This window comes from Apteryx mantelli, chromosome 2 (genome assembly GCF_036417845.1).
Source record: "Apteryx mantelli isolate bAptMan1 chromosome 2, bAptMan1.hap1, whole genome shotgun sequence".
Lineage (NCBI taxonomy): Eukaryota > Metazoa > Chordata > Aves > Apterygiformes > Apterygidae > Apteryx > Apteryx mantelli.
The window spans coordinates 91,236,331-91,813,046 of NC_089979.1; the positions used below are offsets into that span (position 1 = coordinate 91,236,331).

At 39.5% G+C, this 576,716-nt stretch overlaps 1 protein-coding gene and 1 non-coding gene across 7 annotated transcripts; one reads left to right on the plus strand and one right to left on the minus strand.

Annotated features, from left to right (window-relative positions):
• Positions 1–63,137: 63,137 nt before the first annotated feature.
• On the minus strand, positions 63,138–63,206 carry LOC136991480 (small nucleolar RNA SNORD123). Its single transcript, XR_010883634.1, has one exon. It is a non-coding gene; the product is annotated as a small nucleolar RNA SNORD123 (small nucleolar RNA).
• Positions 63,207–67,038: 3,832 nt separating this feature from the next.
• SEMA5A (semaphorin 5A) lies at positions 67,039–393,620 on the plus strand. Of its 6 annotated transcripts, none has more exons than XM_067291022.1 (23): positions 67,051–67,210; positions 146,258–146,353; positions 165,155–165,353; positions 183,783–183,882; positions 197,006–197,051; positions 238,945–239,007; positions 244,761–244,859; positions 246,134–246,347; positions 259,304–259,589; positions 262,941–263,076; positions 266,237–266,441; positions 286,662–286,869; positions 297,158–297,275; positions 302,969–303,150; positions 305,327–305,470; positions 313,080–313,227; positions 354,874–355,099; positions 365,064–365,282; positions 375,741–375,911; positions 380,661–380,816; positions 384,748–384,795; positions 386,998–387,209; positions 388,572–393,620. In XM_067291022.1, exons 3-23 carry the CDS (start codon positions 165,221–165,223, stop codon positions 388,689–388,691), a joined length of 3,234 nt encoding a protein of 1,077 aa, XP_067147123.1. In that variant the 5' UTR covers positions 67,051–67,210; positions 146,258–146,353; positions 165,155–165,220; the 3' UTR covers positions 388,692–393,620. The 6 variants fall into 6 exon arrangements, with proteins under 6 accessions (XP_067147127.1, XP_067147126.1, XP_067147123.1 ...); XM_067291023.1 differs by lacking the exon at positions 67,051–67,210 and adding an exon at positions 67,457–67,637; XM_013952581.2 differs by lacking the exon at positions 67,051–67,210 and adding an exon at positions 68,047–68,318.
• Positions 393,621–576,716: the final 183,096 nt, after the last annotated feature.

Consider the following 576,716-nt stretch of genomic DNA (forward strand, 5'->3'; position numbering starts at 1 on the left):
TAGTCTTCTCCAGGTGCAGGATTTTTGGTTTGCTGTTGTTTTGCTTATGGTTCCTGTCATCAGCCTCAAGGTTCATTTGAATAGCAAACCTGCCCTCCAGGGTATTGGTCACTCCACTGAACTTATTATCATTCATCAATAAATCCATTGACAAATATAGCTGATGCTTTGTGTTTACCTAGGTGCTCAGTTCTTTCTCCTGTCTTAGCCCTTTGAGGCTAGGACCCAAGTCCTTAGGGCCTTGTATATTAGAAATGTTTCATTGTTTGGCTCTGGGCGATAAACTCGAGAACTTTTCTTCAGTGTGATAGAGTCAAACTGGGGTTTTGCATTGTTTCCTATGTGAAAATCTACTGTGTCTTCCTGTAGGTGTCTCTTTTACTGTCTGTAGCTGCCCATCAAAGTAGAGATGTCAGGCTTAGAAGAAATTATTGTTGTTATTTAGGTAACTGGGTTGTTGTGTAAGGTACTGGGTCCAGTATTGTTCAACTTCTTCATCAGTGACCTGGATGAAGGGACAGAGTGCACCCTCAGCAAGTTTGCTGAGGATACAAAACTGGGAGTAGTGGCCAATACAGCAGAGGGCTGTGCTGCCATTCAGAGAGACCTGGACAGGCTGGAGAACTGGGCGGAGAGGAACCTCCTGAAGTTCAACAAAGGCAAGTGCAGGGTCCTGCACCTGGGGAGGAATAACCCCAGGCACCAGTACAGGTTGGGGGTGGACCTGCTGGAAAGCAGCTCTGCCAAGAAAGACCTGGGGGTCCTGGTGGACATCAAGTTAAGCATGAGGCAGCAATGTGCCCTTGTGGCCAAGAAGGCCAATGGTCTCCTGGGGTGCATCAGGAAGAGTGTTGCCAGCAGGTCAAGGGAGGTGATTCTCCCCCTCTACTCAGCCCTGGTGAGGCCACATCTGGAGTACTGTGTCCAGTGCTGGGCTCCCCAGTACAAGAGGGATGTGGCACTACTGGAGCAAGTCCAGCGAAGGGCTACAAAGATGATTAGGGGACTGGAGCATCTCTCTTATGAGGAAAGGCAGAGACAGCTGGGCCTGTTTAGCCTGGAGAAGAGAAGGCTGAGAGGAGATCTTATCAATGTGTACAAGTATCTTAAGGGAGGGTGTCAAGAGGATGGGACCAGACTCTTTTCAGTAGTGCCCAGCGACAGGACGTGAGGCAACAGGCACAAATGAAACACAGGAAGTTCCATCTGAATATGAGAAAAAAACTTTTTCACTGTGAGGGTGACAGAGCACTGGAACAGGTTGCCCAGAGAGGTGGTGGAGTCTCCATCCTTGGAGATATTCAAAAGCCGTCTGGACAGGGTCCTGTGCAATGTGCTCTAGGTGACCCTGCTTGATCAGGGGGGTTGGACTAGATGATCTCCAGAGGTCCCTTCCAACCTCAACCATTCTGTGATTCTGTATTACAAGTAAAACATGATAATGCTATGCAGGATTTTGCATTGAGCATAGGAAATGAAAGTCCAGAATTTTTCACTCTGGGTTTCACTGTATCCTTTTCCACAGCATCTCAGCCCAGGGTTCATGCTGGAGAAAGAAGCTGGTGGTATTTGGAGCCCTGCCAGTAACATCAGCTTTGTGCACAGGGATCATCACTTGCAATAAATTGTGCAAAATAAGTTCATTCATGGTTTTTGTCAGTGAGTGCTCTCAATAAATTCTTAGCACCATCTGCACCCCTTCTATTTGGATTCTTCTTCATAAGCCTTGTTTGCTTTGGTGGCCTTACAGAGCATGCTGCCCTTTTGGGAACTGGCACTGGGACTCAGAGGCTGTGCTGGCCTCTGCTAGGCTCTTTGGTCTTTGTTTTTCAAATTTGCAAGAGCTTTCTAGGTTAGGTAAACCTTCAGACTCTGCAAATGCAGACATATTTAGGGACCTCAGTTACAAACAGGTTATCCTAAGGCCAGGTCAGCAGCCAAGATATCTCAAGACTTTGGCCTTGTTTGCATGTGGTTAGTGCAAATTGAGTGTGTGTGACTTTAAATTAGATTAGGTACTTCTGACTAGTTCCTGCTGTTGCATATCCCTCTTCCACTTCAAGAGTGCCTTATTTCAAATTAGTTTAATACATTTTGGAAGAAAGGTAAGCTACTTCTGAAAAAGGCAATCAATCTGCAGCAAACCAGTCCTACAGGGAATTAGTCAAATGCAGCCATTTCAAAATAAATCTCTGTGTGGATAGGCTCTTACATCTTCTTTATTTCAAATACTGCATTCAGGAGAAGGGGGTGAGGTGTCTGTGCCACTATGTATGTACCTTCTGAATTTAACCCAACCAAAAATGGTTTGTAACTGTTCATTTTTTCCCCAGCTTTTTTTTAACCAGCCTTCTCCCTGTCCCCTTTTAACCATGCTCTAACAGGACAGCTGGGGATTCACGTTGCAGAGAATATTGTTTAGATTCTGGACAGGAGGTGATGCAGTACTCAGTATGCATGGAGAAGAAGCTATTGCTGAAACATTTGTACTTGCTTAATCCTGGACCAGCAAATCTGATTTATGCTAACCTGGATGCCAGTGAGCTTCAAGGGTCAGTTTCTCCTCAACCACTTTGCAGTAGAGCTAAGAAAGGACTGAGCTGTTCTGAAGCTGTAGAACTGACAGTGGGTGTGAATAAGCCCCATAACTACATAGTCTTTAATGTGTCACACTGGGTCTTAGCTCCACTTGCTTGTTTATGCTTCTGTTTGTATTGACTTGGCTTGCTGCAGAACTAATGATGCATGTATATTGTCACACTGTTGTGTTTGTAAGGGTTATGGTCAGGAGTGAAACTATATGTATAAAATGTATCTATTGCATCCTCACCTAGTAAACAATAATGACTGAGTCGAGCAGAAGTTGAACAGATGGCTGCATCCTGTCCCAGTGAGACAGATGTGGTATCGGTTAGCAGGCAGTAGTGGTTACTGGAGGTACCTGAAAAGGTGGTCTCCTTTACCATTTAACATGTCTGAGCACTGTCTTCTCACCAAACTGACTTGAGATATTGATGCCTTGCTCAAATTGTCTGTCTTTCTTAAAGGGTCCAGCAAGTCAAAATGTAATTTCTCACATTTGAATCTAGTCCTAACCTATAATCCCATCCAGTTTGTTCAGGTGAGTTATGCCTTCAGCTTTCTAATGAGCAAAGCAGGCAGAGTGTCTTCAGTGTGTCTGTTTTGAAACTTATGGTCTCAGTTCTGAAATTAATTCAATTATCAATTAATTAATAATTTACTTATTATTCTTGATAATTCACTTTAAAGTCTTGTTCTTCACGTAATTTACACTAAAACAGAATCAACACCTCCCCCTCACAAAAAAAAATCTCCTTGTGCATTTAGTTCTACTCAGTGGTGTTTTACTAGCATTATAATTTATTTTGTCTGATTTGGGGATTGACTATTTTACTGGACATGACTTCATAGAAAATAGCACTGTTTGTATGAAGCAAAATGGTAAATTTCACAGAATAGCATGTTCTTCATAAATATTTTAACAGCCAGTTTCAACCAAGCAGTTCTTGGTAAGACACTAGAAATTATATGGTACAGTTCTTCAAAATCAGAGAATATCATTGCCATTTGTAGCTTGTTGGAGTTTTATTTTTAGAGAATTCAAGTCCCATATAATTACAGCCATATCTCAGAAAGCATTTTTGTAAATGTAGTTAGTTTAAAGCTTTTGGCCAAACCTTTAAAGTGCATCTGCCTGGATGTGCTCTTATTAGATGGATCCTCCAAAACAATGACCAAAATGGCTTTTAAACCCCAAAGAGCCTAATTTTGTTGAATATTAATTAGGAATAATTAAGCTTTTAAACAGAGAAAATTTTAAGTGATCAGGTAGGAGAAATTATAAATAAGAAGAATTCACAAACATCTCTCCCCTTGCTTGCTATCCAAAGGAATCCTTGCTTCCAGGCATTGCTTCTGCTAGCTCAGCGGTGGGGTGGGTTGCAGAATGGTCTACACAGTCCCCATATTGTCTAGTACAATTTCTTTCTTTTTTTAAGTTCCAGAATCTTTACTGCTCTGGTCCTTCAGATCCTAATTCCTTACTGCATAATGTACTTACTTTCCTTTTTCTGCGTGCTGCCCCTTGGAGCTGGGAGCCTGCTGTCCCTGAAGAGAGTCAGTCATACCCTAAAAAAGGAGCTACACCGCCTTCTGCGGGATGTTTCTCAGACCAGTCGTTTCTTTTCAAATGTACATGAACACAATCTGAGAACAAACAATGAAACAGATACTGTTCATCAAAGTGAAATTATGAGAATCTGAGACTTCTTTAATACAGAGTGTTGGTGTAAATCCATTGGTTTAATTCTCTTGAAGTTACAAGTCTAACATATTAAAACATAGTATCATTAGAATTTAAATGGTTGCATTTTGGACTGACAGAGAAATAAGAAGCTGTAATATATGTCATCTTTGATAAATATTCTGCACTGTATTTTCAAATCTGAGTATTTTTCATTCAACTTAGGTGCAGCTGAGATTTTTTCAAAGTACCTGTATTTAGGTTCTGAATTGTGCTGACAAAGCCTGGTAGCTCGCTCTGTAGTATATTATCCCCAAATTTCCAAATGGCTTTTGTTCCTATAGAAATGGATTTTGTTGTATTTTCTAGGTGTGTATGATTCCTTATTCCACAGAAAACAGTATGTTTATTTAGATTATGGGTGGTGCTTCTTAGCCTATACAAGTCTAGTGAATTTGAGTCTTATATTTCTCATGGAAAAGGTCACCTCAAAGGTCACTTTCCTCCAGTCTTCTCCTTTTGCTCATACCTATTGCAATTCTGCCTCTGTAGATTATTTTTCTATTGCCTTTACTGATTGTTTTAATATTTTGAAGTATTTAAATCCTTTGACATTTATCTGGGATGCATGTGTTTCCAGCATTGCACTCTTTTTCCAAAAAATGTTGTTTATAATTGAAATTCTATAGTGATTCACTAATCCAAAAATGAAGAGACATAGAGAGTAATAACGGTGCTGTGCTTGTCATATCATTCTGCAATGGTTGCAGGGAGAGATAATCTGTTCAGTTTAAATAACTGAACCTCAATACAGTTGACGGTGAGAGAATAATGCATTTTTTCTATTTGTTGGTATACTAAAAGATATTACCTCTGATTATATGTTGCTACTCAGGAAGTACATATTAACAGTTGAGAATTGTTTCTAATTCAGTTTCTAATTCTAAACTAATTCAGTTTTTGGAATTATAATACCATCCATTAATAAGTCAACCTTTTTGTCCTCAGAATTCCAGCCAGGGGAAGTAGTAGATAAAACAACTTTGCTTTCCTGCTGCTTGATACTAGCTTTCTGGAGCTCATTCCACCTGCAGTAGTTACTATATTCAGAAAAATTTTAGATAGGTTACTATATTTGGCCCTACAGTAATAATTGTTGTATTCTTCCCCCTTTTGCTGCTCCTCCCCAAATAATGCTGGATTTGGATAAGAAAATTCTGTGTTTGTATAGGTCTGTTCCAAACTAATATTTCCTCTCACAGCTGAAAGCAATCCAACCATGATCAATGCTATGTTACTTACACATCTTACACAACCCTGTACATCTGTAGGATGTGTTATTCCAGATTCAGTGACTTCCACTTCTTCAGTCTTTTATATGCTTTTTTCTCAACAGCACATTTGTAAAAAAAAAAAAAAAAAAAGGAAATCTGGAAGGCTATTAGGAGAGACAAAGGACACAATAATGAGATTTCTAACAGAAGTTTTCTCGTGATGAACATGATTAAAATTTGGAGAGATCAATTAATGATGCTAGTTAACAATGAAGTTTATCTTTTAGAATAATATAATCTTTGATCATAAATTTCAAGATAAATACTCAAAAATCATCCTTTAAAAGACAGCATTTGGTGAGGAAGATCAAACAATTATATGTAAATTGCCTAATATCTCCTAGCATTAAAAATAAGAGATAACTGTGGTCATCCAAGGTTAAAAAAAAAAAAAGTTTAAATTAACAGTTTAACAAAATTAACAATATGAAAGCAGACCATCAAGTTAGCTGCAGGTCTTCCTGACCTCTTTCTTAAAACATGATTATGCTTCTTCTGATGTGACCTCTAAGAGAGAAGGATACCATATTCCATGGTATATATACATAACCTAACAAGAAATGGAAAAATTGTTGAGGAAGAGTGTTTACCTTCCACCATCCTGTTATTCAGGTTGGCTTAATAAAGTCAGAGCAAGCTGAATCACAACTGTATGGGAAAGTGCGGAAGAATGTCAAGGAGATAGGCGATGGAAGCTAGCCAGACCGTTCCGTGGGAAAAGGAGCATCAACAGGACATGTTGACCCATAGCCATGTAGCTGGGCCTATGCCAGTGTGGTGTGCACCTGGGCTTTGACTCGAGATTAGCAATGAGCTCAATGTGCCCACTGCGCATGTGTGTAGTACACAAAACCCACGTATAGTGCCCCCCCGGCGTTCCTTGCCATGGACTGACGCTCAGCGGTGCCAGGGACTCTCCCGCTCCTTTATTGCCTCGATCGGGAAATCGCTGGGGAACCCCCACTCAGACGCAGAGGTAATAAACGCTCAGCATTGACCTTAGTGTGCCTTGTGTTTGTGTATCTGTTCCTGCCGGGAGTCCAGGCATTGCCCCTGCCGGACCCTTACAACTGGCGTAGTCGGCAGGATACACAAACGACAATGCCGTGGCCAAGGAGAGCGAAGGGGAAGGGCAAGAGCCAAGGAGGGACTGCTCGCCTGCGGCTGCCAGGATGGCCCCAGACTGAACGGTGGGGGCCGGTAGCTGCATTGCTTGCCACTCTGGCAGTCCCCAGGACTGGCCAGAGTTGGCACAGGGGGAAAATGTTACCCCGAAGGCGGTTGAATCCGCTTTATAGGCTATGCCCGTCCGTGCTGCTTCGGAAGCAGCTCAGAAGCTCGCCGGACAATTAGGGTGGGCGCTGTTGACGGGCATTCGAGCCTTAGATATGAGGTATCATCTTTGCAGCAACGAGTAAAAGATCTGGAGAAGGAGAATGGAGATTTGCGTGATGCGAGGGCGGTAGCACAGGAGTTGATCACGAGCCAAGCTGAAAAGAGTCAGGAATTAACCCATAGGGTAGAGCGATTAGCTTTACGAATGGCTAACAAACGCCATGTGCGCTATGGTAAAGCCCCAGCTACAGTTGCACAGGTGAGAGCAATAATAACTAGACCTTCCTGGGACCCGGAGGAGTGGGATGGTAATATTTGGAGTACTTCATCTGACTCGGAGATTGAATTTGGACTAGAAGGAGAATTGGCTACTCCCCAGGTCCAACCTCTTGTGCAACTGAAGGGGGAGAGGCAAGTAGACGGGAATACAGTGGAGCAATCTAGGACGTATACCCTGAAGGAATTGCGTTAGTTTTTAACTGCTTTCCAGCAGCAGCATGGGGAGTCTTTGTTAGCCTGGTTAGTGAGAGCATGGGATGCAGGTGCCGGATCGCTTAGTCTCATAAGAGAGGAGCTGAATTTAATGAGCCCCTTATCAACCGATGCTCAAGTTCAGTATTATCTTACCCAATTAACTGCTCCGCGGGGCGGGGCAGGAAATATTATTGTAGCTCCAACATTATATCAATGGTTATGTGCTGCTGTGGTAGGTGCTTATCCGTCCACCGATGAGTTAGCCGCCACAGTGGGAGCGTGGAGTACTTTGGAGGAAGGGATCAACGTGTTGCGGCAGCTAGGGGTAGCAATCGGATTAGCGGATGGAGAAGGACCGGACGGTGTGGAAATAACGCGGCAGATGAAGACCCAGTTATTAAGGGGGGCTCCAAGTGCCTTAAAGCCCTTACTATTTGGCATAGTAATGCCTGCAACTGGAACAGTGGGGGCTTTAATACACAATATAAGGGATTTGACACTTGTTGGTGAACCAGATACTAAGCAAGCGAGAGCAGTTCGGAATTCCAAAGGAAGAAAATTGGCAGGGACTACTAAATTGAGTGGAAAGGTAACGAGGCGGCAGATGTGGACTGATTTGCTGCAGGCAAGGGTATTACGTGATGAGATAAATGGTCTTTCTACTGCTGACTTATTCAAGCGGTGGCAGCGGCTACCTGCTAATCAGCAATATCGAACACAGCCTACCGCACCCGCCTGCTCCAGCCACAGCGTGGAAGCTGCCGGCCAAAAGACAATGAGGGGGAGGCGGGTCCCCTGCAATACCAGCGTCAGTTGCGGCTTACCATCGGGGGGACCGACGTCCTTATGTACCCTTGCGAATTCGCTGGCGCTCTGGAGGAGAAATTGCTGTGCTTGCTTTAGTAGATACTGGAGCAGAAGCTACTGTACTACATAGTGCGGTAGCTCCGGGGAAGGCCACTACCCATATATGTGGGTTGGGAGGATCAGCCACCCCGGCGAGAAAGGCTGTAGTTATGTTAGCAATTGGCAAACCCCCCCCATTTTCTGCCACTGTTTTATTAGCACCGATTCACGAGTATATCTTGGGGATCGATGTGCTACTGGGCAGAGATATTCAGACCCTGCAAGGATTGTTCTCCTTTGGAAAAAGTTCTGCGTTACCGCAGTTGCGATCCATTACTTTGATTAGAGGGTATCCAAAATGGGACCCAGTGGATCTACCAGTTCCCCCCACTGTAGTGCAAGTGAAGCAATACAGAATTACTGGTGGGGAACAGGAGATTCAGGAAACTATAGATGCTTTATTGCATACCCAAATAATACGCCCTGCCCTGTCGGCTTTCAATAGTCCTATTTGGCCTGTTCGGAAGCCTGATGGCTCATGGCATATGACTCAGGATTACAGGGAGCTAAATAAAGTTGCCCCACCATTAGCAGCCGTAGTACCTGACATGGTAACTCTGCTGGATGGCATAGGGAAACATCTGCAAGAATGGAAAGCTGTCATTGATTTGGCAAATGCATTCTTCTCTATCGCTATATCCCTGCAATCGCAAGATCAATTCGCGTTTACATGGAATAACAAGCAATATACGTTTCAAGTCCTTCCTCAGGGCTATAAACATAGCCCCACTATTTGCCACCAGATGATCTCAGCTGATCTTCCCCCCCCCTCCCCCCCGCTTACAGAGTGTACCATCCATCATTATATCGATGATATTTTGATAATGGGACCTTCTGAAGAACAAGTCTGTGAGCAGTTATCATTGCTGGTACAGACCCTACAGGAGCAGGGGTGGGCTGTAAACCCTAAGAAGGTACAGGGGCCGGACATCAGTGTGCAATTCTTAGGGATAGTCTGGAGGGGGCAGATGAAAGCTATCCCTGAGAAAGTGCGCAATACCATTCAACAGTACCCTGTCCCCACTACTGTGAGACAACTACAAGTTTTTTGGGGCCTTTTGGGGTTCTGGAGGACCTTTATACCCCACTTAGCACATTTAATGCGGCCGCTACAGCATTTGACCAAAAAAAGTAGCCAGTGTCAATGGACTAAAGAACAGCAGCAAGCCTTCGACCTGTGCAAGGAGGCGGTGGTCCAACATTGTGAACTATTCACTCTGTATGAGGGACGACCTTTCGAGCTGGAGGTAACGGTCATGGGGATACGGTTTCTTAGGGGTTGTGGCAGCAATGTGCCCACGCAAGGCGGGAACCTATAGATTTCTGGTCCCGTTCCCTGCAAGGGGCCACAGCAAATTATACACCTCTGGAAAAACAGCTCTTGGCTGTGGTGTGGGCTTTGCAGGATACCGAACAAGTTACAGGACATGACCCAGTGACCGTACACACCCCCATCCCCATTCAGGCATGGGTGACAGATGATACCATCAGGGCCCATGTGGGGGTGGCCCAAGCTGCAACTCAGTGGAAATGCAAACACTATTTACAAGCCCGGTTTAAGGCAGGGAGAAAGGACATGAGCACCCCGCATGCAACCTTGTTAGGGGAGGTACGTTTTGAGCACATGCCTCTATTGTCAGAGACAGAGGGGCTGCCCCCCCTTGCTCCCCCAATAGAGCCATCGCCTGTCCAAGAGGCCCCTCCTTTTGAGACGTTATCTCCTGAGCAACGAGAGTGGGCCTGGTTTTCTGATGGCAGTGCAGTGTATTCCTGGGCAGGAGAGCGAGTGTGGTGCTCTGTAGCATATAATCCTGCCACAGATACTATCTGTTTTGCCTCAGGAACGGGATACTCAAGTCAATGGGCTGAATTAAAGGCTGCAGCTATAGCTCTCGATGAGGGAGATGCACGCTACCTCTATACAGATAGCTGGGTAGTATACAAGGGTCTGCGAACCTGGTTACCAACATGGGCCGCTGCACAGTGGAAGATACATGATAAGGAACTCTGGGGGAGCACCTTGTGGGAAAGGATTTGGAACATTGTGCAAACTAAAGCTGTGTCTGTGCGACATGTCAATGCCCATCAGAAGCAGGAGACCCTCGAAACTCAGCATAATACAGCAGTCGACCAGATGGCAACTCCCTCAGAGTTAAAGCAAGCTTGGCAAGCGCATGAACGATCAGGGCATCGTGGCCCCATCACAGCTCAGGCTTGGGATCTATCACGAGGCCATCCCATGTTAGCCCTACACTGGTATAAGACAGCCCGTGCTAACTGTCCCGTTTGTATGAAGATAACAAAAGTGCCTTTCACCAGCACATATGGTTGCATCAAGCGAGGCGAACAACCCTTTGCGACCTGGCAGGTAGATTATGTAGGCCCGTTACCCCCCTCACAGGGGCGAAAGTATATATTGACTGCTGCAGACGCTTACACAGGCCTTATGTATGCATATCCTACCTCCCATGCAAATCAGTCCTCTACTGTATGGGGCTTAGAGCAGCTCATGTATACTTATGGTATACCAAAAGAAATACAGAGTGACCAAGGTACCCACTTTGCAGGACATGTAGTACAAGAATGGGCAAAGGACTTGGGGATCACCCAGGTCTTGCATATACCATACCACCCTCAAGCTAGTGGATTAATAGAGAGAATGAATGGCCTGCTAAAAGAACAAATTCGAAAACTTACCACCACGCAAACATTAAGGGGGTGGATGAGCATGCTCACACAAGCACTGTTTATGCTTAACAACAGGCGTGTTGGAATGTTTACTCCCTATGAGCGAGTACAAGCCAAACCGACTCTAGCAACTCCTGCTCGGATATCCATAATGGAAGGGGGGATTGCCCCCTGCATACTCGCCTCTGGTGAGGTAGAATTCTATACACCGGAGCAACTCATGATTACTGAACAAAGGGTATTAAGCTTACATTTAAGACTTGACTGCCCTTCACAGTGTGTATGGCTGTTTACACCTTTGATACCTGTCCAAATAGCCCCACTCTTATTGACCTCTTCTCAAGATTTATCTTTCCAGGTATCCGTATACATGCCAGTGAATATTGCACAGGGAGCACCGATACTGCGAGGAATTCTGATCCACAGTGCCGAAGTGCCTCAAGTTCAGCAAACACCCTCAACACACTCTTTAGCCAGTGTGTGGATACTAACTCCTCAAAAGGAAAAGCAGCCTGGCACTGTTCTAGCAGATGGTCCAGGAGCCACTGCTCTAGTTCTTCCTGATGGTGATACTATGCCTTTCTATCTTCCCATCAACAGGTTATCACGCCGGCATCTGTAAGCTACTGTTGAGATGTTGCCTCTTGTTGACCACGACAGATGCCGTTAATCTACAAGACCATCCAGCTTCCCATGTAAATACATGGATTTGGCTCACACAAAGATCAGCTAACCTCTCTGCTTTCTGTATTGCAGGAGGACGATCAGTCGATGATGTCTTAACTACATGTTACATAGGTGTACCAGCTCCACTTGTGGTACTACAGAGTTATATACAAAAAAAAAAAAAAAGGGTATTTCTGTCACTCCCATGAATTTATACAATTTGGATATTGTTTCCCAAAAGATGACACCTTGGACTTACTCTTTTTGTATAGCTAACTTATCTAAAGCATATATTTGCTTTCGCTTTGTAAATGCTACCTCTGTTCTGCTGTATGTAACCAATACACAGTTAATTTGTAATGACACTATAAATATTGCTTATGCATCTGCTCACATTATACTACCCTTAGGTTGGTTCCTTCTGTGTGTCACTACAGCATATACATATGTGCCAGCCAACGCCACAGGTGGCCCATGCACTGTAGATTGTGTTACTTTAAGCATCCTTCCCTTTATGATGGAGCGGCAAAGGACCCCGTGACATATCCTAGATGCCATTTGTAACCTCCATGTAAGTTTATTTTCTCATGCGGAAGCCCTAGGCCTATTGCTAAGCCTAGTTGGGATCCCGGGGGTGGTGGCGCATGATTGTAAATGGTTAGAGCATGTTGTCTGTGCTTTAGCTCAAGGCTTAAATTGGACATCTAGAGCCATTGCCTCTTTTAATAAAGAGTTGGTAGCAGTACGGCAAGAAACACTGCAAAACCATCTAGTGATCGACTATCTCCTACTGTGATACAACCATGGATGTCCTGACTTTGCTGGGATGTGCTGCTTTACCATCACTGAAGAATCAGCGTCTACTGAGACTGATATCAGCCACTTACAGAACATTATCCAACATACCTGGCAGAATCACAGAATCACAGAATGGTTGAGGTTGGAAGGGACTTCTGGAGATCATCTAGTCCAACCCCCCTGCACAAGCAGGGTCACCTAGAGCACATTGCACAGGATTGCATCCAGGCGCGTTTTGAATATCTCCAGAGAAGGAGACTCCACAACCTCTCTGGGCAACCTGTTCCAGTGCTCTGTCACCCTCACAGTGAAAAAGTATTTCCTCATGTTCAGATGGAAGTGTCTGTGTTTCAATTTGTGCCCGTTGCCTCGCGTCCTGTCGCTCGGCACCACTGAAAAGAGTCTGGTCCCATCCTCTTGACACCCTCCCTTAAGATACTTGTACACATTGATAAGATCTCCTCTCAGCCTTCTCTTCTCCAGGCTAAACAGGCCCAGCTGTCTCTGCCTTTCCTCATAAGAGAGATGCTCCAGTCCCCTAATCATCTTTGTAGCCCTTCGCTGGACTTGCTCCAGTAGTGCCACATCCCTCTTGTACTGGGGAGCCCAGCACTGGACACAGTACTCCAGATGTGGCCTCACCAGGGCTGAGTAGAGGGGGAGAATCACCTCCCTTGACCTGCTGGCAACACTCTTCCTGATGCACCCCAGGAGACCATTGGCCTTCTTGGCCACAAGGGCACATTGCTGCCTCATGCTTAACTTGATGTCCACCAGGACCCCCAGGTCTTTCTTGGCAGAGCTGCTTTCCAGCAGGTCCACCCCCAACCTGTACTGGTGCCTGGGGTTATTCCTCCCCAGGTGCAGGACCCTGCACTTGCCTTTGTTGAACTTCAGGAGGTTCCTCTCCGCCCAGTTCTCCAGCCTGTCCAGGTCTCTCTGAATGGCAGCACAGCCCTCTGGTGTATCAGCCACTCCTCCCATTTTGGTATCCTCAGCAAACTTGCTGAGGGTGCACTCTGTCCCTTCATCCAGGTCATTGATGAAGAAGTTGAACAAGACTGGACCCAGTACTGACCCCTGGGGGACACTGCTAGCTACAGGCCTCCAACCAGACTCTGTGCCACTGATCACAACTCTCTGAGCTCTGCCATTCAGCCAGTTCTCAATCCACCTCACTGTCCACTCATCTAACCCACACTTCCTGAGCTTCCCTGTGAGGATGTTATGGGAGACAGTGTCGAAAGCCTTGCTGAAGTCAAGGCAGACAACATCCACTGCTCTCCCCTCATCTACACAGCCAGTCATTCCATCAGAGAAGGCTCTCAGATTGGTTAGGCATGATTTCCCCTTGGTGAAGCCATGCTGACTACTCCTGATCACCTTCTTGTCCTCCACATGCTTGGAAATGGCCTCCAGGATGAGCTGCTCCATCACCTTTCCAGGGATGCAGGCGAGGCTGACTGGCCTGTAGTTGCCTGGGTCCTCCTTCTTGCCCTTTTTGAAGACTGGGGTGACATTGGCTTTCTTCCAGTCCTCAGGCACCTCTCCTGTCCTCCATGACCTTTCAAAGATGATGGAGAATGGCTTAGCAATGACATCCGCCAGCTCCCTCAGCACTCGTGGGTGCATCCCATCAGGTCCCATGGATTTGTGGGTGTCAAGTTTGCCTAAATGATCTCTAACCCAATCCTTACAACAACAGTGTGCGTTTCAGTCATTTTTTGTGAAAGCTCCATGCTCACAACTGAAGTAGGAATAGCAAGCATTTTTTTTTAAAAACAACTGCTGCATTCTCAATATGAATGCAATCTCAAAAGTTGTTAAGTTTGATTTGGGGGTCTAGCTAAGCCTGAGGAAATGGAGCCTATGCACCAAGAGACGGGGGGGAAGGGTTGTTTGGTTTTGCTTTAGAGTTAGGTCCTTCCTTCCTTATTTCTTCTCTTTTTTTATTGCCATTTGAAATGTCAGACCCAGTTTCAAATTAGCCATTATCATATGGGACTGAAATCTTATGAAAATACCTATTATGACATTAGCAACAGTAAAACTTGAATGCAGTCTTTGGCATTCAGCCTATGACTCCTTGTAAGGTAAACCTGTTTCACTGTGTACATATATAGCTGCTGAAATATTTCATCAGTCTGAATCTACTGTTGAAATTGACTCTGATGCACATTTTCATTTATCAGTGAAAACATGCCATATTCAGGCATATGAATTCACTAATGTTGACTGCACACAGGTATTGTCCTGAAGTAGCATATTAACAGTTTATATTTTCTACTGTAAGACAAATGAAGAATGATACAGTTTGTGAAATAAAACACACATGTTTTAATCATATTTGAATGATGGTGGGTGACTGTGGTTTACATTGGTACATCTCTATATCTGTAGTAATGTAGTAAGCTTGATAGATCTGTATATCATGACTTTGAATGATTTATTTTTCCTATCTAGAGATACATAATATTTTTAGATATGCTGCATTTTCCAAACTCTCTCTTACTATTTTTATACTTTTATGAAGACATAAGGAAAGTGCCTCTACATGATGTGTGACCATAATCTGATTGGGTTTTGTAATACGTTTGTTTTGTCATAACATGATTCTCCTAGTGTCCTGAAGGCTAAAAGTACACACATCCCACAGAATCTGTGGGTAAATAAATATTTTAGAATCAAATGTTCTCAGCTGAAAACACCCTGCAACAGGCCCCAACACATTTGGGTTTTATGACTTAGCTGATCATGTTTGTGAGAGCAGAGGGGAAAACATGGGTAATCTCTTAGAAAGCTAAATCATACTACATAGGGACATGTAAAGGCAATATTAACCCTCCAATTTACATATACAAGGAATGGGCAACCAGCAAAGTCTACGCAGACCTGATGTAGTGCAAGCCCAATATCAAGTAGGCCACTCTATTCACTGCCAGTAGTCTCACAGTATTGAACTTAAATTGGAGCTATGGAGCATTAATATGATCTGGGTTGACAGAAGTACAAACTTTACTAGGAAAAAAGAAATCTATCAAAACTGTATTGTTGCATACAAATGGGATTAAAATAGTCTATTTAACAGTTAACAAAATTACCCTTGGATTGGCTAGTGGCTTGGTAAAGGACAAAATCCTATTATTAGTAGAAAATTAGATATTGACACTAGTGTATTTTCAAGGCCATACTTGAATAAACAAGGAGTCGCTTATGTAGTAATGAGGTACCCAATATTTGAAGAACTACTTCAATTGAGCTGACATCATCCATCATCCTAAGAAAATACAGACAAACGGATATCTGATGGAAAAGAGGTGCAGGTATGACCATCCTTTCAACAGAGACAGTCCTGACATTTTCTTCCCTCCATCATCTTCCCACTTTCCAGGGGAAGAGCATATATGCGTTGAGCTAAAGTTCAATAAAAGACCAGGAACAATCTTGTGGAAATCTTGACAAAGGAGGCCATGAGAAAAATGAATAATTAAATGGACTGTGTGCAGAGAATTCTGTAAAAGATACATTTTAGAATCATTCTAAGGTAGTCTTGGTCAGTCTCTGCCAGATTACTTAAATTAGTCCACAGTTGTCTCTGAATAGTGCTGCTCTATCAGGCTCATTTTATAGGCTGATGATCAATAAATGAGCACTTAATTCATAGATCTCAATAAAGTGGCTATTTTGCAGGTGAGATAATTAAAGCACAGACGTGAGGGAGTTATGCAATGAGCTGGGAGTAGTGGTAAGAGAAGGAGGACAAAGTTCTCTTGATTCTCAAAATAATGCACTGGCTATTGGGCTGTGAATTTTTATAGCAACTGTCTCTTCTGCAAGACTTATGTGAACCATGAAGGGAAAAGGTTTTTCTAAAAACCCAGAGTTCCCTCCTGACTCCTCCCCACGTTGTCTCATCTTCACTCAAAGGGAATCAAAGTCCTGATGATGTTTTCAAATCCCCTGCTGTTTGTCTCAGCTGAGGAACAAAAGCAATGTGATATTAATTATGAGTCTAGTTGTGCATCTTGGATTTAAAATTCAGAATATCACATACTTTCAGACATTATCTTGGTGGATTGCTGCAAGTTTAGAAAGAGAAATTGTTTGTGGTAAATTTGGCTACTCCTTCACAAAAAATCCAGCGTACAGTTTCCAGAAAACTGTGCCATAGGGGTTTCCTGAGCTATTTTTTTGTGTTTCACTGTTCACAAGGGAATTTTCTTCCATTAATTTACCTAATCCTTTTCTGAAAATTTTGTAATATTCTACAAAATCCTGTGATAACTAGGCTGCTTGATTGCACTCTATATTGAAAGAATATTTAGTCATGTTTGTTTTAAACCTGATGCCTGATGTTTTTCATCTGATGTCCCTTATCAATTCTAGTATGGGGAGCAGTGAGTAAATCACTCCCTATTCACCTCCTTCATGCTGCTCTTCATTTTATCAACTTCTGTTATACACCTTCCATAACTCCTTTTCCTGTCTAAAGTATCTGATTCTGTTTGGTCATTTTTTTCACACAGAGATGTAGTTCTTGACATTTTTTAGTCTTCTTTTTCTAATAATAGTGTATTTGTGAAATGCAGAAGAGCAGCAAGCTCTGGAGTTGAGCCCATAACTGATATATATGGTGGCATAATGATGATATCAGTCTTGTTCTCTGCCTACTTCCTAATATTCCATTGTCCTTCTGATCCCCATGGAGTGCTTTGCTATTTGTTTCCACAGAGCTATCTACAGTGAGTGTTAGACCTCTTTCTTGAGTGTAGTCAACTTATTTGTTACTGTGTGTGTAGTCGGGGTTGTTCATTCCATGTACTTATCATTTATCATTGCCTTAATACTAAGGGCAGCAATGATGTGTCAAGCACTGGAGTTGAAGGTGAGGTGCATCATGGTAACAAGAAAATATAAAACAGTAATAGTAGGAGGTAAATTTCAGTAAGCTAAGGGTGATGTGTCATCACTCTTGATTTGGAAGACTCTAGTGATTTGATAAGGCCGAGCAAGTGTCACGTCTCACAGGTTGTCTTTACTAAGAGAGCTTATTATTGCCAAGGACTAGAGTAACGTCACATACTAGGAAATGGGAGAAAGATGTTTTCAAGATAAACTTGTATTTTATCACAGTTCTTGGAAACTGTGTGTTTGTGCTACTTCCCTGTGGCTGACTCATGGGGATTGTATTATGTGCCTAGACATAGGTGTCTAGTGCCACGTCTTGTGACATCTTGCTTAACCTCCAGCTCCCTGACTAGGAAATCCCCCACAGAGCCTATGTTACACTTACCCTGATTTGCCTAGAAATTGGGAGTGTCAAAAGCAGTGCTTCCTTCAAGTCTCTGTGAATGTCTGTGGCTACTGAATGATTATAATTGGAAACTTGGAAAAGATTCATTGAAACCCTGCTTACTTTCTATTAATAAGCAATTAAGATACCATTAGAAAAATTATTGTGACTGAAGCCGCCTTAATCCTATCTAACAACTTCATCTGTAACAGAGTATGTTTTCCAAACACAAAGATTGTGTCAGAGCAGTCTTTTTTTTTGTATCAGTCTTTGCACAGCACATGCCACTCAATGGTTTGTGTAATATCAAGTAACAGAAAGAATCTGGGTTACTCTGGTCTAAATTCTAAAGATAATTTGTTTGGCAAAGGGTGGAGAAAGGGGGCTTATAAGAAGAAGACTATTGCACTGTTTGATTGCAGGAGCTGGCTGAAGGGTGAGTAGCAGGATTCCATTTAAAGTTACTCCTTGTCAGAGTGTTAATGCACAACTCCTGAATACAGCATTAACTTGCCTTTTTATACAAACTTCCCTTTAAGGATCTTGAGAATTTCAGGAAGTGAATAGTCTTTCAAATGTAGGTGTTGAAAGATAAGTATCCAAAACAAATGTTTTTTTCCTGGGATCTCCAGTACCCTTGAGAATTAGGCATGAATTACAAGACCCCTTTTACAGAAGAGAAAGCTGGAGTACTGAGACATTCAGGCTACCAGGAAACCTGTTGCAAAACCAGAGTGACAAATAGCTGTCATTCCAAATTTATGCGTGTGTGCAATCTAGGATAACTTTTAAGATTGGCATTAACAAAAAAAGATAGAATAACACTTAATTATTACAGGGCCTTAATTTTCTCTTACAGGTGTTGATAAGTAACTTCTAAATTATAATTCTAGGACATTTCTTTATTCTATCCTTACTCCTTTGTAACTTTCAAGCTGCTCAGTGCAGAGGAGGTGGAAGAGAAATGATTTTCTCTTACTGTGTCAGCAAAGCAAATTCTGACAGGTGTCGGTCTCATATAAGTAATTTATTACTAGAAGTACAACTGAATAAAAGAATCATTCTAAAATAAAAGTGACATCTATCAGAGCTTCATGTCAGCAATGAAAATAATGTGTATGCTTTCCTTTGGTAGCACAGCTTTGTATATATAAATGCTTGCTTTTGCAACTATCAACAAAATCTGACAGGGAACAAACTTATAATGTTATTAACAGAATGCTGCTTCAAGAACATCTGACAGGTTTGCTGAAAGGATACTTTTTAAAAAGTAGTCTTATAAATGACTGATTAACTTCTCAAACAAACATTAGAAAACTCTTATAGAAAGCATGATCTATGCCACAAATGGCAACATACTGTAAAAAATATAGGAGGAAAAAAACAAAAGAAATTGGAGTCAGCAAATGATAAGGAATATGAAATTGATATGATATATAAAATTATCTAAGGGCCTGAAAAGAGGGGAGGTTATGGTGTGATAAGATGCAAACAAGCAAAATTAAGATAATTAATCCAAAAATATAGAGTTAAGAGTAACTCTTCCTGCAGTTACAGAATTAACCTGCATACAGCAAAATGCTAGAAGTAAATAGAGAGGCAGATACAATGCATTTTATTTATGATAGTTGCTTGATACATGGATTCTTTAAATGAAATTTAAAGGTTGCTATTGGGAAGAATTATAAATTTATAAATAAACTTTAGAAAAATAGAGGTCTTTCAAGCAGCTAATGACTTCTCTTCTATATCCTATGGAAAGTATTAGAATTCAGTATATTTGTTACACAATTTAATAACTTTATTTTATATTAGGGCCAGTTTTGAAGGAAAATTTGGTTTAGTAAGTCAGACAAGAATATTTTGCTTTCTCCTCCACCCATACCACCAATTTAAAAATAGGAAATAAGTCTGAAAAATTTCTAAAGAGCTGGGAGCTTAAATTAGTTTTAAGCATATATATTTGCTTATATTCCTCCTGAGAGCTTGCCTCAGAGGTCTGCCCCAAACTAATGCTTCTTTCTTCTCAAGTAATCAACCTAGTTGAGGAGCAGAAGACAATTCTTCTAAAGAGGAGTGAGATGACAGTTTTCAAAATCTGATAGTATGCTCATGGTCTATGTGAAAAGGCATACCCAAGAGCTGTGAGAAGCCACCAATTGCCAGCCTCCAAACTGATTCCTTGAGTGATCCTTTTGTTCTAGAGTGTGTCCTGCTCCAAAGTCTTATAGGAACAGGAAGACTGGCTTTGACCTACATAGAGGTAGGTCATTAACAGCTTAGTCACTGGAAAGATGAATTTTAATGTTACTTTGAAATGCACAGGTCCCTAACGATGACAGATCGGGTTCTTCAAATCATTGCTCTGAAAGATGCTGGACTTGGTATTACCACTTCTGAGAGCCATAGCATCAAAGACACCATATCAAGTTACTACCCCCCCTTTTTTTTTAATACCTTATAGAAGTCACCTCCCTTTACTTTGATATTTTTACTTTGATTTTGTACTTTTGAGATACTGCTTTCTGCCAAAAACTTAATAGTTGCATTGCGCTGGGGTGTGCAATTCAACTTCAAAAAGGACACTAATGCACTGTTCTTAAATTCCTCCTCCTTGGCAGAAGTGCTCTCGGGCTTCTTGTTGGCAGTGGGAAATGGAGCCAAACTCCTTTGTGCTGTACATGCCAGTGGCAAGACAGAGCTTTTGATACTAAGCCAGACCATTGCAGACCATCCATCTACTTTACTCTCCCCACCTTCCCATCATGTCAGGGACAAACTGTTGACCTTCCATTGAGCATGACTTAATGATCTTAACTTCAAGGCAGGTTTAGTCGCTTTTGAAATCTTCACTAGACATGCTCGTTCTCAGATACTTTGGAAAAATTGGACCATGGCGCGTCTGCAAATGAAGATGTCTTTGTGGAAGTTTATTTTCTTTACTGCACATTATTTCTATTAGATTGTATTTTGCCTTAAGTACTTAGGCTACATCCATGTTGGGCCACTGTACAGGAAAGAATTCAGGAGTCCTTTTAAGCATATCAGCAGGAGCAGGCTGCCAATGTCTAGTTTTGGGCATTTGGTTGGGAGTTTCTTGAATTCCAGTTACTGTGCTTAGGATTCTTTCTGTCTTTATTTCCTATATTTTTTCCATTTTTTCCTGTATTCCCCATATTTTTTATACATTTTACTTTAACCAGTCACTGGATAAAGACCTCTCAGACTTTCTTAAACATTTGACCTGTGTGTGAAGAAAGGAAATTTGGAAATGTATAAAAAGGGTTAGGGCTGTTCTTTGTAATGGTCAACGCTTGAGACTTATGTGAAACATAAGAATCACTTGTCTCACTATCAGAATCCAAATTTACTTCACAGAAATACGTTTGCATTTGATTTTAGGCTTTAATAATCACCGTTAAATTGTAGAATACAACACATGATAAATAATGGAGTCATATCTCTTCCAATATAAAAATCTATAGTCCTAGTTTTGGTGCAGTGTGTGTCCTTATTCAGCATTGCCTGCAGAGACTGTGCTAATTAGAGAGAATGACAGCAGAAACCCACAGGAAGTCTGCTGTCTCAATGTATATACTTCCAGTGATGCCTAGGGCAATAAAATAGTGGCAGAGCCCTGTAAAATGCACATACATGAATGCCTATGCTTAGGATTTCAAGCAGAAATGGAGCTTATCTCCATTCTGGCCTCAGTCTTTACAGCTGTTGGCCATCTGGATATAAGCTAACACTATTGTGTCTGATATAAGCTGTACTTGCATATTCATATAAAGACCTGTATAGAGATTCATTAGCTCTAGTCTAGTCTATGTCTAGTTATCTGACATATTTGCTTAGCTTTCCAGAGAAAGAGAGAGAGAAATTCAAATGCACAAAATGAAGTTTTTTAAGTTTTAATAACATGGGCCTGGGCTTCTGTTGGTTGAATGGTTCTAACTAAAAAGCACAATGAAAGGTGATCCTCTAAAGAAAAGGTCTGAGACATCAAAAGACACCCTTGTAAGCAATAGAGGATACTCTTGAAGGGAAATGATATTACATTCGGAAAGATAAGACACTTCTGAGAGAAAGAAAAACTAAGTACTATGAAAGACAAAGAATTAAAACATTAGAAGAAATTTAAAGGGTAAAGTGTACTAAAGGTAGCAAAAACCCCACTTCTTGAACAACTTTTTTAAAAATTAATTCTATTTAGCTGAAGTAAAAGGATTTCAGAGACCAAAACTGAGCTGGGTTTTGTACAATCACTTTTGAAAAAAGAGCTAGAAATGAAGCTGGAGTGGAAGACCCAGGAAAATTAGGGCATTAAAATAAATGAACAGGGAAGAAAATATACATAAAATGTAATAATGATAAAAAGGTTGATTTTTTTTTTTTCTTTGATGTTTGAGAAGAGTATTTAGGATTTTTGAACAGGCTAGCAGCGGGAACAGTAGTGAGCCTCAGTAATGGATCTTCTTCGTTCTATTGAAAGGACCTTAACAGCAACCCAGTTCATTGACTCACCACTTCAGTACACTATAAATCTCTAGTGTACACAGAAACAGTACGTATATGTCCTACAGATGATTGTTTGTCAGTAGCGCGAGGACAAAAAAGGCAAGGATGGTGGTTACTGACTCAGACTGTGTCATCAGAGAAAAACGGGGAGATGGTAAACATCTGCTCTACCCAGCATAATGACAATTCTCTGGGGGTTCTGTGTGTTGCCTTCTCGCAGAAAGTTTGACTGCCAAATGAGCATGCTGTTGGGGCCCTCAGGACACCAGTAGTCCTTAATGTCCCTGACCAGCCTTACCAGGGGCCTCCACCCACACTCCCTGCCCGTGGGCCTACAGGCTCCATTTCAGCTCGGCCCTGGGCCTTCAGGTCCTGCCTGAGCTGTGTTGTACATGTGCCTATTTCCAGCGCTGTTTCTGTCCTTGTCTCCTGGTTGGACCTCAGACCTCTGCTATAGGTAGCTTGTCTCCTGGACAGACGTATGTCGTAGCCTTGTCAGCCCTGGTTCCAACATGTCTTCCCTTAGGGAGCAGCCAGACCTTGCTGCTCCCTGGCACGCACAAGCAATAGACCCATCAGCCTTCCTTGGAAAACATGCACTATCATCTGCATGACCAGGCAAATGCCCCACTTATGTATTATTATAAACTGATGTATTTAGAGTAGTGCAGATTGTGAAATATGTAAGCCTACACATATTTACAGAGTAATTAAGAAGACAAAGAAGGAGTGGGTATGCTTTTCAGGAGGTTTACTTGAACAGAAACAGGGAAGAGCTGAGCTTGAACTATTCATTGTTTAAAAGCTTACAGTCAGTCAGTTCTTGAATGAATGTTTAATTTGAAGTGTGCTTAAAACTAAGATCTTCCAGGGCAAAAAGTTAAAGAGCAGAGCAAGGGATTACTGGGAAAGCAGGCAGAGAATAGGAAAGGAAGGAGAAAGAAGCTATCACATGTCACTTTAGGGAGCTTGCTGGAATTGGAGAGTAAATGAAAAACATAGTGCAGTCCTAAATAAGTCTCCATGAAAACCCCCAAGAAGCTGAAAAGATTACATTCCTTTTAATGACTTTTTATTCCTTTGAAAAGGCTTCGTTCTTCATTACAGAGTTACATGGTGTGAGAATGAGAGACAGTGGTTATCAATTGGTGAGATACTGGAATGAGTTGCCCAGAGGTGCTGTGGAGTCTGTGATCTTGGAGATTTTGAAAACCCAGAAGAACCCAATCTAAATTTGGTGTTAACCCTGGCTTGTGTGGGAGGCTGGACTCAATGACCTCCTGAGCTCCCTTCCAACCTGAATGATTCCATGAGTCTGTTGCATCTTCTCTCTTGTGCCTAAGCAGCCAGGAGGAAAGTAGGAGGTGAGGCCTTGTGAATGTGTCCAAACGGAAGCTTCTATATGGAAATTTAACTGTTACCAAAAACAAGCAATAAACAAGGAAAAACTAGATATATACTTTTTTTGTAGCAGTTCTAATTACTGCTTGTTCTCAAATGTAAAATAAATGCAGAAATCAAGAGATTTATTGCTTAGGTTTCTTTAGCCAAATCCTAAATCCACTGCAGTCTAAAGAAGTTTTTCTTTGGATAGTTACTCTGTAAAGGCCTGCTACAGACACCTAAAAAAGTCAAAGAACAGCAGTTGTTGGAAAATTTAATAGCAGCTTTGTGTCAGTGCTGGTTGCACACCTGGCTGATAATCCCACTGCTGGAGAGAGTTGTCCCAGCTGTCCAATTATTCTTTGCTTTTACAGAGATAATTGAGCTATCAAAAGTGCTGTGCCATTAAAGCACGCAATTCGCCCAATGAAATTAGAATCACCAGACTCAAAGAACCTGAGCACAGTTTTTGTTTCTCATAGTATGTAGTTAGTGGGCCACAGTACAGAACCTGACAGACGCAAATGTGGTTCAGAAGCTCTGATAAGGATGTTAATTTGGTGTGTGCATATACATAAACACACACATACATATATATATACACACACATACGTATATATACTTATACATACATATATATACATGTAGTATATGTGTGTTGGTGTGGTGCCTACTGGAAATACGTGCTCAGCCTTGCTCCTGGTTGTAGCTGGGACATGGACCTATGGCAGCCTCACCCTGTGGGGCAACTGAATTTGGGCACCTCAGCCAGCGTATTCCTTGCTGTGTCATGTACGAGGGTCTAGACTGAGTAAGGAGTCTTGGATAGTTCCATGCCAGCTGAAATGGGTGTATCTCAGCTGGTAGAAAAATGAGGCTGATTTTTAGAAAGAGTTGACTAATCCTTTAAGTGCTTTCCATTTCAAAATGTGGGGTAGTGAAATCACATACTCTCTGGCATTAGTTCTGGATGCGTAAAAAGATTCTATTCTTTATGGCAGGTGTTAACATGTTAGAATAACCAGACCGAGAAAGAAGGGTAAGTGTAGGTCCACAATGGGTTTCGTAATTTATATTGCCGATAACAGTATTCAGATAGTTTGGTGAAGACCATCTTGATGCACCAGGATTACTTATGATGGACTGATCCAGAAATGTCCCCATATTTGTCTGGGACAAATTTCAAAAGTTTTTCCTCTCTCTCTCCTTCCATCCACCCCCTAAACAAGAATCTCCACAGTTTGTAGCTGTTATTTTGCCGGTTTACCTTTCCCTCACTGTTACTTTCCTGACTAATACCACCATCTTAATGTTTACTGTTATTGGTGAAAGTGCTGTTTGTATTTTTCAGTAGAAACATAGAATATTTCTCATCAAAATCCTATTTTCGTTCTAGAATATGTTTTGATGAAAAAGCATTGATCAGCTTCAGTTTTTCTATCTTTCTTTAAAGCATCCAGTATTGATTAGCTACTGATGCATGCGTCATGTTTGGCTCTGCAGAAGAACATCCATAGGGCAAAACCTTTTTTTCCTTCATAAAAGAGAGGTTGTTAGAACACCAGTCAAATTTGAGACAAAACTTTTGCAATTCCTTCTTGGAAATAAATAACAGAAAAGTTTGGTTATGAGTCAGAGACTGAAAGCAAGAATGGCAGACTCAAACATCAGTCTTTTTATCAAGGAAGAGGATAAGTCTTTTTCAGTCTCACTAAAAATGCATTTATTTCTCCTTTCCTCACCAGAACATGGCTGGTAAATCCAGCAGCACTCTACCAGTCATGCAAAATTACATTCATGATATGGAAGATCCTCTGCCAATAATGCTTTTTGTTTTGATGAGATTGAGATTACTGAGAGATAGGAGAGCAGAGAGAATGATTATCAAAAAGTTCAGCATTTCTCATCATACTTGCTTTTTTTTTTCCTGTTCTTTTCTAGAAAATATAGTTGCAATGACAGATGCTGATCTAGCTTCTGACACGTAATTTTACTTTGCTCCTAGCTGAGTTCTGTCCCCCCTCTCCCCCAGTTATGTACAGTTTCTTTTGGCAAAAGGAAGCACTTCAACTAGATTGAACTTTGGGATGTGTCAAAATATAAAGCCTGTGGGGCCTTCTGCATGCTTACATTGCTTTTGCAAACATGCATAATGCCAGCTGTGCAAAATGTCCCCTTCTGCCTGAGGCTGGGCAGGAAGCTGCACCCTCTCTTCCTACGCTTTAACTTGGCTATGCTAATCCATGTTTGCAATTGCCGACGGTGATTGCTGCAATATACTATATTGAAAAATAAAAGTGTTAACCAAGTCAGGAGTCCTACGGGGGAAATGGAAGTTTTCAGAGAGGTCTCTGGGCTTACCTAAATGCAAATTAAGACAGTTAGGTCCAAGGAGAGATGTGTCTTTCCCATAGCAGCTTCCTGGCTTCTATACATGTGGAAACAACGCAGTCTTGTGCAAATCTAGCTCCTTCCTCCCCCCAGGAAAGAGTATAATTCTATCAATAGATTCTGAGATATCACAAATTAGAAGGAAAGTGTTACGTATTTGCATGCTCCATAAAACCCAACAAGGAACTGTGGTCTAAACTGTGTTTGTGTTGTAATTCTGTTCCTCATACATGGTTATGAATATTCTTCCATCGCTGATATGGTTCACTGCTCCTGTCTGCTCTGTTTAACTGTGCCAGGTTGCTTGCTGGTAGGTGGATTCACCAGTTGAACAGCATAGGTGAAACCCAGAGTTGTTGATGTCTTCTTAGTCCCTCACCTTTTAAACATCATGCATTTCCTTCCCAACTCCCCCTGTGCAATTTGCTGGAGTTCCCAGCTCATTCTTATATTCCAGGTTAGGCAACAGTAAGCCATGTCCCTCTGTGTAGCAGTAAGCTTTTGAGTGGGCCTTGATAAGCTTGATGTTTTTAGCTATCTGAAGTTTTCTTTATTAACAGAATACCCCAGAATGTCCTATTGCTGTCAGTGAATGGGTTATTTATTTTACATACAATTATATCTGTATACTCCTACTTTCTCCCAAAATGCCTGAAAACCTGTGTAAACAATATTCCCACTAGGAAACACAGTCCCTGTTAAAATGGTGAGAAAAAAACACTAGGAAACAGTTAAAATCTTTCCTTGACTATTTGAAATTTTGCATGTCACCATTTTATTCGTGACCTTCACTCTTCTTTTTCTTTCATGTTGTGTGAATTAGCCATATTTTTCCCTTGCCGCTGCCAGGAAGCCAGTTGTTAGCGCCAGTGTCTAAACTAACAGCCAATTTCAGCTTACTTTTTCTCATATATAAAAGAAAGAAACCTGAACTATTGAATATCCCCATTTAGTATCTTACTCTAGCAAGTGGGTTAAAAATAGCTAAACAGGGCACATGCAGCTACTGAGGAAGCAGGTCGGGACTTCAAGACTCTGGTCAGTTTAAAGTACTGCTTTTTCTTATTCTAACCTCTGCTTATCCACTGCTTATCTTCACCTTCAGCTCCCTCCAGAATAACAATAATTTGGTTCCTCCATCTTTCATTTTCCTTCACTGTCAACTAAGGAATGATCAGGGGAAGGGAATGTGCAGCAAGGTCTTCTGCACTAACGCGGTATATTTGTTTGTGGCAAGTGATATTAAATGTATTAAAATATGCCATCCACTTAGTAATAATGTTTTGCATAGTTAATGTCTCAGGAACAACTGCTGAATAAATGACAGAGGTTAGCTGAGAAGAAGGCTTATATTGTGTGAGAATTAGGCTGTTGTTTCTTCTGAAGGCTATTAATTTTGTCTGCGTGTATTGAGGCATTTTATGTTTTTTAACCTCAAGTCCGTTTCACTTGAAATGTCTTAGAAATTACACAAATAATAGAAGGGCATATACTTTAAAGCAAAAATTGCCCCCCTGACAATCAAATATGAAGAAGCACATAGGGCAAAAAGCATCAAAATATAGTCCATTTTCAGTTTGATTGTTGTCCAGTAACAGATTTTTGTTGCTTCAGTAGACAACATGAAAGATAATCACTTTGTCTTTCTACTGAGTGAAAACAAGGGGTAGTACTGATCCAACAATTACTATGGAACTATGTTTCAAGAAATCTTTATGTTCACTAGAAGTGAAAAATGAACTGAATACCAGTGTGACCATTCTGCCTAGGAACTGTCCCTCAAATACTTACTGTTTCTTTTACCATTTTTTTTTTCTTCCCTGTGATTACTCATCGCAGATGACTGGAAGCAGGCATATGATTTAATTAAAGTGATAATACTAGTTACTATCACACCTTTTGAGCACTCAGTTGCTATCCTTGTGCCATGTTTGCATGCACACAACTCCAGAGATCTGAACTGTGTGACTGCTGTCTGAGGCTTTAGAAAGGATCTTAGGAAGTTTGACATAATGAAGACAGAACAGGAACACCAAGAGACAAATTCTTTAAAGTTTCTCTCTCATGCTCATTTCCATTTTAAAAGGACACTATTTAATTCATTGAGTCTGGGTTTCTTTCTCTTTAAAAGTTTTTGGGTTGTAAATGTGCTGGTCCTCATGTCTTGATATGGATCACAAGATCTCTTTTTCCTGCTATCTAACAAAGACACATAAAAATGGATACAAATCCTGAAATAGTGTGTGGTAATGTCAGTGCTACAGCCAGAAATATGATGATAATTTGTGTGAACATGTCTCAGTTGTGAATCTGCTAGCTCAGGTACCAATAGCTGCAAACTCTCCAAATCTGGGTAAATATTTAAGACTAAACTGCACCCATTCCTTGGTGCTGTGGTTGCATGGCTCACAACACTCAGCAGAGATAGTTTAAAGCTAGCTTGGGACTTCTACATGAGCTGCAGTCACATCTTTTATTGCTGTATAGATGAACTCTAAGGCGTTGTATCCTACCTGTCTGTATGAGCTAAAACAGAGAACATCAAGCTAAGTATTTGTTACATCTGGTTTGGCTTTTGCTTGTGTTTTAGAAGGTTAATTCCATACCAAATGAGCTGCTCTGTGACTGGTTGTCTCTGTTTTGCAAGGTTAATGGTAAAAATACTCATAAAGAAAGAACTGAAACAACAAGATCCCTGCATAAACTGTTGAACATGGGGGAAAAAAAAGGTTTATTAACAGACTGGACCAGTTATTTCTCTTAATGTGCAGCGTCCTGTGCACCATCCTACTCCCTGTCAGTGCTAAAGGTCCATATCATTGTTCTGGGGAGGGATGTATTATTTCTGTAGCATTCTTTGCTCTTCCTCCTTTACCAGCTTAATTCTTTGCCTAACACTTGTTATTAAAACAAAAATCCTTGGGAGATTGAAGATGATTCAGTGAAGGTGTTTTGCTGTTGAACTTTACCTGCTGGAGATGGCTATTTTATACTGGATTTCCTGAAATGCATATTTCTCAAATGTCACTGCTAAAATGACCTATTTCTGTTCTGCCAAAACCTTTATTGTCTTTAGATTTGCTTATTAGTTTATTTTCTCTTTGACCTTAAGCATATAGATCACTGGAAATGCAAAGTTAAAAGGGAAGACCTCTTCTACCACTATCCAGTCCACGTCTTTCCGTAAGGGAGAGAAGCTGGGTGGTTCTTCATTGTTATGCTTATATTTTTGTTGACTCTGATAAAGTCCAATATTCATACTGTGCCAAAGAAACAAGCTCTTTTGATTGTTTCCTTTGTCTGTGTGTAAGGCACAAAAGAAAGTATTTCAGCTTGCAGCTACCTAAACATGGCAATTTAGACTCAGAGTGCATATTACCTTTTAGAAATACGTTATTTGCCATGTTGCTTTAAAATAACTCCCCAGACGCAGTGTTATCAAACACTCTCTTTTACAAGATTTGCATGGTTCTTATGACAGCTTTGCTCCTCATTTCTCTTGTTCTCAGACCACAACCTTTCTGTGATGCTCCTTCTTATGCGCTCTTTCATGTTCCTTTTCTAGCTCTGTACAGACAGTGTAAACTATATTACTACCAACTTTGCATGATGATTCAGTGGAACCCTGTAATAATGAAATACTTTAGATATGGCAAAGGTACCTAATATTTCTGTAGCAGTGCCGAAATAATAAAATACAATGTATGTGAGGCAGCTTATGCCAATGTGTTCTCATGCTCTTACCCTGCTTACACTGATGTTTCTGCCCACCTTGCACTCAGGTGCCATCTACTATGGCTTCTTAAAATTTAGTTCCATAGATGCTGTTTTACCAACAACTCTCTAAAGTAGTCTGTTGTTTTCCTGCCACCTGCTTCATTCAAAATGCTTCAACTCTTGCTCCGTAACACTCCATAGTGCCATTCTGTGAACTTTCTTTGTTTCCTCTAGTACTTCTGTCAATTTTCAGCAAAACAATCATTGACTATATCTCCGCTCTATTCTTGATAGTAAAATATTTCTTGTTGCAATCCAGTACAGGTCTTTCTGACTTCTAATTGAAGGCCGTTCCCCTGAAAAATCTTCTGGAGTGAGAAGACTCCAGCCACCCCCTTTCTCATTCTAAGATGGTGATAGTTGAAATGTCTTTATGCACCAATTGCAAACCTCATTTCAAACTGAACTGTAGGTAGTGGGTCAGAAGACATATATCAAAAGTGTCTGTGTGTATGTGTGTGTACGTAATTAATGCAGAGACTTTGCATTGCTCCTGAAATCTGACTTCAGAAAAAACTTAGAAGAAAAAACAAAATAATATCCATCTCATCTCTATTCAAAATGATTAGTCAAGGTATTTGTGGATCTCTCTGTGCCCAACTTTAGTCTGGCAGCAGAGGAAGGGCCCAAGTGAAGGAGAAAACCATCACCTTCCACACACCAGGCTCAAGAAGGTAGATGTGGAATGAGAGCGTAAGAGCCAATTTTATGCAAAGCTCTGCCCCATGCCAAACAGTTGCTTTTCTTCCCTCAATATGTCCCTCTGTACTGGTGAATTTGGGCAAATTTTAAATCTGGATTGCTGTTTCCTAACCAGTGAGGAGTACACAGCTGAGCTGTGCCAGTAGAAAGAGTGAATGTAGACCAAATGCAGTCCAAAGCCAATAATTTCTACCCAGATGCTGCTGAAGCTAATGGTTGGGGATGAGATTCTAGCAGCCCACAAGAGAGTGAGAGACAACAGTATCGATCCCAGGGAAAGAAGGAGAAGGGTAAAGTAACAAAGAAGATGACAAAAAAAGCAGTGTGTATAGGCTCTGCTACAGAAGTCTGGAAATCATTATTTAACACTTTCTTGAGTGCAGGGTCCTGTTTTTGAATACAACCTTAATACACCTACTCAATAATAAGAAAGGACTATGAATAGAAATGACATGGGAATACCTGTTAAGGGCTCAGAACTTGTGTAGTTGTAATTCTGTCAAAGCGATTTCCCTGGCGTAGCAATGGAGCTGTTGCTATTATGCCAGCCCCAAGCCTACCATATGTCCTCTGCTGAATTAATATCCATGCGCACCAACACATATCCACAAGAGGGAGATTTGCCCAAGGCTGCTCCAGAGCAACCTTTCCTACACATCGCAAGTATTACAGCAGTGAGTTTTTGGCACTAGTTTGGGGGATCAGGCAGTTTTTTTCCTGCAGATCAACGGAGCTTCACATGGCATCTCTGGAGTTCTCTAAGCCTGCCAACTTGGCTGAACAATCCCAGAGCAGGGCAGGTGGCATCTCCCTGGTTTTCTTTCAGGATTCTGCAACTTCACATCATCCCTCATGATCACTCTATGAGCCATTGGTCAGCCCTGCTTGTCCTCCATTCTTTGCGTTTCTGTTTGACCATCCATTTTCTTACTGTGCTGGCCTTCGGTCAGCGCCTGTTTCCTTTCTACACTGCTACAGACCATACCTGAGCTGGGAAATGGAACTGGTGCTGCTAACTTGATTTAACATTTTTATACAATAATTGTTCATAATTGAACCCTTTCTCATGCAACTTCTTAAAATGTTTTGTCTTCATGGAATTTGTATGGAGAGGCTGTTTGGGGTAAGACAGGTCATCCTCTAAGAGACTTTTCAGGCCTCCATATAATTCAGCTCATTCAGTGCATTGCTACCATCCTGGGCTTTTTCCATCATAACAGTGATGTCCTTCCTATTTTTTTCATACAAAATAAGAAAACAAACTGACAATAAGTTGACAAATCAAGCCTTGCCAAGTCTCTGAACTTGAAAATGAGACTAACATTTCCAGCTGAATTCTGCCATCTCTGTTTTTTCCTTTGAGTATTTCTCTTTTTAAGTTTAAGTTATTGCATCATAGCACAAAAACTGTAATTGCTCACACGATGCTGATGCATCATGAGTTACAGTACATGCATACAGTCATCAGTCATGGTTTGATTTTTAAATCCCAGTGAGAACTACTTAAAAAAAAAAAAAAAACTTGAAGAAACTTGGCTCAGTGCCTTTACAGTTTTTAGTTTTCACAACTTGCTTTAGCAAGTTGGATTTTGAAAGATAAATATGTTGAAATCTATCAGTTATATTTCTTTGACTATGTTTAATGATAGCTGTACTATTTTTGTGTTCAGTCCCTAAATCTGTGGTCATTGTTTAGACAGACCTCCTTTCCTAAAAGAAAAGTGAAGTTTGTCTGTTTAGAAACCGTAGAATTGGGTCTGAAATAACTAGCCATATGTTAGTGTATCATATTTTTTTAGGGAAGCAGTCCTAGTACGCAAAAGTGAATGTTACTAACTCTACTATTACATGTTTCTGTAAAAGGGCTAGTAGGTTGCAGAACTGTAGTGGTCACTTGATGACAACTTTGCTGTCTCACAATCAATGCCAATAACATCCAAGTCAAGAAATGCTGTTTGTCAGATCTATTTTTCTTTTTCTGAAGCTTTTTATGGTGGGGCTGCTACATTGTTGCATCTTTTTGTATCTGAAAGAGCAGGCATGAGGATTCCTGGTGAGCCAGAAAGGTAATTTTTTTTTTTTTTTTTTTACAAGTCACCTAAATATTTTCTTTGTGGGCTACAGCATATCTTTGATCCAAAATGTTTCATATGTACCTAAAGATCATACTGCTGAGTAGTACCCATTAAATAAGTAATAATAGTAAATACAGCCTGGAATTAATTAGGGCAAAATTAGGTGATATTCATATACTTCATTTTTATTAACTTTTAGTTTACTTAATCTTTATAATCAAAACCAGCTGAATTTAATTTTTTCTTCCAACCAAATTTCAAATCTTCAGATGAAATTTAATCACAAGTGCTAGCTTTCACCACATATTTTTTCATCATACCACAGCCATAAATAAAACAAATGAAACTGTGTAAAACCTAAAATGAATCTTTTGAAGAGCATGTCACACAGGGCTCTGTCTTTCTTCATATCATGTACAGTAACTACACTGTGTGCTGTATTTCAGTGAAAAGCAATTATAGTATGGACATCATTGCTGTAGTTAATGCTGAATATGCAAATTACTATAACCATTTCATGGTATAGATGAGTGTAGTTAATTATTATGCTGACTGTAGCATCACATGGGCTATGCTGCAGTACAATACCCGATGACTCCATGCATTGCAAACTCAACATTTGAAAGTCTTAGTAGCGTATCTTGGTACATGTGATGTCAGTTTTAGCAAAATTCAGGTAATCCATTTAGAAGTAAATGAAGCAGGAAAAGGGAATAAATACTCACTTCTCTGGAGATCACTCCATCTGTTCACCTTAGGATAAATGTGAGTATCTTGTCTACTTCAGCTAGACACATAGCATCCCACTGGGAAATGCTAACACAAGCTTGTCTTTCTCTGACAGGAGGTTAGGAGTTAACAGGAATAAGAGAAGAGCAGCAGAAAATTACCTACAGGAAAAAACAGGGCAAATGGGGAAAAGGTGATGGGCATGCCTAATACTGTTAAATCGGGTAATATGATTGGCACTGCAAGAAAATTTATCTGCAAGTCTTCTATATTTTTCAGATAGAAAATACATAGGCTTCTACAGTGCTTAGGGATTCCACACTACAGCATACCCTTGGGCCTGAGTACTCTCACTCTTGGCACAGAGCAAGGCAACACATTTGCCTTTGAAGTATTTTTTTTATTATCCTGGCACGCAGAGAGCTGTTGCTAGCAGGGGTGTTTGCAAATGGTTTTCTGTGACTCAGTTGTTCAGATAAACAGTAGTATGGCACCAGATTCCCCTAGTCAAAATCATGGAAAATAGCCAGTCCTGTCAAGACCAAATATGCGAAAGGCAAATAATTGCACAGGCTAAAACAATAGCAGGAGCAACAATCAGCAATACAGTAAAAACAGGGTTTTTTTGGCAAAAACATCAAGATTGAGGAGCCCACCAGAAAGACTATGTGGCAGTAGGCAACTGCAGAGAAGCTAAAGGAATTCATTGCATCATTGTTCACTGCTGGAGAAACTGGGGTGATGCTCAGGAGAGGGCCCTGCTTCGTGACGTGCTCCAGAGAGAATTTGTCCGAGACTGAAGTGAATGTAGAAGATGTTACAGAATCAATAAACGAAATGAAAAGCAACAAATTGCCAGGGCCAGGTGGTATTCATCCAAGAATTACAGAAGAATTCAAGAATTCAAAGAATTCAAGCAGCCAAATCATAGTTTGTTGTTAATCTCGCCCTTAAAATGGCCTTGGTACTTGTGGATTTGAAGGTGGCATTTGTGATGTCAATTTTACAGGGATAAACTAGAGAACTAGAAAGCTAGGCCAGTAAGCCTGATGTCTGTACCAAGCATGTTGGTAGAAACTGCAATAGGGACTGAAATTAGTGGACACCAAGATAAATGTGACAGACTTAAGTATGTTTATGGCTTTTTGAAGGCAGGACTTCCCAAAGCTACTGGAATTTTTTGAAAGGACAATGTGAATAAGTGAGATGTGTTTGATGTTGTCTACCTGGATTTCTAAAAGACATGTGGTGTGTCCTTCATCAAAGGCTTTTATAGAACTTAGGCAGCTGTGATGCAAGACATACAAGTTTTTGCATAAGTAAATAATCGATTAAAAGATGGGGTACGGACAGCAGGTCTAAATGCTTCCTATAGTGGAAAGAGATCACCAGTGGAGTTCTCTAAGGATCTGTGCTGAGACCTGTGCTGTTCAGTGCATCTACAGATGACCTGGAAAAGAAAATGGGGAGAGATGTACTTAAGTTAAATAGTGATAAAAAAATTTTCAGGACAGAAAGGACTGGCATATACTGTAAAGAACTGCAAAAGAATCTTTTCAGACTAATTCATCATTTGCATAGCAAAGGAAATTCAGTGTGGCTAAATATTAAACAATGCATGTGGAAGAAAACAGACCCATCTTCATATATGAAGTCGTGGGCTCTGAGCTGACCAGTATAAGAGAAAGTTCTTGGGACTGTGATGGATAATTCCAGCAAAGTATTCACTCATTGTTCAGCAGTGATAAAAAAAAATCACATACTAGGAATTATCCAGAAAGAAACAGTGAACAAATCAAAACATCAGAACATCATTCTGCTACTGTATAAATTTATGGTTCAACCACAGAATGAGAACTGTGTGCAGTCCTAGTCCCTTTAGCTCAAAAAGTATATTGTAGAACATGGAAAAGTTCAGAAAAGGGGAACAAGGTAAACGTCAAATGGAATGTTAAAGGGGTAACAGTGATCAGTTAATTAAACCTCTCAGTGCTTTGCAAAATATTTTCATTATTTTTACTTTCTACCTACGTAACCTAGAACACAGAAGGAAAGTGAAAGTGAAATTCTGATCCACTTAAATCTAAAAATGCCCCTCACTGGGATGGAAACTGTATTTCATCCTTGAATTTTTAATCAAGACTCTGCATTGTATCTAACCTTACCTGCAATAGGATTATAACTAACATTGTGGCTATGTGAGGGTGAATCTTCTTATAGACCTAATTTGTATTCGTGTAGTAGAATTTGCAGAAACACAGATTATTCTAATGTGAAATCAAAACTAGTAATAACAGGGGGCTGGGGAAATTTTTCTAAAAAAGAATAATATACGATCAAGAATGAAATCCTATTTTGTTTTTAAACCGGACTAAGTTCAGCTTGTGTGACAGAATTTTTCTGAACAATACTGTTTTATCTAAGTATTTCTATTTCAAAATGTGCTTAAAATATGCTGATAGATCCAGCAGGATGTTCCAAATCTTAGCAAAATATTTTGAAAATCTTGGCTGCAGGTGCTGCAGTGGGAACAGTTGATTGCTTGGGCTTACAATTAAATAAACTTTTTAACAACCTCTATGGCAGCCCTTAGAGACTGAGAATCCAAAGAGGAGTCTGGAGGCTGGCGCTGGGAGGAAGCAGTGAGTTCTTCTGACGTGCAGCCAGTCTTTAGAAGAACTCTATGTGTTCTTCTCAGTGTCTACTTCAGTAATGATTTCTGTGAAGTATTTTCTTTATCATATGTTACTTCTACTCCATTAAGAGAACTAACAAAGCTCCCATTTCCTCCAGTGAGAATAAAATTGGATCCTGAATGAAGATTAAGATGCCAACTCTTGTCATTTCCAAATTCAGTTTGATGTCATTTGGGATATTTTCCTGAAAGCTTTGATTAAAAATTTTTTCCCCTCCAGAATAAGATATATTGCACCTTTCATTATTATCACCAGAGTAATATAATTATCTATTTACTCTTTTTTGTGAGAAAAATTGCTCTTCAGAAAATTGGCCATTCACATCAGTGAACACTGGTGAAGTAAATAGGATGAAATAGACTCAGAAATACCAACTTGCTGTCATTACATGCTGCTGATAGTGAAACAGACCATGATTTGGGTTGATGTGGCAAATTTAAAACTCAAAACAGGGAAAAATGGCAAGCATAATTATGAACTGTTTTGTTCAGAGAAACTCTCCCCTTCCCACTCCTTAGCTTTTACAAAAACAAAACAAAAAAGCAAAAACCCTGGAGAAACTGCAGTATTTGGAAATATAAAAGAGAGCATATTTTGATTGAATATATTTCAAATTTTTCCAAGAGAGAGATTTTAGATCCATAAAAACAACTTTAGCCTTTAAGTCCCAGTAGGTAGATAATCAAAACCCATATTGGTACAACATAACTCTGAAAGTGTCTTAAATGCAAAAGTACTTGAATGTCTACTCTTAACTATCTTTTAAGTGCCAACACATATATCTATTAACAGTGCTTAGCAGTGAGATGTCTAAGACTTATCAGCATCTGTTTTGCTGACTCTTCTGTGAGCCCAATTGAGTATGCCACTACAAAACTGACTCCTGGGATCACCACATAAAACACTGCTGCTAAAGGAGAAGGTGAAGAAAGTATCCTCTATTTTAAATAGTAACCCAATATTTGGAGAAGTCACTGACTGTGTTGGAAAGCCTGCTCCTTTACCTCTTCTTCCTGCAGAGAATTGAATCTCTGTCTACTGTATGTCCTCAAGCTACCAAGTTCCAGTGTTCAGTGTTGTGCTTACTAGTACTTACCTTGATACCACCACTGCTGCTGTTTCCTCCTCCCATGTTCTCAGTGGTGCCCAGTGACAGGACAAGAGGCAATGGGCACAAACTGGAACACAGGAAGCTCCGTCTGAACATGAGGAAAAACTCTTTACTGTGAGAGTGACCGAGCACTGGAACAGGTTGCCCAGAGAGGTTCTGGAGTCTCCATCCTTGGAGATATTCAAAAGCTTTCTGGACAATGGTCCTGTGCAATGTGCTCAAGGTGACCCTGCTTGAGCAGAGGGGTTGGACTAGATGATGTCCGGAGGTCCCTTCCAACCTCAATCGTTCTGTGATTCAGTGATTTTGTGATGTTTTACAGGAGATGGTCGGGCATCTAGCTCTTCAAGAGGACTGGAGTAAAGAGTCTCAAGTAAGAGTAGGTGTTTTCTTAGTTTAGGGAATTTAGGTACCAAAGTGTCTGAAAGAGGGAATGCCAAGGCATAGACTTTACATGTTTCAGTGTCTCATTTAAGTGTCTCTGTGCTGCCCACAGTCTTTTTTGTGGACCTTTTTTTCTCAAATCCCTCTTCTGCAGCACAACTGCAGGTTCCACCAGACAGCAAGGTACCTGGATGCCAGATATTGTTATGTTTAGTGTGGAATTAGTTTTCTGTCTAAATTTTAGGCCTCCTCATTGAGAAATTGCAGATGACATATTTGAAAGTTCTTCTCTTTTGAAAACTCCTACTGCTTCTCACTTCTTGAAACAGAATTTCTCTGCCTTAGTTAAATTTTTAAGTGTGTCCATTGTGTGCTATATTTGCCCATTTAAGAGAAATATATTGAAGCATGGCTATAATATTTAGAAAACCTTCAGGTTTACCAGCATTTGCATCTGGCATACCCAGGACATTTTGTATGTCCTGCTGTATATAATACCACAATACCTTTGGGGTATAGAGTAGTACATGGCCAAATAGACTAGATTACTTGAGCTGAAGAAGATTAGATCATTCTGTCTGACAGGAATAAGGATACTTTGTTGTAAACAAACTCAGCAGGTGGTATCACATTAGTGACAGATAACTGAAATGTGTTAAAATATTGTTGAGACAAAAATATGTCAGAAATGAACTCAGAAGTGAATATTATAGGTACTCTACACATGAGTTTTGACAAATTTCTTTCTGATGGGTCATCTATAAATATCCAGGTACAGCTTTTAATAGCTATTTGCAGAAAGCACATTTTGACTATAACTCCAGTTTGTCACTCCTACAATGGCTCTTTGTTTGAATTTCTTCCTTATGATTAGAGCCCTTAGTTTGTTTCTTTATTGTTCTCTCAGTGTAGTTCATATGCAGAGTCTTTCTCTCACTAATTTTGATTTAGTAGTTTTCAGATACTTTTCTAAAGTGGAGTGGTAATTTCTTCATTTCTTCCAACTCTGGTTACACTCAGATGATGAAGATAGAAAGCATGTTCATTGTGTTATTTTTCATTTCTAAGTTATCTCTTTCAATAACACTGTATGCATGGTTGGTACTGTGGGATCAAAGACTCGTAGCTTTGTGTATTCAGAAACAAAGAATATGTTTTTTTCCTAGAACACCTGTAAAAATCTACATATAAGATTCAGTGGCTGTGGCATGAAAGATTTTTAACTGTGTAGCAGTCATGTGAGGTGTCCTTAAATCCAGGGAGAGATTATATTCATTTTCTGTGCAACAATCTGGGTGTAAGTATAAGTTACATTATTCATAAGATTTCAAGAGAAGAGGATATAATTTCCCATAAAGCGCTAAGAGAAAGTGACTTATTTTATATTTCATATACTCAACTGGGGTAGGAAATATTGGTGGTATTCTTTGACACTTGTTCCCCTTTTTCTTCAGGGCAATCAAATTTCTGCATGGAAGAAAACATAAGTGGATGATTACTTGCCCAAATCAAGCAAGAGGCTCTAGAATGGAAAAAGTTAACAGTTGAATCTACCATGTCCAAAATTCTTGGAACAAAGGATATCTATTACAGGGCTAAGCAGCATGAACTAGCAACTGCGCAAATTTTGGCAGGTAAGTCCCTGCAGTGCCGTGTGCTAACAAAATTGACTGACTCAGCAAATCACTGATGGCCCCAGATGAATCATATTGTGACTTAAAACATTATGTTAGGGAGGCAACCCTAAGTAACATTGCACATACCTGAGTTCTGCTTGCACAGCTCTGAGTAGGTGCTTAGCTCTCCATTGTGGCAGTAAATATGCTCTTTTTAGCCATTGTTTGGGCTATGTTATCATAGACCCATAGAGTTGTCTGAGGTCAGATTCTGCCCACTAGTACACATTTTTTTTCCTCTACTTTAAGGGGTCCATTACTACTTGCTATTTTTTCCACCATGAAGATGTACTGTGAGCAAGTTGCCTTTCATTTTTGACCTGTAGTAAAGTGATAGCCTAAATGATTTAAGAATCTTTTCTCTAAACTATAGTTTGTTTTTGTGACTTTTTTTCTCGTTTCTCTTCAATTCTCAAAGTCCTTTTCAAAATACAAATATTAACACTGGGATGTGTTATCCCAATAACTAGTCTCACTAATGCCACAGTCAGAAGTAATTTCACCTGGCTGCTACTGGTCACTGCTTTCCCATTTATCTGTCCTTTTGATATAGTAGACACTGGGAGTCCACTGTTGAGTTTTTTGCCCTCCCTCCTATGCGAGCAGTCTGATGTTCCTCCTTAGCCAGATAACTTAGCATGAAAACACATTTTGTTTGAATGGCCCATTCAAGTATGTGATTCAGATGATTGCTCTATATGACTGACCTCCCCTCATAGTGAGTTTGCTCAGCTTACCTGAACTATAGCAGCCTTCCACAACAGCACTAGGAGTCAGCTGTCATCCAGCCAACACTGGTGTGCACTGTGCTGCCCTCTTTGTTTGACACCTGGTTAGCTGAAGCATGGGCCAAGGGAGCTCGCATGTGCTGGTAATCCTGGCAGAGAGAGTACATGCACCTGTCTACGCTATACCATATAGACATATCTACTGTTGTTTAGCTTTCTGCTGATTTTTGTTTCATCTGAGTTTATTTCAGCAGTCATTTCCTTTTTGTTTATCTCCAGATCTTTGATGAGAAGTTGGGTAACGTGAGGCGCAGTAGTAGTCTTGCAGTGCTTCACTGGAAATGCCCCCAGAGAAGGACAGCTCCCTATTATTTCTAGAGATTTCTAGCAATTTCTATTTCTTGTTAGATATTTCTCAATTAGCTCTTTTTTGATGAGTAAAGTATGCATAAAATGATACCGTGTAGCATTAGTCCTTTGGTTAGTATGTCACATGGGACTAAATAAAATGCTTTACAGAAGTCCAAGTCTATGAATGGCTTGGCAGTTATCTCCGTTCCCCAAATTGTTATCTCCTAAAACTAGGAAATGAGACCTGGAAAGACCTATATTCCATAAAAACATGAATTGTGTCCTTCAAGACTTTGTCCATGCTCTCTCCATACTTACCCTGGCATCAATGTCATATTGACTAGCTCATTGTAGTATAAACCAGTCTGTTTGTCTTTTTTGACTTTAACAACATAAAGGGGAAGTTTATTTTTTGCTTTGTATGCTGTGGAATGATGGATTTGTTGCCCTTTGCGTTAGAGGTTTCTGATCCTTTCCTTTATTTGGCTAGGTAATGAATACAAGTGACACAGGGAGGCAGGATATGAAGTGTGTCTTACTGACAGCAAGCTTTGTATGTGTTTCTCCAGAGCTGCGTGTAGCTAATTGTTGTGCTTGAGTGCTGCAGCAAGCGCTGTAATGCCTCAGAGATATCTTGTGTGCATTTCCAGTTGTTTGTGTGCAACAGGCAGCTCTTCGGAGAATCCATGCACAAGCTAATTAGGTGCATGAGAGGTCAAGGTTTGTCATATCCTACTATGAAATGTTATGATGTAAAATCAATGCAGCTTACAAAGACCATTCATTTAACACTTATGGGCTGCATAACACCCTTTGCTTGGTGTTGTCTGAGACATACATTGCTTATGTTACAGGTAAGTGTTCATTTTCCTATGTGGACAAGTATTTTGTCCTAGCAAAAGATAGCCTACGTGAAGCAGGCAAGTAGATATTTCACGCAGGAATGCCAACAAGAACGAGCTTCACAATTTGCAGCTGTCAAGGGTACCAGCAGCAGAATGTCCGAACGACAAAAGGCCACATTACCCTCTGTAGTCTCTGCTACAGAGGTTTTTGTGATGTGGTCCACGTCACCTCTGGATAGTGCATGAAAAGCAGGATGAGAATATGGCTGACTATCTTGTCTATTTTTCTAGCCAAGAGAAGCTGAACAGATTTGAATGCAGATATGAACCTTTACAGAAAGCCTGCTCTGTGGAGGACAATTCCGTACCAATATCTGTGTTAAAGATCTCTGTCAACAGCCAGTTGCTAATTAATATAGCATGCACAAAGTGTGATTTGCCCTTTTAAAAAAAAAATCAAGTTGCATTTGAAGTAAATGCAATACATCAAGCATTTTCTTACACCACCTTTTCCCACTTGAATCATGGTATTGTATTTTGCAGGGAAAGCAGATTAAGTGCTTCTTTTGAATATGGGTTAGGAGGGGGTCCTTCTACTTCAACTCTCTATTATTATGTGATTTGTCCCATAAAAAAGTATATGGGTTAAGCAGCAGCTATGGCAAGACCAGTATCAGGGAAGAAGGGTTGCAACAGGAGGCAGCTCACTGCTCCAGCATAGTGGCAAATCCCTTCTCCAGCCTGGCTCAGGCAGACCAGAGCGGGAAGGGGAAGTGATGATCCCTCTGGAATTTGGCTGTTAACACCTGTCTGAACTGTATGAACTCCTCCAAAGAGAAACTCTTTGGGAACTTCTTTGTATAAGGCCTCATTTACCCAACGGAGAGCATTTGTAGCTCATCGAGGGTCGGCAATCTGCAGCTAAGTCAAGCTGCACGCTGCCTGGCTACAGCTGCAAACACAGACAAACTCTAGTCAGCGTTGTGTCAGAAATAAAACTCGAGACCAGTTCTTGAAATGTGCCAACCAGAGGCTGACGATGGTTTTTGCATTTCAGTGCCCACTGCTAACCTTCATCCCATACCTGTGCAGCAGCCTCAGTCGCTGGAGCCAGTTGCGTGCAGTCTGTTATGCTGTTGGGTAAGCTGGGTTAAGAGGGGAGATTCATTTTATATGAATTCATCAGAACTGATTCTATTGTACCTAAGCAGATGAAAAGACACAAATATTCACATAAAGAATTAAATGTGTTTTCCTAGTGTAAATGAAAGGTATGCAGCCTGTTCTGCTGTTTGGCTAGGAATGAAATATGCGATATATTTACAGCAAAATAGAACAATTCTATGGTCTTAATCAGTGAAACATAACCTACACTTAAAAGTCCTCGCTGTGAGTCCATTTCACGGTATTTATAGCAATAAAACATAAACCTTAGAAAGTTAAATGGAAATTTTGCAAGCTTATGAAAAACCCATCCTATAATATAAGGCAATCATACAGCATGAACTAAGGTTTGAAACTCCTATATTATCTGTACAGTTTGTTGTTATTGCTTGTTTTGGCAAGTAGAAGAGATGGAGGGGGTCCAAGTACTTGGAGAGATATTCTGGATCACTGAATACATTTCAGAGAAGTTTAGCCATAGCTGAATAGTATACTTGATTTTTGTATTTATGTAAAAATAATATCTCTGGGAGCAACCCCCTCCATTCATGTGGCTTTGTTAGAGATCTTGGTCTCATGGCTTGGACATGAAATAGGATACTACAGAAATATCTCATAGCCAGTCCTCTCCATAGACGGGCGAAAGGGAAGCTATGGAATGAGCCAAAGAAATGGTGAAGTTTCTGCTCTGGCCATGCCAAGCATCAGATTTGAGTTGGAGGATGAGGGATAAAGAAGTTAACCACATCTTTTTCAGGTATAGCAAGGTCTTGTTTGTAATAATCATAGTACCTTCCCTTTCCTAATCTTCATGTGGGATGATAATAACTATAATGATAATGAAAACCTCTTCATCTAAACAAAGTTTAAAGATTTAAAGTTTGGCTGAAAAAAGGCTTTGCCAATTTATGACTCCACTGCCTGCTTCTTGTTACTACTGCAGCAGAGTCAGCAGAATGAATCATCTGCTACAAAATAAAGTCAGGTCAGCTGCTGCAGATCATTTAAATTGTCTAAGCCAACCTGGCAAGTCTCACGTGATGTGTAAAAGCTACATCACTGCCAGAGCAGTGGCAGAGGATGGTGATGAGACTGGGAGAGGAGAACCTCTTCTACAGGCACCTCTGGTTGGAAGAGGATGTCTATCTCTTATCTAATAGTGGGCTTGCCATAGAAAGACTTGCACTAAATCGCCAAGCTATGTCATCCTTGTGTTACAGACTCATCTTTTCCCGCTCATTACCCTTTCCTCAGATTCTGCTTCTTACACCATCTAGCTTATGATCGTGTTTAATATTTCTTTTTCTGTATCTTTGAATGTGTGATAAGTAGGAGTAGGTATAATCAATAGAAAGTATTTTCTGTGCACTATGATCATGTACCAGGTCATTTGCATATTATGCTTACCTTTTTAAATAGCTAGTGAAACATGGGTTCATAAGAAAGATAATTCAGCTCAATTTTATCTTATGTACTGAACGTCCTGTATGACATACATATCAGAAAACACTGTCTTTGCAATCTTTTTAAATAATTTTGTAAATATGAAAGACAAGCCTGACTCTTAGATCCATTTGCTACAAATATTTAAACAACTTTTTCATTTGGTGCAACAACTACTTCTTCATATTAAAAAAAACCCAAACAACAATAATCTATGCTGCCCCAGTCAATATCGAAAGAAAAATTGGCTCAGTGACTGAACTGTCAGTGCTGAACTCAGGGATACAGAAAAAGAATCTGCACTTTAAACTTCCCTCTCTCTGAATACATGCTATTAACTTTGCAGAAGTAGCTTTTTTGACCTTTGTTTTTACAACTCAGAATCTATGGTGGTTCTCTAAGTGTTTTTCTGTATGGAAACCACTCTAGATATACATGAGCCCAGGTATATCACACTCAATTCTTTGAACAGTAGTGTTGTTTGGGCCAAGTGTGTGATTGGTAATATAAGTTCATTCAGCCTTTCATCCAGCAAGGCCATAAGAGTGACAGCAGTCATCTAACTCCCTCTAACTGCCTCTGCATGCCTGCTAAACTGTAGTTCCTTCTCTAACCTGTCCTTCTCAAGCCAGTAGGCATTAATTCCCCACAAAGTCTGCCATTTTTCATTCTGATTTTTTCTTTAGTTCTTTAAAGCATTCTTTTCACTGCATTCTGCACCACAGTGATTTGAAAAGTTGGATTGAGTACATGAGAGACTTGCACTCCTCCCAGAGGGACAGAGCTTTTGTCTGCATGGTTTTGAGAAGACCCACTTGGCTGCTGCATGGGTCAGTCATTCTCTTCCAGGAGAAAGAAATATGGACGCTCACAACAAAATGAGTTTGCTCTTTGAAAGCAGAAAGTAAGAACTTAAATCATTTCTATTGGTAACTTCCACGATCTGTCTCTTTTGCTGTCAGCAAGGATGTGATTCTCAAGACAGGTACCAGCAAGAAGCTGGACCAGCTTGGTTCTTAGCACAGAGCTTCCTGTGGTAAGGAAGGGAAAGTGTAAAGGGTTTTTTTTTAAAAAAAAAGCCCAGATTGCCTTTATTTTCTTATTGAGAACTGAGCTCAAAATGCCATTTGATTATACACACTGGTGATGCTCTTTGGCCAGCCAGTTCAGCTTTCAAGCTTATTTTGGTCCCTAAATTTCCTATAATTTCTTTATCCTCATAGGGTATGAGTATCCTCAGTAGCAGATGCAACACTGAAATAGGCAGCAAGAATTATGATTGAAGTTAATTTATTGTTGGTGAAAATTATCTCCTCTCCAGTATTATCCAGAGTAAATTTACTGATGAATTTATTAAGTTGCAGAAGCAATTTTTCTTACCACTTTATTTGCAAGAGACTTCTAATAAAGATGGCCTGGATACTGCTAGTAAAAATGGCTTGATTGTCCTGTGGCTTCAACTTCAAGAACTCTCAGAGAAGCTGTTAGAGACAGAAATGATGAACACCCAATAAACAAAGACGACACAGATCTTGAATCATGAGGACTTCAGCTTCTCCCCAAGCCCCTTCATCATCATCATGACATCAGTGCAGACAGTTCTGCTCTTTTATTGCTCCCCATGGGCTTCAAAGCTTTGCACAAGGTGTTGTCTATAGCTGGTACCACCCTGAAGATTGAAAAATCAGTGATCAAGATAAAAGGGCCATCAATTATTTGTTATCTATTTAGCTGTTGCAGACAAGGTAGTGATGCTTATTAGAGAAAGCATCTTGAAGTCATCTAAAAATGATACCCGCTACTATCATGACAATTGCTAAAGAAGCATAATAAGAGATGCTTTGAACAGCTCTCGTAACTGGTTTAGAAGAAAGCTAAACAGCTTTCTCTAATGACAGCTATAGATAAAGAACTCCAAAAGCAAGATTACCAAAAGTTTTCCTCCATTTCAGTCCAATGTTCAGTTTGCCTAGCAAACTAACATCATTAGATAAGTATCACTTACTGACAGAATATAGCATTGGCGTTTGCAAACAGCTTTCATCCTAAACTGAATGGGAATAAAAGTCTAAATTTTCGGAAGGATAGTTTAGTTTTCATGAATAACTCTGGATGATTTGTGCATATAACTGTTTATATTTCCATATAATTTGCCATAATATTTGTAATGATAAAGAGTTCATGACAAATTCTGAAAAGAGGAAAAGAGCTCAGCTGAGTTTTTTCCCCTTGAAGGCATAAAACTCTTAGACTATTGAACAGATGGCATGCAAACTCCTAGAAAGATTATCTGCCCATATATATATCCTGGTCTTTTGTTTTCTTTGGAAAGCTCTTCTGGAGCTTTTGGAAGCTCTTCAAATACCAGGGCCAGACAGTTAGAGTACTTACCTGTTTGCAGTGATAAGCCATTGACTCTGCTTTGCAAAAATAGATTTTTTTTTCCTTTTAAAAAGCTATGATAATTTATAGATACAACCAACTTGTGATATAATTGAGGTTTGGACCAGAATAATCATTGGGAAGGTCCTAGAAGTCATCTCTTTTGGGTATTCTCATCAATTACAGACTCTTTTTGTGCCTTTTTTTCATCCTTTTCGTGGATCCTTTCATGAAAAGTATATAGTCTTGCTTGATTGGATATATGATTGATAGGCAACAGCTTTGGAAATCAAAGGGAAAAAATTCTACAACTGACAATTCCTTTTCCAAAAGAAAAATAAAAGTCCGTCTTCTGTCTTTCTTTGACTTGAGAAAACTGGACTGTCTAAGATTCAAGATGGTAACATTACTTTCTTTTCTCTCCTCCTCTTTTATTTATTTTTATTGTTTTCCCCAAACTCTGGAACATTTTTAACCTCAGGGCACATGCTTCCATACTGTGGGCTGTTTCCCATAAAATATCTGTGATTCACAGCAGAGTAATACCATTCAGTTTCTCTCCCCAGTACTAAGGGTGTTTATAAAAAGTGTTCATCAGGCAGTTGTGCATATGGAGCGACAATGCAGTTCTGTCTGTTCAATTAGCTAACCAAAAGTCATCTTTTACAAACAGCTGAATCTGATAATAAACTCAGGCAAATTGTGACTCGCTGGAGCTGAATTGGACTGCAAATAGAAATGGCATACCTTCCAGAGGAGACGTTTCAGTCCATCTGGATGGTCATCTGTAACCACAAAATAAATCTGTCAGCCACAGATTTCAGACTGTTTCAGACTATTGCGCCACATGTCAGTTCGCACTTACGCAGTTCCTCAAGCCAGACGTCACCCTTTCTCCATTACGGAGCTGGCAAAGGTTGGTATATCAAGCTGTGGAATGGCAAATAGCTACGTATGCCTCCTATCCCTGCTTAAAATGAGAATGTTCGTAAAGATGTATATCTTTCTCAGAAAATCTCTGTTGGTCGTTCATATAGCAAGCTGCTCACTGGGACCATTGGATGGTCTGTACTATCCCAGGTGGAGATGTTACACAACCATTTTGGAATGTGAGAAAAACAGGGTAGCCTGGAAGACATCCAGTGAAAGACCTATTCACCATTAAAAAGACCTCAGAACTTTTTTTTTTACTTGTTTTTTGGCTCTCCAGAAAGAGTTTGATCTCAGAATTCTTGCAAAAATCAGGAATTAGGTCTCGTGCATGAGTTTCCTCTGATCCAGGGTATAAGAAAGGTTAGATGGAATTCATCTGCTTTGATCCTAATAACTTCTACTTCTCTGAGGCAATTCTACCTAATTTCTTGCCATTCATCTCAATCTCTATGAACAAATGAGGGGAATATTTTCTACATAATTTAAGATGAAATAGATGCAACTCTGAGCCTTATTGCTTAAGAAAGTCCAAGTAGTGCAGAAGAATATATTTATATTTACTGGGCAACAAAGGCGGCTGCATATATACTAAGCTCATGTTTTTCTTTCTATAATGGTTGTTATAGAAGTCAAATTCATGGTTTGGTCCTTATCTTCAAGACATTCTGTGGGTGATGTCTAGCATATATAAATGGTTGCCTAAAGCTGAGATCAGGACTGTAGGCAACAGATTCTGTCCTCTGGCACAATGAAACCAGAGAAAGCCAGTCTTATGCAAAGGTGCTTGGGGACTAGCCTATGATTTTGAAAGAGAATCCTTGGGAACTAAAGATGATCACAATTGTAACACCTTATCCTCCCACTACCAAATGCATTTCCATGACCTTGCTTTCTCCAGCAGAAATGAAGAGCAACATCTAGAAAACTGTCAAAAGGATACTCTGCTCCATATGTATTTTCCCCTTTGTGAAGGGCATGAAAGAACAAAGAATTCCTCACAGGTAATAGCCTCACTGCTTTATGCTTTATTGGATGGTACTTCCATACAGTGATGATGAATCACTGTGCAGCTATCAGAGGCAGCCAACAGACGCAGCAGTTTACACAGCAGTTCTGGGCTCTGCTTTGACATCTTCTGAGGACTTTGTTTGAGATTGTCATGGATTCCTGGGAGCCTCCAAGGAACTCGAGGGTGCCTGCTGCTGACAAGTAGGAATAACCATGTAAGGACAGCCACGAGAGGCCTTTACTTCTGAGAAGCTTTAGTGAGCTCTAGCAGCTGCTAACAAGCTCTGTTGGTTGTCCCTAATCAGAGGGAGGCGGGGTCTTTGTTCCAGCTGACTCTGATTAGAGAGCATTAAGCACCCTTTTAGTCAATGGTAGGGAGAGGCCTTTATAACAGCCAGGCCTAGAACACAGCTAATAGAGGCAGCCATTTTTGCAGCAGTTTATGCAGAAGGGTGTAAAGAAGGGCTTGGCAACACTAATCAGACTACGCTTCTTCAGCTATGGTGGTAATGTGCCACAGGGCATGGTCCCCAATAGCTATTGGAGTAACTGTTCCTGCAACATCAGAGGCTTAGACCCAGATAGAGCTTTGGAAGGAGGGCATGGCTCTGCAAGTCTGGGGCTGCAGAGAGTGCCTGGGGCCTCTTCCTGAAGTGGGGGCTGATGATTCCTCTGCCTGCAGGAGGAGTGCAGTGGTTGAGGAGCTGAGCCACCAAGTCAAGGAGCTGTGGGAGGAGGTCAGCAGACTGTGCAGCACCAGAGAGGATGAGAAAGAGATTGATTGTATTTTCTCTGAGACTCTGCAGCTTCAGGAGCCCAAACCTCCAACTGTAGCAGAGAAGCAGGCAGAGGTCCAGTGCCTATTGGGCTAGAGAGTAGAAACTCCCACAACAGTGAAGACTGGAAGCTGGTAACCTCTGGCACCAGGATGAGGCGTCCTGCTCCACTGGAAGACTTGCAGGTTCAGAATAGGTTCACTCCCCTCGTAGCTAACAAGGAGCTGGGAACACTGACAAATAGAGCATCTGTATCTGCTGAGCCTCAGCCACGCAGGAGCACCAGGAGGAAGTGATGAGTGTTAATAGTGGGAGACTAGTCCCCTGTGGCAGTGGGAGGAGGCCCCCATCTACCAACCCGACCTGCTGTCTAGGGAAGTTTGCTGCTTGCCAGAGGCTCATGTTCAGGATGTTGTGGAGAAGCTGCTAAAGCCTGTCCAGCCCTTGAACTATTAGCCCTGCTGCTTTTCCATGTGGGTGTCAGTGATACTTCCAGGGGAGAACTGGGAAGAGTCAAGCATGGCTACGTGGCTCTGGAGGTAATGGTCAAGGGCATGAGGCCCCAGGTCATGGGCTCCTCAATCCCACCAGTGAGGGAGAAGGCCTGAGGAGGATTGAACGGATCCTGCAGACCAACAATTGGTTGCAAAGCTGGTGTCATCAACAGTGTTTTGGTTCCTACAACCAGAGGACCCTCTTTAAGGACCAAAAACTGCTTGGTAGACATGGGATCAACCTGACAAAATGGGGTGGAAGTATCTTTGCCAACAGGCTGGCCAATCTTGTAAGGAGAGCTTTAAACTAGAAATGATGGGGGTGGGAGAGAATGATCAACAGTCAAGAAAGGAAGTGGTGCATGGGGTTGGCAACCAAAGGGTCTAGGGTGATGTGAACAGAAGGGACCTCTTAATCGACAAAATAGGGCTGAAGAGGAATCAGTTGAAGTGTATGCAGGTAAATAAGGAAGTGCCCATGACACCACATTATGGGAAAAACTCTCATGCCCTTTCTAGGAAGTCAGCATCCCGGGGTGCCTCTCTGAAGTGCCTGTGCACAAATGTGCACAGCATGGGGAACAAACGGGAGGAATTAGAAGTCTTTGTGTAGCTACAGGGCAACAATCTCATTGATATTATAGAGACACAGTGATACCTTGTGTGATAGCTCACACAACTGGAGTGCTGCAATGGATGGATATAGGCGCTTTAGGAAAGACAGGCCAAGAAGGCAAAGAGGGGAGATGCCCTTTATGTGAGAGAGCAGCAAAAATTCATGGAGCTCTGCTGAAAGGTGAGGGGCTAGCTGAGAGCTTATGACTCAGGATTAGCAGGCAGACCAGCATGGGTGACATTGTAATGGGTGTCTGCTATAGAGCAGTTAATCAGAAAAAAGAAGTAGACAAGGTCTTCTTCAGACAATCAAAAGAAGCTTCACGTTCACACGCCCTGGTCCTCATGGGGGACTTTAATCAACCTGATATCTGTTGGAGGGGCAGCACAGCAGGGCACAAGCAATGCAGGAGACTTCTGGAGTGCATGTTGATAACAACTTTCTAATGTAGTTGATTGAGGAGGTGATGAGAAAGAATTGGTCAGAGATGTGAAAGCTGGGGGCAGCCTTGGCTGCAGCGACCATGAGATGCAGAAGTTCAGAATGTGAGGAGGGGGGGGAAAAGCAAAAAGCAGGATTGCAACCCTGGATTTCAGGAGAGCAGATGTTGGCCTGTTCAGGGACCTGCTTGGAAGAATCCCATGGGATATGGCCCTAGAGGGAAAAGGCATCCAAGAGACCTGGCTGATATTCAAGAGTCTCCTCTTCCAAGTTCAAGAATGGTCCATCCCAAAAAGCAGGAAATCAAGCCGGGGCTGCAGGAGGCCCTGTAAGGATGAAGAAAGAGCTCCTGGCCAAACGCAAAAATGCAAAGGAAGTGTGGAAGCAGGAACAGGTGAGCCAGAAGGAACAGAGAGACACTGAGCATGCAGGGATAGAGTTAAAACTGACAATGGGTGTGAAAGGCAAAAAGAAAGGCCTTAATAAAAAGAACTATAAGTACATAAGCAGCAAAAGGAAGGTAGGGAAAGTGTGAGCCTGCTGCTAAATGAGAGACCATGGATACAGAAAAGGCTGAGGTACTTGATGCCTTCTTTGCTTTGGTCTTTACTGGTAAGACCAGCTTTCAGGAATCCCAAGCCCTGGAGATCAGAAGAGATTTTTGGAGTAAGATTTAGCCTTGGTGGAAGAGAATCAGGTTAGGAAACACTTAAGCAAACTGGGCATTCACAAGTTCATGGACTCTGACAGGATGCACCTGTGAATGCTGATGTCATTGCAAAGTCACTCTCCTTTCTCTCTGTTAAGATGCAGGGGAAGGATGCATTTGAGAGAAAAGCCTGGATCTGCAATACATGCACACTGGATTCACACTACTGCAGTTCCTGCAAAAGAAAACCTGTGGAAAGCATAGACAGCCCGGAGTACTGAGATAAAAAGCCTATGCAGACATAAGTTGGCTGCTACTGAGTAGCACAGAGTTGTTTAATCACTTCTTGAACATGACACATCATACTCACAGGTAAAAGTTTGGAGAGAAAAAAAAAAAAAGCTTTAAAAGTAGTCTTAGTTTCTCAAGTTTTGAAGGCAGGATTGAAACCACAAATGAGTTAAAATGTTACCCCTAAATTCAAGCATTAAGGATATATGTAGATGACAAAGCCTGGCATTTTTAACATAGTTCTGCTAATCTGAAGTTGTCTATTTGCTAGAAGGCCTAAGTGATTGAAAACTTAAATGGTAACTTATGTATTAGTTTCTGTACAATATGAGAAAACAGGTGGTCTTTCCAGGAAAATGAGAGAAACTGGCTTCACTATAAAGGATTCCACTTTTTTTTTGCAGCATGATGGTGTAAAACTTATCAAGAATAAGCAGTTCAGGAAACATCTTGTTCCATGCTTCTGACATATTTTATGTAGTCCGTCAACATCATTTATATGTAATTATACTAGTTTTAGCAGGACCTCTGGAACTCTAATGAGAACAAATATGTTGCAATGTTGCCATATATTTATGCTTTTCTAAACTATGATCTTTGAAGAAGATCTTAGCTGAGGAATTTATTTGCTGTGTTGGATCAGTCCAGTTTCCATATAACAAAAAAAAAAATTATATTCTATTATCATTGTTGTTCTTACGACCCCCAAGAACAGATCGGATGCCCACTACAAAAACTGATGTACAGTACAGTACTTAAAAGTGGTTTCTGCCTCAGAGAACTTAGTCTCCATCTGAAACAAAGGATAAAAAAGTGAAGACAAGTATGTGCAAGGAGACTTTGAGACAATGTTTGCCATTAGAATGGGCTTGCTTTCCACTCAGCAGATTTACCATTGCTTGTTGAGGGATTTTATGCATTACAGCAAAGAGGTGCATGTGAGGTGGGTACAGAAGAGAAAGGCCTAAACGTTTGCACGTTCAGGTGAAGCTCCATGTAGGCTTGAGTTGTAGCGTTTTTGAAAAAATAAACAGATGGGCGATACGTGGACTAATAGTAGCTTGAACCTAATCCCTGGATAATGAATGGAAAATGATTCATATGTGCTGTCAATGTCCTTGAAAATGAAGTTTCTGTTTATTGTGAGGGGAACTGTCAGAAATACAAAGAGCTGCATGAGCTAATTGAAGTGCTGGGTTTTGAAGAGAATTTTGGCAGTAGTATGTAAATAGATATGCCTGAGACAAAAATGCCTTTGTCATGGCCAAGATGTTACAGTAAGTGAGATACAAAATAACTGTGACCTTAGTGAGCATTCTAATACTGTGAATGGATTAAAAAAAGACCATGTTTTTGAGACGGTTCTGAGGGCAGAGTAAAAAAATCTAAATTAAAACTACCTTCCAGATTATGACTGGCAGGATGGTAAAAGTCCTTTTAGAATCTGGAAAAGAGACGGTGAAGAGAAGGCTTGAAGGCAAAGACCGAGAGTTTGGTATTAGCTATAATGAACTTGATATGATGGCCAGATATTTGCTGAGGGGATATCAGAATGACATGCCTTGATCTTGCACAATGAAGATAATTTTTTCGATAAGAGAAGAGAGGTGTGGAATGCAGAGGTATCTGTGATCTTTTAGCTAAAGGTGATAGTTGATTTGTAGCTGATACCACCAGAAATACATGTAGGAGGAGAAAGGGCCAAAGACAGAACTATAGGAAGCCATTCATCTCTACTCCAAAAATTTGGAAAAGAAAAGAGGATGCTGTTCTGTAAGTTAGGCTGAAGGAGCGTTTGTAAGGGATTGATAAGGAGGGAATCAGAACAAAGAAATTGAGAGAGAATGAGATTTCAAGAGGAGCTGCTCTGGGGCCATCAAAGGTAGCTAACAGGTCAAGGGAGATAAGGGAGTACTGATTCTGAGCTGTGAAATGGGAACAGTCAACTCAAATACAGGAAAGGCAGCAAATGACTTCAGCAACTGTTGAAAAGAATCTGTGGGTTATAGTGGATCATTAGCTGAACATAAGCTAAGAATATCATGTTGCTATGAAAAAGATGGACATCATGCTAAGAAGAGGAAATGAGAATGTTATCTATGAGACCCATAAAGTCATCCTTCTGTCAACTTTTGGTTCTGGTAAAGGTATTATTTGAATAATGGGACCAACTGTGGAATCTGCTGTACAAAAATGATGAGAACAAGTAAGAAGCAATCTGGAAGAGAGGAACAAGAACTATTGGAAGTGTAGCAAATATGACCTTTGAGGACATGAGGAAAGAATTAGGATTTTTCAATCTGAAAAAACTAATGAAAGTGTGATTACAGTCTATATATGCATTACAGGTAGTTATAAAAATGAAGAAAATAAACTGCTTTCTGGCATCCACTGCAATTAGGACAAGAAGTGGTGTGTTTATGTTGTAACAAGGGCTATTTAGGTTAGGCAGCAGAAAAAAAATGCAAAAATAAGGATAGCAATGCATGAAGGCTGTGGTGTCCCTACCACTGGATGCCTTCAGGAACAGATAGGCATCAGCCAGGAAAGCACTAGCTACAGCTGATCTTGCCTAAGGCCATAAAGATGGTTCTGATGATTTCTTGCACTCTCTTCCATCCCTAAGACTTTATGAAAACTTGAAGTTCTGTGAAAAATCTTAAAATGGAATAGCTAACATGTATTTTCCAGTATTTAAAATGTTCATATGCATCTGTTACTATATGTGTTAGTTTCACTCATATTTAACATTTTTTCATGTCTAATATGATTTGAAAGCCTAGGCCATACATAGGAATTTGTGTAATCATTAAGATATGTACGCCAGGAAATATGATTTTTGCTGTTACTAGTAAAAGGGCTTGGTACAGACCAGACATGGCCGGGTCTCAGGATGTGTCTGGGTCTGCCTCGGCCCGGGCTGGTTTTAGCTGTGGCGGCAATTGCCCCGTGGCCAAGCACCTATTTCCTGGCCTGTGTTAGCTTTGTTCTGGGGATGTCCCAGGGGCTGGGGCTGACACCTATCAGGTCACTGCGGGACAAAGAGCCGACCACCAAGGCTGTGTTCCCTTTTCCCTGTAGCAGTATTTTGAGTGTAACATATAACATTCTTTTCTTCTGTTCCAGCATAATGAAGAATCTTTTTATATGAAGGACTGATGCCTTCCTCTTAAGTAGAATTGCTTAACTTATTAAATGTTTTATTTACTGTATAAAAATCAAAAGGATACTTGATGGATAGGATACACCATTTTAACGCCATATTTCAAAGAGGGCAAATAGAAATTGTCTGAATATTAAAGGACTATGACTCACATACTCTTGGGTATTTTCTGTGGCAGTGACAATTATGTAGAAAAATCTCTGTGGCCTAAAACAGCAGCATAAGTAGCCTTTCACAGTGACGGTGGTGTGCAAACTGCTGGAACCATCACAGCAGCAAGAACAGTCTTGGTCAGCCAGAACTCTTCTACAGGGGCCACAATGAATTAAACTAATGTAAGGAAACAGCTTGCCTTAAAAGCCCAGCCATGTCCTGTGGCTGCGTGTTAAACATAGTCTTTGAGTGCAGTATTCCTTCTGTTCTGACTCCAAAGCAGCTACTTGTTTAGCTTTTTCCTTAAAACTCTGAATAACGGGGAAAGGAATGTGGGTAGGTATGAGCCTGCTGTTTGTGCTGGGCCCATCATACTCTCATAGTTCAACACTTATTGAATCCTGAAAATAGGAATTAACAGAAGAGGATCAGGTGCCTTGAAATTAAAATAAATTCAGCCCTTTTCTTGATTTTTTTTTTTTTTGTTTCCAACAATATTCCACCATTTTCTTCTCATTTTTGAAACTTTTTGTTTCTTTTCTTTGATTGTGAAGATATCTCCCAGAATTTTTCAATGTATTCAAAAGCCAAAGAGATTTATTACATGGAAAATTTACTAATTTACTAAACTTTCCCATGAAAGAGGTATTTTGTCTGTCCTCTTTTTTTTTTTTTTTAATCATAACTCCTCTTGTTAGTTCTCCTCGTAAGTCTCATACAGTATTGAGGGAGGCTTTGGAAATTGCATTTATATATAAATATGACTTATTAATATTATTTGGTGGGCTGAAATGAGGAATAAAAAGGATGGGAAAATGCTAGCCAACTCATTATCTAGGAGATTTGTGTGTCTGGAATTTGAATCTGTTTTGCACATATTGACCAAAAGCATTAAATCATCTGTTCCATCATGTTAAGTGGTGACAAGTTAACTGGAAGTAGAAGCTGAAAAGAGTTGCACTGATACAATCTGTGAACTAGTCAGGTGCTGTGCATTCCCAGCAAGTGGTTTTCATTGCTGCAGTTCTGTCACTGCACCTTCAGTTCTTAAGTAACCGCAGCAGAGCTCGAGGAAATAATTAGACTGATGCCAAATGCTCTCACTATCTGGCCATTGTTTAAAACACTACAATGGCAGTTGCAATTTTGGCTTCTATTTTTTTGTCACAACACTGAGCTCCCTGTCAGTATTCATCACTGCATCTTAAAGTTACATCCTCAAATGAACATTTTTATCTGGACTGGTAATAAAGCCATCTCTTAGATTCTGATGCTGTTCATTAAGAAAATAACCAGAGCTGTTGAAATTTGTTTTGAAATAAAAATCTTTCATGTAAAAGTAGTAATTTTGGCAATTCTTATGGCTTTTTTTTTTTGCTCAGTTAAAGATCAGGATGGAATGCTCTGTTGCTAGCTAGATATAGCATTTTGTCCAGGTGTTTGTAATACTAATCTAGTATTGTTGTCTACTACAAACATGGAGGGAAATTTATCTTTTATTCTTCATGTACTGCAAGAGATAACTGAGCACACACTGATGATACTAAGTTATTGTGTTTGGCAAAGATGAAGGGCAACTACAAATAATTGCTGAAAGACCTCACAATACAGAGTGACTGGATGATAAGAAGGGAGGTGAAATTCCATGTATATAAATGTAATACGATGCACATAGAAAGGAAACAACCCTAACTTTGCATGAACAGTGACAGATATGAACTAGTTGCTGTCACTCAGGAACCAGATATTGGAGCTACAGTAGATAGTTCTGTGCAAATGTCAGCTCAACGCTCAGTGGTGGCAAAAAAGGAAACTAAATATTAGAAATTAGTAGAAAAGGACAGAGAATGACACAGGAGACCTCATGTTGCTACTGTGTAAGGCTTATTGCCATGTAAAGGCATAGCATGCCCAAACCTGAAATGCTGTTCGCAGTTCTGGAGACTGAGAAGTTAAAAAATTGAGATTCATAAAATCATAAGAGGTCTGGAGAAGGCAAATAAGGAATGACTAGTGACTGCATCTTAGAATATGACAAGTGATAGCAGTTGGGAACCTGCACAAAACAGGAGAAAGGGCTGCTTTTAAAAAGCCGCTTCAGCTGCAGCATTCCTCACCCTAGGGTGCTGGGGATGCTCCGAGTCTAAGTGATTGCATAAATTAATGCCAGACAGGTCTATAAAGGGCTGTATACACATAACAAGATCCTCTGCTACTGGGTGTCTGTGAGCCATAAAGCACTGGAGGCTAGCTGTATGTTTGCCTTGCTATAACCTCCTGTAAGCATTTGGTATTGGTGAGTGCCAGAGAGGACACGTAGGCTAGGTGGGCTGTTCCCCTAATCGCTGCTCATGTATACTGAGGAGCCCGAGTGCTCTGAGTGGAGGGGCTCTATCTGAATAGTTGGGGAGAGGATGGATGGATTTCAGGCATAGTACTGAGAAAGCACTTTAGTGTTTTGTTGCCACAGTGAAAGGTGACATATTTTTGTCTTTTCACTTTCTCCATTCTTCTTGCTTTTTTGTACTGTATCACTTTTCCTCACCTACTGGCTTTTAATCTCTTTCATTTCTTTTTTTCTTTGTCCCAAGTAATCCTCTAGCTCTATACACAGAACAGAAGTGAGCATCCATATCAGTGAAACTATTCTGTAAAAAGTTTTCAGCTTTCCTCCTTTGCTCTTGATTTTCTCCTGTGGAGCTGAGTTTAGCTTACAGTCCCTGATCTTCTAGCTATTGGTCCGTGCCAGGAGATGCAGTAGGAGGAAATTGGTGTAAAGAGTTACGATTCTTGTTTAAGGTTGTCCTCTGTTGTTATTACCTCACTGAAGAGCATGCAGTCTGTCATATGCTTGTTCACCTAGTATTGAGAGATGTGTTTGCAAAGCGGTCCCATGGCAACTGCACAGCCGGAGCTATTGGTGCATCATTAGCGGCTGACACCTTGATGGGATCTTGGAGGAATCAGCCTATGCTTGGGCTATGCTAGCATTAATTAACATTTAGAGGGATGAAAGTTTTTTTGTTTTGATCCAGGCATTGGCACAAGGCTCTTGGATTTTTCCAGGATGGAGCTTTTCTAATAGGGTCACCTTGAATGGAACTAACACAAACAAATGGGGTGCTGATGGATTTTCAAAAGTGGAGTATTGCTTCTTTTTAAGTGGGTGGAATTAAAGCTGGCCTGTGGCAAGCTCTGTTGAAAATCCTACATTTAATACTTGTTATGCTCTCATTAATTCTTTTTAGAAAGTTTTTTAAGTGATATATTGACATAGCACAACATTTTTTCCCCTTCTCTATTCTGAAATAATCAAAAGGACATAGGTAAAAGATGTGGAATGTTTTTGAAATGAGACAGGAGACATTAATTTGGCCTCCACTCCTCTGTTTTGGCATTGAGAGAGTAATTTGTTGGCAAGTTAAAACATTCCCTTTTAGCTTTTGATGACCCAAACTAGTTTGAGCCTACAAGCCATCAGTCTTTCTTCATTTACCCTTCCTTCCTTGAGGCCATTGCTATTGATTCTATAACAAGCAGGGTCTGGTATCATCAAACCCAGCTGTACACATACTGCGTGATTGCTGTGACATAACAAATTACATTTTCCACAGGATTTAGTCAAATGTGTTTTCATTTATAATCTTACTGAAAAAAAAATAATCAGTAGGACTTGTTCATTCCTCCAGCACTTTAATTTCAGTTACAGTGCAGGGAGTTGTAAGAAAAAGGAGAAAATAAATACCAAGAAGAGACATGTGTTAGTCAGGAAATTCAATTCTGAGAAACTGAATGCAGCCTTAATGACATTTTAATTAGATATAGTTAGACACTCCATTCGTAAGTCCTGGGTCTTGAAGGACTCTCTCTATATCTCCATTATATCTGAGCACCTATGGCTTTTTTCCATCACACTTGAAGAGATTTTTTTTATCAGCCTTCCCAGAAAAATCGCAGTGCATATCTTTCTATCAAACGGAAGGACTGTTATCAATTTTTTTAATGTAACAGTAACACCCAATGGTAGATCCAAACTAAACCAGAGTCCTGTTGTGCTAGCCACTGAGAAAATGCACAAAGAGATATAAGCGCTGAGACTGTTATTTCCTAAGGTATGTTATTTATGGATGAAAACACAGTGTTAGTACTAATTGGTATTGTTATGCTCTTAAACAGATCAAAAGGACCTGTACTCTTGATGTTGCCTAGTTATAAAACACAGGCTATATGTTAGTTATGTGTATTTTTGGATGAGTGATCTGCATATTACAACTGAAAGGACAGTTATCATCTAAAATGAGAAAATTCTGCTTTCATGATCTCTACTAACAAATTCAAAGAGTGTTTTGCCACCCTCTAAGTCTTTCCTCACTGACTTCTCCAATCACAGTCATTACGCATAATACCCTTTTTAGTGTTGTGCAAGGAAATGTAAGCACTTCGTTTGCTTAAAGGGCTTTCGATCATGTCAACCTAGAAATGATATAACCTGGTCTTGCTTCCAGTAAAGTCAGACAAATCTTTGCCAAGGATTTGCTGTTGACCAAAAATGCAAAATCTTTACAGATGCCCTTATTGTATCCAGTAAGGAAGGAAGATCCTGGGGAATTAGCCGAGCCAGTGGCTTTTTCTGGCAACCTGCTACAAAGCAAGGCCAGATCTTCTCTAGCGTAGCTCTGTGCCTGCTGGCCCTGGGAATAGTAACCATTAAACTTTGAATAGAAGTATGTTAATCTCATCATTTTATCAACAGAGGGCATGGGAAAAGCAGCAAGAATGTGTTGGTGTGAGGGATGGAGGAGTATAGGCTGTGCAGCCAAGAGGTGAGACTATTACAGGAGAAAGTGTATGAGAAGCCAGAGGACCTGAGGGTATGGCTATTGAGATGTCAGATGCAGCCTAGGGAAAGCAGGCTTCAGTAGTTCATCTCAAGGAGCTGCTTGCTTCCATGTGCAGTTGTTCTGACGTTGCATTGGCTTCCGGTTCATGGAGAAATCACTACCTAAAACCCTCCTATAAATCACTGCGAATGCATATGTACGTATGTAATTCTTTTTCATTAGATGGTTTATCATGCTGCAACCAGAAGTTGCCAATTATCCGTAAAGCCCAGTGGGCTACTTGTTGTTCTCCTATCTGGATGTATTTTGGAACCCACATGTTGTTGCTTTCTTTGTGCTACATTTCTCCATTTGCAAAGCACTCAGAATGCTTTGGGAAGATTTTTCTTCAGAAAATCCTTGACTTCAGAATCAGTTCCCATCTCTTTGTCCAAGCTGTTGTGTCTCTGAGACATGAGACATAACTTGTCTATTTTTGAGAAAATTCAAGAATGTTGCCACACATGAGGGATTTGGACTGCAGTTGGATGAAGATGTTATTCTTTAGCGTCCTTATTTTGTTGAGGTAATACAAGACTTCCCCCCCCCCCCCACACACACACTTGTTGAGAATCCTGTTTTTAATGCTCTCTTTTTGGTACTAGAAGGAATTGATTATTAGAATAAAGATGGCATTAGCCTTGTAGCTCCTACATATTACTTTCTCTGCTTCACTGTTGTCTTCTTAATTAGAGTCTCTTTCCACAGTTGCCAAAATCTATGCAAATCTGACATTTTTATGCAAATTATTTCATTAGCTAGTTTGTCTTGCTACAACTACTTCTAAAACTTCAGCCTTTAAAAGCCTTTGTGAAGCAGGGTTGGTGATTCAGCAGTCATAATGAACAGACTCTTGCTCTGTTTATACAGCACCATCAGTGCATACGCCAACCCACGCAAAAGCTCTCAGCTTCTGCTCTGAACTGAGGATGTCCATGCAAGAGGAGAAGTACTTCAAGGCATGTGGATATTACAGTCTTGGTGGTCTTTAGGTATCTGCTGGTAGCATTTAAAGCGTGACAATGGGTTTACAAGGCCAACATTGCTTTCAGCTTCTTTACTCTAACCTGGTATCTTTTATGAACCTCAAAGTCCCGTTAGGTAGAAAAAAAACTCAGTGGATCTGGGCTAACTACAAAGCAACAGTGGCTCTTATTCTTTGACAGGACCTCTGGACATCCCTCCCACTAGTATGTCTTTTAGAATAAGGCTTGTTTTCTGAAAGTTTAGGTTTGGAAAAATCACATTCTGGCTTCCTGGAGCTTGCTCAGGCTGGGCATTGCTTTCTTCAGCAAAATCTCTTACATGTTTTCATATGTCCAGCCAAAATGATACATAATGAACCCAGAATATTTTTAATGGAGCAGCTTTTATTGACCAAAATACTAAGAAAATCAGTAAAAACATTTTTAAATACAGTATCTGTGATTAAAATTATTTCAATTGCAACTGTTTCAGACTATGGAAAACAATAAGAGGGATACATATTTAACAAAAAAATTTAACTTACCCCAAATAGCTGACATTAGATGGATGCAAAGTCAAACACTCAAATGCTACATAATACTAGAATTAGGGTTACCCAGTGCATTTTTAGTGTACCTTCTGTTAATGCTACTGCTTCCTACTTTTTCTCCTCAGGGAGCATCAGCTTCTTTTAACCTGAGAACTGACCAAGTTGCATTGCAAGCTGATTTATGCAGTTTGAATGAAAGAACAGCCTACAGTAGAAAAAGAGCTGCATGCTTTCAAATGGACCGCCCACGATAAGCAGGCGTGATTGACTTTGCTAGCAGAGCTCACACCTGCTTGCAAAGTGGTAGAAGCCCTCTGCTCTGAGCATCGCGTCAGCGCAGAGCACCATGTAAGGGCAAAAGGCATGACTGCAGTGGTTTAGCTCCACGCAGGGCTCCTGCGGCAATGGTGCTCTGCAGCAGAGACCCCCCCCCTCTGCTCGCGCTGCTGCGGAAAGGCAGGTGACCTCCAACCGCTGTCACCGTTTGTGTCAAACAGGGAAGAAAAAAAAAAAAAGACACTTTTTTCTTTCCAGTTGTTAGGCGTTTTCTTTTTGTGATCCCAGACTAAAAAGCCCAGCTGCGAATAACACTGCCTAGCTTTTACATTACGAGTGATGGACCATTGACCAGAGTGGAGGAGCAACAGAAGAAAAGATGACTTGAAATGGACTTCTAACTTTCCTTGCTGCTGCTAAATGATTTGATCTGATAAGGAACGTATGGCAGCAAAAAAAAAAAAAAAAAAAGTCGATTATGATATGCCCTGTATATTTTAAAGCTCCTGCGTGTTTTGCTTCCCATGTAAACCCTCTTGACAAGTACTTCTAGCTTCCTGTCTTCACTGTGTTATAGAGTGAAATGGCAGCATGTGAGTGAGAGCTTGGTCACATAAACATGTTATAAACCATTTTCTCTCATTGAAGTCAGGCAGTGAGACTTCTTGTAGGACCAGCTTTCTTCTGTTTAGTCTTTTTAGTTTATTTCAATTTAATTTACATGTATTTTTAATGGATTAAAAATGTGCTATATTTATTTAATATTTATTTAATGCTATTTAATATTTATTTAAAATAAAAATGGCCACACAGCAGCTTGTTCTGATTTAGCTAAATCCCTTTTTTTAAAGCCACCTAAGGGCTGGGCCTGCTTGGGGAATGTACTCTGAAATCCTTGGGCACAGACAACCCCCCTGTCTCTTCCCATGCTGTATTCCTAACCACTTGGCACTCGCTGGTTGTTCGGTGTGCCTTCCTGGGGGAAATTGGATTTATGGCTCCTAATCCTACATCAAAGTGCCATGGCCCTTTTTAGCTAAGTATGAGGACTATGCAACTGGTCCGGATTTGTTCTCGAAATTGCGATGTTCCAGCTCTATGCAGGCAAGTCTTACGCCAGGTATCGCCTCTACCCATGCAGCCATAAAAAGGCCAGCATAAAAGCCTGAAGTCTATATAAGCCCTACACTATGTGTTTTAGACTGTTTTACAGTAATACGGTTATACACGTGCCTTTTACCCAAATCGCACTTGTGCTGCTGGGCGATCTGGTAACACAAGGATCCAGTATTGATTACGGAAGTGCAGACAGAGGGCAACAGCCGACATTGCTGATTCATGCCCCACCTTCTTTTGAGGAGAGGTCTTGGGGCTAGCAAGCAATAAATTGAAGTTAAATTAAAGTAGTCTATAAGGGAGAGTTGTGCGCAGCTAAAGGCAGCAGAATGTAATGTCATCCAGCATGGAGGAAAAGGCATGCTAATATTTTTATTATTTATGAAATTAAAAAATCCAGAACCTAGGTTCAAATGTAATAAGGCCACACCTTAGGTTTATAACTTTTCCTAATTTCAGGCCAATATTCTGACCTATTTAAGAGACCAGAATTATTGATGTTGCCTATTAATTCTATTCCTCAAACTTTAGGACTGGATTTCTTCAAGGTAGTCCTTGTTCTCACCCCCTCTTGCTCTTCATTTGGACGGTGGCAGTTCAAGGAAGCGTCTGAAATGAAAGAAAGAAAAATACACACACAAAAATTGTTTGATTGAAGATATTCATTCTAAAATATTGTGGTTTTTTTTTCCCCTAGAGGAGTTATGAAGGTGAATCAGGAAATGGATGGCTTTTTCAGGTCACATGGATCAGTACCCCAGAATTCATCATTTTCACCAAATAACTGATCATCATCTTTTAGGGACTTGAAATTAGATGGTCCTTACTTAATGTTTATTTAACAACTGCCTTATCCGTCAGAGACTTTAATGAAAAGAAAGAGGCAATCAGCCCAATAAGCTCACAGAACATGTTTATAAATACAAGTGCACATTTATTTATATCATGTAGTTGTGTTGAAAACATCACCTTAAACGTTCATAAAATTATACCATTGTGTTTACAAAGAGCCTTAAACATACAAACACCATGAGAAATACTGCTTTATTCTCTCTTTTGATCACAAACAGTAAATAAAAGAACCCTTCAGGAGAACACCTAGCTCTCAAAAGTCAAGTAATTTAGAAACTCATCTTGCTGTTCCTAATCCCTAGATATTACAGATGCTAGTCAGTGTAACCTTTAGCTACAGCACTACAGCACATAATGTGAGACAATAATTTGACAAAAAAAAAAAAAAAAGGAGAGAGTTTGTACCTATGACATTTATTTCCGTGTGATATAAAGCAAGTATTGCAATGGTTTCTTTTGCCCATTAGAACTGTATTCAGTCTGAACTTGTCTTTTATTTGCTCCTGGGGTACATGCTATGCAATCTTGCATGTCTTGCTTTTTAACAGTATATGTGCCTACTGGAACTTGCTGTACAGGGCCAATTTTAATCCTCTGGATCATCTGCATTCCCAGGATGGAGAAGGCATCCATATTTTTCCATATAACAACATCAGAAGTCCCTGACATAAATATAGCAGATTCATGATGACCCAGCCTTCGAAGATGACTTTGCTCAATGCAGGTAGGAATACTGAGGAGTTGCACAACTCTGACCCGGCAGGCCAAACATTTTCCTAAATCTCAATAGGAAAGAAGGAAGAAACAGTGATGGCAACCTGGTGAATAGGTCTCTAGCTTTTTTTAGTGCAAAGGGCCATAAGCACTCTGTGTCTCTCTGTCCCTCTCAGCGAAGTCAAATAAATAAGGTGGATTCAAGATGCTAGAATGCACAAACTTGGTGTTTTTTTAGAATTGGTTAAAAAAAGGGAGCTTGTTTACATGCCCTGTGCTCCTGCTGGTCTGCCCTGAAAAGTTTCTAGTCACCAGGAGGTTTCTCCTGAGCAGGTGATGATGAGGTCAAAAAAAAAATTAACTCTGGGATTCAAAGTTTCTTGCATATGTCTCTGCTGAATTCAACAAAAACAACTGATGTTTTCAATGGAGTGAAAAAAGCAAAATGCAACAGCAAACAAGCCTTTGAACTCTGTTATTGTGAAGCAAGCTAGCCCTTTTCTCTATGATGGAGGCACAGCTCAAAGCTCAGTTTTACTGAACCTAACTCCTTTTCTTCCTCCTTTTTTTTTTTTTTAAACCTAACTTGAACTTTGGACTTTTACTATCTGATATTGTTTATTAAACTGAAAAAAGGCAGACATACTGCCCAAGGTGCTCTTCATGGGTAATCTGAAGCCAGGCCTTCATTTACCCCATGGCTTTCCTGCCTAAACAGATGGAAATCCACCCCCTTCCCTGCTTTATATCCTGCCACTGTGGGGAGGAGTTGGAACCTGGCTTCCCACAAAGCTGGCCAAAAGCCAGGAGTGCAGCCTTTGCTTTTCCAACTGCACCACCTCACAGCTTCCTCACGCTGCCACCCCCGAGCCCGCTGGACTCTGGTTTGTTGGAGGGAGGGATCAAACAGTGAAGAATTTAATGATAGAAAAACAGAGCGCACAGGAGGAGGAGGAGGAGGAGGAGGATCTATACTGGAAGAAGGCTGGAATTGGGATTGGAGTTGGGACTAGGTCCTGCAAGGGTATTTTTCTTCTTTACATCAGATAGTAGAGCTTCCCCGGCTTCTTTCCCTCCCCCCAGCATAATACTCCTAGATCACGTTAGGATATTCTTATTTATCTCTGTTGTAGTCGCACATGGAGGCTTAGCCTGGGATCGAGACACCACTCTGCAAGGTAGTTGTAGAGACTCAACCCAAAAATCAGTAAAAGTTATAACCATAACACGCCTGGGGATCGCTTTGCTTAAAATTGCATGTCCAACTTCTTCAACTCATCTGACTTAACTCTGCATTTGGACACAGGGTTTAAACAGTCTTACTTTGTGTAGCTTTATTTCAAACACAGTTACTCTAATGAACAGTTTCATGGATCTTTTTAGTTCTTTTCTATCAAGCTTCTCAAAACAAAGTAAAACGAAAAATAATTAATCATTGACATCAGTACTGTTCTTTCATGAGATGGGTGGTGAAATCTGAAGCATGTGACTTAGAAACTCTGGGGATTATATAGAGAAAGTATGATTTCTGGGAATTTTTATTAAGATTACTGTACATCAAAATTCAATATCATCTAATAGCTATAAAAGTCTCTTCATCTTTTTTCTTACATGTGTACCTGTTCTTCAACAGCCAAAGTGCAGTGGAGTTGTTAGGAGCTAAAATGTACATCAGTCTGGGTGTTAAAATTTTGATTTTTTTTTTTTTAACTGGTAGAGGGTTTTGTGTATACAGTGCCTACTTTTCCATGTTAAAATATTGACATTTTGTTTTTAAGGAGTCAGAAAAACAAGTATATGTCCTATCAAAAAAATCTAAAGCTATTGTAATAGATGAAGATATATAGAAAACATGAGATTTGGTGATGTCCCCAGACACATCTTAAAAAACACTCCAAACAAGTTAACAGACTGTATATATGAATCATCCTACATCTGCAGTTACTTTGATGGCAATTTCAAGACCAGACAGATTTTCTACATGACTATTTTCTTGAGATAAGGGAATTTCACAAGAAAGTGACAAAAATATACATTAAGTCTGAGTGATAAAACTGTATTGTTATAATTAGGGAAGCATGCCTGACTGTCAGGATTATATGACTGGAATGGAATAAGAGTTTGGCCTTTAGCATCTGTTTTTTTTTTTTTTTTTTAAACTAACAAGCAGCCATTAAGAATCTTCCAAATTTGAGAGCTTTCATTTTTAATGATAATTATGAACTTTCATTAACATTTCTCCTTGAACACATTTCTTTTATAACATGACCAAAGTTAACATTCTCCCTTGAGTTGGATGTTTCGGGCGATTTGGATTTGCAGCATTTTGGCCTGCATATAGCTTTTGATTCTGGTTGTTTTAATTAAGTATATTTTACAGGATTACTCTGCTGTGGATCAGTTCCATGCTTTTGTTTGTTTTAACAAACTCTTAGTGCTTTATTCTGCTAACAGGAGAATTTGCTACAACTAACAAAGTCAGTTCGTGCTGTGGTTTATAGCAGAAACATGCAAATGCTTTCATAAAAGGGGGGGGGAAACCTTTGATGGAATACATTAAAAAATACGTATGAAAAAACACAACCTACCGGTTTAATACGGATGGATGGGCTAAACAGACAAGGGCATGCATGGAAAATGCCGTGAGAGTGCCGGCACGGCGGCGCACGTACCTGGGGAGGATGCTGCGCGCGGGCTGGCCGCTCCGCGGTGCCACGTCTACCGGCCCCTCCGCTGCGCGGGACCTTTGCAGCGAACTCTCCCAGGGCCTAAAAATAAACTTTCGGGGCCGACACGTCGCTCTGCGCTGGGAAGGCAGGCGGCGGGAGGAGGAATCGCCGCAGGCTTTTACGTGGCCACAAGCCCGCCAACCCCTGAGCCCCCCCCGCCTGCGCGGGGCTGCGCGCCGCGGCCGCCGTGCGCGGCTCTCGCTCGCTGCGCGCCTACGGCCTCGCGCCGCCGCCGGGGGCACCGCGGCCCGGGCTGCAGCTCCCGCGGTCGCGGGTGCCTCCTCGGCAGCGCCGCTACCCGCGGCGCTTCCGCGCAGCGCCCGCGGAGCCCGGGCAAGCGGAGGTGGCCGGCGCGGCCACGCCGGGCTGCCCCTCGCTGGCCTCCTCCCCCCCTCGCCGCCGCTGCTCGTCGGGGGTTGTTGTGCGGAGTTGCTGTGCTCGGAGCTGCTCGCCAGGAGAAGCCTCAGGTCATGCTTTTTGGGCTGCGGTAAGTTTAAAAAAAAAAAGATAGAAAAGCCCAGACGAGCCCCAGGCGCAAACATTTCAGGCGGCTCAACCAGTTGCAACTTCGCGGCGGGCCCGGAGGGGGCAGCGCGGGGGCGGGCAGGGAGCCGTGCGCCACCGCCCCCGGCCCGGGGCGCGGCGGCGGCGGGGGCTGCGCGGGGGCATCCGCGCTGCGCGGCGCTGGAGCCTCCGCGCTTGCCTGCGCTGCGCTCCGCCCCCCGCGGCGGGGCAGCGGCTCCGGCTGCGGGCGCGGAGCGAGAGCGGGGGGCGGCGCGCAGCTGCCGCGCCTCCAAGTTGTCGGGCGGCAGCGCGGCGCGGATGCGGCGGCGGGCTCCGCGCGGCGGCGGGGCTGTGGCCACGGCGCGGCGAGCGGCGCAGCCTGCAAGGTGCAGCCTTGCCGGCATCCCCAGGTACCCGCGCCCCTGCCCCTCTCCCCTCCGCGGGGTGGTAACGCGGGGGGCGCCCGTCGGGCCGACCGGGGGCTTTCGGGCAGAGTCGCCTTGGCGGGCGCGGGAGCTCCGCGGGGGGTGCCTGGGGGGCCGAGGGGGCTGGCAGGGCTCCGGCTGCCGCGGGGGCCGAGTGCCGGCAGGGGGAGCCGGGAGCGAGGCGAGCGCGCCGCGCCGGGGGGCACCGCGCCGGGGGGCTGCCGCCTCCGCCGTCCCGCCGAGGGGCGGCCGGAGCCGCTCTCGGGCACTGGAGGGACCCCCCCGAAACTCCTCTGAGGGATTACAAGATGGGCAGTAATTCTCCCCTGCGACTGTACTGTTGGCTTAGGAAAAACCGGGCTGCAGCCTTAAAATACCTCCCGCTGTACTTGGCGGAGCCGGAGCCCCTGCGCGGCTCCTACGGGCGGTGCGCCGCCCCTCGGCAGGGTCTTCTCGCCGAGGGGCGCTTCGTGCGCTGAGTCCCGACCCCGGCAGGGCAGCCGGGCGCTCGCGAACGTCTTGGAGAGGCTTTGTCGTGCTTCTGCAGGAGAAGTTTCCTACGTGTCCTCTTCGGTGGAGAGCAGGAAAGAAGTGGTGTGGAGGGCACGGAAAGTTCTCCTAGAAACTTGGGGTTTTCTGTGGGATACTGCACAGCTTATTCTTGCGGTATGATTTGAAGTCCTAATTTACTTTTATTGTCACTGTGATTTAATATAGCAACTGCACTGGCTTTGATCTGTTGTGTAAGTGTATTTTGGCACCTTTTGGGGAGTAGAATTTGAGTTAGCATTTTGTAATAACACAGAAGGAGACACCCCAGTCTGTTGTATTAATCCTTATTTTCATGAGGATTACTCACCAGATAAATGATAGCTATTGTGGTTTCTCATATCAATCCAGATGCCTAGCATGCACATTCGATTTACACAACGATAATCTGCCCAGTGTACTTCTGGAGGGGGGGACAGGACTGTCAGTGGCGTACAGTCCTTCAGCAAATTGTACTATTAACAGGAAAGGTTTATGCATGCATGGACATGCAGCTGTGCTTCGCTGAAGACCTAAGCTATGTTTACAGCTAGAAATTGCAAGATTCCAACTCGGAAAAGCATCCATAAATCCTAAAACTAGAAATTCTCGTTAGAGTTTTAGCAAGGGCATGCTCCAGGCACACTAAAATAGCTTACTTGAAGACCATGTTTTCTGAAAGCTGACTAAACGCTCTTAATTTGAATCTTTCTATGTAATACTTAGCCCAGTTAGAGCTCTGTAAAACAGAATTTTCACAGTGGAAGTTGCCCTCAAGTTTTAATTCCAACAGTTTCAATGTCTTCGGGATGTTAAGTAAGACTCCCTTGAATTGCTGATGTGCAGATGTGTTTCATATGTTTTCCTGAAGAGCCTGATGCATACTTAATGAAAAGTGTATTGCCATCTTGAAGGACTAAGATGTGGCCTAAAGTACTTTGTTCAGCCTGTGAAAGATTTTGCTAGACTTCTGTATTTTTGTGCTGTGTTTCCCTCCCTCCCCTCCAGTAGGTAATGATAATCTAATTTTGCTATATTTACTAATGGGTTTATCTCATTCTAATGTTGCACAGCTGTGAGGAGTCCTGTTGAGAGCCAAGCCTTTGCCCTGGAGGGTGGCAGTTTACTTTTCTGTTCAAGAGGTTGTTTTGAGCTAAGCAGTGTAAACACTTGCTTTTAAGTTGTGCTACCTCTTCCTTAGGATGTTGGAACAGAGTTTTGTTTTGACTGAAGAAGCTGAAGGCATTAATATCATTTCTTTTAATCTTTAACCAGTGCTGTTTTCTTAAAATGTTTGCAGGTAGTAAGAGTGCTTGTGCACTTTGTAATCATCCATAAACTTTGGTTGTAGCAGGATTGTTGAGCTAGTTTCCTGCTGCGCTGTGGGTGATAAGCATGTATTGCTGTTGCTTCCAGGAGAAAAGGAGTTTTATTTCCAGCTACTTGGCAAAGCATGTGGTTTCTAACCCCTATTGACATGGTATTGTAGAAATATAGGATTATCACTGAATGAGGTTCGTTACTTCTTGGTGAATAACCTATGCATTGCAAGCTGTAAATGGCAGAAATACAACATAAGCATCCTGCCAACTTCAGTTTGGCTGTTAGAAGTTGTGGGAAGGAGTTCAGCAGACGAATGAGTTTCTTGGATGAACGGGAGCAGACCCTTTTCTGCACCTTAATCTTTCAAGGGTGACATTGCTGAGTGTTAGCAGTGAGTTATTTCTGTGCTGTGAGTCGTGTAGGTGGAGTTCAGCTGATAGTATGTGTGCGGGTGTAACCCAGTACTGTGTTGTTTAGCGTAAAGCAGCATCTAATAGTTAACATGGTGTGTTCACTGCACTCTGAGTAGCAATGATGGTATAATTTAGCTGTAGATTTAATAGCTGGTTTATAAAATGTTGATGTTATCTTAATATTTAGTAGATATATGCTCTGAAGTTACTATAGCTACTGAGATAAACTGGTATGATTGCTGCTGTAATTAGAAGGAGGAGCATCGAGGAAGTCTAATTTTCTGTAACTTCATTTTATGGAGATGTATAAGTGGAGTTCTTGTCAATGCTGAGTTTCCCCAAATTATTTTTAATCAGTCCATTTCTCTTCATTATTATCCTTTTTGCTCTCTTTTGCATGTGTACATCTTCCTTATTGTAAACAATTTTAAGTTGCAGACTGTGTGTTTGGTCTTTCCTAATAGGTTTTTTAAAACTGAAACTGATTCCAAAGAATGAGGCTTTTTAGCAAACATTATAAACATTTTTCAAACTGACCCTTCTGAGATATCTAGCTTTTGTCAGCTGTTTATGGTAAGCTAGTTTTCATTTCCGGCTTGCAGCATTACAGATGTGACTGGTAAAAGACAGGTGGCAGTCTACTATCTGCAATTTTTACAGAAACCTGGTGAATTTCACAGCTTGAATTCTGCAGTTTAGGTATAGTTTGCCATTAAAATGAGTATTTTTCCATAAAAGGTTGGGTTGTTTGAGTTTCAGTTTGCTTTGCAAATGTGTCCAATTATTTATTTAAGAAGTTTGCCAGGTTGCAACTAAATGTAGCACATTTGCTTAATATTAGTCAGGAAGTTAGCAAATGCAAACCAAGCTAATGTCCCCCAAACTGCAGTCTAATTAGTGCTTTGGTCTTGTTTTTACTAAGACTGTATATTCCAAAGTACAAAGCGTGAAAATCTCTTGTCACTTAGTGGATTTATTAATGTATTTGATTCTAATTTGCCTATTCTCTGAGGTCCTGTGAAACAATGCAGCTGTCTGCTGTATAAATCAACTCTCTATAAATCCCTGAACTCATTATTTTTGTATAAAAATGTTAATAAAATGTGAGAGATTCTGAAGAGTTCTGGAGAGTTTTGGGGAAGAAATCTGTACTTGTATCCCGGTATATATTAGAAAGTCAAGTAACTTCAAAGGACCTGATGTTCTGCAAATGATAGTAGTAGCATTCAGGAATTGGTGTGAAGTCTGTGTTGAAAACTTTGCAAATGCATTGTCATGTGTTTAACTCAACAGTAGTGTAACAGGAATTGCTACTGTTTCACTTGGAGGACATTGACTGAGTAGCTCTGAATATTTGACATAGAATTTGATGATTTTGAAATCCTTGCTGGAAGAACAGCAACGTGCAACCATTTAGCAGCATTTTATAGCTTTAGAAGAATTTTATAGAAATAACTTTCAGAATATGAAATGCAGCCCATTGCTGTCTTCTATCTCTGTAATGTTGGGGGTGACTTCTCAGACCTTACAAAATTCACAGGATGAATGCATTCCAATATACATGATAAAAGTGAGCTACCTTGTCTGCTTCCCTCCTTTTCTAAGTTGCAAGTCTAGAGGGACCATCAGCACGCTGCTGGAAGGTGCTTTCTGGTTAGAATTAGGTTTATCTGAGAATTGAGGGTGCTCAGTAAACTTAACTGTAAGGCCTCTGTAGTTAGAGAGAGAAGGTATTTTAGTAATTTTGTGCTCTGTTCCTATGGCCAAGGGTAAGGTTGTTGCTGAATCACTGTTTCTATTGCTGGTGAGCTCTCCAGACAAAGGTATGTGGACAAATATTTGTGTTGTGGTTTAAAAAAAAAATGTTCAGGTAGTTGTTCTGTGCTGTGTTTTCTCCAGCATAAAGTCACTTCAGAAATTCCTGCCTCTGTGTTTTTCTCCTCTGCTCTGTTCTTGTTTTTTTTCTCTTGTAGCTTTTTTTTTTTTCTTCCCCCTCCTCTCTCTCCTGCTTAACCTGGATCATTTCAGTGACCTGGTTTCAATGGAAGCCCACTGACAGTTGCGTTGGCAGTGTGACGCAGGAACGCTGCTGAAATGGCTTTGGTATGGGAAAAGGCACCATGGGATGGAGCCTTTTGTGTTGAACTTGTCTGAAAATTCAGAAAATTCTTCAGAAAATTCTTGACTTCCACAGTTACAGGGAGGTAGCTCATGCACGTTGCCTTGTGCATCTCAAAGCCTGGCAAAGTTTTAGTCTTCCTGCATTAAATAAGAGTCGGAATTGTAGGCTGTGAAAAGAGACTGGATTTTGTCCATAGTCAGTGACTGCTGTTTTCTGCGGTGGGCTTCTTGGCAGGTCCTCCCAAAATTGCCAGTGCAGCTGGGCTTGCATGTTACTTGATCTGATTTCTGCTCTTGATGTCCTTGTCTGTTATGTCATGTTCAGCTTCTTATTTTGAACTCATAGTAGAATTATATGGTTATTTTATTAGATTATTTTATCAAAAACAGTGGGTGAAAAACTGCAATTTTAATCTGGCTTCTCTTGTTCCTGTGCGTGCTTTTCTTCTCTCACTTTTCCAACCTAAGCAATGATTTTGAAGTAGCTAGTATGAATGTTTAAGGGGAGGCTGAAGACAGTAAGTGCAGAAAATTGCTATTAGCCTGTGATGTGTTATTGCCTAGTACTGCCAACACGGGACTTGCCTTGTAGTTGAGATAAAAAATGGGATTTCGACTTTGAAAAGGAGTAGAGAGGACCGTTTCCTCTTAGCGCTCTTCAAGGCATATCAGCCCTGGGGTGGGCCAGGAGACTGAACGGTCAGCCTCATAAACTACCTGGGTTGCTGAAGTAGCTAAAGGTGGTATTGGTAGGCTTGGCATCTCTTGTTCCCATTTCTGACATTGCAAGTCCACATCCTGACTCTCCCTTGATAACATACTTAAGTTTTTATCTCCTGTCTTCTAATAAAGCCATCTTTGTGTGACCTGACAAACATTGAGTGCTGTGTTCCCCAAAGACAGGCAGCTATAGGTAGAGTACACTGTATTACTGGGAGAGTGGTGGTGATTTTTTTTTTTGTCCTCTTTGGCAATTCTGTGTCTTTATGTCACTCTGTTGTCTACTGGCTCCTTTTAATTGTGCCAGTGTAATTCATTACATGGTGTCATATTGAACTGATCCTCTTAAAGACAATTTTTATCTTTGAAGCACACATGGCCAGTGATCCCAGTAAGACCTTGCGGGCACTGGTCTTGGCATCACTGAGGGTGTGGGATGAATATTGTGATATGAGGAAGGAGGGGAGAGGAGGATTTTGCATGTGGACAACAATTCTGATTAGTCCCTTGAACAGTGATGAGATTTAGGGCTGACAGAAGAGTTCTGGCAGATTTTTGCCTCAGCGGGTTAGTGTGTTTGTGTAGCCTTTTGCTATGTTGCTTTTGTGTGAGGCTGCAGATGTATGGCCAACCTCACCGGCAGTCCAGGCTCATGGACTGACATACCTGAGATGCAATGCCTTGTTGCATTGCCCTTGAGGGTACTGGAAGTGGGGAAATTCAGGGTAATTGCCTGTCTGAAACCTGGAGCTCAGGCTACCAGAGCTTGTCTGTCAGGCCTTAGACCCCCAAAATGTTGGGACTTAAAGTACAGAGCGACATAACTGTTCTGGACACTTACTTTGATTTGTCAAAAGCACCAGTTCCTACATCCAGATCTAGAGGGATCTCTCTGTGAGAGAAAGAAATCTGGATCAGGGTGTGGAAAAAAAAAAAATAGTCTTGAACTACAGGTAAACACTTAATTCTGATTTTTGACTTGAATCTTTGCTCGTCTCTCAAATCTGCTATCATGAAGTGCTTTTACAATAACTTGAGTGAAATGGGTATTTCCATTGAATACCCATATGAACACATTGGCTGCAATGGGTTATCTGTGCCTTGGAAAACGCACGTTACTCTTCTTATAGATGACTATTGACAAAGCTCTTCCTTTAACCTCAACTGTAGAGTTGCTGAGTTTTAACTCAGTGTTGAATGTCCTTGCTTCTGCATCAATAATCTTTTTCTGCAAATGAATCTTTATAGGAAGAACAGTGATTCCATGAGCATTTGTATAAATATCTATAGATATCTAATAACTGAACTGAGCAGTGTTGGGGAAAAAACACCTGGCTGTTCCTGAACATCCTTCATGCTGTGTGTTAAGTACTTTTAATCCCAGCCTGTGTACCAAGGTGGAGTCTCCATTCATGCATTGTTGTTCCCACTTTTTTGTATGCAGTGATCATTCCCGGTGAGTTCAGCTGTATTTTAGCACATGAAGTGAAGCAGGTGAGTCACTCTGTGTGGAGCCATCTAAATAGTAAGATTTCTGGTATCTTGTGTGATATGTTATGAAGTAAGCTGGAAACACTAGCTAATTGTCTTCTTCTAATGTTTCTATTGAGTAGGAGCTGGCTGTATCCTGCAGGTGATATGTTCAGTTTGCTCAGGATTATGAAGCACCAAAGAAAGAGTAACACATCCATATAATAAAATTAATGTAGTGATAGATGCTTTAGAAGTGTGTGAAAAATGTAATTATAATTATATCTGGGCTATGATAGGCAAAACCCATTTGAGTAATAACTTACGTGTGGGAACAGTTGGGTGGGGGTCTGCGAACAAAATTCATCTAGTTAGATGACTGGATCATAACGACGCTCCTTCCTGAAAGTAAAACCTATGTATAATTCATAAGCTTTCTGTGAATTGTAAAATGTATCCATGACATTTGTAGTTTCTTAAAGAAATGTTCACAAACAGCATATATAGATGTTTCCTGGTTTACTGTATGCATGGTCAAAATTAACCACACCTTTCAGTTCCTATATATGTATGTGTGTGTATGTCTTGGTACATATACATGCACACACATGCATACACAAACGTGATTGCAGCCTACTCCAGTTTCTGAAACAGTAGTATTGGCTAGATCATATTGTCCCTGTTGTTTTTTGGCTGAACTGCTTCTGTAGCCTCCTAGACAAAAAATAATAGCAGAGGGATAGATAAACCTTTCTAAAGGGCAGAACTAGTCAGTCTTAGTCTGGTGTTTACTGCGCAGGACCATGCCAAAAGACAAAGTGAATTGAAATAAAGATCAGAACACTGGTTTTGATAGTTTTATTTTTGAGCTCAAAAGAGCTCATCTCTTTGAAGAGCAAAGAAATGTCAGAATCAAATACTGATTATGTGGAGTATCTAGAATTCATAAACTTGTTAACTTTATTCTAGCAAACTGGACTGCAGGGAAGCAAGCTTAGCTTGACAGTGGGTGAAAAAATGAATAAAATAAATGTAATTTAAATTAATCCTTAACCATGGCTATACAGAGATCTTTTAAAGGCAGAAGGCATGATATGATTTGGCTGGATTCAGAAGATGTAATTTAAACTGTAGGCTTTTGGTAAATTATGAAATTGTATTAGCATAGGCAGACCAGAAACATTGCCAAACGAATTGGGCTACAGTAATAAGAACTCACATGCACTAGAAGTTTGAGACTTTAATACACTCTTTTTTTTTTTTTTTGAAAGTTGATGAGCGTTTTGTAAGTGCAAATGATTCTCCTTAAAGTTTACCTTAGGTTTTAAGATGCATTCTTGCTGCAGATTCTGATTAAGTCTACCTGTGGTTTAAGATTTAAGTGCAGTTATTACATGTTAATTATTGAATCTTTCAGACTGCTTCCTCTTCTTCTCCCTCGGATTTGCAGCTGTAGTTCCAAAAATGTGATTGATAGATCCTAGTATGTTATCCGAGACCATCTACAGTACTACATTGCTTTTATAGGGTTCCCTTTTAAAGGGTAGGTGCTAAGGTTGCATAATGATTGTGAGGGGGAATATTGAGGGTTGACACTGACACTGGTTCATGGTCCAAACAAATTTGGAAATAAGAGTTCTATGAGGTATGGTAGCTAAATTTTAGTATGATTGTATTTCTAGTTAATGAGTTTTTGTGCTCTGCAGAGTTCCTTTTTGCTTTGTGTAAAGCAAATCTTGAGGCAAAAAAAAAAAAATCTGAATAACACTTGCTTTGTTGCTTAGTAATTTGACTTAATTCTTCTAGCTTTGCCATGTGCAGGATGGTGTCTAAGGTAAAGGAGGCCAGGGCACTCCTGCATCCTGCTACTAGGTTGTAAATACTTTCTAAAACAATCACTTGTTGCAGCTTGCAAGAAATACTCTGTAAGATTTTTGGTGTTTATATGTTAATACAGAAATGTTTCTGCAGATATTCAAGGTGATTCTTTTGTGCCTGTAAACAAAACTGTCTGAATGGCAGTGCTGGTCTAGTTTTCAGATTGCACTCTGACTTACCTGTCAAGGATGAGAGTCTCTATCTACCATAGGGATAGGAGGAGAAGTGGGAGAAGAAGAAGGAGAGAGGATATATTGGATGTGTGGGGATGGAAAGCTTCAGAGGAAGCCAGAGCCTGTCTTTTGTAGGACATTGTGGACCTCATCAGTGCTAGTAGGCTGGATATGGACAAACGTGAAATTGTAATAGCCTTTCTTGCTTCTCTCCACCACTACGTGCAGGTGCCCCACACCCTGCTCAGGCTTGCACTCTCTCCCTGGGTTCCTCCTCACCCAGCCTTGGCTGTTCATGGGCTTAGGCTCCTTTTCAGGTAGTTCAAGAAGCAAGGTTAGCTGCATCCACTGCTCCAGTTCTGTCTTTCTAAAGTACTCGGAAATATACAATTAGCTAATGAAATACTTGATGGAGAGTTTCTCTCACACATACCTGCGCGAAGCTTGATGGTGGTGTCACTAATGCAAATAATGGGCAGGCAGAAGGAGTTGCTGTATAATACAAGTTACAGAAACAGAATCTCAAATCAGAAAACTGGGTCACGATAGTTGGATTCAGGTCACCAGCTTTGAGGGCGGATGCTGTTTTCATCTGGATGTCGAAGGTCTGTGGATCTGCAGGGCTTTCGGCTCTTCTCCAGGTATTGACTTTCCCTTTGCTTTGTTAGTTACTTGGTGTATGCTTCTGTGAATTACGTGTTTCTCAGTACAACTTGAGTGGATATATGAGCCACTTGATGCTATGCATATGTTACTGAGGCAGATAAGTTTTTGCAATTATAAAACGCACTCTCAATACATAACTAAAGCTAACCCATAAACTAAGATGTGTATTTTGGGTTCAAGAAGTCAGTGTGAAATAGCTTGTTTTAACTCTTAGAGAGATCTGCAGTTCAGCATAGTTCCTTTAAACACAGAGCCAGACTACTGTTTTCCACCTTCTGTTTCTGAAAAACCAACATTTTTCCTAAAGTGATCAAGAAACCAATCCTCTTGGTCATCTGAGGACTTGTGATGAGAAGAAGAGCTGTGAAGCGACACTGCTTGGTTTGCTGCGGAACCCAGTTCAAGCGGGCTGCAAAAGCACAGGGGCCTTCCTGCCTGAATGCCATTAATTATGGCCAATAAAGAACAGATACATGTTTGCTTAGATTATCTCCAATACAAAGTATACTTGAAGATAACGGTAAGAATTTTGGTAAAGCTTTTGTCATTCCAGTATCAGCATGTCCAAACCTTCCCCCTGCCCCCTCCTTGTCTTTTAAGTATCCTCTTGAAAATTTTCCAAAGGTAATTTTATTAACTTAACATAGTGCAGATGTCTCTGGCAGTGAGGAATAAGTCACAGTGACTTGTGCGGTTGTGTCAAAAGTATCATTAGAAGGCTTAGAACAAAGGGAGCAATTAATGAACAGTCTTTGCTATGAGCAAATGTCAGTGGCTCCTCCAGGGCTAAGCTGCTGCCTTGCCATATTCATTAATTGCTCTTTTTAACAAAGTTGGATTTATTTAAACATACCTGAGGAAACCCGCAAAAACAGATCAGAAGTATTAGAATGGAAAAAGTGGCCTTTCATTTAATAAATAAAGACTTTTTCCTTCTCATGGAGTTTTTTGTGTTTTGTGTAACTGTTTCTGGCTGACATTTCCCCCTGACTATTGGTTGTCTTCACTGGAGCTTTTGGCTGAAGATGTGCCTTCTTGTTTACTTCAGGCTGCATACTGAATACTCTGGTCACATTTAAATCTCCGTGATTAAAAATTTATTAAAATTTATCATAAAAAGGAACAACTCTCAGTATGGTTTCAGTCTGCCTGTTGAAATGTAGCACATAGGGGAAGTACACAGGAGCAGAGGTGTAGAAATCTTAACCCTTTGTTGTTAAGGCTCACCCCAAACTTGCTGACTCTGCACCATGGTTAAAAATGTCTTCTTGGGCAATCTGGAGAGCAGCTCTGTAGTGTGAACTCTTACTTAAAACTGGATTGTCCATTGTACTTGGCGATTTATGGGTCTAAATTTAAACTTTCATGAATGGTGGTTGCCAACATCCATGTTTTTATGTGGAATGCAGTAATATGTTTATTACTATGTTCATTCATTACATTTTTGACTCTATTTTCTCACTCAGCAAGATAGAGGTAGTTGTGGTTGTTGTAGTAGAGATGACCGGAAGAGTCCATATAGAGAGTGGAAACTACTTCAGTATGATTTTTCTGTGCATTGAACTGAAATTTGCAATAATATATTTAAAATACTGTTCTTCTGGTGTGAAAGACTGTGGAGGAGAGGGAGAATAATATACACCACAGCTGACCTCTTCTAAATACACTATTTCCAGATATTTGCTTTGGATTTGTTCCTAAGCTTTTATTGTTTAAAGATAATCAAAATATGAGGAAAACTTTTGCAAAAGGACTTTGTGGCAGTTTGCAGTTTCGAGCCAACCGGTAACTGGAGATTTTAATTAGCTTACACTTTAAAAGTGGAGCTGTGCCATTGGGCAGGCACGTTAGAACTTGGTAAAAATAGCATATCCTATAGTGGCATTCATCCAGCGATCTAAAATTAGCTTTGTATCCTGGACATGATACTGCTGGTGGTCACAAGCAGTAACATTCAGCACCCTCCATTTTTCAAGCAAGTCAGAACACACTTATTTTAAGCATTTCATGGTTTTATGCTAGGCTGGCTTACTGTTATTCCTGTTGTTCTTTATGTGGCATCAAAATGTGCAATGCATTTGGTAGATATTAAAAGAAGGCCTTGGACAGAGACATTTAAAATGGTATGATCCAGCCCCGCATGAGTGGAAGTCAGTGGCAGAACTCCAGCGAGCTTCAGCTGGGAGTTTAGGTAGAGCCCGACTTATTTCCGATAACGTGTGGGCACCCAGCGGGGCTTCAGGAACGAGAGTGCTTCATTCCCTGTTGAAGCATCTCTCTTGCAGGGTTCCCGCAGAGTTGGGCTGCACAGGCTCCAGGAAGGGCGCTTCTCCCTGAATTAGGGGACAGTAACACTTGGGGGAAAACACAACTCGGGTATTACGGTCCAATTAATTTGAATGTTTGTGGGACTTATAATAGAGCATGATTAGTTGTATGGGGAAAGGCTACACTGACTTTTTTGTTTATATGTATAACAGTCAATATATTGATATAGAAATGTAGATGCCTCTAAGTGTGGAGGGAGATGAGAGAACAGAGGGTAAGCATGTATATATAAATACTCTCTTAGAGGAACAGTATCTAGAAACAAAATCAGTGTTTACTTTTTCTGTTGCACTTTAACTATGTGTTACTATCATTTTTAGTATTCAAACTGAGTATCTTAATCTTATACTTCATGGAAGTGATTACTAAAGAGACTTTCAAATTAAGGCTTCTGGCTTTAAAAATCATGATTCTGTGCTTCACTCCCACTTTTTTCTTAAGCATAGTTTTTTATAATTCTTCATCATATTTAATAGTTGCAAGAATTTTAACAGCTGCTTGGGGGATTAACTTTTTCCCCCATCCTTAATTTAAATGATATCTAATATTTTCAGTTGGCTTCACTTTTAAGAGTTAAGCTATCACTGGCATGAAGAGTTTGGATTATTAGTTCACAGAATCGCTGAGGTTGGAAGGGACCTCTGGAGATCATCTAGTCCAACCCCCCTGCTCAAGCAGGGTCACCTAGAGCACATTGCACAGGATTGCATCCAGGTGCGTTTTGAATATCTCCAGAGAAGGAGACTCCTCAACCTCTCTGGGCAACCTGTTCCAGCGCTCTGTCACCCTCACAGTGAAAAAGTATTTCCTCATGTTCAGATGGAATTGTCTGTGTTTCAGTTTGTGCCCATTGCCTCGCGTCCTGTCGCTCAGCACCACTGAAAAGAGTCTGGTCCCATCCTCTTGACACCCTCCCTTAAGATACTTGTACACATTGATAAGATCTCCTCTCAGCCTTCTCTTCTCCAGGCTAAACAGGCCCAACTCTCTCAGCCTTTCCTCATAAGAGAGATGTTCCAGTCCCCTAATCATCTTTGTAGCCCTTCGCTGGACTTGCTCCAGTAGTGCCACATCCCTCTTGTACTGGGGAGCCCAGAACTGGATGCAGTACTCCAGATGTGGCCTCACCAGGGCTGAGTAGAGGGGGAGAATCACCTCCCTCGACCTGCTGGCAACACTCTTCCTGATGCACCCCAGGATACCATTGGCCTTCTTGGCCACAAGGGCACATTGCTGCCTCATGCTTAACTTGGTGTCCACCAGCACTCCCAGGTCCTTCTCAGCAGAGCTGCTTTCCAGCAGGTCAACCCCCAACCTGTACTGGTGACTGGGGTTATTCCTCCCCAGGTGCAGGACCCTGCACTTGCCTTTGTTGAACTTCATGAGGTTCCTCTCTGCCCACCTCTCCAGCCTGTCCAAGTCTCTCTGAATGGCAGCACAGCCCTCTGGCGTATCAGCCACTCCTCCCAGTTTTGGGTCATCAGCAAACTTGCTGAGGGTGCACTCTGTCCCTTCATCCAGGTCATTGATGAAGAAGTTGAACAAGACTGGACCCAGTACTGACCCCTGGGGGACACTGCTAGCTACAGGCCTCCAACCAGACTCTGTGCCACTGATCACAACTCTCTGAGCTCTGCCATTCAGCCAGTTCTCAATCCACCTCACTGTCCACTCATCTAACCCACACTTCCTGAGCTTCCCTATGAGGATGTTATGGGAGACAGTGTCGAAAGCCTTGCTGAAGTCAAGGTAGACAACATCCACTGCTCTCCCCTCATCTACCCGGGCAGTCATTCCATCATAGAAGGCTCTCAGATTGGTTAGGCATGATTTCCCCTTGGTGAAGCCATGCTGACTACTCCTGATCACCTTTTTTTCCCCACATGCTTGGAGATGGCCTCCAGGATGAGCTGCTCCATCACCTTTCCAGGGATGGAGGTGAGGCTGACTGGCCTGTAGTTCCCTGGGTCCTCCTTCTTGCCCTTTTTGAAGACTGGGGTGACATTGGCTTTCTTCCAGTCCTCAGGCACCTCTCCTGTCCTCCATGACCTTTCAAAGATGATGGAGAGTGGCTTAGCAATGACATCCGCCAGCTCCCTCAGCACTCATGGGTGCATCCCATCAGGTCCCATGGATTTGTGGGTGTCAGGTTTGCTTAAATGATCTCTAACCCACTCCTCCTCGACCAAGGGAAAGTCTTCCTTTCTCCAGACTTTCTCTCTTGCCTCCAGGATCTGTGGTTCCTGAGGGCTGGCCTGAGCAGTAAAGACTGAAGCAAAGAAGGCATTCAGGAACTCTGCCTTCTCTGCATCCTTTGTCACCAGGGCACCCACCCCGTTCAGCAAAGGGCCCACATTTTCCCTAGTCTTCCTCTTGCTGCTGATGTATTTGAAGAAGCCCTTCTTGTTGTCCTTGACATCCCTTGCCAGATTTAATTCCAAACGGGCCTTAGCCTTCCTCGTCGCATCCCTGCATACTCTGACAACCTTCCTATATTCCTCCCAAGTGGCCTGTCCCCCTTTCCACTTTCTGTAGACTTCCTTCTTCTGGTTGAGTTTTGCCAGGAGCTCCTTGCCCATCCATGCAGGTCTCCTGCCTCCTTTGCTTGACTTCCTACTCATAGGGATGCACCGCTCTTGAGCCTGGAGGAAGTGATCCTTGAATATTAACCAGCTCTCTTGAACGCCCCTTCCTTCTAGGGCCCTAACCCCTGGGATTCCTCCAAGTAGGTCCCTGAAGAGGCCAAAGTTTGCTCTCCTGAAGTCCAGGGTTGCAATCCTACTTGGTGCCCTGCCTCCTCCTTGCAGGATCCTGAACTCCACCATCTCATGGTCACTGCAGACAAGGCAGCCCCCGACCTTCACATCTTCCACCAGTCCTTGTTTGTTTGTTAGTACAAGGTCCAGCAGCACACCTCTCCTTGTTGGCTCCTCCACCACCTGTGTCAAGAAGTTATCATCAATGCTCTGCAGGAACCTCCAGGACTGTTTGTGCCTAGCTGTGTTGTCTCTCCAGCAGATATCAGGGTGGTTGAAGTCCCCTATGAGAACAAGGGCCTGGGATCGTGAGGCTACTTCTAGTTGTCTGTAGAAGGCCTCATCGACTTCCTCATCCTGATCAGGTGGCCTGTAGTAAACACCCACAACAGTGTCACCCATGCTAGCCTGCCCTTTGATCCTTCCCCATAAGCTCTCGACTTGCTCTTCATCCACCCCTAGGCACAGCTCAATACATTCCAGTTGCTCTCTCACATAAAGAGCAACTCCACCACCTCGCCTTCCTGGCCTGTCTTTCCTAAAAAGCACGTAGCCATCCATGACAGCACTCCAGTCATGCGAGCTATCCCACCATGTCTCTGTAATGGCAATGAGATCATGGCCCTGCGACCGCACACAGATCTCTAGTTCTTCCTGTTTGTTCCCCATGCTGCGTGCATTGGTGTACAGGCATTTCAGAGAGGTGATCGAGCATGCAGGTTTCCCAGGAGGGGTAAAAGAGGGTCCTCCATAGCCACATCCCATGCGCACTTCCCTGGCTGCATTCACCTGCTGGAGGCATCCTGACTTGAGCAGTCTTTTGCCAGCTACCCTGTCACTATAACTCTCCCCTTTCCCCATCTTTCCTAGTTTAAAGCCCTCCTTACCAGGTTGGCCAACCTGTTGGCAAAGACCCGCGTGCCCCGCCTCGTGAGGTGGATCCCATCTCTCCCCAGCAGTTGTCAATCTTCAAACAGGGTCCCATGGTCGTAGAAACCAAAACCCTGTTGCCAACACCAGCGGCGCAGCCAGTCATTAACTTGGAAAGTCCGTCTCCTCCTCCTCTCATCCATCCCCCTCACTGGCAGGATTGAGGAGAAGATGACCTGGGCTCCCAGACCCTTGACCACCATCCCCAGAGCTCTGAAATCCTGCTTGATGGTCTCCAGTTTGCCCTTGGTGTCATTGGCGCCCACATGGAAGAGCAGCAGTGGGTAATAGTCCGAAGAATGGACGAGCCTTGGCAGTCTTTGCATGACATCTCTCACACGAGCCCCCGGCAGGCCACAAACCTCTCTAGACATGGGGTCAGGTCGACAGATAGATGCCTCCGTCCCCTGCAGCAGGGAGTCCCCCACAACAATCACCCGCCGCTTCTTCCGGGCGTTCTGGCAGGGCACAGGGTCTGTTGTCCCAGGTACTTCCCTTGCAGCCATGCCCATCTCCTCCTCATCCTGGAGGGCACTAAACCTGTTCTTCAGCAGCAAGTCTTCAGGAGGAGTAGGAGCCTTTCTCCTCCCACGAGCAGTGACCAGTTTCCAGTCTTCTTCTATGATTTATGATGTACCGTTTCACACAGCACAGAGCCGTCTGGCAACTCCACTGCTGCGGGTGTTGGGACTCCCGAAGCTGCACAGTCTCCGAGAATACCCTGTCTATCTCTTGCTCTGCTTCTCGGATGCTGCGCAGCCTACTGACCTCCTCCTGTAACTCCCTTATCTGATGACACGACTTGTCAACAGCAGCACACCTCCTGCAGGAGAGCTGACTGCCAGCCCAGGCCTCCCGGAGAGGCCCCAAGCACTCCCTGCAGCCTGACACCTGTAGAGCCGCATCTACTGTCAGAGGGTCGGTCTGGGTCCCAGCCCCTGACACAGCAACTCCAACAGCCACTGGGGAACGTGCTGTGCGGCGTGTCATGACCATACTTGAGGAAACCTACACCACAGGGAACAGAAATGAAGGTCCCTTCATGCACCCTGCTGCGCAAACTGCTGCCTCTGTTCGCTGCGCTCTGGGAGCTGCGCTCTAGGCCTGGCTCTTATATAGGCCTCTCCCTAGCACTGCCTAAGAGGGTGCTTGACTGCCCTGATCAAGGGCCACTGGCATCAAAGGCCCCAACTCCCTCTGGTCAGGGGCAACCAAGAGAGCTTGTTAGCAGCAGCCACTCCTAGCTAGAGCTTTTCCCAGGAGCTTTTCCTAGGAGAAGTCAAGGCCTCCTGCAGTTGTCCTTGCCTAGCTTCCCCTTTCCTGTTCACAGCAATCACCTGCTAGTTCCTCGGGGGTCCTCAGGAAGCCCACAACTTCCAACAAGATCCTCAAGTTCTAGTCAGAGCCCAAACACTGCTGCGCAAACTGCTGCGTCTGTTCGCTGCCTCTGTTAGCTGCGCTCAGTTGTACAGTTGTACAGTTCACTGCTACAGTAAAGAGAAACCTACTTACAAAAATGCAAGGGGTGATGGAATAGGTCCGGGGAGGGGGAAGGCAGAGGTGCAATTTGTTCACAGATTCATTGCAGAGACCCTTTGGGTTTATTTGCCAGAGCGAGTTAATGGCAGGCTTTGAAATAGTGCTGGAGTCCTAGAAGCTCTTGGGATTTGGAAACAGAGAGAAAAACTGTATGAACTGGTACTGCTTAATAAAGGTGAGTATTTTGATGGCTTTGGCAAGTTTCGATTTTTGCTTTTGGGGGAATAAGTGGTTTCAGGAAGAAAAGTAGGCTTTTGCCCAATGAAGTGAGCCTGTAGTAGGGTAGGGTGCCACAAGGCTCTTGGGTCCTTATTCGTGCCTTGGAGGAGCATAAGTTCTGCAGATCTGTTTTACTTTCTAAGTGAGATTTATTTATTTATTCACATTTCAGGTTCTTCACCTGCAGGGAAGCAGTAAGTACCTTCTAAGAAACTATCTAATGCAGAACGGATTTTTGGGGAAAGCAAAATACCATGCTGTGGCATCTAGTGAGGCTGTGGTTGATGTAATGCGTTTGTCCCACTCTGGGGGGATGAAATTACTTTGTATATGCTGTTTGCCAAATATTTTGTAAAGGCATTCAGACTTCTTCCATGGGAGGTGCTGTAGAGGTAAATAGGTCAGTTATATCCAGTTTCAGTGCACTTGAGGCTGGGTGTGTGTGTGTGAGCACATAGAACCTGCTATTGCTCTGACACAGAAGAAATCCTAATGGTGTTTTAGAGCTCTTCTGGGCAGCAACAGAAATATTGCAATAAAAAATTGCATTTAAAATCTAAAACTTCAGAAAGGCTTTGGTTTCTCAAGTCTTTCTTTTTTAAACAGTGCTGATTGAAATCACCAAGGCTTCCAAAACTGTCTGAAAATGGCCAATTCAATGTCTGCTTCAAATATAACAACTGTGCTGGGTTGGTTGGAGGGCTGGGGAAGCTGCTCTGTCTCTGGGCTACCTGCTTGCCCCCCATGGTGGGCTGCCGCATGCATTGGCAGCAGCGCGGTGCAGTGGCGGAGCCCTCCCGTACCTCAGTCGTCTCCTGTGAACACGCCACGTCTGGACCTGGCAGTGCTCTGCCGTTTTCATAACGGGCTTGAACTTCACAGGAGTAAATTATTCCCATATTGTTGATGGGTTTAACACTGATTTTAGGCAGAGTTTGTTTTCAATATGGGGGGGGGGAAACCCTGCTGTGTTATTTGTTTAGTTGACAACTGCAGCCTTGTGTGGCAAGTAGAGAAGACGGCTCCTTCTGTATGATATGACATTCACAGACAGATTGACAAACAGCTTGAGTGTCATTTGAAAACACAAGATGTTATAAGAACTCCTTGGCTTCGCCAAATGTAAACACTGTTGGGGGAAAAGGCTAGCTTTTGTTTTTAAAAAAAAAAAAAAAAAAGCAGGGGAGGGAGAAGGGAGCAAGCTATGCTTTAAGCTGTTTTCCTGTATACTTAACACCTGGACTGTCTTCAGAAAACTGCACGTCCTTCTGCTTTTATAATTCCAGGGTGGTTATTGAATGAGCAGTAGGGTGTTTTTTTTTCTTTTCCTTTATCTGATGCTTTACTGAGTTTTGTGCAGTTTTCTGGCTTTGTTAGGAAGCTAAAATTCCACTTTTTAGCTATTGGACATAGAAATAATTACCAGCATTTATTGACTTTTAAACACTTTTCTGTTATCTTAACACTGTCAGATCCCCTTAATTGCCTTTCTGCTAATCATAATTGAAAACAATGAAATTGCTCAACTTTTGTGGACAAGTAAAAGACTGGAGAAGATTTTTATCTGTGAAAGCTTCAGCTTGAATGATGCAAGAAGCTGCATGTGCTAGCAGTGGGAACAGCGTGAGCAGAGAAATTGGTACTAAAAGGCTGTGTGCCTGCTTTAGTTTGTCCTCTGCGTTCGATCAAGAGACATTTCACAGAGGTCAGATAAGAAAGTCGTTGTGGAAGTGGCACGAGAATCCATTAATTGCTGACTTCAGATTTTTAAATTTTGGTTTTTATTGTCTCATTGTCTAGTAAAGTTCAGTTTTTATGGCAACAATTAATATTCTGTGTTTTGAATCTTGAAATTTGATTTATATATGAAACTTTTCTTCAAAAGGCTAAGTGCTCAGTGGCAAACTGCTGCAGGGCAAGGAGGTGAATAAGAGGAATTAAATGCAGCTTTCAAGGAGGGATCCGTTCTGTTTATCAAAAGCTTTCCCCAGAAGGAGTAATAATATCCTGTTAGACAAAGAAATGAAGAATGGGTATGGAAGAGATGATTAAAATTAAAAAGCAAAGAATTTTTTTAATAGAGCGGAAAGTAGGACATAAAATTTGGAACCTGAAAAGGAAGCCTACTGTAAAGATGTAGACTCTCTTTGTAATACATTGGCAAGTCAATATAATTTTATTTTATTTCGTTTTGTTGTTTTCTGCTTGGAACCAAAGCTGCATACAAATGGTGCTTGCGGGAAATGGATGATTATTTTCCTTGGAAGATTGCAAGTTGCTTTGGGTATTAATTATGGTGGTGGAGTTGGTAAATTGCTAGATTAGAGAGTTAGAAGTAGTATGAAAAGAACTTTAGATGGATACAGTTATTTCCTATTGACTTTTTCAGTTTGGAGATGGTAAGGTCTCTTATGTTTCAGAGTATACAGTGTGAAAGTTGAGAGTGATGACAAATCTGTTTTCTAATGTCAAGGAAAAGTGTAGGCTGGAGCAAACCTTTGGCCATTTTGTTACAGATTAAATCTGTTCTCAGGGTGAGATGGCTAGAAGCATTCATTCTGAGATTTCCTTCCCCCCCCCCCCCTTTAAGTTAGGCATTGGTAAACAAAATAAAATGTTGCCCTTATTTCCTCAGCTTTGTGTGTTTTTGTTGTGTTTGAATGCTTTTGCTCTCATAGATCATCCCTCCTCTGTAAAGTTACCAGTGGCAACATTTTCTAGTTAGATGTCCTGTGCTACCAGGTACTGGGAGAATAACATGCTAATCAGGATGCTAATGTGGATTACGTTATTCTGTGTTCACATGGAAACTGTAATTATTAGTATACTTTCTGGATGCTGATTGTGCTGTGCAGCCACAGGAGGATAATCCTCGTTACTGCCTGTTGGGATTTGCTGTGTTTGAGCTGATCTTACAAAGTTTCTATTGGGTTGCGGTGGTGTGCGTATGCGGGAGGACGCCTGTATTTTGATTACTGTCTTCTATGGTAAGAACAGCAGTAGGCAATGCTAATGCTATGGGATACATTGGGAAGGTGGCGCAGGCATGCTGCGAGTGGCATTTGAGGTGGGGAATGTTTTCTCAGTTGGATATTTCAAGGTTTCAAAGTACAAGAAAGTACAGTAAACACAGCAAATCATTATGGGGCACCTGGCATTTAAATAAAGACACAAAACTCCTCAGCCCTGATAATTCCATTTGTTACATTCACGCTAATCATCCTGGTCCTACAAGAGGCCAGGAAGACCTGCCCCTCCACGAAATGCGAAGTATAGCCTGGCGCCAGGCTCTGAGGTATTCTTGAGGGCTTCTGGAATTGCAGTTTGGGGGAATCCTAGTAAGAGAGGTAGGATGCTGTTTTGTTTTTAATATTAAATTTGCAAATGCTTGCTGAAACATTTGTCTGGTGACTATAGTTTTGCTGGCCTCTCTGAAGCATATTTGCTGTATCGTGGTGATTAGAAAATAATAATTTCATTGCACATGAAAGTCCCTAATGAAAGGTTGACCATTTTCTGCCACCATTAATTTCTGAACTTTTTGCAGATGTAATTGCTGCTATGCTTACAGAATACTCAATTGAATCTGAGGACACATGCAATATACTTTTACCACTAGCCTAGTCAAATAATTTTTAATGAGACAAAGAGCTAGTTGAGCAGCCAAATGGGTTTGTTTACTTCAATAGCTTAATTGCATTAAAATCAAAGAGCTTGCATGGGCAGGGAGTAATCTGTCATTGCTGGACTCCATTAATCACCTCCTTGACTGAAGACAACAGTTTGGAAAAATGACTTAGAGATAATTGAATAACTTTACTCTTTACACCATTAATGGTTCCCGGCAGGATGCTAGTGTGCAATCACAAGCATCTGTGGATTTGAAAATTTCCATTTCCCCAAACAGAGAAAAAGGGGGGGGGGGTGGATTTGTTTTTTACATGAATGGCAACAGGGTGGGTCCCGTTTCCCCCCCCCCCCTTTTTTTTTTCTTTTTTTTTTTTGAAAGAGGACTAACTGGAAATATATCTGCTTGGGCTTTTGCATGTGATCATATCAACTGAGTTTACCTTTAGATCTTTATGCTCATGATGGCATTATTAGATTTTTCAAAATTCATATCACTTGTTTTGGCTCTATGGCATTTTTTTGGCATTTAACGTCCAGTAGTGAAGGAAAATGTATTCCACTTGCCAAACAACTTAAGGATGTTTGTGTTTTAACAGTGTATTTAAAGTGAATGTAGTGCTCTGCCATAAACATAGCACAATGTGCATTAGTTAGTCAAAGATGACATTTCCAGCCCTTTTGGAAACAAGCTTAAGAGAACAGAGAACAAAAATTGTATCTCCAGGCTATCCTAATACTTCTAAGTTAGTCTTTTAGACAAGCATTTAAATATGTGAGGAAAGACTGCTGGACATTGACTACCCTTCCTCTCTTTATTTGCTGTATTTCCTAGTTTCTGTTTGGTTCCTTACTGTGTCCGGGGTGCATGTCCCTTATTTGCTGTTACCATCACAGAATATGGGTTGGTTGGGACTGGTCAGGCTGTATTTGTTTTCAGCCTGCATTTTCTAGCACCTTTTCTGGAGCATCCGAACTTTAGAAACTTTTGCTTCTTGAGAGCTTTCATTGCTTGACCTAAATATCCTATGGAAAATTAACCTGAGACTAATATCTTGAGAACTTTGATATAGCTATTTCACAATTCACTTTTCACTGCTCTTGTAGTGAAGAGGCCTTGTCTAAGAGGACTTGGTAGGTATATTAAAAAAGAAAAAAAGTGCCTCCTTCATCGGTCAAGATAATGGTTCTGTACTGAACACGTGTTCTATGCTGTCAGTGGATGGGGATATGACAGGTTTAATCAGGTTCATGAAGCAGTCAAAATTTACTGTGTAACTGAAAAGTGACAGGTTTGCATCTGTTAATCAGATCTGTAGTGGGATAAAATAAAGACATCCTTGAGTCTGAAGTCTAGCACTTTACAATAAAAGGGAGAATAAGACAAATTGTGTTTGTTCTCAAATGGCTATGCTAAATGATATGCCTAGGTAAATATTACCCATTGCTCATGAACAGGTCGGAGGGAAGGTATATGGTGGGAAAATAGGACTTTTAAAGTTTCTGTTATATATCTCTCTGATGGAAGCTAACTGTGACCTTAAAAGCCTGGGTTTCTTTTGTTGTATCATTTCTGCATTGATATGGGGGTTATTGGTGACTGCAACTTAGTTACTTATCTATCCTTTCTCTTCTGTGCTGAAACTGCCAGCACTGGTGCCTGGTTCTGCTGATGGACCTAGTACAAAACTGGGCTCCGGCCACCAGAGTTTTATGTACGCGATCAGCAAGCGGCAATAATTACTAATTATAGCAAACGGGGACTGGGTCATGCTGGGCCTGCAGCTGCTGCGGCATCTCTAGGAGACCTTGCCGTACAGGTGTGTGGGACCTGCTGGGTCCCTACAGACGTGGGAGATGGGAGTAAGTGAAACACTTGCTTCCCCAGATTCAACCTCATCCTCCGAAGTCTCGGTATCCTTTCCTAGACATGGCTTCTCTTCCATATTGTGGAGTCTCACCATCTCTGGTGCTTGTAGCAAACTTTTTCTTCTAAGTAGGTAATGGAAAAGGACGACTGTGTGTTGTACTCTCACCTAACCATCTTCTGCTTCTACCGTTGCTGACCCCAAGTTTTGATGCCAAATTTTTGTTCCCCTATTTTAGGGGAGAATTTTCTAGTTGGAAGCTGGACTCCTGGAGAGAATGGGAAAAATAGGTGGAGTGAGCAAAAGCAAACCTGGATATTTCAAAAAACCTCTAAAAACCAAAAACCCCAACCCCATACCTGAACAAATTGCTAACAATTGTTAGTACCTGTAGATTAAGACTGAGATGCTATGTTTGGTGGTGATACCTGTTCATGGGTGTTCCTAATCCTATATCCTTGTTTCTTCCCTGGCTTAGGTGCAGCAACAAAAACTGTTTGTAAGCTTGTAACATGACCCAGATCAGGCAAATGGCCTGCTTTAAACAATTTTTGTATTTTTCTGCAGAGTTTTACATTGTAGTGATATTTTAAAAACAGTAGCGTTATATTAGGGCAAGAGCCAGCTTCTGAGAAAGTGAAGTGCTGGGAGGAGCATTTTTATTCTGGAAGTAGCCCACTTGAAGGGCTATTTGGGGACTAAGGCACTTGTCAGTGATTTTAAAGAATAACGAATTTGTCAGAGTTGCTTCGTAATAAAACACGATCAGCTGTGTGAGATAGAGACACTAAGATCTATTTTGGATTTATTCTGAAATGACATAAGAGATCCTTTTTATATATTTATGCATGGTTATGAGTGTTTTGAGTACTGTTGGCCTAATTCTGAAATACTTGCACATACAGTTATTTTCACAGATTCCATTGGGGTTATTGTACATATTTCCTTTCCATTATTGCTCTGAAGTGTGTAGGTGTTCCTCAGTTATTACACATCAGTTTAGTGCTTTTCATCTTCAGCTGTGAATTTTTACTGCTGCATAGTAAATACTAATATTTGAAATTGAAGTCCATGATGGGTCAATAAATGAAGGAATTATGGAAGGAATTTTGAATGATCTGAGTTCACATGTTTTATTAATTTAAACAGATTATCTTTACATAAAAAATAAGGGTAATTCTATCTGCTAGAGAAAAAAGTAGAATAGCTTCTAATTAGAACTACAGTAATATTCTTTTTTTAAAAAAAGGGGGGGGGACCTGTATTTTGCCATAGGTCAATTATGTGTGCTGATGTAGCTTCTCAAAAAAAAGTACAGATTTCCTAGATGTGTAGCATTAACATAAAATAGCTCTTTTGAAATGGGAGCTTGAGTCGTGGCTTTCAGTCTCATGCATGAAGGTGACAATACACGCTTCCTAGCACAAGAGAAGAGGCTCTTTGGCAGCACTTTAATCATCGCTTGTTTTCAGTTATGAAAATTGTGTGTGAACTGTAGAAAACAATTAGCTGCAGTGTAAAAGTGGGGAAAAATGGAGTGAAATTAATATTCTCTGCTCATTGGTAATTTTGGCAAAGAACAGGTGGTGAAAAGGATACACCTAGCTATTTTGTGTTATCCAAAATTGTGCTATTATCATCTGGTTTGCATAGAAACTGAATGATACTGGTAAAAGAAGTGAACAGGAGAAACTTGCAGCAAAGGTAGCTATTTTCCTGTATTTTAAGGTAGAGATGAAAAGTCCACTTACCTTTTTAATGCTTGCAAGCTTAATTATGGCTTGAATAGTATCCTTATAGGAAACAGGTTTTCAGCCTTGGGATACTTGGGATTGTGGAAGGTATTCTTTCAGAATAAAACCAACAGGCTCAAGTATCTTTTTTCAGTTTTTCTAAGAATATACAATGATAATTTTTCAGTTTTGAGACTTTGGAATAAATTAGATAAAGCAGTGACTTGAAAAACTTTCTCTGTGTCCCCTAACCACTGGATTGTTGTCTGTTCTTCGTACTCCACTGTATTTGAGGGAAGAGGGTAAGAGATGCACTTTTCTCAAAATCTTTGAAAGATGATGGTTTTATTTCCAAGGGGACTAGAAAAAAGATATTGCTCAGTTACAAGCCTTGGCTGCCACCTCTTTCAGCATGTAGGGAACTGTTCCCCAATTTCAGAGAAAAGCATGTGAAATCTGTAAGATGAAGGCTGCTTTTTAACAAATTTAGTTTTAATATTTATTTGCTCACTTATTAACTTGTATTTTGGCTACAAATTCTTTGTTTGTGAAGAACAGAACATAATTTGTTGCTAAATAAGAAATAAGCTATCGTAGGCTGGTATTTCTTTTCAACAAACCATGTATGGTGCTTTCATTTATTTATTTTGTTACTAAATGCCATCTGCATTCTTCCATTATAATACTGCAATTTTAGCAGCCCTGTGCTACATTGCTAGAGCGGTACCGCATATCTTAATAATTTCTTTATGAGTTGGCATTGATCTCTGCTCCATGCTGTTAGTTCTGCAATTCAGCTCTGTTGCTTACCTCTAATTTAGTGATCCCTCAGACAAGCAACATGTTTCAGGTTGTATTGATGTAGGTAAGCTTAAAATATGCCAAACCCAGTAGTGCCCTGTATGTAGATTTGTTACACAGCTAACATGTAATAGTGTAACTTATTCAAATGCAGAATGTAAGAAGGAAAAAACTCGTGCCTGCTTTTCTGGGAGTTACCTCTCTCTGAACAAGGAGCGGATGTCTCCTGGGTTATCTACCAGTGGCTTCCTCCCACCAAATGCAAAGTGATGTTGAATGCAGAGGGAGGGTGGCCGTCACCCCTGTTCTGCTCTCATCTGGCTATAAAGGGAGTTGGGCTTAGCTGTATTAGCATAAGTCAGCCCTCCTACCAGTTCATCTGCACTGAGCACACAAGTAGAGAAAGATGCCACAGCAGCTTCTTACCGGCCTGTCTGAAAGCATCCAAATTGTTGACTCGTGCTACTGTGACACTGAAGTTACTGCCGTTCATTAGGGCACTTCCAGAACTACCCTGCTTCCACATTCAAACTGCTCTGTCTTTTGTTTGAGCTGCATTTAATGCATTCTGGTGTTAAAAAATCATTTTGTATGATTAAAAACACAGAGGTGCTGCTTCTCATTATGGTGTTCTGCACATGCCCCCAGGCCTCTCCTGGAGGCAGGAGTGAGCTTGTTGTGTCCGTGGTTGGAGCTGGCTGCCTGGGAGCCAGCCACCATCTGACAGCCGTGTAGCTTTTCTGGTCGGGGCCATTGCAGGCTTAATGAGTTAACACCACGCTGCTTGGTCTACGTGTCTTATGTTTTTCAGTGGGCTTGTGGTTGGCTGGCTTGGAGAGCATTCTGCAGAAGATGGCACGGATGTACTCTTTGTTGCATGCACCTTTTGTTCCCTTGGCTAGTGAGGAATTGAGGTTCTGGGTTAGACTCTAAAACCCATTGACTTTCGCTACCTGCCCAAGCCCATTTGCTGTTTGGAGTCTTTCACATTTGATCCTTTTTTTGTTTAATGACTGTTTTTGTTACTGCAGAGCTTCTAAAACAGGGTATGGAAGTGAACCAAAGTCAAGAATTGGTAAGTTAGGAAATTTGTAACTAACTCTAAAACTGGAAAATGTAATTCAGAGTGTCTGTCTGCTTCCCAATAGTCTAATTCAGGGATGGTGAGCTTTGCTAAATAGGGGAGTTGTCCTCCCCACTATTCTCTGCTTTACCTGGCTGCTGGGGAACCAAATTAATGCAGCAGACTGTCTGCGTGGGTAGCTCTGTTTTTTGGAGTCATACTTGCACGCTGGGGAAAGCCTGCTGGCGGCAGAGGTTCAGGAGACCACCGGGGTAGACACATGCCTACCATGTGGAGGAGTCAGCTTGGCCCATCAGAGCAATTGCCTCCTGCTCAAGGTAAGCCCTACCGAGCCAGAGCCGACTGAGCACATCCACACCCTGCTCCCTGTTCCAGAAAGCAGTCTGGGGAAGAGGAATTCCATTTTTGTGTAAAATTCAGAGTTCCCAGTGGATCTCCAGAGCTCTGCAGCTTTCTGCAGCCTCAGCTGCATACTACGGTGCTTAAGTCCTGTGCCAAATATTGCCATTGTCCTAAAAGGAAGCCATGTTAGCCTGTGGTTATGCCAGCGTTATAATTTCGACTTCTGTTGTAATAATTATTATTCATTGTTGTGCCAATAGTTGTTTCACCAGATGGTAAAAGTGATCACCCTTTGCCTTGTCTGACAGTTCTCGGCATCCAAGTGTGCCAGAAAAAAATGGAATCCACTTAGTACTGAGCACTTCTGGGGATTTGGCTGCTTTATTCAGGTACTTAAATGAGAGCAGAGTTCCAAAAAACTAATTAGATTTTTCTGTCTGCATGCATTGTATCATACGAACTTGTGGTACTGCCAAGTTTGATCTGTAGGTGCATTATAGAAACTCATGTCAGCTGTTCCATGTATACGCACACAGAACACCTGACATGAATTTCATTAATGTGTGTAATATACATGAACACATTTTTCTCTGTATTTCATGCTGAATGGAGCAAATGTGGAGACGGAACAAAATAAATTTTCTTCTTAGTTGAAATGCTTTTAATCTTTAGGGTGCAAAACCAGATGAACTGCAAAAATGTTAATTTGATTATTGTCCAAACTGCTTGATCAAATAATTGACAGAAAGTGTCTAGTCCTTTTATTATATTACGGCTGATTGTAAGAGGGAAGACAAGTCACAGTGATGCATCATATCAAGAACTTGAAACAAACCGGTTAGTTTAGAATTGCATTTACGTTGTTCTTTTGGCATGTACCATTACTGGAAGTCTTTTTTTAATAATTCCTGGCATTCCAGATGTCTGGCATTCTGGATTCAGAGATATGTTTTAGTCCAGTGACCCCCCCCCCCCCCAAAAAAAAAAAAGGCAATCCCATCTTTATTTGATTACAACAAGGAAGAGGTAGAAGGAACGGAACTCATTTTTGTTATGGGTTGAAAGGTCAGCCACTTCTGGGTTGTCTTTATTTTCAAGAATAACATAGGCATCTACTTTATCTTTTGGGATTTGTACATAATATAAGTCTTTGAGGATACATGTCTACTGTAAATTAAATATTTCTAGGACCACTCTCTGACACTGAAGCCAAACAGCACAGGGCATCCTGTTTGGGTCCTGTTAAGGGATCCTTCAGCAAGGGGGCGTAGCATGCAGGCTGTCTATATGGACTATCCTCTGGTCATTACTGCTCGGGAGAATAACAGCACTGATGAAAAGTGTTATAGATAATGAAGTTTCTAGTGCTTGGGAACATTTTTTGGTACTATTTAATCAGCTTGTATAGATATAGACTATGAGAGGAAGCCTTTTATTAGAAGCCACTAGGCTTTTAAGAGAGCACATTCAGCTGGGGAAAACTGATAATTATATTTGGACTGCAGTAAAATTGCAAGCTGTACTGATGGTGCTTGCATGCAGTGAGAAGCTAGTTGTGTATGAATTTGTCTGTGCCCTGTATTGGCCTCCTTGCTGTATGGTTTTAGATTCAGTTTTTAACATATTGGCTTGGCATACACATGTGGAATTTATGGTCTGCTAACTCCTGCTGATGGACCTAGGCTCAAGGTGGGACTGAACTCTCTACCAAATGGTGGTGGTGCCTTTAAAGGAAACAAAACTGAATATGTTTCACAAGGTTTTTTAGCCTATTTGTGTGAAAAATAGTGTTCAGCTTATTTTGATGTGAATTCTTTACTGAAGTATATGAACAACTGTGATCGGATCTGCAACGTATCAACCTGCTTATGGTAGAGGGGAGCTCAGTGGATGATGTGTGTTTATAGCTGCTATCCCAGGAGGAGCTGCAAAGCAGCTGGCTTGGAGGCTGTTACAGGTTTGCAGATACAGCAGCTCAGATGGGTTTCCCCATTGGTTTTGTTGAAGAACTAGCGAGAAGAAAGTTTACCAGAGTCCAGTAATAGTATTGGACTATATAGTGCTTTGAGACTGGGGTTTGTTTTGTAAGCTGTTCTTAAAACTACTGAACAGTTTCTGCAGTAGCCTTTAAAGATAAAATTGATTAAGGCTTTTAGAGAAATGTGCGCTGTAACAAATATCTGTACTTAATTGAGCAAAATCCAAGCAAGTATGTATTTTAACCAGCAAGTGAATATTATGAATTTTTCTATCTGCACTTAGCCTGTCAGCAGGGCAGCCACAAGAGCAGTCTACTATCTGCACTGCCTTGAGGGAGTGCAGTTATGCCTTTCAGAGGTGTCGCCAGGCCACCCTTGCAGTCCATATTTGCTATAATTACAAATGAAATAAGAGAGCCTAAAAGTAGAGGGTGCATTTAATAACACATTATAATGGCATAGCAATGTGTGGAGAATTAATCAAAACTTTTTTTAAACTGGTGCTAAATTGATTTAGTGATTTGCATTTGGCTCAGTGCTGTGTGCTTGTTGACAATAACTTACTTAGAGAAAACTGCAAAGCAATTTTTTTAATTGCACATGGTATGCTTCAGAGTGACAGTGAAGATATTAAAATATGAGTTACGGATGTGATATTTGCTAATGGAGCATTGCATCCCATGTATTTTCCTCATCCTGTTATTTATTTATCTGCAGATGAAGCCTTTACCTTTTTAAAAGGAAAGAATCCACTTTTTCCTACAAAAGGTTCTTTCTTTTTTTTTTTTTTCCCCTCTCTTCCCCTCAGAGGACTGAACGGGTTGTCTTTGCCTCATGAATCAGTAACTGAAGAATAGCCAAGTACGACAGTTGTATGCCATAACATTATTGTTATTTAGGATTACTAAATTGCAGTCTGGCCTTCAGTATTTTAGATGTGCATCATTTGGGGTCTGAGCTAAAGACTGCTGGAGGTAATAAATGCTTTTGCATTGATTTCAGTGTGCTTTGTAGGAAAACATTTATGGCTGTATGGTGCCATTGACTCCAGGTTTGGCCAGGTGAAGCTGCTTTTGTCTTAGGCTAACTCTAGGGAGATTTTGTTTCCACAAACCCAATTCTACTTGTATTTATTGGGAATCACAGCATGTGCAGATCTGTGTTTTCTATCCTGAATTACAGAATCACAGAATGGCTGAGGTTGGAAGGGACCTCTGGAGATCATTTAGTCCAACCCCCCTGATCAAGCAGGGTCACCTAGAGCACGTTGCACAGGATCGCGTCCAGGCGGGTTTTGAATATCTCCAGAGAAGGAGACTCCTCAACCTCTCTGGGCAACCTCTTCCAGTGCTCTGTCACCCTCACAGTGAAAAAGTATTTCCTCATGTTCAGATGGAATTGTCTGTGTTTCAGTTTGTGCCCATTACCTCTTTTCCTATTGCTGGGCACCACTGAAAAGAGTCTGGCCCCATCCTCTTGACACCCTCCCTTCAGATATTTGTACACATTGATAAGATCTCCTCTCAGCCTTCTCTTCTCTAGGCTAAACAGGCCCAGCTCTCTCAGCCTTTCCTCACAGGAAAGATGCTCCAGTCCCCTAATCATCTTCTTAGCCATCTCTGCTGGACTCTCTCCAGTAGTGCCACATCCCTCTTGTACTGGGGAGCCCAGAATTGGACACAATACTCCAGATGTGGCCTCAGCAGGGCTGAGTAGAGGGGGAGAATCACCTCCCTTGACCTGCTGGCAACACTCTTCCTGATGCACCCCAGGATACCATTGGCCTTCTTGGCCACAAGGGCACATTGCTGCCTCATGCTTAACTTGATGTCCACCAGCACTCCCAGGTCCTTCTCAGCAGAGCTGCTTTCCAGCAGGTCAACCCCCAACCTGTACTGGTGACTGGGGTTATTCCTCCCCAGGTGCAGGACCCTGCACTTGCCTTTGTTGAACTTCATGAGGTTCCTCTCTGCCCAGCTCTCCAGCCTGTCCAGGTCTCTCTGAATGGCAGCACAGCCCTCTGGCGTATCAGCCACTCCTCCCATTTTGGTATCCTCAGCAAACTTGCTGAGGGTGCACTCTGTCCCTTCATCCAGGTCATTGATGAAGAAGTTGAACAAGACTGGACCCAGTACTGACCCCTGGGGGACACCGCTAGCTACAGGCCTCCAACTAGACTCTGTGCCACTGATCACAACTCTCTGAGCTCTGCCATTCAGCCAGTTCTCAATCCACCTCACTGTCCACTCATCTAACCCACACTTCCTGAGCTTCCCTATGAGGATGTTATGGGAGACAGTGTCGAAAGCCTTGCTGAAGTCAAGGTAGACAACATCCACTGCTCTCCCCTCATCTACCCGGGCAGTCATTCCATCATAGAAGGCTCTCAGATTGGTTAGGCATGATTTCCCCTTGGTGAAGCCATGCTGACTACTCCTGATCGCCTTCTTTTCCTCCACATGCTTGGAGATGGCTTCCAGGATGAGCTGCTCCATCACCTTTCCAGGGATGGAGGTGAGGCTGACTGGCCTGTAGTTCCCTGGGTCCTCCTTCTTGCCCTTTTTGAAGACTGGGGTGACATTGGCTTTCTTCCAGTCCTCAGGCACCTCTCCTGTCCTCCATGACCTTTCAAAGATGATGGAGAGTGGCTTAGCAATGACATCCGCCAGCTCCCTCAGCACTCATGGGTGCATCCCATCAGGTCCCATGGATTTGTGGGTGTCAAGTTTGCTTAAATGATCTCTAACCCACTCCTCCTCCACCAAGGGAAAGTCTTCCTTTCTCCAGGCTTTCTCTCTTGCCTCCAGGATCTGGGATTCCTGAGGGCTGGCCTGAGCAGTAAAGACTGAAGCAAAGAAGGCATTCAGGAACTCTGCCTTCTCTGCATCCTTCGTCACCAGGGCACCCACCCCGTTCAGCAAAGGGCCCACATTTTCCCTAGTCTTCCTCTTGCTACTGATGTATTTGAAGAAGCCCTTTTTGCTGTCCTTGACATCTCTAGCCAGATTTAATTCCAAACGGGCCTTAGCCTTCCTCGTCGCATCCCTGCATACTCTGACAACGTTCCTATATTCCTCCCAAGTGGCCTGTCCCCCTTTCCACTTTCTGTAGACTTCCTTCTTCTGGTTGAGTTTTGCCAGGAGCTCCTTGCTCATCCATGCAGGTCTCCTGCCTCCTTTGCTTGACTTCTTACTCATAGGGATGCACCGCTCTTGAGCCTGGAGGAGGTGATGTTTGAATATTAACCAGCTCTCTTGAACACCCCTTCCTTCTAGGGCCCTAACCCATGGGATTCCTGCCCTAACCCATGGGATTCCTATGCTAACCCATGGGATTCCTATACCCATGGAATTCTTATGCAGCTGGTGACACCCTTGGTCCACCTCTTCTTAGCTGCTCCGTGCAGCCATTGCATCTCCTGCACCCTGGTATGGTAGAGAAGGAACCCAGAGTTCTTGTGTTTTCCCTAAGAGCAGGTACTAATTTTGGAGATGTGGTAACGGGGAGGTGCTAAGCATGTTTCCCAGCTATGGCTGTTGCAGCCTCTTACCCTCTCCCTCAAGAACTGTGATGTCTTGGTTAAAAACCTTTGAAAAATTGTTTCTGTAACTCATTGCTCAATCAATTTGAATTAAAATCCTTTTAAGACAAATTGCTTGTTTTTGCTCAGGAGTAAGAAAGACAAACTTGAGATTTTGAAAATTTTTTTTTTCCTGATTTAATTAAGCAGGGGAAAAAACCTTTTAAACATATATTAAAAATGTATTTTATTTTTTACCAAAAATGTTTTTCTGCCCATTTGCTTCCTTGCTAACAGTCAGACAGTTCCAAAAAGGACAGTTTAATAAAACATTTCTGTGGGAGAGAGACTTCAATAAAAGCATAGGAAATTTAAGCCCTAGAACAATACTTCTCTTTCCATTTCCTCTTAGTTTTCTGCACCAGTCTGCTAAGAATGAAAATGTCATCTGAGCCCTACAGCTAATGCTTGTTGTGATATAAGAATATCCTTTAAAATCCTTTTCTTATTCTAACATAGCAATCTTCTTTACCACTCCTGTTAATATCTAGAACTCCATCCCAATATATTCCATCTGCAAAAAGCTGATGATGTTCTTAGTTTGTGACAAGTATTCACAGAATCACAGCACAGTTGAGGTTGGCAGGGACCTCTGGAGACCATCTGGTCCAACCCCCTGCTCAAGCAGAGTCACCTAGAGCACGTTGCCCAGGACCCTGTCCAGACAGCTTTTGAATATTTCCAAGGATGGAGACTCCACAACTTCTCTGGGCAACCTGTTCCAGTGCTCTGTCACCCTCACAGTAAAGAAGTTTTTCCTTATGTTCAGGCGGAACTTCCTGTGTTTCAGTTTGTGCCCGTTGCCTCTCGTCCTGTCACTGGGCACCACTGGAAAGACTCTGGCCCCATCCTCTCTACGCCCTCCCTTCAGGTATTTGTACGCATCGCTAAGATCCCCCTGACCCCTCTCCTCTCCAGCCTGAACAGTCCCAGCTCTCTCAGCCTTTCCTTGTATGAAAGATGTTCCAGTCCCTTAAATCATCTTAGTGGCCCTTCGCTGGACTTGCTCCAGCAGGTCTGTCTTTACTGGGGAGCCCAGAGTTGGACACTCCAGGTGTGGAGATTGTCCATCTGTCACAGAGCAACTGCATGGTTCATGTAACTCCTTGCTAAGGACACATGGTGATATATTTTGGTAGCCTAACTTAGCCACTCACCTGTGTTTCCATAGAGGCAGAGTGCATCTTTCTGAAGAGCTTTTTTCACAGTGAAGTGCTGCAAAGTATTTTTCATTTTCTATGTTAATCATTCTCTTTAATTCCTTTTAATTTTTAATCGTCTTAGTTTTCTGATTTATTTCCTTTTAAGTTTTATTGTGCTGTTTAAGTTATAGCACACAATTTCTTGGCCAGATGCCTTTTTGCTCCCTTATGATTCCATATAATACATGCTATATAAAATAAAGTTAGACAGAATATATAGCAGCAAGTACTAGGAAAATAGCATGGTGTAATTGCTGTCTGGGAAACTTTTCCCCAACTGTCAGGTGCTACCCCTGCAGATGGAAAATAACCATGTGCTGCTTTTTCAGAGTAGTGATTTTCCACACAAATAATACTACCGGAGATGCATCTGACATACCTATGTCCTATCCTACTTAAATATCATCTGGGCTATCATCTGGCTACAGATCTAAATACTCTGAGTAGAAGGACACTATATCTAGGCTGAGACTTATATTCTGACTCAGGACGGTCCAACCTAATCACCGACGAATTATTGGGGACCCCTCCCCACCCATTGTAGATCAGGGTAATGTGATAGCTGCAAGTTTTGAGCAGATGCACAGGGTGACATGAGTTGCTTCCACTCCTAGTCTTCGTGGGTGTTAGCTCAGGCTTGGGTTGCCTGGGTATCCGTTGGTACTAGCAGATAGCTATGTGTGGTCTGCAAAACACCATGTGTCTGTTGAATCGTGCTGGCCAACTTCATTATATCTGATAGGATCTATCACACATGATAGGACAGGCTCATGTAGCAGCTTTGTCTGGTTACCTACCTGTATGGCCTCTGTCTACCCTATGTATTTCTCATGGGTGTGGTTGTGCTGATAGATGGCAAGGTGTGATTTGTTACTAAGATTTTTGCTAGGAAAAAAAAAAACATTAGAGCAGTAAAATGGAACCTAACTTGTTTGACTTTTCTTTGGCTCTGGTTATAATTTTGCAGTATTGATACAGAGTGTAACTTTGCCAATGTAGCCGCCCCCAAGTGGAAGGGTTTTGTTAGAATAAAGTTCCTATGCTAGTAAGGCATTTCTAATTTAGATATAATATAATGCCTCTTTTTCATTGTATGCTATGCTGTATCTACTCATACTTTTGTATCTGGATTGTCTTGCAGTAGCTCACTTTTCTCAGCAAGGATTTGGGCACAGAGAGAGAGGGTGTTGTAGGGAAAGCAGCACTTTGGTTGTCTGTACTTTCCCTGAGCTGGGATTAAACAGAGCCTCCTGTGCCAACAGTCTGGCCACCGAGGTCTTAGAGTGTGGGTTTTTTTTGTTTTTGTTTTTTTTTTAAAGGTGCCTATAGGTGAGAAACATTGAGGAATTCTTATTCCACATATGTTTATTGTACGTTTGATAGCGGAAAAAGCATTTCTAACAGTCTTTTATTGACAGGTGTGTGACAAGTGTGATCCATTAATGTGAAAACCAGAAGCTTTTGTTTATAGTGGATAGTACTGTCTTGGAAACAAGCTTGTTAACTTCTGTGCCAAAATATCCATGTACTAGTTTTCATTTTGACAAATTGACAAATTTTGGCTTCATTTAAATGAAGCACTTCTCAGCTCTCTCCTGTTGCATTGGATAAAACCCAGGAGCTGAGTATTCTTTGCCTTGCCAAAATGAACTGTTGCCTTCGTAGTGTCCTTAAGATCCTAAGTAAAGCTGGTCCTAAACTGACCAGCTTTTTCTGGAAATGAGCAATTGGGTATAAAAGAAAAAAAAGATAGGTAGTAGTTAAGGTCAGACCTTAAAATAGAGTGTATTGTAGAAGGAAAATATCCTTCACAGTTCAGATGCTTTTCTCATAAAACCTTCTGCAGCTTTCTGTGGGTGTGGGGGATGAAGGAGCTGTGCATATTTCACATTGGTATCCTTGAGGGCTGGCTGGGGGTAATCCTGGCCAGAAGAATAAGAAATGCCATGACGTTTCCCCCCTTTCTGCCCCTCTTTGGCAGGACCCAGCCAGACAAGCGAATGATGCGAAACAGCCAACAGCAGGCATGTGTAAGGGGACAACCTGGCTGTCGTCACCTCCGACATGCTGCCTCCTTGACCGACTTGCTGAGTGCTTTGTTTCTATAATTAGCCTGTTTTGTGCTATATAAACATGCACAAGTTGTTGGAGTTTTTTTTGTTTTGTTTTGTTTTTTGTTTTTCTCTCTCCAGTCTGGTCTGTTTGGTGTAATCTTGTGCCGAGATAAGGTGTGGAATTTTGCACTGAGCAAGGGACTTGCTTGGCTGTTCAAAAGCCTTGTGTGACTGCAAAATACAAACAAAGACAGGAGAAAAGCATATTTTGTCATCTTTTAGGACATTCAGGAATTGTTTATTTAGCTAGTTTTAAACAAAATAGTTCTGGAATGGAGGGAAAGAAAACAACTAATCTGTTGTCATGAAATGTCATGAAATGAAAAAGTCAGAAATCCACAGTAATTTGAACTGAACATGATCTTTTTTAAGTGCATATGAGTGAAAGCAAGTTCTCAATTGCATCATGAACTTCAACGCTAATGTGTGTAGTATTCACTGTATTTGAGTATTCAAAAAATAAGACACCTAAATTAACTTGATTTGGGAGCAGTCTTGGCTATGAAATGCTGTGCCAACTACACCATCATTCCACTCTTTGTAAGTCATGGACTGATATCATTGTTCTCTTCCTAATCAATGTGGGCATTTTTCGTCATGCTTACTTACATATTCTTATCATAAAAAGATGAAAACAAGCTTAAGTGGTCATTATGCAACTGGGTCGTCAAAATAGCACTTTATTCAGATGTTTTCAAATATAAGTATATACTTTCTAATCTTCTAGACTGCTTTTATAAAAGAAAAACACACTGAAGTGAACAGACTCATTTTTGAGGGAAAAGTAAAAAAGGAAAAATTTTCAAGAGCACAAATCTTATCTGCACGTCATTTTCGTTGGCTCCTGTATAACCTACATGTCAAAAACTGACCCTTGACATAAAAGTAATCTCATTTTGTAGTGTTCATGGGGAAAGCTATTTGTAACAGTAAAATATTTTCAAAAACATGAAGCGTGGGGGCTGGGAATGGGACAGTATAATAGTGTATTGAGGTAATGTTATGCTGATGAAATGACTAAAGAAATACTTGACTGGAGGTGGCTGATTAACAAGATAAGGTAAATCTGGCATATCTAGAAGTGTGTGCTTGGAGCAGGAAAACTTTGAGGTTTTACTTTCTTTGTGTGTGTGTTATAGTGAAGACATTTGAACTCCCAAATAGGCAAAATAAATAATTCCCATTTCAGGATATTACACTAAAAATAATATTTTTGTACATTCTTCCTGACTTTAAAGGGCTAAAAAGCAGGAAAAGGTTGATATCAAGACTTTCATGAAGCATGTTATTAAAACAGATGAAAAAAATCATAATTTTGGCAATAATCAAAGTAACCTTTGTGGTATAAATAGGTTTTTTTTCTTCATGTATATTTGTTATTAACCATTCACTTAAGAAAACTCTGCCTTTGCTTTCAGTGTGCATCTTGAGGGTTTGTGAATGAAGGAATATGAATGTAGGTCTGTCTCCCCTCCCCCCCCCCAAAAAAAAAAAAAAGCAAAAGGGAAATGTTTAAAGAAGAACTGAGCAATCAAATTCTGTTTCAGCTAAACTAGAAGATACTAGTTCTGTAGGTGCTATGCCTGGGTATGACTGCACTGTAGTTGGGAAGCATGACTGACACACAACATACAAACTGCAAGGAGACTGTTTCTCTGACCTGTTTGCATGGGAGTTGTACAATAACCATAGCCATAGACTTAGGGTTGTGTGTGTTTCCCTGTGTAAATAGGCCCTGCCCTCTGCTCAAGATTGCACGGGTGCAGCTTTTTGCTGTATTACCGAGACTTTGGACTTAGCATGTTGTAGATAAGGAATTCTTGTCCCACATTGCATCTTAATTTATGGCTTAATTTACGGATGGTTAGGGCATGAGGAATGGCGGCATTTGGTTTATTATTCAAACTGAAGTGATTTTTCCACTGCTAGTTAATAATGTGGGCTCACATCAGGAGGCAAGAAAAGTGATGTTGCCAGGGGCTTGGGATAGCCTTGCTGCCCAGGGTCAGAAGCTGTGAAGCTGCAAATGAAATTAGGAGGATTGAGCCAATGCTTAAAAAGAGCACGATTACAAAAACAAACAAAAAAAAAACAGTTTTTTTTTTTTTTTTAATAGAATGGGGTTAACCTTATGGGTCTTCAACTTGTGGTGCTTTGGGTCTAGACTAATACTCTGTTTCACTGGGCATAACTGCTTATTCCTCTGCTGGTGCATAAAATACTTGTGTGTGCATTCTGGGGCTTGTGGGAAAATATTGGGCCAGAAACTTGTAGTTTGCCCAATACTTATCTGTAGAAATGAGAACATCTTTCAACATTACTCATTTTGATAAAATTGAACATGAAAAGTATGAGAATATTTTTAAAAACTTGTATTCAAAATTATGGAACATTTTCAGTATGAAAAATTTTACCATAGATCTGACGTGCGTAAATGTGAGTATTCTGAGTTTCCGTTTTGATCCTGTTTAATGTGTATGTTACACTGTCAAAGTCTTTGTTGCTTTCCATTTTCTTTTAAGGGCATGAGCATTCTTTTAATGGTACGCTGGCTGCTCGCGGGAATTTCTAAAACACTTGCTCTGTTGCTTCCTAATGCAGGATCAATAACTTCACAGATAATTAAACTAACTGCCTCCTAAACACAGATGTTCTCCTCTATTTACTTTGCACTCCTCCCTCCCACTCATCCTGTTTTACAGCCTCTGGTTATGCTAATCTGCTGAGCTGCGTATTAATGTATAAGTGCCAGAACACCTGGCCGTAGCCAGTGAGCGATCCCATGCAAACAGCTGCACCGCAGGCTTTTTAACTTCATAACTTGAAATGCAAGGGCATATTCATTTACCCTAAATATAAGATGGCAGTAGAAATACATGTTTTTAAAAAATTACTCTTAAATATCAGCCGGCTATTGTTGTTACGATAGTTTGCTTGGATTTATTGTTTTAAAAGTATGTTTGGCACTTTAAAACTGGCATACACTGAAAATACTTTTTACCTTTAGAGTATTGAAACTGTGGCTTATATTAAAGCACAATTAGATGTCTGTCACAAACGCGTAACCTTGAACTTCTAAACTGATCTGAAATTTATACGTCTTGTTATGAAACGTGACATTGTTCTACAGAAAAATACATTAAATTGGTATAACGGATGCAGTCTTTACTAAGAAAAATATGTGTATTTATGGTTTAACGTTTTTGATCTAAATCAACACAGTTACTGTACATGTTAAATGTACTTATAATTACTCCTGAATTGTGTTTTCAGCCTTTCTGAAATAAGTTTTTAATTATTTTATTTTTATTTTTTTCCCTACAGAAAATTCCTTTGGAAGATAAAGCAGATATTGCCTTAGGAAGGAATATTCTTGTATGTTTGTCTTGGATTCTCTGTAAAAGCTCTCTATTAAAACAAATTGGATTAGTTAATATATTGGAAAAGATGAAAGACCTGGTAGCTCTTGGGTTGTTGTCTTAGAAGAAAAAATGAACAATGAGATTGAACTTGGTCAGCCTGAGAACTCAGTAGTAGGAACATATTTTTGATAAAGTCTGTATGTGTCTTCATATGTATGTTTAAGTTAATGTTTGTTCACATAGCTGCCCCAAAAACATCCAGGGACAAATCACCAAATGGAAAGGAAAATACTGGGAGAAGGGAAGATCATCCTAGTTATAAAAAATGAGCATTCCTATAAATTCCTCTACTGCATCTTTTGTAGATGTGGCAGAACCCTTTTCAATATTCCAGAACATTAAAATTGATGTAAAACTAATTTAGTAGATTTCCTGTCAATAATATTAAAATGTTTGAATTGTATATGAATATTCTAATATGATAGCTGTATAGTTATGGCAAACTTATTTACTCAATTAAAATTAAATCTGAATTTTAGACCTTTTCATTCCAACAGAGCAGTGTAAGCGCATTGTTGTGAGGGAAGGAATTTGGGCAGAAAAGGGGTTCCTGAGCTCTTCTTGGGTAAGCGTGACTCTTGCTGCTGCCACCTCTCCCAATCAGTGCTGCCACTTTCTCCCTGTCCACCTTCTCCCACCATGACCAGCACCAGGGACCAACCTCCTTTATGTTCATCCTTGCTGTTTTGCAAGCCTCAAAGAATTTTCCAGTTTATTCTGTTCCACTGAATTCTTTGCCTCACGTTTAATTTTGTGAATAAGTAGTTGAGAGCAGTTTTATTCTGAAAACCTCAGCATGCTGGCATGACCAGCTGTAGCAGCTGCAGCGGTTCATCACAATTTAAGGCAACCTTGGGCTGGAATAGAGTTACTATGCTTGTTGAATCCGATGGAGGGAAAAAACAGAACTGATGATATCTTTTTTTTTTTTTTTTCCCACCTTCTTTCCTCACTTTTTTTTTTTTTGACCTTGTTTAAGCCAGTGACTTGCCTGTAGACTTCTATGACAGCATACAGATTAGGATTAAGCATTTAAATGGTAAAATTAATTGCTATCTAATGTGACCTACCTAGCTCACCGTTTTCTAGTTTGAAGGATCCATGCAAAAGTTTTTTTTTTTCCTTTTTTCCTGTTCCATATTTTAAGACCTCATCAGCTGTAGTTCTTACTGTAGTGAATGGTTCCAATTGTTTATATGTAAACTATATATATATTTTTCCCCTTTGCAGATTAATAGTACTCAAATGGTGATAGTTAACTAGTTTAATTTTCTCTTATTATGACTGAACTGCTTTCTAAAACTTCTTAAAGGAGTTGATTTAACCAGTTTGGACATGTAAATGATAGTGGAATTTTTTCAAACTGCCTTGCCAGTTACTCAATACCTAGCTCTTCATGAAGGCTCCCTTACTAATGGAAATACTTTTCCTTAGCAATAAAAATGAAAAAATACTATTACAATCTCAGAAGATGATGATTCAGGCTAGTAAAGCCAATTTAGTTAAAAAGGTAACTCCTCTGAAGTATCTGGCCACAGACAGGACCAGCCTCAATTATTCTTTTAGGTAGGGGTCTTAATATATCCACTCTCACTTCCTGCATTTTCAGTAGATGTCCCTGCATTGAAGAGACTGAACAACATGTTAACACATCCCAAAATTTGGATTCAGCTACATTTGGCAGCCACCTACTATCATTTTATGATATCAGGCAACTTGAGAAGGCTTCTAGGAACCTTCTAGGAGTTGCCTTGTAGTTTGGTTGGGAATTCTCTTTGGGAAGCTGATTTTGCAGAGGGTATAGGTGCCTGCAATATAGATGGTAGTAGCCTTTTTTGAAATCAAAGTGTGGTTTCATTTGAAGTTGCTGGTAATTACAATATTGGATGCAAGATATTGATAGTGGTAGCATCTGAGTTCTTAGAATGAAATAGCTGAGTAGTAGAACAAGGGAGCATGGGAAGAAGGAAAACAGTAGAAGTATTTCTAAATAAAACATTCTTGCCAAAGTATGGAAGGTGGGCCACAACCAAATGCCTTATTTGTTTGAGATCTAATGAGTTTAAAATAGTTACAGATGTTGTCACCTTGAATCTTTGACTTATTTTTGCATTTTTATAGTCATATGAAAAGAACAAGCAATATTTTTTGAAGAGTGTAACATTTAGACTGGACATGTCTTTAACAGTCAGCAACTTCTGTAGCATTGTTCCTCAAAATTTTGAGGCCTTAATTTCAGATTACTATGTTGTTTTATGTTCTCATTTGATAATTTGGCACTCTGCGTCTGTGTTTCTGCTGTAGCGCTGAGTTTGGATAATGAAACACAGGGATGTACAGCAACATTTGACAGAGTGGTTTCCAAAGTAGTCTTAGCCACTCTAAGGATGGTTGTTGCATGGACATGGAGAGGCTTACTGGAAGGGGAAGGGCTTTCCTCCTCTCTTTCGATTCATCTTGCTCCTGGCCCTGTGGCCCCTTCCTTCTCTTCCACTGGCTCAGGCGATTACCCCACCTTTTATAAATCGTTTTAATTCATTATAATGGCAACTTGCTGAATACTAGAAGCGCTACAAAAGAAGCGGGGATGTATGTCGCTGATTGTTAGCAGAAAGAAGTTCTCCCTTCAGGACCAGAAATCTGTTATGTTGGCTTGCTGCGTCTTGTCAAACTGTGCATGGCAAGCTGTAGTAGGCACTGATGCTGAAAGACATTGTCCCCAGTGTTTTTTTCTTTGGCTTCAAAGCCAGGGAAGAATAGAAGCAGAAACAACATAACTAGTTTTCAGGGAGATTAGTTCCTGGTGTGCCTGACCTGGTAGCTTTATGAGTGATGGTGTTTGCACCAGGCATGGGCTGGGAATGGGAGTGTAACTGTGGGGGCACCTTGCCCTTTGGTGATACCTTGGAAGTAGGACAAAGCCAACCTTGCAACTTCTCCCCTGCTTAAAACTCCTGGATGCAGCAAGGATTACTTCCATGGATCTGGACCATGAAGAAACTAGCTTCCTAACAGTATTTATCCCATCTGTCTTAGTGTGTGAGATGATAATTCTCCAGTCAGGCAATTTTCCATGTAGAGGATCTCTGTGCAATGGTTGTGGGCTTTGTTATATCTGAATCACTAGAGTTGGCAATAATTTTATAGGGTGTTTATCTTGCATATTTATGCTGAGCTGCTCATGAAAGCATTACATACACATGTTGAACGCTCCTCAACTGAATTTTAGATTTTGAATTTCTAAATATGCACTCCGGAAAACCTGACGACTTCACAAATGCAATTAAAAGGGTTGATTCCATTTTTCGTGTAAAGGTAGTGTAGGGTTAGGACTTCAATGAATACTTGTCTCTGGCTGTTTTCTTGGGTACAGGTAGTTTCTTGTATGCAAGTGTTAGATCTGAAAGCCTATCAGAGTTATCAGTACAATGTGTTATTCCATTAAAAGCACGTAAGTATTTTAAAACTGGATGTAAGGTGCACATTGCCTTTTTACAAAGGGTTATGCAACTATTTCTTGTGGTTTCAGTCCGCTTGTACACTGAATTTATGTACAGACACCCATATAGATACTTTCCTTTTTTTTTACATCTTCTAATCCAGATTGCCACTAGTGGGAACAGAGTATCAGTTGAAATTGAGAGGGGTTTTAGTTTTGGAAGGAGACAATAAAGCTGAAGTAGCAATACTTTTCTTTCTTTGCCCACTGACCAGATTGCTGAATTTTTTTATCTTTTGTCTCTGTTTGGATCATGGTGCCAGGGATGTAAAAATTGCTTAGAACAAGATTTACTGTTCTTGTTTCATACAAAATGACATACGACGTTGAAGTTGTGGAGTAGTTCTGGTAATACAGACCTCTAATTGATTCGGTTTTTATTTTTTCAAAGAATGCTATATGTTCACAGTTCTATTTATGGGAAAAATAGAAAAATTATTCTTATCTTGTTAAAAGCAGTACTTGCAATGTGATGAATATTTTTTATGACAACATTTTTGAAACTGAAATTGTGATTTGTTCGAACTTTATTGGTCAATGCCAAACTGTAGTGTGGAAGCCGGCTGTGCTTGTCAGCTTAATTTTTCAGGGGTATGGAGTTCAAATTCTGTAAGTATTTAGTTTTGTTGCTGGAAGTTAATGCACTTGCTCTAAGTAAAATTATAACTCAAATTATAAGCACAGAGACTTATTTTAGCATTCGCATGGGTAATTTTTATTCTATTTATGCCACTAATTAGTGCTTGTTATGTTCCAATGTACTCCAAGATGCTAAAAACAAGACAAAATATTTTGTTTATTGATCTAAGTAGATTATTTAAATGTATTAATTTAAATATGAAGTTACTTGGATATCCTGCAAGCCTAATAATTTAGCTGATCACATTTTTCTGATCTTTTACTCACCAGAATATGTTCTTATGTTTATTAAAATGTTGATCATCTGTTCAGATATCGGAGTGCCTTGACATTCTTTGGAATAGTGAAATTGTTGTTTATTAAAGTATGAAAATAAAAGTTCTCCAAAGCTTGTCAAAGCTCTTTCCAAAGAGATCTGTTTTTTTTCCTAGTTGCTGTACTTGTATGTGATCCATTCTTTTCCTAGCTAGCTTTTTTTTTTTTTTTTTTAATGTGAAATGTTTTCCATCAGAAGGATTATACTGTAGTTCAGAGCTTCATTTGTGTTGCTGGGGGAACCTGGATATATAGATATAATTGTGATGATAAAAATCGCACTACAATTGAGATGACTTCATTTAAAGTTAATTGACGTGGGAGCTGGTTGACAGTGGTCTCAACATGAGTCAGCTGTGTGCCCTAGCAGCGATGAAGGCCAACAGCATCTTGGGTTACATCAATTAGAGTGCAGCCAGTAGATCAAGGGAAGAGACTATTCCCCATCATTTGCCATTCTTTTGATCACATCTGGAACAGTATGCCCATTTCTGGGTCTGGTAGTACAAGAAGAATGTTGAAAAACTTGAGCAAGTCCAGTGCAGAGCCAACAAGGTAGTCAGGGGCTGGAGTGTATGAAGGAGAAGAGACTGGAGGAACCGGGCTTGTTCAGCCTGCAGAAGAAAGGGTTTCGGGGACACCTAACAGCAGCCTGTCAACATGGATGAGGCTGCTGAAAGGCTGCTTTATTGAGATGCATGTCAGAAGAATAAGAAATGGTTGTAAATTGAAACAGGGGAAGTTCCAACTCCAGAGGGGGTGGGGGGAGGGAGAACAAAAAGACCAAACACTCTGCAGATAATTTAGCACTGGAACAGACTGCCCAGAGAGACTGTAAAATCTCCATCCTTGGAAGTCATCAAGAAGAGACTGGATGAAACCCTGAGCATCTTAGTCTAAATTCACTGTTGATCCCACTTTGAGCATAGTGTTAGCCTAGAGACCTCCTGAGGGCCCTTCTAACTTGAAGGATACTATGATTATATGAAATGTTCTCTGGGTGGTAAGTGCAAAGTAGGACATGCTGTAGATATGGAAGGATGGTAGACTGCTGAAAAGGATTTGGTGCAGAGCTAAGACAAGTTATTAAAGCAAATTTGCAGGTAAAATTTCTGTCTTTGAGATTACATGGTATTCAAATATTACAGGGATTTAAAGTATTCATATTCAGAATATATTTCACATCTAATAGGTAGCTATTCATGAAGTAGCATTATCTGATTACCACAGGGTTTTATAGAAACTACCTACCAATTCCACTACTAGAGTTTCTCCTGTCTTTCTTTCTCAACGCCTTTTTCTTTAAAGGTCATACACATGCACATTTAAATTACTTTGATTTATTTGCATTTGTGTTCTTCCTATGTTTCTGGTATGTTTTTATTTTTAATAATGAAGCAAGTTCAGTCTTGAAAGAAAGTAGTTTCCTGCTTGCCTGACTGCTCCTGTTGGAAGGTTGTTTAAGGTATCGGTGTTCTCATAGGAATCCTCTGGATAACAGCCAAATTTTTTCTTGTGTCTCAGTTTATCATCAAAACAGGTAATGTGATATTGATTGTCAGCTTGTATAGTTCCCTTTCCTGATATTGCCTGCTGTAGTTAGAGATTCATATTGCTGCTTAGCTCATTTTCTGTTGAGCTCTGTCTTTTTATATGCTATTCTTTCCTTCACATTTGATCTAAACTTTTACATATTTCTAAAGTAAAACTTAATGATCTATGGTTGTCCACATCATTTTTTTCCTCCCTCGTTACTTAAGACAAATGTTAGGTTTTTTGTTTTCCATTCAAATGGTGCTTTTCTTTGTCTTGATAGATTTGCTTTTAGAGCTCCTGGTTGTCTGACCCTTAACTTCATGGGCTGGTTCTTTCTGACTTCTGGGATGAAAACTACTGTTTCCTCTATGAGAGCTCATTTCCATTATAAAGGTTTGTGTCCTTCTTGGACAGTCTTATTCCAGTAATGAACTGTCATGTCATTCCTGTTCTTACTCCACAAAGTAATTTTTTTATGTAGTAATCATAAAAATGAATGTCACCATATCTAGGGTCACATCCATAATATTGATTAATCATCAATACTGTGTTCTTATTTCACTCTTTCCTTTCTATTTATGTGGCTAAAGGAGACAAGGAAGAAGAAAATGTTTTATGTCTGCAGCATTTCCACTGCAGATATATATGACATGGAGTACAGTAATGGGATCCCTGCAAAACTAGAGGTGGTAGGTGGTGAGGAGCAGCTGTAACAGGAAAAGGAGGACACTGAAAAAAGTAGGAGTGAAACAGGAGACAAATTGCTTCAAAGTGGGATGGAAGAAATTGCTGGTGTTGGTAACTCGAAAGCTTCAGTTACTTATTCTCAGTTACGCACTCTTAGTCTGTGCATCATGAAGAATCAGTGGCATTGAGTTGTCATTTAGCAGAACAGATGCTGAAGCTAAATTCCAGAAGCAGTACCACTGCAATGCACCATTTTTATCAGTATGTTTAGAAAGCTAAAATCATTCCTTTGAATTGTTCTTCGTTTGCTTCCAGCAGTTTGATTACCTAGTGTGTGGATTTGCAATTTAAGTAATCTCTATGTGATAAACTAGACTGGATAAGTTGAAATAGAAATAATAGTGGTTTGTTTGGTGTGTGTTTTTTTTTTTTTTTTGGGGGGGGTGCTCCTTAATATGGAATATTTGTTCTAAAGAAATGTTACTGTGTAAGCTTCAGAGAGAATAGAACAATTCTTTTGACATATATGTCAAGTTACTTAACCTCTCTTTTTGAACTTATAGTGATGCTAATGCATGTTCTGTGTGAATTGGAAAATCACCCCCCAAATGTTGCTATGGATTGAACCAGAAACTCTTGATGATAAGAAACAGTAATATAGAAAAGGCCCTACTTTGTATTATTGGAAAGAAAGGGTGTTTTGTGCATCAGGCTCATTTATTTCCTTTGTACTTCCATTCCCTTCTTTCTCCTTCTCTGTATGTTACATAAATCTAGCACGTTCAAGAATTAATCTGTGTGTCTACATACAAAAAGACATTGTGAAAGTCATTGTTTGCAACAAAAGGCATTTGTGCAAAGAAATATGATACCTAATAGCTACCATAAATGAACTGTATTTCTTCAAACCCAATCCTGTTGTGCAATCTATATTAAAAAGTAACATGATTTAACAATACCTGTTAGCACTTTTTTCTGTACTTCTTCTGATCCTCTCCTACTTGACTCTCCCTCTGTCAGGATGAACTTAAATGGACAGCAGGCTCAACTTGTTCTGTACTTCATCAGTTTTAGTGCTTTTGCCTTTTCTGTTCTCCTGGAGGATTTTGTTCTGTTGGTTAATTTTAATACCTTGAGTATGGCTTGTAGACATTGCTAGTAGGATTTTGATCAAAGGCTGTTTTTTTGGATCCTATAACCCTGTTTATGCCTGTGTATGCAATGGGGTCCATATCTATAGAATAAGAGATGCTTTCAGGAAGTGTTAAAATATGTGTTACTCATTGCAGTAAGTTCTGGTCTCTCCTTTCAGTCAGTAGTGTATAGAGGGTGTTGGGTGCCATGCTGTAGAAGTGTCCATTTTGCATGACTGGCACTAAAAGTACATACAGCATGTGCTCCTTGTTTTTCATCGTCTTCCTCATGAAAATTGAGGAGAAGACTTTAAAAAACCCAATCCCTCCCCTTAAGACAGCTGTGTGCTTTGCTCACAGTATGGGTTCACTAATATGACTCTGCTGCTGATGATTTTTGTGTTCAAATTTGGTATCACAGAACTCACAGTTAAATGTTGCAACTTGTAAAGTCCATGTTAGAGAGCTTTGAAGCATGGAATACAGATGGGTATCTTGTTTTATAATGCTAGAAATTGCTAGGTATTTTCATACGGTACCCAGTCCATTTTCATACATTTGAGATTTGAAGTATTTTCTTACTTTTTTAGTGTAGAGGATTCACTTAAAAAAAAAAAAAAAGTTGTCTTTGGTCAGACTTAATACGCCAATTTTACACTGAGGGCTAATTGAATAGTTAATGAAACCAGCAGATGAATTTTAAGTAGAAAGAGTTTAAAATACTGAGGTGTTCGTTAAGTTGGGTAAGCATCTGTTTGACTAAAGCTGCATGCCTCTGCCCATAGAGAAAAATCGCTAGAGGCTTGGGTTTTCTCAGGTGCTGTAGCCCAAAAAGTCCTTTGATGTTCATGCTGGTTGCCCAAATGATCCTCTCCTCAGAAAGCTGGGACTTACGTTTATGTAACTAAAGATGGATGTGGTATAAGCATACTTTCCTGAAAACTTTGGATTAGATGCAGTGAGGTCCTAAACAATTTAACAGTTTACTTAAAGGGCATGGAGGAATGATGGATAGGCAGTTAAAAATGAACAAACACACCCTCCCTCCCTGCAGCAGAATTAAAAATCTTACTGGATTAGAATAAAATAGTTTTGAGGTGGGATCTGTAATCTACTCTGTGAAGTAAATTTTATTTATTTATTTATTTATTTATTTTTAGCTAGTTTACTGTTGTAGGATCAATGTTGCTTGTGTTCCTACACATGTAGGATCTATGTTGCTTTTGCATTCATTGATTTCTCTGAGAAAGTCTGACAGCTTCCAGTCTGTGTAATGCTGTTTTTTTTTTTTTTCTTAATAATTGTAACAAAGTTTGTTTCCCAAAATGCTAAGCATTACTGCTGGAGTGACTAACCTTAAAAATCAATAAACATTGTTTTCTATTTTTTTTGCACAAAGCCCCATTTTAAATATCGAACGACATGATTTTAAGGATACTTAAAACTTCAACGCGAGTCTTGGAGGTAAAGGCCTGGTTCCCTCGTTTGGTATTTCCCTTTCTTGCATATGCAGAGGTCACTTCATTTATCGGATAGAAGCAGATTGTTTGATTTTATCATGGCTAATTTGGTCTTTTGTCCAAATAAGTAGAGCCAATATGAAAATGTTTTGTGAAAGGAATAAGAGAAAATCTAATATTCAGCTTGTAAGGCCCATAGTGGGTATGTTCCACAGACTGTAGCTGGTCTGGCTCACTGAAGAAGAGACCCAAAACAGGGAATTTTAGACTGTATTGTAGAGAAGTTAGAATTTATAGCAAAGAGTTAGGGACTTGTATGAACTGTGAGACTCATATTGGTTCCCTGGAGAGAAAAAGACCAAAGCTGAAGCATTCCTGACACTGGAAAAACCCATGACTTCAGGCTGCCAGTGCAGTAATGGCTTGTCACACTGAGCTTTCTGAATAAAATAAAACTGTTAATAAATGACGTGTGCGGTAATTCAGTATAGTGCTTTAGTTATGCGTTTGCATCCTTCTGCCTCTCCTGTAGATTAGAGAGAACTGTTAAACATTAGTGACAACAAGATGCACCTCATATGCATGTTAATGGGTTATAACTTTTTATAGGTGCAATTTGTACCTGTCTCTCAGTGGATTAGGGAAGTGGCGTGTGAGGAGCAGGTCGTTAAGTGCCGGTAGCCAAGCTTTGCTAATTAGCACATCTTCAAGTGCCCTTTTGTCCACTGCGAGAGAATATAAATTGTGCTTCTTTTGCCCTCAATCTTTTGGCTGCTTATGCAGTGTATCCATTGGACTGGAGGGCAGAGCCTGCAGACCTGCAGTTTACGATTCTCACGATTAAATGAAGAACATGCATGGTTTGTTCATAGCTACCAAAGCAGGGGTGCTGCCAAGAAGCATCTAATTGGTTAAATAAATAACCCTAAGCTTTTGTTGCAGAAAGCCTTTCTTTTATTGAATTATTAATGGTATATCACCCTCCAAATCAGTAGTAGTTAATGACCTGTTTGCCAGAAGCTGTTAATATTTTCCGATCAGCTGTAAAGTGCAGTGATGACTTTCTTTGCAAACTTGTAGCTTACGTTATCTGTTCTCTTGGTAAAATGGTGCCGACTGTAAAACAGTGTTGCTTGTAAGACAGCACTGAAAAATAGCTTCCAATGCAGTCCAACTTTATTTGGTTTTATTTTTGTTTTGTTCCTTTTTTGAAATAGTTAATTCCATTCACAAGAATGGTTATGAAAAACATTTCTGTAGGGAAGGGGGGACAGAAAGAAGGAAGTATTTTTAGAGAACTGTTTGGTGTAGATAATATTAAAATGTAGTTAAGCTTAGTCAATTTATTTAGAGTCTTTTCTGTGAAAAAGGAGGAGGAACTGGAGCACTCTATGATTTCACAGTGATGAGTAGTATAGTGAGTATCCACTGATACCGGAATAGACGTGTGCACAAAGAAATGATGCAATATAGCATGGAATGGTTATGAGTAAGCGCCCAGAAATAAGATGAAAAAGGGTCTGGTGATCAGAGCAAGGCACTGAAATGTTTTAAAACTTAAGTTTGGGTCCTGTCTCTTTATATCTAATGCTGGTAAAGACAGCAAACAATCTCTGTGACTGCATTTACGTGTATCAGTAAGACAGGTAACCATCTAGATAACTACATCAAAGGATTATTATGAATGTTCATGAATATATGGGTGTATTTCTGAGATATCCCAATTATATAAAAAAAGGCCTTTCACATGAGAATAATTTTTGATATTATTGAATATTAATGGATGATATTGCCACGTCTGTGTTCAAACTAATGTTGAATTATGTGTTTTTTGGTATCTGGAGCTGTTGTCCAGCATGTGAGGCTTAAGTGAAAGCTACAGGGGATACTTCCTTTTGTCTCTTGCCAGATGTTTGAAAATTCTTTTTCTTTTGAAAATATTTCCAAATGGACTATGCTGCAGCCACAGCAAATAACTGAGCCCCTTTGCCCGGAGTTGTTTGTGAGGAGGTACAGATGAGTGGACACCAAGAGGTGAATGTCGTATGAGGGCTGGGAATCTTCACTGTGGAGAGGAATAGACTTAACCGGTGGGAGGAAAGGTAACTGAGGCTTATGAAATCATGAAGGCAGTGGATAAGGGAGGTGTGGAACTATTGCTTGCTAATTTCCTGCAATGCAAGACCTAAGAGGAGCTTGAAACTTGAGGAAGCCCCTGAAGGCGGTGAACTCCTGGCACTGGCTGCCACAGGAGGTTGTGGAGGCAGATGGCAACAGACAAGATCAAGAACAGGTCTGTCAAATTCATGGACAGCTGTTTATCTCTCTATAGATTAAATAGTATCTATTTATGATACTAAACGTATCATAAGTAGATACTAAAAGTACTATCCTCCTACATCCCTAATTCAAGAATGCCAGAGGAGTATGAGGGGATAGACTGTAGAAAATGGCCAGGCCTGTGGTAGTCCTCAAAAGCATCTCTTACTGCTCTGTTGGAGACACAAGACTGGGCTAGATGGATGACTGGTGGGACCCTGTGGGGCATTCCTTATACTCTGAGAGAAAACAGCACTGAGATGTGGAGCATTTTTAGCATTAAAAGTTTTAAGACTTTCGCCAAATTCTTCTGCCTGAACCCTTTGGTACAAAGGGAATGGGAAGCTCCCTCAGCTGTCTTCTTGCTGCTGCTGCCTGCCAGTGGTATTTTTTGTTTTACCACCACAGCTCCTACCCTGAATTTGGGATTGTCTTTGAGGGGAAGGCAAGTAATAACACTTTTGCATGCTGATAGTCTCTTAGCTACTGGAGCAACCTCTTGGGGTCATAAAAAGGTGGATATATAGGGCAGCTATGAGGATGTGCAGCCAGGAGTCGCCTAAAGGCTTTAAAAAAAGCCAGGCACCTTTGTCCCTGCCTCCCCTCCTGCTGCATCTGTCTTCTGCTCTTCTTTTGAGCCAACAATTCAGATGAAAAGACCCAGCCCCCTCTAATTATGAAAGCGTGTAATAAGTAGTTTAAAATAATTAGATTTTTGTATGTGAATATGGTAATAGTAGTATGGCCGTGAGGAGGTATTCTCAATTTTTGTGCATTTGCAATTTTCATGCCATCCTTATAAACTATTTTTTTCTATTCCTTGTTGCTAGGTGAAAGACCCAGGCAAAGAAAAGGAGAAGGTGACTCCCTTGCTCATTTATTATACTCAGAAAAGGCTGTTAGATGCATGGAGGGAAAACCAAGACAGCACCCTTAATTTCTTTTTTATTCTAATGGCGTAAGATTACTTATAATAATAACAAGGTAGCATTTTTAGAAATAAATGGACTTTAAATGACTTTTAATTTTTTTAACTCTATTTTAACAAAATGTTGGTATAAGAACTCCCTGATTACATTAAGAGTCAGGTTCTTTTTTCTCACAGAGGTCTAGTAAGGTTATAAAATCAACAATATTTTTTTTTCAGTGCAATGAAGGGAATTATTTATTTCTTTGGCTTTTATGAGAATAGTTCTCTTTTTACAGGCTTTTTTATGAAGTCCACATGCATAAGCCCATCTAACTAGAAATGTACTGCAGAGAACAATATTGCATTGGCTCTCAGACAATCACAGACTAGGTTAGGTGACTTGATATGTCTTTTCCATTTTCAGTTTCTTTGTAACAGGTATGATTGCATGATGTAGCTTTGTCAGTGGAAGAGAGGTCCAAGCATGTACAGGGAAAGTAATGATATAGATAAAGGTAGAATTTGTTGTATGGACTACTTCAAAAGAATTTTTTTAACTACTGATAGGTCTTTGTGCAGTATATTCTTTTGGTTGTTACCTGTAATGAAACAAGTATTTTTCTGTACAGTGAAAAAGTAAACAAATGAGTCAGTTGTAGGTCTGTGTTCTTATTATGGGATCTAAAGCCTTATAATCTTGTACCTTATGAAAAAACAAAGTGAATGAAAATAATGTTAGTTTAAACTAATAGTTTTGGATTGTGAGTCCGTAGGACGACCATCATCACAGCAATCAAATTACTAGATGAACTGTCTGTGGGCTCTGAAATGAGCTGCTTAGAATACGACATTCTGCATCTCCGTTTTAAACTCCTGCAGTGTACAGGAGTTCTTGAAACAGAAGTGGAATAATATGGTCACACCTGGGATCTTTCTCTTTAAAAGCCAAATCCTGGTTTTGTTCCCTGTGTAGAGCTTCTGCTGAAACATGAAGCAGAGCAGACTTGCTCTTCATCATCAGCAATAGTTGGATCGTGTATCAAGCCTCTAGAGTACTAGATGTGCCAAGACTTATTTTGCTGTGCATCAAGGCTATTGGCTGAGGAAATATACCCTGCCTGAAGAAGAACATAATATTCAGTGTATGTACTAAGCTCTGGCCAGCTGGCACCTAGAATAGAAAAGAACCAAGCTTTGTTGCCACTTGTTCCTTTGAAAGAAGAAAGAGAGCATGCTTTAAAAAAAAAAGGGGGGGGGGATGAAATAATTGGCATGATGAATTGGTCATAGTGGCAATATCAGTGAGACTTCTGAATCCAAAAGCTTGAAGTCAAGCACCTAAAAATGGAATGTTGCCTTTCTATATTTGTCTAGTAAACTTCATAGCAGTCTGTGATCTTTGTATGTGGATATGCAGGTGATAATGATTTAAATCTTCTATTGTCTGACATAAAAACATATTAATCATGGGACTAATAGCTATCCATATAAATTATATAATATATATCTTTACTTCATGTTGTTTATTGCCTACCATTAAATGCAGTTTTTGTCAGTGCCTTTGACAAATAATACTGCAACCAGTACTGCAGAAGTCCAGTGCTTGTTTGTGCAAGAAGAGAAGGTTCATAAATAAATCCAACAAAGTATTCTGCACAGTACTTTAAAAGGAGGGTTTTTTCATAACAGTGTTTTTTTTCTGTTCAGGGCACTTTACCTAATTATATGTATCACTTCAAGAAGTTAGGTTCAGAACTAAAAAAAGAAGTGTGTGTAGGGGAGGATTTTATTACTTTGGCCACTGACTTGCCAAACCTACTGGGTCCCTCACACAGTTGATTTTCTGCTTTAATTGATTAGATGACACTTGGTCATGCCCCTGCTAGCTAGTAGTGGGAGACATGTTAAGGAGACGGAGATGTAGCGCACAATTTGGTGTGTGATTCACTGCTGAAATGGGAACACAAGGCTTTTCTCCCCCTTTCCCTCTTGCCCCTTCCCAATATCTGACGACTCGTGCTTCTGCTGTTGAACTGTTCTTTACCTAGGGATCCTTTAGTGCTTGGCAGCTCTGAGCTGGAGCTAGATTAGGAAGGAAGTCCAAGTCCGAGCCATGGCTAGAGTTTTTGGCTTTGTACGTTTGTACATCCCTGCACCCCTTTCTTCTCTAGACTAGGGTGCTGCTGCTTAAACAAGCTTCAAGTCAGGAATACTGAATCCAATACAAATCCAGTAACTTGGTGTAGTGATGTGCAAATACCTTAGCTGTTGTTCTGCCGGACGCAAACTGTCTGTAAGAATAATCATTTGATGCCTTAGCACTGTATTTCTGGGCTTTTGGGGAGATGGATGGGACTGGGTCCAGGGTCAGGCCCGTGCTGGCTTTTTGGGTTTGTCTGGATCTTTGCTGGAGCTATCAGGCCTTCCTGAGTCTTCATGAACACAGACATGAAAGAGGAACAGGATGATTAAGGATACTTGCAAGGTAGAGTTAAAATCTGATTTTAAACTTCAAATACTAGCTGAGATAAGTGGTTTTAATATATTGCTTTGTGAATGCTAAACGTGCTGTAATTTTCACTTAAACTTTTAAAATCCGGTTTAGTTGTCAAGTTCTACTCTGGCCACAACTGGATGCTTTTTTTAGCCACAACTGCTATTTCAGTACTAGCAGAAATGCAGGTGTTGGTGTGGGCTGTACTGCCCTGGTTGAGCTGTGCCCCTCCCACGGCCTTGTAGATCAGCAGAGGATTGCTGCAAACTTTGCAACTGCTCACAGGCCTCCTGGGGACTGAGGTGCAGTACTTGCAAGAGCACTTTTCTGTGAATTGCAGGACTGGCTAGTCTAAATATAAAAATGAAACTTGTGCTTGTAACTTCCCTACTATTTAATTTAATTTAATTTTTTATTTGCAAACAGCTGTTTTGAATAGATGCATTCTGTGGTACTTTTTTTTTTCTCTCTCTTTTGAGTGATGTGTTTGTATGCTGTACTGTGTTTGCTGAATATCTGCTCTTGAAAACGTGAAAAGCTCATATTTTGGAAAGGTAATTTTTTGTATTAAATAATTAGCTGGTTAACTTAGTTTTATAGTTTTCACTTTTACTGTTAACTTTGTTATTCTATGTGAAGTGAGCAGCCTCTCTCATTGGTAGCAAAGTATTTTGGATATTTTAACATTGACTTGGATCAGGAATGATCACTCAGCTGAATGCACTTAGGCCTAACATAGGGTTAATATATCCTCAACACTTTGACTTTTTCCCAGATATATCAGCTGAGAATCGTGAGGCAAATGGAAGTAATTCATTATCACAGACATCCTTGCTTTTTGCTTGCCAGCTTCAACAGCTTGTGGTTGATGCTGTGTTCATGCATCTTTTGGGTTGTACTTGTCATATAATGCATTTTCTACTTTTCTCAGTATTTTCTTGAAATTTCTGTTTGAAAGAGTTGTTTGCTCTTGTAAGAAGATAAGAAAGTAGAGCCTAATTAAAGGGCCTTGTAACCTCCATATTTTATGTTAATTGTATAATGACTTCATGGCAGTAAAACAGTCAACTCGAGAAATAACGCTGTAAAGCTAATTATCAAAAAATGAAGTTTAATGAAGAATCATGGGAAATAAGAATCAATGGAAACAATGTCATCCCTTGTCTTTTGCTTTTTATGTTTTGCTATTCAAGGCAGAGTTGATGTGTTTTATTTTCACCATGGGTTTCTGAGCACCTTGAATTGAAAGGATCATATTTTCATATATATGTAAGAGCTTGTTCTCTTTTTAGAGTAGAAGAGGGCAGAAAGTACTCAACTACTCAACTCATGTGGACTCAGCTAGAAGAAGGTTCCTACTGTACCATGTGTGTTGTCAGAGTGTGTATGTCTGTATGTAATAGTTGAGCTGCAGTGATGTCAGTAGACGTGAACGCAAGGATGAGCCGTATTTATTTAAAGTCTGCTCTGATGTTTCAAAAATGCAAGATGTTGCAGGAGCAGGGTATGTAAGATGATGACACTTAGAGCTCTGAGGAGTTATAATATAAAATAAAATGAAGCAAACGGTTGATATCTATTCAACATATGAATTTGGAGAAAGTTAAAATTTAGGGAACCATAGTTTTATGAGTTCCAGTCTCTTTAAAAAGAAAAAAAAAGGGGGGGGGAGAAACAGAATACTGGTAAAATAGCAGATACTGCGGAACACTGAGATGGTCATGCTGGCATAGTTTGGGCGCGAGTGCAGTAGAATAACTCTAGCAAATATCTGTAATATACAGCCATTAAGATTACTCCACATGCCTTTCAATTATAAATAAATGCTAGTGCCTGGATAACTCTTGGGAAGATCCAGTTTGAAGTCAAACTTGGACTATCTGATGTAAATTTGTGCTATCATAATAGATGCCAAATCCTTAAAAGTTTTGGTGAAGTACAGAATCAGGAAAAGCTCACTGGCCCTTAAAAAATGAAATGTGCTTTTCTGCTATTATGGAAAATCAGAACATGAATGTCATTGAGTTGTGGTATCCATATTCCTGGAAATGCAGGTGTTACGCGATGATTTGCCATATGAGAAATAACTAGTCTTATCTTCCCCGTAATCTGTATGTGGACTCCAGAGGTTAAATTTTTTTTGGCTAGTCCTTTCCCCTGTATTACTCATACCACAGGGGTAGAGACATCTATAAAGTGGGATTTTTCTCTGTTGATGTGATGTTATTGCAGTCTTGAATGCATGTTCTGAAGATACTTCTTTCACAGCTGTTTGCTCTTCTGTAGCCCCTGTACCCAAGTCCCCAATGACCCTGTTAGCCTGCAGAAGCACTGGAATTACTGATTATGTTTTGACTGACATACTATTATTAATAGAATATGTTGTTATGGACATATAATGATGAACAGAATAGTGGTTAATGATAACAGCAAAGTTAGCACTTTGCTTTCTATAAGCATTAAGTAATTGATCAGATATTCAGTGTGCCTCTTTGGTGTTAAATGACAAGGAAAAAGGAGAAGCTTTATATTAAAAAACAAACAAACAAAAAACCTGCTGGACAGAAAGAGGATTTCTGGGAGTACCATTTTATTGCATGATGGTAATGAATGCTAAAAAAACCTGATTCTTATTTGACTTCCTTCTGCTCCCAGTATCAATTTATTTCAGAATACTTTTTGTTAAAAATACACATATGCAAGGAATTAAGAGTACCATATACTTGCACCAAATTAGTCATGTAATGCTCTTTGTATGAAAAGCTGTGATGATACTAATCATGATAGCATTCATTATCTGTGAAATCAAGAAATGTGGGTATGTAACTCCTTCTGGTGAGACAGATTTTTATAAATGGAAACCGAAATAAATTTACCTTTCTTACTATGTACATCTCAGCAAGTCTGTGTTTCCTGTAATTGTATAAATGGTAAGGCATGACTAGCTTTGTCTCTATACTTTGTAAAAATATGCCTGTTGTTCTTGTTTTTCATAATGCAAGCCAAGATAGGCAGTTTAGTAGGCAATCTTAAACTGGCAGAAGAGCAACTTTATAAAGCAAAGGGCTTCAGATGCATAAATGATGAGCGGAACACTTTTATTTTTAATGAAATTTGGATAAGCCTAATGCATAGGAAATGCAAGTTATCTGTACCTTCTCCTTTGTAACCTTTAAAGTGGCCATCTCACTGAAAACTTTGCCAGGTGTTATGTATAGCAAAACAATTCTTATATGGTATTTGTTTTTATTTGATATACAGTTATAGTAGCAAACCATCCATAACTTTTCATGCTAGATGACAACATTCTGCCTTAGAAGATAAGTAGTGAGTTTGCTCAGAAACATCTCAGATTAAAAGCACAAACACAGTAAGTTACAAAGATCCTGTATTAAAAAGAAAAATTAAACTGAAACTGGAAATGTCATCAGCTATATTCTTCTCATCATTCATCTAATAAATATTACTTTGAAGCACTTAAAGAGGAAAAAGACCTTTGTTTTAGTATGTTAAAATGGTGTGTAAGGTACCTCAAGTGTCTTATTTGTGATTTTAGGTTTATGATGCATGTGCATGTTTTTTGAGTATGTAAAGCATATATGAATGTTGATATAAAATCTTTTTTATAGTAAGTGACTACGCATCATTTTATATACAAAAAGCATTACAGAAACAGGGTTAAGAGGGATGCTAATAAAAATGAAGTAATGAGCCAAAAAGATGCATGATTTTACATTTCTTTCTTAGTTTATAAGGAAAAAAGTCTAGAGGCAGGAAATACCTGATTCCCCTCTCACTGCCTAGCAAAATAATGTGCATGGTTGTACAGAGATACCAGACCATATTTTTAGGTAAAAAATGATTTCCTGGAGACAGTCTTAAAAAATATTAAAGCCTGTGGTATTGTTTGTTTCTTGGTTTTAAGATACACAGAGGAGTGTTATATGGACTTCCTGGCATATCCATGTGGGACTTGGCTAGCCCTGTGCAGGGTGCTCAGGACTTGGAAGTAAGGACCTGAGCTTACAGAGCAGTCCCCCCTCTGGCTGCTGTTGCTTGGTGTCATTCTCTCCACAACAGCTAGATATTTGTCCTCTCTATATTCTTCATTTTAACTTCTGTGGAGGGTAGTCCTGTGCAATCCCTCAAGCCATATCATTTGTTAGAGATCATCCTCACTTTTCACTCTTAGGGATGTCAAACATGGGAACAGGTTGCCCAGAGAGGCTGTGGAGTCTGCATCGTTGGAGATATTCAAAATCCAGCTGGACATGGCCCCGAGCAACTTGCTCTAGTTAACCCTGCTTTGAGCAGAGGGGTTAGACTAGGTTATCTCCAGAGGTCCCTTCCAACTTCAATTATTCAGTGATCCTAAGTGATATCTGAATATTGCTTGTTTCTAAATTATAACTGATCATTTCTAATTGTACAAGCCTACTATGCTGATCACTGTGGCTCTGGTGTCATAAAGTGACCCACTACTTTCATAATATTAAGCAGATGCCTTAAATATTCTATTTTATTTGAGCTTATTGAAATTAATGAGACAACTGAAATACTTACCACAATACTCATCTGTATTCAATGTTATTTTAGGCAGCGTTTCATTAGGATAGGTATAAAGCTGTGCATCTTAAAGTAGTTCCATATTAAGTATTCATTAATCTTCATTGTTGTTGAGATCATACCTCGAACAGCAATTAAAGATAACAGTGACATAAATAGGAAATAATAAGTCTTGTTTCTTGCTGAAAGGGATTTTTGAATTATACTGAAAAGAGAATTGTGTTCTTTATATGAAGAATTTTCTTCACTATCTCTAGCTTCTATTGCCTGTTGATGTTTTTCCTTTGTAAGGAATTAGACTGACCTACTGCGAATTCTAATGGAGGGTGAGGGGCTCTGGCATGTGTGCAAAGCCATGATACTTATTTTTATCCTGGTAATTTTATTGTCAATAAAGTTTTAACCAGCTAATACAACTTTTTGTCCACAATTCAACAACATATTTACTATGTTCTGTTTTTACAAAATGAACTAACCTTTTTGTCTTAGATGACTATATCTCTTTAAAGATAATATCCTTAAAAAAAAAAAAAAAACCTAATAAATTGCCAGTAAATTGCATCTATTCTCCAGAAGTTCCTGGGTTTCATGCTAAGGTTAGTAGCTAGGATCAATCTGCCATTTTCCAGTGGCTCACTTTCTGATATGTCATTTACATATATTGGAACACTTGCATATATTGGCTTGCTTACTTGGCTCTATACTATATACTGAGCATTATATACTGTATACTAACTCTGTGCAGATTTTTTTATAAAGAACATGTTAATATTTTATTATTGTATATCTATTTTATTTTGAGAAGGGTAATTATCATATAAGTGGTCCCTGACTATTATATCACAGAATCACACAGAATCACAGAATCACTGAGGTTGGAAGGGACCTCTGGAGATCATCTAGTCCAATCCCTCTGCTCAAGCAGGGTCACCTAGAGCACGTTGCACAGGATCGCGTCCAGGCGGGTTTTGAATATCTCCAGAGAAGGAGACTCCGCAACCTGTTCCAGTGCTCTGTCACCCTCACAGTGAAGAAGTTTTTCCTCATATTCAGATGGAATGTCCTGTGTTTCAGTTTGTGCCCATTACCTCTTTTCCTATTGCTGGGCACCACTGAAAAGAGTCTGGCCCCATCCTCTTGACACCCTCCCTTCAGATATTTGTACACATTGATAAGATCTCCTCTCAGCCTTCTCTTCTCTAGGCTAAACAGGCCCAGCTCTCTCAGCCTTTCCTCACAGGAAAGATGCTCCAGTCCCCTAATCATCTTCTTAGCCATCTCTGCTGGACTCTCTCCAGTAGTGCCACATCCCTCTTGTACTGGGGAGCCCAGAATTGGACACAATACTCCAGATGTGGCCTCAGCAGGGCTGAGTAGAGGGGGAGAATCACCTCCCTCGACCTGCTGGCAACACTCTTCCTGATGCACCCCAGGATACCATTGGCCTTCTTGGCCACAAGGGCACATTGCTGCCTCATGCTTAACTTGATGTCCACCAGCACTCCCAGGTCTTTCTTGGCAGAGCTGCTTTCCAGCAGGTCAACCCCCAACTTGTACTGGTGCCTGGGGTTATTCCTGCCTAGGTGCAGAACCCTGCACTTGCCTTTGTTGAACTTCAGGAGGTTCCTCTCCGCCCACCTCTCCAGCCTGTCCAGGTCTCTCTGAATGGCAGCACAGCCCTCTGGTGTATCAGCCACTCCTCCCAGTTTGGTATGGTCAGCAAACTTGCTGAGGGTGCACTCTGTCCCTTCATCCAGATCACTGATGAAGAAGTTGAACAAGACTGGACCCAGTACTGACCCCTGGGGGACACCGCTAGCTACAGGCCTCCAGCTAGACTCTGTGCTGCTGATCACAACCCTCCGAGCTCTGCCATTCAGCCAGTTCTCAATCCACCTCACTGTCCACTCATCTAACCCACACTTCCTGAGCTTCCCTATGAGGATGCTATGGGAGACAGTGTCAAAAGCCTTGCTGAAGTCAAGGCAGACAACATCCACTGCTCTCCTCTCATCTACCCGGGCAGTCATTCCATCAGAGAAGGCTATCAGATTGGTTAGGCATGATTTCCCCTTGGTGAAGCCATGCTGACTACTCCTGATCACCTTCTTTTCCTCCACATGCTTGGAGATGGCCTCCAGGATGAGCTGCTCCATCACCTTTCCAGGGATGGAGGTGAGGCTGACTGTCCTGTCGTTTCCTGGGTCCTCCTTCTTGCCCTTTTTGAAGACTGGGGTGGTACTGGCTTTCTTCCAGCCTTCAGGCACCTCTCCTGTCCTCCATGACCTTTCAAAGATGATGGAGAGTGGCTTAGCAATGACATCCGCCAGCTCCCTCAGCACTCGTGGGTGCATCCCATCAGGTCCCATGGATTTGTGGGTGTCAAGTTTGCTTAAATGATCTCTAACCCACTCCTCCTCCACCAAGGGAAAGTCTTCCTTTCTCCAGACTTTCTCTCTTGCCTCCAGGGTCTGTGGTTCCTGAGGGCTGGCCTGAGCAGTAAAGACTGAAGCAAAGAAGGCATTCAGGAACTCTGCCTATCATGCCTTTTAAGTAGAGGGCAAAAGGGAGTCCTGCAATAATGAAGAGCCGTAATCATGGAATGTTCAGTTAACCATAGAAGAAACAAGCAACAAGGCAAAATGTTTCCATCTTCAAATAAAACCACAGACTATGAATAGAAGGGAGTACCAAGGAATAGTGAAACAAATTTGTCTTGTGTTATAAACGGTGATATTTGTGCTAGGTTTTTTTATGGCATCGTAGCAAAGAAGTGCAGGTTGGAATAGGAGAACAATAAAGGGATTTGAAGATGCTGACGTACAGCTTCTCTTAGAAGGGATTGAATGGGAGAAAGGCCTGATGATAGATGAGCAGGAGTGACTGGATGTAAAGGCAGGCAGGAAGTGAAAGTGGTGGCCGATTTGGGAGGAAGCGAGAATAGTCCGTGTAGGCCTTGAAAGGGAAGAACGTCAAATTTTGTTTTTAGCACAGCCGAAGCCTTCAGAAAAGGGGTGGAAGGGTGCCTTAGTGTAAAAGATGTGCTGCGACAATGTTTGTTTGCAGCCATGTGCTGAATGGTTAAGAACAGGTCACAGCTGTGTGTTTCATGGCCAGTGAGGGATGTTGCAGTAATTGCAGATCTTTTGCGTTTCAATTTTCAAGCAAGTCTTGCATGGATGGATATGAAAGACCAGGCTGTAAAAAAATATACGTGGGTAAACTATTCATACATTAGATAAAAGGTCTTGAGTTTCAGCTGCTTTCCATATTTTGGCATGAGCGAATGCCTATATGTAGTGTTCCTTACACTGATGTCTGTGTGTGGCCTTCATCTTCTCCAGCAAGTTGAACTATAGAGTGACTTTGACAACTACCTCTGTGTAAGGCATATAGTACACTAATTCTTTGTGAAAACGAGGTGGGAATGGCAGGGGAGAGGATGCTTTAGAAGAGTGTTTGCTGAGGTAAGAAGCTGTAACTGGGTTTGAAAGAAGAACATCCTTTCCACTTAAAAAAAAAAAAGGGGGGGGGGGTCTTTTAGACAATTATGCCTTCAGGAAGTACAGATATCTAGAAAATGGTTTTGTTTCTTGGAATGTTTCCAAGAAGTAAAATGCTAATTGTTTTACAAAGCAGCTTCAGGTAAATTTTTTCAACATTTTCAATGTGGCTTTAACTATGAGTTTCTAAAATTCAGCAGTAGTCACATTTATGCATCTTTTCACACTACTTTTAAAAAATCTTTCTTATTGCTGTGTGCAAAAAGTTTTGTGAAAGCCAGAAATAATCTATTGTTTCTGTAATCTTCATGAAGAAAAAAGAACCACAATAACTTTTTAATTTGAAGAGAAAATCAGTTAAAAAAAAAGTTATTGTGGTATTAAGCATGTGTGCCTTTCTTTTTACAAATGGGTCAGTTCAAACTTGTTTCTGTCCTCAGGTTCCCCTTCCTCCCTCAAACTTTTTTTTTTTTTTTTTTGCCTTAGAGCTTACTCAGCCCATGTGAAGTTTGGGACAAAGTAGTAGGAGGTTGGTAGTGGTTGAGCACATGTTCTGTGTTTTTCTAGATGTCCTGGCTGTCCTTGGTTGCTCTTGATATACTTAGGAGGAGAAAAGCTCTACTTTTTTTCTTTTTTTTAACCACCCTTCATTTTCCGTTTTAGCTCTCGAGAGGAAGGAAGGCTCGTTTTGCATCTGCTACCCTTCTGTTGGTCGTTTTTCATCTGGTTAAGTGCTGGACTATTTATGACTCTTACCAGTGCTTAGAGAAGGCTTTAGACTGCTAAGAAGTTGCTGTTTCCAGCCATCTTGCTAAAGAGGGTTTAGCTTTTTCAAAACCCCTATTGGAAAGTTTATGCACTTATGTCTGGCAAAGAGTAGCACCTCATACAGCTTCCCTAAAAGTCCTCCTTCCAAATGGCTGCTGCTAAAAAGGGAATGTCAAATCAATTCTGAGGACTACTAGTTAGGAAAACAGTGTAGATCGAACACAAAGCACTTTATGGTCCTTGTCATTCAGCCTTCCCCCCCCCCCCCCAACCTTTCTGGAGCAACGGCTGCTTTTTGTAATCAGATCTCCGTAAATTGTATTTTGTGACTGGCACCATAAGAATGGATTAGGGTTAAACATATTGAAGGTCATATGGTTAATTCCAAGAATTGATTTTTATTGTTTATGCAGTCATTCCTCCCAGCCTTAATTTTGTTTTTTTGGAGAAGAAATTTGTGCTGATTTCTGAGAAACTACTCAGGTTATTTGCATGCATGCTGCAGAGATAGTGGCCCTTTCTGTGCCTCTCTTTGCAGTATTTGCAGTATTTGCTTCTTGCAAATAGCAGGAAGTTATCTGTTCTGGTGAACACCTTGTACACTGCCCCTTTTGTTTTTGTTTCTGTTACCTCTCAGTTCTTGCCTTCAGTTTCCATGTTGTTTTGAGTCATGACTGCTTGTTTTATGTCTTTTTTTTCTTTTCACTTTTGTATGAAGAAATGATGGTTATCAATGGCAGTGTAGAATATGTAGCATTCAGTTCTGCACAAGTAATGGACTTTGATTTGCCAAATCTAGAAATAGAAGCTTTGGAGAAGGTGAATAGCCATCCAGTGAAAAAATTGTGTGTCTTGTCTTGGAAAAGTTCTGAGATTCTGAACTTTAATAAAATTAGGTCCTAGGCCAGGATGAAACATCATCTTGTGAAGAGACCTACTTTGCAAACCATGGAAGAAGCCTAAATAATATTGCAATGTGGGTGCATACATTTTAGAAAACTAAGGTTCTTTAAAATCTTGCCCTGAGAGTGTGGCTTATGTTCATTACTTTAATGCATGCTACCAACACTTTATTCGTAAAAATAATCAATTTGTTGATGTTAGATTCTGAAATAATTGTACCTGGGGCCTGTGATTAGAGATGAAACAGCTTGTCACTGGATCTTACATTGCAATTATCTAGTGATTGACTTGCACATTTTTTTTTATTATGGTAAAATATTTTAAGTGTTTTAAATAACCGTTTGGATGATTATGATCAGTAAATCTATCTGTCTGTGTTAGAATTATACAGGACATAGTGATGATGGGACATGGTGTTAGAAATAGTACCTACATCTCTCTTGCATATTTCTTCTATTTTGTGTATTATACCTATCCAAGCACACCTTGTAAAATAAAATTAAACGATCAACTCCTGTGTTTAGGGTGGTTGTTGTTGTTTTTACTTCTGCTTACTTAATCCTTGGTATTAAAATTGACATTTCTAGAGATGGGAAGACAGGTTGAGAAACATGGGTCAGGACGTCCATAGAAATGGCTGTAAATATTGTCGCACTTTGGGGCTGGACAGGACCAAATTTTGTTAGGTCTTCAGTGAGCGTCTAGTGAAATAAATGCTTGCTGGGCCATTTTTATTGACTTGCAGTCTTCTGTTATATTTTAAAAGTATTCATCCTTTCTGTTCTATTTAATAATCCATGACGTAGAAGCTGTCACGCTGCACATTCATTGAGCCGTTTGGCACTTTCAAATTGTTTTTTACCAAAAATCAGGAGGGAACTCGGATTGCTGTCTTCAGGATGAGGTACTAGCATTTTAAATTAGTTGCTGCTTTGAACAACTGTTGGAGAAAACTCTTTGCCTTCCAAAGTGTGGCAGGTAATATATTTAAGAGGAATTTTGGAAGAGTTGCCATGGTACTTTAATTTGCACAACCTTGCTATTCAGAAAAATATTTGAGAATTCCAGAAGACATCTCACCCTTGTCTTTGTTGTTCATTGAAGTGAGATCTTAGGGTTCTCATTAAGGAACCAAGATAAATAATGAAAAACTGCATTGTAAAATTAGGTCGCTAAAACAGTGCAATAAAACTTTGAGTGGTCTCTTAAAAGTGGGCCATGAGTCAAGGTTTACTAGATTAATTTTGTTTGGGATGTGGTTTATTGTGAATGATTTTGCATAAGACTTCAGAGATGCTGATTGCTGGGGTTTTTTGTATGTCTGAAGTTCAAAGAGCCCAACGTATGTAATGCATCCCAAAAACTAATCATTCCTCCAGTGAATCTTTGAGCATGTGTGTTAAATTCTTTGTTAAAGAGGAAGAACATCTAATATTTCAATAAATATCAGAGATTCTGCACCTCAGTGAATTTTCTTGAAGATCAAATGTAATTATTATCTTGCAAAAAGGAGCTTACTAATATCTTTAGGTAAGTCTATCTTAGGTCTGGAAAACTCGTTTGGATGAATAGGTAAAGAAGTGGAATAATGCAACTTGTCTGAGTTGTCAAAATTCATTCAAAGCCATTCTTTTGCAACAGATAATTCTCACCCGTTTCTTGTCTTACATGCCATTAGTTTCAGAAGGTCTTACAGCATTTTGTAATATATAATAAATAAACCCACTCCATGAAACAAATAGTTTAAAAATATAAATGTCTTAGAAGAAGGACTTAACAGATGAATGTTTTTCTTTCTTAGGATGGAACTATTGGAAATGTTACATTGATTAAAAATCCACTTCCCTCACTGCCTCTTCCAGTATTTTAAGGGCTAGCTTCATCTTGCTGCACAGTACCAAATGTCTTGCTTTTTGATTGTCAGCATTTCTTATGAGATGGAGAACCGGCTTCCTCATTAGTCCTTTGGGAATAATTATAGACATTGAAAGGCTGAAGCTGGAGTTGAATGAATTCCAGTCTTTTTTTTTTTTTCTTTGTGTGTGTGTGTGTGTGTGTGTGTGTGTGTGTGGAGAGCAGTGGGAATTCTTATAGCAACCTGAATGGAATTTTTACCATGGCTGCAGCTCTCAGCTCTCCTTGTTCCTTTGCTGCCAATGGGACAGCTCTGGCATCCTTAACCAATTTTATTCTCTAAGTAAGTGGACCACACATCAGAAGTAGGGTGTTGGCAAAAGTAAATTGAAAGAAAACCAAACAGCTCCCTTTGGTTATGCTGGTGCAAATGAAGGTGATGTTTGTTCTGAGACAATTTCTATCAAATACATTGTAAAGGTGTGGAATTATGTTTATGTCCTGACTTTTTCCACCTTTTCCGTTCTTTAAAACTTTGACACAAAGACAAGTAAAAAAGTATTTTAATAAAGGTCTGATCTAATCTGTTTGATAGAAAACAGGCTAATGCAGAACCAGAGAAGATGCCTGAAGGAATGGACAGTGTCACCGTACAGTTTATCAGAGAATCACAGAATGATTGCAGTTGGAAGGGACTTCTGGAGATCTTTTGGTCCAACCCCCTTGCTCAAGCAGGGTCACCTAGAACATGTTGCCCAGGGCCTAGGCAGACAACTTTTGAATGTGTCCAAGGAAGGAGACTCCACAGCCTCTCTGGGCAACCTGTTCCAGTGCTCAGTCACTCTCACAGTAAACAAGTTTTTCCTTATGTTCAGATGGAGCTTCCTGTGTTTCAATATGTGCCTGTTGCCTCTCACCCTGTCACTGGGCACCACTGAAAACAGTTTGGCCCCATCCTCTTGACACCCTCCCTTCAGGTATTTGTATGCATTGATAAGATCCTCCTGAGCCCTCTCCTCTCTAGCCTGAACGGTCCCAGCTCTCTCATCTTTTCCTCAGCCAGGATACCATTGGCCTTCTAGGCCACAAGGGCATGCTACTGGTTCATGGTAAACTTGTGGTCCACCTCCCAGGCCCAGGACTCCCAGGTCCTTCTCTGCAGAGCTGCTTTCCAGCAAGTCAGCACCCAGCCTGTACTGGCACAGGTGCTATTATTTATTTCTAGGTGCCGGACTCTGCACTTCCCTTTGAACTCCATGAGGTTCCTCTCTGCCCATTTCTCCAGCCTGGTGAGGACCCTCTGAATGGCAGCACAGCCTTCTGGTGTATCAGCCACTCCTCCCAGGTTTGTATCATCAGTGAACTTGCTGAGGATGCACTCTGTCCCTTCATCCAGGTCACTGATGAATAAGTTGAACAATACTGGACCCAGTATTGGCCCGTGGGGGACACTGCTAGCGACAGGCCTCCAACGAGACTTTAAGCCACTTATCACAACCTGCTGAGCTCTGCCATTCAGTCAATTCTCAATCCACTTCACTGTCTACTCGTCTGGCTGCACTTCCTGACCTTACCTATGAGTGTGTTATGGGAGACAGTGTCAAAAGCCTTCCTGAAGGCAGACAACATCCACTGCTTCCCTCTTCTACCCAGCTAGTCATCCCATCAGAGAAGGCTCTCAGGTTGATTAAGCAGGACTTCCCCTCTGTGAATCCGTGCTGACTGCTCTTGATCACCTTCTTAGTCTTTATATGCTTGGAGATGGCCTCCAGGATGAGCTGCTCCATCACCTTTCCAGGGATGGAGGTGAGGCTGACTGGCCTGTAGTTCCCTGGGTCTCCTTTCTTGCCCTTTCTGAAGCCTGGGGTGACATTTGCTTTCTTCCACTCCTTGAGCACCTCTCCTGCTGGCCATGATCTTTCAATAAAACTTCTGCTTGTCTAAGACTCGTAAACAAACATTGTGCTGGTCAGCATGTCTGTGTGGCCCCATGGGATCACTGGTGGGCCCCCTGGAACAAGCCCCAAGAGTGGTGTCCCAAGGAGTGGGCCTCTTCCGCTGGAGGCCCAAAGGGCTCTGCAGGAGGCAGGCCCCTTGGGGGAGTGCCTGGAGGGAAGCGGAGGCCCAAGAGGGAGGCAAGAGCTGTGAGCCCCCGTGAGAGCCCTTGCCCTCTGCTTGGTTGAGGTGGGACCTGACTCTGAGCAGGGCTGTGCAAGGCTGCTGAGAGGAAGCGCCTGTTGCGGCCACAGAAGGGAGTGGAAGGGCTGGAGAGTTGTCCTTGGTGTGTCTGGGGGCCTTTGGGGTGCCCTGGCTGCTGCCGTGTCCCATCCTGTCCGCAGTGTGTCCCTGTTGCCCAGGCGCGTGTTGTCTGGCAACCCGCTATGAGGCGAGGGGTGGGGGTGCAGCGTGTCACAGTGGTGGTGTGGGGTGGGCTGTGGTGGGGACGGGCAGTGGTCCCAGTGTCTTGGTGCTGGGCACGGGAGGAGGTGCTTGAAAAAAGCAGTGCTGTGCGTGGGCAGTGCCGGCAGCGTGGGGAGCTTGGGAGCGCTTGGAGGTGAGGCTGTGCCTTGGCTGGCAGGGCCCAGGCTGCCCTGGTGGTGCGTGCGAGCCAGGGCTGCTGGCAGTGTGCTGGGCTCTGTCCACGCAGGCTGAGGCCTTGAGTTTCCTCAGCTCCTGCCAGGACGTCCAGGCAGGATGGTGCCTAAAGGCGCGTGAGTGTTTCTGCTTGGTCATCTAGTTAACAGCGCTAGATGGGTTTGGGGTTTTTTATACAGTTTCCTCACAAGATTTCCCCTACCCACTTTGAGGAATCTGGATGGGGTGCTGTTTGGTATGAATAGTTGCTTTTATTGGCTGTTTGCATCTCGTTATGTAGAAGACACTCTTGAAAAAGGAGCTTTTTTTTGCTGTACTATTGTCAAAAAGAGGACTTTCGACATTTCTAAAGGCGTCACTCAGTAGGCTTTCAGGTCTATAGAGATAATACTGTGTTGATTGTAACTTTAGTTTTCATTTATTACTATAACTTTTGTTTTTATTATAAGATGGTTTTATTTATGAATTGCAAGCAAAGCAGTTAACCTTATAATGGTAAGAAATGTCTCATGTCCCAGAAAGATGTGCTCTCTTAGAAATTGTGATAATTACTGCCTTATTCAAAAACAACCAGAATCCATAACGCTTATGGCTTACCCATCAAAATTTGAAGTAACCAGTTGTCTGTGATGACTCTTCTCTTTTACAGATGCTTCATGAGATGCAGAAATGAGCCGTAAATTGGGAAGTTGTTAGGATATGGCAAAGAGCATTGTCTCTTACTGCTGTTTTAAGTTTGTAAAGCTGTGTAGACAGGAGCAAGATACTTGATGACAAGTTGATTACCCTGGCACTTGATGACTTGTCATACCCTTTCTATTTCAATGTTAGTTTTTGTTTATTTTCTCCAATGTTTCTGTTACTGAATCAAGATATTTTTCTTCACTCCTCTATCTTAACGCCTCAGATGTGGGCTGCTTTTGTATTTTGAGGCTCTGATGTTCTTTCACATTTATGGTATATATGAAAATAAGGCATTTTTTTGAGTACCCAGCATAAAAATAGATGATCTTTGTACTCTGTGAAAAGGAAGGCAACCTGTACAACAAACACCAGTATACAAGAAGTGTTTATTGTTTTTTTTTGTTTGTTTTTTTTTTTTTGAAATGAAGGCTCTGCCATTTAGTTGATAGGAGGCTAAGTAATTACTAACCTTTTGTTTTGTTTTGTGTGTATAAAGTCCATTCTAACTGCTTGGAGATTTACGATCAGTCCTCCATAGAAAGATCTGCATAATGAAGTAAAAATAGAATGCTCATATTTATTAACCCTGCTCTATTTGGTCTCTGACTCCAGAACTGCCTAGCTTTGTGTCCCAAACCATGCCGGCTGCCCCATCAGCTCTTTTCTCTACCTAGCTTCAGACTTGAAACACAAAACACAAGGCCTACAGGTATTCTGGGGAGGAACATGGTCTGACAAGGGAAAAGACAAACCTGTCAGTTTTATCTCAGTTGTAGCAATTTGCAAAACAGTATGAAACATTTCTTTTTGAAAGTTGGTAGAGGAAATTTTCTTCCAAATTGTTGCTGATCCCGAGCAGTGTCCTTATGAGAGTATTTCAAGGAATGAGGAGGCACTGTGAGATAGCTTAAAGTTACTGTGCAGAAGAACATATTTTAGCATAATATTTACGTATTCAGAATCTGATTTTGAGTAACTGGGGGTGTGTTTGGTCTGAGAGACGCATCCTCTAGCTGCAACCCAGTTAATACATTGAATGGTATCTGGACTCACTGGAGTAACCGACTCACTGGAGTAACCATCTTAAGTTAATTCTTCACCTAGAAACATATAGATGCAAACAAAGGCAAAAGGCATCTTCTGATGTTGTCGTCTTTTGTGTTTTATTGATTGGCAATTAGTGCTGACGGTAGTAGACTGGTTTTGGTTTCCTTTCCAGCACTGAGAAAGGAATGTGGGATAAGAAGGAAGCTTAAAAGGGAAAGAAGAAGAGAAAAAGGGAATGGAAAAAACAACACAAATGTTGGTTAGAAATTTTTTTTGGAAGAGAAGATTTTCCTATTCACTGAAAATCTTGGAAAAGCCAAATATTTTACACTTTTAAAAATATCCCAAAAGCATAAAAAAATGATTTTGGGGTGTTTTGTTATTGACAGGATAGTATAATTCTGAGACTAGTTCCAACAGTTGAATCATTTTAAATTGATTAAGATAGAGCAGAAAAGCCCCAAATATGTGAATTATCTATCAGAAATTTTTAATCTTTGTGAAGGCAGGAGCATCACCATCAGTCATCTTTTTCACAAGAGAATCAATGTGAAAAAGCATTGGGGGGGGACCCAAAGTCTTCTTAAAATGCAATTGCATCTGATCTGGAGCCGCAAGCAATATTTATATGCACATTTAGTGCATAGTATAAATAAAGCAGAAACTTAAAATAGTCTGGGAGTTTAAATGTTTTTTTTTCCCATTTCCTAATACATTCACATTTTTGTTTTATCTAATCTGAGATAAAGATCGTAAAAGACTTATTATTTTCAAAACTATATGTATTTTTTACACTGTTACTTTGTTAATATTGTGTTTAAATACCATTTTAACATTGTTTTTTCCTGGAATCATTTAGTATACCCTCCTGCATGGTCTAATTTTCGTTTACAGTCACTATGTGTCAATGCTGCCTCAAGCACAAGGGAATGGAGAGCAAAATTCATTTGTTCTGAAAAAGATCAATCCTTGTGGTAGAAAGTTAGAGACTATGTTAAGATATGGGATGGGTAAAGCACTGGCAAAGGTAGCATGGGCAACTACCTGTAGGCTCAGTGCATGTATTTAGCCACTGGTAGAGGTTTGAACTCTCTTCTCACACACAGCTTGAATATCTTGCAGAATTATCTGCAGTGCGCATCTTTTCTCTGTGTGGCATCATGTCAAGCTCTCCTGCCTTTGAAGGAGGATGAGATTTTAGAACATGGCAGCTTTTCTTACAGTCTTATTTATATTTCTGAAGGGAGGATCAGTTCTAACATTAGGATTTCCATATCAGGTCTGGGTGCTTCTTCTCTCTTCTCCTTGTTTATGCTATTTATCCCCATACTTGTTCTAGTAAAGTTTCAGGGACATGCTCTAGTGCAGATGCACTAAATCAGATGTCTTCTCCTTCATACATAATTACAAGTGATTGGAAAGAGCGGAATCACAGAAGTGCTTGCATACAGGGCATATCTCCTCCCATCCTGTCCTGGTAAGCAAAATCTTTTGTGTCGCAACTCAGTTAGCTGAATGTTGCTAAAGGCATTTATAATAGGAGTTTCCTGTCTGTCAGGCAGTTTGCTGCCTTTAGTTCTGTATGTGTTACTGATTTGTACTATTAATGGTGAATTAACATCTAAATTGTAAGTATTATATGGTGAATTGTCAAAGATACTGAGAGCAAATGCCAGATACTGAAGTAACATTGCATTTCATCCAGTAGAGCCCTCAGGATAATGTGCTTAATATTTTTACATACTTTCCTGCTTAAATTCCCACAAATTCTTTAGTGCTAAAACCCCAGGTCATCCCCAACAGCAACTCTCAAAGCCTCTCGCTCTCTTTTAATGTGTATAGTGCAGTTACATTTTTACACACAACAGGTATCTGAAGCAAATCTGAAATACAGGAGCAAAATCAGGTCCAGGTATTCTTGGGTGAATATGTATACCTTGGGTGAATATGTATGACGTCAGTGTGGCAAATGCAAACTGAGGCAAACCATGTTCTTCTGTGGCAGCTTTTTTCTAGTGAGTGGTTTAACTTTCAAAAGTAATCAAACAAAAGCAACCCAACAAAGCTATGGAGGCAGCATAAAATAAGGAGAATGTAGTTTGCCCTTTGGAAGTAAGGATACATTCTGCAAAGGCTGGAGATCCTGAGCAGGGGAGGGCTATGAAGGGAGGTTTAACAGTGAGCATGATGCAGAGTAATGGGGCCTGGGGTCTGCTTCCTGCTCTGTCATTTAAACCTGGTGCAATGCAGAGGATAGACATTTGCTTTTAATAACAGCTTATGATAAACTGAGGTGTGCAATGAAATTCTTGACAGCGATCCTAGTCATCCGTTTTAACTCTTCTCCTCCCCTAATTTTCTTAGTACTAAACAAAACAAAAAATAGTGCTCTGTTGCAGTCTGTTGAGAGCTGAGAAGGAGCTTGGCAGCTCTTATCTTGCGTGCCCTCGCTGGGATGATGCCTGGGACTGAAGTGTCTTTGCTTTGCCTGAGACATTCGCAATTGCTTCAGCACTGCAAGTGCTCTGGGATGTGGGAACGTGCATGCGGGTTGGGTGGCAGAGGGAGGGGACGGGCTTGTAGAGGACTGCCAAAGCATCGGGGGCCTTCACTGTGGATGGGGAAAGTATTTGGCCCGGAGTAAGAATATTTCAGAGAGGTGGTGGAATATGTCCAGATCACAGCCACCTTGTGGTTGTCTTGCTATCTCCCCAGCCACCTTGGAAAACAAAACAACGTTCAACTTCATGCAGAATGCAGAGGAGGAGAGCTACGCAGATTGGTGGGGATAGGGGGTGGCACCTGTCCGCTTGTGATTTGCAGTACCAGGGGGACTGTGCTGTGTGTTGTGGCTCTGGTGATAGATTCTGTCTTTCTGTCATGTGTGCTGAGATGAATGGAGAGAGAGCATCCGTCATTGAAAGAGAACAATCGAAGCCAAAAAATTAAGAGGAAGAATGTGAAAGCACTGTAGATTAAAAAATCCTCTTATTAATTTTCTCTCTTATTTTTCTAGCATATGTGATTCCAATATATTTGGGGTGGGGACTTAAATTGTCTGAAACTTGCTGATGTGTGTCCCACCAAAAAATCCCTAATATTATTTAAATCTCCTCTCCCCGTTTCCAAAATCAGACTTGGAATCCAATTTTTCCCTGATATATCACCGTTAAAATTAATAGGCTTACCCAGGATTTAATTTGGCCTCCTGTCTTTAAAGTGTAGTGGATATGGTGTTTTTTTTTTTTTTCTTTAATCATTTTGGAGCATTTAGATTACCAAAGTGGATCAGCCAACTTGTGGAATGAACTGATGTGCATGAAAATTGGCACAGTTGTTAAACACTGAACATTTTAATGGCATTTTGCTGGGGTATTATTACTTCAGCTGCACAATTATGGGAGCCCGCTGCATATTAGCAGATGCTTTCCTTGTAACCTCAAGCTATATGCACTGAGTTATTTTCTTCTTCAGACTATAATCTTCAGTTCTCCCAGACTACATATCATTTTTCTTTTTTTCTGTGTAGAAGTACATGCTGAAGATAATAGTGGCTGTAATACTTTCTGCATTGTTAGGCAGTGCACATTAGCAGCAGCTGCAATATTCAGGATTAGTCTTTTCATTATTTTTTGGCATCTGCAGTACTTATGTGAATCTGTTCAGTCCTGTTTCTCCAGAAGGCAGCTGGGCTCTGATTGAGAAAAAGCGACCATAAAGTTGCTTTTCCAGAAGTTGTCGCTATACTCGGGAGTTCACCCTTAACTGGAACTGCAGTTTTCACAGTGCGGCTCACTGAGATATTTTAAAACTTGCGTCTTATTGAAGTAAACTGGGATATATTAAAACTTCAGTTCTGAAACAGCTGTGTATTGTCTTCCCATTTGATAATGGTGAAAGAGGGACAAAGTAAGGCTGCACTACAAATCACTTGTTTAGCCAGGAATACAATCCAGGTTTTATAACACCAAACATCCTCCTTGGTCCACTAGTAAAGAGATGTGTCTGAATTAAGCATACTACAGGAAATATATCAGCTGGTATCCTGCAGTAAAAAAATGTCTTTCAGAATAGTTGGTTTAAAAAAAAAACAAAACCTAGGTAGATATTTTCCTGTTTTTTTTTTTCTTCTGAAAGGTGTCAGTGATCTAAGTTTCATTTGAATATTTTAAAAATCTTTTGCAAAAATTAATGAATCAAACTATCACATAAAACTTAATATATTAATATGTTGTTACATATCTAAAAATGCTTTTGGCTAGCATTTGTCTCATATGATGTCCTCACTTTTGTTTTGACCTTTCTTAGCTTACTTGTCCTCTTTGGAAAATAAAGTAGCAGTGTTCTGGTTAATGAAAGAAAGAGAGTGACTCTTTTGGGTTTTGTGCAGACTAACGTGTATATTATAGGGTTTTCTGGTTTGTTTGTTTTTCCTAAATTGGCATAGATTCTGAAGAACTTAAATCTCACTGAACACCACATAAGATTTACATGCTAACATTAGCTTTGAGTATGAGGCTTAGGTTCTGGGATCAGTTAGACAGGAGATGAAAACTTGGTAGCATTCGAGAAGAGAAGTAACTTCATATTCCATGGGCAGCTTCTCTTATCAGAGCGGATGCAATAATGTTGAGGATGCTTTTTTTGTACAGGTGGAAATGGTGGAAGAGATAGAAGCAGCATAGTACTGCATTTTGGAGAAGAATGGAGATTCCTTAAGATGGTTATACAGTTTCCTTCCTGCAGTATGCAGTTAGTCAGAAAGCCACAATGACAAATTTTGTCACTCTAAGAAGAATAAATACTTTTCAGAGAAAGTTTTGCTCTCAAACTCAGAGATCAAAGTTGTATCAAAACTGATCAATTAAAAAAAAAATTCAGTTGTGTAATTTGCAGGAAGTTAAAGACCACCTTTTCCCCCCTACCTTGAAGTTATCATGAAAAATATTACTTCAGTGTGAGCAAGAACACAATAATTTCTCCTTTATTTCCATTTTTCTCCACCTCTATTATTTTAAAAAGGATAATTCTGTTCACTTTGTCAGTGTTCTTAATAACGCATAATTCTTTAAAATGTACTATTCTGGCAATTGTGGTGGTGGTTTTCGGCAAGAGTTATGCAGTGCTTTTGAACTAGAGCTCGGTGGTGATTAGTGAAAAGGTTAAATTTACACTAACATGTCTTGACACTTTGACTTAGACAGAGTATGAGTAGGCTGGGCAAGTTCAGCAGCTTTTAACATACTATTATTAGTCATATCCCTGCAAAACCAAGTAAATGTTATGTCATTCAGTTTTATAATTTCCAACCAGAGAACTCTGGCTGACTGGTGACTTCACATATTTTGATCTGTGCTTTCCTTGTCAGCAATACATTTCCTGCCCTGGAACTCCAATCTCTACATTTGTTCTTATTTTGGCTTAATAGAGAATAAAGAGGTACTGTAACTGGAGTTAAAGCTGTGGATAATTGAGGAATCTGATTTTCCTTATCAAGCCCTTCCATTCCAGCAGAACTGGAAGAAGGGAACCATGACCAGTACTATACATACACATCAGCATAAAGAATATGACCAGTGCTCTTATTCCTGGGAACTGGCATAGTATACACAGCAAGTTTGCTTAATGGGACTCACTTTTTTTTTTTTCCTGCAGAGATGCTTTTCATATGAGCAGTGAGTCTGATATGTTCCGTTTATGTTGAATTTACTCTGTATGTGCCATAAGTCTGACAAAGTCTGGATGAGTCAGATCTATTGCCTGTGTGATTTGCCTGTGAGAGCATGTATATGTGTGTGTGGATATCTGAGTTTCTTAATGCCTGGAGCAACAAGGCAAGAGCATTTCAAATGATTGGGTACTTGGAAGTACTCCTGTTTTATCCAGGTGTGATTTCTGAGTTGAACCAGAAGACACATCTGTGAAAACCTGGACATTTCACAGCCCTGAGCATGAATAGGGAAGTGGTTTTTACCACTCCATACTTTGGCCTTCTGTTTGGAAACTTGTGTCCTAAGGGTCTTTGCCTGTTTGGGAGTTGTGAGTGTGTCGATGGGTTCTGGCAAGTTTCCAAAGGTGGCTCCTGGGACATGAAGGAGAACACTGTTGATTTTCATTCTCTCTGTGTTTTTTTTTTTCTCCTAAAAATTCTTAGATGTATTTTGTTTTTATTTTGCTCAAAAGCATATTGTGGTTTGAAATGGCATATAAACAAAATGCAGCATGGTAAGAAGGGCGTTCCTATTTCTTTCATGTTCCTTGTGGCTAGACTTTAGCTTTAATCATTGCCATCTTTCCACTTGACTTCTTTAGTTCAGCAAATATGCTGCATCTGATGAGATCTCCTTCCTTATCTGAGGACCTCTTCAACATGGAAAGAGAAAGAAACAGAATCTGTTTCTGTCAGTAATATTAGCTAGCACCTGTTATAAGGAGAAATGTTAGTTTTTGTAGGAGCAGAAGGTTGTATACAGCAGCTGTTCTAGCCATTCATCCTTGATTCATCCCTGCAAGTGGGATATATTTGCATAATGTGGGCGTGTTTTGGAGGAGGAGAAAAATAGGGAGGATGTTTCTCGTTGTTGTTGTTGTTTTGTTTTTTCCTTCTCCATTTCAGTACTCATTCAGGTCTGACATGATTTTCTCTCTTGCTGCCAGATAGCAACAAAACCAAAAAGTGTCTGATTCATTAGTACATAAAGTTTGCTTTTGTGTGCTCAGTTCTTCTCCTGTGCTATGGTAAAGAGTGGGAGCACTGAAGTGGGCAAAACACCCCCTTCTCCCTAATACTCTGAAGCTATTAACTCTAGGCCAATATCATCAACAAAATCACTTTGGCAAGATGCTTTAACTCGAGTTACAATGTCTGTGGAGCAAGCTGTGAGCGCTGGCAGTCCTGGGAAAGCAGATGTACTGCGTTAAGAGCTGTAAGGGAGGCAAGACATGAACTTGTAGAAATCCAGACTTTACTTTACTTTTGGTTTCTCTGTGTGTGTTCTCCCTAAATCACTAAGGTGAATTCAGAGTTTGCTTTCAAGTTTTGTTTATGTAATTGTTAAGATTAGATTAAACTCGTTGCTAGAATAAAAGTTGAAACTTTTATGTAGAAATCCAAATCATGAAATGAGTGGTGAGGGGACAGTGGGAGGGTTGACGTGCATGTAGAAAGCACTGATATTGCCAAGTTTATTTAAAAAAAATTGAGGTGTATAGCCTTCTGTGTAATGTTTTGAAGCCTAAAAATTCAACTTCTCATTCTGGTGTAGTGAGCGTATGCATAGATCGCTGGATTACTTTATCTTAGAGACATGATGCTTGTAGTTGCCTGCACAGCTTTATGAGTAACGGTTATAATTAATTACTCGACACACTGAAGGGCTCTCAGTACTTTGTCATCAGTGCATGCAGGTGGCAGGTAGTTGGGTACTGCTGACTGAGGCATTCGATTATTTCCTAGTGCATAGTAATATAAAAAAAGCAGAACTCTCCTCTCCCAAGGTTTAAATTTGCCCTTGCCTTTCTGAAAAGTGGGAGGCAAAGAGAGGGTGATGCGTTGGCTTCTCAACAATACTAAGCTTCAGCTACCACCTAGATGCTGCAATTCAAGATGACCTTCCCTCCTTTTAGCTTCAGTTGATCCCCGTGCTGTAAAGACACCATCTAAATCTGCTCTTGGCAGCTTCTGCAGCAGTTTGACATGGCCAGGTTTGGTGGAAGGGTGTGTGTGTGTGTGTGTGTGTGCATAGGATATGAATTTGTAGTTTAGAAGGAAATAAGTAAATGATAAAAATCTCAAGTACTTGGTGATAGCGAGCAGGGTGTTGGTGAGAAAATGTGGCATGGTTAACGTAGGTCCCTGGCTCTTCCTTAGCTTGCCTGGAGAGTCCTTCCTGCATATGAGAAGTTTCCTTGGTACAGAGAGTTTTTATGCAGTACTGCTTAGGTATTCAGTGAGTTTCTTGAGACTTTCACAGGTCAGAAAAGCATTGGAAAAAAATGTGAGCGCTTTCAGTCACCTAGTTTAGTCACTCTATTTAAGTGAGTAAACAGTGACTCCTGACAGCCTCATGCCTTTGATTAGGTTCAAGGGTGAACTGGTCCTTGTTAGTAACTTGGTTCCGTGCCAAAGCCTTTCTGAATCAAAGACATGAACCCTTGAATTAGGTAGACTCTTACTGTCTTTCACTTGTGAAATACCTTTTTGTTGAAGTGCATTTTGCTGCTGTATGATTCTTGTCTTGCTGTTTCAAGTAAGACAGCAATTGATTGATCAGCAGTACATTTTCTGTTTCAATAATGAAAAAAAGATAATTTTTTGGATGTTTATATTGATTTTATTTTTGGTTCTTACAATGGGTTAACACCTTGAAGTGTTCTTAATGATTCATCTATTTTTTTATGTTTTTATTTTTTTGGTATTGTTTTGAGACCTTAGACAGTAACAGCATTTTTCTCTTGAACTTTTTCCAGTTTGTGGGAAGGTGAGTGAATGCTGAAGTTCTGCCTGCCTGAATTTTGTCATGGATTTCACTCAGGCCCACATTTCATCCTGTATTTGAGGCCTGTTTAATTTGAACAGTGCTTAGGGCACCAAGGGAAATGTTGAGAGTTTTTCTCAAATTCATGTCTCATGGATTTTATTAATTCTTTGACCCCTTTTTTGATTCTCGTCACCACCCAATCTGCCAGTTATTTTAAAGGATGATTTTTTTTTCCTGACTCTTTTTCTGTTTGGTTCATTACAGGGTAGTTGAATGCCTTACACTTCTGATTTATTGTCTTGAAATACAGATGTTTTATGACTTCTGTAAGTGTCTGAGAACTGGCGATGAGCTGTCTTTTCAATACTTACTATTTCTTTGTTTCCTTATGACCTAGGAGCTGATGTGATAGAGCTGGTACCCACCTGTGCTAGGCTCTGCGCAAGCACAGATCAGAGGCAGTAGACGATTACAGAGTGATGGTGACTAACAGGTAGGTAAGAGACTGTATTTTGTTCAGTGGGTAGGCAGCGGTGTCATGGACAGATTGTAAGATGCTATCTGGAAAAAAGGTAGTGAGACAGCTTTTTAGGTCTTTACAGGTATTCTGCCTCTCTCTCCTCCCTGGGAATGGGAGGAAGGCAAGAAAAATGGAAGCTGCCATTCTTTCTTCTTCGCTCTCTCAAATTATGCTCTACTTCAAAAAGGGAAACTGTGTAAAAGTGAGGATGCTTGTTTAAAGAAAAGCTGAAAGGACAACTGTAAGAGTAAAATGTTTGCAGGTGGCAGAGATGCTGTTTCAGGATGCTATTTTGGAGGCTCCACACAAATGCTGAAAGCCTATAAAAGACTTAGGAAAAGGAAGCCAGTATAGCTAAATGACAAGGTACAGGGGACTAGTAAAAGCAAGAAGACACTCTTACAAAAGCTGAGGCTATATCCAAAGAAGGAAAATAGAAACAAAAAACCCCTATCAGGCTAAACATAAAATTAATAGATGCTTTTTTCAAGCAGAAGATAGCAGGAGGCCTGCTGAAGAGTCTGTGGGGCTTATGTCTGATCACATTATAGAAGAAGTGATCTAAGATAAAACTACAGGAGAAAACTAAATATTTAAGTTTTTTACGTGTCTCTGCTCACCCTTGAAATGCTTGGGCTGGATCTTGTTTTGGAACCTGTCTTATGGGAGGCTTCTCAGGTTGTCTTTGTCCACTGACGGCATTTGTAGGAGAGTTTATGGAGCAAATTGAATGTTCCCAAGTTAATAGGACTAGATGCAACTCACCCAAGGCTTTAAGGAACTAAAGGATGAAGTAGACCAGCTACAGACTGTGGTGTACAGCCTCTTGCTTAACAGGGTCTCAGCAGCTGAAGATTTGAAGTTGTCTAATTTGATGTTAAATATTAGAAAGTATTCATGGGGGATCTGAGAACCTACAAACCAGTAAATCTCATGCTTAAATTGAGTGGATTAATTAAAAAAAGTAAAAAGATTAGATTAGTGGATGTTAGAAGGGTCACTGGATAAGTGTGACACAAATACTGTGAAAGAATTGACTTCTGTAAAGTGAACCCTGATGAAGAGGGGGCTTAGAGACAAGCTAATACTAGCCTACAACTGCTTGAAGGGAGATTATGAGGATGACGGAGCCAACAGGTTTAATAGCGTGTGGTCAGTTCTCATAGCGGTTAGAAAGCACCTGTGGATTTCCACAGAGATCTCTGTGGGTGCCCACGGGGATCATTACAGTCATAAATGGTTTGGAACAGAGAGTGAAGGGTGGTAATGGTTTTTTTTCTGGTATTAAGTTATTCAGGGTAAAAGAAGAAAGGGCAGAGTGGAAAACTGCTGAAGAACCTTACCAGGCTAAGTGGCCATTAAAATGGTGGGAGACATTCAGGGTCAATACTTGCAAAATGTTTTGAGCTGGCCCTTGCCAGGCAAGAATGAGGTCTTGGGATTAGAAGCAGTAATTTCATGAAAAAAATCATCTCAGTGCTTAATAGCAGTCAAAAAGCAAATTTATGTCAGAAATAGCTGTGAAAAGATAGAGGTGAAAATGTCATTATTCCACTCTCTAAATTGATGGTGTGTTTGTGTCTTGAATACAGTGTGCAGTTCTGGTTTCCCTTTCTCAGAAAAAAGTAGAGTAGAAGTGGAGAAGGCTCAGAGAAGGGCAGCAAGAATGATCAAGGCACAGAACAGCTTCCATGCAAAGAACAACTAGCTAAGAACTATCTTTTTCTAGGTTGGAAAAGAGACAGTAGCCAGATGATAATGCTAGAAGTCTACAAAATCATGAGGTGCGTGAGGAGCATGAATCGGAAATTACTGTTTAGTACCACCTTATATTTGTAACAGAAGAACTATTGGGTAAAGCAGGCAGGTAGCAACTTGAAAGCAAGGAAAGAAAATTGCTCTTTGCCCAAAATGTAAGTCAGCTCTGGAATTGCTTGCTACGGGATGTTGTGCATGCTGCCTGGTTATAAAAAGCTGCGGAGCAAAGTTAAAAAAGAAAAATAAAAATCAGAGCTGACAAATACAAAGATACTACATCTAGGTTAGGAAGCTATTTGCTGCAAAATGTAGAAAAGTTGTGAGGCATGTGTTTTTGGGGTGAGAAGAAAAGTATATTTCTGTGCAATTACTCTGTTTTTTTTTCCCCAGTTCCCAAGGACTCTGTTTTTGGCTGCTCCTGGAGACAGGCGACTGGGTCAGAATGGATATTTAGTTTGAGACAGTGGGGTCCTTCGTTCAGGCCGAACACCCAGGCTGGCCCACTAGGGCCATTCGTATGCACTGAGTGTTTTATAAATAGCAAGGTTGCAGGGTATAGTCCCAGCAGAGAAACCTGGTAGACACATTAAAAAAAAAAAATGCCAAGCTGTTATGTAATTTGAGGTCCTGTGCTGCACTCAGACTTTTCCCTCAATGTAAAATGAATGTGTTTTAGCTTATTTTGGCATTTGATAAATTACAATTAAATTAGTCTTAATGTGTTCAAGCTGTTTCCCTGAGAGTTCAGTTCCTAGTCCAAAATCTCACTTTTTTTCTGACTGTGTTCTCTGTCTGATTGTGTTCTCTGTACAGACTGTACTGCCTGCCAAAGAGAGAGGAATTACTAGAATACCTTTTCTCACTACATTAGTCCTAGTGACACACATTTCTGTGCGGAGAGGGTAGATTTTGAGGGGAGAGATAAGCGAGATGAAATGACAAAGCCTGGAAAGAGTTCAAAGAGAATGAGAAAAGAATGGTAAATTTGGAGATACTTCTGGGTTTGTGAATTTGCATGAGAGGCAAAATGTTAGAGTTATATTATGAAGGTTAAAAGAGAAAAGATAAAGGCTATAGAGTTGCATAATGACAGCAGTTGAAATGGTGAAAAACAATAATGGGTGCTGGAGGAGAGAAAGTAATAGAAGATGATTAGTGAAAAATGAGTAATTAATAAAAAAAAAAAGAGGGACTTGAATAGGAAGTCATAAGTAAGGATGAAAAACTACTGGAGAAAGTTTTTAAGAGTTAACAAAACATGAAGTGAGGACAGCACAACTCCAGGAGCTTAGAAAGGAGCAGATACTGAGAGTAAAAGAACCCAAGTCTGTGATTTTGATTCAGTGATTCATGGACTTGATCTGGATGGATCCATGAAAGCAGCAGAGACTCTTTAAATTTGCTGTAGCAGTAGCTGTACTTCCCCAGGAAAGTTTTCAAGGGGTCTGCAAATCAAATAAGATGGGAGAGGATAAAAAGGTCTTTTCATTAGATTAGAGAAAGTTTTTGCTCTTGGTAAAGAAGAATTTTGGTAAAACAGTAGCAGAAGCAAGACTAAAGCAGCTGAAATGGGGACTTCAAAGAATTCTAGGCAACACAGCCCAAAATGGCGAAGACCAAGGTGACATGAATATTTCAAGCAATAATGTGCTGAAAGTCCTGACAAAAGAGCATTTTTTCTTGCAGGGGATGCAAGGGTATGATTTTTACATGGGGAATGATAAGAGTAAGAACAGTTACAAGGGAAAAAGGAAGAAAAAAAGAAATTGCTGTGTCAGCTGCTTCCCAAACAGCCTGTTTCTCTGAGCTCATCGACGAGGGAGATTCCTTCCTTGTGCCCTTTCTGCCTGTGCGTCTTCCTTGGCGTTCGTGCGCTGTGCAGGGAGGTTTGCCTTTGTGACCAAGCTTGGGGAGTTGCAGCAAATGCAGCATAAAAATGAAAAGCTCATGATTATTTGTTGATTTTATGTTTAAAATTTACCTGCATTGCTTCAAAGCAGTAATAGCAAGTTCAGGCTGGAATGAAGGAACTTAATGCTCTTTCAGGAGCTCCATTTCTGGTATATAATATAATTGCAGACCACTGAGCTGCAAACAGCTTTGTACCAAAATGATGAATTGTGCTGTGCTTGACACTGAATATAAGGTGAAGGAGGATCAGAAAGGAATGGGCTGTGGTCACTGTGTCTAATGGAAAGATCCTTTGTTTCTCACTGCAGAGAATGAGCCTCTTCCCATTAAAGCCTGTTGTTAAGTCCCTAAGATTAATGGCATCTAGAAGCTGGGTCTTAATACCTGGTGTGAAACTAAATGGTCTTTGATTTATAACTTTTAATCTCCTTTTTAGCCTTGGATATCTAATTAAGAATAAGGTTCTCTGCACCCATCTCCCCAAGCTCACCCCTCCCACCCCAACATCATACTTGCTCTTCTTCCTGTCCCTGGGATGCTGCCTTTAAGTATCCCAGATGTCTCTCAATTGCCCTAACTCTCATGAGTTGCTTTCCCCTGTCTAGATTGTTGAAAATGTCAAAGAATTTGCAGAAAAGGGCACTGTTTTTGAGACTTGGATGTCTCTGTTGCTGCAAGTTCTGTGCGTATGTTTTACAGGACATTGACTTTTGTACCTGCAATGTGCATTAGCACAGGGTGTATAATTTGTTTGCTATAGAAGCCCTTTTCTACAACAACACTGAAAGAGGTTTGAGTTATTTTTCACTCAGCTTCAGGTTGCATCTTTATGAAATATTTTGTGGAATCCACTGTTGGAAAACATGCAAGATTGACAGCTCTGGAAATTGAAATCCTTATTTATCCATGGACTAGATAGCGCAGCCTAGTTGGTGTAAGCTCTGTATCTTGGCAATGTGATTCATGATGAACCTGCTGAGATGACCTCTGTTTCAGTTATTTACAGAGCACTGAAGGTATGCAAATATTTTTGCACAGTGAGAGAGCCATGTTTCAATTTGTGCTTTCATTTCTTTATATATATTATGATTAGTACAATATAAATACAGGTTTATATCTTTAAAAAGCAAAGGAGTATGAACTCCCACTGAAGCACCTATGTAAAAGAGATGTGCTTCTCTGTAGTTCTATGATATCCCTAGAAACTGATATGGCTGTAGCGATCGAACTAATAAATGTTAAAATGTGATCTTTTATATTCAAAAAGGAAACAATTAAAAAACTCAAATATATCATGGTGACTTTAGGAATACAGCTTCTCTACTAGGTCATTCATGCTAGGAGCCTCTTGCTGCGTTCCCGTCTCTGCATTTGGGACTCTTCAGGAGCACACGGGTCCCCTCCTCTCTTGACGGTGAAGCATGCTGCGGTACAGCATAATCAGCTCACCATGCGAGATGATTTCTGTTCCTCCTCTTTGCTAAGCTGCATATCATTCATGGGATACAGGGTGATGCATATGGTGCTTGTGTCGTATTGTACCACTGCTGCATAAACTGACACTGTTTTCTACTCTGACTTGTTTGTTCTTCAACACCACACCTGCAATCAAAAGGCAGGTTTTAGCTGTACTTTTATATTTCTTTGTAAGATGTTTTATTGTACTTCTGTTCTTCCTTATGTCATTGACAAAAGCCACTTACAAGTTGTTTATTTTTTTTCCAGTCATTTTCCTTTACTTGCTATTCCTTCTAGACCTTTATGGCTGGACTGTTTTCTGGAGGTAGATGTGACAGTGTGTCCTTCTGTAATAATATACAAATGACATCAAAGCAGGGAGCTGACAAACAAAGGAGAAGTAATTTAACTGCAAAGAGATTATAGAGGAACAAAAAAGATCGAAGTTATAAGATATAAGAGAGCATACTTAGTACTACTGACATGCTGAGGGGAAAAAATATGAGAAAGGGAAGAAAATATTTTAGCGTTTTCTTTGTGTTTAAATGTATGCCCTCTCTTGCTGGACAAAAGAGGGGTTTGGTTGGCTCAGAAAAGAGACGTGCAAGGCAGAGCCATCCTCCAGTGAGCCATGTTTTTCTCCAGTGGGGAATCCAGGTCTACAGTGCTTGCAAAAGGAAAAGGTGAATATGCCTTGGTTTGCAAGGTGGCTAATGCATTCCCCTACTCTAAGATGAAGGGGTCAAGTTAGCAATCCATGTTTGCTTAGTGGGAGGGGTCGTTCATACTGGGGGATAGCTGGTTACCTGTGTTAGATCAAGAAGGGATGGGAGCATCAACTATCCCACAACAACTTGCAGCACCTTTGGTAAGACTTCACAAGCTTTCTTATCTGGTTATACCTGGTACCTGCCGTGATTCTGCCACATAAGCCTACATGATGGAAACTGCCTGGCCATGTCATTATCTGCCAAGGACCTGTAATGAAAGGGAGGTGAGAAACCTGTAAAAGTCTCCAGTAGACTGCTGGAGAACTGATTTTTTTTTTCCCTAGTTTTCCTCTTCAGTGCCTGTGCTTTTACATGGTAGTCTGCACTAAGTATTTTTTTTCTCCCTCCCTGCCTCGACTTGCCTGTTCACTGAAATCACTACACCTTCTCAGGCATCTCTGAGTATTTGAACTCAGCAATTTCCAGGGAGATGGGGTGCATCCCTCAGATTTTTCTCAAGCCTGAAGCCATTTCTTGAGTCTATATCATTTTCCAGTCCCCGAGAGATGTGTACTTGAAAGAGGTTTCTCCAGCAGGATTGTCAATGTAAAGATGCTTTGAAAGGATCCCCTGAAAGGGGCACTTTGGGATCTGTTGTCTTTTAAAATTGACCTGAACAGTGGCCTGTCTGCTGCTTTTGGAAGAGCTACTGGAGCGGTGGGGGGAGCAGTGTTACTCATGGTCATGCAGAGAGTTCTCTTCTGTCTTTTAACTCATCCTTCTCCGCAGTAACCACTTGCATCTAATATAGCATGCCAAGTCTTTGAATACCTAAGTCAATGGAGAGAAGGATTGGTATGGCCTGCAGTGAGTGCCCTAGTTGACAGCTCTGCAGCTCAGGGTGAGCTGAGGGAGTGAACTCATAAGTTGCCATTCTCCTTGCTGTGTGTTGCAAGGAGGTGTTTGCCTTCTGATGAGCACAACTTCCATCAGCCTTTTCTCTCCCCCCCCCTTCCTATATACAATGGCTATGGTGTTTGTAAAAGTGCTGCTGCTGGCTGGTTTCTGTTTAGGACAGGGGAGGCCTTGAGGGAGAAAATGATGCCAATCATGAATGAATGCAGAGTGCTCGCAATGTTCAACAAGGATGGAGACTTGTGGAGTGGGAGAAGATGAAGAGGTGAGCCAGGAAAGTGGAGGCCATACTGGTCTTTGTGGACTGTAGTCTACAGGGTCCTCCCAGGAAAGTGTGTGAAACTCAACTGTGTATGTCAGGACCTTGCTGTGTTGCAATCATTTGTTTGTCCCGGGGAATGGGAAACCTGGTTGTGCCGTGTGTGTTGTGTGGTTTCCTGAGGCACATGAGATGTGAGGGTATAAAGATGTTGCAAGCAACCGTGCAAATACAGGATGTGGGCTATGTGGCCTTTGAAAATAGATCTTGGTGGTCTTGGTCAACACCAAGTAAGGGTGTTGTTGGATGTGGCTCATCCAGCCTTGCCTCATGGTGTACTGGAGAGCTGGCAAAGAGAAAAATCTGGATGCAAGCAAAACAGCTGAAACTTTGCCTTTATTTTCCAAAAATCTGAGGGAAGATGTAATCATCCTACATGTTTCTATTTCTGAGCTCAAGGTGACTTTGACGCACTTGCTTTGAATTTTAGACTCCTCAAAAGTCTATATTTTTCAATGTATGCAATCTGTGCATACTGTATGCTTATAAGATTCCAAAATGCTAAATGAAAGATGACAGCTACAAAGTTACAGAAATCTGAAGTGCTTTTGGATATGGTGGAGACATCAGTGACACTTCATGTAATTTAGTCTGTGACTGATTGAAACTGTCAACCACTATTTTTTTCTGTTGCACTTCTCAGTTGAATAAGAATCCAAATGCAAAATCTAGTATGGAAGAATATCATGGGATTAGTGGGTCACTTTTGGGCACTATGGCCCTTAAATTAATGGTGGGGTTAGAATGAACATTAAACAGTGCTTTCATTTATAATTGTGTGGAAAACTTTTGCTGATACACAAAAAATCTAAATCATCATCTTTGCAGTGGTAAGGGTACAGAGCCAAAAAAAGTGAGCTAGTGGCCTATTCCCCCTAGGGTTTTTTTGTAGAATCACTGTAGAGACATTGGATGATTCAGTTCACCTAAGCATGCTCCATAGGATGCTATTTCTGTTTCCTGTACAAAAATTGGAAGAGGACTCAAGAAGTTTGGTGAGGTGAACAAGTGTTTTGAGTGCTTATCTTGATAGAAGAATTGCATATAAATAGATGGGGAGAAAAAGTCTTCCATAACATTGGTGTGGAAATGGGAGCTCTCAGCTTCCTCACCCATCCCTATCCTTCATGTCAGTCTGTTAACTCTGACCGTCACTCACACTGTTGCTGTAAACAGGAGCTATGTTGGATGTTGATGGGAAAAAAAAATGAAAAGCTTGGCCATCAGCTAGGAGTCAAGAGGAGGTGGGAGGCTGAAATGCAGCTGCAAAGGGTGCTGACTGGATTCCTCATATGAGGGTGTATTCTCTTCCATTGCATTTAAGTTAGCTGCGACCAATGTGAATTGCTGAAATTTGTTTAAGAACCACTGTGATAAAACTGTACCAAAGAGCTGCAGGACTGAACCCACTATGAGAAGGATAAATTCTTCTGTACTAGTTGTTTGAAGCAGACTGTCACAGCAGTCATTCCATGACATTTTGGAGCTCACCCAGTAGTTCTTTTAAGTACTACTAAGTACTAAGTAGTACTTTTAAGTACTACTAAGTGTCCACTAATAGTTTTGTTCAGCAGTGCAATTTTGTCCTTTAGATTGGTCATTCACATTTCAAAATGTGCTTATTTTAAGTCCTTATGAAAGCTAATTCCTAAGTACTTTCAAGCAATTTTTTTTATAGTGACTTACTACGCGGTACAAACCTTTTTTCTGGCTTTACATTTGCTGTTTTTAGCAGGATATTAAATAAAAATCAAGTATTTGAAGCTCCTGTATTACTGTCTTTCTTCTGGCTTCTTTTCCATCCATGTAAGAGAACATTCTGACATAATATCCTGTACAGTTTGCAAATAGAAAAAAATATGTCTGGATGGCTCCAGTGATAATCTGTGATGTGTTGATCTTCTGTCTTAGTTATTCAATATGTAGAGCTTCAGTCTCTGTGGTGCCTCTTCCCAGTTTATCTAGAACGCAACAGCTAAACTTGAATTACTTCCATACTATCTCTTTTCTACCTGCCTCTGTTAATGATGCCTTTGCTCAAAATTACTTTTATGCATCTTCAAGATCTTACACAAATTTTCATCCAGCTCTGACCTTCATCCTCTTTGTTCTCCCCTCGGCTGATTAAAATTGCTCTCTGTCCAGCTAAATGTTTTCCTGTGGTCATCTTGGTGCATTGTCCTCTGCTGCTCTGCTGCATGGACCTCCTCACAGTCCCAAACTACTGCCCTTTGTTCAGTCAAATCATGTTTAAACCTGCTGCCAATACAAGAAGGTTTATAATAACATGAGAGGAAAAGGAAAAGATGACAAAGCATCCTAAGCTGGAATACCTCCTCGTCCTCCTACCCTGCATCATACCTGCATCCGGATAGAAATCATGGTAGAAAACAAAGTGCATGGCCAGCTTTCAAATTGTGAGCTTTTGTAATTCAAGAGTAATTTTTGTTTTTATGTATTATGAAGTGTCAGTGTACTGCTAATGCAAAAGAAATAATAGTTGCAGCTTTACTTGTAACAGTGACTATGATCCAGCATAGATTCCTGATTCCTAGTGGAGAAACTTCAAAGTTTGCTTTTTCTGTGGGTCCAAAAAAATAGCAGATGCCTCTGAACGTGCTCTGTATTATGTAGGGAGCACAGATGCTTTTCTTACTAGAAGATAATAAGTAGCAATTTAAAAGTAATGATAGAGAAGAAGAGGAGTTTGAAGGGTATTCAGGAAATGTCATCATTGCAGTGGTTTCTCTCTAGATTTACTACCCTTTTACAAAAATATTTAATTAATTATGTGAAATAAACAGGGTTATATAATTTGAAACAAAGGAAAAAGCAATGCCATATGCATATGCCTGCAAATATAGTAAAAATGTTAAAAATATATTAATTTTCTGTCATTGTTTTTCTTAATAATCCCTGCTAAATGTGGTGGAGAGCCATGCTTTTGTTATATTAAGATTTAAGGGATAAATAAGATTTTTCATGAGAGACTTTCATTTATTGAGGTGTAGAAATATGTAGTATAGCATCTTAATTTGGGGACAGCGTAACTAAAAGTACATATAGCCTTCAAATTGTTGTCCTCAGCTTTACATATTATTTTTTCTCTCTAGAGTGTGCCAGAGATATTTGGAACACATATGTGTAAGAGCCATTAACAGCGTTGCTGGATAAATTGAAAGACGCTTCTGAAAGTTCGTTTTTTACCATGTTTTGTGAAGGTTATCATTCTGTGAGAAAGTCCAGTTAATGAGGACATGAGTGTTCATGTTGAGGCCTTTGCTGACTCTGCTGTAACCAGAAGTCATCTTTCCAAACCATAGCACTTCCTAAGAAATGGGTGAGGGAGTGTTCATGGAAAAAATGCAGAGGGCTGGCTACTCTGGACATGACTTCGCTTCGTAGTCGCAGCACGTGTACTTTGTATAAAGCTGTGCAGAGAATTTTCTTTGCCTTAGCAGTCAGGTACCTATGTGTATTCACTTTTCACTAGGCTTTATGAATAATAGGTAAATACTGACTTGTATGCACCAAATGGCAATAAAAGTTAATAAAACACAACCTGTGAATGTTACACAGTGCAGAGTTCACATCTATGCAGAACATGAGATGAGCCGTGCTTGGCTGGAGATCCACCTAGCCCAGCATCGGGTCTCCAACAGAAGCCCACAGCACGTGTTTAGGGAAGTGTATAAGAATGAGGGAAGCATCTAGGGTTACTTTTCCCGAATGTTGTTCCCATATCAGGTCCAGGATGTTCAGGAGTTTTACTTTGCCAAATGGGAGTGTCAAGGTATCAAATAGCCATCAGTGGATCCATTTTCTGTGGTGTTGCCAAGTCCTTGGTTGGAGCTATGTAACTTTAAAAATCAATAGGATCCGGTGGCAAAGACTGGCTGCTGACCTGCTGTTACCCACAACAACTGCAAGTGTTATACAGCTAAATGAACTAATAAGGGAGAGGTGGGGGTTTTTTTGTTTTGTTTTGTTTTTTTAACTACAGAACAACTTGTGTTGCATGCCATCCTGATGGTCTTGGCCATATTTTGGGCCCTGAGAAAAGGTGCTCAGTTTGCCAGTAATGCTATCAGCTGAAAAAAGAGCAGGCAAATGTGATGGAGAGAGACAGGAGAAGATGAAATCCAAAGATGTTTGTGTGGATCATTGAATTGTTACAATTCTTCCCCCTCCCTTTCCTTTTCCTGCATTTGTCATTGCTTCTGCCCTCTTCTGGCTCGTTTTCCCTCACTTTATTTCTTCCCTTTGGCTTCTAACTCTGATTCTCCTTTCTCCATTTTTCAGGTCTGTATTTCCGGTGTTTACCATTTAAATTTCTTCCTTTAGAGCTATTTTGTGAAGGAGAGCAAAGCCTGCGTTAGCTCTTAGTCTGACAAGGAGAATCCCTCCGTCCATCTCCTCAGAGTGCCTTCATGTTGCAGAAGCGGTGAATTCGTGGGTGTCCTGGGGCCCTAGTGATGCGCATGGGAAGGGGCTCCGGAGGGGACAGCAAGGAGAGGTGGGCATTCAGGGCCTGGGAGCACACTGAGGTGGAGCAGGCAGAGAAGGAGCTTTGGTGACAGCTTCTTTTTATGAATTGTCACTGTCGGCTACAGATACTAGCAGGCTCTTGGCAGAACGTCCCTATGAATTCAAGGATTGATTTTTGAGTGTGTTAATTGATGACTGCTGATGGGCACCTGCCTCGCGCAGATCTTGGAGCTTGTGCCACTGCGGAAATGAATGGCGCTATTAAAAAAGCTGAAGGAACTTGGTGATCAGTTTGGGAACTGGGGCTGCCTCTCGCTTTATGAAACTGTGAATTGGAAGGACCTAGCCTGTCGCGGCAGCCCCACAGGCTGCATCAGTGGGGCGCAGCGACGGGACGCTGTAGTGCACATTTGGCTGTTTTTCCTGAAATAGAAGTGCTGTAGCCACCAGTCTCATCTCAGTGTTTAATGAAGTGATCTTTCAGCTATTGCTCTGATCGAATTGTGTGTCTGAGTGATGCGCAAATTGTTTTTTTAAAGCTATATTAAATATGGGATTTATCTCAAAGTAATTATGTTGTAAAGAGGTACAGTTTTTATCTGTGTGTTTGACAGGAACACAGGATTAATCACTGTGGTAAGAATGACTTTTTTTGGTAACAAGTATAAATGCATTCTGGTATTTATTCAGCTTGTATATATATATTATTAGGAGAGGGGTGACTAAAAAAATCACATTTCCTCTGTGAGAAAAGTGAAATATAAATGTTTTTGTTACCCAACATTTGCATTTTTCTCTGGAGCAGAAAGGAATACTTTTATTTTAGGTGGATGTGGCCCCCCTGCCCCCTCTGCCGTGTCCCAGCCAGGTCCCATGGCGTGTCCTCAGTGGTGTTGCCAGCAGCGGGAATTGAGAGCGTAGGCATCTCCTGAGAACGTGGCTATGTGTTTGGTAGCCACCCCACATGTGGTGAGAAATACTGTCTTCCTTGAAAATTCTGATTTTGGAGAGTTATAGTCCTCTTCCCCTCCACTGTGGAAAGGTATCTGTTAGGTAGGAGTGATGGTAGTGCCTTTTTGTAGTTTCCATTCTCTAGCTATCCTCTTCTCAATTGGTTTATATAAACTTGAGGAGTTTGGCTTAAGAAATTGAGTTGTTATGAAAAATAGGCACCAAGTGACATCCTTGGAGTGTTCATGTGTTCCCGTTCTGTAACAGCATGACTGCCGATGCTCTGCGTCGGGATTTGCAGGCGTGTTTATTAACTACGCACAATGCTGTGGGCTGTTTGGCTAAAGAGAAAACAAGAATCCTCCCTGTCCGCCGCATCGCTTTAAAGGATCAGTAGCTGCAAGTAAATGTTCTATTCTTTACATAGAGTTGTGAAAAGGTACCTCTAGCAGTACGGTAGACAAACAAAATATTTGTAAGAAAACTGAGAAGATGAAAGAAGAGATAATTATTGGTAATTATTTTACAGTGTGCACACTAACAGTATGGAACAACTTATTTGTTTTGATTCATACTTCTGTTCTAATGCAACAGCACAATGTGTAGTCTATATCATTTGTTAAACAATTTTTTGTTTCATGCTCATGCACAAAGATGCGTGTTGTTCAGAGTAGTTACTTAGTACGAGTAAAATTTTATCAAACTGATCTGTCTTACCATCTGAATTTTTTGCAAGTAATTGGTTTTGGAATATGACAAAATATATTAATGTGCACTGCAGTCTTATTAAGTGTTGGATGCATACTGTTCATTAATGGCCAGCTTAACTTCAGAAAGAAGTATGCCATTTGCCATCATGTAAGCATGTACAACCCTGAGAGAGTCACCTCTTCATGTCTGAATGTTGTTCCCCCTTGGTTAGTCAGGTCTCAAATACTTAATTAGCCTGTTTCATTCTAAAAAGTTTTTCACTTTGAGCGTAGAAGAGAGAAATAAGTGATGAAAGATAATCCAAAGGGGAGCACCAGGCAATGGGTAGTTGCAAAGAGGATTGCCTAGGAGAATAAACTTCAAATCTTGCTTTTTATATTTGCAGCTCATTCTTTTGATGTGGAACAAAGCACAAAGGGAAAGAGAAATGGATCTCCCACGGCAGGTTACAGCCACAGTGTCCGCTAGAGCGGACGTTGATGCGCATGGAAAGAAACCCCGGACCTGCTTGTGAGGCACATACCCAGGACCATTCCAGGCACCTTCTAACCATGCCAAACTCCTCTGTTCGCACGCTCATTTTGACACAAGTTCACTTGGTCATTCAGTGGAAATTGCTGTTAAACCACTACTTACAGCATCAACAAAGATAATTATTTGAAATCATCATTGCTGCTGCATGGCTACAGTTCATATGGCAACCGTTTTTTATAGAGCAGCTTATTTAAATAACAAAAAAAGCCAGTATAGTTTATATTCACAGGTAAACTGTAATTCAAAGAATGTGTTTTTTAACTGACCTAGAAATAGAAATATTTACGGCCTGATTATTTCATTTTGAATGTATTGCTTCAGCACCTGGAGAAAATAATCTCTAATGAATCCACCTGGACCTACCAGTCACAGTTACATGCCTTGTATGCTTAGCTGTTTATTTTTTTTTCTTGTTGGCTCAATTAAATAGAAAACCTTGAATGAGATCTTTTCAAATGCTTGTATACATATTACTTTCATGGAAATAATACTGTTACCTAAAGGGCTTCATTCACCTTCACATTTCTTCTAGGGAAACTAGATCCAAAAAAGTAAAAGAGGAAAAGAGAGTAAGCACACAAGTCCCTCTACATATAGAAATAAAATAATAAAGCTGAACCTGTGTTGAAATATATTAAATTCTATAATTATTTTTTTCTTTTTGCATGTTCAGATAACTTTACGGACTTGAACTTGTCAGACATCTTATGAAAATTTGTTCTAGAAAAACTATACAAATAATATAGTTCTTATGTGCTGGCTCCTAAAAGTATAGCAATAGTTAAAAAGACTGTCAGTATTACTCTTATTATTCTGTTCCTCTGAGAGAGATTTGTATATGGAAATTATACAAGGAAACTAACCTAAACTTTTTATCTTTAGGGTTCTCTGGGCTTTTAAGTCTTATGCCTCAGGCTAAGCATGGCTTCCTAGCATAATAGCCTTAGTAAGGAGAAAGGGTGAATTCAGGAGACCCTTATGCCTGCTTTAAGACTTTTGAATTTCAGGAGCCCTGTTTCAGAGCTGCATGGGTGCACTGAGTTCAGGTGCTGCCTGCACAGGCTCTTTCTTACCACCAGTACTTCAGGAAGGGAGGGAACTTGTGCAGAAGTCTTTAGTCAAGGATGAGTAGAAGGGAGCAATCTATGCCCTGCAGATTCTGCAGAAAAAGAGGGTGCTTTTCTAGATGTCTGTCTGTGCTGGGAGTACATGTCTGTGAGCACAGATAGTTGGAGGGTGTTTGTGTGTGGGTGTGGTTTGTGTGTGGGTGTGTTTTTGTTTGTTTTTTTTTACTCTAGGAGATGATTAGGTGCAGTCTCCAGACTTTTCCTTTCTCTTTCTGTGTGTACCATACAGTAATGAAGTGTTTAGTGTGTTCCTGTTCCTCCTAGCTGCTCAGCTGACTTAGAACTTTTCCTTTCTTCATGAGAGAATGTGTGATGAGGTTTCTGTCTGTTAACATGATTTACTGTTCTCTTGTTTAGTTAGGGACTCTGAAGCCTCTGCTCTGCCTAGTTGGAAGTGAACTTCTACTTGCAATTATCCACAATGTGTATGCACATTTAAACAGGTAGAGGTTGAGGGAGAAAGATCAGCTACTTATCTGTTGCTGTTTTTCTTTGAGATGTATTATCAGGAAGTGCTGTCAGATACTTTTTCCTCTCTCTTTCAAAGTCTAGTCTTCTATTTGGACCTTTTGATTGAGAGAAAGAAGTGTTTGCTGCCTCCCTTCTTACCGTGCAAGATACATGCAGGGGGAGAAGGGGTACAGCTGGGTTTAAAAGTTCTTTGACCCCCAAATTCCCCTACAATGTGACGAAACACCTAAACAACATATTTCACACCAACAGTGACAGCTAAATAACCTCTCCTTCCCGAGGATGCTGTTTGGATTTAGTGGTTTAGTACTGAGAAAAGATATTTTTCTGAAGGCGTTCATTTCTTCAGCTGTTGACTGAGTTCTCCTACACACAGGGGCAGATGGGGAGAAATCTGCCCATAATGCATGCAGTATGTAAGACATCAAACCTATGAACATTTATATCTTAGCACTTACTAATACCATGAGTAGCCCCATTAAAGTCAATAACCTTTTATAATGGAAACCAAGGCATCCATAAATATGTACAGATTTAGTACCTGGATGAAAATAAATAGTCCTTTTTTTTTTTTTCCAGAGGGTTCTCCATTTTTAGTGCATTCTTGGTAGAGCTATTTCTTGAGACTTGGTTGCGATATAGCAGCCTGACTAGGTGATGCTTCATTTACAATCAGGGAAATAGAGAAGACTGAGCTCCCAGTACAAATATTTAATTTAATTCCTGTTCAGTTTCTTTCCAGTATATTCAAATATTTATATGTCTTTCTGAGACTTTACAAGTTAAAAGAAATAAATTTCTATTTTTTCAGTGTAAATGCACTGTATTCCTAAGTGTTGGAATAGCCACTACTGCACTACATGCAAGAAAAAAAGCTTTTGAGATTCCTTGATGTGGTATTTGTCCTTCATTGTGCATCCTAAATACAGGTAAATAGTCTTATGGAACCCTGAATTAGAACTACCTGGCAGTAATATACTGGTACTATCCGTACGTTAGTAATATCCATTCGTTATGATATAGCCCACATAAACTGGTTGAATTTGGATGAGAATGGTGCACAATGCTTGAAATGTCATTCTTGCAGAAAATGAACTGCAGAAACATTGGAACAGGAGCTTTATGTCTCTATATACATGAGTGCCCAGAATTTCTATGAGCAGATACTGCCGGCTGTGAGCCACAAGCAATTTATAGGGACAAATTCGCATTGGAACATGGCATCATAAGACGTACTACTTAGAAAGGTAGGAACTTGAATTTAACTGACAAAAAGCATCCCCCTCACCTTTTTCTTTGAAACATAAGCAAATTTAGCAGAGAAACTAATTTTGACTATTAAATTTATGCACTGCTCAGATGTATTATCTCTGTCATCTATTTGTTTTGGCTTACATTAATAAGGATTAGATGTGTCCAGTGCTTAGATGAAAAGCTTTTACAGGCAGAAAATATGTAGTGGTAAGAGAGAAGCAGTTCATCTTATGTCACTCTTTTCTATAAGTAGCCTAGGCAGTTGCTACAGCATGTTATGAAGCAATGTTTCACTGCCCATGCTGCTTTCTAAGTATAGTTTTTAAACCCACAGTTCTTACTGTGGAGTATTTATTAATTAATAGTCCTTTGTTTGTGTTTAGGATGTTAGCTTTACACAAATAGAAAGTTTTCACCTTATTAAACAGCATAGTGCAGTTTGGCGAGATCAAATGTATTAGGAGTCAGTATTGCTGATTATTTTTTCCTGAATGGCTCCAATAATTTGCAGAATGACATTTCTGCCATTGCTGAGTTATCTCAAGTCTCCAGTCTTCCTCTCCTAAAAGGCAGCGATGTCTCAACAGAATGCTATCAACAAGCAAGCATGTGGGACTCTGTCATGCTGCCTGTGGCAAAGTGTTTTGAGTCACACCATTAGGTTGTTACTGCTTGGAATGTTTATTATCATAAATCTAAGGGAATTTAATTGGATCTCGTATCATTTTGACACTGTGAATATTCTGCTACTTACAAAATAAGTGTCTGGTTATTGGATGTTTCAGAAAGATAGGGAGATGAGACTTCATCAACTTTATTCTGGTACTGAATGAATATGATTACTATTTTGGTGATTGATGTCTAGATTTTATTAGAAAGGGGTCTCCAACATTAGAACCTGGTTGCAATAGGCAACCTTTTCATCAGTCTCAGCAAGCAGGTGGGGATTAAGCAAATGTCAGAACCACAACGACTCTCACTCTGTAAAAACAAAAGTATGTCAAGAGCATTGGGGTGAGCTTTTCCCTACTGCTTCTGTGCTGTACGTGCTTTATGGATAGGCAGCGGATACATGCTGTAAGGCTGTTGTTTTGGCAAAATGGTCAGTAACAAAATTTAACAAAATAACAAAACAAATTCCTGTCCTCCCTTATACTCACAAGGAGTCAAATACTCTTTTTTCATCTGTGAGGAAGGTGGAACAAGGCGCACTGGATCCAAGTGAACGTGAAACAGTGGTGGTTTGTTGGCATTCTGCAATGCACATTTTGTATTATATACAGTCTGAGTGGTGATAGTGAAGGCTGTCCTGTTGTCAAGTGACATCTCTGGGTGGGGGGAACCTACTCCAAGACTTTGGGACCACAATAACAAGCATGATGTGATGTAATTGAGACCTGATTCCTCCTGGAGTGTCTCCATGGAGTTTGGGTGGGTGGTGACTGGACAGGCCATCAACCTTTTTGATTGCCTTCTTAGACAGAAGCTCACAGGTGTTCTTCAGTTGTTAAACTAACAGAGTTTGAGACGACTGAAGCTCAATTATGTTCTACAGAAAAAGTGTTATATGTCTTCATGCCTCTGTAATGGAAACTGCATGTCTGCTACTGTTCTTTGAAGTCACTGGCAAAACTATTCTGTCAATGCAGAATTTTGTTTTTCTAGGTGCATCATTAGTTTTCAGTGTCTTAAGTGGAAGTAGCTTTGGCAAAAATGGCTTAGTCAAAGATGAAACAAGTACTTTTTTTTTTAGCAACAATTTGGTTATAGTCTTTTAAAATGGTCTTCATTTTTGAGATGAATTTTACTTTAAAAAGCACTGTTAAATTAGCTATATCTGAAAAAAAAAAAAAGCTATGGTATATTATCTTTCCCCCATCCTCAAGTATGTCACAATTACATAATGAAACATTAAAAAAGAAAAGGGATGAGTAACAGTTTTTCAATGCTGCTGGACGATAAAAAGAAATAATCACTCCCAATGTATGTAACTGATGATAAATTTATGAAGTAATTGTGGAAGCAACTAATAGCAGACTTTTGAGGAGTCAAATTCTACATAGCGAGAAAATGATAATTTATTTTCATTTTAAACATAAAGAATTGCCTTTTTTTTTTCCTGTGGCAGTTGCTCTAGTGATTGTGCAAATTTCTTTGAAATCTCCAGGTCCTTTTCACACATGAATTCAAGAAGAGTTCCTACTTAAAAGAAGTGATTGCTGTGGAGGACAGCATGACCACCATGAAAGGAAGCTGCCTCCTTGCACTGCTGCTGGCAGGACTTGGGGTATTAGGAATATTGGAGTCAACAACAACAGAAGATACCCATTGCCACAGAGCTGAGCATCCGGTTATTGCATACAAAGGTACGGAGTAAATGCAAAAAATGTCCTTTCCTCTTCCTAACAAATTTTCCAGAAATAGGCTAAGGATTGTGTAGTCCCATTCCTGGAGACTTCTGTACTGTAAAATAGTATGAAAAAAATTGCATGCAGTGATATTATATAATCACGCTGACTATATTCCATACAGGTTAAACACAAGTTTACAAAGTTTGCTCACAATCTGGTGCTGAATGCGTCAGTTGAAGATGGATCATTTATTTTCCTCTGCAATTAAAATACAGAATTAGAATCATACTCTATTGGGATAGTTCAGGTTGGAAGGAAACCTCAGGAGGTCATTGAGTCCAACCTCTGCAGAGCTAGCTGTGAGATCGGACAAGGCTGCTCAGGGCTTTATGCAGTCTGGTCTCAAAAACCTCCAAGGATGGAGACTGCACAACCTCTCTGGGCAACCACAGCTTGACTGGTCTTATGGTGGAAAAGTTTTTTCCTTGTAGCTAGTCTGAACCTCATATTTCAACCCTGGCCTGTTGTCTCTTGCCCTGCCGCCATGTACCACTGTGAAAATCTTGTTTTCATCTTCTTGATAACTTAATAGGTTTTGGAAACTGCTATTAGGGCCCCCTCACAGCCTTCTCTTCTCTAGACTGACCAAGTCCGATTCCTCCAGCCTCTCCTTGTACCTTAGGTGCTCCAGGTGTTGGCCTTCTTGTTGGTCCTTCACTGAACTCATTTCAGTTTATCAACACCCCTGTTGGAGTGGGAGGCCCAAAACTGGATGCAGTATCCTAGATGCTTCTAGTGATTTTATAATCTCTCCCCTTGATCCTGTTTCCATGAACAGGCCATGCTCCTGTTAATACAGCCCAGGATGCTGTTGGCCTTCTCTGCTCTGATGACAAATCCTGTCCTTTTATTACAGAAGGCAGTCAGGTTGGCCAGGCATGATTTACCCTTGGTAAATCCATGCTGACTGTTCCCAGTCACCTTCTCCTTCATATGTCCATAAAAGTGTATTCCAAGAGGACTAACTGACTTTCTCAGGAACTGAAGTGAGACTGGCTGGCGTGTAGTTCCCACATTTGTTTTCATGCAGTCACTGTGGACCATCCCCAATTTCTGTGACTTTGTGGAGATGGAGAGTGGCCACTTCTCTCAAAACCCATGGACGGAGCCTGACTGGCCCCATGGATTTGTATGGACTGAGTTCATGCAAGTCATCCCTGACTCAATACACTGCCACTGCTGGTAGTTCTTGAACCCTTGCACTAAACACGTTGTGAGTGGTCTGGGGAGACCTTGTTGGTGAAGACTGAGACAGAGAAGGTATTGAGTACCTCAGCCTTATCTGTATCTGCTGGCACTCTATCACCTGCCCAATTCAGCAGCACTCATGTTTTCCTTGTTCATTTTTTTATTACTATTGTAGCAATAGAAACTCTTCTTGTTGCCTGCAATGTGCCTTGCAACTCTCAACTCTAGTTTAATTTTGGCTTATCTTGACACCATTCTTACGTGTCCAGGCAGTGTTTCTAAATTCCTTGTTGGTAGCCTGTCCTTGCTTCCACCTCATGTATACTGCCTTTTTGCATTGGAATTCCATCACGAGTTCCCTGTTTAGCCAGGCCAGTGTCTTAATAAATGTGCTTGTCTTCCCAGGTATTGACACAGATGGTCTTTCCAATTGGAGGGGGCAGTACATAAAAACTTGAAGCATTTAATGACTAATCTGAATTTTTATTTATTTGAATTGAGGTTTTTCCATTAGTATAGCAATTTAAAAGGAGCATTACGGTTTAAAAAGTTTGTGTCTGTAAAAAGAGTAAGCGTAATTTTTATCATAACACATACAAAAAGTTGTAAATTAAAGTAGCACAGATGAATTCTGGCATTTACCTGCTTAAGCATTCACACTTAAGAACTAAGCATTCATTGCATGTATATTTTTTTTGTATGTAACTGCAAAAGCAAATAATTGAGACTCATTACTACAGCAACATGCTGAAAGTTGATTAGAAATGGTTTATGAATCTGACACTGTCCATAAATTTCAGCCAGCATTTAGGAAAGTAGCTTGAATTTAGCACAATCCTCCTTTTATGGCCTTTATTGTTCCCTGTCATATTTAATTTCTAGTGGTGTCCTTCCAGTTATAAGTTAATTATGCTAAGGTTCATTGGCTTTGGATTGGGGATGGAGACCTTCTCTGTCATCTTGTTTCAGTTGTATCTTCTGGTGTAGCCACATAGTGTCACAGTTAGAGTTTACTGAGCAGCAATTACGTTTTATTGTAAAGATCCCAAAGGTTTTTTGCATTCTGTGTTTGGAGTGTAAAGAACGCTTTCTAAATATATATGGGAAGCAGAAATATGTAGAAACATCTGTTTTCAGACTGTTAATGTAAGATTTCTGATAAGATTTTCAATGCTAGACCCTCTCTTGACCTTTGCAGTAGAAATCTCATCAATCAGTACATATCCATGACATGTCTTAGCTTTTATGAACTGGCATATCTTTAAAAAAAAAAAAATCTTTCACTAAAAAAAGCTCTGACAAGCTGTAGCTCATATACAACAGAATAATCTTTAGGGAACCTTCAGCAAATCCTAAGTAGTATATGTAGAGGCATAGCTGCAATGCAGTATACAATATGTGATAGCTAGGTAACATAGCTGGTGTAGGCACATGGCAATTCACTAGTAATTGCAGGGCTGCTAGTTTAGGGAAAACAGAAGAAGACAACAGACCAAAGGAAAAGGTGACTAAGAGGCTTTTCTTTGAAGCTATATGTTAGGAATGGACTAATGGACACTTGGTTGAGGTATCAAGGTATGAAAAAGAGGTATGTGTGGGAAGAACTACTTGTGAATGAGTACTGCCTTAGGAGTTTTATGATGTTGCCATGAAACAGTTTTGGCAGGGCTCAACCAGCCCTCTTCCTGATTGCTGTATTCCTCCTGCAGTATTTAATAACTTTATTAATGCCCACAGGAAAATGACTCGCCATAGCTGTTGGCAGTATTGGTGCTGCTGGAGCAATGCAGGGTCCTGAAATCAAGTGTCAACAGCTAAGAAACTTATTAGTTGACTGCCAAACTGATCTCCCATTCTGTAAACTTATCTTATAATGATATCAGATCTGCCAGTGCTAAATGCTCTGCAGGGTGTTGAGCACCAACAAAGGCCGAGTATGATTGTTACTGTGCGGTAGGTACTTTTTTGAACTCTAGTGCTAACTTTACAGAGATATCAACTCTTTTGTTTTATTTATAACTGACTAAAGCCATTTTTTGTAGTTTTGGGTATGCCAAAATAGCAATATATTTATTTGATCTGTCTTCCTTTGGGAGGACTATGCAAAACATGGAAGATGGACTATAAACTATTATATGAAACTAATGGAGTGAGAATCTGCTGTAGCGTATGGATGAACAGCTGCAAAAAACTAATAAAAAGAAAAAGTAGTCCCCAGGAGTTGTTGTGATGAAATATGGAAAGGGAGCATATCTCTTGAAAGAGCTTACTTTTTGTCCCACTGCCCATCAAAAACTACTCAGTTGCGTGATGATCCTGTCAAGCTACCTTTTGTAGAAAGGTATATACTATTTCTATCACTGATTTTCTCAGCCAAACATTTTTAGCTGAAAGACTCTGATATATCTTCTGATATCAAATGGCAAGAATCCCACCTGCCAGTTGAGAATCTTTATTCAAATATTCAGTTTTCCAGTCAAAGAGGAAAGGAAATAGAAGTTGCAGAAGTAGGGGAGTCATACACACATTCAGTGGATTTTCTACATGACCTAAAAATCTCTTTCATTGTATTTGTTTTACATACATGGTAGTAATAATCCTGGTGTAAATTGTTCATCTGCATAATTAATGTTATGAATATAGCATGAACCTTTTAAACCTCCCAGGAACTAAAACAACAAATAAGAAAGCCTATTCTAGTCATGAGCATGTTTCAACTCTAAAATTCTGTCTTAGGTCTTTTCTAGAATAGAAGAAGGCACTTTGTGTCTCAGTGGTAAACTGGAAATTTCCTTTTCTGGTTGTTTAAAATTGGTGGGAACTTTTACAGGGATGGGGTTTATAAAAAGCAGACCTCTAAGTATGGGATGAGTTGAAAGGATCAGCCCCTGCAGTGTGCAGTCTGGTGTATGTTATGTGATGGGAGTAACCAGGATGATGCATAGTCCCCCTTTTAAGACCCCTCTCTTTCCAAGAATGTGTCTGCCTCTACACATGCAAATGTGTGTTTCCCTGCTGAAATTGAGGCCTTTTTTTTTTTTTTTGAAAATTCTGTCTGCATGTTACACACCTGTACTAAGATTGCTCAAATCTGTAAGTGAAGAAGTAAATAGAGACATTGGAATCAAGAGGTTGTAAAACCTGTGCATGTTGGAGATTTGGGTACAAGGACACAAAGTCCAGGTGACTGAATAGACAGGTAGAGAGACAAACTGTAAGATTATTTGTCTGTGCATATGTTTATATATGTTTACAATGCATAAATATATTTATGCTTGAAATAAGAGTTTAGAAAGAAAAAGACATGAAATAAGCTGGTCATTAAAGATAGAAAGCAAATGATAGAGCATTACAATTTTTATTAAATATTATTTCATCTGGTTATGCTTTTATGTCCACAGAGAAATTGAAATGTTAACTGTGTAAAGTGTATTGTGGTTTATTGATGGCCAGCTTGTTCATTTCTTGGAAAAATGTGCCTGCTTAATATACTAAAGGGACGTATTTAACATAAATAGTTAGAAAAGGCTATTGGAAACAAGCTTCCTGTGGGTATGATAAGTGAGGAGTAAATCATATGCAGACAGTGCTTAGAAAAATAATGAAGAGGTCTATGGAAAAAGCAAAAACTGTTTATCAAAGTATATTCTTATGCAAAAAACAAAGTGAAACAGTAGACTAATGCTTGTCTAAATCTTTCCACAGGTTTCAAAGCTCTTAGCCTTCCGCTCTACAGAAACTCTGTGGTGGATAGAGGTGGTGTTTTATTACCGATTAAAAACAAAGAACAAAACCCATAAAAGTAGTTGTACTGGCACCTTGTTCCCCTCCCCCTATACACACACATCTGCTGAACTTTGAATCTATCAGACCTATCAAAACTCACAAATTCAACTGAAGACTCACGACGCAGACAGACACCTTCCATTAGGTAGAACTGAAGGGACCATACCAACTGCTTAGCACTGTCTTTTTTTGCAGGTTACCATCCCAGTCCAGCTGCTAACAGTGCAATTTTCCTGCTTTATTTCAGGCAAACTTAGCTAAGTTACTGCAAACAATTTAAATTAATCAGATGATTTAACCTGGCTTATTTTGCATAAATAGGATAGTAATAGCTGATGAGACTGCTCCACTGGTAGAGCAGTGTGTGTGGTGAGAGATGTGGGGTGTGTTGTTGATAGATTTGTGATGTATATTTTAACAGTTCTGGGATGCAGGGTCTCATTTGTATTTATTAGGAAAAGAGGGTAACAATAAGCTGGAAGAAATTTACCCAGCTCCAGTTTCAGGGGTGAAATTGTTCATATTGGCTCTCCTGCATTTCAACAGCATAAAGTCTAATTGCTTAGGCTTTCCTATAGAAATAAAAAACAATTGTGTACTCGATTGAATTTTATTTCATGTACAGGTTATAGTTGAGATCGTCTGCTCTGGGGCAGATCTCATTCTTTTAAACTCTCATAAAGTAAACAGGATTTAAGACAGTGCTATCACAGCAGAAGAAGAATGGGTGACATTTTTAGAAACTGTGTTTAGTGATATTTTAAATACATGTTGTGCTGTGTGGAGGTTATCTGTTGAATAAACATCTCAAAAATAACATGAAGTCTCAATCCATAGAAGAAACAAAAATAAACCCTTCACTTCTACTTGAGGTTAACCAGAAGAGAAAAATAGTGTAGTTATTTTTTGATTTCTTGGTTCAGGAAACCTACAAAATATATGTCTAACCACCATAGAATTCCCTCACTTGGTGTTTGTCTAAGTAATACAGAGTCAGTACGTCTCTCTTCTCATTTTATCATGTGGATTTGTATATGGAGCGCATGCACTTAACATGTGCCAAGAGGAAATAACTTGTGGGCTGAATGAAAAAGGATACGTGCTGTATGAACTTGTTTTTATTTGCATTCTCTTTTCTTTCCCCTAATCTTGTTGCAAACTACTGTTTAAACTAATAGTAGTCTACTAAGCTATTCAGTTTTTATTGTCCCTCCCTGCCCCCCCTCCTTTCCTCTGGTATTCAAAAATACCTTTTAAAGACCTCCTGCTAACTTCAGCAGTGGGATTGAGGTGTGCTGCTTTCCACCCCCTGTCCTCCTTGGAGTTTATTCTTTAAATAAAGATGATTCATCAATGGAGAAGAGTTGTTTGCGGGATACTACAACTTGGGTTTGTCCAGACAACAGGACTACGAGATTGCTTGCGCTGCCCTGCCAGGGACCAGCCCCTCTTAACAAGGAAAACAGCTCCTCCTCCAGTTACATCTTTTTATATAAATATATATATGGCTGATTTCTTCACTGTGCTCCTTAATATGTTTGGATCATTGGAACTTTGTGCTTGTTAGAGGCAGAAAGAGCGAAGGGCTGCTGCAGCATTATGTTATCTACACACAGCAATCGGATGGAGTTAGAATTTATTTTTTTCTTCAGAGGATATACATTTTTAATGGAGATGGGCATTTTTACTGAAAGGTTGCAAAAGATAGGTTCCAAACTGCAGTATGTTAAAGAAGCAGCTCAGCCACCAGGAAATAAGGCTCCTAAGCAGCTGAGGATCTCTCCTTTTCTAAACCTCCAGTGTGTTTAAAGAGAACATGAAACACACTATCGCTTCAAGTTTCTCCCCTCCCCCTTTTTTTTTCTACCAGTCAGTTTTGTGGGGTTTTTTTTTTGTTTTTTTTTTTTAGGTGTTTAAAGTACTTGGTATCCCTTCTTTGGATGGCTGTCAGTTTTGAATATGCTACTGGTCTTACCCCCTTGGAGAAGCCATTAATGACGCATATCCACTGTTTCTAAAGCCTCTGGCACAGGGTGAATTATGTTTTGCTGAAGAGTTAAGTTCTCTGTGCATCATCTCCACTTTGGTTCATATGAATTCAGTTCTCCACCCTCTTCAGGGACTACATTGCAATATGTGCAAAGCTAGCTAGTGTTTCCTAAAGAAAGAGAGCATGTAGATGGCTAAGTTAACATTGGACAAGTAATAGGTAGAAAGTCTGCACTCTTAACTTGCCTTGGCATAACTCGTGTCCATCTCTTCACTGTGCTCCTGGCTGTGTGATCCTAATAGCCCTGCACGAAGCAGGAGGTATGTTCTTTAGAGCTAGGGAACATGTGGGCCCCATCACTGTCTAGTGTAGCAGCATGGCTGGACCAGCCTCTCAAAGCAGCAGCAGATGTTCTTCTCTTGCACTGGAGAGTTCAACATTAGCTTTCACAAGAAACATCTTTAATTCAGTCCTTCCTGGTGACTTCTACTGAAGTAACCTAGCCTGTTAGTTCATTACAGATGACAGCATTTGCAGTTACTGGCCTTCTGATGCAGGGCCATTTGGTATTTTTATACTTGGTAGTGACCAATTCCTGCAAAGGCTAGTTCTGGTTTTCCTACTGGCTAGTGCAATCCTGCTTTTGTCCGTTCTGCATAGTATTTTGACTAGTTTGATGGGGTGTCTCTTATCCTCTGTGGCGCCTGCTGTCTTTATCGCTTGTCACTTGAAGGTAGTCTTTTGTTGGCTACTGCATCAGCTGAGATATCTGAGGAAATCCTGGCCCATCCTTTTGCCTTGCCTGGAGCTCTGCAGTTTCTAGCAATCATACAGGTGTGGAGGAAAAGCATTTTTTAATTTTTCCTTTTTCTCCCAGGAGGAAAAAAAAGGAAAAGGTAATTATAAACTGTAAGACAAGCTGTGTGTGTGTTTATTCGACAGACTGAGGGGAAGCAGAGAAGCATAGTCAGTGCTGCTTCAAAGTGACTTTGAGATGCTTTCTTTCCTGCCTCCCATCGGCAGCACTCGCTTGCTGTTGGCAGGAGTATGGGATGCTCAAGAGCAGCTGATTTTGTCTGGGTGACTGGACATGGAGGATACTCAAGTGTTGCATAGCAATTTCTCACATTCGGGTGAGACCATGCTTTGACTTGTCATAAGCTAACCTCTTTCCGCTAATAGTGCTTGGTTCAGTTTTGTTATGATGACTTTCTGGACAAAGAGACATGGCTGCTCTTTATCATTTCTGAGGATTAGGAGCTCACCATTTCACAGCCAGCTCCACAGTGCATCCACTAAATTAGTTAATAATGACAAAAACCTGTAACTTGACAGTGCCCTTTACTATAAAAATCATTCTTAAAAGATTGCTATCCTGTTGCTTGTGGGGTTGTGGGTTTTTTTCCTCGTTCTCCCTCTCCCTCAGGGCTTTTCTTTTTGACTTTGTTTTTTTGTGTGTGTGTGTTTTGGGGCGTGGAGGTGGGGATATTCCACTTTAAAGTCCTGGCTCCAAACTCTTACCAAGACTAATGTCAGGCTTTGCCTTCTTTGCCCTTTGTGTTACAACGTGACTTATTTTGTTGCTCTTTTTTTTTTTTTTTTTTTTTTGCATTGAATACCTTCAAACCCAAAGACAACATTTCAAGAGCTGTAGTCTTGGATAGAATTGATAGAATCAAGAAATTTCATGATGCTAAGAAACTGTAAGTAAAGAAGTTTAGTTTTGTCATGCCAACATAAATAAGAATGTGTCATTGCAAGGCAGGGTCAGTTCCAGAAACAAGGTCTTACTAATTGAAACAGATTTTTTCCAACTCTCTATAGATGACTGACTTTATGCTTCTCCTCTTCCCTATAACAAATAAATAAAAACTGAGCAGGTTTCTTTAGGAAATGCCCCCTGTTGAGACCAAATACCAGTTTCCCCCTAACCACAGAACATGATTTCCTTCAAAATAAATTTGAAGGCCAGTTGCCAAAGCCATCTTTTAAATATCAGAACGTGGAAGACTGCGTTCCTCTGAAGAGAGGGCATGGCTAAGGGTGTTCGGTTAACTGTTTTGCACAGTCAGTACCTCTGCATCACTTTTTGGAAGTCAAGTAGTAACAGCGTAGGGTGCCAAAGCTAATAACTGACAGGAGGGGCTATGCTTAGCAGGAGGAAAATGCAGCCTGTGCTGGTCAAGGTGTGAAGTTGCTGGTTTTGCCTGCTTTGAAGTGCTGATTAGCAGAACCTCCCCAATGCAAAATAAATCTTTCTCTAGTGTGGGGAAGGACGGATGTAGAAAGTAGTGGACAAGTTTCCACATGTCCCAGTACAGCCAAGACTTACAGCACGGGTTTCGCAGCTCAGAGAAATCCTTATTTTGGTAATGTAGCTCATTTCCACCTATGCTGCTGAATGAGTCACTACCCCTGAGTGTGCATCAGCTAACCCACAAGATGCTTTACTGCATGACTTGGGCTAAAGTCTCTCCCTTGGTTCAGCCCCCTTCATTTCCTTTTTTTTTTTTTCTTTCTCCTCAGAATTCTACAGAGGTTTCTCACACCTTTTTTATAATTTTTAATTTTTCTTAGATCTCTTGCTTTGACTAGCTTTCTGTATTCTATCTTTCCCCTTTTTGGCTCTTAGATTATACATTTCAGGGTGTAGACCCATTTCTCATTTTTAGAGTTTGGACTGAGACATACTGTTAAGACTCAGTAATACCTCTGATGTCTACAGCAGGCTCCTTACACCTTCTTCTGGGCCACCTTGAGCCAGCTGCTGAAGCAAACAGGGTATTAAAACAGAAGTACTACTTCTAATATACAGAAGTAACTACTTACTGGTGTACAGAAGACTCATCCTAGCTGTGAACTCCAGTAGAGGTGACTCCTTAGTTGCCTGTAGAAACAGGACACCTGAAGTCTATATTACTGTTCTCCAGTTGCCTCTTTCTGTTGGGTTTGTTTTCTCCTCTAAGCACCCACTGCCTCTCAGCTCCTATCTATTGTATGGCCATGTGTATACGCAATTTAATAAAAGTAAGGATTACTAAATCTGCTCCTGACGGCTTCAGGAAAATTAAAAAAAAGTTGATTGACTGCTAGAAGGACAGCAATTTTGAATCAGTTCCCACCAGGAGCTGAAGAGTGAGGGAACAGGTTGCAATCCCCACAGTGTTTCTGCAGCAGTGGGCTTGAGTTTATGTCTCAAGGTCATGTCATTCAGGCTGCTACTTATAAATTTTTCACTGCAAAATGAGAAGAGTGAATATACACAGTAAAGTAATGGAGGAAGGTTGATGTTCATGGGCAATCTGCAAGTAAAAAAACACAATTCAGTACTGCATTTATATGAATCAGGGGGAAAACTCAGATCTGAGCCCCAAAAAACAGATGTGTCCGTTTTCTCTTCCCTTCTTTTTCCTTAACTTTTAATTATTTTATTTTATTTTTTTTTTTTTAAGGTAGCCTGCTGGCATGGTATTTTTAGTGGTTCCTAATTTGGGCAATTAGTAAATATTGGTAAGCTTTTTGCCTTAAAATGATCAATTTTTGTTTTGTTTTGTTTTGTTTCAATTTTTGGCTTACCTGACAGATTGTAAATCACTTTAGGATTATTGTTCAAAATATGGCTGAAAGGTTGGACAACTGAAAGTTTCTAAGCACAATTGTTGGCAACTTAAGCTGTTGTGAAACATATTTAGTTAATATTTTTAAGTGCCATGCTCTCCTCAGATGACTGGTACTGTATAATTGAAAAATATTGTAATATCAGGTACTCTGTGTTTGAGTCAAGGATTTGTTTCCTTAGAAGTGGGAAAAGTATGGTCAATGAGATGTCTGCAGTTGGCTAACATAACTTTGCAAAGCAGGATTTTTATTTTTTTTTTCTGGAGTGGTCTGAGACTCTAGTTTCCTACTGTTTCTGTGCATGAGAGAGAAAGAAAACTCAAAAGGGCTCTAATTGGTTATCATGGGTGATACTTTGTCATTGCTTAATTTCTGTAAAGCTCTTCACTAATTCTAAGTGTATAAAACCCCTGCTTGTAACACCGAAACCGCTTTCATCTAGGTGGGAGTTCGTCCTTTTTTCCTTGCACCTTCTTGTATTTGTATGCAATGCGTATGTTTGGACACTGAAACATAAACAGCTCCGAGCCCGTGTTCAGAAAAATAAGGAGTAAGTAGTCATTGTAGCAGATGTTACTGTCTTTTCCCTGAGGGCACAGACAGTCAGAACCCAAATTCCCTTTAATTATCCCAGTAATAGACACATGTGCACACGTAGGAACACAGAAATGTGTACTTCTGGCGGGGGAAGCTCTGCCGGGACAAAGAGAAGAGGAATGTGGGCTGGATGTTAGACCTTGAGACTTTGGAAGTTGGAGCAAACTGTAAAAGCAGGTCAAGGAATCAGGGCAGAGCAATTGCTGCGATGGCTCCCATCTCGCCGTGAGCACTGTAAGCAAATTGCTGAGGCAACGGCTTTGTGAATAATGAGCAAACCAATGAAAAATATGAGGAGGAGGGTAGAAGGCAGTAAATTTAAGGTAGGTTTAAAACATGAGTTCAAGTTCTTCTGTGATACAGAACTTGTTTAAAGTGAAGAAACAGATACTTTAAGTATGCTTTATCTTCTATTTTTTCCATTAATAATAAACAAACTACTTATAACCCTGCCTTATTACCTCAGAAATTGTTCTGTAGCTTCTAATGGTTGTTTAATAAACAAAAGCCCAATAAGCAAGTGGTGAACTTACTGGTTTATAGTTTACAGAGGTTTATAGTCTTGGGATTTGTTTTGTTACAGATGATTTAAAGTGGCAAGGAGCTCCGGAAGCAGGTAAAGCTTCTAGATAAGGCAAGAGCTGCCTGTTTATTTATTTGCTTTTTGAGTCTTTGTAAGGAAAGGCAGGCTTCAGGAATGGGTTAGGTTGTGTTGGATGGTATAAGGAAGGCAGCTGCTTTATTTGCGAGCTGAAGAGATCTCCAGGAAACTCCTGGATCTTGAAAGGAAGCCAGAGTTTGGGAGTTGGTCTTTGTATATTTATTTATTTTTTTCTCCCTATAAACAAAGATGAGCTCTGATCTGCAGATGGAGATCTGACTTGTTTTCATGTTTCCAAATGTAGCATCGTAAGACATAAGAGGAATATTTTAGTTTGTGGTTACTGATTTAATCTTGCTGGGCAAAGCAGTAACTCCCGTAGTTTCTTTTTATGAAGGACTGGATTGCATTAGCTAACCTTGCATAAACAGTAGTCTTGCAGCGGTTTTATTTTTTCCTTGGAGGGAAAAAATGATGTTTTGTTTTGTTGTTTCTTCCTGGATCCCTATCTGAGAAACTGTACAGTTCTCCTTTACTGGCTAATCACCAGAATGTCTACTTTTTCAATGTATTGTCTAGATCAAAGAATATTCTTAATTTTAATAACAAATGTTCTTAATCTTCAACTTTATTAAATGTTGTGCATTAGCTACTATAAATGCATGTTCTTTTGTTTCCTGGTTACAATGGAAACATACCCTTAATTCTGTATTATTAAAGTCAATGGTGCAAGCAGCCCCAGTATGTCTTCTATATGGGGAGAGCTACATGCAACATCTTTTTCGTTAAAATGCAGTACTGAGGATGTACTTATCTGTCCTAATCCTTTTGTTTTACAGAGAACCGTGAAACTTCATAAGCTGATGTCACTTTTCTGTGGTCGAGGTTATACTTTTCTCCGAATATCTTCCATCCACTCTATTTCTGGTGTACTCAGTTTTGACTATCAGAGCCTTCTGCTAGCACAGCCTGTTAGATTTGTGTTACATGCATGATCTGATCCTCCTTAGCCCTGACATCTGAAGGTTTGTACCATATATACAAAACAGTGGACATGCTGACCCTGTTCCAATCTCAGTAACAGGTGGACCAGGAATTTCACTGGGGCTTTGGACCCAGATTATTCAGAAAACTTTTTTTTTTTTTCCATTACTCTCTCCTTCTGTTAGTTTTAAAATGTTAGATAGTTACTTTTTTTTTTTTTGTCCTTTTGATTAATGCAGTAGTTTGAGTCCTTTTGTTATACTAAAAATTTACAGAAGAGGAACCAGGTGTGCCTTCCTGGCCTGCAATTCATCCTGGTTGAGTATATATGTACTATATTATGTGTAAGAGAAATGGAAAAATATTTGCTGTGTTTATTACATTTAAATTGAGTTTTTTAAAATTTGCTTGTCTTTATTGATCTCAAACGAGAAGGCACTTTTAATGTTTTCATGGTAAATACACTCAACAGGAAACCCCTTTCTGGCCTGTTTTGCAACACAGTTAGGCTAGTATAGGTAGAGGACGAGTTTAGTCCAAAGAAATTAAAACTATGTAAAGAGTGACTTCTATTTGCATGGGTTTATACACTGTGAACCAGAAGTAGAACAAATTAGCTGTGGTGGAGTTTCGTGGCACCACAGCTGAAGCAGCCTGCTGGGTGGTTTGTTCAGTTTTACCTGTTTTTTTTTTCCCTGCTACAGTGACACACAGACAAACCCAGATGTCCTATGTACAATTTTGTTCACAGCTGCATTATTAGAAGTTCACTTGACAAAACAAACACCAGGATATGATAAGTTATATTGTCACTTATATGTATGGAGTTATAAGTATTTTCTTCCAATTATTTACTTTTTTTCCTATTTAGAGCTCAAAATTATTTCAAACATGAAGTCACTGTACATGAGTGCTGAGCAACACGTACCTTGAATAAGTCCTAGAAAAACATTGATGTACTAAGCCTCAGCCCCTTTTGGATAAGTAGGGGTGAAATGCGATTGGTTTTAGATAAAGTATGGCTGTTCTTTGGCTGAATTTTCTTGAAGGAATTCTCTTTCTTTTTGGATAGTATTTGCTCATGTTTCCTTTCTTCCTTCTAGCTGTGATGCCTTTCTCCTTTCACCTGCTGTGAGTCAATGACTTGCTCTGCAAGAGCTGGAAAAGATGACTGGTGAAAGGAAATGTAAGAAAGAAAGCATATAGAGAAAAGTTGATTGCAAAAGATGAAAGAGGCTCTCACATGCCTGCCTTTCTCCTTTTTTTTTTCAGCACAGAGCAATGGTTGTTTTTATGAAGTTATTTTGAGTGAATTTCTTATTCAGGGCAGTATTTATGTAATAATGGGAAGCTTAAAAGGAAAACTTAACAATCGCACTCATAGTGATACCAGCGATGCACAGAAATCATTCAGAACATCTTGTTCTTCTCAGCCCTCATTTAAAAATCGTTAGGGAAGGTGGCATACAGAAACGTCATGGCAGAAAGTTGACAAGTACATTGCACTGGGTCCTTGGAGAGGGGAGTGCTGCGAATACACCCCTGAACAGAGCGCACTGAAAGGGTGACCAGGTGGAGCTTCTCTTGCTAGCCATGACAGCCAACTTAATAGAGATCTCTGGGGTTAATAAGGCTGGCACCAGGGGTGACATAACGGGGTCAGCGCGGCAGATCACAGCAGACACTTCTGCCTCTTCTTGTTGCCTTTGAAGATGATACCTGAGTAACATGAGTATCACAGGAATAAAAGATCTAAGTGACACTAAAACTGTTATACAGCTTTAGCAAGACTGGAATTATTGTATCATCCTGAGATAAAATCCCTTTGGCATGCAGTAGAATGCTTTAGTTTTCCTCTGGTCAGATTAGTGAATTTGTGGTACCGATGCCGCCCAGAGACTTCTGCTAATATTGCAAATCTAGTAGTTTTAAACAGTAGTATTTCTCTGCTAGCAGTTACTTCACTGCCCGTGTTTAACTTTGTGATCACTATTTGCACAAAAGGACACCATGACATGAGGTGCCTTATATCTATACCATAAACACTGCTGAAACTTTTGATATCTATGTTAATTTTTTAATGCAACTGGGAGTTCTCTATATCTGTCTTTTAACTTTGTTCTTTACCATGTAAGATCACTCCTGAATTCAGTTCTAAACATACCATTCTATTCTTACTGGTGTTTTCTCAATTTGTTTTACTGTTTACTGTAGCTCTACTTGTCTTTGAAGGGCTGAATGATGAAACTAAGTTTAGAGATGGCTTTGTTTCATTTACAAAGAAATATAGAGGTCAGCAGCCCTTGGCAAGTCCCTGAACAATGTGAACCGAACAAGCCACAGCCTGTTGGGTAGACATTAATTGTAAAGTAAGATTGAGACAAATTTCTGGACTTTCATTATTCAGACAAGTATCTAATGTTGTCCTGCCCAGCTTTGATCATTAACCTCGTTTGTCTATAAAGTTCTTTAGGAGACTCTCTTGACCTTTATTACAAGGGCAGTGGCCTTCAGTGTGTTTGCTTTGCCATAGGTTTATGAGCCATGGCAAACTTTCCCATTAAATCTAAGCTATTCAAAACAAACAAACAAACAAAAAAAAAAAAACAACCACACCCTGAAACACCCAGGAAAACGCACTGTGATTCACAGCATATGAAAAGAGAACCGCGGCTTTCTCAGAATTTCCAGCTCTTTCAATATCCGTATCTTTTAAGTCCATAAGAAAACATGCATTTTATTTCAGGAGTGTTTTCAAGTTGTAAGTCCTGCAGATTTCAGTCGTATATTAATGATTTTTTTTATTTACTGATAATTGATAGATATGTGTTATGGTTGTATTGAAAGGGCCCAGCATATGTTGGAGTCCAGTTGCTGTCATGATTGTACATATGCAACAATACGCTTTTGCACAGACAGCTTAAAGTCAGAGACTGATGTCTGCAAAACAGTAAATATGCATGTTTATCTTGAAAACAAAACAAAACAAAACAAAAAACCCACCAGAATGAAGGTGTGTCTGAGCAAATGTTTTCACTATCAGGAGTAAGAAGAGAGGGTAATGGAAGGGCTAAGTATTTTAGTGTGTTACACTAGCTGGGAGCAGAGAAAGGGGAGGGGGACATCAGGACCAGGAGAGCTGCAATTGGAAAGGGGAGGGACTGCGGCAGTTTGTCATATGCTTTTCTGGGATCAGCAGGCAGTACAATTAGGCTGCATATCAGCAGGCAGCAAAATTAACTTGCACATTTATTTGTGGAACTGTTGTAGTATATAAAATCTGTAGCTGTGTTACCTTATAAAGCATGTCATGTTGCACCTGCCAGAAAACCATTAATTAAGTGAAACTATTATTACTCATTATGTAACCTTGAGTTTTTAAATCAAAGGAAAATATTTGATAGTCCTTTAATAGCTTCTTATTCATCTCTGACTCTAAGGAGATAATTCTTATCAAAACTGAAAGATCATGTTTCACATATGGCTCTTCAGCTATATTTTACTGTTTAGATAGTAATAAATCTGAAATTATTCTGTTAATTTAATTACTTGAATTTTCAGTAGTGTAACTGGAAACAGAATTTCCCCAATATGATTTTATTGTTACAATTTAGTGGGGTTTTGTTTGGATGTACTTTTTTCTTGCTTTCTAGAAAAAGTTTTCCCTTACAGAAATGTCACAAAAGTTATAACTTTTTCCCATACGGGCTTACCCCTGTGAGGCATGCGATGCCACTGTAAGACACAGGATTTGCTGTTTCAGAGTGTTTGCGGCAAAGAATAACAGTTGCTTTTGCTGCCCTTTGCTCTCCCTGACCCTATTCCCTCTTTATCTTGAGCAAGACCAATACTGAATACAACAAAGGAAGAATAAAATAATCTATATTTTGGAGAAGGAGAGGGGATCTGATTTCAGAGAGTTTTCTCGGCAGGTCCTCGTGTTCCTCTTGCTCTCCAGCCTGAGTGGTACCTTGCCCTAATGGCCCTTTTCCTGCCTCCCCCAGAAATGTTGGGGAATTTATGGCTAGTGGAATCAATGGTGAATTTAGCTACCAAACTCTACTGAACATATACAGACAGACGTTACAGGCCTGCGATTGCCCATGTTCATATAGGCTGTCGTTAAAAATGCAGAAGTTGCTTTTCTGACACCCACGTGATTCCACTGCAAGGATCCATCAGTTCTCCCAAAGCGTGTGGTGCTACAGCTTCCGCACAGCACGTTTAACGGTTCTCGGCAATAGCTGAATACAGTTCTAACACAAAATAATGTTTTTCAGCTGGACCCTCCCCTTGGAAACGGATAACCTATTTGTGCTAAAACTTAGATACTTAAATTAAGAACAAATCACCCTGGAACAAGCACCAGACATAGATTATTTCAATCCAGACATTTGCAATAGGAAAATTATGCAAGTGAGCCCAAAACCAGAACTTACAATGGGTCCTGTTGAACAACCCGAGCTGTAACTGGCAATCTCAGTATCAAAAATTACATGGCCGTGGCACACTCAGAGAGGTTGGTGTTGACAGTGTGTACCAAATGGTCGTCACAACGTGCACACCTTTGATCCTTTTATTTGACCGTTTCAGACCTGTTGTCTTTAAATAGGCAGTTCCACAGTGCCATTGTGTCATACATACGTTGTCCACTTAACCTTCTGCTTATGTTCTGGAATACTGTTTTGTGGCTGCATTAAAAATAGTAATAAAAAGGCTTTGATATCCTGAGAATTGGAAGAGAAACTCTAGAGGATGAGGCTTTTGTACAACTGCAATTTTTTTTTAAGAACCATTAATATCATTATACTTCATAAACAGCAATTTTGTGTACTCTGCCTAAAAAATCTCTCTGTGCTCCCGGAACAACATTTGTGCTAATACAACCACACTTTGGGTACCCAGCTAGTGATATGGATGCAGAAACAATTAATAATAATGGCAATGTTTAAGGGGTTGGTGCAGTTATTTATATGTGTTTAACTTTGAAACTAGAAACAGATTCATATTCTGAGTACAAATAACATTCACTGCTGAATTTCAGCAACTTACCCACATGTCTGCTGTCTGTTTTTCATAATGTTACATTGGTCTGAGTAGGACAGATAAAAAATGCTCTCTTCTGAGTGTCAGGCATCTTCCCTTTTTCCTTCCTTGTGTCTTAACCACTTTAAAAGTCAAACGTGCTAGTTTTTCTTATTATTTTCCACAGAATTCTGGTCAGATTTTTCTTTTTTTTAAAGACATCCTCAGCTGCTTCTGATACACAGGAAGTTAGTCTGACCTCATTTGGTTATCTACCAATGGATTAGGGTTATACTCTGCTGTTGTTTGCCTTACCCAAGGAAAAAAACACATCTGGCTTATAAGTAAGAACAAAATTTTTATACTTCATTCAATCATTTATTGGGTGGCTGTTCTTTGTTTGATAAGATTATAGTGCAGATTATGTGATACGGTGGTAAAAGTCTCCTGTGTTCCCTGAGAGGACCACACTGAGAAAACTTACAGCCCCACAGTATCTGCAAGTGTGGTGTTGGCTACCTGATGTCTTATAACTATGACATTTACAGTAGACGTTTACAGTAACAAGTATATTTCTTTTTCTTTTTTTTTTTAGAAATCGTCCCTTGGTTACATGTGTTCAGAGCAGAAAATGCTGTAGACTTCTCACAGTTAACATTTGACCCAGGACAAAAAGAGCTTATTGCTGGAGCAAGGTGAGAAAAACATTTCCTTTTCACACTACATCAGATTGAATTTTGTTCTTTGTAGACAAGTAGTATTGAGCCAAATTGTATCACCAACTTGCTCTCGTGTGACTCCCCAGCCTTCCAGACCCACTAAACTGAGTATTGTGTCCATTTGTTTCTCTTATTCCTGACCAAAGTTAAAAGACAGACTGCCTGGTTTCCAGGAGCCTAATAACTCAACACTGCTCTTCCCATTTTTAAGAGGACTGTCCTGGAGTGCTCTCAGACTTTGTGTACAGAAGAACAAGGCAGATGCTTTATGACAATGTGGCAAAAGTTAGTCTAGCATAAAATTTTCAACAGACGCAAATTTGGCTACTCAGTACCTCTCTTCTTGTTTGGATGGTCCTAATAATTAGTCAGGGTAATCCTGGTTGCAATCTATTAAGGACTTCAGAATTAGACAGTGGTGAATAATCATGGTTTTGATACAGTAAGACAGTACTTTGCAAACTGTGACCAGTAGTGAAACTGTCTTAGATGTCAAGAGTGAAGCTGTGTCAGGCCTTAAACATGATTTTTTTTCCCTTCTCTTAGCATATAAAGTATAGTAAAACCTTTTAGATGGCAAAAGATTTTAACCAACTGAACTTATTATTGAAATCTGCATTTTGACTGTCTTTTTCTCTCTGATTTACAAATTTCCAGTCACTTGATATTTATTTAACACTGGAGTGAACTTCTGTTTCCTTCTTTGGTTCTGAGCTGAAAATGAAGTTCAAAATACAGAGTCAGAAAATGCACTGCGAGAAAGTTTTGCCCCTGTAGATGAGCAACTTCATTGGCAACTCTGTGTGTGTGTGAATATGTTTGTGTGTCTAGTACCCTGGAACAGGGATATACTGTTTACCCATGTTGGTTTGCTCTCCTGTAAGCCACCAAATAAAATGAGATATAAGACCTTGAACTGTTTGGTGCTATTCCATAAAGACAGACAGCTAAAGTCGGAGTCTGAGCCTCTCCTCAGTCCCAAGGAATCGTATTTTGGATCAGTGCACACCATGTAGATCTCAATAACCTCTGAAAAAAAGTAGATTAATTTTTTCTCCTTTTTTTCCTGCATAGTGTTTACCTGGGACCTCAAATTTCAGGGAAGAATATGCCCACTAGAATCTGTGCTTTTGATGAAGTCCTTTGAATTTGAATGGGTTAAGCTTCAGACCATTTTGACAAATAATCAGTGACTATCAAAAAATACCAGTTGCCAATTCTGTCTTTGCCAAAAGGCCAAACACAGTAAGATCAATGCGATTCATTTGATTTCTCTACAGGATATTAGTGTTTCAGAGTTTGATATCTCTTTTTGGCTAAAATTATATGATTAAAAATATTCAACATTTTAAAAAACACAACAGAAATCTTTGTTATCAGCTGTCCAGTAAAGCTGACTGTTATTTGTTCAGTCATTTCTGTCTCCCACTCTCCAGAGTGCAGCCCCGGAGACCTCGTTCTAGGATGGCTGTACATGCCAGTAGGTTTCTCCAATTGTACATGTTATTGATATTTGTATCCTTTTCACTAAGCATTTTTCTCCTCTTTAAACATTGTGCCATGCAATATGGTGAAAGATATTGTTTGTCAAGGAGTCATAGACAGAAAAGACCAGCAACCAGTTGCCAGGGTGCTGTAGTCCCAAAATGCAAATGTTGATCATCTTGATCATGCACCTTTTACATGTAGTCCACATTATCATGAAGAGCGAGTCCACTTGCTGTCAGCATGATTTTCATGATGTTTGCAGTCTTCTAAAGTCTTGACTGGCTCCGCAGTTGTCAGGAACATAGAATTTTTGCAAGTTTTAAGAAGAGAGGCAACAAACTCCTGAATGATTCTTTTTTCTTTTTTTCCCCTTGAGCAATCAGTTCCTTGCGTTTTTCCTTAAAGCAGTGTTTGTAGTTATCCCTCACCCAAGGCCATCTGAGCAGGGTGCTAACATTACTGTATTTGTGCCTGTGAATAACATTTGAGTTCAAATTTCTTGTGCAGCTGCCTCCCAGAATTCATGCATCTGAAGAGCCATTAGAAGGAGTCACTTCTGTGCTAATCCTCAAACGTTCTGTCATAAAGATAGTGAGGAGGCTTTGTTAATTCTTGCTCACTGGTGAAATATCTTTTGATATGCAGTTATTCCTCTCGGATTATTCCAACAAATTAAGTTTTCGTTATCTTCTTGGGTCCTTGTGCTGACACTTCAGTACAGAAAAACTAGTAGCTATGTCCAAAGTGATTTTACTAAGAAAAACTACAAGTTTCTGTTCTGCTGTGAAAATAATAATTGTAGTCTTCTGAAATGTTTTACCCTTCTCTACCCAATCATTCAGTAGTAATGTGGCACACAGCAAAGCAACAAATAAACTCATATTAATGTATGGCTCCATTTACCTTGCAAAGAGGAGCACTCCCATTATGGTTTACTCATCCAGCATCCAAACAGAAGAGGGGCATGATGTCCTATCTCTAAGCTTCTGCTTTAGAAGGGTGGCGTTCTCCTGAACTGCAGCAAGGATTTTCACTAGCCAAGTTTGGAGCTGTGTCCTCACTCAGCTTAAACTTATAATAGATTTTTTTCACAGTAGTGGAGTTTAGTGAACTCTTTCCCCAAATTCATCCATCTTAGAGGAAGAAGTTAGAAAAGGAAAGGCTATTTAGGCAACCAGGAATGAATAAGGTTGGAATTTTAGTATAGCAAAGCAACAACAGAGCATGTGTACGGTTACCGCCTGTAAATCCATCACTGGTTACCTCTAGGGAAGGAAATAGCTCTGTAAGCTACACAGTAGGGTTGTCAAAAAAACTTGAAACCTTTTTTTTTTTTTTTTTTTTTGCCATAGGTAATTTATTCAAGAAGCAATGAGTTTTGGAACTGTTTCCCAGTGCAAATAAAACACGAACAAAACTGTTTTTGAGGAAGCGATCTCTAAATATTGAAAGGGACACTATGCTGTACTACTTGCCATAGCAGGCAATAACCAAAAAGGTCCCTTTTGGTCCTATATTGCTAAGATAGTCTTGATTATCCAGTTTTGGAAATAAAGTTGGTCTTCTGGGTGTCTGGGGGTGTTCTGTAGTAGTTGTACAAATACAGTGTTGCTGTTTTTTTCTCCACTGAATACGAGTTGTATTTCAGTACTTGGGGGATGTCTCCAGTTGATAGTTTACTTTGTTTTGAGAAATGCTCAACTCTCTTATAGGTCTTGAGTTGATTAATTTGACATCTTCAAGTGTTATTTCTGTTTTCTTATATAGTCTGTAGGCTTCTGTGAATGTTTCCTTTAGCGGTCCAATACTAGCACACATTTTCACTTTACTCATCTTGTCCATGCTGGCATGAGTGTTTCTCTTGTTCTGAGGTTTTACCTAAGATTTAGAACACCCTATGCCCCACTTGCCCACCCCACCGCTCTCATTTTGGGGGACAGACTGCTGATCCTAGGGAAGTTTTTCTGTGGCTCAGCCTGGCTTATTGCTAGAGTGTGCACAAAGTCCCATTTCTCTGAATGCAATGGAAACAAGTAACTGCAGCCAATTTTGTTGTTTCAAATTTTTCACAAGTCCTGTAACTCAGCTATGGCGGGGTCTTGTCTTTTAGGCCACACTCGCATGCTTTTCCTACAATGAATTCCAATACCTTTAAGTAGAGTCTGATTTTCTGCTTTCATTTCTGATTATTGTTATACAATACATGTTCAATTATACCTTCCCCTTGAATTGTACAAGGAAAGGTAGCACAGCTTTCAGGCTTAACCAAGTTTCCACTTGTCCTTGGATTAAAGATTCGCTTGACAATCGTTAATGTCTTCCAGCACAACAGGTTGCTTAATAACATTCATTGAAGCTGAGACACAAGTGTTGTAATACTTTGTTTTAAAACAGTGTCCTTTTGTCTTCTGTCAATCTGCTGTGCAAAACCAAATATATGTACTATTGGTAAGGGCTTCAGAGGGAGAGGAGCATCTTCTAAAATGACTGATGAGTTAGCTTGGATCTCCCTAACAACCTGCAGGTGACTGATTTCTTGGGATATTTTTCCACAAATGGCCTACATAGAAAAGTTCATTCGGAAAGCTTTGAGAAGTGTGAGTGGAGGGAAGGGGGCAAAGTGGAAGGCGTGGAGACAGATGAGGGGAAAGGTAGAGGGAGAAATTTATCTTGCCCAATTTTGTCTATGCACTTTGGGCCATTTCTTCAAATAAAAGTGAAGATTCCAATCCAGTTTATGAAGCTGAATTGGGGGGAAGAAGGATTTTTATTATGGTTGCTGGGTTTTAAAACTTGCATTTGAGGAATATCACAAATTTTTCAGTATTATATCAATTAGGTTTAGATTTAATGTAAAAAGAAATTTTTCATAATAGGTCTGTGGTAAGTTGTATGAGATTATAATACATTTAAGTAAAATGAAAAAAATTAAAATAGATTCATGAGGGACTCTGTAGACAGAGAATCCAACATAGATGTAAAACAGTAGTTAGTACATACAAGAAGTTTACTTATTTTTGAAATAAGGCAATATAGCTATTGCCATGAACCCACGTCTTTAAAATTTGCCCTAAGCCTTATTTTAACATCACATATGACCTGACAGATAAAATGAATGATTTCTCTTGCCATCTGAAACCTCTTAGGGAATTCAATCTTTTCCTTAGGAAAACAAAAAAACAAAAAAACATACGGCGAGACAGAATTTACTTTTATAACTAAGTGGCATCAGTAAAGGATTACTCTTAGGGCATTAGCTCCTCAGTTAAGCTCAAGGAAGTGAGAAGCTGTTCGTGTGTCTTATTCTGAAAATACTCAGAGGAATATTTCTGTGTGTGTTTTTAGTGCACCGACTTAGCATCTAATGAAAAATGGTAATGATTACTATATTGTGAAATGCCTGTAAGCACAAAAACTCATGGATTTGCCCAAGAGCAACCTTACCTTTTTTTTCCTCTGTGGAGCGCTTTGCCATATCTCCTCCAGCATTTTCTTCTTTTTCCTCCCTGAGAAGTCAGTTTATGGGGAAAGATGAGTTCAGGGGGAGGATGCAGCAGTGTCTCAATTGCCTTGGCAAAGCGTGCGTTGCCATTTCTTCTTATTCCCTGACAGTGCACTAAATTATTATCAACTATTTCTTATAATCCAAACAAAAAGTGCAGGAAGTGTTCCAGTCATTCTGGGTAAAACAAGTGTCAGCTAGAAGATCTCAAACCCAGTAGGTCAGGACAGAAATGTTGCTGAAGTGCAAAATAATTAATTAGGTTTTCCTTTTAATCCGTTCTGTTTCTTTTCTTTTGTGTGTGTGTGTGTGTGTGTGTGTGTGTGTGTGATTTTTAAATTTTTTTTCTTAATGGTTCTATTCAGACTATGCCAGAAGCATTATGTCAGAAGCAGCTTGTGTGTTTAAAGGGATAATGAAGTATCCCTCCTCCCCTCAAGCCTCTTCTGCTTGAAACGATAAACTGGTAGGAGTCTAGCTGGAGTTTGTTCTTAAACTGTGATAATTTAGTTATTAAAATTCAAGTTTTGCTTTCAAAATATATAGTTTCTTATCAGAAACGGGTCTTAAATCTATGGTTCAACATTTTTTAACTGAATATTATATATCTAGACATATTTTACATTATTTTTTACACAGAGCATCCTAATAACAGTGTCTTTCTCTTGTAAATTTTCCTGCAAGTTAATTAAACTTGAGGTGGCTTATTGCCTGAGGCACTCCTTATCTGCCTGATGAAGGACTGCAGTGGTATGCCTTTTCACTTAATTAGATGTGTGTTTGGGAATGTTTATTTGAACCATTACCACTATTTGCCATAATAATGGAAAGACAAATTGAAGGATTCATTAACCGTTGTTTAAGGATCTCTTTAATAAAGGAATGTATAGCTGTACAGGTTTGCTTCTTGCAGTTGTCTGCTCTCAGCAGGAGAATCTGAGAACTTCTTGTTAATGAGGTGCTCTGAGCGCTACATATTGGGAGAATATACAGGCACCACAAATTAGTTGGTATATACTTTGAATATCCATCTGGGTTTTATCACTCATTTAATACTTGGTTCAGGGTAATTGATGTCTGTCCTTCCACTAAATGATTTGATCTCATCTAAGGTATGGTTTCTTGTTAAATCTAAGAGAAATTACCAGCTTACTGCTCCTGAAATATGAGTATTTTTCTCCTCCATCTGCCTCCCTTTCCTACCTGCTAATAAGTTCCTAAATACTTTTAAATGCTAACACTTTGTACCTCTCCTGCTTTTTTTTCTTCCCCCACTATGCAATTTCCCCTCCTTTGAACCAGCTTTGGCAATAGTCTGATCACAAAGTAAGCCTGGTCAACTCAGAATTGCTCACTTTCTTTTGCTGGGTTAATATTATTTTAATATTTTAATTAGTGGAACTAGCATGATGCACAATCAGAGAAACTTCAGAGCTGACTCAGGGTGATGGGAGTGAGTACATGGCTGGCAGAGGAGAAGGATTATGGCAGGGGTAAATGGGACATCCCTGTTTTGGGAGAGTGCACTGTTACTTCAGTGCAAGCCATCTTCAGAAATCATATCAAAAGAAAGGTATTGTGAAGGTTCCTGTCTTAATTAAATTAAATCTTTGACTTAATGTGTATACACTTCATTTGTGCTAGTCTAGGTACGTGTCTTGACTGCAGACTATGGCAATTTGTACCTTCTTAATGTCTATTCCCATTATTGTTTTGGGGGGGAGATATAACAGCAAAATTTAAATTTAATTAAAAAAGGATCTTGAAAAGAAACAGAAAATTAATGTGTTGATTACTGAAATGGTAACAAGACCACGTGGCATTTGCGTGGCTATAAATGTGGGTGTATACTAGTAGTCCACTGCATGCCATATCTGCCAAAAGCGAAAAGCTCCATTGCAACATAAAATAGAGTATTAAAGATGTGGTCAACCACAGCTGTGATATACAGGGATAACTTTTTGAATTATACTTGAGGTGATATTCCGTGATACAGTTGAATCTGATAAACAGCTTACCAAATCAGTAGCTGAATAAGCTCAATAACTTCTCTGGGCTAAGGCATAATATTCAGAAAAGCCTTACTCTTGGGACAGCAGAGGTGTGCAGGTGACAAATATCCCAGGACCATCTCCAGTGCGGGAACATGGGTGCTCTGTGTGAGAAGCCTGGGCTGACAGGAGAAGACAATGGAGCTTGTTCAGATGATATTTCATGATGGGACTTCAGGAGGGGCTGCAGGAACAGCTCACCAATATCTTTCTGCTTTTCCTGGAGAAGCCCCTGGCATGAGATGTCTAGAAGTGATGCCTAGCTATTCTTGGTCATCCATGAAGGAGTGGTACAGTGTAGGATCTCGTGTCACTGCCAAGGCTGTTTGTGGAGCCACAGAACAGTGAGTGCTGTAGGACTTGCTAATCCTGATGAGTAACTGTCAAAGAAGGAAATCAGATTTGGCAAAACCTGTGCTGACTGGATTAATTTCATTTCTTACAATGTATTTCTTTCCTAAAAGATTCCAACAGCAGTTCTCTTATTCTCCTTGCCAAGTTCATTGTCCAGTGGTTAGCCTATGATCATTTGGGTCTTTCTCTTTTTCCTTTTGAACATTAATGAAGCTTTGGCAGTCTTTCATTCTTCATGAACTCTTGTAATTTTAACAGTTTATTTTAAAAAAGAACAATAAGAAGACCAAAAATCACTTCACCATTTTCTTTTATGTTGAATTAGCATGACTTGCTCATCTGAAAATGTTTGTCTTTGTTTGGTATTTTCACATCGTATAGATTATCAATGAGATAGTAGGTCATTATTCTCATGTGATATGAATCTTCTGTTTCCTACAAAGGGCAGACTAAAAATACTTATTGACTATTCTGTTTTCATTATTGTAATTTGACCATTTTCACATAGTAATTCAACTAAAACGCTTTCCTAGGGTTTTTTTTATTTCCAATGTATTGTCCTTAGCTTTTTTGCATAATTTTTGTGTAGTATCTTAATATACCCAAATCAATCTACATCATAAATTTTGATTTAGCTCGATTGTTGCTTTTACTACATTGCAGAATTAGAGTTAGCTTTTACCCAACGTTTTTCCCTTTCTTGATTACAGAATCATGACCTTTTTCCTTAAAAATTGGTTCTTAAATAGCTTGTGCTTTTCACTTTCGGTCTTAATTTGTTTTTCCTTCCAATAAATTTCACTAATTTTGTTTTCCTTTATGTGAAATCCAGTTTCCTGAGAGAAATGCACAGGAAGCAATCTTTTAATGTTGTCTTCCCAATAGATTTGGCACTGTCAGTTTTATCACTCCTTGAATATCTGAGTTTGCCACAACCCATGTTCATGTGGGAGTTCCCCCCCCCAGAGGTGGGGGAGGTGATGGGGGACTTCCTTTTGCTATCGTATGAATTTTCTGAAAACTGAGTCTAGTACACTAATTGCTCTTTGTGTTTTAGGTCTCTGAGTCTGAACTGGATCCAGACCTGCTTCATGTATAGGGAAAGATGCAGATTCTTGGTCTGATGATATATAAGGATGTCATCTGTATGTGTCTAGTTTCAACCTTTCTCTCTTTGCACCCCAAGCCCTCTGCCCTATATAAGCAAACCACTCCACTTGTGTAGAAGATTTTTCTTCATTTAATTGGAACATGCCCAGAAAATTAATTAAATCTTTACATATCTAAAAGTGACAGACAACCAGAAGAGGGTTATTTTATGGCAGTTTGATGGTATAACTCTCTCCTGCAATAAAAGGTGTATATTTTGTATATACCCAACCAGTTCTTATCATACTTGCTGTGACTGAACTGCTCACTTCCACAATACTAGCATCATCCTTAACATGAGAGGACCTTCTGTGATAACAGTGACTCGCATCACTGGTGATATTCCTCTGAAAGGTAACAGCCGAACACTTGCTGGTACAAACCTTTATTGTTTGGCACGTGGTGAAGGTTAAACATTTGAATAACTTTTCAAGGTTTGTTCCTTTCTTCAGCCTCTGTTATTTAGTTTATTTTGCTGGACTTTCTCCAAACTTTCTCATTTCAAACTTTTATAATGGTTTATTTCAGAAGAACAGTTTGAGTCCTGTGGAAGTTACATGAATCATGCAATTAAAGACTTACTAGGATTCGTAAATAGAAATAGCTTGAATTAAAGTGATGGGCATTTTCTTATTTTTCAGTCTCTAACTTTTCCACCTTTATGTTCTTCTAATTCAAAGCTGTGCTTAATGCAACAGTACTTATTGTTGCATCCACTTTTTGTACCTTGCTGTTTCAATTATGGATCTGCATCTTTCCCTATACATGAAGCAGTATCTGCATCCAGTTCAGACTCAGAGACCTAAAACACAAAGAGTGATTAGGAAAATGAGCTATAGACTCAGTTTTCAAAAAACTCGTAAGATAGCAAGACATTTTATTCTTATTTATGCTTATTTTAGTATTATACTATACTTTTTGCTTATAGTTATTTGAAGGAATGCAGGATACTTTATCTCATACTCTTAGTTGTGTTTTCTTCTCATTATATTGCCCTTCTGCATGCAGATTTATGTAGCATATTTGCTTTCCTCATTCATTAAGCATCAAATGGAAGCAATTTTACCAATTACAGCCAGTGTTGAATCAGTTTAGTTTCAGCATGCAAAGTTGTATTTATCTTGCTTTTATCACCACCGTATTTGGACAAGAGACATGCCTACATGCTAAGAAGTCTATATCTATGCTTCGAAAAGGTACGTGGTAATTTTTATTTGACATCCATTGTTGATTTTAAAACCTAAGTGCAGTAGAACTAAGGAAAATAGATGTAGAGGAAAGGCCATGCCAGGACATAATCTCAATAGTCTATTGAAACAAGTGTTGTCACTTATCTCATGAGAGGTGTTATGACTCTGCATATGTGGTTAAAATTGGCGTTGACTTTTTCTTTGGGCTGGCAAATTGATTGATATCGTATTTTCAGTGTGTTTTTTTTACTCTCACCCTTAGCTTCTTTCTAGATTTTTCTCATATGTATCCTTTTCTAATGAGTTCTCACATGGTAAAGAAGCATTTCTCAGAAAGTGAAACTATTATTATATTTATAGATCGAAATGTAATCTTGCTAGTTTTACTGAAGTGGATGCATTTAGATAGGCTTGCTTTCTGAGTGCTAGTTTGCAGCTTGCCCTAGCCTTGGTCATGTAATAACAGTGCTTCTATACTGTCCAGTTGCACAATTTGCCATTATGTTGCAACATTTTAATGCTTTTTATAATATCTTAAACCTTTTTTTTCTTCTCCTTCCATCTTCTTTCTTTTCTTGCTAGTTTTATGAAACTGAAAGAAGATGCACTATTTTAATTGGTTATTGGCAGCCACAGGAAACTGAAAAATGTATACTAATTAGCTCTGGCTGTTGGCTTATTGACGTGTATCTAGACTTATAGTCTCCTTAACACTTATAGGGTCAATATTTATAATTTCAGGGATAATTTCTAATTCTAGGGGATATTTCACAGGGGAGAAGTGTTGTGCTCTCCTACACAGGGTGTAATTCTTACTTTGTAGAATCAAAAACTTGCAGGCTCTGTTTTTCTTCAGGATGACACAATTTTAATTTATGTATTTATTCATTTGGAATTTTTGCTGTTTGAGACAATAGCTTACTTCTTAATAATTAGGCTGAAATGATGTAAGGATGAAACACCATAAAAAGGCCTTATCGGTAATGAGACATTCTGCCTTAAAATGCCACATTAGGGATAAATCTTCAGTAGAGATCTTGAGATGAAGTGCACACAAGGAAGGACATGACACCATGCGAAGTCCTGACCTGGGAACTGAAAGTGTGAGATCAGACAGTCTACACATACGTTCTGCAACAGAGACTCCTTTTGTTTGTAGAGGGAGATGTGGCATTTACGTGCCACTCCTGTGAGTCTGATACCAGTGAGTTAAGAAAACCATTTATACCTGCTGGGGAGGCAGTTCAGCTTCTCTGGAAGAAAATAGTTGTCCTGCTTCTGTAAGTGGAAACAAACATTTGCAATGGCAGTGAAGTTGCAAGTTTCTTTAACTTCCATATCTAGAGTGAATGAAACACAATCAGTGATGGCTGATGAAATGTATACGTAATGAGAAGAGGAGGTGTCTTCATATTCATGTTGCCTGCTGAATATGCCTGGGCAAGACAAATTTTGCAAATATTATTGTATTTTTGTCCTTGCAGAGGTAGCGTGGATGTAGTATGTTAGAAAGAGTATATGCATCATTTTCTGACTTTCAGTGAAAGTCTTTCAAGTTAACTTGCGCTTAGCACATGGGTGGAGCTCTAGGTAAGCGTTGTCCTACAATGTTCATTTTCCTTGTTTGCCCGTTTCCTGTCTCTCCATGACTTATATGTGAGCACTTCAGTGATTTCTCTTTGATGATTGCCTTGTGCTAATAACAAATGCTCTGTCGTCCTTTTGTTTTCTCATGAATTCTTGAGAATCTCTCTTGAGTGTCTCTCTCATGCTTTGAATAAGTAACTCTCTCTGGTATCCATAGGAAAGATCAACCTGATTCTGGTAAATAAATTATTAAAGAAAAAAATCATATATGTACTGGAGTCAATAAATAAATACACATACCTGCACCTCAGAGTCCATAAATAAAGTTGGCCATGGTAGTGGCTGTGTTTCTGAAATAAGTGGCTTGACAAAGTTAGAATATTTTTCATTGTTCAGGCACAGGTTGATATTTTTAAGGCTCATTGATTTAAAATATTTAATAGAGATGTAAAATACAGGTTCTGACCATCTGTGCCCATTAGTGACACCTGACGCCTCTTTGGAAAGAAATAGGATGATTAATTCCAAAAATCTGGCCTCATTTCAATTTGAATTATACTTCTAACAGTCGCATGGATGTAATATTGCAGATGATCTGCAAATATCGAAAATATTTAAATCTAAAGTTTAAATTTCATCATTTCTTCATGTACAATGTTTACTTTGTTAAAATGAATTTTTTGAAACTTGTTAATAGTTTTACAAATTTGTTATGAATAAATTAAAATTGAAGTTGTGTTTATATTTTCATCTTTCAAAAATGTCTTTTCATTTATAAAACTTAATAACTCTGCAGTGGTGTTAGAAAAGGCAGAATGGCTTTAAATAAGATCAAAGGTAAGGAAGAGAGGACTGAAGAAATTTATGTATGTAAAACTATAAAGAAAAAGTAATAAGTAATGAGAAGAAAAACAGGTGTGAGGAGAGGATAAGATGGAGGAAAAAAACACTGAGCAATAGGAATTGGGAAATGGAGCATGTAAGAGCCCTATTTGCAGACCTGCCACAAAGGAGAATCTGCACTAAAGAGATAAGGAACTGATACAATCAATTCAAAGTTGGTGTACTGTTCATTCATTTTTATGTGGATCGTAAATTGATATCATGGGCACTACTAACAAAACTGATTTATCTGAACAGACATAACAATACAGCTACGTTAACTAGATAAACACGGTAGGTTTGGAGGAATTGTGGCAGCACGCGTATATTGTACCAGTACGTGCTAAAGAAAAATTATTTAAGCTTCTTGTCAGTCAGGCGCACTCCCCCTGCTAGATTTAGTAAGCTGTCATTTCCCCAGACTCCGCGCAGAGGGACTTAGTGTCCCTCTGTTATAATGGGATCCATCGCTTCAAACTTTATGTATCTGTGGTTGAGCTAATTGCACCAGCTTCCCATCAGTTTGGAAAGAAGCAGCCAGTTTTAGTCTGGGTGTCATCTTGTTCTCATTTAGACATCTAACGTCAGCCAGATGAATCTGCCTATGCGGTGTGTATTTCTCTCCGTTGATTCTAAAGGAAGACTGGAGTGAATGACTCAAAAGTACATGTATGAAGTATATACTTTTATCATGTGAATCGAGTCCTTCAAGATGAAAATCAGAAGTTTTGGAAATTGCCTTAGCCCAAGGGCTGTGTGTTGGAGACAGTTTCTGAAAGAATTCAAGTCCTGACTCCCAGGAATATTTTTGTTGCTTCTGCCTTTTATATTCATAAATTGTATTTTTATTTAAACACTAGTAACAATTATTTTTATCTACTTTTTTTTAACCCCAGAAACTACCTCTTCAGGTTGCAGCTTGAGGATCTCTCTCTAATACAGGTATGTTTACTATTAATTTTCTTAGTTCCTGTGCATGATGTAGGTTAAGCAGATGTTTTAAAGCAGATAATCAAGATATTCATAAGCTTCATAACTACAGATAACTGTGTATCTGTTTTTGTCCTCTTTGCTTCCCTTTATTCTATAACTGATATTATCCATTTAAATTCCACATTAGCCTTTGTCCCAGACCATGCAGAACTGATGTTACCTTGCTTTTTGCTGTGATTTTGCTGGAGTGAATTTCTACAAAATGAAGGCTGGGAAAGAGGGTCATATCCTCTTAGAGGAATGGTCTAACTTATTATTGTGCACTTTGTTAAAGCTGTCTTCAGAAATGTAGTGTTATTTTAGAGAAAAGAAGTATTTTTTAAATAATTGTAAATAAAAAATCATTCACACTCGCCAAAGGAAAATAAGACAAATGAAACAGCAAGTTTCAATAAAGATAGATTCTGATACCTGTGTTCGTACTATATAAGTGTTGCATATAAGGTAGCTAATTTGGTTAAACTTGTTAGAGGTTGGAAGGTGAAATGTGAAGTTTTTTAGTGGTGTTTAGGCTTCATAAAAAGGGTAATGAAGAACCCCAGAGCAATATATTTTACCCTGAACTTCATATGACATCCACACTGAGTTTGTCATCTGTCAACAGTCTCATCTTCCCCCAGTCTTCTGATCTTCTGAATGTTGTTCCCTGCTTAGATTTTGTTGGATTTCTTTTTCATTATTTTTCATCTTGGCATCATTTTTAACCTGTATCAACATTTCTGTGGTTTTGGCTCTAAGAGTTGCTTTACTAAATTGAATTAAGTTGGCTAATTTTTTAAGCTAGGGAAATAGAAAATCTCAATAAAATAGAAATTTATGATTTTTCATAATCTTTTTTTTCCCCTGCAGTTTAAAACTAGCTTTAAATTCAATGCTGTGACTGTTATTCCGCAAAGTAATCCTATACAGTTGAATATAGAAAAGTAAAGTACTTTCAGGTAAAGCTATCTTTGTGATATGCAGAACACCTACAACTTATATATGCTTCAGTTAGGCTTGCAGACTTCCCTCACCTTCCAAGACTACTAGAAAGAAGATCTGAAGTTGGCTCATAATTTACCAAAATGGCAGTTTTGATAAATAGCCAATTTTGTTGCTAGCACTTAAGGCTGAACTATTTCAATATTATTTATCCAGAATGCAGATTGTCTACTTTCACCTTATCTGACATATCCTGACATATCTGACACTCTGGCAGATAATTTGGGTTAGGTCATGCAGATTCTTGTTGACAGGATGCATTCAGTTGTATGTGATATTGCGTTGGAGTTTATTGTGCCAATTCATAGATTGAAGTTCCCAGCTTTCCTCTGGTGGAGTAAGTGTCAATAGGTTGAGGTCACTAATGAGGGAGGAATCTGTGGATTACAGATGTTTATAATTATTCTGACTTAAACCAAAAACCTCATCTGATCAGCAAAAGCCATAAAATTAGACAGAAATCGTAATGTTGATGTTACACTAGGTTTTAGTCTTCCATGCAGAAGAAGCCTTTAAACAGACAGTCGTCTTAAGTTAACTCTTGGTATTGTTTCTTATTCTGTCTTACAAGACTGAAACACCACTGGTTTGTCACTGTATCTTCAAACCCTTTTCCTTAGGAGAAGCCCTTTGGGGAGGTTGTATTTCTAAATCAAAACCAAAGTATGACTTTTTTTTCCTCTCACCAACAACGTGTTTTTGCTACCCCTACTCCAAGTTTCCAAGTTTTCTTCCTTATTTTTATACCCTACCATTACTACTCCTTCATATTTGTCCTTCACAGATCTTTTCTTTCTTTCTTCTCTCTCTATTTCTTTCTTTTTGCTTCTGTTAGAGTGCTCCAGGACACCCCAAAAGATACGTTTGTCTTTGGGTTTTTGCAGGCTGGTAAATGTGCCTGTTAGGGCAGCTCCAAATCATCTGTGAGATAACTAAAGCCTGTGTTTTGTTGTTAGTAACTTGGGATGTCAGGTGTGTTGTTTAGGACTCTCAAACTTGGTAAACAGCATATTCGTATCTTCTTTCTTAAAGAAATGGTAACCATTCCTATGGAAACTTAGAATTCAAAACTTGCCAGCAATGAACCTGAAACCCACCTAAAACCAAGACTGTGTTTAGCTAACGGTTCACCAAGATTTACAAGCCTTTCGGATAATTTTTGCTGGGTCAGGTTAATTTGCACTTCATAATCCTACTTTGCAGTCCTGGTCATTAACATATTATAAGATTCCCTCAGGAATAATAAAAGTGGAATTCTTTTAATTGAATTTTTGAACCTTTAAGGCACATTAAATTTATCTCATTCACATACGGTGAAAAAAATATTTTAGAAATGAAACATGTAGTATTTACATAAGCAAATGACTGTAGGATTAGAGGATATAGAATTTACCAACTTAGTGCTTAAAAATTACAATATTTTGAAGCTGTAAATCTTTCAGACCTGAAACTCTACAATGGTTGAGGGAAGTGGGGGCAAAAATGAAAAGCAAAGTAAAAATTATATGAAATACTTGAAAAATAAAATGGTAGAATTTCACAGGAGAAAAAGTATACTGTGATTTATTTAGCTCATTAACATCATAGGTGCTAGTTAGCATTTGTTTGTTTAGTGACTGAAGACTTTGGCGCTCTCTGTCCTCACAGAAGAACTGTTCTTCTAGTACTCTTTTTCTTCACACAGTTGTTCATGGTAACAACATAAAAAATTCAGTCTAATTTTTCTGCTTATGTTGCTCACTACGATTACTTTGCGTGAACCCACTTTTGTAAAAACATGCAACTGTTTTGCAAGCTAATAAACTCTATTTTCACATCTGGAAGAAAAGGCATGCATTGAAGTGCCAGCAGTAAGAAGCTTTGTGTGTAGAATAATAAGAACACAAAAGGACTGGAAACAATACAACCCATAGCCCTATTGTTAAATTATTTTAGCAAATTGTCCAACCTCTATCTTTATTTCATGTCTGAAGACGGAGGAAAAGTGCTGACTCTCCATCATGCACAGCAGATGCTGCCATCGTGGAAGCAATGATGACTGTTACAATTTGCAACCTGCTTTAGCAGAATTTTCAATCAGACTTTTATAACTGTTTATTTTGTTTACATTGATTGTTTGTGAATTAGCTTGATTCGTCAATTTAATTTTGGTTACTTATAGTACATTTCCTGAATGGGAATGCCTAAAATTTGATCTTGACAATGGATGCACCTCTGTTGCTTTTGTATAAACAAGTATTCCCCTTCTGCACTGCTTAAATATCTGTTGGAATGTGTCCTCAGGTTGCTCGCATGATGCTGTTATGAAAATAAAAGGCTTCATGTTAGACATAACAAACTGTGTAATCCTAAAATCGTTTAGTTATAGCAAAAGCACCTTTGTGAATCTTGTTTACAATTTTCCTTATGCTTTTTAAAAGATAGAAGAGCCATTTTATAAATAAAGTCTTAATTTGTAATAGTAAAGCTGTCCAAAATGGAATAGTAGAATAATGACAGCTTTTTATTTAAATAAATAAATAAAGTCTAAGATATGCATATGCCCTACTTCTGCAAATATATACCTGGAAAATATTTTTTGAAACACAAGATAAATCCTTCTTTCTAAAACAAATGTACAAGCATTTGAAGTACATGTTCTCGCAGAAGTGGTGCAGAACAGATATTTATTTGTGAAAAGGGTGCCATTTCCATCAGTTCAGTGAATGTAAATCCCTTGTAAAAGTGGTGGCGAGGGTGTTACTAGATTGTGTCAGACAGGATGTGTATCTAAACGTGAACTGGGACTGTTTAGTGAGCCATCCTTGCCCATTGTGGATACGTCAAAGTTGTCATCCGACATGTCATGGCTCTGGGCTCTGTACTTTATAGGAGAATCCTTTTGTTTGAGTAAGCAAGTTTAATATGATAGTATTTGACATGTCTCAGTGATTTTCTTTGTGTAGGAGAATAAAGAAGAGTAAAAAGAGTCAAAGCCTTTTAATCTCTTGCCGGAGAAACATATGAGTCAACTTGTTCAAAGCCTACTGTTACAATGAGTGTATGGTGATTATGGATTAGGAAGGAAGCCCTCCCTGGGCTGTAGTTGTCGAAGAACAAATATTCTATACCTCTCATTAAATAACAGTAGGCCTATAGACTCCTTTTTATTATAGAAGCCTTGACTTTGAAAGTAGTTTCCTTTTGTGAGTTTTGTTCTGTTGTTACTCACCTTGAGTGAGTAGAATGATCCATAAAAACATGGGCCAAGACTAAAGCTAGATTTCCTAAATCTCTCATGTGTCCCTTAAAATACAAAAGCAAAATCTAAGTAGTAGTCTTTAAGTGGGTAGAATTTTTTAAAAATCTTTCTGAAGAAAGGTGGTATCTAGACAATGACAAGATTAACAGTGGGGCTTGGACATTAGGTAGAGGATGCCTGTAAAGGGTGTCTTTATTTTCAACAATTTTTTCACATGCTTTGAAAAGAGTGCTTCTGAATTCAAAGGTCCGTTTGTGTTTACCTGCCTGATCCTTGAGTAATCTGCTGATACACCTGTAAAGAGATTTCTCTTACAGATGAAGAAAGGATGCACATGCCTTTAACAATGCCTTAACAATTTGAGTTTGCCTTTCTCATCTGGATCTTCCAGCTGTGGAGCCTATTCTTGGTCTGAAATGCCAGTGGGGCTGGATGTGGACCTATTCCACCCTCTCTTGTACGTACATAAGTCTCCTGAGATTTTACTCTCATGTTGAATCCGCAGATCTTTCGGTTACAAATACACGTACCTCAAAATTTTTTTCTTAAAGGCAATTTTAGCCCTCCGTTTCCTGCAAAAGAGGCAAATTAATTTTTTTACACAGGCTAAGAAGGTTGGAGGTTCTTTTTTCTTGTTTTTTATCAAACTTGAAGTTTTGGAGTCTTGAGATGATACATGTTTTTTTAATACCTGTTAAGTGGGGCATTCAGGGAAGTAAAGGCAAGATTGGATCTCTGAGCTGTCAGGAAGAAGAGCTGCTTTAGACAGTAAGTTTTACCAGTGGAAATTCCTGCTGGTGTTTGCGTGTTTCAAGAACATCTGAAACAGCTGTCACATATGATAGTTCATCTTTATGCGTTGTTAGTGGTTGAAGGTAGCCTAATAAGAAGTTAATTAAACTGTTATATACTTTGAGTATAATCCCTGTGTGTGTACTTAGGTTAAAAATAGAGGGAAACTGATTTCACAACTGAGACCTTTTACAAATAAATGTGTCTGCAACGTGAAACAGTTTTATAAATTAGTACGTTAAAAAAATTTAACACAGAATATAATTTTTAACAATATTTGATTGGAATCAAGGGATCAAATATTTACGGAGGTTGTAATCCTTTTGAAAATAACAATTTTTTTTTATAAAATAAAGGTATATTGTTTCTTTTCTGAGAGGCTTTTATAAACACAGCTTGTTTTTTTTGGTTGAGGTAGTGATTTGACCCAATCCAGAGAGAAGAGCATTCCAGCAGAGACCTAAATCTCCCAAACTCTCCTTTCAGTTCATTTTCAGGACAATACCTGCAAGTTCTCTTTGTTATGAGCAGGACAAAAGCTTGTGAGAAGTCATCACGTAGAATCAAAAAGATCATAAAATCTTTAATTTATGCTGATGTTGGGATGAATTTGCCTTGAATAACAAAAAAATAATCTGTTATAATCAATAACAAGTTTAAAGGTAAGGAAACTGAGCTTTAATTATTAAATTTTGAGTGCCGTCTAAGTAGAAGCCAGTAAATGGCAGCTTGATGCTGTTTCTGTAACTGTAATTCACTGTATTTTGATGCATTTGTTTTTTTGCTTTGTATGTTACTTGGAGTCATTAGTTGTGGTCACAGTTGTCTGATCTGTGAAATACATGAGAGAAACCTGATGAATCATCATTTTATCTTGGGGTGAAGCTAACTGTGCAGAAAGCCTGATGTAAGAAAAACTTTATCTGATTCCACACTTGAAGGCATAAGGAAATTAAGGATATCCTTAACTTTTGACAAACTTAGGTTGACAGCAATGAAATCTAAAGTAGACTGAGATTTAAAATTCTATTTGGAGCCATAAGAGAAACCTCTGATTGGGTCCTGCTGTAGCTGGAAGCTGCATAAGGGTGAGGGGAGAGAGGGTATTCCTCCCTTTTACAGACTTCTTTCCTTCTTTCTCACAAGGGGCCATCAGCCACCAAAACATTTAGTCCTTTTTGCTTGGATCCTTCTCCTTCTTGGATGAAAAATGGATAAGCAGAAGGACATTGCATGAGGTAGATCTGTCCTGTGTCAAAACACTGGAGCATCCTGTAAAAGTGGTTTTTACTTTTGATGCTGTTAGGATTTCTGTGAACTCTTCCTGGACAACTTGGAAGCAGAAAAAGCAAGAAACACTTGTAAACCTGTTTTCCGAAGGAAACTGAGGTGAGTGAGTTGCGATGTGAAGTAAAGGGGATAGAGCAGGCAGATATGTGGATGATGGCAGACAGAACCTCTGCTTAGGCTTGAAGAGACAAGCAAAACCCCAGGAGGTGCTTGAACTCTTGCCTTTTGTGCTGTTGTAATGCCAGTTCTGTACAATACTTCTTCCTCTTGCTGACACTTTTCTGATGACAAAAAGAACATTGGGTTTTACCATACAGTAAGTCCAAAAATAATTAAATTAGGCAATTGGGATTTTAGATAACAGTTAAAAAGCTGCCTTGTAGCTAGAGCTAGTCCTCTGTGGCAGATACGGATGGACTTGACGACTGCTTTGAGGTCCTTTCCAGTTCTCTTTCTGTGTTTATATTATTATTTTTGCAATGGTGTTTTCTGCTCATGAAACAGTACTTTTTGACCAAACTCACAACCTGATTGAAGCCAGAGAGGGATAAATTTGGTCATCAGTGCTTAATTTCATGTATGTCTAATCTTTACCTAAATGAACTCTTCTACGTGTAGCTGGAAGGGGTTTCTTCAAGCTAGGTAAAACATACTGGCTCAGAGAAATCATAAAATTCACTCTTTAGTGTGTCTGTGGGGAAACCAATTGCTAGCCAACAGTGCTCCATTTTGGATGAAAAAATGGAGTTATTGAAACTGCTCATGTTCATAGACTTTACTTACATGGTAATGTGGAAGATTGCTACTATTCTAAAATCATCATTGGCCTTATCTGACCATGCTCGGATTCACTCCTGATTGTGAATATTCTTCCCACCCTTGGGATTTTCAGCCCACATGGGAGTATTTATATATATTATATATTTGTTTTTTCAGTGATTATCTGAGTTCATATGCAGACTTCCATTACAAAACTGTACTCTATGCAGAGTGCATATAAGAAGGTTAGTTGGATGTATGGCTCCTCTTCTGCTCAACCCCATTTGTTATTCCTTTACACTTGGCTTCTAAATAATTGGAAGGTTTCAGTCTCCAGAATTTGTGTTTTCCTACCCTTCAGTAGAGTTGAAATTTTTCATTAAATTTAGAAAGACTCTATGTAAAACCAAAGAATACTGGCAAACTGGCAGGGCTTTGCTGCTGCCTTGGCTTATCTGTATGCATCAGGATTTTGGGGGAGGGAGGAAGAGAACAGAAGAAGGAGGCAAGGCAGAGACATCATCATGTGTCATTTATTTGCTGTATCTGTCATTGTTTTGTGCCACCACTGAAATATAAGGACAGGTGCATTTCTAAACAAATGAGACTGAACACATCCTAGAAGAGCTTAGCTTTTTATTTATTTTTATATTTTCTTTCATACCTCTGCATACTAGGCTGCATTTCTCATTTGTTTGCAGTAATTCTCTTTTCTAGCTTCACAGTAAAGAAAAGATAGGTAGTGGGATTTTTCACTTCCACTACAGAAAAGCTTCTTTTTTCTTTAAATTTCAAACATTTTGCGGGGTTCTACTATAAAGGGGAAGCCTGAATTGCCTGCATGCATAACATGAATGCATTTGTTCTCATGAGAAACGGAGATGATATCAAAAGATATGCGCATACATTTTATAGCAGATGCATGTAAAAAGCAAATGTGGATTTTACAGCGGTAATTTAGCTCTTTTTGGTGGATATATTGCTAATTTTTTCTGGTATGTACAGTAGTAAACCAGACTGTGTTACATGCACTAAAAGTAATGATTTGTGAGGTTACTCTTCATAGCAGAAAAGTCTTTTCTGAAGAATGCTGCATTAATGTTTGTGTTCACAAACATGAGAATACTGATACAACTGCACAAGAGTAGTCACTAAGTGGCATCTGTTTCAAAGGAAATAAGGTGGCTGCTTTCCAGTGTCTAGAATGTGTAAGACCATGGCATACTTCAGGTGATTCTGTGGTGGAGCAGTATTTCATGACAACTGGGCAATCCTTCTGCAGGGACATGGGCTCTCCTTTGAGAAGTATGCATAAGTGCAGAAATGATAGTGAACTGCAAGGAAAACGAAAGCAGAAAATATCAATATGGAGACTGAGAACAGGTTCTCTTCCTTTTTACCTTATTTTGCCCAGGTGAAGAGTCTCCTGCAAACAGTTGCTGATGAGTGTTTCAGCTCTTTAGCACCTAGACGCTACAGTGCTGAGCAACTTAGAAAAGATATGAGATCTACAGTTTGCTTTGAAAGAGATGTCCATATTATATCTATAATACTGTATCTTCAAATGTGATTATTAGCTTTTGCTTACAAACCTCAATATGGAACCACATTGTTTGTTCTTGCCTGTAAAAACTAATCTGAGTGCAATCAGAGTTTGTATGCCAGGCTTATTCAAAGAGTAGGCTTAAAGACAGATCTATTCAGTTACAAGTACTGCAGATGTCTATTCAACAATTCTGCTAGGCTTTCGGGTAATTTTAAGTATAGGAGGTGTGTTCAGCTTACACCTCTATGTTAGTGGTTATTGTTACCTAGCTTATGGGCAATGTATGGTCCATAGCATCCCCCGCCATTGCTTGTTGATCCATGAAATTAAAAACATCAAAACTGAGAAAATAAAAGAATATGGTGGAACAGCCTTATGTCCCCTTGCAGAAAAATTTAAGATACACATTCAGCTATTGAGCTCGAAGGAGCCTTTGACACAACACTATAAAAGGTTGCACACAGCTGCTGAATTATGGGAAGGATTAGTTATGTTTCCATAAGGCAGAAAGTTCTGCTCCCTTGATCCTTAGAGAAGAGGTAGAAAATTTTCAAGGTCAGATTCCTTTCCTTCTGCGATTAGGGAGAAACAGGATCCTGAACTATTCAAGGAAACAAAGTTGCCTTATTGAGGATGGAAAACATGTTGCTATTACCTAATGAGAGGGAAAGATCTGAGGAACATTTAACATGAACAATGGTGGCAAGCAGACTAGCAGTTCTGCTCTCAGAAGTGGTTCAGAGCACAGAGGAAGGTCTGTGCTGCTTCCAGCGGATGACCTGCCATGGCCAATGCTACTGAGCCCGGTTTCAGATGAGGACTGTTGCTCCTAAACGTTTTGGAGAGGCACTGTTTAGTCATTGGACTAGCTAGTCCTGTTCTGAATTAAGGATAGATAAGTAAAGTTGTTTAGAGTTTTATTCTGATAAGCTTGTCCAATGTTTTGGGACAAACTCTGCCTTTATTTTGCCTGTCTTTGTTTTTCTACTGCCTTTTCCCTCCCCTTTTTTTGTAGAAGTTCTCTTCTCTTTTGGCATCTATTATTTTACCCATGCCAGATGGTACCACAGTGTGATGCTTCTGCTGTCAAGTCTGGGAGTTATAAATCATGTCCAAATATGGAAATCATTTTCTTTATTAAAATTGAAAACTAGATGTGCTTTGAAATATCTGGTGTTAGACATGTATGAGATTTCTACATTAAATCATTGGTTCATCTGTTATTTCGGATTTATTTGAAGGCAAACAAATGGAAAACATGCTTGCTTTAAATAATATACCAATATCATAAGGAGCTGTGTTATTTCTCTTAATTGCAATTAGATATTTGATTTATGGCTAAGATTATTGGCTTTAGACGGCAGTTTGATATAATGAGCATTTGGCAGCTATACTTGCTCAGTGTCTAGACCTAACTGCCACATCAAAGTATTTTTAGGTTTTTGGCCCCAGAATGGAGCTTGGAGTCCTAGGTTAGGTACTGCGACTCTCTGCTCAGTGCGTGAGGATAGCTAGATACCCAAGAATAGGATCCACAGACATCTGAACTCTGGGCTTTCTAATGTAGCTGATGAGGAACACTGAGGATACAGAGAAGCATAAACATCACCCCCTTTTTTAAGTTAGGCATCCGTATGCAATTTGATGATAGGGATTTTGTCCGTGTTGCCCACATGCAGCATGCTTCCATAGTGAGTGAACTGTGTTTAAAATGTGTATCATATCGCACAGTTCTGTGTGTATCACATCCTCAGTCAATGTTTTTCCTTATAGTGCAGTTCTCCTTCTTTAAAGAGGGTGTTTGATTTTTTTTGTTTGTCTGTTTTTGTCCTTCTTTAGCCTGAGAGGAAAGTTGCTGTCATGATACAGAATTCCACCATGCTGTCATATAAAGGAAAAGATAATGATAGATCTACCCAAGCAGACATTAAACAAGTATTTGTATTGTCATCACCAAATTTGCCAAAACTTCATTAACATCCCTGATCAAATAAAATGTAGCATGATGAAAAGCCGGTTTCTAAAAAGTGCATTTTCTCTTTGACTTACAAGCTGCAAAGAAGAAAAACTAAACAGGGTAGAATGGAGGAAAAGAATGAATTACTATGAATGAAACCAATCAGTCTGAGGCACTGTAAATGCAATTTAGGGTTGATGTGACACGTGCAGCTCCCGGACAGTCCAGTGCTACGGGAGGGCTGTTGCTACTACCCCTGTGTGTCAGGAAAGAAAAGGCTATCTTTTAGCCTGAGAACACAGCCATGACCCTTGCAGGTCATGTCAGAGAGATCACAAAGGGATAGTTCTTTATTTACCCCAAGCAGTAAATAGAAGTGTATTACTTGCTTTTAGTGGTGAAGAAGTAGTAGTATTTATTGGACTTTTCCACTACTGCATTTATATGTGCAATGCCGAACACAACAGGAAGACTCCTGGAGCCCCTGATGGGAGAACCAGACAGATATAAAATCCCTGCTGCTTCCAAGTAACCAGCTGAGGGAAAAGCACCAAGAAGCTGGTGGTAACTCCCCCCCACTGCCCCCCCCCCAAAAAAAAAGCACAGATTGAATCTGGTTTATGTAGCAAACAAGTGAAACAGATGAAAGAGCTTTAATCAGCCTAACCTAGGAAATGGAGTTCTGGGAGATAAAATCTGAGAAGAAAAGAGGATTAAAACCAGTAGTTTCTTCAGGAAGAACAGGTGGTCTGGCTGAATACATTGCACTAAAAGTGACCGTTTTAAAACGGAGACAACACCAGCATGTCCCTGGAGGTCAGCCAACAGCAAAAGGCACAAGAGAAGACCACCCCCCATCATGGCAGAGAAGGCTTTCACGAAGTGCCAGAGCAGGATGGAGATGGTGTAAGTGTGTGATGAGCAGACTGAAGGAGAAAGGCTAATGCTGTGTTTACCAGGCTGATATGCATAATTTTCAGCCAAAATTCCTATGGAACTGGTGGTTGAGGCTCTCCAGATGTGCAACTCCACAGACATCTGTAAACATCTGTGCAGGTCCTGAGTGTAGGCGTTCAAGTTTCCTGGCGAAGACGGGGCCTGCAGAGAGCTGAGCAAAGCCCAGAGGCTCACCAAGGTTATTTACAGCTCCTAAATCTGTAGTCAGAGCAGCATGTTGTGCTTCCCGTCTGAGATATCACAGCCCAACGCAATCATTCTGTTACCTGTAGCGAGCCTCTCAGGCGATGCAAGTCTGGTAGAAAGTGAAACGGAGTACTTTAAGTAAAAATCTCTTTAGTGCAAAAAGTAGGAAAGGGAAAACTGAAATAAAGAACATCTGAACCAAATGCCTCCCAAACTGCTCCTACTGTAGAAAAAGCACTGTGAATTTTCTCATGTGGCATGCAGACTCCCTTACTGCAGCTGTTAAGCTTACCTGCGCTTCTTCTGCAAAGTTTCCTGTAGCAGACAGGTATCAAGCTCCATATTTAAAGTGTCAAATCCATCTAAAGTGAAACCTATTTTGGGGCTGAAATAAGCCCACTGAAGTGGACTGCTCATGCATCCCACTTGCCACAACCCCACAGCAAAATGCAACTTAAAAAAAAAAAAAAGTACAATGAAAAAAAAACTGGAAAACTGGACTATATCAAACACAGTCTAATTCCCAGAAATGGCCACAATCCTGAGAGGAAACTGGACGGAGCTAGCCGGTGAAAATATATAGTGGATTAGAATACTAGAAGAATTTAACTACTTTTCTATCTCATTCTGAGGTAGTTTGTTGTAGCCTTGGAAAAACACTTAACTGTGTGAAGTGGAACCTCTCAAAGAGGAGAGCTGGAAAGTGAAAATAGAGTTAATAGCCTAACAGCATACTGCCTTTGAACGTAACGGGCTCTGGCTCATGTCTTTATTTGTCATCTGATTCACAGCATGGCTTTGGACCTGCCTGTCTCTTCTATGTCTTAATTGAGTTTCCTAAACAGTAGGACTCAGAGGAGAGTCTTTGCTTTTTTCTTGTTTTGCAGATATTTCATTCTGGCTCCAAGAAGCTTTTCTAGTAAAATTTCAGCAAAACTTTGGAAAAGGTGTGTGTTTGTTTGTTTGTTTTATTTTTTGCCAATCAACACTTTCCCCAGGTGTCTTTGACACTGTTGGAAAAGTGCTGGCTAGATTTAATGGTTTTGTGTGCTATAAGGTTATGGCTGTAAGGGAGGGGAAGCTGGCAGTACCTTTCAGGTGTCAGTGACATGTTTCTGGGGCCAGAAGCTGCTGTGCAGTTAGTCCTGGATAGCTTTCTGTGTGGTGCTGACATTCATGTAGCTTATCTGAGGTTTGTTAACTCTTCTGGTCTCTCATTTAGATTGTGTGTATTTTGCATTTTGAATAATGGATGGGTGGAAAGGTGAATTTGGATAATGCTGCTCTGCTACCCTCCTAATATACTATAAATAGCATTAGAAGCACTGTAGTGGTTGTCCGCATTTGTGGCATATCTGATCTAAATGCTGTGTTTTCCTGTCTTGAAGTTAAGTAGACTGTTACAGATTCCTGCACCAAGATTTGAGAGAAGTGGATTGACTTTCTAGTATTTGTCTTCTGCTTGGTTGATAGAGTATCTAAGGCCACAGAGAATGTTTAATTCTTCTGGACAGTGGAAAGCAAGGTCCCCACGGGGAGATGTTTGGTTTCTCTTATAAGTGCTGCTGCTGTTGCTGTCATCAGGCTGAATTGCATACTTAGTGATAAAGAACCCTGCAAATAGCTTTTAAAAATGAACAGACTGATTTAGAATCTGATGAATAATCCTACTGGGATGCAGAGAGAAAACAGAGCTGAGGTTGCTTTTTCATAGTGTTGTCAATTCTACAGGACTGTCTGGGTAAGAATAAAAACGTATTAGTTCTAGAGAACAGATGGGGATCTACATACACATGATTTGATGAACAGATTAGTGGTGGTGGGGGGTGCTACTTTTAATAGGCATAACTAGTTATGTCTTGACATGCTTTGATACTTACCTAATGAGTAGAAGAAATTTGCAGGACTTTTTTTTTTTTTTTCTTTCGGGAGGTTTTTATCACTATTTTGCAGGACATGAGAATAAATGAGTATATGAACTGAAGCTTTTCAGGTGTCCCCATTGATAGCTATTACCTCTCAGGAAAAAAGGCATTTAACAGTGTTCGTACAGGAGCATCCTACTTACATAAGTCAGTGGCAAGCCTGAATGTCTACTATACAAAATTCTGTGTCTGTTGCTATACTTAGAACAAGTTATTACTTTCTCCAGATAGAGCATGAGAGATCTGGATTGCCATTTCTGGAATGCTTACTGCTCTGCCAGTACAGGCCTTTTTTAATGCTCTGGCTCTAGACCATTTATTTTATAAAACCATGGCTCACAAGTCCATCAAGTTCCATTATCAATTGTATTTCTTGTAACAAGCTCTTTACTATATAGTGTTCAAAAAGCTTGGTTTCCAAGTCTAAACTCTTAAGGTTTCAATCACAAAATGTTATGGCCCATATACCTTTTTAAGTTCAAAAAATGGGGAATTTATGGCTCTCTGAAAGCTAGTTAAAGTGCAGAGACAAATTCTGTGTTCTCCTGTTTGAAAACTATAATACACTGACAGCATGAATGGAAAAGATTAGAAGAATGGTGGTGACGATGCTCAAACATTAAACTTTTTATTCCACAGCTGGATAGCCTTGTAGGAGTTTGCCACCTGTCACTGCCTTCTCTTCTTTCCATTGCTCATTAAAATAATTTGCAATATATGAATGGTTAACTTGAGGGCATAGAAGGGTACTGATCATTTTCAGAAACTTCAGTCTTTTATAATATACTGAAGGTTTGAGCACGTCACCATGACTTTGGGCCTTTATACCAAAGGTGGCTTCAGATCTGCTGCATCAAGAGCTCTGACTGCTCTGCTGCCAGGGGGACAAACAAAAAACAGACTTGTTTTTGCAGTCTTTGCCTTATATCATTGGTAATTCCAGATTTGTAAGTGCTGTAGTTAGACACTGGAGAAGTAGCACTCAAAATGCTATGTGCTCAGTTCTTCCCTGTTACATGCAGGATGAGATGCTAGGAATGATGTGTTGTTGTTTTCAGCAGACTTAAATATGGAGTCTTACTGTTCAGGGGTAGATTTGCTGTGGAGAGTGACAGAAGGAGAGGATGTGCTGAAGTGGCTTTCTGTCGTCTCCATCCCTCTCACCTGCAAATTGAGGCTGCATCTACCCCAGCAGTGGTTTCCTAATTTTGAATGTCTGAGCTTCATGTTTTCCTAAAATTAGGAATTAATAGTCTAATAATTTTCGTTGAAGGACCACTAAATGATTTCAAAAGAATAAATAAATGAAATTCCTCAGGGGATGATGAGAATGACTACAGTATCAGTTTGACAGCTCCTCAAGTGAATGAGTTACTCGGGTTGTGTTTGAACTGATTTAATCAGGGATATCACTGTTCCTACCCTTCCTCTCTTCCTCTGTCTGTGGCTGAGCGTTTCCTTCCCCTTCTGCTCAGCACTGTCACTTCTCTGGTCTGTAAGAAAAAGTGAATGTTTTTAGGCCGTTTTATTTGGCTTAACTAGCTCACTGCGGGATCGTATGAGTGTGGTGGCACAGAGGAAGAGGCGGGAGTGAGATCGGTTTGGGGTGAAGGGAAATGCTGGCAGTGCTCACCTGGGTTGGCTGAAAGGTCATGGAACCGCATCTCTGTCGTTCCAGGGCAGAACAGCAAATACAAAGGGGAATCCACTTTTCAAATCACCAGCTTTATTACTAGACATTAACTCATTAATGACCTGGATGAAGGGACAGAGTGCACCCTCAGCAAGTTTGCTGAGGATACCAAAATGGGAGGAGTGGCTGATACGCCAGAGGGCTGTGCTGCCATTCAGAGAGACTTGGACAGGCTGGAGAGGTGGGCGGAGAGGAACCTCCTGAAGTTCAACAAAGGCAAGTGCAGAGTCCTGCACCTGGGGAGGAATAACCCCAGGCACCAGTACAGGCTGGGGGTTGACCTGCTGGAAAGCAGCCCTGCAGAGAAGGACCTGGGAGTGCTGGTGGACACCAAGTTAAGCATGAGGCAGCAATGTGCCCTTGTGGCCAAGAAGGCCAATGGTATGCTGGGGTGCATCAGGAAGAGTGTTGCCAGCAGGTCGAGGGAGGTGATTCTCCCCCTCTACTCAGCCCTGGTGAGGCCCCATCTGGAGTACTGTGTATTCCAGTTCTGGGCTCCCCAGTACAAGAGGGATGTGGCACTACTGGAGAGAGTCCAGCAGAGATGGCTAAGAAGATGATTAGGGGACTGGAGCATCTTTCCTGTGAGGAAAGGCAGAGACAGCTGGGCCTGTTTAGCCTGGAGAAGAGAAGACTGAGAGGAGATCTTATCAATGTATACAAATATCTAAAGGGAGGGTGTCAAGACTCTTTTCAGTGGTGCCCAGTGACAGGACAAGAGGCAACAGGCACAAACTGAAACACAGGAAGTTCCATCTGAATATGAGGAAAAACTTCTTCACTGTGAGGGTGACAGAGCACTGGAACAGGTTGCCCAGAGAGGTTGTGGAGTCTCCTTCTCTGGAGATATTCAAAACCTGCCTGGATGTGATCCTGTGCAACAAGCTGTAGGTGACCCTCCTTGAGCAGGGGGGTTGGACTTAGATGATCTCCAGAGGCCCATTCCAACCTCAACCATTCTGTGATTCATCTTCTAAAAAAAACCCCTGTGAAATACTGATTTTATTTGTTTTGACTGATACTTTTTTGTTTGTTCATATCTATTCATTAAAAAAGGGAAAGAGAGAGAACTGTGATTTATATGTGGGTGCCAGAACAGGTAAAAACATGATGTTTGTGAATGTACATGCTGTTAAATAGGTTAAAAAGTTTTGTTTTTACCCAAAATCTCTTAAGAGCACTTTTTTTAAATTGAAATTTGAAAGGAAAAAATCTGAATTTGTGAGCTGAATTAGTAGAGATGGGTGGTCAACTGGGAAGGTGGTAGTATGGCAGAAATGGCCCTGCCATTCAGCTGCTCTTTCCAAGTGTTGCTACTAGAGATTGCAGCACAGCCTGAAATAGCCTAAGGCTTGAACAGTTTAGAGTTTGAGGGGGAGTAAATAGCATCGATTTTTCTTTATTTTTAAGGTTCCAAACCCATGTTATCACTTTTCCTCTTAAATCTTTGTCCTTGAAGGTTTTTATTTCCTGGTGTTTTACACAATCCATATCTTTGAATACAGCTGGACTAAAAAGTCCTATGAAAATAGCTATTTCCTTTTCAAAGTCATTTCTGTTGAAAACCTGTCTGCTTTCTCATTGTCCTCCTTCAAAGTGAAGTTGGTCAGCTACTGCTGGAAGTTTCAGGATTTAATTACTTTGAAGTATCATGCTGTTCCAAGAACATAGGAAAGGGAGAAGGGAATAAAAATAATCAGAAAGCAAAACCAACTCCACATAGAGCTCCTAAAAAGAGTGGAGGAAAAACCTCTCAAGTTTGATATGAAATCTAGTTTCTGAAGGATGTTGGGCAGGTTTGCACAGAGGTATTGGTACTGACGCTGGAGTAATGGAGAGTCCTTAACAGAAGTGTTCCAAATTTCACTGTTAAGCTAAGTAATGTTTGCTCTTCCATGGCACCTTTCATCATGTGAGTTCCATTCTGAATAGAATAATCTGCATAATCTGCATGAATGTGGAGATTCCCAAAATATTTACACCCAAGTAGCGAGTTCCTTTCTTTTTACTAATGCAAAATACATTGATGCTAAGATGTTTTATAAATATGCAACTGAGAAACAGTGACTGAAAGTATTCCCCCTCTAGAGTGTTTCCATGTTGTTTTCCAGGGTTTTTCAAGTTGTATTTGCATACACAAACTGTAAGGTACGGTGCTGTCTTTTGTTTGCATTTACACCATGGTCCAGTCTGACATTAAATGGCTAGCAGAGGCTGGATAGCCACCCAGGAAGATAGTTTTATCATAAAAACAGTTGCAGCTCATCCTTGGAAAGCTCCTCTGTCCTTTATATTGGCTGAACTTGAAGCCGTGTGGGTCTCTGTCCTGTGTGTAAGCAGCTGAGGGGAATACTGACTGCCCCTGGCCTCTGCTTAGCCCTACTCTACTTTTATTGCAAGGACCTGGCTGGCAGACTTTTGTCTATTAATCAACTCAGTCCAGTACAATCCCTGTGAGAAACACTGGCTAGGACAGAACAGGGTGTTTCTCTTCTTAAATATGCATCCTGCCTTCAGCATCATGACATCTCAGATGGAAAGAAAATGATAATTTGGCTTAAACAAGGATCTTGATGCCAAAATCCTTCATCAAAAAAACCATAACTAAACAGAAAAGAATACTCAAAACTGAGATGCCATGTTAAATAGTTTGTGACTAAACTAAATCTGAGTAACTTGCCTATATTTCAAAATTGGGGCTGTTGCTTGAGCATCTCAGGTGGAAGTCTGCAACTATTGCAGTAAGAGCCAGCAATCGTGCAAGACTCGAGCAGAGTATTTGCATAATGCATCACTGTATCACATGTGTAGAGCTACTGATCAGCAGACTGAGATAGGCTTTTTTCATTTGTGCCTATTCATGTGGGCAAAACTCAATTGCAGTTTTTCCAACTGTGGTGTTTAAATTGAAAGCCAAAGCTATGTGTTGTTTTCTTTGATACTTATTTGGGCAAGTAATCATCCAATTTTGTTTCATTTTAATCGCTTCATTTTACATTGACATCATTAAATAATATGATTTGGGGTAATGTTGTTGATGTAAGAAGAAAAATCGGAAGACCTATTGGTGTTTAAAAAACCCCAACAAAACAGTAAACTTGTTCTAACCAGCATTATAAGCAGACTGTTAATAAACATACAAAGCAAAGGTGAGGCTAAAAACAATAAAAAGGCATTTATTTATGTTTAAGTTCTAATCATGACCTCAGTCTTTCTCTGTAACTGTTTGTGTCTTCCCTTTTGTCTAGCTATTTTCCAGTTCCGGTTGGGAGGATCAGATTATCTGCCTTCCAGTGTGTTCTCTTAATCTGTACGTCTCCACTCCTGCCTGTTAGTTTCTGCTGACTTTGAGCAGTGTCTAGTCTCCCACTGGTGTTTTTTTTAGAGGATCTTCAGTATTTTCAGTAGGGTTTCTGGGCTTAGCCTTAAAAAGGATAAATAGTTCTTTGCCTGATTGGAAAATATCCCACACAGATCTTGAATAAGCAGTCCCTTTATTTTTAATATGGTGGCGCTATTTTTTTCCTTCTTGCTTGTTCTCTTTATCACCTGTTTTTGTCATGGGCAAACACTTGGGGTTATATGCTGTGTTCAGAAAAGAAGCTTTCTGAGCAACATGGGGTTCAGTTTAAAATAACTCAGACATCATGGTCACAGGACCTTCATGGTAGGGAGGAGAGTGTTGGAAGTCAGAGACAAATAGTCTAAAGAAGGAGACAGTAATATCCTAACCTAGGTGAAGACCACAACCAGATAATTTTTTTGAGGGTAGATGAGAAACTGAATCTTACAGTGACTAAAATAACAGTGAATTCTGTTCAGTCTTAGTGAGCTCTTTTAGCCAAAGTGAGGGAGTCTGGCCAGGGTGGCCTGGCTTCTACGTTGTAGCGGTTCCACCTCGGACTCAGCCTTCTTCATGTATTGGATGTGTGTGGATGGGTTCCCACTGAGGAGCGACTGTTTGCACAATTTATTGCTTTTTAACTTAGATGGTCAGCATAAAGTGCCAGTGGTCTCATTGGTCGTGTCACCCTGGGCCAATCTCTTCGGCTTTTTCGATATCTAAAGCCAAGTAAGTGTTGTTACCTTTCACCTTGTCTCCTGCCCCAAGTGTGTGTTAAAGATATAAGGGTTGTTAGGAGTTCATCTGTGCTGCTTTGTTTCTTTCCCAAGTAGGCCTCCCCCATAACAATTATCTGTGTTTGGCTTGATTTCAAAGCACATAATAAAATCATCTAATAAGAACAGGGCAGATTTAGTCAAGATCTCAGCTGAGCGATACTTTCAGGTAGGCTTCATCCTGCGATGTTCAGCTCATATACACTTTTTATATCTTTGTTGTCCTGTGGAAAAGATTTCTGTAGCTCATCATGTGAATGTCTGTTTTTTTGTATCATTAAATATTCTTTAGTATTCAAAGAGCAATGAATACGCTTTGAACTTACTGTTCAAAAACAGTGAACAATATTCCCTGTGCACCTTTTTCATGATTTTATAACTATAATCTCTCTCCTCAGTTGCCTCTTTCTAGGCTGAGAAATCTGTCCATTTAATCCTACCTTGTAGAGAAAATACAAAAAGATGGAGCTTTTGTCACCTTTCCCTGCACCATTCCTGGTTCTATTTTCAAATTTGAATTTGGGGGTTGGATCAAAACTATACATGCTATTCAAAACAAGAGGGTAAATGGATTTTTTCAGTGGTACAGTGATGCTTTCTAATTTTCCATATTTCTCATAATTAATTCCCTTTTTTATTATTGTAACTCAAGATCTTATTCCTGAATAGTAATGTTCAGCTCAGAGCCCATCACTCAATACATGAAACTAAGTAATGTCATTTATTTAAGGTTCTTTTTTCTGATGTGCAGCACTACATTTATTAGAACTCCAAATGAAATTCAGTATAGATAAAAAGCCATTCAGGTGTGAAAAGGTTTCCTAGAATTCTATACAGTGATCCTTCTACTACCTTGAATAACTTGGTATCGTTAGCAAACATTGTCACCTCAGTTTTCATTCTCTTTTCTGCATCACCTAAGGATATGTTTAGCATTATGTATTCTGCCATAGGTTTCTGTGGGACTCAACTGCTTCATCCTCTCTGAAAACTGACCATATACTTACTCCACCTGCCTTTTAACCTGTTCTTTATCTATGGAAGAGCCTTCCCTCTTATGCTCTGGTTTCATAATTTCTTGAAGAGGTTCTTAAAGGTCCTTTGGTGAGGAACGTGTTCAATTCTGCTAATACAGCCTAGTCTGTGGTTGGCCGCCTTCATTGAAAGGACATACTGTTGATTCCTATTCAACTTGTTGTCTGCTAGGACTCCCAGGTCGTTTCTGAAAAGCTGTTTTCTAGCCAGTTAGCATGCAGCCTGGATTGTTGTAGGAGGTTATTCTATCCCAAATGCAAGACTTCCTTTGCTGAACTTTATAAGGATCTTGTCAGCCTATTTCTCCTATTTCTCTTGTTGAGGTCCCTCTGAATAACAGCCCTGCTCTCCAGCATATTGATTCCCCCCAACACCCCAAGTTTAATATCATCTACAAACTTGCTGAGAGTACACTCTGTTCTGTCTTCTACTTTGTTAATAAAGATATTAAAGAGTATTGGCCCAAATATCAATCCTTGAGTGACCAGTAATTAGTTGCCAGTTGGACTTTGTGCCACTAATCACAACCCTGTAAGCTTTGAGGTTCAGCCAGTTTTTCACTCATTATCCAGTCCTTATCTCACTAGTATGGCTACAAGGATGCTACAGGAGACAGTGCCAAAGGCTTTGCTAAAGTCAAGGCAAGCAACATCTGCTGCTCTCCTCTTGTCTGCAGAACTAGCCTTCTCATTAAAGAAGGCAAGCAAGTTGGTAAGGCGTGATTTGCCCTTGGTAGATCCATGTTGGCTGTTCCCAATCACCCTTTTGTCTTCCATGTGCCTGGACGTAGCTTCTAAGAGGATTTGATCCATAACCTTGGGGCTGAAGTGAGGCTGATGGGCCCATAGTTCCCCAGGTGTTCCTTGGCCTTCTTGAAGATTGGTGTAACAAACAGCATTTTTCTGGTCATCAGGAGCTTTGAGTTGCCATGGCATTGCAAAGATGATAGAGAATGGCCTTGCAATGACATTGGCCAGCTCCTTCAGCACCCTTGGATGCATCCCATGTATACATTCAATTAGCTTAAGTGCTCCTTAACTCTTATCTTCCTCTACAGTTAGTAATGCTTCACTGCTACAGACTCTGCTAGTAAGGTCAGAGACCTGGGAGACCTGTGGGCAGATTTCATCAGTGAAAACTGAGGCAAAGAAGGCACTGAGTACCTCAGCCTTATCTATGTCATTAGGTCCCCTAGCCTTTGAGCAGTGGGCCCATGTTTTCCTTAGCCTTCTTTTTGCTGCCAGTGTACTTACAGAAGTCTTTCTGGTGCTGTTCACATTCCTTGCTAGTGTCAAATCTGGATGAGCTTTGGCTTTCCTAGCTCCCTTCCTGCATGCTCAGGCAATGTCCAGCAGACTATCTTCCCATGCTGGCTTATTGCTTGTCTGCATCAAGGAATTGTCATCAACAAATCCCAGAAATCTCCTGGATTGCTTGTACCCAGCTAATTGCCCTTCAGGAAGCTATCAGGGTGGTTGAAGTCCCCAGTGAGGAACAGGGACTGCATCTTTATGTTCACTAGCTCTATTACTTATTATACAGTTTTTGATAAGACATCAGCTTTGATAATTTCTGGGTCTTCCTCAAGCCCATTTTAAAAGTAGGTATTACATTTGCCATCTTCTAGTCCTTAGGTACGAAAGCAGTTGTAAGTTAAAGGTCTTACAGTAGTTAATAATTCAGCTATTTTATCTCTGAGTTCCTATAAATCTCTTGGACAAATAACTGTCCTGAAAATTTGTTTCTTTTCATTTTATATGTCTATTCCATAACTTCTTGTAAGGGCACTGTGATTTAAAGCAGAATTTTTGATGAGTGGCCGCCCACATTCTGGCATGAGAACTTCCTTGAGCTCTTCCATGATAAACTTTGGGAGGGGGGGGAATCTGCTATGGCTTTGTCTTCTTCTTCTATCTGTATTTTAATCACTCCTTTGATCATATACTGGCTCTATAAACTGCCAAGCTTCCTGGTCCTAATGTGTTTGAAAAAGATTTTATTAGTAGTATTTATGGCTTTTGCAAATTGTTTTTCAAGCTTTTTTTGGTCTACTTTATTAGGCTTTTAGATTTAGCCTGCCAGACTTTTGCTCTATTCTGTTTTCCTCATTTTGACACTGCTTCAGTTTTCTGAAAGATGCTTTCTTCCTTTTATTACCTTCTGCTGTCCTGCTGTTAATCCATGCCAGGTTTACTTTTGCCCTTTCACTTGTGTCTTTTTTTGATAGCTGATGTTCATTGTCCTGTGTCTCTAGCTAGGTATCCTTGAATGCTGCCTGCAAAATTTTAACTCTTAGCTGCCTCAGTTAGCTCCCTTTTTCAAAATTCCTCATACTGAAGTTCCCTGTTTGAAGCTGAACACACTCTAGTGTATCTGGGGCTTCAGTTGCTCTTGCAGTGATGCTGTATCTAAGTACAGTGTGTGCTGTTGCAGTAAATGTGGTTGCTGTTGCAGAATAGTTCTTTTGTACCAGGTCCTGCACACTGCTCAGAACCGAGTCAAGAGTTGCTTCTTCACACATGGGCCCCATGTTGAGTTGCTTCATGAAAATCTTGATTTGTGTTTAAAAGTTTTTTCTTGATGCCAGCTTCAGTGTGATGCTTACCCAAACTTTCTGAGGGTAGCTGAAGCCTGCCACTACTGCTGCACTTTCTGACCATGTAGTATCTTTGGTCTCCTTCAGAATATTGCAGTGAATTTCATCATCCTAGTCAGAGAGTTGTTATTAAAGACCCAGAGCCATATTTTTTCCTATGTAAACCTGGAATTTTGATCCACAGGAATTTTGTGTTTCTCATTGCTGTAATTAGCCTGTCAATCTGATTTGAAAATAAACTTCAACATAGAGTGCTATTCCTCCACCAGCACAGCACACTGTCTTGTATATGCGTATGTACTGGCATACATGTATACTCGTATACTTTGTATCCTTACAGTTCATTGGCCACAGCTTGTCTTCCACCAAATTTCTCATAGGTATAGTAGGTCAATATCATCATTTAGGGCTCAACTAGTTTTTCCATCTTATTCCTTAGATTTCTAACATTTATGCAAAACGTGTATACCACTGTTTTGGTTGATCTCTCCCCTGCATCTGTTTTGAACATTTGTCACTTGTTTTTTATTTGACTAATGCTATCTCTATATTATCATCTCCTGGAGGATACTGAGGCTCTGTGATCGTTGCCCATAATATGTTCAGGAGAATTTCTGAGAACAATATTCCTACCTAACAGCCTAAATTTTGCCTTCAGAACCTCTCCCCTCTTCTTCTGTAAGTTGTTAGTACCTAGACAGACCACAGTCACCAGTTTCTCGAGCAGCATAGAGATCCCACCTAGTCACTTGCTGTGGTTCATCAACTTTGTGCCCAACAGGCAAGTGGCCTTGCAGCTCTTTCTCAAGTCACAGGTCTGTGACTGCTTGTGTGGCTCAGTGCCTTAGGTGCCTTAACATCAGTATTAATGGAGGGGCAAGTGTTTTTATCCTTATGGCTTTGCACTAGCAGGTTCTGAAACACTGTTGTGTTTTTTCTGCTGGTTTCTTGTGGAAAGTGATTGCTGCTGATGTTTAAGTCACTCTTTTCTCCCTCTGTCTCTCCACCTTGTAGCTTTTAGTCTCCAAATCCTTGCTGAGATGGCTTCACTCTTCCCTTTGTAGTTTTCAGTTTATAACTTTAGAGCCTAATGTATAACATAGTAGATGATTGGTATTTATATATCCAATAAATATTGCCCAATAATATGTCTGTGCCAAGCTCAACCAATCAGCATGCAATACCAGCACCTGATCAACTGTGTGTCAATCAGTATTAGTAGCATCATAAGCAGGAACAACCAGTAGGGAGTTTGGGTGGGTCCTGACAAAACTATGTTGTTACTGTGAGAAAAGTGTTTGGAGGAGGACCACCTGCTGCACTGGAGAGGATGCTCATCTGAGGACCTTCATCAATCTCCCCCCCACCCCACCCCCCTGCCTTCTCCCCACTGGGGAGAGGTTTCCCCTTTTCTCTCTTCCTTTCTATCCATGTTTATTTTCCATAAGTTACTTTGAAGTTGATGTATGGTATGAGCTATGGGCTCCACTAATAAAGCCTGTCTCGATTTTCTTTGTGCCTGATCAAATCACTTGCCACCACACACCACTTCTTCCCTTTTGTTGGCTTCTCTGTTCCCATGTGTTAGCATCAAGAGAACCCAACACAGGATTGTTTCCCTCTCCATCTGCTCATTGACCTGCTACCATAGCATTGGGGCTTCTTTCTTGGGCATAACACCATTCCTGAAGGTGTTCCTGAAGGTCGTCTCGGTAGGTGTCTGCATCTCTTTATCCAACTCTTCAACAGTGCAATGCTCTCACTGTCCCTGCGTAGGTGTTTTCAGTGAACTTTTCCATCTCCCTCCAGAAAAGACCAAAAGACATCTGCTAATCATGTGTGATAGTGCTCTAAGCTGGGAGACCCTGGCCCATTGCTGTATTTCTTCCTGCATTTCTTCTGTTGGAAGGGGTAGGTGGTTGCTTGCTTTCCTCTCTGCTCCGTTTGTCTGTCTGGCCTGGTGCAATTTGCCTCTAGATTTGGGAACAGCTGATCTCCTCTTGCTCTTCCACTTTTTACCTTTCTAAAATGCCATGCTCTTCAAAGTAGGGGTTGTTTTTTACTTTCTTTGTTCCAGCATAGAAACTAGTAACTACTAGCCTGAAAAGGGGTTGGGTCATGCTTGGGTATTTAAACAACAACGTCCTAATGATAATGTCATAGGCCACTTGCCATTATGTCAGTTTTTGTGAAACCAGCCTATGATTTTGTTTTATTTACCTATGTTTTGTAGGCTGGGAATTTCTCTCACATTTTGCTTTAAGACACAAACTACTGTATTGGAAAAATGTTTTTTCTTACTAAACTTAACTTGTGTTTACAAGGTGATTAAATGATTATGATGGGCATGAAACCATGCCACAAAATTGAAGAAATTGCTTGTTGAGCAAAATAATATATTTCTAATGTATCCATAGTTTTTTTATTTTATTTGGATGATATATGTTTAATAATTTTATGAATATTAAGTATCTTGGAGAGGAAAAGGCTGAATGTATGGGAGAGGAAGAAAAAATAAAGGAAAATTCTGAGAGCATCCCTGCCTGCTCAGTTTCACTTTTAGATCTCTGAGTTAGCAGGATAATGTGTAAAATGACAAGCAGGTTACTGACCCTTCGTCTGCAAAGTCTCCTGTGTGGTGCTGAGTAAGTTAGTTCTGTGCTTTGTACTTAGGCAATACAAATAGCTACACAAATAGCTACACTTAGTTGGTGGAAGTAACACATCAGATTGGTTTGTGGTCCAAAATCCTGTCTTTGAAGGAGAATTCACTGTTTCTTCTTAACTGCAAGGTACATGCAAGAGTCCTTGTACGTGTAAAACTATGTCCTAGAACCGCTGCTCTGGGGATGATTCATGCCGTTTGCCATGACCCTACTTTGAGAAATACACTGATACTTGCTGATGCTGTAACTCTGATAAGCCTTTTCAGGGCTACAGCATATTTACTCTTTGTGAACACCAGCACTATTAGCTGGTGCCTGCGTGGGATACATGCCGTCTCTTCATCCTGTCCTGCTTTCCCTTCATGTGTTTTTGTTGGGGAGCATGTAGGAAACATTTAACTTGGGGACTAAAATTGAAATTGTGTTGGTCTGTTGTGTGAAGACATGAGAGAGATTCCCTCCATACTTCCCGTGCACTGCAATGCCTTTGTCTCTTGTGAACAGAAAACAGCCAACCCACTGAAATGCATGGCTTATTGCATTGTTTTAATTTATACAAGTGTATGTTTCAGTTTGGAACTGGAGTAGCATTTGTGGAGAACCTGTCTACTAAAACTGCTCAGATTTTGATAAGAGATGTTATTGTGGTGGTGGCGGCAGTGGGAGGGATTTGAAAGCATGCATTTTAACTATGTTCAGCTTGTTGCCAAGTCAGAATTCTTATCTGGGCTCTCCCTGTCATCAGATTTATATTATCCCCACAGGATTTTTTAGATACCAATCTCTCTTCATTAGAACAGGAACAACAGCCAAGTGGTTGAGATTCCTGCTTAGTTGATCACATTTAGAAAGTTGACATTCTCTCAACAGTGAGGCATGACAAGCCTTGTCTACACTAGGAAAAAAAAAAGTGTTCAAAAGTATCTTTCAACTAACACAGCATCAAACATGATTTTGTATGTAATTGGAGTGTTTATTGAACATTTAAAACTCTATCTGGTTATTGTGCCAAGTTTTTACTTATTTTATTGATGCTATGACTACCTTATTCTGAAAATTGGTCCTATGAGCATTAAGAGGCATTTGGTGAGCTACCGGACTAGTTAGTTAAAATGTACTAATTAACAGAGTGAGTTTCACTATAGAGGAACTCATGGATATGTTCAGAAGGAAGGAATTCGCACAAATAATTCCTACCTGACATCAGTCCAGTGCAGTAATTTGTTGGCAGTGGATTTGGGAAAGTGGAAGAAGAGGAGATGAAAACCAGCAAAGACTAAAGCCTTACCTCTCCCTCTTCCTATTTTTGCTTATTGGTATGATAGCTTTTGCTTAACGTTAGTTTTTGTTTAGCTCTTTTCATAGTCTGCAAATACATTTGTGCTTCAAGTGTTCTCCTTCTTGAGCAGTAGTTCCAAAAAGACAAGGGCAAGGAGGAGCAATCAATGCTGTAAAGTGAAGCATATACCTAGCTTATGTTGGGATACCTCTTTTCCCTTGCTATTATTGTTGTTACTGTTGTTATTAGTTTATGTTTTAAGAATGCATGACATTCTTGCAAGGACTTTATTTTTGGTACAGGTACCAAACAACTGAGTTTTCCATCCTGAGGATGCCAACCATTCCTATCAAGTTATTGATGTGTAGTTAATAGTCCCAGGAAAACAAGCAAAAAAAAAAAATCCAAGACCTAGAATAGTATTATAATTATGAATTTATATAAGCTTAAGTTTTACTACCCTAATAACTTTGTAAAATCAGAAGATTTTTCCAGTTGAGCACAGAATAAAACTCAAAAAGCTGTCTTCTATATTATCATCTTCTCTCCCATCACTTTATGATGGCATGTGTGGAAGAAGAAAGAGATAGAGAAGAGTTTTACCATAAGAAAGGTTGAATTAGTTTATTTTCATTGCTCTCATTCTTACAAATAACTGTTTTTGTTCATATTTTCCTCTCTAGCAGAGTCTAAGCCTGGGAAATTTCAGTCTAAATGGTAGATGTTTTAGAAAGGTGCGAAGTACTGAGAAGAATTAGAAACAGATTATTTTACTGAAGGTCTGGTTAGACCTATTGATTAGTCATTAAAGTATTACTTGTAATAATGGATCATTATCGTTTTCAGTATAATCCAATCTATTGTGTAAGAATAGGGCATATGCATATATTTTGGAAGAGTGATAAATAACCAAAGTAAGTTTGTATCAGAACCAATATCCATAAGAGCTGAAGTGGTTGTGAAAAGGACACTTTTTCCACCCCCACCCCCCCAAGCTGATTTCTGGCAAACTCAGAGCATCATAAATGAAAATAATCACAAAATCATGTTGGATTTTAGCTGATTTGATGAGGGCTGCATGTAAAGCATTACCAAAAAAAATGCAGAATCCAGGCAAAAAATTGACAAACAGCCGTATAATTCCAATTCAGTGGCATGACATTCAAGTTTTGTTTGGCTGTTGCTTCTGTTTCTCAGCACACAGGCTGATCCTTGTTTGCATACAACTCACATCATTGAAATCCATCTGCCTGATCTTGCTAACTTCAGAGTACAGATTTTGTGGGGTTTACTGGGAGTGCTTTCTTACAGAGCTGCGACTTTCAAAATCATATTAGATTAAAGAAAAAAGTGTGTAGGGGGGTCTACTGATATGGATGTTGCTTGTTCAAGCTGCTAAGATCATCTTTTGAGATCCTTCACTGTGCTGAGTCATTTAAAGTAGTAAAACCTATTTTCTGGATTTTAAAATATAACATACTTCTCGTTTCTCTATAATTTCATTTGCTGTGTTGCCAGCAAAAGACTGGAGCAGCCAAGATACAAATCACTGTATCTGCCATCACAGTTCAGCCAGGATCACTTGATTTGGGAAGAGACAGTGGATGAGATACTGCAGTGAAAATCAAGAGATGGTGCTTCTTCTTTGACCTCTGCCACCAGCTTTGACCTTGGGCAGCTCTTGATACTGCAGTGTGGTTTTGCCTCCCCTTATATCCTTTCTCTGTTTAAAATGTGATCTGAGAGACCATCTTTGACTTCTAGCAAAACAGGTCCCTGATTTCAGGTAGTACCACTAGCTATCAGTGCTGGTACAATTAGCAATGCTTTTTTTTTTTTTTTCCTCTCTCTAAAGGAGCTTCAAGATTGTCCATGCATTAGCTTGATGAGGTAGGATGCCCAAATCACTGACTAGATGCAGTCCATACATTTTTGCCAATATTTGGAGTTAATATTTAGAGTTTGGCTGTTTATTTCAACATCATCCATGTACTATGTTGGGTGAGGAATTCTAGCACACATTCTCAGTATTGCTAGTGACTAAAATCACCATCTCTTTGATTTTTTTGGGACATGTCCTTTTTCTGCCAGATATTTTGCCCAGGTTAGATTTTGAGAATGGTCTTTATTTTTCTGAGACTTCCTTATTTATAGCACAGCACATGTACTGATCAACTGTATATAGCAAATGCAAGGAAGGTTCTTTCCAAAAGTTTGCTGGTCCCACATGCGTATTTATTACTGGAGAACTGTGGCAGAAATATGTTTATACAGGTCCTCCCATTTAATGACTTCAAACATGTCATAACTCTTGACATGCTGGAGCTCAAAGCACCTCTGAGTGTAAGAAGATGTGACTAAATCAAGGCAAATTTTAGTGGCAGCCTGGAGATGACTGAAGAACGATGCAAAAGAAGCAGGAATAAATAACTATGCAATAGTTACGAGGGCATCCTCTATGCTTGTCATATATACAGACTCATTCTTTCTGTCTTCTTTCCATTTTCTCTCACCAGTCACTCACAGATTGGAAATAATGTTCAAAGTATCTAAATACAAAGTACCATGATGAACACACAAGACTGAGAGCCAGGATAGTGTTAACAGATGCAGGACTTCTTTTCAAAGGGAGCACTGTGGGAAACGATCTGCTAGAATATGAACATCCTCAGTAACTTTTTCATGGCGTGGAAGTGCATAACATAAATTCAGCATTTTTTAAGTACTTCATAGAAGGAAGCCACTGAATAGCTATCCATTTCTACTTTTTCATATAAAATCTGGCATATGCAGTTTATATATATGCACACACACATGTGCGCGCAGGTGCACATGAGGTCAGGTGTTTCCATGGGCCGACATAGCCTCACTGAACTGGCCAGTTGATGAATTCCCTGTTTAATTTAGTTCCCTGAGGCACTGGCTGGCCACTGCCAAAAGTGAACAGACATGTGCCATTTACAGCCTTCTCAGAGAACACAGGAGGGGAATGCCTCCTTTGCAATATTTTGTGGAGGTGCTGTTTTTGTTTGTCTTTTTTTTTTTTTTCTTGGCCTTGGAGGCTGTGTGTTGTGAACAATTACAGGCTTATGTTACCAGTTATATTATTTAGCACAATAACCAAATGTGGCCAAGATTTTTGCTATTTCTGAGAAGGTGACTAGGGAAGAATTGTTGTTTTACTCCTTTTGAAAAGTTCTGTTTCCTGTAACACAGACTCAGATCCTAGTCCTGTAAGTAACTTTAGGCAGAGCTTCATTTTCTCCCTGAAGATCCCAAGCAGTCTAAGGGTCTGCATGCTGGAAGCAGTTGCACGTTCAGGGCTGAAGTGTACTTTAAGAAAATTTATTACAGGAAAGTTTTATTTGGTTCTATCTGATTTGAGGCCTCAAATATCCTCCCCAAGAAGGCAATAGTCTTGCTTACATTCTAGGTTCAGAAGAGTTCCCTCTTCTTTTCTGAGCTTCCTCTTCTTCAGCTCTTTTGGATTTGTAGCCATTATATTTTCAGAGTGAAACAATCATGTCTATACATGTCAGCTTCTCCATGAGTCTTGGGCTCTCCGTGAGTTTTATCTGTTCCTTGAATTTAGATAAAAGAACTGCTTGATTTTCAGTAGGCTTCACTGGGAAAAACCTCCTCTTGAGCCTACCTGGGACCAAATTCTGTGTCACAGAGTGGTTGAACAGGATCTGCAAGGAGACAGACAGACTATTCAGAAGGTTGCTATTAAAATCTCGCAATTTTCCAAAACCATAATGAGTTTAATTTCTTAACTAACTGTGAATTTTGGTTTGGCTGCTGTTAACAATCTAGAGTGCTTGAGGTGCGCATCAGAGTGAATATTGTGGAGGAATGCTAAGCAAATGTTTGTGCCATTAAGTTGTTGTAAAATAATGTATATTCCTCCCTGCACTTTAATGTGGAAAATCTTTATTTTGCCATACATTAGAATTATAATAGCAAATTCATTCAGAGCTTTCTCTCTTGCGGCTTTGTAAAAGTGCACTCAGAACAGACTGGTCTGAGTTTCAAGCCAATCTGTCTATTCACAAGAAAGTAACTACTGTACGTGAATGGATTCAGATCTAATTTTAAAGTTCCTCAGTTCTCTGGGCATATGTTAAGGGGTTTCCCTACTATAAGCTATTGTGCAAAAGCAGTCCCTTTTCTTTAGTGAATTTTGGGTATGTTTACATTTTCTAGCCTCCTTTCTGCACTTCTTACACAAAACTCCCTTTGACTTCAGAGTGTTTTGCTATAGTAAAAGCTCTGGGATTTGGAACACTGACTTCAAAGGACTTTTGCTTGAGCAGGAAAGCACAGGAGAATTTTAAAGAAATATTTCCTAATAAGAAAAAAGAAGGGTTTTTTTGCTTTCTGTTTATAGTGCTATACTAACCTCCAATATTTACCAGTGTTAGAAAGCTAAGAATTATATCCACCAGGAGAAAAATTGTTAATAAGGTATAATTTGATGGGAGAAGACTGATGGCATTTGCAGAAAGAAGTAAGAGCCCCATGGCCGCATTGAAGTGCCTTATTAATAGTTGCACAGGGCATCCTGTTGAATGAGCTTTATCTATCTTTGTTTTGTAGTCATCCCCACTGAGCTTTCAGCTTCTGGGAGAAAAATACAGAAGTACAGTGTTGTTCTTCCACTGAAGCAATCAAGGGGATTTTCAACAATGAAAAATGAAAAAGAGGACGTGGGAAGAAGAGGAGGAAGAGATCACACAGCTAATTCAGAAATTAATTTCTTCCATTAGGCTTCTTGTGGGAGATTGTTACTAAAATTTGTGTATGTCACTGAAGTTTAGGTGATATTCTCTTAAGACTTAAACTAAAGGGCTCCTTCACTTTCATTTTCTTGGTATAATCTGAGATTTGAGGTTTCTGTTAATATTTCCAAGGGCCTGTGACCTTTCCAGCATATTTCATCCGATTTTTTTTCTGGATCGCTCTTCAAGGTTCTGCCCCATCTGTGATACGAGCAGTTTTGCCTCATTTGGTGAGTTCTCCTGTGACTACCTTCTTCTGTATAGCTTTCAGAAAAGCCCCAGCAAAGATATTTGTGTTGTTCATATATCTAGACATGGGTCTTTGGGGAAGTGTGATGGTTTTTACAAATATCTGTTTGTTTTCCACTTGAAAAACTGCAAAGAAAGAATGCTGTTGGAAGCTTTTGCCAAATTGCTGTCACTGTAGAATAGGCTAGGAGCTTGTCAGTAAAACTCATCCCAGAAAGTCTGATACATGGAGGCATCCATTTTTAGTGAATTTTTTTCTCCTGTTTTGTTTGTGGTCTTCTAATGCTATAGATCCTGCAGTAATATCAAATAGAGCATTCGCAGTGTGTGTGCCAGACATCACACAGATTTCTGTTTTTTCCATTCTCCAATTCCAATCTTTTATTTGTTAAGTTTCAATAGTAGTCTAATGAATGATTAATTGATCATTTAATACGTGGTCAATGTATTGTTATAGATAATTACTAAGTCTGTCACATAATAGGTTGCATATAGCTCATATAGGTACCAGTAGTGTTTTCTACAGATGAACTCATAATCATTTATAACAGATTTCTCAGATTTTATGACAACTGCTAACCATTTATTAAATCTATAAAAGTTCAATCTCAGTGCAAAATATGACCAATCAATTTAATTTTTTAAACACTATTACAAAATAATGATTATTTTCTAAAGTGTGCACTGCTGAGAATCCAGTTGACTCGTTTGTGGAGTTCATCTACTCCAAAAATGGAAAGTGTGCTATACAATTTATTAAGATATGGTGGTGAGGACTGTGTCAGTGACTGTCTGCTTTTCCAAGACCCCTTGCCAATGTGCATTGAGGGAAATACCCAGACATTAAGTCTTTCTCTCCAAGCAGCCATTCTGGTGCATCTGCAGAAAAAAGCCAGTTATTGCTCCTTTTTGATCTGAATATTTGTCTTCTAGAAATTGGTTACAAATAACCCACTCATTTCGCCCAGCTAATACCTGGTTACCAGATGGCACAGACCTATACTAACTAACAACTTGAATGACATTTAACACAATGTGGAGGTGAAATGCTCTGTGGGTCATTGACATGACTCCAAACCATTCACTTCTACTTTATCAAAAACAAAGAAAACTGAATTTACATTCAGTTTTTTTCCTAGCCTTACCATTATCGCAACTTTTCACCATAAAATTATGATTTAAAGTTGTATTACTGGTCTCCTTGTTCCCTCTGTTCATTCCATTGCAACTGGAATATGTGGTGCTCTCTTGAAGGCCTTTTCATATTGTCAGCAGATATTAATCTTAGTCCTGATCCTCGTCGGTTTGCCTTCCTCATGCTTGATTTTGGTATAATTTATCTATGTAGCTGCACTCCAGTGATTTTCCTAATAGCTGGAGGTTCAAGCTTTCCTGTTGTAATAAACATCTTTTGCTTTGTGTTTTAAAGTATTTTTATCAGTCTGCTATTCTTTTTTTGCCTCTCTCCACAGCTCACAATATTATCTTTATGTCAATGACACTCATTCATGTGCCTCTTTTCATTTTTAATCTTCCCCACATTCTTGCAATTTTGTTTCTCTCAGATTATTTTATTGTTGGCCAAATTAAATCTGATTATTTTAAATTAAGCATGACCCAAATGCATATTACCTTGCTGCTTCTTTCCCTGAGCGACTTGCCAGTCATGCTCCCATCAACCCTGTTGCCAGCTCTTGGGAAATTTGGTGGTGTTTTTCTTATGTTGTTCTATTTTGCCTCATCCACTTTCTATAGGCTTTATCTATCTGTGCATTCTTCTTAAATGGAAAGAAGAAAATCTATCTTGGTTTTCAAAAATCACCTTTCTAGTAATTACATTTAATTAGAAGGATGTAGAAAATCTCATTTTTGTGACTCTCTGCTCTTGAGCCATTTGTTTCTTCAGTGGCTTTTCATTATACAAACTACACACTGGTTCTTCTTACATTTCTTTTACTATTCCCTAGCATTTTGCTTTCCCTCTGCTTTCATCTGTCCAAAATCTTCTTACCTTCACTTGTTTACATATTTCTAGTTTTAATCAGAATGCTTTCTTCCCTTCCTCTCTTTATTCATTTCATGTCCATTTTTAAAGTTCCTTCAACAATTTTTGTCTCTTCCCTGTCTTGTAAGATGCCAATTTTATACTGTTTTAAAAATATTATTCTAAGTAACTCTGTAGTAGTTTCTGTAGAATTATAGATGGGTACTGTTATTGTCAGAATCAAGCCTGCTGTCACTAAAGCCTAATGGCAGAACTATTTCAATAAATAAGTGAAAAGTACATAAACAGAAATAATGATAGAATTGTTATTCTCTTGGTACTAAGACATTATGTACAAAATTGCATATATACATATAAAATACAAAGACTTCTTTTTTCTGTTCTGAATCATGCAGGATAATGTTCAGCTATTTCAAAAGTATCCCTTAGAAGGTGTTACAATTTTCATTCCCTGCCATATCTTTCAACTTCCTTTGTTCATTTTTGTGAGCATATATCTGGAAGCTAGAATCCAGCTGTTTTGACATCCCAGGGGCAAGATGGGGTATGTTGGCTGTGCCTCTCAGAGATGGTTTCAGGAAGGCGTTTCCTTTGTGTGGAGCCCTGTGAAGCACAAATCTTGCCTTGCCGCTCTGTGGTTCAGAGGCGAGCAGGGCTGATGGCTGGGCTGCTGCTTTAACCCTGCATACCGTGCTAGCCTGGCTGTTTTAAGCTACAAGGTAATATGCAGTAAAATGGCACACCTTCAAGTGCCTCCTTCACCTTTCCCATTTTCAGGTTTCTTAGAGGCAATGAGCAGGAATACAGAAAAATAAACTTCTGTTAACTGATATCCAAGGTCCAGGCTATCGGAATATGATTCTTCTTTCCACTTACTCTGTTAATTAACCAAGGGGTATAAAGAGAATGAAATTACACTGAAATGCATTTCCTTCCTTGGAATAAAAAGAATTCTGACATTCTCATCACCATTTATAGGTTTACAACACTATTTGTAAAAAATAAATTGAAATGTTTCTTTCAAAAGGTCATGGAGCCTAGTAAAATCAATCTAATTTGCTGGAAGCAGGGAATGCTTTAAAATTCTCTGTACTAACACAGATGTTAATCTTAAAGGATTCGCATATGATTTAAAGAATATGTTAAATTTAGTGTATCTAGTATAATTTCATAATCTGCCTTAAAACAGTGTTATGAAATCTCCACATCCCTACCTGCTGAAAGGCTGCCAAGTTCGGGAATGCAAGAACATTTTGTGTTGTTTTACCCCTTCAGCACAATCCTGCATTTACTTTTAAATGTTCTTAAATAACAGAAAAGCTTCAAAACACCAGATTGAATATTCACAACTTTGAAAGTCCCACTGTAACATGGTTTTGTTTTTTGAATAACTCCCCATGAGCAGGACCCAAAACCCTGGTTCCAAACATGCACGAGTTTTGAGCTCTTGACGTCCAAGTTTGGAACTAAGCTTTGCTTTATAAACCTGCCCCTATTAAATATAAACCAATTGGATGCTTGGTGTCGCTTAGAAATCTTTGCAGAACACAAAGAGGGAATGTGGAGGTGGGTGGCTGGGCGGATTTGTGAAAGTGTTCAATCTTGGACAAAGTCTTGTCTCATTAAAGTCAGTGGATTAGCCCAGCACTGCGAGTTTGTGAATGTCTCAGTAAAGCTAAATTGTTTTCTAATATGTTCCACTTTTTATCTTACTTTTTTCGTATCAGCTCTGACAGAATTTTCAATACCTATTTATCTGCATAGTCAATAAAGTAGGCCTATTAAAACTTTGGCCACTTCATGGGTTGGTGGGGTTTAATGACTGTTTTAATGTGTCTAGGTACTTCTCTCCTGAGGAGTTTTTTTTTTCTTTCAGTACTTCAAACTAGAATATTTGAAACAAAATTCAGCTGAAATCAACTTTATCCTCAAAGTCATGTAAAGTTTTATATATTACCTGGTTTAAGTATGAAATTATATATCCATTGGGGGTTCTCAGATCACAGTGTATATGAAACGCTGGAAAATTCAAGCATAATTTGATGTCTATTTTCATATATTTTACACTGCTTACTTTATATATATATATGAGTATATATATGAATATATATTAAGAATATATATATTATATATTCACTATAATTTTCTAGCTAGGGATGAACAGTAAAAGCTGGTTCTGAATAAATGAAAACATGCATAATGTTATTCCCAGGAGAACTGACTGTTGCATGTGATGATTGATGGCAAGGTACCAGCAGTAAATGTGACCAATCAGTAAACTTGTCCATAGCTTGTTGGACGTTTTGTATAAATTGCTGGCCTATCACTTCATAAGAGGATCTAACCAGGATGCCTTTGGTCCCCATAAAGCAGCTTTTCTTTTTGAGTGAGCCAAAAGGGGAACCTCTGTTAAAGGGAAGTCCTTTTTCAATATCTTTTTTCTAGCATTTCCACAGAGAATGGCCACTCTCCAAAGCTAACTGTTTATCAAAAGTCTATTGGCAAGACAGCGCACAGCTTCAGCAGTAAGGGCTGTGAGGAGGGATGGGCATGTATCTGTGGAAGGCAAGGAAAATGATTCCTCTGAAGTATGCAGAGGTATAAACTGTTCTTAAGTGGATTTTCATATTTGCTGGAAGCAGGGATGTCATTATACCAGAACATGCCTTAAAATTCCTGGTAACCCTCAAACCCACCACTACCTCTGTTGCTGCTTGTTTCTTGCTAATGTCTGGCTGGTATGTGTCTCTGTGGCTTCATTCTTGCTTCACATTTGCTGTTCTGATACTCTTTATGGCCTCTTTAAACTCAGCTTGTGAACTCCAGCATACATGTTCACTGGGAGCTATTTATGTGTGCTGCAAGAAATCCTAGCCAGACAAGTCACAATGGTTTTGAAGCCACTCCTTTGCTGGACTGATGTGAACAGTAAGGCCACGTTACTCATGTTTGTTGACATGTATTATTACATATATTGCCATTATAGCCCAGCTCCCCAAAGTATTGTTTAAATACATGATATGCGAGATGAAAGCAAACAGATAATGAAAAAGAAAAAAGGAAATCTCATGTAGTTGTTACTTTTTGGCACCATGTAATTAAACCATCTTCTTTAATGCTATTTTTGTCAGTATCTAATTAGCAGAGCCATCTGCCTAAGGAGTGCTGGACCATCTGTCTGAAATGTTGTTCTGTTCATTTTTTTGGTCCTTGACTAATTAACTTCTTTTACTGTGAAATGTAATAGTACATTCTGTTTTTACACTTTAAAGGACTGCATATACATAAATATATATGTATTTGTACTTGCCTACATGTATACCTTATGAATATCTGCCTAGCCATAGGAGCATAGTTATTCCAGGAGGTATGACTGTAGTCGGTTATGCATGCAGCTTCCATTGAGGAAGGTGGAAGCCATGTGTTTTTTGTCTACCTGTAAGTATAACTAATACTTACCTTAGCTCATACATCAAATAGAAATTCTGATTGACCAGTCTTTTCTTATGTTCGCACCTTGCAAATTTCCTGTCTAAATTTACTTTAAAGTAATTAAAGCTATAACTGTATAAAGTGGCTATATTGAATTTAACTGCTCATGGTTTGGATTTTTATTTCTGCTTTTGTAGTTTGTAAGATTTCTGGAAAATTACAGACAATTTAGGTTGGAATGGATCTCCAGATATCTTGCATGAGAACTGACTATCTTGCTGCATGTTGGGCATGAAGAGAACTCCTTGACTTTTTTTTTTTTTTTAAATGAGATGGGCACTTGAACATTGTTCACTGTTTCCATGCTTTCCACAATTTTCTTTCAGAGTTCTTTTAAGATATTTGAATAAGTCTGCTCAGATTGGAGACTTTCTTTCAGTTTCCCAAGGAGCTAATTGCTTTGCATTCATTTAGGTTGCCCACTAAAGACACAATTGTTTAACTTCTGAGCAAGGCTTTGTCATTGATGCAGGCAGAGAAGTTACTGAAATACATTTATTGTTCAAAATAATACGATTATTTTTAGTATTGTAATTTTTACTTAATGTTGTTTGGTGCTGGACATATATTTTTCTTCATTTTGAAGATAATAGTTTCATTATGCAGTTGGAATTTGTTTCTTCTCTGGAATTTCCTCCCACTATCCCTTGAAATTTCCATGGGAATTTCATCCAAAGTTTTTGAAGTGCTTTACAAACCTCAGTGATGTAATGTCTGAAAACACTGATATAGTTATTTACAACTGATCTTTTACAAAAACATGTCTGATGTCAGTTTGAGACTAGAGTACAAACTTAGACTTAAATGTGCACCAAAGACATGTTTCTGTTCAGTCTGATTTCTCTTTCAAATCTGTATGGAGCTTTGCATTTTGTATATTTTTTGACAGAAGAAAGCAATCTGTGTTTTTTCAAAGATGACCTGTGACCTGGGTGCAGTGGGTGAGTGTACCTGCCGAGTCCAGTGCTCACAACCAACCACACCAGCTGAATTTCTCTGGGCAAAAGATCCCACTGCAGATGCTTGATGCTGCTGTACTGATGGCTGTTAAAGAATTAAGGTTTATTTATGTCTACTGGAATGTAACTATGTTGAAGATTGGGAAACAGCAAATCAAGCCAAGACATTAGCTTTATAGAGGTACTTGAAGAAATTTATTGATAGCAGGATTTGTAAAAAGGCATGCGTATAAATAGTGTCAGCCTGCTATCAGAGACAGAATGATGCTCTGCTGTTAAACCTATTCCTTACCTACCCAGGTATGATCATGGTGGAGACCACACAGCAGTAGCTGATGTATGACCCATTCCTGTTTTCTCCAGCACTAATATTCAAATCCCTGTTCCCTCTTTCCCCACAGCAAACAAGCTTGAGCGTCTATAATTTGGTTCGATGAACTTTGTTGCCATATGAGATAGAATTAAAATATTAGTTAGTTATAAAACCAATACACAGAATACTGAAGGCTGTGTTCTGTTACATGAAAATTGGAGCTACTTATTAAGCAACATAAGAAAGAATAGATCATAACAGGACAAACTTATGGTCTGTCTGTAAGCCTTGGTAGTGGACCAAATAGCCAACATGGCATACACATCATATCCTTTGCACCACTCATCTGAACTTCATGGAAGTATTAGCAAATAGTGCCAAGCAAGAGAATATGTCAGTTAACATGAGCAATAGATGACAGTAACAGTTTTAAGTTAATCTGATTTTGCATTTGTTTGCTAAAATAACACAATTAGCATGTGTCAGTCTAATATTTCAGAACTACAACTTTAAAGTCTTAATCTTCAGCTGAAAAAAATCACATTGTTATTATTGTGTTGGGACATGCTGTCTTGTCTTTATGTGTGAAAGATTCAAGACACACTTTTCTCCTCTTTCTTTCCCACCTTAATGAGAGTTTATTTTACCTGAGATGTGTTCCACATTATCTTCTCCCTTTACCTTATCAGTAGACCTTGTTGCATGTTTGAATTTCCCTTTTGTGGAAAATTCCTACAAATTCCCTAAAGATCAAAAGAAAACATTAGCTATATAAATGTTTCTGTACTCAGACACAGCGTATTATTTTGGACTACTCAGCTCTTTTCAGATGCCTTTGTAACCTGTTCTGTTCGTAGCCTGGTCTATTATTGTCACTTCCAGCAGTGGAGCCCAGCATGACCTTGTAGGGCTGTAAGCACACTTGCGTTCAAAGATGGCCCTTAACTTCGTCACTAGTGTGACTGCACCTGTGTCCTATTGTCCAGGCAATATTCTTTGGCATAAGCTGTCATCAGCGGAGTTTTCCCAGAAGTATTGCCATTTGGTTAACTTGCAGGCATCCATATATTTAGTCATAATCATTTATCCTATTTGGGTTCTTGGATATGTTGCTATTGTATCCAGAAGTATCATAGAACATTTTAATATTTCATATCCATATTTAAATCTATCCATTTCATGGGTGTCAGAGAAAGAGAAGAGAGAAAATTTCTTTTCAGTTATGCTAATAATAATGTTAGTGGTTTCCTGACCTGCTTGCCAAGTGGCATTGCATAATTTTCTCCAATTGCATGGAAAGCCTGAAGAACTGTCACTTTTGACTTTGGAGCTTCTCCTCCACAAAGTCTTTGGCCTTTCTTTTCCAAAAAGCTTCAGCACCCAAGAAATGTCCTTAATTTGCTTGATTTGTGACATTGTATACTTTTAGTCTTTCACGTCTTTCTCCTTCAAATTACTGTTTTACCTTGGACTTCTGAGCCAAATGAAAGCTGGCTATTTTGTTACTGAAAACCAATTTATTGATAAACATTTCATCTTCAATCCAATCTTTGTTATCTTTGTTACTGCTGTTCATGCTTGGCATATTTCTCTCATTTTGTTTTTGGCATGAACTTTTCCTTCAAACCTGCATTTTAAGCACCCATGTTCCAGTAAATCTTTCTCCTCTGACCTCCTACTGGTAACTCTCACATTTCTCCAGGCACTTGAACCTTCAGTTCAATTTAGAGATAACATATTCAATCTCAGATACTTGCATTAAATGCCATGGGACATATAGATTCAGTGTGTCCTACTGGATTGAATTGGGAACCGACACTGGTCAGTCAAGAGCAGCCTTTTGCTGTGTGTTTTGCGTTATGGAGATAAATTGCTTTTTGCATGAGGGTCAAAAGAGTTGAGCCATTGTTGCCTTTTATCTAGCACAGTATGAGATTTTTTTCGCACTGCTAGATGCAATTTGTTATAAATGTTATGGTCATTCACACATGGATTCTTCCAGAAGTTTTCAGTGTATCTCTGTATGCTGTAGTCATTAGTCTGCAAAAGCAAATGCTTTAGATGGGAAGGCTTTGGGTGGAGGAAGAGAAGTAATGGTGTTAGTTTGATGAGGCTTTTTTCTTGACATGAAAAAGCTCAGTCTTGGGCTTGTTGAAAAGCAAATTAGAGTACTGCATAGGCATTTTCCCTTTTGTTTAAACAGCCTTTCACCATATTTTTTTAAATTAATTACAGAGTCTGCTTGCTATTAATTATAGAGTCTGCTTGCTATTAATGTAGTCTTCATTAAAAGGCAGGTACAAAAAATTACCTATATTATATCTGAATGAATTGTCTTTCATAATTTCCTGGTAAATAAAAGTGGAAAAGCTGTGGTTTCAGTTGTTAGGCAACAGTGGCTAGTTTAGAAATCTCAGGTCTTCCTGATAAAAAGTAAAATGCTTCGTGGCATTTTCACCCAAAGAACGCATGGATGTGCACCATCAAGGCAAAAGAGTGCAGGCTGGTTTAAAACACACTGCGCACACAGTGTATACAGGCAGTCAAATATGTACCTGTATTGGGATATCAACACCAAGCATACAACCTGCTCCACTGAACCGTAGTGTTCCTAATCCATAGCTGTTGAATGTTAAATACGGAAATAATTGAACTTAGCTCATGCGGTGAAACTGTGGTAATGCAAACTCGTCTTACAGTCCTGGCAGAAATCTGTTGAAGAAGAGCGACAGCTCAGAAATGAGGCTAAACTGTATCAAATGTGATTGTGATTATTGCTGCTGTAGGGGTAGGTAGAGTGGATCTAGATGGAGATCGCCAGCTTTGCTTCAGATAAGACACTGAAAACCCACCAACAGCAAAACTACTTTTCTAAGGGGAAGAAGCTTAGAAGGCGATTGTGACTAGAATCACCCCCGGTTAGTCGCAAGCATGCCTGAAGCACATCGCTCAGGCGTGGGCTTGGATATCTCCGAATTCTCTATGTTCCCTGCATTTATAACTAATTTCTGTTGGTTACAGGCAGTGGAGTGGCAATGTGACGAAGCTACTAAAAGAGCCTGTTACAGTAAAGGTAAATCAAAGGTAAGCACATGACAGCTGCTCTGCTTAAACAAAATTTGTATTTTAGTAGCAGGTATAATTCAGTGCATACACCTCTACTTTTTGCATCCTTATTATCTCCCATTCCTTTCTGAAGAAGTCTGTAGAAAAGCAGCGTGATACTGATGTGTAAGCAAAAAAAAAAAAAAAAAAGCAATGTTTTGACTCTGGAGCCTGTCGTATGTAAGGGAAATATATTCTCATTTCATTTTTGGTGCTGTAAATCCACAATTGAGAACTGTGTAATTCCTTTGTTAAATCCTCCATTTATTTCTCTGTGTATTAGGTGCAATTTTAGGAACATTTGTACTTCATATTTACTGAAGCTATGGCGAAAATAACATGAAATTCACTAACTCTGTAGACATGGGACTTGCCATATTTTTAGTATTCAGAGCCAAATCCTTATTTGGCCACCTACAGTTTCTTTTATTCTGTACAGCAAATTTAAGTGCAATATGAAGATAGATACTGTACTAATGCTGTGTTCTTCAGTGGCTGTTCTGAACTGAAGTTAGTTATCAAAATAATTATGAAATCAGTTAGAGATCCATGCAGTAATTATTATGCTGCTTAATAATTAAAATTAATTGAGTCAAAGCATAAAGGAGAAACACAGAAGTACGTCAAGAGCAATAACTACAAAACAGGACCCTTGATTTCTAGATTCCCATTCAGTAGAACATGCCAGAATACATTATTGATACCCAAAACCCCAAAAGATGCAAGCTTCAAAAATATATTCCAAATGCTTATACCATCAAGTAGACCAGGGATCTATTCTGCATAGTCTGTTATATACTTGTAAACATTGCCTTTTTAACTTCTCCCTTCGAACAGTTAATTTCCAGCTTTTCTTAGCAAGTGCTGGAAAATAATGTTGCATTGTAGCCTTGGCCTATCCATTTCCATTTGAGAATAAAGAAGAAGAAGGCTTAATTTGTGAAACATGACCATGTTATATTTTGAGGAGAGAAAAAGGCAGAATTATTTGGAAAAAGAAAAAGCAAGTATAGTGAATATTCAGTGTAAAGCTTCATGTATGGAAGATGATTGTCTTTATGAAGGAACACTTTTCACTGGAGAAATGGTTTTACAATCCTGGGAAAGGGCATTAAGGATGGAGGTGCCTTTTTTGTCCTTCTCCTTTCCCTCTGTTCCTGTCGCAGTTTGGTGAACAGTTATATAGGAGCTATTGGTCACTACACATTAGCATGCAGGATTTGCTAGGTGTATTAACAGTAGCTAAAAAAAAAGGAATGAGTGAGATTTTACTTAAAGATTTGTAACTCTAGAAGACAATTTCAGATAAAAGTTTATGCCTCTGTTTTACTACATTATTTTTGAAGTTTAAAGCTTTGAGAATAACATTCAGGTCATGTCTGATAGTCACAGTGCAGTGTCTGTGATCTAACATGATGGATGAAAGTAACAGTAAATTTGAGAGTATACTAGTCTACTTTGAATATTATGTTGACAGTACTGTTTGTGATTTAATATCCAGATTCAATTCAACAATGTAGAAGCATATATTTCTATTAAATAATTTTGCTAGGAGAAATACTTAACACTCATGAAATGTGTGTAAGAATGGACCTTAGTAGTGTAGTACATAAGTACAGCTTTTCATTCATGCTTATCACACCCTTTCAAAGAAATAATGAATGGTTTCACAACATACTGTCGCTGTTGTCACAGCTGCTCTACAATAGTACAATAGTACATACGCTTTTCTAATAAAGACCTCTAATATTGTTTCTTAGTACTGGATAAAGATTCAGTGTTTGATTTGAATCCATAGCCTTGTTCCTCATTCACATCCAGAAGAGAAGTACAACCCTTTAGATCTCCTTGTATCCAAAGGTAGTCCTGGGAGGAAATAGGTATTTGCTTATTGTTAGAGTAGGGTTTTTCTTAGTGGGCGTACTCTGCTAAGAACTACGCTGCCTGAAAGCCTCATGTGGGAATTGCTGGAGAGCACAGGGATATTAAAGGAGGCCACTGACCCAGATAGATGGTCAACTATCTTTTTCTTTGATTTTTTTTCATTCTCTTTTGCTTTCACTGAGGTGATCAAGGTTAAAATAAAAGGATAAATTTAGAGCAGAGAAAGACTAGCCTGAAGATGTTTCTGTCTTTTATTGCCTTATGTCCAAGATTAAAGCAAGCTAATGACATAGGATATGCTTCTTAAGAGCCATGCTGTCTGTATAAGGAGAACTTGTACATGAAGATGAGCAGAACACCTTATCTGTGACGTGCTTCCTCTTTCTAGTCAAACCAGCCTTCCTTTGGGAAAAATCGGGAATTATCAGCTCAGGAGGAGTATGCTCCAGTGCTTGAGTTAATTGTTTGTCTGCAGGGCAAATTCCCTGGGAGACAATTGCAGTTACTGATACCAGAAGGATGGCTTCCGGCTCTGTTGTCATATAAAGAGGTCCAGCCCAAACTGGGCAGGCTGCTGAAATTACAATGATGACTGTGGCTAAGCAATTCATCCAAATCCTGCCTCTTCTGCCCACAGACCAGTGTAGGGGCAGTGAATTCAGGTAGCAAAACTAAAAGTCAGTTTACTGATCGAATGCCCTGAAATCAGAAGCTCTGAACCAGCCCTAGTAGTTTTTGGATAATGGTCAGTTAAATACAACCTTTTTGTTGCTGTTGTTGTTTTTGTTGTTGTTCAGAAAGAAGCTGCACTGAATTTTTGCCTCTAGCTGTTATCAGTAGTTGCCATTCTGAGGTTTGTGCTTTAGAAGCCAAGGAGGGAAAAGAGTTGGAGAGGAGAATATATAGAGACATCTGTCACATTTGACAGTGTGATGCACACTTGACCTTCAAAGGCTGTTATTTGTTACTTAAACTTCATGCATTTATCCACCATAAGCAGTTGCTTAAAATAACTGGTGGATCAAGGAGAGAGACAGACACAATGATATCCTTGTGGTCAGCATGTGTTAGTGTTTAGAAGTCTAAAACATCATACACATCTAAGAGAATAAATTTGACCATTTGGGCTGGCACTTGTGGTAGGAACTATTACAAAGGAAAAATATAAGTACATAAGGCAAAAAGTAGAGTAAACCAAAGAGAGATTGGAAAAATAAATTGTAGCAAAGTCTTTTTCCCTTTGCTTATTTAAGATTCTAATCGCTGTGTGTATTAACACCTAAACTTTTTATAAAATATATTAAAAAATGTAGATATATTTAAAATGTTAGCCTGTACAACAAACTGCTGCCAACAGATAACCAGATTGTCCTACAGTTGTCAAGTTGGTATTAAACTTAAGTAGTAAACTAGCCTAACAACACTGCTGAATTGTTTTAAATTGTTGTATTTTGTTTCAGGTATGCTAATATAAAAGTAGACAGTGCTTGCTTATTGAATTTCTTCCTTTCAGAGGTGTTTTTCTAGGGGAATAGGGCAATGGGGTCAAGATCAGATGCAGAGTAAGACTACAGAGAAGATGGCCACCAAACATAGCACCACCCTTCGCTCTGAAAAACCTTTGCTTTTGAAGTCTATTGAATTCACAAATGCTACTTTTATGGCACAAACTTGTTTTTTATATATCCAAAAAGTGAAGCAGCACAGCTGAGCTTGACTCCAGAGCTAGAAAACTGACTCTGAACAATTCAGATGAATAAGTAACTGGATGCTTTTTCAGTATGTTTTTGGGTGGCGATTGTTTCATTCGTGGCTTTTTGTTTATTTTGTTTTGTTTCATTGTGCATTTGCTGTATGAAGAAAATATCTGATTATAAAAGTAATTCTTTGCATTTTGATTTTGTTATACTATAACAAATTTGACGCGAGATGTATTATTTACACTGCACCGTGAATTGTTGCAAAGTTGTCTCAGAACTTGGGAACACAGCAGAATCTTGTGAATCCCAGGAATGTCAGTGTTCAAAAAATGAACATTATTTTTGAACAGAAAGAGTGGGTGACCAGTGTGCAACTAATTTTGCAAATTTTGCAAAGGCAGTGTTTCAGTGATCTCTGGAATATGAGGAGGAGAGATTGGCTGCATTGCAATGCCAGAACCCACTTATTTTTCCTACACTTACATTCCATGGCTTGCTGCAAAGGGCAGCAGGATGGCAAAAACTCAAAAAATAAAATATTATATTATTTTACACAAATGTCCTTGACTATCCTTCTCACAAAAAAGGCAAAACCTGCATTCCTTTCTCGTGTAGTTAAAACTACCGACATCAAGGAAGGTGTCTAGAAATGAAATAATCACTTCTTAAAAGGCTTTTTTTACACTACCAAATTCTGTTATATGGTAGTGTATTAGCTTCTGTTTGGTTGAAAGAATATTAAGATGACAATTTTGGTAGATTCCAGATAAAGACACTGTATTTTTATCCAGTGGGGATAAAATCTTAATTCTAAGGTGTTTGAAACTCACCTTCAAGGCTCAAAGAGAAGAGTTGGAAAGCTACATTTTCATGGGAGACTAATACCAATGGTTTGTTGTCATGAAGAGAAGATAGGGGTTTTTTTAGATTTTTTGAAAATTTTGTATAAGGAAAAGTATAGATAAATTCTGAGAGTTCTCTCAGAGATCTTAAAAGTATTTTGCCCATCTTGCTTTGCAGTCTATTTTTGCATGTTCAATTTATTCAGGATTATTTTCTTGTTTTCCAGGATTAGAGTCTATTTGCAAGATACACAAAAAATTCATTTAATATAACTGTAGACGAATAAAGGGGCTTCTGCCCTACTACAGTTATGTGGATTTAGTTGCATGATTCCACTTAATATCAGTTAGAATCATGTAGCTGAATTTTCACAAATTTTTTAATGCTTTATCTGAGACTGTCTTGTGAATAAATGTTAGAAAGAATTTTAGCAAAGCACTTAAGGGAAGGGCAACAAGTTTTTCTTTTCAAGAGTATTGTTATTTTTCTTTATTTTATGAGATAGAGGCTTTGTTTTTTCAGGAGGAGTGTTTGCATCTTTCCTGTATACAATTTGGAGAGATTTTTAGTATTCCAGAAGGAAGCTCTCTGTCTGAATAATCACTAGATATTGCTGTTAGTGTCCAGCTTCTGAAATGAGACAAATTAACCTCATAAAGACTTCACATTGTAATGGGGCAAAAACTGTGCAAGATCATTCCTCAGGGGTGAGCTTATATGTATTGAGGTGGTGAAATTTTGGAGGCTTTCTTGAGAAACTTCAGATTTATAGAAATGTGTATGTCCTGGATGTAATTCAGTATGCTTGTAATGTATTGGACAAATTGTGAAACTAGTAGTGATAGATCTGCAACTGGACATCTTCTCTAAAAGTTTATTTGTAACAGTTTCAACTTACTCCTGTTAGTGACAAGCTGTTCTTTCTCCTGTCTTCCTCCAAACTTCCTCCCTTGGCCTGCCTTAGAAAACAGCCGTATGATCTCTTGAGGCATCAGTGTATTGTTTAGGCTGTGTATGTTACTTCAGAGTATAGCTAAACATTTGAAATATACATTTAGAAGATCTCTTCAGTACTGAAGAGGTTTATTGTCATCCCATTAAGAACTTTTTTGCACGGATTAATAGATGCCTGCATTGTCATTAGGAAATCTCTATATGTCGTGATTGATAACACCTTGATTAAGCTTGAGACTTTCTCATGTGAATTTTCATGTGTGGACACAAAGCTGTGAAAAGCAGGTTGTGATTGATCTCCCTTCTCCTTTAAAGTATCCCTGAATATGTGGTTTCTTTTCTGCATGGCAGGAAGAATGCCAGAACTATATTCGAGTGCTTCTCGTTGGAGGCAACCACCTCTTCACCTGTGGGACCAACGCGTTCACTCCCATCTGCACTAACCGGACGGTACGAGTTAAACGTTTCCCCCCATAAGTCAAGTCTGTGTTCAGGACCAGCTGATTACAAGGCAGGACATGCTGTGGTTGGGTCCAGGCTGTTTGCAGGTTGATTGGCAAGCATAAAAGGCTGATTTGGCTAGTGGCAGGCCAGGGACGCAAATTAACTGGTGAGCAATTTTTGCAGTCTTTTCCTCAGCTGGGGGAGAGGGCACAGATCTCAGCAACTCACTTCCTTCCACGTGCCGATTTTCATGAGACTTAAATATTTCTGCAACTTCTGTCCCTCTGCCAAGTTGAGCTGATATCAACAAATTTAGTTCTAAAAACTAGCTGGGTAGCTGCAAACTCTGTATGCGTAATTCTGGGGAAGAGTATCAGTACTACTGATTTCTGACTGGTGGGAATGAGAAACCTTCACTGAGAAAATCTATCATTCTGCTTCTAAAAGCAGCCCTTTTTGTACATTATATTTATCTGTGAAAGATAGTCCATTAAGGATCAATGATAGTCATAATACAAACCAAAACATCACTGTTTGGACTATGTTAACTGTTTATTTCAGGAGTGGGGAGGAGTTTAAATATGGAAAATATGACTATCAGTAAAAAACTCCTTGGCACATTTATTATATTTAATCTTATTGCATCTTTATTTCCAAATAACATATTAGCATCATACCGTAGTTTGAATTTTTTTGAGTACTGAAAGTAAGTCAGACAAATAGTTCCACTGAATTGGAAAGCTTATTTTTTTTAATCTCATTCTTCATTTGTGGTTCTTTCCTAGAAGACAACAGCAAAACAAATAAGAGAATTTTTACCAATTGCTATGGTGAATTCCTTAGTTGATTCTGACAGGTCAGGGGGTTTTAAGATAAAAAACTGTAACCATGCATATAGATTTTGGTTTCTGTTTGTCAGAGAATAGTAAGCCTCAGAGCCAGGCTACTGTCAAAACATATACACTTTGATATTATTAATACCATCAGTTTAGATCATTAATTGTTGAGTTGCTTCTAATGCAAAACATTTTAGGCATGGTAACTAGTGATTAACTTATGTGTTTTCTCCACCCAAAGTGCAAAAGGGAGATCAGACAGCATTACAGTAAAACCTTCTGTACCAGATAGTTTCAGATAGATGTAAAGGTCAGCTCATTACTGTCACACAATACCAAAGCAGATTATAGGTATTTATGATAGGATTTTGACCAGACTGATGCGTCTTGTCTGAAATTATAATCTTCATGTCATTTAAATTCCTTTTTCTCTCTCTTTTACAGTTAAGTAACTTGACAGAGATACATGACCAAATCAGTGGCATGGCTCGTTGTCCGTACAGTCCTCAACACAACTCCACTGCTCTTCTCACTTCCAGTGGGGAGTTATATGCTGCTACAGCCATGGATTTTCCAGGAAGGGATCCTGCCATTTATCGCAGTTTGGGGGCCCTTCCTCCTCTCCGCACTGCACAGTACAATTCCAAGTGGCTGAATGGTGAGTACTGCTAAACCATGAGGCTCATGTATTTTTTGACCTAGGTTTGCCTGATTCATTTTCTTGAAAACTCATCCTGAGAATGTGAATGTTGTTGGAATATTATTTTCTCCTTTTAAGATTATTTTGCATAGTACATTTTCGAATTTGCTAGTATAATTATTGCTGTATTACTATTAGAATTACTGTGGTGTAAAAGCCAGCAATCATACATGATGTAGTTTTCTGTACTTTGATGCAGGATATTTTTTTAAGGGAAGCCGCCTATATTTCCTTTTTGCACATGTAACTACGAATACATTTCTCATTACTCTCACAGTTCATAGAAACTGCATACATGAACATATGTATGACAGCAGGTTTGTCTTTAGCCATATGAGCAGTCCCATTAGGTTCATGGGCCACATGTAGAAGTTGCATGAACACATGTATAAGGTATGCATCATTTTGGCCCCAAAGGGATATTAGCTGCCAATGTAGATGTAATAGTTAACTTCAAAAGTTGTGGGATTTTTGTATTAATAGTTCCTTGAAGAATAAAACTGAACGCATGCTATGGGTCGGAAGCTACCACTTTAATAGTCATCCATCCACATTTCTTCCCTCATGTCTTCCAAGACATCATGGATCAATTACAGCCATAGTGGTTTGGAAATTCAGTTTGTGAAGCAGCAATGGACTCAACACTGGCTTCTTTATCAAGGAGCAAAATGTACATATTTTTTGTCAGAAATATTATGACACTTGCCAGGTAAAAAATGTTCAGAAGTGAACCTTTTATAGCCTAAGAACCTGCAAACTGATTACTTTTAAGTTCTCCTTCATAATGCTTTTTGCAGAGTTTAATTATAAATATTGCTGGAAGGTGGTGGACAACCTAGAATACAAGCCCCAAAGGTGTATTTAGGATGTCTTATTAATTTTATGCTGATTATAGAACGTTGGCCATCATGTCTCCCATTTTTATATATTATTTTACAAGAGTTAATCATCTTAAATTTAACAAAACCAAGTTTAATAAAACTGTTATATCAGTTAAATGAGTATATATATAGTATCTGCAGGCTTATGTGATTCTACCCTTGTCAGGAAATGTTTAAATAGATGAAATAAGAAAAACCTAGGGAACTGTTTGGTGCTTTGACAAATAGGAAACCACCAAGGAGACCTTATATGAGCCATTAAATATATCAAAAAATACATGGCAGCCTTCCTACTGAAGTGTACTTTCAATGAAGACAAGTACAAGCCTCTGATTAGTATTCCAAATCCTTAATCCAGAGCAAGAGTGTGCAGCAGGTTTGCAAATACATGAACAAATACAACTATATGAAGATTTGAAATGAAACAGTGTGGGACCTTTAGTTTTAGGAGCTTAGCTGACAGAACTGTTGCTCTCAGTGAAGGCTCAGTGTTTACATTATTGTGAAACAAAATGTAAATATAGCTGCAGTTTGTAGAAATGCAAACTTAAATATATAAGTTGTGTTTGCAAGCATACGGATGAACCATACAGTCTCTCTCAGGTGTGGTACGTGGAAGAGCTGAGTCAGCCAGGAGCAGTAGCTTGCCTTGAATGTTCTTTAGTTGAATCCTTTGGAAACCTAAGGCAAAAAGTAAACAGTTTAAAATAGACTGAATTCTCATGGCTTTCTCTATAGGTCCCAGTCTTGACAAGCAAAAAAAAAAAGGTTGTGCTTTCAAGCTGCTTAAATGACAGACTAGCATTTTTGAAGCTTATTGTAGCTGAAGAAAGGGGACTAATCTGTAACACTTATCGTAGTCATACTGTAGCCATGCCCTCCTGTGTCATGGATATTAATCACCTGATGGAGATTTCCAGCTGGGAGAAGCAGTAAACTGACAGGTTTTACTGGTATATAACGACCACTTGCCAATTAATTTATGTATTGCAGAGAAAAAAAGATTCAGATTCTTCTAAAATGAAAATTACTGTTTAGCATAATAATGTAAAATTATGTACATTATAATTTGCACCATGCTTGTCCCACTAGAAAAAAATCATATTTTATAGCTCATGCTAAGTGACACCACAGTGACCATCAGGCCCTGCTGCTGTAGTGCATTTCATTTTATGATGGGATTATTCTCAGATTTGAATTTGGTACATGTATAAAACCCTTCCAACTTCAGAACATTAGGGTCAGTGACAGACTTTATGTTAAATATTTCAGTCCACATATATGGACTCATTGTATAGGTGTCCCTGTTCAGGCAGCATTTATCCACACAGCTGTGGTATTGGAATTAATTGCTGTGCTGCACCTGGGTACTCTTTTCACAGGGAAAATACCCTTTACGCAGAGTTTTCATTTTAACTGGATATGTCTTCTGTCAAAGGGCACAATAACATTCCTACCCCCCTCCTACCTCAAAACTGCTCTAATTTATCACATTGCCTATATTTACATTTTGTCTGTTAAAAGCTTCAGCTGCATCTGTAAATTCTCTGTTAAAGCTCATTCTCCTGCCTCAAAAGTGTTTAGAATTAAGTTGCCAGGAAAGTGTGGGTTTTATCTTTGGGAGGAAAAACAAGATGAGTTTTGTAATTGGAGCTAGTTCAAGCAAATCCAATAAAAGGCTGGAAGCAGGCCAGTTACCTTCATGAAGGGGAAGGGAGATGTCTTCTGGGGTAGCTTCATCTCTTTTTATGTCTGCTTGCCTGCTCATATAGGACTCAACTTCTGCCAAGAAACTGCATTAGTTTTTCAGTGCTTGGATTGAACTGAAGACTCTTGCTAACTTTCAGGGAGAAAGTAACATGAATAATTCTGCAAGAAAAATAAGGCAGTTGCATCAGTTGGTGTGGGAGCGTCCTATTCAATACCCATTAGGCAGCAGTAGCTGACAGTTCCTTTAATTGAGCTTTGTTGCTGGGGTGTGTGTGCATGTCTGCCTGTGAATATTTACAGTTTGGAGTATGGTGTGCTTTTTCATACGTGTTTCCCTCAGAGGCATAGATTTTTTTCCATTAGATATGCTACTCTGTGAATAACTTTGTACTGACTCAAATGGTCTCTGCAGGTGACGGCAATATTCTAAAACTCAGTCAACTATCTTGTTCCATGCTTTATTGCTGGTAAATAAAGACACCCTTGTCTTAACGGCTAGGGGAGTTCTCTCTTAGTGCATTGAGGGATTTTGAAAGCCTTCAGTCTGACCGAAGGAACATGCCCACATACTTTGGAGATCTGCTGTCACCACTCGCCATGTCTTGCAGTGAAGGACCTTCACATGGGAGGCTCTGAGGCTTCACCATAGAAGAAATCTTGTTCCTAATCTTAATTGTCAGAAGGTCGGTAGTCACTGGAACCAGGGTATGTGCAGTGGGAAGGGAAAATGGAGCTGTTGTATCATAGGGCTGGGGCTTGAGCTTGTGTACCATGTTGAAGTTTCAGCTCTTGGAATCACAAAGATCAGAAGTAGAATAAATTTGGATTGCTGACCTGGCCGAGCCTCCAAGTTCATTCTGGATTAGCCAGAGTCATGTATTTATTGTCAGTTCCTGCCTTCTGTTGGACGCTTGATGGGTTTGGAAGTAATCCATGGCAGCTGAATAGGTAAGTAAGCAGTGTTTTCAGCATACATTACTGCGCACCATTCTCATCAGGTGCTTAACCTTAGCAGGGCATGAACTTGTACTGAACTTTTTGAGTCATTTAACTTTCATTTCTGTATAATCATTTTTGTGATGCACTCAACACTCAATTATCTGGTGTGATGAGGAGTTGGGATAACTTGGATAAAAATATGAATTATTCAAAATGCATGTAAAATTAAACTGCAAGAATATACTGGGAGAGTATAACTGAAAGGAAAAAGGAAAGTTCAATGACACGGTCATATGGGGAGTACCCAGATCCTGATGTAGCACTGATCCAAATTGGTAAGTGGACAGCACAGCAACACTGAGCAAACACAGATGTCCTGTTGTTGATTGGAGCAAGCTATTGTAGAGCCACTTTAGAGGGCTTCTGAATATGCTGCTTATTCACCCACTAGGTAACCTGCTCACAGTATTAAAGTTCTGACTTGATTGAATTTTGTCTGTTTTGTCAATTTCAATGATGGACAGAACACTTGACCAGTTGTTACGGCTGTCTGCCCACCTCTTAAAAGTTGTTTCTGATTTGTAAATTTTTGGAATGTAAAGAGTCATGCCTTCCTTAGTGATGGGGGGGAGAAAGTGTACGGAGGCAGGTATCAGATTTACTCTCTTTTAATTAAGAACAGTAAACTATTTGTTCTTCATTATTTCTGAATGCGTTTGACAATTTTTACCTCAGCACTTCCTTCCTCTCCTACAAAAAGAAATTAATGCTCTATTCACAGATCCTATTTTTGTCTTCCTGGTGCTCCTACAGACAACACTGAATGCAGCTGACCAAATGCAGTGACAAGATTTTTGACCACTGTTATCACCATAGAGATTCTGCTTGTCTCCGTAAGGATATGTGGTTGAAGGACCAGACTGTCACAGAATCACAGAACGGTTGAGGTTGGAAGGGGCCTCTGGAGATCGTCTAAGTCCAACCCCCCTGCTCAAGGAGGGTCACCTACAGCTTGTTGCACAGGATCACATCCAGGCGGGTTTTGAATATCTCCAGAGAAGGAGACTCCACAACCTCTCTGGGCAGCCTGTTCCAGTGCTCTGTCACCCTCACAGTGAAGAAGTTTTTCCTCATATTCAGATGGAACTTCCTGTGTTTCAGTTTGTGCCTGTTGCCTCTTGTCCTGTCACTGGGCACCACTGAAAAGAGTCTTGACACCCTCCCTTTAGATATTTGTATACATTGATAAGATCTCCTCTCAGTCTTCTCTTCTCCAGGCTAAACAGGCCCAGCTGTCTCTGCCTTTCCTCACAGGAAAGATGCTCCAGTCCCCTAATCATCTTCTTAGCCATCTCTGCTGGACTCTCTCCAGTAGTGCCACATCCCTCTTGTACTGGGGAGCCTAGAACTGGAATACACAGTACTCCAGATGTGGCCTCAGCAGGGCTGAGTAGAGGGGGAGAATCACCTCCCTCGACCTGCTGGCAACACTCTTCCTGATGCACCCCAGCATACCATTGGCCTTCTTGGCCACAAGGGCACATTGCTGCCTCATGCTTAACTTGGTGTCCACCAGCACTCCCAGGTCCTTCTCTGCAGGGCTGCTTTCCAGCAGGTCAGCCCCCAACCTGTACTGGTGCATGGCGTTATTCCTCCCCAGGTGCAGGACCCTGCACTTGCCTTTGTTGAACTTCAGGAGGTTCCTCTCCGCCCACCTCTCCAGCCTGTCCAAGTCTCTCTGAATGGCAGCACAGCCCTCTGGCGTATCAGCCACTCCTCCCATTTTGGTATCCTCAGCAAACTTGCTGAGGGTGCACTCTGTATCTTCATCCAGGTCATTGATGAAGAAGTTGAACAAGACTGGACCCAGTACTGACCCCTGGGGGACACCGCTAGCTACAGGCCTCCAGCTAGACACTGTGCTGCTGATCACAACCCTCTGAGCTCTGCCGTTCAGCCAGTTCTCAATCCACCTCACTGTCCACTCATCTAGCCCACACTTCCTGAGCTTCCCTATGAGGATGTTATGGGAGACAGTGTCAAAAGCCTTGCTGAAGTCTAGGTAGACAACATCCACTGCTCTCCCCTCATCTGCCCAGCCAGTCATTCCATCAGAGAAGGCTCTCAGATTGGTTAGGCATGATTTCCCCTTGGTGAATCCATGCTGACTACTCCTGATCACCTTCTTTTCCTCCACATGCTTGGAGATGGCCTCCAGGATGAGCTGCTCCATCACCTTTCCAGGGATGGAGGTGAGGCTGGCTGGCCTGTAGTTTCCTGTCTCAGTGATAGGACCTGAGAGTTCACCATAGTTCAGCAATTTACAGATCTGCTTGCTCACTAGCAATTTATCAGCTGACACTGAAGTCACCGTACTATCCTATATTTCTTTCCAACCCTGTCAGTACTCTGTAATGCTGTCGCTATTCTCATCTGAAAGGAACCTTTTGTCCCAACCAGTTAGCAACTGGTGCAGACAAGCAGCTGGCTGCATGATGTGAAATTTGAAAGTGTGAAAAGGAGAAACCACCTCTCCCTCTTATGATATCCTGATTTGGCATTCTCTTTTTCCACATACAGAAAGAAGTAATGCTTGAAGTTACCCACATGAATAAATGTAGATTTAGATACAGATTAAGACTTGAAGAAAGTAGAGAGGCTGCTTACCAGTAACTTATTTTTTGAGATGTGTTGTCCGTATGTGGTTCTGCTATCTACCCTTTCTCTGTGAGTCTGTCATCTTCTGTGTTTGAGAGAAATGATTTGAGGTCATACAGCACACATTACATCTGAAGTAGACAGCCCTTCTGTTCATTTCTTCTCCTTGACCAGAACAATCAGGAAGGCCTTGAGCTTCAGCCAACTGCTCAGATTAGTAAAGGGCAGCATGTTGCTAGAACACGTTAAAATCACCTTAGTAGTATTTCATAAAATGAGTAGTCTGTCTTGGCAGTCTGCTTTAGAAGATATTAAGTGATAGCAAATAAAATAAATCTTTCATTAATAAAAAATACACTTGATTTACAGCTAGCATGCTGTTTATTTAAGTCTAACTCTCAACATAACACAATTTTATCATATCCAGAGCTGACTATTTTAGTGTTCTTCTCGTTGGGCTTTGTTTTGGAGTTGATCTACAAGATGCAATAGGGACAGAATTTGTCATTGTTTGGTCTATAGAATAAACAGTTATATTTGTATTCCACCAACTCCAGAGGGTTCAGATTGAAAGGAAAAGCTTTATTGCTTATACTTGGAAACTTTTTCTCTATTCCGACATTTACAGGTAGTAGTGGTATTTCTCCTTTTAATTCAACTCCTTAAACCAATGAGTGTTTGAATGCATGCCTCATTGTCAAAGTTTTTTTCAGTCTACAAGGGTTTTTTTGCTTTGTTCAGACTATGAAAGGGCAAAACAGATTAAAGAAAAAAATTAAATTCCAATTATTACCTTTCTATTTCATCATACTGAGAAACATTGGGACATTTGGTTTCATTCTTTGCCAGATTCTTTTGCTTACAATTACATATTAAGGCTGCTTGGGTCTCTAGCTATTCTGAAATATATTTTGTTGGTTTCCTAGTCTTAGACTTATAACAGCAGATGCTCTTGAAACATGTTAAATAAATAAAAAGTTCATTCTAAATGTCTAGCCACTATGGGTAGACCATAGATGATTAAAATGTGATCTTGTAACATATGTAGCCCCAAAAGGGGGGGGGGGCACCCTCGTGCAGATTAGAAAGTTCTCCAGTTGAGAAGAGTGTAGGAACGTTTGGAATGTTCTGCTCTGCTGGTAGACATAATTTTTTCACTTTTCCCTCTTGCTGCTCTAAGTATTTGGTTCTTAGACACCTTCAACAATTTTTTTGAGAGCATTTTTAAAAATATTTGACATATACCTTCAGGATCTGCAAGTAATGGTACAATTCTCACAGTGATGGCTTGGTTAGAGAGATTTAATACAGCTCTGAATCCATTTCTGATTACGGTTTGTTAGCGCACTTTTATTATAACTCCTGCTGGTAGCTGGATGTGTGGAGAGAAATTATCAGCTAAGAACAAGATTAATCCTTTCACTTTTGCTTTTAAGGTTTAATGGAAATGGTTGTAATAATTCAGGGTTATCCTTTTTTTTTTTTTTTAATGAAAAGCCCTGTAATTACCTGAGGCAAGGTTTTCTTATTATGTAATATTTTACGTAACTCAAAAATAGTGTGTTATTGTAATGTGCAATTTTGTCTTTTGCTTTCAGATAAGAGACCTGACTGAGAATATGCAAAGCATATGCTACCAGTTGTTGCTTATTTTGCAAGAAGATAAATAATTACTTTTCTTTAGTTATGTTACCTGTAAGCTTGACTCTCTTTCTTTGTGTGTATTGTCGTCTTTACCAGCAGCCTAAAATTGGATGGAAATGCCTAGTGTTTTTGAAATCCATCCTTAGGATTCTCCACTGGACCTACCAAAGCCAAAGATTGAGCAGTTGTGTGGGGGTTTTTTTGTTTTTTTTTCAAAGCTGTACATCTTTCCCTAGATGGCAATGACAGAGTAAAAGAGAAGTAGGCTGCAGCAAGATGGAGGGACCTCCCCCTAACTTCTTTCGTCCAAGGCCAGACTAAGTTATTACAAAGCATCTTCATACCCCTTCCTCATCCATTTAAAATGGTAGATGGGCACCACTTCCCATGAAGGAAAGTACGGTGACATTTCTGCTTCTCATCTATACCAGGTAAAAAAGCAAGGTCCCCCTTTTCTTTCTGAAAAGATTAGGAGTTTTGTGAGGGCAGACCCTATTCTATTTTTGCTTACCTGAGGCCCAGGTCTGTAGGGTAAGTCCTTTGATTGTCCCCTTCCCTCAGAAAACTAGATCAGAGAGGAAAAAGAAATGGCAGTCAAAATGTTTGAGGAAAAATGGGTGAGTCATCATAGCTGGGTTTTTGCTATGGATTCTGAATCCATAGTAAGCATTCAAACTTCTGCCTCTTTTGATGGATCCGTACAGCACATACCTCTGGAGGTTGTGAGTGAATGGAGATAGTCCTCTATATTTCCGCAGCCCCACTGCTGCTGCTCAAGGTGCCTCTCCAGTGAATACAGATGACCCAAAGTCCACTGAACTCCAGCAGGTATTAGATCAGAATAGAGAATGATTCCTGTTACTGAATTTATAACACTGGCAAGTTTGCATCAACAAAATGATATGATAGACTGCCAAATGTTATGCCATGTAAGAACACTTCACCTTGAAAACCAAACAGATTTATCTGAAGTAAACAATGGATTATAAAACAAGGAATTTTTTAATACCATTTTAGAAAACCACTTTTCATAAAAGAAATAATTTCATTTCAGAATTTATTAGAGTACATCAGTAAAATGTAAAGTCTAATGAGTGCATCCACTTTTATGATTATACTGAATTATATTTTAGAATCTATCAGCAATATTAAGAGAAGATTATGAAAAAAAAGTCTGGCATACACATTTTTAGTGTTTTGCAGCCCTTGCTCTTTCATACCCATAAAATCTTCAATTTAGCAAAAAGGAAAAAAATGTAAAAAAGTTATGAAGAGTTGAGACACTGCAGGAGAAACAGTAGTCAAAATAGCTGGTACCCAGCTATGGTATGCCAGACTAGCATTTTAAGCATGTGTCTTAGGTGATTATGAAACACAGAGGAAAAATAGCTATTAATAAGCAATGATTTCTACCAGTTTTGTATTGGGACTTCACATTTCAGCTCCTGAGGATGGATTTAACTATGATGACTACAAGTTATATATTACTTTAAATGTGTTTAACGCTGGAGGAAAAATGTAATCTAGGATTAAGATTTGTCTGTACATATTTATGAGCAGCAATAGCTGGGTCACCCTGAAACAAGATCTGTACTGTTCTCCGACAGCTGGGCTACATTAATGAACACACTTTAAAAAAGAAATATTGAGATGGCAAAACCCAAATAGGGAATGGACTTCATTAATTTTAGTAAGGTGAAAGAAAATAAAGTTGACTAGCACTTTTGGCACTTAGATTTCCATTTTTTAGGCTTCTGTTTTGGAGAGTGTTTCTAGGTACGAGTTGAATCTTATTCCAGAGGTATTCTATCAGTTTCATTTAACTTGGGAGAGTCTACTAAGCCTAACATGTCAATAAAGAGAATATATAAATACCTATAAAGGTCATTCACAGTACTGATGACATTACTACAGATTAACATTTTCCTGTTGATCCGTACTGGTGGCATGCTGTCACGTACCAGAATCCTTGCACTTGTTGCAATGGCATTCATTCATTATGATAATCATTCGCAAATTAAATGCATTTACCCTTCCAGCGCTATCTGCAAATTCAGCAGGAAACAAAAGTCACTTCGTATCCTGTATTAAAAAGGTTTGTGAGAAGAACTCCTCCGTGTCAACAAACACCAGTTCACGGCACAGTATTTGGAAACATATGAACTATTTTTTCCTAAACAAGAATCTCCCTTCTTCCTTGGAACTCTGAAGTGATTCAGTTTGTTTTTCCCAAGGAGAAAGTGAAATAAATAGTGTGACATGATAATCCCCCAATATCCACAGAATTCCCCACAGTAGCTCTGAGATTATTACATTTCATGCAAAAGGAAAGAACTCTCACAAGTTTCAACAGCAGGTCACATTTTCAGCTTTTTGTAATCAGTGAAGCATGCACACAGGTGTTTGCAGATGTACATATCATTTCTCAGTTTTGAATCAATGAAATCAGTGCTAGCTTTTGTTGAGACGTATTATGATTATCAGTGCAATTTTAAATTATTGCACTATGGAAGATTGACATGGAATTATCAAAAAACACTAAAAACATTCAGAATGCATTTCATATGATTTTATTTCTACAGTTCATGAACATGTTATCCATAATTCATAATTCTTCACACTTTGAGTACTTCCAGTAGGGCTTTTGGCGTTGAGGTGAGATCTTCTTGTGCCAATATAGAGACCTTTTTACTTCAGTGGGCCACCAACGAGAAGAAGCATCAGCTGGTCTGAATGCCGGGGCAGGGCCTCTGTGCTTAATGGTTCTGCAGAATTTTTTTGTAGGTGGAACAAATTGATGGTGAATGTTTGCACAATAAGTAGGTTTTTTTTTTTTTTGCTCAATCAAGATATTTTTGAGCTATTTTCAAAGAGCAAGTAGGGTTTTAGGCTACGAAACATCAAAGACAGTTGGAAAATCTTGTTTTTTCTTGCTACTTCAGGTGGCTTGTTTTTTTCCATCTACTGTTAGTGAATATTGCTTTAAATAACACATAACCTTAGTACTGTGGACAAGTAGCCTGAGTCACACTGAGACTGGGGAATTCTTTTTCTTTCTTCAATGAGTATGAAAACATTCTAAAAGAATGTTACTTGGAGTGAGGGAGAAAAGTAACAAACATTACAGATTAAGAGAAAAATGGCTAAATGTGTTATGGACATAAACTCAAGTTGGATGATGAGAGGCAGTGGGTTCTTTTACTCATTAGCCTGGTATTCTTAAAAGGATTTTACTTTTAGTATGCTTTATTTAAATAAATAGATTTGTTCCATAGAATTCAAAACACTGATATTTCTCGGGAATGAATGAAACATAATTGGGGTTTATAATAATAATAATAATAATAAAACTTTGCATGCAAGTGTCTGTTGATCTATATTAATATTTGATGCCTGCCAAAACTCTCTAGCCTAAAGGTGATGATATATAATGTTGTTATTTTTTTAGCAACATATGTTTGTCATTTCAGCATTAATACTTGTAATCATACAAAGGGGCCACCAAAACATGTATCATTCTACCCTGTTACCTATTCAGCGTAGAAGCACATTCTTAGAGAAGAAAATTTTAACAAAGTTAAAAAGTAAGGTTTTTATTTCAGCTTCCTGTGCTTTCAGTGTTCAATGTGTATATGTGTAACAGTATTACATTTATATATTTAAAAGAATGGGAACTCATGAGCAACTAAGAATTATTTCTACAGTTCTGTAAGCTCTAATAATGAAGTGGAAAGGTTTTTGAAGCCTTTGGAACAAAATTCCTATTGTAATGAAAATTTTACATGCACGTGGAATGAAGAGGTGAGGTTCAATTAGGGAAACCATTACTAATAAGTCTGATTTTATCTTTATTGCCATCACAAGGCTCGTCAAATGCTTTTGCCTTTGGGTTTTAAGACAGAGGTGCAGTGTAATTTCTGAGATCTCTGGAAACCAGCAAGGTTCCTTGCAAAGCCCTTTGGGTGCCAAATTCCAGTTAAATCCCCTTGGGGATCTGAGTTTGGGGAAAATGTGGTGGGTTGCAGACCAACCTCAAGGAAGCAGTTAATAGGCAAATGAGTGAAAGTTGTGGCAAGGAGTAGGAGAGCTATCTTATCTGCTCAGCTTCAAATACCCCAGGGAGCTGTTCACCTTGTTGCCTGCTGTGGAGCTAAGATGCCCTGGAGACTAGCAGTGTACCAGAGGGAGAGGGGAGCAATGCAGAAAACTAGGTAAGCTGGTAACCTAGTTCCCCTCCAAAGTTTTGACATGTTTGATGTGTTCCTAGGAAAAAATTTTGATTCAGTTACAGCAGCTTTTTCAATAAAATGGTGCCGTTAAAACATGTTCACCTACCTCTGCTAATAAATTCCTTTGGTGTTTTGCATCACAGTGGATAAACGTAATTAATGTTTAGTTTAGTTAATGGTTAGTTTGCTGGGTTTTTGCACTTTAGAATAGAATTTGGGAATGAAAACAAAATTTTACTAGTTTCTCAGGGGAACCAGTGTTTTATAATGACCCCTTTGCCTCTCTACAGATCCATGTATCTTGTTTTTCATTTGAGAACTTACCAAGTTGTCAATCTCTCTTAAGCTCATGAACTCTGTAGTTTTAGTAATCCTTATGGGAAATAGCTTATCATCTTGTTATCTATTGTTTCCCGTTTTTACTTTTAGGAAATGCTGTCTGTCTTTTCCTGGACCTTTTTTTTTTTTTTTTTTTTTGGTGTTCTCTAATTTCTCCAGTATCACCATCATTTTTTTTCATCTTTTTCAAAAAAGAAAGAAGATATTGTAAAGCTATCAAAAGTTTTAAGTGAGATGACAGGGCCAAAATGAGGTTACCTTACCATCAAATGCCTGCTCAGAACTCTCTCTCTTTTCATTTAAGCAACTGAGTGCACACTTAGTCACACACAGTTGTTGTTGTTTATTCTGATAATCTGAAATAAAGGGATGGTGGCAAAGCAAAAACAAATTAACACAGCAGATAAATCACTTATGTTATATGAATGCCTGAAGATGAATCTGACTCTCATGTTAATACAAGCGCATATATCACTGGGACACGCTGCATAATTTTTTCTTCGACTATTTTCAGAGCCAAATTTTGTGTCGTCTTATGATATTGGGAACTTTACCTACTTCTTCTTCCGGGAGAATGCGGTGGAGCATGACTGTGGGAAAACAGTCTTCTCTCGTGCTGCTCGGGTGTGTAAAAATGATATTGGTGGCAAGTTTGTGCTGGAGGATACTTGGACTACCTTCATGAAAGCTCGTCTGAACTGCTCTCGCCCTGGAGAAATTCCATTTTACTATAACGAACTACAGAGCACTTTTTTCCTGCCAGAATTGGACTTGATCTATGGGATTTTTACCACTAATGTGTAAGTAAATTCCATGATATGTTTTATTTTCTTATGATTTATGACAGTAAAAACTAAAGCTTCTTAGCTGCCTCCTTCTGTAGATGGGAAAGATACAAAGTAAACGTTATAAATTCAGACAACTGCTTTCTCCAGTCCGCTGTCCTTCTGTGAACAAGTATCAGTTCCAAACGCTTTGCATTAAATTGTTGGCATACAAAAGAAGGAAGAATTCTTAATCTTTCCTTACAGCAAGGAGATGGTTGTGTTTAAGGCTATTTTGTCATCTTTTTCATACATTATTATAAACACATGATTATACGTTTCATGTATTATTATAAATAAGTACATAATATATTTATGAAATATTATCATAATTGTAATTTGATCATGTCAATCCTATAATTTCAATCATGTCATGCTCGCCTTACTCAAAAGAGCATGAGAGGTGCTCTTAAATATTCTGAATTAGTCCCAACATATCCTAGTGTGGGTTTGAGAGTCAAACCCAGTGTTTAATCTAATTTCAGTTGAACCTGTTATGTCAACAAGATAAAATTCTAAAATGTACAGTTTAATCTTAAGATTTAACATTTGATTAACATTAAAGCATTGTGGATGGACATAAAAGCTTCCTAGACTCTGAACTTGGTATCAGGATTAGCTTAATTTTTAGAAAAAAAGACACAAAGTGTCTCAGAAGTGAGATGAAATATTACTTAAAATGTGATGACTGCAGTTCATATGTTGCTTGGTAAGAGCAGCCAATTATGAGCAGGGTTTCAGATTTAGGTTTCTGATTCTGTTACCTGCTTGCAGTATCACGCTGTGTAAAGCAGTTTTGCCCAGAATTTAAAAAGGTATTTGGGCACCTGAAACATAGATCAGTGTCCCCTTTCTACCACTAGAAGCACCTGAATACCTACCTTCTGTGTATTAGGATATATCCATATAGCCAGGTGGAAGCAGTTATAAATTAATCCAAGCAAGTTGTGATCCCTAAGTTGTTTGGACAGCGAGCATGAACTAGTTTCTCCTGCTTTTGGTACGGTCCTGTATTGCCGCATCTAAATGGCTTCCAGATGCAGCCTGGCCCACAGAGAGGCAGCTCAGACCATGAGCGTGGCTAATGGGTGACTGGTTGCACCAGGTGGTGAAGGTTCCCCAGTTGTAAGATGAGGATGATAAGCTTAACCCTGATGAGCAATGTATTGAAGCTAGGGGCTGCTTTTTCAAAAAGAATAGTAGAGACTTTGGAACTACTGGGGACAGGAAAATTCAGTGCAGTTTTCAATGGTTTTTAAGATTTCATTAGTTTGTTTTACTAGTTAGCTTGAGTTTTAGAAGACACAGATTTCTCAGGTGACGTGCTGATGTTCAACATAATCCTTCATGAGGACTCAAAATAGCCCTGATGCTCTCCTGCCAAGGAAACCTTGATCAGGAGGATTCTGTTCCAGGAAATCCACAAGGCTCCTGCCGTGCAATGGCAGCAACGCTCTTCTCCCCAAAGGAGAACTCCATTAAAATTATATTTGTTCCTGTCATCACATATTACAAATAAAATTTTGGAGATTGCTGAAATGTTGTAGAGCTAGGATTGCTTCCCCATGTTGAGTACCTGTTCACAGAGATCTGCACTACCCATATGATTTGCATTTCAGTCCTGCAGCCTGATGATGAAGTCCCATGGGTTCCCAGCAGAGGGAATAACATGCTCGTTTCCGTTGGTGTAACAGCATCAGATATTACTGAACCACACTCAGTGTTCTTCAGTCTCAAAGTTTTCAGAATTGCAGTGATTTTATTTTGGGTTATTTATAAAATTGTGCCCTAATGATTGTTTAATATACTGTGAATTGCTTTGTGGGGAAAAAATGCCCGCAGCATTTGTGTCAACAGAGATTGTGAGTCATAGCAAAACCAGCGCCATTTAAATGTAGCTGACTGTTAAATGCAGTATCACTGCTGCTTCTTAATGAAGCTGATTTTGTTTCTTTCAGACCATCAGAAGATTTATAAACATGAGTCCTTTAAGGAAATTCAGGAAATTCAAGAAAGCATTGGTATTGTTAATAATATGAGTGAACTGCCTTTTAATGATAGTTTGTATAGGCAAGGTTTTATCAAATCCAATGTTAACTGATTCTGCAGTAATTGTTAGCATGAAACTTCTAGTTTTGGAGTGACAAGCATTAGAAAACAAATTGTTCTTTTGTCCTGCTATTAAATTCATATTGCCTTACTGTCTTTTCAGTTGTTGGTAGATTTGATCCCCTGGGGTTATTTCTTCTTTCCATCTATTTGGAGTGTCTGTAGCAGGTCTTCTAAAGCCCTGTGTAAACTACAGAGGTCAAAAAAAAAAAAGAAAGAAAGAAAGAATGACATGGGAATCAGTTGTCACCAGTTTTACCTGTAATGGAAATTTGTGTAACTCTCTGCCACCTTCACTCTCCATCCCTTTATCTCACATTTTGGAAAAGAATAATGCAGAAGGCTCATTTCCATGACTTACATGCATTATAAAAGAATTATTTCAGACTTTAATTTATTGTTACCTGATGATAATTTAGCTTTTTTACATCTGTTGAGAGGATTTTTAATACATATTAAAACCCCCAATTATTGCAGATTTTTGAAGTTTAATTTACTCTCAAAATAAAGTAAGTTTTCCATATTAAGCATTCTCACAGTCACTTGATCATATTGTTTACACCATACAGAATTACTTTATTGGCATATATCACATTTTGAACACAAGAACAGGAAATTATGTTTTGCCTGGCAACTGTTTATTTCTCTAACAGGTGATCTTGTAAAGTATGTAGTCCAGGTTATTTTCTCTTAAGACTTGCAATTTTATTGGTGTAGAAGGTCATTTGGAAGATGGGATTTTCATTCAGGTGCCTTACCCAGTGCTTCCGTAGGATCTAGGGACATACCATGAGTCAAAAATCCTTACAGTCCTTACACAGCTGATGATTGTATAAAATAAATATTAATGACCTCTGAGAATAATCTCATCATCGACTTTGTAACTAGAAGAAAGATGTACTTGATGTGTGTGATTACGTTTAGGAGTAAAGTATGGCCTTGTGGTATTAGAGCAGCAGCAGAAGGAAGGAAGATCTGAGTTTCTTCTGCCGCCAGCTACTTGGCAAGGGTCACAAAAATTTTAAGTCCAAAGTCTGTGCCAAATCAGCACATCATTTCCCTGAGATATCATCTCCTGACTGATCATGTCCATTTTGTTAATTACTTGAAGGACTGGAGAGTTAACAAGAGGAAATATTGCCTGATATTTTTATTTTTTTTCAGCAAATGGACTTCTTATTGCTGTAAATTAAGTTAATGTTTATATTTCTCTTGCAGGAACAGCATAGCAGCCTCAGCAGTTTGTGTTTTCAACCTCAGTGCCATAACTCAGGCCTTTAATGGACCCTTCAAATACCAGGAAAACTCTCGCTCTGCTTGGCTTCCATATCCGAATCCAAACCCTAACTTTCAGGTACAGTATGTGGGGGAAGAACAGTAGTTTACATGAGTTTTCTTCAAAATGTCATATGGTTCATAGTTAACAAGCCCAGTTTTGCACTGTATTATAGCCTAAAATGTCAAAGAAAAAAAAAAAAGCCCTAAGAGATCTCCCTATTTCGTCATACTTAATCATACTTAATTTTATCCTTCCACAAACTTGTGTGGTTTGAAGAGCAGATGTGCTTTGAAGGGTAGGAGTATAAAGGCTCAACTTTGATCTTCTGTCAAAATGAAACAATATTATAGTCTTCTTCTATAGTCTTCTTCTCTTCTCTTTTACATTTTATTTGTATTGTTAGAACCTGGAAAGGGAACACTTTCTTTGGCAGAAAAAAAAGAAAAACAAGAAAAAGACAAGAAGTGGTAGGAATTTTTAAATTTGTCAGTGCAAAGTGGTCCACACTCCTTGAAAGAATCTGATTAAAAGAATTTGTGAAACTGTGTGCCCCTCGTTTGAACTTGTCAGCCTCTGAGTATGTAAGCATCTGAAGCTGGCTGACAGTGTAAAACTAATTAGTCCAAGGTGGGTCAGTCAGGGGAACTTTCTACAAAGAGGAAAGGATGTTTCAAGTAAGGGTGTGAGTATTTTTTTGTTCCTCTGCACAGTTGTCACTCCTACCAGAAAAGTTTTCATGAGAGAGTGGTTCCAACAAGAGAAATAGAAAGGAAAACAACATTAATTTAGTTAACAACAATAACTTTCCATCAAGATACTTAAGTGTGGATCATCCTTTCACCCTCTCTGTATCATTGTGCAATTTCTTACGTTCAGTTCCCTTATAACAGCGAATCCCACAGCAGCTTTGCCTCTCTTCTTGTAAGGGTCATAAGATCTTTGCAGGCATGAAACCCAGTCACCCGCAGGGGACTTGCCGGTAGTTTCAACTTTCTTTAGGACTTCCTGGTTTATGCAAACAAAGGAGAATAAAGCACTGAATCTGCTCTAAATTATAGGCCAGAGCCCCATTATCTTTTCTAAATAGTAAGTTTGGCATTATGCCCAAGCGAGAGAACACCATTTAAGCAAGCTATATTGCAGAAACAGGCTCTATCAGTGTGTAGCTTTTTACATATCATAGTAATATTTGTATTGTCAGAAGAGTGATAGAAAGAGGGTCAAAGTGAGGCTACATTTGTGAAGGAAGAGGCCTGAAGAAAGGCTTGCATGTAAAAAGTCTTCTCTCTTTTTTCCAGCTAGATGAGCAAGTCCAATAAAAGTTATTAGCACCTCCCTGTAAACCTTGCCTGTCTTAATGTGTCAGTAATTCCTGTGTGAGCATCCTGTGCAGAACAGTGTCTGCAGGTGAAGTGCACATCTCTGCTGTGTTGTCCGTGCTTGTCTCTACCTTCCAGTCAAGGCAGGGAGCTGCTGAAGAAATTTCTTGCTCAGATTGTTGACTGATTCAAATATGGCTGTTATGTCCTTTATCAGCTTTACGAGAGTTGCAGAAACAAAGCTTTGCTGACCAGCTCTCTAAAGCTATAAATGGCCTTTTGGAACACAGTATTTAAGCCAATTCACTTTAACTGATCTCCAGGTACCTTTAGTGATGTCGAACTTCTGTACTTTTACAGATGCAATTTTTTATTCTGCTGAACTGTCTGTCTGATTTCTGGCTCCTCAGCTGCAGTGCTGGCATACATCATCTTCCCAGAAAGGAAGACTTTTCTTTTGTAGCATACTTACCATAAAATATCAGGAGTGCTGATTGTATAATCTCAGAATTGGATTTATCCTCAGAATATTCAGGTACTTGTCAATAGTGGGCAGAAGTATGTGATTATGAAGGAAATCTATTGCTAGATAGTGCTAGTTGCATCAAGCACTCTATTTTCAAGGCTAGATCATATTAATGAAATACTTCAGCTCCCTCTTGGAGTCCCAGTCCTGAGACACTGCAAGCCTTTAAGAGCCTCTTTCTCTCCAGAGCTTGTTACTTTTCTCTTTACACAGGACATCTTGCATAATGAGACCAAGGACCGTATATATTTCAGTGTACCATGAGCATTCCAAGTGGAAGCTTTCCTGCTTGATATATTGATATAATATTCAGAGGAATTCTTCTTTTGCTGCTTTGTTTTAATTTTTCACTGGCCTGACATCCTGGGTGCTCACAGAACAAGTAGTGGTCTCCTGCCTAACTGTGTTCCCTCCCTCTCAATCCTCCAGTCTGTGGAAATTGGAGGAATTTTTGACATCTCACTGTAAAGTTATTGATTTGAGGGGTTTTTTAAATTTGTGGATTTGGACTGATCAGTTAATCTCAGATTGAAAACATGGCAATAACGTTACTCAAAAATAACTGTCAGGGTTTTGCACATTGTATTATTTAGCTTATGCTGTGATTCATAACATCATTTATAACACAGCAGAATACTTAAAATACAGTGAAAAAGTATGTCTTTGGCATGCCTTTCATATCACCAACATATTTGATAAATGCCGTCAAGTCCTGTTCTACTTTTCTGATATGATAATGTACAAGTAAGCATATGGGGGTTTGCCTGCTCACATGAAGCTCTCTAGTGTCCTCTAGTTAGCTGAAGACTTAAATGTGAAGATGCCTAATTAATTGCCAAATTTTATGCTTTATTTGTGTTTTGAATTTGTGCTTGCAATTACTGAATGTTCTCCTGTTAGAAATTAGTACAATTTTCTGTAATATAATACGGTCAGTTCTAAAGCAAAAATGTATTTGCTTTGGACAACACTGTATAGTTAGAGCTCCACACCATCCATTTTTGGCTTAATGAACACAAAGAAGTTTACAGACTCTACATCGTGCTTTGACCTGGGATTTCTGTTAGTCCCTGGCTGTGGTAAGACATGAGATTTTCTCTGAAAAACTGTCATGTCTTTAGCACTTGGTGTAAAATATTAAAGAAAACTAGTTAGAAAAATTCTGTGGTTTGCCAAATGGTAGTTTTTCTCCCCTTAGTACTGCATCAGGAACGGGGGGCTTTGTCAGTTGCTTTGTGCATAGTCTAGTTAGGTCTAAAACAAGACCTGAATTTGGAATATCACAGTATCGCTGCAAGATATACTGTTGGTATTTATTTTCTTGTACTGTAAATCAGAGAGCAAATCTGTTGCTATCACACATAGTAACATTACTTTTCTGTGTTTACAGTGTGGCACCATGGACCAGGGTCTGTATGCAAATCTGACTGAGCGAAATCTTCAGGATGCTCAAAAATTCTTTTTAATGCATGAGGTGGTCCAACCAGTTACTCCCATTCCTTACTTCATGGAAGACAATAGCCGATTTTCCCACGTGGTGGTGGATGTGGTGCAGGGCAAGGACATGCTTTTCCATATCATCTACCTTGCCACAGGTATGAGCGCTGTGTTGCAGAGATACCTGCAAAAGTCCGTGAGGTCTATGCATTTTAACAGTCTTGTGAGTCAGTTCTGGACTATGTGTAACACCTAGAGTAAGTTTTTCCTCCTTGGCAGCGTTAACTGTCTTTTCCCTGTCCGGAGTAGATGAGATGGGCAGTTTGCAATGTGTTTGTTTATATTGTGAACTCCAATGTTGGTCTCCATTCTCTCTCCACCTTTGGAAGGGATGAAGCCTATGTGTTCTTATGGGAGCAAATGGTTGGAAAATCCATAATTCACTGAGTTTCTCTGTCTTTTCGTTCTTTTTATGTAGTTCAGGGTGCAATCTCATCCAGGATTCATAAGATGCTTTAGAATCCTTTGAGATAGAAGAAACTCTACAAAGAGCAAATACAATTATTGCTATTACTATTTCTCTGTCTTCTACTCACACGTATTTTATTACATTTCCTTTTTGTCTCACTTTAAGTTGTTCATTCTTACACATTTTTACCGCACATTGTCATTTGTCCTTTTATTTGTAAGCTTAGCAATGAAAGAAGAATAGCTCTCCAGTTAAATTTTTCTTGGTTATAAGTATTACTTTCTTGGTTCAAAATTTCATCCAAACTTTTAAAAAATACTGAGGGTCTCCAAGAACTGCTTTTACAGAACAAGGAGGTCCCTAACTGAGATTGAGATATTAGGTTGCAGCAACAAGTGTACAATCTTGTGGCAAAAACCTTAAGGTCATTCTCACATACTTAGTCCCATGCACATTAGTAGGGGGTAACTCATCTAAGCAGTGGTTTGCTAATGTGAATATTTTTGACTCCCAGTGACTAGGCAGCACACATGGTAAATTTAGGGGGGGGAAAATCTTGATTAACAAGAGGAAAAGAACCCTAAACAACTACTGATTTGATCTTGCAATCAGTGAAGTCATTTTCAAAAATGTCATCAGTTCAATAGAAACCGGATAAGTCATTTTGGTTACTAAAATTATGATTTACTAATGAAAATTGCCTATTCTATAGCTTATTGCTTAAAGAGCCTGAGAAAATGTGCATTGTAGTTCAATACACGATTTAATTTTCTCTTGGAAGTGTGATACTCATTTCTGATAGAAGACTGCTTCTTTTGCCTCTTTCTGAGTCTGAATAAATTTTATGGTAATTTGCTGTGTTCAGGTGAGACAGCATTTCTTGGGCTGCTATCCTGGTAGATAAAGCTTTCTCATTGTGCTCCTTGAAAGATAGACAGTAAAATAAATAGGTTTTAGTAGGTTTTAATAACTTTAATAGCTTTTAATAGGTTAAAGCTGTGCTGAAATTTGGCCAGTTGTAATCAAAACAACCTGCTGATTGGAAAATTGTGGCATTTTAACTGAAATTGTGCGTATACTGAAAGCTGTTTGTATTGCAGAACCCTAACAGAAACTGAATTTCAGAAACATTTATTGAATTGGTTTTATTTAAAGACACTGTCACTGCATTGTAGGATATTTACATTATAATGACAGCACCTAGAATGATGTAATTTTTCATAATTCTGATTGTTTTCAGTTTAGCTTCCTGTGTTTCCTTTCACATTGGATTCAGTGAGTGAGGAGCCAAAATTTTAAGTTTCATGGTTCATTAATAAATTGTGTTCAGTAAAAGTTCTGGGTTCTTTTTATGCATCTTTCTTGCTGTTGAAAAGATACTGCTTTTATATTCCTTATTATGTATATGTTTGCTCTGCACTTTTGTTCTTTTCTATACCTGTTTGCAGTCACTCATGGAAGCAGGATACGAGGCTAGATTAGTCTTTAGTTTGACACCGTTACATGCTTTTATGTAAACAGAAAGTGGATTTTATCCACTTAAATGTGGATAAACATTAAATGTGAGAAACTGTATGATGAAGAAACCTAAGTAATTATAGTGGGTTTTTTTAATGTTATCGTACTGGTACTGATGCAAGCTCTTATTTCTCCATAGCATTATCTTAACTTGTGTAGGAGCTGTGGATCAATTAGCAATGCATTACTATTCTAAACTGTGTGTGATAAAATATTACGGAGAAAACACCACTGCTTGTATAAACAACCATAACTAAAAGACAGCAGCCTTAACTTTGGAATCACACCAGGGAGGCACACTAAGTTTAATAGTTTCTAACTCCTCCGATGTCCAGCCTTACTTCCTTGTGCAATGCCATCCAGCCCAAGCTCCTCACGCCATCGTGTGTTTGTTTGGGAGAGCTGGAGGAGGGTAGTTGGCTGTCATCGTTATATCTTTTCTTTTTTAATTTTTCTTGCATTAACAGTGGTGGCAAATTAAATTTAGCGTTACATTTTTATTACCATGTTCCATCTTCAAAAAAAGCCAAAAAGATGCGCTAGGGAACTGCAGGCTGGTCAGCCACCCTTGAGTCCCTGGGAAAATCATGGGACAAGTCCCCTTGGAACACAGTTTTGTGGGCACGTAAAGGAGAAGAAGGTGACTAGGAAGAGTCGGCATGGATTTGCCAAGGGTAAATCATGCCTGACCAACCTGGTTGCTTTCTGCAGCAAGATGACTGGATTTGTGGAGGAGGGGAGAGTAGTGGATGTCATTTACCTCAACTTTAGCAAGGTTTTTGACACTGCCTCTCATGATATTCATGTATCTAGGTTAGGATACTGTGGTCTGAATGAGTGGACGACTAGATTTGTAAAAAGCTGGTTGGATGGTCAGACTCAGAGGGTAGTTGTTAACGGGTTGCACAAGTGGTAACAAGTGGGGTACTGCAAGGGTCTACTGGCACCTGTCCTGTTTAACACCTTAATCAGTGACCTGAGGCAACAGAGTGCATGCTGTTAAGTATGCAGATGACACCAAACTGGAGGGACCAGTCGATATGCTTGAGGGCAGGGTGGCCATCCAGAGGGACTGAGGCAGGCTGGAGAACTGGGCCAACAAGAACCTTTCAAAATTCAACAAGTGCAAATGCAAAGTCTTGAATCTGGGAAGGAATAACCCTATGCAGGCTGAGGACTGACTGGCTAGGAGATGGCTCTGCTGAAAGGACCTTGAGGTTTTGGTAGACAGCAAGCTGAACGTGAGTCAACAGCATACCCTGGCAGCAAAGAAGGCTAACAGTGTCCTGACTATATTAACAGGAACGTAGCCAGTAGATTGAGGGAAGGGATTGTCTCCATCTACTCAGCACACTTGAGACCACATCTAGACTACTGCATCCAGTTTGCGCCCCCTAATGTTAGAAAGATGTTGATAAACTGGAGCAAGTTCAGCAGAGGGCCACCAGGACTGTCAGGGGGCTAGAGCAACATGCCCTGTAGGGAGATGCTGCGGGAACAGGACTTGTTCAGCCTAGAAGGGAGAGGGCTTAAGGGGTACCTTACAGCAGCCTGCGAGTACCTATGAGGAGGTCACAAAGAACAATGGAGCGGAGATCTTCACGGTGGTGCATGGTGTGAGGACAAAGACAACAGATAGAGATGTCCAAACTGGATACAAGAAACTCCTTTTTCACCCTGAGGACAGTCAAGCAGTGGCTAAGGTTGCCCAGAGAGGCTCAGCTGTCTCCATCCTTAGAGGTTTTCAAGACTAGACAGCAACCTGGTCTGATGTCGTAGCTAGCCCGCCTTTAAGCAGCAGGTTGGGCCTGAAACCTCCTGCCATCCCTTTGGACCAGAATTATCCTACAATTCTGTGACTCTGTGATGTGAGATAAATACTGGCAGTAAGCAATTTACACCTACTGGAATAAAGCAGGATGGATCCAACCCATGCTGTGTAAGATGTACTCTGCATAACTTTTGCAGTTACAATTCATTACAGCATTCTTACAAAAATTGTCTCTTAAAATGAACTGAGCTGATTCACCGGAAAGGTATACATATAGATTGGATTGAATGCAAGTGAACACTCTGCAGTCGTTGGTATCTGAAGCAAAATCCTCATTCTTTGAAGCAGATGGGCAGTAGTTAAGAGAAAATTCTCTCTTCCCTTCTCTTACATTCAGGATAATGACCCTGCCAGTGTAAAAGGTATTTTAATATTATTAAACCCATAAAAGAGATGACAGTATTATTTTAGGAGAGAATGGGAGTAAGCAAACAAATGCAGTAAAATATGCTGTGTCAACAGTCTTCACATTTCCTAAACCTCTGCCAAGACATTGTTCCGCTAGGAGAATCTGATATGCTGGGATTTAACGGCTTCTGCTGGTATCAAAAATATATTTTACTACTTTGGAAATGCATCTTAATCTTTCACTGCACTGACTTCTAATGCAGAATGAAGTGATATATGAATTCCTGCACCTTTTACCTTGCTTTGAAGAAGAACAGTGCTGTCAACTTTAGGCAGGCAGAAATCCCTGAAACAATTTTCTGTGATTCAGAAAGGAAAGTCAAAGAAAGCATTCATAAAAGTTGTGAATTAAAAAGTTACCTCTAATAAGAGGTTAGCAGTAGAACTGGCTAGAGCACAACTCAATTTTCTGACAACTTTTCAAGTTTAAAAAACTTTTATTTTCTTCTTCATTAGAAAAAAAGGCAAAGAAAAATGGTGCTATATGTGTCATATTTTCATTCCCTCTCCTTTTTCTCCCTTTTCCTTCTCCCATTTTTCTCCCTTTTATTTCTTCCTTTCAGTTTTATGCCTTGTTCACCCTCTGGTGTTCTCTGGTTAAAAACTGCCAATAGCAAAAAGTCTCCAGGGCATTTTTCAGAAAACAGGATCCTTCAGCAAGAGCAAAATCTTGAGAAAATATACTCCAACTAGCCCTTGTTTAAAAGGCTGTTACAGAATGCATTGATTTACTGATTTACTAGAATAAATAAGACCATTCTTAGTTATGGCATCTAGCCTGAGAATATTCTGAAAACAGTTTCTGGTTGCTGGTTCTTGAAACTGTCCTTGGGAGTTCAGAAACGATGATATTTGCACTATCTGAAAAAAAGAATTGAAGACCATACTGAAAAAATGACTTGGTGGAAAACTCCCACATTTCCTCTATTCTTCAGTCCCAGTGAGCAGAGGCTATGCCCTCTGTGTCCTGAATAGAAATGGTATCTGCCCAGTGGTGGGTCTTGGTTATGGGGATTCAGAGTTTAGCAATGATGAAATTAGGTATGCTTAACCTGGAAAGAGGGAATGAGAGCTCCAGAGAGGTTTATTGGTGGCTAAATTGTTTTTCGCTGAAGAGTGGATGGTTCCCTGAACTGAACCTGAATTTTTAATACAGTAAAGCCAGTGGTGATCTGAGGCTTAAAGATGACTTGAGTGTGCTACAGCAGATTTTAAACTTCCCTTTCCAAGGAGTTCCAGGAAGTGTTTTTCTTTCCCCCCTCTTAAGATCTCAAAGCTATAGGTAGCAATGCAAAGACTAATGATAAAAACAGTTCTGATAATAACTGTACAGCAATGATTATGAAGAAGTGGAAGATGTTCCATGAAGAGACTTCCGAAGGTATTTTTTGAAAATACAGATGGATTTTTCCGACAGTTGCCCTTAGCAGGGGTAGTAGAGCTACACAAATGTAATATTTTCTGATGAAGCCTTCATGCTGCAGGTCATCATCCAGAGAGCAGTTGGGAGTAAATTGATGCAAATTAGTGCAAACTTTGATTCCGCTCTGCTTTTTGTTGCAGTTCTCTCTTTTTACTTTTGTTTTTGTAATCAATACACCACACTTTTTGCTATGAAACAACCCAAGGTATTAACAAAAATTTTATATATATATATATATATATATATATATATATACACACACAGCATGTGGGGTTTTTTTGCTAAATAATCTTGGATGAAATATTGTCATTTTCCTGGCAGACTACAGGTTTTGATCAAAGGGCACAGCTTCCGCTAATTAATGTGCATAATGTCATAATACGTGTAGTAAGTGTGAAGCTATGAATGTTAAAATTACATGCAAAAATGTATGCTTATATGCATTTCATACCTGGTGAAGAGAGCAGCAAATCTTAAATAGTCTGCAGTTTTCCTAAGCGGGTGCTGTTTCTGACCGAAGTGTCTCAGGAGTGCTGAGGTCATTGGAAGTAATTAGCAGATAATTTTTGTACAAAAGAGCTCTAGACCCTTCCTCTCAGTTTGAGAAGCACCCTTTTAGTCTGGAAACTGTACAATATATATACACAATAATAATAATGAGCAAAATACTCATTACTTGGAAAAGTGCTACATAGACTATTTGTGTGTATTAATACTTTCTGGTTCAAGAGCAGAGCAGGAGGGAAAATCACAGGGCAGACAGATAATGGGGTATATACACTGTGGCAGGCAACAGTCCCCTTTTAAAACTATTCACTTTCTTTTTTAGCTGTTATCTGTTGTAGCAGATAGCACGGTGGCTTTTTTTTGTATGCCTTTTCTTCACAAAGGCATAGTGTGCCTTTACACAGTTGTAAAGCAACCTGGCAATGTTTTTAAAACTACTTTCCTGTAACATCTTACCCTTCTGACCTTTCTAAGTATCCTTTTTAAGTATCCTTTTTAGATAAAGACCTTTAGATCCTACTTTTAAAGTATCTTTTCTAAGAGACTTGAAGCAAGTACAGTCATCATTTACTCTACTGTCTATAAATGGAGTGCATTGGAAGACACCAGTCATAACAGCCACGTGTTGATCTTGAACTTTTTTTTTTTTAATTGAGCAGTAAATCATCAACATTAATGATTTTATTCTCTGCTCCTTTCACAGTGACCACTACTACTGATAAAGGGAAACCTTAGCTTTGTACAATATGAATGAGTAAATTGCTTATCTTATTAATATTTCCAGGAAACATTTTGCTGCAAAGCTTAAAAAAAAGTTGCATAGCTTTGCCTTCAAGGGTCTAATGTTCACTCTGGGATTTATGCTAATGTTATTACTAGAGAGTGCTAATCATGCCTGCATTTACATCAGTGGTTTGATTCGATTTTTTTCCAACAGAATTGGGGAAATCCAAAGGGTAAGTGTCATTCTTATATTACACTTAATGTGGAAACATTTTTTTTCCCCATCATCTATTTGGATACGGTTTCAAAAGGTACATGTGGATCAGTTGCTGTGTTCAAAGTACTCCCAGAACAGTGCTTTAACTTTTTTTCATGAGTGCTTTACTTTAAATATACAGGGCTAAATTATGTCCCCTAGAGTCCTGTTGAGGAATAATGGCAAGGAAATGGGAAAGTTTTTACCCTTTAGTGAAGCTAATGTGGTCCAGGCTTGATGTGGCTGGCCTTTACTGGTGGATGCAAACTTAGACATAGAGAGAGTGAAGGTTGCTGGTGACCAGTGCTGCTGGTGACCAGCACTGCTGGACACGTAAGCTGGACGTGCTCCAGTTTCTGATGAGGCTGGGGGAGCATGAGCACACTTTCCCTACAAGTTGAGTTGGTAGTATGGGAGAAATCAGTGACTACTCCTGAGCTGTTAGGTATTATACCTTTAAAAAATACATTATGGCCAGCCTTTCTCCTCCACAGAAATTATACGTTACAACCTGGTATGTTGCTTTTCAAAACTTCTGTAATCAGTCTCAATTAAGTACTGTTCTCTTTTGTTAGATAATATTTTTAATATCTTAGCAAAGGGTATCAAGTATAGTTTAATCTCTAGTTCTTGTTATATGCTCCTGTTAGAATATTTGTATTATTTTCCATATGGAATACCTCTAAAAATAAAGAAGGATAGTCTAAACCGTAGCTGTTGTAATTTAAGCACTGAAAGGCTGATCTGCCACTGTCTTGTGTATTGTGTCAGCTGTGCTGGGCAAAGTGGCTTTAAAATGTTGCCAGATGAGAACAGTCATGCCTGCAGTGCAGTCTGCATAGTTATAAATGATAGTACAGGGCTCTGGAGAATCGAACACAGAATTTTAAGTCTCCAGTAGTACGGATTTCCCTTGACTTTATCACTCGATGTAGAGATGTGTTATTCTGCAAGCTCCAGTCATGCTACTAAGAGATTTCTTGATAAATGGATGACACTAACTAGAGACATTAAATTATTTATTGACAGTAATTTATATGTGAGAACCATAGCTCTTTATTCAGTTCACAAATTATCCACCACTTATTTATAGTCTTTTTTTGTTGTTATGATCAACCCATAAATAAGTTGTGATTTTGAGTAGTTCGTTGCTGACATTTGCTCAGATAGTTTGTTCATATTTTAGACAGCATGTTCATGAATCAGTTGCTGCAAGTAGATGACATTGTGTGCTGTTTTCTCATGGGACAAATTTAAGTAGAAGACCTTTTTTCTGTTCACAGATTATCATTATGTCTTTATAATTGGCCAGCTCTATTGGCCAAAGAATATAAATACATGTCCGAAGAACATATACGGTTTGTGAACTTCTGTGTCACCACTGAAAGTCAGAAAATGTATGTTAGCGAGATCAATATGCTGCTAGAAAGGGGAAGGATTTTGAAGTCACCACCTCCATTAAAAAGAGACAGGACTCTCTTGGTCAAAGTAACGCTGAGCTTTCAAATCCTGCTTGACTACTTTATGAAGTTAGAATGACCAAAAGGCCTTTCCTTCTTCCTTTCCAGTTTTGTAGGGACTATTGCCTCATCTTCTTGCAGGGAAACCAGACATGCTAATCCACACATTCATTTGTTATTTTCAGGCTGGCTAATTCTAGTGCGCAGCATGTGAAGCCGAGAGTGAAAAAGGTGCATTACATGGTACCTAGTGGTGTTCCTGCTTTCTTCAACGCTAAGGTCTCTGTGATCTCTTTTTTTGCCCCAGGTAGTGTGCAGTGCTAGTTAACAGACTTGGTCCTCATTTTGAAAACAGCTAGTAGTTTTTCACAATGGTATTTGTGGATAATTTTTTTCTTGTGTTTACCCTGCTCTGGTCATAGAACATGTCACATCCTCATCAGCAACAGAACTTCTCAATAAAAATACACCTTACTTATTTTGTTGTGTGATTTGGAAGAATCATCATAATGTAAGGAGGTGTTATTCCCAATACTGTGGCCTGTCTATGAAGAGTCATGTAATCAGCAGGCAGATTCACAAGAAGTTAGATTAGCTTCCATATGCATTTTACTTTACCAGATCATTGGATAAGAGTTATAAACAGCATTTGGAGCAGACTCACTTTCCTACAGATTCATTCTTCTTCTTTTTAATTTCTTTCTTTTATTATTTTTATTTCTCATGCTATGACTCTTGGAAATTTGGTTGCACAACTGCACAACTTCAGGAGGAATAGAAGTGACCACAACCAACCTGGTGGTTAGATCACTTGTCTGGGAGAAAAAAGATTTGAAGCACCAGACTGGGTGGGATATCCAGGTAATTGCCACATGCCCCAACTCCTAGAGTATTATATAAAGAATATAATGTAATGTATTATATACTGTGGCTCTTACTGCTTTAATATCATAGAGTTGGGAGATGAACATCTCTTTGGGAAGGGATCCTGGGTTCATGTCTTAATCCCACCTTTGCTTCTGTCTCTTGTCCATTTGCTCCTTAAGTTATATTATATAAAAAAAAATGGATGGCAGCATCAGTCCTTCCTTCTCTATTTCTGGAAAAAGTTGTTGTTATGCTTCCTGGTGAAATTGATGCTGAAGTGCCTTGTTTTCAATATATATGTATTGGATTTGACTCATCTGGGGGCTGAGGTGTAGAGGCACGTACTGTGCAAACTGCAGATGGGCTTAAGGTAGAGAGGATGAGGATAGTCACTGAAACATTCAAGTCAGCCAAGGTGATGATGCTTCGGGATTGGTACAGTAGTCAGGTGCCCTTCTGACATTTCCAGTGAAAACAGCCACATATGACTCAGACAGTTAAGAAATTAGGCAAGATTTATTGTGGGTTATTATTTTAGAATAGTTTTCTCCACTTGTGCATGTAAGTGCCCTTGTGCATGTAAGGTGATCTGGGCACTGGCAGATTTATCCAGTGGAAAAACACTATCATATTCATAGCATGCTTTAGGTAGTAGAAGGTATTTATTATTGTGGTGGCATGAATGGAAGGCAATAAAAAGTAATAGGAGCAATAAGCACTCCTTGTCCAGTCAGATCCAATCAGAGTTAATGTATCTCAACTTTGGGAGGCTGGCAGTGAGCCAGGGTCTGTATTCTATAGTAATATCATCCTCTGTGTACAGTGTGGCATTCTTCACTGCTGGGCTGTGTCAGGTAACAAGCCTTAAATCATAAGAACTAGTTCATCTTGCAATTAACTGTCAACGTTTATTATCTACTCTACTACTTTAGATTGAAGTTGCACATTTCTTCAGAGATGCTCATCTCCACTGTTTGAGAAGTCCAGTCCTAGCAATGGTTAAACTTTTTAACAGGCCTCTTCTAAATTGGAGAGTGTTTTCTCTTCTTGATGTCCACTCTTTTCCTGAAACTTCTGGAAATGTAGGCTTTTCTGACTTGTTTCAGTGCAGTTGCCTTATTCAGTTCCAACCTTGTGTTTCTTTTTCCTTTCAAAACCCATGTAACCAAAGTTGCACCTCTCTTGGCAGAGGTAATGTTTCCCATTCTGTACCATTAGAATTCATATGACTTATGTCTGCTTTACCACAGGGCTTTAGGTGTCAGGTGTGCATGTGTACTTTTTAGTTCAGTAAAAATTTGATGTTGCCAACAAGTGTAGGTGTAATTACAATACATTGTCAAATGGGCATTCTCTAGAATAGGTGTTATTCACATGTAGCTCATGTCAGGCTTTATTTGGCTTTCAGAGCATGGGACTTGAGTCTAAACAAGAACAACCCTTATAAACTTGTTTCTTGTGATAATACTGTGATTTAGAAAAGAATTCATATTCAATAGACCAATATATTTGAGACCTAAAAATGTATATTGGGATTCTTAGTAAAAATATCCTCACAGTAAGTTCTCACAGGCTGGTGTGCATATTGGCAGTATCTGTTATTTTCATATAGAGCAACTATGGTCAAAGACATTGAATATGTACATTTTATTTTGCTGTAGGTTTGATGCACCAACATAATCTTCATATTTATTCTATTCCTTTTGGAACATGACATTGCTGAAATACTCTTTTTCTGAGCTGAATGAATGTGTCCTCTGGGTTTTTTTTGCTTTCTAACTTGTTTCAGTTTGAGGTGACCGCAGACCAAATGACATGTTATACTGGCCTTCCTCAGGGACACTGGGTTCATTTGTCATGATCCTTGTAAATTTTGTATTCCCGAGTAACTTTATAGACACAACTTGAAAAAATTAGATGCAAAATGAGGTTATTGCTTGGTAAAATCAAAGACTTTGTGCTTGATGTTGTCATGGATTGTGCCTTTGCTTCATATTGCCTATGTGAAATTTCTTGATACCTCCACGAGAAAGAGAAAGAGTGTGGAGTATTAGAGCTAAACATGAAATTGTTGTTGATCACCTGTTAGTTTTAGTCTGCCACATCCTAAGAAACAGCTTGCTGTTCCCCAGCTCAATAAAGCCTCATGTAAAGATGTTATACTGTAGTTTTAACTGTGTCCTTCCTGTTTGAGCAGCATTTCCTGAACCAATGTTAGTATCTTAAGTGTTTGTTACATGTTTGAATATATTGGAAGAGGATGTACATGGTGATACTTGGCATGGGGACATGATCGAGTAGCTCAAGCCCTCATGGGCTTCAGCAAGTTTAAAGCCGTCTCTTCCACTTCCTTGTTGAATGCTTAATCCACTAGATAAGTGACTACTCTGGACATGGAGGAGCCTCTCGCTTCCACTACCTGAAGGTGTTTTAACCTGCAAAGAGAGCACAGGATTTGTTTGGCTGGAGAGAAAGAGCACATCTCTCCAGCCAAATAGGTAGAGAATTCAACCAGAAAGACGATGCCTTGGCTCTGGTCCCTGCTGGAGGGACTATTACATTATTTTTCCAAAGTCTTTTTAAATAAGCAGGCTAAGTACTCCTTGAAGTTCCCTAAGGACATGACAGGCGCCTGTTGCTCACAGGGTGTAAAAGTAAGGAGAAGGGGTTTGTTCACAGACTCAACACCTTGCTACTCTCTTCCTCCTGCTCCTGCTCTCCCATGCTCTGTTTCTCCCTGGTGCATGTTAACGCAGCTCTCAGAGATGTTGTGATTTTTCTTGACTACAGCTGAGATGTTTCTGTATTCACTCCAACTATCTCCTGTACGCCCAGTGGAGAGCGAGGTAACTGTCACTGGTTTTCATTTTGTCAGCAAATCATGTCAGTGTGCAAGAAAACAACGTATCACAACACATTTGAAATCCTCAGTAGGATAAGGAACCTGTTAAATTATCTGTACTACGATGTTGTTATATAAAAGAGTTCTACAACAGGTGCAGTTTTAAGTTTTGCAATTTTTCCCTTAACAGGTCTTACTATTCTGAATAACAGTTCACACATGAAGTCTTCAGAGAGGTAGCAATTGAATCCAGATCTCACAAGTCTCCAAACTGATCCATAGAGTAATTAAAACTGCCTTATACTTTTCTCACTGAAAAATAATTAAATGAGCTTGCAAGTAGAAGATCATGCAAACATACTGCTTAATAAAGACTTAGAATAACTAATGCTTTATATCATATAAATAAAAGTAATGTAGCACAGATTGGAAAGTTAGTTAGTTAGTACAGCTCCTGTAACGGAGCTGTAGCTACTTTAATTTTTGCTTACAGGTATTCTAAACTTATGTGTTACTTCTGAGTAAGTTCAATGCCTGAACTGTCATGGATGGATTCATTTCCTCCAAACTGGACATAATTTTATGGACTTGTATCTTATCTCTCTCAGTCACATCTTTGGCAAGCTGAAAATCTCATATAAGATTGAAAATGGAAGAGAAGTAGTAAGTGAAGGTGTGATAGTGAGCATGATCCATGAAAAATACATTCATTTTGAGATTGTTGAAAATACTGTATTTTCTTTGTCAGACTTGGGAAGAAATATCTGTTTCAGAGCTAGGGAGGGTGAAAAATTGCCACTAGTGTATATGAGCTCCAATCTAGCAAGCTGAAAAAAAGAAGTAATTTAGTTTGTCATTCATTCTTTGTGAAGGAAACAGTGTTAACTAATGTGGAAGGCGAGACACATAATTTAGCATGTGCTGCTTAGCATGTTTATATATATATATATATATATTTCTAGAAAGAGACCAAGTGAAAGCAAAGAAAACATATTTCAGTTTTAGGGGTTAGCGGCTTCAGCAGCGGCATGCTGCTTTGTTTTAGCTGCTGATTGCTTTGCATTTTAGTTTCAAATGAATCTGCATTTCTCTTTAGAACTTGAATTGCCTATTTGTTTGATTCTGAATCAGTCTGACTGGAACTGGGTTTCAATTCCAGTTCTTGATCCGAGACCTGAAAAAGGCACGGAGGGATGGTACACAAGTTGCACTGTTGTTTAAAATGTAACACTGGTTTGATTCCCAGGAAGCATTCTTAGTGGAATCCTTAATACTACCACCTTACAATCTATTGTATTTTAAGGAGTAGTAGATCTTGTCTGTATTAAAACAGGTATTTAACTTTTTCATGGCAATTACTGGCAGAAATTTTTGCTGATTCAACTACAAATTGAATATGTTCTTGATGTTTTTGAGACATTACAATACATGGGAATGGTGTTTACAGGAGACAGCAGTGGTCTAAAGAATGCCCTCTATTAAAGAAGCTTTTTTTGGAAAAAATAGAAGATTGAGGTGGTAGTTTTCCCAAATTCCTTTGACACAAGTATTCCAAATTTCTTATATTTGAAAATTCAAACTGAATTCCTTTTTGGGAGGAGTGGGGGCAAATCTTCAATGAGCAAACAATCTGAATATTTTCAAGAAAATGTGGCAGTGCTAGATTATTTTATTTTGTTCATTGTTGGGCAGTATTTGCCATTAATTTGCATATGCCTTCTGTCCTACCAAGCACATGGTTTTTGTTTGAAGAAAGCTCCTTAGCTAAGAAGAATGAGTATCTAGATCTATGCTTTTTCACTCAGAAAAAAACCGTGAAGCAGCAGTTCTGATTTGCATGCATAAAGCATAGGCCATAAATATTCCTTTCATAAAATAAATATATCTGAAGTTTGACATGTAGTTGTCAGAATCTCTGACAGTTAGAGGTACAACTGAATTTCTCTTGGAATAGCCACTAGGGCATTAAGAGGCTTTTCTTGCTAATCATTCCAGAAGATATTCATAGATTATGGCTAAAATTGCACCTTTCAGTTTCTAAATATGAATTCAAATAATCTCCCCCACTTAAAAACCTGGGCACCTATAGTGGACCATCATACCTCCTTGTTGACAGGCACTATCAACCATGTATCTTATTTCTGCTTTAACTCAAGTTAATTTCCAGTATTGTAAAGCTCATTAACATTTACTTGAAATACAATAGGAAAGAGGGAGTAAGAAGGAGTTCGAGCCAAAGATAAAGAAGATAAATCTAAAATATTGTAAGTCTTTGCTTTTCATGGACTATCTTCCAAAGTGCTTTCATTACAACTGAAAACTGAAAAAAACAGATTGCAGAAATGCTAGTATTTTTTTTACCTAGCAAAGAATATTTTCATGTAGGACTTTTCTTTATTTTGATGTGCTGCTTTCAGTACTTTCTTCAAAGAAAAAGCCAAATTCTTCCTGTCTCTGCTAAATCTGATAGTGAGTAAACTAAATACTCTCTGTGCTGTGAAACTGTTATGCGCTAAAGAGTGTATGGTATAACTGTTTTTAAATAATTTGCATATAGCTTTTATTAAAATGTATAAAAATCATGCACACACTATTTTAACACTTCCTTTTTCTTTTTAATTGTCAAGACACCAGAGAACTGTATATTTACGTGTAAGGATGCCATGAACAGCGTATAGTATGACAGTAGACAGGAAATTTTGATTAATTAGTTGTAGAAGTTGCTTTTCCTTAAATTTGGGAGTCTTTCCATCCTTGCTCATTTTTGTTGACTTTTTTCTTTTTACTAAAAGAATTTGCAGACCAGTGATGACTATATTTTTGCCTGTACTTCTCCAACAGCTTTTAAGCTATGAAAATCTGTGCTCCAGTTTGACCTAGGATTCTTAGATTTGTGTTACTCTCTACAAATACTACAAATAAATAAACAGCCTCTGAAATCCAAAGCCCTTTTGAAAATTGGCATGGAAAGAGAATGATTAGATTTAAAGTCTGGGGTCATAAAAAAAAAAACCCTCTGGTTTTGTTTCTGGAGCAGACCTAGGACTAGAAAGGATCTGAGTTTTTATTTACTACACATGGGGCCAAAAACTCTGAGAATACCACATTTTCACTGTTCTGGGCTAAGGTCTCACATGAACAAGCTGGAAGATTTCTCAAGCCCCAGAATTTAGCTTTTTTATCTAACGTCACTTGTTTATGCATTAGAGATCCCAATTTCAAGGGACACTGTGATGATGCTGTAATGATGCAGCTATAAATATGGTTGGCTTGGTGTATTATGTAGGCTTATAAGCTGTTTTGCATTTTTTGGACTACAAAAAACAAGTAGGGAATCAGGTCTGAGAACTTCAGTTAGGCCAAAAGTCAAACATCCATGAGCAAATGATTTGGGAGTGCTCCAGATTGCTTGTGTAACTTTTCTCCAGCAGAAAGCAGTGTCCTACAGTGGAGTAAGGAAAACTAAGACCCTTGAGAAAGTGTCTTGAGCTTAAGATTTCCAAGCTATTTCCCATGAATAGATGATTGTGCAGAGAGTATCAGACATTTTATTTAGCCTATCTAGTGTTTAAAAATAAATCTCCATATTATTGGGGCAGAATGTAACAGTGTTTCCCAGGAAATTGCAACAAAAATCTATTTTTTTGTTTTTCCAGCTACAACATTTGTCAAAAGCTTTTGTTTTACGATTATGTGCTTGCCTTTTTAAACTAATAAATCTGCTTTATATCTCTGTTTCTGTTAATATCTGCCATTGTCTTGTTACCATCTTTATCGTGATAATGAGCTATAACAGCAAGGCGATAGTGGTTTATTGTTGAAATTCTTCCTGTGTTTATCATGGGTTTTATTCTCTTTCATGGCTTCAAAACCAAACGTGTTCAGATTTTGAATCTACATTTTTGATTGACTGATGCTTGTTGAAAAATAACCTCATATATATTTTATTATACTGAAAAATATTTTAGAAGTAGAGAAAAAGAACAAAATAACTAGGATGCCGGCCAGATTTTTCAAACAATGGTTTGGTTTCAAATGGAAATACAAGATATCAACATGTAGAAACAGATCTGAAAATAAAGATTTCCAATGTGGAAATCATGCTTTGATGAAGCATCAGAATTCCCTATTCAATTTTTGACCTCATGGTTGGTATGGTTCTCCCAAAGATGGGATGAAAATTAATCAATGTACATTTAAAAATATGTTTGTTTTTTTTAAAGTACAACTCTCCAAATAAAGATGGGAATTTTAAAGTCAACCTATTCTTTTTGATTTCTGTATCATCATATCTTGTACAGGTACTACATTTACCAAGAATATATTGTTAATTCTTAAAGCAAAAGGTGTCAGTCTTTCACTTGTCCTTTCAGCTATAGTGTGATAAAACCTATTTCTATGAATCAAGCGTACCTCAGAAACCTGGAGGTAACAGACAGATTAAGTAATAGAGAATGATTACAAGCTCTTATCTTCTAAACATACCCTTACTTTAAACCAAATTATACCCCACCCCCATATTGGAAAACAAATTATAGCAATGGCTTAAGTTATCCATATACTAGTGATAATTTAAACTAATTTTAAAGCCATTTTTAAAAAGAGCAATAATTTTTAAATCTTCTCATATTCTACTTGGACCATACGTATCTCTTTTGATGTTACACAGATTGCGAAATTGTAAATCCTGGGCTTTGCCTTTGTAGGCACAACCAGCTGTTGCATTAGCTGCTCCCGAGCCTTTTTTTCTGTGATGAGCACATAAGCCATGATGCAATCTGATACTCTCTCATTTCCTCATACTTTCTCATATTCTCAGGAGAATAATTTTCTCCTGTTAAATAAATGCACATTCTCCGTTGTGATAGGGTTTTCTTTCAGTTCCTGCAGTGCAGGAAGGCAAATCCTGTTGATGTATTTTTTCTCGGAGACAGAATGCTGACTGACTGCCGTGCACTTTCTTTCTTTTTTTTCCCATTTTGCGTGTTCTGTATGTCAGTTTTATGTTTGGTATTTCAGTTTATTTGTTTGAAATAACTCTGCCTTAAAGACCATATTAATACCCTTTTTTTCTGTTTGAAGGCTGTACAATGAATACAAATTTTATATGATGAATATAAGCACTACTTATATATATATATAATATATATAATTTACAGGTTTAACGCTGGCACATTTTTCTCTGATTTCAACATTGATTTATTGTCTGTATGCTTTCATTTTCCCACTGACAAAATACTTTGAATCCAGCAAATAATATGCAAAAAAAACTGTATAAAGAACAAAATCAGATCAGTTAATAAATATCATTTTCAAAAGTGTATGTCAAATTATGCTCCTTGAAAACCTATGTAATCTGTAGTTTCAAATATCCATCTGTTAATCTAAAGCTTTTGTTTAAAGCAGCAAATCTGATTATTATGTTGACAGATAGGTATAAATGAGGAAAATGAGGCTGTTTTCACATAAAATACGTAGAGTAGTGTGTTTCCTGCATAGGTGATACCTCACTCAAGCTCAGTTACAAATGTCACTCAAAGTACTAAGTATAGCTTTAGCCTCCATTTTCTGTGTCTTCTATTGACTGCTGTTTTCCTTTGTTTTGACCATATTCCTCTATCTCTTAATTTATAGTGGTGTGCATCTGGATAAACTAGACATCTTAATTTTCTAAACAATATTTTCTGGGAACATTGTGTAAATCTCCTAATAGGCCCTTATTTGCAGTTTCTCTAACATGGACTATTCTCAGTTTATAACTTGCAGTGGATTTTGCTGGTTCTTGACTTTTTCTTGATATATGCAAGCAGTGGGATTTCAGATCTGTAAAAGAAACTCAGTGTTCAGGAATACATGTGAAGTCACAAATATAGACACACAACTGGCCCGAGGATATATCTGAGACTAATTTACAAGTTTCTTTTGCTGGCAATTCATACAGTTTAGAAAGCTTTAGCTCTCCTGACCCCATCCCTGCATGCTCAGACAGTGTCTCTATATTCCTCCTGGGTTGCCTGTCCCTGCTTCCACCTCTTGCATACTTCCTTTTTTAAGTTTGAGTGTAGTCAGGAGCTCCTTGTTCATCCATGCAGGCCTCCTGCTGCCTTTGCTTCATTTTCTGCTTATTGGGATGGACAATTCTTGAGCCTGGTGGAGGTGATCCTTGAATTTCAGCCAGCTGTCTTGAATGCCTTTTCCCTCCTGGGCAGTATCCTGTGCGATTCTTCCAAGCAGGTCCCTGAACTGGCCAAAGTCTGCTCTCCTGAAATCTAGGGTTGGGATCCTGCTTTTTGCCCTGCTCCCTCCCCACAAGATCCTGAACTTGACCATCTCATGATCCCTGCAGCCAAGACTGCTCCCGGCTTTCACATCTCTGACCAGTTCTTCCTCGTCTGTAAGTATGAGGTCCAGTGGACCTTTGTTGGCTCCTCAGTCACTTGAGTTAGGAAGTTGTCATCGATGCTCTCCAGGGACTTCCTGGATTGCTTGTGCCCTGCTGTGTTGTCCCTACAGCAGATATCAGGGTGGTTAAAGTCCCCCATGAGGACCAGAGCCAGTAAATGTGAAGCTTCTTGCAATTGTCTGAGTACTATATTACATATTACAATGAATATTTAATTAGATTTTCTCTCACTGTCCAATATGGTATGACATAATACTGAAAATGTTTCCCCCCCTAAAAAGGAGTAGGTAGAATTTTTTCCCTTCTTTTAAAGAAGTAAAATATATACACTTCTATACTGCTCCATATCTGATGATTTGTAAAAGATATTTTTACTTGAAGAATACAGCCATCTTTTATAAACATAATAGCTCATATAAATGTTTATTCTTTTCAATAGCGAGAAGTTGCTACAGCTTCTTCGAGTGTCTTTATTTCTTGTAGGGAACTGAAAAAATGGCAAGTTTATTAATTTGTTGCTTTTAACATTTGTTCTGTGAGTTCATTTTCTCTTGTCCTTTGTAATTGTCACCACAAATGTAATAATGTTTTCAACCACACTCTTGTTGTAGTGTAATATTCTCTATTGCCAAGGCAGACCCAGACTTATCCTGAGACCCAGTGCTGTCTGTACAAAGCCCCTGGCCTTTTACTAGTGATGGCATAGTTGTATTTAGTGAGCTGCAGAACAGAGCACCCCAAACATTAGGTGTGTGTTTCCTACTCACAGAAGATGTTTCATTCTTTCTAGACTTTGCAGGAGTAAGTATTGATCTCAGGAAAGGTTTGCAGTACTGGATCTTTAATATTTACTCTTGCTGGCACACAGAAAATTGCATAATGCTGTTTTGGTCAGGCAGTTACCTAAACTACTTACCAGGGTGAAAATGTGGTCCTTTGTGTTCAGAACAAATGTTCTTTGATATTTTTAAGTTATTGAAAAACTTTGAATGAGCAAATCGGAAGTCTCTTCAGTGGCCTGACACTGGTTTGTGGTGCTTAACTGTCTTTGCTTAGGAATCATCATAAGAAGTAAAGAGCAAAAACAGAAAAGTTATGACTTCTCAGAAGTCAAAATCCAGACTGGTAAGAGATGAAGCATCCATATTTTGCAGTCATATTCACCTAGACTCAATTTTTAAGACACACATATATTCATGCATATTAAATACTCTACATATTTAAAACCCAGAGTTTTTAACACTTTCAATTTTAAAACAGGCTAAGGCAATACTGCACTTTATAATTTTGTAAACTGCTTTAAGCATAGTAAAGTGCACTACAATCTGTTATATGAGAATCAATAATCCGTGTTATGAATGTATTTTGTGAATGTGCATTCATAATAACAAAACTTGGAGTGCTTATTTTCTAGTGTCTACTGCTGTGAAGCTTGTTCTTCATTAATAAACTTCTTTTTTACTGTATTACATTATATAAAAAACGTTAATAGTTGTTTTCAGGTTCTTTTCTTTGCACTGTAAGCAATTTAGGAAACTCCAGTCAAAGACCCACAACTTAAGCTTCTTAGAAAACTTCCAGGATGGGAGGACGATGGTTCACTAAATGACACTGAATAGATGGAATTACTAGTATGATTTTTGATAACTAATTTTCCTCTTGCCTTTGCAGACTATGGCACTATTAAGAAAGTACTTGCCCCAATGAACCAGACATCAAGCAGCTGCTTGCTCGAGGAAATTGAACTCTTGCCAATGAGTCAGAGAGAACCCATCAGGAGTCTCCAGATCCTGCACAGCCAGAGTGTTCTGTTTGTGGGCCTTCAGGAGCACATGATTAAGGTCCCCCTGAAGAGATGTCTCTTCTACAAAACATACAGGTATGAAGGATCATTGAGTTTGATTGGAGAAAAATGCATGTGGGGTTTGCAGGAAAAGTGGAAAGGAAAAGTGGTTGCAAGTAGTCCAGATTAATTACCTCTCTATAGCTGTGGCTCTCTATGTACACTGCTTATCAGAACAGTCTCTGGGGACTTCTCATAGTAAAGTAGCTTGCTAGCACTAGATGAGACTCCCAAGAAATTATATTGGTATTTAAATGCCATCATATGGAATTTGAATTGCACAAATGCAACAGCAGGGAAAGGTTTATATTGCAAATAAATATCTGATAATGTGCAACATAGCTACTGATGTAATATATTTAAAGCTTGAAATTAAAAGATAAATTTAAGATATTTTCAGGTGATCAGGTTCTGCTCTGGAAAGCTGGATGGACTAGGGAAAGGGAGAATTGTTATTTACAAACCCTTTTTGTTTATGCTGTCTTATATAGCAGTGCTGAGCTTTCTTTGCTTTAAAAAAAGTTGGTTGTTCCCAATTCTTTTCTACTAAGATAGCAGTGATAGGAGATTCAAAGCCCCATTGAAGGTCATGCAAAGCTCACTTTAAGGAAAAGTTGTAGGCAAGTCTCTGTGTCAAGCTTCTGGTTGATTTAGCGTCCGTCATAGGGACAAGGTTCAGCTTTCTTTTATGTAGCCAGTTGAAACAGAATATTTGGTGGTGCCATAGCCCTTTTTGGTTTGTTTTCTCCCTTTGGTTACATGAAGGACATGAGGGGTTTTTTTGAGGGGGTGCATGTCTGTATATCTGAAGAAGGAGAAAGGTCTAATGACGTATTCTTGTGCTTCTCTCTTCTCTTGAATATGAGATGATTATGCCATTCTGGTTGTGCAAGACGTTGAACATGTTTTCATAAATACATCTGTATTTATGAATACAGATGTATTTAGCAGGACTGGCTGCTATCCCTTATTTTTTTAGGGACTATGTACACGATAGGAATGATAAAATCAAAGAGCTTGATAGCTTTGTGTCCTGTATTAGCACCAAGCCTGCATTCCACTTGAAAGGACTCCAGGCTGGATCCAAATTCAGTGCACCTCAGTGCATATGGTGTTAATGAGGTGTGAACTCTGAAATCCAGAGTTCAGGTCTCCAGAATATCTGCTGAACTGTTGTTTGTGTGGCAGCATCACAAGTTCCTTAGCACCATGGTTTCTGTCAGTAGAGTTCCATAAAATACATCAATGCTACCCTGACTGCATGGGCAAAACATGTGTGTCCTAATACAGGTGAACTGCTGGCTCAAATCCTAAACCCTGTTCATAGCCACAGGCTAGGCATTCCTATCCCAATTTGAGTAGTGGAGACACACTGACTAGATTTAAGAACTTAAAGCGTTCAATCTTGTACCAAAACAGTAAGAGAAAGAAAAAGTGGTGCTGTCCCCATTTTACTGAGTAGAACAGTAGTTAAATGTCTCATATCCTGGTGGGTGCTCCAATGATAATTTATTCCTCTGCCCAGAGGAATTTGAATTACTATCTGCCATCGACATGACTTACTCAAAGGAGTTAAATTTTTCTTCATGAGGATTCTCAGTCATTTCTTTTGTAGTTATATCACTTTGCTTGGAATAACTAAGTATTCGTTGCACGAAGAGGGTTACCGTCCATGCTTTCCTCCTGGTAAAAAAGTTCACCAACTCTCTTTTCTCTCTCTGTTTTGTGAGGAAGGAGAGGATTTACACCTGTGATCCAGATGAGATAAGGCATCTCCTCATACATCCATCATTAGGAATTGAGATCCTTTAGATAACCCAGACTTAATCTTTCTCTCACCTATCACTTACTTTTGACTTGATTAGGCTGTTCTGGCTTATCATGCTGGATTTGGAGGATATTTGGTTCTGTACATGCAGAGAGAATGTAGGTACCTTACTCAGGGCTATGAATTTCACTAGACAATAAAAACCTAAGCTGAAACTTAGTCACTGCATTACTCAAATTCTTGTTATCTCTTGCCAACTACTACTTCTATACTATAGCAAAGGGTAATTAGAGGAAAACCTTATCTAGGGAAAAAGATACTGATGTGTAGTACCTTGGAGCATTGTAGTTCTTTGTTTTTGATTATATTAATTTTATCTACCCACATTTATCATACTTAGAACTGTACAACTGTACCAAGGCTATATTCTGAACTTCCATCAATAAAACTGGAGTTTCTGCCACAGATCAAGGGTAATGTGTAGTCTTTAATATCTACTTCACGTAATTTTTGAGAAATAGAGCATGCTTGTATATAAATAACAGCCTTAAAAAAGCCAATAGTCTGAAGAAGTACTAGCTCATCTGTTCTGTTTTTCTGTGTCAATGGCAGAGGGCTCAGTCTAATCTTTTCTAATCTTTTTGTTTAGTTTTGTTGCAAAAGTTTCAGACAATGTGATTTCAGTCTTTCTGTTAAGCAGACCGTTCCACAACCTAATATCTCGATGTCAAGATAACTTTCTTGAGATTGTCTAATTTTTCTTTATATAAATATAAAAATAATTTTTATTTCAGTATTCCTTGTTTTATCTTCATGTGCCAGCCTCTAAAGCATGTTGTTATCACTTTTCTTAGCAGTTTATTATGCCCCCTGAAGGACTGTACATATTTAAGTCATTAATATTTCCTTGTAAATCTGTTCCTCTGGCACTTTTATAACTGTGGTAGATATTCTGGTTGATGGTTGCCTCTGATAGACATTCTCTGTGATTTAAGTCCTATTCCACCAGCATCAGCTCAGCTCTGCATAATCCCTGTCTTTTTCCTTTTGTAGGCTTTTGCTCCCACAGTCACTGTTATCAAATACACTTGAAAATGTTTTACATTTGGAGAGGAATTCGATTTTTTTTTTCTGCTGCTCTAAATGCAGTTCATTGTATCTTTTAATACTGTGGCAGTAGAGAATATCACAGGAAGAGCCCATTATCACACCTATAGTTAGGGTTGTTCAGCACTTACCCTTATGACACAATGTTTATGTTGACTGTTTATGAATTGCTGCATGTTACTTTTTTGGGCTGACAATTTAAGTGGAGAGTGTCTCCCTCAGAGTTCTGCCGATGGCTGAATAATTTTGCAAATCCTGCTGTAATACTCCTGTTTTCAGGAATCAGCTTGGAAAAAAATGTTTGCCTTATGGGAATTGTTACAAACAGTTGACCAAAAAACTTTTTGTGCTCCAGCACAGACACTCTAAAATAGCAGATCAGTTGCCCTAGTTTGGCTATCCTTGCAGAAAATGCTTCCAATATTACCTGGGTATTGCAGTTCACACATGCTTATCACAATTTTACTAAAGACCGGCAACATTATTTGCTGGAGAAACTGTTTTCACTACAAATTCTCCAGCTCGGTACACTTCTCAGAGTTGGGAAGGCCAAGCATAAAGTACAGCTAACTTTTGTACAGCTATGTACAACCATAATAGGAGATAATAAAATAATTATCACGAACTATTAAAATCTCTAAAATTGCAGTGTTTGCTATTGACTTTCAGGGCTTTATGTATCTGTAATAAGGAGTAAGAAATAAGGGGTAAGGACTTGGTCCCCTAAAACAAAAGAACAGGTCATCTCTCTCTTATTGGCAGTTGTAGCCAAATTTGGCAATTTGTTGATGTTATAATTTGTAATGGATTTTTTCAGTGTATCAGTACTAGAAGTAGGGGCAATGAAAGCTTATATCATATGTGCTACATAGTCTTGTCAAGCAAATCATCAGGAATTGTTATTCTTGATGGAAGATAGGTTTCATGCACTTAAAAGGCTCAAAAACTAATCTTAATTTGAAGTTCTGTCTAAATAAATAAATAAATAGTGCCATCTGCTAAAAGCTGTACAAATAGTGACTTCTCTGGTGTTTAAAAAAAAAAAAAGAAGACTTATTAAATGATGTTTTTACATTATATATTTAAAATATTATTGGGTCACAAGATTGTTTTGCTAATTAAGGTTTTCATAGCTATTCTACTATAACCCTGAGTTTTCTTTCTCCATGTTACTCCATGTTTATTTTGGCTTCTTTGTTAGCCATCAGCTAAGCAGTGTGTACATACGCAAAAGATAACTGTAGTAGCAGAGTACTAAAATGGGTGTTGAGGTAAACAAACAGGTTAAAACAGTTACTGCAAATTTGCTTGTGATTTATTTTATTCCTAGAACTCTAGCAAAATTATTAGATTAAGTATTTCAAACACTTGCATTCCTTCATTTTGTCTTGGTTATAGGTGTTGCTTCCTCTGCAGTATTCTTGAACTCATTGAGAGCCTGTTTTCCTGGTAATAAAATACTATAGCTATCATTACATAATAGAATAATTATTCCTATATACTATTAGTATACAAGTTGTCAATCAGTACTGTGTTTTAAACTATTACTAGATACTAGTATTTCTAGAAGAGCTTGCCTACACATGGATATTAATTGAAATTGCTATTGTGAAGTAATCATTCCGTAATAGTTATTTTTGGATATCCAGGTGGATTTCCTTATTTCCAAATATGCAAGCCTTTTCCAGTTTAAATCATAAAAATGCACTGTTACATTAGAATATCAGAACCACTTGATGCCTAATCTGAAATAGTGATTTCAGAGTAATATTCCAGAATAATGGTCCTCATAAATTTCCCTAACTGGGATAAACCATAATCCTGCCTGCATGATTAGATTATGGACACTTTTTTTAAATTCAGAGTCTTTTTTTACGTGTTAGATACACTGAAAAAATAACTGAACTTATGCAAATATCTGTAAGGTCAACAAAACTATGAAATAAATAACAGTTGGAAGTCTTCCTCATTCAGAGATTCCACTGAAAATGGAATCAATCCAAGCTATGTAGTTCTGAGGTTGAACTACATTTTGTGTTTCCTCTGTGAGAACCAAGGTTTTTGCAGAAAGCGTCTTTGTCTTTCTAGCCCACAACATCCATCAGAGACAAACTGGGCATTCACATTTTGCTGCACTTGAAATATTTTGCCAAAACTCTTCAATATGGTCAAACCATTTGTGTAATCTGGGCTTGCATGTATTTTCTTGTAAGCACATATTTCTGGCAAATAAGAAGGAATTTTGATAAACAGATAGAATTTTACAGCCTGCTCACAATATATTTATTGCAGTAGTCTTATGAGGACAAAGGAAAATGTCTTTTCCTTTTAATTTGCAAAGTCCTAAGAAAAACAGATTTTATTGGTAGATATTATTTTAAAGAAAAAAGTGACCTAAGAAATAAAAATTTAGAACAGGCTTGTGGTTCTCCTATGTTGTGATTTCTTTGCTTTAAACAATACCAAAAGATGATATTTAGGGAATTTTAAGTTCAGTGTTGCTACTGGTAAGTTGGTCTTGAAAATCAACTGACATGTTTAAAGCAACCCATTTTCCAAGAGATCAATTCACTAATGGTTTCATACTTGGCGAGTGATTTCTCCGAAAACAGAAGTTAAAGGGATTGGAAGGTGAAAAATATGAGCAAATATGGAAGATTTTTATTTTAAATATTTTAAGATGTCATATACAGGACTGCTACCCAGACAGGCCAGCACATACACTATGCGTCTCAGCTTGTAGTGCTCTGCATTTCACACCAGTTGTTTTCCCATGAGAATTACTTGCAGCTGGACACTGCAGCTTGCCATGGACTTTTTTTTTTTTTTTTTTTTTTAAGTTTTAAGTTTTACAGAAAATTAACATCTGAGTTGGGACTCTACTATGGATCTGGATGTATGAGAGAGAGACTATTCTTGATGTGACTGTATGAACTGTGGCCAGGATTCCAAGAAGTGATTTTAGATGCTACAATTCTGGGAACCCAAACTGAATGGCTTTGAAGGCCATCTGTTTCCCATAATACGCTGTCAGGCCAGTAGAAGTATATGCAGTTGCTTTTGGAATGAGAGGGAATGGTGCTCGCAAAACATTGTGATAGCTGTAATCTTCTTAGTACTTTTAAAGAGTCAACTTGTACATCCTAAATCTGGGCTTCTTATCTTCATAACTGATGATTCTTATTCTAGTATAAAGTTAAACTCAAAATTTAACTTCAAAAGAAATTAAGTCACAGCTGACTGAAAGGATATGAAAGTTGTGTACCCTGTTTACTTCTACGGTTGTTCCTGCTAAAGATGGGCAGGTCTTTTAAAGACATAGGGATGCCGTATGGAAACAAATGTGTCCCAGTCTGGACAAGCACTATTGTTGCTGTTCTGGTCCAGGAAGAGGGGTGATAGCTCTACAGTGAAGGGATGCATAGGAGGTAGCTGTGAGGGGTCTGGAAGAAGAAGAGGAGGAAGGGTCATGTTAGAGAGGTGTTTTGGATGCCAAAACCTCTGCTTGCATCGATTACAGCTCAAGTATGTGAAACAAGGTTCTATTCCTCTTGACCAAATCTCTGTTTTCTCTTAGTTGTCAGGCAGGAGACAAGTAAGAACTGCAGGCCATACTTAGTATTAGCATTATATGCAGATTCTTATCTGTTTGTGTGTAGATGTATCCATACAGTTGTCAAGCATAGTGAGCTTAATCAGCCTAAATCAGCCTTCTTGTCTAAAATTCTGTATTGTTTTAGACAAGAAGAATGTAGAAATACAACACATTGTCCTCAGACTTTTGCCTTTGGCAAGTTCTGGTGTTATCATAGGATAGCACATATCCCATCCACTTTAACTGTGTCACAGTCACTGTAATGATGTTTCAAACATAGACATTCTGTCTTCATGACTTACATATCTGATTTCCAGCATAAATGTCACTCAGCAGTAGCAGTTTCTCACAGTGATTGGATCCAGGTCTTACATAAGTGAGTAAATGTTTATGAGATCTGAAGGGATTGTATCTGTGAATGTTTTCAGGCTTGGAAAACCAGTGGAACTGAATGAGGACGTTGTCTGCCTCATCCTATTTAATTTCAAAATATTTTTTATGGTAGAAATTAGTCGGTAGCTATTACAATTTAAAACTAACACTGAAAGTTAGATTGACCATATTCTTAGTTGACCATATGGCAAGCTCTGAGCTTTGACTTTATTTGCATTATATATAACTCATAGTTTACATATCTAGATAAATAGATAGACAGACAGATAAATGTATTTTATACACACACACATGCACACATCCTTAGTATATACATCTCTCAGTATAGGGTAATATTTATTATTAAAAATGCACAGGAATTAATTTTCAAAAGTGGCCTTTAATTTTCTCACATGAACTTGTAGGAGAATACCCAAATCTGTTGCTCTGGGGTAGCCTTGTTAATGTAGGTACCTCAGAGTTTCAGAGCCTATTTGCCAGCCATGGATTTGCACCTGGCAATCCCAGCATTCCCTGGCTTCTACCTCCTAATCAGAGGGCTGGAAGTTCTGTCTTGGCTGATTGACCATGGATAGGGACCTGAGATCCTTCAGATCTTACTTCTTTACAGTGAATGACAAGCCTGCATTCTCTTGCGGAGAGAGCTCTCTGAAAGTTGTCTTTCAAATTTGTTCCCAGAACCATAGTAGGGCAACTTGCAAGTATCTGTATTCAAAGAACTGTGAGTTATAAACATTTCACTAAAAAAATAATACATAAAACCCTGGTTATGGCTTTGAAGGGAGCGGCTTGTAGGTTGAAGGCTAGTGTTGTCAGTGCATGCTGCTACATTGAGTCATACCTAGGTCTATTTTGATTGTCTTAAAGAAATGGAAGTAGGAGGCAGCAATAGTAGTCCCACACATAGTGGCTGAGGTGGTTAAAGGCTTTGATTTTTCTTAGAATTACAGGGAAGAGTTCGGCAGGATTCTGAATATTTCATATGATCTCAGTTTGAGCTCACTGGACCCTGTAAATTGTATACCTACATTTGTGTTCTTCTGAATCAATCACCTCTATCTGTAGATCCCCCTTCTTCATTGCATATATATGTACTAAACAAGTAATAATGAATACGCTGACAGATACCTGTTTATAGAAGTCTAGTATCAGATTTGTGTATTCATTCAGACATGAATGGCACAATGGTTTTGGAACTTAAGGCAGTCTTTTATCTTTAGTTCCATGTGCAAATTTGCAGTAAGGAATCTGGTAGTAGAGGAAGTAGCTCTTGTCTGAAGATAATGTTTAAGCCAGACTCTGCCTCATTTCATGAATACATCTAGCATGTTGAATTGAACAGCCAGAAAGAAGGTGATGATGAGGAATTGTTGGTATGATTATCCTGTCGAAGCATACAATTTCAATTATAAAACTTTTTACAGTATGAGACTTAGATATAATAATGACTGGGACAATTGCTTAGAATGTAACTTTAAAAAAAAAAAAACCTAGAGTTTCTCATGCAAGGAGTACCTCTCAGACAAAATTTCCTGTCACTTTGGTTGGAACAGTTAAACTGTTTCAAGGATTAATTTATAGATTGTTTTGGGACACCCTCCCCCTACCCCCAATCTGCATTTGAGAACCTGAAGGACAATCTGTGACTCTGAAGTGTCAATACTGCTTTATCTTAGAACTGACAGCCTCAATGAGGGACAACTAGGGAGTTTTGCCTATTATGTCTTACTGTCTGTGCCCATTTTGCGGATGGGAGCTATCCTGCCACATAGTATTGGCAATTCCAGTTGCCAAGAATACTGTAGAAACTAATTCTATAATATTTACAAGCGCTAGGAATCCTCTGTAATGGTATTATAGAATAGCTAGGGAATTAATAAGACTGCATTTAGTGTGATATAGCATGGAACTACATCGGAATGCCAAAGATTAATAGAAATATTAAGGAAACAGGATCTATGAGGATAAATGTAATGTAAACCAGTAATTAAAAAGAGAATGAAAATGCCCATGGGTTTGGGTTGAACAGGAATGATCAATCCGGCATTTTTTATGATCTAAATAATATTTTTGAATTTAGTGTTTGTATGTTTAGTGTTTGTATGTTGTAATTTCTAGATATTTTTACATTGAAAAGTATTAAAAGAATTATATTATGTTCCACTACAGCAAGACTTCCACATAATTTCTTATATATCTGAAACTATGAAGCTTCAGACCTGCTTGGACTGTTAACACTTGATCTATCAGTAGCCAAAGAAAGCTGTCATTCAGTAGAGAAGGGGGGGGGGCAGGGCAGACGGGAAGGGGGCTTCTAGTTTTAGGTACTGGGTCTTTCGGAGTCTGTAGGGAGCTGGGCTACCATTCCTCTCTCTAACGTTTTCTCCACCTCATGTGCCGCTAGGAGGGAATGTCTAGGGCAATGTGTGATATCTAAGAGTAATGGCAACCTGTCTTCTGAGTGAATCCAGCCTGTCATGCTTTCATCCATACCGCTTTGAGTATCCTCCAGATATTCGTAGTGCAGTAACTTTTGCTGCTTTGGCAAATATGTGGATCCAGGTTTTGAATGTAGTATTAGGGAATCATTTTAACAAAATGTTCCAGAATTATCTAGATCAAAACAAGCAAAGGAAGGGAAATGACAACTTTCAACAGTTTGTAACTGATATATCTGAGTAGAATTTCAGGCAGTAAAGAAAAAATTGGCCTGAAGGTTATGACCTAATAAATTTCAAAGGCTTGACACAAACTTTGGAAGCGTTAAAATACCTTCATAATAGGCTACACAAATCTCTTACAGTTGCACAGTTGCATGTGTAAGACAAGTTAAATATAGGAAGCATTACTAGCTTCCTCTGTTGCATACAAATATACTTTACATGTACATTTCTTGATGCCAAAATCTGATGTCCCTACATTTTGCCTAATAAGAGCCAATAGCACCACCTTGTACTTATTTCCAGGGATTCTATAGCAGTGCAGTCTACTATTAGAGGGTTTTCTAATTCATTTTCATCAGATTTCTGACAAAGATGATAACTGTAATTCCAAAACTGAAAAAAGCTGAAAAGCATAAGAGTTGTAACTTCTGAATTCTTTACCTGGAGCAGACAATGTATGCTTTTCATGAATTGCTGTAGTTCTATAGCAATTAAGTTCTACAGCTGTAGTTTTACAACAATTAAGTACAATATTGATTTTTGACTACATATCCTTTGTGCAGGTGGAAATTCAGCTTTGCACTTAAAAGAGATTCTAGCTTTCTACAGGCATTCAAGTTCATTTTTCTCTATTCACTACTTTGTCATTTCATCTGGCCACACCATAACAGGGATCACTTTCACTGTAGGCTTTAAATCTATGAAATAAGAAGAGATGCCATGTAGTTTCTGAGAGATCTTTGGGCCTGTACAGGCAAGGATAAATGTTCATGTTGTCTGACTGGTTTTCATTCACAGTGGATGCATTGGATCCCAAGATCCCTACTGTGGCTGGGACATGGTGATGAAGAAATGCACAACACTGGAAGAAAGTCTGAGCATGAGTCAGTGGGAGCAAAGCATTACTGTGTGTCCAGTAAGTCCAAAAAACCTTCATTTATCTCTTAAGACTTTTGATTCCATGTGAATCTCATAAAAAAACAAGCTGGCATAAGATTTCTCAAGTTCAGAAAGCTTTATTCAAAGCCTCAGTGCCTTCACATCAGATTTGAACCAAGTGTTTAGTTTCTATTTCTTATCAAACTACTTTATCGTATGATCAAATTATTTACAATTCTTTCAAAAGATAGTTGTTTTTTTCACTGCAACATCTGCATTCCCGCCTTGAAAGTGAAAAACATTCACAAAGATTAGAGATATTGACACATTTTCCTTTGCAATATTTTCCCCCATTTTGTACTTTAAAAGATGTAATTGCTGGAAGATCTTTCCTTTTAAGAACATTATTGCTAATATAAAAAGCCATATAATGTCTTTCAAAGTCCATAAATTGGAGAGATGAATTGTAGTGGAGTTACGTCTTACCCACATAATGACACGGGTGATAGTTGCAGCAAGTGTAGTGTTAATATTTACAGTCACTCAACACTTCTCTTTATAAATGATTTTGAATATAAATTTAATATGAAATAAATAGCAACAAAGTTGGTTTTATACCCCTTCTTTTCAGTGTGACTCCAGTTGGTTTTATACCCCTTCTTTTCAGTGTGACTCCAGTGTTGTTTTAACAGTGATTCTTTTCCCTCACTTCTATGAGCAGGAAAGAGGGGTGAGAAGGATTTTCCTTCTGCTACCAAACTCTTCACTTTGTAGCTTCATGCTGCTTTTCTTTGTCTTCTGTCCATGAAGAGGAAGCCTTTACAATTCAATTCTTCTTTCATCAGTAACAAGGGCTTCCTAGACTTGTTACCACATACTAATGGAACACACGCATCTATGAATTTATACTCATATGACATCCGTGTCCTATTCTTCATGTGTTTAACAAACTCATTCTTACTTGGTCTTCATCTCAGTCTTACTGACACTCATCTCTGTTAAGCTGTGCTTTGTTTAGTGAATTAGAGATTTGCAAAATGAGTATAGAGCACTTCTAACTCTCACTTGTGATCTCTACATGTGTTGCAGCAATCTGATAGATACAAATCACTACACTGATTTTGAGGTCCTTGAGAATTAGCTCCTGGTTTCTGATTGTCAGTGTTTGACATTATTAATTATTCAAACAACATTTTGTCCTGTCGTCTTCATCCATTCTCTGACATAGTGGCCTAATAAAAAAGGTTTGCATTGGATTCATCTGCATTAGCATTCTAGTTCGAATCAGGAGCAACTTTGGGGATAAATAGCTTGATTTTTCCCATTTACTGATCTTTGGTTCACATCAGAAAGCCACATCTAGAAGTACATAAGCTGCATTACTTTCATATTAAATTAAACCAAAAATGTGCTTGAACTACTAATAGGCATATGATCCATGGCCAGAGACGGTCCAAAGGAAACCCCACGAAATGTGGATGGCATATGCAGTATATATGTTCAGCACCAACTGTTTTACTTGCTAGATTTGCAGTTTATGTCCATGCCATTTGGTAATATAGACAGCCACTGTCTCACAGAAAGTCTGGATTCATTCACTAGACCAGCCCTTGAGTCCTTCATTGTCAAGTAACTAGATGCACCATACAGTATATTCAATTCCAAATGTGAAGTATATCATATCTCCCTGCAGCAATCCCACAGAATAAATGGGGTAATGGAGAGTTTGCTGGTGGTCTAGTTGGGGTGTTATATTGGGAAGAATTACTGGAATGGGTTGGTTTGTTGTTGTTTGCATGGGCAGTCTGCCTATTGCTTAGTCCTTGAATTCTGGCATTAATTCTTATTTTCTTTAGTGGCTATAAAAGAGGGGGGAGGAGTGGTTTAAGAAACAGACTTCTCTTTTGTCCTGTTCAACTGAAAAACAATTATTGCGTATGTATTATGTGGTAGTTTTGTGGGATCTGATAGTCCAGCCAAAGTAGGGAAGCACCAAAGGATTGCTCAGAAATCCATCCACATCTCTGAGACTTAGTCTGCATATCAGAGATGAAAAGATACACCAAGCCTCAAAAGGAATTCCAGAGATTGGTAGATTGGAATCGCATACTAAAAGGAAATTTTTCGAATTAATGAACTGTCACTGTAAATTGAAAAGGGTGGTTGTGGCACTTTCCTTTCTAAAACCTTCAAACTCTAGTAGCCTGTTATTGAACAAATTTGAAAATTTCATAGAAACTTTATTTTAAAATAACTGTATTCTGGCAAATTGCAATAGGTTACAATTTTGCTTAGTAAGGCTTTCAAATATTTGTTTTTATAGCATTTTGCATGCTATATTCACAGGATATACAAGCCAAAATATTTCTTTTGTTTTGTAGGCAGCTAAGCTATGTGCATCCTTGGCGTTTGCTGTATACAGTTAAGATAATGTTGAAAGTAGAACATAAGAGGGTATTAGAAAGTTTTCTACCATCTATTCTGGTTCCATTCAGTTCCAATATATTAACTTTTAGTAAAACTACACTGACCTTTTTAATGCTGCAGAAAATTTGTCAGATGAATGCATGACCAGTTTCTTCTAAATGCAAATCATTTGAGGCCTGTTTGTGCACTAGGCTGGCCCAAAATTAAGAGTGTGACCAGTTGCATTTGACAGAAATTATTTTCTAGGGAATTATTTGTACACCTAAATATTTGCATTTCATGGCAGAGCATGGGGGCTAAAAGGGGTAGGTGAGCTTCTGTGGCACCATTCCTCTCATCTCTGAAGATGATATGTGACAAATATTGTCATTTTGGTTATCTTGCTTTGGTTTATAATTCTCAAGTGGGTGTTTTAGGTTATTATTTCAACTGGCATGAATACACCAACTGTGTGTCACCATAGAGAGTAATTAATGCTATAGTACACATATCTGTTTTGAACTTCTTCCATTTGGTCAGATAACGCTATTATTCTTCTAATACTTTTTGCAATGATGAAGGAGCTTGTTCATTGTTCTGAGAAAATATTTACCAATGGGACCACTTGCAATCCATCACTAAAAATGTACTGTCTGACATCATCAGAGAGCTTTAAGAAGCAAAGTAAATATATATATATAAATTTAGTTATTTACATAAGTACACAGCATGAAATGGCTTTATTTTTACAGCTTTGGCAAGCAGTGCATGCTGGGAAAGAGCATAGTATGGGATCTTACCTGGATGCATTAACTTTAGGAAATACTCCCAAGCTACCGAATTCTACACAAAGTGATCTCAAACCACAGAGTACGTAGCAGATTTAAGGCCTAAGTCACTGCAGATGTGACCTGGCCTCAGTGTGAAGAGACACGAACCAGGAAGACAAGATGGGTGCAAAAGAGTGTCAAGACATATATGTGGAGCAGAGGAAAGAAGGTGGGGAGGAGAGGGGTAGGGGAAGGGGATTGGAGGTAGCTGCAGGTGGGAAAGGGTGGCAAAACCAGGATGTTAGAGGGTGAAAGCAAAGTGCAGCTGTGTCAGAGACAAGTACAGACATATTGTCTGCTTGGGTCTGACCTGCCCCCTGAGTCTGTCAGGTGGTCAGAGATTAATGGGCAGTGGCCTTTCATGGATTCTGGGGAGGGCTAAAGAAGGCCCCTGTCCAGTATATTTTCTTTCCCTTTAGTCATACTATGAAATTGTTTGATATCACTTGTTAAAAGGAGATGTTCACAGGGAGACAGAGCAGATCAATCCTAAGGAACAGAAGAGATTGCACTAGGAAGATCTTTAGTTATCAGGAGTTGGGGGGGGGCGGGGGGGAACAAGACAAACCTGCCATCAGTATGTTTCCTAGCTCAAGCTTTTATGCAAGTTTTATGAATACTTTCCCTGCCATTTGATGTAAATTATAGTAACCATAGGCAACTGTAGGTTTAGTTTGTAATTGTAGCTGTGACAGTAAAGATGCTTTGGTACAGCACAGAAAAGAAAGCAGTAAAGATATTTTCACACCTCTGACATTAATCGGATTGGGGACATATCATTACTGGTTTGTGGACTATATATTTTTTAAAGCAGCAGTGTATGAGAGAAAGAGTATGCTTGCCACTTAAGACAACACGAAACACTTCTCATTATGAAAAATAAGAGCATATACTGCAAGTGAGCAAGGATTAGTGAGTTATTTTCAATCAACAGGTGTCAGCAGAATTCTGAAATGATGAATTATTATGTCAGTTGTAGCGGGCAGAATATAAACATATTTATTCTTTGGAGAAGCAGTATCTGTGAAGGATAAATCATGAGAAAAGTAATTAATAATGAAATTTTAGAACCTTTACCACAATGGAAGGAATCAGCCAACACCCAGTAAGGCAATGGAAACATGTCTTTGTTGTGATTGATTTTTTTGTATCTTCAAATTATTAGTGAAACATGTTTCCCACCATGGTTAAAATGAAGTAATACTAAAAATAACAAAGGGAGACACCGTTTCATATCATTCGTAACAATTCTGCAATTGTAGTTGCTAGTGGAGTATATAAGCAAGTGTTAAAATGTTTTGTTCTTACACATTTGTTAAAATATGAAGGACTACAACAGATATGTATTTATTTTTATCTAAGAGTGACTTTAAATACTATTTAGCCTTCACTTGTTAGTACTGTTGTATTGGCTGAAAAATAAAATGTGACAATTAAACCTGGCAAATTCATTAACATTTAAGTGAAAAAATGGCCATCTTTTCCATTTATGGGGATAGCCCTGGTAAACACCCTGGTTTAAAAATAAAATAAAATAATAATAATACAAAAGCCTATCTGTCTTAGTCAAGAGAGCTGAATTTCCCATATCCACCTCCAGTTTCTTTAAAAGTTCCAGTAGCAGTAAAGACTGATACAATTTGAGTTAGTGCATTTTATTTAGCTGGACAGTTCCTCATCAAATATATCAGTAAAAATCTCTTATTAACGTGTTATGACTGCATGATGGTAACCTTCCAGTTAAGGTGAGAATGGTCTGATCCCTCCAGCTGGAAGTGTTGAGAATTGACTTTAGCAGGAGAAGAACTGGTTCACCACAGGGAATTATATGCTGCTTTTACTTTTTAAAGATGTTTTTAGGAAACATGCATATAATGACCTATAATGTTTATAGATAGTCATATTTAAAACGACATTTCACTCTTTCGAAATTATTCTTTAAGATACTTATTTCAAAAAACTATTGTAAAAAAGAAATACTCATCATGAAGATTTGAGGTTGATTCAAACCATTTTCCTACCTTGAGTATTATTCCCTGCTGTCTCTTCCTTTTGGTCTAGATCCAGGTTTCCATAAGCATTCTTGTGCAAGCTATCTTACAATCAGTTCCCAGATTCCTAATCACAGGCAAATTTGAGAAAAGATGGAATACTGTTATCAGATGATAACTGAGAAAGTGAAACTGTATTTTCTATTGAATTACTGTAGGCAGGCGTGGTTACCAAAGGTAACAAGTAGTTGCAGTTACTTTTCTTGCTACAGTAGAGGCATCCAGTGGCCCATATCAATTGGAGGTGGTGGAGTGGGTGCTGGGGATCATGCAGGTGCAGAAATTACAACCCGGGGAGTTTACTGTCTGGAAGGCATACTTCTCCAGTGGAGGCTTTTCTTGTTGGTGGCTGAAAGCTGCACCTGAATATACTATAGAATTAAGTGGTTGTATGAAAAAGCTGCCAGGCCTCAGATAAGCTCTTCTGTTCTGTTTGTTCCTAGACCAGGAATCTGACTGTGGATGGGAGTTTCGGAACATGGTCACAGTGGAAACCTTGTATCCACACTGATGGTGCCAGTGTCGGCTCCTGCCTCTGCAGGACTCGTCTGTGTGACAGCCCAGCTCCTCAGTGTGGAGGTTGGCTGTGTGAAGGGCCAAGCATGGAAATTGCCAACTGTTCCAGGTACACAAAACAATTTCGGGATCTAGTATTTAAGTTTTTAAAAGTTTTAACTTATTCAGAGCAGAATCTACCCTTTGAAATCTCATTTGCAATCCATTGGCTGTGTTCTGTACCTGAAACAACTCCTAGCAATGGCCACAACAAATGTGTTGGAATGTATCTCAAGTGTGGCAGGAGAGAGAATGAGTCAAGTAGCAAACAGTGACTTCAAATGCTGTGTACCATATTACATTGTCCTCAATTAATTTTAACAAAAGCTAAGAGGGGAAAAAGAGCAATGTTGGATAATGTCTAAAGTATGACACTTTTTCTCATTCGGTGACTTTTCTGGGCAGGGTAATCAGAAAAAAAGTGAATTGTCCTGTGAGTTCTATAAGTTATACACTTTTTTCTCTGGAATTTTACATTTTTAAGGTAACTGTTTACCTTTTTGTTTGCTTCATATCACCAGCGTATTTCTCTCTCCACCTGGGGGAAGATGTTTTTGTTTTGTCATTTGGTAGTATCACAACATCTAGATCTATTACCAGTTTGTATGCCACTCCTCAGACACTTTTTTGTCTTCCTCTTGCACATAACCACTTCCAGAAAAAGTAGCAAAAACAGATTGTTTTTTAGGGACTCAGAACACTGTTTATTCTAAACTGGTTTGGTAAATGCAGAGGTTGTTGGCTCGGTAGCTTTGAGCTGACACCTGGTGATTGTGAAAAAAGTGACTCAGTTTCATTTGGAGTTCATGTTTAAAACATTGTACATATTTAAATCACAAGACAAAAATTTCATACTGGTCCATTCTGCTTATGTTCAGAGGTTCTTTTTGCTTCTTGTCTCTACTTTTTTTTTAAACATCAGAAGCACATGATGCTATTTCGTAGTGAATAAAACTGATTATCCTTCATCACAAGGTAACTGCAAGCACTATAAGTTGAAATAGTAATCTTAGGGTAATTATTAGAAACATAACAATATAGTATTTACATCAGATCAGGAGAATGATAGAAAAGAAGATAAGGATGCTGTGTGATGCTGAACAATCAAACAACAGTTATTGGCTGTCAGGCTTAGAAGGGAACATGATTTGGGACTTGAATCATGCTGCTATTGCCAGTACTGCGCTACTGGTTTAACATCTTGCTTCTTTAAACACTCCTGTATTAGTTTTTGATCACCAGAATTCATGGATACCCAGATATCATGCTCATTTTACCACTTAGGCCAGACATTCCACTGACAAAGATCTTATTTTTTGTCTAAATGTGTTAGCAGGGATATCTGACTTTTTTTTCGAAAGCGGTTTTCTGCATTATCAACTTGTATATCCCTTAAAATAACAATACATCAAGATTAGTGACATTTGAACTGATGGTTTTTATGATAAATTATTGAAATAGTCTTGCATCTTCTTTATTATTGAATCTAGTTAGTTTTCAATGTTAAAAATAAATTGATTTCAAAATCAAGTAAGTCATTATTTTAACTTTTGCTTTTATGGTGAAATTTCAAGAACTCATTATGACTGAGTTTTATTTTTCTTGATTTTTCTGTTTTATCATCAATACAAAGACTGCAGGCTAGCCATTGAAAAGTTCTGGAAACTGCTGAAGTTCACCATTTTTTGCCTAGGACAGGGTATGAAATTCCTTTTGAGACTTTTGGTCCAGTACTTTTGTACTGGAAGTATCTTATTGAAATTGTGATCTAATACATCTTGACACTTACTTCTCTTGAAACTTTTTTCCTTTTTCTAATCATTTTCCTTTCAGAAGAGGGAGCAAAACCTGACATTTTAATCTCCCTGTAAAAAAGAGCTACAAATAATACTTAGATTAAATACATAATTTAAAGTTATCTTCAGAACTTTGGTACAGGAATTTGAAGATCAGATCTACCCTGAATAAACTGACTGAAAGAAACTGAATAGCTTCATATCTTTGGACTTTGTATTTTACTTATTATGTAATGGGGTCTGTTTAGCAGCTGCTGATTACAAAGCATGGAATATGGATGGATCAGAGCACCTCTATTTTAGCTCAATATTCTTTAAGAAATGGAACGTCCTGCAGTATAAATGATTTCTGCAGAAATATTAATGGGCCAGATTCTGTTGTCAGTCACACCTAATCAGCCATTCGCTATATATAACAGATGACAGAGCCTGAGCTTTTTATTCTACCAGAAATGGAGGCTGGACACCTTGGACTTCTTGGTCACCTTGTAGTACCACTTGTGGAATAGGCTTTCAAGTTCGTCAGCGTTCCTGCAGCAATCCAACCCCTCGACATGGAGGACGTGTCTGTGTGGGACAGAATCGTGAGGAGAGGTGAGTTATCTTTTCTCTGTCATTTGTTTTAACTTCTTCTGCTCAGCTGTATTCCGCAGGACATTTTCTCCTTTACCTGCCTTGGCTTTTTTCTTCCCCTCACTTTTTGTCTCTCTCTCTGTTTAATTCCACTTCTAAATGGTAGCAATATTCCCTTTAGCAAGGATGTGGGTCTGCAGCAGTTCTTTCATCTTTCACTTAGCTGCATCCCTCCCAAGCCAGCTGAGCTCCTGGTAGTGCCAGAGCATTGTGCTGAAGCAATCCTCTTTGCTGCCCCTTGAGACCCTGAAAATTGATTCCCCTGGAAAATTGATTGCAGCGTGTTTGAATTGTATCTTGCCCAGGCTCAAGACCTGGAATTCATAGCAAAATATAGTAAGGTCACAGCAGTATGTTACTGAAGCTGTGAGTTAATTTTTCCTGTCTTAAATGAATTAAGCATCTATAGAACATGTGGGGAAGTTTCAAGGGCTTTGTTTTATATTCAATAAAAATAATACATTTTGGACTCAAAAATGTTTTAGTAAGGTTTGTATGTATTTTAAATTGTTTGTATATATATTAACCCCTCAGAAGATCAAGTCAGGCATCTAACTCAAGTTTTGATTTTCACAGTCTAGTGCTTTGCATAGGAATGGGCATTTTGTCACTAGCTGAGAATGTAAAGCTTGAGTTTCTGATTCCATTACCCATACATCCAAAAGTCTCTAATTTTTAAGTTATGTGCCATGAATTTTAACAGGAATTAAACATTTCTTTAAACCAAACTGAGATATATTCAGGCAAACTACAGTTCTCGTTTGTATTATCTTGTTTCCTGAGGCATGCCAAAAAGCTAGATAGCAGAAGACTGTTGTTAGTGTTAGCATTTGGAGTACTGTAGCTATCATTCCAAGAGATACGTGAGGGTAAGTTTGCTCTCAGTGTGCACTTGTAGCTTACTTCAGTGTTTCTGTAAAATACTTTCACATAACCAAAGGAGGAGGAATGATTTAGCATCCTATATTGCAGTCAGATAAAAGTGAGATTCAGTAACCTTTATGATGAGATTCAGCGTGGGATTTATTTATACATCAACCCTACCATTTTGTCAATGAAGAGATTCCAGTGAAGGGAAGTTGCATCATGTATTTATGTATTAACAGAAGATCAGAGACAGGACCCTGCCTTTCCAACTCTATGTGTAAAGGATCAGTATGGTAGCACGTGAACACTTCTTGCTGTTTCAGAGCCATGATTATTTACAATTATTCATCACAGAGGGGAACATTTTGTTCTTCTGTAAATTACTTTCTGGAAATAGGTTGTCCAACAAAAAAGCTGTCACCACCAAATGTAGAATTACTAGAGTTACATAACTTTGTCCAGAGTTTAGTGATGGAGTATGAATGTTAGTAATTATTGTTCATCTTAATTTTAATATGGAATAGAAGTACAATAAGGAGGTTTAGAGAGATGCAGAAAACAGAAATACTTAGGCGACTGTAAGAAAGAAAATGTCTGCTATTAAGAAAATGGATGCACTAAAAAAGCACTTACAAAATAGAAAGTGATACAATGAGTTGAAACAATAACAACTTATAAAGGTTGAATTTTGGTATGCAGTAGTTCCAAAGAAACAGGAGGCTTAAGGTACTCTGCTTTTGTAGCCTGCAGGTAACTTGTCCTTTCGCTCCTCACTCAGCTGAGCAGCAGTCTGGGATGGATGTGGCTGTGAGTTCATTGCAGAGCACCCTTTGTCTTTCATAGCTCCTCTGTTTCCTCTCTCCTTGAAACACCCTCAACTCTCATGGATGTTTCAGCTCCATATCCAGCCTCCTCCAACTCAGTAGCTTACTCACAGCTAACCTTCCTACCTCTACTCTGGTTTTGTTTAGGCTACCGGTGATGTATACTGATACTTTCAAAAGGGTACATATAATTTAATTCAAGAAGGTGTGGTATGTTAGAAAATTTTGCCATATCATTTGTAAGGCTGCTCTTCTAGAGAAATGGGGCACCCTAACAATTATTTCCCAGGATTTTGTCAATGTCAGGCCAAGTATTTGAGTAAATCATTTTGGAGCTGTAAGGAGCAAATAGTCCTGAGGACAAGTCAGTGTACGATTTGTAAAAGTAAAGGTATTTTTCTTGCCTTATAGAGAGTTTTGAGCTGTGAGAACAGTGAGTATCAGCTTTTTGATAGTCCTAATTCACTGCTTCACTCAAGTACCTGTGGAGTTAGATCTGCATCAAATGGAGACTGTGAATTTGAGAATTAGGCCCAGTATATTTAGGACAGCTAAGCAAATAGTCCACATGCAGGAATTCATAAGAAGTATTTAGCTTGTTTTCTGCATCTGCAGTACCTGTAAGCAGCTTTTCAGATTTAATTGAAATTAATGGATGTTCATAAATAGCTTAACTTCTTAGTTCCTTTATGGCCCAGCCTATGTGTGAAGTCAATATATGTACAGTCTTAGTAAAAATTGCAATTAGGTGGTTTATACACTGTGAGCCTGTGTCTTTATAAAAGTGCATGTTCATGTCAGCCTCCCGTATTCAGGAATGCAAATACAGAAATTGGCTTCTGCAATCACCATTGTGCTTAGCTTTGAACAGCTTTTCGATGAGCATTGGTTCCAGTGGAACTCCACTGCATCATGCTGTAAAAGGTAAACACAAAAAAGGCAGCATATGGCTGAAGCAAATTCTCCTACAAATGTGAATGAATATTCAGTTTTAGAGTGTTTGTTCATGCATTAAGGACTAAATGTTTGACTAGATTACATTTGTTTTTCCTCATGAAAGCCATGCTCCTACAATGTCTTATGTATCAAGCAGCTTTGTGCTTGCTAGTCATTCCCTTGAAATCAATGGCAATAGTTACCAGTTTAAAGTCATGCAGACAGATTAAGCTGTTGCATGCTCTGTTGCTAAAGGGGGGAATGGAAAATAGTTAGGAGATAGCAGCAAAGACTAGGATACAAAGCCAATTTGCATTGTAGAAATAGGTCAAAAGTGCAGCTGATATCCTGTGTGTTTAGACAGAATATGGGAAGGGAGTAAAAGTAGTATTTTAATAAAATTTGTTTATCAGAGGAAATATATTTGTTGTTGAAACTCAAGATGGAAGACATCCTGATATTCCTTAGGGACGTACAAATTTACATTTTTTCCTGTGGGTGGAATATTCCTTAAAGTTGCTGGAAAACTCTCCAAGTTTTAGTTTATGTAGTTTATGGTGTCCTCTCTTTATTTCTTTGTTGAGTGAAAATGTTTGTCCAGCCTCTTTCTGGGGAAAGAGGACTTTTTGTGTATGGGTTCACTAAAGCCGCTGATCTCCCTCTAATTTGTGCAGAAATGAGGGACATTAGAGTGAGAAGCCCTTGTTTTTAGTGAATGTATTTATCTTCCATGACATAGGAAGAAAGAAAAAAAGAAGAAGCAGAGCCAGTCAGAAAAACAAATTGGCTGGAGGTGAGGAGTAAAGGTCTGAAAACCCTGGAAGTTTTCTTGATATGTAAGATTAGAAGTACTGGGTATTGTCATCTTTTTGTACACAATCAACAGCAGATATTCAGAGCTTTGGGCTTGTTTTCATGATAAGGAGAAACTGTTGAGTAAAGTGTCTTTTCTGTGTAGTACTGTTAGTTTTTGAATAGCACACACAAAATTTTGTCTCCTTCGGCAGAGCAGATCAAACATCGTGAGGCTTTTGGTTTGCTGGTGGTTCCATTGCTGCCATTTCTGCCAACAGCTTGCCAGGAAGCGTGGACTTTCATGCCCCTTGGTTTCGTTGCTTCCTCCTGCTCTATAGAAATCCCTGAGAACACATGCCCCAGCCCCAATCCATGTGCCACAGGCTCCTAGGTGGAGATTTCTGTTGTTTTAGTAATCTCCTCCCAAAAGGCATCTATTTACATCATATGTCTGTCTTCAATTACAGGAATCCAGCATTCCCATCAACTTCAGTATAGACTCTGCTTCCCAGTAAATCAACAGCTGGTATTAGTATACCTGCCACAAAAATGTATCTCATAAGAATGGGCAGGCAGTGATGGAGGTTAATTTGTTTTTCTTAAATACACTCTAGTGCGATACTGTTCAAAATTAAAAATTATGTGTTTAAATAAAATAGCATCCCTTTGGAAAATAAAAAAAAAAACAACACATTTGTAACTGGCATGCAATTAACCTGACGTACTCAGTGCTGCATGACAAGATGTAAATAAACTGATGTATTATTAAAGGGTTAGATCTTCATAGGGACAAGAACAGTTGCAGTTGTACTGAAATTGCCTAAGTAAAAATTAAAAACTGCTCTATGAACTACTGGTTATCAACCAGATCTGGACAGAAGATGCTCTCTGTCTCCCCAGTATGACAATTCATTTATTCAGGGCATTTGAACTTGGATTCCCCCTGGTAGGGGAAGGGTCACTGTACCAAACTCTCATTTTTCTAGGCTGTTCTCCCTTCTGACCTCATCACAGTTAGAGATGAGATTAGGGGAGAGGGCAGTGGTTTCACAGATCCAAGTTTCTTATATTGCATGTTTTGCTGAATTACTGTAAACTGTTAGCCCTGTGGGTCCTGAGAACAAATTTAAAAGGGGAAAAAAGAGCAAAAGTGCAAATGGGAAAAAGGGGTTACTGAGTGACTTGAAATACAGCCAAGAAGAGACATAATAAAACTTGGCTCAAAAACCCTTCCTGTAGCAAAGCTCTCGAAGACCAACTGCAGGGATGTCTCTAACTATAAAAGCATACCTGATATTTTCAGAAGTTGGCTGGCTGAAATGAAAATGAGATTGCACTTATAGGCTTTGATGTTTCTTTAAAAAAAAAAAGAACACTCAGCTCTTTTTTTTTTTTCTTTTTTTCCCCCCCTTTTTGTCTAAATGGAAGTTAAGCAGATTGCATGGGCATTTTAGATGTTTTTCAGTTTCACTTTGTAGCTTCAGCTATGTCTTTAAATAGTCTTGGTTAACAGAATTCTGACGTTGCCAACCTTTGAAGTGCTGACTGTGTCAATTGTTACGTTTCTTTTCTGTCTACTGCTTAAATGACAGAGCAGGTGATATGGCACATTGGCATTAAAAGAGGCACTGTGCAAAAGTGAAGTGTGATGAATCTCATCTAAGTGTGATTTATCACACCTAACTTTAAGTGTCCACAGTGTGTTTATCAGTGACTCAGATGTCTGAACTCCCACTATAGTCTGTAGAAATCTAGTCGATATGGACAGTGGAGAACAGAGAGTAATTTGTCTTGTTTTACTGTAGATTCCTACATTTGGTCAAATTAATCATTCCAGCCTCCATTGCTTGTATTGATGAAGTCTTTGGTGACTGTAATGGAAGCTTAGACACCTGTCTCCCTTGCAGACACTGAAAGTTAGATGAAATTAATCCCACTGCTACATCAGACTTATCTGTCTAGACTGCCTTTATAGTTAGTGTAGAGAAATCAGTACAATGAGGACTTGATTTGTAGGACCTACATTAGACACCTACTTTAGGGTGGCATTAATGATGTTTTTAAAAAGACTGTTTCTTTCCATTGACTGTTGCTCAAGTTTAGATGACAACTTCATTTATAGACATCTACACTGTAAATGTCTATATTTAGGTGAGATGAGTCCTACCATCAGTTATACTTTTTATGTGGCCATGTATCAGTAATTGCCAACTTCATGACAAAGACTTTCTTTATCCCATGTGTGTGTCCCAAACTAACTTGGCACATCTACATTAAAAACTAGTAAGTTCTGCAAAATAGGTACTCATATGAATAAATGAATGGTGATGATTGCATCTATGTGTTACTGGGCAAACATTCCCAACTGATGATCACAGAGAAAATCTATGGCAAATATTCTCATAAATGAGAGCATGTGACACAGAGTATACGTGCAGCTGTCTGAATTTTGGGGGAAGACTATCCAGTCACAGAACATTCCTCTGCATCTTCAGTGATAGCATAATGTGAACTGTGAAATAGAAGTAATGATCATGCAGAAAAAAATAGTCTATGCACAGGCTGCTGTTGAAAAGCATTTACCCAAATCATGCACTGAAGAATTTTGAGAAAGCAGATTTGTCAATATTGGGAGGAGTTTTTCTCAGTTTACTGGAGAACTGCAGAAAAGGTCAATACATGCTGTTAATAGTTTCCATAACTATACAGAAACATAAAAACAAATCTTACTTCCTTATTTGTCCCCCACCCAACCTTTTAAATTTCGATGGAGTTGCTCAGGACCAAAGACAAGCTTTGAATCATAGACTCTGACATATGTGATAAACCTACAGCTATATATAACATACAGAAACAACATCCACAGAATTTGGAACATAAAACTTCCTTTGTAAAGAAGAATTAGACCTTGAAGATCATGGGACTTTCTGCAGAAAATGTGGCAATGGTTATTATTTTTGAAAATAATAACAGTTTATACTGTCATTGTTTCTGTTTGTGTAAAAAAAACATTATTTAAGTTTTCATTGCATAAGAGTACAAAATGATGGAAACTTGCTAGAAGGGGAAGAAGCCAGTGGATTTTGAACGGCCCGTGTATTGATTGTTTGTTCAGGATAGTCAGAAGTAGTAGGAGCAAGAACTACTCAGAGACTTCCATAAAAGATCAGAATGGTCCTTTTGGATCATCTATTTTCTGAACATCTGTCATGGCTTTAATTTATCCCAAATAAGAACCTAGTCTCTTTAAGATACCCAGTCACACTTTCTGGTGGCCCGAATCTTTTGAACCTGTGGAGAGGATCTTTACCAAGCAGCACATGATGCACCTAGTATTACTAGATGACAAGCTCAAAAAATCAGGAGTCTTAGGTTTTTACAAAAAATGAGAAAACTCACTAAAAGTTGAAACCATCCCAACCAACTGAATGTCTCATTACAGTAACAAGCTGGGCAGTAAAAAAATTCCTTCTTCCCTCAAGAAGCTGGTAGGCCTCTGGATCAGTTTGCAGTGTGCTGGGAAATCCTTTAAGGGTTACAATAACTAAAAACACCCTTTAAGAGATAAAGTACCATCAAAATAGTATAGTTGTTTATACCTAGAGTCAATGTTTTAGCTTTATTTTACCCATAAAATTGGAGATACTGGAGAAGGCAAAAAAGCCATTTCAACTTTCTAAAGAGGAGAGAAATGGATCCTAATCAAGGCTTAGCTAGAGACTGATAAAAGATTGCCTGCATAAATGGTTACCTTTCATTTAGTTGAGTCAGTCCTCCCCCAAGATACATCTACACTACTTTTTTTCTTTTTTTTTTTTTTTTACTGAAATAGTTGTCAACCTTGCTTACATGTTCCCAGTGCAATACTGTGGTTGGATCGCATAGGTTGTATAAAGGCACTAAATAATGCAAAAAAAGTTTCACCCCTTCACCCCCATTATGGCCTAAAATAATAATCTCCAATGTTTAAACACTCTGTGCAGTGTGACAGCTGTTAGTTCAGTGCTTTAAAAATAGAGAGGGGACCTTTGGATAAAGTATTTCCATGTGCAAACATCTGTCTGAATAACGCAAAAGAGGGACTTCGGGGGAGGTGTCTTTTTGGTACTAAATAGATTCTTTTCTTCCTTTGTTGCCTCTTCTCACAGGTACTGCAATGAGCATTTGTTGTGCCCTCCTCATGTGTTTTGGACAGGCTGGGGTCCGTGGGAACGCTGCACTGCTCAGTGTGGAGGAGGGATTCAGGCTCGGCGTAGGACATGTGAAAATGGTTCCGACTGTCCTGGCTGTAGTGTGGTAAATAATCCTCTGCTTTCCCTTCAGCAAATGTGCATATGTCCGTATGTCCCACCCCTAACATGATTCATCAGAGTGTATTTGTATCTGTGGTGCTCTTATGTGCTGAAATTTATACAGTTTTTCAGTCAGAAATTGGCACTGTTCAGCTTTTGTACAGTAACCTCCAGAATATGGGCTTTCTGAGGCCAAGTTGGTGCAGATGCGGATATGTCATTGACATGTTTATGGTGTTTATTACTTTTATCACCACGGTATATAGGAACCCTTGCTATGAGCCCAGGGCTCCGGTGTGTCAGGTCCAGGAAAGCTCAGAAAATTGTAAGATTAAATCTAATATAAAATGAGAGAATAGGTGAATAAAGATTATGTGGAGCCATGAGGAAGTGCTGAAATAAATTTGATTAGTGATAGATAGTACACTGGGAAAAATACTCTGTATAAGTATTCTTGAATGGGGCAACACTGTCGAAGCCAGAGGAAAGGAGGTTGTTGCAGGATAATGAAACTGAGGGAAAGTCTTAGCAAGTGTGGGTAAATATCAGAAGATGTACCTTAGAGTCTTGTTTCGTGTTACAACTAATGAGAGTCTAATGGTGGGTTGACACTGAAAAGAAAAGGGTGATTCAGCTCTCTCTCATCTCTCCTGCTATCCCCAGCTACATGTTCCTGCTGCTCCTGTAGTATTAGAGCCAATGATTGTGCAACAAGGCAATCCAAATGTTTTTTTGATTATTTTGAAAACTTTTGCTTTGATGGTTTCAATAAAATTTAGTTCTGGAGTACAGGATTGTCTTGCCTAATACTGTGTACCAATGGAAACAACCCAAACCAAAAGTAGGTAGAAACCCACTGTAAACCCTGCTGTCCTTGCAAGACAAAGGACTTAGGTAGGAAGTCTCTATTTTGCTTATTAAGTTTAAGTGAGTTTGAACCTAAAAGCTGCCTCTCTTGAGTCAGAAGTTTTGCAGTCATAGAAGGACTTTGTGGATAAGCATACCTGGACAAGAATGCTTTGGATAATAATTATTATGTTGGCTTCATTATTTCTTACAGTTTGTTTTACTAATGTAGACAAGAGCAATTTGAAATATTTTTATGCCTTCTCATAATTGTCGAATGGGTGAAATATATATATAGGACAGTAATATCAAAAGGGGAAGGACAGTAATATAAAGCCTATATATAATTTATTCCTATAGAGGTTCTTCTGCTTCAACATCATTTTTCCTTTTTATTGTTACAGGGATGTATTCTTCAAAATAATTAAAACAGTGGATTTTTACCATAGTGAATAAAGGAGAAATTATTGTGCCTTGTTACTAAAAATTTCCTATCTTTACTATGTGTAGTAAGGACATACTAAACTTTGGTTAATATGTAGCAAAAGATGTTTACTGAGTTTAATTTGTTTTTAAAACCTTTTCCTCTGAGGATCTTGCAGCAATTGGAAAGCTAATTAATCTCAAGAAAAATTGCAATGAAAGCAGCAGCGTTCTACCCTCTCTCTATGGGATATCGAATCTGGCATAAAAGATGTAAAAATGTTATGAGCCCAGCTTTCACCAAAGAAATTACAGGCATATCTGAGAATAGGCACAAGGACTTAAAATATTCTCTTTTTCAACCATTAGGTGATAGCGTTAATTCTAAAGGAGGTTCACCGGGTCTCTTATTTACCTTCAGTAAGGATGTATTCTGGAAACTTTCATAATATATTCATAATAGCGTGAGTTTCCATAGGTCTTCTGTAGCTGTATAGTTCAAAGGCTGTGGTCTGTATAGTCAAGACTTGTGTTCATAAAAGTGGGAAAGAAAAACAGGTAGAGGCCTGGAGAACTGTCATTTAAGAGGAGACTAAAAGTATTAGGTTTCATTTCATCTTGAAGTGAAAAGAAATTTTTGAGCCATTGGAAGTGTAGCATGGACTAGATGCTGTCTCAGAAGCACTTTCAACTATGCTATGATTCTTTGTTTTCAGAAGATTTTTCCAATGGGAGGAATGGAGGAGAAAAGAATAGCACTATTTTTATAAGGCTCATGAAAGGAAGTCTACTGCCTTGTTGCCAGCAGTATCAGAGTACCAGATTTTATGTCACAGGAGAACTTACCTCTTCTGTTTTCCAATCTAAGACCACATTGTGGGACTGTAGTATAGCCAATCCTAATCTGTTTATCTGTTCTCATTTTGAAGCTTTTACCATATTCATAGCTGTTGTCTGTGTCCACCTAATTATTTCTACTAAGCATTTTTGACTCATTTTTTTCTCCCCTTTAGCTTTGTTGTATTGCTGTATGTTTGCAATAGCACAGTAGGTGGTTACTAACTGTGTTTTGCAATTTTTTGTTTTACGCATGTTTGTCATGAGCTCATTCCTTGGGTTTATCTATCCTATAGCAGAAATCAAGCAAGTCACTTGAATAATTTTTATCAGGACTGGATTGTGGAGGGTCATGACAGGGTTAAACTGGTGGAAAGTTGCAAGTAGCAAGCAACAGGAGCCTCAGACAAACGTACCCAAAGACACTGGTGCAGCTGGGAATGATACATCCTGAGAAAGTACAGATAAACTAGCAGAAGCCAGTGGGAACCAAGGTTAAGGGCGAGACAGCTTTTCTAAACAAGTAGCAGAGTACAAGGCATGACCGCTGCGTGCGTGATCAGTGTAATAACTGGCTACCTGTGACATAATCTGCATGATGATTGGCTTAGCAAAGTGTGTCTGTGAAACCACTGAAGCAGCTAACTTTTTAAATATGCTCAGAAATAAACAATAAATGTCTCAGGACGCAAACCCTCCTGAGTCCATGCCATTCATCCGCCACACTGGATAGAGAGATCCCTGCAGTCGTTGCAATATTAGCTTCTTGTAAAATAATAATAAAAAACCTCTGGATGAGGAAGACGCATACAAATATTCCAAAACCAGAATGCTTGAGATTAGATAATGAGAGATAAGACCATCACAGTTAAATTTAAGAGCAGTCAAACTCTGGCAATAGAAAATTTAAGTGGATCACAAAACAGGTATTACTATAATGAATTCAGGTGATACATGAGCTAGAGAAAGCAGGGTGGAATTTTGTGGACTGAACTAATATGACTCAGAAGAAAAATCTCTTTAGATTTTACAGCATACTCAGTAGTATTTAGTAGAGCATTTGCTTCAGAACATGCTGCTTTTCTCTGAGAAGCATGATCTCAGTTGAATTTGCCTCAGGCCAGTAATACATATATATATTTTTTAGAATTATTGCTAGAATAAGAACTCTGGTCTGAGGCTGAAGCTGGGTGACATATTTTACATATATTTGTCCATGTTCTCATTTCAGTCATACTAACATATACATTAATTTTATTAATTGCAATGGAAAACTGGTAAAACATATATACTTTCCACATACCTGAAAGATTTTGCTGTGGAATAAAACAAAGGGGGAATTTTATTCATTTCTTAAAAATAGTTGTCAGTGTTGCATTCATAGCTTCCCCCCCTCCTCCCCAAATGTTCCAGAAGTGTGCTGAAAACAAAACTCTAGGAAGAAAAAATATGTGAAGTAAAGATTGTTATTATATTTTTTGTGGTTCTTTTTAAGTTTCCTTTTGACTTCTTTCTGTTCCAAAACCAAAAAAATATATTCTCACAAGCATGAGATACAAAAAATTACACTTCTTACATGACACTTACCTCCTGTTGCTCATTTCCTTTTCCTATCTTTTGTCTCTAATATAAACTCTTTGGTTATTACCTGTTTCCTGTATGTTTTAAATGTTTAACAAAGTAGAGCCTGGCTTCTTTTGATGCTATATATACTATTGCAATTACAAGCAATGCTAAGTAATTTTAGAGAGTAAAAACAAAAACTCAAAATCACAAGAAATAGTTTCAGAAAATGCTAACTAACAAATTGGATAATGGTACATGTGGCATTCAAATTAGAAAGTTAGTGAGGTGAGTTATTAACTTGGCATTCATATTCAAGTAAAATGTGAAATGTAAACTGGTTGAACTGATGTACATATATATCCAGATGTGAGGCATTTAAGGTAGTCATCAACTACACATCTAGCAATTATTTTGCAGTGTGATTTATTTAATTTTGAAAAAGAGAATAAACTTCAAGTTAAGATGTTTGCTTTCTTGCTTAAAACAAAGCAGTGTGAAGGATCATTTTTGAGAACCATGTAATTTTAAAAGTAATTAAAGCTGAAAAATAAATATTCAGTTCTTGAAAACTGAAAACCCCAAGTGTTTCTACCAGTCTGTTCTGGGAGAAAGTTTGTTCTTATCCTCAATTTAGCAATCAGGTGAACAGGATACACCAGACAGCCCTCTAGTAGTGCATCTAGTATTTTATGTAATGTGTCACAGAGTACTGGTTCAACTCGATAAGGGTCCTGTCTTCAGGTGCCACCAGTCTCAGATGCCAGAAAGAAGGTGAGGAATGAAAAAAACTATATAGACAATTTTACACTTGCAAAATAGTTCTTCTTGACCCCTACAAGCCCCTGGCTAAAACTCAAAATCTGACAGTTAATTATAGCAATCCCTGTAACTTAGAAATGTACCAGTTCATAGGCGGTAAGTGTAATGCAAGTGTTAATATGGGCCACTATTTTTTTAAGGGCCTCTGAGACCTGAGGCAGGACCAAAACTCGTAGATTCTTATATCCTCTGTGTGTGTGTGTGTGTGTGTAGAGGGCACCAAGAATGATGGCACCAAGTAATTTCTAACCTGTAATACTGGAAAGACTAAAACTGTATTTAATATGATTCTTTGAAAACAGGATCTCTAAATTTTAGGACAAGAAGAAAGTGATCCAGGCAGAGAGAGGCTGTTTCTTCTAAATGCAGAGCAATTTTAGAGTAAAAAATAATTAGGGTGTGGAATGGAAAGTGGAATGCAATGCCTTAAACTATCACCAAAGTAGGTCACCTCATACTTTTCTGAACTTATTCTTCAAGAAGATATATTTTTTGTTTTGTTTTTGGTAATCAAAGTATAGCAACTTCAAAGTACCTGGTTTTAAATTTATGACACAATGTTGCAAAGTGGGGTGGTGATTACCAGGATACATAAGCAAGGAGATGTAAGAGTTAGATGATGGATAACGCTAACTGGACATACTAATGGGTTGTGCTGGAAAAAGAAACATCAGATTATTGGGAGATTTCTCTAGATTTCCTGGAGGAATGAACTTGGGATGGAGCCTATATATTATGGTTTTTTTAGTAATTTTAGCAGAAAAGGTTGGATTACATTTGCTAGTGACCTGAAGTTGGGAAGCATCATCAATGCAAAGCATGATTTGCATGTCATATAGGAGGAGGCACTGAAGGACCCTTGAGGGTTGAATTAATAGAAATTAAAAGAGTTGTATCACAATTGCAAAGTCATGGACTTAATGTAAAATCATCAGAAACATCTGCCATCACTTTGAAGCTCAATGAAGAACAAGACAGGAGAAAGACCTTGGTGCATGAGTTGTTTATAACGCTAGCTATACACCAGAAAAGTGATTCAGCTGTAAAAAAATATATAGCATTTAGGATGTTTCAGGCAAGGTATTTCCAATTGAGGCAAAAAAAGGTAGTCCAGGGATTCACATAAACTAATTTCAGAAGGGATGCCTGTAACAGCCAGCCTAAAGTTAGTTAAATCACACTTTTTATGTTTCGTGTATTGCCAGTGATGGTGATTTCTCCACCAGTCCTGGTAAACTTGTACTGTTACTCACCCTCAAAGCTGAGAAACTGAATCTTATTTTGAAACTGAATTTGTCTGGCTCCACTGGATCAATGACTGAACAGTAGTTGGATCTTGTTATGATTTCATCTATTAGTTTTAGAAGTTTTTTCCATCAGATATTTCTTTGTTGTATAAGTATGCAAAAATCTTGATTTTTACTGTATGCAGTTCAGCAATACCTTAGTTCATTGTGCAGTTGCAGTCAAAACAGGGAAAAAGAGGGTGAATAAATTATTGTATAGAAAATCACAGAATCACAGAATCACAGAATCACTGAGGTTGGAAGGGACCTCTGGAGATCATCTAGTCCAACCCCCCTGCACAAGCAGGGTCACCTAGAGCACATTCCACAGGATTGCATCCAGGCGTGTTTTGAATATCTCCAGAGAAGGAGACTCCACAACCTCTCTGGGCAACCTGTTCCAGCGCTCTGTCACCCTCACAGTGAAAAAGTATTTCCTCATGTTCAGATGGAAGTGTCTGTGTTTCCGTTTGTGCCCGTTGCCTTGCGTCCTGTCGCTGGGCACCACTGAAAAAAGTCTGGCCCCATCCTCTTGACACCCTCCCTTCAGATACTTGTACACATTGATAAGATCTCCTCTCAGCCTTCTCTTCCCTAGGCTAAAAAGGCCCAACTCTCTCAGCCTTTCCTCATAAGAGAGATGTTCCAGTCCCCTAATCATCTTTGTAGCCCTTCGCTGGACTTGCTCCAGTAGTGCCACATCCCTCTTGTACTGGGGAGCCCAGAACTGGACACAGTACTCCAGATGTGGCCTCGCCAGGGCTGAGTAGAGGGGGAGAATCACCTCCCTCGACCTGCTGGCAACACTCTTCCTGATGCACCCCAGCATACCATTGGCCTTCTTGGCCACAAGGGCACATTGCTGCCTCATGCTTAACTTGGTGTCCACCAGCACTCCCAGGTCCTTCTCCGCAGAGCTGCTTTCCAGCAGGTCAACCCCCAGCCTGTACTGGTGCATGGGGTTATTCCTCCCCAGGTGCAGGACCCTGCACTTGCCTTTGTTGAACTTCATGAGGTTCCTCTCTGCCCACCTCTACAGCCTGTCCAGGTCTCTCTGAATGGCAGTACAGCCCTCTGGTGTATCAGCCATTCCTCCCAGTTTGGTATCATCAGCAAACTTGCTGAGGGTGCACTCTGTCCCTTCATCCAGGTCACTGATGAAGAAGTTGAACAAGACTGGACCCAGTACTGACCCCTGGGGGACACCGCTAGCTACAGGCCTCCAACTAGACTCTGCGCTGCTGATCACTACCCTCTGAGCTCTGCCATTCAGCCAGCTCTCAATCCACCTCACTGTCCGCTCATCTAGCCCACACTTCCTGAGCTTCCCTATGAGGATGTTATGGGAGACAGTGTCAAAAGCCTTGCTGAAGTCAAGGTAGACAACATCCACTGCTCTCCCCTCATCTACCCAGCCAGTCATTCCATCAGAGAAGGCTATCAGATTGGTTAGGCATGATTTCCCCTTGGTGAAGCCATGCTGACTACTCCTGATCACCTTCTTGTCCTCCACATGCTTGGAGATGGCCTCCAGGATGAGCTGCTCCATCACCTTTCCAGGGATGCAGGCGAGGCTGACTGGCCTGTAGTTTCCTGGGTCCTCCTTCTTGCCCTTTTTGAAGACTGGGGTGACATTGGCTTTCTTCCAGTCCTCAGGCACCTCTCCTGTCCTCCATGACCTTTCAAAGATGATGGAGAGTGGCTTAGCAATGACATCCGCCAGCTCCCTCAGAAATGACCTCAGAAACATGATAGTGCTTTTATATAAATCAGTGTTGTGATCACACAGTTCTTAAAGAATATTGCAAGTGGTAGAAATGAGCTGTGTTCTAGCAAATGTCCCACAGATAGATAAAAGACTGGGATTTTGATAAATCAGAGAAGCCATGATTCCAGTGGATGAAGGACTAATACATAAAATAATGACTGGTCTAGAAAGGAAGTATTGGGATTTCTCTTCACTTTGTATCATAAATATACTGAAATTTAAGGAAATATGGAGCCAATTAAAAGAACTATTTTTCGCACAGGGAGTTGTTAAATAATGTAACTTATTGCAAGAAATTGCTGAGACTTAAAATTTAGTAAGAGTCCAAAAAACCCACACAGCTGGAAGTGTACATGATATCAGGAAAAACTAAATTATAAGAGACAAAGCAATTTATTTAAATTTTTGATGGCATAGTAAATCACATTTTAAAGTTTTAAATCAATTTCTAAATATTAACAATAAGATCAAGAGCTATGCTTTGGGCGCTTCCACTTATTTCTATGCTGTACTTGGACAATAGCCAGAGACAAGATACTGGGTTACATATCTGTCTGATCTAGAATGTCATTTCCTTTGTTCCTCTTTATAAGTGAGTATTGAATCAACTTATAAGAAATTGTCCCCTCATTCATTTTTTCCTTTTAGATTTAACCTCCTGTAGTTAAATGCCACAGTGCAAACATACTTAATAATTATGTTTACACATTTTATACCAAAAAGTGTGCTCACAGACCTGATAGTTAACACAAAGCAGCGTTTTGCTTCAGAATTCTTCTTCACTTGGATCTCAATAAATTGAGGAATGGGTGAAGCCTGAATAACTAATATGTGCCACTGCCATTATAACTTCACTATGCAGGAACTGTTGAAGAGTGTGAGATTGATTTTTTAGCTGGGCTAATTGGCAGCAGTTGTTAGCCATCAGAGTGCAAATAAATAGAACTTCATACAAATTCATGACATGGTCATCTGCTGGCTCATCTTCTGTTTTCGCTTAGTCTCAGAGCATTATAGTAATTTTTAATTTATTAGGCTATGATAGGATTTTGCTTTTCAATGAAAATAATATCAGTAAACTCTATGCTTACCTGGATTGCATCAGGTTGGGGCATCAGTTTAAATAATCTTTGGAATATTTATTGATGGAGTTATTAAAAGGACCTGTTTTTTCTTCCTGTGTTGATTCTCTCATCCTCATCTCTTCTACATTCAGTTCCAGATTAGAAGATTTCTGCTCTAATACTAGACTAGACTAATAAACCAAATCAAAGGAATTAGGTCATTGAAGGCCTGACATTCATCTAGAACAAACATGATCACCAGTCTTAAGAAAAGGCAAACATACACTTGGATTGTCTTTATTTATAATTCTTTGTGCATATTCAGGATGTTGTGACTCTGAGTCCTTTGCAGCATTCTGAAATATATTTAGGCCTGAGTACTCCAGTAGATGGGATTGTATTCTTTATGCCTTTAATTATAAGTTCATGTGAACACTGAACTCATTTACCAGTATGCACAGTGATTTGTCCTCACAGCCCAAAGGGCAGGATGTAGTTCTACAGTCCCCTAACAGGACACTTTAAGGTATTGAAAACAGCATTATAAAACATATATATATTTTTTTTCTATCTGAGAAGTGCAGCTGAAAGTTATATTATTAGTCCTGCAGGTTTCAGGGCAGAATTTTCCCCATTAAACAACACTTGTTTGTTCATTTGAAATATCAGAAAGATGAATGAATTCAAAGTCATAAGAATAAGTCTTTCAGTTTACGTTACCAAAATCTCTGACTTTGTAACTTATTTCTTGCATGAGAGATCAGTGAAGCATCTACTACCTTGTGAAGATAAAGGAACCAATTCAGCTTTCCTTTGAAACTGGTGAAGAATTGGTATGAAAAGTTGGAGTGATCCAGGAATAGGCCAGTCCCACAATGTGATTCTTACTTTGTTTCATCCAGAGAGGTTCTAGCTGGAAAAAAGTAGCTATAGGCTTCACCTTTGTTTTGCAACTATCTGATCAGAGGATGGACAGACACACTTTTATCTCAGTGGACTTTGAATCAGTGTCCAGAAGGAAAAGTGAAAAAGAAACTGTAGAGTTGACATGTTAGCTCTGTTAGCAATTTACTGGCATTTAAAATTAAAGAGTTGATGAGGTCTTCAACTGGTATAAATTGATGAAAACCTGCTGATGCCCTCTAGGATGCACATTAAATCTAGCATGAGAAAACTTTAAGCTACAACTTGACATATTAATCACCTAATCATGAACCTTGCTGCAGAATAACACAGTAATAGGAGAGCCTAAATGCCTTTGTGGTCCTTAGCTCAGGGTACCCTTATTGCCTGCTCTTTGTGCAGTTCATCCTGTTGTGCAGGTAACTAGGCATTTCCTCCACAACAGGCCAGCTAGGAGGCTGCGTGAATATTGAAAAGAAGCATGCTGTGTCAGTGAAAGTACTAGAACCACTTATTTCCTTCATGGATTGAGAGGAAAAGGAAATCTTCAATCTCTTCTTGGGGCCCATGGTAGTACAGCTACTTTGCCCTCTTACACTGGCTGGATTGCTAGGTGCCAGTTCAGATGCGAGTGTTATGCTGCCAGTGTTCACACAGTGCTCAGTACAAGACTCTTCTGTGTGACTGCCTTTTACTCACAAGTAACCCCATTTTTTTACATGAAGTTTATTTATGAAGATAGTAGCAGATTCTAAGATTCTTTATAAAAGGCCATTTAAATGTCAGTGCATGTGAAGACATTATATATAGCACAGATCTGCACTGAGGGAACTTTGATAGTGTGGCTATGTCAATTTACCATACTGATAATATAATACTGTTGTAGATGTACCTTTTACAGGCAAAAATTACTATTTTTACAGCTGAGTTTATTCTGTCCCCTTCCCAGTCAACATAAGCTAGGAGAAAATTCATAGAATTGGTCAACAGACCTACATCTACTTTCTTGGCCTTGCCTGACTTAGAAAAGTCTTTTCACAGCATTGAATGACATGGGCAGGTGAAAGTCCATGGACTATATCTGGCTAATGTTACTCTGTCTAGAAAACCAAGACCTGTAATCCTGCTTCGATCTGAAATGAAGTAAGTAAGTTCACTCTAATTAAAGCATAGAGAGGTGTCCAATCAGAAGTTTCAAACATTTTCAGGCAGTTGCTCACAGGACTAGAATTATACTTCATTCATTCGCATAGGAGCACATAACCTTCTTCACAGAAAAAAAGCTCCATATTAAAAATGGTTAATTTATGTGTCCTATCCCTTCTTGAAAAGCTGTTCCAGAATCCCCATTCACATATTGAAGCACTTGTGTGAGGCAGCTTGGCAGCATGAATATTTTGTTAAACAGGCTTTAAAATACTTAGAAAATGAATTAATATCAGTGCATATAATCTGCTTCTGCAGTGGAGGGCTAAAAGGAATATTAGACATATACTGAAATCTAGCATCAGCAATTTGGTATGAAGTATAAGAATGATGCATGACACAGAAGGCGAAGAAAAAAAGCAAATGATGGATTACACGAATTAATCCATCAAAAACCTGGCTGTAGGTCATATAAATGTAATTTTTGAAGAAAGTGAAGAATGCAGTCTCTTTTTTTGGAGTTTTTAGCTAGGGAAATGTTTGCACTGATTTGTTTTGTTTTCAAAATGATTGGCATTTTACTTACCATTTAGTGTAAAGATTTTAAGTATAACTAAAGCAGTGTAACAATATGAGATACCCTAAATATAAAGTCAAATCTGGCTTTCCGTTATAGTCCCCAAATGTCAAGTAAAACTAACTTATGTTGCCTTAAATTTCATAGGCAGAATATTCTGTAGGAGCAAAATTTCCTGTACTGTGAGAGGCAGGTGGGGTGAAATGTGGTGGATAGGAAAATTTAAATCTTGCAAAGAGTACAAAGCTTAAAAAACAGTATTCGTCTTTGCCAGAGTCACAGAAGAGCTTTACATAAAATAGTCAAACAGACAAACAAAGATGAAAATGGATTGTTAATCTTTTGTTTTTGATAAGGGAAGTGCCCTTGACTGTTTTGCGGAAACTTATTGACAGGTTTAGTTCTTACAACTGGATTCTGCATACAGTACAAGCCTGACACATTCTTAATTATATACTTTACCTTTCCCTCTTCCTCTGAAATACTCCGCTGGAGAGGGCCTTTAGAATGTTTTTCTGAAAGTGTATGGCATTTTAGATACTAAAGTACTTCTGATGTTGTCAAATATGTTTAACAACACAGGTCTCAGCACAGACCTGCTTGGCCATCCTCCCCTGTAAAAAATGACCATTTACTCCTCTCCTCCATTTCCTATCTCTTAACCAGTGAATTGTGCATGAAGGGACCTGTTCTCTTAGCTTGTGACTGCTAAGTTTCTGTAAGAGCCTTTGAGAGACGTTGTCAAATGTCTTTTGGAAATCTGGGTAGACTATATCAACTTACCTCTCTTATCCATATATTTGTTAACTCCTTCAGAGACTCTAATAGGTTCATGGCTTCCTTTTATAAAAAACATAGTATATCATGTTCTCCAGTAGATCATCTTTATCTAGGTGTCCACTAATTTCATGGTTTATTACATTTTCTACTGATGTGCCCCATTCAGATGTCAGGCTCACTGACAGTGATAGTTCCCCTGAATTTCATGAAGTGTTTTTAAAAATCAGTGTCACATTTACCATCCTCCAGGCATCAGATAGAAAGGTAATTTTAAGCAAAAGGCTATGTGCCACTAGTATCAGTTTAGTTATTTGTTTCCTTATTATATTCTTTGGTGACATGCTATATTCCTTTTTGTCTATTTGTCTATCTGTGGTCTTACCATTCCTAAAAGGTTCTTTTATGCCTCTATAATACATTGCACCTATAGACTGTAGCAATCTCTCTCTGATGTTTTTGAAATAGGCTTCAGTTTTAGTTTTTATACTTTTCACAAATTCTTCCTTAAGGTCTTTTCTGGCCTGGCTTATTGTGTTTTTACATTTAATGTGCCAGATTTCATAATTCTTTCAATTTATTTTTCATTTGTACACAACTTTAGCTTTTTGAAGAGTGGCTTCATGCTTTTGATGACCTTAATGACCCTACTGTTTATCTCTGCTGGTCTATTTTTGCCTTTCCTCAAATTTCTAGAGGAAAGTATTTGCTCTACATCTTTAATACAGTGCTCTTGATAAGCCTCCTCTCTGTAGCACTCTGCTGATTCAGATCCCTCATCAATAACTGTACTCAACTCACAGCTATCTTCCCTCTTCATTTGTACTCTAGAGAAGAGGTCAGGGACTAGTCTCTTCATACTTTTCTCTTGAGCAGAGTTGGCAGAGTCACCTCTCAAGAGAGGCAGCAGCAGCAAAGAGCTAAGATTTTTTTTTCTCTGGAAAAAAACCCCACAGTTGGCCAAAACACAGTGTTTTTTTCCACTGTATTCATGTTTCTTAGCCTTGGGCTCTTAAACCAGGACCCTAGTCTACTTATCAAGGGTAAAAGGTGAGTTCCTGCGGGGGACATTTTGGAACTGCTAAGCTGGGCAATAGCAACATTACGCTAAAAATAGCCCCATGCTTTCACCCTGACAAGCTTATAGGGCTGTGTGAGGGCTCAGGACTCATAGTCTTTGAAAAGACATGCAGAATACACATCATTTGATTTCTATAGTTCTTCAGAACCATATTATACTCGGTACAGATTCGCAAACTAAACTGGAGTGTTATTAGTACTTAATTGTCACTGCCTAAGCAGGGCCTCCTCCAAAAGTCATTGAAGTTAATTTAGTCTTCCTTTGCTTTCAGTGGGCTTCGGGGTCAATCTGACTTTCTTCCAGACTGCTTTTTAATAAAGATAAGGACTTATTCATAAATGGATTCCTAACAATCAAAGACTTGCTTAACATTGTCATCAAAGAATTTTTTATGGTTCTGGTTTTGGGGGAGAGGGGTCTGATTTTGGGGGGGGCTTTTGTTTGTTGGCTAGTTTAATTGTCTTTTGGGGTCTCTCTCTTTTTTTTTTTCTTTTTTTTTTTTTACACAGTTTGAAGAATATAGCCAAAATATTTTTTTCAAATCTGTCTTAATACTGTAAAATTGTCACTTACCAAGATCCAGTGAAATAGATGGCCTATGAAGCTTTAAAGTTACCGTGTTCTTTTAGTGAAATACTATTAAAGGCTGTGGGAGTGGGAACAGTCCCTGATGAACTCACTTTCTAGCTCTGTAACTGCACAAAATCAAGAACTTACTCGCTGGAATAAGGAACATGATTAAAAAAATAAAAAGCCCGAAACCCAACAGCTGGAGCACAGATGCCAACAAACACCACTTTGATGCTTCAGAGATGATTTTGAACACAAAGCTGTTCCAATTGATTCCTTCCTTACATTTTCCTTGGAAAAATTTTAAGTGCTCTGTGGTTTGTTTGTTGTTTTTTTAAGTGGTGAAGAAATTATACAAGTTCATAATGAAAGGCTTTTTCATAAATGGATGCATACTTATTTGATTCCATTAATTAAGGTTAACAAACCATATGTCCGTATATTTTTAAGTGTACAATACAAACTCAGTATGTTTTTTCTGGCTGTGTTTTTGAAAGGTAGATGAGGAATTTATACAGTTACACTATGACAGAAAATTCAGGTTTAACTCTGCAGAGTTCACATGATGTCAGATTTTTTTTTTTTTTTAATATCACAAGACCTGATAGGCATCTCTAAAACTTTTCAATTAAAATTTACTAATAGTGGAGTCCTTTCAGTTAATGTTTAAGTTGGAAAGAGAAGGTATATATCTATATATACCTATGACATATTTTGCATTTGTAAATACACATTTATTTATTAAATGTGTTTATACACATAAAGTACATGATAGTTGAGCATACTGTAAGCATTTAGTGTGAACCAAGTGCACAACCATATCAGGAGTGAACAACAGGTATCTACGTTCTGGAGATTAGCTTAATCCAGGTTTGGATGGCTGCCTGAGGTAAAGGATAATGAAGAAGAAGGAGGCTACAAAACTGAAATATTTAAATGTTTTTTTGAGCTTTGGCAGCCTTGATGCTTGACTGGATCCCTGTAATTCATGCTGGGGTCAGGCTCTTCTTTGGAGAATGCACTTTCATCTGCTTTCCCTGAATGCCATTCTGTTGTAGAAAAGTGACTTACAGCCAGAATGAATTTACCTGTTTAAGTTAGTGGTGCAGTTCTTAGTATTTTTCTTATTTCTGCTATTTTTGAACAGTACCAATCATTGCATGAGCTTGGGATTGTTTCATTCATCAAAGAGAGCAAAGCATGAACGACTTTGTGAATTACTGCCAATAATACTTGTATCTCAGTTATCATATGTCCTGTAAGTCCCCATGTAATTGAAAGCATTGTGTAACGTAACTTTTAAACATTATAGTGGCAGTATTCCAGATTACACATGCAGAATAGAGAAAGAGAGCATTAGGAAACTTAAAGAGCTATCTTAACTAGCTTGTCTAGCAACAATGCTGTTATTTTCAGATCAGGTACCAAGAAGCAATAACTGCAATCCCTGTTGTACTGAAAGAGCCTTCCTGACTTTCTAAAGTTATGATGTCTCCATTTTCCAGCCCTTAAACTGCCACTAGGACAGAATTAGTGCAAATTCCAGGATTTGGAATAATGCACTTACCAGAATCACAGAATCACAGAATCGCTGAGGTTGGAAGGGACCTCTGGAGATCATCTAGTCCAACCCCCCTGATCAAGCAGGGTCACCTAGAGCACATTGCACAGGATTGCGTCCAGGCGTGTTTTGAATATCTCCAGAGACGGAGACTCCACAACCTCTCTGGGCAACCTGTTCCAGCGCTCTGTCACCCTCACAGTGAAAAAGTATTTGCTCATGTTCAGATGGAATTGTCTGTGTTTCAGTTTGTGCCCGTTGCCTCGCGTCCTGTCGCTCGGCACCACTGAAAAGAGTCTGGTTCCATCCTCTTGACACCCTCCCTTCAGATACTTGTACACATTGATAAGATCTCCTCTCAGCCTTCTCTTCTCCAGGCTGAACAGGCCCAGCTCTCTCTGCCTTTCCTCATAAGAGAGATGTTCCAGTCCCCTGATCATCTTTGTAGCCCTCTGCTGGAGTTCGTCCAGTAGTACCAAGTCTCTCTTGTACTGGGGAGCCCAGAACTGGACACAGTACTCCAGATGTGGCCTCAGCAGGGCTGAGTAGAGGAGGAGGATCACCTCCCTCGACCTGCTGGCAACACTCTTCCTGATGCACCCCAGGATACCATTGGCCTTCTTGGCCACAAGGGCACATTGCTGCCTCATGCTTAACTTGGTGTCCACCAGCACTCCCAGGTCCTTCTCCGCAGAGCTGCTTTCCAGCAGGTCAACCCCCAGCCTGTACTGGTGCATGGGGTTATTCCTCCCCAGGTGCAGGACCCTGCACTTGCCTTTGTTGAACTTCATGAGGTTCCTCTCCGCCCACCTCTCCAGCCTGTCCAGGTCTCTCTGAATGGCAGTACAGCCCTCTGGTGTATCAGCCATTCCTCCCAGTTTTGTATCATCAGCAAACTTGCTGAGGGTGCACTCTGTCCCTTCATCCAGGTCACTGATGAAGAAGTTGAACAAGACTGGACCCAGTACTGACCCCTGGGGGACACCATTAGCTACGGGCCTCCAACTAAACTCTGTGCCACTGATCACAACTCTCTGAGCTCTGCCATTCAGCCAGTTCTCAATCCACCTCACTGTCCACTCATCTAGCCCACACTTCCTGAGCTTCCCTATGAGGATGTTATGGGAGACAGTGTCAAAAGCCTTGCTGAAGTCAAGGTAGACAACATCCACTGCTCTCCCCTCATCTACCCAGCCAGTCATTCCATCAGAGAAGGCTATCAGATTGGTTAGGCATGATTTCCCCTTGGTGAAGCCATGCTGACTACTCCTGATCACCTTCTTGTCCTCCACATGCTTGGAGATGGCCTCCAGGATGAGCTGCTCCATCACCTTTCCAGGGATGCAGGCGAGGCTGACTGGCCTGGAGTTTCCCGGGTCCTCCTTCTTGCCCTTTTTGAAGACTGGGGTGACATTGGCTTTCTTCCAGCCTTCAGGCACCTCTCCTGTCCTCCATGACCTTTCAAAGATGATGGAGAGTGGCATAGCAATAACATCCACCAGCTCCCTCAGCACTCGTGGGTGCATCCCATCAGGGCCCACGGATTTGTGGGTGTCAAGTTTGCTTAAGTGATGTCTAACCCGATCCTCCTCGACCAAGGGAAAGTCTTCCTTTCTCCAGACTTTCTCTCTTGCCTCCAGGGTCTGGGGTTCCTGAGGGCTGGCCTGAGCAGTAAAGACTGAAGCAAAGAAGGCATTCAGGAACTCTGCCTTCTCTGCATCCTTTGTCACCAGGGCACCCACCCCATTCAGCAAAGGGCCCACATTTTCCCTAGTCTTCCTTTTGCTACTGACCTATTTGAAGCAGCCCTTCTTGCTGTCCTTGACATCTCTTGCCAGATTTAATTCCAAACGGGCCTTAGCCTTCCTCGTCACATCCCTGCATACTCTGACAATGTTCCTATATTCCTCCCAAGTGGCCTGTCCCCCTTTCCACTTTCTGTAGACTTCCTTCTTCTGGTTGAGTTTTGCCAGGAGCTCCTTGCTCATCCATGCAGGTCTCCTGCCTCCTTTGCTTGACTTCTTACTCATAGGGATGCACCGCTCTTGAGCCTGGAGCAGGTGATGTTTGAATATTAACCAGCTCTCTTGAACGCCCCTTCCTTCTAGGGCCCTAACCCCTGGGATTCCTCCAAGTAGGTCCCTGAAGAGGCCAAAGTTTGCTCTCCCGAAGTCCAGGGTTGCAATCCTACTTGGTGCCCTGCTGCCTCCTCGCAGGATCCTGAACTCCACCATCTCGTGGTCACTGCAGCCAAGGCTGCCCCCGACCTTCACATCTTCGGCCAGTCCTTGTTTGTTTGTTAGTACAAGGTCCAGCAGCACACCTCTCCTTGTTGGCTCCTCCACCACCTGTGTCAAGAAGTTATCATCAATGCTCTGCAGGAACCTCCAGGACTGTTTGTGCCTAGCTGTGTTGTCTCTCCAGCAGATATCAGGGTGGTTGAAGTCCCCTATGAGAACAAGGGCCTGGGATCGTGAGGCTACTTCTAGTTGTCTGTAGAAGGCCTCATTGACTTCCTCTTCCTGATCAGGTGGCCTGTAGTAAACACCCACAACAGTGTCACCCATGCTAGCCTGCCCTTTAATCCTTACCCATAAGCTCTCGACTCGCTCTTCATCCACCCCTAGGCACAGCTCGATACATTCCAGTTGCTCTCTCACATAAAGAGCAACTCCACCACCTTGCTTTCCTGGCCTGTCTTTCCTAAAAAGCACGTAGCCATCCATGACAGCACTCCAGTCATGCGAGCTATCCCACCATGTCTCTGTAATGGCAATGAGATCATGGCCCTGCGACCGCACACAGATCTCTAGTTCTTCCTGTTTGTTCCCCAAGCTGCGTGCATTGGTGTACAGGCATTTCAGAGAGGTGATCAAGCACGCAGGTTTCCCAGGAGGGGTAAAAGAGGATCCTCCATAGCCATATCCCATGCGCACTTCCCTGGCTGCATTCACCTGCTGGAGGCGTCCTGACTTGAGCAGTCTTTTGCCAGCTACCCTGTCACTATAACTCTCCCCTTCCCCCATCTTTCCTAGTTTAAAGTCCTCCTTACCTGTCGCGGTCCGCGGGAGTGACGGGAATGAATCATACGCATTCACAGAATGCAGGTTCAATTCCATCTTTATTCAGCAATTTGCCCATTTTATAAGTACAAGTATTCGGCGCTCTGGCCCTTGATTTGTGGTTCATACAGATTATGTCACAGGTAGCCAATCATTGCACCGATCACGCACGCAGCGGTCATGCCTTGTACCTTGCTGCTTGTTTAGCAAAGCTGTCTAGCCCTTAACCTTGGTTCCCACTGGCTTCTGCTAGCTTATCTGTACTTTCTCAGGATGTATCATTCCCAGCTGCACCAGTGTCCTTGGTAAAACTACTTCAAAGCACGTAGCAGTGGCTATAGCCTGAGGCCTAAGGCTTCAGCAAATTTAGCTACTAATGCTAAGCAAGTTGTGCTAAGCAATTAATCCTAAACAGTGTTAGTTCCATGCTCTATATCTCATATAGATTATTGTTCTGAAACACCGCAAGGGCCCCAACACTTACCAGGTTGGCCAACCTGTTGGCAAAGACCCACATGCCCCGCCTCGTGAGGTGGATCCCATCTCTCGCCATCAGTTGTCGATCTTCAAACAGGGTCCCATGGTCGTAGAAACCAAAACCCTGTTGCCAGCACCAGTGGCGCAGCCAGTCATTAACTTGGAAAGTCCGTCTCCTCCTCCTCTCATCCATCCCCCTCACTGGCAGGATTGAGGAGAAGATGACCTGGGCTCCCAGACCCTTGACCACCATCTCCAGAGCTCTGAAATCCTGCTTGATGGTCTCCAGTTTGCCCTTGGTGTCATTAGCGCCCACAAGGAAAGATTTCAGACTTACAGGAAGGTATTCTCAACCCATTTGTAATTCTCTGAATTTTTGAAATGGCTTGGAAATTACAAGCAAGTCTGGAGGACATGATCTGGTGAGGAGTAGAAAGGGCTGATGGTATATGATGAATCAAATTTAACCTATACTAGCATATCATACAGCTTCATAGTTTACCACTTAGTTATTATTGTCACAGTAAGGTCTTGAACTAAAAAAACACCACCTCCCCCCAAAATAGAGTTGAAATTAAATTGTGCTAAGACTTTTATTACTGTTCTCTTCTTTTCACTATCTAAAGTTTTTAACTTCCTGGACGGTTTTTTGGTTTGTAAAATCATGACGCGCTAGCTCTTCACAAAGTCACAAATGAGGAAAGTAATTTCAACTTTTTTGAAAAAAAAAAAAAGAAGAAAGGGAGAAACCCTTCCTTTTTCCATTCATCACTGCTTAAGCTTTTTGGAGGACTGGTTTGTACTGGAAAGTGTTGGAGCAGAACTTCCCCCACCTCTTTTGGTATCCTAAGAAGAGATGGGTGGCTGCCTGCAGTTGAGGGAGCAACTCCACCTGGCTTAGGCCTCACTCTTTTTCCTTACCTTACAATTTACAATATTCTTCTTGACATGGAGGTGATGGAGGGTCCCTTTCCATCACTTTTCTTGACTCCAGAGCACTGAAGTGATATGCTAGGGATAAGAAGTCCAGCTTTGGGTCTCTTCTCAAAATGGTATGAAAATGGAGGCTGGAAGCTGTGGAAAACAAATGAAAATGCTAAATGTCAGTCTTTGCCTTACATCACTTCCTAGACTTTTATGAAACTGTCCAAATATTCAGAAACAAAATCTGATCGTTTTGAGTAGTTCTATTCTTCCTTGTCCTGCATCTTCATTCTAAAGAAACTTCCACTTTATAGTCCTATCTGCATCCCCCAGTGGATGAATATAATCACGGTATCTGTCCTCTGAGCAACAGCTGGGGAGGTCAGGATGTTCATACATCTGTGCTAATATCACACTCCAACCAGGCCAGCTTAGATTTGGAGGACAGTTTCATGTCAGTGATCATGAAAGCTTTTAAAAGGTTAGGATAATAATTGCTAAATTGTGCTACTGGTTCTTCCAGTTCTAGGCTACCTGTGAGTCTCTGAACTAAACATTTGTTCCCACTTCTCTGGAGACTTAGAGCTTTCTTAATATTGTCTTGAAGAAATTCATTTGCAAAGCCAAAATCATCTGTATAGCCTTTTCTGAATCACAAATAGTTAAACGCACAAGTCTTTCTCTCCTCTAAGTTGAAAAGAATGTTTTCTGTTTTTTCATTCTGTATTCTGAATCCCTCTATGTTGCCTAATAGTTGTCTTCGGCCCTGCCAGTCAGCATTAGAAATACATCTGCAGAGACGACAGGAGGAACAGAAAACTAGCAAATATTGCCAGTGATTTGGATTCTTTATATCACTAATGCACATTGATATGAGCATTCATACTTTTCCCTCAAGCTTAACTTTTTTTTTTTTTTAACAACACAAACCTTTCCTGCAATTGGGATATTTTCAGAAAATGTGTAATTTAGTTATTTGTCCGTGTATGTTTTGATCCAAGACATCTAATTGTGTAAGGTTTTGGAGTTTTATTTACTAGAAATAACTCATAAAATGCTGTTACTGAATGCTTCTTAAGTATTCTTTAAGTATTACTTTTTAGACCAAATATTAGCAAGTGCTTTTAATTCATTTTCTAATAACTATAGTCAAAAAAACAAATATATATAGAATATTTAAGCATGACTAGCACTAGTTCAATTAAAGATTTTTAAGAACCATTTAAATATTTTAGCCTTTGATATTTATGGATGCTTTATTTACCTTTCCAAAGCATTTTAACACTATCAAACAAAACCTCTTTTTTATATAGCAGAACTGTCAAGTGTATACAACATTTACCTCAGGTACGTGGGACCCAAATTTCCATCACACACCTGTATCACTATAATAGGTGGACATCTGAGAATATGTAAAACATTTATACCCTCTGAAGTCAGCAGCAGAGCAGCACTTTTGTTTTCATAGTTTAGGAACTGCGACATAGAAAGGCTAAGGTTCAGAGCATCCGCTTAATTGCTCACCTTTCCTCCTTGAAGATCGAGTGTCTCTTTACCATCACAGAGGAAGTTTGTGCAAGGACAAGAGCAAAAGCCTCTCAAGTACAAGACTTGTCACTGAGCCATCCTTCCTTCCATCTGAAGAGGTATTGGAAACAAGTTTGTTGCAATTAGTCTGTATAATCTTCTCATACAGACTCTATACTCCTATACTTTTTTTCTTCTAGCAGTTTCATTACATAGGCAAAGCACAGAAGAAGGGAAAAAAATATATGGTGCAAGGACAGCGCTAATTCTGAACTGACAGTAAAAATGTATGCCTCGATATACTGAACTGGGCATGAATGGCAGGACTGCGGGTGCAGGGTGCCCCGTGTAGGCAGAAGCCACGAGCTGCCCTGGGCTGATCACAGCCGGTTCCAGCCGGCTCCAGCCAGTTGGGAAACAGCAGGTGCACCAGAGCTGCAGCCAATCAGAGGCTCGCAGTGAGATGTGGGGAAGGGCAGGCGGGAGCCACTGTGGGGTGGAGAGGAGATGTGTGTGAGGACGTGCAGGAGGAAAGACCTGAGGAGATACCAAAAGGAGACGTAGGAGGTACACCCATGAAGGGACTACAGCCTGTGGGGGGGACCCACACCAGAAAAATGCATGGGGGGCAGGAGGCAGCAAAGAAGAACTGTTGTGTGCTGACCCCAGTCTCCGGCGCCTAAACTCACTGAAGGGAGTGCAACCCGCGGCGAAATCAAGGGAAGTGGAGACTAGGAAGGGAGGAGGACACAAGCTGAGCCTGGGAAAGGGAAGAGGAAAAGTGTTTCTTTCAGAGCTTGTTTGTCGTCTTTGTTTCTCAATACCTGAATCAGTAATTAAAAGTTTGGTAATTGGCAATAAATTAAATGAAATTCCCCAAGTCAGGACTGTTCTGCCTGCAACATACATGAAAAATACCTTCCCACTTTGAACTTCTTTTTTTGCCTAGGGGCATTCTTCTTAAAGTCTTATTCAAGCAAGTGAGATCAATATCTGATACTTCACCTTTATTAAACACTTCTGTTCCCAGTTTAAAGGTTATAAAAAGCCCTAAGGGGAAAAAAAAATATCTAGTCGGAAAGCTGGTAAACATTAGGTCACAGGGACGTGGTGGTAGCTTATACCTTTCCACTGCAAGATTTAACGGTACTCACAGTAAATGCTGAAGAACTCATATCCTTAACAATTCAAATGCATTAGATAGTCTAAACCTAAGGATTAAGAAATAAAGTTCAAAATCAGTTACTAGAGAAAAATTTTACTTTTGGCATCAAGATACCTGCTGTATACACACACACACACACACACACATATAAGCATTTTAATTATGACCAGATTTCAAATGGGCTGTGTATGCTGGAATGCCAAATATACATCTCAGGAGGGTAAATGGTTCTTTCCATACATGTAAAGTCAAAGCAAAAGAAAAACTGGATTTTAAGTATTTGCATGTGTAAATATTTACATCAATGTTTCAGAAATCCCATTTCCACTTTGATTGTGATGACCTTGACTTGAAAAAAAACTTTCTCTCTTTCTGGCATGTGTGTGATACACTTGACTTCTACTGCAATAAATTAAACAATGTCATGAACTTCTCATTCTTAATGCTGGATAGCAGTGTTATCCCATGAGCAAATAAAGACAGATCTACTTTGTTCAGTCCTGGTAAGGAAAAACGGGTCCTTCTTGTTTAACTGCTGATTAATAGATAACTCCCCTATCAAATGCAATTGTCATAGATTCATATCTCCTTGTCTCTGATGCCAGGCATATCCATATTTGCTCTCCTCCTAACAGATATGAGTTGGTACGCTGTATTGATGTGACTACATAATCTGAGCATTACACTCCGAGGTTCTGATCAAAAGCCCTTCCAAACCAGAGGTTCTTCAGTTTATCACTCAATTAAAGTAGATATAAAAGCACACAACTCTCCTTCTTATTCCTGTTCTTAAAATCTTTTGCCTAAAATTATATATGTATAAAAAATAATTTTCCATGTATAAAATGGGCACACAGGACTCCATTAAAAGAATCCTGAATTTGACATTCATGTAAATCCATGTGACCACCTAGCACATATGGAAATGCTCTGTTTTGTTAGAAATTCATACAACTTGTGCACCCTCTTTTCCTTTCTATCGTCAATGGAAGAAAGGAAGCAAGGTTTTTTTCGGATAAAATGCAACTTTAGCATCTGAGTAATAATCAAATCTAATACTGTCATTAGCATGAGATGTGGTTTCTTGTATCTCAGCTTCCTCCTCTGTTAAGATACATGTTCCGAGGCTACACTGTTGGAAGGAATGATGGGCACATAAAGTATTTGAAGATGTCGTTGGATTTGTAATGGGGAATGATTTCAAATACTTTGAGATTTAATGTCACTGACTACTATCACAAGTAATTCACATTTTCCATAACACATATGATGTTGTACTTCTCAGACAAATGAACAACCATATGAGTACAGATTCTCTATTCAAGTATTAGCTCTTCTGAACATTCCCATAAATGAAATGGAATGTCCGTTCCCTTCTGAGCATGATAAAACTATGCCACCTCAAACTGTTTCTTTCCAGTGTCCTTTAAAAAAGTTACCTATATGCATCCATTCATCACAGATTCTTCCAAAGGAAAAAGTTAGTGAACTTTCCATTTTGTAAAATCAGAAACTTTCTTTATTATCCTGCAGGGTGATCACTCTACTTTTTTTCCTTTCTTTTTTTCCCCTTTCTTTTTTTTTTTATTCTACCAGATTTAAAAAAGCACTTCCATAGTTTAGAAATGTTTTATCTACATCAGCTGCAGTTGAAGGAACAATAGCTTCAAAGCTGTAACTTCTCACAGACCTATCCAAATAAGGTTATACCAGTGGCCCTCCATAGGTAGTAAAACTTGCAAAACTATTCCTTTTCCTAGTATGTAAAGAAGCAAAAAATAAAAAAAAGGTTCTATACCAGAAGAATATGTATTGAAACAACTCATCTGAGCAATGCTTGAACTCAGAGTAAGAAAGTAATGTAATAATGCATGATCTTGTATAAACTTAAATCTTTACAAACTTATATGTATGGTTCCTCCTTCCTGAAGTCCTTTTAGGCATCTTTCTCATGCCTCTCTACCAGCATAACACCTGGGGGGTGAATCTCTTAGGTTTCATATTGTATTGAGATCCATTAATACAGAAAGTTTATATCATTTGGTATTCACCATGTGATTGCCTTTATAAACCAAGAATGGACCGCAAAGCATGCAAGCCTCATCTTCCATACCTCATCACTGCTACTAAAATACCTACATCTTGCTGAGAAGCCAATGTCCAAGGACTTGCTAGACTGTGACCAAAAAACTTCATGCCTAAGTCCCACATTATGCACATTTTTCAATTATGGAGCTAGAAAGATAAAAGATTTAATACCTTTCCATATTTTTTTAACTGCAAGAGTATGAATAGGACAATTAATTGCTACACTTGGCATTAAAAGAAATAATCATTTGAGCCTTCTCTTTAAGGCATTGTGATAATTTCATTCTGCAAAGCAAAGAAATTATTGAAATAAACATTGTTCCCTTCATTCTCCCCTCTCCCATGGATCCTGCAGGCTGCCTGCATCCTCACACTTTCATCCCCAAATTCTTGCCAGCCACCTGCATTTTCTTGTCAGTGAAATTTCTTTATATATTACTGCTTTTATTTTATGTAGTCACGTTAACATCTGCTTGTGGGTATGCAAACTCAACCTCGCGTCATTATCCTCTCTTTATCAAAGACCTTTATTGTTTTTATTTTTTTTCTCCCTTTAGGACTCTTAAGGAAAAATTGAAAACAAGGCAAACTGTCTTTATCCTACCCATTCTGGACCATCATCTTGATATCCTTGTCCTTTCTACCATTACTGCTCTTATTGATGTTGTGTTTTCTGTGGGTAGCTAGAAGAGAGACTTCTTTTTCTCAGAACTTTTGTATTTTAGTCACAAGTTTTACTGATTATCTTAGATGAATAGAAAAGCAAAAGTGTCTGTAACTAGCTTTTCCTAGAAAAGAAACACAAAAATCTCTTTCATTGTAATTTTTCCCTTTCCAAATGTGGAACTTTGATGAACTGCCTTTTGCATCCATGTCTTGCCTTCCTCAAATAGACTTTCTCCTCTGAGCTTCTCTAACTTTCCATTCCTGCTGCAGGACAGTTATCTTAAATCAGCCAGCTCAGCAAACTCCCTTCAGGGGTTTGTTCAGTAAGCCAGAACTCTTTATAAATGGACTGACGTTTCTAATTTAAAAGCACAATGTGAATGCAAAATACAATGGGTATGCAAAATACTTTTTATTATTTTTCTATAAAAAGCAATTTGCATTCTATAGCTAACACTTTTACATGTCAGTTACTAATGTTACTGGCCTGAAAATGCCAGAGTTGACAGTGTGCTGACTGAACTGTCAAAACAAAGACTGTATTACAAAGCCTCCAGTATCAGTTTGCAGTGCCCATCCTGACCACGAGCTAGAATTCAGTCCTTAGAACATGACTTACGTATTCCAGCCATGTTTGCAGAGTTAGTGGCAATGAGTCCTCTCCAGGTTGCTAGGAATCACTGAAATGGACATCATGCTTTACCCAAACTTTGCTTTTTCCATAATTTAGCATGGCTTTATATATTGCTTTGATAAGTAAACATAACACTACTATCTAATGGCAGTCTGCAGCTTCAGCATCCCAAAGGCATGGATCGCTGTTAAATTTTCCCGTCTTTGGAATTTAACTCTCATACCTTGCTGCTATCTATGTCCCTTTTCTGGTTTGTTGCAAAGAAGACTTTTTATTAGGTAACATCTTCACTGACTTTTCTTCCACTGCAGTGTGAATCAATCCCTTTTCATCTGCTTCTTTTTTCTTCCTCAGAAATGTGGTTATGTGACATTAAGTGGGGCAAAGCTAGCATGGAGCAGTTTAATTTGGGACAAGATTGAGATGAGCACAGCTGGGTATAAAGAAAAGTTAAGTTCTTATGTATGCATTAGATGATAGTAAAGTTCTGTAAGAGCACTAATGAACATTGTGTTAAGGAAGGATATTGTTGTTACACATTCAACTTGTTGAAATGCATAAAATGCACCATTTGAGAAGTGTTTTTATTTAATTTTACTCAGGAGACATATTCTTTTCCTGGTCAGCTTATTTTCATTACCACAGTATGTTTCATCTTATTTTTGTGTGGTCTATAATCGCTTTCTCCTTTTGTTTCCTTCATTAACCTTATGGTTTGAATGTCTTTACCAATGTCACCCTTCCCCCATATAGCATTTAGCCCTTTTACTGAAACTTCAAACAAGGTGTAAAATAAAAGGGCTTTAATCCTGTCCTAAAGAATTTCCCCAGAGCAAGTGGAGCATTGGCTTTAGCAGTTCTGAGCGGCAGAGAAAGACACAGGCTATTGTCAATTAGAACCTGATCTGATTTATGCTGGGGTCATACCAGCTACCGTAATAGCTCATATTTGAAGAGAGGCAAAGTCAGAACACAGCTATTCTTACCCTTTTCTTCCTCATCCTGGAAATACAGCATAATATGAAGCCAGCAACCAATTCATACAGTTTTTTTCAGAAACATCTGTCTTACTAGGAATTGGCTGGAGATCAAACAAGTGTTTTATGTGCAACCACAGAGTTCCAAAAATAAAACAGAGACAAATTAAATCCTTTTTAAACAAACTTTATATAAAACCAACAATATTAAAAAAGCTAAAAATAAAGTGTTATATGAGAAAATTTGATTTATAGAGAGTTTTTTTAGGTTGCTGCAAATTAAATGGAAAATGTGCAACAGTTATACAAATCAACGGCAGATTCAGTCCTGACATGATTCTAAAAAATGCCTGCCAATTTATTCTTCAGTTCATACATTGTTGTTCAGTTTTTATACATATTGTTCTTCTGGTAAGCATGGGTTCTTCGCAGTATGTATAGCATGTAAATCATGCAGAACAGAGATACGTTGCTTCGCAGAATTCCCCAAGAATGTTGTGTCACTTGCTTCGCCTAGAACAGAATGTTGTTTGTATGCATGTACTGGCACGTGTTTTTATTTGCTCTGTTGGTGGACTCAAGGTCAGGATTCAAAATTGCCTTAACATAGGCACCTGTTGCTTTTTGAGAAGCCGTAAGAGATCCAAGACATCTGCATGGAAGTGGATGATATGTCAGAGGCCTTGTGAGAGACCCACACCCTTTTGGAGCAGTGCTGAAGCTAGGCGCACTTGAAATGGCAAAAGAGCCCTGTATTTGGGCAGCTGAATCCTATCTTAAGGATACAAGCTTTGGGAAGTTGATAATCATGCATGAAAAAATTATGGGCAATTATATATTTATACTTGCCTGTGCAGTTTCTCTTACTGACATATTAAATGCAAACCTCTGATTGTTCTTAGGGTTATTATCACAACTAGAGGCATGTTTTTGATGTGTTTGTCTCTGGGTTTCTGCTTTTCAACCAGGCAACCTGTAAAATTTTATGCTATGATTTGAATTGCCTTTTCATTTTCATTTTTCTTTTTCTTTTATTTTCTTTTCTTTTCTTTTCTTTTCTTTTCTTTTCTTTTCTTTTCTTTTCTTTTCTTTTCTTTTTTTTTTTTTTGCCAACATTTGCTAGAGTGTAGCCAAGGGCTCTGACAAATGAGTTCTGCTGACACTTGATAGGGTGGTTTAAGCAGCTCATAGCTCAGCTGCTCCCCTTTGCTAGAGGTCTTATTTTCTCATAGTGGAGTTGGCAGAAGCAAACACATGTCTGCATCTCAGTTGCTGTGCTTCCTGCTCCAGCTGATTACAAGCTATGACTGAAGATAGTTTTGTGTTTATACATTGGACTATAACGGTAATGACTGAGGTGTAGGCACACATTCACTCTTGTCAGCCCTGCTAAAACTGCTGCCCAGGGAAAAGGCAGGTGTCTGTGGTGTGATAAAGTTTTAAGTTGCACTTACGTGCACTGTAAGTTACACTACTGTTTGCTTCAATGTGCCTGGGTCAAGGCCTGAAAAAGAGGTTTATAACATTAAAAAATATTTTTATCCTACCTGCTAAACCCATTTCCTGCATGGGCTCTCCTCTCTCTCATCATCTAGAAAGAGAAAAAAAAAATTACTTGGAAGGGATTTGGGGTTTTTTTGTGTGTTTGGTTTTTCCTTTTCACTCATCCACAGGGGTCTAGTGTGGCTTTTGAGCTAGGAAGACATGGATGTTCATATACACATTAACTTACCATTCTTGTTTTCCCTCCTAGTAGGTAGTTAGAGCTTCCTAATATCTGAAGTATTTGGAGTCACAACAATCTGTGAGGTGGTGGGCTGGTGTTAGCCATATTTTGCTGAAAGGATACCTTCATTAGGCTTCCAAGTGCATACCCAGATCACCAACTAAGTGGCTTTGTTTTTAAAAATGCAGAACATAATACACTCTCTGCTGCCTTTATTAGAAGCTGTGGATGATCAAAATCCTTGAATGTGTAGCTACTCATTTGTTGACAAAATATAATTTTTATAGATTTAAGTACTTACACATCTTGATACATTTTAGCAAGCAGCCCTGCTTTTCCCTGCAGCACCTGGGTCTGAACTTGCAACTCGATTAAGTCCATGGCTCTTTAACTATTCATTTTGTCTCATTTCTGTCACTGACACATTTATCATTTAGCAGGTACTTTGGGTTGTCTCAGGAATGGTGACATTGTAGATTTTTTTCCTAGTGATTTATATGCCATTTAAATCATTCTTTGGAATGAAATGAACAGTAAGAATATTAAAATAATCAGATTTTCAGAGGAAAGCTCAACTTTCGATCTTTCCAGTCTTAGCTTTTTCAATTTTTGCTTTCATTTTTTGTATGGAACATAGTTTATAGGTCTTTCTTTTAAATTAAAATGGGAGGAAAAAAAAAAAAAAAGACAGGCTGCAATCAAGTGCTTGCTGTCCAAGTGAATTCACAAAGAGTTAACAGGTTCATACTCCTAGATCTGCTTTGATATACATCTGATTAGTACATTGCCTTTTTGCCCTCAGATTCTGCGTTTAAAAATATGTAAGTTCAGTTAGACCTAAATAGCCTATAATTGTAGGAAATAAGAATAATGATTGTACAGCTGTGGGCTGATATGAGCACTAACTTTTATTTAAAAACAAGGCTGCACTGACAATATAAGGAATGACTATGGACTAGCAGTAAGAATCTGAGAGGCTATGCTCTGTGACTAGCACTAAAATAGTAATAACTGTTTTGTTTTTCCACCTCATTTGTTGGCTTTCTTTTCACACAGTCGTTTTTTCCAGGTCAAAATATTATGTAAGTAAGTGTGTCCTCAGTGTGTAGAGTTCCAGAACAGCTCTAGCACTGTGTAATTTGAAGCCTTGTGAAGGAAATCAGCCATTTCTCTCCATAGGAATACCAACCCAGTTCCTTATCCTCAATCTCAAGATTACAGGCTATGCAGCTTTTACTTTTTTCTCCTCTGTTTCACAGATGCACATTGTGGTAGCAACCTTTGCAGTTAGTGATACATGGTGGCACACAAACCAAACTAAAACCCATCCGCAGATCTTCCCTTTACTAAATTCAGGAAAAGGCACATTGACTGTAATTATAGTTAACAATGGATAAACCATGATAACATTTGTAAGAACTTTGGGAAAATCATAAAATTCATTTTCAGGAATCTAAGACTCTAACACCTTGTAGGTCACAAAGTTGCAGATAAAGTAGTTGTGGTATTGCCTGTGAAAACTACACCTACATTTCCAAGCCTGCACAAGCAGATATCATTTTCCAGTGCCCTCATTTCAGAGTTTCTGGGCTTCCAGAAGCCCATCCAAGGTCTACAGCCTACCTCCTCAAGCTCCTTCTCTTTCATTCACCAGCAAGTAAGAAAACAAAACAAAACAAAGCTCTCAGTTCTCTTCAAAGTCTCCGATTTGCTTCCAATTTTGATGTTTAAAAATTCGTTGCTGTGGATCTCACAACAAGAATATAGCTTCTCACAACAAGAATATAGCTCTTATTGTCTTTGTAGAAGTCTAAAGGAAGGAAAAGATAAGCCATGGAGTAGAAATTAAGGTAACTTATTTGTGATAACAGATTTGCAGTCATTACAAAGCAGCAGTCTTTGTAATTGAAGAACTGACAACCTTTTTATGCTTTTTGACTACTGAGTTTTCTTCTAACATCTTTAGCCTGGGTTAATAAATATTTGGATAGCCATGTTTCCCAACAGTTAAAAAAAAGTACTTTTTAAGTTAGTAATACCTATTTCAGCAGAGTAAAGATTTTTTTTTTTTTGTCAGGAATTATAGGGCCCATGTGAAAAATATAAGCTTCTTAGTAAGGGTATGTGAAGCTAATCACAAACAATTGAAATATTACAGCAAAGTAAATCACCAATTATCCATATGACTTAATCCACCTTCTTTTACACTTGCATTTGCATTTGTAATGGACTAAAATCACATGCACAGATCACTAGTGTGGCCCAGCTGAGTGGTAATTCATGAAGCTGCAGCGACTTAATTGTTCCAATAAGCTGATCATACTCTAATAAATGGAATTTTGAACAACCTCCCTTTCCCCACTTCTGAAGTATTGAGTGATCAGAGAAGCAAAATCACAGCCTACAGACAGATACATTTCTTTCCCTGATCTTTTCAAATTACACCAATGCCCGCTTATTTTCAAGATAAAGCTGAATTTCCTCTCTTTACAATTAGTTGTACAAATACAGATCTAAGAGCTGATGTTTACACACTAGTTGAAGATGCTGGTCTAAAGATTCATTTTGACTCATGTATAAGTAGAGCATAATTTACCTTTACTGATATTTACATTTCATCACCTGCTTGTCATGTTATTTCTCAGTTCTGCAGGTCATGTCTTACTGTAGTTGAGGCCTTGTCTACATGTAGAAATAGTGCCTGCTTAAGTGAGGTCAGTTTTGGACCAATATAGTTAAATCCATACAGTTATTTATAGGTGGACAATCCCTTCAGCCTTATGGCCTTGATTTTTTATTGTCTTGTGTGGTTGGTTTTCATCAACTCAGTAATATCTTGTACGTTCTTTGTTCAGGCTTTGTGTCAGTCTAAATGCTACACAACATACAGTGCAAAAATAACTGAATCATCAGTTCTTTGACAGCTATCCCCTGGATCACTGAATTGTAGTGGTTTCAGATGATGCTGTCCCCAGTTTCTCATTCCACCTTCTCCAGAAGTTCCTACACTCAGTGGAGTTGCTAGAACAGGAGGCGTATTTATGATCTGGCAGGCAACAGTTCAGCATGCTACACCACAGTTAGAGTGGGGATTTGCAATAAGATTCTGACTATGCAACTGAGCCCTGGATACCTATCCCCTAAACAATAACCAATCTGCAAGACAGTAATTTTCGTTAGAAGGATGGCACGCACCCTTGGAATCATTAGTGTCTTAAACCACTTAGTCAGCTTCCTTTACTAGATAAACACCCTTCAGGGCTCTTTTAAGCCAACAGTATGATTGGAGGACCTGAATTATTATTTATCAATATTTAGGACTGGCAATTATATATCTTTGGTTCCTAATTAGTGGCAGGTCCCTAACAATTACATGACAGAATACTTACAAAAATACTCAAGTGTGACATTAACTATGAACAGTGCAAACAAATGTGGAAAGACATGTTTGCATGAATGTGGTAAAAATAGTGAAAGTAAAAGTCGTTAACTAGAAAAATTTCAGTTGGGGAAAACCTGTTTGCTAGCTCCTTGGGTGTAGCTGAATATATACTCCTTAAGAGCACATTGCACAGCTCATCTATTTTGTGAGTTTTTTTGCCATAGATCATGGAATAGAGTAAAAGGGAAGGAGTAATGAGAGGAAGAATTTTCTATTTAGCCCATGTGTTTTTAGAGGCATTTCTCATTTCCGAACAGTTAACAATGTATTCAGTATCTTCAGTGCGCTGTGAATGAAAGCAACAGGGTAGTTTACAGGAGGATTATATCAGTGTAGACCAAAAGTAGAATGTGTTGTTCATCCAAGGAAAATCTATGGTTAAATTAGTAAGAGAGGTAATTCCATATTCAAAAAGGAATAGTGTAACCAGACAGACTATTAATTCCGTTGTGGGCTTTAAACACACGCCTGAAGCTGAGGTGAGTATTCAGTAAAAACAAATGTATAGTCTATAGTTTCAGCCTGTTCAAGATGCTGAATTCTGAATGCTTACTAGACAAGCAAGGACATGCCAGAAAAGACATCTATATGCAAAATTCAAATCCATCTCATTGAAATACATTACATTTTAAGTAGACTTCATTCTTAATTTGAACACAGACAGTAAATTCCACTAGTCAGTTCTTTGACTGATTTTCAGATATTTTCATACTCAAATTTTAAGAACATGAAAACACTGAGAATGGTATTTTTTGACATTTTTTAGACTTAGAATCCCGTACTGACTATAGTTTGGAAACTGTTTCTTTCTTATCAGTCTGGGAAAGACAACATGGTTGCAATCATGTGTTGTTGATTTGCAGCTCACTAAGAGGTTTGAATTGTTGGATTGAAAGTCTGTTGCGTACCACAGTAGGAAGCTAACCTGTAAAGCATTATAGCATTATTGATACTGTTTTGGTGCCTGAAAGCCATATTGATGAACCGGGATCCCATTATAAAAAGGCCTGCACAGAGGCAGTACAAAAGTCTTCTGTCCCAGAGTGTTTGTAGTCTAATTGTGTAAGAGTTAAGTGGATGTGGAGAGGTGAGTAACAGTATTAAGTGTTAGGAAGCTGCTCTGTGCACAGGATACAGAATTGGGCTCTTCTAGTATTAGCACTGGGAGCATTGGTACAGATGCTGAGCTGTCAGCGGGCAGACTTGCTAGTGTGGACTTCTTGTGGTTTTACTACTTTCCATTTGTTGACTAGCAGTTGTAAAAATACACATAAGTTCTTAATTTTTTTAGTTATTAAAAAAAAAGCACAATTCTTGATAAATTCATCCTTTTCTGTATCATGTAAAAAATTCATTTGCTAGGTGCATTTGGGTAAGGTGGTTAATTGCAATATAGGTCCATAAATGGATTGGGTTTGGAAGAATCCAAGTTAACTACTATGTGTCTTTCCTATGTTATCTTGAAGCCTTTGTCAGAATAAAGCAGCATGTTCTGACTTGGTCATTTCCACTTCCATTTTGAATATGAGTTAACTCCAAATACCATGCGTTGAAATGAGCTCTGATACTATTAGGAATGAGCTTGCCTCATTCTAAATGGTTCTCTGGTGCTAATATGAATGTGTGCATCATTCTAAAGCATCCGTGGAACAGCATTTAAGAATAAAATTCCCAGTCCCTCAATGCAGCTGGGCAATTCTGCTGGCTCACGTGGAGCTGAAGGTGCTCCTAACGAACTCTGTCCCTTTTGAGATATTCAGTTAAGCTACACAGAATTGAATGATTTAACTTTCATAACAGTTTTCTTCACAAAAATTTGCCAGGGTTGACATGAAATATAGCTTCAAACAGAAGCTTATACAATTGACAGGGAGATAAAAGATAAGGGGAAACTGGTGGTTTTCTTCCCTCCATGACTGTATGGTTAGAACATAAATACTCAAGTTCTTTGTGCAAAGTATAATGGTTTTATCAAGAGAGAATGACAGCAGGAACTTCTCTTCACTAAGTGAAGTGGTTTAGAGTAGAGGAGAGATCTGAATACAGATCTCAGATCCCAATCTAATGACTTTCCCAGCAGGTCCTGAACTCCTGCAGGGGGAATGGTTCTGAACTCCAGCCTTAATTCCTTTTAAGTTTCCCTTTACCATAATGGAAATTTTTGCAATACTTTTGTTAAAAATATACAAAATAGAATGAAAAGATCATGCTCAATCAGTATTTGGAGAAACACTAATCAGTTCACTTCAGAAGAAACCTCAAAATGTTCCTTTTGCATAAGGCAAAATGATTTGCTCCCTCTCTCCATTAAAATATCTTTTAAAAGTCCATTACAAGCACAACCTACCCACCTTTACTTTACAGCACTCCAGGATTGCGTCTGCCCTCAGAAGCGGTCTATAAAGTCCTGGTTTCACAGAAGTCAATGGAAATATTCCCACTGATTTTAACTGAAGCTAAAATATTGCCTATAAGCTAGGATATAGATGGGCCTTTTCATGACTAATGTGCAATCAGGATCTTAGAAATCTTTTTAGTTTTCATTTTTTAAGTATACCTGTGAAATCTGCAATGTAGAAGATGTTTTGCTTAACTGAAGCAATGGGGCTTGGGTATTCTTTCAGATCATGCTTTTGAAGTATTGTAATAGAAAAATAGCAGTAAATAAGGTATATCTTACCAGGCAATATGATCAGGGGCTGGTTTTGTCTTTTTTATGTTTAATTTGAAAATGCTTTCTAAATGGATAACACTACATTTCTGTAATGAAAATAAATGAGATAATCCTTTTTTAAGGATTCTTCTGAATGTGTTTTTCAACTGCTGCATGATAAAAGCTCTATCTTTTGATTCTTGAAGAGGAAGAGGTTATTTTAGACCTTCAGGAAATGTATGTTTGATGGGTAAACAAAACCATTATAAATGGAAGCTGGTTTTCTCTTGAGTTTTGTTTGCATGCAGGAGCTATCCTTTCTTTTAACTACATATGCTGTTACAAGCTCAAAGCTTGAGAGGTGGCTGAGAGACTCAGGTTGTTATATGTTCGAGCCCTATCTTGTCCCAGGTGACGCACTAGACCATTCAATTTATATATCAGTAACATTACTTTCTACTGGTGTCTTAACTTCTTAAAAATTAAACAAATATTTTGGGCCTGACATAGTAAAGTTTGGCATGATGGAACAAAAAGCAAAAGATGTGTAAATGTTTTTAATCAATAGACTATTCAAAAATTCTGAAAGAATATTTGAGATTTTAATATACAATATATTAAAAGTAAATCATAAAAGATAACTATTGGGCTGCTTGTATTTCAATGTTTTGTTAATGTTAATTTAGCTGCCTTTTGAAGATAATCTCTCACACCAACAGATGAGAAAGAAAAACAGAGGAGAACAAAAAATAGTGCATTCAACATAGGCATACTATATACATTAAAGAAATTATACGAGTCCGTAAAGAGAAGCCCCTCCAAAATATAAGAATGTAATATAAATGGGAATAGAGCAAACTATTTGAATTCTGTTTTTGTTAATAAAAATTGTAGTTAAAATACAGATAAGATTTTAGCTTGGTTTCCTAAGGAAGTGAGTCTTATATCACACTGTTTGTAATGACTTTTGAACCATTCAGTTAATTAAAACCAAGCATGAAATAGGGGTAAAAGTCTTGGAGATAGTTAGATTCCTAAAAATTTTGAGAAAAGTGGCTTTGTAGAAGGAAAAAGGAAAAAAGGGGGGGGAGGGGGAATCCCCTGTTCCACTGCCTCCAAGTGGAAATAGGAGAATTCTGTTCTACGCTATTTGGCAGCAGTTTCCTCCAGTTTAAAATAAGATATAGTTTGCAAATAACATTTTCTTTCTCCTCTTGTAAAATAATACAAAGAAAGTCTAAATAAATTGTGGTACAAAACATATATTTGTATTCTTTTTCATTATGCACAAATATTAGGAAACAATATTACTTAAAGACAGAAACAAGGTACATGGTTAATAGTCCAATCAATGTTTATCTTCTATCATTGTAAAATAACTGAATTTTAATTTACTATGCCTTTTCTTACATTACTGTCAATATGCTTTGTGAGAATTTGATACTTTAATTTTAATAGCTTTAATTAATTTGCATTTAATTCTTTTTAATGTCTACTTTCAGTAGACATATGTATTTTGTGATTGAATAATTTTCTAAATTTAATAATTTGCCAAATAATTTCCCTCTAAATGTTGAGCTGTTCCCAGAAATCTAGTCTTTAATGGTCTTATTGCATGTCTGGCAGCACTAAAACTTACCAAATCTCAACCGATTAGCCCACGCTTAATTACAAGTTACAGTATGGTGAGTTAGGTCACAAAACAGAATACTTCACTGCTTAGGTTTTTCTAGCTCTTATTGTTGGTTTCCTGGCTCAGTGGTTTCTTCTGAGGCATTTCTCCCATTGTGTGCCATGTTTTATTATTGAATCCATCATTCTAGCTGCTTGAATTGCTTTGGAGAGCGCTGTATGTCTGAAATCCCACTTCTGTAAATTGTTCAAGTATTGGACAAAATGAGAAGAGGAGCTAAAGCCCTGGAGTGTGCTCAGGTGTGTCATGGAGGCCTCTTTCAACTTGGGAGGCAGTGACCAAACAGATGCTAAGTCAAGCAAGTGTAACTGCTCATTTCCCAGCATTTTCTGAAGTCTCTCCAAACAGGCTAGCTAACCACTGGTAACAGATACCTAAAGAAAGAGTACCTGTGTGCCTCTTTGATAACTTCTTTAGGACAGCTCTTGATAAAAAAAAATTGAAAAAATAATAGAAAAAAATATAGAAAAAAATAGAAAAGATCAAAAGCACTGAACTCTGAGGCTGGAATGCTGAGTGTGTGGACAGGATAGAGAAGTGAGTGCAATCCATGATGCAGTTTAGTTATGGCTGATAAACAGTGCCTGGTACTGAGCACCATTCACTGAGCATAAGGTCAGCCTACCCCAATGATCTGGGCTCAGAAGTTTCTTACTCCTGACAGAAGGGATCAATTCACAGATATCTTGTTGGAGACAGATCTCCCGTATGGTACCACAAACTGCTCTTCCAGTGTCAGATGACAGCATCTCATACTGTTACCTCAGTCATCCATCTCTGCTCCTGAAGGCAGCAGATGAAGCTGTCAGTTGCAGGCTTTCCTGTCAAGGTACTTCCCATGTTAAGAACATATAATCAGAACGCTAATACCAAGTCAGACCAATGGCTTGTCAAAGCCAACATCCTATCGCCCACAGTGGCCAGCAGCGGGAAGAGTAGGAAATCAAATGTGCCTTAATATTTTTCTCAGAATGCTATCCAAGCTGCCTAGTGTCTGTGGCTGAGGAACTTTCTGAGTCACAAGGTTAGTGGATTTTTTCTCTTTTCATTTTTTTTCTTGACTTCCAAACTCTACATCATAAGTGTCTTAATTGCTTCAAAGGGAAGAGCACAATGTCCCGTGGAAAGGTTTTCTGCTGCTTAACTGGGTGTTGTGTGAAGAACCACTTCATTTAGCTTTTGAATTTGTAACCTACTAGTTTCATTTGGTGTCTACTTGTGTGTTGGAAGAGATGGTGAACAATCATTCCCTATTCACTGTCTGAGTCACCCGTGATTTTACAGACATCTGTATTCTCCCTTCAGTTGTCAGTTTTTCCTGGCTGAAGAGGCTTGTTCTGTTTAGTTGCTTCCCATATGGAACATATTCAAGAGGTGGGCAACCCAGGGCTTTATACAGCTCTGTTTTGTTCTGGTTCCCTTTTCTAAGTATTTGTAGTCCTCAGTTTGGTTTTTATGACCACTGAGCTGATTTTTTTCATGAAAATGTCTACTGTAATCCCAAGATCTCATTCCTGAGTGGTGAAGTCAGCTGAGAATCCACTATTTCTTACATAATTGGAATTTTTTTTTTTCTCATGTGCATCACTTCATTTTTGTCCAAACTGAATTTTGTCTAACATGTGCTCACTTGGGTCACATGAAGTTACTTCATCCTTTACACTGATCATACCTCAGCACTTCAAACCTGCATGACCTCCTAGATGATCTAAGCACAGATAGCAGTTTAAATATCCCAATCCCTGATGCATCCTTCCAGTCAGACTATGTCTTCATGGTAGCAGCACTAAATATATCCTTGCATGTTCTGAATTGTGCCTTTTCTGTTGATTTCCAAATTTGAAACCATTCAGAGCAAGATCATTGTTCTGCTTATACTGGCATTTTATAACATCAGATCACATCAATACTGTGCTATTCTTGAATTCTCTATGGCAAATGAAGTACTTGGTAGAGCAGTGCAGCAGTCACTGTGAGAATCCAGCACGCTCTGCCAGGTAATTATTAGTGCCATGACTTCTTGGAGTTACCCATTGTTAGAATACACATTTGAATTTTCTCAGAGAAAGATTATTTTCTACTGTATATATTCTCTGATAGGAGTAATTTGCATGTACATTTGTTTCCCCTGATTTTCCCTGACACTCTGAGCCTTTCATGGGTATTACCAAGTGGTCGATTAGACAAGAATGGCAGCAGACACACCTTCTTATAAGCTATGCACCAGGAAGAGGAAAGAAAGAACTAAAGAATGACCTCTAAGAATGCTCTGAGAAATATCTTTCTCTTCCGTCTCAGGTAACAGGATATGAGTATATCCTCTGTTAGGGTGTATGCAGGGACCACGTATCTTGAAGCACATTAATTACTGGTAGCCTTTCTTTCTAGAATGAGTGAGCTGACCAGTTCATCTCAGAAATTTGTTAACAAAATAGCATTAAACACATCATTAACTCTAAGTTAACTGCTTCCTCCATTGCTTATTTTTGTTTGAAAAGTGGTTTATTGCTTATTTCACAAATTCTGCCTCTCATGCCTTTCAACTATCAAATCCATATCCACTTCAGAAAGACTTCCAGTTTCTAACAACTTTTATTTCTGATTTGAAAAATATCAATACAAAAATCAATAGTAGACAAGGAACTGAAGCTCTTACATCATTGTGAAATAATTATTAACATTAAAATTGCAGAAATTACTTCACTGATTGAATTATTCCTGTTTGTATGCTACTAGATAAAAAGACTTATATTTACAGGACTTCTCCCAGTCATTGAATTTTTCCAAGACATTTGTATTAGCAACAAAAAATACTTTGATTTGGAAAACTAAATGCATGGAATTAATAGGGCAAATGTTAAATAGATTAAAAGATGGCCCACTGACAAATTGAAAAATGTGGTGTTAATGTGGCAAATATAAATGACTGGGGAGGTTTCTAGCAGGGTCTGCCTGGAATCAGTTCATGGATCAATAGCACTTAACGTTTTTATTAACAGTCTAGACTGTAACATAAGACATGGTCAGTAAAGCTTGACTGTGGCATAGAGACTGGTGAGGTAGTAAATAATATTCTAGATAATTGCAGAAGCTAATAGAATATATTTTAATATTGTTAAACACCAGCATCTTGTGTGGAATAGGAAACTACATGAAGTTGTAAAACTGTGATTAAGGGAAAGACTAGATCATCAGAGATAATTGGGTCTACTTAAGCTCTTTGTGCAGCACTGTGGAAGGGAAAGGCACTAACACAATAGATGCCTGTATTAAAGTGAGACTATCAAGTGGAATAGGGTCAAGTTCTTACCTCTGTGTGCTGTATTGATAAGAGTGCTTCAAGAGTGAGAAGTCAAATTTTGGTATTCAGACTTAAGGAAGATATGAAAATAGGGCAAAAGGGAGACATAAGGATGCCCAGGACCTAGAGATCAGGTTTTATACCCTATGAAGCTTTAAAAAGTTCAACTTACATAGTTTATGACTGCATGTGGGTATTTGGTCTGAAAAATACCAGTGTTTGTAGGTGTGGGACAGGGAGCTCTTTCAGCACCATTGATGAAGAAACAGCAACATTCGGTAACTGGAAATTTAAATTAGGGAGAAAAACGAAGCCTTGAATTAACTTGCTATTTGTTAGCTCTGAGTATTACTAAATAGAGGAACAGCCCATGTGGGGAGGTGATCAGTGCTAAACACATATTTAAAAGTTGGGGGGGGGGAGGGAAGAGAGTGAGTGCTCTTTCTAAAAGATGCGCTTAATCCAGCTGTTGAAGTAGACTGTACATTGGAGGTGAATAAGCAGTTGGGATAGTAAGCTGTGTTATTTTAGGGGTTCTGACTGTCCCTGGGATGTTACTGTTATGAGTTCCTCTTTATAGTCAATTCTTCATACACTAGGAGGAGACCAGTCATACATCAGTCTTTACTGTAAAGACTGAACACAGTCTTTACAGTAAGACTGACTAAAACACAGTCTTGTGATTTAACCAGTTGCCTAAAGGGGTCATGAGGAAATTTATTTCCACTGCTACCCACAGGAACAGATAGTTTGCTTGTTTTTCGATGTCTTCTGATTTGGAGACCAGTCAAAGCTGAATCTCATATCCGGGAAAAGCTGATCCAGTCCTCTGTGCCCTAAGGGGATTCTTTTTCCTAGATTTTCCCTAAGAATAACCCATATGTTCATTGTTATAGTGATCACTGGACTTTAAGCTGGGAAGAGATTTTGCACAGCCCTGAGGAGTTAACAGTGGTGGTCCAGCTGAAGTCTTTAGGCTTAAGAAAACATCTAGCTGCAATTTAGTTTAGTTTAGTTTAGGCTTGTGAAGTTCTAAGAATCCTTTCTTACCTGAAGTACTACAAAATTATGAAACCAAGAAATTTGTCATAAAATAAAAGTCCACCTTGCCTCAGAGCATGTGGTCTTGAGTGCAGCATTAACAGAGCATGGGGTTCTGGGGAATATTTGTTATTAGTCCAACTCTAATAGATGCAAACATCAGAAAAACTTTCAGACAAGCAAGCTTTTTTCAAGTCTGAAATAGCAACACAACCTTTAAAGCAAAATACAAGCTGAGGGCAATTACTCGCAGTTTAATTGGATATGTTAATAAGTTAGACCATCTGAGACAGGAGGTAGTAGACTGAGGAACATATGAGATAAAAACATCGTTATCTCCAATAGGAAAAAGGGAAGCAGGCAATTTATTGCCTGTTGAAACATGGTGGTATCAGCAGTGGTAGGGATAACAGAAGAAGGAAATTGAACTGCATCATGTAACTGTTATTTCTATTGTGTCTGTGATTTTTAGTATCTAGAGGAATTACACATTTCAGTTACCAGACTTGGCTTCAAAGGTGTCCTCCTCTGAGCATCAGAGAATCTCTAAGAGATAGAGGTAGAGAGATCATTTTAAAATTGTCCCACTGATAACTACTTCTTTTTGCCTTTTATGATTTGTCAATGTGAATTCATTCTGATACTTAATGGTTGTTTAATTTTGTCTGTACAGTTTACAGAGCACTTTCATTGCATCAGATGAGGCATATTATGTTCTGGGAAGTGAATGGGCAGGACCTACAGATTTTGGTCATTCTCCTTGGAGGGCATATATTGTGAGGCTTGAGAATATTGGCAAGTTCTACGTTTGTTTCTTAGGTATGGTCTGTTCCCTTTGGTACATATCAATCCACAAGGAATTTGCTTCTGATAACAAGTTTGGTAATGCTGGGAGCTATGGATAACATGCACCAAAGGGAACTGGTTGACGGCTGTTGGAAATGAAGGGAGAAATATCAGAGAGACTTTCTTGTTGGTTGTTTTTTGTTGTTGTTGTTGTTGTTTAATGTTATGTTAACTGTTTACATTCATCTGACCGTTTTCTTTCAGGAATATCAGCCATGTAACACCAATGCCTGTCCAGAGTTAAAAAAGACAACTCCTTGGACACCTTGGACTCCAGTCAATATTTCAGACAACGGTGGCCACTATGAGCAACGATTCCGATATACCTGTAAAGCGCGCTTGCCTGACCCAAATTTGTTAGAGGTGGGGAGACAAAGGATTGAAATGCGTTACTGTTCCAGTGACGGCACCAGTGGATGCTCAACAGATGGTAAGCAAAGACAGAGCAGCTGAGCAAGGCCACCTGCTAGTAGGATGCCTGTAGTTCCATTTTCAACACAGAGTGGAAGCTTTTGCTGGCTGGTGTTTTGCATAACAGAACTGATAATGAAAAGGTGGGCATAGGGATCACAATGGGGAAACTAGCTTTTATTTCTTCAGGACATAGCTTAGTAATTGAGACTAATCAGGCATCTTTTACCGCTATGAGATTTGCCAGGCTATTTTTATGTTCTTTAAATTAATCTGCAAGCAATAACATGGTGGTCTAGCTCTTGGAGGAGTTCTGTCATCTCCTTATATTCTGGTGACTTTTTACTGGGGGAGAGTTTGTGCAATTTTAAGATATTTGATAAGTATTTAGCTGGAATATTTAGTATTGATAATGAATAGAACTTTTTGCTTAGTAATTCTCAGTAAATTAATTTGCTCAGTAAGGTAATAACTGTCAGATTCATGCAGTTTATGAAGTGGCTAATATTTGTTATAAAAGTTTATATCTTGCTATTGCCAGCATTTTAAAGTTTTGCTTGTTTCTAAGATGCAAAAAGAACTCCTCCAAAATGCTTTTTAAGTCTAGATGCCTTTAGGTTTGAATTATTTTATTTCTGAAATCTGTTTTTCCCTATCAGTGATACATAGTTGTGAATAGATGAAATATATATATACACACAATATAATATATAGTATAATATTATATTTATGTACAATTTCAGGACAACTTCTGACACAGTCACCCTAATTTTATTAATATATTTCATAAATACCAGTATTTAATTATATTCAATTATATATATATAATATATATATATATCAGCATTTCTTTATATACCAGTATTTCTTTTTATATTATGTTATAATTACATATTTTAATGAAATACTGATACTTAATTATTATAGTTCAATATTTATTGACCTGCTTTCCACTTATATAGCCTCTTGTGTCTTCACAACACCCAGGTAGGCTAAAAAATTTTATAACTGAAGAACACAAAGAAAAAAGGGTTCCTGAGTCCTTGGGCTTTCTAATTCTCAATATTTTTTCAGACAGTCAGAGCAACTATTGTGAAAATCAGTGTTAAGTATCTCCTGCTCTTCATCCTGGGTACAACCTTCTTTGATTAATGTAATCATCTATCTCTCTTTGAAGGGGGCAGGATGTTAGTAAATGTTTACAAAATAAATAACAATGAACTGCATGAAACACTAAAATAAAACCCATGGTCATCCAGATGAGACTTAGTTATATACTTTATGGCTAACCCATGTTAGCCAATCTGCAGTCTCCAGTGTTTATTTTCTAGGTCTAGTAAGGCAGATTTTGGCATGGAGCAATTCTTGTGGGAAGTGTTTATGCTATTATCCTGTTTTCATCCAAATTAAGTTTAAATTAGCATTTAACAAAGATGTTGCTTTAGCAGTGATGATTTATGACCAGCCTTTCTTGTCCTAAACCAGACTTCTGGGTGATGGTACTGGTCTTCAAGCACTTAGACATTTATGAAACCTTTCTGAAAATTCATGAGATTAAATGAGAAAGAATGTATTTTTTTAGCCAGACAGTACAGAATTGGGAGACATATGACAACAACTAGAAGAAGATCTACAGAAGAATTTAGATGTCATGTACAGTGAAATTGACAGCTGAAATGTCCTCACATAAGGTTGGAGACCTAAAGCCAGTGGACTAGTTAGAGAGTAGGTTAGACTAATCAGTACCACAAACCAGTGCAAGAGCAAGCGTGTCTTAAATCACATTGTGACAAGGAAGTTAAGCATGGAGACACCTTTCTCAGCTCTGAAGTCATGATCATAAGTCCTCTCCTGGAGTTGGGTGCATAAGCTGGCCCTTTCTTACAAAATAAAGTGCCTACTTTTTGTTCAGTAAAATGTTGTATTCAGGCAGAGTGCAAGAGACAAAGGTGTGGATTCAAATGCATTCTTTGTCTGATTAGCTTGAAGGTTTTTCTTTTAACTTCTGAACACCAGATTCCTGAGCATTCTGGAGTTGTAGCTTATTTGTTGCATCTTGCTGAAGCTGCTGTTTTGCTTCCTTTGAAACAATTAATCATTGGACAAAGGTATGAGAATGGCTCTGTTGCCTAGTAATTGCAGAGTGTTCATCTGGGAGGATCTTTGCTGACTAATCCCGGTACTACTGAATATTTCAATACTTTATATTGAGTAGTCAGCAGGGCAGGAACTAGAGCACATCTGTTCATTCTTCCTAATGAGTGCCCTCATACTTGTGTCATAAATTTGTGCTCATTCTTTGACTTTTCGTTGGCCAGTGAGTCTTTAATTATTCCATAATAATGAAATAGCTTTAACGACTACAAGGAAAGGCTACTACCAAACATATTCTCTTTGGTACAAGAGGTGTGGGTGCAAGTGCAAGAGGACAAAGGAAACGATCAAACCCAGCTCTCTGGTGTTTCAAGTGGCTGTATTAGCCAATATGCTTTTGGATAAAGGAGTTACTGTCATGTCTCCTTTAGCCATGTTTTGTTTTGAGCCTGTTTGCTTAGGTGTTTTCTGATTATGGATATCAGAACATTATGGAGCAGAACAGTCAGAGGGGGCAGTATTTCGGTTGGACAATATGATGAAACTTATTGACTGCCTCTGAACTACAGGATCCAGGCGTACTTCCCTGCTCCCAAGTTTGGGTTTGGGTCCACATGCCATGCCTCCACTGCTCCTTGATTTCATGAGAAGAAAACGCATGTGTGAGAATGATGTAGTGTAGCTATAGCTTTAAGAACAGTAGGATCTCATGAAAATGGGAAGCCATGGGCTTTGGCACACACCTTCACGATTTCTGGAAAGATAGCAAGGAAACATCATAACTTACTTCTACCTCACCAGAGCCTGGATACCATGAAACATTCTTTTCATTATCTCCATGTTGAACTGTGGCAATTTGCTGGCTTTTACTGAAAGATTAATCCTACTACAGAGTGCTTGGTGTACCTCATTAGCATCGTCTTCTGCAAAGATCAGATCCATTCTGCATAAGAGAGGTATTTGTTAGTAATTTTCTCATTTCCCATAATCTCCCACTGTACAACTATAGTCATGCTGTTTAAAACAGAATCACGTTTCACTGTCAGACAGTGAAACTTTCTTTGGATCGTGAGCCTAGAGGTAGAACTTGCCAAAAAACACTGGACTATTCAATATGGTAAGGCTTCTACTGGAAACAGTGTTCTAAATCAACCAAGCAGTAGCATTTGCACACTGTATTCGTGATTTTCTGACTAGTTTGACTAAGAAGAAAAAAAAAATCCCTTTTTTTCTGTCTGCATCCGGGTTTTTGTGTAGTGCTCAGATAGGGAAGGGACAGACATTTGAAATAAATGGAGAGAGATTTTGTAGACTGTTGCACAACTTAACGTGAATGTCCATACAGTCAGGCACTAAAACAGTCTAGAAATTACATCACTATAGCCTTTAATTTGTGCTTATGAAGCGTATTAAATATTTATGCTAAACATACTAATTCACACTCTGTAGGATTTTCTTATATGCAAACACTATGAATGATATTGGAAGTATGAGCATTTCATCCAGGGATAAAAATTTCACACGGTTTGCGGTTGCCTGATTTTTCTGGCTGAAAGACTCTCTTCCCTGCACCCCCCCCCCGCTTTTATTTAAAAGAGAGAGAGAGAGAGAGAGAATAAAATCATAGAAAATGATTTCTTCAAAGGACACAAAAAAACACACCTGGAAACCAGAATTTAGATTCCCAATTTGTTACTACTTTCACTATACCTAACTTAAAACAATAATTATTTTTAAATGTGAGATATAATTTTGTTTTAAATTCTAATTTAGTGGACATAGTTTACTGTGAAGAGATTGATTAAAGCCTGGTGTTACCCGTAGGAAATCTATAGCACATTCAGAATTTAGCTGAGAATAAAACAGGTGCTGATAATCTATAATATCCTGCAGTTGGGAGGAGTACATGCTGAGATATTATCTCGTGCTGTCTTATTGAAGCTAAGTTGTGTTAGTTTGAGATAAGAACAAAATGAATTGTTAAAGTTAGAACAGAATTTGATGAAAAACTTGAGTTTGACAAACAAAAACTCTTCAGTGGAACTTTGGGATTAAATACTTAAACACAGAAAAGCTAGATGCAAGAAATAAAGTTCTCATGATAACGTGGGAATCTTTCCTATGAACACTGTCATCTTTTTAAATATGTCATCTTCGCATTGCATTAATGTTCGTCTTTTCATAATACCACATAGATTTTACTGTTTAGGTTTTGAAGGTTTATGCTTCAGTGATACTGTCAAATACTTGCAAAATATCTTCAGAAAACAATCTTTGCTAATCCTGTTGCCTGCTGCATTAGACAGTGTTTCATGCTGTCATTTAGAAATGATTTAAGATACTTAAATTTTGGCTCCAGATCTTCTTTTCCTCATAGTCACGAACCTAGACTGATTGATTAATTGAATTTTGTTATCTTTGAACAGGAGGATGTAAGGCATAAATCAGTCAAGTAATATAGTTAATCAGGTATCATTGCTACCTCTCTCTTATTTGGAACTGTATTCCTTAGCTAGAGACTAAACCAGAGAATTATTATAAGTGTAAGAGCTTTATTAGCAGTTTAGCTTTAAACCAAATTAAGATATGTAAGAAGGGTGTTTTACTAAGTGTCAAAAATAGAACTCATCAGGGAATGTTGCAGTTTTTAAGAAGAATCAGGTCAATCAAGTCTTATTGTTTCAAAGGCAGATTTTTCTCCTATACTAGTCAGGGCAGGTGACTTTCACATTAACGTTTCCAAACAAGGTTATTCTGTAGTGGAATTAAAAGACTGCTCTGATTTGACCAAAGAAGTGTTACAAAATAGTTTAGAAATTGTCATATCATCTCAGTTTAGATCAAAATTATGTAACTTAATTAGACGAACTTTATCCATTATACATACTTGCTATTGCTAAACTCTGGAAAAAAAGTCGGCAGTGAAGCTATGCTAATTTTCTGTGTAATTTTGTCCACACTGAAGGAAGTGTAAGCACTTAAATGTCTGTTCATATCTTCTGTATCCTCCTTTCTTAGAAGCTGATGGTTCTTTTGAGCATAAAATCCATGTGATTGTTGTACTGAACTTTTTCAGTCCTTGTTTTCACTTGCTGAAAGTTTTGCTTTAGGGAAGCACAGCTGCCTGTTTAAAATTCTACTGGAATTAAGTAGTTAAATTCCTTTTTCTAGCCTCAGAGTACAGCAATTAATAAATTGAGTACAACTTCTAAACAACTAAAATTAAGCTTGTTAGTAAACTAAAAGCACATATCATACATTATAGTCATTAACAAGGCTTTAACTCAGCTATAGACTTTCTGAGAACCATTTAGTTTAAAATGTTCAAATGATGAACCTAGCATAAAGGTTGAGTCTAGTTTGGATTCACAGCTATTATGAATGGTTTTTCTAAGCTAGATACTTAGATAATTCAGTCAAGGTGCTATAACTTACTTCTTTTCAGATTTTACTGGTATTTCCTAAGATAAGGTTTTAATAAGGAGAGTTTAAATGGTACTTTTAGCAACCAGACTTTTGCTATTACCAAGCTGAGGGCACTGCCCCTTGCATTCTCTGCTGGTGAGATATTTTCGCCTTGGGGGCAATACACAGAGAAATACAGGAGGCTTAATGTTATTCTCTTTTGACTGGCACAATCCATCTTCTGTTCTCAGAGGTGGATGTGGAACCTCTACAATCTCAAACAAATGTATGAAATGGTCAGCAAGAATACAGCAATTTCATGAGAAAAGTAGGAGTCCCTTTTATAGTTTCATACTATTTTATCTGAAGGATTCCAATGCTTTTTTATTTATACATTATCTAATCTGGTATTAGCTGTGTTGCAGATATGGCTTGGTTCTGGATAGCTACGTCTATTGGCATCCTACTTCCTGAAGCAACTTTTCTTGAAGACATTCAGCAGTGTAACTTAGGTTAATTTTGTATGACCCTTGCCGCCTCAATTAATAAATAGGTCTTAAGTGAAGGACTGTAATGACTCTCATTCTTGGTCCCTTTTCCATATCTTTATAAACTACTATGCAGCAGCTGACCAATGAAAGAAAGGGGAGGTCGAACTTAGCATTTGCAACAGACGTAGCGTCTTTGCATGGACAGTTACAAGAGCTCAGCATACATGTAATAATTAGACCATGAGTCCTCTCTCTAAATATATGTGTGTGCGTATATTATATATATATACACACACACACGTATAGAAGTATGTATTTACAATATATGCATATGCCTAAATATGTATTTTGGTGTGTGCGTATATAGGTACATGGGCACATGGTTTATTGAGTAGCCCTCATGCTGGTGTTATGCTAGGCAAGTTCACCTTAAAGGTTCATACCCCATTTGTTGTTTCAAAATACCATGTGAATGTATCAGTATTTTAATATTAAAAACTTGTTAGGTGCTTGCCTTTATTAAATGTTATCTATATAGCATATTGATCAACTTTTACTTAAAAGAGACTGCGTGGTCTGAATTGTTTGTAATGCAGTGAAAATGCCTCAGAAGCATAAGGTCCTGAAACTGAAGGGGCTTGTTACAGAACGCTGTCTCATGACTTTAATTTTCAATTATATCTTCTTTCCTCTTAGACTTATTATCTAGTAATGCTATCTCTTTTATATTGTTTCTGCTGTTGTGTCTATATCTGAGCACTTTATTCAGGTCACACTTTTTTTGCGAAGTCTATGAGGGAGATATTTACAGTTTTTATAGAAGTGCAAAGATGGCAATGTTGGGATACTTACCCAGAGTGAGTTTTGTCATGGCCAAAGGTACTATTTAGAGTTCTGTGTTCAGAGGAGTGAAGTAGCCATTCTGTGCCTTGTTGTCTTCTGAAAATGGTCATCTTGCTTATTTTTTCCTTAGTGTATCTGAAAGAGAAGGCCACAGGCTTAGTTGCTCTCCCCACATCTTCAGGGGCCCAGCAAAAATTGTTATAATACTCAGGAAAGATCTTCAGAGTCATCTGGAAAACAGATCTAGAATCCATCTGTTCACAGTGCTCCCCTTTTACAAGAAGCTGTAGGTAACTTCTGAATACAGTCAGCAAAGGTGATTGTCACTAGGTAGAGATTTTGGGTATAGAAACTAAGAGCATGCAGAAGCAATAGGAATATATTCTTGAATGGTCTGTAAAATCTCCTCTTTAATAGAGGAGATAGATAGATCATGTTTACTTTTCATAAGAATCCTGTTAAAAGTTGACTGGGGTCAACGGTTTTACATTTCTACTTTTTTTTCCCCATTTCATTTTACTTAAATATGTTACTATATATCCAGAATGCAAATTGATCTTTATATTTTTAGTGATATGCAGTTTCTGTCCAAAGAGCAAATTCTAAAATTCCCTCTATGAATGCTCTATAAATTGCTGTAAAACTGTGGAAAGGCTGCTCCCTGTAATAAATTTTTAATGCCTTAGAAAGAAGAAAACACAAGGGAACACTTGCTGCCGACCAAACTACACACTGAAAAGATTTGATAGAATATTCTTGTTTTGGATGTTTTGGAGCTCAAATACCTCGGAGGTTTCCCATAGAAAATTCCTCTCCCCACCCCCACCCCCCCTGCTTCATATTGCAAGAAATCTGATATAATTATGATAAATAAGGTTACACATTTTTTTTAACACTGAAAAATCTACTCCTATCCTGCCAAAGTGTCTTCAGAACATTATAATACTGGTATAAAGGGATTCATGCTGCAGTGTTTCATCCAGAGAAGGCTTGGCAAGCTAGTCTGATTAAGAACAGGTTTGTGTTTGCACTGCTGTTAATTTAATAGCTAAAATACAATGATTTGAAACTCTGATATTGAAAAAAATATTATTTTTCTGGTCTCACAGCTCACTGCATATGTAAGCTTGGCATTTCATGACCAAAACTACACAAACTTGCAAAAAAAAGGCTCTTAGAGAGCAAGAAATTAAACGTGTATTCATAATTCCCAGACCGTTTCTCTGCACTCTGTCCTGTTTTGGATTTGAATCCGTGTCATGTTTCTTGAAATGCTGCTTAAAGTATCTGTGTGCAATAGAATATAGTTCAGCAGGAGGAAAACAGTTACCCACTATATCCACTGAAAGGTTTTACCCATTTTTAGTCATTTTATTATTGCTCTTCCACTGTTTTCTCATTAATCTCAACAGTTTCTTATTACAAAGTATTTATGTGTCACTGCATTATCATTACAATGTTGCCAATTTTTATCAAGCGCTGAATAAAAAAATCCAAGGACTCATCTACTTTGGGATGATTGTGAATGTAGTTTGTAGGGATAGAACTTAAACAGTATTACTAATGCCATAAGCATGGACAGAAATAGGGCTTAGTTGTTTCAATACTGGACACCACAAATGAGGGGCTCTTTCCATTCTATTTATCCAGAGTAATTGTGCTGGTATTGACTTGAATCCAGGCCTCCTGTTGGGCAGTATTTTCACAGTATTACTTGTAGCTATTTTCAGTACATGGTTCTTCCATTTCTTTAGCTCTGTTTGACTCTCCCACAGTACCTGTGTTTGTGGGTAGAACATAAAACAAGTCTTCAAAGCAAAAGCTTATTCTACAGTTTAATCTAAAACCAGTCCTCAGTATTTCTCCACTGTTGGTGATACAGTTCATCTGTCCTTATATTTGCAGTACTGAAGCCCTAGCATAGGCAGGCAGTCATGTCCTCTGCTGTTTTAAGTACCATTCATGGAACCTTCTCTCAACACAACTAATTAAATACGTGCTTAGAACAAAAACAGCAGTTAGTGATTCATCTATCATAGAACTTCCAGTGGTGATAACCCTGGTGAAGGTGAACTGCTTTGGCAACAGTAGGAAATCCCAATAGTGTCACAGATGTGTAGAGATAACGCTACAGCTCAGGAGTTGGGCTGTGTATAGTTGAGGACGTCTGTGACCAAGCTCAAGAACGACCAAGATTCTCAGCTTAACTGTAGATTGTTAGAAGAACTTAATCTGGGGCTACCTCAGGGCATATTGGTCATATGCTCTGAACAAGATTCTGTGTGTTCACTTTCCAGTGATAAATAGTGGGCTTCAGTCTTCATCACTGTTTAATCTGATGCCTTTTCTCAGTACCAAACTTGCTTAGAAACTGTTTCATGTCCCAGATGGTCGTTTTCACTGGGAAGTATACTATCCTATGTGTCTCAGAAAGCTTAGTTTTCATAGCTTATATGCAGTTTAAAACACTTTGGCTCAGTGGAGAAAAATGTATTTTAAACTGGGAAAGCATTGTTCTTCACAAAAGGACAGTCTCCCTACACATTGTGGAGTTATTGCTGTACACTGTCTAAAGTCTGAATATGGTTGTGACAAATACAGTTCATTCCTTTCTAGGAGACTTACCAGCCTCTGAGCACAACAAGTGCTACTGAAGGCAGGATGACCAGGTGGATAGAGCACTGCAGGGTTCTGCATCTGTCACTGGCTCGATGAATGACCACAGACAGCTCAGTGCTGTTTTCTGTGCTTGTTTCTTACTCTTTAAACCAGAGGCAATAATACCTATGTAGTGTATCTGGAGATCTGCTGATGACAATTACTGGGCAGGAGAGAGGTAATTTTTATCATCCTCAGGTGGCATAAATTGACTAAAGTTCATTCATTATTAATTCCAATGCAGCTGTAGAACTTGAATGAAGGAGCTGGATCCCAGTCTTCACTGTAGTTCTGTGTGAGTGGTTATAAAATTGCCATTATAGCAGACATTCTTGAGATGAAACTAAGGTTTGGATAGTGAGATTAAAGGGCATGATGCTCCTTGTGTTATTACTATTAGAAGCCTAAGAGTAAATTCGAAGAGGAAAAGATTGTTTTGAGGGGAGATACTGTTTTAATTCAGTATTGTTTTCTCAATCATTATTTTATTAGGATTGTCAGGAGATTTCTTGCGTTCTGGACGATACTCTGCTCATACTATTAATGGTGCCTGGTCACCGTGGTCTCCATGGTCTCAGTGCAGTCGTGACTGCAGTAGAGGTATACGGAATCGCAAACGGGTCTGCAGCAATCCTGAGCCCAAGTATGGGGGACTTCCTTGCCTCGGCCCATCTCTGGAGTACCAAGAATGCAACATTTTGCCTTGTCCAGGTAAGAGTCAACTGACATGGGAGAAGGATGTGAAAATAATAGAACTTATTTTCAAGGCTGGATCTTGCAATAGTTTTATTTGCTTGGTTGCTTGGTTTGGTTTTTGCTTGTTTGTTTGTTTTTAAATAAACTACAGCTCAAGTAACTGATTTTGCTGGCGTTTTTATTTCCAAGGAAACAAGTTAGCTTAGTTCAGCTGAGCTTGCCAAGAGTCTACAAAGAAATTTCAATGATCATTTGCTATATTAGGAAACACAGTCATGGTAATTGCCTATAGCAGTGAAACCCGTTATATTTTATGTTGCAGAAATATCTTTAAGGTTAGTATTCATCTCAGACATGAATGATTAAGTATCACATGGAAATGTCTTTTTTGTTGCCTTTTCAAGAAATCACGTGATTTGGCCTCTAGCAAGAGTGATTTTCCTAAGTTTGCTCAGTTACGTGTTCATATCCACTGGAATCCTGACAGCCAGTTACATTTATAATGTAATTGGGTTTGGGCAAGATGCCAAAGTGATGTCTATCAGTTTATCAACAACAACATAAACACAGCTATGTCTTCTTTCACTTGTGAAAGGTTGATTGTAAAAATATAACTTTTAAAAAATAAGCCCGTAAGAGAGAAAAGAAGAATTATAAGAACACTAGCCTAGCCTTTATTTAAACTCAAAATATCATTTTCATCACAATGATTGCTGAGGCTGCTGAATTAAATTCGTGCTAGCTTGTGAGTGTAGAGCCTTCAGCAAATAAGGTTCAGGACAGAGCACCAAAATAGCTGGTATCTCAAGTAGGCTGTAAAGTAAAGGTTGTTCTTGGAATAGTGAGCGTCTCCTTCACTAACAGTTGTTTTATGATTCTGCAAAAAAGATTGCAAGTAAAATACATGTTTTCAAGAAACTACTTTGGGTTATAAATCATTGCTGTATTTTAGGCATTTGGGGAAAAAGAAAATCTTGGTTCTAGTCACCTCTCACCCTTCCTAAAACAGACATGCAAGTTCAAAGGCTTTTGAAGTTTGCAGAATGCTTTGTAGAAAAAGAAAGGAGAAGGATATAAGAGAATACATGAGGAAAAGAAAGTGCAATTGGAATACGAGGGGAGAATTCAAGGTATAGAAAGTCATCGGGAATGGTAGAGAAGGAGAAAAATAATAACTGAAAGACTCAGTACTTTCCTGTATCAATAAATAATATAGAAATAGGCTTCCATATATCTTTAATTGTATTAATTGTGTGTGTATTAACAGTGCTGCATATCTTATTATTGAAGACTGAGCTTGTGGCATTGTAGTGTGAATCTGAAGGCTTAGTATAGTAAATACACAAACACACATACACATATCTATATGGTTACAAGTTTAAACTGATTTTTTTAGTATAAGTATTTTGCCCAATCTTATCATTGCAGTGCATTCTCTAAGCTTTGTGAGCCCTTTGACAACCTCTGTCCTTTCTCTGCATCAGAAACCAAGATGTAGATCTGTCCAGAAGGCGGGGTTTCCCTTTCAGGAGGATGTAGTTCCTTCAAAAGCATACTGTCTGCTTCAATTGAACCTAAATAATATGTTTCGGTAAGTAGAGAGTGACCATGTTCTCTACAGCAAACAGTGTGAGAGACAGGTGAAAGGGAAGAAGCGAAGAACCAGCATATGACAGAATCACAAATTTGTGGCCCAAATCTTCAGCACATTTGCACAGCCCTAGTGCATGCTGTAACTACATCTCTAAAATGGGTCCAGATTTGTTGTTTCTCCCTTGCTATTGATTCTTAAATCAAATACTGCGTTGTAGTTTTTTGTAGTTACAAGTAAAATAAGTTACAAGGATTTCAGAAGTGGTATTTTTATTAGGTATCTCCGTAAATAGTACACTGTTACATTTTCTGAAGGAAACCAGTAAAAGACACAGTTAGTATACAGAAGTTTAATATAGAGACCCATGTTGTCTGAGTGAGCCAACACCCTAAACTAAAAGCACAAAATTGTAAGATACAACTTGAAGTTGTGCTCTGTATCAAAATGATTCCCTTTTCAGCTCGCTGGCTTTGAAAATATTTTTCAGCATTGGATAGAACAAAGTGTGGTGGGTGTTCTCAAATCAAGCAGGGGTATATTTAATACCTTTCTTAAAAGACAAGTTTCTTTTTTCTTTTTAGTGCAAATTTGATTTGAATAAAGCTGTACAGCTTGGATGAAGTATTTAGATGTATGATAGCCTGCAAGGAATCACAAAGATCCTCAGCCACAGATCTACTATTTGTCAGTAATTAAAGTGAAATATAAGGGCCCAAGTCAGATCTCAGATAAATCTGAAGGGAAAGCATTGAAAATGGCAGATGTAACTGATTTTTTTATTTTTAAGAGAGTGTAAAAAATGATTCCAGGATAAGGCTTATTCGGAAATTCAGCATAAATGTGTAGAAAGGGAGTAAGTTTTTATTGGAGAGGCATACTAATGACATGAAATCTTTCCTTTTCTAATGAAAGTCACAGAAAGTTAAATGGGTGGATAGAAATGGAGATCCATTAGGTTGAAATTCGTGCATTGTAGACAGTCTGAGATAGATCCCCACATCTATAGTTCTGCATAAGACTTCACTAAGTGAAGACATGGGTAAAGAGCCTTTGGTCCAGGCTTACATGTACAAACTTGGCAGACCCCACAGCAGGGGTATGGAGGAGAGCAGCCAGTAAAAGAAACTGTGATTGGATCACTTTGCAACCTTCTTGTGAACCACTCTGCTAGGTGACTAGGTTTCATTTCCCAGGAGCTGTTATTCAGGACAGCTATATAAAGTCATTCTTATTTTAGCTTTCTAAGTGAGTTTCTAAAATGTCTGTTTTAGGCTTTAATCATACAGCCCTTGCACGTTGTACAGTGAGACCAAGTTCAGTAAAATTCAGTTTCAAACAAGTTTTCTCTGGACTGATGCATCCTCACTCTGTGCTTTTTTAAATGTGCAAGATAAAACCAAACAAAGACAGGGTGAAAAGCAGGCATTTATGAGAGAGTTTGGTCTAGGTGCAGCTCTCATCATGCTATTGACTATACCTTCCTCACAGAGGGCAGACTGTAGATGGACATGTAGTGACTAAATAGGAAGAAATATTTCAGGCCCTTCTTGCCACTGTGGGCATAGATATAAAACCAGGGACTGTGCACAGTTAATTCTTGCCCATGCAAGTAAACAAGGTATAGACAGGGTTAGGGTAAGGAATGTGAGGAACTTTTGATCTGACCCTGACCCTAATGTACTGACTGTAGTACTGGAAATAAAAAGGCAATAAATAAGAATTTCATGCTTTTTAAGACACAGCTGAGCCCCCTTGAGATAAGCAAAGCTTCACATGCTCCCTGCTTGTACAGAACTACTTTGTTACAGTCCAGTTCAGCCTTTAGCTTTAGGAGTTGTTCAGGTTAGTAGGAAGGAGTGAGGTGGCAGCTATAAAGCAGCATTCCTGTTAATGCAGGCTCAGGTTCTGCTTGTCTCCCCATTCTACTGACTGCCTATATGTACAATGCTACATCCGTTATCAAACAGGATCAAACCCTTATGATGTAACTTGGTGGAAAAGATGAGTAATGGAGAAATATGTTCAACAGTTCCTAAGTCCTGCTGAAAGTCAACAGGACTTTATGCTTCTCAATCATTTAAGTTGGGCTCAGTGCCATTTGGCAGATACCGAGTGCTCTGAAGGACTGACGCAGTGAAAAAAACAGTGTAGCAATCACCAAGAGTACAAGACTCTCGTCTGGTTAAGTGTCTTGCAGCTTAGTTTTAAATGAGCATATTAATAGCCAATAACTTATTGTTAAATGTACTGCAGGATACCATAACTTATAAAAAATACTGAAGCCATCTAGAACCTGACTTCGGCAGCTACTATTAAATCTTTTTTCAGCCTAGGGGAAAAGAGAGAAAAAGTAAAGTTTTTCCTACTCTTAGCAAAGTAAATGATCCATTGAAGTGTGGGTTGGTAGGAGACACTGAACAGATTACTTTTCACTCATTATGTTTGAAGGCTGAATATATAATTATAAATTGAACAGTGCCAGAAATTTGTCAGAAATTGTACCCAGGCCTGGAAATATGATTTGTCTATACTGAACAAATTTTAGAGTGATCCCTCATACAATTTTGGCTGGGCCTAACTAGCACTCTTCCAAATAATCTGCAGAAATAGTTTGAGAGTTAGTGTAAGGCAAGGCCTGTTTCCAGCAGTCGGTCTCCATGGGGCCAACTGCTTCAAACGGTAGGAGAATTTGATAGTATGGATGTCCCATTCTGTGCCGGCAAAAGGGCTTTCCTGGGGCAGATGTTACCAGAGTATTCCATGAGGCTGGACACACATTTTTGCCCCACCACCTCTGCTTAGAGATGTTTCAAAGAAAGCACAGGGAAGCGATCTAGGGCCAAAGACAGCTTGACTTAATGCCATAGGAGACATAGGAGTCTCAGCTCCTATTTCAATCTACTAGACAACAGTCCCTCTCTAAAAAGAGGGATCCTGTAATAATTTTAAAAGATGTCTCACCTCTTCTGGCTGGGTGCTTTGATAAGATCAGTGAAACTTCGCAGAGCAAAAGGAATCTGAGAAACACAACATATTACTATATCTACCAGGAAATAAGTTTGGGGGAATTCTACCCTTATACTCACTTATATTCTAGCTTTAGCAGGAATGCATACTTTTTCAGCTGCTAAAATATGGCTTAAAATTTGAAATACAGTCCTTCTCTGATTAATGACAAATAGGTATTGTTTTCAAAGAAACCACGCCACCAGATACAACTCATTGTAAAAAGAATGAATTGCGCTTGCGCTATTATCTTGTACTAGCAGATAATGTTTTGGCCCTATGCCTCAACTCCTGATTTTATGATTCAGACATGCGGTGAATAGAGTTGAGCTGGCAAACACTGAACAGTCTTAGTAACTCTGGAGAAGATTTGTGAACATTCACTGACATTGCTTTTTTGTTTCAGTTACTAGTATGTGGTCAATATGAGAAGAAAGGAATCTGTAATGAGCTTTATTAAGGTTTTTTTATCTTTTCATGTGAATAACGAGTCAGTGTGGGGCTTGTGGGGTATTTCCATTATGATAAGAAATATATGATGAAGCAAAGTATTGTTTGAATGGTAAATTCTGTTAAATTAATAAAAAAAACAGTAATTTACTAACTAAAAGACTTGTTTGCCTGAAAATATTAATAACCAGATCAAAGGAGTTCTGTCTTGGTTCACAGTATTACAAATCTCTCCAGTTATAACTACATCAAAAGACAACTTTTTCTTAGCTTTTGTTTTGCCTTGTTTCTTGTCGCTTTCTTTTTTGCATACCTTAATTAGGAGTTTAAAGCATATGAACATGATTATCTTTGAGTGAGTTTCTATTTCCTCCTCTCAGAGCGTACTGGTGGGTCAGAGGAAAAGGACAGTTTCTATCTTTGATTTTAAATTCTGATACTTCGTTTGAGGCTTTCACTAGTTACAAATTTTTATTATAATAGTTTTAGTTTGGTTTGTTTATGACATTTTGGCTGAGAAAAACTCAGTAAGTTAGCTGCAGGCATTCAAATATTGGCAAAAGTGTTAACGATAAAGAGAGTTTCAGATATCACAAAACTCCCTGAAAGACTAAGTTATTTATGCAACTCCTGAAGCCAGTTATCGCTTGCTGATTTTTTTATTTATTACTGTTACTATTTTTTCTTCCATTTTTTTTTCCTTGCAGTCATACTTGGCCATGAGGAAACAGGAGTATATTTAAAGAAATGGGCAAAACTTATCCTGCAGTAACTTCCTAAATCAGGGGGAAAATTTACTCCAGTGGCAAAAAAACTTGTCTCTGAGGCTCTTGAAGTCCATCACTCCCCATGCATTGATCTCTCTAGGCTTTGTGTAGAGCCAGTGAAGACAGAGCTGAACTGCCCTTTGGAGGTGGCTGTTGCTCTCTTTTGATGCCAGCTAACTTAGGTGCCTCTGTTACCAACTTAACCCTAGTTTCATCCTTAGATGTTCTTGTTCTAATTTCATTAGAAACATTAGTTTGCCTTCTGTGTTTCTGCACTGCACTGAATTGACTTTACATCCAGTATTACTTTTATGAATAAAAGTTAACTGTAGCATCACAGAAACAAAACTTTCAAACTTGGATGTAAAAATTGCTCTTTCCCACAGTGAAAAATATGCAGTGATATCCCACAGGAACAAGAAAGAGCAGTAGGCTAAGTGATGTGGAATGGGATGATCTCAGGGTGTCTAGAAGGCAGCTGCACTGTGTTAGGTCCATAGGCTGCCCATCATCCAATTGCCCCTAGATTTTACTCTTTCTCATCTGCTGAGAATGTAAAGGACTGCTGCCTCTCTATTTGCATTCATTCTTGCAAATAGAAAAGACTCTGAACTCTCTCATTATTATTTATTCTCTTTTGCTACATTTTCAAAAAGATGAACATGAAAAGTTATAAACCTAAAGGTACACACCAAGAAAAAAAAAAGAATTTTTAATTGGATGTTCACATTTGAAATGAGACAGGACAGTATATGAAAAATCCTTCAGTCTTATGTCTTATCTGTGCTTTCATGAAAGCAAGGGAGATCAGTATGTTCGCCCATGTCTTCTTCTACCTGTGTAGCAGGGTATCCAGTTAACTTAAAAGTCTCTTGGAAATTCTCCAGTAGTGTGGATGTTTTATCTTGTCCCCAGGAGATCTTGTTCCTATATGCTGTTTCTCCCAAAACATTCTCCTCCCCGTGATTTTTCTTTTTTCCTTCATGTGGCTAAGTATTTATTAACCAGGATAACAGCCAGCAGGCAAAAATTGGCTTGCTTAGGAAGACACTATAAAGGAAAAAGCATTGTTTGAGAGCAGCCTGCTTGCTGAAGAGGCCTTCTTCCAAAAGGGACCCACCTCAGTAACTGCCAGGAAACTTAAAGACTATATCTTTCATTGTGGAACTGCTTTAGCTACTTTCTTTTGTTCAACAGCTTGACAAAACTATTATCTAAAAAACTGTAGTGACTGCAGCTTTCCTTGCTGCTCTTTATTTTTCTTCCTATAAGAAGCAGAAATAACATTAAGGAGTCCATGACAAAAGGAGAAAAAAAAAACGAAACAGATGGTACTGTGTTGCTAAGCAACTTTAAAGAAAGATGAAAGACACCACAGAGTTCTATTTAGGTCTTATAAAACTCAGGCAGTAAATACCCACTCCTGTGATCATCTTTAACCATGATGATGCTTTATCATCCTCTGTTGCTGGGAAGGAAAAGTTCTAGGGACAAATAAGAGGTAGTTATGTTAGTCTTTGAGGGGCCTAGAGATTTAGGATGGCAGTCTATCACTAAATAGTTGTTAAAAAAAACAGTTATCATTGTACCATCTAGCTCAACTATGATTAAGTCTAACATTCTTTATTACATTCTATCTGTCCTTTCCCATCTTCCTCACTGACCCACTTCTCCCTTTACATCCAAAGGCTTATAGTGTAGCCATGACACCTGTAGTTGTGGGATGTTACGTGACACCAAGAATTTTAGGCCTCTATGTTCTTGGTTACCTGTAGATAGAAGGTAGATAGATGTCCATATGAAATGCATGCACATTTTTAATCCTTACCATTAAAAACAAGTCCCTTGATAATAAGCAGAAAGTGCTGGAGGTCACTGTCTCCATTACAATGAACAGGACACATTGTCTTCTATCTAGGCAGTCTTAGGCTGCCATTCCAGTTCCTGAAGATGTATATACACCATGGCAGAAATGCTTCTGATTATTCATTTGAGCTGGTAGAGTGTCTTTAAAAAAAAAGAAAGAAAGAAAAAAAACCAACAGGAGTATTTGGGAGGGTAAAGATCTGATATCTCATGAAATGAATAGCTAGATAACAGTTTCGGCTTTTATGTGACATCATTACAAAAAAAGAAAAAGGAGGCAGATTCTGGATAAAAGATACTATGTCTTGAAGATGTTATAAAATTACACAGTATATTTTACCTGCGCTGAAGACAAATAACCTCTGACTTTCTTAGGTATACTAATAATAGGTAATACTACATTAATAGAGTCTTCTCAGGCAAACAGTCATGATATTTGTTTCCAGTGGCTATATGAATAAGGGAGCAAGTCAGACACTGTACTGAGATGCAGTATTATTTATCATGGGTGGTGTAAAACTCATATATCTGTATAGCTAGATGATTTGGCTGGGTTTTAAATGAATATATCCTATAAAAATGTAGCAATAATTTAATTCTTCAATAATGGAAATAATTTATTTAAAATGAAATCCTTTGAATATAGCACTAAGTTCCCCAAATCCTGTCTGTCCAATCAGGCTTTTCAGAAGCCAGATATATTAGTTATTACAGTTATTACAATTAATGTTCTTGGCAAGGAAATGCCAACTCTATGGGCTCTTGATTTATAGGATAATATTGTAAAAGCTATAGAAAATAAAATGTCGTATATTCGACAACTTCACTTTCAGGATTAGTTAACTAATAGCCTTAGGTATGCAGTAATGAGTTACCTGTTTGATTTGCACAGGAGGCTATGAGGATGTGCTGTATCTGAAATTACATGCGTAAATGCACATATAGATTTTAATATCAAAATAATCACCTTCTCCTAGCTCATTTTCTAGCAATTACAATCTTTGCATAGAGATTATTCTACTTGACTCACCAGGTACATTTGTGATATACAATGCTACCAAAACAAAATGAGTATTTGTTAACATTTTAAAATGCCTCTGTCTGAGAGAATTTTAGTGCAAATACTGCATGGACACTTTCTTTGTAAGCTATCTTTTTTTTTTTTTCCCCAGATTTGGAACCTCCTTTTTGTTTGTAAGAGATAATTATGGAATAGCTTTTAAAAAAAATGGTGGAAACTTTTAATCCCTGAAATGCTGTTTGGTTAATAGAACAGAAAGGATAAAAAAGAGTCATTAAGGAATGCTGTATGAATGTTTCAGAGATTTCAATGGCAATCAGTTGTTTCAATGGATCATGAAGTAAAGTCTCACAAGGAATGTCTTAAATGAGTGTACTGTAAAAATTGTGTACAGTGAATGTGTATTTCCTTCCTATTTTTAAAAGTAGACAATGAGGAGTTTCTGTTTTGCATTGTAAAATGCCCAATGCTGATGTGACTTATAGGAGAAAAAAGCCAAGAATTGTTACCAATCTGGGGCTCTGTATTAAAAAAAAAAAAAAAACTTGACTAACAAATTGCCTTTATATTTCTTTGGGTCTAATCTGACAGTGTCAGTTTAATTACACACTCTATCATTTTTAATAAATTGTAGACATGGCAAATCACTTTTTTATTTAAATATTAAGAGAGCAAGTGATACCACTTCAAATAGAGATTTGAAAAGAATTTTTTCTTCTGTAGGATTTGAATGTTTTGAAAGTCTTTTTTTTTAAATGAAAGAAAATGAAAATACTGAGAGTCTTTGCAGGGGGAATTCTGTATCTGGGAGAAGTAAATCTGACTTTGTCGTGTGGCTACACATAGGAAGCCTTTGGCAGATGGGCTGCAATGTGGCCTTAAATACCAGAAATACATCCTGCAGCAGTAGTTCTAAGAACAGAGAGAGGCTGAAAAGGAGCCAGTCAGGTGCAGGAAATGAGGCAAACTGTCATTAGAAGCCTGTCTGTTGGCCAAGTATCAAAAGATGTTTGACAAATAGGACTCCTGTAAAATCCAGCCTAAGTTTCAGAGGAACTTTGTGAAAACTCATACCACAACTGCAAAACAGTGTGGCTTACCTGAAGCAGTAAATACTAGTGAAAAAGAATCTTGGAATTTCTTCAAGAAGCTGTGTTTGAAGCTTAAAATGGCAGCTCCTTTTGGTCATTTTTTTATTGCTTATTTTGAACGGGCATCATTCTGCTATAACTAGAGGTGAGCTAAGATTATAACATTGTATTGGCCCATCAAAACCTACAACTTTTATGGATCAATTGAAATGGATTGTAGAGCCAAAGCAATCCCATCTGGGCTTAGGAAATAAAATCAGGTTTCCTCAGTTTTTCTTTATATATTATTGGATTAAATTTTATTTTACGACCAGAAATTTACTTTGAGCTTTATACACTTCTGCTAAATAAGCTTTGGTATTTTATCTCCTCATGAAGGAGAAAAAAAAAAAGGAAAAGATTTTTGGACATTAAAACTATTATGCTATCCCTCGGAAGGTATATTATATGGATGAGTAACATGGTTAGACTTCCCAGTATACCAATGGCTTTATAAAGATGTAAATTTACTTGTGTGGAGTGATTCAATTCATGGGCCTCTGTTAGGTGGGATCTAAAAATGCTCCATAATTTCTGTAGGCTATGAGTTATATCCACAGAATATGGGAAAGGCAGACTGGATTATGTCATCTTTCTACACATCAGCCTCCAGCAATATGATATTTTGTATCTTTCCAGTTGACGGAGGCTGGTCTTGCTGGTCATCTTGGTCAAAGTGCTCGGCAACTTGTGGAGGAGGGCATTACACGAGAACCCGCTCTTGCACAAACCCCGCTCCAGCATATGGAGGAGATATTTGCCTTGGACTCCATACTGAAGAAGCACTGTGCAACACACAACCATGTCCAGGTATGACAAATCAACCAGTACAGCTTTGTTCTTTGTGTACCACAGAATGAGGTGTTTACAGTTATGCAACTTTTTTTTTCCCCTTGGTCTATTGTTTAGGAGCAATTTCTCCCCTTTATTAAATGCACACTGAGTTCTTATATGCTACACTCACAGGGAATTCATTAAGAGCAGAATATAGCCTGCCAGACACCACCTCATCCCCAACCCTCCCTTAAAAATTGCACAAGAATTAAAATTTGAGTAACCAGGTTCCAGGTCTCTCTAAACTAAAATGATTTAATACTTGAAGTGGTGCATCCAAAGGTCTGGGAGACTTTTAATGACAGTATCACAAAGGAGTAATTTTGTTATAATACTAAACATCCACAGCAAGCAAATTGCTGAGGTTGCTTATTCAAAAGTATGAGTATCACACTTTCAAGTGTATATTGTCTTATAACAACCTTTGTTTAAGCCCTGTTTTCATATAAAACAAAGAGCAAACTGAAAAGGTCTTTGCAAAATACGCTATTCAACTTCAGGTGTTAAGGAGCAGAGAATTCATCTTTTAAATGGCTGTAAAGTTCTTAGCAAATGTCTCAGCTCTTGTACTAGTTATATAATATTATGGATCATGACTTTGTCTGTAACTTTGACTCTGCCTTTTGACCAATATTAAAGGAGCCTAACGTTTTTTGTGAAATTAAAGTCAGAAGTAGACAGTAAAAACACACAAACTAGGTAAAATCATGAGTGAAAAAACACTGGGAAAGTGTTTTTATTTATTGCTGATCAATGGGTTATAGGGAACAGTAAAAAGAAATGCCTGCAAGCAGCTCTGTTATCACATTATGTTGCTTGCTTCACAGAGGGTTGCTAAACTTCATGGCAGAAGTTTTCTGCTCATATGATGAGATCATGCACAGGAAAGCACAAGCTCCATTAGTGTGAATTTATGGATCCTATTACCTGTGCAGAACTACAGTTTTACTTAATTTCCTTTTCTAGGCACTGCATGTCTTGCAGCAGAATAAAAGTACCTACTTTGTCAAAATTAAAACAGGTGTAACACTCTGAATTGGGTTTAAAAAAGGAAAATAAAAATCATCTGATGGTTTGGGCTTTTTTTTTTTCAAAACAAATGGTGTATATTTGTGTGGAAGTTATATAGCTGTCTTGGGATCCTTAAGGTGTATTTAAAGGTCAAAACTGGAATGTTCATTGTGCTAGTATTATAGCTATTTCTCTTGCTGTGCATTTATTTTCTATCAGTATTTTTCTAGAAATGACAGTCTGCAAAAATTTGTAATTCTTCAGCTTATTTTGACCTGGTTGTTAACCAAGTTTTGGAGCAGATGGGGAGGTTGGTTTCATTTTGTTTCAAGAAGGTGAACACTTTTGTGAAGCATTACAGTTTCAGAGTGAAACACATTTCTTACATATCTGTGGTGTTTTATTTATATTTCAGTCTGACTGAAAATTTGCCATATGTTTTTGAAACAACACACCTTACAACTAGCTGTCGGAATGAAGCCCTTGCTTCATGTGCAGAAGCTGCTTCACTGCTTTTATTTCACATCGGTAGGGGACAAAAATGACCCCAGTGCTACACATTGTCAAGTCTGGACAGATTCTTGCATCCTCGCAGTGTCATTTTACTGTGGTGAGGATCATGTGCCAGTGGTTACTGCTACTGCACATCTGGAAATACCATTGGTGACATTTGCTGTTTGAATGAGATGTTCAATATAAGAAAGGAATATCAGTGATACCTTGGATCTGGAAACTACCAAATAACACGGAAATGCATATGCAAAAATAGAAATTATTTGTAAGGTTTATTAAGTTATGGAAAGAGAAGACGTTTCTTGGCATTTGATAGTACTTTTTTGGCAAAAACAAAATTAGAAAAAGGGGGAAATTTGCAGAATCCTTATACCAAGGACTTTTTGAAGACATAGAGGGCTAATGGTAAATCCAGCTGAAAGTATACAAGTATGCACTTAAAAGTAGTTACTGACCTATGTCTTCACAATACATCATTTTTTCTCATCCTTCATTTTAAAAGCTGTTTCACTGTTTGTTTGTTTGTTTGTTTGTTTGTTTGTTTTAATCTGAAGAAAGCCCCATTACTATGAATGGAATTGCTGCACTATTGATTGGTAGTGGTTTATAGACTGCTTATCGTTACGTATAATCTGTTGCAACAGTGTCTGTAATGCACTGAATAAAGCAATATTTTATTTTCTAAAATAATTACTGCTGGGGGAAATATATTCTGTCCTTGAACTGCTAACTCACACATGCAAATAAAGTGTAAAGCAGTTGAACATTTAGAAATTTTGCTGTAGTTCTGCATGAAAGAAATTTATGATCTTATAAACTAGTGGCCTGATCTTTCTGAGGTGCCTTCTTCAACCAAAGGAACTGCTTGACTTACTGGCTTCAAAGGCTAGCCAAAATGCTGAAAGCAGAAGACATCTGAGTAAACCTTGCAATGTTAAAGATGAAAGGTAGTCCCAGGTTAAACACCTTTCCCGTCCTCCCTCTCTTTTCTGTCCTCATGACTTTTGTAGAGAACTCGGGGGCAAGTTGAGAGGAGCCTTGACAAGGTGAAAAGCAGAAAGTGGTGTGAGGGATCTGCTTGAGGTGCAAGAGAGCCTTGGATACTTCAAAAATAAAGAAATCAAAGGGATGAGACAGGATAACTGAGTCTATTTAAGTGCATACAAAAGGCATGGGGTTATCCTCTCCATAATGGCACAGGTAGTGATTCCACAAAAGGCAGGTCTGCCAGTTTGAAATGACACACCCAGAATCTTAGGTGTCCTATCTCTGTGTGACTCTCTGACCTCCACCATAGTAGGGATGTTCACCCATCTTCCACCTGTGGTGATGTCACCTCTATCTTCTTCTGTGATTTTTATATGCTAGATGATGCTGATCAGCATGATGCCAGACCCACTGACTACCTGTACTGTGCACATGGTATTCCAGCATGGGAGGGAGGCGCACTGTGTTGCACCTGGGGAAAGGTCCAAATGCACATAGTGTCTTTTACAGGACCCCATGCTTAAAATGTCTTGACAGAAAGCAAGTGCATTTAGGATGCTCACAAGCATTTTAGCAGCTGCTGTGTACACCATAAATAGGCCTGGAGTGGGCAAGAGTACTGGCTCCTGCTTAAGCATGTTCTCTGCCACAGATGAAAGTTTGCACCAAGATTTGTCCTATGGCAGTGTTTCTTTAAACTTGAATGGCATGATCAACTGTACAAGTGATGGCATACACCTGAACCACAGACTGAAAGAGACTGGTAGGACTGATTGATACTGTCTCTACACAGCACTCTCCTACTGTCTTGAAATGGTCCTTGGACCACTGCTTGAGACTTTCTGTGCTAAAGTTGTTTCAGTCTCCTCCATCCATTTCTTTTTACCATATTATTTAGTAAGTCAATGTCTAACACTGTCATGGAAAGCATCTATTGCTTGACATTTTTCAAAACTGCAGTCTGGAATATTCCTATTGTAATCCATTAGATTTAGATGACTGAGAGCTTTAACCTTTTCCTGTAAGGTCAAGGGGAAATTAATGTGTAAATACAAACCATATATGCTAGATATATGCGATGTATTGAAAGGCCCAAGCAGTACAAGACTCTCCTGGTATGCCACCCAATTCACAAAAAGTGCACAAAAGTTTTGTGAACTTTCAAATTATTCACAGTGTTCTTTAATGTAACTTGAAACAAAATCAGGCCAATATATATAACTTTTTTATTTGAGGCCAAATGAAATTTGTGAATTTGTTGTGGTTGTGATGTAAAATCAGTTAAAATTCAGAAGTAGAAGCAAACTCAGTTTGGTATATTAGGACGACTTAATTCAAACCAAATCGATAAAACATATCTCAGTGGGAAAGACAAGGGAAAAAAATTAGTTTTACTGAGCCTTGTCTTCTACTATACATGCCAGGCTCACAAGACTTCTATGAAGGCAAGGCTTGCTCTTGAATTGTAAGAAAGCTGACCTCAGTAAGCTCACAGCATCTCATGTGAATCAGAACAAATTCACTTAAGTGTTCTGAGATCACACAGAGATTGTCTGGTATGAAATAAAAATGTCTTAATCAAAACTACATAGGCAGAGGAAGAAATCTAAAGAAATAGTAGAAGTTGTTAATGAACGAAATGTGGGAGAAGGAAAAGAATAAGATACCATCTGAGATATATTCTCCTCTATCTACAACAAAGAAGCAGACCAGAATGAAAAGAAAGAAAAATGTGTCTGCAAGATGCTGCTTTTTTGTAGTTAAACAAACATCCTCTCTTAGACTGGGAATACACATTTCTGTAGCTCGTATTGCTACTTGTCAGGAATATAAATAAAAGCGACTGTCATTGCCACCCTAACGGCCTGTGGTGAAATTAAGTCCAAGGCAATCACTCGTTCAGTCACACTCTTGGTGCCACAGCCAAATCCCTTAGGCTACTCACTTTCACTCACAAACACAGTGGCAGAAGCTAAAGCTGAATATACTTCTGTGACAAATTTACCATGACACTCTACATTTTTGAGACTTCTGCCAGCTTGTAAAACTGGCTTTTCTTTATCACAATCAGCAGAACTGTCCTTTGTTAGTTTGTAGAAGCTAGGGACTAGGCCCTCTGTCATAATTTAGAAAGATATAACGTTTCTCTCTCCCTCTGGGAACTCAAAACATTTAAATCCACTGTGTGTGTCTCTCCCTTTCTACCTGTTGCAGACAGCTGGTCAGATTGGTCTGAGTGGTCCGAGTGTGACTCATCTGGAGCTCAGTTCCGGGTTCGGCAATGCATCATTTTATTTCCTGTGGGCAGCCAGTGTTCTGGGAATACCACGGAGACCCGAGCCTGTGCTTTTGGCTCTAACTTTGTACCAGGTGAGAGCAAGGTTCTCCATTAACAATAAGTGAAATCTCACAAAATTTCAGGGATGGAGCCTAATACTTTCTCATACTGTACTGTGCAGAAAGTTAAGAATTTAAATAGAATTTGCCTTTTCTCAACCTTTTTGCTGGTCTACTCTTTAGAGCGTATGTTGCTGGATCCAGTCTCTTCATGAAAATCTGTCTAATTCCACTGAATGCTGTGAAATTGTCCTACTTGTCACCACTTGGGACTTTCATTATTCAGTATAACAGCATTCTGCAGATCCCTTTCATTCTACTTAATAAAAGGGTGCAGGGCTGACAACAGACAGCTAGAACTCATTTGCTTATTTTTTATTTTTTATTTTTTGAGAGAGATTCTGGGGTTATTACAGAAACATTCCTCTACTTTTTGTGACCTGTGTATGCAAAAATGGGTGCTGTGGTAGTTATGGAAATCATTTCATGGAGTCCCTTAGATTAATAGCTGCTTAGAAAGCTAAATACTGTTAGCTGTGCCTCAGGTTCATATCTCCCACATGACCACTAACTGCCTGATGGACAATCATTTCATGCATTACTCCACAGCATTTGTTGAAACTCATGCCTGTGCTCTTTTTTGAATCACAGCAGTCATTGAAATCCACACAACAGTATGGGTGGACAAATTGCATTGCTGTTAACAATCATCTTTCCATCTGAGTACTTAAAAAAAGACAGCAGTCTATTCACAGACAGAAGAATTGGCATTTTCATGCATCATTTGAAATAAATTATGTTTACTCAGTGCAGCAATCTTTTTCTCTATGACAATGCTGTACAATACAGTGCAATATTACGAAGAAATCAACAAATATAAACAATGCTTTTATGGATGGTACATAGACAATAGGAATAAGTGCTTTATCTCACAAATACTATTTTTTTGCTCCAAAACCACTGCGAAAGAATTCAGTGTGAAAGCAAAAACTCCCACATTGTGTTTTCTCCTTTTGCTCAGGGTTTCCAAGCAACTTGGTTAATATTCACATGCTGCAAATGCTCCACTTAATCCAATATAAACTCTACATCTTGTTCTGGAAAGTGTGCATTTTCAGAATCTAAAGTGAGGAATGTTAGATGAATAAGCAGCAGCCACCTCTTCTCTGGGCCTTCTGATTTGTTTGCCATTCCCCTTCAAACTACCCTTGCCACAAAATGTACAGGCATGTGCTTTACAACTCACCTTGGGCAAACTAGCTTTCTTCTTGGGATCTTTCAGCTCACTTTCACTCCTTTATTAAATAAAGGTCCTCAGATTCAGAGTTCTTTCCCTCCCAACTTCTCTTTCTTTTTTCCAATTCACCTCACTCCTTTTTTCAGCTAGTGTGCCAGCATGTCCACCCTCACGTTCTCTCCTCCTCCTCCTGCTTACTTTCACTCTGTTCTTGCACAGAACTTACTGAATATAGAATGATTTGGCCAGAATGCAAAAGTTAATCCTTCTCATCATTGCTGCTACTTGTTTCCAAAGTTAATCCATGTCAACATTACCTTGTAGAACCTTACTGTCTTTGCATACATTCTTTTCTGCTTTTTGTTTGGACTGTGAATTAACTTTCTCCTAGCCTTTAACTAACTGTAATAGTACTTTTTTGTCAGATCTGATACTTCCTCACTTTGAAATTAGTTTGCATTGATTTAGCAGCTGAAGAAGGGTAAAACCTTGTGATTCACTTTAGCAGAAATAGTCTGTGGTATGTTAGCACTTTGTTTCACATCTGGTAATATGCTAAAGTATCCTTCAGCAGAAAATTCAAGCTGGAGAAGAGATTAATTTTTAAGCCAGAACCACTAATATAGTGTTTGCTTCTCTCCTATTTTCCCATCAGGCCTCCTTTATCACTTTTGACACCCCCAGAATCATACTACAAGGGTTTGTTTCACTGTCTGGATACAGATTCAGATTTTGAAGCTGCTTTGATAGAAAAACTTTGAGACCCTTACTTTCTATGCATTCTTACAGCAGGAGTCTGTCTCATTAATCTGTCCTTTTCCATTATCACACATTTTTAATTTTCTTAAAAGAACATCAGAATGGCCACACTGGTTCAGAGCGGAAGTCTGTCTTGCTCAGTTTTCCTCCCTCCAGCAGTAGCCATGATGTCTAGGGAAGGATAGGAACTGGGCAAGCATATATCAATCTTCCTTCCCCTCCCTACCGTCTCCTAGCCTTCAGCTGCTTTCAGTTCAGGAGAGTGTTTAAGCCTGATGTGGTTTGTCTGTTTAACACCCTGAAGTGGTTCTCTCTCTAAAAACTTGCCTAGGTTTCTTGCATCTCTTGCATCTTCTTGCATCATCTTTTAGCAGTGGAGTTTCATTTCATGAAAAACAATCTCCTCTTTTCTTTTTATCCTTTTTTCTTGGTCCTAACTTTTAATAGCTTTATTTGATAGCCCCTAGTTTTTGTACTAGAAGAAACAGCATACCGTCAATCCCTATCCACTTTCTCCTGCCACTCATGATTTTGTATCAGACTCCATTAAACTGTTACTTTTTCAGTCGAAAAGTCCAGCCTACTCTGTCTTTCCTCATATAGAAGCCATTGCATACCTGTGACCATCATTGCTGCCCTTCTCTGAACTCTTTTTAGTTCTGCTAGAGGCGTTCTTGAGATGGGAAAACCAGAACTGCACACAGTGTTCAAGGTGTGGACAGCCCATGGATTTATAAAGTGCTATTTTCCTGTTTTGTTCACTGTTGCTTTCTTGGTAATTCCTGGCATTCGGTTTGCTTTTTTGATTGCTTCTGAACATTAAGCTGATATTTTCATGGAACAATCTGTCATAACCCCAAGGTCTCACTCGTGAGAGGTAACCGTCAGTTTACAGCCCATTGTTCTATATGTATATTTTTTTCCACCCTTTGTATCACTTTACACTGATCTACATTCTGTTTCATTTGTTATTTTATTGACTAGTTTTGTAAGGTCCTTCCATAGCTCTTCACAACTTGCCCTTGTCAACACTACCTTTAATAACTTTGTGTCATCAGCAAACTTCAAACCCACATTGGTTTCCTTTACTAGCTCTTTTACGAATATGTTTAACAGTATAGGTCCCTGCAGAACTGGTAACCTTTGTCCACTGGAAGAACTGATCACATAGTACTACTGTCTGTTTCCTATCTTTTCCTTCATGTCTTAGGGCTACTTTGTTTCTTTGAAAGCCTTTGGCAAGGGACTTGGAAGCTCTTTTGAAATCCAGGTAGACTGCATCGGTTACCTCACCCATATTCATGTGATCACTGACCCTTGCAGAGAGATTCAAGAGATTTGCAAGGCAGGACTTTCCTTCACAGAAGGCATGGTCCCAAAGTAGAAGAGTGGGACACCTTGATTGTCTACATATTTTTTTGAATATTTATTCAGAACACTTCCAAAATAAGAGTTGCCAGGACACAGACTGGAATCACAATTTTTTAGTTTACAGTCAAAACCCATGAAATTGGCAGTCGTCTTTTGTGAAGATTTTTAAATTCTGTCTTTTCATATTAGTAATACATGTGACTCCTAGAAGTAATGAGTCCATTTCAACTCTGAGCAAAATAATGAAACTTACATTAATTTTACCATTCAGATGTGCAGCACTTTCTCAACATGATTTTCCTACCAAAAAAAATCCACAAAAATATGTTCATTTGCACATGATCTGTTTAATTTCAGAGATGTTTTGAGGCAAGAATGAAAAATATGTTACTGCTTTTGCTTGGGAAACTGAGGATCCTGAGAATGTCATGGGACCTTTCTGTTAATTCCACCACATAGTGAAAATCCTTTTTACGTAGTTCTGACTCAGAGTAAACACAGTAAAATAAATTTTGAAATCCTTATTCTGTTAATGAAATTAGTAGCTGTCTGTAATATTTTGCCTCCGTGGCATAACCACTTTATTTATTTTTCTAGAAATAACAGTGGCACGATCCAGCAGCATAGAAGAAAAACAATGTGGCGGTAAGCTTTTCATTTCTGTCCTATCTATGTATTAAATGCTGAATTACTGATTCCCCTTTGTTTACATTTGTTTCACCTTTTGCGCTCTCTTAGTTTTATTCCACATTCTAAATGCCACATTCTCATTATTTACACTTGCCTGGAAAAAGAGATGTAGTTACTGCAGGATTCCTCATTAAACATCCAGCTGCCATTGCCAGCCTTTGAGACAAGAGCATTTATTACTGGATGGTTTTATTTTCCTCTTTTCCCTTATCTCAGTCACCCCCTTTTCCTCAAAAAGAAATTCCTATCACAAGCTAGTTACGGGCAGGTCAAAATCTGTAAAGTTGTGGCAACTTTTGCAAGATAATGATTTCACGAGCCTCTTTGGGACTCCAGATGAATAGCAGAGAGCCAGCCTGCTAACCCATTTAATAGATCAGACTGCATCTGTGGCTCATTTTCAGTCTGGCTGCCAAAGCCAGAACTAAAAGGTAAAAAAAAAGTTCTGTTCCAGAGGATCCTGATGCTAGCAAAACAAATTCCAAAAGAGGAAACTGAAACTGTTGAAAAAAAGAAAAAACTAACAATGATAATAATTTAAAAAAACAAGAAAGATGACCATTTTTTTGTGTGTTGAGCTATCACCTTACTCTGTGTGATCATGGTAATAACTCTGGCTGGTTCTAGTGTTCTTCCATGCACAGGTAAACTGTATTTTTAATCTAGTAAGGGACAATGAAATCGTAGGGGTTATGAAGGGATATGCATGGCAATGCATTATTGTCCTGTTATCAGGATAATGTGATTTGATTTCCTAATTAGAAGTGGAACTCTGAAAACATTTTGCCAAGTTCCACAACAGTGGGAAACTTTTGTAAAAGTATAGAAGGATATTTCAGTGATATTTTACATATTAGGGCAGTTTGCCTAATCACTTAAGTCTTCTTTTATGTTTCGAAATTCCCAGCAGGCATGTAAAAGTTTTAACTTAGGCACTTGCCAAAAATGGGACCCATATGCTGAACCTTTTTCTGCATTTCAGTGACAAAGGCCTAACAGATGTTTTTCAGACTAGTCCAGTCTTTCGGTTTAAAATACTTCATTTGTGCATGCAGGCAACCACATAGGAATTTTCACTGATGTTAGTATGAAAATTCCAACTTGAGCTCCCCACTGATGCTTCTTTCTTCATCAAAAAACAGAGCTTCAGTTTGAAATAACAGTGCAAAGCAGTGCAATTTATTTCTCACTAATCATAACTGTGCTGCCTATGACCCATTATCTCTCATCTTTCAATGACATCATGGGGTGATTGCATTTTAGATTCCCTCCTACAGTTTCATGTAGCAGTGAGCTTTCTTCTTAGTTTTACTTCTTGAATAGGTGAAGAGAGTTTCCCATAATATTTTTCAGGGAAGAACAGATGGGAGAGTCCCAGGTGAACAATGCTGCAGTCTCAGTTGTTTACTTTACACTCTCTGGCTGGTGTGGTTAAGAGACTCCTGAGGAGTCTCTCTTCTCCCCATTTTCCCCTTAAATGCTACCATTTCTTCCACACTCCCCCCTTACACATACAAAAAAATCTGAAGACTGGGGAAGTGAACAAATTGGGCATACTTCAAAGATAAAGAGGCAGTGAGATGAAGCAGGGGGTGGAAAAGAAGTAGGCCATTGGGGATCTGCACCAAATAAAGACGATACTGAAAACATTTTAGGGAAAGCAGGACTTGTGATTCAAAGACTTGGAGGTTTTGTTTGTTCTGCCACAAGTCACTGTGTATAAGAAAGCACTAGAACAGCAGAGAAGGAGATGCTGTAGTTCACTGAAAATAAACCATGTATGTATGTTATATACATAATTTATATATATAACAAGTTATATCATGTGCACAAAGAAATTTAGCTGAGCTTTCAAACACTTGGAAAATGCAAATCATTTGTCTTACTTGGGTTTTTGTTAAGCACATTTCAAAAATCTCAATCTTAATACTTACAGAGATGTACGAGTATCTAAGAGTCTCATAATGATCCCTCCAAGGAAACAGAATGCATTTGCTACTGTAGGGATAAACCTTTGGAATTGGTTGAGACATTTCTGAGAAACTCATGAAATTTCCCTTATCCTCATTTAAGTCAAGTACTGCCCTACTTTTTTTTCTGAAGCTTTTGTTGTTACTTCCTTAAAAATAAGACTGTCTTCTGCTGTCCACTATGCAGAGTTCAACATGTTTCACATGATCACAGTGGGATTAAGTAGCTCTATACTTGGTTGCCTTCTTACCCTGCTTGTTTACACCTATTGCCAACGTTATCAGCAACAGTCCCATGATGCAACTGTAATCCATCCCGTATCACCAGCTCCTCTAAATACCAGCATCACCAACCATATCAACAAACTGGACAAATATGATTCTGTAGAAGCCATCAAGGTGAGAAATGGGTTGGGAGCTCTATAATGCACAACATATAGGGTCCTGTACAACAGTTATGCTGTTTCAAAAAAATTCTACTTACTAGTTTTCTGCAATGGCATTTAGACTCAGATTTTGCTAATTCTTAACAACAACAGGAGATTTCACTTGCAGTATCATAATTACAGATCCTTTCCTTTGTCAATCCTTATTACATAGGAAGTTAGTTTTTTTGTGTAATTTATGCAGCAACAACCTTTCCTGAAAGAAACAGATCACTAGTCAAGTTTTCCTTTTTTTTCTTTCACAGTTGTGTTCCCTAGCAGCTTGTTTAAGAAGTAAATAGGGCCATTAACAATCATCATAACATACATTGAAGATAATGCTTTTGGTCAAATGGTATAGTGTCAAAGGCACAGTTTGTCTTCCTGCACTAGGTCTTTATATGGGAGATTTATCTGGTGAATATACTAGGTCAGATTATCAGCTACTGTTCATACCCAGAATATTCTGTAAATAAGCAGTACGGATATATGTTAGCTGAGAGTCTGGCATGATATCTGTATTACATGACCACTGTTCCTGAAAAAATATTTTCTTTTTATGACCTTTCAGAATAGCTCAGCTTTTTAGATCCACTGAATTAAGGAAGGCTGGGCATTCTGAAAAGACTTGGCTCAGTATCTTCAGATTATGCAGTTTATTCATGCAGCTGCAAAGCTTTTCGTAAATGAGTATTTTTCATAAATCCTAACTAGAGAATCCAGTTTTTAGTTTCTGCATTTTTCCTGCTGATTAATTAAAGACATTTTAGGAAATTTTATTAGAAGTGGTAAGAAAAGCCTAGATTTTGTCATCAATGGGGGAATATGTACCTAACTTAAAGCTTTTTCAGATCCCACTAAGTGTCTATCTGGATCCATGCAAGAACAAAATATCTTTTAAAAATGTTACTCTAAATACCTAAATCACTTTTAAAAAATGGGATTTACGCTCTTAAAACATTCAGACATTTCTCCTACATATTCCTACATATATTGATGCGGTAAAGAGAAAATAGTTCTTAATGAAAAATACGAGTGAATCATTCTAGTAATGGAAGAACTGAATAGATATAATTAAAAAGTATATAGAGTCTTGTAATATTGGGGGAAAAGTGCATAGCTATACTCTGTTGAGTAGCATTGCTTTTTGTAAGAACAGTATTTATGATCAGACACATACAAATGCAAGTTTTTGCAAATGTGCAGGTATTTCTGAATGCATTTTTGACTGACTTACAATTCACAAATATTTGCCACAAGAGTTGTCTTAATGAAATAGTACTTAGTGGCTATCTTTCCTTTATCCCATTTTCTTTTTTTTTTCTTTTTTTTCCAGGCATTTAACAAAAACAACCTGATTCTGGAGGAGAGAAACAAATACTTCAATCCACATCTTACTGCAAAGACTTATTCTAATACCTATTTTACAGATTTCAATAATTATGATGAATACTAATGGGCTTGTGTGTTTTCTGGCCTTCTGTAACTCCCCAGTCCCTAAGGCCTATGCTACATGACTGCTCATGTGATTGAGACTTCAGAGATGAAGTTCAGAGACATTTCAAGCACGATCCAAGCCATCAGTGTCCCATTGCTGCCAAAACCCCCAAACACCTGTTTGTGACCTGATGTTTTCTTTGCAGGTTGGCCTTCAGTACAGGATTCAGCTATAGCCCCTAAGTGTTTCTGAATCCCTCATGAGGAATGCATCACTTCACTCAGTTTCATAAGCATTCAGTCAGATTTCTCTAACAAGGGGCTAACTAATTTCGAAGCTTTTAGAAAAAATCTGTTACCCCTGAAAACTGTTCCAGGAGTACAAATTTAATTTTATTTTGGGCATTATGTTTTAATTTCTGTGAGTTAGCAATGGAGCCCTTTGTGGAGTCTCCCTGAAACTCATACCACCAAAACCAACTCACAGAGTATTGAGAAAAATGGCAAGAAGAAATTTGGTTGTTCAGTGATGTTCTGTAGCAGCTCCACACTCTCCAAAGCTAATCTCTCTGGACTGTGAATCATTCAGGCTAGAGTTCTTTGAGCTGTTCAGCTGAGTGAAGAATAAGAGTGTGAAAAATAAGGACATATCAAGTGATACAATCTTGTAACAAAACAGAAAACCTTCAGGGTAGGTGGTTTTCAGTTGCGAGTCAAGCCAAGTGACATAAAGCCTACACCTTGTTTACTTTAATTTTTGGGATGGTGTCGGGGGGTGGAGAAGGAGGACAGATAGGAAAGGCACACTGGAATGTTTCTGCATGTTGGTAAGCCAGGGTTACTGTAGCGTGCAGATTTGGATGAGTCGTGGTGGTCCAGAGGCCTCTTCTCCTTGGTGTGTGCATATGGAGCCCACTTGTCTGATCTGCTGCAACGCTCAGTCGTGCCGTCAGTGAAAGATGCAATTGCACCGTATTTTGTATACTGTCTCAAGCTCTCTGGGGTACGTAGACATAATCATAGAACTGCTTTTCTCTTTCCAGCTTTGACTTCATATATACATTTTTGACAAAGCAAAGCAAAATCAGAAAGTGCATATGCATTTGCAAATCATTGTCTCATCTTACTGATGTGTCTGATCCAAACTAATCTGCCCTTGGGGGAACATTGTAAAGGTGTTTTAAGTGAATATCTTGTTGGACCTTATTGATGTAAATATTTAAAATACTGGTTGAGTTTTAAATTATCAGTTTTAATTCCTTTTCTAGTGGCAGGTGAGGAAACACAAAGGATCTTCACATTTTTACCATTTTTCTTTGTTCTATCAATCAGTCTTCATCCACATTCATGACTATTATTTTTGGAACTGAAATTACAGATGTACAATTAAAAAGAAAGGGCAGGTATTTGGGCCAGATTTTACAGAGTATTTATTAGTAAAGTGGCATTTGCTACTCAGAAACTTATGAAGAGAAATTAAAAATGAATATTAAGGATTAAAGAATTGGGCTTTTTGTTTTTGGAACATATTCAATACAAAGATCATTGCAACAGAATATCAGGAAGGTATGCAAGGAGAAGCAGAGTGGAAATGTTTCCACTTTATAGTCTGTGATCATTGGGTTATGCTATGATAGGCAAATAATAGAAAATTTTGTACAAATTATAATTCTAAATTATGTAAAATAAAAATGCAAAAAGTACCAAGGAACATTGATAATGTGAGATGGCATCTGAGCACCACTTTGGTGATCCAGGAATTTACATAGTAAGGGTAAACACCATATCTAACTATGGCAATGAGTAACATTTTTGAATGGGGATAGATCTGAATGTAGTACTATGCTTCCAATCTCTGTTCTACAGTAAAATGAAAAAAATGCAAAGCAGGTGGTCTCTGAAAAGCTGTGGAGTAAAGTGAACACACATTTACCATCTATGAAAGTAATTGATAGCACCTTCCCAATTTTTCCAACAGTTGTCCCTGTTATTATTAACTGTGTCAAAAGAAAGAGCTCCTACCCTCACAGCAGTTCACCTTAAAAATGTATGATAACACTGGTTCTCTATAATTTGTGATTGTTTTACTGTACATTAGATTTGTTTTTCCAGGAAGAAATTACCTGATATGTCAATTGCCCTTGGGTAAGAGGGAATTTTTTCTGCAAGGAAATTCAGTGGAATGGATAGAGAAGGAAAAAAATCTCCAAATGATAACCAGCATAGTATCTGAATCACTCTGTTCATGCCAAAAGATAAAATTCTAAGTTTAAAAAATATAAAGAAAATAAAAACTATATTGCTGTCACTGCCAAGAAAAAACAACATAGGTGTGTGTTTGTGCACGCACACACATACAGAAAGTACTGTTCCTTTCTGCCACTGTACTAAGAGCACATTAGTCTGGCTTCTGGATTTTATACTTAGACTATTAGTTATGAGTTCAATATTTTTAAAGTATTTAAACTGTGTATTTTTATTTTAATCTTTTATAATTAAAATTATCTGAAATTAGCTTTTTTTAACTCTTCAGTAGTTCTGAGGTGTGTCTATCTATACATTGATCTATTTTCCATTCCTTGCACAGGTAGGTACATATGTTAGATATATGTTATGTATGTGGTGATAATACCCTAGGTTAAGTCTGTGCAGTCATAGGTTTAAGTGCATTGAGCAGATGCCCAGTCTGCTCTCACTTCCATCTCCCAAAGGAGTGTTTCTGGCATTCCAACTTTTTGATTAACTCCAATGTGATGCCATTTAAAGACCATGCCAACTTGTCAGAGAAGTGTGTCTTTTTTTTTCTTTTTTTTTCTTTTTTTGTCATTCAGCTTCCTAAATTACACTATTCTAAATTGCAGGCAGAGGTATATTCAAACTTCTATCTAAAGCAGCTTTAGGTCTGATTTTCACATTCCTTTAGGGTAAATGTGAAAATTTTACATCACTTCAATGAGAAATCAAGCTTGTCAAGCTAGATTCTGAGACAGCAGGTTTTAAAGCCATTAGATTTTTGTGTCTTAGATAATTTTAGAGGTACCTAGGGTGTGCTAACTATTATCAGTATTTTCACCTTCTGAGTTCAGCACAGCTGCCCAGGTGGTTTGACAGAGCCTTTATTAATACATGGAGCAGTGCAAAGTGCAATTTCTATTAGGTTTCAATTTATCTTATTTAGCATTTTTCCTAAAATGGGCTACACACATTTTGGGGCAAAGTAGTTTTCTGCATGAGAACTCTTAGTTTTCTTTTGCCAAAAATGTAACAAAGTGCAAATCTTTGCATGCAACTCTTGTTTAAGCTGATAGGACTCTTGGATTTGTTCAAGAGTAAAATTTAGTTCTTACAGCATTGTTTTGTTCTCGGGAAGGGAGAATTAACTCCCTTAACCCTTAATGCCATGTGGTACTAGCAGGCATATATTTTTTGCATGGGAAAAGTGATCTGTTCTGGGTAAATAAATGTATTACCTCTGATGCCAGTATTTAATATTACTAAACCACTTCTGCACTGATTGCATTAATTTAAAAAATATGTTTCTATTTTGAACATGAACATTTTTGCCAGATGAATCAAAATTCTCAGGATACATCTGTAGCATTCCTTTCTGTGTAGCACTGCTGCATACAGGGAAGAGAAAGCAGGACTGCAAAGTCTGATCCTGTACAGTGTACCCTTTCATTGGATAACGCAAGTTAGAATTGCACTTAAGTACACTTTGGGGGCTTAACTTAGTGTCTGATACATATAGTCTGTTGCTCAGTTGCTTAGAAAATCGATTCCTGTGCTTGCAGATTTATCTTGTACTTTGATTTGAATCTGATGACCTTTGTGGTCATGTAGTTACTTTAGCTGGGAGCTTTTTGCAGCCAGTTGCACTCACCTGCTGTTGGAGCAGTGTGGTTTGACTGAAACTAGTCAAGAGATTTCTGACTAGGATTAGGGTTTTCGTAAGAGAGTGGGAGAAAGAATGGAGGTTAATTGGTTTTGCTTTCCGTGCTATTAAGCAGTACTGATTAAAATCTCGGATGGGTATAGGACAGTGTGTATTTAGTTAGCTTTATCAGAATTCCACACTAACCTCTAAGAAAATACCGTGTCAAGATACAAATCAAGAGCTACCAAAGCACTCATATTAAATGAAAAGAGTTCTCAGATCATGAGACCATATGGCTGTTCAAACCAGAAAAGAAAGTAAGAGGTCACAGGTGCAACAAAAATGTTAATGAGAACAAATGTTTCAAGATTTTTTCCTCATAAATGTAGAATATATAATGTGCACTTCTTTAAATGTGGGACCACTTTTTTAAAAATCAGCATAACATAATCACATTCCTAAAGCTAATTGTGTGCGTAATGGCTTTGCTGTATGAGATTCAATTCTGTAAACACTTCAGTCCATGTTCATCTCACTCTGCTTGAGGCATCTGGCCAAATTATGACTGTAGCTGCCATCAGCACCCTCTATGTCTGGTGGAGATGGGAGCCTTCTCTCTCGTCTAGTCTAGGAGAACATCCTTCTTAGATGGCCAGAGTTACCTCCTGGAGAAGGCTTGTGTCTCTCCACTGACAATATAGTGAGCCTAGAGAGATACACTCCTAATTTTGGCTGTCATTTAGATGCCTAAATTTAGGTTGGCAAAATCGAGGTTGGCTCTTGAGCACAAGTGTGATTTTACTCACCACATAAGTAACCACACTGAGTTCAAAGGTACAGAGGTAAGAAGTTGCTTATTTTAATGTGTTTACAGGATTAAGCCCAAAATCTATAGCTTCTGCACAAATCCATGCACAGTACAAGATGACTGCAGTAGTAACAAAATTGATTCATTTAAAATTGTTCACAAGCAAATCTGCATCTTGATATCAGGGAATAGATATGTGTTCATTGTGTGGGGTATTTGAATTCATTCTTTTCTTTGCTAAATAAATGAATGATAAAACAAGATACTGTTTGATTTCATTTAAAAGCCATTCTCCCCATTAAAGAAGGGTTCTGGGATCTGTGAATGTTTTCCCTTTCTTTCTCTCTGATCCTTCTCCACCAAAATGAATCTGTGTGTGGTTGAAATGGCCTTTAGACAGACTGTTCTGTATAACTAAATGAATGCTTTACATCGTGTTGCCATGTGACAAGATTTTGTAAGTGGGATGGTACAAAAAGGGAGATATGCTAACCTGGGAGGTTTGACAAAAATTTCAACCCCAACAGCAGCAATAGAAACGTAGAAGAGTGTCACTGATGGCTTCGCAAATTCATCAGTAAAACTTCACATAAACTTCAGCCTATTTAGGAACTGTCAAGGGCAGGCCTTGTAACCTGGAAACTCCTGAATAGTCAAGTCAACTGGTTGCTCAAGCAAAAAGCAGGCTAACTGGCATGCCTGGCTGATTTCAACAGGTCTTCTGCAAAGGTGGGAAGCAGGAGAGAAATGAACTGGAAACATTCTCAGTAGCAGGTTAACCAGAAAGGAATGAAATGTTTTCCCCAGCAGCAAGCACTGCAGCACAGGTGGTGTTCTGGCAACATCTATGTCGGCAGGTAATGTAGGGCAATAGGAGCAGATCTGTAAAGCAAAAGAGCTGGTGCTGAACACATGGATTTTGGACTGGTGCCAGTCTAGTCCCACAGACTGAATACACAATACCAGTTAGAGTGTGCCCCTTTAGTTTCATGCATGCATTCAGGAAAAAAAAAAAAAAAAGCTCCAGTTCACATGCTCTGAGATTGCTGCATGATGCAATTGAAAGCACAGAAAGAGGTGCACCAGGAACAGATAAACCTTTAGTTTCCAGTTGGCTCTTTGGATCCAGGCTGGCCACTTTTCTGCCTTCTTCTCCCTTGGCCTATTCTGTTTGGGGAAAACTGATTACAGTGCTACCCAGCTGAGGACTTATCTTCATGAGAAGTTAATTCAAAGGTACAAAACCAGTACAAAAGTCTGTGAAAATTTGTAGTGCAAAACTGATAAGGAGGAATGACTGTAAACTGTTATACTGATACTGAGTCTGGCTTATTTTAATTGTTCTTAAATAGTGTGGCCGTTCCTCAACTGAAAGGAACATTTGAACAGAGATGCAAGTTTCATAATATCATTTCAGAAAAAAATGGAATCAATGTAACTTTCAGCCTTCTCACAATGCAACCCTGGAGGCAGAGAATAGAAAAGGAAGCTGTTATTTGTGCTTTTTGTTCTTCTCAAAGGATTTATCTACAAACCTTATCCAGCAATAGTTTCATTTTTTAAAATACGATGGAAGGTGAGTAACAGTATAGTATACATTCCAAGATTCAACAATCATGTTTGCTAATTCCTAATCCCATAGTTTTGAATTAATTCTCCTTTTTCTTAGCTGCAGTGATAGGCATAGACTGAAAGTGAAATAAGTATCAAATTTCAAATAAATGGGACATTCAAGGTTCCAACTTTTAAATAAGATTTGAAGCCAGTACAGCTGCAAAAGGAATTGCTTTCATACCTGTGTGCTGAAGAGTGCTTTCTGTTGCCACAGCCCTATGAAGTGTCCTGTAGTGCAGAAAGATTGTTTTTAGTAGTGATGTACCCAAGGTACAAGTAACTGAAATACAGCTCAGATATCTTCAGAGATAGTAAACACTTTTGGTTTGCTCTCAGGAAAATGCTATTGCTTATTGCAATAATGGAGGTGAAAGATCCTTGTCCAGAACTTTACGGGGAATGATTTTCCCTTGCCATTATATCCTTCAAAAACTGCTTCCCTAGCAAAACTTGCCAGGAAAGCTCCTGAAAATACCCATATTTAGGAAGAAACATCGGTGTAGTGGCTAAAGCACAGAATCAGGAATTCAGGGATCTCAGCCAAATACTACTGCCAGTTACACCTGCAGAGTCCTTCCACTGACATGAGATTTCCTTTGGATTTACACCTATCCAGACTCATAACACAATGTGTATCTGAAGGTCTAATCTTAAATTGTTCATTGACTTTTATAGTATTGCCACTCCACCAATGTTCCTGTTTCTGAAAATCAAGTACTTGTTTAGTACTCCATGAAGGCAGTCTAACAAACCGTTTTACTGATCATCATCTAAGAAAAGCTGAACCAATTGGTAGTAACTTTTTAAGTCATGATGACCAAAATGTTTTTCAAACCTATGTTTACACCCTGCATTTCCCTCTCCAGTGGCATTTTGGATAGTTTAAATGTTTTACTTTGATGTACTCTTTTTAACAAGCTGGATTTCAGTTTGGGGTTTTTGCACTTTTCTAGTCTCCATCACTCATATTGATATTATTTTACTGCCTTGACTAGCATTCATAATTCCTTCCCTATTTATTGTCTTCTCTCAGCTTCAGTAATATGTATTTTGCTCCCCTTTTCAGGTCTTCAGTGTCAGCATTACCTGAACTTCATCCTGTTGTGCTCAGTTAACACTTTCCCCAGATCAAGACACTTATCCTTAACACATATAGTCAAATCTCAGTCACGTATCTGTGCTCTTCCAAGCCATACATTTTGTTTGTCTGCTTTTTGCACTGGGAAATGGTAGGAAATTTAGTGGGAAACAGTACTAATCCGCATAACAGTACCAAGTTCTGCAGTGCTAAGTTTGGATTCCATACAGAAGAGAAAATCAAATTGCCAGCCTTTTTTTTACTGCTTTTGAATTCTCCTGCTTGACATTTAGTTACTGTCTAGGGCCTTGACTTAGGGGTATATTCCTCTGTAAGAGAGCTCTTCAAGTCAATGCTTACAGTTAAAGGTGTGTTTATGGGATTTCCTCATCCCATAAAATGTTAAATGTGTTTGATGTTAAAAATGACATAAAATAACTATGCTGGCCATCTAACCTAATCACAGAGATGAGTAGAAGTACGATGAAACCTCATGATTTGGCCCAGATATGGACCCATTCATTTCCTAGAAACCTCCATAACCTCCCAAGATCATTCTTTGTTTTGGAGTTTTCCTTTTTTTTTTTTTTTAACCATATCAATTATTTATCCATGGCCATAATAAGCCTACCTTTACCCATGACTTTGTAAAACAGTTAACAGTTTTATGTTCACTTGTTAATTCCCTTAAAATTACTCACCACTCCCCAAGAACCCTAAACTAGTATTTCTCCCGAGGTACAGATTAGAGCAGATGACACTTTTAGGTAATAAAGACATTTCTGTTAATCTATACAGTGCTACAGAAAGGATTGAAGAGGGAATTTCTTTCATGTTTCCATTGGTGGCAATTATATAGAAAAGGCAAGTAGAGGGAAGTTAGATAGCTTGGTTTGTTGTGAGAGTTTTTTGAATATAAATCCCTCATATAGATTGCAGTAGTTAATGTGGCATAATGAGAGCTATCATTCTGGGTCATCCTCTTTAGGCCTTTCTCCTGCAAGTAACCGAGACCATCTGTATCTGTGCTTCAATTGGTCCGTATATTGCTATAGTCATTTTAAGGATGAGTCTTTCCTTGCCACAGATTCGGAAGTTGTTTTCTGGTTTTGAATTTTAAAACTGGTACTTGTGTGTTCCCTGGTCAGCTATGACTGGGTTTCTGTAGACTTGACAAGAGGCCTGGGTTCAATAGCAGACATTGGATTTTAGGAGGCTCTGATACTCAGGGACAGTCAGTATTATCAGAATTCTTTTTTTTTTTAAGGATAGAAGCATTTTCAGAGCAAAAACATGGTATTTGAACAAAAATGAGTGTAAACTTCCATGTTAACAACTGTTTATGCCATGGAAATCTATGTGGTAGATGCCCAAAATCTTATACAGCTCTTGTGGTTAAAATTCATAGCAGAGCTTGATAAAAAAACAAGGCCAAAGAAACACAAAGAGAGGAACGTTCATCCACCATACCTGTCCAACACATGGAAATCATCATTTTGATCTACAGTTCAGCTTCCCTTTCATAGAAATTAAAGACATTTTTCAAAGGGCCACAAAATTTATTTCTGAATTTATTTTCAGGATTTATTTCTCCTGCCCATGTTTTCCCCAGCCAGAAGCAGGTGAGATTGGAGCCTGCTTTTTTTTAGCATAATGGCTCTCAGGTGTGTGGCTCTGTTCTTTTAGATGTATGTGGATTAAAAGACCTGCTCAACAGACAAACCACTGCACAATTACCTTATGACTTTACAGCTTTTTTATCTGCTCTTTGCAGCACATTTATGAAAAACCCTGTATACACTTGTGTATCCGGACTCCCATGCTCTCCCTCCCATGCATGTGCACATAAACACACAGATACCTAGCACAGGAAAAAGAAACTGAGACACAGACCCTCAGAGGTCTATGCGCTCCCTGTGGCTCTGTTTGTTACTGCTTCGTGAGACCTTGCATGCTGAACGAGATCTGGGATATGTACACGAAACAGAAATCAGGTTTTTGTGTAGGAGTTCTCAATGTGAGTTGCCTCAGTATTTAAGCAGTAGGTGCTGGCAGCCTTTAGCTTAAAGAATGTGTTACTACCTCTGAACGAAAGCTGTTGAAGGGTTACTCAGCCTGTCAATACAAACAGAGTTCAATATTGTCTTGATTTCTTCACTGCAGAAAATATCTCCAAGTTCGCAAGGGGCAGTTAGTGATCATTAAGAAAGGTGCCACTGGATCGGTAGCAAGTTGGCCTGACGGCTTTCTGCTCCAATACTGTGTTCTGCAAAGTTTAAATGAAAGCCAAAAAAGATCCTAACAAAAACCTAAAGCACCCTGCATGAAACTTGCCTCCTGAAGCACCCCTGCACCCAGGAGACTCCAGGAGATGGCAGCTTAGAGCACCAGTTTCCCTGTTGTGGGTTCACCAGATCTTTTCATATGCTGGAGAATAACATTTGTACTTATGCTTTGTGTAAACAGCTTATCTCTCAGTTGGGTGTGAGGATGGAAAATAAAGCTTTATACTTAGGAGATACCCTGGGCATGATGTAGCTGTTCCCTTTTATTTATTTATTTTTCTGGACCCCTAGATTTTTCCCTTCCTGTGGCTGTGATATTAACCATGCTCTGGTTCTTTTGGACCACTGTTTTTGAGCACAGGAAGAACAGAGAGCAATTTCTCCCTTTGCAAATAAACCTGTTTTCCTTGAGTACCAGAAATGTATTTTCCTAGACACTGAATCAAAGCTGAACTAGTATTTTAGCAAGAAAAAAAAAGTATGCTGACTAGCAGCAACAAAACTCTGCTGTTGTGGGTGCTAAGCCAGGAGTCTTGCCAGTTTACAATGGACCTGGCGAAATGAACTTAATGCTACCATTAAAGAGTGGACAGTTGTCAGGAGTGTGAGCCCTCCTGTGTGTAAGTGAGCCAGCCTCTGTGATGAACACCACGATCGCTACCCCAATTTCCCTCCAACCACAGGCGCAGCGTAGGGCAGATACTGCCCATTGAAGAAGTTGTTTGTTCAGAATGATGTCTCCAGATGTTGGGCTTCAGTCTGCCTCATCAATGGGCTAAGAAACTGCTGGTTCCTCCGCACCAAAGAAAATGTCCAGAAGAATTAGTGGAATAAGATTAGCAACTTTAACCAGCTATAAATTTGAATTAACTTCAATAGTAGCCCTGGAACTAATTTTGTGGACCTTTTCCAAATAAAAAACCTGAAGTAATAAAAATAAGGAACAGGAAAAATATTATTTCACTGAATGGATTATATCCATTGCCAGTATCCAAGTTACAATATTCTTGTTCAGTATTTTTTTTACACTATTTGCTTCAGCCAAATCAACAGACAAAACAGGCTATTGTCAAGAAATTCTATCTCTGTGCAAACAACTGAAATAAAACTTGTTTAATTTACTTAACTCTGAGCAAAAATTGTGAAAGCCTATTTAAATACAGCAATTGCATGGTTGCAAAAGAGTTCCAAAGAGAACTACATAGAGTTTAAAGTAAATATTAAAATGCATCAGTGTTTATGCATCATTTTCTTTTGCTGCAGCTCTGTACTCGTGGCAAGTATGACTGTAAGAAATAGAGTGAAAATGACAAAAAAAAATGGTAATAGTTTACATAGCTCATCAGGAAACTAATTTCACCTGATACACAGGAAGCTTCTTATGTTGTGTCTCATCAGTAGCTTTGGCAAGAAATTTAATACAGATCCTTGAAGTGTTTTTGCCATGACTAATCTGCAGAAATATGCTTTGGCCTTATCCACCTCAGCAGCAGGAAATCACAGAATCGCTGAGGTTGGAAGGGACCTCTGGAGATCATCTAGTCCAACCCCCCTGCTCAAGCAGGGTCACCTAGAGCACATTGCACAGGATTGCATCCAGGCGTGTTTTGAATATCTCCAGAGAAGGAGACTCCACAACCTCTCTGGGCAACCTGTTCCAGCGCTCTGTCACCCTCACAGTGAAAAAGTTTTTCCTCATGTTCAGATGGAAGTGTCTGTGTTTCAGTTTGTGCCCGTTGCCTTGCGTCCTGTCACTGGGCACCACTGAAAAAAGTCTGGCCCCATCCTCTTGACACCCTCCCTTCAGATACTTGTACACATTGATAAGATCTCCTCTCAGCCTTCTCTTCCCTAGGCTAAAAAGGCCCAACTCTCTCAGTCTTTCCTCATAAGAGAGATGTTCCAGTCCCCTAATCATCTTTGTAGCCCTTCGCTGGACTTGCTCCAGTAGTGCCACATCCCTCTTGTACTGGGGAGCCCAGAACTGGAATACACAGTACTCCAGATGTGGCCTCACCAGGGCTGAGTAGAGGGGGAGGATCACCTCCCTCGACCTGCTGGCAACACTCTTCCTGATGCACCCCAGGATACCATTGGCCTTCTTGGCCACAAGGGCACATTGCTGCCTCATGCTTAACTTGGTGTCCACCAGCACTCCCAGGTCCTTCTCTGCAGAGCTGCTTTCCAGCAGGTCAACCCCCAACCTGTACTGGTGCATGGCGTTATTCCTCCCCAGGTGCAGGACCCTGCACTTGCCTTTGTTGAACTTCATGAGGTTCCTCTCCGCCCACCTCTCCAGCCTGTCCAGGTCTCTCTGAATGGCAGCACAGCCTTCTGGGGTATCAGCCACTCCTCCCAGTTTGGTATCATCAGCAAACTTGCTGAGGGTGCACTCTGTCCCTTCATCCAGATCATTGATGAAGAAGTTGAACAAGACTGGACCCAGTACTGACCCCTGGGGGACACCGCTAGCTACAGGCCTCCAACTAGACTCTGCGCTGCTGATCACTACCCTCTGAGCTCTGCCATTCAGCCAGCTCTCAATCCACCTCACTGTCCGCTCATCTAGCCCACACTTCCTGAGCTTCCCTATGAGGATGTTATGGGAGACAGTGTCAAAAGCCTTGCTGAAGTCAAGGTAGACAACATCCACTGCTCTCCCCTCATCTACCCAGCCAGTCATTCCATCAGAGAAGGCTATCAGATTGGTTAGGCATGATTTCCCCTTGGTGAAGCCATGCTGACTACTCCTGATCACCTTCTTGTCCTCCACATGCTTGGAGATGGCCTCCAGGATGAGCTGCTCCATCACCTTTCCAGGGATGCAGGCGAGGCTGACTGGCCTGGAGTTTCCCGGGTCCTCCTTCTTGCCCTTTTTGAAGACTGGGGTGACATTGGCTTTCTTCCAGCCTTCAGGCACCTCTCCTGTCCTCCATGACCTTTCAAAGATGATGGAGAGTGGCATAGCAATAACATCCACCAGCTCCCTCAGCACTCGTGGGTGCATCCCATCAGGGCCCACGGATTTGTGGGTGTCAAGTTTGCTTAAGTGATGTCTAACCCGATCCTCCTCGACCAAGGGAAAGTCTTCCTTTCTCCAGACTTTCTCTCTTGCCTCCAGGGTCTGGGGTTCCTGAGGGCTGGCCTGAGCAGTAAAGACTGAAGCAAAGAAGGCATTCAGGAACTCTGCCTTCTCTGCATCCTTTGTCACCAGGGCACCCACCCCATTCAGCAAAGGGCCCACATTTTCCCTAGTCTTCCTTTTGCTACTGACCTATTTGAAGCAGCCCTTCTTGCTGTCCTTGACATCTCTTGCCAGATTTAATTCCAAACGGGCCTTAGCCTTCCTCGTCACATCCCTGCATACTCTGACAATGTTCCTATATTCCTCCCAAGTGGCCTGTCCCCCTTTCCACTTTCTGTAGACTTCCTTCTTCTGGTTGAGTTTTGCCAGGAGCTCCTTGCTCATCCATGCAGGTCTCCTGCCTCCTTTGCTTGACTTCTTACTCATAGGGATGCACCGCTCTTGAGCCTGGAGCAGGTGATGTTTGAATATTAACCAGCTCTCTTGAACGCCCCTTCCTTCTAGGGCCCTAACCCCTGGGATTCCTCCAAGTAGGTCCCTGAAGAGGCCAAAGTTTGCTCTCCCGAAGTCCAGGGTTGCAATCCTACTTGGTGCCCTGCTGCCTCCTCGCAGGATCCTGAACTCCACCATCTCGTGGTCACTGCAGCCAAGGCTGCCCCCGACCTTCACATCTTCGGCCAGTCCTTGTTTGTTTGTTAGTACAAGGTCCAGCAGCACACCTCTCCTTGTTGGCTCCTCCACCACCTGTGTCAAGAAGTTATCATCAATGCTCTGCAGGAACCTCCAGGACTGTTTGTGCCTAGCTGTGTTGTCTCTCCAGCAGATATCAGGGTGGTTGAAGTCCCCTATGAGAACAAGGGCCTGGGATCGTGAGGCTACTTCTAGTTGTCTGTAGAAGGCCTCATTGACTTCCTCTTCCTGATCAGGTGGCCTGTAGTAAACACCCACAACAGTGTCACCCATGCTAGCCTGCCCTTTAATCCTTACCCATAAGCTCTCGACTCGCTCTTCATCCACCCCTAGGCACAGCTCGATACATTCCAGTTGCTCTCTCACATAAAGAGCAACTCCACCACCTTGCTTTCCTGGCCTGTCTTTCCTAAAAAGCACGTAGCCATCCATGACAGCACTCCAGTCATGCGAGCTATCCCACCATGTCTCTGTAATGGCAATGAGATCATGGCCCTGCGACCGCACACAGATCTCTAGTTCTTCCTGTTTGTTCCCCAAGCTGCGTGCATTGGTGTACAGGCATTTCAGGGAGGTGATCAAGCATGCAGGTTTCCCAGGAGGGGTAAAAGAGGATCCTCCATAGCCACATCCCATGCGCACTTCCCTGGCTGCATTCACCTGCTGGAGGCATCCTGACTTGAGCAGTCTTTTGCCAACTACCCTGTCACTATAACTCTCCCCTTCCCCCATCTTTCCTAGTTTAAAGCCCTCCTTACCAGGTTGGCCAACCTGTTGGCAAAGACCCGCGTGCCCCGCCTCGTGAGGTGGATCCCATCTCTCCCCAGCAGTTGTTGATCTTCAAACAGGGTCCCATGGTCGTAGAAACCAAAACCCTGTTGCCAACACCAGTGGCGCAGCCAGTCATTAACTTGGAAAGTCCGTCTCCTCCTCCTCTCATCCATCCCCCTCACTGGCAGGATTGAGGAGAAGATGACCTGGGCTCCCAGACCCTTGACCACCATCTCCAGAGCTCTGAAATCCTGCTTGATGGTCTCCAGTTTGCCCTTGGTGTCATTGGCGCCCACATGGAAGAGCAGCAGTGGGTAATAGTCCGAAGAATGGACGAGCCTTGGCAGTCTTTGCATGACATCTCTCACACGAGCCCCCGGCAGGCCACAAACCTCTCTAGACATGGGGTCAGGTCGGCAGATAGATGCCTCCGTCCCCTGCAGCAGGGAGTCCCCCACAACAATCACCCGCCGCTTCTTCCGGGTGTTCCAGCAGGGCACAGGGTCTGTTGTCCCAGGTACTTCCCTTGCAGCCATGCCCATCTCCTCCTCATCCTGGAGGGCACTAAACCTGTTCTTCAGCAGCAAGTCTTCAGGAGGAGTAGGAGCCTTTCTCCTCCCACGAGCAGTGACCAGTTTCCAGCCTTCTTCTATGGTGTCATGATGTACCATTTCACATGGCACAGAGCCCTCTGGCAACTCCACTGCTGTGGGGGGTTGAGACTCCTGAAGCTGCACGGTCTCCGAGAATACCCTATCTCTTGCTCCGCTTCTCAGATGCTGCACAGCCTACTGACTTCCTCCTGTAACTCCCTTACCTGATGACACGACTTGTCAACAGCAGCACACCTCCTGCAGGAGAGCTGACTGCCAGCCCAGGCCTCCCGGAGAGGCCCCAAGCACTCCCTGCAGCCTGACACCTGTAGAGCTGCATCTACTGTCAGAGGGTCGGTCTGGGTCCCAGCCCCTGACACAGCAACTCCAACAGCCACTGGGGAACGTGCTGTGCGGCATCTCACAACCATACCTGAGGAAACGTACACCACAGGGAACAGAAACGAAAGTTCCTTCACACGCCCTTCTGTGCAAGTTGCTGCACAAACTGCTGCATCTGTTCGCTGCCTCTGGGAGCTGCACTCTAGGCCTGGCTCTTATATAGGCCTCTCCCTAGCACTGCCTAAGAGGGTGCTTGACCGCCCTAATCAAGGGCCACTGGGATCAAAGGCCCCAACTCCCTCTGGTCAGGGGCAACCAAGAGAGCTCGTTAGCAGCAGCCACTCCTAGCTAGAGCTTTTCCCAGGAGCTTTTCCCAGGAGAAGTCAAGGCCTCCTGCAGTTGTCCTTGCCTAGCTTCCCCTTTCCTGTTCACAGCAATCACCTGCTAGTTCCTCGGGGGTCCTCAGGAAACCCACAACTTCCAACAAGATCCTCAAGTTCTAGTCAGAGCCCAAACACTGCTGCGCAAACTGCTGCGTCTGTTTGCTGCGTCTGTTAGCTGCGCTCGAGATGTGAGAATACTGAGCAAATACAAACAGTCCATCATCTCACTAGCCTTTATAAATCTGCCTTTGGAACTGGGATGCTATAAATCCTTAGAGAATTTAGGAAAATTCTCCTAAAGTAAGTTGAATTATGGATGTGTTCTTTGAGAAAGGATCTGCCATTAACTTGCTGTATGAGCTTGGACCTGCTATTCCCTTCCCACAATCCGAGTGCTATTGCATGGTAATTTCACTGCAAAGCTAAAATAATACCACCAGGAGGAAACACAATAACGCTGGCTAATTAATAGGTCACTAGCAAGGAATTAAAGCTCAGTGTCATGGTGGATAGCTAGATGACCATGACCACAGGTACAGGTGGAGTCAGCAATATTACAAGATCAAGAGTCTCCATATGACACAGTAAAACGTCTGGAAATTAAAACTAGGCATATTTTGTTTAGAATTAAGCTGTATATTTAGAGCATATTTATATGAATATTATATATAATGTCCATCTATGTTGCATATTTAGAATCATTAAGGTAATTAACCATTGGATTAACTTCCCAAGGGCTGTGCTCATTCCCCTATCAATGTCAAACTTTCAGTCATTATTGGATGTTCTTGTTAGTTTTTTCTAATTAACGTGAAATATGTTCGAGGCAGTCCTATAGAGTCTTATACAGAAATCAGAAGAGAAGACCACAGTGTTCCTCTGGGTTTGTATATAAAATCCATATATTTCCAAGAAAGGAAAGAAGTGTAACTCAGGCCTTTCTTTAATCTGTTGAAGCTCCTTTACTCCTTTTGAGACACGTTATAGTAAAAGCCCATAAAGTTGCCTGCCAGATCACAGGGCAAGATTATGAGGCACTGGAAACAGCCCTTACTCATGGAACAAATGTAGATCATGAAAGGAAAAAAAGTAAAGATGCAACATATGGAACCTCATGCTGCTGTCTTTAAGAAGCCTCTGTAACTTCTTGAGCTTCTTACTTTTTCACCCGTAAGTAAACATTAATATTTGCCTGTCTTATGGGTGTGTACATTAATTAATGCTTTATTCCTAAATTCTCTTTTGATTGTCAGATTCACCACTGATGGTTTTGTGATGCTGGAGCTATGCATATATTATCAATAAAGTTAATCATATGCTTCAATTATTTATCACTTGTTGGTCTTCATGTGATGCAAATGGCTAAAGTGTTCATGACAGTCTGTGCTATCCAGATGAGCAGTAGTACAGAACAGACTGGCATACAAACAGCACCAAGCATTTGCAAAGAGATTACCAATAAAATGCGCTGTCAGAATTTTTTTATGCAGCAATTTGCAAACTTTTTACAAGTGTGGCCCGCACACAAGACCAAAACTCTTGTGTGCTCCCTGAGCCCCGACATAAATATCAGATGTTACTAAAGTTCTGTAAGGCTCTTGACCTTAATTTGAACAGCTACAATGCAAACTGGGATTGTCCTCTTTAGTTTGGGGACCTTTATTCTAGATACTAATTTAGAAGACAGTGTGGAGGGAGGTGGCTATTTCAAAACAACTCCTTATACCTGTGATTCCCAGACTTCTTGGAGTTAGTGGAAAAGATTGAAAAACTTTGAAATTGATTTTGTATTTGAAAGCAAGACCAGTCAGAAAGCCAGTGCAAGCTGTTTGCAGTGACTTGTGTAGCCTTTCCTGGGCACATAGTTTCACACCTGCAGGTAGAGCTTGATGACTGCAGCTGATTGTACCTAGATGTGAAAACAGAGGTCCTTGGGAAGCTATGACTGCTTGCTGTTCTCCTTATCAAATCCAATGACCACCTGTGATCACTGGTGTGTCTGTGTGTCCAAGGGGATAATGAATACCAAATCAGGGAATGGGAAGATGGGAAGTGTTTTTGTCACTAGGATTATCCAGTGCTTCAGTAAAGCAGAAATGTTCAAAAGTACTGTTAAAAATGCTTCCCTGAAATCTTAGCTATGTTGCCTCTTGCCATTACCCCTCTCCCAGCTGAAAGAATGAATCCTTTTTTTCCATAAAGAATATTGTAACCTTGGAGGTCTTCATAAACTCTGATCATGTTCTCCTTGAGCCTTCTTTTTTTGCATAAATCATAAAAATTAATATAGTTTGTTAGGTAGATAATAACAGAGGTTTACAGACTGAGTTGTTGAGTCATTCAGCATTCTAATGGAAAAACTCATTCTGAGAACTCACACGGAGGTGGATGGCACCCCATAAAATATAGTCACTACAAGAATGCAATTTTAGCTTCAATTTTGGCTTTATTCAATGGGTATATGTCCTTAATTTGCCTCTCCGCTATGTGAAGCTGATATCCTTGAATAAGAAATTGAGAGGTACATGGTTTATTTTTTTCCCCCATTAGCATTCTTCCTTACTGTAGATGCAATCAACGTTAAGAGCAAGACTGTAAAACATGCTATTTTTTGGATACATATAGTGACAAGATGTCAATTTGGAATGCAAGTGTTCTTTAGTGCATGACCTGCAAAAAGATCTATTTGCAAACCTTAATAACAGTGTTAGAGACAGTGGGAAGGATGGTCAATGATGAGAATTAAGAGTTGTCTACTGTATACTACGGACATTAATATGCCTTGACTGTAAACAGAATGAAAGGATCAAAAATGAAGTTCTGGGCAGGACTGGCAGAACAGTAGCCATCCAAGAGCTCTGAAGAGACTGTAAGAGAAAGAGGACGCCCCCAAGCAATGAAATTCTCAAGAGGACATCCTACTGAGATGTGCAGCTCTTCAGAGGAGCCATGCAACTGTTCCTACCAAAGCCTGGGATTCCCAAACATCTGTAAATGTAAAACAAGGGCATTTGTGCAATGTTAGTGTCCACGATTTTCTCCCCTCAGTCAGGCAGCCATGCAACAGGCCTCTCTAAGACCCTGAAGGACTCTGGTGGGTAGATTGACCTTGCCTCTCATTTGCATGCATCCATGTGATGGCTAGGTGTAAAATGCTGTCAGTCTGATCTGGCATCAGATTTCAGTGACTCTGTGCAGTTGTCAATGACAACAAATGATGGAAGGTGGAGGTGGTGGAAATGAATGGCAGCAGTATTTTCTGCAGGCAGAAATAGACATACAAATGAAAATGAAAGGAGGCACCTGGAGTGACTATGAAGTTCTCGGACAGAGCTGGTGGAGGCAGCCTAATACCCTGAACATGCAAATGCAAAGACTTTACCTTCAGCTACCTACCCATTCAAACCCTGGAGAGTCTGTCCTGGCTCTCAACACTGAGAAAGTGACTTTCATTCTGATGCCCATGCGGAGGTTTTCACACACAGGGTAAAACTGGTTGCCGTCTAGAGCTGGTGAAGATCACGTGAGGCAGTTCATAACAGGGGCCAGATGCCTGGGGGACTCTACAACCCCCTTTCCCTTTGGCTGTCAGTGACTGTTTTATGTAATGTGGTTTACAGAGCTGCCAAACATTGTGCAGTGACTTTGAGCAGAGCAGATGACACAGAGGTCTCTGAGTCACATAGTCACTCTGGTCCCTCTGTCCCTGCCCTGTCAGTCCCTTCTCATAGATCCGTGAGAGTAACACACATACAACAGTGACAGTGAGAGAGAATGGTGGAAATGGACAGAAGACAACAAGAAAGCGAGAAAGGGATGAAGCAAAGAGGGAGGGGGAGGCTGCAGGAGTGGCTGAGGCTCGCTGAGACCTTCCAGGACTGATGGATCTCAAGCACTGCAAAACTCCAGTCCATGGGTTGGAAGATGTGGAACTGCTCACAGCTCTTGATGCCAGTGAAAGAAGGACTCCTCCACTGCAAAGCTGTCCTCATCAGACTTAACAGCAATTTGGATGTACCAGCTTTTCCAAAGAGTCTCTGTCTGTATATAGTATATGCTTGGATCTGGGATTGTTTAACAAAAGTGAAAGAGCACCAGGAGGAACAGTCACTTTCTCAGGAGTGAAGACCCAGGTCAGAGTTGTCACTGCATGAGAGCAAGCGGCAAGGATTATCAAACCTCAGTCTGCAGAAGGTATGGTGTTGTCAGCTGTGGACTAGTCAGAATGAAATCTCTCCCAAATCAAAGAAGGGCAAAGACAGCGATATCCCCTATGGGCTGGCTTTTTTCTTTACCCTTTCTCTCAAGGCTGCTAGGGTTTGCAAGAGTTCCCTCTGATATGTGATGAGATCAGGAAAAACAGGCTAATTAGCCATGTATATTACAGCGATGTCCTATCTGACTAAGACTTTTGGTGTGACTTTTGTATATTAATACATAACAAGGACTGACATTCATTTATTCTGCCTCCAACAGATCTCATGTTGCTACTTACGTGAACACACACATGTGCCAGGTTAATATGACAATTAAGTTTTACTAATCAAACCTATAAAGGCAATTCTGAGACGAAATCTGTAACATTTCTGCTCAAGAAATGCCCTGACTGCTGAACAATGGGCTACAACAGCACATCCTTCAGAACTGCTTATTTTTTTCTCAGCCTGAACAAGTAAGATACAGTCGCCTTTGTGAAATGATTGTTTCTGCACAAGTTTGGTCTCAGTATCATTTTTTCTTTAGTTTGGAAAGTAGCTAATCACAAACCCAAAAGTTAAAATAAATGTAATACCTGCTCCTGCTGTTCTTATGCAAAAGTCGATAGACTTTTATCCATGCAAAGCCTGAATTATCGGCCTCTGCATTGAGAGGCACTGAAATCTGCCCCCCTTGAAAAATCTCAAACCTCCAGGGATAACTAGCCTATTTGTATTAAGCAGGTAAAAGACATATATATATATATATAAAATTCCTTTCCTATACCCTAATCTGCCAGAGGCAATCATTCATAATGACACTGCTACATCATCCGTGGCCTTGCTGGGGATGTGGGCAACGTACTTCATAGTGTACAAAGAAGAAGGGATGAGAGGCAGGGACACCAACTATATCTGTTTTGAGGATATATTGAAACACGAAGTGACTAAAATAGGTGGCATGTAGGTGGGAGCACAATGCCTTTGTCAACCAGGTCCTGGTTGTTGTAGTGTCAGCTAAACCCACATAAGGGACATCATAAATGAGATATCAGAGTAACAGGTACCCAGACAGACATGTAGGGAAGCTCATTCCAGACACATGTGTAATAAAGGAAATAGTGGAGCAGCGCATTGATCCTATGGCAGTGGCACTGCAATATGTTTTTCCCTGGGAGCAGTTGCCTGATGTTGGAGGGGAAGCACACACAAGTTTCTGAGGGAACAGTTTTTTTGGGTGGGGGCAGCAGCAAAATCAAAATCTTTTGCAGGATAATATCAGTTTTGAAGAAATAATTTGCCACAGAAAAGAAGTTTTGAAGTAGAGCAGCAATTCCTTGCTGGCTTAGACTCTTTTATTTTGGTTTTCTCAAATTCTTTCAACTCTGATTTCATTTCTGCTCATGCAATTGCTTTTTCAGCTGGCCCACTGCATTTAAGCTTGCATAGAAATAGTTTTGTTTCAGTAAGACTGGTCAATCTTGTTGCTGTTTGCCCTGAGCCTCCCTGTGCAGTTTTCAGATTTGCTCATTTTATACAAGAGGTCATCTTGGAGGGGGTGGCAGCTGTCAGTTAGGCTAGGTTCACCCTTTGAAAACAGTAATAGGCATCAATGTGCATCTGCATGTGTGGCAAAAGGAGCTGCGACTGCCAGTTTCTATGGCTGACTCTCATATGTTGGATGCTGATATGAAGCAGTGAATACTCATTAACTTTATAACATAAAGTCTATCCTCCCCAAAGGGATGTGGAAACAAACTCAAGTTCTACTCAGGAGTTGTCTCATTTCCTAGGCAAAAATTTCATACCACATTCAACTCACCTTGCGGCAAGGTGCTGTTTGAGCATTGTGCTAGTTGAGCAGATCACAACCTGCGGCTGCTCAGAAACAGCACTTCTCCATACAACCGTTTCAGGCAAGAAGGAAAAAAAAAAAAACTAGGCATAGGGTTCTGACCTTCATTTTTTTTGTGTGCTAGTTGGTGAATGTACATTACAAACAACCTTTGTGGCAGTCCCCAGCTGAGATGAGCTGGCACAGTACTTACCCTGCAGATAACACTTACTTGAATGGTGCCGGTCCCTAGCTCAGCCCCAAGATAGCAGGGGAGGTGTTGACACTGCATGCAAACACTCAGCATGACAAATCATGGAGCAGTGGTGAATCGCCACCAAAAACGGCAGTCAGCACTGCTGGAATAGTTTTCTGGGGCACAGTCAACCTGATATTGCTGCTATTAAAAATGAGTAGACGATAGCATGTTTCTCATAAGCATTAGAGCCTGGCCCAGAGACTAGCAGTTGCAGCTCCTTCTGAAATGTTGTTCTCCTGCTTCAGTTTGGGATATAGTTCATTGAATAATGTAGTTATTAGTCGTAATGCGAAGCCCAAAAGAAAAGTCACTTTTAACAATTTTAAAATACATTTTTGAGAGGTGCGAATGAATGAAATGCATGTTCCCTTCCTTTCTCCACTCTGACATCTGCTTAACTTAAAAAGAAAAAAAAGAGAGAGAAGAAAAATACGCAAAAAAGAGCACACAGATGACTCCCACAAGGATGAGTTTAAGCTTACGACACATGTTTCTAGCCGAATCATTCCCCATAGAGCTTTCTTCCTCCCCCCATCCCCACTCTGGCTGAGCAAAGGTTTCCATGCAGAAGGCACAACTAATTGCAGTAAATGCATAGGCTCGATTCTCCGGGGGAATCACATGGAATTGCAGTAACTCAGGTATAGTTTTATGCTAATGCTTGCTCACATCCTAACCCGGGAAAAACAACCAGGCAATAATGGCCACTCTTGGATCTCCCACTCCTGGCCAAATGCATTTCTTTTCAGTAACATTGAATAATATTACTTAAATTAATTCAACTATACATTTGTTGTATGTACATGTATTATTTTATAATACTATAAGTTCTGTAATATAAAATGCACAATACATTATATATAATCTATTTTACGATTACACATTATATATTTATATGCAATATCATATATTGCATCTTCATGTTGCATGAATAGAAAGTTATATAAAAATTAATAATTTAATTTTATAAATTAAAACAAAATATCAGTGCTCCTGAATTAACAAGTCCTCCTACAACACTTTTGAAACGCATATGATTTTATTAATGGCATAAACAACTTCTGAAAGATCAGCACTGTCCTTTTCCAGACAGATGTATTTTTTAAGAAAGGTGCGGGTAGCGCTCACGGTGCTGTCAGGAAAAGGCTGGGGAAGGAGAGGCTGCCGGGGAGAGATGGAGGAACACGTGTCTGGCCAGGATGCGTAAGAGCTATGCTAATATAGCAGGAAACTAAAATAACAGCAAGCAAAAGATGAAAGCTTGGCTCCCTCGTGAGACCCCTGATGAGGCTGTGGTTAACAAGCAGTCAGTGCTAGAAGACCCCACTCCTGGCAGAGGGCTCTGCAGGCAGCTGCCTACCAGGGGCAGTTGCGCTGCGGCCCTTCCTTGTGGGCGGGCGCAGACAGACCTGTTGTCCCGGCTGTGGGAGAGTCTCCCGCAGACCGGCCGCATGTCTCCTGGCCAGGCGCTTTGACCAGCCACCCAAGGCAAAGCCACCCCATGCCCCGCCGGGCTACAATAACACTGCTCTGGGCCCGCCATTAGTCAGCAAGGAAACTGAGCGGCTGGGACACGTTGGCTTCAGACGCCGTCGCTGTGAACAGAGAGTGAGGCATAGCTGGTGCCCCTCTGAGGCCGGGCATTCGCACTCCCTGTGGGCAGCAGGGCTTTCATCCTTCTGCTCGAGAGCATCCACGAATCGCTGCTCATTCAATCGCAGCACGAGCCTTTGTCACGAAAACAAAAACAATCAGTTAAAGCCCAGGCGACTGTGTGCTGCTATTTCACTTTTTAATGGTAATTTCATTTGCTACTTGCTTCTTTTAGCTCATCAGAAGCGTTGCATACTCCCCTTTTTCACAATCTCAGGGCATTTCACTCTTCTCACTTCATCATGGAAGATGGAAAAATCCTCCGGCAATTTTTTGACAGGACCTGGCCTGAGCTGATTTGCTTAGCTCTTCCCCCAGCGGGATGCCCCAGATTACCCAAAAGGCTTTTAAACTGAAAAGCCTGGATTTTAATGGAGCTAGAACACTTTAGAAATAGAAAAAAAAATCTCAAAGTGACTAGATCAGGCTAGGTATAAACGAAAAAAAGGGTTTAATCATTCTTACTTCCCTCTGCCCACTGTGCCCTTGGAGGGTGAATCAATGCAGCCAGGCTTGGTGCTGCCTACACAAGACAATTTCAGAGATACAGTGGACTCTCATAGTGCCCTCTGCTGTCCCCCTGGCCCCAGAGGCCAGGATGCAGGTCCAAACCCTCAGTAGCCTCTGAGAGGTTGGAGAGCTCCTGGATCTTCCTCCTCCTCCTGGCCTCCTTTTTATAGACATGTAACATGCAAACCAAGAACCAAAAAAGAAATTCTTCGTTATGCACCCAAAGAAAAAATGAGAAAAGTCTCTAGCATTCTTGGGCTAAGGGTTGTAGGGAACTTGTGTTAGCAACCAGCCAATCTTGATGGGAGCAGAAGTGAGGGAGGGAGATGATAACATCATCTTTCCCCAAAGAGGTTTTGGGTAAGCTTCCAGCCATTTTTCCCTATCCTTCTTGAGAACAGAGAGTATAGGAAATGGAAAATACTTGTCAAAGCAAACAACACTTATCTGTCTTCCACAAAATGTGACAAGTTTTTGATGTGAGTTAAAGCAGAGGTTCAAGTTATTTTTCTAATAATTCATACTGGTTTGTCCAGCCTTGACATAAATGTAATGGGGGAGGATGATTGATTAAGGCTGCTTGGGCCATTTTGAAAGAAAACCTGAAACTTGGGCTGGGTTTATGTAAAGATTATGTGGTAATTATAATCCTTCCTAGAGACATTGACAGGATTTGAAGCCAAGCTAGGGATAAGCTGGAGTCAGGCAAAGCTTGACAGTTTGAATTGAGCTACACTTTAAGGTTTACAACAGGAGTCAAAGAGTAGGTAATATGGCTGTTGAAAAAATGATGTTGCTTTAGAAAAAAATGAAAAGGACTTTTGGGTGAAATTTCAGCTATTTAGCCAGCACCCTGCTTCCTTCCTGTCACCCTCCCCTCCTCCCCCCCCCCAAAAAAAAAAAAACAGAAATATTTATGTTGGAAACATTCATATGACAAATCAAAATGTTGACTGGCTATTGCTTCCTGGAAATTGTGTATCTAGTACTGTGCCCTCCTTCTCCACTGTGGACATGGTCCAATGCTATACCAGCTAGTTACAGTGCGACTGCTGGTGGAGGCCTGAGGCATAGGAACTGTAACTCCTGAGAGATATTCAGCAGCAGTTCTGAGCTGACATTTTTTAGTATTCAGGTATTCACATTTTCTGACAAAAAGAAATATTTAATCTCTTGCAGAAAAAACAGGCCAATGTGACAGCGAAACACCACTTACTACTGAAAACAATTCTACAGGAAAACTTCAAACAAGCCACAGGCCAGAGCTATGCAAAGTAGAAGAGAAAAAGAATTCTTAGAAATTGTGAATGGAAAGGCATTCGATTTTCCACAGCTTATCATAAAGACATATGAAGTTCGACATTTAATTCCATTCAGGATTTAAAAATCTTTGTTACAGGGCTGAGATCCACTCACTTGAGGCCACTAGAGTAAAGAGCAGGTGTTTTTGCCATCTGCCACCTTTTTTTTTTGGTTTGATCTAATTTTAAGTGTATCTGTATCTAAAAACACATTTATTTCTGTAGTCTCTGCTATTGTGTATGAGCAGGATTTCATCTCAAGCTCCAGAGATGGTTCCCCTTCTCAATAGATGGACTCCACTTTGTTTGGGAAAGGGAGTTTTGTGCTTAGCTAGTTCTTTTTCTACAACATATTCATCTGAATCACTAAACTTCCTTGGTTTCTTCCAAACAGTTTTTATTGGTGCAAATCCTCTTTTGGAAAATGTTTGCAACTGATAATACAAGCTAAGTAATAATGACAACAACAACAACAACAAAAAGCCTCCTGCGCCTGGCATTTTACCTGTAAATCAGATGCAATAACTATGATTTCCTTGCAGAAGCCCTATTAGACCTATGGATGAAAGCATGTATAAGTATTATCATCTTAGTTAAAAGCAGATGGTTGCACAATTTAAGAACTGGATTTTGTGTACTTGGCTGCCTCAGGACAGGACATTGAGCCTGGCTAGACAGGCTCATTTCACTCTTCGTGAGACTAGTGTGTATATCACTCTTACTTAGTTTTGAAGCTAGTTGTCAAGATAGGACTATCTTAAAAGAGTTAAAGTATTGATCTTACATTAAAATAAAACACAAGAGACATATTAAAACATTAGCTTTTGAAGTTCCAGTTCAAAAAATAATTACATATTCTCTTACTTTGCCCCTTTCTAAACTTCTGTAACAGTTCCAGGAGTTGATTAGTAGCAATAAGAACTACCTCAAAATTCAAAAAAGTTGCTAATAAAACACCAGTTCATGCCCCATACAGAAAATACAAGTTAAACAAACATTTTGATGCTGTGAGAACTTATACGTCCTCGTGTGCAACCAGGAATCTGTTTGGTTTAATGAACTGTGTGTTATTAAACTGAAAAAAGATGACAACAATGTAGATGAATGGGAGTGCACAGCATTGGTTACCTGAAAGGTGACTATCTGATGGTGCTTTTCCTAGGTGTAGCACCTCATGGACCGGCCGGTTGCTTTCCAGCCACGTCACGAGAAAGAAGCACCTCACTCAGGTTGGTATCTCCAGCTCTTCTGAGGTCTTCCCTGGTGAAGGGCGCCAGCCCTGGTCTATGTTCCCTGTTCGTATGCGTTGTACAAGCTGTTCCCATGTCCCGGCTTATTTCTCCTTATTCCCTGCTACCAGCTGGGAACAACGGCAGCTCTCTGCTCTGCCAGCTGTCATTGCTAGCCACTGCCAATGGTTTCTGCCACTGCAACTCTGCAGCAAGAGGAGAGATGGTGTTCAAGATTGACATAGTTTACAGGCAGAAGACTTTTAAACAGATTCCTTTATTTCACAGCTTTCATGAGAGTCTCAGAGAGGGATTCCTGTCCTTGTTCCTTTCTTCTGCAATAACCAGTGCACAGTTAGTAGGTCCAGACTTTGATCTGCTGTTGCAATGAAAAGCATTTCCCTCTTTATGACAGGCCTCCTTTTTTAACAGAAATGGCTCCCAACCATAATAAAGCAATATAAGAGAAACATGCATCAGGCCCACCCATTAGTCCCTTTCAACCTTCTCTCTTTTGCTTTCCATCACATGCCAACAAAGTGATCCACATTTTTTTGTTTAATCTTCTCTCTGGGAAATCTTTGGGTAGATGGTAAGAAAAGATCTTTCAGGTCTCCATTACCAGGTTTAAAATTATCAGAATATCTTTAAATAATAAATTAATTTCATCAGCTGTTACAGAAGTCAAGACAAAGCAGTTTTTACTTTCAGTGACAGAATTAATACTGGGCAAAGAGGCAAATGGAGAATGAGTAGCTTTTGGTTTTGCCGATAATGAAGAAAGGCAGTTCTTTTCAGAGGGGAAGGGTTTCTACCCAGTATTTATTTGAAGGCAATATTAATCTTGCCCATTTATTGCTTTTATTTCAAGGGCTTACAAGTGTTTGAGATTACTCATCATGCACTGGATGACACAATTGATTTGGTTGCTATAGGAAATGAAGTAAGAACAAAGGGGAAGCTTCAGTTCTCAATCTTTTCCACTCAAAACCCCCTTCATCTTTCCCTAAGCAACATGCTGAATTTCTACAGTTTCTGTGAGCTCTGGCACACCTGATGGGAATAGGTCGATACATCGCACTTGATAAAGTGCAGCACTTACAAAGCAATGTGGCAGAACGTGGACTGTAAATTTCTGCCTTTTGATGGCAGCTGGACAAGATGTTTGGTCTGACTGTGAAGATTTATTCTTTTTTCTACTCCCCTGGACAGAAAGAGATTGTTGACAGTTACTGAGGGATGCATTGGTAGGGATGCGCTGTGAAAGGAGACACTGAAGTAAAGGAAAGAAAAGGAAAAGTTTGAGTATAAATAGTCAAAAAATACATCCAGCCTTTTAGACTGAATAGGCCCTTATTCTGGAAGTTATAAAGAAGCTGAATAGGAAAGCACTAAGTTGCTTTAAGACTGAAGGGAGTCCAAAGGGGCTTTTTACCTAATTGAAGCGGTTTTCAACCTCTCTGGGAGGATAAATGATGAAGAAATCGATGAACAGCACAGAGGGTGAAGCAGCTTTGAGCAGCAGGACATTGATGGCATGCCTTGATAAAAGTAAAAATGTGTTTTCTTTTTCTTTGGCAAAACTAGGCACTGCATCACCACATAACCACCTTAATATTTCAACTGTTTGAAAGTTCATTTACTGAATACGGCTCTCTGCTATGAAGAACTGCATCTGAGCAATTTAAGGAAGTTTTTCTTTGCCAGCTGTATTTGTAGGCAGGTGGCAGTGATTGGCCTGGAAACTGTATGCTCCATATTTCTCAGTATTTACACCTGAGTAAAAACAAATCTGTTTTCTTTCCTTTGCGCCTGTCTTTATCTATCTAGCCTTTTCACACTCACACAAGATAGCAGAAGGAACTAAATCTTCAAATTGTAGCCTGAGAGACTATCATCATAATTGGATAAGATGCTAAAACCAGAATCAGCATGCTCTACAAAAAGCTTTAAGAAAAAATAATGATGTAATGCCTCATTTAGGATAAGCAAATCCTTGGATTTCTGGAAAGGCAAACACATTCTGAAACAAGCAAAGCACCGGTAACATCCATTTTTCTCCTGTTAGCATAGTTTGCTCAAGTCTAATGGGGTAAGATACTATACATCCAGAAATGTACACAGATAATATGGAAATTGATGACCTATACACAGAAGCTTTGCTATTTTTCAGACTCTTATCGATAAAGTTAGAAAGTATAAAAGCAATGATAAGCTAATGGAGTTTTAAGGTTGACTCTGTGACATGAAGGGTTTTATGCAGGAAATCAAGATGATGCTACTATTTCTTTTTCTCTCTCTCACTCACTCTCTCCATTTTTCTCCCCATGCCTTCTTCCACCCCAATAATGTACTTCTGTGCTGCCTGGATTGCATTCCAAATTCCTGCTTTGTATGTCTGGCTTTTCCTCTCTTCCCGTAATTCTTCCTCCCACTTACTGACAAGTGGTCTACCCTTTTCAACCAATCCCCTCTTCAGGCTGGATTGCTAGTAAAAAGAAAGCCTACTATGAGAAAAAAAATGGCCATGTGCCCTCGGAGATCCTGCTAGCAACTAAAGCTAAGGCTGAAAGAGTTTGGTTCCGCTTGTTCTGGTAGCATATACCTTTGAACCATTTTAGCTGCTCAGGGTTAACTTGTATCTTTAATCCTTTTAATGCTTCTTTCCCCTCAAAACCTTTCAGTGTCTTCTGCATGTTAGTATACATTTTTTTCCCCTTCTGCAATGCTTTTAATTAACTAGAGTATCATATGGTTTCCTGCTTGATGCTGGTGCCAGCAAGAATGCAGTGAGCTGTCCTGGGAAGATGAGAAGGGCCTGTGGGATACATGGTCACATATCAAAAGAAAGGGCAGAAGCAATGTACCTTCTAGAAGTTACTAGAAGGCAGTGGTGAAACAGAGTCTAAGCAGCTTATTATTCTATTTTATCATCAGTCTTCTGACCAAAATATGGTGCTACCCCAAATTCAGAGAGCTGTACATGAGAAAACACATGACTGTGGAAGGGAATGTGAGGTTTTTACTAACATAACCTCAGCCAAAACAATACAAGTTCATCATTAAAAACCTCTGAGAAGGGTCTGTGGATCATCTTAACTGAACAATGAAATCTTTGTAGATGAATGGCATCATCATGTGTTTTGTTCATGACATCTGCATTTCTCAAAAAGCTGCTTAAGAGTTATTATAGGAAATTCTTTAAGGTCTAATGAGGCTCACTGCCTCTACTTAGATATTAGATACAGAAAAAAACATATACATAGAAATCTCCAAATATAAAAAAATTGTTTATTCCTCTGGAAACCCTCATTTAGTAGATGCCTTTGAATTTCCTTATAGTTGCTTATACACACAACGAATTTTAATCAACATAAGAAAAAACATTTTTCTTTAAAGAAATCATGATTCTAGCTGGATATCATGCTCACTATAAAGTTTTATCGTTCTATTTTTAATGATTGTTTCAATGAGTTTAGCTCATTTGTATGTTTCAGGGCCAGGGCCAAACAATTGTATATATTGAAACAACACTCTTTGGTCTTCATTCTTCCAGTATAGGAGCTAATTTTAATTTAAAAAAATGTATTTTTATTCGCAGCAGAGCCAACAGAATTCTTGCATGCTTTCAGAAGTTCTGGACAAATACCATCAATGCTTAGCACTTTTCTGATGTTCTTTAATTTACTAACAAATTTCACCGTTATGCAAGTAGTAAATTGAACTGAAAGAGGTTGCTCCCAGGGTAATGTCCTATTTGACTAACATCCTATTACTTTTTAGTAAGAGCAGCAGAATCTGCCACTAAACTTTTCTACAATACTTTTACTTTCCTTTTTTGCAGCCTGTTGTCTCAATAGATTTGTCTTATTTCATCCTCGTTTTCTTAGCTGGATCTCCATCTTCCAAGTATCTACTTTTAGCTTCTATAACAATGCGTGCTTCATTGTGGTTTCTCTTTCCTTGACATTCTGTTTCCTTTAATGCTTTGCAGATGCAGCTGTATTGGGACTTCACAGTGAGTAAAATAATTTTTTGCCTTTCTTTTAGTTTAAAGATATTTTCCTATCCTTTTCTTCTTGATGAATTTTAAGTGTGTCATTGGTAACATTTAAAAAGTTTCTGAAATTGAGATGAAACAGTGAGATAAAATTTTAGCTGCATGTGAATAAGAAAATTTATATAGTAAGAACATGGTTAGAAATTATATGCCCTGTAAGTTTTGGTGCATTATTTTCTTTTTTTATTGGAAACGTTGCCCAACTTATAAAAAAGATGATAGAATTTCTTTGAACGTACAAGTCACTTTCTGAGAAAGTACAAATAAGCTCATTTAACTGTCATTAAAAGGAATTTAAAACATCTCTTAAAAATAGCATTATCGGTGGCAGTAGCTTGTTTGCCCTGAATGATCTCAATATGAAAATAAAGATGCTTCAGATCCATCAATAGTATGAATATGTGCTAAAAGATTATAATTAAGATAAATTGAGATAATGATATCTAGCTGCTACAATGATATATTGGCCATAGATTAATTTGTGAACACCTTAAACATTTTCCACAATACTTTGGTCAGATATTTAGGTTTATTTGTCACATAGCATATTTGAGGCTACTGACAATAGATCTAGTGTGCATGTGTGGCGGGGGGCTGAAGGAGAAATTTAGTAATCTTTTGCAGACTCCTTACAAGAAAACTCATAAATCTCCGTGGTCCACAGCCCGTAATTTGAAAACCACTGGTACTGGGCTATAGGCAGGGCCAGGGCAAAAGTGACGTAAATTTTAAATTGGACTTTTGTGGCATCATCAAGAAGCTAATCCTCTATCTCTACAGCTAATGTACTATGGAGTTCCCACAGCTGTAATGACTTAGTCCTGTGATAAAGCCACATGCACCAAAAGTTCCTGGAAAATTATTTGCTTCAGTAATCCCAGCTATTTAAAAATTACATTTAACTATTTGCCACTCTTGTCACAGCTCTCTAAGCAAGGAAATTAAATGCAAGTGAAGGGCCAAATCTAGCAGCGTGCTTTGCGCTGCCATGCCAAGGTGACTTAACAGATAACTTCTGTGCCTGCTTGCAGCCCAGAAAGACAGAGCCTGAATGCTGCTATGGTCACATGTGAAGGAGGTGTGCATGGCAAGAGGCAAGCAGGAGAAGTGGAAGCAGCTGCTTTGGGGAGAGGAAATGCCTCTCCCAGGACTTGGTCATCTGCTGCCTCCTGGTTCTGCCAAAGTCATCAGCTGTTTGAAGGCTTTGCAGTGCTTTGCTACTGTGGAAAATCTATTCTCAAATGTTAACATTACTGAGCTGATTTAAACCAAATGTGGTATCCCTATCATCATTCTTCTAGCATCAGCCGCAGAAATATCATACCGTAGCATAGGGATTTCTTTTTTAGCATTTACAAATAACATGTTTTAACTTTTTTCTTTAATGAAGAAATGACACCAAAGGGGTAAGGAATTGCAAATACTTTAAAAGAAAGGGTCCAGTGGTCTTGAAAACTTGCAGAAATAGCCCAAAACCATAGAAGTAATATTCACTAAAGCTAAATACGAGGTAGTACATTTAAGAAGGAAAAAATCACAGGAAAAAAAAAACAGGAACAGGTTAGGCTGCAGGCGATGTGGAAAGGGTGAGTGTTTACTGTGGACTACAGACTGAACATGATCTGAATAACACAACAGATGTTGTATGCAAAAATTGGGAAGCTATTTGATATATTCAGCATTAGCGATTCCTCATCTGGGGGGGGGGCGTGTCTGTTTCTAAGAGGAAAGCTGGAGAAACTGCCAGAGAATAATAACTTTAAAAAGTGATGAGTGGGAGAATGATTAACAGTTTTCAAATATCTAAAATATACCAGTGAAGAGGACAGGCTCAACTGTATTGCATGCCCACGCAGAGTAAGGTAAGAGGTAGCAGGGCTTAACTAGTACTGGGTAAATTAAAGACGGACTAGCCAAAAAAGCTTTTCAGCTCTCTTACAGCAAGAAACATTGGGAGACCTGTCACTGAGGGAGGCTTAAGAGGAAATGGGAGATGCACCTGGGAAGGAGTTGCAATATAGCCTCAGTGCCACCTTAGAGCAGGAGAATGGACTGGCTAATGTCTTGATGACATTTCTACAACTCATTTCTACAAGATGAGCTTTCTACAAATGTTCACATAGCACCTCCCAAGGGCAATTTTTAGGCATTTCTTTGCTATATGGCACTCCAGGAGTGGCCACAGGAGTGCAGGAGTGGCCACAACCCTATTTGAAACGCACTGGATATCTGGCTTGAGGGCAAAAGAAATGCAAAAAAATCATAGTGTGCTTTTGATACAGCCAGGAATCACTAGCATTAACCCTTAGTGCAGTAATAAGTTTTTGAGGTGCCAAAATTGCAGTTCTCTATATTAGCATACTTAAATTTCTGGTGTTTCATGCCTATGGTAAACAATACTACAGGTAATTTCTCTCTACATCTTTAAAAGTTTGCATGACTTGAACATAACCAAATCAAAGAGTACTCTCTGTGCAATTTGATGATGAAAGAAAACACATTATGGGAAAAGTTTGCCCAGGTGCTAGTGTGCATCACCAGCTGTTTCCTTTCATTTGTATTCAAAGGGCATATAGCTCTCCTGTTTTGATTTCTCAGGGTGTTGGCTAAACGGATGGACTGGGACATGCTACTTGCATATTAATTTGCTTTGTATGGAAATTATTTTGATGAGTTTTTACCAAATTAGACTGTGCATTGTTAGAATCTGTATATGAATACAACAATCTCAGACTGGGGAACAGTTCTGAAAATGGAAATACAAACAAGTAAATTCTACTTAATAATGCGCATTATATATTTAATTAATAAAATCTTCTGAATTTAGAGACTGGAAGCGGGAAAAAACACAGGATTTAGATTCTTGTAGCTATCAGATGCAAATAGGTGTACCAGGCGTGGAGTGACTGGCTCTCCCCGGCTCAATGCAGAGATGGTGGTCTGGTGGGCATGCTAGCATAGGGCTGAAGTTGTGGTTGCATTAGTCTGTCTTTGTAGACTGACTACTTAACTCTTATACAGCAGCCTTCTGTATTCTAGTTCTTGGTAATTTAAAACTTTCACTTAAGTGAGTAAACATAACCTATGTTCTGACATAGGCAATTCCAGAAACCTGTGAAGGGTAGTGTAGGACATAGAGGTTGCAAGAACGGGACCAGATTTAATGAAGAAGCTGTTCTCATGATTTCTTATAAGTGAATAAACAACTATTCAGCAACAGCTTAATTTTACAAGTAATTGCCTTATATGCGTATCATACTTTTTCATTCCAGAGATAACTTTATTTCATTGGTGGCTGGAGTATGCTGTGTTTAGTTATGTATGTCTTTACACATAAAACCAATGGGATGCTTGCTTGACTGAATATTAACTCAAGGATTTCAAGACCTCATCCACAGCTATATGTGTCCTTGGACACTGTTGTCAAGGAGGCCATCTAATGGTGCCGTGTCCAAGGCACAACCATTCTGGCTAATTAGCTGTTAGCCTGGCAGAAACATCTTCTCAAGGAAGTTTCAGTGCAGCCTGTCTTACTTTCAAGAAGTAAGTCTGATACATTTTCACCAGCAATGCCCATTTTTTTGTTTGCAATGCATTGTAATAGTCTAATTTATGTTACCTTACAATGCATCTGTCAGTCATCAAGGGGAATCTGACCCATTGCATTTGACTGTCTTGTGGAAGTTCATCGCGGAAAAACATCAGAAGATGGAAACATCTATCAAAAACTGTAGAACAAGAATGTTATTTCCATTAAATAGCTCATTCCATTTTTCTTTAGATTTCATAATCATTTTGTCATCAATGTGAAACCTCAACCTTTGTTAGTGGAACCTCTGCGTTTCTATTGCTCTATTTTTTAAACACAGTAACTAATCATGTCACTGCCTGAGACTTCAGAGAGAATTTTTTTTTTCTATAACTCGCAGGGTAATTCTGCAGACCAACAAACTGCAAAGCTCAGAAATCTGCCAGATGGTCAGGGAAGAGAGACTGCATCGCTCCTGCATTTTTAGTAATTAGCGTTGAAATAGTGGGATTTGGAATGGATCTGCATTCACACACTAGCAACATACATAGATACATATGCATCCATAGCAACATACACTTTTACCCCTGAAAATTCTCCGAGATACCTCAGTGGTTTCCTAAAGCATAGGCACTAAGCAATGACCACACTGTGAAGATTTCTTTTCCTCTAAGAAAAGCAGTAGGTTCCTCCTATCCCAGTGCATTCAATGGAATTGAATGACTTTGACTCTTTTTTTTTCAGCTTCTCTTATACTTTATCTCTACAGGGCTATGCTTCTTGCTCGTGCAACCAGCAAGCCACTTCTGAGAGAGGGAAACAGAGGTGAGAACATTACTGTATAAACAGTTGCCAGAATTTCAACTTTCTTCGAATAGGATAAAAGGAATGAATGGCTAGGAGGCTGATCGTTTCTTCTAACATGCTTGATGCGATTAGTGAGATCTACAAAAAGCGAAAATGAAGAAAAGAAAGGTAATGGGCTAGAAATGAGTTTAACTCCCCCCCTCTTCTGCATTATTCATTAGCTGCAGGTCAATAAAGCTAGTCTGACAAAAAGACTAGGACCCGTGCTTGTAGCTTTCTAGAAATCTGTATCAGGATCTTACAGTTTGTGTGTCTGTAGACTTGTTTTGGAGTGTGCTGATATTTCTTGGCAGGCACTCAGGAGTGCCAGTGAAAGGAAAAATGAGGAGGGAGGGAACACAGGGTCGGTGGCAGGTTTCTGTTTTCGGGGAGGTTTCAGTGTTTATACTCTTTACACATGAACGCATGTGTAGGAGGTGTTTTGGTAAGCGTTCAGGAATGGCACTTAAGAGTTTTGAGAGTTTTTGAGCCTAGTCTACCATTCTTTGAAGTCAATGGGAGCCTTTTCCAGGGATTTCAAAGGGCTTTAAATTAGGCCCAAGAATGGAAGGTGGCCACAGCTTTAAAAATACAGGGATTTCTGTCAGTCCCTCATCAGACGAGTTCTAGAAATATGGCCCAGTTATTTGATCATTGTTACCTCCTTTTGAAACAGTGGTTGGGAATTTTATAATACCTCTCCATAATAAAGAGGAGAAAATTACAAAGGCCCAAACCCTAGAAATGGCTAATGTAAAGTCGTAGTTACTACTCTTTATTTCAAAGTGATATCTCAGAATGTATTTTTGGTTTCCATACTAAAGTAGCCTGTACTGGAAAAAATACGAGATAGTAGCCTTAAGGCATCAGAAAAAGTCTAAGATTTAATTTTTACCTTTAGCTCTGTCATGATGTCATTTCAAGGACATACCTGTGTGATCAAAAACTACTGACATGGAAAACTGCCAAAAATCTCTTAATGAATGTAATCGTTGAATGAATAGTCTAACTATTTAGCTCAGTGTTTTTAAATAACTGTGCAGTGATAGTGATCACTAACACAGATATTTCTATGTGCAAGCCAATGTGGCTTTTGCAACTTAGGCTACAATGTGCAATACAGATTAGAACTAATGGCTACTCAGAATTTCTCTGTATGAGCTCTGAAACCCAGAATGGTTTATCACTTCTTGGCTGCATGCAATCTCAATGTAAGCATATTCATTTAGAAAACAGCTGAACCAGACTCACCCTGAATGTCACCTACCACAGCTGTACCACTGCTCTGCAACCTGCGCTGGAGACAAACCACTGTTGATTTCCTCAAAAGCAGCTCCCTTCCTTTTAATCCAAAGATAAAAGCAAATTAACCATGGCAGTTTTTCTAAGCTAGCATCAGCCGGGGTGTGTGTGTGTGTGTGTGTGTGTGTGTGTGAATTCCTTAGCAATTTTATTTTTCTTTTTTTAAATCTGGCTTTTACAGGCCTGTTTAGTTGATCATTGTGTCTGAGTCATGACAGTCCAGTCTTACTAGTTTGAATAGTTAATAGCATACCTGAATCTCTCCCCTAGATCAGATAACATGTAGGAACTTTAAGGCATTATTGATATTTAAAATAGAAATAATCCTCAATCTTGCTTTCAAAAAGTACCCTGTAAAGCATTTGGAGAGCTGAAGATTCCAGGTCTCAGGGCTCACAATGTTCACAAGCAGGGAAAGTGCATTTGACTTTTTACTGGTTTGAGCACTATGTAGTTTTGTTTTCCTCCATACTGTAACTGTAAAGTGGTATCAAGTCAAAATAAAAGAATATTATACTTACTTTACACAGAAATATAAAAGCACTCAGAAGCTTAATGTGCTGGACGGATTGATGGGAAGATGGAAAGAAGTAATGTGAAGAAAAGCCATAGCATTAGTTATAGCACACTAGTGACTCAGATCACAGGGGAACTAGTGCTGGTTACACTATTACTCTGCAACCCGCATTGGAGACAACCCATTATTGATTTCCTCAAAAGCAACTCCCTTCTTTTCAATCCAAAGACAAAAGCAAACTGTGCAAGCGAACCTATGCTGCGTTCCTTGGGAGCCGAGTGGGACACTCAAAGCACAGTGCACAGACACACAACCTGCTCTGTGCAAAGCAGCTTGGGTCTGAAAGCAATGCAGCAACTTTTGCCCAAGTTAGTCCTGGGCCATTCTACTCTGTAAATGCATGCCTTATATATCAGTTTATTGACATTTTGCAGGAGAGGAACAGGAAGGCTAAGGAAGAAGAGTGCAGTCATATGTCCATCCTCCTAAGAGAGAAAGCTACTTACAGAGGGAAAGGTTGGAGAGGGGAGTTGCTATTAGCGCTCAACCTGTACTTTTAAGGAGAGGGGTGAGCCAGATTTTCTTTTTGAAACTAATATCGATCTACACAAGGATTCAGCCTGAGCAGAGGGAGCCTGTCAACTCAGAGGAGGTATGATTCTGCACCATGATTCCTACTGTGGTGGCCAAATGGCTAAGTCCCTTAATACTTCTGTTGTTTGCACCCACTAGTAAGAACAATACTATTGATCACGACAGCAGGGTTCCCTCCTTCTGTTCCTTTCCCCCCCTTCTGTCTCCCATCAACTCTCATAGGATTTTCACAGAATCACAGAATGGTTGAGGTTGGAGGGGACCTCAAGAGCTCATCTAGCCCAACCCCCGTGCTCAAGCAGGGTCACCTAGAGCACGTTGCACAGGACCCTGTCCAGACGGCTTTTGAATATCTCCAAGGATGGAGACTTCACAACCTCTCTGGGCAGCCTGTTCCAGTGCTCTGTCACCCTCACAGTAAAGAAGTTTTTCCTTATGTTCAGGCAGTTTCAGTTTGTGCCCGTTGCCTCTTGTCCTGTCACTGGGCACCACCTCAGAAGAGTCTGGCCCCATCCTCTCGACACCCTCCCTGCAGGTATTTGTATGCATCGCTAAGATCCCCCTGAGCCCTCTCCTCTCCAGCCTGAACAGTCCCAGCTCTCCCAGCCTTTCCTTGTCTGAGAGATGTTCCAGTCGCTTGCTCATCTTAGTAGCCCTTCGCTGACCTCGCTCCAGTAGCTCTGTCTCTCTTGTACTGGGGAGCCCAGAACTGGACACAGCACTCCAGATGTGGCCTCCCCGGGGCCGAGTAGAGGGGGAGGATCACCTCCCTCGCCCTGCTGGCAATGCTCTTCCTAATGCAGCCCAGGAGACCATTGGCCTTCTAGGCCACAAGGGCACATTGCTGGCTCATGGTCAGCTTGTTGCCCACCACGACTCCCAGGTGTCTCTCTGCAGAGCTGCTTTCCAGCAGGTCAACCCCCAGCCTGTACTGGTGCAGGGGGTTATTCCTGCCTAGGTGCAGGACCCTGCACTTGCCTGTATTGAACTCCACGAGGTTCCTCTCTGCCCATCTCTCCAGCCTGTCGCTGTTGCCCGGGCACATGTTGGCTGGCAACCCTCTATGAGGCGAGGGGCAGCAGGGCAGCATGTCACAGTGTGTGTGGGAGTGGGCTGTGGTGGCGACAGGCGGTGGTCCCAGTGTCTTGGCACTGGGCGCGGGAGGAGGTGCTTGAAGAAAGCAGTGCTGTGCGTGGACAGTGCCGGCAGCATGGGGAGCCCTGGGAGGTGAGGCTGTGCCTTGGCTGGCAGGGCCCAGGCTGCCCTGGTGGCGTGTGCGAGCCAGGGCTGCTGGCAGTGTGCTGGGCTCTGTCTGCCGAGGTTGCACGTGCAGTGCAGGAAGCCCCTGGCTTGTCTCAAGGTTTTGCTTGTGAGAGAAATCCCAGGCCTTGGTGAGGCAGTGGCATCTAAATCACTGAGCCCAGCAGAAGCCTTGTGCTGTTTTCCTCTTTGGAAGCCTGCTTGTGCAAGAGTGGCGCGGTGGCCTGGTGCGTGCTGGTCAGTGTGTCTGTGTGGCCCCATGGGATCCTTGGTGGGCCCCCCGGAGCAAGCCCCAAGAGAGGGCGAGTGGTGTCCCAGGGACTGGGCCTCCTCCACTGAAGGCCCAAAGGGCCCCGCAGGAGGCAGGCCCCTTGGGAGAGTGCCTGGAGGGAAGCGGAGGCCCAAGAGGGAGGCAAGAGCTGTCCTGAGGAGCCCCCGTGAGAGCCCTTGCCCTCTGCTTGGTTGAGGTGGGACCTGACTCTGAGCAGGGCTGTGCAAGGCTGCTGAGAGGAAGCGCCTGTTGTGGCCACAGAAGGGAGTGGAAGGGCTGGAGAGTTGTCCTTGGTGTGTCTGGGGGCCTTTGGGGTGCCCTGGCTGCTGCCGTGTCCCATCCTGTCCGCAGTGCGTCCCTGCTGCCCAGGCGCGTGTTGTCTGGCAACCCGCTATGAGGCGAGGGGTGGGGGTGCAGCGTGTCACAGTGTGTGGGGGGTGGGCTGTGGTGGGGACGGGCAGTGGTCCCAGTGTCTTGGCGCTGGGCACGGGAGGAGGTGCTTGAAAAAAGCAGTGCTGTGCGTGGGCAGTGCCGGCAGCGTGGGGAGCTTGGGAGCACTCGGAGGTGAGGCTGTGCCTTGGCTGGCAGGGCCCAGGCTGCCCTGGTGGCGTGTGCGAGCCAGGGCTGCTGGCAGTGTGCTGGGCTCTGTCCGCCGAGGTTGTGGCCTTGAGTTTTCTCAGCTCTTGCCTCAGGGATGGGGAGGAAAAAGAGAGCGGCAAGAGATGGCTTGATGAATCCCTGTGAGAGCTCTTGCTCTCTGCTTCGTCAAGGTGGGAAGGGACCATGAGCAGGGCTGTGAAAGGATCACAGAGTCGCAGCACGGTTGAGTTTGGCAGGGTCCTCTGGAGACCACCTAGTCCAACCCCCCTGATCAAGCAGGGCCACCTAGAGCACGTTGCACAGGATTGCATCCAGGCGGGTTTTGAATATCTCCAGAGAAGGAGACTCCACAACCTCTCTGGGCAACCTGTTCCAGTGCTCTGTCACCCTCACAGTGAAGAAGTTTTTCCTCATATTCAGATGAAACTTCCTGTGTTTCAGTTTGTGCCCATTACCTCTTTTCGTATTGCTGGGCACCACTGAAAAGAGTCTGGTCCCATCCTCTTGACACCCTCCCTTCAGATATTTGTATACATTGATAAGATCCCCTCTCAGCCTTCTCTAGGCTAAACAGGCCCAGCTCTCTCTGCCTTTCCTCACAGGAAAGATGCTCCAGTCCCCTAATCATCTTCGTAGCCATCTCTGCTGGACTCTCTCCAGTAGTGCCACATCCCTCTTGTACTGGGGAGCCCAGAACTGGAATACACAGTACTCCAGATGTGGCCTCACCAGGGCTGAGTAGAGGGGGAGGATCACCTCCCTCGACCTGCTGGCAACACTCTTCCTGATGCACCCCAGGATACCATTGGCCTTCTTGGCCACAAGGGCACATTGCTGCCTCATGCTTAACTTGGTGTCCACCAGCACTCCCAGGTCCTTCTCTGCAGAGCTGCTTTCCAGCAGGTCAACCCCCAGCCTGTACTGGTGCATGGGGTTATTCCTCCCCAGGTGCAGGACCCTGCACTTGCCTTTGTTGAACTTCATGAGGTTCCTCTCCGCCCACCTCTCCAGCCTGTCCAGGTCTCTCTGAATGGCAGCACAGCCTTCTGGGGTATCAGCCACTCCTCCCAGTTTGGTATCATCAGCAAACTTGCTGAGGGTGCACTCTGTCCCTTCATCCAGGTCACTGATGAAGAAGTTGAACAAGACTGGACCCAGTACAGACCCCTGGGGGACACCGCTAGCTACAGGCCTCCAACTAGACTCTGCGCTGCTGATCACTACCCTCTGAGCTCTGCCATTCAGCCAGCTCTCAATCCACCTCACTGTCCGCTCATCTAGCCCACACTTCCTGAGCTTCCCTATGAGGATGTTATGGGAGACAGTGTCAAAAACCTTGCTGAAGTCAAGGCAGACATCATCCACTGCTCTCCCCTCATCTACCCAGCCAGTCGTTCCATCAGAGAAGGCTATCAGACTGGTTAAGCATGATTTCCCCTTGGTGAAGCCATGCTGACTACTCCTGATCACCTTCTTGTCCTCCACATGCTTGGAGATGGCCTCCAGGATGAGCTGCTCCATCACCTTTCCAGGGATGCAGGCGAGGCTGACTGGCCTGGAGTTTCCCGGGTCCTCCTTCTTGCCCTTTTTGAAGACTGGGGTGACATTGGCTTTCTTCCAGCCTTCAGGCACCTCTCCTGTCCTCCATGACCTTTCAAAGATGATGGAGAGTGGCACAGCAATAACATGCACTCGTGGGTGCATCCCATCAGGGCCCACGGATTTGTGGGTGTCAAGTTTGCTTAAGTGATGTCTAACCCGATCCTCCTCGACCAAGGGAAAGTCTTCCTTTCTCCAGACTTTCTCTCTTGCCTCCAGGGTCTGGGGTTCCTGAGGGCTGGCCTGAGCAGTAAAGACTGAAGCAAAGAAGGCATTCAGGAACTCTGCCTTCTCTGCATCCTTTGTCACCAGGGCACCCACCCCATTCAGCAAAGGGCCCACATTTTCCCTAGTCTTCCTTTTGCTACTGACCTATTTGAAGCAGCCCTTCTTGCTGTCCTTGACATCTCTTGCCAGATTTAATTCCAAACGGGCCTTAGCCTTCCTCGTCACATCCCTGCATACTCTGACAATGTTCCTATATTCCTCCCAAGTGGCCTGTCCCCCTTTCCACTTTCTGTAGACTTCCTTCTTCTGGTTGAGTTTTGCCAGGAGCTCCTTGCTCATCCATGCAGGTCTCCTGCCTCCTTTGCTTGACTTCTTACTCATAGGGATGCACCGCTCTTGAGCCTGGAGCAGGTGATGTTTGAATATTAACCAGCTCTCTTGAACGCCCCTTCCTTCTAGGGCCCTAACCCCTGGGATTCCTCCAAGTAGGTCCCTGAAGAGGCCAAAGTTTGCTCTCCCGAAGTCCAGGGTTGCGATCCTACTTGGTGCCCTGCCTCCTCCTTGCAGGATCCTGAACTCCACCATCTCATGGTCACTGCAGCCAAGGCTGCCCCCGACCTTCACATCTTCGGCCAGTCCTTGTTTGTTTGTTAGTACAAGGTCCAGCAGCACACCTCTCCTTGTTGGCTCCTCCACCACCTGTGTCAAGAAGTTATCATCAATGCTCTGCAGGAACCTCCAGGACTGTTTGTGCCTAGCTGTGTTGTCTCTCCAGCAGATATCAGGGTGGTTGAAGTCCCCTATGAGAACAAGGGCCTGGGATCGTGAGGCTACTTCTAGTTGTCTGTAGAAGGCCTCATTGACTTCCTCTTCCTGATCAGGTGGCCTGTAGTAAACACCCACAACAGTGTCACCCATGCTAGCCTGCCCTTTAATCCTTACCCATAAGCTCTCGACTCGCTCTTCATCCACCCCTAGGCACAGCTCGATACATTCCAGTTGCTCTCTCACATAAAGAGCAACTCCACCACCTTGCTTTCCTGGCCTGTCTTTCCTAAAAAGCACGTAGCCATCCATGACAGCACTCCAGTCATGCGAGCTATCCCACCATGTCTCTGTAATGGCAATGAGATCATGGCCCTGCGACCGCACACAGATCTCTAGTTCTTCCTGTTTGTTCCCCAAGCTGCGTGCATTGGTGTACAGGCATTTCAGGGAGGTGATCAAGCATGCAGGTTTCCCAGGAGGGGTAAAAGAGGATCCTCCATAGCCACATCCCATGCGCACTTCCCTGGCTGCATTCACCTGCTGGAGGCATCCTGACTTGAGCAGTCTTTTGCCAACTACCCTGGCACTATAACTCTCCCCTTCCCCCATCTTTCCTAGTTTAAAGCCCTCCTTACCAGGTTGGCCAACCTGTTGGCAAAGACCCGCGTGCCCCGCCTCGTGAGGTGGATCCCATCTCTCCCCAGCAGTTGTCGATCTTCAAACAGGGTCCCATGGTCGTAGAAACCAAAACCCTGTTGCCAACACCAGTGGCGCAGCCAGTCATTAACTTGGAAAGTCCGTCTCCTCCTCCTCTCATCCATCCCCCTCACTGGCAGGATTGAGGAGAAGATGACCTGGGCTCCCAGACCCTTGACCACCATCTCCAGAGCTCTGAAATCCTGTTTGATGGTTTCCAATTTTGCATACTTTTTTTTTCAGCATTAAATCTGTAGGGTCTGCTTTCTTTGGAACCTCTAAAAGAAAAAAGAAAGTTTAATTAACATGTTCTACCTTGTGCTTCTTCTCAGTAATATGATCATTAACGGCCATGTCAATACACTTCAGTTTCTAAAAGTCAGTGGCTGCAAAGTGCTAATTTTGCCTTTCTTTCTAGAAAGTGCTGTGAGCATTTTGTCTTTTCTTTACAGAACCTTACTTGTTGCTTTATTGCCAGGCAATATACCTGCACTGAGCTGTAAGTATGGATACATGTGCATATTTTAACTCGCTTTAATACCAGAACAGCAGGTCATGGAGTTTGTGCAGCATGATGAGAGCCCGGCTCAAGCCTCTACTTGCTTTCCCTCAGGAGTGATAAGGTAGGAGTTGCCAAGAGCAGCAGAAAGGGCCAGGGCCATTAATCACAGGCAGCAGGCTGAATGGCAGATATGCAGTGTCTTCACTCGCACACCTGTACCCTGCAGTCAGCCTAAATCTTTTGGCTCAATTAAGTAGTGATATCAATACATCTGTCTCCTTCATTTTGGCATGGTTTCAGCAGGCTCCATTTCAGTGTGTATATTTCTGTTGGGAGTTACTACAAAAAAAGAAGGATGAAGAACTAGTGAAATAACAGGCAAAGAGTTAGCCAGAGGTATTTTAGATTCCCCATTCTCACAAGGCTGAATTTTGATCTGCTGACAGAAGGCCACCATAGATGGAGTCCTGTGGCTTTTCTGTCCTTTATTCCATGTTTTCCCACTTTGATATGACTGGGAGCATAGAAGTAATCTTCAGAATAACCAGATTATTTCAAATCAGTTGCAGATATGCTCAGCATCTTGGCTAGAGACCTGGGTAAGAAATCTACTATTTTCTTACTCCGAGCTTAGATACTGCCAGTACAGTGCAATCAAGTTCTTCCAATCTAGAAAATGAAGTTTATTAGCATGTGTGATAGCAGACGATATAGAAATATTGAAATAATGTGTTCAAAAAACTTCATAAAACTCAGTGAGGGGACAGATTCTTGTGCAGTCACTATAGACAGCAGTGCTTTAAGCAGGAAGAGTTCCTAAAAAAATTCAAACATGAAAATACAGGAACTACTTGGCACCTGAAGGACACCTGAACTGGATATAAGAGAGCAACAGTGTTTCTCTTTCATAATTTGCTTTGTAAAATTAGAAATAGTTTACCATCTTTTGTGACTTTCCCCAAATGGTCCGTATGTTTTATTTATCTTTTAAATCTTTTGAATTGTTTGTTAAATAGCTTTTACATACATATTTGAGGTATGTTTGCATGCTCTCAATAACAGAAGGTTTTGTTTAAAAAACAGAAGTGTTTGTTTGTTTATATTTTGGTGTTAGCTACTTGGAATTTGTGACTGAGCACTTTGGCTTGGATTCATCCCATCTAATGCCAGCCTAAGAGACAGGCCTGCTCAGAGCATGGCTGAGCCCACCCAAGATCTGCACATTTCACTGGCTGTGCAGAAATTGTCAAGGAAAGTGCCCAAGTGTACAAGATAGACTGATGTGATAAATCTAGAACCTGATGACATTTTTGCTTTCTGGACTGTCTTATCATTATCCAAAATTTTCACTGAAGTACATTTTCTTTGCCTGAAGAAATACTGTGTTTATTGGTTCTATTAAATACAAGTGTTTTCTGAGGCTCAGAAGTTTCTACTAAGCAAAGATTCAAGCAAAACAAACTTTCATCTTAGGAGCTGACCTTTCTTTAAAATTCCAAAAGATCACGGCAGTGCGTATCATAGCGTAAGTATGCAAAAGACCTGACAAAAAAGTCAGAATACTGATCATTGAGAAATTTAATTATTCTGACATTTCCTCTGAAAGCACTAATGAGATTAGTAATGCAGAATATATATTTTTCCACAGCTGATAAGAACAAAGCAATTAGTTAAAGCAGGGTAAGGGTGGGCATTAGGAGGCATTTTTCATTACAATGAATGAGGAGTGAAGTGCTCATGCCTCTTTAACAATAATTGCAGATACCACATCTATCACTCTTCTTGCACATCATCCTACACTAATGGATGCCTAGGTGCTTTGTTCTCACTGATTTTCATTGAAGTGGTTCCTGCAAGTTATGGTACAGCTTTGGAAAGACCTTAGTAAATCCCTTGGCAATTACTATTTTAGCACTGTACAAAATATACAATCATCTTTAATGTCTCATGTTTCGTGTTGGAATAGAAGAATGCATCATAAATTTAAATGGAGTAATGTAATCTATATAAAATCAGAGAAGACAGTGAATCAAGTGAAAAATTTTGCTCTAAATAATTTTAATAAAAATTTAAATATTTATAAAACCAGGATTGTCATATGTTGATCACATAAATCTGCTTTGAATAACCTTCTGACATTTAGTTTATATGGCCAAAGGGTTTTTCAGATAGAAGAGTACCTACTAAGACAATTGATCCATCTATGTGGCCTTGTAAAAGCATTTTGGAAATATTAATATTTTATTCTACCTAATCTATCAAAGAGCCATCACTTTGACATCCACAGATGATTCTAACTTTAGACATGCTAGGTTGTGACACCGACACTAGTTTGTTCCACAGGTAAGTAGTTCTCATCTTGCACAGGCCGTCCGAAGAGCCACCTCGTTTTGCATTTGTTGTTTCTCATTAATTATCCTAAATAATTGTCCTTTCTTAATGTTACATTACTTTTAGATCACTAAAGCCTCTCTTTTTAATTCCTGATCAGGCTATTTTCACAGATCAGCCCCCTCAAGGCTGCTAACTCTTTTCATTACTCTTTTCCATGCTTCCTACACCAATAGTACATTCCTAGAAAGGAGGCACTCTGAGCTGTGTGCATTATTTCAGGTGTAGGAGTATGTCGAATCTTGGTTCTGCAGCTCTGATTACACTGGCTCAAACCAGTCTGTGCATCGTTGGCCAAGTCTGGGAGGCCTCCTCATGTTAAACTTTGTGGCATTTCTTTGTCAGAATGGATGTGACAGGATAATTTTTATCACTGCATTCTGCTCATTTCCACACTTCAGAGGTTATTCTAGGTCTCAGTGGGCAGCAGAAACCTGCTGAGCTTGATGGAGCAATTGAAATGCTGAAGACAGAAAATGAAGAGGAAAGAGATGTGCCACCACAAATGTTTCGTATAACCACGGCTTTAGCCCTCTTGCTGTCTGTCAGCAAGACAAAGAACTGTTTATTTGCAGCAGCTTGCACCTTTTGCAATAAATGTGTTCAACTTTTAGTTCTTCTCATCTTCCCAAAAGCGCTTAATATGCTATACTGAGAAGAACCGTCTCCCAGAGGGCAGGAATCATAACAGGGAAGGAAGGATACGTGGAGAAAGAGGGGAAGGAGGACCAAGAGGTAAGCAGAGCATTTGGTGGCCTAAATCCTATCTCTCTTAAAGGAGAAAGAGATGCAGAAACTTCGGTAGAAGGGAGGGAGGTGAGAATGGAGCATAATCAGTATTCTTGAAAGGGATAAAACAGGACAAAGAAGGAAAAACGAGCAGCGTATATGGCATGGTTAGGAAAGGGGAAATGAAAGAGTAGCAGCAGGATGCAGGCAGCCACGAACACTGAGGAACATGCTATGTGAGATGGAAGAACAGTGGGAACGCAGCCTTTGCTTGGAGCAGCACGGGGGACCCTGCAATGAGAGAATACACAAAAGTAACAACAAATTACAGGTATAATGCAGGAGGTAGAGGGAGCTGGAGATGATGTAAAACACTCAAGCAGAGGAGGGTGGCTGAGAGGGATCTTGTGTGATAAAGAGCAGAGGGATATGAGGAGTCCTTGAAGTCAATAATGTTCTCAGCCTCTGGAAGCTAAAAAGTGTGCAGTCTTCTTTTTATTCTGAATTTGTTGTCTAGGCCTTCCAGCTCTGCAATGCATTTACTGAAGTTTAGAATGGAAACATTTGCTATTTGCTAGGTCTTTGCTGAGTTGTGCTCGGCATGCACATTCCTTGGAAGAATTAGATTCATGGAATTGAATTAATAAACTTTTTGGTTCAGACCCAGTTTGAGCTGAGCTGTGATTCACTTTTTTCTGATAAGAGCCAATTACACACTGTAATTGACTTGGTCTGTTCCAAGGAATGTGAGCTAATTCATGTCAGAAATCAGTCCCCAGGTTCTAAAAAGTACTTAATACCTTATTTGAAAATGGAAAGCAAAATTTGTGAAGGTGCCCAAAGGACAGTACTGTAATTGACATTTGTGAAAAGTGTAGATTTCCCCACTTTGTATTCCTCCATCTAAAAATTTGGACAACAGGGTCATTTTTCACTCCTTTTGCTCTGAGTTATTTGGAAAATCTCCAGTTTTAAGCTTTTGGGATTATGGAAGTACCATGGAAGTACAGGGGAAGAAATTAGCAAGTGCAGATTTTTGTTGCAACTGTCCACTCCATGGTTTTAAGCATGGCTTCAACTGAACTTTCAGCAATCCCAGTGCATCAAAGCACCAAACACCTTCTGGATGCAGCTGGTCCAGAGGGCTGGAGGTGGTGATGTTGGTGTCTTTCTGTTTCCTCACCAACCATCTGTTCTCTTCTACCTGATCTTGCTGTAATTTGGGATCCAGCCTCAAACACCATCAGGCCGTAATGGAGGATATCATGAAAGATGGCCAGAATGGGGGAAAATCTGGGTACTGTGAACACAACTGAACTCCAGAGTGTATCAGAAAAAAATACACATTTCTGAAATAGCAGAAGTAGTTGATGAAACAGTCAAAGGCTGCAAAGACACCCTGGTGTCCCCCAGACAGTCTGCTATGCAGCCAACTTCAGTAAGTACTGTCAGGCAGGCTTACACACAAGCTAGGTGACTAAGGGCAGTGCTCCCTGAAGTTGCAAATCTTGGTGGGTTTTTGTCCCGTGTTCTTGCTGCTATTCGTGTGCTGATCCTGCAATAAACAAGGCAGCACCCAGGTTGACTGCTTAAAGCCAAGGTCGTCCCATCTCAACATGTGTGGTTCCACAAACACATCTTGATCACTACTGCAAGAAAGAAATACTGTACTTGAAGGCGATAGCTCATGTTCAGTTGACTGAAAACCTGTTTAAAAGGTTAAAATGTTCACTGTTCCATGTCAGTTTTCAATTGAAGCATTTTGAATGGTGAGAAGAAATACCTTGTTCAGTTCAGTCAAGGTTCAAGAAAACTCCCAACTAAGCTTCACAATGAAAGTTTAGAGTCAGACTGAGAAAAAATAACAGACTTTTTTTAGGTTGTGGGAGATCAGTTTAGCACATCCCTTTTCCAATGCAGTGTGCTAACTCTTCTCCCCAGCTTTCTCTCTTCTTTGACTGGCTATCTGAGTTTCAGATAATTTCTCACTGTATTATCTTCCAGTTTTTCTATTTGGATCTTCTTTTGTTTCCTCACATTTTGTATATCTGTAATCCCCTTGGCTCTCATAGGTATTTGCAATTTCTGCCCATTTATTACAAGTGAATTTCATTAAGATTTTTATTTGCTCTGTTTTCCAGATCGCTAATGCTAACTTGACATATTTACACTGCATGCATCTCCCTCTACATTGTATTCCTGTCTGTCAAGGCCCTTGCATAATGAGTTTGCAGTCATATGCCAGGGATCACACATGAACTGGATATGAATTTTCAGAAATTATTTAAGTGCTAACAAACCTGAATACTTTTCATAGACCTACCCAGTTTTGCTACCATTTTCTCAAACAAAAAAGAATCAAGTTTACCTGGAGACATTTCTTCTTTACGAATCTTTCTGCTCCCACCAGTGATTCCTGTGCTTGCCCTTCGGCCAGTCACCAGGGACCTTAAAAGTGAAAGCTATGCTTTTTTAATTTCTTAGTTTGATTTTGAATCAAACTAATAATTTTCCTTTCTCTCTCTCTCTGTATGTATGAATGCATGGGTGGGTTTTTTTGTCTGAATTCATAACACCACCCATAGAAAGCCCAACCAGAGGGCCAGCTACTCCTGGTGCTTCTGCCTCTGGTAATGGTCAAAAACAGCTGCCTAAGGAATGGCACAAGGGCAGGGCAAGCATGTACTGCTGCTTTCCCCTCGCACCCTCTCAGCCTCCAGCAAGCTACTCCTCAGGGACCTCCTGAGCCTGGCAGCTGTCCTCCTACTGAATCATCTTGGTAGGATTCTTCTTCCACAGATTTAACCGGTTACTCTTTGAACCCATGTATGCCTTTATCATGCACAGCCTTCTGTAGCAAGGAGCATCAAAACTTAGCTACATATTGTGTGTTACAGGAGTAATATTACAATCCAGTTATCTCGGATAGAAATGTAGCAGGTACTCACTTAAAATAAACTGACAAGTATTTTTGCTCTGAAAATAATTTCTTAGCTGTTTTCTCTTTTTCTTCAAGTGTTTCCCCTTACGATAACTTTATTTTATAACTACAAGGAAGTCCTGAGGAGAACTACACTGGGAAAAGCAATTCAGTTAGTTTTTAAGACTGAGCCTGCCCAGAATTGAATAAGTCTTTAAAAAAACATGGCTCAATTACCCCAAGAGAATGAATACTCCTGTTCCGTAATGTAGCCAGAGAAATATACCAAGAAATGTTAAATTAAGATTAAGATGGAATGAAATATTTACATTAATCTTCACTAGAATATGCTTGATTTGCATGTCTTAAATGGACATTTAATGGAGCCACCGTTGAGCCAATGGGCTGCACCGACTGGGCAGCCTAGGAGCTACACTACGATGGACTAGGTTCAGAGACATCATCTTAGGCATAGGACTGCTTCCTGCCTCCTTTTGGACTTAGCGGAAGCAGTAGCTGGTCAGAAAGTTAAAAAAACAGACTCTGCCTCCTTATTTCCCATCTGCTCCAGTATGCACCTATATGCCTGCTTAGACTCCAAGGCTGAATAACTCACAGTGGAGTTCTCCTTTTTTCTGCCCAGCCCCTGTGTGCTTGACCTGCTACTGTGTTCACTATGGTTTGGTGTTAAAATGTAAACCTCAGAGCACTGACCTGTCTTTCCTCATGTAACACTAGCCAGAACTTGTTAATTTCTAGAAAATTTTTATTTTGTCTGTAAAGAATGATTAATCATTTCACAGCAAGCTATACATACTAGAACAAGAAAAATCTTTTCCCTGTATTTGTGCGAACTGTAAAATATTTTTCCATTGCCATTCCTGATGTATTTGTGGATGGGTGAAAGAAAGAAGGGAAGAGAAACATCATTAGAATAACATCAGAGGTATAAAAAAGGATGTTTCTAATAGACTAGGAAACAAAAAATAGATGAAACTTTGCCTATACTGATTGAGTTGCTTCTAAAAATATTATGTCTTGATGTTGCTTCTACTTTCACTGGTTACAGGAACTTTGATCTAACCCAGTTACTGTCTTTTAGAAGAGGATTACAGCAGCCATGGGGTACTTTGAAGGTCCTGAACAGAGACACTACAGACTCATCCTTTGAAATATTAGGTATAAATAGTCCTATCAGATTAGCTATAAAACCAGTATGCAGTGATGAACTTCTCCCAGCATTAATTATCCACTTGATCATGCAGATTTTCTGAATGACAGAATCAATTTTCTTTTGAGTGAGTGCAAATCCTTTTCTGGTAATGAATGATACCATATAGTTAGAATAATAAGTGCTTTATATGGCATTTTAGCTCCTTATTATACAGCATGAAAATTAAATCCTTCACTAGGTTCTTTTGCTTGTGTAACAAAAACAATTTTTTGATGGATATATGCATTAGTTATGTCTATCTAGACATATACATCTGTAAGGGCAATAGATTAACTAGAGGACTGAAAAGAATCTGCATAACAAAAGTGAATCACACTTTCCAAAAGCCAAAATTGCTATTGCACTGAAAGACTCAATAGCATTCATTATTTTGATGAAGTATGTGTATGGGAGATAAAGGCCATTAAAAATGTTGTCTTTATCACTCTTATGATGTTTACAAAGATTTAGAAATAGTAATCATTTATTTTATACTTTTTCCAGCAAAAGATAAAGTTTCACAAACCAGGGACAGGTCTTCCAAGGAAGGTATATGAAGAATGTGATCATAAGTTAACAGTAAAGTGAGTGAGTGACAGAGAATAGAAGCCCTTTAAATCGATGGGCCACTTTATTCAGAGAATATACAGAGCAGTCAGTAGTGCTCAAAGGTGCATGGGAAAAATAAGCAAAGTTATTGCTTATTCAAACACTTATTCAGTTCATGGGAAGCCATCAAGGATAGGAAGATGGCCGAAGACTAACATATTACTGTTATTTCAGAAAGCCTTGGGATATACCATAAAACTGCAAGAGAGATCTATGAGAAGCTACACTTATTTTTGGAAAAGCCTGCCCTTGAAGCAGCTGAACTACAGGAGGTGAACTGCAACAATATATTAATGTTCACTCAGTGTCAAGTCAGTAAACTAAATAGAAACAGAACTCTTTTCTCTATGCCACAGCAGTTACAGTAAAGAAAATGAATCCATTAAACAGATTTGTGTATTCAACAACGCATTAACAGCAAGAATTAGTCAATTAAAGGAGTTGTAATGTTCAATTGCACCCAACTGATTCTCTGTGATGTGAATATTTCCTCTTTTCATGCCTGCTACATACATTTAGAGGGATATCAGCTCCTGAAAGGCTTGCAGGGGACCTTGGACATGGCTGAAGTAGGAACAGTTAGTCCATTAGTCATGCTTAACCAATCTGATAGCCTTCTATGATGGAACGACTGGCTGGGTAGATGAGGGGAGAGCAGTGGATGATGTCTGCCTTGACTTCAGCAAGGCTTTTGACACTGTCTCCCATAACATCCTCATAGACAAGCTCAGGAAGTGTGGGCTAGATGAGCGGACAGTGAGGTGGATTGAGAGCTGGCTGAATGGCAGAGCTCAGAGGGTAGTGATCAGCAGCGCAGTCTAGTTGGAGGCCTGTAGCTAGCGGTGTCCCCCAGGGGTCAGTACTGGGTCCAGTCTTGTTCAACTTCTTCATCAGTGACCTGGATGAAGGGACAGAGTGCACCCTCAGCAAGTTTGCTGATGATACCAAACTGGGAGGAGTGGCTGATACCCCAGAAGGCTGTGCTGCCATTCAGAGAGACCTGGACAGGCTGGAGAGGTGGGCAGAGAGGAACCTCATGAAGTTCAACAAAGGCAAGTGCAGGGTCCTGCACCTGGGGAGGAATAACCCCATGCACCAGTACAGGCTGGGGGTTGACCTGCTGGAAAGCAGCTCTGCAGAGAAGGACCTGGGAGTGCTGGTGGACACCAAGTTAAGCATGAGGCAGCAATGTGCCCTTGTGGCCAAGAAGGCCAATGGTATGCTGGGGTGCATCAGGAAGAGTGTTGCCAGCAGGTTGAGGGAGGTGATCCTCCCCCTCTACTCAGCCCTGGTGAGGCCACATCTGGAGTACTGTGTATTCCAGTTCTGGGCTCCCCAGTACAAGAGGGATGTGGCACTACTGGAGCAAGTCCAGCGAAGGGCTGCAAAGATGATTAGGGGACTGGAACATCTCTCATATGAGGAAGGACTGAGAGAGTTGGGCCTGTTTAGCCTAGGGAAGAGAAGGCTGAGAAGAGATCTTATCAATGTGTACAAGTATCTGAGGGGAGGGTGTCAAGAGGATGGGGCCAGACTCTTTTCAGTGGTGCCCAGCGACAGGACGCGAGGCAACGGGCACAAACTGAAACACAGACAATTCCATCTGAACATGAGGAAATACTTTTTCACTGTGAGGGTGACAGAGCACTGGAACAGGTTGCCCAGAGAGGTTGTGGAGTCTCCTTCTCTGGAGATATTCAAAACCCGCCTGGACGTGATCCTGTGCAACGTGCTCTAGGTGACCCTGCTTGATCAGGGGGGTTGGACTAGATGATCTCCAGAGGTCCCTTCCAACCTCAACCATCCTGTGATCCTGTGATTAGACCTGGAATGAGAAGTCTGGGGAGTGCAGGTTGGTGCTGGATTGGGATGAAGTACCAAGATTCAGATGGAGAGGACTTGAATCTAGACTGTTCCTTATTTTGTATTTTTGTAATTTGTATTTTGTATCCCCCGATGATGGATGAAGTTTTTAGTAAGTTTTGTATCTGCTTTTCAGTGGTTTTATCTAAATCATGTTTCCCTAGCTTGCTGAGGATATCATCCCCTTGAAAAGGTTTTCCACTGCGTGACAATGTCCTCTCTTTTCCACTGGATTCCAGTCTCTTTGCACATAGATGCCTACTCCTGGGATGAATTAAGGCTCTGTAATGAAGGATGCTGGTTTTCTGAAGGATCCCTGCTTCATTTGTAGCAAAAGTTGAAAGATGTGTGGTAAATGGAAAAGTAAATTGAGGAAACGGAATAATAATGGTCTCATGGCTTTGAATTCTAAATGTACTTCTGCCAAAAATATTCTCAATATGCTGCAAGACAGGTCATTCAGCTAAACTTCTCGCAGGTATTTGCTGGTTGTGTTTATAAATCTGATGTCTGAACTGGGATCCTGCTGTTTGATTTGCAGTACTCACAAGTACAGCCAAGTACTCACAACTCAGAATGCAAGATGTCTATTATTTAAAGGATTCGAAGATTTTGAAATATGGCTTTGTTCCAAGCCAGAATATATTCCTCAGATTTGAAAATTGCTGGTAGGCCAAGTTTTGTTAAACAAGCAAATTCAGGTTGTTAAAACAGAGTAATGCATTTTTAGATTACATTACATTTAGACAGCATACAATGAGTCTATCGACTTTTTGAAAGCTTGAAGCACCATAAAAAAATCAAACCTCAAATCAGGCATTTTGACATTCTCAAAATTCATTCCTCCCCTCAAGATAAAATTTCAGTGAGTACTGAAATAGAACCATACTTGCAAAAAGCTTGATTTCAAGAGAAGTGTCTGTTCTAAGACGTATGATTTCATTTGTGTTTCCCTCACCATTACTGTTCACAGGAGTGCGGGGACTTGAACACAGTGCTTTATAGTGCTGATGTTCAGAAAAACTAGGCTCCTGGAGTCTCACACTGGCCACTGTAATTAATGCTTATTTTTCACCTTAATGCCTCTGTGCCTTGGTTCTGAAAGATTAGGATAATAGACTCTCAGGAGCTTTGCAGGAATATTCAAAGTCAACAGTAACAAGTGTAATGGAATAGGCTATGAAGAAATTAATATTTCCATCTTTTTAGAATGGTTTGAATGTTGTGCAGTAAATAAGACCTGGGGCCATATTTCACACAGCATAAAAAAACAAGTAGCTCATCAGTAATTATGCATCATTTATTCTTTATTCTGGGCCCTGATGAGGCTGATGTAGCATGGACAAAGATGTATCTGATCATGCAATTAAAGAGTAACATAATAATGTTAGAGAATATTGGACTGAAGCTGTCTAGAATTAATTGCTTAGCATAACTTGCTTAGCATTAGTAGCTAAATTTGCTGAAGCCTTAGGCCTCAGGCTGGTAACTTTTACTTAGATAAGTAAAAGGGGGCCCCAGAGCCGGTTCAAGCTGGAGGGATAAAGAAGTTACATGGACAGCAGGAGTAGCCAACCTTGAAGATAAGAAGCAGCCTGCCTAGAGACAATGAAGGGGCCCAAGGAAGAAGGGGAAGAACCCAGACCTAACTGTTACTATTGGTCCAAACTGTCGCTTAAGGGGTGGGGAATTTAGATTGTAAGGGTATAATTGCCCAGGGATTTCTTTGTTCGGGGTCCCTCTTTGGAGGCACCCAGCTCGAGCTGTAATTACCGCACGTGTATCATTAAATTTTATTTCTCTCCAATCTGACTTCGAACTTCTGCCTCAGCAGGAACCTAGGGTCGAACCCTGTTATGGAGGCTGGCAAGCCTGATTTTCCATAACAATATATTAACACCAAGGACCTGACCTGAGATTTCACAAGCAACAAAATTCTGAAACTTGCTAACTTTGATCCGTAAGAGTTTGTAAATTAGGAGGGATTGCAAAATATAAAGCTTAATATTGTTGCCATGATAGTAATTAAACGAAATTATTTCAGTTGAGTTCGTGTTGTTACAGACTCCTCTGTGCTTAGAGTAAATTTAAAGGAATAGCTATGTTTAAATGTACATGAATAATATTGGGAGACAACAGTCTATACTTATTTATAATTTACTATATTTTTAATGCAAATTGTTCAGAATAATAAATGAAACTTGTTGAAAATACGTTCTGCTAATGATTCCAGTGCCAGCAGCTTCCAGGAGAAGTCTTCGCTGTCTGCAAACCCATGGCTCCGAATTCGAGATCCAGCAGCAGACTCTGGAATTCTGCAGCGGTTTTAGAATTTCTGATGTGCTGTAACATCCTAAGTGGTCTGTTTATGTAACATTGGAAGGAAATCCTGAATCCTAATTATTATGAGTTCCCTATAAAGAGTTTCACCAGCCTTTTAAGTTGTAAATTGTGAGAAGAGAGCTACTGAAGAACTGCTAAGAACATGCAGGAACTATTACACGCAAAGCAAGATACTTAGGAGAAAAGCATCTCTCCCTTCCTAATGATAAGAAAGAAATTGTTTTGGGTGACATTTCAATGCCATCCAAAGCTATAAGAGAGAGACAGACACCTCTCTTTTCCACTTTCCCATTGCTTTCTGTAACAATAAAAGGTTCAGTCTGAGCCTTACAAAGGGTTTACGAATACGCTGATTAGAAAATGGTTTTACAAGCACACTAAAGATTTTGAAAACTTTTAGGAAAAGATACATACATACATCTTTCAAAAAATACATTTTTGGCACTACAAAAACTTTATTATTATTATCATAACTGTTACCTTTATTATTAATACAATACTCACTATTCTCAATATTTATTACATGAAAACCTGCTTCAGTACAGAATATTTATACCCATTTGAGAATTGGCTGGCTATAAGGCATTATTTATGCAACTGACCTTCAAAGGAAGATAAACAGCACTCTCCTCTTCTGAATTTTAAAGAACTGTTTGTATGTCTTTGGGGACTGTTTATGCGAAAGAATCATTTAAGAATTGTGAAAATTTAAACATTGCATTTGGAATGACTTATTTATAAAAGCTGGCATGTTTGGATTAACTTGAAACAGAATCTGAGCTTCTGTTAAAAGCTAATTCAACCAAAGAAAAATCTGAGAAAAGGGAGCAAATACAAGAAAGACTTGAAATTTGAAGGATCTTTTTTTTGAGTTAACTGCCACAAGACATGTGTGTCCCATTGCATATACGTGAACTGAAGAAACTGCCAGAACTGCTTGTGCAACTGCTAAGTCAACAGAGAATGGCAGTAGCTAATATGCAAAATCAGGTAAGTCCTAAAGAAGTGTTCTGCCTCTTGTGAATTTAGGGAAGGAGGAAGGTAAAAATACCTTTAGATGAAGCTAGGAAAGCAAACACTCTTCTTATATTTCACCTTCCATTACATTGCTATCTGAGCGTGCTCCCCTGACCTTTTCAAGCAAACAAATAGCAGCAACAAGAAGACGAAGAACAAAGCTGCCTGGCAGCATCATGAAATGCTATCTGCTGATATAGTGCTTCTTCTGTAATATAATGGTATCACCTTAGTACCATCATCGTGGCATGAAGACCTGGAGAAAAACTGCAGGAATCCCACCAATGATTATATTTAACTGTTTCTTCTAATGATACAATGAAACATTAAAGTGTCATTTTATTTTAAATAGCAGCAGACTTTCCTGTTGAAAAACAAGAGAACTTAGGCTGTAAACTTCTGTAAAGAGGCTTACAGTAGATTCAGTTTGCTGACTCCAAGAAGTTCCTCAGATGACTAAATAACTAAGTTTAAATACTTCCTTTGACTTTATGTGTCTTATTTATGATCGTTCTATCTGGGTTTAATAAACTTTTTGACTGAACATAATAGAGGAGAGAAACTCACCGACACTAAAAGGAATTCTCTTGACTGTCTACAAACTGTGCTGTTAAACCTTAAAATAGAAGCTAGGCCTTAATTTGAATAAAATATACTCTAACTGACTTAGGGGAGAAAAACAGCCCCTCAGAGGCCACATCACTTTCCAAAGTGTAATTTGTAGTGTAGAGAGGAAGCCAGCAACAGATGTATTGCCTCATTTATAATTATTAATAATAAAAGAACTATAGCTGATACATCTGATTGGTTTGCATATTTTTCACTTGTGGTATCCCTTCAGATATGGCAAAGAAGTCATATAACTAAAATAGTGAGCCACACTCCTGAGGGGGTTTTGAGGACAATAGTACTTAAGATTCAGTCTGATCCTTTTTGTGTCTCTAAACTGTACAGTGAGGTAATTTCTTTGGTATAGCACAAGCTTCAAACAACTCTTTCTGCTCCAGTGGGTTCTTTCAGCGTGATGTTGTCCATGTACCCAGGGGCTAGCAGAAGTGCTCAGAGTGGATCCACTTGCAATTTGCTTTATACAATGAGCATTGCAACAGATTTAGCTCCGCTGGGTTCTGTGGTGAAAACTGCAGGGCTTTCTGACAAGTGTTTCACAGTTGTCTCTGCTATGTCCAGCACTAATTGGTTTCTGGCACTTTGGAGGACATTTGAATTCAACTATCCACCTTGTAGGTTTGTCTGGGAGAATACTCCCGAGTGCTGTGTGGTCTAATAAACCCCCTAATTAGCCTCTCTAAAAGTACTTTCCCATGTGTCCAAGCTGGACATAGTGTTGTCTGTGCAAGCAGAAAGTGTAAGCAGAAAGTGTCAGGCTGATTTAAAATATTTTTTTCTCAATATAGAGAGTACCTCAGCACTCGCTTTTGCTGCACAGCTGGACTTTTGCTAATAAAACACACACGAAAAAGAGCTGTTTATTTGTAAGAGAAAAGCCTAAGTTTATTTCTTGTGCTAAAACCTTTATGATACTTTAAAGATAGGACTCGCCAGGTTAAGCTCAGATCACCTAAATCTGCCAGGTGAGTAGTGCCTTATACCTTTAATAAATGTTGCAGAAACAGACAGTACTAGCTAAAGGACAAGACAACGGTGTGGCAATATATGAGTGAGAGATGTTCTTCATGATGAATACCCAGGTGGTATTTACCACTTAACTTAAGGAGCTGATGAAAGAGTATAAATTCGAAGGCTCATCTACTGCAACCTAGAGCCTATAGAGAGCCTGTACCTAGAGAGCAGTACTGGCTACTGCCGAGGGCTGTTCAGATCACACACCACATGCAGGCATCCTACCAAGCCCAGCCTCCTAAGGTGTCTCATATTAGCCAATGTAAAGACCAGTTTTCCCTCTGTCCCCAATCCATGTCAAGGCCAAGATGGAAAGACTGATCATTCATGCTGACAAACAGTCAAAAACATGATCTTGGAAGGGAAGGGTTGGAGATGAGGGGTTATAGGAGAACAGTAAGAGACCTCTGGGATTAAAGCTGTGTCGTATGGCAGATGGACAATATCAAGGGAGATGGTAATGTATGAAGCAATGTTAAGAGTAGATGGTGGGACTGTAGGACCTGTTAATCCTCTACACTGTATCCATGATATCTCCAAAATTATTTGGGGAGAAAAAATAATAAGGAGATAATTCTATTTTTATTTTATTTATATCCTCTTTGGTCTTTATTTACCACTCACAACTATCTTGGAAATGCCTGCTGCTTAGGCTGGAAATTCACTGATGCGTTCAGAAACCCTGCCAGTCTGATTGCTTTAATCAGCCCTCCAACCCACATCCAGACCATGTTAAATGCTGACTGATTCTTCGATTTGCAATATAAACTTTATGTGACAGCAGGCCAGATTAAGCAGAAAAAAGAACAAATAGTAAAGGAAATACATGCTACCTGGACAGTAAGGATCACAAGTGCTTCACAAAAACAAATAAGTAACTAAGTTAGGCTCCCACAAAATTCTGTCCTAACTGTACCATTCACTTCCAGCATAATCCACCAGAGGACTACAGAAGGCAGGGGGAGCTCTCTGAAGAGCAAAAAGTGTCTGTCAGGAAGACTGTTGATAAAAAGGCTATCACAAAACCCAAGAGTACACATAAGAAAAGGATCAGCATTAGGAACACATGAATTTCACTTCTCACAAGTGCTAAGCTAGCCACTTTGAAGATATTTATATATACAATTTTGAACACTTTTCCTGACAGACAGGGTCGTGAAACGGCAGGCTCCTGCCACAGAGCTAGCTACCTGAGGGTGCTGTTTAATTGAAAAAGTGTGTCGCGGAGTGCTTGAGTGTAGAACTCTACAAAATGTCATGTTCTCACGCCACCACAGCACCTCCTCAAACATAAAGCTGAGCCCTTCCAGGACTGGGCTAACAGGTGGTGGCTGCTAGTGATGGGGTGGGTCAGCTATGGTATCACTGGTGATAAAGTTGGGGCACAGATGCCAGGAAAACCCCTTTATAGAAAATCATCTGCTTGTAGCTAAGCCAGCTTGGACTGCTTTGTACTGGAGAAGAGTCAGAATAGTTACATGGTAGCCAAGAACTGAGGTCAGAGATATCAGTCCATGTTGACCTGCTCACTGACCAAACTTTCAGTGAAGTAAGCTTCTCTTATGAATCAGCTCTTCTGCTGTCAGACCTCCTAATTCGTTCCTACGCACAGCATGAACTGCATGCTGTAGGAAAGGAATAGAAGCAGTCCTTTTTCTTCATTTTAGTTACTATTTCCATTTTTCTTCCAGGGAATGTAGCTGCAGGTGTAGGTACACTCAATAAGAAAAGTGAAGAAGTTAAGGTTTCCCATATTGTAAGCAATGGTGAGCTCTTGTTTCCTCTCTTATATCTGTAGAAAATGAAGTGATGATAGCATGAGGAGCGCAGAAAGAGTCCCTGCTTTGTCCTCTTTAGCTAGAAGATTGTAGAAGCAGAATCAGACCAACACCAATATTGAGAAGAACTCAGACAGGAGACTCAAGATGTACAAACCATCAGGGAAGCAAAAGAATGAAAGTAATGATGAAGAAATGTCTTTAAGATAAGTTATGGTTATTTAAACTATTTAAGAAAAAAAGTTGGAAAAAATCTCTTTTATTAATATTTGCTTTTCTCCTTTCACTTCAGAAAGGCTCCTGGAGATCCTTCAGCAGACTGGTTAAACACAAGCGAATCAAACAAACTAAACAATTTGTTTTTATGCTGTACACGCACATCTACTTAAAAAAAAAAGAAAAAACTTATCAGAGCAAGCACAAATCCCAGTGAAAACACAGTACTAGTATGGAAAATTCTAATTCAGACTAACTATGTTGTATCTACAACAGCTTTAGTGTAGCTACTGCAGAAACTAATTTACTTCCATTTTCTGAGCTGAAATTCTTCTTCGCTCTTAGTTTTACCTTAATGTAAAGAATATAACTGTGATTTTCTTATTCTGAATGTAGACGTCACTGATATACCTCAGAATTTTTATGATTCACCAGGCACTAGAACAGCTGTTTACAGAGCAGCCCATTGTCATCATCCAAACATCTCATGAGGCAGCAGAAAAATTGGGTTTATTTTCACAGTGGAAAAAAGGCATAGTTGTGAAGTGTGGAAGGAAATACTCTTTAATCTAGGCTTCTCAGAACAATATGACTTTGCTGAGAGGTCAAGTCACTCCAAGGAGCATTAAAAAACATTATTTTTGCTCATGGACAGAATGTTTTTTCTTGTTTCCTTCTCAAGGTTAGTGGAGGGAAAACTCTCCTTCTCCTTCCAAAGTGGAAGGATGTCTTGGAGAGTAGGATGCCTACTTAGGATCTCGTACATGTGGGACCTGTTCCTTGCTCTGCTGTAGATTTATTGTATGAATTTACATAAGGCATCCAGACTAGACTTGAAAAGAAACTAATGTCAAAAACTAACGTCAAAACCGAGGCATCACTAAAATTCACAGTTGTAAGCAGAGAGGCTTGGCACTGTTAGCTTATGCCTATGCATAGGGGATATTCTCAAACCAAGACTGGCATCTTGAAAGCAAACCTGACTTGAAGAAAATGAAAAGCTGCAGAACAAGACTTTCAGGGATGGGTGTGTGCTATTTTGTGCAATAAACCTTCTTTGCTGCAAAGGCACATTGCTGGCTCATGCTCCACTTGGTGTCTGCCAGGATCCCCAGGTCCTTTTCTGCAAAGCTGCTTTTCAGCAGGTCAGCTCCCAGCCTGTGCTGGTGCGTGGGGTTATTTCTCCTCAGATGCAGGACTTTGCACTTTGCTTTGCTGAACTTCATGAGGTTCCTCTCTGCCCACCTCTCCAGCCTGTCCAGGTCTCTCTGAATGGCAGCACAACCATCTGATGTTTCAAATACCCCTCCCAGTTTTGTATCCAGCCTGTATTTCCGCTTGGTCTCTTAGCTTCTCTGAGATATTTTTAGCCACTGTGATGCTTCCCATATGTGATGGGGACCTTTGAGTAGCTAGGTTTTGATTGCTAGTTTCATAGGACAGTGGGAAGGATAGAGGCCCTTTGAAGCGATAGATTTTGCTATTAAGCTACATCTAAACTGCAGGATGTGGGAATGCTTCCCAGCTCCCAGAGTTTCTTGTCTACTCTAGTTGCATCCTGATTCCATGTCTGGCTGTGATGTAGGTATGCACTTACGCACTTCTCTTTTCTCCCGTCCTCTTTCCCACCGTCATTTACATGGGAAGAAACACTGGGTACACAGGCTGGCAGGACCTCAGGCATCCCATTCATGAGGTGAGGATACTGTTACATTATCAGACAATAACACTTGAAGGTGTTTTCCAAGGATTTAAGCTTTACGAGGGTCTTGAATGAGCATTCACTTCCACTTTTTTTTTTTTTCCACTTTGTAATTGGTCATGGAGAATAAACGTAATGTAATCTCTTTGAATCTCCCTGTATTTCAGAACCTGGTGATGTGTGTAGGTCTGACTTTTGTGTGGTCTGCTTTCCATCTCATTTCCAGACCTCGCTGCCACTAAATATGTGTGTTCACCAGGAGATGCAAGAAGGGCCATAAGAGGGGTCTGCTTTCCCTCATTTTTGACTAAGTTGTCCTGTGATTATGCATTCTGCAGCGTAGTAACAGCCCTTCCCAGCAAGATCAGTGTAGTATTGTCCCAGCTTCTCCCAGAGTCACTGGAAGAGCAACAGACAGTTTCTTTCTTCCAAAAATAACACCATTACTTCCAAATATTGGTTGCTGACAGCTTTGTACTTAAGATATTGTAAATCCACATGTCACCGGCCAGAGTGAAGTCTCAAAGAAGAGGTCATTTTGTGGGAAAAGGCTGAGAGCTGTGCTCTTTCTCAAGGGAGGAGGAAACATTTCATGCTGAGCTACAACCTTATATTTGTTATTTTTAGTTTAACTAATAAATCCTCCATGTTGGCAAAGATAAAAGTAAAGACATGAAAAAAGAAATACATGGACAACGCCATATCATGTAAATGGGAACAAATAGAGTTATATCAGAAGAGGCTCTAAGAAAATGAAAAATACAAATGCTTTCCTACATTACATGGGAATCTTCTTTTGCTTCATTTTATTCCAGTTCTGAGCAAAGATTGAAATGAGCCAGTTTTTGCTTGTGGAAGTAGGCTAGCATTTCTCCCTATTGTGCTAGATTCAGCACATTTTCAGTTGGCAGCTACAAGATACAGCTAGGTTTTCATCATTGCTTTCATTTAAACTAAGTGAAGGGAGAAGGATAGAGGAGGGAATACCACCGTTACCGCCTTCATCATCACCACCAGTAAAGCTATGACCCAGTCAAAGGGAGGTGTTACTGCCAAGGGCTTTAGCAAATCTATGCATCCAAATAAATGGCAAGGAAATTATGTAGAATAGCCAGCTGCTGGGAGGACTGGTGGAGAAATCTCTATCAGTGCATAACATGAATGGAGGAACAGTGTTTTCTGGCTGAATGAGTACAAAGTGAGAAGGAAAGTGGCAAGAATATATCATAGTGATGATATCTTCTGTACTGAAACTGTACAATGAGAAAAGGGAAAGAAGTAGCACAGGAGAATGGCAGAAAGAAGTAACTGATGGATTTAGAACAAGGCAAACAAAAAATGAAAAAAATATTTGTCAGCTGTGCATGTCAAAATTACCTAAAGTCCTGTCTCCTTAGGCAGCTCCAGTGCTACCACTTGGCATATTTCACAACTCATGTCCAAGAAACAGCTGAAGTTTTATAATCACTCTCTGGAAGAAAATATATGAATGATTGACTCAGGCTAAATATTGTTTTTAAAGTGGGCAACAAGCAGTGCCTAAGGGTACAGAAAGGGTCTTTATTGGAATAAGTGACTGGTCAAGTCAATTTCTGGTCTTCAGGATAGAATACATCACTTACAAAGGGACTTAAATTCTTTCCTTGTTAAAAAAAATCATGTCCTTAGTAGGTAAGGAAAAGGAATGGTGATACATATATCATTATAATTATAATTTATGTTATAATAATAACATAACTATGGATTATTAATGTTTGCAATATATATGATTCAGTTTCATAGGATATAACATTTCAAAACTAAAAGTTCACAGATCAGAAGAATATGAAATTGGTTAAAAACAAACACAGAGGCCCAAAGATCAAACTGGTATTTGTGAAGATTCCATAAAGCTCATTCTGGGTCCGCTACTATTCAGTGTTTTACATGTTATATATTATATTTACTCGAAGGGAAAATTATCAGGAGACTTTCCAAAGCTGACATGGTTGCAAATGCTTTGGAAGATAAAAGTGAATCAAATAATTAAAATGATACTCAGCAAAGATAAACGTAAGTTCTCCAAACAGGATGCATGACCATTGCAAGGGGTTCACTCCTAATGAAATTCTTTCATTCATCAGGAATTCCATGTTGCATCTCCTGCTAGAATTGCCTACAAGCATAATCCATTCTTTTAGCTAAGGAGCTGCAAATGCTGATGGAGGACACGTGAAGAACTATGGCTTGTAAACTTATTCCATGCAAAATTCACCCACTAGTTTAATTATGCAAACTTCATTTGCAAAAGAAATGACTGCAGTCTAGATGATCTGAGATTATTAATGTGCCTTGTATTACCTGGTGATGGAAAAAGAGTTAAAATGGTAAATAGGAAGGAAGACAAACTGTAAAATCCAATGTATACACACTCTGTCCAGAGAGTGCTGGAATGCAGGCATCTGGAATGCCAAGGAAGCAGAGGTGAGGGTAAGAGGGGGAATTTTTGCCTGGCCTTTTAGAAAGCACTCTGTTTCATTTGCCTGGTTTTCTAAAGGGCAGAGCAGACACACTGTGTAGAGTTGAGTGCACTGCATATTGTTTTAATGTGATCAACAGAATAATATAATTTATAATCATTTCTTCCATCCCCACCTCAAGCAATGACCCCATTTAATCTTGTTGAAAGTTAAATGGAATCTGACCCTACTTCTTTCTAATGGAGAATAAGATCTGATTCCAGAATGGAGATGTCAGAAACCGCAGAGCAAACTCCTCTATAGGTAATTAATATCTGTCAAAGATATAGAGACTTTAATATATATATTACTCGGATGTCACTTGTTTTCTTCCTCCAGCATTTCAGAGCCTGTGTATTTAAGCACTAGTGGGATGATGGATACACGTGCTATTCTCAGCCCTTACACTCAGACAATGATTGATTAGGCATGAGAAGGAAAAGGAGCAGGTAAGGTCCATACCCAGACAAATCCATTCAGCACTCATTTAATAAGGAGGCAAGGAGAAATGCAGTTGGATCTTAATTAAACTCACCAAACCAAAAGGTTACCAGTCTACATTGGAGATAAAGAGGAAAGTCCATGCTTTAAAAAAACTCAAAGGCATGTTTATGCTGAGGTTGAAGAGGGAATTGCTAAATGAATTGCTTCTAAAAGACAATCAGGTGCTGAGAAGAGGAAACAAAGGAAAGTGAGTGAAAAGGAGCCTGAAGAAAAGAAAATTGCATGAAATGTGAAACAAACTGCAAAAAGAAAAAAAAACTCTGTTTTTGTTCCCCTTATTTTGTATGGTCAAGCTATAAGAATGACTTGGTTCATTTAGATAAAGACTTTCTCAAAATATTCTTTTTTTTTTTCTCCCCCGTTCTCTCTGGACACTTCATGAGCAACAGGAAAACTGGTAAAATTATGCCATCAGCTCTAAAGCAGTTGTTTCCTTGAGAGAGAAGTAGTATACACTCACACTATTTAAAATTCTGTTTTTTAAGCCTTTTGGGAGTAACAATTTAATTCAAATACCTGAAGTAGCAGCTCTGAGGAAAAAAATTCAGTTTAAGACTCAGACTGCCTTGTCTGTTTAGGAAAGGCCTGAGATAGTTGCCCAGCCACTTCTTAGTTAACCACAGAGACTCTTCTAACTGAACCAGGAACTACTAATCTTGACACTGAAGATATACAAAGCATATGTTAAAGGAATATAATCTTTTACTACTCAGAAATTATGTTTAGTATCATAAAAAAGAATTAGTTTGGAAGGGATGGCTGGAGTTCATCTCATCCAACCTGCACTCAGAGCAGGGCTAGCCTTGAAGTTTAATCCAAACCTGAAGTCAGAGGAGGCTGCTCAGAGCCATGGCCATGCAGGTTTTGAGGATCTTTGAGGCTGGAGATTCCAAATCTGGTAACTGGTTCCAGAAAGCCCAAGACTTATTAATCCATGGGAGAGGTGTTGATACAGATTTAAAATCTCTTCTCCCCCGCTTCCTCTCCTTAAGTAGAGCACAAATAATAAAATAATAATAAATATTGCTTGTAATTCTATCTTTCAGATACACACAAAGTTGGAAAAGACCATCAGAGCAGAAGTCTGTTACTGAAGACAACCACCAAGAGTCTGTGTGGGGTAATTTGCTGTCACTCAGGATTTAAGGGGGTGCTATCTCCATCTTGGAGGAGGACACAAGAGAACAAGCCCATGTGACCAAGTTGGTTTAAGGGGAAACTGTACCCTGGAAATCCCCACATGTTTCTCTAAACTTCTGTGGTTTGGCACTAAACCTAAACTAAACGGTCACTTATTGCAGCCCAACTTTCAGCCTCTTTTCAGCAGGCTTCATGGGCACTGTGCAAAGAGAGGTGATTAGCCATGCTCTCAGCCAACCATAATTGAAATGCCTTTCTGGGGTAAGACGTTTGGTCCTTTGTCTAGAAGTAGCCTCTTTTACAGAATTTATTGGAGAATTAATCCAGGCAAAGTTCATTGACCACCTCCTCAATCCTCTGTGCCTATCTCTGGAATAGAGGTGGATTTTGTGTTTCAGTCACGTTGCCCATTGTTAACCCTCTTTCCAGACATCTCATTGCACTGCTTGAAAATTCTTCTGTGCTATTTATTTCCTGTGCTGTCTGAATGGCTTCTGCCTCCTTATGAATTATTTCAATTATTGAGCCAGCACTTAGCTTCCTCTTTAGTTTTTGAGTAACTCTATAAGAAGCCGTTTATCTTAAAAAAACTCCATAAACATATGTGTGTGTGTGTGTGTGTGTGTGTGTATGTGTATAAGTGTTTAAGGCATAGTACAAATAACTTGCTTGTTATCACTGGGCATTCACTGAACTAGTGCTTAGTAACAGCAGTGGAGATTCAGCCCACTTTTGCTATGGCTGTTATTTAGCATCCTGTTTTGTTCTTTACTGGCTGTCCTTTTCTAGAGTACTTCTTGTTTTTCTACTTCCTAATGCTATTGATTTTTAACTGATATCTAAAAACAGTATGAAGCCCAACACCTCTTGGCTTCTGTTCTCAGCTCTTAGCTGTTTATACTGTATGAGTCACTGATTTGAAGGGAAAGTGGCTAGCAGCAGCACTTCTTTTTTAGATCAAGAGAAGTCTTTATCTTTACCTTCTGTTCACCTATCCAGAAAGAAAATCTGTGGTCTGAAAACTAATAAAATAATTTATTTGCCACAGTAGTCTTGGCAAAAACACAGAGTCAAACAACATTCTGTGAGAAGCTGGAGAGCAATAGCTCACACTCCAATAGTCTTTCTTAATTTGTACTTAGACTATTCTTGGGGAACAGGGTAAGGGCTGATAATTAAACAGACACAGTATACTTTTAATGGACAGAAACTGCTATGCCCATAATGAATGCAATAATTTTTTTTTTGCTACATAAGGACATTTTTCTGCAATAATAAGCACAGCTGCTGATCTCAGATGGGGTAAAGAAGTGGTGCTACCTCCTGGGAGGAAATCATCAAGGCAAAGCATGAAGGAGGGCCACAGCATGGCTTTTGCATGGAGATCCAAGCAGAGCAGTACGGAAGTTCTTAGCAAATAGAGAAAAGTCATTTACAATGTCTGACTGCAGTTGTACTAAGTAGCTGTCAAAAAGCCTCTAACAGACAACAGTCTCCAAAATGCTGATGCAAATAAGGAAAGAGTTGGTGAGGATGGCTAGAATGCATTACTGGTGCTTGTTTTACAAGAAATATCTGCTGCACATTGCTAGCAAGACTGTTTTCTGCCAGTGTATTTGACATGAACCTTTCACCAACTTAAGCGGAAGCCAGTATCTGCTCCAGAGCTTAAAGTGCAGTCTACTGCTAGGATAAGGCCTAAGACTCTGCTCACACATCTGTCCCATCGGAGCTTTGGGCCCCAGCCATGAAGTGTGATCTGCTTTATATTTTTGGCATTTTAAATGGAGGAGGAAAGGAAGAGACAGATGTAGTCTGACTGCTTCAGTCACTTGCTTATGTCTGTCCTTTTACAGGAAAACCATATCCCTAACATTTTCTAAGCATTTGCAAGATCTGATAGCCCTGTGATATTATTTCTTATAGTGTCTTACATCACCCAGAATAGAGTTGCACGCGTAAGACACTGTCTAACTATTAAAGAAGAAAAATAAGACTCCTATTTTGCAGAATAAGTTAAAAGTAAATGTTGTATCTCAGCAAAGGTGTATCCATTGTGCTTTGTGTTATTTCTTTTTTTAAAAAAAATCAAGAAAATTAAGTTGGGGCACACACAATCATATTTTCCATGTTTATTGCTTCCTTTTATGCCTGCCCCCAAAAGACTCCTCTCTTATATCTCAGCTTGCATACCACAACACTTGTTTCTACTGGAAAAGCCAAAGCAATTCAGGAAGCACTGTACCTTTCTGATGGACATTATGTTCCATATATGATGCTATGCACATCAAAAGAGGATGCACGTGGCCTTGTGCAATTTTGGAGCAGCTGAGGATATTCCAGCCGGTTGGACAGAAGCTCTAAACAGATGTTTGCTTTTGAACATTCGGATTTCTTTAAAAGTTCTTTCAAATGTATCAAATAGTTAATTCTCATGCAAATACTTACATGAGAATAAATTAACTCTTTTGATGTGCATAGCATCATATATGGAACATAATGTCCATCAGAAAGGTACAGTGCTTCCTGAATTGCTTTGGCAGTAAATCTCTTTTTTATAGTTTTCTTGTACATATCATATCCATATTACTGTCTATCATTTTCATCTGCAATGCCAATAGCTTCTGCTGTTTCTGTGTCAAATCATTTGTCTTTCTCTCTCTATCACAAGAAATACTAGTGTTTTTCGCAAATGCTGTCCCATTTATTCCTTGATAGGCTATAATAGTTCTAATCAATATTGTGTTGGAGTCCATTTAGCTCACAGCATTGTCATTTTTTCAGCAAATGGGAGTCATTTGCTGTCTTATACAAAAATAAAAATGAGATTTATACTTTTTATTCTTGTAATTAACTCTTCCTGTTCTTCATGCAGAAAGAAAGTTATAAAAAGCAGTATTTTTTTTCCAGAAGAAATCAGAATACCTTTTTCATAAAAGAGTAGGATGAGAAGGGAGAAGCCTAGGGACTTCCTGCCCCTTCAAGAAATTTGTCACTGACTGTCATCCATAAGAATATGGACAGTGCTCATAGCTGGAATTAATGCAACAAAAGACCTTTCTGCAGTTTTTGTTTTATAGGCTTGTACATCTCTCCGGACTTGACATAAGTTTAACTGGATCTCGGCTTTGATATCAATTAGACATGTTATAAGCACACCAACTGAAAGACAGGAATACATTTCATATGTCTTTTTGGCATACTGTTCCCATTTCTTATCTTATTTCATACAAAATGTGATCACCACATGATTTTTTAAAATAAAAACTACATAGGTCAAAATAAGTAGGAAGGAAACATCTATCTACACTTTTTACTCAACCTATCAGCTGCCAAAATGGCACAGAATAATGTTGCTAAAATATCATCAAATGCTATTCTAGGGTTAACTGTAGTGTTCTTCCAGCCTTTTTTATCCTTGATTATCCTCTGTAAGCAGAACAATCACCAAATACAGCAAAAGCTTGCAGGTTACTTTTCTTCATCTCTCTGGCAATGTAAGAAGGTGCATGGTTGTGAACTTCAGAGGTCATCCAGATTTTAACAGCTTGGAAGAAGTAAAAATGGAGCAATTGTTCACTGTCTCTTCCAGTGGAGAAGGGGCTATTAAATTTATGAGTAGGTGGCAAGATCAATAGAAGGAAAAGCAAGTTGTGCTTCTTAGAAAATGCTGTTAAACTGTGGAACTTCTTGCCACAGGATGTTGTGGATGATAACATACACATGAGTTAAGAAGGCAACCCTAGAAATCCTTGGAAGAAAACTCGACTCAGAGCAAGCTGCAGGATATCATTTCTGGCTCTCAAAGTTCCTGAGTTCCAAACTGTGAGATTATTCTGGGGAAATATCACTCTGTGCTTACTCTTTTCTGATATTTTTTCCTTGACATGTGCTGTTGGACATGCCTGGTGACAAGATACAGGATTATACGGCTCTTGGTCTCCTCTAGAATGTATGAATACAGAACGCTAATGGGGATGAGCAGGGTTTAGGTACTGTAACTTGCTGTGCGCCTATGTTTAGGTGCACACTTTAGATACAAATGTCAACTCTATTTTTCTGGAAAGAAATACTTTGCATTTTAAATGTCTAATCTTTGAAATTAGAGTGCTTCCCAGAAACTCTTGTTTGTTTCCTGTATTCTTTTCTTTTTTTCCCGGATGTTAGGCTCCTGTACACAAAGAACTTCTGGAACAAGTGACAGATGGAGAACGCGATGCACACAAAGCTAGGTTTTACACAAGGTATCTGAACATCTTCTTTATTTAAAGATAAAATGCAGAAGAGAAAACATCTTAAACAAGAGTCTTAAGCTCTGCTCCTTTTCCCTTTTTCAGTTTCTACACTGCTCTGAAGTATTCTTTAAGCTTAAAAGCTCTGCCAGGGTCCAGAGCCACAACTTCCCTTCAGAATCACAGCATCTTCCTCCCGATCCATTTGGAGCTTGTTAATTTTGCAGTTAAGCCAAAATACTACCTGCTAAAAGGCATGTCTGTCTTCTCCGCTCTTCTGTTCCAGGTTCTCTGAGTGGCTCTATCATGTCTGTGAATCTTTTCAAGCTTCTTTCTGCACTTTAACTGAGTTAGGAATTTTTCCACTCTCTGCACTCTTCTGCTGCTGCAGAGAACCTTCATTAAATGTTTTCCAGCTCAGTCAGCCTCCTTTGAAAACTTGTTATTGGTGTGTACATATGAGATTAAATATGACCCATATTGCTGCAGGAACGTTCAAGGCTTCACTTCCAGGATCCTGGATTCTGCATCCTCACAAAGGCAAGCAATATCACACTATTAGCTTCCTACCATCAACTAATTATTCTCAGAGCTCTTAGTCATCACCCTGTCATTCAGGATTTTATTATCTCTGCTTTTCATTATGTTCTAGTCTCAGTTCAGACACAGATCTTTATTCCATCTCAAAAAATAGTTCCTTTCCCCCCTTTCCTTTCTCTGCCTCTTCCAGCTCTAGTGTGTCATATAATTTTTCTCAAAATAAATGTCCACAGAAAACAAAGACCTTTAAAAGACAACTTTAACTTTTGTTATAAAATCTGCAGCCAAACCATATTATAAACTAATTCTTCATGGATTGCAATACTAAAAATACATTGTTAGTTTTCTGTCTCTCCCTCCTTCTTTAATTTTTGGAGAGTTTTTTAGAGATCCATGTAAAACATTTTAGATTCTTCTCTCTCTCCCAGCTGCAAAAGCACATTCTGCTGAGAGCAAACCTTTATATATGTCTTTCTGGACTTCTGGTGACTTCTGTTAATGGGACTGCAGATGTTCTCTGACTGACGAATTTTTGTTGATTGTTTGAAAGCTTCCTCACCAAAAGGAATTCAGTGCTTCAGCACACATTCATTCAGATGAAGGCAAAATTATCCTTCATGTCCATGGAAAGGACTCTTAATGAGCTGAGATGGGTGGCCATAAGCAGTATCTAATTGTATTAGAATTTGAATCTTTACTTTTTTCGTTTGCAGCTATGTTATGTTCCCTTAAGAAGACAGAAAATGGGTTAGGTCAGTCTCTCTGGAAGAAAGGAAAAGAAAAAAAACGTTGCTTCCCTGAACAAGTTTGGAGGAGAAGATTGGAGAGACTACAGGACATGGTTGGCTGAGGAAGGCAGCAGAAACACAGCATGCACTGGGGGATTGCAGTTCATGTTCTGAGGGAAAATTTTGAGAGGAACAGGAAGCTAACAACCATGGCTCTGAAGTCAAAGAAGGAGACCATCCTAGGAACCAGAGTGGACTGGATAGAGTTTGCTGCAACTCATAAAGTCACTGAATGGACTGAAACTAAGCCTGTAAGCCAGGCACAGGGAACATGGAGAGAACATGCAGCCTGTAAATGCTTTTTCCTTTTTTTTTTTCCACTTTAGTTACAATTTTTGATTAATAGATCTGATTCTACATTTGCTTCATGGTCTCGACCCTCAAACCCACCTTTTGGTCTCACTATGTAACTCAGCCTACTAAAGAGGTAGAATGCTTCATAAATCATGTTTCCTCAGACATAAAGAGGATTCTATTTGTCATAAAGCCAATTATATGCCGCATATCCAAGAGCTGTGTACACATATAATCTAATCTGGAAATCCCTGGTTTGGAGCAGAAAGTTGCTTTAGAATTACTTTAGCTGTCCAGGCCCTGGTGAATCTAGGAGCTAGCTGAGATACAACTCTGTGCACAACATTCTTTGTCTTAATAGCAATTTTGGCCTAAAAGTGTCTCATTTCATCAAATATCTTGAAAGTCCTGTACATTGTAGATGCCTGTGACTTTCACCTTTTTTTCTACTTACAAAGGTTCCTGCTTCACACTGGTAAGGACTCATTTTCACAAATCTTTTGAAACTAGTTACCACTAGAGTTGCCATTAAAGTCAAGGGGAACCAGCTAAGCTGAAGACTTGTGTAGTGAGAACACCTGCAGAAGATCTGTCAAGGAGTCAGTGACCAGCAGAGTATGTGGTAGCAACTCCAGCGTGTGAAACTACACACTGATCAAACTCCCATCAGGGCCAGGCATGCATATTCCATTTTGTCAGCAACGTCTAGCTGCTTCCTGAGCAGTAGCTGCTCAAGGTTAGCACAGCTGAGATAAGGAAATAGTTCTAGTGGATTTAAGGGGCCCTTAGGAACAACAAGTTGAGGCCTGCCTGGGCATCTGACCTGGGTGTTCGATCCATGCTTCCAGCAGCCTCCCATCGGTGACCCCTCCTCATGGTTCCCGGGGCTCCCTGTGCAGTTTGTAGTGTAAGTCCTTTATTAAACCTTGTCCTTTTGTAAACCTTTATTAAATCTGTTTAACCACTTATGAACCTTGAGTGTCTCTCTCTGCTGGTATCTGACCCTCTCTTGCCTGCCTTGTGGTCACAACCTGGCACATGTTTAATAGGTCTAAGATCAAAAAAACTTAGTCTTTACAAATCTCTTTTCAAATGGTTCATTTTTTTTCCTTTCTGTTCTGCAAATAGGTAATGTCCATCAGTCAAATACACACCAAAATGTGTAGCTAAGCTGCGAAATATGTATCTGTCAAAGAAGAGTCAGAGTATTGTGATTCTTTCTTTTTATGTCTGAATACTGGTGTCGATGCCACAGTCTTTTTCCAAATTTTATCTGAGATGAAGCTTTTACCATTTCCCGTCTTTTCAGACAGGCAAAGTTATTTTTGGCATGAATTGAAACAGACTAAAACAAAAGTACACTAAAGGTTTGCTAAAAGAGGTATATATATCAGATGTTCTAAAGAGTTCTTGGAAATTCATTTAGCTTTTTTGAGGGGCATTGCATATGCCATAAAGGTTATTGCTTCTGACTAAAAGAAGGAAAGGGAGGGATAGTGAAGGAGAGGATGGGGAAAGGTATATATTGAAAGTATTAGAGTAAAAATTATAGTGAAGTAAAGTGAGGGTTGTGTTTAATTTTCATATAAAATGTTCCAAGAGAGGTTCCAGGCAGTTTCATCCAATTTATTTTGAGAGGAACCCATAGAAAAATCCCTAAACATTTTTGAACCCAGTAATTTCCTGAAAGAAAGATTTTAAAACTTAGCACACATTTTCAGGAAAGACCTTCTATCATTTGCTTGTAACTATTGTACTTGCAGGCTGCCTTTGTGCCATACCATTGCTTATACAATCTATAGAGGAACAGGAAAATACCATTCACAGTTAAATTGCAAAAATTATTTTTCCATTAAGTGATAACATTGAAATGTCAATTTTGAGGACTATAGGAGAAAACTAGAAATGAAAACAAGTGCTTCATGCCATTGCAAAGAGGAGGTGGAGGGCAGGTGCTGCTCATCATTTGTTGAACTTCACTCATTTTTAACCTTGCTGCATTTGCAAACGTCAGGGATGGCAGTAGTCCAAGACTGACCACCTCTGTCCTTAACTGTCAGAACACTTTTTTGTCTTGAGGGTGCCAGGAAGGAGAATAAGAGTGGTGGTATGTGATAATAAAAGATACTAAAACTTTTTGAAACTTCTCAGAGGTTTTAAGTGTTCAAAATAATCCTTTCAGAAGTGGATTAGTGTGCAGAGAGGTGGTCAGACAGTTAAATGCATTCTAAAACCTTCCTTGGCCCTCAGCACTGTTTAAATAGTGTACCTCACAGCAGGTATGTGTATTATAGCTTACCGTAATATCTGTAGTTAAGACTACGTGTCTGTTTCTAGTCTAAAGAGCCATTTAGTTGCTTAAAATGTTGTAAAACTTCTAACTTTTGGTGACAAACTGTTCCTCATTTGGTGTCTGGCCATGAACAGATATATTTTTTTTAAGTTTAAGAGAAAACATGTCAGTTATATTAAAAGACTAGCAGCAAAATATTTTGCCACTACCATGCATCACAATAATTTGTTTTATACCATTGTACTTTGTCTATTAAAGCAAGCATTTCAAATTAATCACAGGTAGGGGCTGAAGTCTGCAAATTTGCTTTCAACCTGTGGCAAATCAATTTCAAACTGCCTGACTTAAAAGAATATGAAGAAACATTAATGTGCAGTGATAATTTTATTGTCCATCATACACGCATACTCAAAGGAAAAAAATGTTACTGTCTTCAATTTTATACCATGGGGTTGAAAATCAAAAAGAAAAACTTCTGAAAGAGTATTTAATGTCAAAATTAGCTTTCTAACCCAACCGTTGATGTAGTTAAATCCCACTTATTCTTCCTTTTGTCCTGACAGCATAGGAAAGCTGAGAAATTACTTGACTCTCCCTCGAGCTAATAAACTATAACTTGCCACATACTACATTTCGTAATGCCAATTCAATAGGTATCATATTGTTGTTGGGAAAGGAGACTATTAAAGCATAGACCTCTAAGCATGCAAGTCTAACAGGCCAAAGGGGAAAGAGGCTTAAGTAGAAAGGGAACATATTTTTATATCTGGAGTATTGATTGGGGTTGAAAAGGGTGGATAACTCTTGCTATATCTGCTTAGGTCCACTTCCAACTTCCTCAGTTTTACCCCACAAAAAGGGAGCAAAACAAACAATTTTTTGAGATTATGAATATTTCTGAAGAGTTTCAAATGAGGAAGACAAAATATGAAACATAAGGTGAAGAAGGTACTGAAAATGAGATGTGATTAAGGAACTTTATTTTCTATGGGGAAGAATGACAAGCTTGTAGGGAAGGGAGAAGATTTGCTAATAAAGATACTGTTTTTTTTGAACTGGACCTAGGTCTATAGGTTGCTTAACAGCATTTCAGTTTCACTGAAGTTAATAACATAAAACAGATTCGTGCTGATGTCTGAAAACATTTGTTGCATCACTTGCTGTGTTTTTCTATACAGCAAATAGCAAAGAAAGTAAAACACACTCTGCATTGACTTCAGATGGCAGAGAAAAGGGTTTTCAGGTGAGGCTCCATGGAGCTGACAGCAGCACAGGATTTGGAGTAGCTGTTTTAATGACTATTTGAAACCATGGTGGGTAACAGCTTGACAGACTGACAGGAAGTGATGTTACCAGTGACACAGAATAGCTATTGCAGAGAGAGCCCAGAAGGGGCAGACAATAAAGGTGATGATTTTGGATTAAGTAGAGATAAGTATGCATCAAGGCCTGTACAGTTTAGAGGTGGTAAAGAGAAGAAGTGATAAACAGTGGTGTCAAATTGCTCACAGATAGAACACTTTAATGGGCCTTGGTTAGAGGGCCTGGGACAGAAAAAAATTTTTTTTTCAGAAACAGAGAAGAAGGTAGATAAAAAGTGCAACGCTTTGAAAGAAGAGTTGTATTTTGTAAGAGAGAGGTCCAGAAGAGGTAGAAATATTCTATGCATTTTGTAAGTGGGGTAGGTGAGCCAGTTAAGGCAAGATTCTGTGTGTAGAATTCAAAGGAGATGATCTTTGGCTGTGGAGAGCAAGCGAAGGGTTTTATCATCGACTAACAAAACATGTTTGTGGTACACAGCACAGGGAAATGGTTTGTTAGAAGTATAGATGGGCAGGTCAACAACAGTGGGGGAAAAACAAGATGAAGATTTTTGTAATCTGTGAATGGGTAAAAAAATTGACAGTGGGAATAGGTGATGAAAGATGAGATAACAGGATAAAGAAGTCGAAAGAAAAAGAAATTTAAGCAATAGTATGACAGCAGGGCAGCAAAACGTATGGAAAAAAGTTCAGTGCAAAAGCAAAATGTGGAAGGTTGAATGTCAGAAGATACATACGTTTGGAAAGAACGGTAGTTATTAGTGATTCATCGCAAATAATCAGCAGCATTCAGATGACAATCAGAAAATGGCAGAAACAGGATAATCAAAAACAAAGTAGGAACTAATTGCTGGCATCTGATAATTCAATTCAAAGTCAATCAATTGTTTGGAAAAAGAAAAGCAGTTGACAGGGAAATAGCTATGGCTTAATTGTAATAGATAAAAGATGGTCTCTAGTGGCAAAGCAAAGCAAAGCCTGTATTGCAGGCATTACAACCTTATTCTCTGGGATCCCACAAAAGCTTATCTCAAGTATCTAAAGGCAAACTAGAGTCTCAAGAGAAGCAAAGCATTGATTAATATAACAACACTTCCATGAAATAAATCAACAAAACTTTAAAAAGATTTTATTTGAAATCTTTGCTTATTGTGATTTTCAGAGTCCCAATACAGTATTTTAAAAACTGCACTATTAAAAAAAAGACAAAGCTAACAAACATAGATTTAAATGATAATTTTGTGCAACTATCATCATGTCATGAACCTTTTTTAACTACCAACTCTAATTTTTCTACACGACTCCCATGAATGGAAGAAGGATTTCTGGCAAAATTAGAATTTGGGCATAAAAGAGTTCTTGCTCCATACCTCTAATCTGTAACTGGGTCAGATTCTCTTCAGAAAACACAATAAGAAGCAAACAAGAAGTTGCTAAAAGCTAATGACAGCAGGATGATTTTGAAATATTAGCAAGACAATTCTGCAGAAAACATAGTGTGACAAAGGACTTTATTCTACTAACTTGTTTAAAGACAGTCTCTACATGCTTTTCAATTATTGGCAGACAGGTAAGCAAAGCATGAGGGAAGGGACACTCAGATGTACTTTTTATTGCAGCTGCCAACATCCAAAGCGTAGATTTTATTAACAAATGATTACACAAATCCCAAAGAAGAAATTAAAGAGCATTTCAGACCTTGCTAGAATTAGGGCAAGAAAGTGGTAGACTTGGAGCGCATAAGGCATATTTACTTGAGAACTGTTCAGAGTTTTCTGTTTCTGGTCTATAAAAATATAGTTGAAATAAAACATTTCATAGTGAACCTATAGTCTCCTCTGAAAAAGAAGATAGGGTCAGTATAATACACTCTAATGGTTAAATATTCTGCTCCCCAAAACAGAGACACACATTAATTGTAGGACAGTAGCATCAGACTGACAGGAAAACAAATGAATATTCACAAGTTTGGTGATAGTGTACTTTGTCATTTACACCAAGGGGAGAAAGGGAACACAAGTAATTTCTGCTATAATGACTGGGTAAATGAAAAGAAGTTTTGAAAGTCAAGGATCTGCTAGGTTTTCTCAAGTCCTTTTACACTTTTCCAATGCTAAGTTTGTCAGTGTCAGGTTGACAAGCATACCCCCATTGCTCCTGGGGGCTAGGCTGCCTGGGCTCAGGGCCAGCTTTGGTAATGTAGCTGCATGGCCTTGAGAAGCCTCAGTGGGGACCTGCCCTTCCTTCGCTCGAGAGCAGCTGTAAAGCTCAAACTCTTGCCCTTGGTCTCTGCCTGAGATATGCTGCCGCCAGGCTGGCATCTCGCCCTGTGCTTCGCTGATCCAGGCCTGACCCTGACCTGCGGACTGGACTTCCTGGTCTGACCTTGAACCTGACTCATCACTATCGACTTGCCTGATGATCACTGAACTTTGACTGAACCTGCCTGGCCTCACCAGACCTGCTCTGCTCACCTTGCTCTGGCACTGAGAGCCTCCACCCTAGTTGGTGAGGTTCCTGCTTCTGCCTGCCTTGCTGTCCTGCTCAGCTCTGGGCTCCCATTTCATGGGCTCCCTGGTGGAACAGTTGGTACCTCGTTATCACCATGGCTTTGATCTGTAACAGTTTCTTCCTAGACTCTTTCCCAGGAATATAATCCCTAAACTGAATATTGGAGGTGAGGAATGATTTAGTAGACTGGAGGTGCTGAGAAAACTTTCATTCCAGAGTTCTACGATTAGCACACAAAGTTGTGGGTCTCCGAACAAGGTTTTCTAACAAAATTGTGGTTAGTACCGTATCACTGAACAATTGAAAATGCAGTACTTACTTATATTTAAGAAGGGAGAAAAAAATGACTAAGACAATTATGGGACCATTAGTGTAATCTCAACAGGATGAAAAGGAGTAAGGACACATTTTGAAGGAAAGTATAACTGAACTCATGAAGGTGAGGTGAAAATGGAAAAAATTCAATGGACGTTTGCCAAGGCAGAGTACATCAGATAACCTAGTAGCTTCTTATTTTACAATAACTGATTTTCTAGACTGAGGAAACCAGGAAGTAAAAGAAGTATTTAAGCCAAAGGGCAATACTGGTAAAAAACAAATAGGTAGCTGGCCATTATTAAATCTGAGCTGGTAATTAGATGGTTTCCTAATGCTAAGTTTCCTAATGACCAAAGTTCTGGAATGGAATTTTTATTTAGGACTTAAATCTTGTTCCTTGTTTTTCCCTCCCATGATCCTTAAATAAGTCTTGCATGGCCATTTCAATTAGCAAACTACTTGAGCAGTCAGAATATGAACACCACATAAAATTTCAGAAACTCTTTCATCACTCAGTTAGAATTTCTTGTACTGTTTTGAGAAAAAATGGGGAACATAACACTGTAATTGTAAGCTACTCTTCTACCCTAAACTTTCTGAGGACTTTGAACCCTTTCAAAACAGGTGGGCAAGCAGAAGCATAAGTTTATTACCTGAAAATGTCATTTGGCAGGAAGACACCAAACTCTGTCAAAGGACACAAAATACACATTTATATCTATAAAGCAAGGTAAATCTGTGTCTGTATATTTCTGTAGTGTGGCGGATTGATGGCACGGACTCAAGACATGGGGCATCTTGAGACCTTTATTGTTTGTTTCTGAGCATATTTAAAAAGTTAGCTGCTTCAGTGGTTTCACAGACACACTTTGCTAAGCCAATCATCATGCAGATTATGTCACAGGTAGCCAATCATTACACTGATCACGCACGCAGCGATCGTGCCTTGTACCTTGCTACTTGTTTGGAAAGGCTGTCTTGCCCTTAACCTTGGTGCCCACTGGCTTCTGCTAGTTTATCTGTACTTTCTCAGGATGTAACATTCCCAGCTGCACCGGTGTCCTTGGGTACGTTTGTCTGAGGCTCCTGTTGCTTGCTACTTGCAACTTTCCACCAGTTTAACCCTGTCATGACCCTCCACACTGTAGTCTTCACAGGGAGTGAATAAACTGTGCTGGTGGAATTTTACAGCTACCTTGGATTACACAGGCCATGAGGTACCTCAGTGCTTTTTGAGGAATCTGGAGAGAGGGAAGAGGGAAAATTGTTTTCATGGTTTTCCGTAATAATTATTGCTTCCTTAGCTTGTAACTTGCCCCTTGAAATTATAGAGCTCCGTGAGTCACAGCAGTTGGTAGGGGTGATAGACATACCCATACTTCCTCGGATTTGAGAATCCCAAAGAAGAAAAAAAAAATCTGATCAGAAAGTTGGCTAAACAAACAAGCAAACAGACAATACATATTGGAAAAAAATCTCTATGTACATACTATGAAAAGTGAGTTATTATCTGAATTAAGCTGTGAAGCTTAACTGCTTTTTGCGTTCTTCAGCATATAATAATGTGGTAGGAAAAAGTGTTGCTAGACTATTTTGGAAATAACTAAAAGATATCAACATCTGTTCATTGTTACAGGTAAAACTTAGGCTCATCATTGCACTGATCCTGAAAATAAGGAATATTAAAATACCCATTTTTCAAGGTTATAGAACTATAGCACTATTTATGTGAAAGTGGCATCATAAATTTACAGAGAAATTAGTTTATGGACAGTCACACAGTGCTCCTACTGCTTACTTTGAATTGTAGGATATGTCCCCCTCAAGCCCTTAATAAGTATCTGAGCACCAGTGGTGGATCCAGCAGTTCTACACAAACCTAGTAAGCCAACTTATTGAACCAGGTGTGCAAGCCCACCAAACAGACATGCAAGCTGATATAAAATAATTGGAGGCAGAAGAAATAACCCCACTGACCTCAGCAGGCTCTGGGTCATGTCCAGATGCAACATTTCTTGTATGAGCAACATTAATGTACAATCATATTGTTCTGTTCACTATCAATAAGACTGTCAGACATCTCCCAGATGCACAGCATAAAGCTAACTAGCTAGCTACTGTGTCATTCAGCATGAAATTCATGTCTGAGCACTCAAGAGTGTTTCCTGGCTTATATACCTCCTTCCAGGGTGCTCCACTATTAATTTTTCATTGGAGGCTTGCAGATCTGACTCTCTGATCATGTCAAGTCATTACAGATTTGGTATAAAATGCTTGGACCCTCAAATATATTGTTATGAGAATGCTAAAAGCACCACAATAGGATTTCTAAGCTACAACACCAGTTGCCGAGCATTAGGTTTCTAATAGATGTTGCTGATCAATGTCCTGCCAGATATTGTCCATGAACTGCATCATTGTAGCATCAGAATCACAAACAAGCCCTATAGATTTACAGAGAAGAAGTGTTTGGGACCAATGTTATAAGTTGCTGCACATGTCTACTACCATTATCATTATACTGAAGAAAATCAATAGCTCAGGTCCGGTGTTGTTAAACTGTTTATAAATTTAATACTAGCTATATATGACAAGTTAAGGAGAACTCATCCCCCAGGACACTCCTGGAGGCAGTGCTGTTAAAAACTGCAAGCAAATATACTCCAGATTTTTAGCCTGGTGTTGCAAAATGAAGCATTATGACATAGTAAGAACAACGTTCTTTTACCTTTCAGAGAGAAGTAAAAGATCTCAGTAAAGAATAGTTTCAATTTTTTGCCCTTCAGTACAAAGGCTTTGTTTTTGTACTGCACCTAAGTGTACATGTAAGCCTTATTCTAGCCATTTTATTTTGGCATTCACTCTTCTAGGAGCATCTCTGCTGTCTTCCATTCTGTTTAGATGAATGGCATCTTCTGCATTGCAGCAGGGCTGAGCCCATGCGGCAAGAACACATAAACTGTGTTATAAAACAGCAAAAAGTAAGGAGTCCAGTAGCAATCTGTATACAAAAATAAATCTCTTGTGAAGAATTTTAGGTCATAATGCTTGGCTTATTCTTTGCTTGTTTGGGCTAAGAGACCATTCAGCAGCTGTCAGATTCACAGGCAAATACATACAGTAGCTTATGATATATTTTCAATGCAGAAAGAATGAAAGCTTCCAGATTTTGTTTTCACTTTCCAATTGTATTTTGGTTGTTTCTTTGGTGGTTAGAGAACTGTCTCTGATAGCAACAAGACTAACTAGAATGGTTAGTATTTTACAAAAGAAGTCATCTCTCTACAAAGAGCTTTCATCCTACAGTCAGTTGTTTTTATCACCAGTTTGAGCTTCTAATGCTAGGTGTTAAATGATAACACGAATACAGATTAGCAGTTTTCCCAACTGGTAATTTGTTTACCTCTGCTCTATTAATCAAAAAAGTTCTTGTCTTTCCTCCTGCCTCCAAGACATTTGCTTCCTTCCCAAATCCTGACTTCAAAGTCAGATGGAGTGTAGCCCAACAAACAGCAATCTAGTTGGCTTTTGAAACAACAGGTGTCTGGTGAGAATTAAAGTGCAAATTAATAAAAAAATGAATTAGTGGACACATGGATAAATATGGTGTCTTTGGGAATAGTGACCAGTGTGTCCGTAAAAGGAAGCCCTCCATCACAAACCCATTGGTGTTCTCTGACGAGGTCAAAAGCAAATTAGATGTAGATCTTGGTCTGCCATTCTCAATATACTCACACAGTGGGTCAGTCAGAGTAATAAGTATTTCTGTCAGTGACAGGTATGTCCTGGGAGGTTGCTGCCTCTTTCTCCCCACCCACTCTTCCCAGTCAATCTGGCAAAGACTTCCACACCCTCAGTTGTTGTGAAGAAGAGAACAAAAATATTTTTTTCAAATTGATAACTGCGTCTGCTTACAAGACAAATTGAACAAACCTCCATCTAATTCACCAAGTGACCTATTACCAGCCTGTTAGAATGCATTTACTCCTTGGAGCTTGGAGGTTCATGAGTCACTGGTCAGTAATGTTAAGCAGAACAGGACATTGCCATTTTGAGCTTGCATGATTCTTGAAGTAGCATCTGATTCAAAGCTTATCTGATTAAATGAGTGTCTATTCTCTAAGTTTTGTCAGCTATCTAACAGGGTGCAAATCTTGGATTTTTGCGTGTGTGTGTGTGTTTTGCTTTGTTGTGTGTGCGACCTAAAGCACTCAGGTAAAAATGAATATAACTCAAAAAGAGCACCTCTTTGAAGACCAAGTACTCAGTCTGGGCAACATTCTTCTCAGCAGATAAAAAACCCACCTTCGAGTTAGAAGTTTCTTCCTTCACTGCTGTTTACTTTGTGCTTCTTTAATACATTCAAATAAATATTTTGAGCCTAGTAAATGTTATCCAAATGACAATGATAATAGTCATTTGTTATCCAATGATGTGATAGTTGTTATTTGTATATGCTTCAAGCCTGATATTTTGCCAATGAACTTCATTTTTTTTCCTTTAATGACATAACACCATTAATGTGGTTTCCTTTCTCTGAAAGACATTGTGTAAGAAGACTGCTATTCAAAAAGAAGCAATTTGATGTGAACGCTGATGGTTCTATAATCTGAAGTAAAGATACTTTGTTCCCAAAGTCTCAAGGGAAAAAGCATATTTTATAAAAATACTGCAGGAAATATCCTGAGGATGAGTTTCACTATTCTGTACTAGACACTGATATAGAAAAACATGAAAAATTTTTCCTTTCTGTGATATCAAACTTGATGAATAGTTGAGGTAGAAAACTGTTTAAATTTTAAGAGTTTTTAGCCTCTCTTCTCCATGGATTGCTGACTTGTTGTTCTGTTTGCTTGTGCCTGAAAACAGTACATCAAAAGGAGCTTGGCATTTAACTGTTATTTGGACTGAAAGATTGGGACCAAACATTTTTCAGATCAGGGTACAATAACTTAGAAATTACACAACAAGCTAGTACTTACCAGTAAAGAAGACAGGAAGGGATCTTTGATTTGGGCCTGTGATTAGAAAATTAGATCTGCATATAAACTCCAGATCACTTTTCCTTTTCCTAAGTAACTCTTTTTTAGGGTTTTGGTTTAACAAAATAACTCAATTAACAAATATCTGACATGCTAGGCCTTGATTCTTCTATATTCAAAACTAGTTTACAAAGTCTATTTTGTCCTTTTTTTAATAAACTTTTTTTTAATTATAACACAGAACACAAACATTTCTGACAAAACATGACAGATCAGTAGTTCAGACTTCAACAGTTCAAGGTTTACATCCAAGGGTGACATAAAAGTAGCAATTGGAGTTCTGAGAGAGTGAATATGCAAAAATAAGATTATAATCTGCTAGCAAAACTGCCTGTGAAATAGCTATTTTGCTTCTGATTATGGCTTTAACATCCAGTCAGTCAATTTAGAGTATGCAAAGATTAAAAATGCCAACTCTACCTGAATAGAGTCAGTGGAAATAGCAAGACATTTGGGGCAAAAGAAGAAGCACTTTCCATCAAGTTAAACAGAATTAAAAAGATATATTTCTTTGTTTATTCTAATTTTCATTTATTATTCATTGAGCTGTTCTTTTCAACCTACATATAAGGACATTATCAAAGATGGTGATCCAAAATCTGACTTGCTTTTGTTCTTCTTCTGGTGATATAGACGTTTATTTGTTTCTTTTTTTCACTTGTTTCACACTCATCTTCACTACTCTTGCTTCTTCACTTCATGTTTCAGGTATGTAATCTGTCTTACACACCCCATGATATGCATGAAGAACTCTAGTTTTACCATCAACTCGAAATAGCTTCCATTTGGCTATGCTCATTTTTAAGCAGTTAAAGCATTTAGGAATGGTTACCAGAAATACTGAATTCCATTTCCCTGGAACAGTAACTTCCATTTGGCTGTGAAATGTTTTGATTTATGTTTGATGTCTTTCTGTACTTTGAAGGTGACATTCTGTCATGACATTCTTCCTTTTGTTTCTATATGAGCTAGGCTATTTCTTCACCCTATTCTAATGCTTGCTTGTGCATATGTTGCTTTGCAGGATGCAAAAATACTCTGTAAAAGAGTGTATGGACTTGAAAAGTTAATAGATAAGACATACTAAAAATATGGCAAACTTCTCCTGTATTACTGCAGCACTAGAAAATATTGACTACCAAAATATAATTTACAAGAAGCTATTAACATCTTAAGGACTCCTTTCTGCCAACCAGTTTTATTTTTCTCTGCCTTGTGTGTTGTTTTCCTTTTATAGTGAATTCTTACAAGACCAAATGGGCTAAAGTTTGCCACCTGGGATTCAATGACTTAGTCACTGAAATCTGTTGCAAAGGTTTAGCTGAATTCAGGCATCTACTGCTCAAAATGTCATTTCTAAATGATAGACTTAAAACACCAATGCTTAGTTTGAATAGTTATGGATTGGCAAAGACAGCTAAAAAGGAGGAAGAAAACACATTTATCAGAAGGACATCTCCAAAGCATCTGACAGAAATGTCACTCTAAAGATGTACATTCACTGCCTCTAGCATTTTTCCTTCTGATTATCCAATAATGCCCCAGTCAGCAGTGAATTTGATTTAGTATCTGACATTGGGCCTGGGAGGATGAAGGCAAGAAAACTGCAGCATCCAACTCCAGGGAAAACCTCTAAAGTCACTTCCAGAGAAGACCTGAGGTCAAAAAGTCTGAAGGGCCCTGTTATCATGAGCATCAGGTGCCTGGAAATCAGACCAGCTCAGAGTTTTGATTGTGAGCTTATCTAATATAAACCTATTTCATTGGTTGGTAGCTCTTCAGGAGGAGTGGAGTCATGAATGGGATGTCATAATGTTGATGACTTCATCCCTCCCAAGTGTTTTAGTCAGGACCGATTTCAACCTCTCATTGTCAAAATGATGATATAAGAGAGACACTCAACAATGATTTTCCAGTTTTGCCATCACTTTACAAGGTAAGATGTGAATCAAATGGATTTCTTCAATATATTTAGAAATAAGAGGTGGCTGTTCATCCTCTAGTTCTCCTGGAATGTCTCCCTCCTATATATTTGTATGTGCATGTATTTGTGTGAGGGAAAAGGAAAGGCAAACGGGAATAGCAAAATCTGGGCTAACCTTGCTTTAGTTTTCAAAATCTCCAAAGTTTGTATGTGTCTGGATCATGCTTTTGTTTTGCTTTATGTCTCTGCATAGGTAGGAAGGTGCAATTGATCTGAAATTCCCGTCATGATTCTTCTTTAAATTTAGACTCTCTGAAGTGAACAGTTTTTGAATCAGGCCCATTTCTAAACAATGAATTCAACAGCTGTGGAAATTAAACATCTTCAAGAGAGTAGAAGACAGAAGATAGAGAGGATACAGGGCTGTATTGTGGCAAGAGCCAAAATGAGATGGGAATAGATGAGTATCAATAAATACCCATCAAAGAGCACTGTCCAGAAAAAAAGAGAATTGTTCTCACTTTGATGGAGGAATAGGAGTAGCCTGAAGCCATGTATAGAGATATATAGCTAAGATATGAAACGTTACAGATTCTATCACCTGTTTTCAGGTTTTGAAACTCTGTACAGGCTGATTAATGTCTCTGCAAGACAGTGCATGCCATGGGAATGTAAGGGCAGCTAACAAACTAAAGGATTTTTCAGGATGAGGAAAGAGAAAAGAAAATGGATTTGTTTGTTTGCAAATACTTTCCCTTCTTTTTCTATGAGGGTCATTTTTATTCATACCAAGAAAAAAAAAATCCCTTTTCTATCACAACTCATCCCTTGTACTCACATGTAAGCGATAAGGAGTTTCATGTCTCCTGATTCAAGGACTGCACTGGTTGACTTCTGCAGGTGTCAGGGAAGATGTCCTTTTCCTCCAGTTTCAACATGCCAGTTCAAACATGGGATTTTTCCATGTTTTCCTCTGAGCATCAGACATCTAGTTATGTGCTATAAATGCATCTTCTCTGACACTGAATCCCAGAGTTGGCTGTGGAGTTGTCATGTCACTTGATTGTTTGGTCACAAACAGGCCTGGCTTCTTCAAGTTATCTGGGATACAGAATTGTGCAGGCAGAAACCATGGCAAAGACAGAGCAAGTATTAGCTGTGGGAAACAGTTTCTCATCATTCAGGAAAGCAGCACTCTTCCTCACCCTTGATATTGCTAATTGCAATATTCATTCCCATGAGTAGTTTGGATCTTTAGGAGTATCTTAGGTCAAACTAGTACTTACGCAGGAAAAATGGACTAAACATTGTCGCAGCTAAACACTTGCAGCATAAGACTTTATATTCATTAAAGTGACTCTTTGATCTGTCAAAAGATTTTTTGATCATCAAAGGAGGATATTTAAAGAATATGGGAATTCAGTGCTTCACTGTTAACAAATGAAAAACAAAACTAAGCATGGAAATTCTCTTATTATTAGTCACCAATGCATCGATTCATTGTTTATAACAGTAGTTCTGTTAGCCTTGTATGTTAAGAATTACAACATTTATTTTAAAACATTAGTGGTATGAGATAGTTACATTCCATTATTTTTTCAAGAAAAAAGTTGATTGAATTAAAACTGGATTGATGGCTTAGAAGCCGAGAATCCATGGGAAATGTCTGCACTGTGGGACTGGGATCTGTGCAGAGTTCCCTGGGCTAGAAATGGTCTAGAAACTGGGAAATGGAGCAGTACCGCTGCATTACTGTGGTGCTCCATTTGAAACAAACAGTTGACAGGACTGACAGCTAAAACGCCCTTTTTAGGCTGTGCTTCTGCCAATGTTCCTCAAGGGGGTAAAGTGCTTTCCTCCAGGGACAGCTGAGGAGTTGCATTGTATGCACTTGTTTACTCAGTACACGGCCATGGATTGCACAAAGATCTGTTGTTCATACTTTCTCTGTTGTGGGCCATGGAAAGCATGTCTTTTTCTTCAATTCTCTGAAAGAATTCCCAAGATATCACTGCAGCTACCAGTGCCACAAGTTACAGTCACAGACATTCAGAGAGAATTTTTTCTTGATAAACTAGAGTGGAGTGATTTTCTAGGCTTTATGTTGTATCTCTAAGATAGCTCTGACTTCAGGGACTACTGGATACCTTAGGGGTATTATCAAAGTTTCCCAGCAAAATATAAAGCCTTGAAGTTCTTTTTCCTCAAATTCTCCAAAATTTTTTGTAAAACACCTTTGAAAATCTTTCTTGCACAGCTACAATATTGTGAGAGACAGCTGGCTCAGAGAAAAAAAAAAAAAAAAACAGAATTCCTACATCCTAACTCTAAATTAAATCTACTGAAGTCTTAGGAAATCAATTTCTTCACTCCCCATCAGAATGGAGTAGTTTGCTAGTCTGAATTCTAGAAATGAAAAGGATTATCCTCTACAACAACAGTAACCTAATGTTATATAAAACGTGGTGAGCTACTCCAAGATGTAATTTCTGCTTAATAAATCAATTCACAAAAAAATGGTTCAATCAAGACGTTCTGACTGTCAAATATATTTTCACTTTTTTTTCAATTGATCTGTCTCTCTGACTGCTGCTCTTCCCAGTGAAAACCCATTATGCACTAAGAAAAGTATTCAAATCCATTTTGTTTGGTTGATTTAGCAAAAACTCAATATAGAATCATAACGATATAACTGAACAAAGTGTTCCGGCACAACAGAAAGTTCATTCTATTGTCTTTTTTAGTTTCAAATGCTTTATATTATGCTTTTTTTATTCTAAAGTCAACTTAAGGGTCAATAATTCAAGTAAAAAATGATCATTATTCTCCTTTTCCTCCCTGTCTAGCTCTCTGCACCAGTATGGAAACTGTAAGGTCCTGGTCCAGACAGACAAGAGATGAATGTCCCACTCATGTCAGCTCTGCTGTGCTGGATGGAGACGCAGGGACAGAACTTATGTTCCTTCTACTGATTAGTACTCCTGTGTGCATGCAGAAGACTGGATAACTTGCATGGCCAGGTTACTTAGTCTGGTTATCTAGTGCTAGGCTGGAAAATAGAAATGTATAGCATCTAAGGTCTTTTCCTGCCTGAACTAATGTTTCTGTGTATATCATTTCTCCATGCCTTTTAAACTAGAATAAAAATTGACTTGTTTGAAACATGTAAAAACTGACAATTTGACCTTGTCCATAACACCAACTTGATAAAAGTTGATGCATTTCCTGATGAGAATTGTATCACATGGAAAGATCATGGCCTCGCTCTGGCTAGACCATGATGTGCAGTTCACACCCCAAGGAAATGGAAGTGGGTGGTGCTGTGATTCAATATGCATTTTGGACCTAAGCCATTCAGGATTTGTTCTTGGCTCTCTCAGGCTCCGTGATGTCAAATTTGCCCTTGGGTGGGAGGATACATCAGAATAATACGTGTACTTGAGTGCAAGTCTCTCCCTTTGGTTGCTACCCCATTCTTCCTGTAGAGCTAAGCTTGGAGCTATTCAGAGCTGTATCCTGTAGCACGACCTTTTCAGAACACAATCACAAGTTAAGCAGATGGAAGAAAGATGTTCTGCGTTTTAGGAGAAGCCATGTAATCTATTCTGTTGCACTATAGAGATAGAAATTGTTCTGCAGACTCACCAGAAAGATCTATGGGAGGGTTTTGACTATGAAGACTCATGGGCTCCAGCAAATTCCCAGCTCTGGAAAAGGAAACTTTTTTTTTTTTTTCATCTGCTGGCTGAGGAATTAAGGAACTGGTGAATAATTGTCCTTGTTGATCAGCCTCAGTGACAATCTTCAAAGAACAAAGCAATTACAGTAACTAGTTATGTTCCTCAATGCCCTCCTAGAATATACTAAAATACAGCAAAGACAAAGATTGAGAATACTGTCTATTTAGAAAAAGCAAAATTTCCATTAAATTTTGCATAACGATTCATAGCAGGACTTTAAATATCAAGCCCTGTGATTTTTTTCAGTTGAAATTCACATATTTAAAATTTATCAGCTATACTTCAGACAAATGTTATTTGCAAATATTCAGGTTAATCTGAACAAGCATTATAGCTCTGCTGGCAGGCTGGCAAGACACAGTAAAACTGGCCAAGCTGATTGGGAACTGACAAAACAGCAAACAGGGTTAGAAATGGAAACTATGTCCCTGGAAAAGACTAAGACTGAGTGAAAGGTGTGCTTTCCCTTAAGAAAATCTGCTCAGTTCAAATTCCATCGACTTTTTCTGATATTTCCAAATGGAAATCTGGCCTGATATGTCTAAATACAAATTAACCTGCAAGATATGTTCAGGGCAGGAAAATCTGTGGAATGCAAAATTTTAGCATGGGCATGTGTATTCCATTTTTTGTACTGAAATGAAATGGGGACTGCAGGGAAACTGAATGAGTTGTAAATTGCACGGACAGTTTTGTGTTTTATGGCTTTGATCCTTATTGACCAGCTTGAAATACATTAAATTTTTCTCCTTAAGTTTTCATGTTTTTCAGCCAATTCCATTCCCTGTGTGAGCAGCACCTTGATATGTGTATTCAGCTTCATCCTAGGGCTCACAAGGAAATTTCCTCCAGTGCTTTCGGAAACAAACCTGAGGTTCTAGGAATGTCTTAGTCAAAGCCCATTTTTCTTCTAAATATGAGTCCCTTGAACGAAATGATAGCTTGATACTCCTCCATTCAGTATAGGACTGTGGTCTATGTCTCCTCCATTTCTCATTCTGAAGATTTATACAATCTAAGAAGTACCAAAATGACTTAACGGGGCAATGGTCAGACACTAAGGTACTAGACTCTTAAGACAAATTTCTAATGGTTGCTTCAGAAGGAATGGAAGTTATTCATTGTTCTTTAAGAAAATCTTTGCAAAAAAAAGATAGAAAGGACTTTAGATAGAATGAATTTATTTCAACTAATACGTTCTGCTAAAAACAATAGCAGACAACTTTTTAGAGTGAGGTAATACAAAAGATAGTGTAGCGTAAAAATATTACACCTATTTCAGCTGTTTAGCAGGTCTTGAATTACCTATTGATATGTCTGGTTGGTTGTGCACCAAGAGTAGCCTAACGCAAGTTAAAATGAGCAGTTTTTGTTTTGCCATTTCTTTCTTTTGGGCACAAGGCAGTAAGTAATGCACAGGTACGGTGAGAGTTGGGAAACAATAAACAATTAGAGTAAGGTAATCAGCAAGTCTGGCAATGGATGTAAAACTGTCTTTACAAATCACCTCCGCCATACTAGCTGAAATATGTGAAATATATGTGAAATTCCAAAGCTGTTTTAGTCATGTTGTTTTATCTAGTTTGAAATATTCTCTCTTACTGCCTCCTAACACAGCCAGTTTTCTGCCAGTGCCTTTCAGAAATAATTTTTCTAAAACTTTGATTGGCTTCATGTTGTAGAAAATGACAGCTACATGAAAATATGTGGGACAAATTACTCTTATACAAATAGAAGAGTCTGTGGGCTGATCTGCTACTGAAATTTAAAAAAAAGTTTCATTTTGCTGATTTTAACATTTGAAGATAACCATCCAAAGATTAAGTGTGTGTGTAGTTTCTCTCCAGCCATTCAAACTATGCCTGAGATTTTAATACACCTTCCTATTTTCCTGATTCATCAGGCTTTTTCTGGTCTTAAATTGTGACTTTCTCTTTTTATATGTAGGATGATGAGTTGTTCTTTTTTTAACTAGCCCTTGGAGTGGATTTATTTCTTGCAGTAGATTTTGATGAGGATATTAAGTTGCTGAATTATCATGGTAATAAGAAGTAAGTGGTAGCTCATGGAGTAGTGAGACAGGCTTGTGTTATGCTTGCTATCAATATATACAAATGCATTAGATTTTGAACATTTCCAGTTCCTTTCACAGGATTATACTGTGTGGTGGTTTATGTTACATGGCAGATTTATGCTGTGTAGGTCATAAGGGGTAACAGATTTCAGAGGAGCAAGTCTTTTATTTTTATAGGGGGAGAACAATATACAACTAGCCGCAGCAGATCTTTCTCTGTCTGACATTATATTTAAGTGTGCAGCTTTATGTGACACAGGCATTACCTTTCATGATATCTGCTTAGAGATAGAATCATTTGCAGTCTTCCTTTTCCAATCATGAATATTCCCAGAAGTTCATTCTTCTACTGGCTCTTGTCTTCTATGCCTCTTCCTCTCCACTAAATAAAAGCCATCAAACATCTTATATTTTCTGGATTTGGAAAAATAAAATCCACTTTCAAAAACTGTTCAAGACTTGTGAAAGTAATGACTGATAAATCCCGCCACTGTGGAACTGATTATGGTAAATTCAGTGTGGCACACCTGCTAATCCAAACCAGAGCTTGCACACATGCAAGTTCTGCTAAATCATAATGCTTCATTGTCATACATGCTCATCAGGTGTTTGGGGAAAATCTTATATGCATGTGAAACGTAGGAAGAGTTCACATTCTGAATAGGAGAATAGACTCAAGTCTTTGTGAGTGAAATTCCTCAAGATATGTTTTATGTGAATGATATATATATATATACATTTTTACAGTTTAAGGTTTTGGGCAAATTCAGAAGACTGGAGCTTAAAAGCAGGAAGCTTTATTAGAATTAAGCTTAGCCACAATGATCTTGAAATATGGAATGCTTCAGCTGGTCCCAACAACAGTGTTCTGGTTACTCATCAAAAATACTCATCAAGCACAGGAAATGAGCCTTGAGTTGATTTGCAAACATTAAAATAGGCAAAACAGAAAGCTACTTAGCCATTCCTTAGAAAAAGAAAAGCCATTTATGACGCAGCTGAAAATTGGGAAAATCATATTTGCTATTTGTTCAAGCTAGAGAGGAAACAAATTAATTAAAAGATAAACTAGAGCCACAAACACTTTATACAGAAGATGTGAACAAGGACATTCTGTGCAGCACGTGTCGTAGAATATCCATGGCTTTATACAACCTTTCTGTGTTTACACTCTTGGATTTCTCTAGTTGTTTGAACAGCCTTCAAAACAAAGTTGGAACTCGTATCTTGAGATAACCTGCTAGGCACATCTCTGCCCAAAATCTTTGTTATGATGCTCAGTCAGCCCTGACATCAGTTGGGCCCTGCTCTGCCCTTTCTAACTTGATAAAGCAAAGTCTTGCACAGAATCACAGAAAGAGAATCACAGAATAGTTGAGGTTGGAAGGGACCTCTGGAGATCATCTGGTTCAGCTCCCCTGCTCAAGCAGGGTCACCTAGAGCACGTTGCACAGGACCCTGTCCAGACAGCTTTTGAATATCTCCAAGGACGGAGACTCCACAACCTCTCTGGGCAACCTGTTCCAGTGCTCAGTCACCCTCACAGTGAAAAAGTTTTTCCTCATGTTGAGATGGAAGTGTCTGTGTTTCAGTTTGTGCCCGTTGCCTCGCGTCCTGTTGCTCGGCACCACTGAAAAGAGTCTGGCTCCATCCTCTCGACACCCTCCCCTCAGATACTTGTACACATTGATAAGATCTCCTCTCAGCCTTCTCTTCTCCAAGCTAAACAGGCCAAGCTCTCTCAGCCTTTCCTCATAAGAGAGATGCTCCAGTCCCCTAATCATCTTTGTAGCCCTTCGCTGGACTTGCTCCAGTAGTGCCACATCCCTCTTGTGCTGGGGAGCCCAGAACTGAACACAGCACTCCAGATGTGGCCTCACCAGGGCCAAGTAGAGGGGGAGGATCACCTCCCTCGCCCTGCTGGCAATGCTCTTCCTAACGCAGTCCAGGATACCATTGGCCTTCTAGGCCACAAGGGCACATTGCTGCCTCATGGTCAACTTGTTGCCCATCATGACTCACAGGTGTCACAGTGTGTGTGGTGTCGGCTGTGGTGACTTTCTCTTCAGGAGGAGCAAGAGCATTTGTCCTCCTGCCAGGAATGACCATTTTCCAGCATTCATCTTCTACAGATTTATGACTTACTGTTCCACATTGCACAGAGCCCATCTGCATCTCCACCGCTGCAGTGAGTCAAGACTCTTGAAACTGTAGAGTCTCTGAGAATCTCCTGTCTCTGTCTCACTCATCCTCTTGGTGCAGCCTTCTTACTTTCTCCAGTCCTTTACCTGGCAAATCAACTCATCAAGAGCACACATTCTGCAGTAAAATTGACTGTCAGCCCCAGCCTCACGGAGAGGCCCCAGGCACTCCCTGCAGCCTGAGACCTGCAGAGTTCCATCTGCTTTCAGAAGGTCTGTCTGGGTTTAATCCTGTGACAGGGCAGATACAGCAACTCCAACAGGTACTGGGGAATGCACTCTGCAGCATGTCATAACCATATCTGTACAATACTACGAATTGACCCGTTTTTGCACCCTTCTGCACAAACTGCTGCATCTGCTCACTGCCTCCAGGAGTTGTACTTTAGGCCTGGCACTTATACAGGCCTCTCCCTAGCAGTGACTAACAGGGTGCTTTACCCACCCTAATCAAGAGTCAGCTGGATCAAGGACCCCACATCCCTCTGATCAGGGACAACCAGCAGAGCTCGTTATTAGCAGCTACACCTTGCTAGAGCTTCCCCAGGAGAAGTTAAGGCCTCCTGTAGCTGTCCTTACCTAGCTCTCCTTCCCTGTCAAGCAGCACATTTGTCACCAGGGCTCCTGCCCCATTTAGTAGCAAGCCCATATTTCCCCTAACCTTCCTTTTGGTGCTTATGTACTTGCAGAAGCCTTTCTTGTTGCCATTTATGTCCCTTGACAGTGGGGCAACTCCAGGTGAGCTTTAGCTCTCCTGACCCCATCCCTGCATGCTCAGACAGTGTCTCTATATTCCTCCTGGGCTGCCTGTCCCTGCTTCCACCTTTTGCACACTTCCTTTTTTTATGTTTGAATGTAGTCAGGAGCTTTTGTTCATCCATGCAGGCCTCCTGCTGCCTTTACTTCATTTTCTGCTTGTTGGGATGGACCATTCTTGGGCTTGGCAGAGGTGATCCTTGAATGTCAGCCAGCTTTCTTGGATGCCTCTTCCCTCCAGGGCAGTATCTCACGCTATTCTTCCAAGCAGGTCCCTAAACATGCCAAAGTCTGCTCTTCTGAAATCTAGGGTTGGGATCCTGCTTTTTGCCCTGCTCCCTCCTCGCAAGATCCTGAACTCCACCGTCTTGTGGTTGCTGCAGCTGAGGCTGCCCTTGACTTTCACCTCCCCAATGAGTTCTTCCTCGTCTGTAAGTATGAGGTCCATCAGAGAGCCTCCTTTCTCTGGCTCTTTGATCACCTGAGTTAGGAAGCTGTCATCAATGCACTCCAGAAACCTCCTGGATTGCTTATGCCCTGCTGTGTTGGTGTTCCAGCAGATATCAAGGTGGTTAAAGCCCCCCATTAGGACCAGAGCCTGTGAATGTGAAGCTTCTTCCAGCTATCTGAAGAACTCCGTCTATTTCCAGATCAAGAGGTCTATAGCAGACACCCACTACAGTGTGACCATGCTGGTCTACCTACTAATCCTATCCTGACTTATCTTCTCATTCACCACCTGTATCTGGTCTTTCAGATCATAAGCTGTTTTGAGACAGGATGTTCTCACATATTGCATGTTTCTGCACTATCTAGCATAGTGGAGACCGAGACTGTTGAGGTATTCATGTGCAAGTACAACTCACCTTTAAAACAATAATAAAGCTATTTATCATTCCTCCCTTTCCAAAGCTAACTTTCAGAACTGGGGCTTAATATTATGTTATTTCTAGGTAATAGGAATCTTCATGTCAGCACGGGCATATTTCACTATTTCATCAGCAGGAGTGCTCAAGAGCATTTAACAATGAGCAATTTGTGATTTGTGTTTTGTTCAGTATTATTAGCAAACAACAAGAGTTTTTTTCAATAAAAAAGCGAGTAGACTAAATGTCTAAAGCTTCATAAACTAGTTAAAAAGAAATCAACTCTTATCTTTAATGGATCCAATTCCCACTTCATTAATTGCTAATTGTCTTGACAGTAAAAAAAAACAGATTAAATAACAGAAAGCTAATTGCAGTAACTGTTCAAATGTCTGTTCAGGAAAGCATAAAAAAACATAAGTAGCTTACTATGAAATTTAAAATAAAAATATATGCAAAATCCATTGACATAAGTATTAAGATTAACTGTTTTTCTTCATACCAAAGAATATTATATCAGATGGAAAAGGTTTACAACAGGACAAAGGCATTTCTGCTAACAGCAAAGTAAAACACATTGCAATGATCATCCTTGTAGTCTTGGATATTTCAGGTAATTTTCTACTGCCATGGTAATAAATATTTAATTGTGTGTAGGGATAGGGAAAAAAGTAGAAATTAATTACAGTTGCATCATCCAGGAATTTTTTATTGCTTTTCTTGATTTCTACTATCTAAAGCAGCTCTTGAAATGAACAGAGCAGTTGAGTCTGGTGTTTTTTGTGAAAGGCCATTTCTGCTCTCCCTTTAAATGTGAAAATCTGTATTAGTGCAACATTTGAAGTGAGAATTTACACAGCAACAACTTCAGTACATCTCATGTTATGTTCAAATGAAGCTTTTCTTTTACACTAACCTAAACTGCTAATAAATAGCAGTTTTGAATTCCAGAAAGGATCTGCCTGTGCTCCAAATGTCATTGCACATGTGATGCTTTAAGGCTCCTGTGGTTTAAGGTAATTCATAAGAGAGTACACATTTTGGAGGAAACTTGTCTAGAGGGCCAGTGAAATTTGGTACAAATGTTGTTCCTCAGAACCATTCATCTCATCTCTCATTTCCTTTCTACAACCAAAACCATGTCTTCAGCAGAGTGAATACCAGCCTGTGGCTCATTATTTTAATGTCTTTGGCATTTTGACTCAGATTCTCAGATTGCGAGACTTGCAGAGTCATCAATAAGTGGTAGCTGCAGCATGTGGAGTCCCAGAAGAGAAGTTTCTAAAATCGGAGTGTCTTCTTCTCTTCCCACTTAAGATCTTAAGTATAAATAATCACTAGCTTCGGAAAAGCATTTTGGCATCACTTTGCTGCTCAACTGTCAGATTACATTCAGTAAAAACCCCAGCATTTCCAATCTCAGCATCTTTCTTGGGCACAGCTTGTGGTCACAAATTGAAAAAAGGCTAAATAACAGGCATTGTTTGTTTTTAGAAAGTATTCATTATAGCTTTTTGCTCTTCACTTAACAATGCCTCTTCATTTTTTGGTGCTATTCTGTCTCTATGACCTACAGGAAGATTTCAATGGACATTTCTAAGCTTAAATATGAAAACAGATGTAAAAGAAGATGATTTATTTCTGCCTCTGTGGTCATGTAGTCTGATCTCCCACTCAAAGGCAGACCATCACCAACACTAGATCACGTTAGCTGTGGCTTTGTCTGCCTAAGTCTTAAAAACTTTCCAGGATGGAGATTCTGCCCCTTCTCTGGACAACCTGTTGCAGTGCTGCACCACCGCCTTTGTGAAATGACGGGATGAGACCAGACTGTCTCACACATTGCAGCGAAGTTTCAGGGACAGAAGACCTGGACAGATGACTTCAAAAAGAAGTCAGCGCACTGTGTGCTTGCATGATGCCAGTTATGTCTGTCAGCTGGTCATTTTTTCAAAGGAATTATCCCCAAAGTGCTTTTTTAATGTTAAATTTAGAATAACTTCATTCATAACCCACTGTCATCTAAGATGGAGAAAAAGGAAATCTGCCATATTATGTGTAAGGAAGAGAGGCAATAACAGGAGTGCAGAAGGGGGAAAAAAAAAAAGCCTTTAAACCAGTTTTCACTTTCTTTTTCCCTGCTAAATCCTATTTTGATCTCATTTCAGTCAGGTAGACTAGTAATTGAATCAGCAGTGGCACAAATTTCACTGTACTGCTGATCTAGCAAGCAACAGTTTCAGCACATACTTGCTTGTTATTTGGTTAACAATAATGTGTTTTTTTTCTTGATATTTTTTCCCTACTATTGCAGAAAGTGAACAGAACTATATTCAAACTGCTTATAGAAAAAGAGAAGAGAATAATTTATTTCAATGTACTTCTGGCATTATCCTCATTACAGTCCAATATATGTTAAACTTAGTGGAAGAGAAGAGAAAGAATATGAGAAAAAGCTACATCTGAAAGAGGCAATCTTAGATATACTATTAAAGGTGGGCTATAAGCAGGACTTTTTTATATCAGAGGTCAGTGCAGGGGAGATCAGTTCTGCCTGTGTGACTGTGAATCAAACCAAGTCCCATTAACTTTTGAAGCAGCAACACCAGACTATGTCAAGGACTGATTCAGACATACAGCAAGTTAGTGGGCACATCTGAATTAACAGCTTCTTTGCAAGTGTCAAGCTGTAAAGAGTGTAGACATCATCCTTAGCATTGATCATGACTAGATAGCACATTTCTAAAGGAAGTTTAATTGTGTATGGTAGCTGCTAAGTGATAAACAGTATTTTAGGCACGTGGTAATAAAAATGCATTAACTGGTATGCTTTAAAATAACACTGATTTTCGTAGGCCTAGGGAAAGTTAACATAAACAGAAGTTTCACATTTTGGGTCCTACCCAGGATTTTCGCTGCCAACCCAAACACCACCAGTTTGAGTTTCTGGACTTTATAGACCTAAATTCACTCTTAGAGGAAAATACACACACAGCTCTGTCTTAAGATAATGTCTGAAAATATTTCATAAGGGATTTTTACAATGAAGACAACATCCTGATGACACTCTTCACAACAACTGAAATGCTAGCCTTCTGCTGGCAAACTTCCAACCCAGATAATACAGCCTATGTCTGCACTTTCAACGAGATGTACATTCTTCACTCACTTTCATAAGGATTGTTGTCTGATACAGTCACATGCTTAACAGTTATTTTTCCTGTCACAAAAAAGTGAATTTAAAAAATGATAAGGTTATTGGGTGAAGTGGCTTGGAGGCATTTTAAGGATCATTCTGATTTTACAGGATTCCAAAAGAGAGAGGTAATTGTTAACATCCAGATCTTTTTAAGATGTCTAGTCCACATCTTATTTCCTTCTATGGATATATACATGTCTTGACAAAGATAGAAAGGATATATTTTTCTCTGTTCAGAAACTGTAGAAGTCAAACTGAAGTTCACCTAGCAGCATTTGAGTTCCTCTCGACTGTCTTATCAAGGCAAAGTGCCCCACTCCTATGAGTTTCTTCAGTTGTCTGGCAGGTTTTCCCTCTTCGTTTTGCCCTGGGGAGAATTTGTGTTGTACCTCAGTAGACTTTCTGGCCATTAAGTGACTTAGGACTAAACTCTCTCCTCTGACTCACATACAGTGTTCACTATCATCCTCAAAGTGACAAGTCCATGGTACTCGATCTATCTTTGTTAAGCAAGGAAAAGTCTTAAAATAAAGAATTAACAATGATGGTTATATATCTGAGACAAAGCGCAAGTGCTCACATCATGATGCCACTGTTATCCTCTTAAACCAAGCAGGTTGTGGATTCCAGACTTGCCTCCCTAAGAACAGCCCATCTTTTCTGTGGTTGTAACTTGCCTCATTTCATGTTTAGCACCCACTCACTCTGTCCCAACATCAAGGAACAGCACAAGCATGATCCTCATTCTCAACAACAGGACATGCCTATTCGTTTTTAGGAGAAGTCCAAAACTTCCCAGACATCTCAGTATCCCTAAATGAGCCTCGCCTCTTATACAAAGGAGCCCCGCAATTCTGAGAAATGATAAAAGATTATCTATGATGCCTTTGAGACTACTGAAGCGAGTGACAAGTTCCTTATAAACCCCCTCTACAAAAATGCAGAACCATCACAAAACCTACAAGTACCCACTGCCACCTACTACTTTACCAACTGCCCATTATCTTCCGTGTTACTGCCCCTTAATAAGATAAATCCTTTCAACTTCTGCAGGAAAATGTCTTCCTCCTCTCCTCTTATTAATAAGAAACATTACACTCTTAGTAATACAAACTTTCTTTATATTCTTCTTATTGCACATTCACTGACAGTGAGTTTTGCATCAGGGCAGGCTAAGTACCCTAGATTCAAGGGTGAATCAAGGGTGAACAAATTAATTTAAGCTCTTATTGTCATGAGGAAATGAGCTTGTTTTCCAACACACATCAGTGGATGATCTCAGATTATTAAGCCTTGCTTGCCTGATATAAGTTTAAGTTCTTGAACAAGTCAGAAACCTTCTCATTGCTACAAGGGGGAATTTCATTCAATTCAATGCAAAGATTTCCAAAACATTCCTTTCACCTATGTGGAACACACACCTAGAACTTCTTGGTCCTTGGTGTCTGCTCTGGATAGCACCAGAGTTTGTTCAGAAACCTGCAGACAAGCTGAGGACCTCCCATCCGAAGAATTCTTACTGCTTAACCTTCAGACAAAAAGACAGAAAAAGTGCATTCAGATAAAGATGCATTAGGTTTATTTATAAGATCAGATCACACTGACCAAGACATTCAATAGCTGTATCTGCCTTTTTCAGTGGCCCTTTCAAAGCATCCTTAGATCTGAGTAAGGCTCTAAATGAACTTAGACTGGGCATACTTAATAAAATTGTGATGGCTATAGAACAGGCAACTTTCTTTTCTTTTGAACTGCTGCTAAACGTACCTGTCACTGATATTTGGAGATTTTTTCCAAAGAGGAAATTTAGCAAAGTGTCTTTTCTCTGAGCAGACTTTTATGTAACGGTACATGCAGAAACTACTGAAGAGTTTGTCAAATTTCTGTTTGTATTATTTTGTCTTTTTTGACTAAAATTTAATTCTTAAAAAGATGTCTTTCACTCTGTCACTTAAAAAGATAACTGTCATTCATTTTAGAAGTATGAAAAACCTGAAAAGATCTTTCAGTCTAAATGAGGGAACTTCTCATTAACTGGATTTATTTTCCTTAAAAAAAGAATGTGGAAAATACACCTATGCAGAAAAAAAAGTATGCTAATTTCAAAGCTCTGTATATTGTACAATTGTCTGTTTCATTCAGACCTTTAAAAGTCTTCTGTTCTCATTTAAAAAAAGATATCCAACAATTGTATACATGTTAAGTCTGTTTGGATATCTCTTATCAGCATTTAATTAAGAAAATATCATTAACTAGACTTTGTTGTAAGATCTGTGGAAATTGTTTTAAAAGGGATAGAGTGTTTTAAGGTAATTATGTCATGGAGATATTCCCACTTTTTTTTTTTTCCATGAGTAATATAATTTGTATTTAATTAAATGCAATATTAAGTGTTTTGGCTTTCTTCCAATGAGTGGGAAAGATACATCTAGCTTTGTGAAGTCAAAACCATACCAAAGTATCCAATAGAAAGTCCTGCAGGAGCGATGTATGCAGTACATGTTTAAAGGTGAGGGAACACCATCTTGGTCCTCATGGAATTTGAAAAGGGCAAATTCTGATGGATAATCATGGAACATAAGTTCCCTATGTAGCTGTCTGGCCAGAAGGGGGTGAAGTAACACTTTTATGTGTATACAGAAGAATAATACTTTGAAATAAACAGGTTTGTATTCTGTATTGCTCTGTTTGAACTAGGATAGCTTTCCATTTATGGTTTCCACAATTCAAGAATTAGATGACAGGCTTTAAACCAAGAGTGACTAGTTTTCTGGAAACATTCATGGGAATCCTTGTGAATTTGAGAGAGACCTATCGAGGAGGGCTGGTGAGAAGGGCAGGGTTATTCCTGAGGGGCAGGTAGCAGAGCTCACTGCTGGACCGGGTAGGGGAGTCAATATCTGACACCCACTGATACCAACACCAGTGTCTCCTGCTAACTTGCTTCCTCTCACACTTTCTTCTACCTGGCAAACCTAACTGACATGCCACAGTTTAATCACCCCTGCCAGAGAGGTACAAGCACACGCCCAAGTACCCTTCTCTTTGATAAGTTAAAATGGGTATTTCATCAAGGACTGTAAGAACCCTAATAGAAAATGACAGCTTGATGATAGACAATAACATAACAGACAGGGCTAAGACTAGATCCAGCCATAGAAATTATTCTGGCCTGGCATGTGCAAAGCTGAAGAGTCAAATGCTTCTAAATACCATAATTCAGATGAAAATAAGTTTATCTTAAACTATATAATCAGGTGCTGAACACACGTGATGGCCAAGAAAACCTACAAAGGGCAAAAAGTCATGTGAACTAGGGTTGTGATATGAATTGTTTATATAACATGTTTAAAAACATATTGTTGTGAAATGTTCACATAATCAGCAAAGTCTCTGGCAGCCTGGGATGGTGCATTATGCTGTATGTAACTGGGAAATGTTTTCAAGCCGAAACAAAAGGCTGCTTGTTTCCTTCTTTCTTGGTACTACTGCAATATACTGTCCTGGAAAATTCAGAAGGAAATATTACCATCTAATTTTTTGAGAAAACGCTTGGAGCCCAGTCTGAAGAAACAGGCACTTTCAGTTCCTTGCCCTAGTATTTATCGCTACCTTGCAGCCTGTAAGACAACCAGTCACTTTACTGGTCACACCATAGGGTCACAAATCACTTTGGAGAACAAAACCAAAATGCTTTGATTGTGTCTGTCCCTCTAAGCTATGGGCTGGTTTCTACATCTTTGGGATATTGCAGTTGTGTTTGTTGTGCATATGTAGTGCTTGTTATGCTGGCACCAGACACTGGATTGACTGATGTACTGTATTGAAAGGACCTTATGTATAAAGGCGATGATGCTCAAGCAGTGCACTGACGGGGAATACAGCTCAAAGTGGGGAGGCAGAAGGAGCAGCAAAACTTTGGGAAAGACATAATGAGCAAGGGGAAAGGGAGCACAGGGGGAGGGCCTACCTGTCTGGGCAGATCTAAATTGTGAGCAAAGGGAAGAGAAGTGGTGTGAAAATGTGCCAGGAATATTGTAAACAAACATGATGACAAATGGAAGAGGGATTATCTTTTCTTAAATCTCTTATTCCGTGGAAATGTAATCTGATGCCCCCCCACCCCTACAAATATTCCCTTAAATTAGGGAAACATAATGTATCTAAAGTTACAGAGATATCAGAATTCACAGTTTTATAACAAAAGTTATTCACGTCCTCTCTTGCCTGCCAAAGTACTTCAAGGCATTTGTGCCAGTACCATAATTGCACTCCAGTCTTGTCCTTTTCTCACCATTGTCTCTCTTTCTCCTAGTGATAGAGCTGAGTAGTAGGGAGTTTAAGGTTCATTTTGTGTCTTTACCATTCTATTTTCACTGAAGGTTTTTCAGCTGAAACATAGCTTTCCCTCTGTCTGGCAGTTTTGTTCTGTCGCTAAGTGCTGCTTTGCTTTCATATCAATCACACTTTGTTCCTTTCTGAAGATCTCAACAGACTGTCTCCTGACACTGGGCTACAAACACTGTGCAACTTGCAAGCACATCCTCCTTGAAAACCTCGGCTTTGCAAAGAGATGTTGCAAGCACGGCTGTCATCGCAGCCGTGGGCAGAGTGATCTGTCGGTGCTTCTTTCACACTCTTCCCTCCTGTCCTGTGCACATAGCTCTCTCCAAAAAGATCTATCCAGAAGTTGCATTGCTTTGCCTGCTCTTCCCCTCCTTCACCACTGACCACATGCTCACCATAAGGCAAAAGTAGCATTGTAACAGTAATACTATTATAACTTAACAGAAATAGTAATAATAAACATTTAACAGACTCCTTCCCTCCCTTCCTCCCTTGAGGAGCTCTTGGTGCCATATGAGACACTAAGAAATAAACGTTTTTAACAAATAAGAATAGAACACAAATTAGTCAGATCAGATATAGGTACAGTCTTTTGGAATTATATAGCAACCCTCCCCCCAAAAAATCAGATGATTTGGTCAGAGTCCTCAGTGATAGCGCAGCAATTTTATTGTCTTCTAATCAGTAGAGTGCAATCATTCCAATATACAAAAAAATTTATCTAAGGTTTGTACAAGAAGCAAAAGCATATTAACGGTAAGCCAATACTCATCTAAAATATGTGTTAATATATACCACAGCAATATTAAATAAATATCCTAACCCCCAATGTAATTTATACAACACAGATTGTTAACAGTAGTAGTCAAAACAAATCCTAATATGCAGATCCTGCAGACATTTTAATGCACGGATTCAGTCTACCATGCATGTGCTCAACTTCAGACAACCAAGGCTGTCTCTTCTGAGAAGAAGAAAGAGTCTTTCTAGCTTTTTCCCTGTGGGGACGTTCACACAGCCCATCCTTGCCAAATGTTAGCAACATTGTAACTATTAACTGTTAACGATACTTGTTAAAGGTAATGTAAGTCTAAATAGCGTGAGTGGATCAAACACACAAAACTGTGTGTTAGGATGTTTGCCCCAAACTGACCAAGTTAAAGAAAAAAACCACCATCAACCAGATTGAACAGTAATCAGGGAACTTTTAAACAGACTTTTGAAACAAAGGAGTTGATCTGAAAAAAATCATAAAAGAAGCATGAAAATTCATAACAGCAGGGAGAGACCTTGGAGTGGAAACAACAGCAGTCAAAAAAACCTGGTTTGGCATGGCCAGAAGTCACCCCAGTGCCATCACACCTCTGCCTGGTACATGTCATTAATAAATGAATAAGCTGCTTCAGTTCTGATTCAGTTTAAACTAAGTGCACTGAGCAGTTTTTCCCAATGACAAGTTATTTCATCAGTTTTCCCCATGGCTAGTTCCAAGGACTTTCTGACTGAGTTTACATACAGTGCAGCATTCCCTTATATCCTGTTACATATGTTAAACTACATTTTCATGCTGTGCTTTGGAGACTACACTATTTCTGCAAAGGCTGGTGGGAACACTATAGCTCCAGCACACACCCTGGACATATATGAAAGCAGCAAGCTCCTGGTTCCTCGGGCCTTTTTCTGTGGATTGAAATATAGTACGAGGAGAATAAAAGATGAGCTGCTGTTCTTTGTCAAAGACCTTGCAATCCTGTCCAATGAAAAGGCATTCATGTAAGCAGATGACATTTGGGTTTTTAGGTTCCTCTTTCAGTATATAGATGAGGAGAAAATAACTGCTAAGCGATAAGAATTAGAGATAGATTGAAAAAGGAACCTTCTGAAAGAAAATATGAAAGTCTGCATTATTTATAAGGCTTGGAAAGTGGAGTTACCATAAGTAACATTGGTGAAATGATTTGTTTACATGACTCTCAGAACACAGGGCAGTAAGAGACTCTCTGGCTTAAAACTTGAGTCTTGGCAACCTTTTGCACCTTCATAGCATGATACAGAGTAGTCAGAGCCTTGGCCTCTGGTTCTGGAAGTTCAAAGATTAATTTCAACAAGAGAATTTTATATGTTACAAGGCAGGTTAAGGCACCTTTTTTGGAAATCAAGGGTGGGCTAAGCTGTGCTGTGTGCATGGCTTATATAATCCCTCACTACACTCCACGTTACTATAGTCAAGATGTTTTCAGGGCCAAAATAACTTATTCAAAACCAACTTGACTATCACGACTTCACACAATTGTTTAGACAAATCTCAATAAAAGTGATTGCAAAGGAGTAGGAGTGGGAACACTGGTGTTTGAAACAAGGAAACATCCAATATAAAGGAGACCACCTCCACTTCAAGTGTCCAGCATTTCCTGCATATCATTTTCCTAAAACAAAGATGACTGACAGAAAGATTGGAAACATCTGAAAGGAGGGCTGAAAGTATTGACGTAATGGCTAGTTGTTATGCCTCAGGTGAATGTCATTCTATTAATAGCGGGTCTATGCAGCATATCATTATAAAGAAGAAATGTATTGAAGTTCCTGTTGAATAATAATCAGGTGTAAATTCCTTCTGGGACTCCAGCTTGTTATGGGTAAACGCGACAAATTGACAACCACTCGGGCCGGGTTGCATAAATTCCAATTTAATAGAATAATTGAGCAAGTCACAAGTAAGCAAAACAGCGCTGGGCGGCCGGGGAGTCTCCTGCTCCACCAACGGCGCGCGCAATCCCCCGCTCACAGTCCCCTTATATGCCTGTAACTTCTGTGGTTGCGCCGGCTGTTGCTGGGGGGGGTCGGGATGAAAGCTGGCGTCTTCCTCTGCGTTGTACGTGGTGCCTTTCAGGTCACGCGCATACATTTCACAATACAATATCACTCTGCTGACTCAGTACAATCACTGTGGTGATAGCCGGTACTTAGCACCTAGTTTCATGGTAAAATCACTTCACGAGTTGATGTAACAAATTATTACCTATTACAATCCCCCCTTTTTGTTTTGGTCCTTTTTAATTTGTTCATCAAATCGAACAACAGCCTCCTGTGCCAGGAGGAGCATAGGGTTATGCTTACTCTCATCTTCATTCAGTTGTTCATATTGACTTCTTATCAACAGTAGGTGGGCAGCTTCGAGTCTGCTTTTAGCTAAGTTAATTATTCTATTTACTATACACGGTCCGAAGGTCAACACAAGTACTAATAAAGCCAATGGACCCGCGATTGTAGACAATAGGGTTGTTAGCCAGGGAGAATGACTGAACCATGATTCATACCACCCTTGCTGGGCTTCTCTTTCCTTTTTACGTCTTTCAAGGCCTTCTCTCAGTTTCGCCATAGTATCCCTGACAACTCCTGTATGATCTGCATAAAAGCAACATTCTTCTCCTAGGGCTGCACACAATCCTCCCTGTTGTAAAAATAAAAGGTCCATCCCTCTTCTGTTCTGTAACACCACTTCTGATAGTGATGTTAACGACTTTTCTAAGGCGGTGATGGATTTTTCTATTCGTTCTAAGTCCTCGTCCACAGCTGCCCGTAGGGTGCTAAGGCTCTGCTGTTGTATCACTAAGGAGGAAATTCCGGTTCCCGCTCCCACTGCCCCGAGGCCCAGTAAGGTGGCTATAGTAATCGCAGTGATTGGTTCCCTCTTTACTCGGACCGGATGAGGGGTGTCCCAATGATCGTACATCACTTTTTCCGGATGGTACAAGATCCTGGGGACTACTTCTACTTGTATACAATATTCTCGGGACTCATTAAGCACCCTTAAGGAGACACAAGGAGTCAGGCCGGTTTTTGAGCATATCCATCTAGTTCCTTTGGTGGGAATAGCCCATCCATCTTTAGGGATGTGGTTTTGCAATGATATAGATCCACACAGCTCTTTCTTTGATTTTGGCACTTTGCCAATACACATTCCTATTCCTGTAACTTGCTCCATAGTCAATCCCTTCTTCTTATCTTCCCATTGACACTGTGAAGCTGGATCATTGCTTAAGGTATATGTTATATTTACTCCTATTGCTTCATAAAAAGGGGGTCTTATGTCGTAGCATAATCAGCAATGGGTAGTTATACTAGGGGTTGTAGCATTTAATACTTTGTAGGTTGCTTGCACAACCTTCCACAGAGGATTGTCTATCCTCTCTGTGGCTTTACTTTCTGAGATTACAACAGTATCTTTCGAGGTGGGGTGATTCATAGGAATACTTGTCGAATTCATGATCGCACCCGTTGGTTGGATTCCTGATTCTACTCCCTTAACAACTAAATTCGGCCCTATTGCTTGAGGAGTAGGTCGCACACTTTCTTTCTTTATGAAAATTAATCCACCTCTATCGGTCCCGGTCTCCCAGTACCAGACTCCCCAGGTCTTTCCCAAGAACCATCCCGGATCTTCCAGACGGATGATATTTATCATTAAATATTTACAAGTTCCCAGGGGGGTATAGTGGGGACTTCCCCGATACCCCAGCTGGAAATCCTCTTTAGGGGGGATACACCCAGAAGGCCCCCATTTTACTGATAAAAACTTATCTGATCCTGCTCCTGGAGTCCAATCAGAGGCTATAGTTTCACATCCCCAATAAGCACAATAATAAGAGTTTACAGTATCCTTGCCCAGGATTAGAACTAGGACAAAAGTAAAACCCCATATGATCTAGACATGGTTCAATAGGCACCAACTCACATAAAGTAGCTGTGAATGTAGGACTCCCGGGTACACTTCGTACTTGGATCACTGTTTGATCCTCCCACCTTATTAATGACCACTTAAGGGGTTGGTGTATATTATGTTCCCCCTTTGATTCGTCTTCCTAGTAAGCCTAGCACAATCATCTTCCAGAGGAGTAGTGGACCCGTGGCTGGGCTAACGGATATTTTACGAACCCTTAATGCCTTGGAGGGGCGATCCGTGATGCCAAGTGTCTCTGGGACTTTAAAGAGTCTGGGCCTTACAATTTTGGGTATCCCTGCTTAGGAGGTGGCTTGTCGGCCTCGATCCCCACAGTTTCTATACGTCTCTGTCTCCTCTGCCTACTCTTTTGCTCAGAGCAGCAGGGTGTACCGTCTTCTCGACAGCAGCCGTATTCTTCAGGGGAACCTCCTGTATGAGCTTTTTGGATTTTTAAACGCTTCCCAGTTCTCCAGAGTGACACTCAACATACGGCACGGTCCACCTACAATTGGTGTTTTCAATTTTGGCCTTATGTGATCGGGGTGGTTGGCGTAGGTACAACCTTTCTCTGGTTGTACCCCTTTAGCAAAAGCTTCCCACCATTCCACCGATCTTTTCTTGAGATCCCTTTTTAATGTCAAATGGGTCAATTTTGCCATAACAAAGGCGACAACTGCCGCTAGGGAGGTACCCGTGCTACCAATGAGTCCACTACTTCTCTTTACAAATCCTATATTTATAACACACAAAGGGATAACAAATACAATGTGAGGTTTTACAAAATGTGGTCTTACTTATCGAGGTTTCTAGGTTTCTTCTTAAAGGTTACTTTTAAATTGTCCGGGTTTCCAAAGGCTTCCCACGATGATTCTGAGATCGGCCCTTTAATTCTGCTGGCATGTGTCCATCCTCGCTCTGCAGTGCGAATAGCAGTGTCTGTGGTAAGCAAGACAAGGAAAGGTCCCTCCCAGTGGGGAGTCAAGGATGAGTCTTTCCAGGTTTTAATTAAAACCTTGTCTCCAGGGTTAACTCGGTGAATGGCTACATCCAGTGGAGGTCTCTGTACTATTAGTCCTTTCTTTATCAATTCTTGTCTTCTCTTCATAAGCTCTGTAATATATTTCTGTAATAATCTCTCTTCTGCTTTAGGATGTTCTTTTGGTATTTCTAAATCATATGGCATCCCATATAACATTTCAAAAGGGGAGACTCCTGTGTCAGTTCTGGGCTGAGTTCGTATATTCAACAAGGCTAAGGGTAAACACTTGATCCAATTCATCTGGGTTTCCATCATTAGCTTCGTTAACTGTTTTTTTTATTTCCCCATTCATCCTTTCTACCTTTCCCGAACTTTGAGGATGCCAAGGAGTGTGATGCTCCCGCTTGATCCCTAAAGGATCTAATGTTTCTTTAATGACTTTGGATGTGGCCCCCTGTCTGAGTCTATGACCGATACATTCCCATACCGGGGTATGATGTTTTCTAGCAATATCTTGGCTACCAATTTCGCAGTAGCTCGGGCTACGGGAAAGGCTTCTATAAAGTAAGTTAAATGATCTACTATAACTAATAGGTATTTATACCTGCCCACTTTCGGGAGTTCTGTAAAGTCAACCTGTATTTTCTCAAATGGCCTCTTGGCTATTGATCGTCCCCCTGGGACTTTTTCTCTGAGGTGTTGCTTGTTAACCTTCTGACAGGTCAAACATTCTCCCACTAGTCTTTTTGCTATGTCATATATTCCAATGCACATATACTTGGTTCCAAACTGGTCTACTAATGCTTGCACTCCCCAATGAGTCTGTCGGTGGAATTCTTTCATGATTCTCCAAGCCACACCTTTGGATACAATTTCTCTATCATTGGGCAACACCCATTTACCTTCTTTTTCTAGGGCTCCTATCTGTCGTAATTTATCTGTTTCCTGTTTAGTAAAACTCATCCTGGTATCTAGCTTATCTTGGCCCTCTTTTCCTTCAGACAATAGGTGTAAAGCTGCCTTTCTTGCCTCTTCATCTGCTAGATTATTTCCCCTTATGTGGTAAGATGTGCCCTTTTGATGGCCCCTAACGTGTACTACCGCGATTCTCCGAGGTCCCCTCAGAGCTTCTAAAGTTTTTCTAATTAATTTTTCGTGCACTAAATTCTTCCCTTGCGAATTAATCAGTCCTCTTTCTTCCCATATTTTCCCAAATGTATGTACTACTCCATAAGCGTATTTAGAGTCGGTGTATATAGTCCCTATTTTGCCTTTTAAAATTTCTAAGGCTCTAAAAACCGCATACAATTCACAAGCCTGGGCCGACCAAGTTTTGTCTAGGGGCCCTGATTCTATTAACTAACCATCATATCTCGGCCCAGTAAATTATATTCAGCTTCGGGAACTAATAAAAAGGGTCCCACACTTAATCGAGAGTCTGATTCTATTTTCACATTTTTAATTACTGGGACCTTAAAGGGTTCTCCTTTAGCTCCTATCACTTGTAGTTTCTCTGGGGATGGTTTACACCCCCAGGGTACCGTTTGGACAGTAGATCTTTCTGCCCCAGAATCCACAAGGAATTCTACTTCTTGTCGCTGGGGACCCAATTTCAATTTTATCAAGGGCTCGGTTCCTTTATGAGTCCCCAGCAGATAGAGCCCCTGACCCCCCTAATCTTCTTGGAACATTTGCTCATCCTGCATTCGCTTCCTGCAATTCCTCTTCAGATGCCCTTTCTTCTGGCAATAAAAACACTCAACCTGCCTCAAGTCCCTCATCACGACTTCTCTGGGTTGTCCTTCTTGGTGAGGTGGCTTTCTTTTAGGTCTGTTATACGACCTAGGAGGTTGCGCCTGGATCCCTCTCTGTCCTTCTCGGACTGCTGCCACCAGAATCTTTGCCTGCCGCCGATGAGTTTCCTCTTCCCTTCGCACATGCACTTTCTGAGCTTCCCTCAGCAATTCATCCAGTCCTCTATCTTGCCAATCATCTAACTTCTCTAACTTCCTTCTGATATCTGGAAAGGCCTTTGCTACAAACTGTGTTTTCAATAGAGCCTGTCCCACAGGGGTACTGGGGTCTACCCTGGAATAAAGTTGCAGGTTTTTCCTAAGTCTCTCAAGCCATTCTGTTGGTGTCTCATCCCTTTTTTGTTGTTCCATGAAGGCCTTATTAATATTTTGCCCCCTGGGAACAGATTCCCTGATTCCCTGAACTATTATGGTTCCTAGATCGGACATATGTGTCCGATGCTCAGCATTCTGATTGTCCCCGTCCGGCCGTTGGGTGGGCCATTTGATATCTGCTGTGGGACCTTGTTGGTGCTGTTGATCCCAAATCCGCATCCCAGCCCTACGGATCATTTCCCTTTCTTCCACTGTAAATAATATGCTTAAAATGGATTGTAATTCCTCCCATGTATAAAGGCTAGGACCCAAAAACTGATCTAGTTTTTCAGCCACCCCTAAAGGGTCTTCTAATAAATTCCCCATTTCCTTCTTAAAATCCCGTACATCCCCTGAACTCAGGGGCACGGACACAAAACCCATCCCTGGTTGCGGTCCTCCCATGGGGAGTTCTCGCAAGGGGTACAGCTGATCAGGTCGCCCACCTCCCCTCGTTTGACTCCTCGTGACCCTTCGGGTTTCTTCTGGGGAACTAGGAGGGTCTAGATCCCAGTCCAGGGTCGTTGGGGGGGGGCTATGAGGAGGGGCTGGTATTGGGTTTTGAGCTGGAGCTGAGGGAATATAGGGGGGAGGAGAAACGGGAAGTTCCTCCAATATTTTGCTTTTCTTCCTCGAACCCTTCTCTTTCAGGGTAAATATCATGGTTCGAGTATCTGGTCTTATTCATAAACTAGCATACTCACTTTCTTCTAAACTAAAGGGCTCCTTTGAATTCACATATATATTTGGGGCCTGACATATCCAATTTTCAAAAGACCCGTATATTGGCCAATAAAGGGGGTCTCTTCTAATCTGCTTCCCACCCCATACTTGCATGCAGTAATGTACCATTTTCTCTCGACTTTTGCCTTTTCGGGAGGGCCAATCGTTCCAATACTTAATCATTAATCCTAAAGGGCTATCGACTGTAAAGCCCTCTATGGGATCAGAAGACTTGCTCTTTTTCTGTCCCATCTTCCGGAGCACACACACACACGCTCAATCGCTCCCCTAGGTCGTGGCCCACGCCCTCGCGGACAATGGGAACCGCACTACTGTAGGGTCCGCTCTCGCTTCGTCCCTTGGGGACGTCTCACTTAGACGTGCTCCGGGGATCCCACCCCAACCGAACGGAACCACTTACCAATACTTTACTCAATCCTGAGTCTTCGTTCGGATCTTCGTGCACAAAGTTTACGGGATACTGCAGTTCTTTTGCTTACTTGTCCTGATTTAGGGTTCGGAAATACAGGTTCTGGTAGGGGAACTACCCACTCAGGGGCCATCCGAAGACGGGATGGGGCGCCTCCCCTGAGTCAGAGTCCCGAAACCAGGGAAGCCTGCATCCGAGTCACGGCACCAAATTGTTATGGGTAAACGCGACAAATTGACAACCACTCGGGCCGGGTTGCATAAATTCCAATTTAATAGAATAATTGAGCAAGTCACAAGTAAGCAAAACAGCGCTGGGCGGCCGGGGAGTCTCCTGCTCCACCAACGGCGCGCGCGATCCCCCGCTCACAGTCCCCTTATATGCCTGTAACTTCTGTGGTTGCGCCGGCTGTTGCTGGGGGGGGTCGGGATGAAAGCTGGCGTCTTCCTCTGCGTTGTACGTGGTGCCTTTCAGGTCACGCGCATACATTTCACAATACAATATCACTCTGCTGACTCAGTACAATCACTGTGGTGATAGCCGGTACTTAGCACCTAGTTTCATGGTAAAATCACTTCACGAGTTGATGTAACAAATTATTACCTATTACAAGCTGACATACAGTTCTGAATACTGGTTTATATTTGGGCCAGTTCTCTACTGATCCTCAGCTGCTTAGACAGTGTGATTATATCGGCTGGGATCTGTTACGTATCAGGAACAAGTCTAATCCTCACATTTTACTTGTTTGTTCTAGCCCCCAGGGAAATAACAAACCTGATATTCCCAGCCTTTGGCCAAATAATCAATCATCACATATGCTGGCAAAAACTGAGTTTTTGACCAGAATGATTATATGGTGTTTCTGTACTGTATTTTCTTATTCAAATATATATTCCCATGGACAAGTTTTCACTGGCAATATTTCTGTGCCTTTGGTTCTGTGGTTTATGTCTTACTCTGTCATGTGGTCATGTGGTGTAAGTCTGAGAAGCAAAATCACAGAATCATAGAAACACAGAATTATAGAAAAGTCTAAGGTGGAAGGGACCTCAACAGATCATCTGATCCAACCCTAGATTAAGTTATAGAGGTCCCTGTCAAGCCAAGTCTTGAATATTTCTAGCAAGGGAGAATCACTTCTCTGGGCAATCTATTCCAACATTTCATTGTTCTCACAGAGCATAACCTTTTTTTTATGTTCAGATAGAATTTCCCTTGAAGCAACTTGTGTCCATTGCCTGCTGTCCTGTCACTGTGCATCCTTGTGAGGAGAATGCCTTCGTCTTCTCTAAAACTACCCTCCAGATTTTGGAAGACTGGATTCCCTGAGCCTTCCTTTTTCTAGTTTGAACAAAACCAAGTTCCTCAGCTTTTCTTCATATGTCAAGTTCTCCAACCATTTACCCATTTTGTTAGCCTCCAATGGACCCTCTCAATTTTTTCAAGGACTTTCTTGAACTGGGCAAACCAACTGGACACAGTACTCCAGATGTGGCCTAACAAGGGCTGAATTATCCTATCCCTTATTCAGCTGGCTATACTCTTACTGATGCAGCCCAGGGCATGGTTTGCCTTTATTGCCACAAGGGCACACTGCTGGCCCATGTTTAGCTTGCTATCCACCAGGACACCTGGTCCTTTTCTACAGAGCTACACCCCGGCCAGTCAGACCCCAGCCTTTGCTGCTGCTTGGGATTATTCTGACCCAGGTGAAGGATTTCACATTATTCTCATGTAATTCTTGTTGGTCCAATCTTCCAGCCTCTGAGTGGTGGCTCTTCCTGTTACTGTCGTGTGAAGGGAGGGAAAGGGGTAATCAACCTTTGCCTGCCAGAGCCCTCCTCAAAAGGACTTTCACTGAGTCAGGTTCGCAAAGTTGAACAAAATAAACAATTTATTAAAGCGACAGATCAACAGGTTCAGGATTGCTGGTGATAAATGCACTTACTGCAACAAATTCTACTTTTTCTGAGCTCAAACTGATAATTAAGCGCTTTCAACAATGGTATTTTTCCCGGGGTAACGTCCGGCATTGTCGGAGGCACAAACCTTACCAAAAAGGCGCCCCTGTTTTGGGGAGCAGAGAGGTCCAGGCCCGTTGACCCATCTGTAGGTTGGTGTTCTTGTCCTCAAAATGGAGGGACGTTTATGCGCTGAATTTATACTCTTGGCGAGGTGGGGCTGAGTCAGACACTGTGGAATGTTTGGTCTTTGTCGAGCTCAGCAGAGGGTGTCAATGGCTGCTGGTCTTTTTTTCCTTTTGCCCTTATCAACACCACCAGGCTGCAAGACTCCCGCCTCGCCCCAGGCATCGTTTTGGGTGGAGCAATGTCGAGTGGTGAGACCTCCGCCTCATCCTGGGCATTGCCTCACCCCTCACCAGCATGGGCATCAGACCGCAAATCACCCTTTGTATTCACTGTTTACTCCTGGCAGGGAGGATCACAGATAATCACAGACCATTATCCCACACTTCCTTCTACATTATCCACCTCTCCTCCTAGATTGCTGTCATCTACAGACTTGGTAAGAGTACTTTCAATCCCACCATCTAGATGGTTTTAAAGCTACTGAATGATATCAGACCCAGCACTGACCCCTGAGAAACTCCACTTGTGCCTGGCTGCCCGTTTGATTCTGAGTCATTAACTACTACCCTTTGAGCTTGGCAGTTTAGCCATTTTTTTCATCCATCTTCTGGTCCATCTATCTAGTCCATTTTTACCAGATTATCAACAAAGATGTTATGGGGAGACCATATCAAACACTTTGTTACAATCAAGTTAGATGACATTCGCAGCTCTCCACTCATCCAGTGAGGAAGTAATTTTGTCATAGAAGGCAATCAGGCTGGTGAAGCACAATTTGCTGTTGGTAAATCCTTGTTGGCTTTTCCCAAACATGTTGTTGTCCTTCATGTGCCTGGGAATAACAGGCCCTTCCATGAGGACCTGTTCCATAATTTTCCTAGGGACTGAAGTGAAGCAGACTGATCTGTAGCTTTTCAAACTTCCCTTTTTGCCCTTTTTGCAATGGGCATAATATTTGCCTTCTTCCAGTCATCAGGAATTCCCCTGACCTCCAAGTCCTTTCAAAGATGATGAAGAATGGCTCTGCAGTGAAGTCAGCCTCCTCTTCCAGAACCCTTGGATGTATCCTGTTGGGTACCGTAGACTTGTACATGTCCAGCTTGTACAAATGGTCCCGAAATCAACTCTTCTACTGTCGGAGGTTTACCATTTTCTTTGCTGTTGCTTCCTGGCATAGAGACTTGAGAGCTAACTTTACTCATGAAGACCAAAGCAAAGGAGGCATTGAGCAACCCGGTCTTTTCTGTGACATTTATAACTATCTTGCTAGCCCTTTTCAGCAGCAGACCTATATCTTGTCCTTCCGCTTGCTGCTAACATATCTATAAAAGATTTTCTTGCTATTCTTGACTTCTCCTGCCAGTCTGAGCACCGGCCTTCTGCCTTCCTAACTGCATCTCTGCATGCCCAAGAAATATTTCTATTTTAATCTTTAGGAGTCTTTCTTCTTTCCATCTCTCATTTGCTTCTTGTTTTAGGCAAACATGACCACTCTAATTGGTTTGCATAAAATCCAATTTAATAGAATAATTGAGCAAGTTACAAGTAAGCAAAACAGCGCTGGGTGGCTGGGGAGTCTCCTGCTCCACCAACGGCACGCAAAATTCCCCCGCTCACAGTCTCCTTATATGCGGCTCTAGTTCCGGGTATATGTGGCACTTCCTGTAACTTCTGTGGTTGTGCCGATTGTTGTTAGGGGGTCTTCTTCAGCCCTCTGGTGGTCGTGGGGATGAAGGCTGGAGTCTTCCTTGGCGTTGTGAGTGATGACCTTCAGGTCGTGTGCACACATTTCACAATACAGTTGTGCAATACCACCATATTAGGTAATCTAAACTAACATTGCAGTTTCGCTAGCTCAGTGGAATCATCTCGGGTGGGGGACATGTTCTCGTTACAGGATGTTGTAGTTTAGCCCGTACTTAGCGCCTAGTTTCATCGTACAATCACTTCCCGAGTTGATGAAACAAATTAGCACATATCACACTTCTTTTTGTCAGTTGAGCTAAGTAGCTTGCTATTTAGCTAGGCTGTTTCCTTGTTATGCCTGCTCTTTTTCCAGCTTAGGAATGAAATACTTTTCATGCTTTAAGAGGCTGGTTCTGAAAAATCTCCCTTGATGAATCTTGGCATCTGGGATCTTGTTCTGGGCAAACAGCAAACTTCCTGTGACCAAATGTCACCTTGGCAGAAGGGTGCCTCAGTCCCCCATAAAAGGGATTACCCCACTAATAACGCTTGCCACTTCTTCTCCCTGCTGGTGTTGACCTGTTGAGCGGGAGCTGTTGGCCCAGATGTCTCTTCAAGTGGAACCTGTTCGTTGTCCTTTCTATTGCCAGGACTCCATTTCTGTTTTTGATCTGAATTTTTCCATCTGTCTTGTCGCCATGGGTCATGAGTTTCCAGAGTGCTTTGTCCTGCAAGTCCCTGTCTTCTCCTTGTTCAGGCTTGCTTCTGGCCATCCCATTCTGTTTGTACCTTGAGCCCCCAACTGCTGTCTCTGCTATGTTGCTGCTAGCATCCTATCCATTTCCTGCTCACCCTCCTGGCTGCAGCGTAACCTGCACTAACTCTTCCTACAGCTCCTTTGCCTCCAGGTTCAATGATTTAATCAGGGCACACATCCCACAGTTAAGGTGTCAATCCTTCTCAGCCCAGAGAGGAGCAGCAAACAGCAGCTAAATAGCAAATGGCAGCTGGGCACAGGCATCTGCTGGTCCTGTGTAAGGCTTCCCCCCTGCAGGTCCCTTCTCATGAGACTACAGGAAAACACCTTTCAAGCACAATTTGCTCAGCCCATGAGTGCAGCTGCTGCCACATGCTCCTGCCACCCACACTGCCCTCACAGCAAATTGCAGGAAGAAGTCACTGTGTGCTGAATGTTCATTCTTTCCTCCAGCTGACTTATTTTTATGGATAAGCTCTTCTGAAGAGTTGAGTTATCCTTACACACCAATTTGCTGGAGGGGGAAAAGCACAGAATAAAAATGTTCTATTTGTTGCTCATAAGCTGATGAAAGAAAAGAACACATAGAACAGACAAAGTATACATACTCATCTGTACCAGATTAAAAAAAAAACAATGAACAGTAATTTATCTTTCTGTTCATAGACAGTTAGCTAGCTATCCTGCTCTTCTGATGACAAACAACATATCACATTACAGTGGCCACAAAACTAATGAGGAACACAACTGTATTTCTTTATAATAAATTATCACATACCCAGTTAAACAAATTCCAGCCTGGCTTCTACACCTTAAGGAAGAAATATGTCCTTTACTTGTGCTTTCAGTCTTTGGATCAAGACATTCATGCAGGTTGCACTGATTAACATGAGATTAATGGGAGATACAAGTATTCAAGTGTGCAAAGTGCATATTTTTAACCAGTTCTCAAAATAAAAAAAAAAGAGTGCTGGCTGCAATATGACAAACAAATTGAAGCAGTTGTGAGTCTGTCAACCAATTCTGCACACAGATTAAATACTAAAGTAATACATATACACTCATACAGGCATGCCAGACAGTGTAATAAAGGATAAAAGTTGCATTATGTTCAAGTACAGAGGACTTAGTCTTCTTGTTACAGTATGTTTATATTAAAAAGACAACTAAAAGTTAGGCCTTGAACTGTACTTGGTAACTATGCAGTGTTTTGCCATTTGGACTGCATATATTGCAGAGCAGTTTAACCTAGCCATTATGCTTATTTTTCAGGAAGGAAACAGGAGGAGGACAAATCAATTAACCCACTACCCTCTGTCACAGTTTTTCATTACAAACATTTCCTACCACATATAGAATCAATCTCCAATCTTGAGATGTTTCTTATCAAGAGAATTATTGAATTTTTAGCATTTACGTTACCTTGTTATCGCTATCTAGAAACACAATACAAACAGCACCTCCAAAGTTTTTTTAAAAAGTAAAAATATAAGATTTGATAGAAATGTAAATCTGAGCATGTAGGAAAGGCGACCAAGACCTTTCACACACTGAAACTGGACTTGCCTTTCTGCTCTATTATATAATAATGCTGTCTCTGGATGAATCTAATCTGGAAGTTCAACCATTATTCTGTCTTCTAGAGAACAAGGAACAACTGGTGTATATCATTCTTCTGTACCAACATTTGCTATTTATGCTTCCCGACAAGTGACATCGTTGTTACTTGGGTGGAATTGAAATAGGCCAGCTGCAGAAACAATTACTTCCCTTTCCTGAAAGGAGCCAGTGGGGGAAACCACTTAAGAACTCCAATGTTCCTGTAGTTACATGAAATGTGGAAATCTTCTTGTCATCAGCTGCATTAATTTCTGGTATGACCAGCTGTAACACGGAAGTAACCATATACTGCAAATGCACAAATGCAGTAAGAAGCCAATGGTTTTAATATTAAGATGATAACCATTCTAATTTGATCTTTCTCCAGATTACATTGTAATATATTAAATCTCAAATACTAGCTGGATGCAATGTATAAATGTTGTCATCAGATAATCTTTTAAGAATCTAATGAGAAAGCAGTATTTCATGAAAGAGTTAGGTACTTGGAGTGAAACATGTCATACTCAGCTGTGAATTCTTTGTTTTTAGATATTCATAACATTATAGTAAAGCAGTTTCAAGCTCAGGGAAATACAATATAACTTATTTGCATGTCTGGTTTGGCATTTCAAAGTTGGGGGGGGTTGTTATTTTGTAGGAAATAGGTTTATGATTCTGAGGATGTGTCATACTGCAGGGGATGTAAAACAGATACTTTGGGTGTTCACCCCCCAGCTGCTAGAGCTGGTGAGCAAAAGTTCAGTGTGTCTTTTCTTTGCAGGCTTTATACCAAAACAGTAATTTACATATACAATTTCCTCAGCCCCCATCCTTAAGAATTTTATGCAAAAAGAGTGTCTCTCTTGCTCAGATATTACCCTGCCTTCAAATGCAGATATATGCTAGTCATTGTGGGGCTCATTCTGGAATAATTCCTGGGTGGCTGAGTATAGCACAGTCTGTGAGATTCTGCTTTCTGCTGCTAACCAAATTAAATATGGACTTTCAGCTCAGTTTGTCCTTTTCCTTTCTCTTCCTCCCAGCCATTCAGCACTACCTGACTAGTGCATGACTGCCAGAGGCTTCATACAATTTAAAAAAATAGGGAACTGCTTTTTCCTGTTTTTTCCTTATCCCAAATTTTTCACCATGTGACACTGTTTGGAAGAGAGAGGCAATTTACATATTTTTTTCTTATGCAGCCAGGCTGATTTTTACAAATCATTATTGCATAATTGGCCAAATTCTTGGTTATTGAATCTAGAATGAGAAAGTTAATTTTCATTTTATATGTTGATATTCAGGAGTGCACATTCAATTAATCAAAATTTACTAAGTTACTATGACCATTTTGAAATCTCTGGGACAATGAATTTAATCCAGACTTTTAAATAATATTTTAACAAGAATTCTTTCAAGGAGACCCATGAAGGGTCCATATGAAGGGCTTTAGTGAAATTTAGTTTGATGATATAGATGGATCCATTAGATCTGATTTCTGATCTTTTGTTGTAAGAAATGTGAATTGCAAATTCAAATAAGGATTAAAAGCAATAAAGTCTTATAGTGCTCTTTTTTTTTTTTATTCAGTGATGTATAAGTGCATTTTAAACCTATGAAACTCCCAGATATTCACCCAGGCTTTTTCTATGTATTTTGTATAAAGCACCTTGCAGTTCCTTAACTTTAAGATACTATATAATTTATATCTACTGTATAAAAAGATTGATGCTATTTGTTCAGTGTGATTTATTTTTTATTACAATTTTTGAAAAGTAATCAGTCCCTTATTTAATGGGTCAATAGGTAGATGCAAGCCCAATTACAATAATAAAACAGCAGAATTAGTTTCTGAATTATTTGTTCCTTAAAAAAAGAGGATTTGTGTAGGAAAATCTGATCAAGCAATACATATTAGACAGTTTCTTAATTCCTGAAAGGGATTAAAAAGAGGGTATAATATCTGAATTTTAACAGTGCAGAAAATGAGTTCTCTCATTTTCACAAACAGCATGAGTATACATGCATTGGCCATGTGGTACTAACCCTGAGAGGAGAAATCCTGTACATTACAAGCACACAGTATTGAATTACATGTGTTATTAGCAGGACTATTAGATATTTTGTTAGACTTAAGCAAAGCCCTGATGGAAAGATAATTTACCTCTTTTTGTACTGATCCCCTTGTTTTGACTGGGGATGAGCATTGTGATAAAATCATACAAAAAGATTTTTTTTTTTAATTTATCTGGGACATTTGGTAGTGGAGAATCACTCTGTTTGAAAACTGCCAATACTTGTATGTATTATAGAAAAAAGCTTTTTTATTAGGAGGAGTAGGACTGTAGCAAGCACATTTTTAGGTGCAAAGTCTAAAGCCAAAGCATTAAAGCTGGGATGCTCAAGCCATCTTTCTAAATTGACTTTAGGCACTGGTGACTAGATAAAGATTTATTGTAAAATGAAGTTGGCAGCTTACTTTGAAAGCTTGTGTGTTAGAAGCTCCATGTGGTACCTGGCATATACCTCTGAATTCAGTGTAATTGTGAAAAATACCAAGTAAGGAGGAGTATACTGTTAGCTACCATGGATACAGAGGTATGCATGTGGAGTTATTAGGAGTATCAGAAGCTGCACAGATTAAATTATTAGAGATGGAGTAGCATATTCAATTAAGAAGCAGGTGTTTGAACCTAACAGGATAATTTGAACAATCAAGGGAAAAAAAGTTTCATTGCTCACTTTTGCTAAATCTTATTAAGAAACAAGGGCTAAATTATTTCAGCCTGTGTTCCCGTGGGAGGTGAATGCTGATATCAATAGCTCTGTGAGCCATACAAAAGTACATCCTACAGGAGATGGGGAAACTGATAGATGTAATCCACTTTCTGCTTATACAACAGAGAAATTTATTCCTGCTGTAATGCTGCACACCTCAACGAACCCTGGTGAATCTAGGACTATCATCACGCAGAAGTCATGTTAATGTAGATATAGCACTGACATTAACACATTTACTAATTTTAGTCTAAAAACAATTTCAGAAGAGCGCCTAGTACTGGGTATTTAAACCATCTGCAATCAGTCCTGCATAGTGCAGTGAATATAGTGAAACATTCACATCTTCCTCAAAGTCACTGATATATATAAGCCTTTGAGCACATTCAGTTTCCACAGCTATGAGGTTTGATAGTCCTCCAACATTTTGCTTAGCAGTTTGGGAATTCTGACGTACTGCTTAACAGCACTTTAAAATTTAAATAATGAACCCCTTGAATGATCTTGCAGCCTCTTCCACAGAATCAATACCGGATGAATAATTGGCAATAGATTGTAATCTATATCACAAAGACAGGAATTCTTTTCCTGCCCTCAGATTTTACCTTCTGTTTGTCTCATGATTTTCCTTGTTTGATCTGAAACATTATACATTACCCTGAATGAATTCTTAGTCTGGGAAGCTATTGCAGGAAAATACTTTAAACTAAGCATGGAATGAAATCAAGTTTTCTTTTCTATAGTAAGTACTTATAAGAAGAAGTAAGTTCAAAACTTATTTACTAAACTTGAAAACTAAACAACTGTCATGTATCTTGACTGTTAAATACAAATGTGATGTGAATTTTTGAGCACAGCAGTATATTAATGGCAGATTAACAAAGTATTACCAATATATTTGTGCAGCAAGTCTAATGGAGGCAGAGATTTGACACTACGAGGCACCTGAGACATGGTCCCGGAGACGTATAGAAGGGCAAGACAGTAGAATTTAGTTAAATGAGACACCTGGGTGACTGGTCTACCTCTGAAAATGATTGTCTTGATTTAAAAATCTTGATCCTTCAGAGCCAGTTACACAACACACATTAGTTAGGAGGGCCTTTTTTAAGCTGAACAGTCTTGGCTGAAGGAATCATTGGAAGCCATGCGTACCAGCTTCTAACAGACACAGCATATTCCTGGAAGATTCCCTGAAGATAGGGTTTTTCATATTTATGAAGATGATGGAGCTCTGAAACTCTGATTAGATCCACCAAATGGCTTTTCAAATAAAATGATTTGTGTTCAATCCACTGACATTTTAGCATAACAAGGGATGCACATATCACCTTTATCTGTGCAATTACATGTGAAAGAAAAATAGCCCCGAATGATAAAAAAAAAAGCTTGCATCAGCTGATTTTCTTCATCATGTAGAGTAGAAACCAGACAAAGAGTGGAACACACTGAATTGCCATGCAAGAAGTTTGTGTTGCTCTCACTTTTGGCTTGTGCTGCCTGGAACATACTTTTGTAGTCCATCACAACTCTAAAGATAACTCCTCTCCATCTAGGTGTTGTTGCGTTCGGTGGTCCCTGAAGGGTCTTTAACGAGGCCAAACAATGTCCAGTTGTGAATAGCTGCTTTTAGAGCATCCCAGAACTTGACTATGCAACCAGCGCATCTGATCTTAAAATAGAGCTTTAACATTTGGAGCTGAGAATAGATCATCATAGAACCTCAAAACAAAAAATTGCCCAGGAAAGTATTTTTTTACAATTTGCTAACTAAGAAATTCTATAACCAAGCACATGGATGTGTTTTGAGTTACAGAAATGCCACAGGATTGAGGAGGACTGCCAGAAGTTACATGTTATTTCCATGGCAGTATTAAAGCTCTTGTAACTGTTTGTAGCAGGCTTTCCTTTCCACATCTACTTGCACACACACACACAAAAAAAAGAATGTGTTAATTTTTGGTCACTATGAAAGAGCAAATGTATCTGTGCATACACATGCACACTACCCAGAAAGGCAAGACACTACTGTCTACTTGCTGAAATACAGGAAAAATATATAGGGTGTGTATCAGTTCCACCACAACAAAGATGTTGTTACAATGCAAATAAACCTGATTTTATAACTTAAAATTCCAAAGTTTTACAGAAATCTACCCAAAAATATCTGTCCACAGTGTTATGGTTGAAAAGCATCTTATAGCAGTTTTGAAACTCTTGGCATTTTAGGCACAGATGGCAAATTTGTACAATTGTTAATTACTTTTTCCCCCAATACACAGTATAGTGTATTTTTCAGATACTAAATTCAAAGTGTCAGATCCCCACCCATCAGACTATCAGTACTGCAGCACAAGGCAATAATACTACTTAATTAAAATACGGTCCTTCCTGCAGTGTAACTTGAGCAGAATCCAATTGTCAGAGGAGAATGTTAGTGGAATCACACATTTTTTATATCTCAGTGCTCCTAAAGTGAGTCAATGTCTTTTTCATTGATATGACATTAAGATATTCAGGGTTTCCAGAACTATTGCTACTGCAATAGAGATAAAACACGACTTTAGTTTTCTAAAGTTTTGTTGCCAAATTTTCAACAATGAAAAGAATGGTACAAAGCACATATGCACCCAAAATGTTTTTTAAACCTTTGCATATGGTATTTTCAAACTACTCTTGCTTATAGTCAATTATCCTTCTAAAGACGATATATAGCAGCTATATCAATATAGATTTTGTTGCATCTTTAACATTAAAATTGCACAGTTCTTGGTGCTGAAAAGCTACGCATTTGTTTTACAAGAACATCTAAAGTTTCTATACAAAACCAAATTTTGGCCTTATAGATTTATATTTAGATTATCTTTATGCATGTAATCAGATATTCAAGTGTTCATATTTTATCTGTGCTATATTTAAAGCAAAAAAAAATGCAATAATAGAAAATGCAATTAATGAGATTTTAAGTGCAAGACCATGAGGTAAAGATTTTCACATGAAATATTTGTTCACATTTGTAATTGTTTTCTTTTACTGCTATTGAGGACTATTTTTTGAAAAAAATAGTCTTTTTAGTTCAGAAAAAATAACATGGTGTGATTGATCTTAATAAAAAGGCTTATCTCATATAAAATGTATTATGACTCTTAAGAGCAATTTTCAAGCTTACTTTTACATTTTAAAAAAGATCTTTTGTTCAGTTTTGGCACACGCAGAAATGATCCCCAAATCTCATCTGGAAATTATTTGCAGAGAATTTTAGTAAGAGTTATAAACAAATGAATAGCAGGTTCACAATAGGAATGTTATGTTCTAGTGCAATTATTACTAAGAATGATACAAAATTTAGCATCTTTGCTCAAGTGCAAATACAGAAAATAACTATAGATATCCATCATAATCTTAGTGCAAACCTGAGATCTTACCTTATTCTTAGTTCTTTATTCACAGAGAATGGTACTCTTTTAACAGCCTTCCTAAACCTTACAGTTCACAACATTTAATCCCAAATGTATTAAATAGATTTTCTATATTTTCCTATGAATATACACTTTTAAAGTACAGCAGTTTACTTTAAATGTATAAAATCCTATGAAAATTTTCCTGTCATTGCAAGCTGAGAGTTTGGTATTAGTAATGGCTCTAAGCTACAATGTATGGGGTCTAGTTCTGATCCTTTGCATAGAAATTTATACACAGAAACAATTTTGACTGCTTCTCAGAAAAGAGGCTATAACTCATTTATACCTTGAAAACTAGTAAGAAGAAAATGTTTTAAATCATGTTTTCACAGTTATAATAAGCAACTTGCAATATTAGTGTTATTGATAGAACTGTAAGCTATTACTTAAATATCCCATTTAGCTTGATTACTTAAGTGAACAGCCTTTTTAAGTATAAAACATCCTCAAAAGAGAGTGTCCTGATCTCCATAGAGTTTCTCTACTTTCAGATATGTTTCTCCTTGATTCTGCTTCCCCCAAAGTCCAAAATCAGTCTTTTCCCTTATAGAGAAAATTCTAAAATGCTTAGGGAGCCCCCTTACCTATCCTTCCTCTTTCATTTTGTTTGCTATTAGAAATCTCATATCTGTAGCACAGCCAACTGTTTTAAAGAGATAAACCCTGTCAAAAGAGGGCTGTGACAGTTCATGTAAGCCAGTCATCCAAGAAGAAACATTCACCAGTCTTGTCAGTCAGCTAACCTGGGGCAGATGTGCAGTATTCTCTGCACACCCCAAAAAATAAAAGAATATGAGCTTGGTGGAGTGGGGAGCGAAAGCTTGTAAAATCCCCACACTTTTGCTCTCTGCAATACTCTATAAATAAATAAATAAATAAATAAATAATCCTACAATAGACCTGGGGACTGAATCTGACACTAATCCCCAGAATTAACAAGACTGCCCTGGAATGTCTTTGTTGTGCTTCCATGCTGCAATTAGCACAACATTAATCTGGTGCCTTGACATGATACACTGGGTTTTTTACATTAGTATGTGCTTTTGTGCAAAGTTACACAGGCCTCTAATTTCAGCATTTCTGAATTTTGAAGACTTGGTTTTATAGCATTGCCCTACTTTAAAAGTGCTTGTCAAGGGGGCAGATTTTTTGCTATCTGTGCTGTTGCCTTATTTTCGATGGTTCCTAAAAGCATGGTAGTAGGCTTTTTGTAAGCCAGACCCCCACTTAAAAAATTCTGAGTAAAGCCAAATTGACATTTTTCAAAGTGTCGACTCCATTCAGAGTACTTGAAGTAATTAGCACGTGCTGAGAAGCTCAGGAGCCGGAGGAGGACCAGAAGGGATATTGCTGAGCAGCTTTGTAATAGACTGCCAGTAACTTCTGCTCAGACATAGATTTCTACACTTTATAATGTCCTTTCATGTCCTATGGCAACTATCCTTGTAGCCCTTCTGCTGTTGTGACAGGGCCACGGTCAGCATCATCACCATCTCACAGTAACTCTGGTGTTACATCAGAGATTAATTTTTTCCCTAAAGTCTGTACTGGGATTAAGACATGATTCATTAAAAAGCAATGACCTGCACTTAATTGCCCTCCATATACAGGTAGTGAAGGAAACTGTTTTCAGACTGTTTAACTGAAATCCATACTCTTAAAATTAGGTCATTGCCCTGATAAATCCTTCCTAACTGTATATCCAGACAGCCGATTAAAATCCAATCTATTCGACATTATAATTAAGCCTCACATCAAGTTTACAGTTTTATAATTACAGCGCTGCATCCTGAGAAAGATCAGAGGTCTCTTCTGTTCATCCGAGGAACTGGAGTAATTCTGCTGAGAGCATCTGAGGAGAGGCAGCACCGGTCTTTACACACATGTAAAGATAGAGGTATGCTGCTGAAAGAGGCCTTTGCCAATTAGCAGACCTGTCCACATGTGCAGATGTGCCCTGAGCAGTGTGGCATCTGGCATCTGAGGGGGGAACTATTTTTTCCACTTTTGGCAATGGACAGAAAAATAGGTAATAAAATAATCTTACTCATCCTGCTTTTATATGTTTCTCAAAAGCAGTGGGAGTACAGGAAAGGGGGAGAGCTGTCTATGATGCTCCAGGGTTTTGCCTCACTCCAATGTTATTTAAAAAGTGCCCAGATGAAGTGGAAGCTTTTCTCTTTCCTCTTCTGGCTTCAGTGATCCTGAAGTGAAACAGAAAGTAAAGGGAGAAGGCTGAGATACAGAGTCTCTACTGAAGCAGTCTTGGAATTTGCAGAACCAGCACCCACCTTCCAGAGACAGGCACAAAACCCCACCACCGTTTCTCTCTTAGACAGCCACTTTCACTCTGCCTGGGTTTCTTCTCTCGAATCAGAAGCTGCTTTTGTTCAGTCAAGGTTTCTTCCTTGTCCCACATAGGCAGTGCTGGGAGCAACCATAAAGCTGATGCTTTCAACCTCACCCAGCGGTAGTACTTTGAAGCTTTTGCCTTTACGTCCTGAGCTGGAGCATGCAGTTCTCCTGCTGAATGAAGCAGTTCAAGCTCTGGGTTACAAGGGCAATTCATGTGCCATTTCAGTAGGATTTCTTTAAACAGATAACAATTTCTAGCCTTACATACGTTAGAGATCACACTTACTTACCTGCCAAGCACATGCAAGAAAAGCAGAGTTACACCTGCTCACTCCATGAGTCCAGCCTTGGAATAAATGTGAACAGGGACACAAGTAAAAAAACAAAAAAATAAATCAAAGAAAAAAAGGTTATGCCTAGCAGATATTATTGCATCCAGTGAAAGAACATAATAATCTTTTAAATCCTGCTTTTTCATGCTTTTTAAAAGCATCTGGAGCTGCTCCATTTTAGAACCTCAGCACTTCACTTCAGCTTGTTTTACAAAACATACCAGAGCCTTTTTTTTTTAATCAATCTGCTTAATCCCCAGCCTACTGCCCAAGGCTTGTCTTGGCCCAATAGCCAATTTTTCCCCCCGACATCTTTGAAAGAGTAAAACATTTTATTGGGTTATTTATTTTAGACAACTTTTGGCTATTGCTGAAGAATAATTCTCACAGCTGTTACATGGCAGACTGGCCCCAAACTTGGTTGCATTTTAGGTGCCCCAAGAGTCAGTCGTGGGGTGCATTTATTGTCCATTCTATCCAGTTGTCATTACTCATGTTACACTATGTCATTTTGCTACCAGGATCTTTAACTCTGTATTACACCGCAGGATGAGGAACACGAACTGATCAAATATTTTCCCCTCCAAACAGATGGTGTGCTACTCTTCATTACCCTGGGAATCTTCCCAATTCATTCTAGTCTAATTTCACTCTTTGCTTTTTCATGTAAAAAACAAACAAAAAACCCCACTAAATCACACTATAGTTGGCTCTCCAAATAAACCCATTTGTCAGCTTTTGTGATGATATTACTTTCAGAAAGTGTGGCTCCTCCCCACTTAACATTTACATTTGATTTCTGTGTACAACTTTGTTGTTTTTTTTTAATTGTTTTCTTATGCTTTGGTGATCAACTACTTCAGTGAATCCAGATCTTTTTTTTTTTTTCAGTGAATGCACAGAATTTTATAAGGGCATTTTGAAAATGCACCAGTAAATCTCAAATAAAGAAATTCCTCTCACTTTATCGTGATATTTCTTGCTGCATTTACCAGAATACTGCATGTGTTCAGATGTTGCACTGAAGAGACTGCGGAGTATCATCTTATCAGGGCTTTCTCCAGCTGATATCTCATTTCCTTTCTTGTATGTTGATCTCCTTTTGTAAATTTATTTCTCAGTATGTGCTATTCTGGAATTAGCTACCCTTTCTATCAGCCTAATATATGCTTCAAGATGATATTAAATGCTTTCAATCCTGGTAATCTGAAATACCAGTGGGCAGTAGTTACATAGATGTATTTACTTTTTCAATTGGACTTCACTTTCTGCAGTCAATCACATTTAGCCTTTATTTTACAACCCAGCCTAGAACACATATACACCTTTTATTACCTCTGTGACCTATAAAATATCCTAGAGTAAGACAAATAGGCTTTACTTTTTTTCTGCATGTCTTTCTCCTTGCCTATTTTGATTGCTGATATGTATCTCTCGCTCAGTTAGAATCAACCGCATGTGTTTCTGACAGATTATTTTTCCTTGCTTGCTTTGATTATATAACTCAGCTTGCGTTTACTTATCTCCCTTCTTTCTTGTGCTATCAATCAGCTATGGATGAATAAAATGCATGTGGACAGTTACCTTCTAACTAGAGACACAAAGGCAAAGTTAATGCCATGTCAGCTCACGGGACCAAGTCCGGCAGGGCTTGTTGGCTGGGATCTGCTTCACACAAAGTCACTCCTTACCGTCAGGAAGCCACAGGCCGTTCAGCACCGTCCCTCTCTGATACAGGCCACTACAGCAATTACAGTTAACACAAGGAGACCTGATCCCACTGTTTGCAACTGCATTGCATCTAGGTATGTCAGTCTGAGTTTCTCTTTTTTCCTGTCTGCTTTATGGCACACTGCATGTGAATAAGCTTTGTCTTAAAACCAAGCTTGAAAGAATGGAGAAAGGGAGTATTTAGCTAAGTCAGGCATGATCCTCCCCAAGCTCTTTCTCCTCCATGCAGCAACTTTAGCTATAGCCTTGTCTGAGGGTCACAAACTGAGGCAATTACAGTTACCCATTGCTTTGTGCAAGCACAAAAACTTTACAGTTTATTGTTCTGTGTTTACAGAGGATCTAGGCCTTTTCATATCAGTATAAGCACTACTGGAAAAACAGTTTAACAGTTTCTGCCTAGATGACCATCTAAATCCCTAATTCTATGAAGCACTAGACTTGCGTATATATAATTCTAAGTGATTAGTCCCATTTAACATGAAGTCTTCTGCCCTACTGGCTTATGTAGCTCACCTTTCCAGTTGTTTAACAACAAGTATGCATATTCACATAACAATAGAGAATAACCATACTTACTGAATTTATTTCATTGATTGGCTGACAGAAAACACTAGCTAATCAAGGCTGTTACATCTATTATCTATACAACAACTTCATGGAGAGAATAACTGAACACAATCAGTTCAAAAATCAGAATGTAATTGGAAGAATACGACTGTATATTTATGTTTCAGTAACATTCCCTGTACGCTGACCGCTAACACTGAACGGATTCTGCTAAAAATTCATTTATAGTGAAAATACAATGACAGCAAACACAGTGCCTATGTCTGTTTTAATTATTTTTTCTAAATATTAAAGTACTGCATTTTCAGAGAGAAGGCATAGGAAAAGATGGCAAGAGAATGAATGAATATGCACTGTTGAATTCTTTCCTGTGTGCACTCCTAATTGTTATTATGAAGATGTTTACAATTGCATTTTCATGGAATAAGTGATTGCTGTTATATGTAACTTGGAAAAGAGAATTAAAAGCAGGAAGTATGCAAGGTTCAAAAGAAAATTAAAAAGACAAGGGAAAAGGTCCTGGTACTCTTTTAAATATGTCCTGTATATGACTTGTTTGTTAATCATTCAGTTTCAGAAGTCAAAATGTTCATCTAATTAGTTTCTCCACTTGCTGTTAAGCTTTTCCAAAAAAATGAAAGACAGCACAAAGGAAGACTAACAACATTTTATCCAGCTAATGAGAGTGACAAATTAAACATGACTGCTCAAGTGTAAAATAAATCCAGTCCCCTGTGTGAAGTGTTCTCGATGCACATAAGATTTTCAGAGGGAGTTTTTATTAAATCAATTCTATGGCGAGATAAACTTTTTAATTCAAGCATTTTCTTCTGGCAGACACTTCTTTATATTCAGGAAACCAGAGTCCTGGGAAACAGAGAACTGTACCAAAGTGTATGCCATCCTGAACAAAACTAGGCAAGCAAGTAGGAAACAGGAGTACGTGTAACTATGCTTGAGCAACATCTAGTGGCTAACATCTCCTTACAAAGCATGGAGGCACTGGACATTACTGTAAGCCTATTTTTTACACTGAGAACTCTTAGAAGGAAGTGCAGCACATGAGGGAGAAGGCAGCATTGTCTCTCGATGCAGCTTCTGAACAGAAAACTCCCAAGTATGTACGCCTCTTGACTTTCTTTTTTTTACTTTGTGGCCTCAGCTAATATGCCCTTGTGGGGTAAGCCTGTACTTGCACATGACTTTACTTTGGGTTTACTTTACTGGGCACTGGGACGGGGGGGCTAAGTCCCTTTTGTGGTATGCAGAATGGCATGGACTCTCCAGTTCCTTTGACAGGCTGGGACTTGTCCATCACAGTCTCCTCAGGCTACGTAGTGAGAAGAAGGGGCAAGAACTCCCTCTCCCCTGTTTCTTAGGAGTTATTTTCATTCTGACTGAGTAGCCTCTTTCAAGGAGACATTTTTCTTGTTCCCAAAACCAGCTACAAGTTGTGCAAATGATGGAAGTGGTCCCATTATAACCCTGTCCCTCATGCCTTCTCCTTGTTAAGGACATAGAGCTATTTAAGAGGTATATATGGGTATTCTCAGAGAAGGTTGTTCTGAAGGAGTTTCTGATTACTTTGCCCTGACACCAAAATAGGCTACCCAAGTGATCAAATAATCCATAATCTGGTCATCTCATCCTTTCAGAGAAACAGAGCAGTTCTAGAGAATGACACCTCAGTACCCATGCTTCATGATCTACTGTCTATCAAAAAAAAAAAAAAAAGAAATCAGTATGCAACCATGAACATTTCTGACACCTTCCAATAGCAAGGCAATGGACTGCCTGCCCCTGCATGTGCACTGGCAAACCTTAGAGCATTGTTAAAGCAATACAGTGAAAAAACATTTTCAGCTCTATGCAACCACTTCATGCTATCTCGTTTTCAAAACTTTGAAGATATACTAATTCAGAAATTCTCCTCATTAAGCTGTGGTAAACAGGAAGTAGGAACAAAGTCCGCTCACCCATACCAGCTAATAAAAAAAATTGATAAAATTTGCATATATCACTGCATGCTTAATCTTATAAGACAACACCCAGTGAATAATTTACTTCAAAATCAATAGTTTTTTTTCTTCAAGAATATTGATTTTTTTCTACATTTTTCTACAATCTTGTTCATGATTCCTTCAAATACCAGTTTCCTGATGCTGTTTCTACTAAACAGTTTTGAGTGCCATAAACCAAATCATGCTTCCTCAGGATCTGCTTGAACTTTACCAATTATATGATAAGAATAGATAACAACATACCTTCCTTCAGCAAGACTTATCTAAAATTGTAGTAAAGAATATGTAACTTCACTACTTAAAATATTTTCTGTTTAAATTGTATCTTCTGCTACCGCTGAGACAGAGTATGCACTAGGTGGAACACTGGTTTGACCCACTAGGAAATTTCTGATGTTCTTGCCTTTTTAATTCTTTGCTAGCTTACTGTTGACTTTTGCTAGCTACTGGAGGAGTTTTGCTTTCTCCCATAGCAATAGCAGATCACTTTTCCTTCATTTTTCTAAAATCCTAAAGTTTTCTTAGAAGTCAACAAGCAGCTATTAAAAGACTATAATCTGGGGAGTCAGTACACAGCTCTCAGTGAGAATACTAGTGTAATAATAAGTTGTGCTGTGTGGTCACACAAGACGTGTCAACAAAGACAGCAGTTTACGTGACTTTCTTTAACCTACGCAGTATTATGAAGGCCGTCTATAGTAAAGGAATTAAACATAAGGTTGGCAAAGGACACAAGTGCTTGAACTAAGACCTTCACTCCAGTTCCTGTGCAGTGAGTCTGGAGCTGTAAGCTCATTTTACCCAGTTTCTATGTGCAAAAACACAGTTGTTTGTAAGGGACTTTTACTGAAAGTCCAGGAAGTATTTCAGTGTTTGTTCAGAGTATTTCTCATAATTTTTACTTTGTTTAGTGGGACACCAGAGGATCAGTACTAATTCCATTCCCTTCACACACTCTGAGTGCACAAAAGAAACAAAAACCCTGCCAGAAGAGGTCAAGCTGGGATGCCACTTGTGCAAGTCACGTGTCTGTAGCACAAAGTTAGACAGCACATCTACTGACCTGTGCCAAACTTTGTTTGCTGTAGGGACGTTATATTTTTTTCATATGTATGCATCCAATTAAAACCATTCCTTCTAATTTACAATGCAAAGGGATCCCCCCCCTCAGCTGTTGTGCCAATTGTAATTTGGCAAGAACACACTATGGGGAATACAACCCCTAATTTTACATTATGTTAAACACAACACCTTTTATTTCAGCTTACTTTTCTCTTGGGAAACGTTAAAACTTCTCTGCTTGTCTTAAACCAGTAAAAGTAATTGAAAAGCTTTTTAGAAACTTTCCTTATTCCTTATTATATGTCCTCCTGGTAAACTTCAAGAGGTGACCAGCTGCAACAGCCATTATCAGGTGACTTCATTAAGAGGTTGTCTCCCCCATGGCTAAGGTTTTCCTGAAAAGAAGCAAATGGAAATTCCTTCTGTATTGACTCTGAACTGTGATCTGCTACCTTTTGACATGCCAATGCATCATGGATTTAAAAAGATAACAGAGAAGACAGCAGACCAACTCTGAATTAGAGGCTGTACAAGACGATCTTCAGAGCATCCTTCCATTTCTTTAATTCTATGAAATAATCCTACACTCAAAACTGAGTCACTAGGCTCACAAATCAACCTATTAAGCAATCTAGGTAGAAGCAGAATTCAGAAGCTGAGCAGCCTCCCCAAAATATTGTAGTTTTCTTCATCTCAGATCATCAGAACATATCACTTAATTGCCTCCCATCCCCAGGTGGCACTTTTAGTTCTCTGTACTGAAGCTCTGACTGAACTCACAAAAATGCTGTTCATTTTTTCTGCAGGCATGTATCATTAGACTTTACATCATATTAGAAAAGCTTCTTTATATCATATTAGAAAGCTTCTTTAGAAAGGGTCAACAACCCTCTTAGGCAGTGAAGAGGAAATATAAGCAAAGACCATGTAAAATTGCAATCAATCCAAAACTATATATTTTTTACTTTCAAAAGGTTTTCCAGCTCCTCAGCTGACCTGTTTTAAATTGACACTTCAAAATGGATGCCATTTGGCACCCAGCTGCAGATCTCAACCTTGTTATCCTTGGGAAAAACAAAACAAAACAAAACACACACAGAGGGAAAAAACAGAACAGCATAAACTCAACAAATGATATGGGAAAATAGCAGGAAAAAGGGAGAAACATAGGAAAAATGTAACTGTTCAAAAAGCAACAAAAGGCAAAACAATAAAAAAGCAATAAGAACAGGAAGAAAAATGGGAAAGTGGAGAGGAATGTAGAAATGACAAAGCAGGAAAATACTAAAGTATTTTAAATCTTTGTTGGGGGAAGCAAATATTTCTGCGTACTTTCATGCTCTGTAGTTATTATCAAAGTACTACTTTGGGAGAATGGTTGAACAGAAGGAACATGTTTTAATATTGCTGCCCATGTCCCATTGTCAGTGTGTGTTCGCTGGTGTTTTTCAAATTTGAACTGCTTGGGCTATAACTGCATCCAGGAATTTTCTGTAGGTCAGATTTTCCCTTGAATTTTTTAACTAAAAGGCAGTGGATCCAAAACAACATATGGGGAAAGTCTGTCACTATGCCATGCAAAAGATTACAATGACACATACTTCAAAAAGGCCCAAGATTTTGAGTTGGATTAAAAATTTGGTTTGGAGAAGCCCTTGTGTAATATGTTGTTTCCTATGAAACCTTGCCCAAATTTGGTGAAGTTATGAACCCCAGAAAACCAGCTTGCACATACACAACAGAAACTTCCCTGAACTTCCGTAGAAAATAAAATTTTAAATTTTTTTAAATAAAACATCCTCACTGAATATGTTTCACTTCAATATAGCACATGATGCTGACTAGCAGGTAAATAGATGACCTATAGTATGTGTGACTGAAGGGAAGATTTGTTGACTATGAAAATGGGGGCAATTTAAGACTGGCTGAGAAACTATGTGGAGAGGAGGAAAGTAAACTACAGCTCCCTAGAGAGGGTAGAAGAAGGGAGATATTTAAAAAGAAGCCAAGGTAGAGAGAGAGCTGGAATGTGCCAGACAGAGAGTGACAGTGGTGGAACACTCTCCTGCAGGGGATGGACGCCCCTATATGCTAACCTGACTTGCTGTCTAGGGAGGTTTGCTGCTTGTGGGAGGCTTGGATCTGGGATGTTGTGGAGAGACTGCTGAAGCTTTTCTAGTTCCTGCTTATCCATGTGGTCATGGTACTGCCAGGGGAGATCTGGAGGATAACAAGGGTGACTACAAGGCTGTGGAAGTGAGGGCCAATGGCATGGGGAGCCCAAGTGGTATTCTCCTTGACCTTGTCTGTAAGGGGGGAAGGGCTTTCGGAGGAGAGGACAGATCCTGTGGGCCAACACCTGGTTGCAGAACTAGTGCTGAAAACAGGGATTTGGTTTTTACAACCATGGAGCACTTTCTGAGAGATGAGGACTGCTAGGAAGGGCTGGGATCCTCCTGACTAAGAGGGGCAAAAGCATCTTTGCCAACATCAAACATCAACATCTGGCCAACCTGGTAAAGAGAGCTTTAAACTAGGAACTACAGGAAAGGGAGAAAAACCCACAGTCAAGTGAGAAAGTTGTGGACCAGGCTGGCAAGGAAAGGGTGCAGGGTAATGTGGACAAGATAGAGCCTAGAAATAACAAAAAAGTGCTGAAGGGGTTCCACCCCAATGTATGCACACAAATAACAAAGTGCCAAGAAGAAGCTCTCACACTTTTCTGTGGAAATCAGCACAAGTGGCTGCCCATCTGAAGTGCCTGGACACTCATGCAGGCTTGCCTGCATTAGCATGGGGAACAAAGAGGAGGAATGAGAGGTCTGTGTCCAGTTGCAGGGCTTTGATCTTATTGGGATCACAGAGAAGTGGTGGCATAGCTCACATGACTGGAGTGCTGCAATGGATGGAAGAAGCTTCTCCAGGAAGGACAGTCTGGGAAGCAGATGAGAGGGAGTTGCCCTTCATGTGAAAGAGCAGCTGGAAAGCATAGGGCTTTGCTTTGGGACAGATGATGAGAATTTATAGGTTAGGATAGAAGGCAGACAAATATGGGTGACATTGAGGTAAGTGTCTGCTACAGACCACCTGATCAGGTAGAAAAGGTAGATCAGGCTTTCTTCAGACAACTGAAATAAGCCTTGGGTTCCCAGACCCTAGTCCTCATGGGGTAATTTAACCACGCCAATATCTGCTGGAAGGGCAACACAGCAGGGCACAAGCTATCCAGGAGGTTTCTGAACTGAATTGATGATAACTACCTGTACAGGTGATCGAGGAGCTGACAAGAAGAAGAGCTCTGCTGGACATGATACTTACAAGCAAGGAAATTTTGGTTGGGGATGTGAAGGTTGGGGGCAGCCTTGGCTGCAGTGACCATGAGATGAGTGACCATGGATTTCAGGATCCTGAGAGAAGGGAACAATGCAAGTAACAGGGTCATAACTCTGTACTTCAGGAGAGCGGACTTTGGCCTGTTCAGGAATCTGCTTGGAAGAAGCCAAGAATGAGATAGAGCTGCAGAGAGAGAGGTCCAGGAGAACTGGTTCAAAGATCACCTCCTCCAAGCTCAGGAATGGTCCATTCCAGTGTGCAGGAAGTCAAGTAAATGCGGCAGGAAGCCTGTATGGATGAACAAGCAGCTCCTGACTAAACACAAACATAAAAAAGAAGCATGCAGGAGGTGGAAGAAGGGACAGGTGACCCAGGAGGACTATAGAGACACTATCTGAGCATGCAGGGATGGAGTCAGGAAAGCAAAAGCCCAACTGGAGATGAATCTGGCAAGAGGGACACGAAAGGCAACATGAAGGGCTTCTACAAGTACATCAGCTGCAAACAGAGAACTAGGGAAAATGTAGGCCTATGTGGCATGAGAATGTGACATGAGAGCTGGTGACAAAGGACATGGAGAAGACCAAATTTCTGAATGCCTTCTTCACCTTGTTTTTTAGAATTTTTTTCAGAATTTGGGCAAGGAAACAGACTTCTCTATGAAAACTTGGTCCTGGCTCTTCCCATGTAATCAAATTTTCAAAGTCTCCCCAACTTCATTTTTGTTCTCTCCATCTTCTGCAAACTTTTTTTTTTTGAAAAACCTCTATTGCCCACAGAACATCAGGTTTTGGAAGGGATGGTAAATATCATTTCTATGCTGAACTATGATAGAAATGTCACCATTTTATTTATTCTGTTTTGTGTTGGTAATGTGGTGGTAGCACTAGAGAGAACCAGTCACGGACTCTACCACATTCAATAAAAAGACAGTGCCTAGCTCAATGAGCTTACAGGATAATCAGCGAAACTGTCTTCTTTACCAATGTATGCTGAAGAGTGGCTGTGTTGGAGAGAGACATGTTAATACGTAAAGTCAAGAAAGGGAAAGCCTGGTATTTCTTGTATATATTTGAATAACTAAAGTAATACAGTTTTAGTGATCTATAAAGTAGCAGTTCACAAGGACTTTGAAACAAATCAAGTCTTTTGGGTCACCTGGGGAAAAGCAGAGAGTTTTATTCTGTTCCCTCTAGTGTGAATGAAATTGTGGTAGGAATTATTTACAGCTTCAGTGCTCTGTATTCAGTGTCTCTTATTTTGCAAAACCAGCATTTTATGTATGCATCTTTATAACTCACTTGATGTGGTATTTGTCTCCCATTCTTAACAAGTCACTCCTACCTTCATAATCTGTTAAAACTGCAGCCAGTTCCCAAATTCATGCCTGTAAAAGCTCTTCACTTATCTGTGTATACATAAAACCTCAGCTAACTATACAAATGTTACAATCAGATATGCAAGGTTGTAAATATCTAGGCAGCTTTGAAAACATTAACTTTATTTATGATATTATTGCAGGAGCTGTTGTGCATCCGAGCTGAAAGTTGGTGTTAATTCACTAGCCAGGAACATGTTTTATTAAGTCAAAACTGTGTTGAAAAACAGTTTAGAATATGAACATATGTTTATATTCAGATCTGGAAAAAAATAAAGCTCTTTTTGGTGTTTTTAATATTAATAATAGTTGATAAGACACATAAAATCTTCGAAGGGCAGCTCCTTTAATTTTTTTAGCAGCTCTAGTTTTATCATCCTCTCCTGACTGTTAAACAGAACACATGCTATCTAAGATAAAAGAAAAAAATATATACTTTTTTCAAGAACAATATATACCATGGCTAGTGCTCACAAAATTCAGCTGCTTAAGTAGAATGTATTCCCCAGTGACAAAGAGGGAAGCAAGCTAAAGATTCTTCATCAAACAGAAGAAATGAGGAAGGACAAATTTCAGGTTTTAAGTGAACAGACATTATGCAAGTGACTCGTCAGAATTTTTTTAAAACTGCAAATGTGAAAAGTCCTGTCTCCTGTTCCTTTTGCCCTGATCCTGGACAAACATAACCCAAAAGCTTGGGTTTTGGCAAATGTTCAAGCCATTTTACTTCTTTGGAACTATTTTACCCAAGAAACAATGAATGTCTATTGATAATGTTGTGGTCTCTCAGGTTAGCAGGCCATCCTTTGTTGCTGATGATGTTTTTCACTGCCAGCAACTGGATTGCAATATCCTCAAGAAAAAAGGAACTTGTGTCCTTAGTTTTATTAACATACCCTCCATTCCTCCCATTTTGTGTTGTGTTTCATTGCAGCTTGCACAGAGACAAACACAAGTTTTGCAAAATGCTTACTTTACGGATGTCATACTACATTGTTTGAACTGGACAGTTTTCAATTGTATTTTTAATTACTTTAGTATTGGTTCTATGCCTTGGCATGCATTTTTAATTCTCTCACCTTTTCTCAGATTCTTGTTTCAGGATAAGTTTTCACTGACTCTGAAAAAATGTCTTTGAATGCTGCACTGTCCGGAATCTATGTGGACCAAAATAAACTAGACAGTCACTTGCTCTCACTGGCATTGAATTGCTTTTTTTCATTACCACAGATCATTTACTTTCTGTTTAGTCCTTTAGTTACATATGATTCTCAACCTTTTTCGTACTGTAATAGGAATAAGAACAGAGATAAATTACAAAGCCTCCAGCCAATTAGTTGAAACCCACAAACTTCAAAACCTGTTTGTGACTTTGCAGGGTGGGTAGATTCCAAGTTGTGACCTCTTGGACTGCAGTGAATGAATCGACTTTTCTGATCACATTAATGATTCTTATTACACAGCCTTTTAATGAATGATTGCATTGCCATACTTGGTTGCTGCTTTCCTGTACTGAAATATACCTTTCACAAAGGATAGATACTTTTGTAAGGATGAAAGTATGGAAAGTACACCATTCAATGGTGCTTTTTTCCCAAAGTGGCTAAGTCTTGAGACTTAGGAGGACATGTTGTGTATATGATCATTTTAGGTTATACCAAAACATATGTTCAGAAACTTTTGGCAGTGTGGGAGAAGACCAAACATCATATTATTCTCTCTGCTGTTAACCACTTATTGACACAAAATTATTCCTACATATGCCTGAATGAAGTGATTGCTTCTCTGCATGGCAGATCATATTCTTTCATCCATAGTGTAAATATAATTGAAATATTGTTAATGCTACATCACTGAATTCACCTCCATGTGGAAATGAATGGTCTCATGAGTATCTGTACCTCTAAGAGGAACAAAGTAGTTCTCAGGATGGGGCACCAGTACCAAAAGAACAGACGCAGTATTACTGTTATTTTCAGCTGACTTTCTTTAGCAGCCTGTAACTCCTTCCATACCTTAAAAAGGACTCGTCATAGGTCTGTTTTTTGTGTCTGATGAAAATCTCTTGATTTCTCTGTTGTATCAGTTGCTTTCAGGAAAGTTTGGGGATATGAAACAACCTCCTCTAACTTTGTGTGAGTCAAGTCATCCAGAGAGATACAGTGGCATTTTTTATTCTATTTTTCTGTAATTAATGGAAATTGTTTTTCTCTTGATATTATGTAAAAACAACACAAAGCATGGGAGTACTGGGTTCTTTTTAAGTTCTGGCATATGGCAAAGGCCAAAGAGTTATACCTCATTCCAATGGCAATTAGCATCCTTACTGATTCAGTGTATAGGAGAACTTAAAAGGACTTTGTATATCAACTGCCATGAAAGTAATAGTTACCACAATGACTATTCACTAATAACAAATCTTTGCCATTTCCATGTAGCATGTAGATTTTTTATTGATGCTAGATTGCCTTGAGTAGCACATCACTGTTAAAGGGAGAGAGACAAACCCTTGCTTCCTCCATCATCAATGATATAAATTACAGGTACAGCATTTCTGTATCTTTACAGATAACTGTATCTTTACTAAGAGAAAAACATCTGCTATAAATGAATTTGATTACTCCCCCAGTGCTATATCATTACATGCAGAAAATATCAACCCAAGAATGAAAATCTTAAAGGAAAATATCTGGAATAATTTCAAGTTTAATTAATTTAGTAATTAAAAGCCCTCACTATCTGTAGACACCATTCATTTGGAATGAACAACCCAGAGAAGGTTTAATAGGACAGAATTAGATAATACAGTTACAGAAATTGTAAAGTGAGCTTAAGCTGCTTTGAAAGAGATGGTTGTATTCTCAGTGACTGATGAAACAATGGGAAAGAAGACAGAAAAAAATCCACTAGAAAAAAGAAAAGAGTGTCTACTTTAGGTTTGTAGGCACTGCCTAGGTCTTGGCTATTTTATATAAAGCATGTAAAAATAATTTTCACTATATATAGCCATTCCAAATGAGTTCACAAAACAGAAGAAATATTAATCAAAAGATATTAAAAAAATGTGAAGAGTGGTATTAAAGATAAATCTCTCTAATACGTGGGGAGAGGAACTTATGAATCTTTCATCATAAGGTAAATGCATTTTAGTGTTATCTTGCTAGTTTGGATATTTATAGAATGTAGTTTCTTCCCTAACTAATTGAACTAGGAAGTCTAGCAAGTGCAAAAGCATTTTCCAGTGATACTAATTTTTTTGCTTGCAAATAAGCCGTAAGCAAGCAGTGACTTGAACATCATAGCTATTTATCCCTTGACAAAGTAGACTTGCATCTTTGCAAAGAATTCACAGAGCTGATTAAAAAATTCAAAACTACCCCTAACTTACCAAAATGAAGTGATTATGAATCATGGAGAAATTAAAAAAAAAAAGTATGATGATTTTTGCATACACCCAGTTAACAGAAGGAGCCAATTTAACTGAATAAATTATTTATGCATTGTCAGTCTTAAGTGCCCTTACTAAAATCATATTACTTTCTACTTTACAAATTTTAAAATTATTAGGTTGACAGAATGATGCTTCTATTTCCATTGTACTTTCAATAATCTCCTCTTACAATCAGCAGTTGTTTCTGGCCAAACTGTTACTGTTGTCTGTAAATACAGCCCTTATATTTTGCCATCAAGAACTACCCTTGAAAACTCCGTGGCTAAAAAATTTATGTACTGTAGCTTTACTGAAATTAAATTATAATGTTTCTGTATACCTTTAATATTTATTATTAAAATGGACTGCTTAACTGATGGTTTTCATATACTTTTGTCCAAAATATAACAAGAGCACAAATCTATGAGGTGAACATTTTGCGTTTGAGTTTTTTGTGTATAGCAAAATGTGCAAAATATATGATCTGTAAAATCTCTTTGCTGTAAACATAACTGCTACCTATGAAGAATGCTCAGCTTCAGTAATGGTACTCAGACTTCAGGAATCTGAAGGTTTATGAATCATGTGAAGACAGCTGCTTCTGTTAGAAATGGTCATTCACTTTCAGTTCGAGAAACAGGAAAACTAGAACATGCACTGTGAATTACTTTTGTGAGGTCAAACTTGATGGAAAGATATATGCATTCAAAAGTATGAAAACACAGAAAAGTGTAAGAAAATTCAAAAAAACTTAAAAGTACAGTATGTAGTTCTATGCCAAATGTGTATGAATGCTGAAATGTGTCCATATATCTAAATTATAATAATAATTTGATAACATTTTTTTGACTTGAGCAGGAGCCAAAATATATTATGCTGGGACATTCCAGAGTCCTTCTTGGAGACACTGGTAGAGAGGCAGTGTATTTCTTTGATGTAACATATTAGTTTACAAAGAATGTATGAGGTCTTTTTCCCCAGAAGAGAGTGGAGGAATCTGTTTCTTGCCCACAGTCCAATACTTCAGTTCTAGCTACCCTTTGGCCAATCAATACTTTTTCCCACCATCTCTGTGCTTCCTCTCACAGTCATTTTTCCATTCCATATCTATTCTGGTAGTGTTTCTCACAGTTTCTTATTTTGCTAGTGATCTCTTATACCACTGCACCAAAACCAGTATCCATGTGTTTTTATGTCTCAAGGAACCTTGTTGTATCAGGATGCTCAGTGGCTGCTCAGGTCTTACCATATGGCTGTGGTTTGTGCTGTGCTATGACTGCTTCAGCTGCCTGGTTGCATAAAGGAGTTCAGTGGTTTATTATACTTAACCTGAGTGAAAGGTGGCAGTTACATCCGTTAGCTTCAACAAAGTTTGAATCAACTCACTATTGTATCATATACATACTATGAATAATAATAATAATAATAATAATAATAATAATATACGCCTTTAATAAATTGCATTTATTATGCTCAAAAATGAATGCTCTCCATGAATACCATTTCTCCACAAAGTTTATTCTACTACTGAGAATTACTGAATGTCTTCAGATAACAGCTAAGGGATGATGAGATGTAAGTCACAGAATCATTCAGGTTGGAAGGGACCTCAGGAGGTTTCTAGCTCAACCTAAAGTCAAGGCCCAAACCTGCTCAAATCAGGGCCAGCACTGAATTTAGACCATGTTGCTCAGGGTTTTGGCCAGATGGGTCTTGAAAACCTCCAAAGATGGAAATTTTACAGTGCCTCTGGGCAACCTCTTCCAACACTTGACTGCCCTCACAGAGACTTCTTTTTTTCTTTCATCCAGCTGGAATCCCCCCTGTTTCGATTTATGGCCATTGCCTCTCATTCTACTGCTGTTTGTAAGGGTATAAGGAATGTGAGAGCATCTGGTTCATAATTTATTAAGGTATGAACTATTCAATATAAAAGAAATAACAAAGAAAGAGATAAATTAAATGCACAGACACACAAACTTTAATGAGCAGGTGATAATGGAGATAATAACAATGACCAGAACTCCTGAGCCACTGATTGATGGACTACTAAAGGAATTCCTCAGGAATAGTCTTGAAGAGGGTCAACACGAAATTTGTAACTAATAAGAAGGGGAAGACATTATTATTATGAGTATTATGTGATATATGAGGAGGCTTGTGGGACTGAGCAAGACTTATTATGGGATATCAGAAGGGGCATGTGGGATTATGTAAAACTTACCTTTTCCAGTCACTGGGACCCTCAGTCTCCTGGATAATAAAAAATAGGATAATAAAGAACGTCTTTGCAATGACATCAGGCACTCTTTCAGCACCTTTGCATGTGTCCCATCAGGTCCTATGGGCTTGTGTGGATCAAGACTTCTCAAGAGATCTCTGACTCAATCCTCCTCCATTTCTGTTAGTTCCTCTCCTCCTAGAATCCTGTCTCTAAGCCCAAAGACTTTGGAGACCACGTGGTGGGAACCAAAGCAAAGAAGGTGTTGAGCAGCTCACCTTTATCTTCCCTCAATGTCACTAAATCACCCACCTCATTCAGTAGTGGGCCCACATTTTTTTTGTCTATTCTTTTACTGCTAATGTAGTGGTAGAAGTTCTTGTTGGTCTTGAAATCCCTTGACATTTTCATATGTAACTAAGATCTGGGCTTTCCTAACACCATCTCTTCAAGCCTAGGCAATGTTTCGGTATTCCTCCTTTGTAGCCTGTGCTTGCTTCCATCTCTTTTAAATGTCCTTTTTGCACTGGAGCTCAGTCATGAGTTCTGCGTTTAGCTAAACTACTCTCTGGGTACATGTATTTATTTTCCTGAGTATATGGATGGACCAGTCTTGGCTTGGAGGAGGTTGTCTTTGAAGACATGCTAGTTCTCTTGAGTTCCTTTGCTCCTTTCCCAAGTTTTTCACAGCTATGTCCCATTGGATCCCCACTACAAATTCCATGAATAAGCCAAAGTCTGCCATCCTGAAGTTCATGGTCTGTACTCTGCTACTCTGTTTCCTCAGTCCCCTCAAGATCTTGAACTCCACTATTTCACGGTCACTATAGTCAAGTCTTCCAAACACAACAGTCATTCATTTCTTTTGAATAATATGCAATTTTCCTCTCAAACTTACAAGGGATTTAAATCCCAGGACATACATTGTGCCGTAAATATCAGTCCTGCAAAGAAATTAAACTTACATCTTACTCATCTGCTTTTATGGATATTGAATATAGCTTGAAGACACATATGTATTGTAAGAGAAGCTCCCACCTTATCAGATGTCCCCATAAGAAGCGCCTAAAAGCCACATTCAGGAAAACATGCATGTTCATAATTACTTTCCTCTGTAGGGATGTTTTCCTCAGAGTAACTGAATTCTAGAAGCATTGCAATGAACATTTACATTTGCAATGAGGCACCTGTTCTTCTGGTAAGAATATTATATGTTATCAGTTCAGAACTTACATGTGTATTTTTCAGATCAAAGAAAAACAATTAGAGCACAAGAAATGCAGGTGGAAGAAATGTTAAAGTACACGAGATCCACAGTTTGATTAATTTCATAAAACTATATGGCCAATATATTTAGCTGAAGTATCCGAAGCAGAATTATTTTCTTCACTGCAAAAATGTAAAGACAATATTATCATCAGACTGTTTGGAAAACCTGTTAAGAATGAACATTTAAATACTTTTGTATACAATCATAGAGCACTCTCAGCTTAAAAAGTGAAGAATATCACTACTATGGTGTTTTAATAAATACCATAATATTTATTGAATTGCCCTTGTTCATGCATTAGTTTTCGTGCTCCATGCCACACAAAAAAATTGATCTGCATCTAATGCATATGGTAATACTAAATATTCACAAAAATATAACTCTTTTTGCCTGCAATGATTTATAAATTCAGCAATGGAATATAAAAAATGTAGTTTAAAATTTTGTGATGTGATAGGAACAGTATGTTATTGTTTTATTTTGCCTTGGTTAATTTGGAATAATTTCATTTTGCATAATCAAATCTATTTCAACCCTTTCTTTCAGGCAAAAGGTGAAAACTTTTTAAAAAAAGATTAAAACTAGTGGGAAAAATGAACTATTTTTCTCAGTAGATTGCCATTTCTTTGGGTTTCAAGAATCCACAGACCTCCTTAATTTATGAGACAAAAAGAATTTCACAGATTCCACCTCAGAAGAAGGTTCTACTCTCAAGCAGAGAAGAAATATCAATGTGAAGGAGGACTGGCCTTTTCCTACTTTTAAATGTTGAGCTGACTCACATCATCACATAGAAATATTAGTTTGGAGAAATCAAGAATGTAAAGTATAGGCACATGTGCACAAAAAGAAACACACTGACAATATACAAGGAATTTCATCGCTGCATTAAATCCCAGGTAAAAATCCCTATCTGAAGAGTAGACTCTAATCTCGGAGCAAATTCTTTTGCTGAGAGCATAGCATTTTCTATCTACATCATCTGTAGCAAAGTAGAGCGTTTTTCCAGTACTGCCTTATAAAAAGAAATCTTAAAATATTTTTCTGCCAGCTAGGCCAAGGCGCAGGGCAGAACAACTTGCCCAAACTCCTTTAATAAATTACCAGCAGGATGGATGTGAAAAGAAGTGGTGGGACAATCATGTTGTTAATATTTTTATCTCATGTCATTGTTGTATTGCAATAAAGATATTTTAAACAAAGTTATCTAAGCCTTAGAATCCTCTCAGAAATCCATCAATCAGCAGGGAATAATTCTGGATGGATTAGGTGTTATTGCTTCTCCCTCTTTAGCATTTAGCAAGCCTGCAATTTTATATAGCATCAGAATGGCAATTTCACAAAGCTGGAAGTTTCTTTCTATCTTTTCTCCATTTCACTTCAGTGTGCTATAACAAAGATTCATAAACCAAGATTTACAAATGCACCTGCTTGGATATAAAAACAGCAAAATAGGAAACTATCACATACAAGATACAAAAGAGATTAGAATCCACTCTTATAAGCATCTAGTTTGTACTAATTGCATTTTGTAGAAGGTGTATGAAATTTTATGGTACTGAAATGTTTAGCTAAGCATCAGCACTCAGAGTCCTTGTCCTCTCTTATACGTTATATGAATTACTTTCTTTTGACACATCACTGTTTTTATCCCATTTCCTTAGATATCATTAGCATGTTTAAGTGTTAAAATAATAACAAAATTCTAAGATTGTGGATTGGGCTAAGGCAGTGAAAGTACTGAACAATCAAAAGCTAGGCAGAGATAAGGTGAATTTATTTTTGATATCACTGAAAATGGTCTGGCTATACTCAGCTCAGGGTGTCTGAGCTATAGTTTAACAGTTTAAATAGCCTCCCTATTGAATTACTATTTTTTATCTCTTTTGTACAGGAGATGCATTGCAATGTGTCTGAGAAACCATGTATGGTATACTGTGATATTTTTAATACCTTTAGGGTACTCATCTATCACAAATCCCAATTCTGATCTAATTAATTATGGGAATAAGCTAAACAAGGGAATAATTTCCCATTCTCAATATACTGAGTTCAGTGAAACAGCTATAGTAAGAGTAATGGGGTAATGCCCACATTGCCGTTTTCAGAGGATTCTTTCAAAATTGTCCTTTTCAGCTAGACCATGCAAGTCTTGCTGACAGTATTACATTAACATGACTTTATTTATTGTAGAATCAAGCACCAACAAATGCTTAGATTTCTAAAAATTTCTTTCTTACCAAGAAAAAAATGCTTGCTATTAATGAACACGTTGAGACTATTCATCATTTAACAGCTACAAAATATAGACTTTGTGGCTCATTCCAGAGAGGGCTGATCCTGCTCTGAAACTGATGCTCTTACTAGTTACAGAACTCTTCAAGAGTCTGGCAGATAAAACAGCCTCTTTATTTTGTCTCTGTTCTCTTTAGTCTCACAGTTTTTGCCCTCCATTATGAAAAACTTTGCATAGACTGTCAAAACATAATTCCTTACAATATTGGTTTGTCCAGACATGCACATAAAGAGAAGTTTTTAAAAAGCACAACATTTGTACAAATGCATCAGGTCTCAGAGGGCCTTTCTTTCCAGAAGAAAAGTTGTAGATGAAGGTTGGCACTTGAAACAACTATTGCATAATTAAATTATGATTCATTGTTTTCTCCTTGTGTACGCATATTTATTTTATTGTAAAAGAAGCAGGATCAGAGTTTAACAATGATCATGACAGCAATATCCAGCTTATTTTTAAGTGACTTTCTCGTTATTCAGAAAGACTATTTATAGTCTTTATCATTATTACAATTTAAAGGCTGCCAAACCTTTGCTTTTCCATAAAAAGAGAAAGGAATAGTCTTAAAAGGAAATCCTGACTTAATATTTTGCATTTGGTGTTATAAAACTTCCTTTATCTGTGTCTTTTTTGAAGATGTTTCTAAAAAAAAAAAAGGTAAATCTTAATTCTTGTCATAGGACTAAGCAAACTGAGATCTCTGCATTTGCAATGCCAAACCTTATTTAACTGTTTAATGTTGTACATGAGTAAGCTAAACGGATACCGTTGTCATTCCAGACTAATCTATTTCACCAGAGGTACTACCATAGTTCCAAGTGCAATGGTTTGCCCAAAGGAATAATGTAATCCTCAGATCTATAAACAGGGGAATCTCAGATGAGAGCAGGTTGATTCCATCACCCCTGAATTTGGCAGCGCTGCAAATGCTGAGCACAGTGGGGGTGTCACAGCTCCAGAGGAGTGTTAATAAGAAAAGAAGCATGAGTGATTAAAGATCTGGGAAATATTTATAGAAATATTTCTTCAAACTCTATTTAATGAAAAGAAAGTTAATAGTTGTCTTGATTATAGTCCTTAAGTACATACAAGGAGAAAGTCTTCTAATTAGTAAAAGAATTACAGGAGTCAGTGACTGAAAACTGACACAGAAAGTACAGACCAGAAAGAAGTTGCTGTGTCGTAGCAGTGATGGTATTAACCACTAGAACATTTTTTTTCTCCCAAAGTATTGTTAGATTCTTTATCCCTAGCAATGCTTAAATCAGGAAAGAAATACAAGTATAAACAGAGCTCAACAGGGAAGACTCAATGCCAGTCTCAAACACGAAATCAGACTACATTATCACAGTGGTTCACACCAGTTTGCTAAGCTGCGAGTTGAGCAGTTCCCATTGCAGTACACAGATAAGACGAAATTCAGAATTCAATACTTTCATTACAAAATGTGAAAGCAGGAACACTTTTTTTGCTCAATTTCCTCTCCCAACCCCCCTCTGGAAAAAGGCAACTGTCTAGATTGCTGGATGTAACGGAGGGCTTAGGGAAGGTTGTATGCTGCACAAAAGATTTTGTAATATTCCCAGAAAAATTGACAGAGTTAATTTTCCCCCAAGATTCACCTGAGTTACTTATGTTCCTAGTATGAGTCTTCTTTTATTCTTTTTTTTCCTCCACTGCCTATGCTTTGGGATTACACATTCTTAACTTCATTATAACTTTGTGAAGATCTGATGAAGATCAGTGCTTTTAATTAAATAAGATAACTGATCTTTTATAGATAACTTCAAGCCATTTCCTTTGGTATGGAACAGTGATAATTCACCGAAACGTAATGGATGACATATTCAAAAGATTCAATACAAATAATTTCCAGAACTGTATTTAACAGCATAAACATACCTATATTATATTCACTGTGACCATTTATTTGATGCTACTCATATAGCACATTACAATTTTTCATAGTTTAAACTGCAAAGAATTTATAGCAGACAGTGCATATATCTGTATAGGAGGTAGTAGTCTCATTTACATAATTTGAACACATAAAGACACCACTAGCCGAAACTAATAACATATTTGTGGTGTGTACACATTTCTATACAGAAAGCTACATTTTCCAAAACCTGCATGCAGACAAACATCTATTTCAGCTCATGTTTTGGGATATGGACAACACTTTATGCAAGACCTGAAGAATAAGGCAGCAACAGCAAAGTGGGACCAGAGGGGCCTAGCTCAAATAACCAATCAGAAAATATTTTTCTCTTCCCTGCTGTTTCTATATAATCTTTACTTTAGCATCTAGACCTCTGATCCCGTGGACCGTTGTTAGGCCTGATGTATAGGCTCTCCAGACCCGCTGGCTCAGCAGCTGCCAGCCTACTCTAGCCAGATGATTATTCTCTAGACAAAACTTCATTGGCATTCCTGTAAAGGTCCTTCTGCATCCTCTGTAGGACTACAAAGAGCATTGACCTTCACATATATATCTCTCCATCATCCTGCCTTTTTGAGCAAAATGTCTCACCTACATGCATCAGCAGTTTTCGACTTGCATTTGTGGGCTGAATGTGTAATAGGTGCTCATAGACTGTCCAGAGTTTTTGTCTGCGAGTGGAGCTGGTAGGCTCAGAATCTGCTTCCCAGCACCCATGTATCAAAAGTAATTGTACTTTCTCCTACAAGCAGCTATTGAAAATGTATAATCAAGGCATCTTTAGGGCATAGCCCTACTCTGAGCCACTCAATCATCCTGTTTGCCAGGGTATAGAGTGTTTATGCAGCTGTTGAGTAACTGGGTTCAGCTAGCTGATGTAGTGGAAAACAAATTTGGGGAAAGAAAAATTTTCTGCCAAACTCACCCAGTTCCTAGATCTGACACAGCAAGGGTCCAGGAACTTATAGCTAGGGCAGGCAGTGAGGGAGAATAGCCCATGTCTATCTTCTTTAAGGGCAGTTTTCTGTTATATTGCCTTAGCATTAACATCAAGCTACATCAGTACCTGGAGCTATGATATTGCCCAAGGCTAAGAGATATTAAATGATATTCCCAAATTGGGCTTAGCACAACAAGCTAACTAAATTTAGGTAGGAGGTTTATGCTGCTGTTCATCATCACGTTACCTGAGTTCTTACTACTGAAAGTCAACAGTCATGTTCCTGTTGTCCTGATTTAGGGTTGGGGAGGTGCTAAAACTGGCACAGGGTCAGATTTCTGGTTTTGTTAAATTTTATTACATTCACTTTGCACAGTTGATTTGGTAACTGGAGGAGGCTTGAATACTAGGCTCCTACTTTGCAGAAAATATGTAAACATTTAAACCAGAGTACTATCAATGACATGGCTGGAGACTGTTTAACATTGAACTTTCTTTTAGCACTTCATGAACAACAGTAAATTTGCCTATAGATATAATTTTGTATCATTATTAATACAGCTTGCTTCCTGTGAAGTGTTAACATACTCAACGCATGTAACCACAGGCTATTTTCAAAGTTATTAAATAAGGCATCTTTCATTCAAAGAATAGATAACATTGTTTTGCTCGCTGATGTTAGACCAGCATTTTAGTTTTTAATAGGAGATGCCCTTTTCCCTACCATTCTCTTCATAGATAAATCCCTCTTTATGTATTTTGGTCCTCTCAGAAGGCAGTGCACAGAATGTATGTATTCAGCTGGTTAGGCACAGCTATTAGTAAGGCTAGTCCTATCAGTAATATCTAAAAGGAAATCAACAAATATCCACTGAATTCTTAACCTTTCAGTCAAATCCAAAAGAAACAGAACTACGGGAAATATTCTGGCCAGGCAGAGGCTGCACAATGAAAAGGATCAAATAAAGGGGAGAAGAACAGTTCAGTTCTTGATAGGAGGTAGTACAGCTCAGTAATGTCCTACCCATGCCACCTAGCTGATTTCCCTACAGAAAATTCAGATGCAAACAACGATATTTCAGTAGAGAATTTTTTAGCACAGAGTTGACAACAATTTCATTCACTGCTGCTGCTTCTCATGGCTTTTATTCCAGGTGCTATAGAATGTGTAGTCTCAACTGATCCTTGTCCAATCTCCCATGTATATTTACTGAGTGTCAAAGGAAAAGAGCAATGCTCCCTGAGGCTGTGGTCTCAAAGGACATGACCTTTCTAAACTGTCATGCTTGGGATGCCATCACAGGTTCTGTAAATACGGTGACAAATCCTTCTTCTGCATCTGAAGACATCTTAATCCATTCCTGACTTAATAATGAGGCACAGAGGTATGTCTGTAAAAAGAAAGGTAGCACAACTACCTACCTTTTTTCAGCTGGCTTATAGCATTTTTGTAAGCAGAGCATTGTCACTTATAAAAACAGAGTCCTGCAATTAGAATTTGTCTCTTTTACTGTAATACTGGTAGTTCCTCGATCTCCTCCCTATGTTAGTGAGTGAAAAAAAGATCTCAGAATGTTGGCAGTTTCTCAGTTCAAGAATATTTATCCCATAGATCATTATTCTCTCATTGGCTGCAAATCTTTAAGTTTCAGATATGATGCAACAAGCATTTTTAGTGCAACATATAACATTTACTATTAGTGATAGCAGAAGCTTCTTCTATACCACTTCAGTTTCTTGCATTCTCCTTTCACTATTGATAACTCTTCAACTAGGTGCATCAACTGTTTCTTAACCACATTCACTGTCTTTTCTTCAATTTAAATTTATATTTAATTCTCCCTAATTGGAAATTCTTGCTTTGATTAGCTTTCTGAAAACGTTTCTTAGTAAATGCTATAAGCATTAACAAGTATAGACAGTTAGAATGATATATTTTTAATTGATGCAACCTTTCGCACCTTGTAAACAAAACTATCAGCTTGTTGCACTAATTAAAAAGAAAGAGCCTAAGCAATTCCTCTTCCTTGCTCAACATGTTTTCCTCGACAATTTTATATTGTTCTGTGTCCATTAATAGAATCAGGTATAGGATCTTAAATTTACAATAGGAAAGTCATTGTTTAATTCAATTTAGAAGTGCCGCAGTGATAATCAGCAGAAGCAAAGCTTTCAATATAATCTGATGCTGGGCTATGTTTCCAAGCTACTGCCTGGTGAATCTGAATGATGTGGCCACCAAGAAGAGAAAGACAGAAATGAGACTAGAGGGCAAAGTAGGGTGCTACAAGAACACATAAATATTAGGATGTAGTGGACAGTAAATAGTTTCTCAGTTGCATAAAATATCTTCTAGGCACTGTAAATTCTCCTCTCTATCTGAGATATTATGCACAAACTCTACTTTTTTTCTCAAGATAGTTCTCTTAACTGTTGCTCTTCTCACCGGCACTTCACCAGCAATTCTGCATTCTCAAATGTGTCCTGTGTCCCCTCTGAAGTAATCCTGTACCCCATCATTCCTGTGCAACCTGGCTCCAGTCTACCTGTGCTCCAGAACCTGTCCCCCTTTCCAAAGCATCTAAAATCAACCTTAGCATTTAACTGTAGCCAGTCACTGAGGTGTCTCTTCATGTAAAAACTTATTCTCTCACATTATCTAACCCTTCCTCCACTACCTGCCTAAGTAAAGACTTTAGTGGTGTGCATGTTTTCCACTCCAATCCACTCCACAACTCCCAACATCTTAAAATAAAAAATTTACATATTTTTATGATTCCTAATATCATGAAATAGCTTTCCTTCTCTGATCTAGAGCCCATTGGGAAAGCCATCATACTTCAGAAAATCTTAGAAAAATATTTACAAAAGAAGAGAGCTAAATTAAGCACTCCACTGCTGACATTTCCAGTGCTTTCATTTAATAATAGTGGAAAGCCTGAACAGCATGGCTTTCAAATAACATTCATTATGTTTAATATTAGTCTCAACCTGAGTTAGAAACACTATACTGGTGCCCTGACTTCAAAAAAGAACTGGCCATATGCTGTAACTAAGAGATTTTATGTGGAAAAATCCACTGTAATCAACAAGTCAATGAGAACTTTATCATTGACCTTACTGGGAGCAGGACTATACCTAAATTTACAGTTTTATACTGTTGGTACCTCACTGACTTCATTCCTGTTTGTTTGCATTGCTTTTTACAATTGTTTTGAAAATTTTCCAGAAGCATATTCCACACTTCAGCACTACAAGAAACATTTCACAGAGTATTTATTGATCACTAAACTATAATACTATGATTACAAAACTGTTTTCATACAATTTCATGTCACTTGAAAAGATTAATGTGCATGCATAATATGTGTCTGCTGCCTACAGCTATATCGATCTGCAAATTCTCCTTCACTTGTGCCCTCTTTCTTCAAGTACATCAGTTTCCTTGGCTTAATACTAAAAGTCTAGTCATAAAGTGCTCTGAAAGAATTTTCCTCTGGAGCTATTCTCTGATTTTTCCAATTAAGTTTAAAAAATGACTGATGCTATAAAAGTCACATATTCCATCTCCTCTTCTGTAGCACACAATGTCAGAGAAGCGTTTATAATAGTCTCATACCATGACATCTTTTTTTTTCTTAAGTTTTTTTAATTTGTTTTTATTATGATGTAACAAAATTCCAGGGCAGGAAAGGAGCAACAACCAAAAAATAGGCAAAGAAGAGCAGGCTTTTCAAAAATTGTTTTCTCTTGGAAAACAGCTAAACTACTGATAATTTTAACCTAACTTCCCAAGCAATTATAGTCAATAAGCACATGTGCACATATGTCCTTAATACCTTTTGAACCTATTTAAGACACTAAAAGCAACATTTTTCTACAGACATTGCAGAGATAGGTGAAGAAGAGAGCCCTTATCACAACAAAGGCTGTCTCATCCCTATCAGACATCAGCAAATCTAACCACCCAAGACTTTTATAGTGAGCAAGGTTTCATTACTGCTGTTATTCATAGAACTACTTGTTTAATTTAAATGTTTTATCTTTCCTAAAAGATTCTGACAAAGTAGACAAAATTCAGCATGTATACCAGTGTAGTCTTTCTAGACCTATTTTGAACTACGCTGATAAATTTTCAAGACTCACATTTCAGCCTTTTAGGTGCAATCTGCTGCCACACACAGCTGTCCTTCCTATTGCGTATCAGGAATGGAAACGGAGGGAAGACTGCCACCCAGTCTGTGGGGAAAAAAAAGCTAAAAAAGATTTGAGTCCAAGTCAGATTTCCTCTGTGTGATGCTGTTGAGGAGAGATCATAACCTGCTTTATTTTTGCAGAGATCTGTCACAGGGATCTTTAGAAAACAGATGTTGGTTCGTGCCAGAAAAGGCAGGAACTGAGACGTATATGTTTTTAATTGAAATCTGCCTTTGATATCAAACCATAATGATATTTGTAAGTTTCAATATGGCTTGTTTTTCAGATTTACAGCTAATTTGTGTGGAGACCTTCACATAAATTAAGCTTCATAAAACGGTAAAAGCATTTAATAACAAAGAAAACACCTGTTGAATTTATTTTAAGCTTTAAGAAATTTCTTAAAAACTATGGACTACTACTGCAGTTGTTGCTTAAGTATTACTTTCGGGTAAGTTTTACTTTGCTTTTTCTTATAAGATAATTATATCATAGCCACATTTTATCTCCATACCCAGTCATTCCCACCTAACCTGTCTGTACTCCTTTCACAGGTGACAGTGTAGACCACCAGATAGTAACTCTCTACTGCTAGTGACCTCCAGAGATTTCATCTCAAGGATGAAGAAGTTAAAATCTCCTTCTTCGGTGTCCAGTGGCCCCTTTAGTAATATTATTTTTTGAACAGAGTTTTAGGTCTGCTTCAGAGGGATTATGAATGGAAAGCATGGTGGAAGTAGTTCGGAAGATAGCCTACCATTTCCCATCAGGTCTCCTTCTCACGACATTTACCAAGGTCTACTCACATGGCCAAACTGTTTCACTAATGAAGGCAAAATGTGGCTTCCTAGACACATGCCAAAGGCCTGCTATCAGATCATTCTCACTGGGACTAGGAGACACGTTTTTTAAGGATGGCATAAGATTCTTTCAAAGCCTGGCAGTTGCAAGAGCAAAGTAGTTAACATGGAATGATGTCTGTGCAGGACAGTACCTCATACCATCCATGCAATCCTGTTGACTAACTGAGCATAGCTGAGGTTTTAGTGAGTGTGACTGACCAATCAACCCCTACAGTGGAAGAAGGATCAGAGGAGATGGGCAAGGGTAAAGTGCCCATGAAGCTCAGGGATGAATGCAGGGTGTTGCACAGAAAGCTGAATTTATCTCAATGCAAAGGGGACTGGTGGCTGGCCTTTGTTTTAGATAAATAGCTATGTTAGTTGGTGGATCAACTGACTACACCCCAGTTGAGTGGATCAACTGGTTGTGTAAATGTTTCTCCCTGACTGCATCAAAAGAGTGTGAAGGTCTCCCTGAGTAAGCCAGACCAGCATGGGGGGAGTGCATACCTGACTCAGCCCAACACAGAATATAAAAGCTGAACAATCAACAAAAGAATTTCAAAGAGAGCAATGGGCTTGAGCTGACTTCAACCCATGTATTCCTTTGTGGCAACTGGGATGCCCAGCGTTGTGATGGTGAACATATTACAGAGACCAGTAATAGGAATCACATTTGTATTGTGATTGAAATGTATAGTGCAATTGCTATATCTTGCTAAGTGTAACTTACACTTGTATTCTGATTTCAGTATATTGCTGTATCACTCTGCTAAATCAAAAATCTCATGTAACATCAAATATCTTCAAATAAATAAATTGTGATATTAAACATTACACCCTCCATATGTGTGGAATATCTAAACAAAAAAAAACTGGTCAGAGAGTATTGGACTCCGACAGTGAGATTTATAGAAACTATAGTCAATATTTGATGGGTTGACACAACCCTCACTAGCATAATAAAGCGATAGCAACAGCATTCTTTTTCCATCAGTTTTCTAATGACGATACTCAAGATGACATGGAAGGCATTTATTGAAAGGCATTCTGTGAAAGAAGGCAAGAGGAAGAATTCTGTCATCTACTTGAGAGGATCATGTTGCTACTGCACTCCCATATCACTAAATGCAAGGTGCCACACATTGTATTAAAAAAAAAATAATAAGAAGAAATTGATCACCAGTTAGAAAGCCATTGAAGTGAGAAATGGAGAAAGCTTCTATTGAAAGAAAGAGAAAAATATGGTAACTGCTCAGAGGATCACTAAGGCTTATTGTAATACTGATTGATGAAATTCATCTGAGGATGGTACAAGGTTAAAAGAACTCCAAGCTTCAGATAACACAATGGGCCAGTGCAAGGCTATGGAATAATGGAGCAGAAGTCTGGGACAAAAAAGGAGGAATTCACAAAGAGTCTCTAGGTCTCTGAAGAGAAGAAAAGAAGAGGGACTGAAGTACTTTGTGTAGGATACTTGCAAAAATAAAGATGTCCATATGTTTTTTTTTCCATCCTGCTGATGATGGAGGAATTAAAACTGAAATGAAATACCTTTTTTATAGAGACAAAATATTACTTTGAGAAAACATGTTGACTGTTTGTCGCTGATTGTGTTCCTGCAATGAAGCATATCACAGAACCTCAAAGGTTGCTTCAGTGATCACTTCCAAGTTCCTGTTGCTTGCGGGGAGCAAAATACTAATCAATCCAGGTTTGCCTGTGTCTTGCCATAGGTCTACAAAAAGTTTCAGGCAGTATCAGCAAACTTAGCTCAAGCTTTAGCTTGGAAAAAATAACTACCTATTTTCAGATTTGTGTATTAAAATAATTGCTACATTATATGTCCACCAAAACATCTGTTACAGTATTAAGACTTACCCAGGGCAATTCTGTTATTTTGAAGAGCAGGAGCACATTTTGCAGTTGGTGAGTGGAAGACTGAGATTGAGAATTACATTGTATTGCTGCTTCCTGAGAAAGTGCACCATGAAAGAAATGGATTTTTTTTCCTCGGGCTCTTAAAATGACATTAATGAGAACCTTACTGAAATCTTCACATACTTCTTTGCAGCTTTGCAGGTAGCTCTTCCTCTGAACTGTCACAGTAATTTCACTTTTAATCACTGCAGACCATTCAATTTCTTGTGAAATTATTTTGATGCTTTTTCTCCAACATGTATTGACAGAAGGTGTTATCCATTAGCCCATCATTGAACACGAGAGAGCAATTTCTGGAACTGAACACATCATGACATGCCGGAAGCAGTTCTTCAACATAACTCTGTGATTCAAGTTAATATTAATAAAATTATCACTATGGCTATGCAAGCGAATATAATGATATGGGTCATTAAACTTCATGTTGGAAGGAGGAAGCTAATTGTCTGTAGAGGTCAGGAAGGAAATTCTCTTTACTACAGTCTATCATATCACAATGGGTTGTTGTATTACCCAAGAGTTCACTTTCATCTAAAGAATCAGCTTCAGCCTACCTCCCAAGGGAGAATATCAGCTAAGATGAGCCTATGTTCTGCTCATTTACAGGCAATCTTATAGTCTTCATATGACAATTTATTTCTTATCAGTTACTATTACTATTAGACAACCTCATGTTAATTTCCCTACATTATGACCTTTTGCCCCACTCAACTGGACCAGAAACATATACATCTCTATGATCTGCTTATATAGATTGAGAATGCTTTTTAATTTAATGTTCTACACTCCCAAAAATCAAGTACTGAGGCACTACAAAGTCCCCTTAAAATCTGCATATTCAGTATTACACAAAGTATTTTTCAGTGCTTTTTCAGGGTAGAGTTGTGTTATTATGCCATTTACAGTGATTGTTTTCTGAGGGCAAACAGAATTGCAGTACAAATACCAATCCTGTATGCAAACATTCAAAGCAGTCCATTCTATATTCCAGAAAAATACATTAAATATGACAAACCATTTACTTCCTTGCTATATGTACCAACTATTGTTAAAAACATTCTAAATTCTGATAGAAAAATGAGCTGATGCAAAGAGGTATGTTTATAAAGAAATATGTAGAAACATCCACCTAGCTCATGAACGAACCTGAAATACAGATACTCTGTAAAACAGTTGATATTCCTTTGTGAAATAATTTCTGTTCAGTTTGATGTAATGTCAACACTCCTTGCTGTTACTTGTAATCTGTTTTACTTGCATAATGCCTGCAGGTGCCTCAGAGATACAAAGTACCCGCTGTGCCAGCATGCCATAAGACCTCGTTGTCTTAGAGGTAATCAGATATGGTGGACTGTGGAATCCAGGAGAGTGCTCCTTCCTGGTCTTCTAGAGGTAACTTTGGTGGAGTCTAAGCAAATGGATTCCTCCTGTTTCAGTCCCATAAATAGGAGGCTGCTGCTGTTGCGTGTTCCCAGGTTCCTGCAGCAGTGAAACTGAGCATTATTGCCAATAGAGGCACATGTACATACACACACAGATCAACACAGACAGGAAGCCATGACTTTCACAGCACTCATACACTCATGCAACGTTCATGTATGTATGAACACAGACGGCCTGGATCTGCTCCTTCTTTCTGGCAGATCAGGATCAAAGGCCTCTAGTAGAAGACATGCACTCATAATGCAGGTCTCTCCTGTAGCTGGTCCCCAGACCCAGTCTCCTATAGTTGTTGGAGGAGCACCTAGACCCTCAAACCTCTTGCGTTCATCATCACCCTCCGGCGGCTAGCACTCAGACCTTTCATCCTACCTGTCAGCTAGTCCAGGTTGGGAGTTTGCTAATGCTCACACACACACAGTATAGGTCTCTCCAGTAGCTGAGTTATACACTCAGTGTATCCAGTAGCTGATCCCCAGGCCCTAGTCTAATGTAGTCACTGACACTCAGACCCTCAGACCTGTGGTCTCTCACTCCAGTGGCCTCTTGACCTATTTGCCAGCTAGTCCTGCTTGAAATTTGCTAGCAGATCACACACATAAACATACATGGAATAGAGAGAATGCTCACACAGAAAACAGTTAAGAAAAGGGTTCAATAAAATGATATGCAGACCGTGGTGATTAGGTGCAGGGCTTGGCCAGACAAGTGCACTCACCAGCCACCTGAGTACAGATAATCAGCCTCTTATATCTCCTTTTCTCTTTATTTGTTCCTTCCTGATCCGTTTTGATCCCTCCCTTTCCCCACCTTCAGGCCTTTCCATAAACATCCCATAACAAGTTTCACGCATTCCCACAATCCTCTTAAAATATCCCACAATAGGTTTTACACAGTCACAAGATTTTGTCTGCTTTATCTCAAAATTCTCTTCCATCCTGCGTCCCGTAAGTTCTCTATCCCTTTAGGCAATAACCCCTATGAGTTAAAATGGCATTCTAGGGAGAGATTTTCTTTCATTGAGTCATCTTTGAAGGTTTGAAACCAGGGACAATGATCTATTCGTTCTCCTTTGATGGTCTTAGGAGTAGCCAATTCAGTCTATGGTGTTCTCATTGATAAGGTTACTTGGGTTTCTCCACTTGTCATTGTTACTCTGCTTCTCACTGGGTCTTTGAGTTTAATTTCATTAGCTTTTAGTCACATAGTTTAACAGTCTTATACACATAACATAACACACTGTGTTATGCATAGGTCTGGCAGGCAGAAGGTTAGCTCTTTTGGAACAGGGCAAAAGGGAAGGGTACCACACAAGTGAGTTGTATGCAACAATGCACTACACAGATTCAAAGTTCTTGGCAAATCCATGCCTGAGACATTCATGAGTAAAATTTAAATTATTTATGCACATGCTAAATAATTAATATGAGTTTCCTGCTAAGTGAGAAATAATGCTCTATACTTCTCACTTGGGAAGATTTCAGGAAGGGAGCTAGTTAGAACAATAGCAAATAGATGAACAAGCAGAGCAACCACATGGTTGGCAACCAGAGGTACAATCTCAACTTCACAGTATTAGGGCAAAATAAGTAGTAAGAACCCAACATCATTTTATTAACATTGAATTGTGAAACTTACATTTGAGAGTAAAAATCCCTCCCTCCCCAAAAAGCCTCTTTTTCAAACCCCCACAAAGATAAAGTAAATGTTTAGAGATCTTAATGTGGGAAATCACAACGCAAAGCAAGGCTTAGCTTTGTATTTCCCATGTAGCATAGTACTAGGTTATTCAAGTGTCTCTGTTACGTAGCACTTCCTTTTGAATTCAGAATTTGTTAGTGCAACCCATAACAACCAGTCTGAGACTCAGAAACCTGAGAAAAAAAACTGAAGTTATCTGTCAGCCAGCTCTTGAAAAAGACCATGCTAGTTTTCCAAGCTCATCACCTGTATATATATCCTTCTTTTTCCTGAATATTTCGCTTCTCCTGCAAGAGTTTTTAGTGATCACAGCACAGCTCATCTCTCCCATCTTGCCAATCCACCTGACCTTTGACAAGTGAGGTTGGAATCAGCGAAGCATCAAATTCTCAGCAATCTAATGAAGTACAAAGTTGCTACCATTTGCTGCTGGATGAAAGTGAGATTTCTGTGCAGAAAATGCACATATCTCTGAGCCTTCCTCTGAATTTGATTAGCTGACCAAAACAGAATTCTGCATATCCTTCAAAGCATGGAAAGGAAAAGCTCAGCTCTGATGGTTTGGACCTCAGAGCTCCTATTTGCCAGCCTGGTGTGGGGCAGCATGGGGATGGGTGGACAGACAACCAAAAAAGAAAAGAAAAAAGCATGAACGGTGACTGCAATGGCATAGATTCTTAAGCAAGCACCTTGCCCTGTCGTGGAGCCGTGTGCCACTTTCTATGCCAAGTAGCAAATAAGCAGGCCTTCCAGGGAGGTCAGGAGGTGTCAAAATGGAAAATGAAGAAAAATCAGCAAGAAAGAAAATAAGGGTGAAAAAGAAAATAAAAGACCTTCAAAAAAACAGAAAACAGAAAGAAAAAAAAAACACAAATGAACAAAGCACACAAGCAACAAGGGAGAATAGTAAACTCTCCAAATCAAAAGGGTCGGGTGGGGATGGCCTTGTAGTGGCCAGCCCGTCGGGTCTCCCTTGGCAGCCGCTGGACTGTCCACCCAGGTCTGGGAGGCTGCCTTTGTGGTGACCAGAGAGTCTACCTCTGGGACTTGGGAGAGGTCAGCCAGTTTAGCCAGCTCCAGGGGTTTTGGAGTGGCGAAGGGAAGGTGTACCCCCGTGAGATTCAGGCTTCAGCATAGCAGTTCACGTTTGGCCTTAGTGCATAAAGGAGGGAAGGTGGAAAGGTAAGGTTTAAGGTTAGTGCTTAGGCTAAGGGTAAGGGCCTCCCAGAGGTGCTCTCCCAGTCACTGTCCCAGCACCATTCCCTGAAGCCCCCTTACCTCCCCAGAACATGTCGTCTCTGTTGGCCGTGATTTTCCGTTTCCTTCATGTGCTCACACGTTTGCCTCCAGCTGCTGGAGGGTCAGGCAACGGAACACAGAGGACCTCCTCATCATCAGCCAAGTGCTGTCCCTCACACCTGTCTCTGCCTGGGCCCTCCTCCAGGCTTGCTGCCTTCCTGGGCTGCCCCCGGCCCTTCCCTGGAGCATCTCACAGTGCCAGCCTGCTGCTCCTCTCCCACCAGCTTCCTGTGACCTCGCAGCCTACAGCCCAGTCCTGACACCTTCTCCTGCAGCTCCCTCTCACCTGCCTCTGCCCTCCCTCTCAGCTGCACGCACTTTCACTCCAACACCCCACAGGCCCTGCCCTGCCACTGCCTCCCAGGGGACAAATGCCTTTGAGCAAGGTTTACAAGATGACTGGACAGTTAGGGGCTGCGAAGGAGCAGCTTAGGGCTTAGGCTTCAGGCATCAGTGGAGGGTTTGGGCTTTGTGGTTAGTGGGATTAGGGAAAGCTTTTGGGTGATGGTTCAGTGTTGGGCTTCGGACTTCTGCTTGAGGTTTCAGGTATTGGCTAGATTTGTGGCCTGGGCAGTTGGGTTTGGGTAGGGGTGAGGGCTAGAGCCTGGTCTAGCACTTCAAGGCAAGGGATCAGGGCTAGGGATTAGCTTCAGGGATAGGGTGAGAGTGAGAGTGAGAGTAAGGGGGTGCAGATTCAGGCTTCAGCTTAGCAGTTTGGATTTGGCCTTAGCAAATAAAGGAGCGGGAAGGACATGTTATGTTCTAATTCCAACATTTTATTTCTGGGAGGATCAAATCTTTTTCCAGTACTTCTTTCTCACCTATGGACTATATTTGGCAGCAACCAGAGGCAGGATACTACTAATTACTATGTAATAACTGAGTCAGAGCTGCCCTGATCTGCCCTACCTCTGCTGCATGCTGCTGGCACCTTCCCTGCTGACAGACTCTTCTGGACTGAGTTTCCTGAAAGAAAAGAAAGACGTGAATTGCTCAGTAATAATACCCCTCCCTCCCCCAGGCTTTGAGTGTGGGGAGGAGAAGTGACTGGTTGTTTGCCAACAGTGTCTAGCTCCTAGCAAGATCATGGCCCTCTCCAGCCAGTTAGGGCTGTCACAGGTTGGTTAATCTGCACTGAGATCAGATATCTACAGTGAACTCTTGGCAATCTTCCCCCCCCCCCCACACACACACACTTGGTAGAGAACAGATCAGAGGCTTTAATCTATCAAATTCATTAGCAGTGAAGATTATTTAGCACTTTCCTGTCGATCTCTAATCTTTTCAAAGACCCCAAAAGACCAAGACCAAGATACATGCAGAACTTTTTTGTTGTTGTTGTTTGGTACTATGATTTAAAATGTGTTGCTATGAGTAGCAGTGTTGGAAAGTTATCTCTCTGAAGAAGTGCCCTGGTCTATTATATTTTCAGTGACACGAAGTGCTGATCGGAGCAGTCCAAGCTTTCTCTGTAGACAAATTAACAGCTCATCTTGCTAGAGCTGAAGGGACTTTGTACAGATGAAGTTTTTACTCTGAACAAGTTGGTAGCCTTTTCTTGATAGTTTCTTTAGTAATTAAAAAGGGTTTCCTGTATGCAGTGATACAAACTATTTAGTTGTAGAGCTACCCTTCTTTTAGCACAGAAGAACATTACAGCAGCATAGGACTGACCAGATCTGGAACTATAGGACAGTTACATTGCCAGTAGTGAGACTGTATATATCCACATGCTCAGAATGTTTACAAGCTTTTGATTGTTCTGAAATCCGGTGGAGGGCTTTGTTTCTATCTCAGATATGGAAATTATACTTTTGAATAGGAAACTGCATCTCAGAAATCTTTGCTGATGATTTGTCACAGCAGAGTCTCGCTTTGTTGGTGGTTGTAGTCCTTCTTTTTCTACATGCATCAGGAAAAAAAAAAAAAAAACCTTCCCAAAAGCCAGTTTCTTTCCCTGCTATGTAAGGGTCCTCGAATACGCAGACTGGACTTGCAACAATTTATTTGAAGACTTCAGAATGTTACACAATTCAGAAAATTTCTCAGCTGAAAGTAACTTATGTCTTCACTTGCCAGGTTTTGTAATCACAGATTCATAGAATTCTGGAGGCTTCTAGTCCAACTTCCTGCTCTAAGCAGGACTAACTTCAAAACTAGTTCAGGTTGCTCAGCACTTTTTCTAGTGGAGTTTGAGCATCTCCAAGGATGGAGATTCCACAGCCTCTCTGGGCAATGTTTCCCAGTGCTAAACCAATGGTGGTGATGTTTTTTCATTATCTCCATCTAGACATATGACTGACTTACCAACTAATTATTTGTATTGCAGAATCATATCCAAAAGCTAATTGGCACCAAGCACACATGTAACAAAGATACATTTACTGACCCACTGAGCTGTGAGAGAGGAGGACAAAACAAGAGAAAGACAGTTACTTAAGGACGTAACTTCTTGATAAAGATATTCATATTGGGAAGCAGTTTGTTGTTCCTTTGATGGCATTTCGCCTTAAAGTGAGGCAGAGTACTATTGCTTCTTTTGACATGGCTAGCAAATTCTTGACTCTAACAGAGTTTACAGTCAATACAGCAATTGGATCTGATCACAGGTAAAGATTATTAGGCAGCTGGCATGGAATTGAGTCAACAGGTTATGACATCCAGCTCCCATTTCTATCATATGTGCAATTTGTCTTATAACAGTCTAAATGGTTGTACATGGTGTTGATTTCCAACATAAGTCACCTTCTGCATCAGGCTATCTCTTTTCCTCTTCCAGGAGAACACTTGACTTCGCAGTTAGTGCTGAAAATGTCATAAATCTGTCATACTTCACTGCCCCATTCTGCCATTCTGCCAGCATATAGCAAATTCGTCAATGTTTTCAGTTACCTGTGATCAGCCTGTTTCCCACTCTAGTACACTTTCTAGCATTGTGTTAAACCACTCAAATGATGAAGAAAATATTGAGCAACCAGTGATATAACTTTATCAAAGAAATATCTTCCCAGGAGCCTGAATCCAGCAGCAACGAAAATGCTGGTTTGTTGTTGCATATTGTAAGCATGTGCTGGAGCCACAAGATTTATTGCCAAGTGATTTCTCACAGAACATAATTGTGGGCCAATACTGTTCATTTATTGATGCATCCCAAAGGTATAAATGCTGGCAGAACATTCTAATTTTATCTAACATTGCTGCAGTTCATTGGGACTTTTTTTTAGGTGGTACTCTCACAGAGTAGCACTTTACATCTGCTTAATTAACAATTGCCTGGAGCCACCTTTGTCAAGAACTTTTATATATTCTTTTCTTCAAGAACTGTTATCAAAGTTAAATTCCAAGTAGTCACAAGTCTTACTGATCCCATTATAAGGAATGTGAAAACACCCCTAGCAAATACTCAATGCTTGTTTTCTCAGGGAGGGCCCTTAACTCCTGCAAGGTGATTAGAGGAAGGTTCTGGCCCTCAGTCCCTCTCTGCCCCCTGTACTGGAATTAGTGCTTCTTTCATATTCTCTCCAGCGACTTCTTTATTGCTCTATACACTCTTTCCCCCCCGCCTCTGACCTAACAGGGATCTCAAAGACACCATTCTGTGCTCCAAGTGGGACCTATGTTTCAAAAAGACAAAGAAACAGAGCTTCTTCTCACACTGCTACATGCAGATGGAAGCCCCACTGTTCAAAGAAGCCTGGCCCATTCTATTTTTCCAAAGTCATCACCATCAGATGCAAGCTCATTTCCTTATTCTCCTCCCCATCTTTCATCCTTGTGTAACAGCTATGTCCTGTCTGAATTCCCTGCCATACCTCATCCAACTCAGTTTCTTGAAAGAATGATGGATGTCCACAACAGTCTGACCATTTTTCAGTAACACTGGCATCCTCAAATGACTTTTTTACTAACACAGCTATGAAAATATGGAAAACAGCCATCTACTTTACAATGGTCTCCAGGATGATACATTACCTGGCAGCTCCCAGAAAGGGAAAATATTGTGTCTATCATCCACCCCTTCCTGCTGATCGGAATAATCTCCCAAGGTTCTTCTGAGTCCCTGCCAGTATCCTGACTTGTCAACAGGATTCATTTAAAGATGTTTGGGCTGAACAACACTTGCTGATGGCAAGCTGGTTTCTGCATCTCTAAGAGATATAATACTGGGTCCTACTCCCACCTGATGAAAATCATCACCTGACTGCATTGCTTCCAGAGGCATGCAAAAGAGGATGCTCCGAATTCACTTTCCTTGTATCCATGAGGCAAGAAATGGATATTCGTGATTCCAAACCTCTGCTCAGACCTGCTCTCAGCTTTTAGTCAGGGTCACATTTCAAAAAGTTTTTCAGGTGTCTTCCACATATATCTCAGTTTTTCAGTATTTCTGCTGCTCTACCTGCTACACCAGACTGTACCCTAACTCTGTTTTCAGGCACTGCCCTTGCAGATATCTAGTCCCTGAGTAATGGCTTCCTACTGTCTTGCCTGGCAATAAATACAGGGACAATGAACTGTTTCCTCATTCTGCCTGACAATTCCAAGAAAATAGCTCTGTTGTTTGTTCCACAGTATATACTATAATACTTAACTTTTATTTTAATAGCAAATGCTGCAGGCATATGACCAGTTTGCTGACTAGGCCTTGGCTTGAGTTTAGCGGAACAGGTTGTGGAGAAGTACTGCACATGACATTAGAAGTGGCTGGATGTAACAGCTAACAGTGTAAAAAGCTGACAACAGGTACAAATAGTACTGTACTGAGGGGTGGCTGAATTCCACAAGTGGTTAAGCAAGAGTTATGTGAGAAACCTGACCAAACTTCACAGATCATGGAAGGGTAACATTGGGGACCTTTTGGGGAATGGAATCTTGCAAGAAAACAGTACCTCAGTAACCGTATTAGTTAAAACATATAAGGCTGAGATCAAGGTAACAGTATCAGAAACACAAAGTCTGGGTGCGTCAAAACTGGGACCAACAGGGAGGAAGTAATGAGCAGTGGGTTGTTTATTTGGGAGGAAGCAGCAAAAATGAGGGTCAAAAAAAAAATTGAAGAGGGATTAAAAAATACACAAATCATGTGATTGGTACTGCCTGTGGTTACCTGCTGCACAGCCATGCACTTGATCACCGCAGCTATAGCAGGATAATAAACCAAACCTGTTGTACCAACCATACTGCACATGTCAAAACTGCTTCCTCAGTCAGAAGGAACAGGGTGGAAGAGGGTGTGCTTTCCTTGCCAGACAGAGGACACCTGGATGGACCAATCAAGATCCTGGCATGACCTTGTCAGAGCCCTTGCTAGACCTGATGGCATCTGCATCTTCCACTTCCTAACTTACACACTATAATACACTTCCTAGTGTATTATACCCTTTACATCTTCATATTATCTTTTCAGGGAAACTTGCACGATTGCTTCAGACCAAATCATCCCCTCTGTTCAGAAATCCTCTGGGAATTGAGCAAAGAAACCAAAAGAAACAAACCTGAATTTGGAGAATCACTGCTACATTTTCCTGCTATTGACCTGAAGTAGCATTAAGCTCTGATGTTTTCCCAGATATTTACTGGGGAGACAGAGAATATGTAACTTCCCAATTTGCTATCCAATTTGCTTAACACAATATTTGAAGAGCCCAAGCTTCCCACTGTTCACTTACAGTAAATATTCACACAGAATAAATACCCACACATTTCATCGAGCATCCTACTTAAAAATCACTACCCAATTTGGAGTACTCCCATATCCTTCTTTTTTTGTAGATTTACTTTTATTTGTTTGTGAATGTAACATGATTACCCTATAACTTGACTGACATTCGCACAACACCTTCCCACAAACTGAATTTCTCCTAGGCAAGGTGGAGACTTTGCTTATATGGACAAGTTTATTTTGGGGAGTTTGCTGCTTAATGCAATTGGCTGTAAACATCCAGAAGTGTAGGTCAAAAGATACATGACCTGATTTATGCAATACCAAGATTCTGCTGTTATTGCTCATATAAGGCATCTGACTGCACTACCTGCAATTTAAGTTGCCCGACACCTTGGAAAAGATCTCCAAAGCTAAGAAATCTCAGAAGACCGTCTATTTAACATTGTTGTAGCTTTCCTTCAACATACACTTTATGATATGTTCATTAATTACACGATAACATAGCTTTTGTTTTTTTCCACATGACCCTGTCTTACTTGGTACACAAAGTAGGGCTGCTCTGTTGAATCTTTATTTTCTAATACACAAAGTTTCTGTCAGTAGGAGCTTTGCCTCTTTTGTTAAGGAAGCTAAATGTTTGATAATGAATGAGGGAGGAACTACAGGAGCATAAAAGATAGCTAAAGAAGCTGAATATTCTCTGGAAAAGTGCCACAGTATTCCTTTGCTGTGCCAAGGTGATCTCTTTTCACCTACTAAGCTAAAATTTTCTGAAAACCTGGGACCTACGCAGCTCATGATGGCAATCAAACTCAGTTAATACCGAAGGTCTTAGTTTTTCTTGCCTCACTCCACAAAACGGAGGCACTGGCATTCCTTATCTACTTGTGAAAATACATTGTTTGTGAAGTATTCAAGTACCTTAATGCAAGCACCATATGAAAGCCCTGCAGAAAACAGTAATTCTGTCTTCAGAACAGGGTTTGACCACTGTAAGCATTTTTGCATAATACATGGGCTTTCAGCATGCACATACCCAAATCCATCTCCATCTCCTCCCAGGCATATTGTCTCCTTTTTTCTTCAGCACAGCATTTTTGGATGCAGGGCAGTGTACAGCAGTATAAAATTCATGTGAAAACTATTAAAAATGCCACTGTTACTCAGTAAACACTATCTGGATCTTGAGACTAGTCTTACAATATCAACAGTTGTCTACTTGTTTGAAATTGAATACTTTTTGAGAGAAAGCAAAAGGTATACTAAGTATTCTTAACTTCACACTAACACAATGCTTACAAACACAGTAGCATTTAATGAACAATTCTGTCAGTTTGACATCACAAAGAAGTACAACACAGTCACATATCTATGAGCAGAAAAAAATACATATCTCAGAAGCTGCAGAGGAAGACGTCCAGCAATTTGAAGGCCTAACAGATTTGAAGAGCATAGTAAAAAACACTGAAAGAGATTGTTCATTTAAAATGGATAGAAGCAAATTTTGGACTTCTCTGCCTATATTCTAATTTTGGCTACTGTCTGCAACTTGGATCAGTACTGCCAAAGTTTACTGGAAGCCAAGAACTCAGTTAAAAAAGAAATTGAAAAATGGGATCCAGTCTCTGTTGCACTGAACTTCATGGACAGAGTGCTTGCTTTTAAAAAATCAAAACAAAACAAAAATGTGCTTATTAGTATGTTGGCTTAGGGTAATGCTCACATAGGGAATGAAATCTGTTGAAAACAATGGTTGGTGACTTCCCAGATGGAGAAGGAAATTGCTGCTGCATGTGTCCTTGCAGGGGCATCTTCAGCTGGACTTGGGAAGACTCTCTGAACCACTGTCCTGCCGAATTCTTAGAATGCAGCTGGCCCATTTTTCTATGTGGTCCCCTCTGCACATGCATGATTCATTGCTGTAGGCTTAAACTACTTACAAGCTATTCTTAACTATTTAAGTTTATACAAAAGATTGTCTTGTGTCTAGTACACCACTAGTGACTGGCATTCAGCTGGACTTCAGGCTGCTGATTACAATCCTTTGAGCTTGGCAGTTCAGCCAGTTTTCAATACACCTCACTATTCACTTATCTAGCCCATACCTCTTCAGCTTGCATATGAGGATGTTATGGGACACAATGCCAAAAGCCTTGCTAAAGTCAAGATGAACAACATCCACTGCTCTCCCCTCATCCACTGAGCCAGTCTTGTCATTGTAGAAGGCTATCAGGTTGGTCAGCCATGATTTCCCCTTCATAAATCCATGTTGATAAATCCCAGTCCCTTTCTTATCCTTCATGTGTTTGGAAATGGCTTCCAGAAGAATCCACTCCATCACCTTCCCAGTAACTGGGGTGAGGCTGACTGGCCTGCAGTTTCCTAGATCCTGCTCCTTCCCCTTCTCTTTCCCACACTCATAGGAGTTGATGGTTGCTGTCCTCCAGTCCTCAGTTCGAGCCTCCACTGATTGCCATGAGCTTTCAAAGAAAATTAAGAGTGGTCTTGCAGTGACACCAGCAAGCTCCCTAAGCACTCATGGGTGCATCCCATCAGTTCTCATAGACTTATGTATGTTCAATTTGTTTAAATGTTCCCTAACCTGATCCTCCTCTACTCAGGGTCAGTCTTCACTGCTCCAGACTTTCCCATGGGTCTTGAGATTTGGGGATTCCTAAAGGAAAATCTTACCAATAAAAAACAAAGTGAAGAAGGCACTCAGAATGCTTATGCTTTCCAGCTGCTCTTAATGGGCATACTGCCTTATAAAGGGCAAATCCCTCTCCTCATCTTCCCAGCTTGTCCTTCCTGGAGAGGTTTTTTCCATCCATTGCAGCACTCCAGTCATGTGAGCTATGCCACCACTTCTCTGTGATCCCAGTGAGATCACAGCCCTGCAACTGGACCTCTCATTCCTCCTCATTGTTCCTCATTCTAGGTGCATTAATGTACAGGATAAGCACCCAGTCATGCTGATGTCCATGCAGAAGTGCAAGATCTTCCCTCATAATGCTGTCTCCTTTGCACTTACTTATTTGCATGCATACACTTGGGATAGGTCCCCTCTTCCCTTTCTTGCTGTTTGCAAAGTCTCCCTTGTTCCCCTCTGCTGGAACACTTCCTGTTGACTATGGACAGCTATTTTCTCTATGTAGAATTTAATCACTTCTGCAACAGGAACTGACTGAAAATCTCTGGGACAGCCAGATTCTGTCATTCAGGATGTTAATCAACACAGTTAAGCTTAAAAATTGGTCTAGGCACAGAAGGAGCTACCTGCGGAAATCTAACTGTCCAAAATTACCCCTTGAAGAGCTCCTGTAACAATCAGTCAAATACTTAATTGTGAAGGTGGTTGGGAGTTCAGTCGCTCAGTTTCAGGTCAATCATCTAGACGTGACTTTTGATGATGTTCCTCTCAAAGTGGTAAATGGAATGAGGCCATTCTAGCAAACCATATTTTTAATTGTGAAGCACCATGATGCATTAGTTCCTAGTGGTTTGCTGCCAGACTGGGAGACTGGATAGGTCCCTCAGGATCTGATGCAAGCCTGGTCCCACTTAGTATTTTCACGAATGATTTGGGAAATTCATGAGAGAAGGCACTCATAAATGTGCGGATGGCACCATCTGTCACTTGGAGGGAGGGCAACAAAATAATTATCTTAATACATTTTCAGTGACTGAGAGATTGAATTTACATGTGGGAGATCATTCTTACACAACTGTTTTCAAAATGTGAAACTCCAATTCCAAAATTCCAAATCCAATTTTGTCATCTTCTGGGCCTGAAACACTACCTATTGTCTATTTTGTACACTTGTTTCCCTTTCTTCTCCCTCTCCCCACAATGGGACTCATTGCTTGGGCCAAACCTTTTGCTCAGTTCACAATATTTTACTCAGAATCAGAATGCTGAAAGGCTTCCAAGTTCCAAAGCTAAGACTTTAAAAGTACAAAATACAAATTTTGAGTGCCTCTCTCAGAGTCACCAAGTCTACCTGGACTCCGGCCATTTCCTGCTCCCTGCAGTCTCCCTCTCTGCCTGTTCCATTCTGTAATCCAGAAGCTTCTCCCACCTGCATAGGCCCACTGACCCACAGGGAAGGTGCAGCTTCCCCTCTCACCACAGAGATTTGTATGAACCAGAGCACGAAAGTCACAATGAAGTAAGTAAAGAGCCTTCCTTTCCAGTACCTAGCCAAGGCCTTTTGAACAGTCTGCCATACCACAGATGGAATGCAAACAAGCAAACCATCTTTTACAATGCTAACTACCATAAAAAATAAACTGTCTAAAAATCATTTCCGGCAAAGGTCCTTTCAGCCCTCCTGCCTCTTTCTAATGGCAGCTGCCACTTCAGGCATTAGGATTCAGAGAGCTCTCACAGAGTCCAAGAGAAAGAAGGGAGCCCTTGCTGCTAGAAGGCAAAGCCCCCAGTGGTCAGTCAGAGAGCACGTGCAACGTGTCCAGTTTTGGGTAATGTAGGTTGCAAAAGTCTCTGCTGAGCTTGCTCTGGCTAGTCTGAAGGTTGAAGGAGTTAGGCTTTCTTTAAAAGAAGAGAAGGTATTAGAAGAGAGTGCTAAGTTGTACATTGTGACCACTGGGGGAGTAGGACAGGAAAAATGAGCTTAATCTGCAAAAGGTCCTGGATAATAGGATGATGGGAAAAACATTCAAACTGTAGGATGGTAGAAGAATGAAACAGAAAGCCTAGGAAAAAAGCAAGAAAAGTGTTCTTCAGTGTTTGGGACAGCTTAGACCAGTGTCTGTCAAGGATGGTCTCCTTTCTTGGTGCAGAGGGTTAAGACTAGATGATCTCTTTGACAAGGCCACTTCCAGATCTCTCTTTCTCTGATTTCTATTAATGAAGCTGTAGGAAGTGACCCCTGCAAAACTGAAACAAACTGGAACTACTCCTAAGTATCCATACATCTCAACATACAGCTGAACATTCAGTTGTTTTCAGTTGGTAACTGCAGGGTAAAAGGAGATATGAAATAAAACCCTCTTGATGTGCGATACATTGAAGTTTCATTCACCTACAGGATATGCTTATATGAATTACAATTTCCAATAAGAGACAAAAATGATTGTAGCAACATCTATCCACCCCAGAGCTTGATAGGCTATTAAACTTGTATTATGTGCAATTACTGTTACAGCAGGTTGCAGTGGTATAGACAACCACCAGTGGAAGATCACAAATAAACTTTTAGTGGGAATAACAATGTTCCTCAATGACAGCCAATACAAACCCTTATTTAAGTCACTTAAAATCTACTATACTCATTTATGATCATGAGTTATTCCTTAACCTTGAGTAATTTTGGTAACATGCTTTTTATTTAATGAGTGTGCACGGAAGAAGGTTAATGAGGTATTAACATGATTTACCCACTTTAAAAATATTTATCTCAAACTATTCTTAAGGTGCATCAGGCTTTATCTACTCTATTGGCACTAAAAAGGTCAGCATTTAAAGCATACCCAAGTCACATAAATCTTAACATTGTAATAAATCATAATTACCACATCAGTGCAATAAAACCATTCTCAGTACAATTAATACATAAAGATATTAGTCTAAAAAGTATGAACAGCCTTTCAAATGGTTGCACCATTGCTTCAGAAATTTTGTTAATTGCTTTTTGAGATACAGTTCCTTACAAGGAGGTTTTAATTGATTTTGCAAGCACTTTCAATTAAAACATCAGTAGAGAAGAAATAATGTCAAACTCCATTTTTTAGGCAAGCAAGCATCTTAGAATTATTTATACAGCATGTTGCTGTTAGAGGTACCTCATTCATAATAGTTGACAGGCCATGACTTCCACACAGAGGGGCAGATCCTCAGATAATGTAAACTGGCATAATAGCAGTAACTTCACTGTCATTAGGACAGTGTGCAGGAGCTGCAGGAGCCAAAGATCCACCACATCAGCGCCCTGTGTGAACTAGTAGGCTGTGATTGCCCTGACCAGTCTCACCTGGGACCTCCAGCCACACATCTCTGCCTATGGGTCTAGAAGCTCTTGAGCCTTGAGTCCTTGCCTGCACTATGTCATAGATATAACCCTATCTCCTGGATGGACCTCATATCTATGAGATAGTTTATAATCAGCCCTGTCTCCAGCCTTGCCTCATGCATGGGCCTTGGATCTATGTTGTAGCTATGTTTACAGTCCTGTCTCTTGCTCTATCTCCCACTGCTCCTTTCTGGGCTCCCTGGATGGACCCTGGACCTGACTGATCACCTTGTCTTGTCCGCGGCTCTTCATGTTACCTGTTATCAGCACTCTGCTCTGCCCATGCTGCTCAGATACTGTGGGACTGTAGCCTGTTTGGTGAGGGCACTACCAGTGATGTGGTCACCCTTGCCTTCTGGCCCACTTTGCCCTTTGGAGTAGCCCTGCAAGAGCAGGGCATGACACATCACGGAACATTAGGATATGAGCAGCGACTGGGCAACAACTACTACATCAATTATGTATTTTTTTAATTCTAATCTTGACTGTTCCTCCATTTCATGATGCTGTAATTTTCTCTGCCTTTAGCAACAGTTTCAGTTTGGCTCTTTCCAGACAAGTGTATGCTTACAAAAGGGACACTGGATGAGAGAGAGACTATAGCTGCATTCTCTGTGGAAGCAACACTTGAGAGCATACCCTAGCCCTCAGTTCTAGGTCTATTTTTAGTCTCCCTGGGAGATGTGAGCTTGAATCCCACTCCTGAAAAGCCCCAGCTTTCTTCTCCTTTCTTTCTGCCTTAGAAAGTTCAGATGAGAGAGTGAGGCACTGGAACTTCTGCAATAAGGCTCTCTTCAGTTGCTGGTTTGACTCCAGCTCAAAGGAATGCATGCTTTGCCATGGCCATGCCCCAACTTAGAGGCTTCAGCCATCAATGTCACAACTTTCTGGTTGCCAACATTTGTGTTTTATTAAGTATACAGAGGTACTCCTGAACCATAGCACCAGACAATCCCTTCTGATTTCTCTCAAATAGCATTTTTAGATGAGTAAAACTATTAGAGAGACTTTGTGCTTAACAACATTCCAGTGACAGCACTGCTAACCCAAGGTCCCATGCCACTGGATTCTGATCCATTATAATTCCTGTTAATTGCTGGGGAAAGCTTTGAGCCCAATGATGGGACAGGCCACATGCAATGTGCAGAATTAAGCAACTGGGGCTCAAAAGTGTGCTCAGTGCCCAAGCTAACATGACATCATGCGCACACTTAGTACATGACCCTCCATATACCTCTATTATCAAGAGATGCTCTCAGAGAAGACCGTTCATGAAAACTAGTGACATCAACCATGAGCACCCTTCAGGAACTCTGCACTCTGAATACTGACATACTAGACTCTTCTAGCTCACAGACAAGCTCCCACAGTAGCAGGGAGGCCAACTTTCCTCCCAAAAACCTGCATTGGTCATGTCACTCTACCTGGACTATCTGGGCCAGGATACAGGGTTACAAACATTCCTTTCTCTAACTTCTTGCAAGCAGCCTCTCCAGTTCCCAAACTAAAATTCATCTTTGCACATGGTACCTTGGCCTACTGACAACATCTGAAGTAACCATAAGGAGGGAAAGTGTGAGCTCATAGCTGCAGATCTCATGTTTTTCTGGTGAATTTCATCTGACAAGGCAAGTTGTCCCTTCTGCAGAGGTTCTCTCCTCTGTCCATCAGAGAGGGGAGACTTTCTGATGTACTGCTGGAACCCAGGAGGGAACTGGAAGTGCACATTGGTCCTGAAAGTCATGGAGGAACAAATCTGCTACTACTGCTTCCCAAACAATCACCCTTTCCTGGGACCAGCCTGTCTGTGAGGGCAGAAGAAGGAAGAGCTGAATGGGCTGCCAGTTTCATATCCTGTCTAGAGGCTTTCTACTTCAAATCAGATTATAAAAAACAGCCCTTCATTTGGCCCAGATCAGTGCTTTTGTTTCTGGTAATCCTAACTCAATATTTGGAACAGATATGGTGACCTGCTCCTGTCTTGTGTTTTACACCTCCTGAATCCCTGAGCTGCTAACTCTTGCGGTCTAAACAATGACAGCTTTGTGTTTTTCTTTCCTTACTTTGCATGGATTTAGCTCATGTGCTTTCTCACAGCTTAACAATTTTCTCAAAAATCTGCCCCAAGAATGCACAGCTGTGCTGTACTACACTAGGTCTTGGATCACAGATGGCAGAATCTGTGGGCTGAATGTTAGGACCCAGGTATGTCAGCTGTGGTATGATCATGTCTGTATCGTGTGTCAGGAGATGAATACAAACCTTGCTCCCTCTCCCAGTATTTTCTCAATAGGGCAACAGTGGATACATACTGATAAATACACAGTTGGGTCTCTCTTTTCAAAACAACTCTTGTCTGTTTTTAGAGCCTAATAACAACTGTTCTTCGTAGAGTGCATTGGGATTTATTGATGAAAAATGCTATATAAAAACTCCATACTGTTATTTACTGATTACACTCATCTCATCAATGTGTGAGAGTAAGAAGAGCAATGAAAAAGGTGGAGCTCCTCTGTGGACACTTTCCCCTCTCATGCTATGAATATTGCTGAAGTAGGAAAAAGGAGACAAGTCACTGAGGATTCTTCTCTCTGAATTTTTAAAGGATACAGGAAACCTGCAACATGAGGTTTTTGATTTAAGGGATTCTCACAGTTGTTTTTCCTAAAATTTAGTACATTACAAAATGTCTCCATAATTTAGGGAAGTAGTTTGTTCATCTATCATTCCATTAAATCTGGTTTTTATGGTCTTTTTTGACCTTTTAAATCAAATGACATATCTGACCTTCCCAATGTATATATAGCCAATAATTCTTTGCAAATAAGCACCAGAAACATAGCTGCAGAAAGTAACGGCTCTTCCTGCACACTTGATCAAATATGGAAATTCATCTTGCTTGCGTATTGTTAACTCCAGATTTTCCAACATGTGTCTTATTTTGCTGGGATTCGAGTGTCACATGTAATATCTTACAATGACCTGAAAGGAAGCAAGCCAAGTCATTATTCACAAACAAAATGTGTGATGAAATTCATTTCAACACCTAAAACATTTTCTGTGATTTCAAAAATGAATTTCAGTAGGGATTTCAGATGTACATAATTCATATCAGTTGAAGTATGAAAATGACAAATGTCTATTAATATGAATATTTGGGGTCCGGAGTTAATTAATTCTCCTCGGTAAGGAGCAGATAGGATGGGTGATTGTTGCGCAAACCCTCCTTTGCAGAAATAAACAAATAAAAGAGTTCTTAGGAGTGTAACAAACTAAGATGCCAAAAGCTTTATCTTGTTTTTTCCTTTTATGGACTATAATCTGAGATGGTGTAAACTGGCAAAGCTCAAAATATTTCCTTCAAAAGTAGGCCAAAGCAGCCAAAGAACTGAGCCACTGTGTCCTTCCTCATTTTAATGTCTTAATAGAGAACAAAAGCATTGCACAAAAAAAAAAAAAAAACTCATAAAATATGCACTCCAGGCTTTGCTCTATACCTAAATATGAAATATTTACCTATGCTCATCTGTGGATATTTTACCCTGTGTCTCTATTAGGATACAAAGCAGAAAGAAGGCCTGAGGAAGCAGCTCAACAGGTACACAGGTGTGTATAATCAAAACATATATAGTATATAATGTTATAATATTAATAATAGAATTGTATATACATTATGATATATACATGATATGTATTAATATAATGTTATATGTTATTATATAATATAATCTATATTAATGTTATACATATAATATTAATATAGATTATATTCATATTATATATAATATATATAATTAGAATAACACGCAAACTTAAGAATGAGTGTGTAATTACTGTTGCTACTTTACTGAAAAGCTGGTAAATGTAAAAAAGTTTCATTCTCTAAAAACAATCCCAGTAGGAAACACAAAAGTTAAAAGTTCACAATGAAGCCACATATTTTAGACTGTTTTGCAATATCATTTTCTTCTATGAAGTGGAAGTATAGATTGCTTTTGTAGCATTCACTGAAAGCAATTCAGTTACATATTTACAACAGTGTTTACTGCCAAATTCTCTATGGTGCAACAAAGAGCTCTGTTTAGAAACACAACAGCTTCCCTTCAAAAGGCACCAAAGGGGTGTATAACTTGATTGTATTGTTTAAAGATGTTGAAACTGAGGTACAAGAGTGCTGAATAGGGAAAGGCATAGACTTGTATTCTAGAGTTTTTCCTATATTTTTATTCTCATAACTCTAGAGGTAGACTATGCTTACTCCCTAATCCAGTGTATCAGAGAACCTGGAAAAACCTTTTAAAAGTCCTGCTCAATTGCCTGTGGCCACGGGACTGTTCTGTGAGATATGGTTTCCCTGATGTTTAGATCTTCAATCAGTAAGAAATCTGGGAGATGACTCCGTAGCCAGTATGCATCTTGCCAGTCATTAACATTTGGTGAGCGTTTAAACTATCATATCATTACATTCTTTACTGTATCCTCATGGAATACTTTCACTGAACCTTCTTGCTCCATACTGACAACCTTCCACAAATATTTTGTGACTGCTTTAATACCTTCCTTACAGCAGAGCTGTATTTTTTCACTTACTTAATCATTCCTCACAAGCCACTTCTCCAGCTGCTTGACATTCTGGTCATTTTTCTCTCTCTTTCTTTTCAGGTTTTGGTGAAGTAGAGCCTAGAACTGTTGCAGATACCATTTGCAACAGCCATATACAGCAAGAGGCTCTTGCTTTGTGCAACTTAGAATAGCTTTGGCCTTTACCCAGGTATTTTATGTAACAAAATCATGAGTCACTTACTATCTGCTATCACCTCTCCTTGGCTTGGTATTGCTGACTTCTTTTTCCTCTTTCCTGTCAAAGACCTTGAAGCCAAACAGAGATTTGAGGGAATTTTGTCAGTGTTCTTTGATCAAAGCCAGCTTTAGACGACAAAGCCAGGTTTTATTGCAACCCAGACCAGAACAACAAACTTTTTTAATGGAAAAAACACAGGTCTGCTGTGTGAGAGAGAAATAAAAAGGTTTGTGAACAAATCTCCTGCCTGTCTGAGCTATGCTTGCAGGGTGCCTGCCCTAAGTCCAGCAGTTTTCTGAAGCTTCCTGGGTTCTAACAGACTTGGCAGATCTAATAGGCCCTATGAAATATTTTTCATTTCCTTCCTTCTAAGGGCTAGTTGCCTCTGTTGAGTCCCTACTCACACTGAAGACTTCCTACTTGCCATCTGTCCTTCACATTCCCAGAAAGCCATTGCTTTGCTTCTTAATAGCAAATTTGGCTTCTGGGAGGGTATTTTTGCTTCCTGCTGAAATGCACAAGATCATCACAACTAGAGGAATGTTGTAAGGTGGAATTAACTGGCATTATCTCTCAGGTAGTCCCCTCAGGTCTCCTGTTTTCATGCTCAAGGTTAATGCATTCACCAAACCTGGAACCGGCAGTGAATTTTCCCCACAGATCAAGCTGTAGGGAATCACTGCGTGTGTGTGTGTGTGTGTGTGTGTGTACGCGCACACGAGCATGCATGCGCGTGAACACATTTAATTTTTTTTTTAACCTCCTTTTTGGAATGTAAAAGGGTCTGGTTTTTAGAAGTAAGTGGGACTTGGGGGACTTTTATTATATGCTTCACTATTGCAGGGTCCAGAGATGCCTAAGGTTGCTCCTGATTCTCTTCCAACTATAATTCCCACCCACAGGTGAGCCTATGGGTCCACAGGTCTTTGATGTGTTAGACCATGTCTAAGGAGTAGCTGTCCCATGGAGCTTTGTGAACTGTACATCTCAGGGCCCCAGCTGGCTTTGGGAGGACTGGACTCAGTGATCTCTGCCAATAGCATGTTCTTCTCTTTCACCTCTGCAATGAACCCTTGACTACCCCTGAAATGAACCCTTGACTCTTGCTACTGAACTCAGCTGACAGTAGTTTCTAGAAGCAGTCTAGAATGAGGGAGAAAGGTTGAGCTTCAGCTAGGTGAAAGGAAATTCTAAGAGGACTATAATACCTGTGCTTTGCTCCATGGTCTTTGTTTCCTGCATGTGTTTGCATTCACTCCAGTGAACAAGGTTGCCTGTAGCAGTTGGAAAGGGTAAGAGAGAGCAGGTACAAAGATCCTACCACAAATCCGGGCCCATTAATCTGTAGCACAGGAGACTCAGAGAGGTGTGATGTGGCCAATTCAACTCAAAGAGATATTCCCGGCAGAATCAGATCAAGCAGTGAAAACTGTTTGAAATAATAGATCTGAGACATAGGGATGGCCCCCTCCTAGGTATGCACATCCTCCCTTCTCATAGAGTTAGCATTCTATTTTACACATGAAAGGCAGGTGGAAAAGTTCAGTTGTTATTAGAACAACACAACTCTAAAGGTGCAACGTCTTCACACAGATACTTGTCCTTATATATAAGAAAGGGAGAAGAACCAGCTCTGTCCCCCCTGCTCAATCCCTCTAGTATCTTATTTTTGGTCTGATACGATGCACGTGATCTTTATTCCCTGCCTGCACTGCTCAAACATGTGGAGGAATGGTTAAGCGAGAGAGGGCATGATCTGATTGGGATGAGCAATCCCGTCTTCGGGGTAGAGGAAGGAATCTAGGCCAAGGCAAGCGAACCTGCTGAAAGCGGCCTTATGTAGGCCAAGGCAAGCGAACCTGCTGAGGCCTGCTGAACGTGGCCGTATAGCGGCCTTGAGCACTACAAAAGAAGGTATTCATGAAACTGGTAAACAAGTCTGGACGGAACTAGGTTCCATAAATGTCGATGGAGCACAGTCAGCAACTTTGCACCAATCATGTATCCGCTTTATACGTATGGACAGAAACTGTAACCAATCATGTAACTATTGCTAGCGCATGCGTATTGCTTGACGATATATATACTTTGTGTAAGCTCTAATAAAGAGAGAACGACCATACTCATATTGAGACTCATCGTTACTCCGGGGTCCCCTCCCTCACTCCAACAAAACACCTACCACCACTGGATTTTTCCCCTCACTGCTGCAGTCTGCTGTATCCCTCAGCTTCTCATCAAAAATGTATAAGAACCTAAATAACTGCAAATAGCTCACAATGTCATGGCTATGTATCAGGCATCTCTTGACTAAATGACCTAGCTGTGAGTGCTGCTTTAATCACTCTAAGTCAAGTCTCCGGGAATTTCATTTACATTATGCTTTTGCCTGTCATCTGTTTAACCAGTATTCATTTTATGGCTAAAACTGTTAAAGTAAAATCATAGTGTGCCTGTGGCTTTGAAAGCACTCAGAGGATTCCACTTTTGAAGGAAAATCTGGTGCAGCCTAACTGTAGCAATGCTGATATTGTGCTATAACCTGGCTTTGGCTCTGCAGGATAGTGAAGAATAATAAACTCTAAACAGAATCAATTAACCAATAGACACGTCTAGTATTCTTCTCTTGGTACAAAGCATTTTTATGTTAATGTCAGTTTTACGTCAGTGTGCCTGAAAGGATCAAGACTGCAATCAAGATAGATATGCTGAAGTAGTAGTCTGTTTACCTCTGAGCCCAAATATTTACTACGGTGTAGTTCTGTCTTCCTCTTATCTGTAGTACAGGTGATTTACACAAAAAAGCTGTGCATCTATCTATCTCTCTATATTTATCTCTATATACCTCAAACTCAATTGCAGAAAGCTGAAAACCAGCAAGTAATTTTACTAAAAAGTTAAAAGATCATGACAACATCATGAAGAGAATACCTCACTAATTCAAACAAAAACTCAGAAGAATCACATTGCAAAAAAAAAAAAAGTAAGCTATATTTATGAAATGTATCAAATGACTTACAGTCAAACATCAAATAACTATCACATATTCCTGCTGTGACTGAGAGTGCCTTTTGTATTAGGGAAGTTTTCCTTTTACTTAAATGGTATTTAAAACAATAATGGATGGCATTTGCATTATTTCTTTGTTTGAAGATCAATAGGCAACATATGTCATGTTCCTCTAAGAAGAGGAAGATGGGTCAGGCAATCCTCTGGAAGAAGAGGAGGACTGCCCATTCTGCTGGGAGTAACTAGGGGTGCTCGAGGAGAGAAAGCTGGCCACCACAGAGCAAGGCAGTCTTAAGGGGGAGACTTTATGATGAAACAGGAGCCAAGCAGCACCAGCAGAAGCAAAGAGTGCTGTCAAGCCCCCTGAGATCATGAGAATTTCCCTACAGACCTAAGAGGACTGTATATAATTTGTCACATTCCAGGAAGCCTCTGAGCTAACTAAAACCAAGCCCCAAAACAAGGACTTGGGGTATAGCAGTAGAAAGAGGTTGATTTATCAACCCTTCTTTTCTATTCTGACTCACTCAGTCATTTTGAGTTTTCTCTGTTTTAAAACTACTCTATTTTACAGTCTACTAAAACCTGACATCTTGGAGCTCTAAGTCTTCCTGGTCTTTTTGAGAGAACTTGGTCTCATTATTAGTGGAAGGTTTAGGCAGGTCCACCTCATAGGTCTGGCTGATTTGCATCCCTATTTTAGAGATCATAATGATTTATTAAATAAATTTTTAAAAGTAGCTGGGGTACCTGAAAATATTTTGTTTCAGTTTTACAAGATAAAATGGAAATCTGAAAGCTTAAGATCAAAAAAGAGGTGTCATAACACCAAGGACTGTCTTTTGTGATTTTAAAATATGAAAATTATTATTTTTACACCAAAACCAGCCTATTCTTTTTCTCCTCTTTATCATAATATTAATAGCACCGACCTGCTTCTAGAAAGCCCTTTGAAGTCTGTTGATGTAATACATAAGCATAATGAATTATTACTTAACAACTACTACTAACACCTCCCTAGCACTAGTGTGATACCAGAGCCACAACAGCTTTATTGTGATAGGTGAGCAACTGCTTTGGCTGATAAACACACTGACCCAAGTTTGGTAAGGGAGTTCAGCAAATAGGATATCCCTGTCTCTTTGCAAACTGCTTCTCCTTTCCAAACAGCTATAATACATTAGCAATGTTATATTGGTGGGCTTTATAAAATAATGGCAAATTCTTTGTTTCCTAGTGTACAATATTATTTTTTCCACTCACATTCACTGCTTTCTAATAATTTAATTTCTATTTCCTCCTTTCCCTTCACCTCCTTTAAGGCCTTTCTGCAAGGTCTGACATTTGAAGGAAGCGGCTTCCCAGGATGATTCAAACTACTTGAATTGAAATGCTAGGATTTGAACATTTCCTAGAACTACCTGAGGTGTCCAAAACACAGTCATACTTTGGATTTTCTTTTACAATATCCATTTTTAATGGATAAAAATCCATTCTTTTCTGTCTTATTTGACAATGGTAAAACCAATTTTCTCCCCAGCCGTTGACAATTAAGAGGTTATGTCAAGGAAACAGTGATCTAATTTTCCTCATCTTTTTCTACAGTCATTTATTAGTATATATATTTTTTTGTTTATGTTTTTTAGAAAAATCACTACTTTTATTTTGCATTTGTTGTGACTTGAGAAACTGTATTTTTTCTGTCTCTCCCTTCCTATGTCTTCCTTGTTTCTAATGCACCAGGGATGTCTAAGACACAATTGTGGTCTAGATATTTGTTTAATGAGAGGCTTTCCATTGGATTATCTTTTTATAGGTGCTGTGAATTGTGAGGGTTCATGATGCACAGTTATGTTAAATAGCAGTATTTAATTTAAGAACACTTCTTTTACAGGATATTACATTTTATGTTTTCCCTTCTAGTAGTTCTGATCAATCAAGTTTTAGAAGTTCTTGATTTACACTTTCCAGCTTAAGGTGCTTCTGTAAGTTACTTATCTTGAAGTTAAAAGTGGCTGGTAGTAGAGTGTCTTTATACAAAATTGTAGTAAGTCTTTAAAGAACAATTAACAGAAGGAATCAAAACTAATAACTTTCTCTCAACATGTTAGAAGCAGAAAATTTGGCAGCAAGTATTTTGGGCTAATTGAAGATCAATATAGAAAAAGATGACTCAGAAAAGATAAGGACCTTGCACAGAAATTAAATTAGTTCATTTTATCTGTGTTCACCATGGGGGAAACTAGGAGAATTCCCATGTTAGGACCCTTCTTTGTGAAAGAATTTTCAGATCATTTGATAGAAATTGAAATGAGCATGAGAAGAGGGCAAGAAGCAAACTCTCAAAATGAACAATAACAAATCACCAGAGCCAGATCTTTTTTACCCAAGAGTTCTAAAAAATGAATGGAAGAAATTTTAGAGCTATTAAGGATGGCACACAATCTCTTGCTTGAAATTGCCTTGATCTGACACCAACTTTCAAAGAGGCTTCCAGTGTCACTCTGGGAACTACAGATCGGTAAGCCTGATGTCTCTATTGACCAAATAGCAGGAACTCTAATAAAGAAGAGGATTGGTGAGCACTGGTAAACATGATCTACTTAAGAAAGGTCAACAAAGCTTTTTAAAGAAAGGCTTCCCAAAAACACTGCAGTTCTTTGAAAAGGTAAACAAACAGGTGGATAAACTGGTTCAGTTGGATTTTGGAAAGACTCTGACAAAGCTCCTGACTTAAAGTCTTTCAAGGAAACTAAGCAGCCTTGGGATAAAAGGAGAGGTCCTTATTTGGATAAATAATCAGTTAAAAGAAACCGATTAAAGAAAACAAAAGGAGGAAACAAACAGTTCTCACAAGGAAAAGAAATCACCAGGGAAGTTCTGCAGAATTTTTTTAACTGTCTGTCTGAAATAAACATAATCCCTTGTAGTACTGATGTCCAGCTCATCTTTTATCTGACATCATATCTGTATGGTTATTTGTTGCTGCTATATAATTCCTCTTCCTTGAAATCACTCTCTGCATACAGTCTTTGGTTGATTCCTTATGCTCTGTATGGTCATTTGTCATCAGTCTTCTATCTGATTCGGGTCATGGAGGAGTCTTTAACTTGGTTCTTATCCCTAACTTCTGTCTTCTTACATCATTCCTCTTTTCTGTCCATTCAGACCTTTATAAAGTTTCAGACAATTCCCCAGTGAAACAAGCTGAGTCTCAGCTTTGCTGGATCCTGCTGCACTCTTCAAGGCTTTAGTGCAAGATGATGGCAAGATGCTCCAATGACCATTAGCTGGTAATGTCACAGCAATGGTATATCATCTCCCATTGCATGACAGATCGGTGACTGGCTGTTAGCCCTACAATATGATTGCCTCATCCTTCCCTGAACTGGGGAATGGCAGCCTCACCTCCACATCAGCTTCCAGTTTCAAGTGTTTACACATTTGGGATCATTAGTCACACTCACTGGCAGATAGGAAAGATTCATTTGACCTACAGCAGGATCTGGTGCTTTTCCCTGGTGCTGTGGCCCAGAGGCAATACTGTGATTCCTTCCCATGCTTTATCTTCCCATCTTAGTACAAATTCCTTTATTATTTACTGATCCATGAAGCACTAACTGTGCCCAGCTAGTGGCAGAGAGAAACCCTGTTATGTTCCATATTTCTCTCCCATGTACTTCGAAATTTCTCACTTAGAAGAATAAATTCCTTCCAAAAGGCCAAGGGTTTTTTTTCTTCTTCAGAGATAGATACCTGGCTGCTCTGCTGGCTGGCAGGGGCAACCAGTCCTTTGGCTATGTAAATCTTTTGAAACATATGTTACTGGAGCATTAAAATCTCTCTCAACTTTTTCTGCTGGTAGAAATTAATTGTGATGTCCATAAATGTATCCAGAATAGTTAATTTCTGGGATATGGCTGTATAAACATAAGAAATATATTTTGCTACCAAAAATATTTCTGTGAGAAAAGTATGTTAATTGAAATATGATGGCTGTTTAAAAATTACATTCCTTTCTCAAGTATGGTGCTGAAACATTGATATTCTAAATAGAAGAAACTTGAAATGATCTCCCTGACACTTTTATCCTTTTAGCAAAGATAGAAAAGTGATGTTAAAAACTGATTCTAAAACTAAGTGTAAAAACTTTTTATTTCTGAAATACATTAAAATAAAGAGAATTTTTCGTAAGGGAAATGTGTTCTTTTATGACATGACTATTGAGCAGACCTTTAAATTTTTAATTGTTTATTTGTGAGATTCATTAGAATTGTCAGGCTTGTCCTTCTGTCACAAAGCTGTTAAAATTACTGCAGGGGAAAGGTGCTTGCTCAAAACAAAACAGAATCTGAGTTACTTTGATTTTAGCACAGAAAATAGTTCAGTTTTATGAAAAGATGATAGAACCCCAGCACAAAATGAATGGCAAGCATTGCTACATGATCTTGGAAATAGCTCTGAGAAGCGATTCATTAACAGTTTCATCTTCCTTTTAATTTATTTGTATTATTCAACAACTGGCTCAACATTACTTCATTTACATTTACATCCCAATAAGACTAAATCACTTTCTTAATTGTCCAAATTCACAGAATCACAGAATGATTGAGGTTGGAAGGGACCTCTGGAGATCATCTAGTCCAACCCCCCTGCTCAAGCAGGGTCACCTAGAGCACGTTGCACAGGATCGCATCCAGGTGGGTTTTGAATATCTCCAGAGAAGGAGACTCCACCACCTCTCGGGGCAACCTGTGCCAGTGCTCTGTCACACTCACAGTGAAGAAGTTTTTTCCTTATGTTCAGTGGAACTTCCTGTGTTTCAGTTTGTGCCCATTGCCTCGTGTCCTGTCGCTCGGCACCACTGAAAAGAGTCTGGCCCCATCCTCTTGACACCCTCCCTTCAGATATTTGTACACATTGATAAGATCCCCTGTCCGTCTTCTCTTCTCCAGGCTAAACAGGCCAAGCTCTCTCAGCCTTTCCTCATAAGAGAGATGCTCCAGTCCCCTAATCATCTTTGTAACCCTTTGCTGGACTTGCTCCAGTAGTGCCACATCCCTCTTGTACTGGGGAGCCCAGAACTGGAATACACAGTACTCCAGATGTGGCCTCACCAGGGCTGAGGAGAGGGGGAGGATCACCTCCCTCGACCTGCTGGCAACACTCTTCCTAATGCACCCCAGCGTACCATTGGCCTTCTTGGCCACAAGGGCACATTGCTGCCTCATGCTTAACTTGGTGTCCACCAGCACTCCCAGGTCCTTCTCTGCAGGGCTGCTTTCCAGCAGGTCAACCCTCAACCTGTACTGGTGTATGGGGTTATTCCTCCCCAGGTGCAGGACCCTGCACTTGCCTTTGTTGACCTCTCCGCCCAGTTCTCCAGCCTGTCCAGGTCTCTCTGAATGGCAGCACAGCCCTCTGGTGTATCGGCCACTCCTCCCAGTTTGGTATCATCAGCAAACTTGCTGAGGGTGCACTCTGTCCCTTCATCCAGGTCACTGATGAAGAAGTTGAACAAGACTGGACCCAGTACTGACCCCTGGGGGACACCGCTAGCTACAGGCCTCCAGCTAGACTCTGTGCTGCTGATCACAACCCTCTGAGCTCTGCCATTCAGCCAGTTCTCAATCCACCTCACTGTCCACTCATCCACTCACTTCCTGAGCTTGTCTATGAGGGTGCTATGGGAGACAGTGTCAAAAGCCTTGCTGAAGTCAAGGTAGGCAACATCCACTGCTCTCCCCTCATCTACCCAGCCAGTCATTCCATCATAGAAGGCTCTCAGATTGGTTAAGCATGATTTCCCCTTGGTGAAGCCATGCTGACTACTCCTGATCACCTTCTTTTCCTCCACATGCTTGGAGATGGCCTCCAGGATGAGCTGCTCCATCACCTTTCCAGGGATGGAGGCGAGGCTTCGCTAATATCAAAACAGCCAGCATTTCACAAGATCTTATCTGTTATAAATAACTGTTTCTCTCTTTTTTTCTAGCTAAACAGTTATACCACAAGCCAATCAAAATACTCTCCAGCCCTTACAACCAGGCACTTCACAAGGATTATGGCCTGACTCCTCTATTAACAAGAAACAAATGCCATCTATGTCAAGAGTAAATCATACTTTCCTGCATCCTTTATGAAAAGTCTGCTTTACTACACTTCTGTTCTAGAAACAAACTAGGAAATTATTTTCTGGTTAATTTCTAACTAAAAGCATCTATAGGAGTAGCAGATAAAGACAATCCTGACAAACACAAGGCAGCTATCTGAGAAATTAAAACCTTGCTTTTTTGTTATAAGTATGTCAAATCATGCTGTTAGTCCATTTGTTAAGTGTCATGGACAAAATGTTTTACTGTGATCCACCCACAAGGTCCTGGGGAACTCAGAAGTCTTTCCAGCATCTTGACAAAAATCCGAAGCCCCTTCAGAGTTTTGCTGCTCTTGTCTTCACACCTTTGTTGCATCCCAAGGACTGCATATAAGCTCTGAGAATACATCCTAGAGAAGCTGCTAATAATTTAATATTTTCTTAATGGAAACACAGGTTCTTCTTTTGCAGGGTTTGTTAGAAGGAAATTGATAGGCAAGGTTTTCTGTACTGCGTTGAGACTAATCCTGGCTTTGTAAGATTGATAAAATTCTTTTCTGCATGCTCTGGGTGGTGAGTTTCCTTGGTGGACTTTCCTAGGAGACTGCAGTGTTAGCGCTGATTCTGCAGCTCAGGATCACGTTCCCCATCTGTGCCACTGCTGAACAACTGAGCCTATGACTTTCACAGAGGCTCCACACGTGTGATAATCCAGAAATATTTTCTTTTTGAGTTTGGGATCTCAACCAGAACAGCAGTGTATTAATGAAAGAGAAGTGGAAAATATAAATCAATTAGGAAATGACTCAAATTACTTTTGCCAAATAATAAAAAGAAGCAAGCTTTATATGTGGTGAAAAATCCAGTTTACAAATTACCCCTCTCTTTAATTAAAAGCTGACAGACTAACTTGCAACAAGTGCTTACTCTGAGTTTTTTCTCTATTTTTCAAAGTAGAACATTAATTCTCTTAATATCTTTGAATACATTTGAATATGCTAAACAAACAAAAGACTTGACTTTTTTTAAATAGTCATTCTGATTAAAACAAGTTTAAGTACTGGGGCCAGTGATTTCACTGTGGTGACTCCAAGGGGTCCAGTATATTATCCACAGTACCATGAATGTTCAAAGAATCTGTGTGTGAAAGAAGGTATACAGACATGGCTGAAGTTAACACATTTAGAAATTCAAGCTTATATGACTGGTCAGTCCTGTAATGTTCCTCAGCCTCTGTTACTAATGTAAGATGCTGTTAGTGAGAAAGTAAAATACCAGGTAACATATTGTTGCTCTATTCAGAATAAAAGAATATTGAAGAAAAGTGTTATTTAGGCTTTGTGATATCCTTTGACAAGAACTAGATCTCCAAACTTGGGATATGATTTTATTGTTAGCAATATCTACAGCGAGTACAAAGAAGAAAACTTTTTTTTATTGGGAGGAAAATGATAAAGACACTTTTCCTACAACTTCAAATTTGTACTAGGATAACAGCACAGTTAATACATAATGGAGGCATAATGTGCATTTAACAGTACTTTACAGCCACCACAGTGCTATGTTATGAATAAACTTGGCCATTAGCTGCAAAGAATTTAATTTTCTAGGAATAAGTATAATTATGGTCAAGTAAATATAAAATCGAGACAAGAATACTCTAGATCACAGAAACATAACATAATTTAGATTGGAAGGCACCTCTGGAGGTTATCTGGTCCAACAGCAGGGCTAACTCCAAAGTTAGATCAGGTGGCTCATGGCCAACATTTTCCTCTTTTGAGGATCAACTTAAACTGCTGTAATTCCACTGATTCCATGAATTTGTATTGTAATTGCACATTAAGACTCAACTAGCTATATACAGAAAGACAAGCTCTGGCCCAAAAGACATAACTCAATAGAGGAAACTCAGTAAACAGCCCAAGTCAATTGATGGAGATAGCTCGAATAGTCCTAAGACTATAAGCAACAGGAAGCAAAGATCAGTGTGCCAGCTTTTTAATTTTTAAGCACAGCACGGAGAATTTAAACATCATCAGATTTCAGCCTTGGCCAGAGCCAGATCTATAGATGGTTCTTACAGGAAAGCCATCATAGCAGATTAATTCCTGATTACAGTCTAGAGACTGAAAGAGGCTGGCACTGAAAGGAGTAATGCTGAGTAGCGTGGGGAAAAAAGGAAGCAAACCCAGGAAACATGTCCAATACAATCCAAAGATCTGATTGTAGCATAGGTGGGGCTGTCCGAGCTAAGAATTGATTTAACTACATCGACTCATAACTGCACCAGAAATAGCTTATTGCTCTGCAGAAATTCTGTTGCTACTTCAGACTTCGTAGTGTAAAATTAATATCGTTAGAGGAAATAAACTATGATTTATTTTACTAGGACAATTAATTATCTGAACTCAAAAGGTTCAATGAAATATAGTATTGATTATTTTATATATATAA

Bases quoted from the DNA above. Each gene is read 5' to 3' on its own strand.
- SEMA5A (XM_067291022.1), top strand. From the start codon at position 165,221: ATGACCACCATGAAAGGAAGCTGCCTCCTTGCACTGCTGCTGGCAGGA. The intron at 197,052-238,944 runs GTATGTTTACTA...TGTTGGTTACAG, and splicing joins AGGATCTCTCTCTAATACAG to GCAGTGGAGTGGCAATGTGA. The intron at 246,348-259,303 runs GTGAGTACTGCT...GACTATTTTCAG, and splicing joins CAATTCCAAGTGGCTGAATG to AGCCAAATTTTGTGTCGTCT.